The 576,716-nt window shown below is 42.3% G+C and overlaps 4 protein-coding genes, 1 non-coding gene and 1 pseudogene across 14 annotated transcripts; 1 reads left to right on the forward strand and 5 right to left on the reverse strand.

The window, feature by feature from the left end:
* Positions 1-786: 786 nt before the first annotated feature.
* On the reverse strand, positions 787-62,786 carry LOC124619480 (guanine nucleotide exchange factor MSS4). Its single transcript, XM_047145893.1, has 3 exons — positions 62,563-62,786; positions 62,193-62,349; positions 787-1,596 (listed from the first exon to the last, which is right to left on the reverse strand). Exons 2-3 carry the CDS (start codon positions 62,346-62,348, stop codon positions 1,342-1,344), a joined length of 411 nt encoding a protein of 136 aa, XP_047001849.1. The 5' UTR covers position 62,349; positions 62,563-62,786; the 3' UTR covers positions 787-1,341.
* Positions 62,787-62,877: 91 nt separating this feature from the next.
* LOC124619479 (PSME3-interacting protein) lies at positions 62,878-173,858 on the forward strand. Of its 6 annotated transcripts, none has more exons than XR_006980084.1 (8): positions 62,878-62,990; positions 63,389-63,510; positions 83,561-83,659; positions 103,892-104,114; positions 120,537-120,664; positions 133,598-133,928; positions 134,552-134,681; positions 173,637-173,858. XR_006980084.1 is itself a non-coding variant. In XM_047145891.1 (7 exons), exons 2-7 carry the CDS (start codon positions 63,414-63,416, stop codon positions 134,613-134,615), a joined length of 942 nt encoding a protein of 313 aa, XP_047001847.1. In that variant the 5' UTR covers positions 62,878-62,990; positions 63,389-63,413; the 3' UTR covers positions 134,616-135,260. The 6 variants fall into 6 exon arrangements, 2 of the variants coding, with proteins under 2 accessions (XP_047001847.1, XP_047001848.1); XR_006980085.1 differs by lacking the exon at positions 173,637-173,858 and adding an exon at positions 166,236-166,374; XR_006980083.1 differs by lacking the exon at positions 173,637-173,858 and adding an exon at positions 156,466-156,642.
* Positions 150,862-250,235, reverse strand: LOC124619477 (embryonic polarity protein dorsal-like). Of its 5 annotated transcripts, none has more exons than XM_047145887.1 (13): positions 249,951-250,235; positions 249,693-249,740; positions 248,418-248,501; positions 237,498-237,748; positions 230,704-230,947; positions 228,225-228,368; positions 216,134-216,232; positions 212,530-212,760; positions 208,892-208,945; positions 194,655-194,807; positions 189,266-189,588; positions 160,194-160,567; positions 150,862-151,673 (listed from the first exon to the last, which is right to left on the reverse strand). In XM_047145887.1, the coding sequence occupies exons 2-12, from the start codon at positions 249,703-249,705 to the stop codon at positions 160,250-160,252; spliced, it is 1,914 nt and encodes a 637-aa protein (XP_047001843.1). In that variant the 5' UTR covers positions 249,706-249,740; positions 249,951-250,235; the 3' UTR covers positions 150,862-151,673; positions 160,194-160,249. The 5 variants fall into 5 exon arrangements, with proteins under 5 accessions (XP_047001843.1, XP_047001841.1, XP_047001840.1 ...); XM_047145885.1 differs by having other exon boundaries at positions 189,275-189,588; positions 248,316-248,501; XM_047145884.1 differs by having other exon boundaries at positions 248,316-248,501.
* On the reverse strand, positions 208,952-212,520 carry LOC124619478 (embryonic polarity protein dorsal-like). The gene has a single exon (XM_047145890.1). It carries the CDS (start codon positions 212,432-212,434, stop codon positions 211,301-211,303), a length of 1,134 nt encoding a protein of 377 aa, XP_047001846.1. The 5' UTR covers positions 212,435-212,520; the 3' UTR covers positions 208,952-211,300.
* A 202,727-nt stretch (positions 250,236-452,962) lies between the features above and the next one.
* On the reverse strand, positions 452,963-453,080 carry LOC124620543 (annotated as a pseudogene).
* A 67,423-nt stretch (positions 453,081-520,503) lies between these two features.
* Trnat-ugu lies at positions 520,504-520,577 on the reverse strand. Its single transcript has one exon. It is a non-coding gene; the product is annotated as a tRNA-Thr (tRNA).
* Positions 520,578-576,716: the final 56,139 nt, after the last annotated feature.

The raw sequence follows: 576,716 nt of genomic DNA on the forward strand, positions 1-576,716 counted from the left end.
CAGAACAGCTTGGCAATGTGCATTAATTATCAAAAATTCATGCATAATCTTCGGCAATAATATCACAACAGTAATAAACTCAGTAATAACCTCAGGATTCTAATTTTCCAACATAAAACTCTTAAAATCTCTGAAAATGAATGATGACTGACAGCAGTGCGGACAAACAAAAATTAATTTCACATTGGCAGTGTTTCTACCATGCACAATGAGCATACTGCTTATAAGTGTGAGAAACATAAAACACACTGGATAATATTTATAACAACGAAAAACTTCAAGTAAACCATGTTTCACTGATAACATACATGAAAGCAACATCTATGTTATCAGACCAACCTGAGACAGCATTATAATGAACATTAATTTACAGAAAAAACACACATGTAATTGATGAACAGTAAGATATTAGCCCTGAAGTTATGGAAATGCAGCATCTAAGATTTTATTCAATTATTTCATATTTTACTCTAGTATACGTTCTGTGTGCAAAATTGTGCAGGATTTGAGAATAATGTAAATCAATATGGTTTTTATAACATTTTACATTAGCTTTACATTACCATTTACTTCTGTGACAGACAAATATAGGTGCAGTCCAACGGCACTGATGCAGAACCGTTTGCCGGTGGATCACAAAATATGAACTTTCGCCATCACAATCAAGCAAATAATGGATAATAAAATTTTTAAAGCAAATTAGACTTTGAGCTTTACTGATATGAATATTTTAATAAAATATTACTAAGTATTTCAGCAGTTGTAAAAATGAAAACAAATAATAACTCAAGCAGTAAACAGGTTAATGTATTAGATCAGTCTGTTTACATTTCACATGCCCACAATGTCTTACACAAGTTAATCTTATCTTACAATAGAAATTGCAGCTCAAACTTTGGAAAATTTCATGTCTCAAACTCAGTCTCTGTTGCCACCACTTCCTCTAGAGTGAAATGATACTTCTATGTCTGGAAGCACCAAATGATACTGACAGAACTTATGCACAATACATGACACACAATTAACGGTTTCTATAGAAACTATCACAAAAAACCTCACACATTTGTGCAGTCTGTGGTAGCTGATATGTGAACCAAAAATGTATTCTAATGAAAGTCTAAACCTGTATTTTGCACAATACATTTAATAAGTATCAGGCTCTGAAGTTCACTGAAGAGAGAGAATTATTAACATTTTCTCAGAGTATGCACCTGCTATTACAATGAAAGAAATAACAAGAAGGAAGACACAGAATGGTGCCTGGCATATTGTTGCAAAAAACTAAATGGACTGCATAGACCAGAGTGCACCAGCAGACATAAAAAATATAACTGATATGCACTAGATGTTGCCAGAGATATTGCCATGTAACACACGTGAAAGTGCTACGTAGCTGGTGCGTGCTGCAATGTCGTACCAACCAATAGGGCCCACTTCGCAGTCAGCACACGCCAAGTACTTGACGCCAGAAACTGTATTTGAGAATCCCACATTTTCAAATGAATACATATCTTCAACAACCCAGTAGTCCTTTATCACTTCTTCTTCAGGGTTACTCGGCACTTCCGATTTCTGCTTCATGTGGGGCAACGGGAACTGTGGACAAGTGTTCAAATGAAAACAGCAACTGAGCACAATTAGGTATTTTTCTACGACTGTCATATGTTACAATGAATTCAAATGATCTCTCTCACTAAATTCTGTGTGTGTGTGTGTGTGTGTGTGTGTGTGTGTGTGTGTGTGTGTGTGTGTGTGGGTGGCGGGGGGGGTGGGGGGGTGCACTCTACTGCATAAAATTTTTTTGAGTATGATCATGCACTCTAATATTGTGTCATGCTGAGACTGCTCTATCATGCGACAACACAAAGAAAAACAAGAATAATTACTGCTGTACACGTGGAAACAAATATTAGTGAAACAATGTGGTGCACATCTCTATGAACATTGTGCAGCAGGACAAAACTATGCAAGCTTAGTAATTTATTATGCCTGCTGAAACAGAGAAATACTTCTTCCACCAGGCAATGTAATGTTTAATAAGTTTTTCCTATTTTTTACTTTCTAAAACAACTGCTCTAAAAGCTCTGAAATCTACTGTTACTCTATGGCTTTACATTTTCAAATTTATCTGCCATACTCCACCATTCTCAGTTTTGGCATTTGATAAACAGATGATGACGATGATGATTTGTTCCATACAGAATTACCCAAGTAAAGGTGATTTAATTCAGACAGATAATTACAAACCAGATGAAATCTGACCAGATGAACAAATTATCCTCTCAATCTGAACAAACTGCTCAACTACTTCTAAGTTCAAAGTTTTGAATCAGAAGCAAATCCTTAAGACTGCAAGTAAATAGCTATGCTGTGTGTTAAGGAAAGTCAGAATAGCATTGGTAGGTACTAGCATGCCCTTGTTACAAAATTTTTCAATTCATTTCCCACCTATGGTAGCTGAAAGTGAACAACCAAAATGGAAGAATTTTGTAATGACATGAAAACAGAAGGGATTTGATGATAGCTTTATTGGCTACATAGGAAGCATTCAGCTTTAAATATAGTAATGAAACCTGGGAAACTGTGGCAGCAAAAGGAGTAAGAATGTAACTGGCCAAGTAAACCAACTATGATGGGCAACAAGAGGCATATCAATGAGAAGTGCATTTCGAAAGAGGTCCATCAGACTTTTGTACTGATCACCAATAGCTAGAAAGCTAAGATAAATCAGTCTGGTTCTAACATTTCAAGATTTACATTACTGTTTTCAGTTCTCAAATCTTCCTTTGCTCAACAATTATTGTTTTCTTCATCAAGTGATAGGGATGCTTGAACAGTCACTTAGGCCCACAATGAGCAACACCAGATTTCTTAGTCATAGTTCTAGCAGGCCAAGGCAGTACAGTCGAAATTGGTCCATGGAAACAGAATGATAGGTTAGATATCCGAGCAGGAGACCTAAGGCAGATGCCTCTGTACTCTTATACAATAAGTAGGTATTAATTACATTGGAAGCTATGTTAACTTTCTTTTTTATAGGTCTGCATTACCACCCCTTTATTAGAACTGACATTCGTGTATGTCGGTACAGGTGAGACGTACCTCCATCTACCTGCCTTCATAGGAATACTTCACTCATTTTACTGGACAAACCAGTCTCTCTACATATTGCTTTCTTCCCCTTCACTTCGCTGTGCATGCACACTCTGGATATCATCAGATATTCTGTTAATAATCATGAGCCTAACTCAGACCAGGCCTCTTCCCTGATATAACTCTTGGGATGGTTACTGAACATTGACTCTAGTACAATGAGCAGGAATGAACTATATTATGAACCACACAAATCCAAGATCTATTTTCTTTGACACTGAGCATGATCTATTTTCTGTGACACTGAGCATGAATGTAGCAGATTAGCTGAACCTACCAACATTAGGTCCCATCCTGTACCCCAATTATGTGAAATGTGATTTCACATGTGTACAAACAGTAAGCGAAAAGAACACTGACAATATTTCTTGTGTGTCTATATTAGTTTCTAGAATGTAGACTGTGTGGTAACACACTGAAGTGTAATGTTATCCAAGGTCTAGGTGAGGCAGGAAGGTGACAGTCTGGTGGCAAGTTGGCGAAGCCAACAAATATGGATACGAGATCTTAGGTGCGGTGACATACTGACCTGTAGCAAAGCCTAAGATCTACGTTAGGTTGGAAGGTGACATTTTTGTTGAGTGTTGGCAAAGTTAATCCAGCAGAGCTTACAATAATATATAACAAATTGTACTGATCTCTTGCCACTCCTTTTTCCACTAGTCCCATTAAGAATTCTCAGTTTACCAAAGTCACAGTAAGACAAAAAAGTAAGGAATAAAGATTAGGATTTAATGTCCCATTAACAATAAAGACCTTACTTACAGACAAGAGCACCATCTCATACTAGTGTCAGTGTATGCAGCACATGTTGGGTATGACACTGTTTTATGTTTTTTGTAGAGTGAAGTTTGAAACTTAGCAGATTTTGCTGTGACATTTTCCTTTTTCTTATTTAGTCTCCAGATGACAGCCATACGGTAGGAACAAGTTATGTTGCGGAATGTTTATGATGTAACAGAATTAGTTCTCCTGGTTTCTGCAGAAGGAATACATTTTTTCTTTTTTTCTTTCAAACTGGCATCACTGTGTCATGATCTGGATAAGCATTAACAAAGCTTCAGGTTACTTCTGGTAGTAATTTGGGACATAATCTCATAGCAATTCAACAAGGGAATTTGAATGTCTTGTTTTTTCCCCTCATGAGAAAACATTCTAGTAACGTCTTTCAAAAGCCAAATCCTCTCCAACTTGCATATATGGACTGTTTCCACCTTATTGCCACACATTCAGGTCTAGTTTAGTCTCCTGACAGAGAGTATAAGTGTGATCAGTTCAGACTTCAACTCAATATGATTTTATGAGCAGATGTAGGTGGAGGAAAACTTAACATGGGAGACACTGCAATGGTTAGATGATGTCTTCCAGAAACACAATGTGTAAGTATGTAAAGTTAGTAAATATGTCAAAGTCACTATACAGTCAGTCAGTGATCACCCTGTTACTGAAACAGAACATGAAGTCTTCTGAAATTAGATGTATTGTATTATGGTTTGTCTTTGCAATAACATCATAAATATCAAAATGTCATAATAACAAGGGGTTACAGAACAGAAAATCAACTAAAATTGCTAAATGGAGAAAAGACAATGGGAGTTCATGGGACACCTGTAAGTTTTATATAAATTACGCAAAACAACTTCCTCACCTAACAGCAGTTTACTGTAGGTCACTTGAGAAGTGAAGCACTTCAAACAACTGAAAAAAAGGCTTCCGTCAGTTTAGTTTCCAGGATGATCATCTGACAAGAGAATAACTACAGACCAATAAGGCCAATATTACTGTTCTGGAACTATAGAACATGTTTAAATCTCCTCTGTAGGACTCAATAATGACTTCACAAATACTAATCTTGCGAAACACTCATTTGTTTTCTTTTATGAGACTTGATGCCAATGGTAAATCATGATCATAGAAGAATTTATTGCACTGCAATAGTTAGTCTTGATCTCAAAATAATTTTTATTGAGTACTAGTCTTTACTTCAAGAAATGAAACCCACAAGCAACAAAATTGTTTAGAGATCACAGCAGATTATTATTCTGTAATAAATGTCAGTTTGCTACTTTCATTCATGAGGTCCACAAGCCATCCAGGCTGATTCTATGTTCCTTGACTCCAGAAGGTCGAGTGAACAAAACAGAGCTTGCAGAATATCAGACTAACTTCGGGAAATGATTGAAGGCTTCCAAGCATACAGAACTCAGCAAGTAATTCTTAATGAGGAGAACTCTTTGGCTGTGAGAGTAATTTTGGGCAAGCCCCAAGAGAGTTATACAGTCATTGCCATCTGTGATTTACATGTATGATCTGTTGGATAACACTGGAAGCTCAAGAACATTGTTTGCTGATTGCTCTTGTACGTAGAGAGACCAACACCACAAAATTTTAGCAAAATGAAAGAAAACTTGCTCCAGGTTGACAATTAGTGAAGGAACTGTCATTTGACCAACCTAAATTAAACACACTGCACATATAGGCAGAAAGAGCCCCTATTGACTGATTTCAGAAACACCACAATAATTACAGAAAAGGCAGGTTGATTTAATGAAGGAATACTACACTCATGTAATTCATTTATGAAAGATGTAGCCGACAACACTAATACTTGATTACAGTTTGTTCTATCAGGAACCAGAACCAGGCAGAATTAATAGCAATGACAGAAGATCCGTATTATAGTTGAAAATGTATCCATGGGTTGATTCAGCAAGCAAGCGAGTGTCAAGAAGATGCTCATCCAACTTCATCTAGATGCTGCAAGGGAGGCACGGCACATCATCACACAGGTTTACTCTTAATATTCCAAGAACCTATGTTCCAAAGAGAGTTACAAAACATATTATCCTCTTCCATTCTGCAAAATGGCTATCACGCTAGCATACAAGGAATCTGTCATCTGGAGGTTTACCAACAGTTCTTCCCAATCACCATTCACGAATGCAACAAGAAAGTGTGGAGGTATCATGATCACACTAAAGTGTGAACTGCACTTACAGTGTTGGCAGCTCTTGTGTTGTGTACTGATGTTCACAATTCGTTGATGTTGGTCACAGTCAGTCAAATGATAGTGTATGGTAGCCAATGAGAATCACTGAATATAAAGGTTTCTTTCAGCAGAAGATACAAATTGATTATATTTGTTTTCAATATGGAGAGCAACAGAATAACTTTCATTTTTCTGGTTATAATGAATTTTACAGTTGGTTACTGATTTTCATATTTTATTCGTGACTGAAAATAACTACACGTGATGACAGACTAATCTGTTGCAAAGCCTGCAGCCTTGGTAAGCCTGCGGCCTTGGTTAGGTTGAAATGTGACAGCGTGGTTGACAGTTGGCATAGCCAATAAATCTCCACACGAAAAAATAACTGCCATAATAGACTGATGTGTAGCACAGACCGTCGCACTTACCTACTTTTATGTCTTCTTTTCGATTTTCCCAAAAATTGTGACAATGTAGTTAAAAGTTAACCCAGTAAAACAACATACCAGCTAACTTTATTTGTGAACCATAGGAAATTGCGAACAAGCTCTCCCACTGCGTCTCGACACGAGACTGACAACTCGTCATATTCAGTTCCTATTGTTCAACATGCACGTCGTTACCAACATCGGCATGCGATACAAGAGCTGTTGACACTGTAAGAGCACTGTTACCGATGATGGTGCCCACTTTGCATCATAATATGGCTTGCGGAGTGTAAAAGTAAAGATCAGTCTGAATTATTCATTTGCTAAGAAGTTAGCAAATTAAGTCTGGCAGCACTCTTTAAAAATAACTTCTCACAATTTAGCTTTTCGATTTTCGGCCTGATGAGCTTGTCTATCTTGTGAATTGTTCGTCTTTGATAACTTGAAATTCTGAAGTGAGCCATCACATCTTTCAAAATTGTTTTTGTGTAAAGAAACAGGCCATTCCATTTTCAGTTGCATTTGATCCTTGCATAGTCCATTTTTTTAACTGTTTACCTTTGAAAGAATTGATACAGATTAACATGTTTTGCCCTTTGAAAAGTCTACTAAAGTATGACCTATCACATATGAAGTTTCTCACTGAAGAATCCTTGATTTTGTGCTGATTTTGCCCTGAAACTCCTCATGCACATGCGGGACTTGCTTTCATTTATCAATTTCTGAAACTCTTCATAGAGGTCTTCTACTTTCTCATCAGAATCTGAGGATGCTAATGGCACTAGCCTGACGTTTTCAAACAAGTTCTTTTATTATAACAAAATGCCGTGAAGTATCAAATCTGGTATACCATTGTCAATCTAAATAGGCCCACAATACAAGCAGCCAAAACTGTGACAGTTTTAGATAATGTAATTTATTCCTATATTGTGTTCCGTAGTGCCCATCAAGGAGGAAAAACTTTACAGATGTGGAACAAGTCAAAGTATACATTAAAATGAGACAACAGACATCACAAGAACTTAATTTGTACATAGCATTAACAATGGACTATAAATATACTGCTTAATGCTATTCACATTTACACCATCTTAATTTAATCACGTAAATGAGTAAGAATCCTGTTACCTTAAAAAAAGTTGCTTCTTCCCCAGTTTCATAACACAAGGTGTTCCAGCACAGCAGTTACAAGCTTTCGAGAGGGAGTACGCCTATAGGATGGAAAATCACATAGCAATGCATGGTTGGAAATGCTTTCCTGGCACAGTAGGGACTACACAAAACCCAAGAAAGGAAGGACACAAACAGGTTGATAAAACATGTTTATTATGCCTCGTACAGCAGAAATCAAGACATAAGAACAAAAATAGACAACAATCATCATCAAAGAAGGTTTTCGAAATTATGACCTCCGACCATGATGCAGGCCTCACATCTCTGGCACATGGAAGATGTGATGTCCTGGAAAATACAGGACATGTCTCTGACTTCCCCAGCGGCTGCCACAATGTGCGCAAGGTCCTCAGCACTGTTGACGGGGCTTTTGAACCCAAGTGTCCTGACGTATCCCCCAGAGGAAGCAGTCAAGGAAAGCGAGGTCTGGCGATCTCACTGGCCAATGCACCGGACCATCCCAGCCGATCCAATGTTGACAATACACCGTATTCAGATGGCAATGCACATTAAGACTGCAATGTGAGGGGGACCCATCATGCTGAAACTATATGGCAGAACACATCGCAGTGTGTAAGTGTGCCCCCTCGAATCGCTGGGGCAATACTTGCTGAAGAAAGAAGAGATACGTTGCACCTGACAAATGTTGGAGCAACAAGTACAGCCCGACAAGGTGTTTCCTGACATTGCCGATCCATGCATTAACTGAAAACTGTCTCTGGGCTGCACGGGCTCTTGTTGCATGTGGGTTCTCCTCCAACCACACACGGGTGTTATGTGGATTGAACTTTCCCTTCCACATGAAGGTCACCTCATTGGTGAACAAAATCAGGGTTGGGAAGTGGAAGTCTGTTGTGCACATCTGTACATACCACTGCGCAAAGGACACTCGTGGAGCAAAATCGTCTTTGTCCAGTAACTGCACGGTAGGTGCAGGAGGTTGTTCATGACTGATTGGTTGATTAATTGAGAGGCTTTATGGGACCATACAGCGAGGCCATCAGTCCCATGATTCCGAAGTTAGCCACAGAAGAAAGAGGGTCCACTAAAAGTGGATGGATCCAGTCAGGGGAGTCAAATTATAAAATAATGAAATTAAAACACATACAGAATAAAGCATGAAAGGTGAGACCAAATCTAAAAGCTGGAAAAAAATGGGCAGTCATTCCATGGGGGAGTGGTCATGGGGTCCCAGACCAAGAAAACACGAAGAGAGGTCGCAACTACAACCACCCTGCCCCTGCCCCAAGAGTAACGTAAAACCTTATATCCGGAAATGAAAACCACTTTCACGGAGGAAACTCAGGACCAGTTCAACCATCCGTGAGTCATCTGCTAATACTAAATTTAAGGAATCAAGAAGACTATACTTAGCATGGAGGGCCAAAAGAAGGGAACATTATGTGGGATACTTTTTTTTTGGTTATGGTTTTAGGGCGCAAAACTGCTACAGTCATTAGCGCCTGGTCTGGAAAAAAAAAAAAAAAAACTGGAAACCAGCAGTAATGGGAACAAAGCTCAAAAAATTGGAGAAACTAAAACCAGAAGGCAAGCTTGAAAAACCACTATAGAAGGGGGTTGGTTGCCCCCAAAAAGAGCTTCAAATGGCTGACATAATCTTACTTGCACTAATAAACTCGAGAACGTGATCGACTGAACGCATGTCATCTGCTAAAATGGAAGATATATCAGGCGACAACTGTAGACGGGCGCGTAATGGAGTAAAATAGGGGCACTCAAGTATAAGGTGTCTTACCATCCACAGCTGAGAGCCATGGGGACAGAGTGGGGGAGGATCATCACTTAAAAGATGTCGATGGCTAAAAAGACAGTGCTCTATCCGAAGTCTAGTTAAAATTACCTCCTCCCGACGACGCGTTCGGGAGGAAGAGATCCAAGCACAGGGAAGAGCTTTCACGTCCTGCAATTTATTATTGGGAAGTGTCGACCAATGTGCATGCCATAAAAGAACACGATGACATAAAACACTCTGTAGATCGGCAAAGGGAATCGTGCGAATAGCTGGCCGAAGAAGAGAGACCGTAGCCTTGGCCGCTATATTGGCCGCCTCATTTCCACAGATACTAACGTGTCCTGGGATCCAGAGGAACGCCACAGAGACGCTCTCCAAGTGGAGCAAGTGTAGGCAGTCTTGAATCCGGTGGACCAGAGGGTGAACAGGGTAGAGAGCTTGGAGACGGAGGAGAGAGCTGAGAGAATCTGAACAGATAACATACTGTATCCGCTGATGGCGACGGATGTATTGGACAGCCTGGAGAACAGCATAAGCTCCGCAGTATAAACCGAACACTGGTCGGGAAGCCGAAATCGAGTTGGGGTGTCGTCAACAATATAGGCACTCCCTACACCAAACAATGTTTTTGAGCCATCAGTCTAAATAAATGTGGCTTCCTTCATTTGTGCACATAGAGCACCAAATGCCCGACGATAAACAAATGAAGGGATGACATCCTTGGGAAACTGACAAAGGTCACGGAGCAGGCAGGTCCGGGGCGGGAGCCAAGGCAGTGCTGTACCCCAAGCTGTCAAGAAAGTTTTAGGAAAGTGGAAGGAAAGAGAATGGAGCAGTTGACGGAAGCAGATTCCCGGTGGTGGTAGGGAGGAAGGGCGGCCTGCATACCCTAAATCCAAGGAGGCGTCAAAAAAAAAAATGTCATGGGCCGGATTAGCAGGCATGGAAGACAGATGGCTAGCATAACGACTCAGAAGGACAGCTCGCCGATTGGATAGCGGAGGTTCAGCAGTCTCAGCATAAAGGTTTTCCACAGGGCTGGTGTAAAAAGCTCCAGACACTAAACGTAATCCACGGTGGTGGATAGAGTCGAGAAGCCGAAGAATAGACGGCCGAACTGAGGAGTAAACTATGCTTCCATAGTCCAATTTCGAGCGCACTAAGGCGCGATAGAGGCGGAGAAGGACCACTCGGTCCGCTCCCCAGGAGGTACCATTCAGGACATGGAGGGTGTTGAGGGATCGCAGACAGCGAGCCGAAAGATAGGAAACGTGGGAGGACCAGCACAGTTTTCTGTCAAACATAAGACCCAAGAATTTAGCGACGTCCAAAAACGGAAGGTTGACAGGTCCTAGATGTAAGGAAGGTGGAAGAAACTCCGTACGACGTCAAAAATTAACACAAACAGTCTTACTGGGAGAAAAGCGGAAGCCTGTTTCGATGCTCCAAGAGTGGAGGCGATCGAGACATCCTTGAAGACATCGTTCAAGAAGGCTGGTCTGTTGAGAGCTGTAGTAGATCGCAAAATCGTCCACTAAGAGGGAGCCCGAGACATCAGGAAGGAGACAATCCATAACTGGATTTATGGCAATGGCAAACAGTACAACACTTAGCACGGAGCCCTGGGGTACCCCATTTTCTTGGGAGAAAGTACGAGAGAGAGTAGTGTTCACCCGCACTCTAAATGTGCGCTCTGCCATAAATTCGCGAAGAAAACGGGGCAGCCGACCTCAAAAGCCCCAAGAGAACAGTGTGTGGAGGATGTTTGTCGTCCAACAGGTATCGTATGCTCTCTCCAGATCAAAAAATATTGCTACTGTTTGGCGTTTCCGGAGTAAATTGTTCATGATATAAGTGGAGAGAGCAACAAGATGGTCAACTGCAGAACGATGCTTTCGGAAACCGCATTGGGCAGGTGTTAAAAGACTGCGGAACTCCAGCCACCAGGCTAAACGGCAATTTACCATACGCTCCAAAACCTTACATACACTACTCTTGAGAGAAATGGGGCGATAGCTAGAGGGGAGATGTTTGTCCTTTCCAGGTTTCGGAACAGGAAAGATGATAGCTTCCCGCCATCGTCTGGGAAAGTACTGTCGGTCCAAATTCAATTATAAAGGCGAAGGAGGTAACGCAGACTATGGTATGATAAATGCAGCAACATTTGGATGTGGATACCATCCAGTCCTTGGGCGGAAGAGCGAGAAGAAGAGAGTGCATGTTGGAGTTCCCGCATGGAGAAAACACTATTATAGATTCCACGATTTTGAGAGGAGAAAGCAAGAGGTTGCACTTCCACAGCACATTTCTTCGGGAGACCCAATGAGTTAGAAATTGCGACTGGGTCCACTAATGTATCATGCGCGACAGTGAGACCAGAGACCGGGGAGAAACTAGGCGCGCCAGATAACCATCGAATCCGACTCCAAACTTCCGAGGAAGGAGTGAAGGTATTAAATGAGCTGGTAAAGAAGTCCCAGCTTGCCTTCTTGCTATTGCGGATGATGCAACGGCATCGCGCACGGAACTGTTTATAGCGGATACAGTTGGCCAAAGTAGGATGGTGTCTGAAAACGTGAAGAGCACGTCGCCGCCCACATATTGCGTCACAGCATGCCTCGTTCCACCAAGGAACTGGGGGGCGCCAGGGCAGTTCGGAGGTGCGAGGTAATGAACGTTCCGCAGCTGTAAGAATAACGTCTGTAATATGAGTGACCTCATCGTCGATGCTAGGAAAGTGACGGTCATTGAATGTCGCTAGAGATGAAAAAAATGTCCAATCGGCTTGGGCAAACTTCCAGCGTCTCGGGCGCACATATGGCAGTTGTGGCTGCAATCAAAGGACACATGGAAAGTGGTCACTCGAGTGTGTACCAGCAAGGGCGAACCATTCGAAGTGCTGAGCTAGCGGAACAGTACCGACCGAAAGGTCCAAATGAGAGAAATTTGTCGTGGAGGCAGACAAAAATGTAGGGTCCCCAGTGTTGAGGCAAACAAGATCCGCTTTGTGGAAGACGTCTATCAATAGTGAGCCACACGGACAAGGATGCGGAGATCCCCAAAGCAGATGGTGGGCATTGAAGTCCCCAACCAGCAAATAGGGGGGCGGAAGCTGACCAAGAAGTTGAAGGAGATCAGCTCGTGCCATTGGTGTGGACGACGGAATGTATACAGTACAAAGAGAGAAGGTGTATCCAGAAAGGGGAAGAATGACAGCAGCAGCTTGGAAGGAAGTGTTTAAGGGGATTGGGCGATAATGGAGAGTATCATGGAGAAGAATCATGAGTCCTCCATGTGCTGGAGTGCCTTCAACAAAGGGGAGATCAAATCGGACTGACTGAAAATGTGGGAAAACAAAGCGATTGTGGGGACGCAGCTTTGTTTCCTGAAGACAGAAGATGACCGGCGAGTAGGATCATAAGAGGATCAACAATTCATCCCGATTGGCTCGAATGCCGCAGATATTCCAATGGATAATGGACATAGGGTGGACAGAAAATGGAAGAATGTGACCAAGGTTGCCTTCAACTCAACGACTGCTCAGAGCTTGCGACCGACAGCGTGGAACGGCATTCAGCCGAAGGCAGAAGATCCTGATCCATAGTTTGTGCGGGAGCAGCTCCTGCCACCAGCAATCGGCCGGTTGATCGGTTGCCAGCAGTGCGCCTCGGCGACACAGAAGACAGCCGAGGGCAGCTATGCCAGGTGGTGCTGTAGATGAGACATGCTGTGGCGGAGAAGGAGAAGAACTGGGTTTCTTATTAGCCTTCTTGGAAACAGGATGGTTAGATGAAGGAGGAACCGATGGTTGTGAAGCTGGGGTACGTAAAAAATCTTCATGAGTAAGCTCTTTTTTGGAAGTCCAGGTGTCTGACTTTTTGGCCCGAGATTTAGCAGAGCCTGATGAAGGGTGAGCCATAGAGTGAGCAGGTGAGAGTGGGGAGGTTGAACGGGCGATCTTTGCGCTGGCCGATCTGACGACCGTGGCACTAAAGGTGAGATCACAAATCTGCGTGGCTGCCTCCTTTGTTGGCCGAGAAGAGGCAAGGACAGCGCTGTATTTACCTGTCTGAGGCACAGTGGGCTTTCGACTGGCAAATAATTTTCGAGCAGCAAAGGTCGACGCCTTTTCCATGACTCTGATTTCCTGAATGAGCTTTTTGTCTTTAAAAATGGGGCAATCTCTAGAGGAAGCAGCACGGTCACCCATACAGTTTATGCAACGAGGGGATGGAGGTGGACAAGCACCCTCATGGGCATCCTTGCCACATGTAACACATTTGGCCGGATTGGAACAGGACTGGCTGGTATGACTGAACCGCTGACACCGATAGCAACGTGTAGGGTTTGGGATGTAACGGTGAACGGAAATTATCTCACAGCCCGCTTTTATGTTCAATGGGAGTTGAACTCTGTCAAATGTCAAGATCCTGGCAATAAATGGTCTTCTAAGCCAGCACGAGACGTGAAAGTGTATCCCACCTTATCGATGGTCTTAAAACTATCAGTGTAGAAGATGGTGCACTCTGGAACTCTGCAACGATGGCACGTAAAAGACACCAGAAAACCATAGGGGTGACAGATCTTAGGACTCTCTAATAGATCAGTCCTAATGTGTGGTCTAGGCACCATCCAAGGGGGTGTATGGGAGGAAAGACACAGGATGCATTCCAGTGAGTGGAGACTCTGACAGGGGGAAGTGAGACGCATGCCAACTGGCAATCCCACATGTGGGCTGGTGTCGGGAGGAAGAAATCCCTCGTTTGCAAAGAGGACAGGGTACACAGGACGGTCAGGGAATTGGCGAATAGCGATTGCATAAGAAACATATTTGTAGAAAGGGTATCCCTGCTTCTGTGAGGAGACTGTCAACGGGATTAGTGCGAAAGGCACTAATAGCCAGACACACCCCACAATCATGAACAGGGTCATGCAGCTTCAAAGTGGAAGGAGATGCTAAGCCATAAACCTGACTACCATAATCTAGTCTGGGCAAAACTAGAACACCGTAAAGATGGACAAGAGTGGCACGGTCTGCACCCCAAGACATGTGGGCCAGGAGGCGGAGAGCATTAATCTTCCGCATCCACAGTCTTTAGGTTGCGAATATTGAGAAGCCAAGTCAGCTTTTTATTAAAAATACGGCCCAAGAAACGGGACTGTGCTACAACATCCAGGAGCTGGTCGCCTAAATAAAGTTCTCGATCTGGGTGTACTGTGGGTCAATGACAAAAATGCATAACCTCCATTTTGGAGGGAGAAAACTGGAAGCCACGGGAGGTGGCCTACGCAAAAGGCCCGTCATATGGCGCAGGTGCTACCAAGTGGGAGCTGCACCAGATGTAAAAATCGTTGACATACAACACCAGGGTAACCAGAGGCCCAACATAGGTTAAAAGCCCTATGATGGCTATGAGAAAGAGTGTGACACTTAGCACACAACACTGTGGGATACCGTTTTCCTGAATCTGAGCGGCACTGAGTGAATTGCCACCTTGAACCCAGAATAGCTGTCATGGAGGGTAACTAAAATTTGATGGCGCCAAGCCATGTCGTATGCCTTATGTAGGTCAAAGAAGACTGCAACAAGGTGCAGGCGGTTAATAAAAGCATGTTGAGTGGCTGTTTCCAATCTGAGTAGATGGTCAGTTGGAGATTGTCCTGCCCAGAAGCCACACTGATATGGGGACAAAAGGCCTTGATATTCAAGTACCCAACATAACCTGAAGCTAATCATCCTCTCGAGCAATTTACAAAGTACATTCATCAGGCTAACTGGGTAGTAACTGGCTAGAGATGCAGGGTTCCTCCCCGGCTTAAGGACGGGGATAACTATACTGACTAACCATTGTGATGGAAAAGCACCTGTGAGCCAAATGCGGTTGAAGACCCAGAGGAGGTGTTACCTCTGGGGAACGTCCAAGTGTTGGATCATCTGGTTGTGGTTGGAATCCGGGCCTCAAGAGGTCAGAGCCTGCAAGAATTCCCGTTCAGTGAAAGGTTCATTATAGGGCTCAGCGTGGTGTGGGGTGAAACAGAGGTGGTCTGTACTACTGGTTTCTGCCAGAGAAAGGTCACAGGATAGGAAGATGACATCGATGCTGTTGCAAAGCGTGTCATGAGGTGTTCTGCAAGGACCAATGGATCAGAGCACAGAGCACCTTGGAGGTTAAGACCCTGTACAGTTGACTGTCGCTGGTGGCCCAGAAGGCTATGGAGCTTGGGCCAAACCTGTGATGAAGATGCATACGTCCCCAGGGAGGAATCATAGTGCTCCCAGCATTCCTTTTTATTCTGCTTAATAAGGTAACGAGCCTTAGCACGGAGACACTTAAAAGTGAGAAGACTGTTTTGTGAAGTGTGTTGTTCAAATCACTGCAGTGCCTGTTGGCGGTCCTGGACAATGACTGCAACATCCTTGGTCCACTACAGTACCGGTTGACGATGAGGGGACTTGTACATAGGGAACAGCAGTGCCAGCAGCATGAAGAATAGTGGCAGAGACGCCTTGCATGACTGCACCAATGGAATTCGAGAGGGAGGTGTCAAAGGGCACAGCAGATGTATATAAAGGCCAATTGGTCCTGCAGAATGCCCAGCGTGAGGGCCTGCTGCCAGCCTGGTGGCAGCAGGGGAATGATAGAATCACCAGAAAGTGGTCACTGTCACAAACATCATCAACGGATGACCAATGTAGGGATGCCAAGAGAGCAGAGGAGGAGATCATGAGATCGATAGCAGTAAAGGTGCCATGAGCGGCACTGAAGTGGGTAGAGGAACCATCATTGAAGAGTGAGAAATTTACACCCATAATAAGTTGGTAAATTAGGAGACCCCCTACCTGTTGAGGTGGCACTCCCCCCACAGTGGGTGGTGGGCACTGAAGTCCCTAAGGAGGAGAATTGAGGGCCAGAGCAGCTGGATTAAGACAGACAGTTCAACATAAGAAAGTGACCTACCTGGAGGGAGATGGACATTGCAAATGGTGATTGCTGGAGTCATTTGCACTCTTAACCACTATTACTTCCAGGTTGGTATGCAGGGAGATCCAGTCATTAATGACATCAGAGCAAACCAAAGTGCAGACCCTGCCAGTTGCTACCCCAGGGCCAGCAAGGTTCCCACAGAATGCCCGAAAACCACGAAATGTTGGAGAGTGGTCATCACGGAAATGCATTTCTTGAAGAACAAGACAGGCTGCAGAATAGGAGGAGACAAAACTTTGTATTTCCAGTAGGTGACAATAGTATGCATTGCAGTTTCACTGGATGATTGTGTGGCAAGAGTCAAGGTTAGACATAAAGAAGCCATGTCACACAGTCAGTGGTCATCACCGACAAGGATGGGGAGACATCCATAAATAAGATGTCAGACTCAGATTGGGAGGGGGGAGATGGCACCTCCGCAGGAACCAGGTGGACCTTGTCTTGGGACTACTACTACTTTTCCTTCTCCTCTTTCAGTGGAGGAGGGGGGCAGGGCACAGAGGCAGTACAGGCATCTGCAAGATCTGGAACCGAAAGAGAGCAGGTGATCTTGAGGTGCACAGATGGTGTGTCTCGTGGCCGAGTTACGGTAGAAGTCTTCCAACCTTAGAGATACGGGGGAGAGGGGTCCCAGATGGAAGGTCATGGGAACTGCATGGGAGGTGGAGGGGAGAGGGGCATGGGGCTGCGGTAATGAAAAGGTAGGGGGGGGGGGGGGGGGGGGAAGGATGTAACAGAGGCAAGAGTGGAAAATAGTGACACTAGATGGAGTCTCTCATACTTTTGGTGAGCCTCAGTATAAGACAGGCAATCAAGGTACTTTTACTCTTGGATATCCTTTTCTCTCTTGTAAGCTGGGCCATCCAGCCAGTGATAGGGGTGGCAGTCACGACAATTGCCACACACAGGTGGTGAAACACAGGGGCTTTCCTCATGGAGTGGGTGACCACAGTCAGCACACACAGGGTCCGCTGTACATTGGGAAGATGTATGCCCAAAATGCAGGCACTTAAAGCACCTCATCGGTGGTGGGACTTACAGCTTCACGTCACATCTGTAGCACACAACTTCGACCTTCTCTGGGAGAGTATCCCTCTCGAAAGCCAGAATGAATGTGTCGGTATTGGTGCAGTTGTCTCTGTGACTCTTCTGCACACATCTAACAAGATGAACGCGTGTCACTCCGGATTAGCCCAGAGTTCATCAGTTTGCTGGATGAGGTCACTATGAAAAATCACTCCCTGGTCCATATTCAGAGGTTGGTGAGGAGTAATAGACACTGGGGTATTGCTAAGACAATCACAAGCACAAAGAGCTGCAGATTGGGCAACAGAAGAGGCTTTGAAGAACAGAGAGACCAACTGCATCTCACTAAGCGATTCCACTACACCGAACTTGTCCTTGATATTCTCCACAAAAAAATGGCTTTTTGGCGATGAATGTGTCCCCATCCACACTAGTACAGACGAGGTAGCGCAGAAAGTGTTTCATCCTAAGACTGTGAGCCTGGCCCTCCTCCCATGGTGCAGCAGGGAAGGGAAGGCTGCCAGGTCATGGGAAGCAGCATTCAATGATCCCTCACTATTCGAAGAGATGGCCATATTTTTGCAGCATTCAATGATCCCTCACTATTCGAAGAGATGGCCATATTTTTGCAGCTTGATATGCTTCATGCACCAAGCATCTGCCCTGATACCATCCATGATCAGGGGCTCTCCCCATGGGCACCACCCAGCCACAGCAAAGGCCACCTGGCATGGCGGCCGTTTGTTTTGTTTTGCTTTAGGGCACAAAAACAACTGCGGTCATATGCACCCAAGTCAAAACTATAGAACACAACATAGGAGTTAAACAACTATAGATCAGTACCTGTGGATGGAATAGGAGACAGCTAAAAACAGGCTCGTGGAAAACAGTCTAAAAAAACACCATACAGAAATGGAGATCCAAAACTAAAAATAAAATGGCCTTCGACATATTGCTTCAGTGGATAAAAAGTAAAACGCGGTTGACACCCTGTGCGTCATTCGCTAAACTGATAAATCAGACAGCAAACCCAAACTGGAACATAAATTGTTAGAAAAAGGGCATTCCAGCAGGAAGTGGTGGACAGTTAAAATTTGGGCACAGTGTGTACAAAGTGGTGGTGTAGCGCCACTTAGCAAATGGCGATGGCTAAAAAGGCAGTGCCCAATACGTAGCCGAGTTAAAATAATCTCCTCCTGGTGGGAGGGCCACGAGGTGGTCGTCCAAGGCGCTGGGAGACACTTAATACGCTGAAGCTTATTCCTGTGAAGGGAAGACCATTGGCGATGCCAAAGAGACACTACCTCCTGACAGACGGCAACACAGAGATCATCAGAGGGAATATTGGTACTCGCGGGCTGAGGTACAAGGACTGCAGTCTCGTCAGCAACCTCATTTCCTGGCAGACCGACATGACCAGGGACCCACAGAAACATGACACTGGCTCCACGAAGAGTGAGCGAGTGACAGTTTTCCTGGACCCGCTGCACTAAGGGATGAACACACAGACTTTGGAGGGGACTGACTGAATGAATCTGAGCAGAGGACACAATTGTAAAGGCTGTGTCGCCAGATGTACTCCGTGGCCTGGTACAAGGCGAAGAGCTCGGCTGTAAATACTGAGGAGTGTGCTGGAAGCCAATATCGAAAGGCATGGGTGCCAATGACGAAGGCACACCCGACCCCATGATCAGTTTGAGAGCCATCAGTGTAGACAAAGGTACTATCATCAAATTCCACATGAAGGATGGGAAACTGGAGGCGATAGACCGAGGCTGGAGTAGCGTCCTTAGGAAGTGAATGAAGGCCAAGGTTAACATGGGCTGCTTCACGAAGCCAAGGTGGTAAAGGGTTCACACCCACTGGGAAAGTTGCAGGTAGTGTGAAATTAAGCCGCCATAGTAAGTGGCAAAAGCAGACTCCAGGAGGTGACAGAGAAGAGAGACGAGCCCCATACTGACGATCGAAGGAATCATCAAAGAAGGAGGCATAGGAGAGGTGGCCACGCATGGCAGACAAAAGGCATGCATAACTGCTGCAAAGGAAGCCGATGCTCCAGGAGTAAAGACTATCAAGCCAGCACTGAAGACGCCGCTCAGTGAGACAGGTCCATGGAGGGCTGCAATAGGTTGGTTAATGGTCGTCAAAAAGGGAGGTGGTGATGCCTGGTGGGAGACAAGCTGTAATAGGGTTAATGGCGATAGCAAAGAGGAAGACACTCACGACAGAACCTTGAGGCACACTGTTTTCCTGGATAAAGCTGTCCGACAAGGCTGGACCCACATGCACCTTGGAAACTCGATCTTGTAAAAACGCCGGAAGGAAACAGGGCAGGCAGCCACGGAAGCCCTATGTATAGAGTATGGAGGATACCAGTTCTTCAGCAGGTGTCGTCGGCCTTCTCGAAATCGAAAAACACGGCCACAGTCTGGGATTTCCGCAGAAAGCCATTCATGATATTGGTGGACAAAGTAACAAGATGGTCAACTGCAGAACACTGTGTTGAAATCCACATTGTGCATTCATCAATAAATTGCGAGACTCTACCACGATACCAGCCGGGCATGAATCGTACATTCCATCACCTTGCAAACGCAACTGGCAAGAGTGGCTAGAAGGAAGGTTTTTGTCCTTGCTGGGCTTAGGTATAGGTATGACAGTGGTGTCACGCCAGCATCCGGGAAATGTGCCCTCTGCCCAGATGCAGTTGTACGTGTTAAGCATAAAGTGCTTGCCCGCAAGAGAAAGATGCTGCAACATCTGAATGTGGATGGTGTCCAGCCCTTGGGCGGACGATTGGGATGAACTGAGAGCACGATCGAGCTCCCTCATAGTAAAGGTGGTGTTGTAGCACTCATGATTTGGAGAAGATAAGGGTATCACCCAAGCCTCTTCCACTCGTTTCCAATGGAGGAAGGCAGGGTGACAGTGCAAAGAGCTCCAAACTTCCGCAAAATGGTGGCCCAAGATGTTGGAGATAGCAATAGGATCCACGATAACATCGTCTACTACTGTCAGGCCAGAAATTGAGGGATGGATCTTGGTTCCAGAGAGCCATTGGAGGATGGCTCACATGACAAAGGAAGGGGTGGAACTGTTAAAAGAACCAGTGAATGAAAGCCAGCTAGCTTGTTTGCTATCCCGAAGGACGCAACGATACTTTGCATTCATCTGTTCATAAGGAATGCAGTTTGCCATCATAGGATGACAGTTAAAAACGCGGAGAGCACATCTCCGTGCGTGAATTGCATCACAGCATGACTCAGTCCACCAAGGGACTGGAACACAGTGTGGTAAAGAGGAAGTGTGAGAAATGGAACGTTCTGCAGCAGTAAGGATAATGTTTGTGAGATAGTCCACTTGGTCATCACAACTGGGTAAATCTTGTTCTGCGAAGGTCACCAGGGAGTAGTGAAGCTGCCAGTCACCCTTATCAATAGTAAGTAGGTCATGCTATGTAATTATGTGTATGTAACTTTGAAGTGATTGTTCTATACTAGTTAAGATCTTTGCATTGTCAGAGGGGAAGTGGAAGTTTGTGTGTGTGTGTGTGTGTGTGTGTGTGTGTGTGTGTGTGTGTGTGTGTGTCAATACCGTGGGTGCCAAGTGAGGCATTCAGAAGCTGATTTATGTTGAAATTGCCTTGGATGTGGTTTTAACTGTAATATGCTGCTCTTGCCTAAACGTGCAAAAGACTGAGTATCCTGTTTCTGAATGATCACTGAATTGTTTCTGATCTAAATGCACCAAAGTTTCAGTGTTAAAGTGTATAAATGTTGCTAGTTAAACCACCTGCTTCAAGGTAATGAAAAAGGCACATAATTTGACTTACAGGAAATTTGATTTTTGCCTTCACTATTACCATAAACTAATTTCTGAAGTTTTATCTGAGAATAACGTTTGAACAAATTGCTATATGGTGTTGAAATACAAACAAATTCAAGTGGGGTTAGAAATCCAAATTAGTGTAATGCAATTTGTCTCTGAAATAGTTACAGAATTTGCCTGCAGAGTACATAATAGTTTATGGGCCCCACTATATTCTTTTCTATTATGAATATAATAGAGGGAAACATTCCACGTGGGAAAAATATATCTAAAAACAAAGATGATGTAACTTACAAAACAGATAGACACACAAACAAACACAAACACAAAATTCAAGCTTTTGCAACCCACGGTTGCTTCACCAGGAAAGAGGGAAGGAGAGGGAAAGACGAAAAGATGTGGGTTTTAAGGGAGATGGTGGAGATGGTAAGGAGTCATTCCAATCCCAGGAGCGGAAAGACTTACCTTGGGGGGGGCGGGGGGGGGGGGGGGGGGGAGGGGGGGGAGGGGGGAAGCAGTTACACACACACACACACACACACACTTATTCATCTGCACATATGCAGACACAAGCAGACATATGTAAAGGCCTCTATTATGAGGAAGTTAAATTGAATATTGCTTTGGCAAAAGGAAGCTAAAGTAGTCCCATAAAAAAAGTATGAAAAAGTGTTTGTACTGTGTTAATTTATTGGATTTGTGATGTTTGTGTGTTAAACCAGGACTCTTGTCATGCTCACTTAATCTAATGATGTCTTTGATAACATTCTGGTGCTGAATTAATTAATGATTGAGATAGTAATTATTATTAATAGGAGTAAATTGCCATTTATCTTTCTGTGATAGCCAATTAATGCAAATGATAATTACTGCTATATACTGTTTAGTTCGTCTGGTAGTCGTGTGTGTTCATTGCACTTTACGAAGAGAAAAAGAATGAAAGTCCTTTTTGCAAAATTATATATAAATTCTTTGAACTTAATGTCCCACATTATTATGGCTAATTAGACTGGTGACCATTTATTATTTCATTCACGTAAACTTTCACTACTTACATTATTTCCTAAATTAAAGTCTTTCAGTTATCTATTAATTGACATAGTAATGAAACTTATGTTCGATACCCTCTGTCCATTAGGTTAATGCACGGTCAAACAATTCAAAATTCCTCTCAGAGGATAATGCTTATTGTATGTTAAAGTCATATTTGGCACAACGTATGTATAGGTGTTGTAAGCTGCCATATGGGCATGCATGCAGATGGGGCAGGAGTCAGCAAACAAAGAGCACATGGGAAATGGTCGCTCGAGTATGTGTCAGAAAGAACAGACCACTCAAGACAATGGGCAAGCTGGGCAGTGCAAAAGGATAGATCCAAATGGGAGTAGGTGTGTGAGAAGTCGGAAAGGAAAGTGGGTGCTCCAGTGTTGAGGCAGAAGAGGTTAAGTTGGTTAAGGTCAGCCAAAGCCAAGTGAGCACCTCTCTGACCGGTACTGGGAGAACCCCGAGGAGGGGGGGGTGTTGTTGGTTGGTTGGTTTGAAAGATGGGGGGGGGGGTACACCAAACTGAGGTCATCAGTCCCTTGTTCCCAGTAAAATAATTACACAACGGAAAAAAGAAAAGAAAGGAGACATACAGCACAATAACAAGAGAAAGGAAGAACCGGGAGAACGACAGGACAACCAACACTACTATGGACAAAAAAAAAAAAAGGAAAAAACCATAGAGAGAAGCAAGAAACAGGTAGAAGGGAGAAAAAAAAACAAGAGAGCAGATGACAGTGGCTGGATAACTATGAGAATAAAAAGGAAAAGCCATCCACTCTGCGACACATTAAAACATCCGCCCTAAAAGTATTAGAGTGGAGAACACAAACGGACAAAGAACACGCACTAAAATTTATATAGAATGATAAAACCCACCGTAGCATATAAAATGTAAAACTCAATTAGCCGATGAGGTGTTGTAAGTTAAAATTAATGGCAACGAGTCCAGTAACTGAAGAGCCCGTCGCAGGGCAGCTAAAGGAGGACAGCTCACCAAGATATGGACCACTGTCGGCCAGGCGCTGCACCAACACTGAGGTGGGTCATCACGGTGCAGGAGGTAGCTGTGTGTCACCCAAGCGTGGCCAATGCGGAGTCGTCAGAGAGCCATAGAGTCCCTATGAGAGGCCCACATGGAGGACTGCCACACATTTGTAGTCTCCTTAATGGCACCCAGTTTGTGGTGCGTGCTGAGGTTATGCCATTTCGTCTCCCAAAGCCGCAAAACCTTGGAGTGTAGTACTGAACGCAGGTCCTCTGCAGAGAAGCCAATCTCCATAAGCAGTTTCCGCATAGCCTGTTTGGCCAGTCTGTTGGCAAGTTCATTGTCTTGGATCCAATATGACCTGGGGTCCAGACAAACACCACTGAACGACCGGACAATTCCAGGGCATAGATGGACTCCTGGATGGTCGCTATCAAAGGATGGTGAGGGTAGCACTGGTCGAGAGCTTGTAGGCTGCTCCAGGAGTCAGTACACATAGGAAACACTTCCCCAGGGCATGAACGGATGTGCTCAAGAGCATGAGATATAGCCACCAGTTCGGCAGTGAAAACACTGCAGGCATCGGGCAAGTAACACTATTCAATATGTCCTCCATGGACTTACTGAAGCCAACGTGAGCATCAGTCATCGAGCCATCAGTGTAAACCACTTCATGGCCTCAGTACTTGTCAAGAATTGAGGGGAAATGGAAGTGGAGAGCAGCAGGGTTAACTGAGTCCTTAGGGCCATGCAAAAGGTCCAGGCAAAGCTGTGGCCTAGGTGTACACCATGGAGGTGTAAGTGAATGGACCTTAAGTATAGGTGGTACAGGCAAGAATTCCAGTTCAGAATGAAGGGATCGGACACGGACAATGAAGGGATCGGACACGGACTGCAATTGGAAGCCCTGAACTGAGCCATCAATGTGGGAGATGAACCGCCATGGATGGGAAAAGGAGACGGTAATTAGGATGCTCAGGAGAACTACGAATATGAGCAACATAACTGGCCAGCAATTGTACACGCCTAATCTGCAATGGAGGCACTCTGGTTTCCACAAGGACGCTGGTCACCACACTCGTCCTAAAAGCTCCTGTCACTAGGCGAACGCCACACTGGTGCAATGCTGAGGGTGCCGCCGAACCATAAACCAGACTCCCATAGTCAAGGCAGGATTGAACAAGGGTTCTGTAGAGCTGCGGTAGTGTAGAGCGATCTGCACCCCAATTTGTGTTGCTCAGGCAGTGGAGGATATTGAGGTGCTGCCAGCACTTCCTTAAATGGACGAAGGTGAGGAAGCAAAGTCAATCGGGCGTTGAAAACCAGTCCTAAGAATCGATGTCTCTCCACTACACTGAGTGGATCATCATTAAGGTAAAGTTATGGTTCTGGATGAATGGTACGACGCCAACAGAAGTGTGCGTAACACACGAATTTGTGGCCGAAAACTGGAAACCGTGGGCTAGAGCCCATGACTGTGCCTTGTGGGTGGCTCCCTGTAGGCGCCACTCGGCAACACCAGTACTGGTGGAGCAGTATGAAATGCGGAAGTCGTCTGCATAGAGAAAAGGTGAGACAAATGGCCCTACAGTTGCTGCTAGACCATTAATGGCCACTAAAAATAGAGACACACTCAATACAGAGCACTGCGGGACCCCATTCTCCTGGATATGGGGAACTATGGGAGGCACCAACTTGGACACGGAAAGAACAAAGAGACAGGAAATTCTGGATAAAAATCTGGAGTGGGCCTTTGAGACCCCACTCGTATAATGTGGCAAGGATATGATGTCGCCAGGTCATATCGTACACTTTTCGAAAAACGAAAAAGACGGCAACCAGGTGTTGGCATCTGGAGAAGGCTGTTCGGATGGCAGACTCTAGGGACACAAGATTATCAGTGGTAAAGTGACCCTGGCGGAAGCCGCCCTGACATGGAGCCAGTAGGCCACGTGACTCCAGGACCCAACCCAACCACTGACACACCATATGTTCCAGCAGCTTACAAAAGACGTTGGTGAGGCCGATGGGCTGATAGCTATCCACATCAAGTGGGTTTTTACCGGGTTTGAGCACCGGAATGATGGTGCTCTCCTGCCATTGCGATGGAAAGACACCATCGCACCAGATCCAGTTGAAGATGACGAGGAGATGTCACTTGTAGTCAGACGAGAGATGTTTACTCATCTGACTGTAGATCCAATCTGGCCCAGGAGCTGTCTCAGGGTGATGTGCAAAGGCACTGAGGAGCTCCCACTCTGTAAAGGGGGCGTTATAGGATTCACTGTGGCATGTACATCTACATCTACATCTACATCTACATTGATACTCCGCAAGCCACCCAACGGTGTGTGGCGGAGGGCACTTTACGTGCCACTGTCATTACCTCCCTTTCCTGTTCCAGTCGCGTATGGTTCGCGGGAAGAACGACTGTCTGAAAGCCTCCGTGCGCGCTCTAATCTCTCTAATTTTACATTCGTGATCTCCTCGGGAGGTATCAGTAGGGGGAAGCAATATATTCGATACCTCATCCAGAAACGCACCCTCTCGAAACCTGGCGAGCAAGTTACACCGCGATGCAGAGCGCCTCTCTTGCAGAGTCTGCCACTTGAGTTTATTAAACATCTCCGTAACGCTATCACGGTTACCAAATAACCCGGTAACGAAATGCGCTGCTCTTCTTTGGATCTTCTCAATCTCTTCCGTCAACCCGACCTGGTACGGATCCCACACTGATGAGCAATACTCAAGTATAGGTCGAACGAGTGTTTTGTAAGCCACCTCCTTTGTTGATGGACTACATTTTCTAAGCACTCTCCCAATGAATCTCAACCTGGTACCCGCCTTACCAACAATTAATTTTATATGATCATTCCACTTCAAATCGTTCCACACGCATACTCCCAGATATTTTACAGAAGTAACTGCTACCAGTGTTTGTTCCGCTATCATATAATCATACAATAAAGGATCCTTCTTTCTATGTATTCGCAATACATTACATTTGTCTATGTTACGGGTCAGTTGCCACTCCCTGCACCAAGTGCCTATCCGCTGCAGATCTTCCTGCATTTCGCTACAATTTTCTAATGCTGCAACTTCTCTGTATACTACAGCATCATCCGCGAAAAGCCGCACGGAACTTCCGACACTATCTACTAAGTCATTTATATATATTGTGAAAAGCAATGGTCCCATAACACTCCCCTGTGGTTACTTCAACGTCTGTAGACGTCTCTCCATTGATAACAACATGCTGTGTTCTGTTTGCTAAAAACTCTTCAATCCAGCCACACAGCTGGTCTGATATTCCGTAGGCTCTTACTTTGTTTATCAGGCGACAGTGCGGAACTGTATCGAACGCCTTCCGGAAGTCAAGAAAAATAGCATCTACCTGGGAGCCTGTATCTAATATTTTCTGGGTCTCATGAACAAATAAGGCGAGTTGGGTCTCACACGATCGCTGTTTCCGGAATCCATGTTGATTCCTACATAGTAGATTCTGGGTTTCCAGAAATGACATGATACGCGAGCAAAAAACATGTTCTAAAATTCTACAAGAGATCGACGTAAGAGATATAGGTCTATAGTTTTGCGCATCTGCTCGACGACCCTTCTTGAAGACTGGGACTATCTGTGCTCTTTTCCAATCATTTGGAACCCTCCGTTCCTCTAGAGACTTGCGGTACACGGCTGTTAGAAGGGGGGCAAGTTCTTTCGCGTACTCTGTGTAGAATCGAATTGGTATCCCGTCAGGTCCAGTGGACTTTCCTCTATTGAGTGATTCCAGTTGCTTTTCTATTCCTTGGACACTTATTTCGATGTCAGCCATTTTTTCGTTTGTGCGAGGATTTAGAGAAGGAACTGCAGTGCGGTCTTCTTCTGTGAAACAGCTTTGGAAAAAGGTATTTAGTATTTCAGCTTTACGCGTGTCATCCTCTGTTTCAATGCCATCATCATCCCGTAGTGTCTGCATATGCTGTTTCGAGCCACTTACTGATTTAACGTAAGACCAGAACTTCCTAGGATTTTCTGTCAAGTCGGTACATAGAATTTTACTTTCGAATTCAATGAACGCTTCACGCATAGCCCTCCCTACGCTAACTTTGACATCGTTTAGCTTCTGTTTGTCTGAGAGGTTTTGGCTGCGTTTAAACTTAGAGTGAAGTAAAGGAGAGGACTTTCCCTTCCAGCTGCCGTTTGAGAACGCGAAAGGCTGGGGGGTAATTCTCCAATGCAGAGGCTCGAGCACAGTGCTCAGCAAAGTGCTCAGCAATCATATTTGCGTTGGCAGATAACACACCATTTATGTTAACACCGGGAGCACCTGTTGGGGTCTGGTACCCGAAAACACCTTTGATCTTTGCGCAGACTTGTGCAGGTGATGGACATATGGTACTCAATGGTCGAGACATCTCTCTCCCAACACTCCTGCTTCCGTTGTTTGATAAGTTGGCGAACACGAGCACGGAGCTGTTTAAAGGCTCCAGGGAAGGGTGCCACTTATGCCACCGTAGAGCTTGCCGACGCTCCTTAATTGCTTCAGCGACTTCCGACAACCACAAAGGGACTGTCTTTTGCGAGGGGCACCCTAAAGAGTGAGGGATCATGTTTTCTGCCACATAAACGATTGTTGTAGTCACCTGCTCAACCATCATCACATCGATGTTCCCATGTGGGGGAGATTCAATGGTGATCGCAGAGGTGAATGAAAGTTTCCCAGTCTGCCTTTTTTAAAGCCCGTCTGGGCAGGCGTCTGTAGGCTTGACACCAGGGCAGTGACAGGAAGATGGGAAAGTGGTCGCTACCACACAGGTCGTCATGTGCTCTCCAGTGGATAGATGGGAGAAGTCCTGCGCTGCAAATTGATAAATCAACGGCCGAGTAACTACCATGAGCCACACTGAAATGTTTGGCGACCCCAGTATTTAAGAGGCAGAGGTCGAGTTGGGACAGTAAATTTTTGATATCTCTGCCAGAGCCAGTAAGCATGGTGCTACCCCACAAGGGGTTATGGGCATTACAATCTCCCAACAGTAGGGAAGGTTTAGGGAGTTGATCAATCAGTGCAGCTAATACATTCAGGGATACTGCACCATCTGGAGGAAGATATACATTGCAGACAGTTATTTCCTGTGTCATCCTATTCTGACAGCCACAGCTCCAAGAGGGATTTGAAGGGGCACAGGTTCACTACAGACTGAGTTTAGGACATAAACACAAACTCCATCCGACACTCGATTACACTCTCTACGGTTCCTGTAGTACCCTTTATAGCCACGGTGGGCAGGGATCTGCATTGCCGGGAACCAGGTTTCCTGGAGAGCAATGCTGATAGCAGGTGTAAAGCTTAATAGTTGCCATAGCTCAGCCAGGTGGTGGAAAAAACCGCCACAATTCCACAGGAGGATGACATCATCGTGAGACTGGGAAGGCATGGAACATTCAATGAGGCAGTTTTTGCCTCAGGGTCACCTGCTGCCACCGATTTTTTGCCTGAGCAGTCTATATCCATTTTGTCTGATGGTCCGCTGAGATCTAGGTCCTCAGTGGATGCCAGAATCTCCACTTCATCTGCAGATGCAGAGCTTGGAGGTAGTGGTGGTGTGGGTGCCACCACAATTCCCTTGGTCTTGGGAACGTTTTTGGATTTCTCTCGCTGTTCCTTGGGTTTCCCCGGTTAGGAGGACTACACCGATTCAGTCTCCAAGACTGAGGACGAGTGTGATGCCCTATGACCCGCAGATTTTTGGCTTTTCAGCCACTGGCAGGTGTAATCTTTCTCACTAGCAGAAACCTGGGAAGGGAGTGACCCAAGGGACTCCTTCCTAGCAAAGCAGCCGAAGAAGTTGTATGCTTCTCTGGCTTAGAAGTGGGGATGGATGTCACCGATGGCTGGGAGGGGAGGGAGAGGGGGGGGGGGGTGTTGCACCTGAAGTAGGTGGTGCAGGAGCAACAGGGAGAAAGTGTCTCCCACGGGGGCAGGTGCAGTCTTCTGGCTCAGAGGTGACTGGGGTTGGCAGAGCTGATGGGGCTAGAACTGTTGTAGCAGTAGCGAAAGACGACGTGATGCATACAGGATGTAGGTGTTCAAATTTCCTCTTAGCCTCAGAGTAGGTCAACGCTCCAGGGTCTTGTACTCCGCAATTTTCCTTTCTCTCTGGAGAATACTGCAGATTGGCGAGCAAGGCGAATGGTGCTTTCCACAGTTGACACAGATGGGAGGCGGGACACGTGGAGTATTGGGATGTGATGGGTGTCTGAAATCTCGACATGTGACACTGGAAGTACAGCGGGAAGACATATGACCGAACTTCCAACATTTAAAGCACCACATTGGGGGAAGGATATAGGGTTTCACATCACAGTGGTAGACCATCACCTTGACCTTCTCGGGTAATGTATCACCCTTGAGGGCCAAGATGAAGGCACCGTTGGGAACCTGATTATCCCTCGGAACCTGGTGGACACGCCGAATGAAATGTACACCTCACCATTCTAAATTGGTGTGCAACTCATCGTCGGACTGCAAAAGAAGGTCCCTCTGAAATATGATACCCTGGACCATATTTAACCTCTTATGGGGCGTAATGGTTACAGAAACATCCCCCAGCTTGTCACAAGTGAATAACGCCCGTGACTGGGCAGAGGATGCTGTTTTGATCAAGACTGACCCAAATATCATTTTGGACAAGCCCTCCACCTCCCCAAACTTGTCCTCTAAATGCTCAACAAAAAACTGAGGCTTGATCGTCATGAAAGACGCCCCATCAGTTCTCGAACATACATGGTACCCGAGCGAATAAGCCGCTGCCATCCTTAGCCTAACATTCCTCCCATGGTGTGACCAGGGAGGGAAACAATTTGGGGTTGTACTTCTGTGCATTGAATTGAGCCTGTAAACGCTTAGAGACTACTGGTGTTTGACCACTAGCAGCAAGAGATGATGTACTAAGCTTCATCGTGTGTCATCCTCCCTGATGCCACCCACTCCGACCAGAGGGCCTCCTCACAGGCGCCACCCACCCACAGCAAAGGCCACCTAGCAGGATGGCCATTGCTGGAGGTCCCAATACCCCAGGGGGATGGGCATCTACTCCTTGGCATATTTGGGGAGTTAACAGCGCACGCATCAGCAGGCATCCCTGTGTGGTCAGAGGGCTACAACCAACAGCAACAGGGTACATGGGAGCACCACCACAATGGACTGGCTACCGTGCCGGATATCGGATGCAACCAAGCAAACAAGTTCATTATCATCATTGGCGTAGAAAATGATATTGCACAGTTGATAGAAAAATACACACCCAGGAGGGTGACCTCACCCAACAGTTGGAGAATGAGCAGAAACGCAGATCCACGTCAACGAAGGATGCGATAGGTTTCAGCGCATGATGGACACAATGCACCATGTAAGGCGCCCTTCCCCAATTGGCTCTCTTCGGGAAATTTTTGAAAAATGGAGGTCAACCCTACAGGGGACCATCAAAAAAGGCTGAAACGTGAGAGACTCCTTTTAGTTGCCTCTTATGACAGGCAGGAATACCTCAGGCCTATTCTAACCTCGGACTCACAGGGGGCCAGAAGGGATGATGTACATTAAAGTCACCGAGTAGCAAAAACGGAGGAGGTAGCTGCCAAATAAGCTGAAGGAAGTCTGCCTTGGTGACATCGAAGGATGGAGGTACATAAATGGTACAGAGGGAGAAAATCAGGCGGAGAAGGAAAAGGCGAACTGCAACAGCTTGAAGACGGATAGTCAGAGAGATGGGTTGACTATGAAGGTCATCCCGTATCAGCAGGATGATGCCCATATTAGACGGAATGCCAACCTCACGGGGAGAGGTCAAGACGAATTGGTAAGTAATGTGAAAGCTCAAAGCGGTCGTAAGGGCGCAATTGCATTTCCTGAAGGCAGAGTACAAGGGGATGCTGCGAAGCTAAAAGCAGCCGAAAATCCTCTTTGTGGGACCGAAGGCCGCGAACGTTCCACTGGAGAACAGTCATGAGGAGGAAGAGATGGAGGAGTGTCAACTTGGCAGCCACCAAGTGACAGCTGGTGTAGAGTCGCTACTACAGGGCACAGAAGGATCCTGCTCCATGGTGTTCACAGAAGCATCGGCTTGCTTGTGCAGTCAGTCTGTGGAGTCCAATGCTGAAAAACGTTTGGTGGTGCGCACCGGTGAGATAGAGGCTGGCTGGGCTAAGGTACCACGTGGCGACACTGTCTAACAGGATCTTCGAGTTGGCAAAGGACAAGACAGTTTGCCTTTAGCGGACTTCTTTGAGCCTTTCCAGTTAAAGGAAGACTCCGGTGTTGTTTGGCTGGAGGGATAAACGACGTCTACACAGGAGTACTCCTTCTGTCCTTTCCTGCCTACTGGTTGTGTAATCTGTGGCTTCGCCCCTTGATGCGAGAGTTTGACTGTTTGTTGCACAGCGCGGAACGGGGGGATGGTGTTGCTACCTTGACACTGGGCGATTTCACAACCTCCGAGCCAAATCTGAGGTCGCATGTCAGCGTGGCCATGTCCTTCATGGAGTGAGGGGTAACAAGAACAGAACTGTAGATGTCAGATGGGAGAACACAGGGTTTGCGACTAGCCAGTAACTTGAGAGCTACTGGGTAAGGCACTTTTTCCTTTACCCGAATCTCTTGGACAGCCAGCTCATCTAGATACATGGGACAATACCGAGAGGAGGTGGCGTGGCCACCATTGTAGTTGATACAATGGGAAGAAGGAGGCAGACAATCGCCCTCATTTGTATCCCTGCCACAGGTTACACATTTGGCTGGGCGTCAACAAGATGGTCTAGTGTGGTTAAAACGATGACACTGGTAGCAGTGCATTGGGTTTGGAATGTACGGCTGGACTGTGATAATTTCATACCCTGCTTTGAGCTTGGACAACAGCACCACCCTATCAAAGGTGAGGAAAACAGTGTGGGCGGGCACTAAGGAGGAATCTACCTTTTTCATTAAACGATGGACGGCAATGACACCCTGATCAGAGAGGTAAGATCGTATTTCGGCCTCTGTTAGACAGTCAAGCAGCCTGGTGTAAATTACACCACAGGAAGAATACAAACTTCTGTGAGCCTCGACACAAAAAGGGTAGCTGTGGAGAAGTGAGGCAGCAAACAGTTGTTGTGTTTGAGAATCAGAAGCCGTCTCCAAAAGCAAAGTGCCATTCTGTAAACGAGAGCAGGATTTCACAGGGCCAGCAATTGAATCAACGCCTTTCTGAATAATAAATGGATTGACTGTGATGAAGGACTGACCATCTTCAGTGCGTGAGACCACAAGGAACTGTGGTGCAGCGGGAAAGGTCTTCGAATCAATAGCCTCATAATGTTTACATTTTATAGACATTAATTGGGAAGATGAGTGACTCGTTGCGAGAAAATCGCCCACGATTGCCAGCATATCCGATGGCGCGCTCCTTCCAACTGTGGGCTCCCTTCACAAGGGGGCACACCCACCTTAGGTGATTGTTCACACCTCAGATCACACCACCTGAACATCTCACAGAGGGACCAATCGGCAATTTGGGAAGGTTGCAGCTCAGGTAATCACCCCCCCTCCCTAGGGCTGGCCTCTACAGGGGGTACATGCGAACCCTACCCGTCAACCCGGAGCTGGGAAATACACGTTACCCAGTCACCTGTTACACATCAGACACGTGGGCCAGCCATCAGGAGTGCACAGGGAGGAAGAAGAAAGAAGAGGATCCTCAAACACTGAAGTGGAGGAACAAGAGCAGAAGGGAAACAAATAAAGGAAAATGGAGTCAAAAATAAAGGTGAGACTGTTCGTATGTCAGCGACAGAATGCAGAACATTCCAATAATTCCCCAGATATGTTCCCCAAGGGTGGGGGAAAAAGAGCGCGAGAGAACAGACACGCAGCATGGAAGGGAAAAATGCTGCAAAGGCTAGAGCCATGTGGTAGCCAAGCACGAAACCACCAAAGAATGGTGAACTCCCCCAGGGGATGGCGGCCATTGTTGGGAGTTCCGATCCTCCAAACAGGCAAGCAACCACTCTTTGGCATACATGGGGCGGGAACAGCTCAGGTATCAGTAGTGTGATCCCTGTGTTTTAGGGGTCTCAGCCAGATGGGTACATAACAGCCCTACCACACGGACTGGCTACACATGCTGGTGACCTACCATGGTGGAAGGAGACTACAGGGGGGAAGGGAGAGGGGAAGTAAGGGGGGAGACGAATCCACATCATAGACACTAGGGAGGGATTTGGGGAAGAAATGACTCCCACTAAAAACAGAAAATTTAGAAGTGAGAAGTGGAGGTCACAGGGAATCAAGTTGATAGCCAGACAGGGGAAGGAAGGGGCGCGTCGAGAAAGGAGCGAGGATAGGGAGGGAGGGCACAGTGAAGGAAATGCAGCCAGGGAAGAAAGAACTGACTGCAATAGCTCAGGGCCCCATGTGTGCCACACACAAACTCACAAAAGAACCATGAACTCCCTATGTGTGTGTGTGTGTGTGTGTGTGTGTGTGTGTGTGTGTATGTATGTGGGGGGGGGGGGGGGGGGGGGGGGGGTGAGTGTTGTCATGCAGAATCTGCAAGACACTGCTGTGGGAAATCCCAATATCGCAAATCCTGCATACTGGAACTAGGACTGTTCTGCACTAGTCCCAGCAGTCTTCTTGTTAGCTACTGTTGTTAATGTTTGCTGGTGGTGTTGCGTCTCCTCGGCTGAAGGCTCCCCTTTTGGACAGTCTCCTGTGCAAGTGTGCAAAGAAGATGTGGCAGGTAGTTTGCCTTGTGGGGTAACATTGAGTGTATAACCGCTGTGTGCCTCACCCACTGCAATCAGTGGCCCCATATGCCAGTTGCATATCAGCAAGTTCTGCGTACATTTAGCGTGCCATCCTACTTCCACTCTGTCGGCAGGTGAAATGGATCTTCACTGTGATTGCAGCCACAATGATCACACAGATGCTGCATCATCTGACATTGTGGAGTAGATATCGCCATCCACCGCATACACCAGTCAAAGCAGTCCTACTGTCCTAGCTTTTTAGCTGTACTAAGCACATTAAACACATTTTCTTCCCCTGTTCGTATCCTTCCTTCCTTTTTTGTGTTGTCACTAAAGTGCCAGGAAAGCATTTCTTATCAGGCATTGCTGTGCGATCTTCCATTGTCTAGATGTTCTCTCTCTCTCTCTCTCTCTCTCTCTCTCTCTCCTCCCCTCCCCTCCCCCTGAAAGTTTGCCACTACTGTGCCAAAACACCCGGCATACCTCTGTGTACCCGCTATTATACAGGGCGAGTCAAAAGTCCTTGGACATCTTCATAAGTTGGAAGATTAAAGGGAAAATTGAAATGTGATGATGGGAACATAGGTTTGACGTGGGGCCGCAACTTTTGGAGTGAATGTCATTCATGGCCGCCATCTTGAAATCTGCCATTTTGGACTCAAGTCATTTTTTTTAAATGGGAAGGGAGGTGTATGACACATCAAATAACACTCGCTTGAGCTCTGGGATTGAGTGGCGTAATTTGTGTAATGTTATGTAACATGCCCATGTGTTTTCTCTTTTTCAGTAGCATAGAGTTTTTATTTCAGTAATTTCATTTTTCCCATTATATCACTGATTTATGTATTGTGCATGTTGTAATCACAATGTGGTCTATATATTTGTGATTTGGCTATGCCAGTCTTCATGCACTGGACTCCCATTTGGGAAGACCGTGGTTTGTTACCCGTCTGTCCATCCCGACTTGGGTTTCATACTTTTCCCAAGTTGCTAAGGTGAATCCTGGGATGGTTCATGACTGACTTCCTTCCCTACCCTATAATACTTTGTTAATCTTTCATATAGGCATACACTATTTGTGTGTCCTCTGAGTCTTTTACGGTGGCATGTGTGTATAAAATATTCTCAGTTTTCAAGCCGCGTGAACTGGAATAAAATTCTGGAGCTTTCGATGGCTATCCCCGCCATTGTCGTCTGGAGTAGAACTACTGCCTGTCAGGGCTGGCACAATTTGCTGCTTATATACACACTATTACGGCAGCTGGCACCAGTCAGAGAAGGCCGAAATGAAGTGTGTGGAAGGTGAGTTGGGCAGCTCCGGCCCCGCTGCGGGACTGAATGATGACGCGGGGGGCTGGCGCCACATTTGAAACTGCTGCTCCCACCTCCCTAGAAGCTTCTTTGGACATCCAAAGCCTGCTCCCATGTCGCACTCAGTGTATACCCCTGGTCTCTGTTAAAACTGTTGCTGTTCACTCTAACCCCAGCCACCTCTTTTATAATGGAACCCCAGTACTTTCACACATGGGCCAAGACTCTCATGTTCTCGAACTGTACTTTGTGTACATTTTCCTGGCAATGCTCAGCTATGGCTGACTTATTGAGCTCCCTTTGTTTAATATGTCTCTTGTGCTCAGTACAACGTTGGAATTCCATTATAAAAGAGGCTACTGAGATTAAAATGAACAGCAACAATTTTAACATAGACCAGGGGCATAAAATGAGTAGAGTGTGGGTGTGGGATTTGGATGTTGAAAGAAAGCTACAATGGATGCTTAACGCTTGTCAGGGGGCGGGAGTGGCAGTTTCAAAAGCGGCGCTGGACCGTTGCTCCACCTGACGTCACAAAGTGCCGCAGTGGCCCAGAGCTCCTATGAGCCACCCAACTCACCTTTGCACGTGCATATTTTCGCCCCTCCCTGTTTGGTGTCAGTGGCTGTAATTGTGGGTATATAAGCAGTAATTCAAGCCAGCCCTCGCAGTCAGTATGTAGTTTTACTCCTAATGATGATGGTGGAGATAGCCATCAAAAGCTTAAGAATTTTATTTTAATTGATGTGGCTTGAAATCTGAGAAGATTTTATCATATATTATTTCTGTAATGTATCTGACATGACCAATACTACATTCACATCTATACTCTGCAAACCACTGTGAAAGTTGGTTGGTTTAAAAGGGGAGAAAGGGACCAAAGTGCGGGGTCATCAGTCCCTTGTTCCCAGTAAAACAATTACCCAAGGGAAAGAAGAAAACAGAGAAGATATATGGCACAATAACAGGAGAAAGGAAGAACAACAGAAGGACAACAAACACTACAATGGACAAAACAGGACGAGAAAACCAGAGAGAGACACAAGAAACAGGGAGAAGAGATTAAAAACAAGAAAGCAAATTACCATGGCTGGCTGACCATGAGAATACTCAGCCACTCTGTAACACATTAAAACCTCCACCCTAAAAGTCCTAGGGTGGAGGACGCAGAGGGACAAAGGACATGCGCTAAAACTCAGATCAAATGATAAAACCCACCCTCACGAATAAAACGTAAAACTAAAGCTGCTGTTGAAGCATTGTTGTCCGACATCGAAGGTAGGATTCTGGGAAAGTTAAAAGTCTGCTGCAAAGTGGCTAAAAGTGGGCAGTCCAGCAAGAGTTGGACGACTGTCATTTGGGAGCCACAGCAACACTGAGATGGGTCCTTGCAATGGAGGAGGTAACCAAATGTGAGCCACATATGGCCAATGTGGAGCCAACTAAGGACAACTGATTCCCTGCGAGAAGTCCACAGGGAAGACTTCCACACATTCGCAGTCTCCTTAATGACACACAGTTTGTTGTGCATACTGTTATGCTCCTCCGTCTCCCAAAGCTGAAAAACCTTGCAGCTTAAGACGGAATGCAGATCAGTTTCAGGGATGCCCATCTCCAGGAGCGGTTTCCGCGTAGCCTATTTGGCCAGCCTGTCAGCAAGTTCGCTGCCTGGGATTCTGAAGCGCCCTGGGGTCCACACAAACACCACTGAGCGACTGGACCATTCCAGGGCAGAAATGGACTCCTGGATGTTCACTACCAAAGGATGGCGAGGGTAGCACTGGTCGACAGCTTGTAAGCTGCTCAGGGAGTCAGAACAGAGAAGAAATGACTCATCAGAACAGGAACAGATGTACAGAAGTGCATGAGATATGGCCACAAGCTCTGCAGTGAATACACTGCAGCCAACGGGCAAGGAATGCCATTCAATATGGTCTCTGTGGACATAGGCAAAGCCAACATTACCATCAGCCATCGAGCAGTCGGCGTAAACAACTTCAGAGCCCCAGAACACATCAAGAATCGACAGGAAAAGACAGCGAAGAGCAGCGGGATTAACGGAGTCCTTAGGGCTGTGCAAAAGGTCCAGAAGTGCACACCATGGAGGTGTATGTGCATGGACCTCAAGTAGAGATGGTAAAGGGAAGGACTCCAGTTTGCAGAGAAGGGATCGATGCGAACCGCAATTGTGAGCCCTGACCTGGGCTGGTGATGCGGGAGATGAACTGCTGCGCGTGGGAAAAGGAGACGGCAATTCAGAAGCTCAGGAGAACTACAAATGTGTGCAACATAGCTGGCGAGCAGTTTTGCACATCGGATTCACAATGGAGGGACTCCAGCCTCCACCAGGACACTGGTCACCGGACTCATTCTAAAAGCTCCCATCGCTAGGTGAATGCCACAGTGGTGCAATGGGTCAAGTAAACGCAATGCTGAAGGCACCGCTGAACCATAAACCGGACTTCCATAATCACTGCAGGATTGAACAAGGGCTCTGTAGAGCTGCAGCAGCATAGAGCGATCTGCACCCCACTTGGTGTTGCTCAGGCAGCAGAGGCATTGAGGTGCTGCCAGCACTTCTGCTAAGGCTGATGAAGGTGAGGTAGCCAAGTCAATCAGGTTTCAAAAACAAGTCCTAAGAATTAATATGTCTCCACTACAGTGAGTGAATCTTCAATAAGATGAATTCTGATTTCAGATTAATTGTACGACGCTGACAGAAGTGTGTGACACACGACTTCGTGGCTGAAAACTGGAAGCCATGGGCTAGAGCTCATGACTGTGCCTTGTGAATGGTTCCCTGTAGGCGCCACTCAGCAACACCAGTACTGGAAGAGCAATATGAAATGTAGAAGCCATCCGTATACAGAGACGGGGAGACCTACGGCCCTACAGCTGTTGCTAGGCCATTAATGGCCACTAAAAATAGAGATACACTCAATACGGAGCCCTGCGGAGCGCCATTCTCCCGAATACAGGGAGAAGTATGGGAGGCACCAACTTGGACATGGAAAGTACGGAGGAACAAGAAGTTTTGGATAAAAATCGGGGGTGAGCCTCGGAGACCCCACCCATACAATGTGGCAAGGACATGAAGTCGCCAGGTCGTGTCGTATGCTTTACGTAAGTCAAAAAAGATGGAAACCAGGTGTTGGCGTCTGGAAAGGGCTGATCGGATGGCAGACTTTAGGGACACAAGATTATCAGTGGTAGAGCGACCCTGGTGGAAGCCGTCCCGACATGGAGTCAGTAGGCCACATGACTCCAGGATCCAACCCAACCGCCAACACACTATACATTCCAGCAGCTTACAGAGAACATTGGCGAGACTGATGGGCCGATAGCTATCCACATCAAGCAGATTTTTATTGGGTCTTAGCATCAGAATGATGGTGCTCTCCCGCCATTGCGGTGGAAAGATGCCAACGCACCAGACGAGAGATGTTTACTCATATGACTGTGGATCCAATCCGGCCCAGGAGCTGCGTCAGGGCGATGTGCAAGGGCACTGAGGAGCTCCCACTCTGTAGAGGGGGCGTTATAGGGTTCACTGTGGCATGTAGTGAAATGTGAGGACTCTCCTTTCCATCCACCGTTTGAGAGTGCGAAAGACTGGGAAGTAGTTCTCCGATGCAGAGGCTCGAGCATAGTGCTCAGCAAAGTGCACGGCAATCGTGTCTGCATTGGTAGAGAGCATGCCATTGATGTTAATGCCAGTGGCACCTGTTGGGGTCTGATCTTCGTGCAGACTTGGGAAGGTGACGTATGGCACCCAATGGTCGACATATACTTCTCCCAACACTCCCGTTTCGGTCGTTTTATAAGCAGGCAAATGCAGGCACGGAGCTGCTTAAAGGCTATTAGGTGCTCCATCACTGTAGAGCTTGCCGATGCCCTTTAATTGCCTCAGCAGCTTCCGGCGACTACCAAGGGACTGTCTTTCACCGGGGGCACCCTAAAGAGCGAGGGCTCGTATTTTCCACTGCAGAAGTGATTGTTGTAGTGACCTGCTCAATCACAACATCGATGGCATCATGTGGGGGAGATTCAACGGTGCCAGCAGGGGTGAAGGCTACACAGTCTTTTCCACTGCAGAAGTGATTGTTGTAGTGACCTGCTCAATCACAACATCGATGGCATCATGTGGGGGAGATTCAACGGTGCCAGCAGGGGTGAAGGCTACACAGTCTGCCTTTTTTAAAGCCCATCTGGGTAGGCGTCCATGGGCATGACGCTGGAGGAGTGACAGGAAGATGGGGAAGTGGTCACTACCACACAGGTCGTCATGTGCTCTCCAGTGGATAGATGGGAGAAGTCCTGCACTGCAAATTGATAAATCAATGGCCCAGTAACTACCATGAGCCACATTGAAATGTGTGGCGGCCCCAGTATTTAACAGGCAGAGATCAAGTTGGGACAGTAAATTTTCGACATCTCTGCCACGGCCAGTAAGCATGGTGCTACCCCACAAGGGGTTATGAGCATTACAATCTCCCAAAAGTAGGAAAGGTTTAGGGAGTTGATCAATCAGTGCAGTCAATACATCCTGGGGTACCACACCATCTGGAGGGAGATGTACGTGGCAGACAGTTATTTCCTGCATCATCTGTATCCTGATAGCCACAGCTTCAAGAGGAGTTTGAAGGGGCACAGGGTCACTACATGCCGAATTCAGGACATAACTCCACCTGATACACTTATATTCACTATGGTTCCTGTAATATCTCCTATAGCCACGAAGGGCGGCAGTCTGCATTGCCGGGAACCAGGTTTCCTGGATGACAATGTAGGAAGCAGGTGTAAAGCTTAACAGCTGCTGTAGCTCAGCCAGGTGGTGGAAAAAACTGCCGCAATTCCACTGGAGGATGACATGATCACGAGACTGGGAAGGCATTAAACACTCAATGAGACAGTCCAAACCTCAGGGTCACCAGCAGCCACTGACTTTTTTCCTGAACAAGCTATATCCATTGTGTCTGAGGGTCTGGTGAAATCTAGGTCCTCAAAGGATGCCAGAATCTTCACCTCATCATCAGACGCAGAGCTTGTAGGTAGCGGTGGTGTGGGTGCCATTGCAATTCCCTTGGTTTTTGGGGTCTTCCATCTGGATTTCCCTCACTGATCCTTGGGTTTCTCTGGCTGGGCCTCAGTCACTGATTCCATTCACGGGACGGAGGATGATCATGAAGCCCTACAACCAGCTGCTTTTGGGCAATTCATCCAATGGTGGGTGTCATCTTTCCCACTAGCAGAAATCTGGGAAGGGAGTGAGATGAGCCGAAGAAAACTTATGCTTCTCCGGCTGAAAAGTGGGACTGGTGTCTCCGATGGTTGGGGGGATAATGCTCCCAAGGTAGGTGGTGCGGGAGCAACAGGGAGGGCCCCCCCCCCCCCCCCAACACACACACACCTCATCGTGGGGGTAGGTGTAGTCTTGCGGTTCTGAGAGCCGACTGGAACTCCCGGAAATTTTCTCATAGCAGCAGCATAAGAGAAGGTCATAGCCAAAGGATGTAGACATTCAAATTTCCTCTTAGCCTCAGTGTAGGTAAGTCGGTCCAGGGTCTTGTATTCCATGATTTTCCTTTCTCACTGTAAAATGCTGCAGTCTGGTGAACAAGGGGAATGATGCTCTCTGCAGTAGACACAGGTGGGAGGTGGGGCACAGGGAGTATTGGGATGGGGTGGACGTCCACGATCTCAACATGTGATGTTGGAAGTACAGTGGAAAGACATATGGCTGAACTTCCAGCACTTAAAGCACCAAATTGGGGGAGGGATATATGGCTTGACATCACAGCGGTAGACCATCACCTTGACATTCTCGGGTAACGTGTCACCCTCGAAGGCCCTGTGGACTATAATACCCTGGACCATATTTAAGCTCTTATGAGGCGTGATGGTAATGGAAACATCCCCCAGCTTGTCACAAGCAAGTAATTCTCGTGACTGCGCAGAGGATGCCGTTTATATGAAGACTGACACTGACTGCATTTTGGACAAGCCCTCCACCTCCCCAAACTTGTCCTCTAAATGCTCTTAAAAAAACTGAGGCTTCATCGAGACAAAGGAGCCCCCATCATCTCTCATACATACGAGTTACCAGGGCGAATAAGGTTCACTGTCATCCTTATCGTGGCATCCCTCACACGGTGTGGCCAGGGAGGGGAATGATAGGATCATACTTCCTTGCATTGTACTGAGACTTGCAATGCTTAAGAGACTGCTGGTGTTTGATCACCAGCAAATGGTGACGTAAAGTTAATGGCACAGGCATCAGCAGAGCAATCCCTTTGTAGTCAGGGGGCTACAACATGGCATGGCGTGGTACATGGCAGCCCAACCACAACGGACTAGTTACCGTGCTAGATATGAGGTGTATAGATTTCCATGGTCATTGTTGGCGCAGAAAATGAAACTGCATAGTGGGTGGAGGAAAATGCAACCAGGAAGGTGTCCTCACCTAAGATATGGAGGATGAGCAGGACTGCAATTGTTGGACGAGAAAGTGGGCTAAAGTTCTCAATGCACAATGGACACTTTGCACCATGTAAGGTGCCCTTCCCCAATTGGCTCGGTCTTCGGGAAAATTTTGAAAATTGGGTCAAACCCTACAGGGGACCATCACATAAAGGCCGAAAGGTGTGACTTCTTTTACTCGCCTCTTACAACAGGTAGGAATACCTTGGGTCAATTCTAACCCCCGGGCCCGTAGGGTGGAAACCACTGTGAAGTACATGACAGAGGGTATGTCCCATGGTAAGGGTTAATAGGATTTTCCCCCCCCATTCCATTCATGTATGGAGCACAGGAAGAATAACTGAATGCCTCTGTGCATGCTGTAATTATTTTAATCCCTCACAATCCTATGTGAGTGATATGTAGGGGATTGTAGTATAATACTAGAGCCATGGTTTACAGCCAGTTCTTGAAACTTTATTAGCAGGCTATCTCGAGATAGTTTACATCTATCTTCAAGAGTCTGCCACTGCAGTTTCTTCAGTATCTACATGACACTTTCCGATGGATCAAACAAACCTATGATCACTCGTGCTGGTCCTTTTCTTATATTTTTTATTAAAAATGAAACTCCTCCAGCTGTACTTAAGATTTTATATTTAATTAGTTACTAGTTTCGACACTGCATCAACACCATCTTCAGGCCTGTACACTTTGATGAAATCAGTTGTGTGTGGCTCAGTCTAGAAGTCCGCAGTGAGACCAACACGTGTTCCTATTTGATATGGATCCCACACACTTAAACAATATTCTGGAACTGATTGCATGAGTGATTTGTAAGCAATCTCCTTTGTAGACTGATTGCACTTCCCCAGTATTCTAACAATACACCGAAGTCTAAAAAACCTGCTTTACCCATGACTGAACCTATGTGATCATTCCATTTCATATCCCTACGAAGTGTTGCACCCAGATATTTCTATGAGTTGGCGAATTCCAACAGTGACTCACTGACATTATAGTCACAGGATAATGTTTTCTCCCTTTGTGATCACTGCACCACTTTGAAATATCAAAACCTTACTGAATATTTATGCAGCTTCTTTCAGATAGTACTTCATTATACAAGGGCGAGTCAAATGAAAACCTTAAATATTTTTTAAAATACTATTTATTGTACAGAAGTGGTACAAAGCTGTATCACTTCCCAACATAATCTCCCCCACGCTCAATGTAAGTCCTCCAGCGCTTACAAAATGCATAAATTCCTTCATCAGAAAGGAACTTCTTTCCTCCCATTGCGTCTTTGAGTGCTCCAAACATACGGAAATCACTTGGGGTTTTTTTTTTTTTTTTTTTTTTTTTTTTTTTTTTTTTTGTAGGGTTTAAGGGCGCTCATCTGCTGAGGTCATTAGCGCCCAGTCACTGGTGTTAGAGCACATGGAATCTGCTAAAACTCAAGGGGATGGGGGGACACCAGAAGGACCTGACAAAGATGCAGATTAAATAAGTAAAAAGGTTAAATGTCTTTGGTCAAGCCAGTTAAAGTTATAAAACGCAGAATACGGGCAGCTGCTCGAGCGTCATCAGCTAAAACATCCGGTAAGGTAGATGGCAGGGACAGGACAACACGAAATTGACTAAAACGGGGACACGACAATAAAACATGGCGCACCGTTAATGCCTGACCACAAGGGCACTGCGGGGCTGGGTCACCGGAGAGCAGGTAGCGGTGGCTAAACCGGCAATGCCCAATCCGCAACCTGGTCAGAAGGACCCCCTTGCGCTGAGATGGTCGGGAGGAAGTTGTCCAAGCAGTTGGGAGCGGTTTTACTGCCCGGAGCTTGTTTCCTTGGAGGGATGACCAAGCATCCCACCACAAGGACACAAGCCTCTTACATACATCCCCACAAACGTCAGATGACGGGACACAATGGGAGGCTGGCCGAGGCTGGAGGACTGCAGCCTTGGCTGCAGCATCCGCAGCCTCATTCCCAGGCACTCCTACATGTCCGGGAACCCACAGAAAGCTGACAGAACCGCCATTATCAGCGAAAGAATGGAGGGACTGCTGTATCCGTTGAATCAAGGGATGGACCGGATAGGGAGCCCCAAGGCTCTGAAGAGCACTGAGTGAGTCAGTGCAGAGTACATACGATGAATGGCGGTGGCGGCGGGCATACTGAACGGCCTGATGGAGAGCAAAAAGCTCAGCCGTAAAGCTGGAACATTGGTCAAGGAGCCGGTATTTAAAGGTGGCGGCCCCGACGACAAAGGCACAGCCGACACCATCGTCAGTTTTGGAGCCATCGGTGTAAATAAAGGTGTGACCGGCAAGTCGAGCACGAAGTTCGACAAACCGTGAGCAATACACTGCAGCCGGAGTACCCTCCTTCGGGAGTGAGCTGAGGTCGAGATAAATACGAACCGGAGCCTGGAGCCAAGGTGGTGTCGGGCTCTCACCCTCTCTGAAGGTGGTAGGGAGGGCAAAATCCAATTGTCGAAGCAGGCGACGGAAACGGACTCCGGGGGGCAGCAGGGCAGACACATACAACCCGTACTGACGGTCGAGAGAATCGACGAAGAAGGACTTGTAAGAGGGGTGTTCGGGCATAGACAACAGCCGGCAGGCATACCGACACAGCAGTACGTCGCACCGGTAGGTCAATGGTAACTCGGCAGCTTCAGCATAAAGACTCTCGACAGGACTAGTGTAGAAGGCTCCGGTCGCAAGACGTATCCCCCGATGGTGGATGGAGTTGAGCCGGCGTAAGAGGGATGGCCGAGCGGACGAGTAGACGAAGCTCCCATAATCCAGCTTCGATCGGACTATGGACCGATACAAGCGAAGCAGGACAGTGCGATCCGCTCCCCAAGATGAACCGCTAAGAACTCTGAGGACATTAAGGGAACGTGTACAATGGGCCGCCAAATAAGAGACATGTGGAGACCAACACAGTTTCCTGTCCAACGTGAGTCCTAGAAACTTAGTTGTGTCCACGAATGGGAGAACAACGGGACCGAGATGTAAGGATGGCGGAAGGAACGCTTTATATCGCCAAAAGTTGATACAAACCGTCTTCTCTTCAGAGAACCGGAAGCCATTTGCCACGCTCCATCAGTAGAGGCTGTCTAGACAACGCTGAAGGCAGCGCTCCAGGAGGCATGTTCTCTGGGCACTGCAGTAGATCGCGAAGTCATCGACAAAGAGAGAGCCTGAGACATTAGGTGGGATGCAATCCATAATTGGATTGATCGCGATGGCAAAAAGGGCTACGCTCAAGACGGAGCCCTGAGGCACTCCGTTCTCCTGGAGGAAGACGTCAGACAATACGGAACCCACACGTACCCTAAACTTTCGATCCGTTAAAAAGGAATCAATAAAAAGGGGCAGACGACCGCGTAGGCCCCACTTGTGCATAGTGCGGAGGATACCTCCTCTCCAACAGGTATCATAAGCCTTCTCCAAGTCGAAGAACACGGCTACCGTTTGGCGCCTTCGCAAAAAGTTGTTCATGATGAATGTCGACAAGGTCACAAGGTGGTCAACAGCGGAGCGGCGGCGACGAAAGCCGCATTGGACATTAGTAAGTAGTCGTCGAGATTAAAGAATCCAAACTAACCGAGCATTAACCATGCGCTCCATCACCTTACAGACACAACTTGTAAGAGAAATGGGGCGGGAACTAGAAGGAAGGTGTCTATCCTTCCCGGGTTTGGGTATAGGAACAACAACGGCGTCGCGCCAACGCATGGGGACTTGACCTTCGGTCCAGACGCGATTGTAGGTACGAAGAAGGAAGCTTTTGCCCGCCGGAGAAAGGTGTGCCAGCATCTGAATGTGAATGGCATCTGGCCCCGGAGCAGAGGACCGGGACAGTGCAAGCGCACGTTCGAGTTCCCGCATAGTAAAGGGGGCATTGTAAGTTTCCAGATTCAGCGAGTGGAAGGAAGGTCGCCGAGCCTCGTCTGCCTCTTTCCTGGGAAGGAAGGCAGGATGGTAATGGGCGGAGCTTGAAACCTCCGCGAAAAAGCGGCCAAAGGCGTTGGAGACAGCCACAGGATCAACAAGGACCTCATTACCTGAGGTCAGGCCAGGTACCGAGGAGTGGGCCTTAATGCCCGACAGCTGGCGCAGGCTACCCCAAACGACGGAAGAGGGAGTAAAACTGGTAAAGGAGCTCGTGAAAGAGGCCCAACAAGCTTTTTTGCTGTCTTTGATGACTCTACGGCATTGCGCTCGGAGTCGTTTGTATTCAATACAATTCGCCAACGTAGGATGGCGGCGAAAGGTGCGTAAAGCACGTCGTCGAGCATGGATAGCGTCCCTACAAGCCTCGTTCCACCAGGGGACAGAAACGCAACGTGAAGAAGAAGTAGTACGAGGTATGGAACGTTCGGCAGCATTGATAATAACAGCCGTGAGGTATTCGACCTGACTGTCACAACTGGGAAAATCGTGGTCTGGAAAGGTCGCCAGGGAGGAGTAAAGTCCCCAGTCAGCTTTCAGTATGTTCCAGCTCGAAGGACGTGGGGATGGGGTGTGGTGCAGGAGACGAACGACACAGGGGAAGTGGTCGCTCGAATAGGTGTCAGAAAGGACATACCACTCGAACCGACGGGCAAGAGTGGTAGAACAGATCGAGAGGTCCAAGTGGGAGTAGGTATGAGTAGAGTCCGAGAGGAAAGTCGGGGCGCCGGTATTGAGGCAGACAAGATTGAGATGGTTGAAGACATCCGCCAAGAGTGAGCCTCTTGGCAGGATGCAGGAGAGCCCCAAAGGGGATGATGGGCATTGAAGTCGCCAAACAATAAGAACGGCGGGGGAAGCTGAACGATCAGGTGCATCATGTCAGCCCGACTAACAGCAGATGACGGTGGAGTGTAGATGGTACAAACTGAAAAAGTAAAAGCAGAAAGAGTAAAGTGGATAGCTATTGCTTGGAGTGGGGTGGTCAATGGGATGGGATGGTAATAGACATCGTCCCGAACGAGCAACATGACCCCACCATGAGCTGGGATACCGTCCACAGGGGTGAGGTCATACCGCTCCGAGGTATAGTGGGAAAAGGCAATACGGTCAGTCGGGCGCAACTTGGTTTCCTGGAGACCAAGGACGAGCGGACAGTGCAGGCGGAGGAGCAGTTGTAATTCCTCCCGATTAGATCGAATACCTCTTATGTTCCAATGAAACAACGCCATTGCTAGTCAAAAGGTTGGGGGAACGAGACGGGGAAGAGCTGGTCACCTCGATGGCCGCGGAGGGCCAGGTTGCGAGGGAACAATGCTACAACCGACGGGAGGCGGATCCAGTTCCATCGACTCATCGCCAGCTGCGGCCGCTGTCCCTGATTGTGTAGGAGGGGCAGCATCATTTGCCGACGAAAGGCCGGCGGAGCGCCTGGCAGCAGAGCGTCCCGGCGAAACTGAGGACGGCCGGGAGCAGCGACTCACGGATGAAGCGTCAGACGAAACGTGCCGGGGTGGAGAGGGGGATAGAGACTTCTTCTTGGAGGCCTTCTTGGAAGGCCGAGGAGGCACAGGGATGGTGGGCTGGACCCGAAGAAGGTCCTCACGCGCGGGGTCCGTTTTGGAACGCCGGACCTCGGAAGCTGGGGTCCGGAACGTTTCCCCGATGGACGCCTGAGAAGAGGATCGCTTCTCAGGTGGCGTGGGGGGAGGAGGAGGAGGAGGAGGAGGAGGAAGGGAAATCACTTGGGGCAAGGTCCAGTGAGTATGGTGGACGAGGAAGACACTCAAAATGCAGGTCTGTAATTGTTACAACCGGGTCATTCCATGTCAATTTAACCAATTTGAGAAAATGTTCCAGCTGATAGTCTCAGATTTGGCTGAAATTTAGCACACCAATGCTACCAAGTGTGGAACACTCATGTACAAGAGTACCAATTAGTTCCAGAATTATGGCTTGTGAAAGAAGGTGGTGTGACACGGAAATTGCAACCCGCATCTGGTAATCTATCTTCAGACCCAACTTCAGGTCTTAATAACTTTGGAACTATTCCGCACAGTCCAGTGAAAATTTTACAACCCAGTAACATCCACTTAGAGAACACACACTATGAATCAAAACACCAACAACATATTTCTGAGGGAAAATAAAAAATTTCAAAATGTGATTAAAAAATGTAATACATTAAAAGGTACATACTGTACGTGCCCTCTATGCCAAATATAATTCACTCAAAAAGGGTATAAATTTTTTGTGGTAAGCTTAATGTGGCCTAAATACACACACAGAACTCATTTTGCCCATATCAGTAACACAAACAGAGTTACATGCACACGAAAATACAAAAATTTGAAAAATTACCTTAGAAACATGGATTTTCGAAGTGGGGTAGCACAAAAGGGACAAGTGGTATCCAACCCAAATTTCACACACTGCATAAGTAGACCATAATATAATTTGTGGCAAAATTTCAACTTGTTATTGCAAGGCATTTGCGTACAATAAAAGTTGACAGAGATGTATATGGTTACGTTTCCTTTAACACGATTTAGCAAGTAATAGTGATGATGCAGACAGCTTGTTTCAGATAAAGCTGCAGCAATTGATGGGAACCATTAGGCAACAGAAAGTTAAACAATGGTAGTTTTCAGGGACAGAATGAGTCATTGTTAGGCAGGAACAACAAAGGAAACAAGCAACAATTACAGGTTACTAATGTTTTTAAGATTCTAGTTCAGACTGGTCAGTACTGTTGTGGAAGGTCAGGATGGAGGCACAAGAGTGTACTAGTGGTGCTTTTGTTCAAACAAGTTGCAGTATTGGTAGAGCACAAGCATCTGAAAGTCATAAAACAACATATGGAACAAAATGTGACATTCGCTTTGTACTGTATGATCTGGATGAATCGGACCACGATTTGTTGCTATGGAGATTTGGGATACATCCTGTGGGCACAAGAAGTACACTTCCAGGAAACTTTAGCATTTGTTATCATCATATGAAAGTGTTTCTGGATAAGTATTCTTTCCTACAAAGATGTTGTTTTGATCCATTTCAGTTTGGTTGGTTGGTTTGTGGGATTAAAGGGACCAGACTGCTACGGTCATCGGTCCCTTTTTCCAAATACTAAAAACACCCACAGAGAATAAAAAACGATCAACAGAATAGATGACAGACAACACAGGACAAGAGAAACTTAGACAAAGACCAGACAAAATGAATTAAAATCACACAAAGGGTGACAGTGGTTGGCCGAACATAGAAACAAAATAAGGAGAAGCCAACCACCGAGAGACACATTAAAAACTCAGTTTAAAATCGTAGGCCAAAGGCCAGAATCAACACAAAAAGAAAACAAACACTCAAATTAAATGATAAAAACCTCCTGCCCGAATAAAATGCAAAACTAGGCCAGCCATGGAAGAGTCATCAGTTGGAAGGGCAGGGAGCGTATCAGGCAGCGCAAACGTCTGCCTGAGCACAGTTAAAAGGGTACACTCCAACAGAATGTGGACCACCGTCAAGGCCGATCCACAACGACAAAGAGGCGGGTCCTCACGACACAGTAAATAACTGTGCGTCAGTCGGGTGTGGCCAATGCGGAGCCGACAAAGGACGACTAAGTCCCTGCAGTTGGCTCGCATGGATGACCACCACACAGTCGTCGTCTCCTTGATAGGGCGGAGTTAGTTTGGCACGGGCAGGTTGCGCCATTCTGTGTCCCATAAATCGAAAATTTTTCGGCGTAAGATTGCCCGCAAATCAGTCGCCGGGAGGCCAATCTCCAGAGACGGTTTACTGGTGGCTTCTTTTGCCAGGCGGTCAACATTTTCATTGGCAGGTATCCCAACATGGCCAGGGGTCCACATAAAGACCACAGATCGGCCGAAACGGGCAAGAGTATGCAGGGACTCCTGGACAGCCATCACCAGACGAGAGTGAGGGAACCACTGGTCTATAGCTCGTAAACTGCTCAGGGAGTCGCTACTGATAACGAAGGACTCACCTGAGGAGGAGCGGATATACTCTAGAGCAAGAAAGATGGCGACCAGCTCAGCAGTGAAAACGCTGCAGCCAGGCGGCAATGAACGTTGATCGGAATGGTCCCCTGGAGTTAGAGCATAAACAACACGACCAGCAACCATCGAACCGTCAGTGTAAACAATGCCAGAGCCCTGATACGTGGCGAGGATGGAATAAAAGCAGCGGCGGAAGGCCTCCGGAGGGACTGAGTCCTTCGGGCTCTGTGCCAAGTAGAGCCGGAGGCAAGGGCGGGGCACACACCACGGGGGTGTACACAGATGGGCCCGGAAAGGAGGTGGAACAGGGAAAACCCCAAGCCCGGAGAGAAGATATCGGACGCGGACCGCAATCGTACAACCCGATCGGGGCCAACATTCTGGGAGATGGACGACTGACTGCGGGAACAGGAGACGATAATTTGGATGCCCGGGGAAGCTACAAACATGGGCAGCATAAGTGGCCAGTAAATGTTGGCGCCTTAACCACAGTGGAGGGATACCTGCCTCCACAAGTATGTTGTCCACAGGGCTGGTCCGGAAGGCACCAGTGGCAAGTCGTATTCCGCTGTGTAGGATTGGGTCCAGCACCCGCAACGCAGATGGGGATGCTGAGCCATAAGCCAGGCTCCCATAATCCAGACGAGACTGGATTAATGCCTGGTAGAGCCGTAAGAGGGTAGATGGGTCGGCACCCTAGCTGGTGTGGCTCAAGCATCATAGAGCATTTAGATGCTGCCAACACATCTGTTATAGCTGCCGAATATAAGGCAGCCAAGTCAACCGGGCATCAAAAACTACACCCAAAAACCTATGTGACTCCACCACAGCAAGAAGTTCGCCATCAAGGTAAAGCCGTGGCTCCGGATGAACAGTGCGTCGCCAGCAGAAATGCATAACACAGGTCTTGGCAGCCAAAAACTGAAAGCCATGCACTACAGCCCAAGACTGCGCCTTGCGGACAGTGCCCTGCAGCTGACGTTCAGCAGCTGCAATGCCATTAGAGCTATAGTAAAGGCAGAAGTTGTCAGCATACAAGGACGCTGAGACAGACGTTCCCACCGCCGCAGCGAGCCCGTTAATTGCTATTAAAAACAGACACACACTTAAAACAGATCCCTGTGGCACCCCGTTCTCCTGAACTCGGGAAGAACTATGAGAGGCCGCGACTTGCACGCAGAAGGTACAATGCACCAGAAAATTGCGAATGAAAATCGGCAGCAGACCCCGAAGACCCCAATCATGAAGTGTAGAGAGGATGTAATGGCGCCACGTAGTATCGTACGCCTTCCACATGTCGAAAAAGACAGCGACCAGGTGCTGACGGTGGGCAAAGGCCCTACAGATGGCTGACTCCAGGTTCACCAGATTGTCGGCGGCAGAGCGGCCTTTACGGAACCCACCATGAGACGGAGCCAGGAGGCCCCGTGACTCGAATACCCAACTCAATCGCCGGCTCACCATCCGTTCGAGCAACTTGCAAAGAACGTTGGTAAGGCTAATGGGGCGGTAGCTGTCCACCACAAAAGGGTTCTTACCAGGTTTCAAAATGGGGATAACAATGCCTTCCCGCCATTGCGACGGAAACTCTCCATCGACCCAGAGACAGTTGTAAAGGTCGAGGAGCCATCGCTGGCAGTCCACTGAAAGGTGTTTCAGCATCTGACAGTGGATGCAATCTGGCCCAGGAGCGGTATCAGGGCAAGTGGCTAGGGCACTGTGAAATTCCCACTCACTGAATGGAACATTGTAGGATTCAGGATGGTGGGTGCGAAAAGAAAGGCTCCAATGTTCCATCCGCTCTTTAATGGAGCGGAAGGCCAGTGGGTAATTCGCAGAAGCGGAACTCAGAGCAAAATGCTCTGCCAAGCGGTTGGCAATTATGTCGGAGTCAGTACAAACTGCTCCATTCAGTGAGAGCGCAGTGATGCTGACAGGGGTCCGATAGCCATAGAGGCGTCGAATCTTGGCCCAGACCAGCGATGGAGTGACATGGAGGCCAATGGTGGACACATACCGCTCCCAGCACTCCTGCTTGCGTTGGCGGATAAAATGGAGGGCTTGCGCATGGAGCCGTTTGAAGGCGATGAGGTGTTCTATAGAGGGGTGTCACTTGTGACGCTGGAGCGCCCGCCGGCGATCTTTAATCGCTTTAGCGAACTCAGGCGACCACCAAGGCACAGTCCTCCGCCGAGGGGATCCAGAAGAACGGGGAATGGCAGATTCTGCGGCAGTAACGATGCCGGTGGTGACCGAGTGAACCACCGCATCAATGTCGTCATTAGAGAGAGGCTCAATAGCGGCAGTGGAGGAGACCAAGTCCCAGTCAGCCTTATTCATAGCCCATCGGCAAGGGTGCCCAGAAGACTGACACTGTGGCAGTGACAGAAAGATCGGAAAGTGGTCACTACCACACAGGTCGTCATGCACTCTCCAGGCTAGGGCTACAGATCGAAAGGTCGATGGCGGAGTACGTGCCATGCGCAACACTGAAGTGTGTGAAGGCACCATCATTTAAAGTCGAAAGATCGAGCTGTGACAATAAATGCTCAATGGTGCGCCTCGACCTGACGCCATTGACCCACTCCACAGAGGGTTATGGGCGTTGAAGTCGCCCAGTAACAAGAAAGGTGGCGGCAACTGGGCTATCAGCGCAGCCAGGACATGCTGCGCGACATCACCATCCGGTGGAAGGTAAAGACTGCAGACGGTAACAGCCTGTGGCGTCCACACCTGAACAGCGACAGCCTCTAAAGGTGTTTGTAGAGGGACAGACTCGCTGTGAAGTGAGTGAAGGACATAGATGCAGACGCCACCAGACACCCTTTCATAAGCTGCCCGGTTCTTATAATAACCCCGATAGCCACGGAGGGCGGGGGTTCGCATTGCTGGAAACCAAGTTTCCTGAAGAGCAATGCAGAAGAAAGGGTGAAGGCTGATAAGTTGTCGGAGCTCAGCTAGATGGTGGAAGAAACCGCTGCAGTTCCACTGGAGGATGATATTGTCCATGGCTGAGAAAGGCGTGAAGAGACTGGGAAGGCAATTTACGCGACTTGTTCACTCGCTGCCACCGATTCAGTACCCGTGCGAGTGACATCCATGGCGTCTGAGGGACCGGCGAGATCCAGGTCTTCAGCAGATGCCAGAATCTCTATCTCATTCTCAGACGCTGAGCTTCTAGGAAGCGGTGGGACGGGTGCCACTGCACTGTTGTGATTTTTACGAACCTTTTTCTTCTTCTGTGTGTCTCTCTGTGCCTTCGGTGGTTCAGGCTGGGAGGGCTTCCCTGGGTCAGTCTCAGGGACGGACGACGACCGTGAGGCTCTATGACCAGAGACCGGTGGTTGTTTGAGCCATTTGCGGGTGTCCGCTTTTAAACCAGTCGGAACTTGCGAAGGGAGGTCTCCAAGGGACCCCTTCCTGGCGAAAGGAGCCGAAGAAGTCTTACACTTCTCCAGCTGGGATAAGGGAACTGATGTCCCCGATGGTTGGGGTAGTGTTGCTCCTGAAGTAGATGGAGCAGGAGCAACAATGAGTGAAGTGCCCCCCACCATCAAGGGGCAGGTGAGGTCCTTCGATTTTCGGAACTGACTGGAAGTGGTAGAGCTGATGGAACTGTAACAGGAGTGACAGTGGCGGCATAAGAAGACGTCATGGGCACCAGATTAAGCCAATCATATTTCCGCTTAGCCTCAGTGTACGTCAGTCGGTCCAAGGTCTTGATTTCCATATTTTCCTTTCCTGCTGCAGAATCGGACAGTCCGGCGAGCAAGGGGGATGGTGCCCTCCGCAGTTGACACAGATGGGAGGCGGGGCACATGGAGTATCAAGATGGGATGGTCGACCACAATCGCAACACATGAGGCTGGAAGCACAGCGGGAAGACATATGGCCGGACTTCCAACACTTGAAGCACCGCATTGGGGGAGGGATATATGGCTTTACATCACACCGGTAGACCATCACCTTGACATTCTCAGGTAATGTGGCACCCTCAAAGGCCAAGATGACGGCACCGGTGGCAACTTGATGATCCCTTGGACACCGGTGGACGCACTTGACAAAATGGACACCTCGTCGCTCTAAGTTGGCGCGCAGCTCGTCATTGGACTGTAAAAGGAGATCCCTGTGGAAAATAATGCCCTGGACCATATTTAAAATTTTATGGGGCGTGATAGTAACAGAAACATCCCCCAGCTTATTACAAGCGAGCAAGGCCCGTGACTGGGCAGAGGATGCCGTTTTTATCAATACTGAACCAGACCGCATTTTGGACAAGCCCTCCACCTCCCCAAACTTGTCCTCTAAATGTTCTACAAGGAACCGAGGCTTCACGGATACAAAGGATTCCCCATCAGCTCTGGTACAGACAAGATACCTGGGCGAATATGTCTCACTTTCATTCATTGCCTTTCGTTCCTCCCATGGTGTGGCCAGGGAGGGGAATGATTTGGGGTAGTAAACATTAGCTTTAAAATGAGCCCTCGAACGCTTAGAGACTGCTAGTGGCTGGCCACTAGTACAAGAAGATGTGTCACGCTTCATTGCGTGTCATCCACCCTGATGCCACCTACTCCGACCAAGGGCACTCCCCATGGGTGCCACCTAGCCACAGCAAAGGCCACCTGGCAGGATGGCCATTGCCAAGAGTCCCGATGCCCCAGGGAGATGGGCATCTACTCCTTGGCATACGTGGGGTGTTAATGGCGCAGGTATCAGTAGAGCGATCCCTGTGTTGTCAGGGGGCTACAACCAACAGGGTACATGGCAGCCCCACCACAACGGACTGGCGCTACCGTGCTGGATTTTAGGTGACATGTCGTCCATAGTTTTCGTCTGTGCAGAAAGTGGCACTGCACATCGCATGGCGGAAAGTGCACGCAGGAACGGATCCATGCCCAAGAGATGGAGAGCGGGCAGGACTGCAATGCAACGACGAATAAGCTGGTGAAAGATCTCAATGCAACATGGACACAATGCACCAAGTAAGGCGCCCTTCCCCAATCAGCTCGCTCTTCGGAAAAATTTTGAGATATGGAGGTCAAACCCAACAGGGGACCATCACATAAGGCCGAAACGTTTGAGACTCCTTTTAGTCGCCTCTTATGACTGGCAGGAATACCGCGGGCCTATTCTTACTCCCGAACCCACAGGGAGGTCCACTTTGGTTTCATAAGAAGACAGTGAAGTGTAGCCTCAGAGAAATTGATATAAAATCAGTATTGAAAGTGAATCAGTGCATGGGACTTAACATGAAACCAGGACAAAAGTTATGTTCCAGGTGTGTTACACTGCTAAAAAAATGATGAATATTCCGATAATTTACATGACAGTGACGAAGAGTATCAGCCACCCACAATCACAGCGGGTGAGCAATTAAATACTTCAGTGACTGCTCTTGGTTTGTCTCCCATGAAGACACACAAAGTTGGGAAAAGAGACAGGCCCCAGCTATGGTAGAAGAAAATTACACGAAGCTCAAATGGAATTAAAACACAAAATGGCTGACACACTAATGGTGGAAGACGAAGAACTATCTGCTCCAAAGGAACAGAAATCATGCCAGAAATGCTCTGATTTGAACAAAATTGTGCACAATTTGAAAGAAAAATGTGTCATATCCACACGCCAGAAAAAAGTAGCTCTTCTTACCCTTGCACCTTCCAGCTGGTCTATTCACTACACTACAAAGGAATTCAATGTTTCTATATATATGGTAAAGCAAGCTAGGAAAAGAAAAGCAACCCAAGGAGTGATTCCACAACTTCAGCAGGCTCAGGGTAAGCAATTGAGCTCAGAAATAAAGGTGCTAGTGTCGGAGTTTTATGAAAATAATGACTACAGCTGAATAATGCCTGGAAAAAAAGACTATGTAATGGTGAAAATGGGAAATGTACGTTTACAGATGCAAAAAAGACTGTTGCTATGCAACATATCAGAACTATATGTCAAATTCAAGGAAAAGTATCCCAATACCAAAGTAGGTTTATCATCGTTTTTCAGTCTTCGGCCAAAATGGGTTGTGCCTGTAAGTGCAAGGGGCACACACAATATTTGTGTATGTGAGACCCATCAAAATGCTAAGCTAATGTTTGCTGCTATAAAGGATTCTGATCTGGATTACAAAGGTGCAATGAAGCTGCTAGTGTGTGACATCAGTTCCTACCAGTGCATGATACACAGGTGTGAAAAGTGTCCTGGTAAGGCAAATCTTTCAGAACACATGAATAACAAACTGTATGGTGAACGCCTTATGGATGACGATGAACTTGTTTCTTATAAACAATGGACACACATGGATCGCATAAGTCTTGAAACAAAGCAAAGTACAGTGGAAGATTTTGTTGAAATTTGTTATCAAGAAATGGACAAACTGACCACACACAGCTTCACAGGAACAGCACAATTGGCTTATCTCCAGTTTTGTAAGGATAATTTGAAACAAGATGAAATTATAGTAATACTAGACTTTTCTGAAAATTATGCATTTATAGTTCAAGATACCATCCAAGGATATCATTGGGACAACAGTCAAGCAACTCTCCAGCCATTTGCGATTTACTATAGAGGTGAATCAGGTGATGTGTCTGTCATGAACCTATGTGTTTTTAGTGACTGTTTAATTCATGATGCCATTGCAGTTCATGCCCACATTCGCACTGTCATGACATACGTGAAAAACAAGCTGCCTCTCATACATTTTGTGAAATACTTCAGTGATGGGCAGCTAGTCAGTGCAAAAACTGTAAAAATCTCAAAAATTTATGCATGCATCACCATGATTTTCAGATTCACGCAGAACGGAATTTTTTCGCAACAAGTCATTGGTAAAAATGTATGTGATGGTATTGGTGCTACCATTAAGTGCATGGCATCACGAGCTAGTCTGCAGCACCCTACAGAAGGTCGCATTCTAACACCTCTTCAGTTATTTACCTGGGTACAGAAAAATACCTCTGGCATACAATCATTCTGTGTTTCGAAAGATGAGGTGAAATCAGTCGAAGAGTTGCTAAAAAGCAGGCTAGAACACGTTAAAACTGTTGCAGGCACAAGGAGCCATCATCACTCCTCTTCAGCGGACTACGACAATGTGCAGATGAGCAGACTGTTCAGTTATAACTATAGGTTCATGCACAACATGTGTCTTCACAGTGTGTGACTCAGGATTCAGAAGCAAAAGCAGCAACATACAAACAGGTTGCTATGTTATTGCTGTTTATGATGACAAATGGTACTTAGGATGTGTTGCAGGGTGCTGTGAAGCAGACGGTGACGTATTTGTGAACTTCATAGGACCAGAAAGATCACTTCATTGGCCACGTTTGGCAGACAAGTGTTGGATTCCTTTTGAACATATTCTTATGACAGTTCCAGTTCCTATCACAGTGTCAGGAAGACAGTACAATTTGCCACTCAATGTACAGAGTACAGTAGCTAAAGTGTGGGAGAAATTCTGTTCGACTGGTTTTTAGCAGTTAAGGTGCCGTAAACATTAATGATAGGTTGTGTTAATCTGTCTATATGTTGTGCCTTAGTGATTAAACAATTGTGGGAGAGGATAAGAGGGGGCAGAACAGTTTACGATATGTTTTTACAAAATTGTGTTTTGGAACAATGGCCACATCACCAAATACATCTGTCAACTTCAATTGTACACAAATATCTTGCAATAACATGCTGAAATTTTGAGATATATATCATTATGGTCTAATTATGCAGTGTGTGTAACTTGGGTTGGATACCACTTGTCCTTTTTGTGCTACCACACTTCGAAAATCCATGTTTTTCAGGCCATTTTTTAAGTTTTTGTATTTTCATTTGTGACTGATATGGGCATGATGAGTTCTGTGTGTGTTTAGGCCACATTAAGCTTACAACAAAAAAATTTTACCCTTTTTGAGTGAATTATATTTGGCATAGAGGGCACCTACAATACGTATTACATTTTTTAATCACATTTTGGAATTTTTTATTTTCCCTCAGAAATATGTTGGTGTTTTGATTCATGGAGGGTGTTCTCCATATAGATGTTACTGGGTTGTAAAAATTTCACTGGACTGTGTGGAATATTTCCAAAGTTATTAAGACCTGAAGTTAGGTCTGAAGGTAGATTGCCAGATGCGGGTTGCAATTTCCGGGTCACGCCACCTTGTTTCACAAGTCATAATTCTGGAACTAATTGGCAGGTGAAACTAATACTTTGTACACGAGTGTTCCACACATGGTAGAATTAGTGTACTGAATTTCAGTCAAATCTGAGACTATGAGCTGGAGCCATTGGTTGAACTGACATGGAATGACCCAACTGTTGTACGGGCAGTGTGGGGCCTTGCATTGTCATATTGCAAAAGAACACCTGCTGACAGCAGTCCATGTTGCTTGATTTGACTGCAGGCTGCAGATGATTTTTTAGGAGATCTGTGTATGATGCACTGCTGACAGTGGTCACTAAGCATGTAATGCTCCAAAATGACGCCTTTTTCGTCCCAAAGGAGAGTCAGCATAACCTTCCCTGCTGATGGTTTTGTTCGAAACTTCTTTGGTTTTGGTGATGGGGATTGGCACCATTCCTTGCTCGCTCTCTTCGTTTCCAGTTGGTGGAAGTGAACCAAGGTTTCGATCCCAGTAATGATTCTTGCAAGGAAGCCATCACCTTCTCGTTCAAAGTGCCGAAGAAGTTCTTCACAAGCATCAACACGTTGTTCTCTCATTTCAGGAGTCAGCTGCCATGGCACCCATCTTGCAGACACTTTGTGAAACTGGAGCACATCATGCACAATGTGGTGTGCTGACCCATGGCTAATCTGTAAACATGCTGCAATGTAATTCAGTGTCACTCGGCAGTTTTCCTTCACTACGGCTTCAACTGCTGCAATGTTCTGTGGAGTCAACTCGTTATGCCTGACCTGGACAAGGAGCATCTTCCACTGAAGTCACACCATTTGCGAACTTCCTACTCCATTCGTAGACTTGCTGCTGTGACAAACAGGCATCAACGTACTGAACAGTCATTCATCAATGAATTTCAATAGGTTTCACACCTTCACTACGCAAAAACCGAATAACAGAATGCTGTTCTTCCCTGGTGCAAGTCGCAAGTGGGACGGCCATCTTTATACTGATACTACGACGGTATGTGTGCATTTGCACTATGCTGTCACCTACAGGCCATTCTGCACGCTGTTTGTAACACGCTTACCAAATTACACGATAATGGTGCGAAATTTCAATTTGTTATTACAAATTTAAGGTTTTCATTTGAGTCACCCTCTTAGACAACTACAAAAAATGGATTTTAGTATTAATATTGTTTGCAAGGTCATTAATATACAACATGAACAGCAATGGTCCCAACACACTTCCCTGGGGTACAACCAAAGTTACTCGTAAATCTGACAATGCCTCTCCATCCAGGATAACATGCTGCATTCTCCCTACCAAAGAGTCCTCAATCCAGTAACAAATTTCACTTGATATCCTATCTGATCGTACTTTTGACAATACATGTATCTGTGGTTCTGAGTTAAATGCTTTTCAGAAATCAAGAAATACTGCATCCACCTGCCTGCTTTGATCCAAAGCTTTCAATATGTCATGCGAGAAAAGTTCAAGCTGGGTTTCGCATGACTGATGCTTTCAGAATAAATGTCAGTTGGAGGGAGGTCATTCCGTTCGAGATACCTTATTATGTTTGTACTGTTGGACTTCATGATCTATGGATAAATAAATCAAGCCTACAAGAAAATTATTTTTATGTCTTCTATTGTGACAGTGTATGTCCCAATTCAGCTTAACAGCAACAAAAATCCTTACCCTTAATCGATAAACGTACTGGTGTGAGTGTGGGAATTCAAAGATCCTTAAATGGTTTCTGTACGATACATGATTATCTACTTTACACACTATTCTTATTGCTTGATTCTGCTGAATACTTAATCTATTTTAAGTGCACTTCTCCACAAGAAAAATCCATTACATAACAGGCAGTGAAAAATGTGCAAAATAAGCCAACATACTTGTCTTCAGGTGAACAAGTTGAGACATGCTTCTGAAGGCATTATACAGGGACTGATCTTGATAAGATCAGGTTTGATTCCATGTGGAAGCAGATGTTCCCAACGACTATATTTCTAGAAGTACAGGGTAGAGCAATAATTCACAGTCATGCAACTGCTTGCTATACCCTTTGCTATGTCTTTATTACATTATCCCTGTGTTGATGTCATTTTAACTTGTTATCCAGCAAGACCCCAACATATTTTTCACATTGTGCTTCATTTGGTGTATGATAAAGGTTTACTTCTGATGTGACTCTGCAAGCTTTCCTGGCGGGTATGTTGTATATAGTCTTCACGTTTGCCACCGGATCATGATGAGCAAATTCCACAATATTACACAGAATATCACAAATATATACCTAGCCACCAACAAGGTTGAACCACCTGAAGATGTCGGATAGTTGCTCTGACGAAATATTGTGGAATTTGCACAATGTAATCAGGTGGTAAACCTGTGAAGACTATTTACTTCTGACGTTAAAAGCTCATTATTGTTTGTTTGAAATTGCATACTGTATCTTAGTGACAAGCTGTTGGATGTGAACTATTTGGCGTTCTGTTATGCTATCATCTAAACTGTGTCTGCTAGGATTGAGTTTGTACCTTGATTAGTATGCTCGTGTCTTCAGTAAATTACAGCATTTCAACTGCTCTATAAAGTCATTGGACCTTCATTTATGTACCTTAGAAATGAGAGCGGATCCAGTACCAATCTCTGTGATACTCCACATGTTACATTCACCTGTTCTGAAGCCATTTTTATGTCCAGGGTTTAGTCTTAAAAAATTAAATAGATAAATTACAGTCCTTAAAAAGAAAATGCCTCATCGCCTGCTGCACATTAAGCTTTTTTTTTATTTATCTAGTGCACAAATGACACTATACGGACTGAAAATGATAGTTAAATTGTTATATGTTGAAAACGGTGACCACAAGGAACTTCCAACCAATGTGGTGCCTAAGAGAAAGCTTTTTGGCTTAAAAGTAATGAATTGGATGCTGATCTGTAAGTAATTTTCCATTTTATTATAAAAACCTTGAAAAACTGTTTTAAATCTATAACCTATAAGTGCAAATGATAACCTGCATGTGTAAATGAAAAAATGATGTAATATTTCAGGACACCGACTGAAGATGCTTTGCAACTAAGGTGAAAGTATATGGTTGTACACGATAAATAAAAGAAAACTTCATGTGCAGCCTGCAAAAAGCATTTTCTGAATTACTGCAAAATTCATATACAGCTGCTGCAGGAATAGCCTGCACAAGAAACTTGTTAAGTACATGTTTAATGGAAGCACCACAATTTTCCAGAAAGATTTCTTGTTGTCTGTACAACCTTTTTCTTTTTTAACCAATGTCTTATGAACATCAAAGCCATTAGAAAGATCAACGGTGTTAGTGATGGATGGCATAATATGCAGCTGTAACATGTCTGGCGAGTTAGTTTAGCATTTAACTGAGTCTATTTGAGAAAATACTGAACAATGGAAGATCCATGATGGAATAATGACAAAATTATGAAAGCAACAGATTGGTACTTACAATATAGTGGAGATACTGGATCACAGACAGGCACAACAAAAAGAATGCTAAGCAAGTAAGCTTCAGTCTGGTTTCAGAAGCCAGAGACAGTGGTCATGTGTGCAAGTTGCATTTCCATGACTATTTGTGTGTGTGTGTGTGTTTTTCTAATTTGGAAGTAAGCTTACTTGTTTAGCAGCCTTTTCATTGTGCCTGTCTCGGACTCATCATCTCCACTATACGGTGACTAGCAATCTAACCCCCCTCCCGTTTCTGCATGTGGTTTGAATCTTTCTGAATAGGAGTCCTGCGTTGTAACTGGTACATCACATCATTCTGTGTATCAAAGTGATCTAAAATTAAACAGGTAATATGTGAATATAATACTGTTAGAATGCAGAATATGGTTTAATTTTTGCTAAATAACCTACAATGTGCTGAATTTGTTGTGGTCTCAAGCGGGAAATAACTATTACAGCATAACTTCTTGTAATGACACTCCAACAAGAGAAGAATTTAATGCAATATGGAGAATTTATCTTTTGAAGCAGGGTAACAATTAATATAGGCCTACCAATCCTCTTTAAGAAAAGTGCTTGTGAATGAACAAAGAAAGGGTGAAGATGACATTATAGTAAATATTACGTTCTCTATATTAATGACAGAACATCTGTGAAGTTTCATTCATGTACCTCAACCTGCTTGTAGACACCCATTCCTGGATTCAGAATCTTCGACGGGCATCGTTGGCACCTGACAACGTGTCTGTTCCTTCCGTTCTCAATTTCCTCTTGCAAAGGAAACGTTGTGGCAATTTTTGGATGCGTCGTTATATTTCCTGAAGCCATGCTTCCAGAGAGAAAGGAAAATTACGACCAGGAAAAATTGTTAACTGTACATGCACATTTATGCTATTATATGGCGTTTTATGATGGAGAGTTGTGGCGTTCCCCTTTCGTAACTCTATATTGATTTCATTATGTTCAAAAATCAATCAAGTCATATTTTTTGTGCAATTTGTATATTTTGAAATCTAAAGCCCGTTTCTTCTTTGGTGCATACCTGCAACAAAAACTACTACCTCATTCTTTGCTTCTTAATAGTTATAATAAAGCCACCAACAGTACAACGTTACTGATTTCAGCGTCTCATGCCATTTCACACTTTTCAAATGCCTCCCAACACCTACTGCGGTACTGACGGATGTCTAGGGTACCGGTGTTCGTACAGAATGCATGCTTGTAAGATCTTAGGTTTCGGAAGTATCGAAATGCGACAGATTATTTTCTGATAATAACGCATAATTTGTAAAAAATCTCAGATGTTTAATGTCGGAAATTCCATAAACTTATAAAAAGCGTTAGCCTGTGAATTTATTCTGTAACATATTAATTAGGCAGATGTCGCTCCATGCTCTGAGTTATCTTTCCTTCAGAGAGTTTGGAAAGTTGTGAGGAGAAGTATTGGAATGTCGTGAGTTTTGAGAAAGGGTAATTTTATTTACAGCAAAAACGGCTAGACATTTTTAATAAGATTTGTAGGAAGGCAAAAAAATAAGAACGAATAACACTACTGGGCTTGAGAATTCTGAAACGGTTTAGCTATCTCCAGCTGTTCCGACAAAATTCAGCTTTTTAATAAAGCAAACATATTATGTATTATTTAGTGCCAAGTTTAAAAGTGTAAATAGAAGCACTGGTTCCTAATTTCCCCTACCCCTACCCCTATAACTATTGTTTTTACTAGAATGTTGAAATAAACCGTGCTCAAACGAGTTCTTCGACAAAGCTAGGAGTCTTTCTGAAACGGACCCTGTTTTAAACTTTTAAAATAACTGACGTATCACCATTGTATAAAATGCATACAAGCCGGAATTTTCACTTTGCAGCATAAGGAAGAAACATCAAATCGGAATGAGTTCAGGCTTTATCTCAGAAGCAGAACTCGCGGAGCGACGAAGGATTCGACAAGAACAGTGGGATAAAGTTCGGAAGCCAGGACAACCAGAAGGTAAGAAGTATTGTTGGGCACAGGTGGGAAGATACAAAAGCAATGACTGCGTTATGTGTAGTAGAAGCTTGTCGGGAACAGAAACATGTTTTAAATTAAATGGGTTTTAAAGGTTTTCAGATATTGATGATGATAATCATAGCCTACTTGTTTTGAATGTAATGTGTCTTCATTATCATTAATATGAGCCAGCACAGCTTATTCATGTAAAGTTCAGTAAAATTTTGGAAGTGTCTTTACTTAAGCTCGAAATTCGCTCCTAGAAGCTGATGATGCCTTATACAGCATGGTCTCTGCACAATCAGCAACAATGGTGTTCATTACTGTCATATGTAGTATGCACGAATTTAAATTGGAGGATTTTTATCTTATCCATTACATAACAATAGCGTATGTGACAAAGGTTTGACACAAGCCATAGAGCCTCACATTTTCGTCTTGAAGTCACTCCAAATGAATGGGAAGTCAGTTGGTATCATTGGCATATGGGCTATGAGAAAACGTGCCTCCTGCTGCATCTGTGAAGATAGTAGTTTCAGCAGCAGTATTTTGCAAAGTTTAATCTATATGTTAATAGAATTATGAAGTCTTGGGCTATTCAGATTCCGTAGTACAATTCTAATCATAACCATAAATACAACTTTCCTGCTTTCTGTTAAAATCAATTGCAAGTAAGAAAACAAAACAGCATGTAATTGTATGTGCAATTTTTGTGTGTAATTTTATATAAGATGAAAGAATGTGCATGGGAAAACCAGTTTGTCTGATGGTTTAAATGTCATGCTATCATACTTAAAATTGAGTGTGAGAAAGAAAATGAAATCACACATTTTTGTAGCACAGTAGAGTAGAGTGTTATCTTACTCACAGTTGGTTTTTAACAGAAAACCTATCTATTATTGTTTCAAAAATGTATGTTGCCTGTGTCCATCTGAATCTTTATTAGAGTAGGCCTAATTTGTAATAATTAAAAATTAAATCGGTCAGGTACTTTTCGAGATTTTTGCCAACAGTGTTTTCTCTTTATATAGTAATAGTGAATGCGGCAATGTTTTGCAGTTTCTCAATATGTACACAAATTGGATACGCATCCTAAACTATTTCCCTCCCTCCCGCTGCCCATCTCCTTTTCCCCCTCTCTTGTCCATTCTCTCCTCCCCCACCTCCCCCTCTCTGTTCATCACCTCCCCCCAAATCAGTCTCCTTCTGCCCCACTCTGTGTCCTCTGGTTGTTAAACTTACTTATATTCTTTTTTTAAAATTTATCTTTCTGTGATTTATTCAGTTTCAGCCTACTTTTCATAACTAGTAAATTATTGTAGGATTCTATACCTGCTTCTGGAGATGTTTGCAGTTGTTTTAAGTCCCTCTGTTACCATCATAGCCTTTAATCAGTCTTAAACTTTTCAGTGTCTTCATGTCCCTTCCTTATACTGCTGTGTTATTTTATGATTCTTGGACAAAATATTGGCAATGGATTAGCTTATGAACTGAACTGTGCCCACGTCCACTTACTGATTTTCCTTTTCTGCTTTTAATTTAATGTCTTCCTTCACTAATTGAATAATTACTTAATGTATCTGCCTCAGTTAGAATAATACAGTCACTATGCTGCTCATTTCAGTTTGGATTCTTATTTTCTTGTTCATTATTAGACCTACTCCTGCATTGCCCCTATTTGTTTTTGTGTAGATAACATCGTACTCACATAGCCGGAAATCCTCTTCTTCATGCCATTTCAGTTCTTTAATTCCCACTATATCTAACTTCAACTCAGCCATTTCTCTTTTTAAATTCTCAAGCTTCAGCATGCTCTGATCTGTAGACTGCCAGATTTGTTCTTTTCTAATGACAACATGTTCCTGAATAGACTGCTCAGAATTACAGACGAGGGACTATTTTATCTCTAAAATACTTTATCCAGGTGGATGTCATCATCATTAAACTATAAAATTGGGCTACAAGTCCTCAAAGTAGAACAACTGTAGTGCCCCATTCCCCTCTTTAACCTGTTCACAGTGCCAGTATAACAAGAAAATACCGGTTGAAGTTACAAGACCAGATCACGTATTGAAAGGGCAGCTGCCCCTCTTCAGAAACCAAATGTTTGTCTAGCTCTCTGATGTGGTTGCACTTCTGTATGGCTGGTTACATTGTTAAGGCATACGAGACTCTTCACCATAACAAGGTTCATAATTGCTGGGAAGGGGGCCAAAGGCTGTAGTAACTACTAAATATAAATTAAATTGAAGTTAGACATCATTTAAAGAGGACTTTCTGACATTTTATCTGAGTGAAAACAGAATTACAATAACTTAAACGGTTCTAGAAACATCTGATGTGAATTGCTTAGCTGAATTTCTATGTGTAATCTATCTGAAATTAATGGCATCCATATCCATGGAGGCCCCAGGGGTTGGAGTAGTGAACAGCCCCCATATATGCAGGAGACCTGAGGATAAGGGCAAAAGTGGCTGGTGCAAGAATCACAATGCCCTTCCGTTGGAGCGTAAGATGATGGAAGCAGTGACGGGCAGTCAAGTTGGGATCCATGGTGATGTCTGGCACTGGTGTGGGCGGTGGAGGTGACACTGCTGCAGGCGGAGGCTGCTCATGTTGTGTCGAACCGGCAAGGGGTGGTATGCACTCCAGCTGAAGCGCCACTGGAGCTGCTGGCAGAGGCTGCAAAGGCATAGGCTCTTTGGGTGGAGCGGTTGCTGCAGTGGAAGAGGAGGTTGGAACCCTTGCTGGTAGGCGGTAACCGGCAAAGGTGGTGTTGCATCTCTGATGGGGTGGGTGCTCACCCAGGTGCGGAGCTCATTTTGATGCCACTGGACTTCCTGGTTGCCTGTCCATGGGATGTAGATGTGGCAGCTCTTCTGATGGATGATGACTGCTGGTATCCAGTGGATGGATGATGACTGCTGGTATCCAGTGGGGGTGCTGACCAAAACCACACGCCCAGACTGTTGTCTCCTGTGTAAAACCTGGTACACCAGAATGTGATAGTGAGTGAGGTACAGGACAGAGGATACGGAGCTGTGTACTTGGCTGGTGCCCGTGGAGAAGATCGCTGAGCTATGACAACCAATAGGACATGTGCAGTAGGTTGTCAGAAAAAAAAGAAAAAAATACATCTGTGGTGGGGAAGTCTTGCAGGTATACTTTTTCATCATGCAGTTGGCCTCCATGCTAGATTGTGGGTGACAGGAAGTAGAGTGAACATGGAGAATGCCTGACTGCACACTGAAATCATGAAATACCTGAGACAGGAGCTGGCCTCCATTATCAGAAACGAAGGTCACTGGAAAACCTCCCATTGACAGTGTACGGATAATGTGAAATCGCATCATTGACAGTCAGCTTGAACACTTTCGGAAACGAACGTGCATGTCCAGGGCTGGGTTCCTAGAGACCATGGAGAGTGATGACCTGGGAGCTTCTTGTTGACTAGCACACTGGGGTCACACGGCAACCAGGTGTACTAGCTCATGGTCAGTGCTGAGCCATAAATGTGTCTGTGAGCCAAGACTTCGGTGTGGGAAACAAGCCAGTGCCCCTCACATAACAACTGTAAAATGTCCTGCTGCAAATGCCTGGGGATGACCACCCCAAGGAGCTTCGTTATCATGCAGAGAAGAGGAGGACTGCATCTAAGACCAAAAACTGCCCCCCCCCCCCCCAGCATCAGCTGTTGGTATTGATAAAGGATAAACGATGGGTTAATGATCATGACACACTTCGACTCATCATCTAACATGTGATATGCTTCTGAAAGATCAAGTTTGTAGAAGAACTGACCCCTGCTAAGTGCATGAAAAATGTGTCAGTATGCGGCAGTGAGTATATGTCAACCAAGGACTGTGAATTCACTGTTGCCTTAAAATCGACGCAAAGGTGGAATTTACCAGAGGGTTTTTAACCATGACAAGGGGTGTGGCTCATTCACCTGAGGAAATGGGAACCACAACCCTGAAAGAGGCCAACCAGTCCAGCTTTGCGTTGACTTCGGAGTGGAAGGCCTGGGGAATCTGTGTAGCACACAAAAATTTAGGACAAGCTAACTGCTTCAAGGCTATGTGGGCTGAAAAGTCTGTGACACATCCTAGGCTTTTCACAAAGATATTCTGAAATTCTGAGCAAAGAGATTAAAAAGACTGATAGGGGACCTTGGCACATACCAGTTGTATGGAATTTGTGACCAAAAAGCCAATGGACTGAAAGGCATCAAGTCCAACAAGATTTGCTGAACTAGTGTTGTAGACGACAATAAAGGTAACAGCTTGGGTCACTGATTTGTGGGTGACTTTCGCCATGATTTGGCCAAGCATGGGGATTCAGTGTTTACCGTATCCCTTTGAGGTGCCTATTTACTGGCTACAACTATGAAATACTGAAATCTGAATAGGTTTGAGCAATAAGCAGGGAAGCTGCCATGCCAAGGACTGACTGCAGGTGCAGCTGTAGCGGGAGAACCAAAACCTCGGTAAAAAGCTTGTAGGAATCACGATAGGGAATCAGCCCTGACAATGACACTTCCTGAATATTCATTTCCACAGTCTCTGATGTTGCCTTCTGTGCATTTGAGTAGAAGACTATCACAATGTGGCCTTTTTTCCAACACTTACAGGCAGATGGCCCAATTTTTGGGACACTCTTTATCTGTCGTGTTTGAAGGCAACAGGGAGCGGCAGCTGGAACACTAGATGGGCTGTGCAGGTATCACCAAATTGGCCGGCTTGCACCACCATGATGTCATCATCTCCAGTTGCAGTGGGTGAGGCTGGGCCATCCTGTACCGCTGCACTAAGCTTCCAGTTCCTGACCAGTGGCTTGTTAGACCTCATACTACTGAGCAGTTGACAAAACCTCTTTGAAGGAGGGGTTCTCTTAACTGGAAGGCCTGTTGCCGGACTTCCTTATTCAGGGCAGACCGGATGATAACATTGCGAACCATGATGCCTGCAGACGACTGTTTTGACTTGTCCGTGACAAAGTTGCACTGGCGATGAAGGCCGTGGAGGGTCGCAGACCAGGTACAATAAGACTGAGGGGGTCTGCTTCTTGCATTGGTTAAACTCAACCCTAGTGGCCATGATGTGTGTGCAGCTGCTGTAATAGGGAGATGGCTACAAACATAGTTGTCAGATGACAATGAGGAAGGTTCCGTAATGGGGCCATCTGCCCCAACACCTGGTACAAGGTGGGAGAAATCCATGACAGAAACAGTGTACAACATAGCTCTGCATCTGTAACCTGGAAGACATGGAAATGCTGCTGCAGGAGGTGTTCGTATACCTCTCCTTCTTTCACTGCCACATGGACTGGCAGGTACTGATGACGAAACTGAGACAGAGATGAATTTTTGGAGAGCAATGCATGCAAAACCACACTAGATGACTGGTACAACAAACTTTATTAAGTTTAGAAAGTAACTTATTACAGTGGTTATGCTAGCCACAGAATGACTCACAATAGCAGTCCGATAGCACACATGTAACTGAGTTGTAGCTGACTGGGCCTGTCTCTAAAAGCTGTCAGCCAGGCCACTAGAGTGTGCGGACGAGAGGCAGTGCACGCATCCCCGAGTGGCAGCCTCTTATGGTTGTCCAACTACTGGCTGTGTCTGCCGACTTCTGTGCTGCAACTTCTGACTGCTCCCCAGATCTCAGGTGTGGATCTATGCGGGTCACTACACGTGTTCTTTTGTACCTGCCAGACCGTATTTGTGGTTTCTGTTCAGTGTCTTCCAAATTTGAGAAGGGTATTTAGTGCATGAAAAGATATTTAATGGAAGCTTTTAATGGAAACATGTATTTCCATTTGAATACCTCATACATGTTTGAAAAAATTGCATATGCACTGTGCTGTACTTCTTGTGTGCCAGTAATATCGCCATTCTGAAACATTAAGATCTTTTTTAGTTCATTGAAATTATGTACTGCTTCAGTGTTATGTCTTCACAACTAACAAGGAAATCTGTCGTAACTAACTTACTCCCAAGACGACCACGGAGAAAGGAACGAAGAGTGTAAACATGCCATTGATGATGAGGTCGTCAGAGATTGGACACAAGCTCAAACTGGGGAAGGAAATTCTCCATGTCCTTTCAAAGGAACTATTCTGGCATTCAGCTTAATTATTTCAGTCAAATTATGGAAAATATAACTCTCAGTAGGCAGTCGGGTGTTGGAACTACTGTTCTCCTGATTATGAGTCCAGTGACTCTACCACTACACTTCCTTGCATGGTCCCAAGAGCACCAATTGTCCTTCTAATGTTCAAGACACCAAAGGCTGAACAATATATCTGGATGTAGTGGAACTTGGTAGCTGGATGTTTTTCCATGAATTACGACCCACAGTGCTCTGATACTTACCATAGGACCAATGGCCTTTGTAGTCTGGTCCTTTCAACCGCCACAAACCAACCAACTTACCATAGCCACTCATATCAAATTGTGATATAGTTTGAAGGCAGAAATTCACAGTTGATACTCTCTATTGCCTTCTATCATGACCCTTTGATAACTGTAGTGGCATGTTAAATAACACCTGTCACATGTGTGAGAAACTCTTCTTTTCATCAAGGAAGACATCTGGATACCAGCTGCTTCAGACTTGGCATATTGTTGCACTATCCATCTTCAGAAAAGGATTTCTTGAGGATGTGTTTCTTGAACTTTTTGCACCATATCAAATATTCCGTCATATTCTCTGCATGCATCTAGGATATTATGAATTCTTATTCTTATAGGCCTATTTCAGCTGATAACCTTTTGGCCATTTTCAAGGCAATCATGATTACTCCATAGTGTTGTATAAAGTTATTTAAAAATCTTGCAAGTGACTCACCTTGAAAATGGGTGAAAGATTGTTAGCCATAATATGAGACCAAGAATTAACAATATCCTAGTTGCACACTCAAAATCTGATGGAATGTCTCTTGAGGAGGGTATAAGTTATTTTCCAGTATGAAATTTTTAAACTGCAGTGGAGTGTGCACTGATATGAAACTTCCTGGCAGATTAAAACTGTGTGCCGGACTGAGACTCAACCTTGGGATCTTTGCCGTCTCAGCTGAGCTACCCAAGCCATACTCACTACCTGTCCTCACAGCTTTACTTCTTCCAGTACAATGTCTCCTACCTTCCTAACTACACAGTAGTTCTCCTTCAAAACTCACATGTTTGGCAGTCCAGGAAGAAAGGAAATTGTAGAGGTGTCGCTTAGCCACAGCCTAGGGGTGTTTTATGAATGAAATTTTCACTCTGCAGACGAGTGCGCACTGACTGATATGACTGATGCTTCAACTCCGGACCTATGACCTTCACGGGCAAGTGCTGTACCATTTGAGCCACCTAAACACTTCATATGACCTATCCGCACAGCTATACTACTAGCATGCAAAAGGCAAAAGGTCTCAGGTTTGAGTCTGTGTCTGGCACACAGTTTTAATCTTACAGGAAGATTCATATCTGTGCACAATCTGCTGTGATGAAAATTTCAGTTTGGAAACATCCTCCAGGCTGTGGCTAAGCAGTGTCTGTGGACTAGCCTTTCCCCCAGGAGCTAGTCCTGTAAGTTTCGCAGGAAAACAGGAAGATGACACTTCTAGGTAATGCGTAGAAAATACATTCTTAAAATTTGAGCAATTTGCTGCTATTAGTAATGTAGATATCCAATGCTGATGGTGAAAAAAGAATGTAAAACACTTTTTTTTCAGGTTTTCTCAGGAACCGCTTAGGAACTAAATGTGTCTCCAAGAGCCCCTTAAGGCACACCATAGACTACGTCTAATTCAAACTTTGACACTACTGTATGATAGTTACAGTAAATTGATCTTTCTGTTGGGTATATAAATAGTCCCTAGCCCTATGGCTATCGACAACACTTGACCCTACCTTTCTATCACCAATAGAACCTGAGGTTTGAGACCCAGTAAAATCTTGTTTTTATGCATGGAGGTTTGGAACATATCAGTAGCGCATGCAGTCGCATGTGTACCAATAAAAATCCAGTTAAATTTCATGCAGTTTCTATTCCAGAAATACATGGTATCAATATTTCATTCATCATGGGCATTCATCTCTGCCCACCCCAATCCCCAGGTACAGGGTTCAGCAACATGTGTTGGTTGGCACGGCTCACTGTTCGACTGTTGGTGCATCTAGTCTTCCCAAGACTCACTGAGTGTCAACTGCTGGGTGCCTTCTTGCATTGTGGCTACAAGTGCAGAGTTCCGTGCCGAACGTAGCTGATAGCCCTCATCCCTGTTAACAGGATTGTCACGGTGCCTTATCTCCACTGATACTTCGATGGTGCTCTTCCAAAATTCATTAGCTCAGCACAACATTTTTGTTTCCTCAGATACAAACATAAGTCCTTCACAGAGGCTATCTTATGCCACTGCCAATTTATCTTTATGGCCCAGGTGTACACATCGAATGCGTTCCGTGGAGCATTACCAGATGCAGCACTGTGTTTGCCTGGTGTACTGATGGCCAGACTCATAAAGGATGCAATATATAACAGTTACTTGCAGTTGTTGTTTGTGCTTCACAGAGCCACACACATTTCTTGTTTTCTGTGATGCTCAAAAATTGGCTTGATGTAGATTTTTCAGAGGATTCTTGCGAATGGTGAAGCCATTTCAACATGTACCCACCACAATGTACTTCAAACGTGGTGAGTAATTCTGTGAGCAAGTTGATGGGTTCACCACTTTCCCCTGGGATTGCCGATCTCTGTATGGAGCTCTTTGAGGAGATTGCACTAAAAACTGTATGGCTCAAACCAAACACTTCTTCTGTTATGTGGATGACACCTTCGTTGTGTGGTAGAGTTCCTGGACCACCTGAACAACGTCCATCAAAACATAAGAGTTCACAGTGGAGCTAGAACAGAATGGATGTCTTCTACTTTTGGACATTCTAAAAAGAATAAAAACAGACAGTTCCCCGGGACATACAGTCTACAGAAAGAAGACACACACAGATCTGTACCTTCGTGCTATGAGCTGTCATCATTCAACACTGTGGTGCACTCTGCTGATGACTGTAGTTCAGAGGGTATGTGCCATTTGTGACAAAAACAATCTTCCAGCTGAGCTTCAACAGCTTAGGAATGTTTTGTCAAACGGGTACAGCAAAGTGCAAATTAGACGTTAATTGAAGAAAGCATGTGAAAAAGAAAATACATGTTACTAAAGAAGTATCGATACTTTGAAGGGTGGTAGTACTCACCAAAACAAGAAAAATAAGTCCACTAAATGTTGGTCTTGAATTGCATACTTTCTGAGGTAAGTCCAATAGACACGGGTCCAGAAGTGCGTGCTTTCTCCCATAAACATGTATTCACAGGAGGTGTTCAACATGGCGTCCATTCAAGAAATGCACCCCTCTGCCCTCCATTGTAAGGAATGACACACACTTTGAAATATACCTAGTGGTTGTTGTACCTGCTGGCATGCATTGAAGATGCGACCCTGGAGTGCAGCACAGCATTGATTGGCGTGGCATAGACCATTTTCTTCAAGTTTCCCTGTTACCAAAAGTCTAGGGGATTGAGATCTGGGGAACGAGCAGACCAACAAGGTGCCCCCCCCCCTCCACCCTTACCCCCCTCCCCCGACTAATCCAGCGGTCCTGAAATGTCTGTGTCAGATGTTCACGCACATTGTGAGGAAAGTGTGTTGGTGTGCCATCATGCTTGCACCACATTTGTATACGTCGATGCAATGGCACAGCCTCCAGCAGGGTAGGCAATATATCAATGAGAAATTCCAGATAATGTGCCCCAGTTAACCTTTGTGGTAGCATGTGTGGCCCTATTAATCTGTTGCCAATTATGCCTGCCCAAACCTTGATTGAGAATCGGTGTTGATGCCCTGTTTTGTGAATTGCTTGGGGATTTACATCTGCCCATATGTGCTGGTTATATGGAAATTCACACCACCATCTCTTGAACCCTGCCTCATCAGTAAATAAAATCTTAGATGTGCGCAGTGGATCTGTGGCACACTTCTACAACAGACATTAACAGAACCACTGTCTGCCATGATGATCCTGTGGTCGTGGGGCCTGAACACACTGTAGATGTATAGGTACAGCAATTGTTTACAAAGTACCCTGCAGATAAGAGAGTGAGACACACCTTCCGCTGCTGCTAATCATCACACACTGGTCTCAGGGTTTTCTTCCATCGAATGTAGCACACACTTCTCCACGACAGGCATGTGGACTGTGCGGGGCAGTCCCCTGTCGGGTACCTGTATCCCTCAGATGCTGGAAAGTTTGCCAAATAGCTTATCAGAGGGCATGGATATTTTTATGCGTAAAGGGTGCGGGCTCACATGCTACATCCATAGCAGAATATTGTGTCCACCATTTCACTTCATGAGAGTAGGCTTCCATTGCTAACAAGTGGTGGAAGAGAGAAAATGTAAATGTACTACACCATTTGTATGTGCAAACAGCACAATAATAGTAAACACATAAGTGAATCCACGTTTGGAAGAAAGTAAAACACCATGATATGTACCCAGGGGTGATGGTACTGTGCAATAAGGCACACAAACATGATGAAAACTAATGTAGCTTACAACACAACTTGAACCACATAACTTTCTGCAGACCACCTAATGGTAGGTGGAGTACTGTAAGACATTGTAATATCCTACCGACACATTTGATGGCCCTCTTGTGCAACAACTATGCTAATATCCGCAACCAAGCATCACGCAGCCTTTCCTATAAACATGGGTCCATCCCAAAAAGTATGTGTTCCTGGATCCATTTTTGTTGGACTTATTTTTCATGTTTCGATGAGTACTACCACCTCTCAAAGTATTAGACACCTGTTTTTGAACACACTGTATGTGCGTGGCTCAACTGCAAATACCGAGTATAAATAGCATCCCTTGCAAGTATGGCTGACAGTACATTGGACAAATACAGTGCTGCATCTTATAACACTGCATGGAACACATTAGGTATGTACACATTGGGCATAAAGATAAATTAGCAGTGGCAGAACACAGCCTCAATAAGGGTAATTTTTTCGACTTTGAGAACACAAAATTGTTGTGCCGATTGGTAATGGCTTTTGGGAGTGCATCACCAAAGAATCAGCTGAGTTAAGGCTCCATGACAATCTTGTCAACAGGAATGAGCACCCAGCAGTTGACGCTCTGCGAGTGTAGGCAAGACTGAATGCACTAAGAGTCAAACTGTGGTCCACAACCACACCGCCGCCACTTGCAGTTCCAAACTAAAACCTTCTTCATGGAAGGGAGATGGATGGCTACCATACCATGTGACTCCCATGTAGCTGCGAGGGTAAGTTGTGGGGCTATAGCGGCAGACATGAACAAACTGCACTTACATTTATTATGTTGTCGTGGGCTGGAGTGGTTGGCCACTACCTCGGTACCATTGGGTTGCAGCAGTAGGTTGTTGTCAGGATGTTGGCTGTCAGTAGCATATGTGAACAGCATCAGTAATCAAACATTTTATTCGGTTTCAAGTTACAACCCTTGTAACATCGACCCATAGCAGCTATGCCACCTGTCTGGGCACGTGTTGACAGCAGCAAGGCTGGCGGTTGTGGAAGCAGTGGCCAGCTTGAATTAAGCACAGAATAAGACTGTTGTTACTGAGTGCCTGTGGTGGTATGTGTGCCAGCCTGGTGTGGCTCTACAATTTAAGGCAGCGTACTTCTGCAGGCACGGAAGCCTTCTGTGATTCTCGTAGTGGAAGACGTGCTCTAACAGTGGAACCTGCCTGTATGAGTGGTGGTGAGCAGTGACAGTTTGCCTTCACAAGTACACCACTCAGGACACGAATTGCTGCTCTCCAGGGGAGGATCCCAGCTGTGGCTGAGGTGAGCCTGAGGTGGCCCACTAGGTGAAAGGCACCAAATCTCTGGGAGTAGACTTAGTCCCAGTACGGAGCTCGTTGGTGGTGGAACCAATATCTTGTGGTGGCAGAACCAATGTCTTGTGGTGGCATCTTGCAGAACCATGTTACCCCATCACACGGTGTGTACCTCCCGTCATAGCAGGTGCTACCTGACAGTAAAAACTTCGGATAGAAATGTCAAGTATTTATACTGGTTAGGTGCTCATTTGCTGTGCCGGGTACCACTGCTAACGTCGCACAGCGAATGAAGGCGGCAGTGAGTAGGTGTGGAACTATTGTGCTGTTGCTGTGGTCGGTCCACCTTTTTGCCGTGTCAGCAGTACTCCAAGTGATGGCGTCTGACACAATGATGTTTTGGCTCCACACACACACACACACACACACACACACACACACACACACACACACCAACACCAACACACCAAAGGCCTTTCTTGGGCCTTATCCATATTGTCTAGTTAATCTTTAATTCATTATGCCTGGCAAGAAGTGTGACATGTGCCTGGTTATGAGCTGTGTTATTTTTGGTGCTCAGTATTCCCCTCTAACTATAAACTGTTGTGGAGAGGTTACTGTCTTCCGAGAGTAGTAAGTAATATCATTTTGCTTTTTCACCAGTGTACTTTTTGAATACAGACTATACTCGCTGGGGTATCAGACGTTTGATAAATAACAGAAAAGCTTCTTATAATATTCCTTTAGTGTTGTCAACTTACTTGGTAGCTGTGCAATTGAAAATCACTCGTACTTGTTCCTTCATGTCTTTTTAATTTACCCGAGGGTGAGTCTTCTGCATGAGACCATTCTTCAAGTTTCCTTCTGCAAATGCTTGTCATTAACATCTGATTGTTACAATGCAGCATTATTTATCTCCCTATTTCGGTTTTCATTTTTAATTCATACCACTATTAACTGCAAACAAAAGTGATGGCATGGTGAAGTATTAAGTGCAAAAGGTCTTTGCACTTCTGTGCTGTCATCATATTGTTCTGAAACAGTGTACTTTAATTTTAGTCGCCATACCCTTCTTGGGAATCCTGGAGATAATACTAAAATTATCGTCACTTCCTATAAGCAGCATTTCTCTCCCTGAACTGCGACTCATTTTAGTCATTGCTTGTTACTCGTTTAAGTCATTGCAAGATCTTGTGCTAACAAACATTGTGAACAGTGCATTTTCGGCTGCATTTGATGCATGATATCATCTACGTTGGGAAAGAAACATAGCTACTACTCGCAGGTGCAGTGTATTAAATGATGAGAGCTGCCATTTAGGTGATGTATCCTTTAGCTAACAGAATGGCAAGATCATCAGGACTGTAACTCAATATGACCATTAGCTGCAGATGACTGAATGCTATGGAGTAATACAGGTCTTTGCACTTCTGTGCTGTCATCATATTGTTCTGAAACAGTGTACTTTAGCCCAGTGTTTACAAATTTTCAGCAAAGATAGAGTGCACCTGGACAATCGGAAATTCACATGGCATTCCTGGCACAGTATTAACAACATGAAACAAAGAAAGGAAGGACATAAAAAAGGTCAGAAAACAAGTTTATTATAGTATAGCTGAAACTGAGAAATAAGAACAAAAACAGGCTATGATTGGCACCGAAGAAGGTGTTCAAAATTATGAACTCGAACTGTGATGCAAGTCTCACACCTCTGGCATATGGACTCTCATGCGCCAGAGATGTGTGGCCTACATTATGGTTCGGGTTTGTAATTTCGAGTGCCTTTTTTGATGATGATCATTGTCTCTTTTCATTCTTATTTCTTGATTTCTGCTGTACTAAGCTCAATAAAACTGTTTTGTGACCTGTTTGTGCTCTTCCTTTTTGTGTTTTGCATCATCATTACCACACAAGGAAAGCATTTCTACCAATGCATCGCTTTGTGAATTTCCATTGTCTGGACGTACTCTCTCCCTCTCCCCCTCTCTCTCTCCTTCTCCCGTGAAAATTCTGAAAATACAATGTGATAGGATAGATAAAAAATCTAGTAACCAAGTGAGAGCAGGAGAACACACTTATAAAGGTATTTAAATTTGAAAGCTTTCGGAGCCAGTGGTTCCTCCTCCTGGCTGATGGGTTGAAGGGGAAGGAAGATGAGTGAAGGAAAAGGACTGGGGAGGTTAAGGAAATGGGGAGAGTTGGTAACTCGTTGTTAATGAACTTTTTATGGATAATTATGTAATGCAACCATGTGACCTTTTTTAGAGTATTTTTCTTAGAACAAATATGTGAATGTCGGAAGTCTTAACAATTTTTTGTAGAAGTGTTTAATTGTGTTATGTGATAGATTATCTGACCTTGTGACAGTCCCTAAAGAGGTGATTTTCCTCAGGTCACTTTTTTTTTTTTCTTAAGAGTTTGTTGATTTCTGTGAAATACACTTGATTGCAAACAATTCTATTTTGTGTGGAGGGGGGGGGGGGGGGGGGAGGCACTGTCCATCACCTTATTTCCTTTCAATGTACTATGTTTTCCTTATCTATTGTAGTTGTTCCATTTCTTTCAGCACTTGTGTGACCAGAGAGCCCAAGCAGTAATGACTGATTCACTTTAACATGTCCAGTGCCATGTGGCGTCACCTCAGACGTATCTGGGCAGATGAAAGTCATGTTGATGTAGATATTTGCTTGCTTGCTTGCTTTCTCTCTCTCTCTCTCTCTCTCTCTCTCTCTCTCTCTCTCTCTCTCTCTTTTTTTTTTTTTTGCATGTTCTTATCGTCGTAGCACTGCTGGGTTTGAACAGATGCATTAACAAGTATGTGTTGTATCCTTGCCCTCACCTTAATAACAGATATTTATAAAATAAATGCACCAGTTACAAATGAAACAGGATTTTTGTGGAAGGGTCAAGACTAGGTTGAGCACGATAAATTATTTTACAGCCTGAAGACCAAATTGTGGTGTGTTCATATATTAGTGGCATTGTGGGCATGAGCCAGATTACCTGTCCAAAGCAACAGGGAGAGAGGGGGTTTTGCTGTCTTAAATGTCCTATTGTTTGTACTCCAGCCAGGATTCACTGATAAGATTATTTTGATATAATTATGTAGGATTCTAATACCATTTACATATATACTTTTAAGTTTCTATCTATACTAACAATAAAACTATAAAACCACCATGTCTGTACCTATACATTGAAAATATTTGCCAAAAACTAATTTCAGGTGATGTAAAATGTTTTTAAAAACTTTATCTGTCTGTCTGAACATGCTAATATCCAAAACTACTGGACAATTTTTCGTGAGGTTTTCACTGGTACCTTGAGCTTAGCTTGGGGCAACATACAGGCTTTATTTAATCAAAACTGGATCACAGAAAGAAAAGGATATCTCAGTTTAATGTTTTAGGAGTCTGTTCAACTTAGTAGTTCCGATGCTTACCTCAGTGACATTATCATCATCGCACAGTACTCCAAAGAACCAGTAGATAGTGTTGTTAGTTTCATAGTACACCAAAGAACCAATAGATGGGGCTGTTAGCTTTGTTTTTTTTTTTACCACAGGGATCAAAGTAGTTTCGAAAGTTTACATCAGTGACAGAATGAAGTGCTGCAATCTTATCTTCATGAAATAAAACTAACAATGAATTTATTTAGCTAGGATATATGGATTTACTGATTTACTTTGTGTTCTAAAAACTTAATGAATTTGCTTTGCTTCTTTCAATAGGCTTTATTTACGAGGTGCGTGCGAGAAGTAATGAGACTGATATTTTTATCTATCAAGATTTTAATTTTTTTCAACTAATAACATTGTCTGCACTAACGGAGTTGTTGTCCCCAGTTTTGGTAGCAACACTGAAAAGCTTCAGAGGTGACATCCTTTTAAGATATTTTTCAATTTTGGGAAAAGAGAAAAGTCACAAGGACTCAGATGAGGTGAATAGGGAAGGGCTGTGGAATACAGGAATGCCTGTTGAGGTCAAAAATTCTGAGAGGCAAGTGGCCATGTGACTTGAAGTGTTGTCATTGTGCAGCATCGAATTGTAAGCAATGTCCAGTCTCACTTGATTCACCCTTTTCTTGAGCCTTTTAAGGATATCTTTATAAAATACATGGCTGACAGTTTGTCCTGTAGGAACAAATTCCTTATGAACAATACACTTTCTGTCAAAAAAGCAAATCGGCATTGTTCTGATCTTTGATTTGCTCATTCCAGCTTTTTTTGGATGAGGAGGTGTGTCGGTGTGCCATTCCTCACTTTGTTGCTTTACCTCAGGAGTGTATTCGAAAATCCAGGTTTCATCATCTGTGATCACATAACTAAACCACTCATGCTCATTGGCAGTCCTCTCAAGAAGATCAGCGCACATGGTTCTTTGATATTCCTTCTGCCAAGCTGTGAGGTTCTTTTTGGCACAAACCAGTCCCATGTGCAATACTTTGGTCTAAATTTGATTTACAGTCCAAGTGTTTAAGTTTAACAGGTCACCCATCATCCTTACTGTTAAATGTCGTTCGGATCTCACAAGAGCACACACATGTTCAATGTTCTCGTTGGTTTTTTAATTTGGAGGTCTTCCTGAGTTAGGTTCATACCCAACATATTGTTGACCTTCCTAAAATGAACTGTGCCAGCGATAACCTTGTACTCTTGATAAGGGGTTTTCCACCTAGGTATGCTTCAACTTTTCAAAGGTCACACTCGCAGATTCTCCGAGTTTTGTGTTAGACTTGATAGCAAAACATTGCACTAAATTAAGCTGTTCCATTTTTGTAAAACACTACAAAAACACAAGTTCACTGACGGCGCTCTCAAAAATCATGTGATGGCTGTACATAGCTGAAGCTCGGACTGAGAATCTGGAAGGGATGAACACACCAGAGTACGCAAGTGGAAAAGCAGTGTTGGTAGATCGCTCGCAGCATTGTCTGTCTAATTACTTTTCTCAAACCATTTGTATATTTGACTTCTGATTAGGAAATTTATTGAGTTTTCTTTGAGATTTGGATACTTACTTTTGTTTTGTGTATGATAAAAATGCCTCAAAAACTGTAGAGTCTTTCTCAATACACTGGGGAACCATTAAAAGACAGAAAACTTGCAGATCTTAAGAATCTAATTAAGATAGTGAGATGAAACTCACTGCAACTCGAGAACATCAGGCTTTAATGCACTCTTTGGAAACTCCTTCTGCAAGCGAGGCACGTCATATCTCTGAGAGAGAATGTCACACATTATCTCACTGCTTACAAACCCTTACTCAGAGAGAGAACAGCCAAAGTTCTCGTTGTATCCACACAAATCTTTCTCAATCTTTTGAAAGCAAAACAAAATTAGAAGTGTAACTAAGCACTGTTCCTCACTATCACGCATTGTCTCGTGTCTCTGAAAGAGAGTCCTGACTGAGCACTGACCATGAGCACCATACATTGTTTTTTACTTCAGAAAGTTTCACCAAAAGAGGATCCTTCTTAAGTTCTCAGCATTTTGGCATAGCTGCTTCATGGTCCCTTGAAAGCAGTGACGAACGAGTAGTGTAACTGAGACAGATTGTGAGCACCATTCATTATCTTATGTCTCAGAAATGTTTATGCAGCATGAGAGCACTTAAGTAATCATTGAGATCATCACAATATTGCTGGACTTTTACAGAGCAATGACGAGCACCAACGGTGTTCAGAATTAGCTAGGGAGAATTGTGAATGCACACATTAAGATCATGAGAATTTTACAGTGAGTAAGAGGGAGAGACCAGACTTAATATAGCAGATACAAATAACAACTCATAAAAACTCTTGGCTTTGTGAAAGGCCTATATTCACACCTCGAAATGATCAAGCTGCAAGAATTAACTCGGACATACTTACTAATGTTGAAGGAGAAAATGTAGAGTGTGTCTCTGTTAACAGAGTTACCAAGCAAGACCACATATCAATTATCCAGCGAAATTTTTAAATTCTTTTACTGCACATGGCATTCCATTACACAGAATTAATTTGAAAAATGGGATCCTGATTATTCTGTTGTGAAGTTTAAGCCCACTGAAACTGCATAATGGCATGAGGCTGATAGTTACTTCTCTCAAGTGTAACATTGTAGAACCAGAAATTTTGATGAGAAGCAGTACAAGTGACCAAGTTTTTGCACCCCAAATCCCGATTATTTCTAACAGTTTCCCATTTCACTTTGGTTATATAAAACTCCTGGCAAGTTTGTTATGATAAACAAAGCACAAGCCCAGACATTGCATGTTGCATGCATGGAGCTTAGTGTCAGTTGCTTTTCATATGGCTGGCTATATGCGGCTCTTTCCAGTGTTAGTAAAGCAAATAAGCCCAATCATACTATTTCAAATTTTGTCTACAAAGATGCCTTACCAGTCAAAAATAAAATTCCAGTCTTACAAAGTCTCGGGCATACCTATAAATAAATATCTGGGTAATGTCAGGTTTTTCACCTAGTATTTTTATTGAATTAAATAGCAAACTGTTTGCGTGCAAGAGAAAGTTTTCACAATATAATAGCATACTTAATGAGTCTCCGTGCCAAAATTTTTAGAATGTATTCATGAGATTGTTCTACTTTCCCAAAATTCCAAATTAATATGGAGTTATATGACAAAGTTTAATTCTTGCATTGCTGCACAACACTTTTGCTAATATAACTCAATGATGCAAAGCATGTGACTGGAATGACAAAAGAGCATTGGAGTGACGCGTAGTGTGTTTATGTTATTTTATTCATTTGTAATTGATTATTGGGAAGAAGAGAATATTTACAGTAAGTAATTAAATTTATTGCTCGAACAGTCCACGGGTTTACTGCCAGTCCATACTGTCCTACGAGCACAGTATTTCGATGATCAGACATGTCGCCATCGTCAGGTGTGCTGATGAACTGACCTCCTGAGAGCGGGCGGCTGTCTTAAATCACCTCCCTCTGCAAGGCATTCTCTCTGCAGTCCGTGCCTGTGGCCTCGCATTGACAGTCTCTGAGACTCTTGCGTCAGCATCTGTGGTGGCATCGGTGTAATTGCCTCGTCCGTCCTGGTCGCCTGTTCGTTTTCTTTGATAAGCGTCTTTTTAATTAGACTCAGTGCTGGTTCCCATGTCTTGCTGAGGTTATAGGTGCAGTCTCGGTTGATGAGTCCGTCCCTGGTACAAATTTCGATAGCCTCTCCAACGACGCTGTCCCAGTATTTAGATGTCTGTGCCAAGACCCTGGTATGTTGGTAGTCCATTTTGTGATTTTTGGAGAAGCAGTGCTCTGCGACCGCCAACTTGTTGGGGTACCTAAGTCGAGTGTGCCTCTGATGTTCTCCGCAATGATCTTCGATGGTGCGCACTGTCTGTCCAATATAAGTCTTCCGACACTGACACGGAATCTGGTATTGCTGGCCTTCTGCAAACCGAGATCGTCTTTGACACTTCGGAATAATGCTGTTGTTTTATTGGGTGGTCAAAAGACAGTTCCTACTCAGTGTTTCCTCAATATTCGTCCTATTGTCCTTGATAGTGCGCCAGTATACTGTATATAGGCAGTGGCTATCTCTTCCTCTGTGACTTCTTCCGTCTCCACGTGCTGTACTTTAGAGGTGGGGCGGAGAGTACGTCTGATCTGCCATTCCAAGTACCCATTTTTCCAGAATACAGTTTTGAGGTGTTGCAGCTCATGGGGCAGACGTCTCGACAACTTCAAGCTGAAAGACTCGGATATCCTGGTCTCAGCAACCGCTGACACGAGGCCGTGGGTGCAGACAGTGGAGAGAACGCTTCACAGGGGGAGGGAATTTAAGATGGCCGCCCGCCCTCAGGAGCTCAGTTCGCCAGCACACCTGATGATGGCAACATGTCTGATTGCCGAAATATTGTGCCCATTGGACACTATGGATTGGCAGTACACCCATGGACTGTTTTAGCAAAAAGTATACCGAGAGAATCTGAAGAATCAAATTAAATTTTTTTTCTGATTCTTAACTTGTTCAAGAGTTAGAACTAGTTGGGGAGAATTACATATGTAAGTGTCAAAATCTTGAGAATTTTACTTTGAGTACAACCATCTGTTTCACTCCAACACATGGTTTAACATGGTACTGTCCCCATCACTAGGAATGTGTGGTGTGATACATCATTAATTAATATTCATCTCTTTTTGCTTATGGGTGTTCACAGAGTGTCCTGAGGAGGAATATGATCCTCGATCACTGTTTGAACGTCTTCAGGAACAGAAGCAGAAACGAGAACTGGAATATGAGGAAGCACATAGATTGAGTGAGTAAAACTTGTTGTATTTATATAATTTTGATTGTAATTTTTGTTAACTGTTTATAAAATTATCAGGCCGCCTCTGGTGTAATTTCTACACATTTATGAGATATCATAAACTGAAGCACTCTAAAATCTTGTCAGTAGACAAACCCAGTAAAGTCCCATTTTTATGCCATATTTTAACTATGGTGTCTCACAGATAGCATTATGTGCTAACAATTAGATGTTTAGTTATTGTATTTACAGTGACGGGTAGTTTACATGCTGTTAACTGTGATAGAAAACAAGGGCTTCCTTATTCATTAGTAAAATTTTGTTTCTGTGTGGGTCCATAGATACTAAATACTGCGTAAAAGAAGACATGGTCCATTGTAGGTTGTAATTTAAACATTCTTTAATTAAATAAAGAATGTTTACATTATGGTTTACAACAAACCATGTTTTCTTTACTCAGTTGTTAATAATTGGGAAGTACTTGCAGTGTGCTAAAGTGAGTCATGTATTTCATATAGCAGTTGCTATTTGTTGTTCTACTGTTTTTGGCCAAGCTAATAAATAATGGAACTTAGGCGCAGTAAGATTCAAACTTTAGTCAAGATTAAATTTGACACTGTTGTCTTTATTTACAAATGTCATAATAATCCATCAAAAGAACTGTTGTGTGAGGCAATAACTTTACTTATTGTTTAATACGTACCATATGCTACAACAAATAATGTGACCAATATATAATTAGTTTATTGCTCAACATTGGTGTCTTTATCTACAAAATGGAATAATCCATCAAAAAAGTTGTTGTATGAGGCAGCAGCTTTTAACTTCTTGCTCAATACATACCATGTTCTAAAACAAATACTGTGATCAATATATAACTAGTATATTGCAGAAGTAAATACAGAAATAAATCCCTTCAGTAACTTGGTAAGGCCTTACTTCTCAGAAAAACAAAGTACTTGCCCTCTTCAAATTATGGTATAGAATAGCTTGAATGCAGCATGGTTACTTGCTGAGCAGTTGATCTGGGTTCGATTCCTGGCCACCACAGGAAAGTTCTCTCTTTTACATAGGAGTGTGTGTTCAACACCATGCTATCCACGAAATTCCAAACTGTCTTGGCATGAGTAATTTTTCTTTGCCTCTCATGTCGCTCCAAGTGAGTATTGTAACCAATATACATTACTGGCCATTAAAATTGCTACACCACAAAGATGACGTGCTACATACGCGAAATTTAACCGACAGGAAGAAGATGCTGTGATCTGCAAATGATCAGCTTTTCAGAGCATTCACACAAGGTTGGCACCGGTGGCGACGCCTACAACATGCTGACATGCGGAAAGTTTCCAACCGATTTCTCATACACAAACAGCAGTTGACTGGCGTTGCCTGGTAAAACGTTGTTTCCTCATGTCAGGAGGAGAAATGCGTACCATCACGTTTCTGACTTTGGTAAAGGTTGGATTGTAGCCTATCGCGATTGCGGTTTATCATATCGTGACATTGCTGCTCGCGTTGGTTGAGATCCAATGACTGTTAGCAAAATATGGAATTGGTGGGTTCAGGAGGGTAATACGGAACGCTGTGCTGGATCCCAACGGCCTTGTATCACCAGCAGTCGAGATGATAGGCATCTTATCCGCATGGCTGTAATGGATCGTGCAGCCACATCTCGATCCCTGAGTCAACAGATCGGGATGCTTGCAAGACAACAACCATCTGCACGAACAGTTCAATGACGTTTGCAGCAGCATGGACTATCAGCTCGGAGACCATGGCTGCAGTTACCCTTGACTCTGCATCACAAACAGAAGCGCCTGCGATGGTGTACTCAACGACGAACTTGGGTGCACGAATGGCAAAACGTCATTTTTTTGGATGAATCCAGGTTATGGTTACAGCATCATGATGGTCGCATTCGTGTGTGGCGACATCGCGGTGAACGCACATTGGAAGCGTGTATTTGTCATTGCCATACTGGTGTATCACCCAGCGTGATGGTATGGGGTGCCATTGGTTACACGTCTCGGTCACCTCTTGTTCGCATTGATGGCACTTTGAACAGTGGACGTTACATTTCAGATGTGTTACATGTGGCTCTAGCCTTCATTCGATCCCTGCAAAACCCTACATTTGTACAGGACAACGCACGACCGCATGTTGTAGGTTCTGTACGGGCCTTTTTGGATACAGAAAATGTTCGACTGCTGCCCTGGCCAGCACATTCTCCATATCTCTCACCAATTGAAAAGTCTGGTCAATGGTGGCCGAGCAACTGGCTCGTCACAGTACTCCAGTTACTACTCTTGATGAACTGTGGTATCGTTTTGAAGCTGTGTGGGCAGCTGTACCTGTACGCGCCATCCAAGCTCTGTTTGACTCAATGTCCAGGCGTATCAAGGCCGTTATTATGGCCAGAGGTGGTTGTTCTGGGTACTGATTTCTCAGGATCTATGCACCCAAACGGCGTGAAAATGTAATCACATGTCATTTCTAGTATAATATATTTGTCCAATGAATACCCGTTTATCATCTGCATTTCTTCTTGGTGTAGTAATTTTAATGGCCAGTAGTGTATAATTAGTACATTGCAGGAGGAAATATGGGAATTCCTTCAGTAACTTGGTAAGGCCTTACTTCTCAGAAAAACAAAATACTTGCCCGCTCAAATCATGATAGAGAATGTAATGTTCCTGTTCTCATTGTTCACTACTGAGGGTGGACATAGATTAACTGTAATAGCAGTTTACTCCAAAATAATAAGTTTATTGCACTGCATTTCCAGTTATTCAAGAGCAGGAACTGAGAGAAATATTGTGCTCAACTTTTTGGATTGATGATCATGACAGTTGATTATAGTCATTCCATTGGCTGCCTGAATTCTTTCAATTTAGTATGCAACTTGTGAAACTGATTTTTTAAAAAAAAATTATTTTAACATTTAATTTTGGATAATACTTCAATTTATTTTTGACTTTTTGATTAAATAAAATAAAAAATAGTATAACTGCAATATAGAACACACTTGTGGTGTTTGCTCAGCCACAGCTTTCCACACTGTTTGCCACACTCCAACTGTGTTGCAACCACTCCTACTCGGAACACAAAGCAAGTCAAAGATCTAATTTACTTTCAAGGATAGTGGAACATAATTTTTGTGAGTTGGTTAACAATAATATTTTCATTATTAGTTTTCTGTAGAGTTGTTACAATAATTTGGTCTTACAGAAATTAATTTGGTAAAGTGCAATAACTATTTTGAAACATTTTAATTAGATGAATTAAATAAAATAATGTTTCTAATAACTGATTTTGGATGTGACAGGATCACATGAATAAATGCTGTCTATACAAACTTTACTTAAAAAAATCGATATAAGGAAAAGATAGATTTTTACTTACTGTAAAGATGTGTTAAATTGCAGACAGTTACAATGAAAAGACACAAACACATTAGCTTTTGGCTATAGCCTTTGTCAGAAAATGAAAGACGTGTGTGTGTGTGTGTGTGTGTGTGTGTGTGTGTGTGTGTGTGCGTGTGTGTGTTTTTTTTTTTTTTTTTTTTTTTTTTTTTTTGCTGTGTTAGGAAACAATGGCTTCTGCATTTCTGTGGTTTCACATAAACGGGCCGCATCTTATAGGTCAGAGCAAATGAAAATTAACATTGTTTTCACAATGTGGTGTATTTAAACCAGTAATGTTACTGTTACACAATTAACTCATTTGTAGCCCATGAAACTGGAGAGTTGGCTGACAACCCCTATGGGGATGAGATGCCAAGTTGTGAGGTCTGTGGGTTATCATTTTGTAATTCGGGACAAATGGTCCTTCATGATTAACAAGGTAATTTTTCCAGTACAGAAAGCCTACAAAGCATACAAAAGTCCATCTGCATGTGTGAGTGTAGAATTCTGTTTATATGCTTTTTTGTTATTCTTGGTGTCTTCAGTGGTTTAGGAAGTGCGGACTGTTTGGTAGGAAGAGCCCTCACAAGTAGAACATGGAGTCGTTAGTTAGCTGGAGGGGGTGTTCACTGGAAGAAGCAGATTTGGCAGAGTTTAGTTGAAGCAAGTAAATGTATTTCTTTCCATGGAAATTTACATGTTGTGTTTATTTGTGTCTTTTGACTATTAATGTTGAACAGGATTCCTGTTTTGTTGTGTAGAGATACACCAGATATCGTTAGGGGCCAGTTTTTGAGGTGTTGTATGAACTGTTAGTGCTGTACGTATTCTTGTCTGTTGGTTTGATATTGGAACCTTTCTGGAAAGTAGATAGATTGTTACAGGGCATTAATTATTGATTTTGGAGTAATGAGAAGTTTAAACCCACATCATGGGTTAAAGTATGCCAGGAGACTGGGATACTGTGGAAGTACAGAGGATTAATCTGGGTCAGCCAATAATTGTTCCCGATTGACCCTAGATTACTAAATCCTTGTAAAATTTTTGATTGCATAAGTTATAAAACAGTACTTTCGGATTTAATTTGGTATGTAATGTATCGTAGGAGATCTAATAACTGTAATTAACTAGTTTATAGCCTATAACTTATGACTTCCTCTGAATAAAATTCGGAATAGTAAACTACGATTGTTTAGTAGCAATGTAACAACCCTCCCCCACAGTGTTCTAGGTTTAAATGTTAAGAGCAATATGGTATTTTTCCATAGTTGTCCATTTTTGTACTTTTACTGTATTTTCCACATTTTTTCCATTTTTACTATATTTTCCACAATATTATGAAAAGGGTGGTTGCTATTCACCATATAACAGAGTTGCTCAGACCACAGTCTCTGGCCATGTGTGTGTGTGTGTGTGTGCGTGTGTGTGTGTGTGTGTGTGTGTGGGCGCGCGCGTGCGTGCGTGTGCATGCATGTGTGTATATGCTGTTTATTTTCGACAAAGGCCTTGTTGGTTGAAAGCTCATGTTCCAGCAGTCTCTTTGTTGTGTCTATCTGTGACTCACCAGTTTTTTTGCTTTGACTGTGATTGGGACTTTGTACAACAGCTCTATAGCTTTTAAGAGAGATGAAAGTAATATTTCAGTGGTTGGTAGAACCTAAACTTGTGCACTGTAGCAATAAGAAACTATTTAAGGAGGCAAAATTAATACACCAAGATTTGCAGAAAAGCATCCAATTACAAAACCCCTCATGCTCCTTCAGTATTACCTAATAGCTAACTTCATCTACTACTGTGAGCTTAACATTTACTATATGACATTGATAAATATCTACACAAGAGATACTTATTAATATAAAACATACAGAATGGAGCTCCTTCATTTGTTTGTCTATGTATTAGTTCTCTTCAGTTTGCAACTCAATGCCAAGGGCTTTTACACAAAGCCTTTCATTTTGTGTATATTTTATCTTCATTCATTTTCAATACCTTCTTGCTCTTTTGGTCTTCAGTCCGAAAACTGGTATGATGCAGTTCTCCACACTAGAGTCTCCTGGCCAAGCATCTTCATCTCTGAATAATGACATGCAACATACATCCAGTTGAACCTACTTACTGTATTCATGCCTTGGTCTCTGTGTACAATTTTTACCCAACACAGTTTCCTTCAGTACCACATTGACAATTCCTTGATGCCCCAGAAAGTGTTATAACGGCTGATCCCATCTACAATGTGGGGAGAGATAGATTGCTACTTACCATCAAAATGACTTGTTAAGTTGCAGACAGGCATAATCAAAAGAAACTTACACACAAGATTTTGGCTGCAGCCTTCATCACAAAAAGAGAGAGAAACACACACCATTCATTCACTCAAGCAAGCACCCTAGACGCACCATTACCACCAACTCTGGCAGCTCAGACCACATTCTGGTCTGAGCTGCTGGTGTTCGCGGTTGTGTGTGCGTAAGGGGTGCTTGCTTGTGTGAATGAATGGTGTGTGTTTCAATATTATGAAACAGATAGCTGCTACTCACCATATGGTGGAGATGCTAAGATGCAGATAGGCACAACAAAAAAAGACTGTCAGAAAGTGAGCTTTTGGCCAACAAGGTTTTCGTTGAAAATAGACAGCATACAGGCAGACACTCGCGCAAACACAACTCACACACATATGACTACAGCCTCTGTGTGTGTGTGTGTGTGTGTGTGTGTGTGAGAGAGAGGGAGAGAGAGAGAGAGAGAGAGAGAGAGAGAGAGAGAGAGAGCTGCATTTGCATGTGTGTATGTTGTCTGAAAGCTCACTTTGACAGTCTATTTGTTGTGCCTATCTGCGATTCAGCGTCTCTGCTATATGCTGTGTAGCAGTTATCCTTTTCATAATATTATTACTCCTCCTGCGGGTCCGGGGTAAGAATAGGCCCGAGGCATTCCTGCCTGTCATAAGAGGCGACTAAAATTAGTCCCTCCCCCTCAAGGGGGTAGTGTGCGCCTGCATCCGGAGACGAACGGTTCACCAACTTACATTTGTGGTCATTTTGGTTTTTCGCTTATTCTGGTTTCTTCCTTCCTTTGTTTGTTCCCTTTCTTTGTCCTTCTCCCTCTCTCACTGTCCTCCTTGCTTTTTACCTTGCCTTCTTCTCCTTGCTTCTTGTCCACCCTATGGTCTCCGCCTCGGCGTTTGAGACAGTCTGTCCTTTCTCTCCCTCTCTCCCTTTTTTTTCCTATTCTTTTTTCTTCCCTGTGCGTGCCTGAAGGCTGACCCACGCATTCACACACGTAGCCGGTGACAGGGTAAAGTGTAATTCCCTGCCCTGGGTAGACAAGTAGGGCCCATGCGTACCCCCTGGTAAAGGCCAGGCCCGGGGAGGGGTGATTGCCCGAGCTGACACCTTCCGACCATGCCGATTGGTCCCTCCATCCGTTTCTTTGGAGGTGTGACCTGAGGTGTAAACATTCACCTAAGGCGGGAACGCCCTCTTAGAGGGTCCCCACAAGGAAGGAGCGCACCATCGGAGACGCTGGCAATCATGGGGAATTCATCCGCAATGGATTTCTCTTCTTCTTCTCTCTCGACTTCTGTCCAAAAACGGAAACTTGACCAGCCACCAGTGACAAAAGTAGTGCCACCTTCCCCAAAGTTCCTCGTAGTTTCTAGAACTGAGGACGGAAAGGATTTTTCATCTGTCAACCCTTTCGTTATTCAGCAGGGCGTAGATGCCATAGCCAGACCTATCAAGTCTTGTACCAGGATGCGTAACGGTACCTTGTTGTTGGAAACTGAGAGCGCCTTTCAGGCACAAAATCTCCCTCGGGCCACACTCCTGTACACGTTCCCTGTCCAGGTGGAGGCTCACCGCACTTTGAATTCGTCGCGTGGTGTGGTATCTACTAGATCACTCGACGGATTGACTGACGAGGAAATTCAGTCTTTCCTCACTGAGCAGGGTGTGATGGCTGTCCATAGGGTCATGAAAAAGGTTGACAATGACCTTGTACTGACCCGGACACTTTTCTTGACCTTTGATAGTGTTCAGCTGCCATCGGGTATCAAAGTGGGCTATGAGGTTATTTCTGTTCGCCCCTATGTCCCGACACCTACGCGCTGCTACTAGTGTAAGCATTTTAACCACACCCGCCAGTCTTGTTCTAATGTGGCTAAATGTGTCACTTGTGGCAGGGACGCCCATGAGGGTGACTGTCCACCTCCGTCTCCTCGTTGCGTGAACTGTCAGGGTGACCATGCAGCATCCTCTCGCGACTGTCCCGTCTACAAGGATGAACGCTGTATACAGGAAATTTGGGTCGAAGAAAAAGTGTCCACCTCGGCTGCTCGCAAACTTTTTGCTAGTAGGAAGCCCACGCTGCTCCCAGTGGGGAAATACAGTACGTCCTCGCCTCTCCTCGGCCTACCAGGGAGGTATCAACACAGACATGCGATCTGACCTTTAGCGCTACGGTCGTCAGTTCGCCCAGTGCTAAGATCACCTGGTCAACGTCTCCTCTTCCTCCTGTCGCCCCTAAGACGCAAGCACCTTCATCAGCTTGTGCCAAGACTATGACCCAGAAGTCAGATGCACAGGCCTTCAAGAAGGAACCGTCCCGTGAAGACTTCTTACGTACTCCGAACTCATAGCCATCGACCAGTACTTCGACTAAACGACCTTCCAAGAAGGCTCATAGGAAGAAAAGTTCTCCTTCTCTGCCACGACGCGTTTCTTCTCCTGCGCCACCCAGCGTTTGCCGCCCCAGGCCGTCGTCCGTTTCGCCTGGCCGCACTGCTGGTAGCCGAACATCTGACCGTTCACCGGCGGAGGAAGCTCCCCCTCCCGATCATCTTAACATGGTGGCTGACAAACCTATTGAACAAATGGACGATGACTCTCCACCTATTGATAGCGGCAGCAGTGCTCGCTCAAAGCCAGGCCCTCAGCGGCCTTCGGGGTGACCCCTTCTTGCTTCTCCTTTTTCTTCTCATGATGGCACTTCTTCGTTGGAATATTCGCGGCATTCACTCCAACCGAGAGGACTTAAAGTTGCTGCTACGCTTGCACTGTCCGCTCGTAGTAGCTCTTCAGGAAACGAAGCTATGCCCATGCGATCGTATTGACTTGGCACACTATACCTCTGTGCGTTTTGACCTACCCCCTTTGGCAGGTACTCTGGCTTATGGCGGGGTTATGTTGCTGGTCCGGGATGATATCTACTACGATCCCACCACATTGCACACCAATCTGCAGGCAGTTGCCGTCCGAATTACTCTCCCCACTTTCACATTTTCCATTTGTACTGTTTACACTCCATCGTCGTCTGCCGTTACTAGGGCAGACATGATGCAAATTATTGCTCAGCTACCTGCACCATTTTTGTTGACTGGAGACTTCAGTGCCCACCATCCCCTTTGAGGCTCTCCAGCATCCTGCCCGAGAGGCTCCCTGTTAGCAGACCTTTTCAACCACCTCAATCTTGTCTGCCTCAATACTGGCACCCCTACTTTTCTTTCGGACACAACTCACACCTATTCCCATTTAGACCTCTCTATATGTACTACCCAACTTGCACGTCGGTTTGGGTGGTACGCTCTTTCTGATACGTATTCGAGTGACCACTTCCCTTGTGTTATCCATCTCCTGCATCATACCCCATCTCCATGTTCAACTAGTTGGAACATCTCCAAAGCAGACTGGGGGTCTTCTCTTCCAGGGCGACATTTCAGGATCAAAACTTCGCAAGCGGTGATAGTCAGGTCACACACTTCACGGAAGTCATTCTCACTGCTGCTCAATATTCCATCCCTCATACTACTTCTTCTCCACATCGCGTACCGGTCCCCTGGTGGACCGCAGCATGTAGAGTCGCTATACATGCTCTTCGACGTGCTTTACGCACCTTTAAACGCCACCCTACGATGGCGAATTGTATTAATTATAAACAATTACATGCACAGTGTCGTCGTCTTATTAAAGAAAGCAAGAAAGCCAGCTGGGCTGCTTTCACAAGCTCCTTCAACAGTTTTACTCCTTTTTCTGTTGTCTGGGGTAGCCTGCGCCGGCTATCTGGCACGCAGGTCCACTCGCCAGTTTCTGGCTTGATGGTCGCGAATGACGTCCTTGTGGCCTCTGAGGATGTCTCCAATGCCTTCGTCCGATTTTTCGCAGAAGTTTCGAGCTCTGCTCATTACTGCCCTGCCTTCCTGCCCCGAAATCAGGCAGAGGAGGCAAGGCCACCTAACTTCCGCTCCTTGAATCATGAAAGTTATAATGCCTCATTCACCATGCGGGAACTCGAAAGTGCACTTGCCCGGTCACGGTCCTCTGCTCTGGGGCCTGATTCTATTCATATTCAGATGCTGAAGAACCTTTCTCCTGCTGGTAAAGGTTTTCTTCTTCGTACTTATAATCACATCTGGACTGAGGGTCATGTTCCCACATGCTGGTGCGAATCTATGGTTGTCCCGATTCCTAAGCTGGGGAAGGACAAGCACTTGCCTTCCAGTTATCGACCCATTTCCCTTACCAGCTGTGTCTGTAAGGGGATGAAACGATTGGTTAACTCTCATTTGGTTTGGCTGCTCGAATCTCGACGCCTATTTACCAATGTACAATGTGGATTTCGTAGGTGCCGTTCTGCTGTTGACCATCTGGTTATCTTGTTGACCTTCATTATGAATAACTTCTTGCGGAAGCGCCAGACAATGGTTGTGTTCTTTGATTTGGAGAAGGCTTACGACACCTGTTGGAGGGTGGGCATTCTCCGCACCATGCATACATGGGGCCCTTGCGGTCGCCTCCCTCTTTCTATTCGTGCATTTTTAATGGATCGAAAGTTCATGGTATGTGTGGGTTCTGTCCTGTCCGATGCCTTTCGCCAGGAGGGGTGCCACAGGGCTCAGTTTTGAACATCGCTCTCTTTGCCCTAGCGATCAATCCAATAATGGATTGCCTCCCAGCTGATGTATCAGGCTCCCTATTTGTGGACGATTTTACCATCTACTGCAGCGCGCAGCATACATGTTTGCTGGAGCGCTGTCTTAAGCGTTGTCTTGACCGTCTTTACTCCTGGAGTGTTGCCAATGGCTTCCGTTTTTCAGCCAAGAAGACGGTCTTTATTAACTTCTGGTGCTACAAAGAGTTTCTCCCACCGTCCTTACATCTCGGTCCCGTTGCTCTCCCATTTGTGGAGACAACAAAATTTTTAGGTCTTACATTTGACAGGAAACTTAGCTGGTCTCCACATGTGACATATTTGGTTGCCCGTTGTACCTGTTCCCTAAATGTCCTCCGTGTTCTCAGCGGTACGTCGTGGGGAGCGGATCGCACTGTCCTACTTCGCCTTTATCGGTCGATCGTCCGCTCAAAGCTGGATTATGGGAGCTTTGTATACTCCTCTGCACGGCCGTCCATCTTACGCCGCCTCAACTCTATACAACATTGGGGTCTATGTCTTGCGATCGGAGCGTTCTATACTAGTCCTGTCGAGAGTCTTCATGCTGAAGCCGGTGAATTGCCACTAACCTACCGGTGCGATATACTACTTTGTCGGTATGCCTGTTGGCTATTATCAATGCCCGACCACCTGTCTTATCGTTCCTTTTTTGACAACTCTCTCAACCGTCAATACGGGTTGTATGTATCTGCCCTGCTACCCCCTGGAGTTCGCTTTCATCGCCTCCACAGCAACTTGATTTTCCTCTCCCTGCAACCTTTAGAGTGGGCGAAAGCCAACCGCCACCTTGGCTCCAGGCTCAGGTTCGCGTTCACCTTGACCTCAGTTCTCTCCCAAAGGAGGTTACCCCAGCTTCAGTATACCGCTCGCGGTTTGTTGAACTTCGTTCGAAGTTCATTAATACAATCTTCATTTATACAGATGGCTCTAAGACCAGTGACGGCATCAGGTGTTCTTTTATTGTCGGGGCACACAGTTTCAAATACCGGCTCCATGGCCATTGTTTGGTCTTCACACCTGAGGTATTTGCCCTCTCTCAGGCTGTTCTTTACATCCGCCTCCACCGACAAGCTGCTCTGATTCCCTGAGTGCCATCCAGAGCCTCAGTGAACCGTATCCGGTTCACCCTTTCGTGCACTGAATCCAACGCTCTCTTCAGCTGGCGGACAACGGTTCTCCGGTTACTTTTATGTAGGTTTCTGGCCATGTTGGTATCCCTGGGAACGAAGCTGCAGATGCCGCGGCCAAGGCTGCGGTCCTCCAGCCTCGGACAGCTTCTTGTTGTGTGCCTTCATCTGATTTTAGCAGGGTCATTTGTCAGCGCATTTTATCGCTGTGGCATGCCAATTGGTCTACACTTACTGAAAACAAGCTTCGGGCCTTGAAACCTCTCCCCACAGCTTGGACGACCTCTTCACACCCTTCTCGGTGGAAGGAGGTTGTTTTGGCCCTGTTACGGATTGGACACTGCCGGTTCAGCCAGCGCCATCTGCTGATGGCTGCGCTGGCGCCGTTCTGCCCATGTGGGCAGTTGCTGACGGTACGCCACATTTTAACATCCTGTCCGAATTTTAACACACTGTGCATTGATCTTGGCATGCCATGTACTTTGGATGAAATTTTAGCGGATGACCCAGGAGCAGCTGCTCGCGTTCTTCATTTTATCCACTTTCTCTTTTATTCCTTTCCCCCATTGCATATTCACCTACCATTCCCATCCGTTTCCTTTGATTTATTTCTAGCCCCCTTCCACAATTAAATTTTCCTTCTGAACAGCTATTTGGCGTATAAACTTGTACTATTGTTTTCGGTGTCGGGTTCATGTCCATCTCAGCTGTGACGATGCATTCATCGTGCTGTTCATAGTATCTTACCCACATTCCTTTTTTCTTATTCATTAGTAATCCTATTCATATGTTACGTTGCAGAGCATGCTCTACAACATGGCATTCGTGACTTTGGTGCCTGTTTCACCACACTTGCCTTCTGGATTCGTCCCCCAGACACCAGTTTCTCAGAGCTCTGAAGGTGGCAACTAGCACTACATGTCCTCTGTTCTTGCGACCCACCTGGCCTTAATTTACATTAATTTCTTCCAATTCAGCTTTTCTTCATTGTAACTACTCTTTGCTTCACTCTGTTTTAGTTTTCTACATCTTTCATTGTCTTTCCCGTCTATTTTTCACCACCCCCTCCAACCTATATTATGTACAAAGCACTTAGCTTTCCACTCTTATTAACTCGTGCACGATGTTTTAGTAGTAATCTCTGTATTGCATATTACATTGTCTTCTACCTATAAGCTCTCAGGTTTTCAAATCTCGTCTGATGGAGTCCCCATCAGTCTTTCCTTCTCATCCTGTACGGTAAGTCTCCCCTGACCTGTGGTTCTGGGTGACTTTCCAGAAATCTACCCCTTTTCCTAGATCTCTCCAGTCCTTTTCCATCGCCTTTCTTCCTTCCCCTTCAACCCTTCTGCCTGAAGAAGGAGCCACTGGCTCTGAAAGCTCGCCAATCACAACAGTCTTTTGTGTGTGTGTTCTGCCATCACTTTGTGAGTAGATTTTTTTATCTATCCAATTAAATAATTTTGTAAATGATTGATTGTTTTTGTTGTTATATTACCCCTATTTGATTGTATATCGATAACTCCATATGAACCTGACCAGAAGCCCTGTTCTTCTTGTGACTCCCTTCACTAATTTCCATTATATCTAACTTCAACCTGTCCATTTCCCCTTTCAAATTCTCTCCCATTCTCTGACCCATAGAATGGTAAAGGTAAACAGTAAAGATTCACATTCTATCCCTAGGCAAGTCAATCAAGCCCAATCTACCACTCTCATCCTCTGTCAGTGGTGTAATTGGAAGTGGTGTGGAGGGGCATATGGTCACTACATTGATCTTTCATTCTTTGTCTGGTTTCTTGATGTTCAAACCATTGCAGATCAGTCAAGAAGCTCCCCAGCTGGTCCCATGAGGCTGACTGCACCCTGTACCATTTCTTCCACAAAGGAAAAATCTCTGGAAATACCGGGAATTGAACCGGGATCCCCCATGGGGCAGTCAGCCAAGCTAACTACTCTGTTACATAGGCAGACTGACCATTAGAATGTAGATCAAATGGAAGTAATTTTGCTACCAGAATATTTCACCCTAGAGGATGCCATCATCTTCTTCCTATACAGCAGAACTTCATGCCCTGGGGAAAAATACCGGCAAATACTTGCTTTTAGCCATTCACAGTACCTGCACAGAAAGACCAAGTTTGCTAATACTACAAAGCCAGATCTGTCACTCATCCAGAATGTTGCCCAAGCATTTATTGTAAAGGCTGCTGCCCTTCTTCAGGGAGCACATGTTTGCCTTGCCTCTCCATAGGCACCTCTCAATTGAGGCTGCAACTACGGTACAGCTATATGTGTTGTTGAGCCACACCACCTATTTTTTGTTGTTGTTTAAAAGTATGTAATAATGTTAACCTTTGTGTTGTAAAGAATTAAACTTTCGTAGTGAACGAGTTGTTGGTGTTTTTAGCCATCACCTGGTTGGTGTGTGGTATGTTTGGGGTTATGGAATTCTGGATATTGATCGTAATATACGTAATAAACAGTTCCCAAGTTTCCTATATATATACATATATTTTAGCATAAAGACTGATACACATGAACACTGCATGAACTACAAAGGCAGACTGACTTAAACATTGCAGCTCGTCAGAGCAGTTAATGTTCCAAAGATTGTAATTTGTGTGGTCAATGTGACCTACCAACGCCATACCAAGTGGTCCAGCACTGGTTGCTTGACCATCTCAGAAAAATTTTATATTTGCCGGGTGAATTCCCCAATGTTTAGTACTCTCAACAATATTTTTTTTAAAAAAATTATTGTTTATTGTTTTGAAATGGTGGCCATATTTGTTCCAGGCCGCATGCGTTTTTTCGTATGTGCAAGCACTTGCATTTTTTACAATTATTTAGAAGTGGATTGTCCTCTGCCTTTGAGATAAAATGCATTTAGTTCAACACACTCTGGCCTACAAATTAACATCATTATCACTTAGCTGAATGTGTTCTTTGATATATTTTAATAGTTCAAAGTTATCAGCCACAAATTAAAAAAACTCTATTTTTGAACAGTAGTTTTCCAAAGAAAGATTAATTTCTCAGCTTTAATATTTTTTCTGCTAATACACTGTATAGTATAGTTACTTTTTATAGAGTATCAATGGTGAGCAGCTTACACTTTTAAAAAATGCACTATTTTTAAAAATGGATTTTTTTTTTTTTTAATTTTCCACTTTCTTGCCTGCAATATCTTTGTTGGGGGACCAGATAAAAATTTGAAAATTTCACAGTCAATAGACCTTTATGATATCAAACTTCAGTATAATTTCAACTTTGAGATTCAATTGAAAGTTATGGAAAAAAGATTAAAAACAGCAGTAAAAAATACATTTTTGTAATATCTGTGATATCTGGTTGGCTAATCAAATAAAGTATACCAATTGCATAATGTAACACACCACATTACACTAGCTCATGATTATTTGTCAAAACAATGCTGTGGTAATTGTTTCAGCGGGTTACCAACTGCATCTGCAAGCCTATACAAGTCTGATTGTTGTCTTCCCCCTTACACCAAAAGTTGTCTACTCACACTTATTTAGCTAGAAGTTCTTGAAGTGTGCTGTTGAAAAATGGTGTCTCAGTGTGCTTTTGGTGTTATTATTAATGAAGCATGTCATAAAAGTGTGTATGGAGTGTATCCTAAAGACATTGCTTTAATCGAAGATTACAGTGAAGAAGAAAAAGTGTTGTTTTACTTACAAGTCAGCCCAGAGGTCAAATCAACATGCAAGTACCATGAAATGAAATACTTAAAAAAATTTCATCACGTTTTTGATCATTCTTGAATGGACCCTTTTGAGAAACATAAGAAACCTGTAACAACAATAACATTTGATCATTATTCTAAAAATAGAAGCCATTTTGTCAATCTCATAGCAGGAAAATCATTGTGTCCAACATGTTATTCTAAGATATTTGTAATTCACAAGAGATAGTGAAACCTCAGATACAGAGTTTTGTGACTTACCAGCAACCATTAAAAAAGTAGATACAGCTTGTGTAATCCTGGGTATATCGCCTGCTAGTGAGATTAGAAAACGAACTCAGTATAAAAGACCAAGTGCCTTGAATCCAAAAATTGAGAAAATTGCAGCTACAATCAAAAAGAATTTGGAATTTTCATTTTAATATACAATTTGTACTAAAACAGATTGAATTTTTATAACTTCACCAATCAAATATGATGATTTGTTCTAAAAACTAAATGCAGTACGTGAACCAAAGAGGATAAATTTAAGATTATCAGTTTACTGCCGATTTCTTGGATTCGAACAAAAGTTAGTGATAAATTTAATGTGTCAGAATGTCTTGTTAACAAGCAAATTAGTAAAAGAACAGGGAATTTTACCAGCATTACAAAATAAAAGTGCATATAATTTGGTATATAAAAACACAATCAATAAAGTTATTAAGTATTATGGCAATGACAATAACAGCTGTTTGATGTCTGGCAAAAAAGACTGTGTTTCTGTGATAGAAAATGGTTCTAAAATTCAATTTAAAAAAGAAAATCCTGACATTAAAATTGGAAGATCAAAGTTTTGTGAGTTGAGACCAAGATGGTGTGTTGTTGCAGGGGCATCTGGCACCCATAATGTTTTTGTGTGTTTGTATCATCATAACGTAAAGTTGATGATAGATGGGGCCAATCTTTGAGTTGACTATAAAGACATTTTGGAAGTTATGGTATGCAATATTGACAGTTACAATTGTATGATCAAGGGAAAATGTGAAGATTGTCCAGGCAAACAAGCCTTACTTGACATGTTTGAAGAATCTGAAGAAGACGATTTGATGCCTGACAATATAAAATACAAACAATGGGTGACACAAGACAGAACTGAAATGGTGACAAGTCATAAAATAATGAAGAGTTTTTTGAAGTGTTGGTGGGTAACCTTGAAAACCTTAAAATGCATCATTTTATTGCAAAAGCTCAAAGTAAATTTTTGAAAGACAAAAAGCAAACCTTTGCAGCTGATGAACACTTAGTTCTTGCTGACTTTTCGGAAAATTATTCCTTTGTTGTTCAAGATGAAGTACAATGGCACCACTGGGTAAACAAACAGGCCACAGTTCATCCATTTGTATTCTATTATAAAGATGAAGATAAACTAATGAACCACAGCTTCTGTGTCGTAAGTGACTACCTTGAACACAACACTACAGCAATGCACATTTTTCAACTAAAATTAACAAACTACTTTAAACAGCACCACTCTTCCATAAAATAACTGATTTAATTTTCGAATGGGGCAGCAAGTCAATATAAAAACAAAAAAAAAATTATTGACATCTCCTTTCATAAACAAGATTTTGGGTTTGATGTAGAATGGCACTTTTTTGCTTCATGCCATGGGAAGAATGCTTGTGATGGTGTCGGGGGTACAACAAAGCGAGCTGTCACAAAAGCAAGTCTGCAGCAGGCTGATGACTTTTTTGGTGAAGTTGATAATATTGACTGTCAAAACCAAGATGTACATGTTGTATTTTATCACCCTCCAGGACCAAGGATATCTTTTTAAAAAACTGAGAAGGATCAAATTTGGATGCCACTTAAAAATGTACTAAGGAAGCTGTCTCCCATGGAATTTACAACTGTGACTGGGCGACCTTATAATCTAACACCCGAACTGAGTGAACAAATTTCGCAAATGTTCAATGAGCGATATATTAAAAACCAATAACAAGAGAACAATATAATGTAATTAGTAGGCTTATTTTCAATAAAAAGTAGGTAATCATAGATATGATATACTGTAACTGAGATATTTTATTCCATTAGCCTAGATATCGCAGATGTTTGACTTGTGTTTGTAATTTTTTTCCATAACTTCCAATTGAATCTTAAAGTTGAAATTTATACTGAAGTTTGATATCATAAAGGTCTATTAACGGTGAAATTTTCAGATATTTATCTGGTCCTCCAACAAAGATATTGCAGGCCACAAAATAGAAAAATTAAAAAAAATCCATTTTTTAAAATAGTGTATTTTTTTAAGTGTAAGCTGCTCACCATTGATACTCTATAAGAAGTAACTACACTATACAGTGTAATAGCAGAAAAAATATTAAAGCTGAGAAATTAATCTTTCTTTGGAAAACTACTGTTCAAAAATAGTTTTTTTCGTTTGTGGCTGATAACTTTGAACTGTTAAAAATATATTAAAGAATACATTCAGCAAGTGATAATGATGTTAATTTGTAGCCCAGAGTGTGTTGAACTAAATGCATTTTATCTGAAAGGCTTAGGACAATCCACTACTGAATAATTGTAAAAAATGTAGATGCTTGCACATACGAAAAAACGCATGCGGCCTGGAACAAATATGGCCACCATTTCAAAATAATAAACAATAATTTAAAAAAAAAATATTTTTGTGAATACTAAACATTGGGGAATTCACTCAGCAAATATAAAATTTTTCTGAGATGGTCAAGCAACCAATTATTTTTTTCTTGGGCCACGTAGTATGGAGTGACCCTTTGAGTTTGGGCTCTGGATAAGTTTGCAAGAATCATTAGAAGACGTTACAGTTTTTTACAGTTATTTAACATCGTTGGAAGCTCATGTATTTAGAGAGAGAGAGAGAGATGTGGAATGAGCATTAAACATAATGGGACTATATTTTATCCAGAACTATATATTTTATGTTCATATGTTTTGTAAATGTTGCCCTCTGTTTTATGTTAGGAAAGTAAAACTCCATTCTAACAAGAAAGATGTCATTAATGACACTACATTGTAGTGTATCAATTGTCATTTTATGGTGCATACAATACAGACAGTGGCAAAGTCATGATAAGGTTGCTTTTAGTTACCCATTTTGTCATTGTCAACCCTTTGGCAACTTTTCCTTTTTTCCTGTCCTACATCATACTTTCAGCTGTGTGGTGGCCTGATCAGCAGTCCCATATTTATACAACAAGAAACTTCTGTTGTTGTGATTCCCTTTTAAGTAACCCTTAACCTTGTATAAAAAGTTATGAAAGTGATCTCTGAAAAATGATTATATTTCAGTACACACAACAACTCAGAAGCAAGGGATAGCCCCCAAACAGCGTGAAGTGTATCACCCAAACACCCAGGTATTGTCATATATTTGTTGTCAGCAAAAGTGATTCCTCTCCCACAATCCCTATTAGCTGTACGCATTGAGTTGCAAGCCACACTGAATTATAATCGAATAATATTTACTACTCCTCCCCCTCCCCCCTCCCCCTTCCCTAGTCTCCACACACACACACACACACACACACACACACACACACACACACACACACACACACACACACACACTCCTGCCTTCTTATCTTCGCACTAGCCTCTTCTTCTTATGCCTTTAACCTACTCTAGATCCTCCACAGTCCCCTGGGCTCTCCTTTCTTCTCTCAGTGTTCCTTCTAACAGTCCACTAACATGCTTGTGCCCTAAGTGTTTCCCATCCCATCCCATCCCATCCCATCCCATCTCTCTCTCTCTCTCTCTCTCTCTCTCTCTTTGTTTTCACACACACACACACACACACACACACTCTATGCACTTACTGTTCCACCACCATCCACTCTGGCCATGAATGCTAATCTACTCAGTAAGGTGGCTGCTTGGCGAGACTGTTGTCACTGTACTACTGTCTGCTGCTTTGTAAGCACTCAGGTGAGAAAAAAACACCTGTTTCTGTGGTGTGTTTCTTAGGCAGAGATGGTGAACCAGCACAGGATTTGTGAAGACAGGTGTGGAATATCATCTGAAAATCACACATAGGCAGCCGGAGTACCAAACCTGTGGCTGCTTATCAGCTACATAAATTTTATCTACATCTGTCTTACCTCCACACTCCACAATCCATTGCATTGTACATTAAACTGCACAAGCAGGCCAATTGTGCCAATGCTGATAAGTGCCACTAAGTTCTTTTCAATTGCACCAACTGATATTGCACTTTTTCTCTCTGTTTTCATTCAAGGTTCAGACTGAATTTCCTGTCCTTCCCAGAATTTCTCTTGGCTCATGCAAGACATTCATCTTCGACAGTGTTTTGTGTATGTAACACCATGTTTTGGGTTCCAGATCAAATAAGTGCCTTTGCAACTGGTGGGACGAGTTGTCACTTCACAGGTTGAAGGAAAGGAACAAGCGGAATTTCACACAGTCAGGTGCTGTGGTATTTGGAGTAATGTATGGGTTTATGACTGCTGTTGAGTGAACTACAGAAAGATTAACTTCAAAAAATACAGCAAAGTGCAATACTAAATTTGATAAATAGCCATGAAACAGAATAGATGTGTTTCTCTGTAGGAAGCAGAATCATAATTCGGTGTATTGAAAGTGTACAAATTATCATATTTTCAGCGCTTCCTTTGGATCTGTGTTAAAAGGATAATTCTTTGCAATTCAATGTTCCTTAACAACAATATGCCATATGCATCCATGGTCTTTTTTTATTTTTTATTTTTTTTACAAATGTTTCTTGCTACAGATCTTTTTTTTATGAAATTTGTTGTAAGTAAACTAGCATTGATGAAAAGGAGCAACACAGAAAGCAATAATAATTATAGTGCAATAATCAATGCACAAAAGATGACAAAGTAACAGCTTACATTTGACAAAGCATAACTGCTAGTTCTTGCTTTCATATTTCAGTATACTTGAGCTTGAAGGAGTTCATGAGAGCTGTGTAACTAATTTTTTACATAAACAAACTTGGAATTGTTCTCACAATTGACTGAAAGTCATGTAGAACTTCTTTTCTCTGCAGAGAATATGATAAAAGGCCTTGATGATGATGAGATAGAATTCTTGGACCTTGTCGATCGAACAAAGCTTGAGGCAGAAAGACTGAAGTCACAGGAGGAAGCAAGAGAGATACGTGACTTCCGTGATGCAGTTGCCCGTCAGCAGGAACGCAGCATTGAGGACAGAATCAACTCCGAGATCCGTTCGCGACCACCTTCCACTGCATCTAGTCAGAGTTCTGCCAGGTGAAACACAATATATTGGTCATCTTTTTACGGTGTTATAAAATATTTGGTTGTAAATATTAGATTTATTGAAGCTATAATTCTTTTCTAAACTATGTAAATTGAGCCATAGTGAGTTTATTGTTGTGCTGTAGACAACCACTCACTGTGTCTTGTATAAGAAATTGCATGTTCTTGCATGTCCGCTGCCCCCCCCCCTCTAAAAACGACACACACACACACACACACACACACACACACACACACACACACACACACTCTCTTCAGTTTTTCTTCAGTGCTGCAGAGAGGTTAAACCCTTTCACATCGGCAGTTTGACCACATGGTTCACCTGTACCGTGCTACTATGTTCTTCATTTAACAAGTAGTCCCCATAAGAACTTAAATACAAGCAATTCAGCTACACTCTTAGCTATGCATCTGCCTATTCCTACAATTGATCACAGCAGTTCAATTGCTTTTGACCCTATGTATTGTGTGAGCCTGCTGTATGGCCATGTTGTTTTATGTGGTTTCTTCTTTTGCGTGACAGAATGGATTTCGATTTAGGAACTTCTGTTATCAAAGCAGAACGTCTTCCTACAATGAGTGTGGCTCCAATTTCTACAGACTGCAGTCGTGTGTGTGTGTGTGTGTGTGTGTGAGAGAGAGAGAGAGGGAGAGAGAGAGAGAGAGTTGTGTTTATGCGTGCGTGTGTGTCTTGTCTATTTTTGACGAAGGCCATACTGGCTGAAAGCTTGTTTGTGACAGTCTTTTTGTTGTGTCTATCTGCGACTCAGCATCTCTGCTATATGGTCAGTGGCAACTTCTCTTTTTGTCATATTGTTACATTAAATCATTGATTTTCCATTGTTTGATCCTACAATTTGGAATTGAGGTAATGATGGTTACATCAAGAAATTTGAAAATGTAGTTCTTTGGAGGCCTATGTAAAAATAACACCTCATCAAAAACCGACACTGACATTCCAAAATAGTTACCAAATTCTGTTGAGTTTTCCTTTTAATTTTTTATAAATTCTAAAAAAAAGAGTATGTATTTTTCATGAGTTTAGCATTGGATGAATCCAATACTTCCACTGACTTTTTTTGCATCTGTTTTCTTTTCAGTGACACAGCAAAAAGGAGCAGTTCCTCATCAGAACTCATCTCACAGCTATCTTGGGCATATATATAGATATTGCCACAGAGACTCTTGTGCACATTTCAAACGTCCACCAGTGAGTCAGCCACAGTGTGTAAAATGCCAGTGTGGAAGTAGCCTTATTGTTCAGTGATAACATGCTAGCATCTGGAATATGGAAGGCTGTGTAGTATCACTAAAACAAGTATCAAACTTTCCATCAGTTACATCCATGAGTAGGAGGAAGTGAAGAGTAGTTCAGGCAACTGCTTTAGAGATTTCAAATGGGAATACACAGAAGACTGTTCTGGAAATCTTAAGTAGCAGCAGAAGGGAAACTATATATTGTAACAGTGGTTTTATTAAGTCTGCTGCACAAGCTCTGACCTCAGGTAGCAGCGTACACTCACTTGTCTAGGGAATATATAATTGTGTTGTATCTCCAAATCTACAAGTATACTTGTTTAATTTACCATCAGTGTATTAGTGTATCTCCTTTTGAGTTCCGTTTCTGTTTGGTAAGATACTTTAATATCTATCTCACAGGTTGTCTTAGCACAGTCAAACAGAAAAAAAATCATGCTGATAAAAATCTGTTATTTCTATATCCCTGCTTTAGTGGGTGTACACAACACAAATCATACATAAACATAAGCACATTCACAATTTTTTCATACTCCATAACATAGCTGGTAAGGTGTGTATGCTGTGAATGATGGGAACACAGTGATGTTTGGAGATTGGGGAAGATGAAAATGAAAATGAGGGTAATGTGAACCATTCCAGAATATTATTTGTGCTAACAGCCGCTGGAAATTATAATGCATTGCAACTGTATTTGAGAAGCTTTTGTGATAGCTATCCTTCAGCAGTCTCTCTGTGCTATACTCCAATAATTTAGTGCACTACGAACTATCCTTCAGCAGTCTCTCTGTGCTATACTCCAACAATTTAGTGCGCCATGAAAGATACCTAGATTGTTCAAGCTCTCTGCACAGCACAGCAAATATTATTACTTGGTTGGTTGGTAGGTTCTCAAGATTTGTTGCAATATAATAGGAAAAGGATGTCATTATTCAACAGTTGATCCTCAAATATCTTTAGGCAATTAATAACATCAGTAAACTGTTAACTTTAATCTTAGTTTCACATTCTTTTGCTGCTGCCACCATTATTTTCATAGTATGTTTTTCTCTCCTACAGTTTCATATGGTCATTGCTGATATCTGTCCTGTTAGTGACTTAGAAATATAATCTAGTCAGGAAACAGGCTTATTCATTTTCTGCACTTGTAGGTGGGGGGCATGGTTAGATCTGCCATAGTTTCCACATTTTTGAAGCTTTCATTTCCTGTCCTCAGCAGTCGTGTTCAAATACAATGCAGCACCAAAGAAACTGGTATAGGCCTGCATATTCAAATGCAGAGATATGTAAACTGACAGAATACGGTGCTGTGGTCGGCAACGCCTATATAAGACAACAAGTGTCTGGCGCAGTTGGAGTTTGAACATGGTGTTGTAGTCGGTGCATGCACGATAGGACACAGCATCTCTGAGGTAACGATAAAGTGGGGATTTTCCCATATGACCATTTCACGAGTGTATTGTGAATATCAACAATCCAGTGAAGCATCAAATCTCCAACATCGCTGTGGCCAGATAAAGATCCTACAAGAACAGGACCAAAGATGACTGAAGAGAATCGTTAAGTGTGGCAGAAGTGCAACCCTTCTACAAATTACTGCAGATTTCAGTGCTGGGCCATCAACAAGTGTCAGTGTGCAAACTATTCAATGAAACATCATCGATACGGGCTTTTGGGGCCGAAGGTCCATTCGTATATGCTTGATGACTGTATGACACAAAGCTTTACGCCTCATCTGAGCCCATCAGCACCGACATTGGACTGTTGATGACTGGAAACATGTTGCCTGTTTGAATGAGTCTTGTTTCAAATTGTATCGAGCGGGTGAACATGTATGGGTATGGAGACAACCTCTTGAATCCATGGACCCTGCTTGTCAGCAGGAGACTGTTCAAGCTCTGCATTGGTGTGGGGCATGTACAGTTGGAGTGATATGGGACACGTAATAGTCTAAATATGACTCTGACAGGTGACATGTATGTAAGTATCCTGTCTGATCACCTGCATCCATTCATGTCCATTGTGCATTCCAGTGGGCAGGAACAATTCCAGCAGAATGATGTGACACCCCATATGTCCAGAATTGCTACAGAGTGGCTCCAGGAACACTCTTCTGAGTACCCCCTGCGGGTTTGGGGGTAAGAATAGGCCCGCGGTATTCCTGCCTGTCGTAAGAGGCGACTAAAAGGAGTCTCCAATGTTCTGGCCCTTATGTGATGGTCCCCTCTAGGGTTTGACCTCCATATTTACAAATTATTACGAGAAGTGAGCCAATTGGGGAAGGGTGCCTTACTTGGTGCATTGTGTCCATCATGCGTTGAGACCTTTCGCCAGCTTACTTGTCGTTGCATTGCAGTCCCGCCTGCTCTCCATCCCTTGGGCACGGATACGTTCCTGGGTGCACTTTCTGCCATGCAAAGTGCAGTGTCGCTTTCTGCACTGATGACGACTATGGACTACTTGTCACCTAATATCCAGCACGATAGCCAGTTCATTGTGGTGGGGCTGCCATGTACCCTGTTGGTTGTAGCCCCCTGACAACACAAGGATCGCTCTACCGATGCCTGCGATTTTAACTCCCCACGTATGCCAAGGAGTAGATGTCCATCTCCCTGGGGCATTGGGGCTCCTGGCAATGGCCATCCTGCCAGGTGGCCCTTGCTGTGGCTGTGTGGCACCCGTGGGGAGGGCTCTTGGTCGGAGTAAGTGGCATCAGGGTGGATGCTTTTCACGGATGATGCTGTAGTATACATTGAAGTTGCAGCATTAGAAAATTGCAGCGAAATGCAGGAAGATCTGCAGCAGATAGGCTCTTGGTGCCGGGAGTGGCAACTGACCCTTAACACAGACAAATGTAATGTATTGCGAATACATAGAAAGAAGGATCCTTTATTGTATGATTATATGATAACAGAACAAACACTGGTAGTAGTTACTTCTGTGAAATATCTGGGAGTATGCGTACAGAATGATTTGAAGTCGAATGATCATATAAAATTAATTGTTGGTAAGGCGGGTGCCGGGTTGAGATTCATTCGGAGAGTCCTTAGAAAATGTAGTCCATCAACAAAGGAGGTGGCTTACAAAACACTCGTTCAACGTGTACTTGAGTATTGCTCATCAGTGTGGGATCCGTACCAGGTCAGGTTGACAGAGGAGATAGAAGAGCGGCGTGTTTCGTCACAGGGGTATTTGGTAAGTGTGATAGCGTTACGGAGATGTTTAGCAATCTCAAGTGGCAGACTCTGCAAGAGAGGCGGTCTGCATTGCGGTGTAGCTTGTTGTACAGGTTTCGAGAGGATGCGTTTCTGGATGAGGTATTGAGTATATTGCTTCCCCCTACTTACACCTCCCGAGGAGATCACGAATGTAAAATTAGAGAGATTCGAGCGTGCACAGAGGCTTTCCGGCAGTCGTTCTTTCCGCGAACCATACGCGACTGGAACAGGAAAGGGAGGTAATGACAGTGGCACGTAAAGTGCCCTCCGCCACACACCGTTGGGTTGCTTGAGGAGTATAAATGTGGATGTAGATGTAGACACGCAGTGAAGCGCGGCACATCTTCTCTTGCTGGTGGCCAACCACCAGCAGTCTCTAAGCGTTCGAGGGCTCACTTTAATGCTAACATGTATCACCCCAAATCGTTCCCCTCCCTGGCCACACCATGGGAGGAACGAAAGGCTATGAATGACAGTGAAATGTATTCGCCCCAGTATCTAGTCTGTACAAGAGCTGATGGGGAATCCTTTGTGTCCATGAAGCATCAGTTCTTTGTAGACCATTTAGAGGACAAGTTCAGGGAGGTGGAGGGCTTGTCAAAAATGCGGTCTGGGTCAGTCATGATAAAAACAGCATCCTCTGCCCAGTCACAGGCCTTAATCGCTTGTAAGAAGCTGGGGGATGTTTCTGTTACTATCACGCCCCATAAAAGCTTAAATATGGCCCAGGGCATTGTCTTCCACAGGGATCTTCTTTTACAGTCCGATGACGAGCTGCACGCCAACTTAGAGCAACGAGGTGTCCATTACGTCCAGCGCATCCACCGGGGTCCGAGGGATAATCAGGTTGCCACCGAAGCCATCATCTTGGCCTTCGAGGGTGACACATTATCTGAGAAGGTCAAGGTGATGGTCTACCGCTGTTATGTCAAGCCATATATCCCTCCCCCATTGCGGTGCTTCAAGTGATGGAAGTTCGGCCATATGTCTTCCCACTGTGCTTCCAGCCTCATCATTATCTGAGAAGGTCAAGGTGATGGTCTACCGCTGTTATGTCAAGCCATATATCCCTCCCCCATTGCGGTGCTTCAAGTGATGGAAGTTCGGCCATATGTCTTCCCACTGTGCTTCCAGCCTCATATGTTGTGATTGTGGTCGTCCATCCCATCTCAATACTCCATGTGCCCCACCTCCCATCTGTGTCAACTACGGAGAGCACCATCCGCCTTGCTCGCCGGACTGTAAGATTCTACAGAAAGAAGGGAAAATAATGGAGTACAAGACCCTGGACCGACTGACCTACACTGAGGCTACACGGAAATTTGAACGGCTTCATCCCGTGAATTTAAGCCACACCTGAAATTTGAGACTCAAAATTCAAGGGGAGAGAAAAGTTTTAGACCGCACCTCCAATTAGAAACAAAGTTGGTCCATTGTAACATGAGACACAGTTTAGGTCGAATGGATGAAGATACAGCTACAGTAGTTTGGTTCGAGTCGTAAGCTTAACAGTTAAGGTGTACCAAGTAGCAATTGCTATGTGTCAGGCGGTCTGTCCATATTTATACGTACTTTGTCTGGTTTGAATCGATTGCTTATTTTGCTTTGATCTGATAAGTGCCGTTCTCTTTGTTATAGGTGTTTACGTCACTTTAAGCTGAAAATGCATTATCGTATTGTGTCATGCATTGTTTGTCGCATTCTTGTAATGAGTGTTTACGAGCTGTCGCCGCTCGCATCATGGCTTGCTTTTGTGCGCACTACCGCAGCTTACAATAAAAAAAAAAGGGAGGAATTGTCCCGTAAGCGAAACAATGGCAAGAGACTGCTATTTTTTGTTACTTACACTGCTACTTTCTTTGATAATGATCAAAAAGAACCAATCCCCAATCGCCAGCTGGACAAGCAACATCCTCCACTAGAACGGGTTCCTTCCCCTCCCAGTATTCTGGTGATCTGCAACCAGATACCGGCCAGTGGCTGACGGAAACAGTTGTAACGTGGTCGCCATGCCACTGGACCCCACGTGCACTGACTCAGTAACTGAGGCGAAGTTCCTGGTGGCCCCTGCTGTGCCACCAGATCCCCTCCCCCACAGCCTGTTTCAGAACCAATGTGTATTGATGCCGTATCCTCACAGCAGTAGATCCTGAGGCATGATTTGCCTCCTTGGTCCCTTCATTTCTCCACAGGATACTGATACCATGATCCTCCAGTGAAACTGTAGTAGTTTATTCCACTATCTGGCTGAGCTTTGATGTATCTTACGCATTTCCTGTGCTTTTTGCATTGCGTGCCAGGAAATTTGGTTCCCAGAATTGTGAACCCCTACCCTCTTTGGTCATTTTAAGAATCAAGCTGACTATGACAGAGCGTCCGGTGGAGTTTGTATTTATGTTCTGGACCGTGTCTACAAGCGAATAGGAGCAACTTGTTACAACACAGAGAATGTGGCTGATTGTGTGAGGATATCTCCCTCTGATGGTGAAGTGTCTTAGAATGTATTGTCTGCACTGATTTCTCAGTTCCCCCCAACCCTTCCTCATTTTGGATGTCGTCAATCCCACAACCCTTTGTGGGGTGGAATTATGACCAGTCTGCAGTAAAACTATAGAAACTGTGGTTGTATAGCTTGATCATCTTCTCCTGAATCCCTGTGCTCCCACACACTTCATTTTGGTATATTGATGTTATTCGGCCATTGATCTTTCCATTTGCAACACTGGTCTTTTGCCCTCCATCCACTGGAGAGTCCATGATGGCCTGTGCATTGTGTCCAGTGAACCTTGAAATCTTGAAAACTTGGAAAAAGCTGGGAATTTTCAAAATCAGGAAAAACAGGGATAAACCTTAAATTTAAAAACCTTCACCTTTTAAAAAATTTTTCGGTGCCGATAATATTGATATAATGGATAGATAAAAAAATCTACGCACCAAGCGGCAGTAGGGAAACATGCACGCGCGTACACACACACACACACACACACACACACACACACACACACACACACACGAAAGGATTTAACCTTAAAAGGTTTCGGAGCCAGTGGCTCTGTCTCCTGGCAGATGAGTTGAAGGGGAAGGAAGAGGGGTGAAGGAAAAGAACTGGAGAGGTTTAGGGAAAGGGGTAAAGTCCAGAAAAGTCACCCAGAACCCTGGGTCAGGGGAGGCTTACCAGACGGGATGAGAAGGAAAGAGATTTTTCCTTTTCATCTCGTGCGATTGCATCAGTACTGAAACCAGGTAAACACCCCCTTTAGATGGACAGCTATCACCCAATTAGTCTCACTAATGTTCGCTACAAATTGCTTGAACTGAATGTATGGTGAGCCAGCAGCTGTGTTTGTAACTTTAGTCTTGGGGACCCAAGGTGGTATTTGCTGAGGCCTTTCTACTGCTGACAATTTGGTCTGCCTAGATCATGCAATATGGTCAGTTTCTGCCTGGCATCAACACCTTATTGCTGTCTTCTTCAACTTGCAAAAGGCTTATGACACCTCATGGCATCATTATGTCCTCGTTACCATCCATGAAGTGGGGTCTTCAGGGCCCCATTCCAAAATTTTGTCTGAAACTTCTCGTCACACTGTACTTTCCAGGTTCAAGTTGGTGCTTGCCACAGTATCGCCCATATGCCAAAGAATGGGGTCCTGCAGGGCTCTGTATTGAATGAGCCCCTTTTTCTAGTAGCTATCAATGGTTTAGCTGCAGCTTTGGGGTCTGCAGCATCACCCTCACTGTACACTGCAGATGTGTGGGTTTTGCTGAACGCCAACAGCAGGATGCCATATGAAAGGCGCAATACTTGGCTATCGCCCGTGGCTTCCATTTCTCAGAGTTGGACTCTACCTCAGTGACCAGTTGCTCAATGTGGTAGAGTCTTATCGCTTTCTGGGACTGGTTTTCGATATTTGCTTGACTTAGCTTTCCCATCTTCTCCACCTTATGTGAACGTGCTGGTCACACCTTAATACTCTCTGCTGCCTCAGTAACACCAGCAGAGGTGCAGACCATTCTACACTTCTGCAACTTTCTGATCTCGTTCCATCTTCATTGTGGGAGCCTGGTATATGGCTTGGCCGTACAGATGCTGAGCCTGATACACCATTATGGGGTCCAGCTTGTGACAGGTACCTTTCGAACCAGCCCTGTAAACAGTCTACTCGTGGAGGCTGGGGTCTCTCCACTACAGATCAGGCTCCAACAACTGCTACTCAACATGTGATATACATTCGCTGCTGCCCTGTGCATCTAAACTACCATTTCATTCTTCCTGTTAGGAAGATTTGCCTCCCACAACAGTAGCCCAAGACGGGAATCACTATTGCAATTTGCATGCAATGTCTCTATTCTGAACTCCAACTTCCCCCACTGTCGCATCTTGTCAGGGAGCAATTGCTTAGCCCCCCATAATCTGTACTCCACCCTCAAATCTGTGTTGACCTGTCCTTTGGACCAAAAGACTCTGTTGACCCAAGGGCTATTTGCACCTGTTTCTGGGCATTTTTGATGCATTGCCGGGTTCGAAGGTGGTATACACTGAGAGCAGTGCTGTTGACGGACAAATTGGTTTGGTCCAATGCAAGGTGCAGTGAACTATGATGTGTGTTGCATGGATGCAGTGTATTCACTGCACAATTGGTGGCCATTGCTCGAGCCCTCGGGCATGTTAATTTTTGCACTAGTGAGACATTCTTAATCGGCCGTGGCTGTCTTAGTAGTCTTCAGGCTATTGACCAGTGCTACCCTGGCACCACTTGGTTGCATTTATCTAAGATCACCTGTCTGACCTTCATCAAAGTGGACGATTGGTCGTCTTTGGACCCCAGGTGATGTTGGGACACCAGGGAAAGAACATGCTGGTTGGTTGGCAAAGTTGAGTATCCTTCAGTCAATTCTACGCCATCAGTTGTTGTAGGCGTGGAACACAGACTGGTGTGGCGTGATTTCTCTGAACAAACTGTGTACAGCAAAGGGGACCAGGGTCATGTGGTAGTCATCCCTTTGTGCTTCTCACAGGGAATCTACCTTCCTCTGTCGGCTTCATATTTCCCACATGTATCTGACCCATGGCTTATCCTGCTGATGGTGGCCCACATCCTACTACACTGCCCCAATTTGGCCTTCTTACAGTGACAGGTTGCCTCTAGTGCTGGCAGACAATGCCAGAGTGGCTGATCTGGTTTTATGTTTTCCCCACGAAGATGATTTCTCCTCCTTTCTTGGAGATAGGGAATGTTGACCTTGGTGGCCGCTTGAGGGATAGGAGGTGTACCTCGTCACCTGCTCTGAAACAGAGGAGCCATGGCTGCCATTTCTTGGTGTTCCGACCTAGCTCCTGTGCTCCCACCTTTTTGATTCTTCTTACTCTTTTACATCTGTTGTTGATTCTCATCATCATTTTCTTTCCTGAAATTTTATCAATTTGTCCACATCGCTTTTTTCCTTGTGGTAATGGAGCGTGAGGAATCCGGTGCATCTCCCATCGCCGTAACGTGTCATATGGGCCCCCAACTGCTTTGTGTGTGGAGTGACTCACCCACCTTTACCCTCTTAACCCTCTCACTTCTAGTTTCTTGTGTCTCTTGGTTTTATTGATTCTCAGTCACAATTGGGTCCATCAGGGTTTCCCTTCTGTGTCCTTCCTCTCAGAGGACCCTTCCTGACTTGATGCATAAAGGATGGAGGTACTGAATACGTCATAGTGTGTGATCTTTTTAATCCCATCAGTCCAATCGTTCTTGACACTCCTCCATTGTATGTGATTTTATGATACAAATTTTTTGAATTCTTTCATAAGACAACCACTTAAGATTCTGTACCAGAAAATAAGGATCCACTAGTCCAATGTGGATATAGTGAGGGTTTATTTAACCTCCCCCCCTAGAGTGAGGCTTTGATCTCCTTGTATAGCTATTCATTGTAAATCTGTCACTGTTGAGCCCTAAAAGGTCTATTCACAACAAATTACAAAAAATCATGTTGCCAGGAATTATCTGATTTGTGTTGTTCTGTACTAAACAACTTCCAACAGATCTAACATCAGATCATTTGTCATCCATCCCTTTTCTTGACAGCTAAAGACATGTCTTGCAGGCAGTTTTTCTTTCAGTATCACTTTCGTATCAAGGCTACACAGCACCACTGTATTTGTGGCCTTCTCATTGCCAGAATTTCTTATAGGCCAATTTTAATGCTCTTCACATCGACAGTAACATTTGATGGCATATCAAAATAAACAGGCACATGATTTGTTGTTATTCATATGGTGTAGCAAATAGTCAGTCTGTTTCATGAGATTGATTATATGATGCTGGTACGGAAGTAGTTTTTCATCAAATGCTGTGAGATGTGGAGCCAATTTTGTTCTATATCGTAATGTAGGTGTCTCCCCCCTTTGTCACCTGCACACACACACACGCACACACACACACACACACACACACACACACACACAAGCCAATACTTACTTCTATTTGAATTATATGACACATGGAATTGGAAAATTTCTGTTTATCTCTAGCACCCTCATTTGGGTAATTTTTAAGTAACCAAGAAGTCTTCATTGTATTTCTCTTGCACATACTGAACAAGCTGCTGCTCCAGTTCGTCAAACCTTTCCTGCTTTGGTCCCTGGAAAGTTTGGCTTGTAAAAATGACTTTCTTTAATTTCTAACAATATTATGGAAAGGATAGAATGCTACGCTCCATATAGAGGAGACACTGAAAACATACATACATTCACATAAGCTCAACTCAGACACACAGGACCACTGTTTCTAGCCGCTGTCTGTGGACTGCAACTGCATCTGACAGGAGCAAAAATCTAATATGGAGGTGTAAGCATGGAGGAGGACAGATAGCAGGGTTGGGATGGGGATAGGCATAGCGCTGCTTGTGGGGAGCATGTAGAAATGTGATGTGGACAGTGTAGGGCTGTTAGGTGCAGTCGTGAGGTTGGGAAATGGGGTGTTAAAGGAGAAAAGTATAGGAGAAGAAGACTAGTGGATGTGTTGGCAGAATAGAAGCAACTGGGTGGTCCAGCTGTCTCTTGGCCACTGTTTGGTGCTGGCAATTCATGCGAACAGCTTATTATTTGTCGTGCTGACATAGAAAGCAGTACATTGGTTGCAGCTTAATTTGTAGATCACATGGCTGCTTTCACGGGCAGCCCAGCCTTTCAATAGGATGGGAGATGTCTGTGACCAGAATAGAATAGGTGGTAGTGGGAGGGTGCATGGGACAGCTCTTGCATCCAGTACTAATGCAGTGATATTAGCCATGAGGTAAGGTGTTGGGTGCAGGGGTGGACAAGGGATGAACAAGGATATTGCATAGGTTATGTGGGCAACAGAATACCTCTGTGGGAATGTTGGGAAGGATACGGGGTATGGTATTCCTTATTTCAGGGCACAATGAGACATAGACGAAACACTGGCAGAGAATGTGATTCAGTTGCTCCGGTCCTGGGTGGAACTGAATCATGGGAGGAGTGCTCCTTTGTGGTCGGATGGTGCATATGTGGTAGGTGACTGGAGAGGCAAGACATGTGAGATCTGTTTCTGTGTGAGGTTGAGAGAGTAATTTTGGTCTGTGAAGGCGTAAGTGAGACCTTTGGTATATTTGGAGAGAGACTGCTCGTCACTACAGATGTAACAGTCACAGTGGCCAGAGACAGTGGTTTGTGTGTGTGTGTGTGTGTGTGTGTGTGTGTGTGTGTGTGTGTGTGTGTGTGTGTGTGTGAAGTCTTTGTCCAATTTTAAAATGATTTCAATTCCGTCTGCAGATATATCCAGGCAAACTGCAGTTTAAACATAGTAGATGTTGATAAAAGCCAAGATTGGCCCTCACATTTGCCCTAATGCTCTGCCAGGCTGTCACTGTTCCCCCTCCAACCCTTCCAAATTCTTCAAATCAAATCTGCACATGCACTCAGTTGAAAAGCATCTTCTGTAAATGTAAGGGCGACCCCTATACTTATCTGTCACACTATATAAAAACATTGGTCTCAGCAGAAATAGTTTAATCTTAAAATGTAAGACCAACCTGTGTTTTTTAAATTGTGATACTGGGCAAAATCTTCGTCTTCTACTCAGGTAAATCTGTAATGCAGGAAGTTTAGACGGGGAAAAAGTTGTTAATTTTGGTGAAAAAATGGGTAAGGGAAGGACAGATAGAAACAAACTGCACAGCTGTCATTTAGTCGTATGATTACTGTGCATATGTTTCTTCTGATTCTTATTGATCAAGTAAAAGAAAGCATCAGTACACTTTTCATTGTTATAGAGAAACAAAACTTGTGTTTCATAACAGGTTTGTATTGACTCCACACTGCCTTTCAATCCTCATCTGTTCCGTTACTGTGTTCATAACTAGAATGCCCCCCTGCAGGTCCGGGGGTAAGAATAGGCCCGCGGTATTCCTGCCTGTCGTAAGATGCGACTAAAAGGAGTCTCCAAAGTTTCAGCCTTATGTGATGGTCCCCTCTAGGGTTTGACCTCCATCTTTCTAAATTCTTCCGAAGAGCGAGCCAATTGGGGAAGGGTGCCTTCATGGTGCACTGTATCCATCGTGCGTTGAGATCTTTAGCCAGCTTTCTCGTAGTTGGAATGCTGTCCTGCTCGTTTTCCATCTCTTGGGCGAGGATACGTCCCTGGGTGTGATTACCGCGCTGCACTGTGCAGTGTTACTTTTTGCTGCAACGACGACCTTGGGCATTCTTGCACCTAAGATCCAGCACGGTAGCCAGTCCATTGTGGTGGGACCGCCATGTACCCTGTTGGTTGTAGCCCCCTGACAACACAGGGATCGCTCTACTGATGCCTGCACCATTAACTCCCCACGTATGCCAAGGAGTAGATGCTCATCGCAATGGGACATCAGGCCTCGCGGCAATGGCCATCCTGCCAGGTGACCTTTGCTGTGGCTGGGTGGCACCCGTGGCGAGGGCCGTTGGTCGGAGTAGGTGGCATCAGTGTGGATGACACGCAATGAAGTGTGGCACATCTTCTCTTGCTGGTGGCCAGCCACCAGCAGTCTCTAAGCGCTCAAAAGCTCACTTTAAGGCTAATGTGTATGACCCAAATCATTCCCCTCCCTGGCCACACCATGGGAGGAACGAAAGGCTATGAATGACAGTGAAATGTATTCGCCCCAGTATCTAGTCTGTACAAGAGCTGATGGGGAATCCTTTGTGTCCATGAAGCATCAGTTCTTTGTAGACCATTTAGAGGACAAGTTCAGGGAGGTGGAGGGCTTGTCAAAAATGCGGTCTGGGTCAGTCATGATAAAAACAGCATCCTCTGCCCAGTCACAGGCCTTAATCGCTTGTAAGAAGCTGGGGGATGTTTCTGTTACTATCACGCCCCATAAAAGCTTAAATATGGCCCAGGGCATTGTCTTCCACAGGGATCTTCTTTTACAGTCCGATGACGAGCTGCACGCCAACTTAGAGCAACGAGGTGTCCATTTCGTCCAGCGCGTCCACCGGGGTCCGAGGGATAATCAGGTTGCCACCGAAGCCATCATCTTGGCCTTCGAGGGTGACACATTATCTGAGAAGGTCAAGGTGATGGTCTACCGCTGTTATGTCAAGCCATATATCCCTCCCCCATTGCGGTGCTTCAAGTGATGGAAGTTCGGCCATATGTCTTCCCACTGTGCTTCCAGCCTCATATGTTGTGATTGTGGTCGACCATCCCATCCTGATACTCCATGTGCCCCACCTCCCATCTGTGTCAACTGTGGAGAGCACCATCCCCCTTGCTCGCCGGACTGTAAGATTCTACAAAAAGAATTGAAAATAATGGAATACAAGACCCTGGATCGACTGACCTATACTGAGGCTAAGCGGATATTTGAACGACTTCATCCCGTGCGCATGACATCATGTTATGCCGCCACTGTCACTCCTGTTACGGCTCCATCAGCTGGATCACATACAGTCAGCTCTCAGAGCCGAAGGACCACACCTGCCCCCTTGATGGTGGGGGGCACTTCTTTGTTGCTCTCACACCACCTACCTCAGGAGCAGCACCCCCCCCCCCCCCAACCACCTCTAAGCCGGAGAAGGCCCCCCCCCCCCCCCAATCCGTTCCGCATCTGTCGATGACAGCTAGAATCCAAGGCGATGTCGGAAACCAAGCACGCATTTCGACAGAGGATGCTCCTGTGACAGTCGCCAATGCCAAAGCGTTTCTCCGCCAGTATTTTGCTATAAAGCTGGTGCCGGAACTTGCAGTGTCTAGTGATGGACACTCACTGGAAGATGGCTGGACAATTGCTAGCTGAAATTTTGTGGCAAGAAGTCAACATGATCCGGCTGCAAAGCCGAAACCTCATCGAACAGGCGTTAATCGTGCTCCTAAATTACAGTATACAGTTCTGTATTGTGAATATACTTGAGTTACTCCTTCGTTGCCACTCCAAGTAACATAACCACTTGAGCTGATGCAACAGTTGGAAGCTGAAGCAGAGCTAATGGTTTCATTTTCCTTCTGCTTACCCAAATTCTGTTTTCTTATAAACCTCTTACTATAGCTTTTACTAGCTTCATAGAATAGTGGCTATGTGGATGTGTGAATGAAGTGAAGAAAAATGCAACTTGAGTATATGTTGTGTAGGTATATTTCAAAAGTTCAACTCTTGTAGCAGGTGCACATATCGTGTTATACTAAATGACATCTCTCAGAAGTTTCCTGCAACAACAGTGGAAATGTAGTGTTGCAAAAAAATTTGTCCCAGTACAATGAATTCACCCTCTTTCAGACTTCTCTATTAAATAAGCAAATAGTAATTCAATTTTATGGAAATCAGTTCTGTTAAAAAATCAATGAAACTCATTCAAACAGATTCACTACAGGCTTGGCGAACAAGACTGGTTATGTGAATCCAATTGACGTGCTTAAAGAAACAAAAATGAAACACTTCACATACAGAACCAATATAAATATGAGAGTGTAACACTTTGTAGGAATATGAAATGTAATGATCACTTAGCCTTAGTTGTGGGTAAAGCTGGTGGTAGATCTAAGTTTATTGGTAGACTACTGGGGAAGTACAGTCAGTCTGTAAAGGAGACTGCTTGCAAATCACTCATGTGACCTGTTCTAGAATGTTGCTCAAGTGTGTACCAAATAGGACTAACAGGGGATATTGAACATATACACAAAAGGGCAGAATGAATGGTAACAGGTTTGTTTGATCCATGGGAGAGTGTCACAAAAATACTGAAGGAACTGAACTGGAAGACTCTTAAAGGTAGACCTAAACCATACCTAGGAAGAGCCAGCTTTAAATGATGATTATAGGAATATACTACAATCCCCTATGTATCACTCATATAGGGATTGTGAGGATAAGATTAGAATAATTATTGATTGCACAGAGACATTCAATCAATCATTCTTCCAATTCTCCATACATGAATGGAAGGGGAAGAAACCCAAATAGCTGGTACAATGGGGCGTACCCTTTGCCAAGCACCTGGTTTGCAGAGTATGCATGTATATATAGCACTTATACATGTGAAAAATCATACTATCAAAATATTCAGCTTTCACTCAGTTCAGTACTGTGTCCCAAAAATTTTACTGCATTACTTCCAAATAAAGTGACTGGGCTAGTGTGTCATTGCTTGCAGTTTGGTGTATGTGTGTGTTGTTTTGAGCTTAATAATTCGGTATCCTTGCTGTTAACTTATTATCTTGCACAGCAAAATTGAAATATAGGTAACCAGGTCATCACCACTGTATTATACTCAATTATTTTACAATCACAAAAAAATTATTAGTTTCTGTTAATAAACTTGATGCTTCCATTTGTAGGTTGTGCTTTACTGTTTGTGAAGTTTTACCATGGTGAATATCAGCCATTTTCATAAATCAGTCAAACACAGCTATTATTCTGTTTCATATTAGGCCCATTTTTCATGTTGCAGCAGTCGGAGTTCTCAGGCACGTTTGCTAACTGGAGCAGTCAGGAAGCGCCGAGCACCATCCCCTTCATCATCCTCCACTACAGCTGTTGTGGATGGAAGCAACTCTCAGCCAAAAAAGAGACCTTTAGGTGAGCACCGCTTTTTGATGCAAGCCAGAAACTTTTTGAGATTACTTAGCCTTTTTTGTGGCTTAGGATATTGTAATTATAATGTTGTATCAGGATTAATTTGAGTGTGTGGTATATGTGTAAATTCCTAAGTGGAAATATTGGTTGCAGTCATAGGAACTCCCTAGCACATTAAAACTGTGTGTCAGACTGGGGCTCTAACCCAGAACCTTGCCTTGTGCAGGCAGTTCTATTATTGACTAAGCTATCCAGGCACAATTTAATACTGGCCCTCATAGCTTTATTTTTGCCAATACCTCTCTCCTACTTTCCTAATGTCACAGGAGCTATTCCATGAAGTTTGGAAAGTAGGAGAAAGGTACTGGCAAAATTACAGCTGTGAGGGGCCAACAGTAACTCATGTGGATAGCTCAGTTGATAATAGAATTGCTCATGGAAGGTGATCCCTGGTTCAAAGCAGTTTTAATTTTCCATGAATTTTCAAAACAGCACATACTCTGGTGCAGAATGATCCCGAACTTTGTCCACACCATTTTTCTACGCTGATCTTTTACTTATTGTTCATGGTCTCCTTCAACAATCTGTCCTCCACAACTGATACGCTGCTCCCAATGCCATGTCTACTTACGGAAGCAATCTTGATACATCTCTTGCTGGATCGCGTGAAGCACTGTCTGCAAATTTTGTTTTATCTGTCTATTGTTGCAAATCTTCATCCTTTCAATGGGATTTTCAACTTTGGAAGTAAAAAATAGTCCACAGGGGCCAGGTCTGGAGAGCACGGAGGATGTGGCAGTGCAGTGATTTGGTTTTTTGTGCAATAGTCAAACATCAACAGGGATGAATGTTCAGGTGGGTTGTCATGACGCAAGAGCCATGAATTTGCTTGCCACATTTCAGACCATATCCCTCTCACATTTTCTCAAAGGCGTTACAGCACGTCCCAATAGTTCCATCGATTAACAGTGTATCCCTGTGGCATGAATTTATGATGAACCAATCCTTCAGAGTCAAAGAAAACTATCAGCATGGCTTTGACAATTGACCTGACTTGACAAACTTCATTTGATATTGGAGAGCCTTTGTGAAGATGGAACCTTGGTATCAACATCATAACTGTAGACTCACCAGTTATGATTCTCATAAGCAACATCTCGTTCTCATTTGCGTGATCGAAAGTCTCTTCACAGATTGCGAGGCGAAGATCTTTCTGGTCTTGACTTATGAGCCGTGAGATGAACTTGGCGGCAACATGATGCATTCCAAGATGCTGTGCCAGGATTTCATGACATGATCCATCTGAAATGTTATATTTGTCTGCAGGCTCTCGGACAGTCATTCTTCGATTGACATGCACAATTTTGTTGACATTCCTAAATGAGCGTCATCGGTAGATGTCAAAGGGTGTCCTGAACAAGGTTCATCTTTAACTTCTGTCTGGCCATTTTTAAACCATGTGAACTATTTCGTAACACCAAGTACAGCTTAAGCACTCATCACCATGCTCCCTGCATCACTTGGTGTGTGACTGTAATGGTTTCTTGAGTTTAATGCAAAATTTATTTATTTAGGTTACTTTATTCAAAAAGTATTGTTACTGGTTTCAAATTGGTACAATTAAAAAAAGAGGGCTCTCGTACAACCAATGTAACTTTACAAAAGCATGAACCAGTAATACGGTATTTTTTGAATAAAGTAACTTAAAAGCAATTTGTGGCTAGTTATTACTGCACACCATCAAGAATTTGTTTCACATAACAGCCACAGTCTCCAATCACATCTTGATTTTACAAAACTGTATCTAAGTCATTTAACATAAAAGAAGGTTAAGTGTCATGATTCCTATTTTACTCTTAAGAAGTGCTTTCCTCCCCCACTTCTATGTATCTCTTGCATTAATTGTAGAGTTCTCTTCACTTTAACCCCTCAGGGGACTCAGCATTTATTTGCTGGGTACGGGCTTGGCGAACCCGGGGTCCCCGAGCTGTGGACTGGTGTGCGCCGCCAGTCCTCTGACACCGTAAGCTCTGGGCATGCTTCAGTGACCACCGTGTGGCGCAACGATGGAACGTTGTGTGTCGCAGGGACCGGGGATCTTGGCTTGATTGCCTGGATCGCGAGGATGGTACATACCTCTATAAAAAACCCTTCAATCTTAAGGTGTGCTGCGCGCCGATAAGATGCATGGCTGTTGAGGTGGAACAGTCGCTAGCGGGCGACCTCTGAGGAACCTGCCGCACCTCAGTTGTATAAGGCTTACCCAGGCATGCGGGGCTCTGTCTGGGCTGACGTTTCGTTCCCTAGCTGCTCGTGGGGCGTACATGGCAACCACGTATTTCCCTTCACCAACTTCGCAATCAGTCAAGCGCATGAGGGAGGCTAGTCCTCCAGATATGCAGATGGAAAAGAGTAACAGGGCTCCTGGAGTCGTCAATGACAATGTTTTCATCGCGATTAAGAGGAAGGAGGGCTCATTTGAAAAAGTGTCTCCTTTCTACATACATAAAGGTTTAGAAGGACTCGCAGGTACACTGAAATCTATCAAACGCCTGAGGAATGGTACCCTGTTAGTTGAGACTACTAGGGCAAAGCAAGTGGAGCTGCTTCAAAAGTCAACCAAGTTAGGCGAGTATGATATTACTGTCGAGTTGCACAATTCCCTCAACTCCAGTAAAGGCGTTGTCACCTGCCGTGATTTAATGGATATCGATGTCGGCGAGCTGAAGCAAGAATGGGCAACACAGGGGATTGTAGACGTGGAACAAAGGACACGTAGGAATAATGGAGTTATTGAGAAATCTGCCACCTTCATTGTGACTTTCAATTCGCCTGTCTTTCTGAATACGTTCTGGCTGGTTTCCTACGACACTGAGTTGTGGGGGTGAATCAACCTGCGGTATATGGGCAAGGCAGCTCATGAAGCTGGGACCAACTGCACATCTCCAGCGCTGTGTATCAACTGCTCTGGGAGCCATCCCGTCTGGAGCAGAGACTGCCCCGTCTTTGCAGAAGAACGAAAAATTCAGGAGATCAAGGTGACAAAGAGGCTACCTTATGTGGAAGCCAAAAAAGGGTATAGGGCTACAAAACCCCCTGTCTTTGCCACATCCTATGCCTCCTTGGTGCACAACCGTGCGTCGCAAGTAGACACTTCGACGCAGACCATGTCCAGCGTAGCAGTATCCTCCACCAATACCTGTACCTGCGTTTGTACCTGCCAGAGCACTCCCAGTAACGATCTAGCTATTCAGGCTGCTCCGCCTGCACCGACCGCTATTGCAGAGAAAGCTACAGTGAAGCCTTCGAAGGCCCTCCAGAAACAGAGTGCCTCTCCACTTCCCCCATCCCCGACTTCCACAAAGAAAACGGGACCAGGGAAAGGGGCACGGCGTTTGACGTCAAACCTGCCAAAAGCACCATCGGGTGTCGTCATGGCATCCCTGACTGATGAGGAGGAAATCGTCATGGATTTTGATACCTCTTCCCCAGAACCTGGCAGCCCCTCTGCTGCCACTCGCTCTATAAGTGCCTCACCAGCGCGCCGCAAAGACGGGGAAATCTAAACCGAAACGCTGATATGGCTCCCATACTTCAGTGGAATCTGAATGGAGTCAGACCTCGCTTTGCAGAATTGCGGCTGTTAGTACAGGAAAACCCCTTTTGCATCTCTTTGCAAGAGACACATTTTAAAGAGACTGACACGCCTGTACTTACAGGATATCACATGTACAGGAAAGACGACCTGACTGGTAATAGGGCTCAGGGTGGGGTGGCAGTGTTCATTAAGGACACATTCCACTCCTCACCTGTGACCTTAACCACAACACTACAAGCGGTTGCAGCTCGGATCCTGGCCCAGGTTAATGTCACAGTGTGCTCCTTGTATTTACCACCCGCTGAGCTCATTGACAGTGAAGCCCTCGCATGGCTCATTGATCAGCTACCCCGTCCCTTTCTCATTTTAGGAGACTTTAATGCTCATAATGCATTATGGGGTTCCAACAAAACCTGCCCCAGAGGCCAGATGATTGAGCAGTTGATCAGGACTTCCGACATCATACTGCTGAACACAGGTCAGGCCATGCATTTTAGCACCGCTTCAGGTTCGTCTTCTGCCATAGACCTCTCTATTTGTTCGCCTGTGCTTGCGGACATTGCTCAGTGGGTCGTAGACGACGACCTTCATGGCAGCGACCATTATCCTATCTGGCTCCATCTGCCAGTTGAAATGGGTCGTGTCGCACAGCCGCCAAAATGGTTGTTCCAGAAGGGAAACTGGACGCTCTACCGGCAGTTGGCTGTTTTTGAACGGTGTGAAGGCGTGCAGGATTGGGTGGATCACATTACGGCGGTGATGCACCATGCCGCTGATGTATCCATACCAAAGTCAAAGGGAACACCTGTGAGGCAGCCTGTCCCTTGGTGGAATGACGACTGTCGTACCGCCATCAGAGACAGACGGGCGGCTTTGAGAAGATTCCGTCGGAGCCCCACTGCTGCGCATCTGACAACTTTCCGAATAGCACGGGCGTGGGCGAGACAAATCGTTAGGGAGAGTAAACGGAGGTCTTGGCGTGAGTTCCTGAACTCCATCAATAGGTCCACATCTTCCAGCAAAGTATGGGAAGCCATTAAGAGGATCTCAAGGCGATACTCTCGACCACCAATAGCAGCTATATGTGAGCGGGGGTGTCTCCTAACATCTCCAAGAGACATCGCCCGGGCGTTGGCAGAATCTTTTCAAACTATTACGGCCGATTCTAGCCAGGACACAGAATTTCTGCGCTATCGGGGTACACAGGAGAGGGCTGGTTTTGATTTCCGTTCAAAGAACGCTGAGGAATACAACCAGCCTTTCTCTTTGTGGGAGTTGGACTCTGCACTGTCCGTATCTCAGGATACCGCACCTGATCCAGACCTGATATCGTATAGCATGCTGCAGCAGTTGGATCTGCGGTCAAAGGAAGTCCTCCTTCAACTTTTTAATGAAATTTGGAAGACAGGCGACTTTCCTAGTTCGTGGAAAGAATCGATTTCAATTCCCCTTTTAAAACCAGGGAAGGATCGGACCGAACCCAGTAGCTACCGTAGCATTAGTCTCACGAGCTACATCGGAAAGACATTTGAGCGTATGGTCAATAAGCGCCTGGTGTGGGTTCTCGAATCCAGATCCTTACTTACCCGCTGCCAGTGTGGATTCAGGAGGTATCATTCCACCCTAGATAACCTGATCCTACTCGAAACAGCGATACAAGATGCTTTCCTACGTAAGCAACACCTTATCGGGGTTTTCTTCAACCTGGAGAAGGCGTACGATACTACCTGGAGGCATACCATTTTGCGGCAGCTTTATGAGTGGGGTTTCCGTGGGCGTTTACCCACACTCATCAGATCCTTTCTGTCGGACAGGTATTTTAAGTATAAGGTTGGGAATGTCCTGTCTGACCGTTTCAAGCAGGAGAACGGTGTCCCTCAAGGAAGTGTCCTCAGTGTGACAGCTTTCGCAATTGCCATCAATAGTATTGCGTCCACAGTACGACGGCCCGTGCAGTGCTCCTTGTTTGTGGACGATTTCTCCATTTTCTGTGCGTCTTCCTCCCTCACAGCTGCTACACGCCAATTACAGCTGACACTCGTGCGATTGGAGGAATGGTCTAAGACCACGGGCTTTAAATTCTCTTTGGAGAAGACCGTTTGTGTAGATTTTAACCGTTCCCGTTCTCTTTTTAATCTCCCTGTTTTAAAACTAGGAGACACTGTTCTCCCCTTTATAGAAAAAGTGAAATATCTTGGGCTTATTTTTGATGAGAAGCTCACATGGTTGCCACACTTAAAGGATCTAAAAGTCCGCTGTTTCAAGGCTTTAAACGTCCTTAAATGCGTCAGTCATAGATCCTGGGGCGCTGACAGGGCACGTCTGCTCCAACTTTATAAGGCCTTTGTGCGACCTCGACTGGAATACGGATGTCAAGCTTATGGCTCTGCAAGACCTTCCTACCTCAAAATGTTGGATGTGATTCACCATGACGGTATTTGGCTTTCAACAGGGGCTTATCGCACGAGTCCAGTTGCTAGTCTGTGTCTCGAGGCGGGAGAGCCTCCGCTGTCCATTTGGCGTCTTCTCCTCGTGGTACGGCACGCGTACAGGGCCTTGCAAAGGAGAGTCTCGAGTCAGTACACCTGGAGGGCATTAAGGTCCTCCACCAGGGATGGAGTAGGGGATCTCCCTGGCGACTACAAAGGCCAAGATTACTTCTTGATCTGGCTGCTTACAGGAAGTCTTGTACCCCGGACCACCTTTTTAAAATTAAACTTACTGAGATTTTCGAACGCAATTCCGATTTTATTACTGTTTACACGGATGGGTCTAAACGGGGGGATTTTATGGGCTGCTCTGCTGTGTTTCCTGATACTGTCCATCGGATAGAACTCCCAGAGCAGTTCTCAGTTTACTATGCAGAACTGTTTGCCGTTCTGCAAGCATTAGTGCATATGCGCCGACACCGTGGCACGAAATTCATCATCTGCTCCGATTCCCAAAGTGCTCTACACGCTCTTGAACAGATGTACCCAGCAGATCGGATGGTGCAAGAGGTGCAGGACGCACTCCTGCTCTTGCAACAGCAGGGTAAGGATGTAATTTTCTGCTGGGTTCCAGGGCACATAGGGGCTCCTGGAAATGAACTTGCAGATGTGGCTGCCAAGGAGGCTTGCTCCATCCCACCTCCTGCTAGCTGTTCCGTTCCCCTGCAGGCCATTACGTCTTTCGTGACTCGGAAGGTCATGCGTTGGTGGGAGGCTCAGTGGCTGGAAGTGAGGGATAATAAGTTGCGAGCGGTGAAGGATTCTGTCCGACCGTGGCTCACCTCCTTCCGACAACGACGCGCTGAGGAAGTAGCCCTTACACGGCTTAGAATAGGACATTGTCCTTTGACACATGGTTTTCTGTTACATTGTGAGGAGCCACCAACGTGTCAGACATGTGGGACACAGCTGTCGATACGACATATTTTAACTGAATGTGTTTTATATTCGGGTTTGAGGGAAGATTTCAGTTTCCCACCAGACCTACCCTCTCTTTTAACTAATAATGAGGCGAGTGTTGCTAGAGTTTTACGTTTTTGTGTGATGTCTGGCCTTCTTCCCAAAATATTGGGATTGAAGTCTTAATGTGCTGTCCAGTGGTTTGGTCACCCATTATTTGTAAGTGGTCACTCAGCCACCGTTAATTATTTTTACCTGTTTGTACTGCTATTTTATTTTTAGTTTTATCTCCCTGTTTTGATGTGCTGTGTCCAATCTTGCAATTTGAACAATACCAATTCTCTCACAATTCGGCTCTGAATTGAACTTTTGGGAACGGGCGCTGATAACCTTGTTGTTGTGCGCCCTACAACACTAATAATAATAATAATAATAATAATCATCATCATCATCATCATCTTCACTTTAATACTGTCATATTATCTGTGAAGCTGGAGCCACTGTTAGCGAAATTTATTGTCATTACTCCCTTGAGCTCCTCTTCATGTTCCAATGAGATTTTGTGATTAATTGTTTACTAGACCATTAGTTACTATTGTTTATTATAAGGTGTACAACTTTGCTTCCGCCTTTTTTTCCCAACATTTGAGGCTTTAGTGAAACAGATTGGTTACATATGTATCATTCAAAGTATTTTCTATCGCTGGCCACTACTTTCTCCCATTCTTCGGGCAGTGAACGAATCCTGTGTCGAAAAAATTGTTCATCTTTTGAAGCGATCCACTTCTTCATGAGATCAGAAGTGTTGGCCAGCCAGGCCATGCACCATTGATCTAAACAGGTGATAGTCAGAGGGAGCAATGTCTGGATAATACGGCAGGTGGGGTAGGACTTCCCATTTTAATGGTTCCAAGTTCATTTTGACCTCTTTTGCAATGTGGAGTCCTCTTATGCCACCACTGTCACTCCTGCTACAGTTTCCATCGCTGCACCACACACCGTCAGCTCTCAGAGCCAGAGGACTACACCTGCCCTCTTGATGGTGGGGGGGCGGGCACTTCACTCCCTGTTGCTCCTGCTCCATCTACTTCAGGACTGGGCGACTTCAACGCCCATAACCCTCTGTGGGGTGGGTCAGTGGCAGCAGGTCAAGGCGCCACTGTTGAGCATGTATTGACACAGCCCGACCTTTCCATTTTAAATGATGGTGCATTCACACATTTCAGTGTGCCGCATGGCACATACTCCACCATCGACCTTTCGATCTGCAGCCCTAGCCTCTTACCGTCTGTCCAATGGAGTGTGCATGACGACCTGTGTGGTAGTGACCACTTTCCAATCTGTCACTGCCACAGCGTCACTCTTCTGAGCACACCTGCAGATGGGCTATGAATAAGGCTGACTGGGACATGTTCTCATCCATGGCCGCTGTTGCGCCTGTTTCTAATGAAGCCATTGATGCGGTGGTTCACTCGGTCACCAACCGGCATCGTTACTGCCGCAGAATTTGCCATTCCCCGTTCTTCTGGGTCCCCTCGGCGGAGGACTGTGCCTTGGTGGTCGCCTGAGATCGCTGAGACGATTAAAGATCGCCGGCAGGCGCTCCAGCGTCACAAGCGGCATCCATCTTTAGTAAACCTCGTCGCCTTTAAACGGATCGGTGCACGGGCCCGCCGCATCATTCGCCAACACAAGCAGGTCTGGGCCAAGATTAGACGCCTCTATGGCTATCGGACCCTTGTCAGCGTCCCTGCACTGTCACTGAATGGGGCAATTTGTACTGACTCCGATATAATTGTCAACCGCTTAGCAGACCATTTTGCTCTCAGTTCCGCATCTGTGAATTACCCACTGGCTTTCCGCTCCATTAAAGAGCGGTTGGAACATCAGAGCCTTTCATTTCACACACGCCATCCTGAATCCTACAATGTCCCATTCACTGAGTGGGAATTCCACAGTGCCCATGCCGCATGCCCTGATACAGCTCCCGGGCCAGATTGCATCCACTGTCAGATGCTGAAACACCTCTCCGTGGACTGCCAGCGATGCCTCCTCGACCTTTACAACCGTATTTGGGTCGAGAGTGAGTTTCTGTCACAATGGCAGGAATGCATTATTATCCCCGTTTTGAAACCAGGCAAGAACCCATTGGAGGTGGACAACTAATGCCTCATTAGCCTCACCAACATTCTTTGCAAGTTGCTCGAACGCATGGTGAGCCGGCGGTTGAGTTGGGTACTCGAGTCTCTGGGCCTTCTGGCTCCGTCTCAGGGTGTTTTCCGTAAAGGCCGCTCTGCCGCCAACAATCTGGTGAGCCTGGAGTCAGCAATCCGTATGGCCTTTGCCCGCCATCAGCACCTCGTCGCTCTCTTTTTCGGCATGCGGAAAGCGTACGATACGACATGGCGCCACCACATCCTCTCTACGCTTCATATTTGGGGTGTTCGGGGTCCACTGCCGATTTTCCTACGAAATTTTCTGTCGCATCGTACCTTCCACGTGCAAGTCGCGGCCTCCCATAGTTCCTCCCGAGTTCAGGAGAGCAGGGTACCACAGGGATCTGTCCTAAGTGTCTGCCTGTTTTTAATTGCAATTAACAGGCTCGCTGTGGCGGTGGGAACGTCTGTCTCAGCTTCCCTGTATGCTGACGACTTCTGCCTCTACTATAGCTCCATTGGCATTGCAGCAGCTGAACTTCAGCTGCAGGGAGCTATCCGCAAGGCACAGTCTTTGGCTGTAGCGCATGGCTTCCAGTTCTTGGCTGCTAAGACGTGCGTTATTCATTTCTGCCGGTGACGAACAGTTCACTGTGAGCCGCGGCTTTATCTTGCCGGCGAACTTCTTGCTGTGGTGGAGACATACCGTTTTTTGGGTGTGGTTTTTGATGCCCGGTTGACTCGGCTCCCACATATTCGGCAGCTTAAACAGATGTGTTGGCGGCATTTTAATGCTCTGCAGTGCTTGAGCCACACCAGCTGGGGCGCCGACCGGACTACCCTCTTACGGCTCTACTGGCATTAATCCAGTCCCATCTGGATTATGGGAGCCTGACTTATGGTTCAGCATCCCCATCTGCGTTGCGAATGCTGGACCCAATCCTTCACAGTGGTATCTGACTTGCCACTGGTGCTTTCCAGACCAGCCCTGTGGACAGCATACTTGTGGAGGCAGTTGTCCCTCCACTGCGGTTACGGCGCCAACATTTACTGGCCGCTTATGCTACGCGTGTTTGTAGCTTGCCTGGGCATCCTAATTATCATCCTCTGTTCCCACAGTCAGTCGTCCTTCTCCCAGAACTTCGGCCCTGGTCGGGTTGTACGATCGCGGTCCGCGTCAGAGAGCTTCTCTCCGGGCTTGGGGTTTTCCCTCTTCCACCTCCTTTCTGGGCCCCTCTGCGTACACCCCCGTGGTGTGTGCTCCGCCCTTTCCTTCAGCTCGAATTGGCAACGGGCCCGAAGGACTCAGTCCCTCCGGAGGCCTTCTGCCGCCGCATTTATTCCATCCTTGGCACATATCAGGGCTCTGGCGTTGTTTACATGGACGGTTCGATGGCTGCTGGTCGTGTTGGTTATGCTCTGACTCTAGGGGACCACTATGAACAACATTCATCGCCAGCTGGCTGCAGTGTTTCACTGCTGAGCTGGTCGCCATCTTTCGTGCCCTAGAGTATATCCGCTCCTGCTCAGGTGAGTCCTTCGTTGTCTGTAGCGACTCCCTGAGCAGTTTACGAGCTATCGACCCGTGTTTCACTCGCTCTCATCTGGTCATGGCTGTCCAGGAGTCCCTCCGTGCTCTTGCCTGATGCGGCCGCTCTGTGGTCTTTGTGTGGACCCCGGGCCATGTTGGGATACCCGGCAATGAACATGTAGACCGCCTGGCCAAACAGGCCACCAGTGAACCAACTCTGGAGGTAGGCCTCCCGAAGACTGATTTGCGGGCAGTCTTACGCCGCACAGTTCTCTCGCTTTGGGACACTGAATGGCGCGATCTGACCACACCTAATAAACTCCATGCTGTCAAGGAGACGACAGCTGTGTGGCGGTCATCCATGCGAGCCATTCGCAGAGACTCAGTCGTCCTTTGTCAGCTCCTTATTGGCCACACCCGACTGATGCACAGTTATTTACTGTGTCGTGAGGTCCCGCCTCTTTGTCGTTGTGGGGCGGCCTTGACGGTGATCCACATTTTGTTGTCCTGTCCACTTTTAACTGTGCTCAGGCAGACGTTTGCGCTGCCTGATATGCTCCCTGCCCTTTTAACTGATGACTCTGCTATGGCAGGCTTAGTTTTGTGTTTTATTCTGGCAGGGGGCTTTCATCAGTTGCTCTAAGTGTTTATCTTTATTTTGTGTTGAGTCTGGCTTTTGGCCTACGGTTTTAGACGTGAGTTTTTAATATGTTTCTCGGTGGTTGGCTTTTCCTTTCTTTCTCTACGGTCGACCAACCACTGTCACACTGTGTGTGATTTTAATTCGTTTTGTCTGGTCTTTGTCCAAGTTTCTCTTGTCCTGTGTCGTCAGTCTTCTTTTCCTTGTTCACTTTTATTCTGTGTGGTTGTTTTTAAGTTTTGGAAAAAGGGACCGATGACCGTAGCAGTCTGGTCCCTTTAATCCCACAAACCAACCAATAGCTAGAATGTCTCTCTTAGCTCTGTCACTGCTACAGATGTGCTCTTTGCATTCCATGCTGAGGCAGCTTATGTTATGGTTGTAGTGCTCGCCAAATGCTGGTGCCTGTGCTGAGAGACAGTATTCCAGCTGAAATGAAATACTTATCACCCAATTCTTCAAAAAATGTTAGGTGAAAAAAAATTGGTTTTTGCATATCTTACAAAATAATATCTTCACTCAATAAAGAACTGAATTTCTTTTCTTTATCTGTCATACTCTGCTGCAGAAAATTAAGTAAAACTGCATGTGAACTTTGCATACGGTTCATTTTAGCTCATACATGGCAGTGAATGGAATGTCTTTAATGTATCGTGATTTTATTTAAAATTGAGAGCAGAATGATTCTTCATTTTGTTGTTGAGTTAATGGGTTTTATATCTGATGGACAGTTGGCTGGAAAGCACCCTGTTCCATCCATGTGAACGTGCCGGCTTCTGTGAAATACTTATCATGAGGTTTTAGGTGGACAAAAAATATTTGCACTTCTTACAGTATGATATCTTTGCTTGATAAAGGACTGAATTCCTTTTCAGTGTGTGCCATAATTACTGTGGTGCATCAAATTAAGTAAAACATTGCACAAAATTTGAACAATTTTGCAGAGGTGTGGTTGAATTTGGCTTGTGCATTGCAGTGAATGAAATACAGATAAGATATTTAAATGTTATTTAAAACTGAAAGCAAAAGGATATCTCAATATCTGAAGGACGGTCATGTGTGGTGTTCCATTCATATCCTTGCCATTGTGAATCATGTCATCATAGCAATCGTTTATGTTTCATAAAAGAATCAAGATACCAAAACAAGGTGTTTTTGCAAATAATGGGGCAGATATGTTGTGTATTAAATACTCGAAACTTTTTTATTCACTGAGATATGGGAGTAGCTCATCTGCAGCAGTGAGAGATCAGCAGCCCATGACACATTCAGGTGGACATAGCACTGTAGGAAAACCTAAACGGTACGTGTATTCATGCCTACAGCAGCGAAAGATAAGTCATGCGTTTTGAATTCCTTTTTCCTCTCTTACATTACATCTCTCTCTGTTGTTTTGATTTTACTGTTGCTATGAGTTGTTCTTGCTGTATTGAACATTTACAAACTACCAATGAAATGTCAGAGATTATAACATTAATGTTCTTACCTTCAAGCTTCATTGTAAATATCATACCTTTGGGAGGGCAGCATAAAGACATCTACTGTAGGGTTATTTAAAAATGTATGTGCTGTCCTGTTGAAATAATAATCACTCTTAACATGTCTTTATCTCTTTTTTACAGAAAACAGCAATGAACAGAGTAAAACAGAAGATGACAGTGGCAGCTCTTCAGATCATGCTGAACTCAACAGCCGTGAGACTGAACAAAATACCTCTCCTGCTTCACAGAATTCTGTCAAGAACATCAGTAGTCTCCACTGTATTGGTATCTTACCAGGTTTAGGTGTTTACCCTGACTCAAGTGACAGCGAGCAGAGTTCAGACACAGATGCGGAGCTGACTCTATCATCAGGCTATGACCTACTAGGTCGGAAGCTGGCTACAGGTGCCGGAGGTGCAGCTGCACGCAAGGCTGCACAGCAACAGGCCAAAGCTGCTGATGCATCGGGAAGGTGAGCGCTCAGCGCTCGTCATCACAACATTCTGCGAAAGGATTGCCTACACATTCCACCTATGCGTTTCTGCTATGTTAGAGTTTTTGGCTGGTGCATTCGGGAACTGACCCTTTATCTGGAATTCTGTGTGAGGCTTGTTTTCCAGCGACTCTTTCATAGTCACAGGAGACATTTCTTAATTGAATGACATATCTTGCAATAGTGCAAAAAAGAGTTTTAGTAAAAATATCCATAACTGTGCTTTCAGGTCATTCAACTGTGATTTTTAAAGGGACAGATATTTCCCCCCCTCAAAATTTCACATATGTTGAACAATGTATAATTTGTTGAAGTATTCTAGATCTGGGGGCTTTGGGAATTTATATCCACATATTTTTACAATTTGCATTGAAAATTCATTTTGGCTGTAGAACAGATGGGTGGAATGGCACAAAGTTCTGATTTTGGCAGTTGCTTACATTTCATTCTCCTGCCCTTCCTTGCATTATCTTACTTTTTACCCATATGTTTTGCATATCTAATCATTGCAAGAAAAATAAAGTGCTGTATTCTTTCAATTGCTGGACAGAACTTTCAACTTGTGGGAAGGTGCTGAAAGTTGATGGTTGTTCTGATTGCAGTGAGGATGTCGATCCAGGTAGTTATAGCAGCTGCATTGAAGATGATGAATATTTCAGTGAATGAAGACATCATGATCCAATCTGGAGCATTCCACAGCTTCCATCAACAGTAGTAATGGAACATATGAAAGTCAGTTGCTTAATAATGTGTGTATTTTGTTTTATGTGCTTTCAGTATGAGTAGAAATAAAAACTGAGATGCTAATATGTGTGATACGTCTTAGGCAATTGATTCCCACCACTCATTGTTACTGAAATACTAAAAACAAATGCATAAAATGTAAAACTGTCATGTTTTAAAATATTGCAATGCTCATTTAATTGCTTTGTTATGTCTCCAAGCCACGTGTGAACATTAATGTCCAGTGATTGGTTAACACATCCTTGCCCAGGCACATTTGGCTTACGTTGATTTTGTTACAACCAAGGATTAATGTTAAAGTTGTTTCTTTGTGTTTGTCTTTATTTCCTATATTTTGTAACTGTAACCTGAGTGTTTGTCTTAACAGTATGAAAATGAAATAACTGCATCCAAAAATGTATGTTTGGGGTTGAGTTCAGTTTGTAGATAGATTTGTTTTGCCTAAGGTCATCTGTTGTATGTGTATAGAAGATATAAATAGTGTAATGCATAATCCTTACGACAGGAAACAGCATTTGTACATTCATACACCAGAAAGAGTTGAATAAAAATATAAACGTACAATAAGTTTATTTTTGAGTATACACACTAAATTTGTCACACATTCATGTAAATTAAATGTAAAGTAAAAAACAACTTGTTTTGCAGATTATTTTAAATAAGTTAATTGGATGCTATATTTCTGTCAAATTTTTATGCTAAAATGGAGCATTACGTGTTGAGTCCTATCATATCCCTAAATAAAATCCCATGAAACAAAAAGAGGGAGTTAGGAGGAGTGGCAAGATAGGAACTGGAATCCAGAATGTTCTGTAGTGTATAGACCATGTAAGTTTGTAGAGGTAGATGATGTTGTATTAACAAAGGAAAAATGTGAAGTTGGATTGGGGCATACATTTAGGAAAATCCAAATAGTTAATAATGGAGACATCAGTTATTTTTTCAGATGAGTGACAAGGGAAAATTGTCCAATCTGACATGTCAAAACTCGCCGTGAAATTTTTTCCACAGGAAGAATGCAACCAAATAAACAGTGTCAGAATTTCAGCTGCTAAGACACTGTGCATATATTTTTTTTTTTTTTCAAACTGTTGAAAATTGCCAACACCAGAGCTGGGGCAGACTGCTCATCCAAAACACATCTGGCACATGGCTTTGCATGATGATGCAGCAGTCAACAGATAACAGAACACAGTTTGATTGTAATCTGTAAAGTGTACTTCAGTTTCCATTTGTCTTTTCTCTGCTGCAATTGTTGACAATTATTTTTCTCTTGAATTTGCAACTCGTTCAGTATCTGTCTTAGAAACTGTGAAGACAAGATTAGACTATTACAGCACATACTGAGGCAGTCAAGAATAAAAGTAAATTCTTCCTGCAGTCATTATGTTAATGGAACAAGAAGAAACCATATTTATATGTGGTACAGTGGAAGTATCCTCTGCAATGCATTTCACAATGGTTTTCAGACTCTGGATGTTTAAGTAGATGTAAGCAGTAATAGTTAGCAGTTCTTTTTACATTACTGGTACATTTTAATGGTGGAGATAGAACTGAATTAATATTCATTGTTTTCTTGATTTATGCCCCCTAGTATATCTGTAATCTTCCAAAGGTGAAGTATGAATAATGTTCGATGCCGTAAACATCATGTAATTCTCCACAAGTCCAACATATGTACAATTTGTTGGGTAATTTCATGAAAATTCAGTCAAATGATGTTGGCATTTTGATATTAACTGCAAAAACATCAGAAAAATGGGAAATAATTCTGTTGATTCTGGAAATTGTGGTTTGTGTGATTATAGTTGTGCCAATATGAATTCAAAGCAAGAAAACCATCCTAGCCCAAGGAAACCATGCACTGCAATAGTTTTGAGTGACAAGGAAAAGCTTGTGAATTCTTGGTTAAACAAAGAGGAGGAAAATGCTTAAGTAGTGTGCAAAGCTGGTTCTGTTTTGTAAAATTTGAACATAAATTGTACAAATGGAAGATAGAATGATATGAAGAAAGAAATATGTGCTGAAATGAAATCGTGAAGAATGACAGAAAAAATTGCAGAAGATTTAGAACTGCACATGAGACAATGTACTGTTTCTGATGGTGATTGATGAGACTGGGCCTACTGAGTGGTGAATAATATGTGAAATGGACACTGGTGATTGCCAGGCTTCTTTGAGCTGGTCAGGCTGGTTTGCTGTATCATACAAACAGGAAGTTGTAAAATTACAAAGTTTATTATAAGTAAATGTGCAGAAGAGATGCCATTTCAATAGGTAATACTGTAGAGAAAGCTGATGTGAAGACAAAGCTTGTTGCTACCCTTACAGTCAATCAATCAGTCAGGTTTTGTGGGGAAAAAGTGCATTTTCTTTTCTTTTTTACTCATTATCTTTATTGTAAAATGATAGTTTACAACTGATAAATGTTAAGACACATTTGTACTCAATAATGCCAATGATGATTATGAGTGGATTACAATTTCCACTTTTTTATGTCTATCTTCAGGAACTTCATGGCAAATCATGACCAAAAGTTAAGAAAAGGACTTAATTTCCAAATATCTTTTAATGGCTGTATCAGAATCTGGAAAATGGAAAAGAATAATTTTTAACGTTTCATTCAATACTTGTGTGTGGAAAATGATTCACTGCTTTGGACTCTTGACAGAGAGAGATTTTTTCAGGAATATGGCAAAAAGACTGTTGATGTATGGATTCACACCAAAACAATCATGTGATTAGGAAATTGTCAGGCAATACAATTTCCAGTAGGTCAGGGTCATTTCAGGTTTATTGGTGGAACAATATTCATAAACTTCAGTCATTTATACATTATCAACTGGAATACTGCATTAGCAAATGTTTCCTGGTACACAGCACAACAAGCATGATGACAGGCCATTTCTTACACCACCCTAATTTTGGCTAAGTAAAACTAATAATGACTGAAGTGTCTAAATGTATTAACTTTGCTTTTGTTGTGTGTGCCTAGTGTAGGGAAAATGTTGAGTTTCCATCACTCAGTAGCACAGTGGTTTCAACTATAGAGAATAAATTTAAGAATCCATTCCATTGCAAGTAATATGTACAAAATCCGAAAATTGTCATAATAACCTTGCTACGTAACTTATTAAATCACCACCATCTTAGTACAACAGCTAGGTAACTTGATTTTTGCCCTTCTGCGTTATGTAAATGACTCTTGCCTGCTTGATGCTCTCTAATCAGTGCTACAACTGGATATCTCTTAGGGTTTACTGTTGGGACACAATACACATTTCAACAAATAGGTAAGTATCAAACCAGGAAGTATTTATGTGCCACAAATAGAACCTTGAATATCCAGTTGTGCTGTAATACGAACTGCCAGTGAGGACATAACTATAATGCAAGCAGTAGATATCTTAAGTTACCTAGTTATAATATGTAATCAGCATTCAATGTTAAGATGTTTATGCAGCCTGTGCACCTGTAATATGGTCTAAATTGCCAGTAATGTTTGTTGAGCATTGTTTTTCATCTTCTTTGTGTGGCATTCCAGTTTATGCTGAACAGAGTGATGTTTGTTCTTTAACAATTGCTGAATGCATTGAATCACATTCCATTTCACCATGACCAACACTGAATTTTAAACCAATAACTTTCTATGTTAGTCATTTCCTGAATAGTGATCAAGTACACTCCTGGAAATTGAAATAAGAACACCATGAATTCATTGTCCCAGGAAGGGGAAACTTTATTGACACATTCCTGGGGTCAGATACATCACATGATCACACTGACAGAACCACACGCACATAGACACAGCCAACAGAGCATGCACAATGTCGGCACTAGTACAGTGTATATCCACCTTTCGCAGCAATGCAGGCTGCTATTCTCCCATGGAGACGGTCGTAGAGATGCTGGATGTAGTCCTGTGGAACGGCTTGCCATGCCATTTCCACCTGGCGCCTCAGTTGGACCAGCGTTCGTGCTGGACGTGCAGACCGCGTGAGACGACGCTTCATCCAGTCCCAAACATGCTCAATGGGGGACAGATCCGGAGATCTTGCTGGCCAGGGTAGTTGACTTACACCTTCTAGAGCACGTTGGGTGGCACGGGATACAAGCGGACGTGCATTGTCCTGTTGGAACAGCAAGTTCCCTTGCCGGTCTAGGAATGGTAGAACGATGGGTTCGATGACGGTTTGGATGTACCGTGCACTATTCAGTGTCCCCTCGACAAACACCAGTGGTGTACGGCCAGTGTAGGAGATCGCTCCCCACACCGTGATGCCGGGTGTTGGCCCTGTGTGCCTCGGTCGTATGCAGTCCTGATTGTGGCGCTCACCTGCACGGCGCCAAGCACGCATACGACCATCATTGGCACCAAGGCGGAAGCGACTCTCATCGCTGAAGACGACACGTCTCCATTCGTCCCTCCATTCACGCCTGTTGCGACACCACTGGAGGCGGGCTGCACGATGTTGGGGCGTGAGCGGAAGACGGCCTAATGGTGTGCGGGACCGTAGCCCAGCTTCATGGAGACGGTTGCGAATGGTCCTCGCCGATACCCCAGGAGCAACAGTGTCCCTAATTTGCTGGGAAGTGGCGGTGCAGTCCCCTACGGCACTGCGTAGGATCCTACGGTCTTGGCGTGCATCCGTGCGTCGCTGCGGTCCGGTCCCAGGTCGACGGGCACGTGCACCTTCCGCCGACCACTGGCGACAACATCGATGTACTGTGGAGACCTCACGCCCCACGTGTTGAGCAATTCGGCGGTACGTCCACCCGGCCTCCCGCATGCCCACTATACGCCCTCGCTCAAAGTCCGTCAACTGCACATAAGGTTCACGTCCACGCTGTCGCGGCATGCTACCAGTGTTAAAGACTGCGATGGAGCTCCGTATGCCACGGCAAACTGGCTGACACTGACGGCGGCGGTGCACAAATGCTGCGCAGCTAGCGCAATTCGACGGCCAACACCGCGGTTCCTGGTGTGTCCGCTGTGCCGTGCGTGTGATCATTGCTTGTACAGCCCTCTCGCAGTGTCCGGAGCAAGTATGGTGGGTCTGACACACCGGTGTCAATGTGTTCTTTTTTCCATTTCCAGGAGTGTACATTGCAACAACAGGTTTGGTTAGAGTGTGTCCTCCACAGTAATTGCTGAAACAGGAAGTGTGGTTTACCATTACAAGGAGAGATTGATATACTCGTACATACGGTTTGCTATCTCAAAGTTTTCTCCTTTTTCCTTTACTTCTGACCACATGAAACAATCTCCTTGTTTTGATTTTATGTTATGCACTGTAAAATTGAAAGGTTTCATCCTTTGAAGTAGTTAGTGCCAACAAATTTTGCTGGAGACTTACAAAAGTCCCATCTGAGTTTGGTGCTTGTTCCTTCCTTTGTTTTTTTGTTTCTTTTCCTCTTGAGCCCTGTCTTTAGCCCTGTCTTGAGCATTATAATTAGGTGTAAGATCGTCTTCATAGGCCCTAGCAATACTGTACGCCATGCATAGGCAACACTTTTAGCAAGTCGTTTGTACGAATATTTCCAGTTTCTCCCTGCGGTGGTATACCAAGTTTACTGTGTGGAGAAAACAATCGAAACAATTTTGTTGCTGCCATATGTGAGCTTGCTGTTCAGGAAATAACTAACCCTATAAACCATGAATTTAAAATTCAATGTGGAATGGGACTTAATGCCTTTGGCAATCACTACAGGACAAAACAGAGTCAGAAAAGTGAAACAGCCTGCTGTCTAAAAGACTATTGCCAGAAGCGCATGAAGTAACATCTGTATTGCCACAGGGCTTTTAGGAAAGAGGATGTGCTGGCTAAACATTTTTTGTGGTGCGATATAAAGAAGACTATGATGAAGAGTTTAGAGCTCTTCACTATAACAAGAAAAATCAACAAGATCTCCTTGTCAGACACCAGATTGTTGTACATGTCCATCCTCTTTATAGCACAGGAAAAGTACGAGGGTCACTCCAAAAAAATGCACACTATTTTTGTAAAAATACATTTTTCATTCTGCATGTGTGAAAGTTTTACAGTGTGTAGATACATCTTTCCTGCTTGTTTTCAAACTTAGTTCAACTTTTTCCCGTGAGTGGCACCGTCACAGAATGTCTTCAAATTCATATTCTTGAGGAAAAAACCTTGTTTCACAAAGCGCCTAGCATCCAGCATACTTTGGTCTATCGATTATTCGTATGACTTTGAAACGTGTCCCTGGCAGTGTTTGAACATTGTTGAACAAATTCTAAGTTGATTTCTGAATGAATCATAAGTTGATTTGTGAATGCGTGCATAGTGTGCGTGATGTCTCTGCCAGTGGAATCCTCGTCATATCTAGAAATAAACTTTCCTGCAGGCAAAAGGGGTTATACGAGCTGAGCGGAGTATAGCCGAATGAAAGAAAGCCAACCACTATCTGATTATGTGGTTGATTGGGTTTGCGAATGATGAGCGTTGTTATGATTACCAGCGAAATCCATAGAATCAGACTACCAGAGTGCGAATAAACGAATAACAGGTAAGAAAAAGTACATATTATCTTCTCGGTGTATCCAAGAAAATGAAATTTTGACAGAAAATTTTTGGCCAGATCGCTATACTAGCAAGGGCCAGTTGTACAGTCTCCGACTAGCAGCCACTTTAAGGTCTATTCTGGAAATAGCGTGGAAAACGCGTCGTACGAACAAGTAACAATACCTAACCGGAGAATAATTGCAGGATAACTAAACTGGTGATTCTGGCAGAATTAGTGAAGTTAACCGGCGAATAAGCTTTGACATTGGCAGGAATCGATACAGAATTAGTAATGACAACATTGTTTGTTAGAACGAGGAAGGAGAAGAAACGGTGACATCACTTAAATTATGGAAGAATATGACAATTCCAAATTTATATAATAATTTCGCAGTACTACTTTTCGATCTCGTGCTTGAGAAATTGGAGCGTACGAATGAAGTGTGAAACTATTTCCTAACGTAAAGCTTTTTGCTTGTAGTAGGCCTAATAGGCATTTGATATTGTTACTTTGTGAATTATATTCTGCCGTGTTACAAAAATGACCATTTCTGCCAAAACAGTCTGGTTTATTTGGCGTGTGTTACAATTGCTGCAGTATTATAAAGACCTATTTTGTTTTATCTCGCAGACAGTGACAAAATACAAGTAATCAGGTTGAGAAACCACACCAGTCTTGGGCCTATTTGTAATTACAGCTTTTTCAGTATTAGACAACAGCATTTCGATTTTTCATGTAGCTAAACGTTTGACAGACTTTGATGAGGTAACAGATCCTTTCGCAGAAAGGAAAGCAGCCGTGTAAAGCTGTAGCAAGATTAGAGAGAAAAAAATTCTAGGTGCTAAGGATGGAAGAAATGTGTACTATCATGCCTGTCTCTTCTCTTTACTGGTTTTATGCATCCTATACTTAATTTTATGTGGACCAATAGACAGGGACGTGCGATACAAGAATGCTGTGTGAAGAGCTATGGCGCTGCACTTTGGCACACTTAAAATCAAATAACATGTCTTACAATTCCTCGGACACGTATGTTTTATGTATCAGACTCTTCAGAAAGATGTGTGCTACAAAATGAACATATTTTTGAAAATTTGATTTTTAAAAAATTTTTGACATCCTATCTCAAACACTCGAGGGACGCCCCTACCTATTATTGTCCCTGTTCGTAAATATTGTAGATACGGGTCTGATGCGCAGAGCAGTCTGAGTTACAATAGGGAAGCAGGTAGTCTCCATGTGACCCGTGTGTACATTTAGTGTTTTTGCTGTTTCTCATTGTCTACTGCACTCACGTCAAATGAAAACAAAATTGATTTCTTTGGCCGGGAGCTATCATGTGAATTAAAATGCATTCACATAATTATGGAAGGCTAAAATACATTATTAGTTCAGATTTTATTTTATTTTATTTCCACCTTTCTGACAGTCAAGCATTAACTGCCATGCAGAACAATGAAGTTATTTTTATTGGTTTGCTGAAGAAATTTTCTTTTATTAATCTTTTCCCCTGAGGCAGTCAGTATATTTTTGAAACAAGGGTTTAATTTCAAACTATTGGCTAGTTTCAACTGTTCGGTGCATTTCAAGTGTACATTTTCATCTTCTAGCACGTATGGCATTATGTCATAACAAAGAACCAGACATGAGATAACAAAGTACTGGTACCCAAGGAAATTTACATCCCGAAACCACACTGAAAAGGTTAATATCAGGTCGATGCCTACTTCACTGGCAATCTGGGACTCATTTATAAATCAGCTCTTTGATGACGAGCCATTTAGAAGAATTTATAGCCCAGAAGATCACACTTACATGTCATTATTAAAAAATTTACTGGCACATTTGTGTGATATATCTTAAAATGTAATACGTGCATAAAAGACCAATATTATATGTGAAAGCTTTGTTTTTCTTGTAGCACCATTATATATATATTAATTTAAACCATTAACTTTTCCTGTTTGTGTGTTCGCGCTACTTAGCAGTGACGTTGCTATTGGCTGATTACACCACGTGTCCGAAGCTCTGAATATCCGCTGTCATCGGCTGGCGAGATCACGTGACATGAGCTATGACTGGCTTACAAATACGCATTGCAATCTCGATTTAAATGCTTTGGAAAATAACATTCGGTGTTTGGTGGAATTCGAATTTATACTTTCGTAAAACAAAAATATGCACCGTACCTGTTACTGCACATCAAACACCTTTCCAAAAGGTGTTTTTTCCCCTGAGTTCTGTTTTCTGAAGCGCCAGGAAATTCTATGCTCATGTATAAAACCATAACCATTCAAAGGACTGATAAGTTATACAGTTCCGAGAGAAAATATGCTGTCAATTAGGAGGGAAAAACTATCTTTCCACCCGGGAAAAAGTGTATTTTTAACCGGGAAATCCGGGAATTTTTCTTCCTTGTCTGCGTATACGCCCTGAATTGGACAACAACAAATAAAAGTATTACATAATATTACAACTTTAGAGAAAACGTGTTAGTTTGCACCAAATTTAATGGTTGTGGACTGAGCTATGAAGAAAATAATTGAAACAGAACACTGTCGGTGTCAGTGACAGAACACACAATATCAAAAGGACATAAGAGTGGAAACTCCAGCAGCTAAGAATGTGTGCTCTGACAGACCTACATTTGGAAGTGATAGGTCTGGCAAGCCAGCTTCTGAACAAATGAAATTGCTTTCAAACAGAATGGAAACAATGCAGTGATAAAATAACTATATTTCTCCCTCTAGCAATATTATTAAACACTGTACAATATCCAGTGCTATATCACAACTAATGAGGAGAACACACACAACTCATCATTGATCCTGCCAGAATTGTCAGCCTTAATATTCCAATACAAAGAGGCAAAATAGAAGAATGCATGGACTTGATGAAAATCAACATACTTGGACTCAGTGAGACCAAATGGAAGGGACAAAGATCAAAAGAACTGAGTGGGATATCCTCTATCCTGGTCAGGAAAATCCAAGCAAAAAACTGTGGTACTATTATGGGTCATCAAATGAAAGATCGTATGGTCGATGTAAAATCTGTTTCTATTCAGATTCTTCACATTGTACTAAAATTTAGTTCTTCCAAGAATATCAGTTTCACATGGTGATATCACCACAGGCTGGTTGTGAAGATGACCTTAAGGGAAGAGTAATAGAGGAAAGAACAGTTATCACAAGTGATATGAAGGCCGAATGGGGACTGCAAGAGATGGGTACGAGAGTATTCTGCGGTCACACGGGCAGCTCCACAAAAAACACAAGGTAATAGACTCCTTGACTACAGTATGAGGAACTAACTTGTAGGGGTGAACTCTTGGTATCACAAACAAAAAAGGTATAAGATCGAAAGATATGGATGGGAATCTCTTATATAGTATATTTTGACTGACAAACAACAGCAAAATAGATTGCTAGATGTTAAAGTGATCACAGGTTCCTCATTGGCTGATACAGATTCAAAATGTTAAAACTGAGAAGGGCACAGGAAGAGAAACTCAGGACATGGAAACTGAAGGCCAGTGATAGAGAAGCAGAGTTGGAAGACAACATCAGGAGAGAAGTGGAAAGATCTGAAGAAAATCTTGTTATGGTACTGAGAAGTTCTGTGGGGGAATCAGTGGCACAAAAATAAATGGAAGGAAATGCCATTGTGTAATGACAGAATAAGAACTGCTATTCTGAACAAGAACATGTTTACAAAATACTTCATTGCCCATAATAAGGAACTATCCAGTCACTAAGAAATATGGAGGATGTTAATGGCAATATGAAAATGATGTATGAGATGTTGAAGAGAGATAAGGAACATTACAAGTACCTAAAAAATGTGTGGAAAGAAGAGACGGTACCTGCTGACTGGAAAATGGGCATCATAATCCCAATTTTCAAGAAAGGTGATAGAAAGGGGAAACTTTATGAAATAATTGTACAGAGTAAGAGGGGAACACACTATGAAGAAAATCCCTTGGAAGAACAGTACGGATTCAGGAAGGGAAAATAGACAACTGCTTTAATTTTCTGTCCCCGCCAATTAATGGAAAAATACTAAGAATGCAACTGTGACTTCTTGTTAGCCTTTCTGGATGCAAAGAACAGGTTCAATACAGTGAACAGTGAAAAGGCGTCGAAACACTGAAGAAAAATAGAATACAAGATGACATGGTACACATAATCAAAAATTTGTATGAAGGTACCAACTGTAAACTTAAAACACCCATAGGAATGACACCCACACTTGGCACGAAATGTGGGTTAAGACAAGGTGAAATTCTGTCTTCTCTCCATTTCATTACTGTAATGCACAAGATCCACAGAAAAGTACATCAAATCCTTAAAGCTGATAAAATGAAAACTCTGTAACATGTTGTTGCTGATGCCTACATCTGTGGAAAAACACTAAAGAACATCTTCAAGATTAAATAAAAACCTGGGCAAAAGTTACTAAAGTATATGATCTCATCTTAAGCAGAAGAAAAGTTTGGTGATGGTCAAGAACAGAAATGGGCAATCGATGGGACATTTTGAAATGGATAGGAAATGGCTACAGATGACCCATCATTTCAAATATTGTGGCAGTGTTGTCTCTGATACTGGTTCCATAGACGAAGTAGTCACTCAGAGAATTCACACAAGTAGAAGTTTCTATCAAATAAAGACATAATATGGAACAAGAAAGAGCACTAAAATGTATCATCTGTGAATACCAGTACAAGGTTTGTTCATAGTGTGGTCAGAAATATACAAAGCAATAGCAATCTTACATGAGGAAATCTGAAAACAGGTCCAAGTTGTAAGACAAAATAATCTCGCAGCAGCTGAAATGGTATGATGTGTGCCACATGGACAATAACAAGCTACCAAGACTACAGTGTGATTTGAAACTGAGACATAAGACCAACTCTCTGGTAAAAGGAAATGGTAAAATCTGCTTCGAGCAAAGAGGGCATACCTGGGGCTCCTTATATGACTCATGGTGTGGGCGATAAGAGAGAGACGATAGTAATAAACTAATACAGAACCAAGACCTGTTTGTGGTAACAGATGTGTAGGCACAGCCTTCACAGAGTTGATTTTAAACCCAGAGCAATATTTTCAGTGGAGAGAAGTCATGTCACTACGGAAGGAATAGCTAATTGTAACAAATCTTGCAGGATGCCTGTGAATTGCTTTAATGTCTCCCTTAATTCCGACCTGGTGGGAAGACACTCACGAAAGGGTTGCACAAGTACTCTGTAAACAGTCTCCTTTATATATAAGCTCTCTTTTTCAGAATTCTCCCAATAAACAAAACTCAACCATTCGCCTTCTGTACAACCAACCTTATATGAATATTCCATTTTGTCACTTTTCAACATTACTCCTAGATATTTAATTAGCTTTACCGTCTTGAGCAGCACACAAGTAATACTGTATTTGAACATTACAGGATTGTTTTTCCTACTCATCGGCATTAACTTTCAGTATTTAGAGCAAGTTGCCATTCATTGCACCAAATAGAAATTCTGTCCAATTCATCCTGTATCTTCCTTCAGTCAGTCAACAATGACACTTCCTGTAAACGGCAGAATCATTAGCAAACAGTCGCAAACTGCTGCTCACCCTATCTGTCAGATCATTCATATGTATAGAGAACAAGAGTAGCTATCACACTTCCCTAGGGCAATCCTCATAACACCCACATGTTAATCCTTTTCAGGTCAGAAGACTTGTTTTGGCAAAGCGGTAACTGAAAGTAATGCCAGCTTGTAACTCTTGTAGAAGAGTGCATTACTCCTTCAGCAACTGTTTTGAAGGCATTAAGATTTAATTGTACTTTTAAAAAAATTATTGTTTCCATACAGTCTCGTTAATTTTTAAACAGGCTGCGAATGTTAGGAACTTAATTCAGTCACCTACCAAAGCATGCTTGTCTCTATGTCTGAATGCACACTATAAAGCAGTCAGATGAAAAAAAAATATTACAATTTTACATAAACACCTTTTAGTAACTGTCAAGTAAGACTGTGCTGAGGTGCCACAGCCCATCATTCTTGCAAGTCTACAGGGTGTTACAAAAAGGTACGGCCAAACTTTCAGGAAACATTCCTCACACACAAATAAAGAAAAGATGTTATGTGGACATGTGTCCGGAAATGCTTAATTTCCATGTTAGAGCTCATTTTAGTTTCGTCAGTATGTACTGTACTTCCTCAATTCAGTGCCAGTTGGCCCAATTGAAGGAAGGTAATGTTGACTTCGGTGCTTGTGTTGACATGCAACTCATTGCTCTACAGTACTAGCATCAAGCACATCAGTATGTAGCATCAACAGGTTGTATCGAGACAGATTTCCAGAACGGAGGTGTCCCGACAGGAAGACGTTCGAAGCAATTGATCGGCGTCTTAGGGAGCACGGAACATTCCAGCCTATGACTCGCGACTGGGGAAGACCTAGAATGACGAGGACACCTGCAATGGATGAGGCAATTCTTCATGCGATAACCCAAATGTCAGCGTCAGAGAAGTTGCTGCTGTACAAGGTAACGTTGACCACATCACTGTATGGAGAGTGCTACGGGAGAACCAGTTGTTTCCGTACCATGTACAGCGTGTGCAGGCACTATCAGCAGCTGATTGGCCTCCACGGGTACACTTCTGCGAATGGTTCATCCAACAATGTGTCAATCCTCATTTCAGTGCAAATGTTCTCTCTACGTATGAGGCTTCATTCCAACGTGATCAAACTGTAAATTTTCACAATCAACATGTGGGCTGACGAGAATCCGGACGCAACTGTGCAATCACGTCATCGACACAGATTTTCTGTGAATGTTTGGGCAGGCATTGTTGGCGATGTGCTGATTGAGCCCCATGTTCTTCCACCTACGCTCAATGGAGCGCGTTATCATGATTTCATATGGGATACTCTACCTGTGCTGCTAGAACAAGTGCCTTTACAAGTACGACACAACATGTAGTTCATGCATGATGAAGCTCCTGCACATTTCAGTCGAAGTGTTCGTAAGCTTCTCAACAACAGATTCGGTGACCGATGGATTGGTAGAGGCGGACCAATTCCATGGCCTCCACGCTCTCCTGACCTCAACCCTCTTGACTTTCATTTATGGGGGCTTTCAGCTCTTGTCTACGCAACCCTGGTACCAAATGTAGAGACTCTTTGTGCTCGTATTATGGACGGCTGTGATACAATACGCCATTCTCCAGGGCTGCATCAGGGATTCCATGTGACGGAGGGTGGATGCTTGTATCCTCGCTAACGGAGGACATCTTGAACATTTCCTGTAACAAAGTGTTTGAAGTCACGCTGGTACATTCTGTTGCTGCGTGTTTCCATTCCATGATTAATGTGATTTCGAGAAGTAATAAAATGAGCTCTAACATGGAAAGTAAGCATTTCAGGACACATGTCCACATAACATATTTTCTTTCTTTGTGTGTGAGGAATGTTTCCTGAAAGTTTGGCCGTACCTTTTTGTAACAACCTGTATATGACATAAATGATGAATCACTGTGTAGGGTCAAGCTCTCCTCCTGCATCTGCTTCAACTCCGCTATATCTACATCCCAACCATATACTCCCATGTATTTTGTCTTCTCAGGCATTTTATTTTCACATGTCACAATGTCTAATGAGAATTCAGGAGAAAAATAATTCCTGTTAATTCCTACACATAAGTAGATTTTACGAAATTCATTTCCACTGCCAGTCTTGAAATACGGAGGGTGGATGCTTGTATCCTCGCTAACGGAGGACATCTTGAACATTTCCTGTAACAAAGTGTTTGAAGTCACGCTGGTACATTCTGTTGCTGTGTGTTTCCATTCCATGATTAATGTGATTTCAAGAAGTAATAAAATGAGCTCTAACATGGAAAGTAAGCATTTCAGGACACATGTCCACATAACATATTTTCTTTCTTTGTGTGTGAGGAATGTTTCCTGAAAGTTTGGCCGTACCTTTTTGTAACAACCTGTATATGACATAAATGATGAATCACTGTGTAGGGTCAAGCTCTCCTCCTGCATCTGCTTCAACTCCGCTATATCTACATCCCAACCATATACTCCCATGTGTTTTGTCTTCTCAGGCATTTTATTTTCACATGTCACAATGTCTAATGAGAATTCAGGAGAAAAATAATTCCTGTTAATTCCTACACATAAGTAGATTTTACGAAATTCATTTCCACTGCCAGTCTTGAAATACGAATGAAGGGAAAAAAATGGGTGTCTGTGGCATAATATGTGACAATACACATACTGATGAGACAAAACATTATGACAACCTGCTTACTATTCCATCTGTGGACTGCAATACAACAGCGATTCTGCATGGCATGGGTTCAACAAGTCCTTGCTACATGTACGGAGCTGCATGGCACAAAATGTCTAAGGACACGTCATGCAATTACCGCAGTTATAGGCCCACGGTTTATGGGTGCGGAGCTGGTGTCCGATACTGACCAAGATATGTTTCATCAGATAAGGTGAATTTGATGGCCAAGATCAAGGTCCTCAAACTACTGTAACATGGTTATAGCCTCATGACATGGGCAATTATCCTGCTGAAAGATACAACTGCCATCAGGGAAGAAATCAAGCATGAAGGCATACAGGTAGTCCACAATAATTTTAACAGTACACAGCTGCACTGGTGCCTTTGATCATACTGGATATGCTAGCATAATGTTGCACTCACAGGCTTGCTTGCGTCCATGGCGCAGTGTGCATTTCGAGCAGACCCTCGCCAGGACAACAGTATATCTGAACATGTGACATGTGAAACAAGAACCCACCAGGCGTGACATTTATACTGATCTATGGTCCAGTCTCAATGATCTTGTGCCCATTGCAACTGTAACTGATGATGTCGTTGAGTCAACATGGGAACATGTAGGGGTTCTCTGTTGCAGAGACCATGCTCAAAAGTTGTGCATTGAATGGTCTGCTCTGAAAGAATTTTGCCTGCACCAGCATTGCACTCTGTCATCAAATCAGCAGCTGATCACCTCCTATCCTGCTTTACTGGGAGGGCAAGTCAGGATCACCACATTCTGTGTTGAGGCACACCATCCAATACACTTGTCTCCTGCGTGTGTTTTCATTTTCCTTCAACCACTTTCCATAGAAGCTCAAAACAGAAAACGCAAACAGCCGACCGGCTTCGGCATTTCTGAGAGCCTCATTACTACGAAGATGCTGGGCCATAACAACATACTGTTTGTGAAAGTCTCTTATGTCAGTGGATTTTCTCATGTGCAGCCAGTAGTAATGCTAGAATGATTCTCCACTTATGTACTTTCCCTGACGCGTCACACTCGCAATGCCGCCTGGTGACTTTCTACCTCACAGTGGGCAGTGGTCACAATATTCTCGTTCGTCAGTGTACTTTTCCTCAGTTACGACTTTACCACTGAACGTTCTTATTCGTGGGCATATCCATTATTCAACACTTCTACAGTTAGGTGAGTTATTACTCTAAATGTACAATTTTGTATCAGTTTCATGTTTCAGTATAAGGAAAAGGAAATCTGCAATGGGAGAAGGGAAATTTTCTGTTTTAGGTTTGCAGGTCATCCACATTGTAGCAATGAAATAACATACGTGACTGAAGAAAAGAATGGCAAATATCTCATGCAAGTAATGGATCTGCAGTCACATTTATTTTAACTGTGTTTATATAACTGGCTTGTACTTCAAAGTGCATAAGAAAATACATGAAATCAATACAAAGTCACTCTGCAGATACAAAAATCAATTAAATACCAGGCTGAGAGATCAGAGAAAATATGAAAATTGAATGTGTATATTATACTCAAATACAACAACTGAAATAAAATCAGTGTACACTGTTTACTGTAAGCCATTGGCTTACAGAATAAAAGTGAGCAACAGTAGTATTTTGTTTTTCCTGCTATAAAAGTTTTTGTATAAAATATACAAATAAAAGTCCACATGAATAAAATGTACAATGGATAAAAGCCTCATAAAAACAACATTCATCAATAACATTTACACAAATTTGCTTAATACAGTCATTTCCTGCCAGCTTTGTACATTGTTTTACAAGTTTCAAGAGCACTTAGCACTGGAGACCCAAGTGCACTCCACAGCCAACTTTCATTGCACATAATGCATGACATCAATCCGAGATCACTTCTCGAATTTCTCATAGTGTGACGCAGATGATTCGTAACTGGACAAATGATGCACCTGAATTCACTAGAAAATGCTACATCTGAACTGTACCGTTCTCTATTTGCATAATCTGTCATTACTTTTCCTAGGTGTACTGAAGTCCAGTTTCTTTTATTGCACAGCAAACTGACTGGATGCCGTTGTTGCGTCCCACCACATTTGTTAGTGCTACACTCTTTATCCTCACAGGAGTTACTACTTACACATTCACTGTTCTGCTGGAGGCCACACTCCACTCAGATCTGTAACAATACAGTAGAAAACCAAATAACATGTACATCATAAACACAACAAAGAATAGTATTTATTACTTACTTACAAAAAATAAAAAGTTTTATAAATGTTATTGTACAAACAGGAAGTAAGCATATGAATGTATTCATTGAAGCATTATACCAAACCACTCCAAACTGATACAAGGTCCTTTCATTTCTGTCTATTCTGCAGGTCTAGAGCTCTAGCATTACCTGTGGAAAAATACAGCACTGTCACCTGGCATACAACAAGGGATGTATGAATCCTGTGGTACAGACACGTCTAAAGTACTAAGCTCCCGAGCCTTCAGCACTTTAATGTTTTTGGATCACCAGAAAAATGATGGAAAGTCAATAATGGAGCTCAATATTGTATACAAGTTTTCATACTGCACCAGCAGAACTATGGAAAGGAGTCAGAGAAAGATCTGAGCTGATTCCATAGTCAATGTGGACACATAGTAATAAAAATTAAGAACTATCTGTAATAACACACACTCCGGGTTGGAATGTGTGTGTGTGTGTGTGTGTGTGTGTGTGTATGGGCGCGCGCGTGTGTGGGTTATTTTTCTTCTAAAAATGCTAAATCTGTAAGAGACTTCCTGTTGTGCCAGCCTGCAACTCAACATGTCATCTTTAAGCTAAGTAGCAATCTAATAGATATTCATGTGAACCAAAAAGAAGAATAATGGATTAAGGACACGGAAGAAATTCTGAACTTAAAAATTTTTTTCCCCAATGGGGAGCCATTCGGAATCCAGAAATAACCCCCCCCCCCCCCTTCTCCGTTGAATGGATAACCCTAACAGCTTGCAATTTATATCTGTTTTCACTGTTATTATTAGCTATGCTTAACAGATCTTCCAAGGTAGAGATTTTTCATATATCTTTACTGGCTTGAACATATCAATATACAAAATCTGTACCGGTACTGAAAACTTTAGAAGCTGTAATGTAGCTTGTGAATGAGTGGTGTCTGAAAATGCGTCACCACCTCAGTCTCCTTGCCTGAATTATCTACCGAGAAAATAATGTTGTACAGAAACTCAGGTCGGTGCAAAATAAATTTTTAGTTCAAAATTGTATCTGGCTGTATTCAAAGTTAATTGCTGGCCATTAAAATGGAAATAAATAACAAAATTTTAAGTAGTGTGTGTGTGTGTGTGTGTGTGTGTGTGTGTGTGTGTGTAGGAAGAATATATTATTATTATTTTTAGATGATTTGAAGGTATACATAGTGCGAAATTTAGTACACAGAGCTGCCATCTGTAGCATCAACAACAGCACTGATTGAGATGAGCACTGAGTCAAACTGAGATCAGATGGGACATTTACTTGTGGTCTTGCATTATTCTGTTGAAAGCTAATGTCACAGAGACCTTGAAGACAGGGCACAGCCATCAGCCTTTACATGTCTGAAACGTAATGCCTGCTGTCCCAATTACCATAAGAGTGAATCAGAGGTGATAATTGTTGAGTACTCTATGGTACCCCATAACATTACTCAAGGTGCTGAATCAGTATGACTACCGAATTCCGACACATGCTGGTAGATGTTTCTCCTTCTTACACAAGGCAAAGCACAATCACACAAACAAAAAACATTCAAATACAATTTACAAATGGGAATCTTTTACAAAATCTTTCATTAAACACAGACTGTAGGTGGCGTTACTCCTGCTCACTTTATGCGGTTGCACTGAAATGTTAATCATGCTATCATTCGAGCTTTTTGTAGTACATTTTTGACACTTTGATGTTTGTTGTATGCTTTCTTCACTGTGTTCCAGTTTTAATGGCTAGTAGTGTATTTAATAAATTAGAAATTCTTGCATTGAGATTACAATACATATACTCACTCACAATTTTTGCTTAAGGGAACCCAGCACTGAGCAAATTACCTATGTGTGATCATAATAAAGCTGGTACCCATTTCTCAAAAACTATTTGCTCAAATCACACTAAATTTGAAACTTACATAAGTTGTCATATTTTCTTCAAAGCATTTTACTTGTATGACAGTATCACTGTTATCAGTAGAAATTTATCGAAAGTATGAGACTTAAAAAATTGGCATTTAAAAAAGTATTACCAAAATATGTATCACACCTTTTATTTGACTGTCATAATTCTAGGACACTTTAATGAAAATGATGTATTTAATTTCTGTGCCTAGTTTCACTGACACACACGTATTAGTTTCGGGGAAAATTGTACCTAAAACTAAAAATTTTATACTTCCAGGAAAATGCAATTAAAGTTTTTTGGTATGACATGTTCAACTTAGAGCCCACAGCTCCCAGTCTAGTGATCAGCATTGCTACCTCTAGATCAAGGGGTCCTGTGTTTGATTCTCAGCCAAGTCAGAGATTTTCTTTGCTCAGGTACTGGGTTTGTGTGTTGTTATCATTTCATTCATCTCACTTTCACTGACGTGCAAAGTTGTTGAAGTGGCGTCAAACAGAAAGACATGCACCAAGTGGCCAAACAACTCCATAAGGTGTCTCCCAGCCAAAATACTATACGATTTCATTTCATTTCATTTCTTCAAAGTTAAAATTTGCCAGGTACAACACTACCAACAGGTTTCTATATCCTACAGCTTATGTTTAGAGCCTCGTTTTAAAAATCTGGCCTCTTTTGTCATCTGTACAGCACTTTTCTTGGCCTCCCACACCCTCAACTGTTAAACTGACAAGTGCACTCTTCATGTTCACTCCAGGCTCTATGTCTGTATCACTGAAAACTTCTATCCTACTGACTGACCCTTCATTGAAACACAATATTACATCCATGAAACCAGGTTTTAGGGATTTGAGGCACACAAATACTGTTTTAGGCAAGCATTTCAACATACAGGATGCTTTGGACAGAGAGAATGATATGGCTCCTCGTCTGTAGCAACCCTGTGAAAGAGGAGGGGCCACACAGCTTCCCTCATTTCTTCTAAATTATTAGTCTTTCACCAACCTCCTACCTAAATGTGTTTGGGCACGATCAAAACATTCAAGTTTCACAATGTTCAGTTCTTTGTTTGGATTATATTGCACCACACACTGAAAAATCTCACTGTCAAAATCACCCATATACCTGGCACAGTGTACACAGTGTTTCACCTCTGAATGATTGAACTCTTTGCCTACACCAATAACTTTCATTTCTCCACTGTATCTGCCAGAAATTTTCACTCATCATTACATAATCGTATCAGGACTTGCACAAGCATTCAAATAATCAAGAACTTTCCCAAACGTAAGAGACAACGCCTTGAGAGAAGTGTGACCTTTCTTTTGCCGTACGCCATCAAAATCTGCAGGATGTCTTTTGCTTAACTTACAGTAGCACACTAGGCATCAGCTCTCATTGATTCCAAACTTACTTTCTCCACTTTTGTTCAACAACTCCAAATAAAAATTGAATTTTCTCAGTGGAGGTGGCAAATCTATTCCACACTGTGTCTGTACAACCTTGTTGCCTTCGCCAATACATCTAATTCCATACACCAACCTCACACTTATGCTGTGCATCCATGCATTTGTTGTCTTACAAGTAGAGGTCCCAAGTAGTGGGATCACATTTTTGAAACCGCCTATAGACTGATGTAGGTTAAGATCCCAGGTATCACACCCTGCAGCCATTCACCCTGATGGAAGGAGGCATAAAAATAAATAAATATTCAGAATCTGACATTACACTCGTTAGTTTTAAATACGTTCTGATGAATGGACTGGCTGTGTAGCATAATGGACATGGTAAGGGCCTCACATGCAGAAGATTAAATGCTTAACATTTTTTAAAATCTTTGTCAAAGTAAGTTTGATCATTATTTTTATTCATTTATCAATAATTGATTTAAATGTAATTTTTTATTTCTATTCCTTTGTCATGTCATTTTAATCACAGTATGAACTTTTTTATTTGTTCTCATTTTTTATTTGTATCATTCTTCTTCCACTCGGAATGTTTGTGAATGTGAATTTAATTACATTTCAACATTTGAAAATGCTGTTCTATCAGCTACAAACAAAAGACAAAATAATCTATTTCTGTTGACTATGCAATATCTAATTCCCCAGCTCATGAGCATATTAACAGATTATCGACAAATGCTAATTTAAAAAGAGGTGATTTATCATATGTACGGCACTACAGCACCAGAAAATGGGCTTTACTTGCAACAGAACCCACAAACTATATCTGATTTCTAGGTGGGGTGTGTATGATACTGCAAGCAGACTGTAAAGCAATTCACTTATCATTCTCTTTATAATTCTAATTGTTATTCTCATTTTCTGAAAAGGTGTTAAGAAAATAAGATCAGTAATAAATGTGATAAGACAACATTATCTGTTAAACAAGTTCTTACACAAAAAGGACTGGAACAGAGTTGAAATGAAACAGTTGAGTGTATGCTGAATCTCTAGTTTAGTGCTTTTAGCATTTTTAATACTTATTCATTAAAAGACCTCTTTCAGCCAATGGAGAAGGTTTTAAAAACACTTCTGCAGTGTGGAAGTCAATATCTTGTGTGCATGTGTGTGAGTAATATCATCAGTTTTACCTCAGGTGTTCTTGTTTCAGAAATCTACAAGTAGGCACTCATTTTCTGTTCCATGTACTGTTAATACTATCATATTTCAATTTCTTTACTGTCAGCTGTAGAGCAGTAAGGCATAAATTATATACTTTTATTGTCAATATCCAGTTAACATACTGAGAATTGCCATCATGCCTTTTTATTCTACTATTTGATATTGTAACTATAGTTTTTTCTCTGCAGCTCTGGTCCAACAATCATAACTCTGGTTTCTACAGCACAGTAGTAGTAAGAAGAAATGGAAGTGAATATGTGAGAATAAAATATATTCTAACAGAAAATTAGGGGAAATGTGTATTTCAGGCAAGTTGTGATAATGTAAGGGAGCATTTCTGCTTATCTATGTAACTGGTGGAATTTATAGACAAATTGTTGCAAAGAAATAAATTATTATTATAGTAAATGTGTGAGAATGTGGTACAAAGGACTGAGTGATATTGAAGTTCTTAAGAATAACAACAGAGTGATAGTTACAGAAAAAATCTGACGGAATGCTAAGTTCATATCTTGACAAACAGCACGCTATGAAACAACAAGTCTTTACCTTGGTGCTTGTTTCAGTATGTGGGTTGTTTGAAAGTTACCTCCCAGCAACATCATCTCAAAAGTATGCAGTTTGAAATACGCTTTGCCACTTACACAGGGTGTACATAAAGTCTGGGAACACTTTCAATTATTTATTGCACATAACTTAACATTGTACCTATGTCATACATACTGCATTTTGAAGAGCAACTCTGAAAGTTTTTTTTACAAATATTCGATATGTGAACCACAAGTGACCCGGCAGACGTCAATACGGTAATCGAATTCTGCCATACCCATCCCAGCATGGCATCATCGACTGTGGCAGTCACTTCCCGTATTCTCTCCTGGAGCTCTGCTACATCATGTGCTAGAGGCGGTACATACACGAGATCTTTAATGTGTCTCCACAGAAAAAAGTCACACGGAGTGAGATCTGGTGATTGGAGAGGCCATTTCATGAAGCAGCTCACTCCGCACCTAAACTCGCCATGTTTGCGACTAGCGCTGACTATCGGCAAATTACCAAACTATGCTGTGGCAGTATACATGGGGGAGGGGGGCACTTCCAGGGTTTCTCTTCAAAATGACATATGTATGGGGGCTATTCAGAAAGTAGGGAACGTTTTGGCATTTAAAAAAAAAAAAAAACTAAGTACAAGAAATACATTTTATTATATACATCTGAAAGAGTGACTGACATACTACTTTACCACATAGTCACCAAACACACTGAGGCACTTATCATAGTGGTGGACAAGCTTTGAAAGACCTTTGTCGTAAAATTCTGCCGCCTGAGACTTCCGTCAGTGAGTCATGACCGCCTGGAGTTCGACATTGTCATCAAAGTGCTGTGTTGCAAGCCAGCTCTTAACCTTGGGAAACAAGTGGAAGTCGCTTGGTGCAAGATCGGGACTGTAGGACAGATGAGGGAAAATTTCCCATTTGAATGAATTAAGGAGTTCTTTAGTGGGGTTTGCCATGTGAGGGCGGGCATCGTCGTGCAAAAACAAAATTTTGGATGTCAGCTTTCCTCGGCATTTGTTTTGAACTGCTCTTCTAAGGCTGTGCAAAGTTTGACAGTACTGGGCAGAATTTATGGTTGCTCCACGTTCAACAAAATCAATAAGAAGCACACCTTGCCTATCCCAAAACACTGTCACCATCAACTTCCTTGCTGACAAGGTTTGCAAACGTTTTCTTGATTTTTGGGGGGACCTCATGTGCTCCCACTCCGTGGACTGTAATTTTGTCTCACAATTGATGTGTTTCACCCAAGTCTCGTCACCAGTTATGATTCGATCCACTAATGAATCACCATGTTTGTGGTAGGCCTCCAGATATGTCAACATTGCCCCCATTCACTGTTCTCCATGGTGCTCTGCAGGCATTTTGGGCACCCATCTTGCACAAAATTTGTGATAGCCTTGCTTTTGAGTGACAATTTCAAACAACAAAGTCCGTAAAACTTGTGGAAAAGAAAGCGAAAGCTCCACTATTGTGAAGCAACAGTTTTCACGAATCGTTTCATCAACTTTAGCGACAAGATTGTCAGTCACAATGCACGGGCGTCCAATCTTCTCTTCATCATGAACGTTGGTTCGGCCATTCACTCATTACGTTGTTTCTGTACACTTCACACAGTTCACGATAAATTTCTATAGGTTTTAGGTTTTTTGCCAACAAAAACTCTATCACAGACTGCACCTCACAACTGGCAGTATTTTCGATTGCAGCGCACATTTAAAATTCAAATATCGAAAAAACCAGACGTGCAGACATGTTCCTGTTGTCATGGATGGATGCCGACTGAGCTGCCGAGCGTGCACATACCAAAATATATGCAATTGGCACACGCCTAGCGGCGTCACATGGCAATGTTCCCTACTTTCTCAATAGCTCTCGTATGATATCTGTACAGTGTTTAGTTCTTGTGCAATAAATAATTGAAAGTGTTCCCAGACTTTATGTACACCCTGTACTTAGCGCCCAGCATACACTTACTATCAGTTTCGTTTTAACTATTACCGTATCTCCTTTCCACCCATTAACTCCCCCCACACATAGTTACAACTTCTGTACCAACTTTCTGCCAGCGACTGTTTAATTTCCTTTCTGCTCAAGTTTCATATTTTGATTTCCCCCCTCCACAATTGCATCTTTCTTGTTGCTGTTCAATTTTGTTCTCCCTACATCAATCATCTCATCCCTTACCTCTGATTTTAGAACAACCCTTTTTGTACTTCCCTTTACTGATCCCCGTTCATCAGCTCTTTTATTAAAAAAGAAATGACCCACAATAGACTAGTGATCTAAAAGATGTACAATCTGGACTGAGGTCTCCCAACTGTTAACAATAATGTGACACATCTTCATGATAGCCTTAATTACATCCCCAAATTGTTTCCTCCGATTTCCCACAAAGTGTCTGCCCATTTTTAACTGAGAGTAAAACACTTCTTTGCGAATCTGATTATAAGATAGGCAAACTACCTGATCAGCCCATCATAAGTGGCATCTTAAAACTATAAATTCTTTACTGGTTGTATATCTCTCTCTCTCTCTCTCTCTCCCTCTCTCTCTCTTTTTGGATTAGGGGCACTGAACACCGAGGTTATCAGCACCCAACTGGTGATATTGTTCCCACTTTGTAAGATGCAGTCTGTACAGCTCCAGGATTCCGATCATTAAAATAGGGTGGGAATTACAACTGAATTTCATTTGATGATCTTTGTTGCAACACTGACCTCGTGATTGTAAAGTGCTCGAGATCTTATTCTGCCAAAGAATGCTCCAGCATAGTTAACTCTGTATTCAATTTCTGAATCTATATCAGCAATTGATGGGAGGATGCTGCCCAGATATGGAAGAGTGTTGGCTAGTGGAAGACTTACTCTACCGATGACGATACTGGAATTTCTTTGTCCTTCCACAAGTGCAGGTTTGTGAAGAGATTGTGTTTTACTAGTATTGTCTTCATCATATAGCTGTTAAAGAAGATGAGCACAACATGAAGAAATTGGGTGATTATGTTCTTAAACTTTCACTGTCACATTTTGAACTTCTTTGACAGGTAATCACATCGTATGAAACACGACAGTTTGATTTTGATCCATAAAGCAAAATTAAGATGAAGGGATCCAGGCATCCCAATGTCCACATGCAATGAAGCTATGACTCCCATAGTTATCTAGCAAAGTCATGGACACGATGACTTTGGAACTGATTTACCTCAGTCACAGTACACAAAATTTAGAACTAAATCTGTAACATTTATATAAAAAATCCAATGTTATGGAAATTGTCACCATATTAATTCAGATGGAAAGATGAGATGTTTAAAAATATATGGGAATAATAAATTTCAAAATTGTGACAGACGTTACCTCCTACTTCCATGATTTTCAGGGATCTTGCTTGCACCTTGTGCATTAGCAGACTGTCAGTGTCCAGTTCCTTTATACATGCTGTTCAGACTGCAAATATCCTGCATGGTAGTGTTTGCGAGTCTTGTCAGGCTGTCAGTCATGTTAGTGCTTCCAGCTGCCTCTGTATTTGCAGCTGCACCTCCTCCATCTGTGAGGTTCAAGTTGCTGGACAGATTCTCCGATAGTGAATTGTAGAAAAGACCAAAGTTAGCCAAATCGCCTGAGTCGATGTTTCCCAAACTCAGTTGCTGACTGTCCAGGTCTAGGAGTTCAGTGCCACCTCCAGCACCACTGGTTACATCTGCTATCCTCTGCTGAGGCACTTGTACTGGCTGCAACAAACATGCAAACAATGTGGAGACATGTGAAGCTGTATACCTGTTTTAAAAACTATAAGTAATTTTAAAAAATGGAAAATCCAGGATGGAATGTAACAATATAATGAAAAGGATAGTTGCTATCCACAATATAGTGGAGATGCTGAGTCGCAGAAAGACACAACAAAAAGTTTCTGACAGTCTTTTTTGTTGTGCCTTTCTGTGACTCAGCATCTCCACTAACTGGTGAGTAGTAACTACCCTTTTCATTACATTGTTATAAGTAATTTTATTTACACGGCTTGACAAAAAAGTGAAGCACCCACAAGACATAGTTGGATGTCAATGTTAACACCAGTGGATACGTAAATAATTACAACTGAAATTCTCAGTGACCGGCAGAATGACAACCAGAGTGCATTAGTATTGTTCACTTTTAGTGTTGTTACCAGGCCAGGTAGGGTACACAAGGGGTACAAACAGTGGTATATGTTGAGTGTTTACTATTAAGAACACAGAGATGTTGGATACCACATGTAAGACAGTGTCATCAATACCTGATAGTTTGAAATGGGGCTCAATGTGCTTTTGCATTTTGCCAGTTGGTCTACTAATGTAATATTCAGATTTGTGAGGCATTTGAATGTGTCAATGGCCGGACATTTGATGGCTTGGGAACGTGAGGGCAGGCATATTTGTTTGTGTTCCAATCGATCACATCTGACCACCATGACGGAAGATCACTGCATCATGCATTAAGCACATTGTAGTGTCTTTCACCTCTGCACCAACCATTCAAGAACAAATAGTGGATTCCTCACAACATTCTGTGCTATGCTGCGCCATTAGTTAGAGACTAGCAGTAGCCGTACAAGGGAAATACCATCCCTCGCACTGGTTGCTGTGTTTGAAGTGGTATCGTAATCAGGTGGCATGGACCACTGATGAATGGTATCACATTGTTTTCAGCAATGAACTTCAGTTCTGCATTACCATGGATGCCCATTATCATCAAGTATTGCAGCAACCGGGGTAGCAATGTTGTTCTTCCAGTGTTTTAGAAAGGACAGTGGTGTTACTTCTGGCATGGAGAACCAGCGGGTGTGACTTCAGGTTATGGTCACAGACATCCTGCGTCCTCATGTGTTACCTCTCATGCAACAGTATCTGTTGTGTACATAGTTCCGTGTAGTCAGCGCGTACACAACTTGACCAATAGAGCGCGCCCCGCTAAGCACAACAGCGCAGGCGCAGCGCTCGTCCGTCTCCGCACTACGAGATGGCGCTGTCTTAGAGACGGACCAAATTCTGCTTCCGCCGATCCACGTATTAATATGTAACGCAGCCAATGAGATTGCTGCTAACGTAGAACCTTTTCTCCTCGCGGATCACACTTGCGCAGTGATACCTGAACGCTCAAGATATTATAATGAGTGTACGGATCTCCGACTAGTCAGTCTGCATTAGTCTGTGCCAGTCTGCATTAGTCTATAGTCAAGTTTCAGTCTGCGCCTAATAATATTATCATATTCCTGTACATAGCCATGAAGATAAATGAATAGATACTTTGTCAAGTATCAGAAATATGTGAGAATAAGATTAACGTACCAAGACCAAAGGAACCTCAGATTGTCAATTGTAAACAGCATCCAGAATCAAGTTATGTAATGTCTATGACTTTTTATTATTTTAATAAATGTGTGTGAAAATTAATCAAGTTCTGTTTAAAGTTGGTCACCGTCAATCTGCTACTCTAAGCGTGCAAGTGGCATTTCCATCGTCTGACCTAACGGCAGAAGATAAACACACCACGATCAGACCATGAGACATATTGCTGACGCTCGCCTACTTCGCTAGAGCGACAAGTCAAATAATCTGATGGTGTGTGTAGCGAAGGTCTTACAGTACACACACCACGGTATCATGGGGCCATTTTTTAACATGACACTGTTCATCCACAAATGGTACATTTCTGTGAACTGTCTGTGTTATGGTGAGATACTCTGCAGCTGAGGTACTCCTGAGTGCCTAAATAATGTGTGTGGGTGCAATAATTACGTTAACTCTGTCCCAGTGTCGGTATCCTAGATATCAAGGACCAGTTACAACAGTTACGGCCCAGCTTGCCTGAGAGTATACAATGCTTTTACGACACTTGTCCAAACCCAATCAGTGCAAGCATCCAGGTCAGATGATGTGCAACATCACGCTGATAAGTGGGCTGATACTGATAAGTTCGCCTGTAATTTTGACTTGTTATTGTAATCACTGGAATAACACAACATGTCCTCTGAACCCATGATGTTTCATTTTGTTTCCTCTTGCCCTTCAGTCTGCTTCACTTTTCTTGTCAGGCTGTGTATATATAGAAAAAGTTTATCACTGCTGATCTGTAAATGCTTTAAGTCAATTCTGATCATCTGAATATGATAGTAAATGCACAAATCACGGCAATCATTCTAATGGCACATAATAGATGAGGAAACTATATGGCAATATAAAGTATGCTTTTGCTACACTGAGAGTACAGGTAGGTAAGTGATGGATCAATCATTTTGCTAGATAAACCTTCCGTGTTGTAAAAAAACTAGGAGCTACGAGTCTTGTCAAACTCAAATCCCTCCCCCCCCCCCCCCTTGCATGCGCGCGCGTACACACACACACACACACACACACACACACACACACACACACACACACACACAAAAAGAGAGAGAGAGAAATACTGGCTTGTGGTATCCATATAAAGTGGGGCATAATGCGATATGCCACAATCGCAAAAGGGAATGGCAATAAATTCCATCCTTTGAAAAAGAGTAAGCAAATTCTCTGGGATGTCTCCGTATACAATCATCAATCACTGTAGCAGTGGTACAATGCCCATGTGCCACAGACGCTCAGAAGTAATATTGCTGGAAGTAGTTCATTATGGAGTGAGAACACATTTTTGCCTACATGGGAATGTTGCATGACAACATTGCAAAACTACTGACTGCTTGAAAGAAGACACAGGCCACATTTGGCTCTACTGTAAATTCCAAAACTCATAAAATTTTGTTGAAGATAAAGGTGGCATATATCTCTAGAAGCAGTTCTCTATTGGATGGGTGGATAATGACTTTAATGTTTGAACAATGACTGACAAGGAAGCACACTGCACACTAAAATACATTGTTGTACTCCTGGAATTCTGTTGGTAGCTGTTTCAATGCGCATGGTGCTGTTGTCATAGCTAACTGCCATTATCTGCACATTGGCTAAAATCTTTGATTTTTTTTTTTGTTTTTTTGTTTTTTTTTTATATTTGTAGAAATCTGTGGTTGGAATTTTAAAATGTTTTTTACATTATGTTTTAAAGGCACTAACAAAACTCCAATTAAGTAGTATTTGTACTATAAATGGAACTGGAAAAGAAATGGTTATATTCAAATAAGAAAGTAAACACATGATATTTTTGTTTAAATTTCTTTCACAACCAATTTACACAACAAACAAACACAAGTTCAAAGTTAAATTGAACGTTCATGGGGCAGAACAGTGTGCATGCACACCTGCTGACGTCTACTAAGCAACATAACAAATGTTTCAATAACAACATATTTTTACATTGATGCCAGCCACTACTGATACCTAACAACCACACTAGAAACTATGGATTCTGCAGATGTTTATGGGTGTCTCAAATATATGTTCAACATCATGAAAAAATATGTACACTCCTGGAAATGGAAAAAAGAACACATTGACACCGGTGTGTCAGACCCATCATACTTGCTCCGGACACTGCGAGAGGGCTGTACAAGCAATGATCACACGCACGGCACAGCGGACACACCAGGAACCGCGGTGTTGGCCGTCGAATGGCGCTAGCTGCGCAGCATTTGTACACCGCCGCCGTCAGTGTCAGCCAGTTTGCCGTGGCATACGGAGCTCCATCGCAGTCTTTAACACTGGTAGCGTGCCGCGACAGCGTAGACGTGAACCGTATGTGCAGTTGACGGACTTTGAGAGAGGGCGTATAGTGGGCATGCGGGAGGCCGGGTGGACGTACCGCCGAATTGCTCAACACGTGGGGCATGAGGTCTCCACAGTACATCGATGTTGTTGCCAGTGGTCGGCGGAAGGTGCACGTGCCCGTCGACCTGGGACCGGACCGCAGCGACGCACGGATGCACGCCAAGACCGTAGGATCCTACGCAGTGCCGTAGGGGACCGCACCGCCACTTCCCAGCAAATTAGGGACACTGTTGCTCCTGGGGTATCGGCGAGGACCATTCGCAACCGTCTCCATGAAGCTGGGCTACGGTCTCGCACACCGTTAGGCCGTCTTCCGCTCACGCCCCAACATCGTGCAGCCCGCCTCCAGTGGTGTCGCGACAGGCGTGAATGGAGGGACGAATGGAGACGTGTCGTCTTCAGCGATGAGAGTCGCTTCTGCCTTGGTGCCAATGATGGTCGTATGCGTGTTTGGCGCCGTGCAGGTGAGCGCCACAATCAGGACTGCATACGACCGAGGCACACAGGGCCAACACCCGGCATCATGGTGTGGGGAGCGATCTCCTACACTGGCCGTACACCACTGGTGATCGTCGAGGGGACACTGAATAGTGCAAGGTACATCCAAACCGTCATCGAACCCATCGTTCTACCATTCCTAGACCGGCAAGGGAACTTGCTGTTCCAACAGGACAATGCACGTCCGCATGTATCCCGTGCCACCCAACGTGCTCTAGAAGGTGTAAGTCAACTACCCTGGCCAGCAAGATCTACGGATCTGCCCCCCATTGAGCATGTTTGGGACTGGATGAAGCGTCGTCTCGCGCGGTCTGCACGTCCAGCACGAACGCTGGTCCAACTGAGGCGCCAGGTGGAAATGGCACGGCAAGTCGTTCCACAGGACTACATCCAGCATCTCTACGATCGTCTCCATGGGAGAATAGCAGCCTGCATTGCTGCGAAAGGTGGATATACACTGTACTAGTGCCGACATTGTGCATGCTCTGTTGCCTGTGTCTATGTGCCTGTGGTTCTGTCAGTGTGATCATGTGATGTATCTGACCCCAGGAATGTGTCAATAAAGTTTCCCCTTCCTGGGACAATGAATTCACGGTCTTCTTATTTCAATTTCCAGGAGTGTAGAATACTACGTCTGCCACACTTTCACATTTTCTGTAGTCACCATAATATTACACAAACTGCACATTGACTGTTAAAGTCTTACATGAGGATTTTTTATTTGGAAAGTTTGCAGTCAGTGGATACTATACACTACTGTAGGAACAGGTGGCTCAGGGTTTGGAAGTCTACCGATAGGCACCTGACAGACTTAATTCCAGCTAGACAAAGCCGATATTTCTTGATTGTTAGATCATAACTAATTACAAAATTTGCATGTGCCAATTTCATAGCAAGGTGGAACGGCACTAACAAAGTAAGTGTGCGCTCCCATTGCCCTGGTGTTGTAATCAGATCCACACTTGATGCATGCTCCCACACACAGTTTTTGTCAACACAGTATTTCTCAAGTGAGTGTTGAGCCCTGCAAACACTCTTGCATGGTAGTTTTATGTTGTCTGGCCATAACCCTTTTTAATGCTCTTTTATCATGTTTTGTCTATACCGTCATTGCCATGGATACTGTCAGTTGAGAAATGTTAAAAAAGTTCAGCCATTTTCTTCGCAGGTGCTCCTGCTAACTGTGCACCAACAAGATGCCCTTTTACGAAACCCGAGGAATCGTACATTTCACTATCGCAGTACAAAGCATATAATACACTAAAAGAAAACCTCCAAGACTTGGAACGTCAACTGTGCACCGCAGTCAAATCACAGTATTTATGTGTACCCAGTGGTGTCAGCTTGCAACAAGATGTAATAAAGTGTATGATGTTCATATTATTTGGTCCGTCCCCAGCATGTGTTGTAAACAAGCACTGAATATTTCAGCTGCTACACTTTATTATATAAGATAAAGTGACCCCTGGTGAAAAAACCAGTCAACTAAATAAAAAATTGATTTTAATCCTTAACAGAAGAATATTAAGTAACTTGGTACAGTTAATGTTGCGTGTGATGAGGGAACAGTATTGGAAAAAATGAATGAACAGTTGAAGTAGATCTGAACTTCAATTAAAGATACTGCCATCAATCAGATGCTGGGATGAAAGGATCACAAGATCAAAACATTTTACAAAATTCTACAGATATGTTGGTCAGAATAAACTTAGTACAGCAAGTTCCCAGTATGTCTGCATTAATACAGACCTGAAACTTCACGGGTTGCCAATAAACTTGAATAATCCAAAATACATGTTTTTACCACAAACTGCAATTTACTGTATTTTGAAACATGTAATATTTGAAAGCCCATTGCATTAGTTACAACTTATTTACAAAACTACACTTAAAACACATTTTATATTTCATCACCAGCTTTCTGTTCACTTTCCAGAAATTGTCCCTTTTCTCTGTTTCTGCATGTCACTTGCTCTTTTCTTGACTAAGGTTCTTGTTTACCAGAGTGCCAAAATCAGAAGTACATTTAAAAGAAGTTTGTCCTATATACTAAGGATGCAACACATTTCTGTGCAGAGATGTGTGTGATAACTGATCCCATAATGATTGTATGCCTATTGCACAAACCGGAGAAAGTTTTACTGCAGTTTTTCTCTCTTCTAATTCATCTATAACTTCTTATCTCTCTTCAATCATTAGAACAGTACATTTGCTTTTGTTTTTGGTCACCTTCCTAGTACCCATAAGTTGTCCGCAACAAGAAATGTCACATGGATCATCACTTATTTCCAATGGTTTATTTAAAAAGCTATTGCTGAGATCTGTTGGCAGCTAGAAAAGTACAGTCAACAAGATATTATTCCTCATGGCAATGTTAACAATAGGTTTCATTTTGTATGAACTCAGAGCAAGAATTCTGAAGACAAGTGTCCCAGAAAAAATCTAAATCATTTTCTTTTGCTAATGGCTTTATGTGAGTTTGAAATTATGGACTTTTAGCTCCTTGAGGAAGGACTAGACAAAAATATAGACAGGAAATTGGCCATAGACATGCTACATGAATAGAGAACGAGCATTTACCAGAAGATGAAATGGGAAACAAAGGAAAAATATATCAGGGATGTTCAACAGTGAGCTTGGGATCTGCATTGTCTTCTGGTGGTAAAACATGAAAAATTCATTCCAATAAAAACAAAATACTTATGGCTCATATTGTTTCAAAAACTTCACACTGTGCATAAATAATCTGCAAACCATATAATCCAAGCCTGGGCAACAGAGAACTTTTAGTACTACCAAAATGACAAAAAATAAGAGACAATATGCATGAAATGATAAAAAAAGAAAGAAATACAGATCAGGTATCTCAAGAATGAAAACGTAAATCAAGGCAGTGAAGTAAAAATTCTGCTGACAATTGTACTAACTATACAAATTCTCGAAATTGACATTTCCTTATGAGTGGGGAAAGGTCAATTTCAACAACTTCTTGCACAACCTCACGTCCTACAAAGACATATTACAAATTTTACATGCAAAAAGCTTGTACCATTAAACTTACAATTTGTGCAACTTTTTCACATCAGAGATAGTACTGCACACAAATCTTGTCAGTGATTAAATACCAACTATGATATAGTTCCGTCAACAATTTTTATTGACAATGCCACATTCACATGGGCAACAACATATATAATAATATCCACTGGTGGTTGCAAATTCCAATTTCATCTCTATATCAAGGTATGGTGTAATATGAATGGTAATAAATCTGAAGGTTATTTTTACTCTTGTTACATAATAAGTAGTAATTGTTTCGAAGTGTACAGAATTTTGGTGACACTGAATTTCAGGCGAAGATATGGATACCTAAAGTTGGGATGCGGGGAATGAATGACATGGTGCAGCACAAGCATTTTTCAAGTGAGACAATATTTCCATCACACTTACTTTTCTGCCAAGCCGGTTGTTATAGTTCATTATCTGGCCACTTGAGCTTTAGACTTAACATAATTAGATTTTTGTTAATGTGGTTGGATGTAGACAGATGAGTACAGTAGCTGAGCTACTGCTACCATTAAGGAACATAGTGAGGCAATAAGGTAAGTTCTTATTGAGCGTATTTACATGTGCTGAAGCTAATAGTGGAATTCTTGAAACATTTTTGCAAACTTTTGAAAATTAATTGCAAAGTATTGTAAATTTATTGCAAACTGATGAAGATGTATTATGAAAGGTTGTAAAGCTGTAAAAGTACAACGCAATTACAACCAAAAATGGAACTACTAAATAAAATCATTTTGTAATGATAATATACAGTTACAAGTGATTATCTTCAAAAACCAATTGAAATAGAGCAGATGTCTACATGAACAATTTGCACCCAGTGACCATTCTACCATCTCACGGAATATTGACCTTTCCGCCCTCTACAGTCACCACCAACTTTATTATACAGATTAGGACGAATGTCAACTCAGGTGAGCAGACTACTGTCATCAATTTACACATTAAAGCAAACCCATAGACCAAGTAGCTTCCTTTACAGATTGCAGACCTTATAATAATTTGGAAAGCTTTTAGCCATCTAAGATGAAGCAGTTGGTTGAACCTTTTACGCATTCCTCATAACTGGAGCTGGAGTTTAATACAAATGCATGGTATGTACACATTTTGGCCATTTGGGGAGAAATGCTTATTTTGAATATTTTTTTCTATATAACAGCATGGATTTAGACTGTTATGACAGCCTCCATAGTCAAATGGTTAGAGTCGCTGCCTATGGTGTGAAAGAAACTGGGTTTGATTCCCAGTACCACCCCAAATTTTTCTGAGACAAGGAGCTCTGGTACGAGGTCCACTCAGCCCCGTTCAGGCCAAATGAGAAGCTGCTTGAATAAAGAAGCAGCAGAATCATCAGAACTCATCAACTGGCAATAATGGCTGGAGGAATTGGCGACATGCCGATCACGTCACACAATTATAGTTCACTCCTCATACTGCCTTCTAGGCAGCAACTGGCTAGTCAGAATAGGACTATGGCCTAATCTGTGAGTGGTGTTTATTTTATTTACATATATTATATAATTTTTCTGGCTTCAGTGCACATAATACAATAACTTGCATGATAGCATCTTTTACTGATGTTTTTTCATATGAACTATGCCAAAATTACAGAACATGAATAATTTCAGTAATTTTGTTACAGTCCATCAACTTCATAGTGAGCTCAAGCACCCTAGTCTGGCTCGGTAGATGTCAACAGACTTTGCGCCTTGTTTCACTGCTGTCAATCCTTGCTATCTGTCGGTGGCTGGTACAAATTACTGTACTATATTGCACGAAAAATACGTTAACAGCACTGCAAGAGATACTTGCCTCACAGCACTGCAAGAGATACTTGCCTCTGCCAGCTATTCTTCCCTGCTCCTTACCCTGCAATCATCTCTGATGTGAGATCAATATGGAATTTAGAAACTGTATACCAATCATTATTTTAGAAGTGAAAAATTTTAGAAATTGTGAGCAGGATTTTGCTTCATAGAACGGTATGCAAAATACAGCAACAACACATCACTAAATCATTTCCTTTCTGTGTTTGGTATTATGAAGTCAGCCAACAATGAAATAATTTTCATTATCACTGACAAAGAAAAGGGGTTGGATTTTATATGGCCCAGTATTTTCTACTAGAGCTGCAGGAAGAGACCTTACATTAAAATGGATCGAGGGAAAGGAAATTCTAAGAACGGACAGGGTTGACATCTACTGTGAATGTTGCAATAAGGATGATGTGTAATTACTTTATTAGTACTAGACAGTTGTGTATTTTAAATAATATTTTTCTGACCAGTTGTATACAACATAGCAAACCTAACAAATATATGTGTAAGAAAAGAAATGTCGATATAGGCTACATTTTGTTTGTACATCAAATGCTCAAAAAAGTTTCAAGTAGATCAGCACCTAAATTCCGCATGTCATAGGGCAAAGACGAAACTACGGAAAGACAAAAAAAGTACGAAGTGTGCATCACTTATTAATACAAAACAACTAAATGAACACAAAATCCATTTTTTGTGGTTTCAACATGCTGCTTTGCTAGGAGCAAACATACTGTTTGAAAAACTGTCATATACCACATTCGAACCAATTTTAGAACAGTACACAAAAAATTACGTCCTGGATCCAACCACCTTATGCAGAAGTTACCTTCAAGTATCATATGCACAGGTAAGTGAAAAAGTATTTAAGTCAGTCAGTTTCCATGTACATTTACAAACATGTAAAAATTATTTATTTTTGACAGTGTGTCACGGAAATGCAGTAATTTTATCTTACAAAATTCTTGGCCGAACACCTGCGATTTCAATTATCTTCTTCCAAGAATGTAAAAATAAACTGTTATGAACTTAAACTCAACTCAACCTCAATATTAACTTTTCATCAATTAGGTGTTAGATGAATTCTGAAAGGACTTGGAAATCCCAAACATATGGGCCTCTGTTGACAAAACTAGTGACTGTATGGGAAAATATATTGCAAATCTGACAGTTGGAAAGTAACTGAGGACAGACTAGGACAATGTCACCAAGTGTTTGCAAAATGTAAACCACTTAACAGTCACGATTTTCTTTATGAAGGAGTGAATGTGTAATTGTAAACAGAAAAAAACATTTGAATAGTCTGTAAACATTTTAGTAAGCCCGTGTGCTATTGTTTCAGTCAGAAGAAGTCAGTGAACTTTGTGGCTACCACCTGTTGTTGTTGTTGTGGTCTTCAGTCCAGAGACTGGTTTGATGCAGCTCTCCATGCTACTCTATCCCGTGCAAGGTTCTTCATCTCCCTGTACATACCGTAACCTACATCGTGCATTCATCTCTTGGTCTCCCTCTACAATTTCTACCCTCCACGCTGCCCTCTAATATTAAATTGGTGATCCCTTGATGCCTCAGAACATGTCCTACCAACCGATCCCTTCTTCTAGTCAAGTTCTGCCACAAATTTCTCTTCTCCCCAATTCTATTCAATACCTCCTCATCAGTTATGTGATCTACCCATCTAATCTTCAGCATTCTTCTGTAGCACCACATTTCGAAAGCTTCTATTCTCTTCTTGTCCAAACTATTTATTGCCCATGTTTCACTTCCATAAATGGCTACACTCCATACAAATACTTTCAGAAATGACTTCCTGACACTTAAATCTATACTCGATGTTAACCAATTTCTCATCTTCAGAAACGCTTTCCTTGCCATTGCCAGTCTACATTTTATATCCTCTCTACTTTGAGCATCATTAGTTATTTTGCTCCCCAAATAGCAAAACTCCTTTACTACTTTAAGTGTCTCATTTCCCAATCTAATTCCCTCAGCATCACCCGACTTAATTCGACTACATTCCATTATCCTCGTTTTGCTTTTGTTGATGTTCATCTTATATCCTCCTTTCAAGACACTGTCCATTCCATTCAACTGCTCTTCGAAGTCCATTGCTGTCTCTGACAGAATTACAATGTTATCAGTGAACCTCACAGTTTTTATTTCTTCCCCATGGATTTTAATACCTACTCCAAACTTTTCTTTCGTTCCCTTTACTGCTTGCTCAATATTCAGATTGAATAACATTGGGGAGAGGCTACAACCCTGTCTCACTCCCTTCCCAACCACTGCTTCCCTTTCATGTCCCTTCACTCTTATAACTGCCATCTGGTTTCTGTACAAATTGTAAATAGCCTTTCGCTCCCTGTATTTTACCCCTGCCACCTTCAGAATTTGAAATAAGAGTATTCCAGTCAACGTTGTCAAAAGCTTTCCCTGAGTCTACAAATGCTAGAAATGTAGGTTTGCCTTTCCTTAATCTATCTTCTAAGATGAGTCGTAGGGTCATTATTGCCTCACGTGTTCCAATATTTCTATGGAATCCAAACTGATCTTCCCCGAGGTCGGCTTCTACCAGCTTTTCCATTTGTCTGTAAAGAGTTCATGTTAGTATTTTGTAGCCGTGACTTATTAAACTGATAGTTTGGTAATTTTCACATCTGTCAACACCTGCTTTCTTTGGGACTGGAATTATTACATTCCTTCTTGAAGTCTGAAGGTATTTCACCTGTCTCATACATCTCGCTCACCAGATGGTAGAGTGTTGTCAGGGCTGGCTCTCCCAAGGCTACTATCTCTGTTATATAACAGTGTTCTCACAGGCTTAATGTAATTTCATTCTCTTAGCTTCAGATAGTACAATATTTGGGCATGAGCTGCTTTGTTATGTGTTGTCACATTACTTTGTTACTTCTGAGTTCCATGTGACATTTCTACTACAGTGGATGATTGGTATGAAGCATATGCTGCCCCCACATCATGAAGTGATGGAACCTGATTATCCACACATCACTTCTCTCCTTCAAAAATTGCATGTGCTCCTTCCCCTTGACCCACAAACCAAGGAAGCTGTGTTTGCTAAAATGTCTACAGACTGTATGCCGTGTTTTGAAATGTAACTGTAATTTGATATTTTCATTATTTTTTTAGGAATACTGAACCAAAAAAGGTCCTACCATCGTTAAAAGATGCTGCTCCATATGTGATGAAGTCTGGGAAAGCAATTAAAATATTTTATCCTAACCTAAAGAACATTACATGTTTGGCCCATATGCTGTATTGTATAACTGAAACCGTAGGTCTAAAATATGCTCAATATGAATATGCTGATATCCTCAACAAACAAGGTAAATAGTCACACAAAAAACAAAGGTTTAATGATTCTGATGGTGCTTAATTGAACTATATGCTGACTTTCTTTCTAACGAAGATATTCTTAAAAGCATCTGCCCCTGCTGCCGCATTAGAGATTTACTGGCAGATTCACCTCTACCACAACAGCCTGTTTTAACTAGAGGTGGTGCCTGGATAAATGCTGCTATCTTTTTAATATTATAATTTTAATGAAGTAGGGTCAGGTAAGAGACAGTAAATTACCATAGATTTGTTGAACTTAATTGTCAGCTTCATTCTACTGAAAAACTCCAAATTACTGCGCCATTAACTGATTTTTTTCTTTCTTTTTTTAGTTTTAGGTCACAGACACTTTTGAAGCCACTGCTGCAGTCTGCATTAAAGATGTACAAGTGGCATTCAAGAAACAGATTTTAAGCAAGGTCTTATTTACATCAAATCAAGTTTTGTGCATTTGACTGCAGCAACAATGAAGCTCGAAGCCACAGGTATATCACTGATGAAATCTTTAATAATTATTGAAGAGGTTGAAAAATCTTTGCATGCATCCTATGGAGCTCAAAAGATATGCTGAACAAATACTGATTTTAAGTGTATGAAATAAAAAAATATTTTTCGGCAAAAATACAAAAGACTTTCAAACTGGTCTGACTCTCCCTGAAATTTCTTCATGTTGTATGCACCTATCACTTCCTGTGAAGCAGTAAGTTCATTTTCCATGAACAAAAATGTTCTGTTAGATAAAAGCATGGGCGTAAGTGAAGAAACTTCAGAGAAATTGGTTACTGTGCATTGTTTTAGAAGCAAAGAGAAATATATATAGAACTGAATTTTGATAACACTTTTTTTATTGTTTTACAACCAAATGTACAAGTAGTGATTAATAAGTCATGGGATTTTTTTCCCTTAAAGGATCTTTATTTATTCATCATCAACTTGTCCCCTTCAGATATAATTGTGCCAACACTTTCTCCTATCTTGGAAACACTGCTGGAACTCAAATTTTTTGTTTGGTGTTCAGCTCCTTCAGGGATTCTCTTTTTACCTCGTCAATGGTGGCAAACAACATACTTTCATGGTTCTCTTCAGCCTCAGGAATAGAAAGAAATGACAGAGGGGCATGTCCAGTGAATACGGTGACTGAAGCAAAGTAACGGTTTTGTTTTTTACCACATATCATGGACAAGCATTGAGGTGTGAGCAGCTGGATTATTGTGAAGCAATTTACAACGAGTGGTTTTGCCAGAATTCTGACAGTTTTCTTTGGATTGCTTCAAGCAAACAGGAAACAGGGTACAACTACCAGGCAGTATTCCTTACCAACTGTACAACCATAAGGCAGGAACTCATGATGCACTACCCATTGTAATCAAAGCAAACAATGAGAAGAACCTTCACATGTGATTGAAACTGTCAATTTTTTTGGTCTTGTCTCTTTTTTTCCATTGTGATGACTGGGTATTGGTTTCGACATCATACCCATCTGACCATGTTTCTTCGCCTGAAATAACCTTCTTTAGAAGTTGTGCATCGTTGTTGACTTCATTAACAATTCTTGAGCGATATCTATGTTAAGTTGTTTTTGCCTGAAATTCAAGATTTTGGAATAAAGTATACTGCTACAAGTTTCATTCCCAAAACATTCTAAAAACTTGTTTGTTATTAGTCACGGATATTCCAACATCATCAGCAACCTCTCTGATAGTGATCTGATGATTCTCCAGAGCCATATTCTTTACTTTTTCCACATTGTTATCAATTACTAATGTGTTAGGGCATGCAGGACGGCCCTTGTCTTCAATGTCTTCTCAACCCTCTTTGAAATGTTTATACCACTTGTAAACTCTTCCCATACTCATAATAAATTCACCAAAAGCCACAGTCAATGTTTCGAAGGCGGTGCTGCACTTTATTCCATTTTCAAACAAAATTTAATGCAAAATCTTTGATCCATCTCATTCACAAGTAAAAATTCACTGATCACTCAAAAACATGTATAACTTTTTGACTGTCAACAATAAACTAAATATTCGAAACAGCTGGTAGTCCAAACACACATCACAAACATACTCACTAACAGGATAAAAAAAACTGAATATCAGCTGTATAAAGGCCACAAAATTTAAAAAAAAAAAAAAAAAAAAAAAAAAAAAAAAAAAAAAAAAAAAAAAAATCTTTTTGATCACACCTCATACATGTATAGTGAAATGATACAGCATGACTGCATATGTTTTATGATTTGATAATGCACGAAAATCGGTTGTCTACCCGCAACAACAGGAATTACTGTTTTGGATTTTGGAAATACTAAATAGTTATTTTAAATATCTTCCTAAAATGTGGATAACGGAAGAAGTAACAGTTAACAACTCACCGTATGTTTCAGGTGTTGAGTCATTGATACACACATAACAAAATTACAATGTTGCTAAGTTTTTGCACTATCTCCTCCTTCAAAGCTATATATTATGATACAGTACTTCTGAACAAACGTATAGCTGTATGGCCGCACTGTCGCAGCTGAGTACACTGTGTGAGGCTGTATTGGGTTTAGTGGGTGAGGGGAGATAAGAGACAGGGAATGGGAGGGAGGATGAAGATGAGCATGATTGATAGTACAGAGGTAGAGGCAACAGGTGCACAAGATACGAATGTGGCAGGAAGTTAGGTGCAAGTGCGACACGGGTCACATAAAACTCCCCCTTCCTGCATCACATTCCCATCCAGCAAGCTCGTGGCCTCTCTCTCCCAGCCGTCATCATTACTTTCCTCTGATTCTCGTTCCCCCATCCCATCTCATTTCTTCCCTTATCAGCTCCATCTGATACATCTGACTCCAGTTGAGCTGCAGTGCAAGTACAAAGCAACTGAGTAGACAATGTATCAGTGCAGATGCATGTGTGACTGTATATGTATGCCCACGTTTTCTGTACTAGTTAACTTCGAAAGACATCATCCAAAAGTTTAGCAATATTTTCAGTCATTTTTGTGTGTTTATTGGCCATTCAACCTTCCAACTATACTCTAAGTCATTAATACTTTGGAAACCAGCCTAGAAAATCTGTCATTCATGCCATTATTTAAAGCGTTAGTGGCACATATATAATTGACGTAGCTTCAAGAGTAATATGTACTAAAAAGGAGCCAGCTTCAAGATTTGTTTTTCGTATTTACTTCAGTCCTTTGATAGGTTACAGTTTTTGAAATATTGGCAACAGAAAATATAATTATCCTCCATAAAAAAAGTGTGAGGTGAGTTACTGAGCAATTTCTTCCTCTTGAGCTTGCAAAATTTCTTGCCAACACAACAAATGTGATGTATCTGTAGCAGAATTACAGCAAAATACGAAACCTAACAAGTACATACACTAAATAATGTCAATGTGAAACATTGGCTTGCCAACACAACAAATGTGATGTATCTGTAGCAGAATTACAGCAAAATACGAAACCTAACAAGTACATACACTAAATAATGTCAATGTGAAACATTGGCTCAGCCATTCGTAACAGCAGCTGTTAAATTCTCGAATGTTTCTTTCAAAATAAATCTAAAAATTGACAACAAAAGGCTGTACCAGACAAGGGACACGTTGTGAAACATCCTTACATTGATCTCATATGAAACAAGCCCAGTTTTTGAGTGACAGTTGGCTTGCTTGTCGAGAAAATCACAGCCTGACCTATACTTGAGTGCGTTCTTTTTAACACAAAGTTGTGGCCCGACCTATGCTTATCGTATTTCTAAAATGTGAGGCATGTGTAAAACAGGGTCAGTCTAAAGATTATTGTTTTTGATTTTGTAGCAAAACTTTTCCTTGGAAGATAATGTTTATTATTTATTTAAAAAAATAAGAGAATAAAAACCAGAAATAAAGTTTTAATGAACACGGGGAGGGTAGTTCCGATTTAGGGAACTAACCTGGTATTTGCTTGAAATGATTTAGGAGTACATTATCACTCTGTACTTGTCAATTACCACTCCTTGATGACCTAATTCTAGAGTCAGCTCTATCTCCTTGAATGTAGTAAGTGAAAAATTGCCACTGTTTACTTTCAACAATCAACAGGTATAAAATAACTCAATAACAAAATATACTCATTCTGCTGTAAAATAAAATATGAGATCAGTAAAAGATGTTTCATACATTACAAACTTCTAGAAAGAATGAAGGCAGACAAAGTAACAAAGAAGTTCCACAGTTCCACACATTCTTCGAAACCAGGGGGAAAAAAGAAAGAGAAACAGTGGTAAGGTCAAACCAAAAAGGACTTAGGAGAAACGCAGACTGCACAGGAGACCCTACTCAAGAGACAAATTCAGAATAGAAGTAAAAAAATTCAAAGAAGTAAAAAAAAGGTAAAATGAGCAGAAAAAACTGGGTCAAATAGTCAGATGAGCGGAAAACAGATTATACTAAGAAAACGAAGAGTTTAGGAGATGAATTAAGGAAAATAGAAACAGAGTTATTTTAATGGGGTTCATAGTTAGCCTAAAAAAACTATAGTGATGTCAGATTCACAAATCTGTACACAGTATTTATTTCACTCAGCTTGTCACACTTCCCAATTCTCACACCCACTCTAGCACGTTTCCAATAAAAAAAATTTCTTCTTCTTTTTCGCCAGCAAAAATGCATTAAGACCTGGTCATTTTACCTTAGCTTATGTCAATTTAGGAAAGAACCATGAGAACAGTGATAACTCAAGAAAATGTACAGCAACTGACACCAAAGTCTATCATGTCATTATCAAACAATGCTCCACAAGATCACCTCATACAAACCAACAGTATTGTGATCTGCTTGCACTATCTATGCATACAAGAGAGTAGAGGGAAGTAATTTTTGTCAGCATGTGACAACACAGTTGGGACAGCTAACTTCGTCAAATACCACCAAAGCATGATTTACTGAACACAATGCGATGGGAAGTCACTGGCAGGTCTAATTTAAGCCAGAGGAGAACAGGTTTCCGGTCCATTGTTAATAGACTGCAACAAAAAGACCCAATCTTTTCAATACTTAGCCTACAGTGATAAAGAGTCAGATGGCGCCGATGAATTTTATTTACTGCTCAGTACTTGAAGTACTCTCTAATAACTATGAAATGAGCTAAGTAACCATTGCAGGGATAGTACCATCAAATACTGTACATGGAAGGCTTATGAAAGTCGTATGTATGCTACGTGACCAATCAGGTGTGTACCACTTAGTACTATCCTAATATGGCATGCCCCCAGTGAGCACGCCAAATGTGGACATGACTGCATATTAATTAAGGATTGTTCCCTTTATGGATGAGTAGTAATCATCAGCTTGGCATGCTGCTGTACAGCTGCTTAAGGTAACTGTATTCAGTAAGACATTGCCTATTCTCAACAACGACGACATACCCTTTTAAACATTTGAAACGTATTCAAAGTGGTCACATATTCTTTTCCTGAAATTACGTTTGTAAGTTTCAATAAGCAGTATTCTACACCGTGGGTGAGTTTCACAAAATATGAGGTCTCTAATTCAGTAACTTTTATTTTTGTGATATTTTCATGACATGTGGAAAGCGGTAGAACTTACCTGTTAGTCTTAATATCATCTCACTTCGGTCTATGAAAACTATCGCTGCAGACAAATGTCTAAATATTTTCAACTTATTTGTATACATAACAGCTGCATCTGAACCTAAAATTAGGCCACAACCCCTGACAGAATATGGAAAATTGGCTTACAAAGTGCAGTCTCAATTGTTGTGACAAGTGTCATATAAAAAAAGAGCTGTAACAGCTGCAGCATATACTCATTAAACTAAATTTCACTTCTTTGTTTATAGTTGGATATTTGGTTTTTATGACACATGAGAGAACTCCCAGCTGTTCACATGGGGTTCAAAAATCATGAAGTCCAGCTGATACCTGTAGGCTAATTTGTACTACACAACAGACAACAAATGTGTACAGGTAATGGAACTGAATAGTACTGACAAAAATCAGGAGCTGTAAAGACGATAAATGTTTCTGTGGCAGTCTTTCATCAAAACAGTATCCAGAAATAGCCCAATATCTTGAATATGTTATGTGCCAGAACAGTGTGCATTATTAGTCCTGGAGCATCTTTTGTCTTGCCTCTGCATCAGTCATCAGTAATGTTAGCCTTGTACAACATTTATTCACAAGGACATCAACTTGTAATCATCGTAAGAGAAGGCCAAGTGTGGCACAATTCTGGGCTAATTTCAGCATTAGGTCCAGTGACACATTACATAATTATCTTTTATTGCTCCCAAATTATTGGGAGATTTATATTTACTTTTCACTGCACACAATGAATGACACTGAAATTGTGAATTCTTGTTGCATTAGTGATGCTGGATGCTGAAAAAACTAGATACTTTTTTAAAAAAATGCAATTCTAACTGCCACAGTTTCCATTTGAACTTTTTCAACTATAATGTTACTTCTTATTTTCTATTCTGAGCCTGTCTTGTTTGTGCAGTTATAAATATTGCAACAAAAGCAAAATTTACCTGAAAAAAACTTTTTAAACTAAGCAACAGCATGCTTACATTCAGTAGGGGAAATTTTAAGTACTGCCAATGGACGCATGTAAAAAGAAAGCTAGCCTAGCATTCAGAATTTTAGCTCCTTGCTCGGAAAGGAAAGAGATATAGATTGGCACAGGGTATGAGGGAGGAGCAGGTTGCACACACTGACAGGGATCTGCCTACCTTGAGGGTGAGGTTCCTCTCTCTCAACCACTAGTCTGAATGGCCTGCCCATCATTTCTAAACTTATCCAACTTAATTTTCTTTTCTTCCTGAAGAAGAAACAAACAGAATCAAAACCTACAATACATTTTTTTTTTAACTTTTATATGTGTCTATCAGTAATAATTAAGAGTTTTGTGAGCTGAAGGTAGATACTGGCCAGGTATTCTTTTTCCTTATAATGTTATATGATAATAATGAATGCTTCCATTCAACAGATTGAAGAGTATAATAGCTTCAATATTTTAAAGACATTGCTATCATAGAACTTTTAATTTCTGGTTCCCTTAAACAATTCATGCAACCACTGTAAACATGCCAAAAATAGCAGATCACAAATAAACAAGAATGCCAGATGTTTAAGCTAAGATTGAGAGGGGTGAATGTTCGGTAACACTACAAACAGCAATGCTGATGTTACTTTCATACAAAATAAATCACCTACAGCAAGCAGGTGAGTGAATCTTTTCTCTCCTCAATCACTCACTCACACACACATACTACCACTGTACAGTATACCCTTTATGCAACATAAGCTAAAGAATCAGTCCACAAAATCTATACAGCTACAAACATGCTGCTGAATGCAGTTATTTCACCCATCTAAGTTTCACTTGCACATATCTGTTCTGTTTAAAATCCCATCTCTCTCTCTCTCTCTCTCTCTCTCTCTCTCTCTCTCATTCTCTCACTTTCACACCTACTTCCTCCTCTTTTATGCTTATTCCCATTGCTTCTCCATATGGCCTATCATTTACAATTCCATGAACTTTCACATTGCTATTTTAAATTTGATTGTGCTTGCCAGGACTCTAACGCCCCCTCTCCCTACTCCCACTCGCACTGTGCGGATGGTAGAGAGGAGTACACCATGCTGCAGTCCCTGTACAAAAACAATCATGATACCAATTCAGCATTTTGCCAGAAGATAATCAGAGTGACACTTGTCAACACATCATTCCACTTCAAACAACTCATTTGGTTGGAAACCCAAGATCTTTATATTAGTTTAACTCACCACGAAAAACAATGAGATCATACTGTTTTCACTAATTTCTAGACAAAGTAAGAATGGTACACACTTTGTTTTCCTTTCAAACTCTATCTCTGTACATAAATTAATGAAAATAATCTGTTTTTTAAAATATAATGTAATTGTGTAGTTTAAAAAAACATACTCCCCAAATGGAAGCAACAGCAAACTCATATAAAGGTTAAGGAAATAATGTTCAAGCTTTTGAAGCCAGTGGCAGGTTTAGAAAATGGGAAGAATTATGGAAAATTCACCCAGAATGCCGGGTCAGGAGAGACTTACCAGCCAGGACGAGCAAGAAAGACTGACTGTTGGGGACTGCACAGGACAATATTTGAAAACCTGAGAACTTAAAGGTGGAGATTACTGACCAAACAGTGTGCAAGAGTTAATAACAGCAGAAAGCTAAGTATATTATAGATGTTAGAAGTATGCGGCAGAGAAAAATAGACAGGTGAGAAAATAAAAGATATGCAAAATTAAAAGGAATTGAACAGTTACTGAGCTGAGTTTGAAGAAATTAGTGTAAATTAAGGGCAGGTGGATGGCGAAAACCAACGACTTGTAATGCAAACTCCCACCTGTGGAGTTCTGAGAAACTGGTGTCGGGGGAAGAATCAAGGTAGCACCTGTGGTGAATCAGGCACTCAAGCCATGACTGTCATGTTGTAGAGCAAGCTCTGCAACAGGATATTGTGTGTTGGTGTCTATGTCCATTCATCCTGACAACTTGGTGGTAGTCATACCAATGTAGAAGGACAAACGGTGTTTGCATAACAGCTGGTGTACCACATGTGTTGTTTCACAGATGGCTCTTCCTTTGATAGTGTATGTTTTGCCATACGGACTCATGGTGAGGCTAACCTGTTAAAATTTTTGGGCGCTCTAAATACATTCTCCCAGTTAAATTTCACATGGTGCTATTCTGAGTCCGATGCCACTTTCCTTGATGCTGACCTCTTTCTCAACGAGGGTCAGCTACTCACTTCTGTTCACATTAAACCTACTAATAAACAACAGTGCTTTCATTTTGACAGTTGTCATCTTTCCATGTCAAATGCTCCCTCCCATACAGCATTGAAACTCAAGGCAAACATATTTGCTCACTCTTTACAATAATACACCACCATGCTCACCTTAGCCTTCACTGGACATAATTATCCTACCAGCTTAGTCCAAAAACAGATTTCCAGGGCCATCACGCCCAATCCTGGTATTACTGATTCCTCAAAAAATATATAGGACTATACCTCTTCCTGCTCTATCCTGCTCTTGAATGTATTAATCAGATACTTTACCAAGTCTAAGATTCCTAAACTCTTGCTCTGAAATGAGCTCCATTCTGACATTTTTCCCGCTGCAGCTAGAATGGCTTTTCATTCCCCCTCCCCCTTCCTCTCCATCTCCTGCTCAGACCCTATGCTCCTTCTGTGCCCATTTTCCTGCCCTGTGGCTCCTACCACTGTGACTGTCCTCACTGTAACACTTGCCCTGTGCACCCTACTACCAACATCTATACCAGCACCCGTAATTTTCAAAACACACACTATCAAACGGTGAGCCATCTGTGAAACGACATGTCGTATATCAGCTGTATGTAAACACTGTTTGGTCTTCTACATTTCTCTACAACATGACAGTCCTGATTTTGGTTCCTGTTTCACCACACATGCCATCTGAATTCTTCCCCCTGATCCCTGTTACTCTGAACCCTGCAGGTGGGAACTGGCGTTACAACACAGCCTCGATTCTCACCACTGCCTTGCCTTAATTTATGTTAATTTCTTTAGACTCAGCATTTCTTCTTCGTAACTATTACTTTCTTCACTCTCTTTTAGTTTTCTACATCTATTATTTTCTCACCTGTCTATACTTCCCCATGTCCTACCTCGAACATATTTAATGTACTAAGCTTTCCACACTTATTAACTCTAGCACTATGTTTCATCAATAATCTCTGTCTTGCTTATTACCCTATCTTCCACAGTCAAGCTCTCAGGTTTTCCAAGCTCACCCAGTGTGCAGTCCCCAATAATCAGTTTTTTCTTCTCATCCTATCTGTAAGTCTCCCCTGACCCAGCATTCTGGGAGAATTTTCCACAATTCCTCCCATTTCCTAAATCTTCCTGTCCTTTTCCTTCACCCCTCTTCCTTCCCCTTCACCACTTTTGCCAGAGGAAAAAGCCACTGGCTCTGAAAGCTTTCACATTTCCCTGACTTTTGTGTGTGTTTGCTCTTGCCATTGCTTGGTGTGTAAATTTTTTATCTATTCAGTTATGCTATACTCTGAGAGTGCAGTGTTAGGCTGTCTATTACCCACTGCATTTAACGGCTTTTAACTGGTTCCCTCCTCCATTTAAATTTCCGAATTACATATTTTTATGTTTTGCCATTTTTCAACACAGTTTCTGAAGAGTGTGCCCAGTGTTTCAAAACACTGGAATTGAAACACCTAACTGTTCCTCTGCCAAGCAAAGTGTTACTGCACATTTTCAAGGCTTGCTTGATAATCATCCATTTGTTCAGTAGTCAAATTTACGTAATTTACCATTACTGTAACATGTTGGAATACTACAGTAAAATTTCTGAGCTTGCCTATTTCATTATACAGGAGTTCAGCATGATGAGAGTAAAAGCAATTCCTTTACACACACACACACACACACACACACACACACACACACACACACACATTCCTGGAGAACTTCTGAACTTAATTTTATTATGAAGTGTACAATTGTACGATTTTGCTATAGCAATCACAATAAAACTTACAACGACAAAATTGACACACAAAACACAACAGAAATTCCAAGTTTGAGATTCATGTCCTTCACAACCTTACATAACCTTACATACCAGCACTGTCTCTATTGCTTGATCTCCTGCAATTTGTCAAATACGTGTCTCAATGAGTCTACATGTGTTACACTAGTAGTGTGTGACTTCTTGTGTTTTATGTAAACTTTGCTAACCAACTAACCATCCCTAAAATATGAGACACATTTCAAAAGCAACAACCAACAGGCTAGAAAATATCATGAAAGATGCTGATCAGAAATTTATTTCATCATTATTAAACTTTCTGTTTACTCTATTACACATTCAACAAATTCTCCTAGCACTTTTGGCTTGAGGAACAACCTTGTTTAATTTCTCTACTTAGAATTCAGACATGGGATTTCAGCCAGCCCAGATGAGAAGTATTCAATACTTCACCATCTACAAAATCCTGAAAAGTATATCATTTCTTGATGTATAGAATGTGGTGAAAACTTTCCATCATGAAGTTTAAAATCATCAGGGCAATGTATACAGCAGAGTGTGAACATGCAAATCAAAACTATTCCTGATATTAACTTTCCACATTCTTGAACTTGAATGTCATGTTTCAATTCCAAAAATGTACCTAACTCCATGAAATGCAATAAAGAGCACACTTTTTGATTGTAAAACAAAGTTGCTATGATGTTTTTTGTGAATCGTATGTCTGAACTTTTTCAACTTTGATGAAAGTGAATAACATTGCTGTTTTAACTGCTGTTTAGGCTACATACTAATATCAAAAGCCAAAGTGATTAAGAATGTAAAGCATTCAACTTCATAAGTTTCTCGAGTAAACAACAATCTATACCTTCCCAGTACAATACTGGGAAAGTGCAGTCAATGTAAACATTACAAAATTTTCATAACAATCTTATTTATTCTTTAGTAGTGTTAATCCAATAGAGGGGAAAAAAGGGAAGCAATTTGAAGAGGATCAAAAATTCTGTTTGTGAGGTCAGGTGATTTAAATGAAATATAGTTTTCAATGGAAGTCTCTGATAAATGTTATTTCCACCATTCTGCTTTCTTTAATCTCTCTCTCCATAATGAATCAGTGGGATGACACTGGACTCATATTCTGGAGGAAACCTGTGTTCCACTAGTCATCGAGATTTAGGTTTTCTCTCTTTCCTTAAATCTCTTAAAGCAAGTGCCAGGATGGTTCCTCTGATAAAAATGGCAAGTTTTTTTCCCTAATGTGAACTTGTGCTCAGTCTCTAATGATATTGTCCTCACTGGAGCATTTTTTCCTACAGTAATATCAGGCTCATTCAATAATAATGTCCCTCATTTATTTCTTTCAGGACGTATTTATTCAAAAGAAATAGAATTTGGCGACAATATTAGTCAACATTTCTTTTATATGCACTATTTTTCTATGTAATCTCCATCAAATTCTGTGGCCTTATATCAGTATTGTATAAAAATTTGTATTCGCTGTTGGCAAAAAGCTATTGTCCTACACTTGTAACAACATTTTCACTGCATGAAATACACTTTCATCATCTTAAAAGTGTGTGCCCTATAGAAAATCCTTAAGTGGCTCCAACAGATGAAAGTGTGAGGGTGTCAGACTTGTGCTCTAGGGTAGATGAGGCAATTCTGTCGAACCCAATTTGGCAATGTGTTCCTATGTGCACTGTCATGTTGGAGGAAAATATCTTTTCGATACTTGTTAGCATGAACACTTCGGAAATGGTTCTTTAGCTTGGTCAGTCTTCACATATCCCTCTGAATTAATAGTTGGTTCATTTGGAAACACATTCACAAGAATGACACCATCACAATCCCAAAAGACAGTCCTCTTGACTTCGCCAGCAGAGAGAGCTGTCTTGAATTTCTTATTTTTTAGTGATTGCAGGTGTTGCCACTCCAGTGACTGCCTTTTTGTTACCAGGTCAAAGTTACGCACCCAGGTTTTGCCACATGTAACAATCTGAGACAGAAAGGACTCTTCAATGGTCTGAACTGCTCCAACAGTTCAGATGAAATAGTTATTCTTTAAATCTTGTGGTCTGTTACAAATATTTGGGGGAACCACCTGCAGCACAACTTTGTCCAAGAGTCCCAATTACTTTTAATACAAGACAGCTGCAGAGCCAACTGTTGAACTGTGATGTGCTGGTCTGCTTGAATAATTGAATATGTGCAATTTTACCACATAACGAGACTGTGACAGGATGAACCAAATGTGGGCCATCATGGAGCTCAATTTTTACACTTCCCAACACTTTCAACCTTTTTTACCAATCACCCAACAGTGCTCTTATCAGTTGCAAACACTGCACACAAACATTTATGGATGTCACCAAAGTTTCTTCTTCCACAACCAAGAATTCAATCACAACATATTGCTTGTAATGAACGTCTTGCACTGACCCTATTTTGATGGTTTGTTACGGCTCTACGATCTGCTGGAATACTGGAATTGTTCGAACCTTTGCACACATGCAGGAGAAACATCAAATTTGATGTATCAAAAAGGACTTTTCCTATATAAATAGTATTGCCTGTAAAAAATATTTGGGGCAGTATTTTTTTTAATGACCCTTGTGCTTACTGTGTACCTTCATTCCACACTTTTTTTCCTCTGCTTTACTGTTACTTTAGTCTAAGTCTTCTCCTGTCTATTGCACTACTGCTAGTTGAATGGTTTACTGTCTATAGTGAAAAGTGTACTGGATATATACTCAACACAGCATTTCAGATGACGTACCCTTCTTTCAATAGGATTGGTCACTTTCCTCTTTCATCTCCTTTTTCTGAAAAGCCTCCTCTGCTTCACAAAGTTGAAGATACACTCATTTTCCTGCTTCTTAGTTCACTATCATTACAAATTTAGCAACTTTTGCGAGATGCTCTAAGGTGTATGTATTAACGAGAGAGATGGATTTATCATTATGTTTAGTATGTGAGTGACAACAGCCTCCACCATTTTCCTAACAATTACTTTTATTAGTACAAAAGATATAAATGCTAGTATTAGTAAATATTCTCTAGCTACTATGCATGCAATTTTATGAGAGGCAGCCAAATACGTGAGACTTTTGGAACTATTGCAATATTGTCAACCCCAATACATTGCAGCTGAGGACAGATGACAAAACATTAGGATTTACAAATTTTGTGTGCTTATAGATGCACTATTTCATTTTAAGGTAATTGTAATAATTGCATATTCAATGACAGTTACATACAAATGTGCTACAGACACTGAAAATGAGTTATACAATGAAAAACATATCATCATTTAACTTGTGAGCAAGCAACAAATGAAACTTTGTGAAGTTAGTACAGGATCCTGAATATTTTGTTAAATAACTCAAGGGATTCTCACTATGAGTGAAATTTGATTACAATTCTATTGTAACTGTTACTTTAACTTCCAACGATGTAGGAAAAGACAGAAGACTGCTACTTACGGTAAAGAAGTCATGTCAAGTTGGAGACAGGCAAAATTAAGACACACTCACATAATGCTTTTGGCCACAGCCTTTGTCAGTAAAACACACACACACACACACACACACACACACACACACACACACATACACACACACAAGAAAGCAAGCACACCTCACAAACACACAACCATCAACTCCAGCATCTTGGACTGGAATGCAACATCACGTGTGATGCAAGCAGCAATCTGGTGAGTGCAGGGAAGGGGAAGATATAGTAGTGTATGGATGGTGGATGGGGGGAGATACGAACACTGTCTGGTGGAGTGTGCAGGGACTAGACTGCCAATAGGTGCAGAGTCAGAAGTTGTGGGCCATGCACAAGATCCATAACAGCTACAAATATCTTGGTCTTGTCTAATTCAACATATTAAGTGACATTATTATGAAAAGTCAAACATAGTTGCTATTCATGATACAGCAGAGCTGCTGAGTCGCAGATAGGTGCAGCAAAAATAATGTCAAACAAACCTTATGGCCAAACAGGCCTTCAATAGAATTAGACGACACACACACACACACACACACACACACACACACACGACCACAGTCACTGTATGTCAAGGCCAGACTGGTCTGGCCTTGGCAGCCGAAGACTGTGATTGTGTGTGTGTGTTTTTTTTGTCTAATTCTGGCGAAGACCTGTCTGGGCGTGGGCTTTGTTTGGCAGACTTTTTGTTGTCCCTAAATGCAACTCAGCATCTCCACTATATGATGAGTAGCAACTATCCTTTTCATAATATTGTCTTTACTGCATTGTTCAACGCATTATCTGAAAGACCTGCTCCATGGCCATATATAAAGTGAAAACTATGTTTAAACTGGATGAAGAGTAAAAGATTTTACTGTACTGAGAAACTGCAGGGGTGTGTGACAAATACAAAGATTTTTTATGCTAGTAAACTAAAGACCAGCAACAGGCTATATTTATACAACCATAATTCAAGCATAGTATCTCTTTCATATTATTTTCTTGTATTTACTGTCATTCACCCAGTTATTTCGTTATTGGGTAACATCTATTGGGTGTAAAAATGCTGAAGTATGAGTGAAAACTGATATTTGATATGCATAATAGAGGAAAAAACCCAAAAACCAAAATGAAGAAAGACAGCTCTGTTAAGTGGACAAACATGTCAAATATCGGACAATAACAGACAACATTTGAAGTGCACAGAAGGTAACAAAATACCATAGATGGAAAGGAAATCATTACTCCAGAATATGAAAAAAAATTCATATGATACACAAAGTCAGAGGGAAGTAAATAGGAGCCAGTGATAAGAAGAAAAAGTAATGAAAGAGCAGTGAGGGGGCAAAAGGGATGGGAAAGAGGGTGTTAGGAAGCAAGATAGGATGCAGATAGGATGTAAATGGGCAACTGGGGTAAAAGGAAATGAACACAATTGTATGAGGAAGGTTCGTACAAGATGAAAAAATAGACAGGAAAAAAGGAAAGAAAAGAGAGATAAAAGAAGGCAGAGGGAAGTTTGAGATGGAGGTGTGTGCTTTGACTTTAATTCTCACTGGCACAATTATGAAACACTGGCACAGACAAAATAGGAAAAAGGATAGAAGTAATTGTTACTCCTGTTTCATTTCAAAGGATATCCTGTAAGAAAATACTTTCTGCTACTGTTTTGCACATATTTATAGGATATCATGTCAAAATAACTTACTCAGTTCAGTGTCTCTATCAGCAGTACGTCCCATGTTATAGCTTTTGATTCACGTCTACTTTCGATTTTTTGCCCATTTTTCCAAATTTGCAAACAAACTTTTCAAAACTATTTGGCTGACTCTCATATTGTTTTTGGAAATAAATACACAGTATAACAAAAAAAAAAAAAAAAAAATCTAGCTGCTAGGTAAAAATAGTTACAGCTTGTACTGGATGCTGCACAGTGTGTGCCTGAGATGGAAACTGTGCTGGCTGCAGCCTACCAGCTGCCAGTATTTCTTGTAATTTAGCTTCCATCTGATAGTTCTGCTGCTGCTGCTGCTGTTGCTGATGATGAGGGTGCTGGTGAGGTGGTGGTTGTTGAGGTTGCTGTTGCTGTGGCTGTGGGATAACATAGTCCATGGGTGATGGTGTCCGTCCTACACTATGTGCTGGACTTGCAGATGCAGACACAGCACCAACAAACATTGGTGATTGAGCACCAGCAAACATGTAAGGGGACGGTCCTGGTGTGGTCACCGTTTCTGAAATTGATGTACCTTGCATTAGATTTAGTAAATGTTATATGAATATTATGCAGATTTTGTAGCATTATTTGACATACATGTATATTTGATGAATTCTAGTCAGAGCAACTTGTGCATCAAAGATAGTTCATTTTTAAATTTGTTTTCCATAGCAGAACCTGTCTTTTTACTGTCATATAAAGAGGCCTGTAAAATATGAACTAGACCCTTTCTTCACCAAATTTACTTCCACATACAATACACAACAAACTCATGGTACTTTTCTACAAAGTTTATGGGAAAAAAGTTTACTGCTAGGCAGCTTCCTGATACCTTTCTAAAAATAGCCAACTGTGCATGAAATATTCAATAGCGCCTTCATTATACCTACGTAATCCATTTTTACCCTCCTAATGCCTCCTTCAATGCCAGAAATTTGTGGAAGTGATACGACATGAGACTATACGGAGCACGCAAGAACTGTAAAGCAAATTTCAGACTATTTACTGCTAGAGTGAATTGTTGTCCAATGTTCACAAAGCAGAAGCAGAACATCAACAATGAGATGCTGACATATGTCCTGCAACATATACAGTGTGTCCTACAAAGGGGTTTACACTGTTTGAACTTTAATAACAAAAACTGAATTTTTAAATGACTTAGATGGTCATGACATTACTGATGACATTTTACTACTGAAGATGTTCAAAATGTTTATCAGCAGCAATACAGTGTCTGCAAAACAGATTGAAGTACATGTCTTGTGATTACCAGTGGAATGGATTCACAAGCAGTAACAATAGTCTTTTTCACGTTGTCCAACATTGTTCATGGCTGTCTGGTGTAGATGTTGTTCTTCAGATTTCCCCACAGAAAGAAGTCAAACAGCATTAGATCGGGAGATCAAGATGGAAACTCAAGACTTCCTCATCTGCCTATTCACCTTTCAACAAATGTTTCATCCATGAATTGTCGCAAGTCACAATGATAATCTGATGGTGCACAATCATGCTGAAAAAAAACCAGTCTTCATCTCAGCACAGTTGGTGAACAGCTGGTGCAATTCATTCAGCAACATGGTAAAGAACTTTACACCTGTCACTGTTGAATAAAGGCCCCACAAGTTCTCTTGTGGACATACCACACCATACTGATAACCCAGGAAGATTAACAGCTCGTTCTTCCACATGGGGCTTATCTCTTGCCCAGTACACACAGTTATGGCACCTGATGGTTTCATTCAGTTTAAAGGTTACCTCATTGGACCAAAGAATGACTTCAGTCAACTGTTGATTATCACAAATCCATTTACAAATGCTGAGGTGTCTATCTGGATTGTCCTCATTCATCATGTGAAGCAACCTGGGAATGTAGGTACGGTGTCCAGACTAAGCACCTGCAACTCTCGCTTCCCGCGAAGCAGACAGGTACCCCGGAAACATAGACGCTTCCCAGATACCACCAGGAGGTGTCCACGGCGCCGCAAGAGGTCGCTACAGCCGCGGACCTCTTTCCTTCCGCTCGACACATGACTGCAAATAGAGCCAGCCATATCCATGCGCCAAACAGTATTTAGGCTGGTGCAGGAGCCTGGAGAGGCAGTTCACGCCGAGCAAGCCCACTGGTGTCATTGTAGGCGCTGCATCACCATCCACCGCTGCCAGCATACCGGAGCCATCCTCGCAGGGCCTCTACTCGTCCTCGGACTCAGGTGACGGCAACGTGGACTCCGCGCCGCTCTTCACGAGACACCCGGGGCTTGGTTTGGTCAAGTTGTATGGTTACTACAGACAGTTTATGTTTGGAAGAATTTCTGATTTAGTTATTGGTAGACTTGGAGGATCAGTCCTACGTCACGAATATTGTTTTGTAAATTTTGAAGAAAGACTTTAGTTTAAATAAAAACGCTATTACTCACACTGTGAGATTTTCCTATCCGTGGACGGCGGATATATTAGTAGGGTTTCCACTTTCTTTGCTTTAAAATGCAGAAATGCATTTTAATGCAAATGGTGAATATTTGATTTGCTTAGACGTGATTCACACACAGCTCGCAGTATGGTCTTCTTGGGATCTTGTGAAAGGCCACACTGTCCATTCTTTAGAACACACACACTCCCTTCCTTTCTTCCTTCCTTCCAAATCAAATTCGTTGCATAATTTCGTTACTGTTATACATGATGATGGCGCAGTATCGGACTCTGTCCACCATCGTCTCTGCACTTCTTTCATGTTTTCTTATTTTCAATAATCCTTTGCAATCCACTTTCTTTGCTTCAAGGACAAGTTTCCAGCTGTCTTATTATTTACATGTAGTTACTGGCACCATACAGTCGCAACTGGATCAGGTTGCCATTAATACCTCCTCAGTTATTAAAGTTCAAACAGTGTAAACCCGTTTGTGGTACATCCTGTGGTTTTCTGGTCATACACGCTGCAGCAGTATGTTACTGTTCTTAAGTAGTGATAACAATCAACAAATATTTTTGGGATGAATTTATCACTTTGCAGTGGAGTGTACATGTTTCAAAACTTCCTGGAAAATTACACTGCCTGACAAGAAAAGTGAAGCACCCACAAGGTGAGGAGGAAACAAAATGAAAGTTCATGGGTTGAGAGGGTATTCCATGTTACTTTGCTACTTACAAAATCGAGTCAAATTTGCAAAAAACTTATGGTGCCATTTACCAGTATGATGTTGCATCGTCTCTGATCTGGATTCATGCACTAATTCGGTTATAGAAGAGTGTATTAAAGCTACTATATCTTCTCCTGAGGAAAACTGGCCCACATCTGTCCTTAATATCCTGGATACTGGCGCTGAGATGGAGTTGATTTCTGAGCTGGCCCAACACCCCTATCGAAGACAGATTTGTAGTCTTGTGCTGGCCACACAAGTGTCTCAGCATCACGCAGACAGTATACAGAGATATGATGAAAAATGGCACAACAATACTGTCACACAAGAGAGAACACGAGGACACAGGCTGTCCGTGATGTACTGTTGCCATCCGAGTTCCCTCCATCACTACCAGCTGCAACCTGACATTATACCCAATCGCCCCCCAAGCCATGACAACACAAGTGACACTGCTTACCCTATCCCAAACATTGGAAGAATGGGACATTTTCCCACGTTGGCACAATACTCGCTGACGATGGTTGTCTGGTGCAGTGCAGAACCATGATAGTTCACTGAACACAACGTGACACCATTCATCAGCAGTCCATGCTTCCTGGTCACAGCACCACTCTAAACCCAGGCACTTCTGTTTTGACGTTGACACTAGCTAACACATGGAATGGCAGTTCCTTAGTCCAGCTGCTGCTAGTCTCCAACCAATGGTGTGGAATAACACAGAATGTTGCAGGAAATCTGTTACATGTACGTGGATGGCAGGTGCTTACGTGAAAAGCTTATAATGTTCTCAGTGCACAATACTGCAATGCTCCTATTTGGTGGTCAGACTGTGTCAACCAGAACCTTGGAGACAAGTATGCCTGTCCTTACATTCCCATTAAGGCCACTGCCACATCAGAATGCCTCATAAATCTGGATACTGCACACTTCGACCAACCGGCCAAATGGCGATCCACAAACAGGCCGCTTCCAAACACTGTCAGATGCTGATAACACTGTTTCACACAAGTATGCAGCATCTTCATGTCCTTCACAGTGATCATTCAACATCTCACTATTCACAGGCTTGGTAACAACACTGAACTCAAACAATGCTAATGCACTCTAATGGCCATTCTATCTGTTGCACAGAATTGTACCTCTAATCATTTACATACCCAATGATGTGTAAGTGTAAGTGTAAGAAGTTACACTGACACTGGACCAGGTTTTGTGGGTGTTTCACTTTTTTTGTCAGGCAGTGTAAACCTATGAACTGGCCTGAGACTTGAAGCTGTAACATTTCTTTGTCTGGCGAAAGCACTTGGCAACTGAGCCATTCCAGCACAAGACCAGATCTCACACCTTTACTTCTGCCAGCACTTAATCTCCCCTACCTTACAAACTTCTTAGAAGCACTTCACATATCAATTTAAGATCTACTACATTTTCGTGTAAGGACTGACATTATTTATGATCTTAGCCACAATGAAACATGCAGAGACCAGATAATTATACTGTGTAAAACAGTATTTCCCAATCTTCAGCAAACTGGAAGCTAACACAAAGCAAAATGACATGCTGTGATTGTTGTATTCAAACTTTGTCAATTACTTGAAGTAAATTGTTGCTAGAGGCCTAGTGCATCCATGACAACAGTCTTATTCTTTCATTAAGTGTTACGGTAACGCTGAAAGAAAATGTAAATATGGTAGAGTTATTGAATCATCTTAGGAGACCACATTTATTCCATTTACAAAGTGTCTCTAAGACAGTTTGAGGATCATAAGGATGAAATAACTTATCATCCCCTGTCCTCATATTTTTCTCAATCGTATTATCATATAACTTTGTTATGTACTCGAAGAACTGTTGCCAGTCATCCTCTTGCATTATCTGCTAAGAAAAGGAAAAACTCCTTTGCAATGAATTATAAAATAGCACTTATCAGAATTTATGTACGTGGATCCCAGGATGATTTAAACTGTTCTGGATGCCGAAGATGGGCATACATCATATCAGTTGTGTGTTGGTGATTATTTTTCCAACCCATGTTTCATAAACATACAGTAATGTAGCACCATTTTGTCACAACACGTGTGTTTTGGGATGGTATTAGGTACTTACCAGAGGATTTCAGTTCTGGTAAACTAAGACCAGCCTCACTATGAAGAGTTACATTTTTTAACAAATAAAATAAAAAAGTGGTACAAATGGCCAGTTTCAAAATGGATCACCTCTGTAGCCAGATCATTCTGCAGTGTAACAATAGAAATAAAATATGAAAAACAGGGGCAGTGCAGAAACTTGATGCAATCACAGAAGGGGTTCTTAAAATAAACAAGGCATTAATAAGTGAAATGAAGCACAATGCACTTAACAAACATTTAAGGTTCTTATTTTTTGCTGTGGTGAGAATAAAAAAATTGATAAAAGATCATCCAGCTGTTGAGTGCAAACACACCTACTGGTTCCCTCTTGATGGTTGGATGATGCAATACTGGCATTTGCATCTGGAGCTGGGGTGAAGGTTTCTGCTCAAGTCCTTGGGCAGTCGTTTGGATTGGTAATTGATGCACTGAGGACCCATACATTGCACTGCCAAATTGCTGGAGCACTGTAATAGTGTACCGCAAATTGCTCAAATCACAGTGGATCATAACAAGTTCATGGAAAACACAAAGATATTAAAACCAGATTTTAAAAATTAGGTATGTTAGTAAAATATATATTACACTTATAAATATACAAATACTAGTGCTGTAGAGTTTTGCTTCTGCATATTCTTTAAAAATTTTGTCTTCACCCAATGAGTAAACAACTGTGTACATCATTTACTTTCATGAAGTCATATTACAAACTATGAACAGTCCTGAGATAGACTGGATCGAGCTGAACTTGGAGATCTGCATTGTATTAATATTTATCCCTAAATATTTTGCTGGGAACTACTAGGAGCGACTTTGACTAGCCACTTTTGTGTATTAAGACAATTCAATTGCAGTCCTAAGTTCAAAACCTAGTGGCACTACACAATATTGGTTGGTGGATTTGAAGGCGGGGACAAAACGCCGAGGTCATCGGTCCCATCGAATTAGGGAAGGATTGAGAAGGAAATTGGCTGTGCCCTTTCAAATGAACCATCCCAGCATTTGCCTGAAGCTATTTAGGGAAATCACAGAAAACTTAAATCATGATGGTCAGACACGGGTTTGAACCATTGTCCTCCAGAATGTGAGTCCAGTATGCCTCCCTCGGTGGCACTACACAAGAACATATTTCATTTTGTGCAAATACTAGCATAAAAGAAGTGACTGAAAAAGAAGTTGTTAATTCTCACAGTGCAGAAGTTCAAAGTAATTTTTTCAAACTGTAGGTTAAGAAAAATGTCGCTGAAGTAAGTAATGAATGTCCGCCTCCATACCTGAGTGGTCAGTTTGGTGGAGTGCCATGCAGAGGACCCGTGTTCGATTCCCAGTACTGCTAGGGATTTTTTCTTGGTGGAAGGACTGGTACGATGTACACTCAGCCTTGTGAAGCCAACAAAGGAGCTACTCGACCAATCAGTATTGGTTACAGGGTCAAGAAACCCAACAATGACCAGGAGACCAGTATGATGACCACATGTTCCTAAATTTGAACTATCTGCAGTGAACAGTTTTAAGACTGTGGAGTTCAACAACAGTCAATAATGATTGAACATCTGTTACAACATTGTTCTCTTGGCCTGAATAGAAGTAACTACAGAATATTTATTAAATTTGTAGCTATTGAACATGTGCTTATACTGATACAACAATTGCAAGCACTTTGATAAACAGAAATAGTAAGTGCACGTTAAGACAATTATCAATGCCATGTTAATTACGCAGACAAGTAACATTATGTCTGTTATGTGCTGGACTGGGGTACAATGCCGGCTCAGGCATGTTTGTTAATAACCAAAATGCCTAGTTGCACACGCATTCGAATTACACTATGAACTATTAACATTCTCATACAGCTCAAAGGGTAAGCCTATTAAAGGTCTGAGGAAAACATGTTGTTGTTGTTGTTGTTGTTGTTGCTGTTGTTGTTGTTTTCATTCCAAAGACTGGTTTGATGCAGATCTTTGCACCAGTCTATCCTGTAAAACCCTCTTCATCTCCAAATAATTACTGTAACTTATTCTTTTGAAGCTGCTTACTGTATTCACCCCTCAGTCTCCCACTACAATTTTTAACCCCCACCCCCGACACTTCCCTCCAATACAAAATTGGCAATTCCTTGACATCTCAGAATGTGTCCTGTCAAAGATACCTTCTTTTAGTCAAGTTGTGTCACACAAGGGTATTCTAATTAAAAAAGGAATATGCTCACTAAATCACTGTGTTGGTCAAACCAACATTCAGATTTGAGAACAGTTTTTTTGTAGTGACATTCTTGAATAAATTCCCCGTCAGATTTGTCAGTCCCGAGCTTTCAATAACCTCCTCCGTCATCATCATCTGGAGTTATTTTAGTAGGGTGCCAGGTGCTTTAGTTGGCTGAATTATGTCATGGAAACATCATAGAGTCACGGGGCTTCCAAGGGTGACAATGGGTACACCTTTAGTGGTGCATGGGTATGGACTCTTCAGACTGTCAGCCAAACCAGCTACCATCTAATGAGATCAGCATCACTCCCAACATTCTTCAGTAACTTTCACAGACACTATCCCTGGTAGCATATGGAAGTTTCCTGACTATGGATGTATCCAGGACATAATTTGGCCAACTGAAGCACCTAACAGCCTATAGAAATATCTCCTAACGACAACTGACAAAGTTGTTGAAAGCTCAAGACTGATAAATCTGGCATGGCAACAACTGCATGAAGCATTTAAACCTTCAGGTTGAAAAAATAGATGGAAACATTCCACGCGGGACAAATATGTTTCCCTCTCCTTCCCTCTTTCCTGATGAGGCAACAGTTTGTTGCGAAAACTTGAATTTTGTGTGTATGTATGTGTCTGTTTGTGTTTCTATCGACCCGCCAGCACTTTCGTATGGTAAGTCACATCATCTTTGTGTGTGTGTGTATATATATATATATATATATATATATATATATATATATATATATAAAATAGGGGGAAACATTCCACGCGGGAAAAATATATTTAAAAACAAAGATGATGTGACTTACCATACGAAAGCGCTGGCAGGTCGATAGAAACACAAACTGACACATACATACACACAAAATTCAAGCTTTTGCAACAAACTGTTGCCTCATCAGGAAAGAGGGAAGGAGAGGGAAAGACGAAAGGAAGTGGGTTTTAAGGGAGAGGGTAAGGAGTCATTCCAATCCCGGGAGCGGAAAGACTTACCTTAGGGGGAAAAAAGAACGGGTACACACTCGCACACACACACATATCCATCCACACATATACAGACACAAGTGTGTGTGTGTGTGTGTGTGTGTGTGTGTGTGTGTGTGTGTGTGTGTGGGCGCGCGCACGAGAGAGAGAGAGAGAGAGAGAGAGAGTGTGTATATCTGTCTCTTTTTCCCCCCAAGGTAAGTCTTTCCGCTCCCGGGATTGGAATGACTCCTTATCCTCTCCCTTAAAACCCACGTCCTTTCGTCTTTCCCTCTCCTTCCCTCTTTCCTGATGAAGCAACTGTTGGTTGCGAAAGCTTGAATTTTGTGTGTATGTTTGTGTGTCTAACAACATGCCATCATCTTTGTTTTTAGATATATTTTTCCCACATGGAATGTTTCCCTCCATTATATATAGAGGGAAACATTCCACGTGGGAAAAATATATCTAAAAACAAAGATGATGTGACTTACCAAACAAAAGCGCTGGCACGTCAATACACACACAAACATACACACAAAATTCTAGCTTTCACAACCAACGGTTGCTTCGCCAGGAAAGAGGGAAGGAGAGGGAAAGACGAAAGGATGTGGGTTTTAAGGGAGAGGGTAAGGAGCCATTCCAATCCCGGGAGCGGAAAGACTTACCTTAGGGGGAAAAAAGGACAGGTATAGGTATACACTCGCGTGCACACACACACACACACACACACACACACACACACACACACATATCCATCCGCACATACACAGACACAAGCAAACATTTCTTTTCCCACGTGGAATGTTTCCCTCACACACACACAAAAGCGTTGGTATGTTGATAGACACACTAACACTAACAAACACATACATACACACAAAATTCAAGCTATCGCAACTACAAACACAAACGCACACACAAAATTCAAGCTTTCGCAACTAACAAACACAAACGCAAACACACACACAAAATTCAAGCTTTCACAAAAGCGAAAGCTAGAATTTTGTGTGTGTTTTTTTTTTTTTTGTTTGTTAGTGTCTCTATCAACATACCAATGCTTTCGTTTGGTAAGTTACATCATCTTTGTTTTTAGATATATTTTTCCCACGTGGAATGTTTCCATCTATTATATACATATATATACAGGGAGTGATAGTGATACAAATTTGTATTGTCTACTTAGGCAGAGCTGCAATCAACCTGAAGGTTTAAATGCTTCATGCAGTTGTTGCCACGCCAGATTTGTCAGTCTTGAGCTTTCAACAACTTTGTCAGTTGTCATTAGGAGATATTTCTATAGGCTGTTAGGTGCTTCAGTTGGCTAAATTATGTCCTGGATACATTACGTAGTCAGGAAACTTCCATATGCTACCAGGGATAGTGTCCATATATTTGGAACTGAATAACATTGGCTTTAAAATCTACTGAAGTTTTCATTCACACAGAAAGCTGCCTGAATCCATGGCTAATGATCTGTAGTACATAGCTCCTCTAGTGTTTGAGGGTTGACAAGGTTGTCAAGGTAGTGTGTGCTATTGCTCCATATTGCTGAAAATGTCCTCAGAGTCAATCATTTTCTGTGAGTTGATCCACATATGAATTAAACAGCTTATGGGCATACAGATTAGCATCAACAATTTTTCTAAAGAATCATGTCACAGTGTGGACATCAGACATTGTGCACCAGACACCAATCTCGAGATTATGCAACAGCTATTCAAAGTACGGTGGAGATTTTTTATGCATTTCTGAGAGTTCACACATACTGGCAGGCTTCATCTTAAGAAGTGAAAAACTGAGGATCCGAAAGAGCTGATTCCATTCCACTCGAAAACAGTCAGCAGAACTCAACATGTGAAAGTTCATCTGGATGATTTGACTCAAGCACAACAGCAGGTTTATACAGATACAGGTGCAGGTCCTTGTAGATATTGTTTCAACGTGACGAACTCTTGAGTCCCACTTGCACAGACAAGTGATATTGAGATTTCATTTGAGATTTTGTCAGACTTTGTAACAGGCTTTCCTTCACTAGAGCAATGTTTAATGGTGTTCGAACTCTCTTCAGACAGTTTAGTTTTCCTTGCTTCGGAGCCATTTTCTTGCCATTTTGCTATCGAGTTTAGCATTGAAAACAGTTCTGGAGGTTTCTCGAAAATACTTCCAGTCTTAAGTTCTTGTGCAAGCAACAAGTCGTCCACGAATTTTGCTTCACATAACACTCAAAAATGAATGCACACTGTTTTAATGTGTGCATGATTTTGAGTTTCATTCGACAGATCACTAAACATGTTTGCTACTGTCACTTACCTAACATCACACTGAAGTATTCGAGACACGAAGTTGTGCATTGTAGACATGTGACAGCAACCGATTCGTGCATCAAAATTACGATTTATAGTGTCTTCTGTGAAGGGCAATTCCGCTGATCATTACCGGGAATCAATTCTGCCTCTGTCCTATAACTATTTTCTGGGTTAGTTTTATTTTGGAATGGTTTTCTTTCTACCCCCATTCAAAATAACTTTTCTACACTTCATTTGTCTCATTAAAGCATCAATGTTCTGCAACAGATCACAACTTGGCATAGTGAAAATTTTCCTGAAGCATTAGGTTGCTATTTAACTAAGAAGAGGAAAATTTATTTTTCTGAAGCTCCTGTCTAAACAACTCATGTTTCACACATTCCAGACTCTCAAACATCACACAGCCAGTGGCAATGACAGTTGTAAAAGACAGAGATGAAAAACAAATCCCACTGACTGTCATCTACTGGTTTTCTTCGATGCCAATAACACTTTGTCCTTCCTCACTCTTGGGAAATCTCCAACCGGTATCTAAAACTGTATTAAATCAAACTTCATTTCCTCAACACAAAACCTCAGCCACTATTTTCTCTAGCATTCCTAAGGCAATGTCAATCTTGGACATTAACAATGCTCACTTTATTCATTGACTCTACTGTCCTCTATCTTGTTCATATCAGCTCCTTTTGGTCCGTTTTGTAATTTTTAATTTTGCTGTCTTTTCACTTATTACAGAATACTGTATAATCCTACTGGAAATCCAGGCTACCAGCTTAGTGCTCTCTGTGTGCTAGTTAATGGAACTATAATTTTAAGACAGTTAAATGTTTTGTTTTGCATATTAACTTTGGATAATGTAACATAAATCTTCATAGAATCTAACTAAAATTGTCACTTCATGAGATAAAGTATGACTACTGATCCAGTGAGTATCTTTTGTTCGTTGTCTTTTCATTACAGTTTAAGGGAACAGCATCAATTTCCAAATAGATTGTATGAAAATGTTACACACAGAAAACTACAATCTGACACATGATACAAACCATTTAACAACACAATATATAAACCAGAAATACGATCTGTATTATTAAATATGTTGAAAGACATGCAAACTCAAAATTAAAGATAAAGAAAGAGGAAAATGCTATCAGCACAATGAGTACTATAAAGCCTCATAAATGAAAATAGTGGCTAATTAAACATATAATTTTTAAAAAAACTACATAAAAATTCCACGACACTAATCACACGACATAAATATTGTGCAAAATGAAACCTCTAATCGTATACCAAAAAATAAGATTCTGCTCAAAAGTGTTATTCAACAATCAACTATATTTTAGTATCTACATGAATAATTAAACAAAGATGATTTAATTATGCTATCATGCATGAATATTTACAACAAATAAGTTATTTATAATAGCAATTTGTACATGAGCTGGCATTTAAAGCAGTAGCCAAAAGCACAAGCACTCAAAATATGTTAACATTTCATGCCTTCATGCCCCAACAAAGATTCATACACAATATGTACCTCAGCATCCTTGAAGCTGGAGCTGTTTTCCATATTAACAAAGTAGTAGTTTTGCCATTTCTCTAAGCTGTCCAGACTTTATCAGTTGTACACACTGAAACAAGTTTTCGTAAGGTCTGTCTTTCTCCATTCCTTTGTGATGGAGCCTATCTATCTTCTGAAAAAACTCTAAACTTTCATTCTTACTGGCAGATGAATACTTAAGATATAGAAGCCAAATGAAAATACAATACACTGAAACCAATAAAGCAACTTGAAAATGCCCCCTTCACCAAATGTATAAGAAGGAAAGTTTGAAAAATTAACTACAGTTCACTAACAGACATATACACAAGCACACTGGACAAAAAATTAGTCATGTCAAGGATTGGTCACACGAATACTGTGTAGCCTACCAATCTAGGCTTGATAATGGCCTCACTTCAGTGAGGAAGATAGTCTACAATTTTATTCAGGTATGCCATATACAGCTGAAACCACTCACTGATGATTGGACGCTATAGGCAATAAAATGTGGTTAAGTTGACGGCTATGTTTCACTCACTGTTCCATACTGTTCTATGGGGGACTGGGTGATGTAGCAGCCAGCATAGGTGCAATAAGATACCCGACTGTTTCGTCAAACTGGGAACACACGTGTGCAGCCCAGTGACCATGCCTGTTGTCATCTTGGAAAATGGAACTGTCCACAGAAATCTTCTATGAACATATAGAAGAAAGGGCAACACTCGGTCGGCAAAAATGTAAACGTATACATGTCAGTCCATGTGCACAGTAACCTGAATGAGAGGGTCTAATTTGTGGTATTAAAAACGCCCACAGAACAATCGTCAGCCTGAACTACAACTTCAAAAACTGCGGGTTAAACACTTCATTGGACTTGCAGTACACTTGAAGACTAGCCTCATTTGAAAAAAACTGTGACTTGTCGGACTATTTTAGATGTCTCCAGTCAGCTACTATCCAGTTTCTGTCTTGTTCTACTGGAGACATGCAGCTGTGTGTGTCACTGTAAGCAATGGCCTTTTGGGAGATATCTTACACCAAACATTTGGTGCATGCAATCTCCTTTACAATGTTTGCTTGTAAACTGGTTGAGACAGACCAGCATTCATGAGCAGCAGCAATTTCTGTCACGTTTGAAACCAACTGTCATTGACAAAGTGTGACACTCATTTCCAGTCAGTGTCAGTTATAATCTTTTTATGGTCTCTGTGCTTACACTGTGTTACGTTGTTGCAAGTGGTATGCCATTCCTTGCACACACATTAGTTAGTCCACTTCGATACACCAGCAGTTCAGGCAACCTCATTCAAACTGTGGTCACTGAAACATCCAAACATGATAGCTCATTTCTGCAATTCTACTGAATTTCCACATCAACATATCTAACTGCACTGATTTCATATTATTGACTGGCACATACAAATCAGTTCACTACCACAACTTTTGTCAGCGGTGGGAGGTCACATGACAACCTGACACCAGTTCTACACATCTCCATTGCTCCAAAGTGACAGTGAACTCTTAAAACAGCCTGACTAAAATTTTGTCCAGTGTCCTTACTCTATAACAGGAAAACTGCTGGAGCTTAATTAATAAATAGACCTACTGTTTTATCCCCCCCTCCCCTCCATTAATTTCAATATTTTGTTCACTTCACACCCACCTATACTGCAGGCACTTTGTTATTCCTATGAGTTCTTTCGCATGTACACAGCACTACAGTTCAATTTTCTACCAATCTGATCGTTCTGTACTTTTGAAGTCCTTGTCATGGTTGTCCACATAGCTAATTTTAATGGGGGCAATGAAGCCCTTCCACCATAAACTGAAAAGTATTCATTTAATGCACACGATACATTAGCCACTGTTTCCTGTACAACAGTCCAGCAAATAATATCATACATCAAATTTAGAAAACAAAAAGAATTTCCATTCTTTTTTATCCTTAGAGACAAGACATGCTTGTTGTCTCTCATTATTTTAGAATTCCTTGAGTTTAATATGTCTTGTAGCCATAAAATTTCTATTTCATGAACTCGGTGAAGTCCTTAACTCAGAAACTAATAATTTCCCGTACAATATACCCATGTGACACATTATAAGTTGCAAAGGAGTTTCAATAATCAATAAGAACGCTTTTATGATTTTGCAGGCACCTCCTATTTACTGTGGCCTTAAAAAAAAAAAAAAAATAAATAAATAAATAAATAAAAAAAACCACACAATGCACAATTTTAAACAAAACAGCCATTATTCAATTTATTTTATCTGTATTCTCTGTGGTCATCAGGGAAATAACATTTAGGCAGTTCAAGTACAGTTTGTATGGTCTTGGCGCTGATAGAGCATTAACTAATTCTTTGCACTTTTCAATTTATCAGAAAGAAGAGAAAAGATAAACCAACCTAACACACGCAGTATTTCAATAGTTATATTGCTGAATAACAAATCAATATTGTTGTATAAACAACACACAAAGTTAACAACTCTTTATGAAGTCTTGACACTACGATACTACTAATTCATGAATATGTCCTAACAAGATACTGCTCTCCACCATAAAATAGCTGTTGTAGTTTATATTTATCTCACCCAATAATATTTGCAACAAAGTGAAATTTACAGTGTAATTCACTTATTTCTAAAGAAGCTATCTTTGGTAAGTAACTGAAAGGGATCTTCATTGAAATTTTTCTCCCACTGCAATCGGGACATGACAGCAGTGGATGTAAATGTAAGCCTAAATAAGCTTCTCTCCCTCCTTTCACTGAACTTCTCAGCATGCAGTGTTTAGCTGAGTCCAGAATTTTAGCTTTCTCTGTTGCCCCTCTTCAATGAGAAATGCTGATGATTTGTGTCCCACATTTCTAACACTCAGGATCATAAATTGCCTTCACACTTTCCTATCTTTTTAATTCTTTAGTTGAAAATAATTTCAAATTAAAGCTTTATAAGGAAAATAGAGGAATGAAATAAATAAAAAGTCAGATAAGAGATTTTCCATAGAAAAGTAGGATTTTTAATAATGTGCAAAAAAATCACATTACTCATCCACAGACACCAAGAAAGCATTTATGCACTGAAGCCACTGAACCAAACAATAACATTTAACTTTCCCAGCTTTTTTCCAACACCATATCATCATAACACACATTTAAAATCACCATATCATAATAATGTGATAGTGGCAACATGTATTTTCAGAAAAGACAATTACAATTAACACATTCATTTTGCCATAAAGTTCTGTTTTACAATTTTTTACTTTTTGTACTTAAATTTTCTGTAACTGACAATTTTGGAAAAATAGAAAAGAAGATTAAGAAAGGTGAGTCAAGCAAAAGATAATGCACTGTGTAGATATATGTAAATCTGAAGTTACTAATGTAGCTGGAAGTTTTTAAAGCAATAATTTTATCCTAGTAAACCTGCAGCACTTAAAATGTTAATTTTACCACAGAGTCTGAATATGTAGTAAACCAGTCACCTGCTACACTAACAAAATCTGTTGGCATAAAGAATAACAAGCCTTTATCTGTTACGATCCAAATATTACTATAAGTTAAGTACTGTGCAGTTTCATATGTTTTGCATATTAAATCCTTCACAGGCCTTGTACAAATATTATATATTGTTACAGTCAGTGTACAGAACAGCCACATAAAAACAACTGTACTACCTGTGGTAGACTGAAACATCTGAAAGTAAACACAGTGACACAACAAATATTTTTTCACATGTCCTATTTGCCAACAAATCTGACTTGATTTGAAAGCTAAGCTGCTTCATGTTAGTGCCCACCACCATTGGTCTATGCAAAATGCAGATAAACAACTGTGGCTCAGTGCAACTCAATGGTTTATTGCAATACTATAAATAGTGTGTAGTGTACTTGGTTCAATGTAGCTTAGCAACTGCTTGTAAGCAATCAAGACAATTTCGGTGATTTCTGTTTTATGGACATTGGATAATGGTCCAAGGCCTAGTTTTCTGCCTGATGCTACATCCTGCAATGCTGGAAATATCAGCAGAAGCTATAATGACTCAGAAAACAGCTCAGTAAGTTGAACTGTTTATACATATCAAAATAATTTGTTTGTGATGTAATCAGACCGCTGTCTAAGATTGCAGAGTTATGGAGCATGTTTTAGGTAGAGTTGTGTTGTTTGCTTTATTTAGTGCTAAGGTCCAAGCTTGTCTAAATTCAAATCTTTTTCTTTACTGTTGAAGTTTGTGATTTTGAATTTCTATGGCCTTTCTATCTCTGTACATTATAGCTTAGATTGAACAGAAATATGCCTTGGACCATGGCTTAACGCCCATAAAATAAAAATCACTAAGGACACAAATGCCAGATGTGTGAGTCTGTACTGTATGAAAAGACAATTTTACCACTAATAAAACAAATAGTGCAACAAATAACATGAAAAAACTGCAGTTTATTTGACTTCCTCGTGTAAATAACATCAGTTACTATAGAACATTAATGGTTTCTGGCTTTTCTTTCGTAAATAGGAAATTGTTCTACTAACAAGGAAACATCAGCAACTCAGCCTCATATTTTAAGGAGAAAGATGCACAAGTGCAAGACATCAAGCCCCAACAATTGATCCTGCATGAAAATCAGGGCCATTATTCTGATAGCATGCAGTTACGATATTCTGACACTACAGCTTTTAAACACATGTGCATACCACTTGTATTCACTCACTCTGCCCCACTGCACCCACTTCATGCCCAAGCATGAGGTGCTGTAGAGTGGAGTGGGTAAGATTTTGTATTTATAATGACACTGAACTGCAACTGATATTGGAGCACCTCCAGGAGTAGTGCGGAATGACAGCCAAACTGCAATAGTTACACTTCAAAGAATGAACATGATTGATAAGCATCATTATGTGTGGCTGTTCGATTATCTTTTATACAAGGCAAATGAAAGCTTCTGAGGCTTATTTGTGTTATTATTTATGCCTTTCAATTTCATTGCAGAAATCATAGGCAACTTAACAGAGGAAGATGTGGTGGATACAGAACGAAATAGTGCACTGGTGTTTGCTGTTTATTTACTAAGAGGATGGAGATGATGGCAATGAGGCTGCACTTTCACCACAGTCACATTCATTGAACAGCATCACTGGTACAATGGGACAGGGAAGTGAAAATGATGAAGTAAGCAACGAAGCCTGCTTTGATGTAATATTGTTGGACACCACTTTGCCCCTGTCCATAAAGAAGAGTATATGATATAAGCTAATGCCTTTTGGAACAGTGGAAAGAAGAGGAATCTGTCTTTCAGGATTACCGAGAGGAACTTTAAATTGTTAAATCAAAAAAGTGATCTGTTAATCTGGAGCAGGTACCTTCAAAACCACGGGACACATCAACCAAAACTTTCCATGGTCAACACAATCTGTTTAGACAAATCTAACCACACATTCAGAAACAAAGATGACAATCAACAACATTAATATACAGCAGTGGTATGTTAAGCTATAAGAGAAGTGGTGCTAAAAAAGTTGAAAGCATCTGTTCGGTGGGTGGGTGGGTGTACACCTTCAAGAAAAAACATGGTATTGTGTTGAAAAAAATAGGACGTGTGCTATTTCCTCCATAAAATATGAGGTCAAATTGGTGATGTTTTTTCATAAGCAATAACAAAAAAATGTATTAATAAATATGATTTCAGTATGAACAAGAAGAATGGCAGTATTCACAATTCAAAATAAATGTTAAATTAATTGCAAAGATAGCAAAAATTACATGTGACTTGCAAGCTGTCATTATAATGAATCGGCACACACATAGGCATATGGGAGAACAATAGGATGACTTTGCACAAATGTGTGCCATACCACTCCCTTCTCAAAATGAAATAAGGCTCAGTTCACAGTATGATACAACAAATGAGAATATTTTTTACCTTTGAAATATCTGTAAATGTGTAGTGCTAATGACTGTGGTGAATGCTTGTACAGTGCAGAGTTGTGCTTTATTATTATGGATTTGCATGGGGCAACTGGTAGTGAGAGAGTGCGACTCTATATTAACATACAGTCCACATCTCTAGAGAAGCGCATAAAAGGATACCGAGCTTAATGTCCTCATATAACAGCCAGATCTCCATCAAAGTGTTTTACGGTCTCTGGAATTCTGTTAATCTGGTCAAATTCTGTTACTGATCACGTTTTCAGTCATGGGGGTGTGGGGATCAAACCAGGTACTGGCTAGTTTCACATAAATGGAAGCTTACATAGAAATTAATAGACAGACACAATGATGAGGCTGTACGATTCCCTCTCAAATAAATGTACAAAATTTTCATATTTTTAAAGTGATACTTTCTACTCATCTAATATGGTTCAGAATATTTCTGTGCAATATGGACAGCCTTTCTCATTCACTTGAAAAAGCTCAGAGCGAGCTAACACAGACACTCACATGTGACAATGCTTCATGTGTGCTTCAGAATGCCCATCTGAATACTAATGATAAACCAACATGAAGGAAAGTTACATGAACTAACAAATGCTCAAGTATTGACAGAAAATGTTGAAAAATACAAGAATTTAAGGGGCCAGCACTAGCAATTTATAACAAAATTTCATCAATGAGCCTAAAAAATGGGGTACATCAACATGATGATTCATGAGTACTGCAATTATATTATAAATGTTAGTTAAGCGTAACAGAATTTAGTATGTATACAGGTGCACCAAAGTACTATGTACAAATAATGGTTCACAACAAAAGGAAATTTACAACTGCTGATCAAAGAAAAGGTATGAAGCAAATTCTAAGCTGGAATACCTAAGAAGGCATTTTGAGAGTACTGATACTAAACATTTTTGTGAATAACTCTTTACAATGTTTGTGTACGAGTTTCTGTGAACAGTCAGTGTCTATAAAATTTTCCTGGGTGAGTGGCTTCATCACAGTGTACAACAATTCACTGTTTTAACAACTAATTTCACACCATTTCATGATTATAATCTGATTAAAATTCCTTTGTAAATGGTGATGTGGTGGGGGGAGGACAATGTTGCCAGCGTGCTGCCAGCCGAGCTACACAAAGTGCTACGTGCACCTACAAAACAGGCAACACAGAGAGGACATGGTGCTCAATTGAAAACTACAACCAATGGCAGCTGGTCCCTATCACTCGACTAGCTGAAATGTCAATCATAAAGTAATTTTAATAGGAGTGTATACAGCTAACAGAATTTTACTGTAATGTTTTGCAAATACTTTTCGATAAATTGAACATCATATGTACTTGTGTGTGTGTGTGTGTGTGTGTGTGGGGGGGGGGGGGGGGGACACATACATTAAATAATGAAGCTGGGGGGGGGGGGGACACATACATTAAATAATGAAGCTGTAGTCTCAAAACTTAGCATAAAACAAATATTTCAGGATGGGTTGGAAACCACACAGAGTTTAGACTGCAGATTGCACAGACCAGAGAGGAACAGAGAAGGCGAGGAATACCATAACCCAGATAAAGAGAGACTCAATTTTGAATACTCACTCGCCTTTTCCACCTCGGGTATACGCATCTCTTTTGGCCTCTTTCTCTTTGGATCTAAAAAAAAATTGTCAAATAATGAATAAATAATTCTAAACAGCATAAGGCTATAAACCATACAACTGAATATAAACTTCAATTTTTCATACTGAAATGAAAACAATATTGAGCGAACAGAGATAATTTGGTACCACTTCTCATTTATCTATATTTTCACAGTAGAAGTCGGTTGGGAATTAATACTGATAACAAGGATAGGAAGTTACAGTGCTTATCACTGATATCATCATCATCATCATCATCATCATGACAATACAGTGCATGAATAATAACATTCAACAGCAATTTAAAAAATCTCAGTGCTCATACCACATCAACAATTACCTTCTTTTATATAAAAATTATTTACAAAAGCCATAAAAGAGTATAAAACAGTAGAGACTCATAAAGCATCATTTATAAATATATTAAATTGTAAGCCCACACAACACTCAACGTACAAGACCACACAGGAGTACTGCTGAGGTAATGCACACAGAGCAAATGTCGGGAAATCTAGTTGTGGAACATGAAAAATCTGCACTAATAACTACCCTCAAGGGACTAGATCACACTCTGTCTCAACAACAAATAAAAAACAATTACTTGTGGCAAATATAACCATAACAGGAAAATAATGATGTTATTAATCTCTAACGAGTCAAATAAATGCTCAACAGAGGGAAAAGTGACTGTTAACATTACTACAGAGCAATTATTATAATCTGTGTGCATTGCATCGGCACAGTTGAACAGTACAAAAGTACTTAACACTGTTAAAAATCTGCACTACAATGGCTTTAAAAATTTCTCTTAAAATGCATAATAAGTGAACAACAATGTATAAAATGTTATTTTCATTACAAAATCACATCACTTAAAAAATAAAGAATTTTCTTCTCAGTAAACAATCTACATTAATGTATCAAACATGTTAGAGATTTGAGCACAATGTCACATTTCTCTATTATGACAAAAGCAGAAGTCAGCGAACTAATGTGGGCAAATTTTTGAAGAAACATGTTCGCTTGGAGCTCGATATTCTTTTCTTTATCACAAATGCAGAGATTAGGACCTTACTTTCTTGTTTTTGGATAAAATCTAAAATAACCAACAAGCTTATATCACTGCCAGAAATGAAAAGAGTACTTTCTCTTAAACAATATTTTCAGTTTCTTCTCTTAAATATCACGTAAGGAGTCCTTTGAGAAACGCCTTACAAGATGACAAACATATTATGAAGCCCTTCACTTTTCATTTGCACTATTTCATGGAAGACAAATTCCCAAATAGCAAAATAGCACTGATAAACATGTGCGTGTGAACAAATTTTTATATCTAAAACCTAACAGACCCTCTGTGGAAAAGTAAACAAAAATTCATGTGACTAAATAGGCTTCAATATACATATACCATCTTTCAAACCTCTGAATGCAAAGCTTTATGTCTCACTGTAACACAGTTCTTCTGGAAACAAGAGAAATTCCCTCACCACTGTGTTTTCCATCAATTTCTGCTTAATGGCACTGATAAACGAGTTACGCAGCAGCTAACTTTAAATAATACTCTGTTGATACAAATTAATTTAGCAAGGTAATAAAATCCTGAAGACTGGATGTGGGAGTGTGTCCATCAATATCGATTCATGTACAAATTTAGGTATTTATGCAACATATTTCCAGCTGCAGGAAACAAAAGAACTCCAATTTCTGGAATTCGGTAGTATGCTTAGAATCAAAGTAAAAGCATATGTCAACAATAACAAATGTCTTAAAATGCTTCAATAACATGGCGCCTCTAACAGGAAAGCATCATGATGTTTAATATAATGTAAATTGGAAAGGTCCATGACACATACCCACAAGAAATTTAAAGTTATTGCCTGGAGAGTAAAGTTAAAGCAAACAACTGAAAAAGAAATCAGGGCTCCTTGCTGTTTCTATTTCACTGATTAACATCTAGTTCCAGAAATTCACCTGGATACTAAACAGAAAAATTGTCAAAAAGTTTCATTTAATATACCACAGTATATTGTTCTGTGCCAGTTTCTGTACAGCATAATACACCAAATGTATATTCAAGGTAAGTTGTGACTTCTGTTGTTTTACATCTGGGAAATCATTATTCAAGATATTTGGAACACTACTCATAAAAATAAAGCAAATGTTTAACACTATGACCATCTGCTGGGATGAAAGACTAGCAGAAAAATAAAACTTGACAATCTGGGAAGTTAGGAACTAAAAAAAATACAGAAACGGTGCAACAAAATAGTTATATTGGGAACACAATATGCCACATTTTCAACTAATGTAATGGCAAGGAGCTTATTAACAAAGAAATGAGCTGTCCACATCCACAACAGAAACACAATTAAGCAAAAATATCACGTGGTCGAGCTTCTGGAGGCTGGCTCTGCTGTTGTGTAAGAATACGGCCACCTTCCACAGGGCTGTAATAGAAAGACATTTCATCGAATTCTGATGCAGTGGCATGGGGTGCTACGTCAGTGTACAGAGCATAATGCTCAGCTTCTGTAAGTTCAGGCTGCCCAGTTAGGGGAATGAATATGACATCCTCTTCAGGTCGCGAAGGGGAAGGAGATGATTGCCGTTGAGCAGACCCTTCACGTGACCTACCACCAGTACTATCTTTACGGTTTTTCTTTTTTGAGAAAAGCTTCTGGAAAAGTGTTGGCTTGGCTGAGCGAGGTTCAGCTGGTAGGGGTTGGTCTGTTGGAGGAGGTGACGCAGGGGGAGAGGCAGAACTAGGTATTTGTGGGACAGATGCATGCACCTGCTGCTGCAGCTGTGGTGGTGGTGGGTGATCAGGACGCCCCGGTGGAGATTTCCTACTACGTTTCGGTGGCAGGGGTGGCAGACGTTCAGAACCTGCGTCTGGTGTTACTGGTGGTGGTACATCACGTTTTCCATGAGGAGGGGGGACAGGGGCAATAGAAATGAGTGGAGGAACAACAGGCGCAGCTACGTCTTCGTATCGATCACGATCTGCTTCTAGCAAGTCTACAACGGGATTCTTCATAGCCATTTGCAGGGACGAATAGGTCTGTGTATCATCTTCAGGAAGGTTTTCTGTCGCAGCAACTACTGCTGCAAGTTCTGCTTCTGTCACTTCCATGGGTTCATCTGTAACTGTCTCTGGAGGGTGTCCAGAGTCACCACCAGATGGCATAAGCAACCGAGCACGCGTGTCAGAATAAATTTCATCAAGTTCTGCTACCTGTGATAAAAGTTCCTTAAGTGAGCGACTCGTCTCTGTTTCTTGCTCAGCTTCAGGCTTAGCCTCCATGACTTCCCCGTCATTGTTGTCCTCCTTTAATGTATTTTCACCTTCAGGTTGTGTTTTCAACTCTTCTGAAACAACAGCAGAGCCTACGGTAACTGGTGATGTGGACGCCTGCACAGAAACGGCAGTATTTGCTGGTTTTGGCACAGTTCTAATATTATTTGTAGGAACTGTGGATACCGCAATGCTCCCACCAGTCATCAAACTAGCACTGGCAGAGAGAATGTCTGAAAATACTCTATAGTCAGCTTTTCCCTGGCGTAAGGACCGGCGCAGAGCCCAGAACGACGGCCTACCTGATTCCAAAGGTATCAATTCAAAGGGCAGGGGCTCGGATGTAGCACCATCACTGGGTCGACGTAACTGGATGTGAGCCCGTACAGGTCGGTCAACATCGAGTGTGCGGTAACGTGGCGTTCGGAGGCAGATTGCAACTTGCTTGTGGACTTGCGTCGGCTGGAACTCACCAAATCCTTCCCACATAACCTGTCCACCCTGCTCCTCAAAAAAACGTACTTGGATATCCTCTGAAAACAAACAAAGAAAAATAGAGGTAAATGTTCTAATTACATTCCCACAGTAAACAATATTTAATATCCATTACACCTGTGCCGCCTGTACACATTTGCTGTATGTTTAGATGACACTAACACGATAATGAAAAACTTCAAATGTATACTGTATATACTACAGTTCCAGTTGTTAAAACACACAGGCTTCCATTTTAAAAAAAGCCCCACTCAGACAGGAAAAACACTGAAGACATTACTAATTTCCTTTACACAACAACAATATATTAGATTCACTGAGTTATCCAGACTCAACTGAGTAGGAAGCAAAGTTTCATATGCAAAGCTTACTGACAAATAATTTGATATATCAAACGTATTAACAAATGTTTGTTCCTGTTAATTCTATGTGGCTTAGTTTTCATTTGTTTCATACTTTTATTGTATACCTCATTCTGCTAATCATCTATTATTGTTATTTATCATTATTTTGTTATGATTCTAGTATCTGACACTTTCTGGCACATTAAAGCCGTGTGCCAGACCGAGATTCGAACTAGACACTTATATCTTTTGTGGACAAGCTACCCAACAATGACTTACGACCTGTCCTAACAGTTTTACTTCTGCCAGTACCTCATCTCCTACCTTCCATACCTCACAGAAGCTCTCCTACGAAACTTGGAAATACTAGCACGCCTGGAAGAAAGGATATTGCAGATACATGGCTTAGCCACAGCCTGGGAGATATTTCCAGAATGATATTTTTACTCTGCACTCTGATAGAGCACTTGCCGACGAAAGGCAAAGGTCCTAAGTTTGAGTCTTCATCCAGCACACAGTTTCCTTTGGTCAGGAAGTTTCATATCAGCACACGCTCCACTGCTTAGTGAAAATATCATTCCAAAAAACATCCCCTAGGTTGCGGCTAAGCCACTTATCCACAATATCCTTTCTTCCAGGAGGGTTAGCTTTGCAATTTTCGCAGGAGACTATCTGTGAAGTGTGGAAGGTAGGAGATGAGGTACTGGTGAAAGTAATGTTGTGAGAACAGGTCATGAGTTGTGCTTGGATAGGTCGTCAGTAGAGTGCTTGCCTGCAAAAGGCAAAGGTCCAGAATTCAAGTCTCAGTCTGACACACAGTTTTAATCTGCCCGGAAGTTTCATATCAGCGCACACTCCACTAGTATGTATTTTCTTCTCGTGTAGTAATTCAAGTTTCTCCATATACAGTACTGTTGTAATTCCATTTTATTATGTTTGAACATATTTCTACAAAAGAAAGCTACACACAAAGACATTATGTTCACACATTAATATACGAAGGGAATGAGAAGAAATGGAAGACAATACAATTTCAAACCGACAGATATTTCCAAAATCCATAACACAATGACAAAAGTAAAGAAGCCAATTTATGATATGTGATGAAAATTAGGATGTCAAATATCAAAAAAGTATCTATACAATGGACAGAAATAGTATGTATTAATAAAATCAAATATTACATTTCATGTTAATCACAACTGTCATTTTGTTTTCTCTGCTCATATTATTTGTCTGGTTTTCTTGAAAGCCAATCACTAAAATTTTAGTGTGTTTCAGATTTAGTAACCTAATAAAACAGATGTTGAGTGATGGTTACTCAAAAGAAGAACATGGTTACTAAACCAAAACACTTTTCATGGACTTGTTTTACGCAACTTCAACAGTACAACAACCGCTGATGATGTTTTGTTGCCAATTACAAAATTATTAAAAAAAACTTTTTTATGTTTTGTTTGTAGCTCACCTCTGTTACATCATTTTATAACAGACAAGAGTTAAGTGCATACACTATCTGATAAAAAGAATCTCGACAGCCCTACATCAGAACCAGACCACTAGATGTCATGAGAAGCAGACCTGTCAATACAAAATAAGGCAGGAGGTATTGTATTGCAGGTAGAGAACTGTAACAGAAGGATGGGCTGATCAGGAGAGCTCAGCGACTTGAATGTGGACTGGTCATTGAACATCACCTGAGTAACAAATTCTCCAGGGACATCTGGTATAATTAATTTGCCTTGAGACATATGAGTCTCAAATTTATCTACAATAATGATAATAGGCTTAAGGTGTGAACTGAAGTTTTTGTTAGAGAGGGCATTGGACTATGCTGGTCTGTGTAGCTGTGTTATCTATATTGCTATGGTGGTGTAATGGCTAACGCATCTGCCTAGTAAGCAGGAGATACGGGTTCAAGTCCCAGCTGTGACACAAATTTTAATTCATTTCTTCAGCTTTCATCTTCAGGGACACTTCAACCTGTCTAAAATTGCCCCAGCTGACTGTTGGAGATGTGATTGTGAAACAGAAATCAAGACCAGGCAGACATCACATATTGATGGACAGGGACTGTCAAAGTATTGTGGATGGTGGTTGTAAAAAAATCACATGAAATCACTTGTGCTCCCAGCAGTCTAGCTACCACAACGACTGTGCGTAGGGATCTAAAAGGAGTAGGTTCCTGCTGTCAAGCTGCTCCTCATAAGACACAAGACTTCTGTAGTCAATGCTAAGCGACACTTGAGGTGATAAAAAAGTGATGCCTCTTGTCAGCAGCTGACTGGAAATGAGAAAATTGGAGTGACGAATCATGCTATACCCAGTGGCAATCTGATGCAAGGGTTTGGGTTTGGCGAATGCTTGGAGAACTTTACCTGCCATCATGAGTAGCCCCAACAATAAAGTACTGTGGTGTTGTTGTGGTTAGTGTGTGGTCCCCTGGTTGTACTTAAGGAAACACATAATGCAAAAGGATATCAACACATCTTACAACATTTTGTACTGCATATGGTAGAGAAACATTATAGAGATAGTGACCAACTGTGTCAACATGACAATGCACGCTGCCATACATCAGTATTTGTGAAGCAATGGCTTGTTGACAGCAGCATTACTGAAGTGGATTGGCCTGTCCAGAGTCATGATACGAACCAAATGAAACACCTTTGGGATGTGTTAGAATGTTGACTTCAATTAAGACCCCAGTGTCCAGCTTCATTACCTTCTCTGGTTTTGGTTTTTTAGGCAGCCACTCTTTCATAGACATTCAGAAACCTCTTCAAAATGTCCCCCCCCCCCCCCCACCTCCCCCTCCAGGTGAAGGATGGCATCAGAGAGAAGAATGGGCACACCCCATATTAGTGGCTACTAATAAGTGTTCTGATACTTTTGATCAGAAAGTGTACTTTAGCCTTTTCTTCTTAATTTCCCTTTGAAAAACACTTCTGCTTTCAGCAAATTTCAGAGAATACTAAGAATGTAGAATAAATAATGCAATTAAAATAATTTCAAATTTGAACTACAAAAAAGTTAAGCCAGGTTAACTACAGGTTTGCACATATACCTTTGGCAACCTTCTCACAGAGAAGAATAATCTCTTTTCCACCAGCCACCGTTGCAGTACAGTCACTCAGTTTGCAGATAACTAGGTCAGACATCGCCTCTGTAAAAAGAGAGAGATTCTCTGGAGTACAAAAGTGGTAATATAATGCATACACTGCAAAATTATGTCATTAAAAGAAAACTACTCAAGTGCCAGAAATCTGCCCACAACAGCCACTTTGAGATAAATCCTTTTTTGAGCTAGAGTACACACACACACACACACACACACACACACACACATTGTGTGTCCATTGCACAACAAGGGAGGCCAATTGTCAGAAGAGATCACATGTTCCGAACATTTCCTGTAAACACAATTCTATTGTGGTATAGATAAGATGTGCATCACAGTGTGAAGTGGTGTAGCAGCTGGAAAATATACTCCTGGAAATGGAAAAAAGAACACATTGACACCGGTGTGTCAGACCCACCATACTTGCTCCGGACACTGCGAGAGGGCTGTACAAGCAATGATCACACGCACGGCACAGCAGACACACCAGGAACCGCGGTGTTGGCCGTCGAATGGCGCTAGCTGCGCAGCATTTGTGCACCGCCGCCGTCAGTGTCAGCCAGTTTGCCGTGGCATACGGAGCTCCATCGCAGTCTTTAACACTGGTAGCATGCCGCGACAGCGTGGACGTGAACCGTATGTGCAGTTGACGGACTTTGAGCGAGGGCGTATAGTGGGCATGCGGGAGGCCGGGTGGACGTACCGCCGAATTGCTCAACACGTGGGGCGTGAGGTCTCCACAGTACATCGATGTTGTCGCCAGTGGTCGGCGGAAGGTGCACGTGCCCGTCGACCTGGGACCGGACCGCAGCGACGCACGGATGCACGCCAAGACCGTAGGATCCTACGCAGTGCCGTAGGGGACCGCACCGCCACTTCCCAGCAAATTAGGGACACTGTTGCTCCTGGGGTATCGGCGAGGACCATTCGCAACCGTCTCCATGAAGCTGGGCTACGGTCCCGCACACCGTTAGGCCGTCTTCCGCTCACGCCCCAACATCGTGCAGCCCGCCTCCAGTGGTGTTGCGACAGGCGTGAATGGAGGGACGAATGGAGACGTGTCGTCTTCAGCGATGAGAGTCGCTTCTGCCTTGGTGCCAATGATGGTCGTATTCGTGTTTGGCGCCGTGCAGGAGAGCGCCACAATCAGGACTGCATACGACCGAGGCACACAGGGCCAACACCCGGCATCATGGTGTGGGGAGCGATCTCCTACACTGGCCGTACACCACTGGTCGAGGGGACACTGAATAGTGCACGGTACATCCAAACCGTCATCGAACCCATCGTTCTACCATTCCTAGACCGGCAAGGGAACTTGCTGTTCCAACAGGACAATGCACGTCCGCATGTATCCCGTGCCACCCAACGTGCTCTAGAAGGTGTAAGTCAACTACCCTGGCCAGCAAGATCTCCGGATCTGTCCCCCATTGAGCATGTTTGGGACTGGATGAAGCGTCGTCTCACGCGGTCTGCACGTCCAGCACGAACGCTGTTCCAACTGAGGCGCCAGGTGGAAATGGCATGGCAAGCCGTTCCACAGGACTACATCCAGCATCTCTACGATCGTCTCCATGGGAGAATAGCAGCCTGCATTGCTGCGAAAGGTGGATATACACTGTACTAGTGCTGACATTGTGCATGCTCTGTTGCCTGTGTCTATGTGCCTGTGGTTCTGTCAGTGTGATCATGTGATGTATCTGAGCCCAGGAATGTGTCAATAAAGTTTCCCCTTCCTGGGACAATGAATTCACGGTGTTCTTATTTCAATTTCCAGGAGTGTATGTATTCCAAAGATGAAGTATGTGGGACAGTGGGATTCTTGTGGGTGAAATGTCTAAATTGCACACTGCCTCTTTGTGAAATTGTGGTGGTACATTGATCAAATGAAATTTTATGTCCAGCTGTAGCGAAATTGTGTCAACAATTTGACCAAGGCCGCATAGATGTGGGAAGCCCAGATTTTGCGCCATGTTATTTCCATCTTTTTAGTAAGATGGAAGAACATCTTTCCAATGAAGAGGACATATGCGCACAACAGTTCCTGAATAGCTCCATAACCAAGTAGCAGGTATCTATCACTGAGGAACTGAACATTTTAACTGTTGTTTACAATCACTTGGTGACTACATTGAAAAACAGTGTCACATATCTGTGTCACTTTGAAGTGTAGTGAAACATTCAACAGAAGTTATTTGGGCTGCCCTAATAATATGTAAGTCCCCTCGTATATGTGCTCAGCTCAAAAAAAGGATTTGTCCAAGAGCTAGCAAAGTTTTCATTCTTTTTTTCTGTGTCTGCTGATGACTCAACACTTCTACTATTTGGTGAGTTGTTGCCTTTACTTCTATGGTATTTACATTCTGCCAGAACTTTCTGCACCAGAATTCAAATAAAATAAATAAAGAAAGGCAGTAATGAAATAGAAAGCTAAGCAATAGACAAGAAATGATAAGCACACAAGGAGGCACCAAAGTTAGAATAGTCAAACCTATCTCTACAAAAACCTGTAAAAGCATAAACAGTTAGTCTATACCACATAGAACAAATTTCCAGGATGGCCCATTTTTTACTATGAAATATCATAATGAACAACAGTCTCATGTAATCAAAATTCAAGGAAAACAAACTTTGTTTATAAGTTAAATCATTTAACTTGTACATCCTGCTAGCCTGCAGATATTTTCTTCAGGTTGTTCAAACTGTGATATTAGGAAAACCATATCAAACACAAACTTCATTAAAAAAGCTGTAAATCTATGACACACCACTGGTAACCATTACTTATTTCAGGAGGCAAAATATTTAGTATTACTGATAAGATGATGATAATGATGATGATTATGAGTTTAAAGGGACTTATTTCTTCCGTTTCATGAGCGAAACACGTAAAATGGTAAAAAGCGAAAAAAATTGTGATTGGCTGCTTCAACTACATAAGTAAGTCAAAGAGTTGAAAAAGGGTATGACAGTAGTTGTAACATGAAAGGTAAAATAAAACAGAGCTAACCCAGACAGCATCTTGCACAAGATGGTCTAAATGCATAATGATGTGAATGGGGGAAGAAAGTAACCTGCGACAGCATGAGGGGTTCCCAGTCGCAGGTGGAGGCTCCCCCCCCCCCCCTTTCAACCACCCTTGACACTAAAAGTGGAGCAATATCATAGTTTAGTGTAAAATCCACTCTCCCTCAGGAAATGCAGCAATGAGATAGTGTCTGTCTCATCATCTGCAAGCATCTGAGGTAGTGAGGTACGCAAGCTGAAAGTGTGCTGCAAATCAGCCAGCAGGGCGCACTCAACAAGAATACTGGCTATCGTCAGTAGACTACCGCAGCTGAAGTGAGGAGGAGTCTGCCGACACAGAAGGAACTCATGGGTGAGTCTCGTGTGGTCGTGTGTAGTCGGCACAACACAATGGCATCATTCCAAGAGGCCTGGAAAGATGTATGCCACTGCTTCTCGTGTCCCCTTGCAAGTGCAAAAGCATAACCAAACCTGTCGTTAACTTTCAATCCATCCATGTAAATGCATACCGAATTAGAATAATCGTGGAGGATTGAATGAAACAGGTGTCAGAGAAGGATAGGATCTGCATCCTTCTTGGGGCCACAAAAGAGGTCCATCTGTATCACAGGACAGGGTACAGACCACAGGGGGTGTTGAGAGGAAGCTCTAGAAACACAGACTAAATGAGGCTGTTGGAGTATTGAGTTGGATGCCAGCTGGTCTACCCAGTTTTGGCCAATGTGCAAACAGTCTGAAATGTTGGTAATGGAACAGAGTTGAGGGATGTGGGTGAGTAGGGATGTGACAAATTGTGACTGTGTAATTTGTCAGAAGCTGTTGTCGTCCAACCCACAGTGGTAGGACACCGGCTTCTACCAGGAGGCTGTCAACAGGACATACAGAAGGCCCCCATTGCCAACAGCACGTCAATGTGGTGAACAGGATCCAGCAAGCTCGGTACAGATGGTGCTGCCAACCCATAGGCAACACATCCCTAGTCGAAGCCTGATAAAATCAGTACTTTGTAAAATCTCAGGAGAACTCTGCAGTTCACGCTCCACGAGGAGTTACTAAGAAAATAGAGAGCATTTATCTTCTTCATGCAAGCTGTCAGTGACACATAGCAGCCAGTTAGCTTGTTGCCAAATAAAATGCCAAGGAATTGAAAAATTTCAATAACTTCAAGTAACTTGTCACCAAGGTAAATTTCTGGGTGTGGATATGTGACAAAGCAAGCTGGGATAATTTTAATTCCCCTCTTGTTTTGCCATCTGCCTTCTTAATTTGTAATGCTTATATCAATAACAATGCATCAACTTAACAATTAAAAAAGTGTAACACAATTAAGCCATGTGTTAAAACAATGACAGTGTCTGTCCCATACATACCTTTTTCTTCTTCAAGAACTGTGAAATGTGTGGTTAGGCTTTTACTGCTCGTAGATGTTCAACAGTAAATCATTGTAGCAGTATGTGAATGTTTGTCTGCAAACTATTAATGAGGCTTTTCGAAAGTTAAACAATAGTGCACTGCCCATATAATTGTGTATTATTGGGGGGTTTGTGAACAGCGAAAATAAAGAACTGTGAAATGCAAATGTGCACCTGTTGGCTACATCATCTAAAGTAGTCAGTGTCTGACATCCACCCCCAATTTTTCAGCAACGCAGTACATCGACACCGAGGACCAATAATGAGAAAATAAAGCAGGCGAGCATCACAGGTGCACAGCCCAGAGTCGGTAAAAGTGAACAGCTTATGATTTTGCAGGCATAGTATGGGCAAAGATCGTCCACAGACACTGACAGAGAGACAGTGGGGGCCCACTGCATTTACGATACCATTGATGGCTATAGCGAACAGCATTGTGCTCACAACCGATCCCCGAGTGACTCCTGTTTCCTGCACATATTGGTTGCTGACAGTCGATCGTATATGGATCCAGGAAAGTCAGATTCTGGGTGCAAATGGGTAAATTACTCTGGAAGCGTAAACTACTCTGGAAGTGTAAACTACTCTGGAAGCGCTGGCAGAAGTAGAGCCGTGGGAACAGGTTGAGTAACTCGGCTGGTAGAGCACTTGCCCGTGAAAGGCACAGGTACTGAGTTAGGTATGGCACAAAGTTTTAATCTGCCAGGAAGTTTCACATCAGCGCACACTCTGCTGCGGAGTGAAAATTTCCTTCTGGAAACAACCCCAAGCTGTGGCAAAGCCATGTCTCTACAACATCCTTTCTTCCAGGAGTGCTAGTTCAGCAAGTTTTGCAGGAGAGCTACTGTGAAATTTGGAAGGTAGAAGACAAGGTACTGGTGGAAGCAGAGGTTCAGGGATGGGTCAGGAGTCTTGCTTGGGTAGCTCAGTTGGCAGAGCACCTGCTTGTGAACGGCAAAGATCCCGAGTTCAAATCTCGGTCCGGCACACAATTTTAGTCTGCCAGGAAATTTCAATAATAATATCGCCGCGCAATTGAGAGGGAAATTCTCCTTCCCACCAAATACAATTAAAAAGCCTACGAATACGGTTCATGCTGTTGACACAAAGATGTTTGAATATTTGGCTGTGGATTTTGTCGGGTCCAGGGGCCGTATCTCGACACCCTGCCAATGTGCTGCAAAGTTCCCATCCACTAATAGGGACGTTGTATGACAGAGAGCTGGGTGCATGGAAGGACAGCAGGCGTCACTCAATAAGGTGCTTCCAAAACAGGAAAGGAGGATGGTAATTACTGCAAGTGGACACTTCAGCGAAGTGTGCCACAAAACATTCAGCAATTACCATGGGATCAGTGAAGAAGTTACCACTGACAAGGATGCCAGAAACTGCTGTGGGTGGTGGATGGCCACAAATGTAGCGGAGTTTAGTCCATACTTGGGATGATGGGGTGTGGGATTACACAGATGATACATATTGCTCCCAATATTCTTGCTTCCTTTTCTTTATTAAAAAATCACATTTTTGTCTTGTGTTTCTTGAATGCTGTTAAATTATCCACAGAGGGATAGCAGTTGTGCCGTTGGAGCACCATTCAATACTCTCTTATCACTGTGGCTATATCTTCAGACCACTATGGCATGGGGCCTGCCAGTCAGCAACCAATGTGGAGCACGTTACAGATGCATGTGAGTGGAAAGAGAGAGAACTATAGGAAAATGGTCACTGTCACAAAGATCGTCATGGATGTGCCACTGAATCAGGGGCAAGATACTCGGGCTGCAGGTTGTGAGATCAACAGTTAAGTATGTTCCGTGAGCTGCACGGAAGTCTGCTGCAGTTCCAGTTTTAATTAGGCAGATGTACAATTCCGAAAGGAGGCATTCTATTACTCGGCCTCTGTGAGACATAGTGTTGCCACCCAACAGAAGATTATGGGCATTAAAGAACCCCAATAAGAGGAAGGAGGGAGGTAGCTGTTCCACTAACTGTTAACAGCTTGTGATATTGGAAAGGTCTGTCTGCAGGTAGATAACATTACATATTTTCATCCGAACTGACAAGTAGACACCAACGGCCATGGCCACTAGTGCAGTGGTAAGGGGCACCTGTTCACTGAAAGTATCGCAGTGTATGAGGGTACAGACACCACTGGATGCTCTCGACATTAACACAGTTGGTACACTAGGGTTATTTTCAGAGGAGGGACATGTGTTGCTGTAAACCATGTTTCCTGAAGTGCTATGCCAATTAATTGATGGAGTTTGGTCAGATGGCAATAGTAGCCATTACAGTTACACTGAAGGAGAGCTGGAGTCAGGTCTGAGAAAGTAGTCAACGGAAAAGATGGGTGTGATTACTTTGCTACCAGGTCATAGTTCAACTGATTGTGTGATCCATAATCAGTATGCATAGACTTGACCTCTGCAGGTATGGGGATCGGAACACCTGCAGCCTCAGGAAGTAGTTTATCTCTTTGCTTATCCTTATTATCCTGGTGAGACTTCAATTTCTGTGTACTTTTTCCCATTTTATCTTCCGTGAGCGAATAGGACTGTACTTTTTAGTCAGCATGCAGCCTGTGGCTGCTGGTTCCTGAGAGGGTCACCTTGGCAGGTGTCCTCATCCCTGACAATGTGAGAGGATGGAGTGGGAACCACAATGTTATAGGTGTTGGGGGCGAGGGAGCTGACATTTCCTCCTCCAACTGTAGGGCAGGCTCTGGAATAGGACAACGGCCAGGTGGTGTCAAGAGGGACCGTATCATGTGAGGTATAGGCTGTGACACAATAGTTGCATAATTTGAGACCGTATCAACTGGATGAAGTCTTTCAGTCGGAGGAAGCCTTTCAAATTTTTTCTTTGCATCTTGATAAGACAGGCAGTCAAGCTTTTTATACTCTTGGATTTTCTTCTCCCCCTTGGACACTGAGCATTGCGGTGAACAGGGAGGTGTAGTTCCAAGCAGTTGAAACTTTGAGGGGGTTTGTCACAAGGGTTGCTCTCATGGGACATCCATCCACATGGCCTACAGATATCCTCATCAGAACAGTGAGAGGAAAATAAGGCCTGACATCATGCCTATAAATCATGACCCTAACCTCTTCAGGCAAAATGTTGCCTTCAAAGGCAAGGATAAAAGCTCCAGTGTCCACTTTATTATCCTTGGGTCCCCTCTGGACTGGGCAAACCAAATGGACTCCACGCCACACCAGATTAGTATGCAGCTCTCCACCAATTTGTAATGTTAGGTCATGATGGAAGATAAAACCATAAATTTTACTGAGCTTGTTATGAGGAGAAATTGAGACTGGTGTGTCTCATATCTTGACAGAGGCTTGAAGTGCCTGTGATTGGTTGGCGCGCAATGTTTTGATCAGCGAACATCCCATTCTCATCTTCCTTATTTCAGCAACCTATCCAAACCGATCTTCAATATTTTTAACCAAAAAGGTGACTTCATCGTAATGAAAGATCCACCACCAGCTCAGGAACAAAACAAGAACTCAGCAAACTGTTCACTTCCATTTCTCTTTACCTGGTTCTCATCTTGAGGCATAATCAAAGACGGAAATGCCAGAGGGTTGTAAACTCTGCATCAATATCGCTGCTCCTGGCCATCGTTAAGTTTGATCTTTTTCACTGCGGATATCCACCCTGATGCCACTCACTGGAATTGGACAGTCTCCCCATGGGCCACCCAGCCAAGGCAAAGGCATCTGGCACAGTAGCTGCTGCCCATAGTCCTTGTACCCCTAAGTGGATAGGTACCCACTCTTTGGCTGTCACAGCGAGGTTACACCTCAGGCACCGGCAGGGCAATCGCTGCATTGTCAGGGGCTACCACCAAGAGGTACAGGAGAGCAGCACCCCATCATGATGGACTGGCTACTGCGTTGGATTTCAGGTGCAAAGATAGATCCACTTGATTGGTAGGTGTAAAAGATAACAGTGCACAGTGGAGAGTTGATGCATCACAGAAAGGCTTCTTTCCCCAAATGGCCTGCACTTCTGTAAAATTTGGAAAGTGGTGGTCAAACCCACAATGTGGATCAGAATGGTAAAAGCCAAAAAAGGTGAGGAAAAAGTGTTTAAAAAAAAGCGAAAAGAGTGAAAACCTTTAGAAGTCCAAAGAATAGTCAAAATAGCAAAGTAACAACGTGACCAAATAAAAATATTCCTACTAGTCACCTCTAACGACAGCAAGGATGGCTGCGGGTCTATCCTAGTCCCTGACACCACAGGGAGGAGTATTACCAATAAGACATACATCAAAGTATGAGACACTATCCTAATTGTCGGAACTACTAGTTGCTTCCTTGGGGAGGAGAGGACAGTTATCGGAAGGTAAAAAAGAAAGGGCAGATGTCTCATACCTCAGACGTCTTATGCTGTTTGGCAAGATCAGAATGATTGCTATATTGTTGGCAATATGAAATTATTGATTCACAAGTTTAATTTCCACTGCCGGCCAGTTTGCTGGACACTGAGTGCTATTTTGTGCAACTATGTCACTGGTACTCGAAAACAGAGGGGATGGGCGGACCATCTACCAAAGGAAGGAGACAGACATAGCCAGCATCCAGAATCAAATTCACTTGTAAGTAGCAGCATGTCACCAACAAGACCTTAAAGTCTACTGAATTATTGACAATATGATTAATGAAGTATGCTGAATAACACAAGCTGGTTGGATACTTGGAAAGATATTTTTTATCATGTAATGGAATCCCAGGTCTTAGTTATGCCACAGTACGAAGTCACATCAAGTGTTTGGTAATTAATAAAAAGGTTTTGATGTAAGGTGGTAAAAAGAGATCCTCCTCCTCCTCCTCCTCCTCATGTAAATGTTTTTGTTCAAAGACTGGATAACACCTTAATATCCGAAAAAGAAAACAAACAACTGTTATGTAAACCACCTACATGTGAGAAAAATATAACAAGCATTTGGAAATACTTGGGTAAACCAGAGTCAAATGGGAGCCAATTTCAGGACTACTAATTCAGTCTATCTAATTAGAAATGCCACACAACTGTTTTGCATATAACAGACTATCAGGCTCTGAAAAACCATATTACAGAAGACAATTGCCAAAATATACGTTAGAAGGAAAACAACGCCGAACCTGTCTTACATTTATTAATATAAACTTTACTGAAATGTCTATGTGAAAACTGAATGTACTATACAGGATTTTTTACAACTTCCAGAATACGAGAGTACACTCAAATACAAAAACTCTCAAATTTTTAAAGCGTCTTACAGCTGTTCAACATGCCTTAAAGGGATAGATAGATAGATAGGTAGATAAGAGATCATGAGAGAGAGCTTAGGTGCATTTAGATACCACTGAATAATACGAGAGTCATGCAATGGAAGTTCAACATTAAGACGATTATGGATGTCTCAACGAAAGTGAAGTACAGAGCTGTTATATTACAAAATGAAATCATCAATGTATTCTAGTAATTCTGACATAAACCACTGTGGCAGCATATCCATGAACAAATCAGTAACAGTATTTCCAGCAAACAAAGTACTTCATAGACTTCAAAACAGGGCATAATGCACAAAAGTATACATCAAGGAAATCAAGGATGTGATGCGCATACGCATGAGGGTTTTAAATGCTTCAAATGAATACAATGTAGTGATGGTAATGTTGTATTTGAAATGAAGCTTCATCCATATCCGTCTCCATCAACATGCAACTGAAAGTCTGTGAAAGGCAAAAACTGAATCTAAAGATCCTTCGTTAATACTTCTTACACATACTCTGAGTTTAAACACTTCTGCTGGCTGCCAAACTCCCCAGGCATGAACATTATTGAGCGTATCTGGGATCCCTTGCAACGCAGTGTTCAGAAGAAATCTCCAGCCCCTTGTACTTTTACGGATTTATGGATGGCCCAGCAGGATTCTTGATGTCAATTCTCTCCAGATTTACTTAAGACATTAGCCTTATCTATGCCACATTGTGTTGCAGCACTTCTGCGTGACCCTACATGATATTAGGGAGGTGTACCAGTTGTTTTTTTTATTTATTTTTTTTTTTTATTTTTTGTTTTTTTTTTTTTTTTTGTTTTGGTCATTCAGTGTATATGGAGCAACAAAACTGTGAGCATTCTCTGATCAGAGCAAACCTGTGTTAGTAAGCTCTAAACATTGTGGAAGTTAGTCTACATCTAAATCCATGTACACATGTACTTCATATCAATATTAGCAATTTTCTATCATATTTCATTCGTCTAGAAAGGAAAACTGGCTCCCTGTATGGCTCCATAAGCATCCTAATCTCTCGTCTTACTGTCGTTATTTCTACATGAGATATACAAGGGTACACAATCTTTCTCAAACACTGTTTCTTTGAATTCGTGCAAAAGGGTTTCACAAGAACTACATAAAAACTGTCATTTATTATGGACTGCTTGTTAAGGGCTTTGAATATTTAAATATGAATAATCTTTACTATACTGCTTCAGTAACTTTTATTTTTATTTTAAAAACCTCTATGTGTAGTGAATTCTACATGTCTGCCATTACTCACTTTCCAATGACACAACATTATATTAATGTTGGAAAGTGCATAGTGACAAATGAGTAGATTTCATTATGGCAATATAAAGCAATTGCATTCACCCAGATGACCAGGCAAGGCAACGCATGATCTCCCTGACACAGCACTGTCTGTCACACGGACAAACCATATATATCACAAACATATTCAACCAAGTAAAAATACCGTGCAAGTTATGTCATAAAACTGCAGTGATTACCTGAAAAAGTGGAGGCTTTCAACTGGTTTTCCATGTGAGGGAAAGCTACATTTCTTTCAAACAAAGAATTACGTATTTTACTGTACAAAACTTTCCATTTTATTATGAAAAACTTCCATGAAATCTTTTTAAATCTATAACCAATATGTGAAAATAAAATCCAGGTCACCCACTGAAACTGCCTTATTAATAAGGCAAAACACTTCTGGATGCATAAATAAAATTTTAAAAAAATTAATGTGTAGTATGCAAAAGGCAATTTTTTTGTAAACTACAACAATTTATATACAGCTGCTGCAAAAAATGGCCATCACAAGAAACTTAAAACACTGCAATCCACCTGAAGATGATGGCATGACCACTGAATTGCATAGCGATGTTTAAAATAAAAATAAATGCAACTGAAGCAGTATAACAATAACTGTTTGAGAACTTCAGCATCTCTTTCAAGAATTCCCATTTAAAGTTCCCTGGACATTTCTGTTACACTTTAATATAGGTTGTATTGACCTGGTACAATTCTAGCAGTGTGCGTCTGCATTTGATTGATTACTGTGGCACCCATTTCATCATTTAGGTAGTTCTGCTTCATTACAATTAATAACGACCCCTGCAGCTTAAATATCATTACAGTTACATCAGTCTCAAGTGAACAGGGGCTAAGTTCTGTCAAATATATACTGATGCAGAGATGTAAACAATAATAAGTAAATAAAAATAGCAAATTATTCAGAAAAAAGAATTTAAGAATTCCTGATATCTTACAAACTGTCTCACACTGAAAACAAAATAAGAAACCATATCTTAATCCAGAAACTTACTTTTATCATAAATTGGGTCTGAGACAACTGGTGGCAGCTGAAAGGTGAACTTCCCACGTTCACTGCCTTCTAGGAACACTTGGAAGCATAATCGGACAGCATTAAGATCTATGCTTGTTGGTTGACTTCTATGTGCAAATCCCGCTGTAAGTAAATATATGTATTAATTAACAAATAAATGTGTTAATTAACAGAACAAAATCTCTGTAAAATGTTAGTTGAAAGAGCACAACAGTTACCTAATATGTTTTAATGAATGTCATTTTTCATGTAATAATATTGACTGAAGCTGCACAATACGAATATTTATTCACAGTCTTGTCTTACTAGTGGTCACCTTCAACAACAAAACAACTGACAGTATGGTCCACTTTATGGGAAATTGATGATGCATAGCAATATTGCAAGGTTGAAAAATAACTTAAAAACCGGAGTTTTTTTTCTGTTTTACAAGAATCCATATCTGCCATATCATGGCAGACTGCAAAATTTGGCCTTCCTGTCACATGCAACAGATCTTGATACTTCTACCAAACCACTGAAAGAACTCACTAAATAGTATAAGCACTGAGCCACCGTCAGGCAGTCAGAGAAGAAGGGAAACTTTGCTACCTTCTGGACAAATCCTTTAACAAGCTATTGTACGTGAGTTTTCATTCTTTTTGGTGTGCCATAATAACTCCACCTTCCTACTATTCAATGACTGTGTCCTTTACTTCTATATTATTTATGTCCTGCCATGACTTTCCTTACATCACTGAAATAAAAAACGTACAAATGTACGACAAAACTGATGCATTTGGGAATAAACTGATAATGTGCGATGGCCAGGAAAAGAAGAAAAGCAAGTAAAAGATTATGACAATGAAACTTCCTGGCTGATTAAAACTGTGTGCCAGACCAAGACTCAGGACCATTGTTTTTCACAGGCAACTGCTCTACCAACTGAGGTAGCCAAGCACAACCCACGACCCGCCCTCACAGCTTTATTTCTGCCAGAGTCTCAGGTAATGGCAGAAGACAAGCTGTGATGATGGGTCGTGAGTCGTGCTTAGGTAGCTCAGTTGGTAGAACACTTGCCTGTGAAAGGCAAAGATCTTGAGTTAAAGAGTCTCAATCTGACATGCAGTTTTAATCTTCTGGATGTTTCAGTTGCTGACATTTCACACAGATGGGAAATGGAAGAAAAAAATTGCTATTTAACATGAGGCAGTGAAGTAGACTTATCAATACTTCTAGTGTGTAAGATTTTTACAGTAACAGATGCAAGAAATGCATCTTTGTAACATTAAAAAAGCAATACAGGACTCCAAAGAGTACAATGTATTTGTAATTAAAGGTTTTCATTTTTTATATGTGTATAACGATCCCCTGTTTAGCTCTGTGGGGTAGTAAGCCTAGAGTCACTGACTGATTACAAATACAAGTCAATAAGAGTGTCTAGTGAGAGTACACAATTGTAAAACTGTACTATAGTAAAAGAGACTTATGACCAGAAGACTTTCTGTGGCTTGTTGGGAGAGGGAGGGGGGGTTGTATGTTTGAAATGAACATACATATACATGAATGAAATACAATTTCTGCTGGGCTAAATTTTATGCATTTGCATTTGACAGATGATTGTTACACCCTATGCTTCCTGTTGCGGCATGGAAGTAATTGGATATCATTGCCAGCAATATTCTGGGAACTGAACTGCATTTCCATCCAGTTTTCTTAATGGCATTATTTTTTAAAATAATGTTCCAGAAATTATTTCACTGATGGCCAAGAAGAAATACCAATGGGGAAATCCGATGAGGCATTTAGGAATGTAAACGGTCTATAAGAAACAAAGCAACTTTTATGTGAGGCAAATACACAATGTAAATTTCTGTATGACATATAGATGTAGATATGAACAGGAAACCTACTAATTCTAAACAGGAAACAAACTGTGAATTTAAACCTATGTGGAGGACAAAACTGGGTGAACATGTGAATGCACTTTGTAAAGAAAATTCAACATGTGCTAAGCCCATTGAACATAGCATAATTGTGTAATATTTTAAGGCAAGGTAAAACAGTCTCAATTAGCACTATACCACTTCACTCAGTCTTAAGCTGATACTATGGTGTGTCATCAGAAACAGGTGGCGCATCCATAGCTTTTGAAAGGAAGAAAGATGAAAGATGAAAAAAAAAATAAAAAAGAAAGAAAGATGGATGAAATCTTACTGGAAATGATAGTTCACTGTTTTAATTATGCCCCTCACCCCCAAGAAGCAGCTGAAACTCACAACTACCCAGGTTGCAAGAATATTATCATCACTAAGCCATAATTATCTCTAAAGATAAGACAGAAATGGGCGCCAATTTTTTATTTTCTGCCATTCTGGAGAAATGATGAGTTTCTCGCTAGTTATTTAACACTTCAAGCCTATTTACAAAAGTTATTATTAAAACTGAAGATAGATCTGAGAATGTCTGCGAAACTTACTGCGAAAAGGATCCACACGAATCTCTTCCCTAGTTTTGAGAGCTTCATCAATATCCTTCTTCTTGACACACTGGATGCCTAGGTTGGAGAAAGAGGCAGTCATGTTGTCAGGTGATATCTCCACTGTGCACACACCTCGCTTGCAGCCTTCCTTGCCAACCAAATTGTGAGGATGTGGGCGGTATGGAGGATCCTTTGTCACACAGGACACTACCACAACAGCACGACCCTTGTATCCCTCCACCTTGAAAACAAAGAACATCAGTCAGCTGGAATACCAGGTTTGACAGCTTTGACAAGACATACAGTAACATTAATCTCTTCACACCAAGAACAGATGGCTCACAAAGATCAGAAGATGCTATGACAAAATAGCAGAAACTTGATAGGAATCTCTCATGTGGAAACAATGTCCTATCACAACTCTCTTGTGTATTTTGGGGAGTCAACACACAATTCATTCTTGTAATATATCAAGCATATTTCCCACATCTCACCAAGAATACTTATTAAAGTTATGGTGTTCATCAAAAAAATTTTGAGACTGGTCTTATTACAGGTGAATAAGTGACATCAATGCAGTAAATATGGTGGCAGCTGGAACTAACAACTGTAAACATCAGATGTGCATACGACCAGTTGTGAGCAACATGCGATTACACTGTGTCAACATTGCCGGGTCACAAATTGCAAAGGAAACAACATTTTAAAATGAAGTGTTCAAGACATTTTCCACAATGTTTTGAAGAAGAGAAAATTGTGTGCAGTGTTTGTACTGCACACCTTGACAACTGAACAAAAACAATGACTGTGGACATGGATAATTCTTTTATAATGACAAAGTGAAGAAATTCACATGAAGGATCAACACTTTGAAGACAAAACTGACATTTAAGTCAATGTGAAGTGCTAGTTGAACAACATCCCGACGAAGGACTTTTCTGTCAGTTTCACATGGTTGCGTACCATTCTGTGTGTGTACTCAAGTGGAGCAAGACTGTGTAGAACATCTGAAGCATTAAAACTACCATCTTAACTTTTCTATATTTTTTTTTATTAATTCAAGTCTCAAATTTTTTTGGACTATGGGGTTTGTGACTAAGTTTTCAGAAACTCATTTATTATATTATTTTCTTTTGTTCAGTATGCCATAAGATGTGAAATTATAATGGAAATGACGATGACAACAACAATAAAAGAAAAGGGAAAAGTTGGAAGAAGACAACGAAACAGTAGTGCAGGAAGTAGAAGAAAAAATATGTCAAAAAAGGGGAGAAAGAATCTGGATGTGACTGAATACTGCTCCACTGTTTGGTATAAAGAAAAAACTACCCAAGTATACTGTGGAGAAGCTATACCAATGTTAACTGTAAATGTTTCAAACTGCTCTTTGTGGGACTGTGGTGTGTGTGTGTGTGTGTGTGTGTGTGTGTGTGCGCGCAGATTGTACCTGACAAGTAGGACTGAAATAAGATTCCATGGATGGAAGATTGCGCAGAGATATAGCTGGGGACACTGAAAGTATGAGCTCTGGAATTAATTATGGAAGAATGCTAAGTATTCGAAAAGTAAGTTGAAATTTTAAGGAGTTTACCAAATAAAACTGTTAGAAAATGTAAAAATGCTAGTCTAGTTGCATCCATATTAAAAGAGCATAAATGGTTATGTTCATAATGTTGTTGTTGTTGTGGTCTTCAGTCCTGAGACTGGTTTGATGCAGCTCTCCATGCTACTCTATCCTGTGCAAGCTTTTTCATCTCCCAGTACCTACTGCAACCTACATCCTTCTGAATCTGCTTAGTGTATTCATCTCTTGGTCTCCCTCTACGATTTTTACCCTCCACGCTGCACTCCAATACTAAGTTGGTGATCCCTTGATGCCTCAGAACATGTCCTACCAACCGATCCCTTCTTCTGGTCAAGTTGTGCCACAAACTCCTCTTCTCCCCAATTCTATTCAACACTTCCTCATTAGTTATGTGATCTACCCATCTAATCTTCAACATTCTTCTGTAGCACCACATTTCGAAAGCTTCTATTCTCTTCTTGTCCAAACTATTTATCGTCCATGTTTCACTTCCATACATGGCTACACTCCATACAAATACTTTCAGAAACGACTTCCTGACACTTAAATCAATACTGGATGTTAACAAATTTCTCTTCTTCAGAAACGCTTTCCTTGCCATTGCCAGCCTACATTTTATATCCTCTCTACTTCGACCATCATCAGTTATTTTGCTCCCCAAATAGCAAAACTCCTTTACTACTTTAAGTGCCTCATTTCGTAATCTAATTCCCTCAGCATCACCCGACTTAATTAGACTACATTCCATTATCCTCGTTTTGCTTTTGTTGATGTTCATCTTATAGATAAGAAAAATTCCTTGTAACTGAATCATTATTTTGTTTCTAACAAAACATGTTTCACATATTCATACTAGACATCATCAGTGGTACCCAGTTTTCTATTCTTTTCCTGTATCCACAGGTTCCTCTGCATACACTACATGCACACACTCCACATGTTTCCAATTGACTGTAGTTCACATTTACACAATTCACTATACCTAACTCTTCCAGTTGCATTCTGAGCAAGATCACATTCAGTGTGCACATGGACAGATTTTTATGATATTCCCACTTTCTCCTGTATTAATTATATTACACAAGTATTTTCCTGCCTAAGTGAACAGTAAGATATACTAGTTTCAGATTGATTGGTTATTTGTGCAGGGATAAACTCTGCTGTAAAGCAAATACATGTGGAGCTTAGAGGGCTCCTTCAGAAGGATGCAAAAATCTTATGTGACTGCCCCAAGGCACTGTACCCGGACCCAGTTGCAGGATGCCTGTATAATAGCTTCGAATACCCAAACTATATTCAGTCAGCATTTGAGAATGAGAACACTTAGTGACTTTCAACAACCTTTAAACATAATTCTACACTTATTCTTTAGCTTCTTCTCCCATGTGTGCTTATAATCAAATATTTACTCATTTGTAAAATAATCAGAAGTCTGACACCGTTTTATAGATGTGACTTCCATTTTTTTAAAAGAATCAGGGGTTGCTGCTGTATCAGAAGTTGCTATAGAAAGATGGGGAATTCTTGTCATGGCCTACACTTGAATAAGAGAGATCATTGCAAATTAGCAGATCTTTTAACAGAAAATATAAGGGGACCAGCAGCACATAAAGGCAAATCCCAATGGTTATTTGGGTCAAGTAACACACTGACATTAGGTCAAATTCAGAAATCAGAAAGACAGCATTAAGATATTAAATTTAGAGATATTCCTTGTTCATCTTATAATAAAAGAGGCAAAAGTGAAATCAACTTCCTTCATCAGGAAAGAAACTGATGTTACTTGTCTGTCTGAATGCCACACAACCACAGAGATACAAAATTTTAAAGTAAGTTGTTATAAATGTGAATGTTTGCTTTCCCGGAATATACAGCTGGCGAAGAGTTCTCGGGCTTCCAGCCGGGTGGCGGTGCCTTCAAACTGCGACGTTTCGACGAGTGACATGCTCGTCATCTTCTGGCGAAGGGCCACGGCTTTGCGGATGCCAGTCCCTTTATACCTGCGGCATGCCCCCCACCACCTGGCTGCGGGAGGCTGGATCCAGAGGAGCCGGCGGGCGGGGTGGAGGGGGAAGTGGGTGCGCCGTTCGTGTCTCCGTCAGAGCATTCCGGTCGCGTCCCGTGAGCTGGACGGTTCTTGGTGCGTTCCAGGCGTATTGCGGCTAATGCTGGATTCCAGGCCGCGCTCAGTTGAGCCAGAAGATGACGAGTATGTCACTCATCAAAACGTCGCAGTTTGAAGACACAGCCACCCGGCTGGAAGCCCAAGAACTCTTCGCCAGCAAGTTGTTATAAGTTAGCTGCATATTCATGAAGAGCCAAGATGAATTAAGGAGGACTCATCACATCCATTAAAAAACTGATATAAATACAAAAAATGCAAGAAATAAATAAATTCTGTTTTGATCAGGATATGGAAGCAAGTGCTTGTGAGTTACTACTAGGAAATGTAATATTTGTGGTTGTTATAGTATACAGGTCTCTGCCGGCTGAAAATTGTCTTGAAAAAATTTGGTGAATTATTGTGATCTTTGTAAGACAGAATGAAGGAATTACTAATTTGTGGTGTTAATGTAAATTTCTCGAAGCAATCTGACAGGAAAAATGTCTAGAGATCTTTCTAGCCACTTATAATTTGGTATCAGTCATGTCTATCAATCAATATATGGATTCTCATATCACAATATTGAATGTAACAATGCCCGTCATTAAGAAAACCTTGGGTCACTATAGGTATCAGAGTAATTTCACAACAAAAAAATGACTTGTACAAAATGGCCACAACAAGTAGTGACCCAGAAACACTTTCTTATTATAAACAGCACTGTAACGTATTTTAAAAAAAGTTGTAAAAAAATCAAGGAGCATGCACATCTTGTCTGACATTGACAGATCAGATAATAAAATAAAATCAACATGTAATACTGTGAAAACAGAGACAGACAAAAAAGTCATAAAATATTATTTCTGTTAAAGAGAATGAGAGCATTGTGAAAGACAGTTCACGTGTAGAAGATATTTTTCATAACTACTTTCTAAAAATGTGTGAGAAATTTGGGACAAATAGTCGAAAAGAGAAACCAAAGCACTAAATTGAAGAAGCAATACAGAGGATATTTAGTGAATAGACAATTCATCTGACATACCCATCTGAAATAGGGAAGATCATCATAACTCTAAAATGGGACGGATAATATCTCCAAAAGACACTAAAAAGTTGTGGCCCTTATATGTAATGTTATAGTCATGTAACACATCATTAACACAATTTGTTTTCCCAGCAAGACTGAAATTTGCCATTGTTAGGTCTCTCTTTTAAAAAGGGTGACTCCATAGATATCAATAACTACTGCTCAGTGTCATCCTTATATCATGGACTGTGGTCATGCATGTGTGAGTTGTGTTTGTGTGAACCTGTGTGTGTTAAGGCCGTCTTGGCCGAAAACTCGGTTTCCACCATTCTTTTCGCTGTGCCTATCTGCGACTCAGCATCTCCACTGTATGGTGAGTAGCAACTATCCTTTTCATTATATTGTTACATTCCATCCTGGATTTTCCATTGTTTGATTTTACATCATTTTCTAAAATTTCTGAGAAGGTAATGTACTCCACGGATGTCACCCACCTGGGTAGTAATGGGATACTTAGTCAATCATAGTTTGGATTTCAAAAGGGTCATTCTACGAAGTCAGCTCTTTAGACATTCACTGAGCATATAATACAATTTTTTAATGATAAAATATTGCAGATTGGGATCTTTTGTGACTTACAGAAGGCATTTCACTGTGTCCATGATAATATCCTATTAGAGAAGTTAAGTTTTTAAGAAATAAATTGTTTAGCAAATGCCTGGTTTAGTTCTTATTTAAGAACCAGAATGCAGAAAAATACCATAGGCTGTTTGAGTGATACAAAGAGGGATGTCACATTATCTGCATGGGGAGAAATTGCAATGGGAGTCCTACTGGTTGTGATCACTGACCCGCTACTGATTTTGCTGTACATTAACGGTCTGACGTTTAATTTGAATCAGAAGGCAGAACTAGTCATGTTTGCAGATGATACAAGCACTGTTGTGACACTGAGCAAAGAAGCATTGACAGAGAAAACAGTGAATGATGTTTTTGTGAAGATTAATGAATGGTTTTGCACAAATGGGCTAGATCTAAACTTTGAGAAAACACCCCGTTTTGTACTGTCAAAAACATCCCCCATTCAACGTATTTATATAATATACCAAGAACAAATAATAAACAGGGTACAAAATTGTAAGTTATTAGGTGTACATATTAAAGAAAACTTAAGCCAAGCAATACCAAGGGAGAGGGGGGAGGGGTTATACTACATGCCCACCTTTTCAAAATATTTTTATCTAGACAGATACTTTGCATTTTAAAATTTTGAAAAAAAAAGAGATCATCTACCAGATTCCATAAATGTTTTAAATTTTTCAGGTAAACTTAACCAAAAAAAAATTCCTCGTAACAGATGCGTCATTTCGTAATGAATATCATATTCAATATTTTCATGTTTAGGAGCCAAGTTACACATTTCTTTACAAAGTACGGTGTAAGTATAAGTCAATAACAATTAACAAAATATGTATTTTTTATTTTTTTTGTGGTGGGCATAAAGTATCTTCCTCCCCCCCCTCCCAACCCTTCCCCACAATCAGTAGTATACGCCATTGACAATGCATTGGTATTGTTAATAGTGTGCTAAAAGATGTTTTCAGGTTATGGGACCTACTTACGTATCAGTAAAAAAATGCACGCACAGAAAATAGTCTCCTGGAACGATCTCAACATTAAACTTATCCTTGCAAAGAATTCCAACGGTTAAATGATTGCCTTGGTCAGATACACTGAATAGAATGATGAGAAGGATGAATAAGTAACAACTTTCAATGTAGTGAGGAACCTAAAAATTTTAGAAAGAGATGAGGACAATCTGAGTTTAACTTATTAGATACTAGTGAAATGAAATGCAGAAAGGGGGAAAAGATCTTTAGTCAGGAGACTATAACATAATATGATAACAGCAGCACCATCAGTTAAACTTGTAGTGAAGTAGGGTGATTATACAAGGACACTGAAGAACTGATAAAATATGTGGAGGGGGAACTAAATCTGGTTCAACATTTTCGTGCTACACTTCACTTATTTTAAAGTTCATTTCATTGTACTTTTATGATGACTATTATTACCTTGATCGTTGGGAAGGTCTTATTTTCTGATGTACTATTTACACCAGGTATGCTCCCAGCTGACCGTCCCTCACACTCATACCGGAAGCGAAGTGCCTTTGGTGCTGGCTGCTCGACAATTCTGACATATGCTGCCGCCTTTTGCGCATCCTCCATAGTGGCTGCCGCCACAGGACCGCCACCACCACCACCACCATACATCCTACCACTACTGTCCACAAATTCAGGATCTGTTGTCTTGATGACTTCAACTGTACACAAGAAAACAATTAATAATACAAATTCCAGATTCCTACACTTTCTCATCATAAAAAATAAAAAGTGTGCAATAATCTAACATGCACAGAGGTATTTTCATGTCACACAATACAGCAGACGTTTAAGAATATATGTAACCCGTGGGGAAGGAGGGGGGGGGGGGGGGGGGGGGTGCGCGCTTGCCAAGTTAGAGGAATAAAATCCGTTGCTTGGGGAAGATTAGTCAGACCTTATGTCTACTTTACTGAGTTTTCTGCTTAGAGTACAAGAATTTTCATCTCATGAATGTAAGCACTGACTAGTCATTCATACTTTCATTATTGCAACAACGAAGATTTTTTTTTTTATATATGATATTCATGCAAGACGTATTTCAATTTAAGGGCCAACCCTGAGTCAAATAATTTTTGAGGCATTTTGCAAAACATGTGCATTTTACTTCAACAGCTGTTTTTGTTCCATACATGTCACATAATGCACATCCTCAATAAGTGTTATTAACCTAAGTTGGAAAGAACACATACAAAATGTTGTAGGGAAGCCAAACCAAAGAATGCAATTTATTGGCAGAACACCTAGAAGATGCAACAGGTCTACAAAAGAGATTGCCTACACTACAGTTGTCCGTCCTCTTTCTGAGTAACGCTGCGCGACATGGGATCCATACCAGATAGGATTAACGGAGTACATCAAGAAAGTTCAAAGAAGAGCAGCACATTTTGTATTATCAAGAAATAGGGGAGAGAGTGACACAGACACGATACAGGATTTGGAGTGGACACCATTAAAACAAAGGTGTTTCACATTGTGGTGGGATCTTCTCACGAAGATCACCAACTTTCTCCTCTTAATGCGAAATGATTTTGCTGACACCAACCTACATGGGCAGAAATTATCCTCATTATAAAACAAGGGATATCACAGCTCGCAGGGAAAGGTACAAGTGTTCGTTTTTTCCATGCACTGTTCAAGAGTGGAAAAACAGAGAATTACTGTGAAAGCGATTTGATGAACCATCTCCACTCAAGTGTAATTTGTAGAGTATCCATGTAGCTGAAGTAATTACTGGATGGGGCACTGACAAATTCTGGATGAGATACAAACACTGGAATAAAAATTCACTGTATTGCTTTATAACTGTCCTACCGTGTTCCCATGTCCCCAACTACTTCACAATGAGTGGTTGTATTTACTTCACTCCATTGCCCAAGAACATCAATCTGTATGTTAGGTCATTTAATGCACTACTGTTGCTCTTGGATGATTATGTCAATCTGTAAACTAGATTGTTTTATGCACTACTGTGTAACACACAAGGAACAATGAAGACCAATCAGGTATCTCTATGTTTGTTCCACCCACCTTTGTTTAATACTCATACCACTACACAAATAAGAATCAATCAGAGCTGTTGTAGTATGCAAAATGCCTTCATAGCTTAGAAGTTAGCTTTCTCCTTTCTCTTCCTCCGCTACAGGTGATTTCTTTTTTTATTTGGTCATAACTACTTCCAAGGCTAAAGCTAATCATCATACAGTCTTAAATAATGAAAGAGTCCACAGACATTAAGGTTATGATAATGACAATTTGATAGTGAGGCATTACAGCCTTGAAAGTAGTTATAACAAAACAAAGAAAGAGGTCAACTGGATCTCTGGAAGTTTCATTCACTATAATTATTTTTTCTGATAAATGATAATGCAACCAGGAACACTTCACTATAGAATTTTTCTTTCAATTTCTCCCGAGAAGTTGGATTACTGACATAAACTTTAGATTTGGCATATCCCGCAAAAGAAAAAATTCAAGGGGCTCATATCAGGACTGTGTAGTGGAAAATTTTTATCACCCCTCCTGGAGATCAATTTTGCCACGAAAATTTCATGAACTCACAATATTGATACTGTGACTCTGTCTTGCTGAAACCATGTTCTTTGGCTATAAGCAGGAAAGTCAATTATCATCATCATATAATATTCTGAATTCACTGTAACTGCAAGATAACACTTGTCGTCGAAAAACTACCAGCCAATTATTCCTCAAACCAACATCACAGCTCGTACAATACCTTTTCGCGAATGAAGGGGTTTCTCATGTTTCTGTTTATGATTCACTGCACTCCAGTAGCGACAATTTTGCTTGCTGACATGATCGTTCAGATGAAGATGAGCCTTGTCAGAAAAAAAGATGATGCTAAATGAGGGCACTCAGTCGCACCATTAATGAACTGGAGCCTATGTCTGGATCCTGAGGCTTTAACACTTGCACAAATTGGTTGTTATAAGGGTGAAGTTTAAGGTCTTTTTGCAGAATTTGGTGCAGTGATGATCTGTTGTTGTTGTGGTCTTCAGTCCTGAGACTGGTTTGATGCAGCTCTCCATGCTACTCTATCCTGTGCAAGCTTCTTCATCTCCCAGTACCTACTGCAACCTACATCCTTCTGAATCTGCTTAGTGTATTCATCTCTTGGTCTCCCTCTACGATTTTTACCCTCCACGCTGCCCTCCAATACTAAATTGGTGATCCCTCGATGTCTCACAACATGTCCTACCAACCGATCCCTTCTTCTAGTCAAGTTGTGCCACAAGCTACTCTTCTCCCCAGTTCTATTCAATACCTCCTCATTAGTTATGTGATCTACCCATCTAATCTTCAGCATTCTTCTGTAGCACCACATTTCGAAAGCTTCTATTCTCTTCTTGTCTAAGCTATTTATTGTCCACGTTTCACTTCCATACATGGCTACACTCCATACAAATACTTTGAGAATCGACTTCCTGACACTTAAATCAATACTCGATGTTAACAATTTTCTCTTCGTAAGAAACGCTTTCCTTGCCATTGCCAGTCTACATTTTATATCCTCTCTACTTCGACCATCATTAGTTATTTTGCTCCTCAAATAGCAAAACTCCTTTACTACTTTAAGTGTCTCATTTCCTAATCTAATTCCCTCAGCATCACCCGACGTAATTCGACTACATTCCATTATCCTCGTTTTGCTTTTGTTGATGTTCATCTTATACCCTCCTTTCAAGACACTGTCCATTCCATTCAACTGCTCTTCCAAGTCCTTTGCTGTGTCTGACAGACTTACAATGTCATCGGTGAACCTCAAAGTTTTTATTTCTTCTCCCTGGATTTCAATACCTACTCCGAACTTTTCTTTTGTTTCCTTTATCGCTTGCTCAATATACAGATTGAATAACATCGGGGATAGGCAACAACCCTGTCTCACTCCCTTCCCAACCACTGCTTCCCTTTCATACCCCTCGACTCTTATAACTGCCACCTGGTTTCTGTACAAATTGTAAGTAGCCTTTCGATCTCTGTATTTTACCCCTGCCACCTTCAGAATTTGAAAGAGAGTATTCCAATCAACATTGTCAAAAGCTTTCTCTAAGTCTACAAACGCTAGAAACGTAGGTTTGCCTTTCCTTAATCTTTCTTCTAAGATAAGTTGTAGGGTCAGTATTGCCTCACGTGTTCCAACATTTCTACAGAATCCAAACTGATCTTCCCCGAGGTCGGCTTCTATCAGTTTTTCCATTCGTCTGTAAAGAATTCGCGTTAGTATTTTGCAGCTGTGACTTCTTAAACTGATAGTTCGGTAATTTTCACATCTGTCAACACCTGCTTTCTTTGGGATTGGGATTATTATATTCTTATTGAAGTCTGAGTGCATTTCACCTGTCTCATACATCTTGCTCACCTAACGGAATGTTGTCTACTCCGGGGGCCTTGTTTCGACTCAGGTCTTTCAGTGCTCTGTCAAACTCTTCATGCAATATCATATCTCCCATTTCATCTTCATCTACATCCTCTTCTATTTCCATAATATTGTCCTCAAGTACATCGCCCTTGTATAGGCCCTCTATATACTCCTTCCACCTTTCTGCTTTCCCCTTCTTCGCTTAGAACTGGGTTTCCATCTGAGCTCTTGATATTCATGCAAGTGGTTCTCCTTTCTCCAAAGGTCTCTTTAATTTTCCTGTAGGCAGTATCTATCTTACCCCTAGTGAGATAAGCCTCTACATCCTTACATTTGTCCTCTAGCCATCCCTGCTTAGCCATTTTGCACTTCCTGTCGATATCATTTTTGAGACGTTTGTATTCCTTTTTGCCTGCTTCATTTACTGCATTTTTATATTTTCTCCTTTCATCAATTAAATTCAATATTTCTTCTGTTACCCAAGGGTTTCTACTAGCCCTCGTCTTTTTACCTATTCGATCCTCTGCTGCCTTCATTATTTCATCCCTCAAAACTACCCATTCTTCTTGTACTGTATTTCTTTCCCCCATTCCTGTCAATTGTTCCCTTATGCTCTCCCTGAAACTCTGTACAATCTCTGGTTATTTCAGTTTATCCAGGTCCCATCTCCTTAAATTCCCACCTTTTTGCAGTTTCTTCAGTTTTATTCTACAGTTCATAACTAATAGATTGTGGTCAGAGTCCACATCTGCCCCTGGAAATGTCTTACAATTTAAAACCTGGTTCCTAAATCTCTGTCTTACCATTATATAATCTATCTGATACCTTTTAGTATCTCCAGGCTTCTTCCATGTATACAACCTTCTTTCATGATTCTTAAACCAAGTATTAGCTATGATTAAGTTATGCTCTGCGCAAAATTCTACGAGGCGGCTTCCTCTTTCATTTCTTAGCCCCAATCCATGTTCACCTACTATGTTTCCTTCTCCCCCTTTTCCTACTCTTGAATTCCAGTCACCCATGACTATTAAATTTTCGTCTCCCTTCACTATCTGAATGATTTCTTTTATATCTTCATACATTTCATCAATTTCTTCGTCATCTGCAGAGCTAGTTGGCATATAAACTTTTACTACTGTAGGAGGCGTGGGCTTCGTGTCTATCTTGGCCACAATAATGCGTTCACTATGCTGTTTGTAGTAATTTACCCATACACCTATTTTGTTATTCATTATTAAACCTACTGCTGCATTACCACTATTTGATTTTGTATTTATAACATTGTATTCACCTGACCAGAAGTCTTGTTCGTCCTGCCACCGAACTTCACTAATTCCCACTATATCTAACTTTAACCTATCCATTTCCCTTTTTAAATTTTCTAACCTACCTGCCTTATTAAGTGATCTGACATTCCACGCTCCGATCCGCAGAATGCCAGTTATCTTTCTCCTGATAATGACGTCCTCTTGAATAGCCCCCACCCGGAGATCCGAATGGGGGACTATTTTACCTCCGGAATATTTTACCCAAGAGGACGCCATCATCATTTAATCATACAGTAAAGCTGCATGCCCTCGGGAAAAATTACGGCTGTAGTTCCCCCTTGTTTTCAGCTGCTCGCAGTACCAGAACAGCAAGGCCATTTTGGTTAGTGTTACAAGGCCAGATCAGTCAATCATCCAGACTGTTGCCCCTGCGACTACTGAAATGGCTGCTGCCCCTCTTCAGGAACCACACGTTTGTCTGGCCTCTCAACAGATACCCCTCCGTTGAGGTTGCACCTACGGTACGGCTATCTGTATCATTGAGGCACGCAAGCCTCCCCACCAACGGCAAGGTCCATGGTTCATGGGGGGAGGAGTGATGATCTATGTACTTTTAAAGAACTTGCATGCTTGCAAATGGAGAGGTCAGGATCGTCACGAACAGACCAATTTACACTCTCCATAGATTCACCCATTCTTGATGACCTTGACTGCACAGATTTCGATTTGGCCAGTGTTGAACTGGTTATGCTACGGTTGTCGAATCACCATTTTTGCAAAATTCTCACACACAGAACACATGATCTGCTCCCAAGAAGCCCTCCATATCGACTGAGTTCTTAGAGGCTAAGCAATTGATGAACGCACCACATCCCCCACAATTTGTTGCGCATGCGCAGAGAGCTCTTCAAATATGAACTTTCTTTTGAGATACCCTGTATACACAACCTGTCACATAGGCTACTTGGTGAAATCTGCTGTTAGAGGGCACATATCATGACGCAAAGTAAACCATATTTATTATTCATCAAAAAATCTCTAACATAGCTTTGAGACATCAGTCCTGTAATTACAGATACCATGAACATTAGCAACGAGAGTGATCAAGCCTTTCACATGTTTTTAATTTTAAACAGAATAATACATAAACATTCACACTTGTTTATTTTCAAGGAAATTTACTGTGTTTTCCTTTTTAATAAAGAACATTACAAAGCTTGAGTTTGTTCACTCTATTTCTGTCTGAGACAAGCAGCTATAGAATTTACTGTCTTTCTTACGACCTCAATAGATGGAAACTTCAAAATTCTTAGGTATCCACAATAATGAGAATTTAAGCTGGAAAAAGCATATTTTGGAACACCTAAAACAACTCAGTTCAGCCACATTTGCACTTAGAATCATTGCAAATCTTGGGGAGAGACAATTCAGTAAGTTGATGTATTCCGCATATTTCCATTCAAGAATGTAACATGGAATAATATCTTTAAGAAAGAAAGTATTCATTGCTCGAAAACATGCTGTAAGAATAATATATGGCAGGGGCAGGCAAATTTTGCACGCGGCTCATGAGCGCACACCGCTGCACGTGTGCTGCTCGCGTGCAATTGTCAAACGGGGCAGTGGCGAGAGCAGGCAGGTTGCGGCAGTGTAGTACCAGGCTAAGCTGCGGACACTGATGCGAAGCGACCACTACGTAGTGAACATTGTATTTCAAAAACCGGAAAATGCAGAGTGAATCAAGGAAACGGAGAAGTGGAGATTTGCTATGTTTTAAAAAGGAATGGGAGAATCATTTTTTCTTTGTGCAAAAACGTGAAAATTCGAAATGTTTAATATGTGGCAGTATTTTTGCTGGTCAACAGAAGTTTAGTGTTGAATGCCATTATAATAAATTTCACGAGTACAATTTATTGTCAGATTCTGAGCAGATGGGGAAATTGACTGACCTTAAGAAGAGTGATCTGACAATACTAGATGAATCTGACATAAGTTGCTGTTGTCACAAGAGATCTGTGACTTTCTTTCGTCATGACTCTCATCTAACTGATTTAACATTTTATGGAGTACTGTTTTCAAATTTTCAGGATGACAACAATGATAGCCCAGCGGTACGTGCAAGTTATAAGATTGCGCTTAATAAAGCGAGAGCTGGAAAACCATTTGCTGAAGGTGAGTTCATAAAAGAGTGTATCAATGATGCTGGTGATTTACTTTGCCCACTGAATGCAAATCAGTTTCGAGCTATCACTCTTTCTCGGCGGACTGTAAGTCATTGTATAAGTGCCATGGCAAGTGACGTTTACCGTCAATTAAGGCAAGAGTATATTATATTTTCCATCGCACTTGATGAGTCAACATATACTTCAGACACCGCGAAATTTGTGATTTATGTCCACGGCGTGGACACTGCTCTGCACATAACAGAGGATTTTTTAGACATGATATCTTTAAAAAGCACAACCACTGGTGCGGACATCCTAAAAGCCATTGAAGAAGCTGTCGATTCAGCTGGCTTAAAATGGGAACATTTGGTGTCAGTGACAACAGATGGGGCACCTGCAATGAAAGGGGAAAAAATGGGATTTGTTGTATTACTAAGAAAAAAGCCTCAGCGTACTGAAGAATCATTATACAGCGTCCTCTGCATTTTGCACCAAGAAGTACTCTGTGCAAAAGCAGCAAAACTGGGGGACATCATGCAGGTGGTTATTCGGGCAGTTAATCATTTGAGATCCCACGGGCTTACACACAGTTTCACACATATTAGCTGAAATTGGGGAAGAGTATGGTGACATACAATACCACAGTGAAGGCCACTGGCTTAGCCTCGGTAATGTACTCAAAAGATTTTTTGAGCTCAGAATACCAATAAATCAGTTTTTAAAGGATAAAGGAAGGTACAGTGCCAAGTTAGAACATCCAGAGCGGGTTGCCGACCTTGCATTTTTAGTGGACGTTACCGGACACATGAATGCAGTGAACACAAGTTCCAAGGAGAAAATCAGCTAATTTGTGAAATGGCTGAAAAGGTGCAAGTTTTCACTAGCAAGCTTGAGCTGTGGGAACGACAGCTCTCGTCAGGGAATGCACTGCATTTCCCTTCTGTGTCTACTGTGCGAGAACAGAGTCACAAAGAATATGTTTCCGTACTTAGTGCAATAAAAGAGGAATTTCTCAAGCGATTTGGGGATATATCATATTTATCCCAAGCTTTTGAATGGTTCTCGAGACCATTTGCTGTTTCTGTAGATGATATTCATCCCAAATTGCAAATGGAATTAATAAATCTACAGTGTAATTCTCATCTGAGAGACAAGTTCCTTTTGACAAGACACGTAATAGACTCTTATCAAGACTTTCCACAGCAAGAGTTTCCTCGTCTCCATCATGAAGCTGCGAAGATAATGTCAATGTTTGGCTCAACATACGTTTCTGAGAGATTTTTCTCTGTCATGAAAATTAATAAGTCTCGGTTAAGAGCAAACATCAATGATGAAAATTTACGTAACTGTTTGCGTTTGTCTGTATGTAGAAATTTTGTTCCAGACATTAAACGTATTGTAAACTCCACCTGTGATAATTAAATAAAACGTATTGCAGGTAACAGATACTCTTTCAAAGCACGATTTCTTTCAAGCACTCCTACTAACCTTATGCCTTCATTCAATAAAGCAACCTAGGAAACTAAACACATTACAGAGGAAGGAGCCGAGAGACGGTATGGTGGGGAGGGAAGAGAAGTAGGTGGCCAGCTTGCCCCTGTGTGCAACCAGAACACCTATTAACTGCACATGAACAAGTGCACCGCACACATGCAGGATTCCTGTCCGCCTCTGATATATGGTGTCCATCCAAGATCATCATGTAGTAGACACCCGTTTAAGGATTAGGTATGTTAACTGTTGCTTAAAGGTATATTTAGTCCCTCACAAAGTTTTTTGTAAATAATACACTGCAGTTCAAAAGGAACAGTGGGATACATAATCACAATTCCAAAAGGAAAAATGACATTCATTATTCCAAATTAAGGTTGTGTTTAACAAAAAAAAGGGGTGCACAATGTTGCAACTAATGTTTTTGATCACATATAACCTGTGATGTAATCTGACAGGCAGCAAAGTAAAATTTGAAAATGAACTGATAAAGTTTCTTCTTGACAACTCATCCTATTTTGTAGAAGAATTTCTATTATTGCAATGTGTAAAAGGCAATGGATGGGAATTACTAACTCATGTTTATGTAATTAATAATAACAGTAATAATAATAACAACAACAACTTGTAAATCATCGGCATGTTGGCATATTTATAAAATAATTTGTGATGTAAAATGACTTGTTCGCAAACAGTCCATGGAACATGAAACTAACTAAGCTTTGAGCGCTTTGGCAATTTCTCACCAGTCATCCTCATATTTCGTTTCTCAGGCATTTGTGCTGTGGATCTCTTGGGTCCCAGGACCACCAATAATATCTATATTCTTCTATCAACAATAAATATTACATTCTCTTCAGACCATTCCATCACTCATGCAGCTTATGTCAACAACAAAGGCAGACAAGACAGCAGACATAAAGTTTCTGTACTGCAAGTCCCCAAAGCATCAAGGATGCAGAATTTCTTTGATCGATTGCTAAAAATCTGATGACCAGCAGAGCATGAGCAAATGGAAGTGAATGTGAGCTGAAGATGATAAAATTCTATTTGCTCAAGCATGTCTAGCATTTACACCAGAAAGAATTCTCATTTGCTGTTGCATACTTGCTTGTGTTCACTTCAACGAAACCGAAACGGAATCAGTCGAACTCAATAATGATAAGTAGGCCTCCAAATCAAAATGATCATAGTACCTGTAACACCTTGATATATTTGAAAGATATGGTGCAGTTATTAGTACCAGTGGTATCATAATAATGTTAAACATTGTGCTAATCAAGAGACTAAACGAGCATCAAGGAAGGTCATGAGGACAACAAATCCTATCAACCCTTTTTGTTTTGCTCTGCAAATTTTATAGACTGCCCACATAACTAACATCTTCATGAAAATATACTGTTCAGAAGAAATGGAAACAGAGCACAAAATGATGAAAATTTTATATAAACCTCCTGCAAATTATGTAACACTCTGGGAAAATTATTGCCTCACTTCAAGAAAGTGTCTAACTTAATATGAATAACAAAAAGATGTAAAGTTTTCTGTGACCAGAACTTAGTGAATCCGTGTAGGTACTTGACCCTCCCCCCCCTTTTTTTTCACAATAAAGGGTATGGTGACCTAAAAGCACAGTGCCATTCAACAGACACCAATATGTTTAAATATATAGAAGTAATTTGGTACTTCTATTTACATGGATTGTTTTAAAAGACAAAAACAAACAACACAACACAAAAGAGTACTAGTAATCTGAAGACAATAACTGCAACCAAATAGAAAAATGACTCAAACTGAAATACACACGGTGTCACAACAGTGAGAACTCAAGACACACCAATGATGTTTCCACGAACAGACTTCGAAACTCAACTTACAGAAGACAGAAGCACAATGATAGCCATCTTTCCAAAGTTGTCCTTACCAGTCCTCTGAATCACACTTCTATAAGATGGTGCATGGAGCTCACTTTGTGCAAACCTGGTTAAGTAAATCATGCACGTTAGCAGCTTGTCATTGCACTTACTGACATCACTTATGTTAAGGCTGCCTTGATTGAGGTGCTCATGGTCCATTCCTCCTCCTACTCCTCCCAATGAAACGGCCGCATCTGCAACAACCGTGCTGCATAGAATCTTGAAGTTGTTGCAATTCATCCACAGAGGCTGACAAGCTGATTTAGTACAATTAGTAGGGGGTACATCTTCAACAACACATCATTACATCAACAGAATTAATGAACACTTATAGCACGCACGCAATGCTTCAACAAGATCACCCATATACGACAGCATATAATGTAATGAAAACAACTGTAATTAATCTATTTTCACTTACAGTCCAGGCATTATTCTACAGAACTGAACGAATTTTAGTATTTTTATGTGTTAATGCAAAACAAAATACATAGAGGGAGGAACAAACGACACTCAAAATGAACTACAAGCATCCCATGAAAGGATTAATGTGCTATATCTCCATCTCTGAAAGCTAAACTCCAGTGAATCATACATTTTCTTAAGAGATGTCAAAACATTTGAATTCTACACCTATAAGCATTTTCTGTGTAGTATATTCTGAGTCATAACAACCATAGATAAAACAGAAAACTATTTCCTCGAATATAGAATCTTAATAGATCTATTCCTTGAAACAGATACTGAAAGTTAACCTTATCAATACAACACATCTGAAATTGTGTTCTCAGTAAAATCTGTTTATCCTCAACTATATTTGTGTGGAACAAGTGAGAATTATTCAGTATAACTGAGAACAAAATTACAAGAATCTTCTAATGCATTCCAGAGACTTCAATGTTTACAGAAACCCAATTATTCTGAAATTTCCATAACTGAAAAAACTAACCATAACATCTTAAAGAAATATGCTCATAGTAATTAATATTGGACATAAGTCAATGGATTACTGTGACATGGCCCACCTTCGTAATTGTTATGAAATAACATTCTGCACACACTCATGTCTGGAAAAACTCAAATAAATAACTGAAAACAGTATATCAATCGGTCATTTACTGTAATCAATACAAGGGGCTTTCAGGATTTCATGAAAACTTTCACTAAGCACAGAGCTAAGTGTGCTTTGTCATGCAGGCAATGAAAAACAAAAAAGCTTTTCTGGTCATTTATAAGCAGTTGATATGTGATACTTTCAGTCGGTGGTAATTGATTTAATGGCTTATTGTGTTAATCACAAGTTGCGCCGTTACAGTTCATGCATGGTGCACATAAACACAAACCAATGAAACACAAACATTTCTAAAAACTTCATAATTACACACCTAAACGTTCCATTTTCAGTTGCTGAAAGTATGTCCAAATAGCGACGCCTGTGTCCACAAACAAACAATCAGGTTCCTGAAGGAAACTGACATCAAAACATTTGTATTCCTAACTAATCCAAAATTACACATAACCTAATCTAAATTGTCTTTATTATTTGGCTTGAGTCGCATACCTTAACAGAATGTATACATAACACAAGCAGCAGCTTCCCTTCTCCTCTTATTGTATATAAACAAATAATGTCAACGACATACCTCACTGAAATATGACGAAACAAAATCACGATACACTTATGCTCAGCACCGCTGCAAAAAGTTGTCAAGGTCTTCGACGAAAAATTTCCTGCTGTTTTTATAACAACTGTAAATCGAGCCTTATTGGAGACACGCAGTGCAGTTACCACTACCAAACAACCATCACACACCAAAAAACACTGTTATGCATTATCACTTTCACTTCTTCGGCACCAATTCCTGGTCCAGAAGCTACGGCTGGCAGGATGTATTTTAGGAAAAGATGACCACAATTCCTTCGAAGAATTATAATAGATCTGAAATTCTATTGGCGGAAGCCATCACATGACTAGCCAGTGACATAGCCGACAACAAATGCCAAGCGTTACTGCTGCTCGGCGCGTACTGCGAAGAATTATTGTCTGTTACTGCCTTTATAAGCATAGTAATAACACGTTCCTGAGCAGTACGCGTGGCGTTCCTTCGTTTTTAAACTGTGTTTAGATATTGAGCCTGACGCGGAACGAAGAAGTGGTAGCTTCAAGGTCTCGATATGATTCCGTGTACCTTCAATCTGCCAACATCTCGTGTTGCGATAGATAAAGAAATCTGTGCGGCTGAACGGTCACAGTGAATTATTTCCCCTGTCTTTCGATATTGTTTAACGTCAGTCCGAGATAAAGAGCCGAAACTGTACCTTAAAGCGGGGAAAACGCTAACTGTAGATTAGTACAGTCTTTCATAAAGTGGAAAAAATAGTATTTCGCTGCGAAAAACATTCCACATCACGTTGCAGACGGGCATTGTCAATTGTACAAAACATTCAAATGAAACAAAAGATGTGTTACAGAAATGACGGGCTACTGTCACTAAACTGCTACTAAGTCTAGCGGAGATGTGCCTGCAGGGTTCCGGCAAGACGAAGACCATGCGTGAGACTGACGACGCGGGGTGAGCTGCGCTCGAATACGCCCTCGCAGTGACTCACCCCAGGCAGCAGTCGATACCAGCGGTCGTGACTCACGCAGAACCCTTCCGACTGAGAATCGCGCCACCGCCGTTACCCTCTTCTGCCGCTGGATCGACCCAGACCTCTGGAATGCTATAACGCTACCGGGCTGCAATAGAAGCGATGATTCATTTCTATTGAGGGGAAAGACTTCCCATAATAGACAAAATAGCTATAAAACAGTTCATACACTAAAATGGGAACGGATCGTACGCTGCTGTTTGTGTGATGTTGAACATAATGTTACTCTCGCCATTGGTAAAAAGCGACAACCCGTAATCGACAGTCTTTGTCTTAAGTCAGTTCATGAGTAAACAAAAACAAAAAAGTTTCTATGATCCATAGTTTTGCTGACGTCCCAGCGATACCTTGCAAGAGACATTTCAAAGGGGGAACGAAACATTTGCTCTCTGTAGCGTGAAATAAGGGCTCTTTGCTCTGGTCTGGTTTGTTGTGACTACCGGTATCAGCGTAGCATGAAAAATACTTGGTGAATATTGTCTTTGTTTTAAACACGTTGTACGTTGAAAATGCAAATGGTAACTTTAACGACTTCATTTTTAAATAACTTTTGAGCAGAATTCATTTCAATGTTGGTTCAAATGGCTCTGAGCACTATGGGACTTAACATCTTAGGTCATCAGTCCCCTAGAACTTAGAACTACTTAAACCTAACTAACCTAAGGACATCACACACATCCATGCCCGAGGCAGGATTCGAACCTGCGACCGTAGCAGTCGCGCGGTTCCGGACTGAGCGCCTAGAACCGCGATTTCAATGTTGCCATTATATGTACTTGCAGAGCTGTCGAATTATTACGTAACACTTAATCCTTTTTTCTCACACCAGGAGCTACAAACTCTTTGAAACATGAGCTCTAATATTTATCTCACGTGTATGTAGACAACACACATTTAATTGGTTAAGCTCATTGCGTATTATTTACTTAACGTATTGCAAAATTTCCCATTCTAGCTGCTTTTAGGTGACATACTCGGCATATGCAGTCTGGTACGAGAGAAAGTTGAAGCGAAGCCTGAAAATTCTTACGACTATTATTCAATATTCCACTGTATATTCTAAATTTATCAATTCTATTTAGGAAAACTTGGCTCTCTGGGCCGTATTTAACAACATTAATATTATCTGCTGCAAAAGGCTGCCAACAATGGGAATGGTGCACTAACCTCAATATCGCACTACCCAGGAAGGGACGGTACTTTTACATCACCATCATCATATAATATCATCAGTGTTCCGCCCAAAGGCAGGTTTTTGCGTGGTAACTCCCCATGCTGTCCTGTCTTCTGCCATCCTCTTCAAGTCTGCGAAATTTCCACTTCCCTTTATGTCATTATCATATCTCCTCCTTCTTCTCAATCTGCCCCCACGAAATAGACCTTCCTAGGCGTCTTTAACAGGTACTCCCGTCTCTTCGAATGCACCATCGAGTTCACCTTCCTTCCTCTTACAATCTGCAGCAGTCTTCTCCTCTCTCCAACGCCTTCCAGCAACACCCTTTCGGTACTTACTATTTCTCCATCCAGCTTTATAAAAACAAAAATAATAATATTTCAAACTTCATAATAATAAATGTATTTTCAAACGCAAAGCAAGAAATTATTAGTTGTTCCAGACTTTGAGAGATATACACCCAGCAAAATGTTATTGCGTCCTTACATTTCAGCGGTACTAGCCAGAGAGATGAAACATTTTATCGAACAAAAACTTTGCCATCCAGTTTTCGTAATGTTTTTTTTTTTTTTCTGCGAGATCACACGCACACGCTACTCAGTATTACGTCTTTGGTTCAATTCACCTTGCGAATTAGACATTTCAGCGGTACTAGCCAGAGAGATGAAACATTTTATCGAACAAAAACTTTGCCATCCAGTTTTCGTAATGTTTTTTTTTTTTTTTTTCTGCGAGATCACACGCACGCGCTACTCAGTATTACGTCTTTGGTTCAATTCACCTTGCGAATTAGACATGAGCAAAAAAAGTACATTTAACGTCTTTACTAAAGACAGCTCCAGGGGACAGTAAATTTCACTGCCTACCTGCTAATAACTCTGAACCACATTCTTCCAAAACTCAGGAGCGGATTGACATTACGGCTCACAACAAAAAAAAAAAAAAACAAATACTGGCTCACGTGGTTTATTTATAGCAGATTTAATGTCATACGAATTTACTACATTGAAGTAGCGTAAAGTAGAAAATGAAATAGAGTTTCATTTTATAAAGATTCGTCATTTACGAGGGTAGTGAGGAAGTTTTCATTATCACCACGAAAACATAAAGTCACGTTATTGATTTTTTTTAAATTTGTTTCCAGGTACATACGTGAAGTCTTGGTACACAATAAAATCCCCGCGCCACCAAAGAATGGCGCAGTCCTCTAGCTGTTATTCGTTTTCAACAGCTGTGGAAATGTTCAGCTGTAGAATGCCGGTCCAGATGACTTCTTTAGCCGTCTGAGTTGGCCTGACACAGCTTTTCATTTACTTTATTCTTTACTGTAGTAAACATGAAGTTCATGCATTACGATTAGTCATGGTAACAATAAGATAAGTGGAATATTAATGTAACATAAGTAAGATACAAATAGAAACTTGTACAGTACCTATAATCAAACATGCAAAATATCAAATAAAAAGTAACAATAATACTTATATTTAGAGGTCATCGTGGCAATATGTACATTTTAATATAACCCAGTTCTTGGGCTTGGTTTTAAAATTTGAATCTTAAAGGCCTTTCAGGTTTCTTGGTAATTCATTATAGAAGATTGCTCCTTTCACGTATGGGCTGTTTACAGTACAGGCAAAATTTCTGCTTATTCTAAAACAATCATTCTTATGTCCAGCGTTGTATTCATGTACTTGACTATCGACGAGGATGTATTTTTAGTTCTCTTTCACCAGCGTAATGGTCTGATAAACAAAGAGTTCCCATAATGTGAGCAATTTATGGTAAATAAATAATTCTTTACTTGATCTTCTCGTATCCACCTTGATAACTAGCCTTATTGTTCTTTTTTGCAACAAAAAGTCTATTTGTGTAACTGTGAAAAGTGCCTCCCCACAGTACCAAACATCATGCAATTTGGGAATAAATTACTCCAAAATATACCATCCTTAAAGTGGGTGTGTGTTCAAACAATGGGAAAGCCTTCCTGGGAGATAGATATCAGTCAACATCCTTGAGTATACATGATCAATATGCTTGCTCCAAGTAAAATTTTTGTAAAAAAGTCCCTAAAACTTATAAAAATCCGTGGTATCAAAACTTATGCTATTATTCATAAATGATAAGGAATGGACATTATTTCCTACACCAAAATTAACTAGGTCAGTTTTGCTTGTGTTTACTTTAAAAACTATTTCTGTGAAGAAATCACATGTGACAAGCAGAATCGATGAGAACAGCCTATAATTCTAAGTAGATACTGGCGTATCACATCCCAGATGTATCATCGGCACTTATACAGGTGGATACATTCCCAATAAAAGGAAGTCGTCAATATACTAAATGTACAGATGAGGACGAAGGTGGGAGGCTTGAGGAACTTCTGAAATGGTTATAGGATCGTACACCTCTTATTATCTTTGAAGAAAGGAATGAATAAGTCTTAATATACTCCCAGGAACATCATAAGCAATTAGTTTACACAAAAGAACGTTATGGTTAACCCAGGCAAAGGCCTTCGATAGGTCAAGGTACAAACCCGTTACCTTGGAACTGAAGTCAACCTTGTCAAGTGCTACAAGTACAAACTGTATGGCAGCGGATATTGTGTTCCCATCCACACAAAAGCCATGTTGCAAATCAGCCATAAGTCCTCTGTGGGTAAAGTGAGCATCCAATTCAAGAACTAAAAATTTATCAATTAATTTACTGAAAACAGTTGTAAGTGAATTCGGCCCACAGTTCTGAAAGTCAGTTTTGGGTCCCATTTTGTAAGTAGGGTCCACTTTGGTAAACTTAAGAAGGTTTGGAGATACAACACTCACAAAGGCTAACTGAATAAGGTGAGTCAAAAAAGAGCCATTTCAAGTTTTCATTTCTTCAAGAGATTCGGAGAAAAATTGTCCCAGCCCAGTAAGGATTTATTCTTGAGAGTGTCAATGACTATGACGTGGAGATTTCAACACTTACCGAAACTGCGGTATATTCCTTTAAACAAACAATAATTTAATTGTGTAACTTCATTTTTATGAAGTGGAAATTAAAACTTTATGGCTACCCCCTGTATTTCCTTTAGCCTGACTGTAGCTTGCTTGCCATCTCCATCCTTATAAGTGTCTTAACCTGCTTTCAGTTATTACTGAAAATATGTGATGTCAGTGATAAACGAATCTGCTGAGAACTAATTCAGAAAATGCCCCTGGTGCTAAGAAAAATCATGTGGCTATAGTTGGTGTCATGAACGACGACCATCGAGTCTAGGCTCGTTCTGCGCAGCTGACCTCAGCCATTCTCCAACAGCCAATGACAGTTCAGCCGTGTTGAGCGCTCTGCCGTGGACTTCGTAGCCTGAGTGAGCATTAGATAAAGCATCGTCATAGCGAGTTACTGAACGAATTTTTATTCCATTTGTTGAGAGTTGTCGTGGCTGATGATGGTGATAACCGACAAATTTTACACAAGCAAGCTGCTTCTTTCACTAGTATTTTACCTCATAGTTGAGAGCCGGTTTCATGTGGAGGGTGTTGTCTGTAGACATTTCCTCCTGCCTAGAGTGTTTTTTTTATTATTGTTGGCCTATTTGGGGTATGTCGTGTATGTGCAGTGTACACGATTCTTGTATTACCTGTGGGGCAGATTGCCGGTTTTCTAGTTTTTTTTATATTTTTTATGGTTCTTATTTTTATTTTTAAGTGTTTTGTGTGTTTTTAGGCATTTATTTTTATTTTTATGTGTTTTTTTGCAGGGTTTTCGTGTGTTTTTAATTTTCATCTAGTGGAAGAATTTTAGCCTCTTGCACCTAAACTGCAGGGGGTCGTATTGCCCTAGACCGCTGATGAGCTCATTTTGTGAGCGGTGAGCTTGCCTGTAAAATGCTAGGGAGAGTTCTTTGAACCGTTCTCGTAGGGGTTTTATACTTGTTATATCGTGGAGATCCTTTGTAGGGAACCGAGGGTCAACGTGTATGGGCCGGCCGCTGTGGTCGAGCGGTTCTAGGCGCTTCAGTCCTGAACCGCGCGACCGCTACGGTCGCAGGTTCGAATCCTGCCTCGGGCATGGTTGTGTGTGATGTCCTTAGGTTAGTTAGGTTTAAGTAGTTCTAAGTTCTAGGGGACTGATGACCTCAGATGTTGAGTCCCATAGTGCTCAGAGCCATTTGAACCATTTGAGCCATCAACGTGTATGGCTCTTTTAAGTGCTCTATTCTGTATAGTTTGGAGTTTCCTCAGGTGGTATTTTGGTGCATAACCCCACACTGGGCACGTATACTCTAATATGGGCCTGACCAGGCTACAGTATAGCCTCATTCCTAGGTCGCCGGAAAGGCCGCTACTAGTGTTTAGGACTGGAAATAGTACCTGCAGCCTGGCGCTTGCCTTTTTTCTCAAGTTGGCTATATGCGTTTGCCGAGTGAGGCGTTTGTCTAACGTGACCCCGAGGTACTGCGCTGAGTTCCTCCACGGTAGATTCCCGCCTTGGAATGTCAGCACAGGGGGAGGGCGGTATCTGGGAGGTGTTTTCCCTAATTTTTTCCGAGCGGTTCTAGGCGCTACAGTCTGGAACCGCGCGACCGCTACGGTCGCAGTTTCGAATCCCGCCTCGGGTATGGATGTTTGTGATGTCCTTAGGTTAGTTAGGTTTAAGTAGTTATAAGTTCTAGGGGACTGATGACCACAGCAGTTAAGTCCCATAGTGCTCAGAGCCATTTGAACCATTTTGAACTTAACTTTTTCGTGAACATTATTGCTTGGGTCTTGTCAGCATTGAGCGTGATCCGCCACTTTTTGGCCCATGCCTCCCTTTTGTTTAGGATGCACTGAAGGCGCGTGGTGGCGACATTGCGATTCCCACTGAGAGAGAGGAAGGCGGTGTCGTCCGGGAACTGTGCATTTTTGACATGCTGGGCTGTGGGGGTATCTGCTGTGTAGCAGTTGTACAGGGTGGGCCCTAATACCGATCCCTGGGGTACTACCGCTCGTATGTCCCTTTTGGTGGAACGTTTATTGTCTATTTTGACTACAAAAGTTCGTCCTGTAAGGTAACTTCTTAGTAATTTGACCAATGCCCCAGGGAAACCTTGGGTATACAGCTTGTACAGCAGTCCTGTGTGCCAGACCGTATCAAAGGCTTTTGCTACATCTAGCATAACCATTCCACAGTAGCCTTTGTAGCTGTATGCTAGGGTAGCGGCCTCTACTACCCTCATCAGCTGTTGTGTTGCAGACTGGTTTCTTTGAAAGCCAAACTGGTCTTTCGGTATTATCTGTTCCCTACTGAGGTGCTGCTGAATGGGGAACAACAGAAGGCGTTCATATAGCTTGCTCATCTACATCTACATCTACATCCATACTCCGCAAGCCGCCTGACGGTGTGTGGCGGAGGGTACCTTGAGTACCTCTATCGGTTCTCCCTTCTATTCCAGTCTCGTACTGTTGGTGGAAAGAAGGATTGTCGGTATGCCTCTGTGCGGGCTCTAATCTCTCTGATTTTATCCTCATGATCTCTTCGCGAGATATACATAGGAGGGAGCAATATACCGCTTGACTCCTCGGTGAAGGTATGTTCTCGAAACTTCAACGAAAGCCCGTACCGAGCTACTGAGCGTCTCTCCTGAAGAGTCTTCCACTGGAGTTTATCTATCATCTCTGTAACGCTTTCGCGATTACTAAATGATCCTGTAACGAAGCGCGCTGCTCTCCGTTGGATCTTCTCTATCTCTTCTATCAACCCTATCTGGTACAGTCCCACACTGCTGAGCAGTATTCGAGCAGTGGGCGAACAAGTGTACTGTAACCTCAGGCTGGCATCTGCTTTACCGACGATCAACTTTATATGATCATTCCATTTTAAATCACTCCTAATGCGTACTCCCAGATAATTTATGGAATTAACTGCTTCCAGTTGCTGACCTGCTATATTATAGCTAAATGATAAGGGATCTTTCTTTCTATGTATTCGCGGCGCATTACACTTGTCTACATTGAGATTCAATTGCCATTCCCTGCACCATGCGTCAATTCGCTGCAGATCCTCCTGTATTTCAGTACAATTTTCCATTGTTACAACCTCTCGATACACCACAGCATCATCCGCAAAAAGCGTCAGTGAACTTCCGATGTTATCCACAAGGTCATTTAGGTATATTGTAAGTAGCAACGGTCCTACGACACTGCCCTGCGGCACACCTGAAATCACTCTTACTTCGGAAGACTTCTCTCCATTGAGAATGACATGCTGCATTCTGTTATCTAGGAACTCCTCAATCCAATCACACAATTGGTCTGATAGTCCATATGCTCTTACTTTGTTCATTAAACGACTGTGGGGAACTGTATCGAACGCCTTGCGGAAGTCAAGAAACACGGCATCTACCTGGGAACCCGTGTCTATGGGCCTCTGAGTCTCGTGGACGAATAGGGCGAGCTGGGTTTCACACGATCGTCTTTTTCGAAACCCATGCTGATTCCTACAGAGTAAATTTCTAGTCTCCAGAAAAGTCATTACACTCGAACATAATACGTGTTCCAAAATTCTACAACTGATCGACATTAGAGATATAGGTCTATAGTTCTGCGCATCTATTCGACGTCCCTTCTTGAAAACGGGGATGACCTGTGCGCTTTTCCAATCCTTTGGAACGCTACGCTCTTCTAGAGACCTACGGTACACCGCTGCAAGAAGGGGGGCAAGTTCCTTCACGTACTCTGTGTAAAATCGAACTGGTATCCCATCAGGTCCAGCGGCCTTTCCTCTTTTGAGAGATTTTAATTGTTTCTCTATCCCTCTGTCGTCTATTCCGATATCTACCATTTTGTCATCTGTGCGACAATCTAGAGAAGGAACTACAGTGCAGTCTTCCTCTGTGAAACAGTTTTGGAAAAAGACATTTAGTATTCAGGGTGGGGAGAAGACTAATTGGCCTATAGTTTTGCGGGAAAAGGGGGTCCTTCCCAGGTTTCGCGAGCGCGATTACTTCCGCATGTTTCCAGGCTTTTGGAAATCTGCGCGACCGCGTGATCTCGTTGAAGATGTCCGTTAGGAGCTCGATTGCAACGGGCGGTGGGTTCTTTAATATTTCATTTGTGAGCACGTCGTGGCCAGGCGCTTTTTTTGTGGGTAATGCTTTTATGGCGCCTACTACGTCTTCTACTGACAAGGGAACCTCCCCATCGCACCCCCCTCAGATTTAGTTATAAGTTGGCACAGTGGATAGGCCTTGAAAAACTAAACACAGATCACTCGAGAAAACAGGAAGAAGTTGTATGGAACTATGAAAAAATAAGCAAAATATACAAACTGAGCAGTCCATGTGCAAGATAGGCAACATCAAGGATAGTGTGAGCTCAGGAGCACCGTGGTCCCGTGGTTAGCGTGAGGAGCTACAGAATGAGAGGTTCATGGTTCAAGTCTTCCGTCGACTGAAAAGTTTACTTTCTCTATTTTTTCAAAGTTATGATCTGTACGTTCGTTCGTTGACGTCTCTGTTCACTGTAATAAGTTTAGTGTCTGTGTTTTGCGACCGCACCGCAAAACTGTGCGATTAGTAGAGGAAAGGACGTGCCTCTCCAATGGGAACCGAAAACATTTGATCGCAAGGTCATAGGTCAACCGATTCCTCCACAGGAAAACACGTCTGATATATTCTATACAACACTGGTGACGGCATGTGCGTCACATGACAGGAATATGTTGTCAACCCACCTAACTTGTACACTTGGCGAATGGGTAAAAAGATTCGTCTACCTTGTCCGATTTAGGTTTTCTTGTGGATGTGACAATCACTCCCAAAAAAGTGATGAAAACATAAGCGTTTGTCACATAAACTGAAAAAAAAGTTAAAACTTTTCACCTGCGGGTAGGCTTGAACCAAGGACCTCGCGTTCCGCAGCTGCTCTCGCTAACCACAGGACCACGGCACTCCTGAGCTTGCTCTTTCCTCGTTGTTGCCTATCTTGCGCATGGACTACTCAGTTTGTATATTTTGCTTATTTTTTCATAGTTCCACACAACTTCTTCCTGTTTTCTCGATTGATCTGTGTTCAGTTTTACAAGGCCTATCCACTGTGCCAACTTATAACTAAATCTGAGGGGGGTCCGATGGGGAGGTTCCCTTGTGAGAAGGGTGGCAGTGCGTCATCTTCATCGTCTTCTGCTGCGAGGAAGACCTTGAGTAGTCTTCTGACGATGGCTTCGTGGGCCCTATCCTGTGCCTCTGCCGGTTGGAATTGTCTTTGAAAGACGTCTACGAGTGCGATGTTTAAAGCTTTCCCGCCGTACTGATTGTTCCATAAAAACACGGGAGAACTGCCGGATATCAGTAACGTCCTGCCACGATATTTCGGCGCAGAATCTTCTGGCCATCTTCAGGCGAGTGCCACTGTGGTAGTACTGGCGAGTACGCGCTGAGCTCCGCTATTTCAAGCCGCACTGAGGTGACATTGCGCATGCGCTGCTCAGCGTGCGCGTTCATAACGGCTCCGTGCGCTGCGCCTCGCGCCCTCCACTGTGAAAGCCTGGCGTATCCGTGTCAGGTCGATTTCCATCTTTATGCAGATAACTACGTTGACTACGAAGTTTCTCTATAACAGGATCTACGAGCGCGTTTGCCTTGTCAGCAGGGCTAAACACGAGTCCGCGCTCGCCGTGCAAAGGCGGCATTTTTGCGCGTCTTTTAGTAAATTGTTTAGTTGCCTGCCACAAGCTGTTGTCTTCCACCTTAAGGGCGGACAGACGAGCAGACCATTCGTTGTTTCTGTGCTCATCGAGCGCTGCTCTCAGCTCTCGTTGCAATCTATTTAGCAGTCTCCTAGTACCTGGATTTCAAGTCATTTTCCATTCTCTCTCGCGATCCTATTTTTGTGTCGTATTTGCGCAAGCAGGTGCGGGTGGAGTTGCCTACTTTTGGGTGCACTTTCGGAGGGGGGGGGGGGGGGGGGGGCTCGGAGTGGCCGCTTCCGCTGCTTGCAAGATCGTTCGAGTCAGGTTCAAAATGGTTCAAATGGCTCTGAGCACTATGGGACTTAACATCTGAAGTCATCAGTCCCCTAGAACTTAGAACTACTTAAACCTAACTAACCTAAGGACATCACATACAACCATGGACCTTGCCGTTGGTGGGGAGGCTTGCGTGCCTCAACGATACAGATAGCCTACGTAGGTGCAACCACAATGGAGGGGTATCTGTTGAGAGGCCAGACAAACGTGTGGTTCCTGAAGAGGGGCAGCAGCCTTTTCAGTAGTTGCAGGGGCAACAGTCTGGATAGTTGACTGATCTGGCCTTGTAACACTAACCAAAATGGCCTTGCTGTTGTGGTACTGCGAACGGCTGAAAGGAAGGGGAAACTACAGCCGTAATTTTTCCCGAGGGCATGCAGCTTTACTGTATGGTCAAATATGATGGTGTCCTCTTGGGTAAAATATTCCGGAGGTAAAATAGTCCCCCATTCGGATCTCCGGGCGGGGACTACTCAAGAGGACGTTGTTATCAGGAGAAAGAAAACTGGAGTTCTACGAATCGGAGCGTGGAATGTCAGATCCCTTAATCGGGCAGGTAGGTTAGAAAATTTAAAAAGGGTAATGGATAGGTTAAAGTTAGATATAGTGGGAATTAGTGAAGTTCGGTGGCAGGAGGAACAAGACTTTTGGTCAGGTGAATACAGGGTTATAAATACAAAATCAAATAGGGGTAATGCAGGAGTAGGTTTAATAATGAATAAAAAAATAGGAGTACGGGTAAGCTACTACAAACAGCATAGTGAACGTATTATTGTGGCCAAGATAGACACGGAGCCCACGCCTACTACAGCAGTAGAAGTTTATATGCCAACTAGCTCTGTAGATGACGAAGAAATTGATGAAATGTATGAAGAGATAAAAGAAATTATTCAGGTAGTGAAGGGAGACGAAAATTTAATAGTCATGGGTGACTGGAATTCAAGAGTAGGAAAAGGGGGAGAAGGAAACATAGTAGGTGAATATGGATTGGGGCTAAGAAATGAGAGAGGACGCCATCTGGTAGAATTTTGCACAGAGCACTTGGTTTAAGAATCATGTAAGAAGGTTGTATACATGGCAGAACCCTGGAGATACTAAAAGGTATCAGATAGATTATATAATGATAAGACAGAGATTTAGGAACCAGGTTTTAGATTGTAAGACATTTCCAGGGGCAGATGTGGACTCTGACCACAATCTATTGGTTATGAACTGTAGATTAAAACTGAAGAAACTGCAAAAAGGTGGGAATTTATGGAGATGGGACCGGGATAAACATAAAGAACAAGAGGTTGTACAGAGTTTCAGGGAGAGCATAAAGGAACAATTGACAGGAATGGGGGAAAGAAATACAGTAGAAGAAGAATGGGTAGCTTTGAGAGATGAAATGGTGAAGACAGCAGAGGATCAAATAGGTAAAAAGACGAGGGCTAGTAGAAACCCTTGGGTAAGAGAAGAAATATTGAAGTTAATTGATGAAAGGAGAATAAATAAAAATGCAGTAAATGAAGCAGGCAAAAAGGAATACAAACGTCTCAAAAATGATATCGACAGGAAGTGCAAAATGTCTAAGCAGGCATCAGGCATGGCTAGAGGACAAATGTAAGGATGTAGAGGCTTATCTCACTAGAGGTAAGATAGATACTGCCTACAGGAAAATTAAAGAGACCTTTGGAGAAAAGAGAACCACTTGTATGAATATCAAAGGCTCAGATGGAAACCCAGTTCTAAGCAAAGAAGGGAAAGCAGAGAGGTGGAAGGAGTATATAGAGGGCCTATACAAGGGCGATGTTCTTGAGGATAACATTATGGAGATTGGAAGGGCACGTAGGTGAAGATGAAATGGGAGATATGATACTGCGTGAAAAATTTGATAGAGCACTGAAAGACCTAAGTCGAAACAAGGCCCCGGGAGTAGACAACATTCCATTAGAACTACTGACAGCCTTGGGAGAGCCAGTCCTGACAAAACTCTACCATCTGGTGAGCAAAATGTATGAGACAGGCCAAATTCCCTCAGACTTCAAGAAGAATTTATTAATTCCAATCCCAAAAAAAAGCAGGCGTTGACAGATCTGAAAATTACCGAGCTATCAGTTTAATAAGTCACGGCTGCAAAATACTAACGCGAATTCTTTACAGACGAATGGAAAAACTGGTAGAAGCCGACCTCGGGGAAGATCAGTTTGGATTCCGTAGAAATATGGGAACACGTGAGGCAATACTGACCCTACGACTTATCTTAGAAGAAAGATTAAGGAAAGGCAAACCTACGTTTCTAGCATTTGTAGACTTAGAGAAAGCTTTTGACAATGTTGATTGGAATACTCTCTTTCAAATTCTGAAGGTGGCAGGGGTAAAATACAGAGAGCGAAAGGCTATTTACAATTTGTACAGAAACCAGATGGCAGTTATAAGAGTCGAGGGGTATGAAAGAGAAGCAGTGGTTGGGAAGGGAGTGAGACAGGGTTGTAGCCTATCCCCGATGTCATTCAATCTGTATATTGAGCAAGCAATAAAGGAAACAAAAGAAAAGTTCGGAGTAGGTATTAAAATCCATGGAGAAGAAATAAAAACTTTGAGGTTCGCCGATGACATTGTAATTCTGTCAGAGACAGCAAAGGACTTGAAAGAGCAGTTGAACGGGATGGACAGTATCTTGAAAGGATGGTATAAGATGAACATCAACAAAAGCAAAACGAGGATAATGGAATGTAGTCGAATTAAGTCGGGTGATGCTGAGAGAATTAGATTAGGAAATGAGACACTTAAAGTAGTAAAGGAGTTTTGCTATTTGGGGAGCAAAAAAACTGATGATGGTCGAAGTAGAGAGGATATAAAATGTAGACTAGCAATGGCAAGGAAAGAGTTTCTGAAGATGAAAAATTTGTTAACACCTAGTATAGATTGAAATGACAGGAAGTCGTTTCTGAAAGTATTTGTATGGAGTGTAGCCATGTATGGAAGTGAAACGTGGACGATAAATAGTTTAGACAAGAAGGGAATAGAAGCTTTCGAAATGTGGTGCTACAGAAGAATGCTGAAGATTAGATGGGTATATCACATAACTAATGAGGACGTATTCAATAGAACTGGGGAGAAGAGGAGCTTGTGGCACAACTTGACTAGAAGAAGGGATCGGTTGGTAGGACATGTTTTGAGACATCGAGGGATCACCAATTTAGTATTGGAGGGCAGCGTGGAGGGTAAAAATTATAGAGGGAGACCAAGAGATGAATGCACTGATCAGATTCAGAAGGATGTGGGCTGCAGTAGGTACTGGGAGATGAGGAAGCTTGCACAGGATGGAGTAGCATGGAGAGCTGCATCAAACCAGTCTCAGAACTGAAGACCACAACAACAAGAACATGGGATTGTGGTCGGACGACATTTTGTTCAGCGAACTCGCGGCCACAAAGCCCGTAATCCTTTTAATTACAGCTATGTCTATAACGTCAAGGCGTGCTCCGTTTCGAGGGAAATGTGTGGGTTCTCCGGGTGCCCACACTTTGAGTTGGTGGGTGCGCGCAAGTCTCTGTAACTGGCGGCCAGCTCTGTTGGTTCGCCTAGAACTCCAGTCAGAGTGTTTTGCATTGAGGTCTCCTCTAATTAGGAGTTTGCCTCGTAGCTGGGTTAGTGCCGCTATGTCGGGTTCGTGGAGGATGATACCTGGTTGCTTGTAGACTGCCACTAGCGTGAGGGGGCCGGTGGCAGTTTGGATTTCTATAGCTACCGCCTCTATTGACTGTGTGTCAGGGGAAATTAACCAGTGGTGGGGGATGCCTCGTTTTACGTAGATTGCAACCCCACCTCCGTGTGTTTGCCTATCCTTGTGGTAGCTTACGTAGTTTGGTGCCGAAGCTTTCATCCCCGGTTTGAGGTGGGTCTCCGACATCAAACACACGTCTATGGCTCGTCTTTCAGGAATTGCTTAAATTCCTGTACCTGTTTGTGGACACCTTCAGCGTTGAAGACGCAGATGGTTAGCCCTTGGATATGAAGGCGCCTATCCATGGTGGGGGGTGTTGGGGGTTTCGGTGTTTTTCGCGGCTAGTTGCGAGGACATTTTTGCCATTGTGGCTGATATTTCGGCGAATTGCGCTGTTAGCTGCTGCATCTACATCTGCTTTAATTACTTCCATCCCAACTCGCGTATCATATATGCCACACTCTCTCCCCTATTACGTGATAATACAAAACGAGCTGCCCTTTTTTGCACCCTTTCGATGTCCTCCGTCAATCCCACCTGGTAAGGATCCCACACCGCGTAGCAATATTCTAACAGAGGACGAACGAGTGTAGTGTAAGCTGTCTCTTTAGTAGACTTGCATCTTCTAAGTGTCCTGCCAATGAAACGCAACCTTTGGCTCGCCTTCCCCACAGTATTATCTATGTGGTCTTTCCAACTGAAGTTGTTCGTAATTTTAACACCCACGTACTTAGTTGAATTGACAGCCTTGAGAATTGTACTATTTATCGAGTAATCGAGTTCCAACGGATTTCTTTTGCAACTCATGTGGATCACCTCACACTTTTCGTTATTTAGCGTCAACTGCCACCTGCCACACCATACAGCAATCTTTTCTAAATCGCTTTGCAACTGATACTGGTCTTCGGATGACCTTACTAGACGGTAAATTACAGCATCATCTGCGAACAATGTAAGAGAACATGGAGAGTGTCGTCGTGACTGCCCCCATGAGCTGGTTCATGGAACTGGCTAGCAGCGCAATATCGCCTTGGCTTGCTGGAGTTTGGCTACTGCATGTTTGCTGGCCACTGGCGACGGTGAAGCAAGTTAGCCCTTTGTTCAGTGGTCGGCTTGTCATGCCTTCTGCAAGCCGTGGCTGCCTGGCGGGCGCAGGTCCTTCCGGATTTGTGGAGTGGTGCCTGTCGACGGTGAGAGAGCCGGTCGGATCGGTACTGGCTTGTTCTGGGGTATCATGGGTTGGCCTCAGTACGCGAGAACATTGGCGCCCATCGACTACTCCTGTGTTGCGGCAGGTTGGAGCTACAGTCTCGCGCAGCATCCGCTCTTTCCTGCTCTGTTCGGTTGACTTGGTTGGCTGGGGTTGGCCCCTCCGACCGTTTCTCGTACCCTTCCTGCCTTTTTGTGGCTGCTGCTACTCTGTGTGAGCCTGCTGTTTCTCTATCGCTCTTAGGATGGTGGGGCAGCCGCCATAGCTGGCTGGGTGAGGCCCCTTGCAGTTATAGCAGACTGGTTTCCCTCCATCCTCCTTTTTAGTACAATCTCTGGACTGGTGGTTGCCTGCACAGCGCACGCAATGTGGGGGCATTGTACAGTCCCCAGCTACATGGTTCACTCCCTGGCAGTTATAGCATTGTCGGCACTTGTTTTTCTGCCGTAGCTATTCGACAGTTACATCAAGCGACATGATGTTTTTGTTGTGTGCATAGTTCCGCGTAGTCAGCACGTACACAACTTTCCCACTAGCGCGTGCCCCGCTAAGCACAACAGCGCAGGCGCAGCGCTCGTCCGTCTCCGCACTACGAGATGGCGCTGTCTTAGAGACGGACCAAATTCTGCTTTCGCCGATCCGCATATTAATATGTAATGCAGCCAATGAGATTGCTGCTAACGTAGATCCTTTTCTCCTCGCGGATCACACTCGCGCAGTGATACCTGAATGCTTGAGGTATTATAACGAGTGTACAGACCTCCGATTAGTCAGTCTGCATTTGTCTGCATTAGTCTGTACCAGTCTGCATTAGTCTGCATTTATCTGTACCAGTCTATAGTAAAGTTTCAGTCTGCGCCTGTACATAGGCATGAAGAGAAACGTATAGACACTTTGTCAAGTATCAGAGATATGTGAGAATACGATTAACGTACCAAGACCAAAGTAATTTCAGATTGTCAATTGTAAATAGCATCCAGAAGCAAGTTAAGTAATTTTTATGCTGGTTATTATTTTAATAAATGTGTGTGAAAATTGTTGTTGTTGTTGTGGTCTTCAGTCCTGAGACTGGTTTGATGCAGCTCTCCATGCTACTCTATCCTGTGCAAGCTTCTTCATCTCCCAGTACCTACTGCAACCTACATCCTTCTGAATCTGCTTAGTGTATTCATCTCTTGGTCTCTCTCTACGATTTTTACCCTCCACGCTGCCCTCCAAAGCTAAATTTGTGATCTCTTGATGCCTCAAAACATGTCCTACCAACCGATCCCTTCTTCTAGTCAAGTTGTGCCACAAACTTCTCTTCTCCCCAATACTATTCAATACCTCCTCATTAGTCCATGTTTCACTTCCATAGATGGCTACACTCCATACAAATACTTTCAGAAACGACTTCCTGACACTTAAATCTATACTCGATGTTAACAAATTTCTCTTCTTCAGAAACGATTTCCTTGCCATTGCCAGTCTACATTTTATATCCTCTCTACTTCGACCATCATCAGTTATTTTACTCCCTAAATAGCAAAACTCCTTTACTACTTTAAGTGTCTCATTTCCTAATCTAATCCCCTCAGCATCACCCGATTTAATTTGACTACATTCCATTATCCTCGTTTTGCTTTTGCTGATGTTCATCTTATATCCTCCTTTCAAGACACTGTCCATTCCGTTCAACTGCTCTTCCAAGTCCTTTGCTGTCTCTGACAGAATTACAATGTCATCGGCGAACCTCAAAGTTTTTATTTCTTCTCCATGGATTTTAATACCTACTCCGAATTTTTCTTTTGTTACCTTTACTGCTTGCTCAATATACAGATTGAATAACATCGGAGAGAGGCTACAACCCTGTCTCACTCCTTTCCCAACCACTGCTTCCCTTTCATGCCCGTGTGAAAATTAATCAAGTTATATTTAAAGTGGGTCACCGTCAATCTGCTACTCTAAGCGTGCAAGTGGCATTTCTATCATCTGACCTAACCGCAGAAGATAAACACGCCACGATAAGACCATGTGACATATTGCTGACACTCGCCTAGAGCGACAAGTCAAATAATCTGATGGTGTGTGTACCGAAGGTCTTACAGTACGCACACCACGCTTTTGCACTTGGAATATCTTCCTATTTTGGGGAGTGTCTTTTAGCATTGCTAGTTTCAGTGGCCATTTCTTCCTAACGAGCGTGACCGTGGTTACGTCAAAACCCTGTCCTATTAGCTCTACCTTGACGTCCTCCTGAGACATTTTTCTCAGGGTACCTCTAATCACTGTCTAGATAGGCTTTTTGCCCGCTAACCTGAAGCTATAGTAATGGATGTTTTACTCTTGCAAGACATCCCTTACCTTCTTGTACTCCTCTGATGTTTTCACGAAAATTTTTATTTTGTCACCGCCTCCCGATTTTGTGCTAAATTCGGCGTTCCCGAGAGAGTTCTTTAGCAGATCTTCGAGGGCCTTGTATGACTCTGGGCACTCCGCTATTATCGGCGGTATTTTTAGCCTTTTTGCTCCTGCTTTGACCGGAGGTCTTACTGGGGGGGGGGGGGGGGTGTCTGCCTGCGGGTCTATCGGGTCAAACCGATTTTATCTTACTATCAGGGGGGCTGGATGCGCCTGGAGTGAAGAGCGGCGAACCGCCCACCTGGCTTGTTCGAAGGTCGGCTCGTCGCTCTGGATGTCACCTGGGACGACTGTGTCGTTCTCCTTAACTGTTTCATCGACCATCGGTATGTTTAAGGGGGCACTTTCCTGCGCTCCCCTTTTGGCTGCCGGAGAGACTGACAATGATTCTCCTGATTTACTTTTTCGCATCTCCTGCGGGCTGTCAGCGTCCCTAGCGCTGCGGTTTCTCTTTAGAGAGGTCCTTTCCCTATCCAGGGACTGCTGTCTGGGTGTGGATGTCTCTTTAGGTATGATTTTTCTCTCCCTGTGTTGTGGGGGATTTTTTCTGGCTGTTCTCTCTGGGGGTAATTGAGCAGGGGGGGGGCGGGGGAGGGCAAGGCTTTGGTCAGGAGGGAAAGTCCTTTGACTGACGGTGGTGAGCTCACCAAACGTGTGGGTGTATGTGGTGGTGGTGGTGGTGGTGGTGGAGCAGAGTGCTGATTGGGGTCACTCTCTATTGTATGAATAATTGTGATTAAAGAGTGTTGTGTACATAGTTCAGCGTAGTCAGCGCATACACAATTTCCCCACTAGAGCATACGCCGCTAAGCACAACAGCGCAGGCGCAGCGCTCGTCCGTCTCCACACTACGAGATGGCGCTGCCTTAGAGACGGACCAAATTCTGCTTCCGCCGATCCGCGTATTAGTATGTAACGCAACCAATGAGATTGCTGCTAACGTAGAACCTTTTCTTCTTGTGGATCACACTCGTGCAGTGATGCCTGAACACCGAGGTATTATAACGAGTGTACAGACCTCCGATCAGTCAGTCTGCATTGGTCTGTGTGGTGTGCGTACTGTAAGACCTTCGGTACACACACCATCAGATTATTTGACTTGTCGCTCTAACGAAGTAGGCGAGTGTCAGCAATAAGTCTCGTGGTCTTGTCGTGGTGTGTTTATCTCCTGCCATTAGGTCAGACGATAGAAATGCCACTTGCACGCTTAGAGTAGCAGATTGACGGTGACCAACTTTAAACAGAACTTGATTAATTTTCACACACATTTATTAAAATAATAACAAGCATAAAAGTAACTTAACTTGGTTCTGGATGCTATTTACAATTGACAATCTGAAGTTCCTTTGGTCTTGGTATGTTAGTCTTATTCTCATATATCTCCGATACTTGACAAAGTGTCTATTCATTTATCTTCATGGTTATGTACAGGAATATGGTAATCTTATTAGGCGCAGACTGAAACTTGACTATAGACTGGTACAGACAAATGTAGACTGGTACAGACTAATGCAGACTAATGCTGACTGGTGCAGACTGACTAATCGGAGGTCTGTACACTCGTTATAATACCTCACGCGTTCAGGTATCACTGCGCGAGTGTGATCCGTGAGGAGAAAAGGTTCTACGTTAACAGCAATCTCATTGGCTGCGTTACATATTAATATGCGGATCGGCGAAAGCAGAATTTGGTCCGTCTCTAAGACAGCGCCATCTCGTAGTGCGGAGACGGACGAGTGCTGCGCCTGTGCTGTTGTGCTTAGCTGGGCGCGCTCTAGTGGGAAAGTTGTGTACGCGCTGACTACGCAGAACTATGTACACAACAGTCTGCACCAGTCTGTACCAGTCTGCATTAGTCTGTACCAGTCTATAGTCAAGTTTCAGTCTGCACCTAAGAAGATTATCATATTCCTGTACATAGCCATGAAGATAAATGTATAGACACTTTGTCAAGTATCAGAGATATGTGAGAATAAGATTAACGTACCAAGACCAAAGGAACTTCAGATTGTCAATTGTAAATAGCATCGAGAATCAAGTTACGTAATGTTTGTGCTTGTTATTATTTTAATAAATGTGTGTGAAAATTAAACAAGTTCTGTTTAAAGTTGGTCATCGTCAATCTGCTACTCTAGGCGTGCGAGTGGCATTTCTATCGTCTGACCTAACAGCAGAAGATAAACACGCCACGATAAGACCACGAGACATATAGATCACACCCGCCTACTTTGTTAGAGCGACAAGTCAAATAATCTGATGGTGTGTGTACCGAAGGTCTTACAGTACGCACACCACAAAGAGCCTCCCACTTGGGTAACGACTCTCGCTCCTACTATCTTGGAGGGATCCACGTCAGGAAGCCGAAAGGGAGACTAGCTGCCAAGGGAGTGTCGGGTGTTGCCTTCGTTGTCACCGTTATACGTATCCAGCAACAACACCGACCCTATCAGCCTGCCAAGCGCGGGTGACTGGCCAGTGACCAGGCCCTGACTTGTGGAATGCCCTACGCCTCGGAGGGGCAGGTGGAGTACCTGCGGCAGCAACAGACGCTCGGAATAGCCGGAAAACCAGCCCACGACAACAAGAAAGCACGCACCAGGCCGCACCAACAGCTAGCAAGACACAACGACAATTTGCCGACAAGCTGTTGCTCCAGCCGCTGGTGCCAATGCAACTCGACGTGAGTGATCGTCTGGGCTTTAATAAAAGCGCAGCAGAAAGCACTCCTGTTTTGTCTCCCGTAAAGCGGGGACCTATGGCTGACAGTGCTCAGCGAGTGACACAAGCAAGCGAAAGACCTCATTTCCTTTCTTCAAGTGCAAAGCCCCTCTACGCGTGTACTGGCATCTATTGCTTGGAACAGGCAACACTGCAATCCCCATCTCTGTCTTGACCTTCGCGGACAGCCATCGTTCATGAATCTGGTTATACTGCATGATGATATTCAACTCAGTGTAATAGCATTTTCTGAGAAACACTAGACATGATTTTCATCAATAAGAGGGAAAAACTAATCAGAAAACATGCTTCAGTAATGGTCACAGTTCATGTGATGGCAGCTCCCTCATTAATATCAAACAAGTACGGGGCGATCACGCCTCCTGCCCAGAACCCACATTATACAGTTGTGCGTTTGTGGATGTATCTCATCTTCCACAGTCACTCATGCATTTTTGTTACCACAAATTCTGCAATTCTGTTTATTAATGTACCCACTGATGTGGAAGTGCACCTCATCTGAGAAAATTATTCTTTTTGTGAACTTCTCATTCTCTGCTTGGAACAGTTGAGAAGTATCTGAAAGTATTCTATGAACTCTCTCCCCCAAGCTCTTACGAGTGAACTTCAGAGTGGTCATGTAGATGTGAAAGCGCTGACGGATATATAAATATTCTGTTTTGTTTCACTAATGTTTGTGACATACATATCTCTGACTACTAATGTAATCAGGTGTAAAACCATGTATGGTGTCCTATCACTTATTATATGGTATGTAAAATGGTGCCAAAACTTTGGATCCTGTTACTGGTGGTAGTGAACGAAGCAGCTGTAAGTCAGATAAAGGACTGAAACCATGTCCACTTGTTTGATGTCCTCATAACAAGGTAAGAGTGGAGACAACCATAGGTATGCAGTGTGTATTTACATAGCCTCATCACCTGCAATTGAGTAGTACACTTTTATCCAGGCAAGTGAATATTAATTGACTTAAATAATGTGAATTAAATGTGCAGACTGAGTAGTCACAGTTTTTAATGTTAGAGATTGAAATGCAATCAGTAGCTTCTACTGTTTGCAGCACTACAATCTCTGATGGATACTGCATAACCGTACTCTCAGAGTGCGCAATATTACATTCTTTGATTATTTTTGTAAGATATCAAATTAAGATACGACGATGGACATGAATATACATACACATTTATGCAACTTGAAAAGGAAACAAAAGATTGAAAGAACATTATTAACACAGTTCAGTACAGCAATAGTTGAAGGAGATTCAGGTGAAAATACAGATTACGAGAACTTTCAGATGCTCCCTATGACAGGTGGGGAGCTACGGTACCACAGGATACAAGCTCTCCTAACAATTATCCTTTTGGTACACAATATAGGGGGACACGTAAACGGACAACATTATACGAAAATTTCTAATGAAGAGCCACTTCATCAGCGTGTCTCGGAATATGTGAAATTATAAGGAAGTGTTTAAAAACTTTGAAAAGGATGACAAACAATACAAGAGTCTATAAAAACATTTGTGTGTGAGAGACAGTCATATACTATGTGATCAAAAGTATCCGCACACCCTCAGAAAACATACCTTTTTCATATTAAGTGCATTGTGGTGCCATCTACTGCCAGGTACTCCATATCAGCGACTTCAGTAGTCATTAGACATCGTGAGAGAGCAGAATGGGGCGCTCCACGGGACTCACGGACTTCCAATGCGGTCAGGTGAATGGATGCCACTTGTGTCATACGTCTGTAGGCGGGATTTGCACATTCCTAAACATCCCTAGGTCTACTGTGTCCGATGTGATAGTAAAGTGGAAACGTGAAGGGACACGTACAGCACAAAAGCTTACAGGCCGAAATCGTCTGATGGCTGACAGTGACCGCCGGTAGTTGAAGAGGGTCGTAATGTGTAATAGGCAAACATCTATCCAGACCATCAACAGGATCCACTGCAAGTACTATGACAGTTAGGCGGGAGGTGAGAAAATTTGGATTTCATCGTCGAGCGGCTGCTCATAAGCCACACATTAGGCGGGTAAATGTCAAACGCCGCCTGTCTTGGTGTACGGAGCGTAAACATTGGACTACTGAACACAGGAAAAACGTTGCGTGGACTGACGAATCACGGTACACAATGTGGTGATCCTATGGCAGGGTGTGGGTATGGCGAATTCCCGGTGAACCTTATCTGCCAGCATGTGTAGTGCCAACAGTAAAGTTCGGAGGCGGTATTGTTATGGTGTGGTCGTGGTTTTCATGGAGAGGCGTTGCACCCCTTGTGTTTCGCGTGGCACAGGCCTACATTGATGTTTTAAGCACCTTCGTGCTTCCCACTGTTGAAGAGAAATTCGGGGATGGCGCTTACATCTTTCAACACGATCAAGCACCCGTTCATAATGCGCACCTGCGGCAGAGTGGTTACTCGACAATAACATCCCTGTAATGGACTGGCCTGCACAGGGTCTTGACCTGAATCCTATAGAACACCTTTGGGATGTTTTGGAACGCCGACTTCGTACCAGGCCTCAGTGACCGACATCGATACCTCTCCTCAGTGCAGCTCTCCGTGAAGAATTGGCTGCCATTCCCCAAGAAACCTTGCAGCACCTGATTGAACCAATGCCTGCGAGAGTGGAAGCTGTCATCAAGGCTAAGGGTGGCCAACACCATATTGAATTCCAGCATTATCCATGGAGGCCTCCACGAACTTGTAGGTCATTTTCAGCCAGGTATCCGGATACTTTTGATCACATCGTGTATATAAGGACTGCACGCATATAAGCAAATAAATAAAATTTAATTACTTAAATTTTTTCTTGACATGATAGTTAAAACTTAATGACTATGACATGTAAAAACAAGAAAACTATATTTTGTGGATTATCTGTGACTTGAAGGTACTGTTAACCTTCGAGTGGGCGAGCCTGTGTACAAATGGCGTCAACCACAAATAACATTGTCTTGTACCATTCCATTTTTGCTTTACAATTTTGAGCCTGTACATATACCTTCGGTATTACTTGACCTACCACAGTGCTAAATTGTGTTATCATACATCCAAGTGAGCAGCAGTAGCATGAAAATTTATGATGCGTGCAAAGAAATTACCCATATTATGGACTAGCAGGACAGTCTCACAATGAGGTAGTCATCTAAGAGATAATTAGTAAGTGAATTAGAGTTAAGCTGTTTAATGCTCCGAGTGGGTCATTACTGTGAGGTAACACCTGTATGTGGCAACAGTTTATTTTATTTGTTTATTTTATCGTTATTTAAGTAAACTAAGATTAAACTGTAATCCTGCTAATACATGACCACCTTGGTAAAAAAAAAAAGGACAGCTATTATTTACATGTGTATAAAGTACACTGTGCACCCACTCATATTATGAAAATCGGCGTGCCCGCTCAAGGGTTAACAACTCCTGATGATCTGATAATTTAACACATAATTATAACGCGCATTTCTACTATGTTTACACAACAATATCTTGAAAATGAAGCATAATCAGATTACGTTTACATGAATTTTTACCCTGTTTTCGACTAAAGAACCTGCCCACAGTATCTATTGAAGCGGTTAACGGAGCAAGGTGATACAGTAGTGGATTGACTAACCTTCAATCCAGGTGGATCACCGTTCAAATCCTCTTCAGCCACATACGATTTCTCTAACTCAGTTAAGTCGAATGCCAAGTGAGTTCCCCTGGCATGGACGACTTTTTCCCTGTCCTTGTTCAGTTTGAATATGTACTTCATCTCAAACGACCCTCTCGTCAATGGGACATTAAACTGTATCATTCCGTTTTCCTCGTTACAAAAAAAAAAAAAACTATTTGCAAGGAACTCTTGGATAAAAAAAAAAGTAATATCCTACAAGGTTTCCTTAGTGAGGAGATAAAGTCCGTTGCGAGACAATGTGTGAGTGAAGGTTGCATACATTCAGGGACAGTCTTGATTGATTTATGACCTCCACCCCCTCCCTCAACCTATTGTTTTGTTAAGTGGCTTAAGACCCCTTGAGGGTTGACTTCTGAACCCTGGCGATAATCTGTTCTTCCAAGAAACCCCCTCTCCCTCCACCACCCCACGCCCCTGGAAACCACCAACCCCCCACCGTCCCCATCCCTGATACACACACACTTTCAGGCCTGAGTTGTTTGGATAGGCCCCTTTCACTCTATCAGTTTGATTGACTAATTAACTAAATTGATCAATTAATTGCTGCCACCCCTCCCACCCCCTCACTAATCCCTTCTCAAAACCCTGTAGGAAATTGGAGGGAAAAGGCTCAGCTGATTTAGCTACTTGGTGGGAAATTGATTGCAACATATGGAATACTGTTTAAACAATTTCATGTAGACAAGGCAATGTGTGGAATATTGTTTATTTAAACAATTTAGAGATACCAGTCAGTGTTTGGAATATAGTCTATTTAATTATTTATCGAATTTGTTGGGAAATTGGCTGCAGTGTATGGGATACTGTTCATTTAAACATTTTGAGGGTGACAAGGTAGTGTGGAATATTTAAACAATTGCAGTGTTTTTTATATTGAGTGCAAAAGTAATACCATCATAAAATTGATGCCAATATAACTCACTGCACATAATTACACTGTAAAAATCTTTTGCACCAACTGCAGACATACTGGCCACTTCGTGTATTCAAGTGACCACTGCGGGTGCCTCATCGCCAACCGTCTCTCGCATATTACCACGCACGGAACGCCAACTCGTGTGGAGTGCAGACAGGAAGTTGTGCTAATTCCCAACAATACATCAGGTGGTGGCATCTCTTTGATATTCATGTTGTAACACATGTTCTCCCTCCCTCTTTCTCTCTCCATCTCTCTCTTTCTCAAGTGGGTGCTTCCTGTCTGTGTGAACCAACATATGGAAACACTCACAGACCAAGATGTTCCCCCCCCCCCCCCACCCCTCTGCCCTTCCACCCGCCTCCCCAGCCCTCCTCGTCTCTCATGCAGACCTGGCATTGGTAGTAGTTACGTGCCTTTGTTCTCATACTTCCATTGCTATGGAACCAATAGCGGATGGAACAAAGACATACGAGCAGAAGCTGGCAGTGTCTGTCACGTGCCACACAAACCCTGCCTTTGTTCTGAACAAAATAGTGGATACCTGGTAAACCCCCAGCTGTGGATGTTTTGGAAATATCCCCTCATTTTATCAGACTGATTAATTAATTAAATCGATACCCTTTGTGTGCAGCCAGTTTTTCCTTGCATCCTATTGGTGGACACTAGGACTCGTATATTTGGTGGGATTCGATTCTGCAAATGCCCTGTTTCCAAACCTTATTCTTACCCCTTTCGAAATTTTTGTCCCCATCCCTCATCCTGGTGGATACTGGCACAGTCATGTCATTTGGTAAAAAGTTGGAGGAAGCTGAAAAATTCGAATTTCAGCTTATTTGCTTGCTATGTCCTTAAGAGCGGTAGCACGTCAAACGGGCTGACTTGGAGCAGGAGAGGCACCAGAGGACATTTCAATTTCCACTGTCTATACTTTTACAAGTAAATTCATAAAACTTTGTCAACATGACTAGGAAGGATTCAGGATTCACACTCGTAGCAGCGGAAGTTCAAAAACATAGCAAAATAATTTTTTTTACATGTGAAATTTCCTCATTTTTTCACTTACTATTGGCTGCATTTGTTGCTATAGGTACACTTTTCTTCCTAAGTGAGAGAGACTGTTCGATGAATTTTGCACAGCATACAAACCATACTTATAGGTGTCTGAAATTCTAGAATCTATTTAATTTATGAAAAAATGAATGAGCTGTTGCGTTTTAAACTTTATGTTTAGAAAAAAAATCAAATTTTGTAGTTAATTATCTCAATATTTACCACAGTTTTTAATAGATTTAGAAAATTCTAGAGTTTCATACACCTGTAAGTATGGTTTGTATGCTGTGCAAAATTCATCAAAGAATCTCTCTTACTTGTGAAGAAAAATGTACCTATAGCAACAAATGCAGCCAACAGTAAGTAAAAAAATGATGAAATTTCATATCTAAAAAAAATTATTTTGTTATGTTTTGGCACTTCCACTGCTATGAGTGTGAATGCTGAATCCTTCCTGGTCATGCTGATAAAGTTTTATGAATTTATTTGTAAAAGTATAGACAGTAGAAAATAAAATGTCCTGTAGTACCTCTCCTGCTCCAAGTCGGCCCGTTTGACGTCCTACCCCCCTTAAACAGTTTGCGGGAGTAGCTAGACAGATGCGTGCTCACAATACCACAATCGGAAACAATAAATTGATCACTCGGCAATCTGGCGTTGTGGTTGGGTTTTTAAAGCACTATAGTATTCCTAAATTGAGTGTCTCTGCTACAGAAGGAGGGGGAAGGGCCTACGGCGTGATAGGATAGAGGCAACAATCTACATCTACATCTACGTACATACTCCGCAATCCACCACACGGTGCGTGGCGGAGGGTACCTCGTACCACAACTAGCATCTTCTCTCCCTGTTCCACTCCCAAACGAGGGAAAAATGACTGGCTATATGCCTCTGTACGAGACCTAATCTCTCTTATCTTATCTTTGTGGTCTTTCCGCGAAATGTAAGTTGGCGGCAGTAAAATTGTACTGCAGTCAGCCTCAAATGCTGGATCTCTAAATTTCCTCAGTAGCGATTCACGAAAAGAACGCCTCCTTTCCTCTAGAGACTCCCACCCGAGTTCCTGAAGCATTTCCGTAACACTCACGTGATGATCAAACCTACCAGTAACAAATGTAGCAGCCTGTCTCTGAATTGCTTCTACGTCCTCCCTCAATCCGACCTGATAGGGATCCCAAACGCTCGAGCAGTACTCAAGAATAGGTCGTATTAGAGTTTTATAAGCGGTCTCCTTTACTGACGAACCACGTCTTCCCAAAATTCCACCAATGAACCGAAGACGACTATCCGCCTTCCCCACAACTGCCATTACATGCTTGTCCCACTTCATATCGCTCTGCAATGTTACGCCCAAATATTTAATTGACGTGACTGTGTCAAGCGCTACACTACTAATGGAGTATTCAAACATTAAAGGGTTCTTTTTCCTATTCATCTGCATTAATTTACATTTGTCTATTATTAGAGTTAGCTGCCATTCTTTACACCAATCACAAATCCTTTCCAAGTCATCTTGTATTCTCCTACAGTCATTCAACGACGACACCTTCCCGTACACCACAGCATCATCAGCAAACAGCCGCACATTGCTATTCACCCTATCCAAAAGACCATTTATGTAGATAGAAAACAACAGAGGACCTACCACGCTTCCCTGGGGCGCTCCAGATGATACCATCACCTCCAATCAACACTCACCATCGAGGACAACGTACTGGGTTCTATTACTTAAGAAGTCTTCGAGCCACTCACATATTTGGGAACCAATCCCATATGCTCGTACATTCGTTAGGAGTCTGCAGTGGGGCACTGATTTAAACGCTTTCCGGAAGTCAAGGAATATGGCATCCGTCTGATACCCTTCATCCATCTTTCGCAAGATATCATGTGAAAAAAGGGCGAGTTGCGTTTCGCAGGAGCGATGCTTTCTAAAGCCGTGCTGATGCATGGACAGCAACTTCTCTGTCTCAAGGAAATTAATTATATTCGAACTGAGAATATGTTCGAGAATCCTGCAACAAAGCGATGTTAAGGATATTGGTCTGTAATTTTGAGGATCCGTCCTTCTACCCTTCTGCGCTTTTTTCCAGTCGCTCGGGACTTTACGTTGGGCAAGAGATTCGCGATAAATGCAAGCTAAGTAAGGAGCCAACGCAGTAGAGTACTCTCTGTAAAACCGAATTGGAATCCCATCAGGACCTGGCGATTTATTTATTTACCGCTGCGAGACAGGCTCCTCTGCGATGTACTGAGAAGCACCAAACACACCAAATTTAAACTACGATGCAATCCGTTGCAGCAGTTAGCATGGCTGGATGTCGGAGATCGCTGAAGCACTCGCACATGCGGCGCACTCAGTCGCGATGCCCACGTGGAACGCCCCAGGTCTGATGTCGCGCACCGCTAGGTTCTGCAGTGGGGCGCGCGTGTCAGCGATGGCGAACAGTCTGCACCTGGACTCGGCCCCCCGGAGGGGACCTGGGTGGTTGGAATTCGGATGTTTCCAGGAGAGCTTCTGTAAAGTTTGGAAGGTAGGAGACGAGGTACTGGCAGAAGTAAAGCTGTGACTACCGGGCGTGAGTCGTGCTTCGGTAGCTCAGTTGGTAGAGCACTTGCCCGCGAAAGGCAAAGGTCCCGAGTTCGAGTCTCGGTCGGGCACACAGTTTTAATCTGCCAGGAAGTTTCGGATGTTATCAATACGTCCAGCGCCAACACTCGCCATACTGAATCTTGTCAAACAACCACATAAAAATCGCAGAATACTCGCAACACACGCTATCACAAACGCTACCCAACACATACTGAGTATTAGTTCGCCATTCACCCGACCAGAGGGGGACATGGCTAGGTCAGCAGCGTCCTAGTTCCCCGCCTTACCGGTTCGGAGGCTCAGAGATGGCTCCCGTCTTAAGGCGGAAATTTCAGTTCCTGCGTCACGGGGTATCTCTCCCGTGCAGCCGCGTGCCAGGCAGAATCGTCCTTGGAAACCAACCACATATTTGTCAGAGTAATTAAAATTAAATATTACAATTGTAGCGCCAATCTGGTTACATTCAACAATGAGCATAATATCGGAAATGCCTCCTCCTGACGACTGTGGCTCTAGAAATACACTACTGGCCATTAAAAATGCTACACCACCAGGATGACGTGCTACAGACGTGAAATTTAACCGACAGGAAGAAGATGCTGTGATATGCAAATGATTAGCTTGGCGCCGGTGCCGACACCTACAACGTGCTGACATGACGAAAGTTTCCAACCGATTTCTCATACACAAACAGCAGTTGACCGGCGTTGCCTGGTGAAACGTTGTTGTGATGTCTCGTGTAAGGAGGAGAAATGCGTAACATCACGTTTCCCACTTTGATAAAGGTCGGATTGTAGCCTATCGCGATTGCGGTTTATCGTATCGCGACATTGCTGCTCGCGTTGGTCGAGATCCAATGACTGTTAGCACAATATGGAATCGGTGGGTTCAGGAGGGTAATACGGATCGCCGTGCAGGATCCCAACGGCCTCGTATCACTTGTAGTCGAGATGACAGGCATCTTATCCGCATGGCTGTAACGGATCGCGCAGCCACGTCTCGATCCCTGAGTCAACAGATGGGGACGTTTGCAAGACAACAATCCTCTGCACGAACAGTTCGACGACGTTTGCAGCAGCATGGACTATCAGCTCGGAGACCACGGCTGCGGTTACCATTGAAACTGCATCACAGACAGGAGCGCCTGCGGTGGTGTACTCAACGACGAACCTGTGTGCACGAATGGCAAAGCGTTATATTTTCGGATGAATCCAGGTTCTGTTTACAGCATCGTGATGGTCACATCCGTGTTTGGCGACATCGCACTGAACGCACATTGGAAGCGTGTATTCGTCATTGCCATACTGGCGTATCACCCGGCGTGATGGTATGGAGTGCCATTGGTTACATGTCTCGTTCACCTCTTGTTCGCATTGAACAGTGGACGTTACATTTCAGATGTGTTACGACCGTGGCTCTACTCTTCATTCGATCCCTGCGAAACCGTACATTTCAGCAGGATAATACACGACCGCATGTTGCAGGTCCCGTACGGCCCTTTCTGGATACAGAAAATGTTCGACTGCTGCCCTGGCCAGCACATTCTCCAGATCTCTCACCAATTGAAAATGTCTGGTCAATGGTGGCCGAGAAACTGGCTCGTCACAATACGCCAGTCACTACTCTTGATGAACTGTGATATCATGTTGAAGCTGCATGGGCAGCTGTACCTGTACACGCCATCCGAGCTCTGTTTGACTCAATGCCCAGGCGTATCAAGGCCGTTATTACGGCCAGAGGTGGTTGTTATGGGTACTGATTTCACAGGATCTATGCACCCAAATTGCGTGAAAATGTAATCACATGTCAGTTCTAGTATAATATATTTGTCCAATGAATACCCGTTTATCATCTGCATTTCTTCTTGGTGTAGCAATTTTAATGGCCAGTAGTGTATAAATACGAGTATGTATACTGTTTATATGACTGGACATAATTTTCCACGTAATATCTTGCATCCCCCTTACTGCTATCGATGAGCTGAAATCGCAATTTTACTCATCAAACCTATACATCCCTAACGATCGGACGAAATGATTTTCTTTGCACATATCGGAACACTGACCAAAGTAACTTTACACTGCAACATATACACATTTCAGAAAAGCAGAGCAGTTATCGTTCAAATGTGTATAGCACCCAAAAATATTATGGTATGTCGACACTCACACTGGCTAGGTGTCTCGATTATCCTCAGTTCTAGGAAACTATTCTACGTTTAAGTCTTCCAGTCAGAACATCCGGAAGGTGCTGCATCCCGCCAAGACTCTCTCAAGCAAGTGTTGTGAAGCACGGGCGTCCGGTACTATGTGATAACCAACGGCACTCCTGCGGATGAAAAGGTTGGAAAGACATCACCGATATTGGTTGGTGTACTGTAATAAAAATCACAGACAATAGTGCAACAAAGAACACGTGGGGATATGCTTAGGGGAACCGACGAGAAGACGTTCTGTTTACCCTTTTTGTTACAACAGTATTGCCCGTTGTGTTTGTTCACTACAGCGGATCCAGTTGAACCCCTCCATTGCCATATTGTGCAGCTAATTACGAAATGAATCTGTCATCCCTTACGGTCGGGTATACTTCTCAATGCCTTGAAATCACAATTCACCATGTCAAATCTATTCTCCCCTTACGACTAGACATATGTAATTCTTTTACATGAATAGTAATCTGATCACTTCCCACAAACGTCTGGTGATATGACGGAACGTAAGCCACACTACTTTTACGTTCAAGGAGCATTGCATTTCTTACTATCAATTATAGCTGTACAGTGCCCGAAAACATTTTTATATGTCCACATGAGCACCACCTGGGTTTCGTAGTAGCCCAGTAGCAAACACGCGCCCCCCTTCCTCTGCACGTCGTCGTTATATTTGTCGATTAATAATGGGTGTAATTACAATTAAAAAGGACGTTGCGTCTTTTTTATTTTCTCTATTTCGCCACGTCAACGAACTCTTTTTGTTGGTTTGATACTTGTAAATCCAGCTAATACAGTGGCGTCTTACGTGTTCGGACCGCCATGTTGGAGTTTGTGTTAGTGCATTTGAGTCTTAAGTCAGGTTTAAACGCACACCTATCGGAAACCTAACACCCAGGTCACACAAATTTCTCGACTCAGGCATCATTGCCCGCCCGGTTAGCCGTTCGGTCTAACGCACTGCTTTCCGGGCGGGAAGACTTGCCGGTCCTCGGCACGAATCCACCCGGCGGATTAGTGTCGAGGTCCGGTGTGCCGGCCATCTACGGATGGTTCTTAACGCGGTTTTCCATTTGCTTCGGCGAATGCGGGCTGGTTCTCCTTATTTCGCCGCAGTTAGACTATGTCGGCGATTGCTGCGCAAACACTCACTCCACGTACGCGTACACCACAATTACTCTACCACGCAAACACTGGGTTTACGCTCGTCTGGTATGAGACGTTTCCGGGGGGCCCACTGAACGCCGGCCGGCCGAAGTGGCCGTGCGGTTAAAGGCGCTGCAGTCTGGAGCCGCAAGACCGCTACGGTCGCAGGTTCGAATCCTGCCTCGGGCATGGATGTTTGTGATGTCCTTAGGTTAGTTAGGTTTAACTAGTTCTAAGTTCTAGGGGACTAATGACCTCAGCAGTTGAGTCCCATAGTGCTCAGAGCCATTTGAACCATTTTTTTTGAACCACTGAACGCCGAACCGCACAGTAACCCTGAGTTCGGTGTGGGGCGGCGGTGGGGTGAGTGGACTGCTGTAGCCCGTTGTGGGGTTGTGAGCTACTGGGGGTTGCGCTGGGACGAAGCCTCTCCGTCGTTTCTAGGTCCCCCGTTCCATACAATACAAAGGCATAATTGCGAATGCAATATATTAGAGTACGTGCATTCGGGGTTACTTTTCAAGGGCATAGCGAACGGGAAGAGAAAAGTTTGCATACCATAATGTTATCGCATACCTGTTCTGTACCGTGGCTAAGTACATTTTAAGTTCCTCTTGCTAAGCACCGTACCTGTTTAACGCTTTGTAGGAGGAACAGCCTGAGACGGATCTGATGCAGCCCGCAAAACTGGGTTTGTTACAAAAAAAGAAATAACCTGTTAGAGCATCATACAGAGGTTTTGTTTGTTACACGTGCGAGGATATGATGACTTAATGATACATATTTAACTTATGTAAAGCAACAGGTTATTAAAGAAAGCAGTAGCATCTCACTTGGCTGTTGCGACTACAAAACAGATATTATGATTTATTATTGACCATTTAAGCTATACAACCAACACAATGTATCTTAATCGATGGTAGTCCATCAATCCGGGATCGCGCGTTCAAGTCATAGTGCTTAAAGCAGGGCTCATGCTTTGAATTGAGTTCATCCCTGTTAAACACACAAGGTAGCAAATTGAATGAGGGCCATATAGCACATAGTAATGGTATAAGTTGAGTAGGTGAACATGTAGTAATCAAGAGCATTCAAGTGATGACGATCCTTAATCACTTTCATATAAATATCCGAGAGCATATAACGCACAATTCATGATTCCACCCATTCAAATATGTTGTAACCAGTAACATTCGCATTTCTCGGCGAATCCGTAGTCCTCAAGGCTAACTACCGTAACATATGTGTTCCTGAATAAAGCAGAGTCGTGCAGTCACTATTCCCCTTTAATAGATTTGAAATAGCGATAACTGAAGCATGAACCTCAGCATCCGCGACCATACTGTGCACAGTACACTCACTACCACTGATCAAACCCACCACTAGAATTACGGCACTTCTACTGTTCCTCCTAGCCCCCAATAGAATCATCTTATTCACAGACACCTTGCACGTACGAGAAGTTGAATAACTGAATGACGGTGGACTCATAGCGGTTATTCAGTCAGGCGCAGATGAAGTGACAGACAGGAGTCTATCGCAAGCTTGGAATAAAGCATGCTTAGCATTAAAGCCTATAGGAGGTTTCTACATAACATGGTATTCGTTTTGAAAATTCAGCTTCGACACACGTTTTACAGCATGAAAACATACACATGTTTAGTACGTATCATTAAGTCATCGTATTCTCGCATATGTAATATGTAAAATCTTTGTATGACACTCTAACAGGTTATTTCTTTTTTTCGTAACAAACCCATTTCTGCCGGCTGCATCAGATCCGTCTCAGGCTGTTCCTCCTCCAAAGCGTTAAACAGGTACGGTGTTTAGCAAGAGGAACTTAAAATGTGCTTAGACTCGATACAGAACGGTTTTGCAATAACGTTATGGTATGCAAACTTTTCTCTATCCGTTTTTTTCGGACCCTATACACCTATAAATGATAGAAATGCAATGCTGCTTCTGGGTAAAGGTAGTGTAGCTTATGTCACCAGTGGGAAGTGATCAGACTACTGTTCATGTAAAAGAATTACGTATGTCTAGACATCAGGGGAGGATAGATTTGACGTGATGAATTGCGATTTCAGCGCATTGAGGAGTACATCCGAGCGTAAGGGGTGACAGATTCATTTCATAATTGGCTGCACAATATGGCAATGCAAGGGTCCAATTGGATCTGCTGTAGTGTGCAAACACGACGGGCAATACTGCTGTAACAAAAATGGTTCAAATGGCTCAGAGCACTATGGGACTTAACATCTGTGGTCATCAGTCCCCTAGAACTTAGAACTACTTAAACCTAACTAACCTAAGGATATCACACACATCCATGCCCGAGGCAGGATTCGAACCTGCGACCGTAGCGGTCACGCAGTTCCAGACTGAAGCACCTAGAACCGCACGGCCACAACGGCCGGCTGTAACAAAATAGTTGAACAGAACATCCTCTCATCGGCTCCCTTAAGCAGTCCTCAGGTGTTCTTTGCTACACTGTCGACTGCGATGTTTATCACAGTACACCAACCCATATTGGTGATGTCTTTCAAACCCTTTGTCCACAAGAGTGCTATTGGTTATCACATAGTTCCGGAAGCCTGTGCTTTACAACACTTGTTTGAGAGAGTCTTGGGGGCATCCAGAACCTTCCGGAAGCGCTGACTGGAAGACTTAACGTAAAATAATTTCCTAGAACTGAGGATAATCGAGGCACCTAGCCAGTGTGCGTACATCAGATTTGAGGAGCACGTTCTGTCTCTCGACCATTTCCACCTGCCTGGATGTACACACCATATTGTTCCCGACGTGAATACCAGACCATTCTGCTGCTTGGAGTACACTGCGTCAATCACACAGCCTGCAACACACAACGAATACATGGAACTTGGTCAGAGGAACTTCATTTTGTCAGCGCCGTCTACAGTGGAAGTGATTCATTTCTAGACACTTGTTCACAGGACCCTTTTTCATCCATTTCCAGTCAGGAACCCATCCTTGCAATTTGTCGGTTTTATTAACGTCCACTCTGTATAATCAGGACTGGCTTCAAGTTGCAGTTAATACTTTCTGCAAGTGACAAATGAGGGAAGTACGGAATAATGGTGATGTGCTTAATGTCATAGATTTCGAATGAACCAAACAAAACGATTAAAGGCGTTAACAGCCACAAAAATATACCGGTACCCTTCCTTTATATGTGGCAACGGCCCGACATATTCCGTAATAGCCTTATCCATTGGACTATTTTCACGATATGAACACGAAATGCCACGGCAGGTGTTCGGATCGGGCTTCGCTGTTTGCATAATTCGCACAGTGCGATCATCCTTTTAATATCATTGACCGATCCGTTCCAGGTCATATGTTCTTTAACCTTTAGAAGGGTTTTCGCTAACGCCAAGTGACCACTACATAAGAAGGCATGACAGTAATTAAATTCTGCAGGTGTCATAGCCTGTGCAAGACAGATTTTTAACTCCGAATATAACGGGTCTCATAACAGAGAAGACCTCAAGACGCTGAACAGTGGTCGACCAATTCTTCCCAGTCAATTCTCTCCCGAACCCAGGCTAACTCAGCGTCTTGCTCCTATTGCTCCTTTAAATTAGCAAACAACGATGGGGCTTCCGTCTAAACCGCCGCAACCCTCTCCTCAATCGGCTCAGGTCCATCACGATCAAAACTAAATGCCTTCTGCTCCGCCAGTAACACTCTGCTGAAAGCATCTGCCACCTGGTTTTGGTACCCCACAAATGTTTTAACACGAAACTTAAACCCGGAAATTTACACGGGCCACGACACAAGACAGCCAGTTTTGTGAGAGCTTGCAGTTACCCAGCTTAGAGCTTGGTTGTCACTCCCTAAGTCAAAAGGTGTATGTTCGAAGCAAGAGTGCCTCTGATTCATACACAGAGCGCTTACACTCAACCTCAGATAAATAGAACGATTCGTAAGCGAGAGGTCTACGTTAGCCTTCACTTGCTTGGAGCGAGATAGCAGTAATGTTGGTATTAGATGCATCAATCTGACCACGAAATCTTCATTAAAATCCGGAATGCCCAGGACTGGCAAGTTAACGGCCACCTGGTTCAAGGCATCCAATAATGCTTGATGAGTAAATGGCCAACAAAGCTTCTCATTCTTCTTAGGGAGTTGGCAGAGGGGGGCGGCCATCAGGGTGAAACTGGGAACGTTTCCCTGAAAAAGTTGACCATTCCGATAAAACGACTCACCCCCACCTTAACCCTACGCGGCTCAAAGTCATAATGACTTGAGTTCGTCCCTGATGGATGGCATCACCAGCACTCGAGACAATGTATCCCAAGAAGGAGATCTGGTTATGTACCAGATTAACTTTCGAGGACTTGGTCAACTTAGCCTTCTTAAAGTCTCCTTAAGCCTCACGAAATCCTGAGAAAGATGGTCCGGAAGCTCTTCAAGCCTTGTTTGTCTATAACTACATCATCCTGGTAGTTACATGTACAGCGAAACTTGACGTCACCAAGCGCCAAATCTAACATTCTGGACAGGACTGCAGGCCCCATAGTCAGGCCGAAGGACACACAACTAAAGTCAAAGAGATTGTAATCTATGCAAAAGTTGATAACACTCTTCGACTTTTCCGCTAACGGTATCTGGTAGTACGCTTGTTTGAAATCAATAACACTGAAATATTTAGCTCCAGAAAACCATGGAAAAAGTTGTACAGGTCGGGCGTGGGTACCAACTCAAGGATGACCTTCCAGTTCAGAGCTCTGTAATCGACCATCTGTAGGTAACCTGCCCGTCCAGTCTTGGAACCAGAAAGATAGGAGAGACCTATAGTGAGACCAAAGGTGTGATAAACCACTCTTCTAAATGCTGGTTGTCAGTTTGCCGAAGTTCCCTCATTTTCGTATGCGACAGTCTGTAAGGAGTCTGACAAACTCGAACAAAACCCGTCGATCAGATGTGATACTGGATACGGTTAGTGACGTCAAATCTGTCTGTAAACACTTCGGGGAACTGTTCCCTGAGTCTCGTTCAGATGAATTAAATCAAACGAACTAGTTTCACTGCTAACATCGCAAGGATCACTCAGGGACAAATGCCGGAAAAATGGAATATTAAGTCTCTCTAAATAAAAAAAACAGTGTTTGTTGGCATAATTAATCATGGAACCAGTTTTGACTAAGAAAACGCACCCTAATGTTACAGGCACAGTAAGTTCTTCGACGACAAAAATCTGAAGTGGCCAGGAAAATTTGCCATCTTGTTTTAACCTTCGCTGACCACGGGTAGAAAGGATACTATTGTTAGCGCCCACACAACTGTTCTGCGTATAAGTAATCAATCCAAATCCTCCCAAGCCATGACAGCGGTAATGCTCGTAATACCTGCTATCGAGCAACCTCACAGAACTCCCAGAATCAGTGAGGGCACAGAAAGGCTCAGAGTTCGAATATGGACAAAAAAAGGGTAAAATATTAACATGAACTTGGTGCATCTCGTGCAGAAAATGCGGTGGTCCACAGTTATATCGGTTTCGCGCCAGTGACCGATGGTGTCATAGCTTCTCTCGCGGTCTCACAATCCCTAACCACATGACCTGGCTGGCGTAAAGCGTACCACTTCCTGAAGCGTTTTTGAAATCTCTGGGACGGTACCCGACTACCAGTGGATTAACGCCGGCCACCCACTGCTAGTAACTCGGGCTTACGGCTCACAAATTTATTATTCTCCGCGGCAGATATCATTTTATACAGTTCTGTAAATGAACTTGCTTTGTCACAAAGCGCGAAACAACCCCTATCTTGTAGACGCATCCCCTCTGGGATAATGTGTAGCGTTTCCCCTTCCGACAATTTCAGCGACAAGAAAATACACGCAATGCGAACGCTATCTAAATAATAACTTAATTTTTTGTGCGTTTCCTGAACACTAAAACCAATTCACCAATTCTTACTTTGTAGGGATACCAGTACACTGTTTAACAATTGATTTTGGGAATTTGCGAGATGAAATTCCGTCTTGAATGGCTTCAGCAACTAATTTATCCAAAAGCCTACTTTTAAAAGGGTATATAACTTGCAACAAAAATGCGTGTGACAGGTGCAATACTGTGGTTTGTCCTTCCACTGCTGCAGGAGTTTCATTATCTACTGAATGCTGTCTACCGATAGATATTTATAATTATCCATGATAGATGCTAAAGGATTAGGAAGATTCGCACATCCCTATCAGAACTTGTTTTGGCTACAACCAGGCTGATGACCACTATCCTGATCACGTTGGGGGGGGGATTTCAAATCCTACACACCCTAGCCAGTTTAACAGGCCCACCGTTTGTTACAAAGCACGCCGATCCACTTGCAATAGCAAAATTTTCGGACGAGAGGCGACCTTCGTATGAATAAACATCAAGTCTATAATCCTATTACACAGGGTGATTAAAAAAGAATATCACAACACTGAAAATCTGTATTTAATCAAAGAAACATTATGGAACTTTGTGTAATTATGGGTAATTAATCAATGTGAAGAGTACTCAACAACGTTTTTTTCAGTAGAAAACAAGTCCATAAATTTCCAATGTAACCCCCTCCAGATATCAACCCAATGCTCTTTGCAGCATCTCTGGCGTAACAATTTGGATAGCTGCAGTTATTTCTTCTTTTAGTTCCTCAATGTTAGATGGTAGAGGTGGTCGAAACACAATATCTTTAACATACCCCCATACAAAATAATCATCGGGGTTGTGGTTAGGGCATCTTGGACGCCAGTGATGAAGTACGTAGTCACGAGCTGCCTGGCGGCCGATCCATTGCTGTGGGTACCTTTCGTTCAAACAGGCACGGACAGATAAGTGCCAAGGAGGTGGTGCCCCATACTACAGGAATGTGAATTGACGTTCTTCTTTTTCGAGTTGAGGGAGGTGCCGGTTCTGCAACGTTTCCAGATAGGTTTGCCCAGTTGCAGTTGCATCTTCGAATAGAAAAGGACCAAAACTTAATTGGCTGAAATGGCACACAAAACGTTCACCTTAGGTAAATCAGGTTTGTGCTGAACTGTTTCCCACGGATTCTCAGCGCCTTATATACACACACTGTGCCGATTAACTTGCCTGTTGTGTGAAATGTTGTTTCATCGCTAAACAATAGCTTCGAAATGAACCGGTCATCTGTTTCCATTTCGTTCAAGGACAAACTTGCACAAATCGATTCTTTTCACCTTATCAGTTTCGGAAAGAGCTTGAACCAATTGTAGACTATAAGGATTCACTACTAACCTTTTCATTAGAACTCTCCAAATGGTCAGTTGCGGTATTTGCAGCTCTCTGCAAGCTAGGTGGGTCAGTTTTCCACGACTGCGAACAAATGCTTCCTGAATGCGGCCAACATTTTCTTCACTCGTGCGCGGCCATCCGGAACTTTTCCCTTTGCACAAAACGCTTCATTTCGTGAATTGTTTATACCGACGTACGATACACCACCTACCAGGAGGTTCGAAATCACGCTGAACAACTGTCGTAGAATCAATCCTGGCATACTCGATAACATAAAAAACTTTTTGTTAGGCAGCTGAGAACAGAATGGATGTTACGCGGACAACAGCGGTCCTAGCGACCAAATGAAAAACCAAATGATACTTCAAGGCTTCTTCAATCGACGACAGTAACAGCGTAGCTCTCCTTTTCTTCTTTGCACAGTTCTCGATTTTCAAATTGGTGGTATTCTTTTTGAATCACCCTGTACAACTGCTGGCAATACGCTCTCAACCCCGGCGCAAACTCTGTCACAGTTCGCTCTGCTTAGGCCAGCTCTCTCACCATTCCCCCTACTGAGGCCAGGTCTGTCACTGTTCCCTTTTCTAAGGCCAGCTCTCTCACCATTCTCTCTACTGAGGACAGTTCTGTCACCATTCCCTATATGGAGGCCAGCTCCATCAGCTTTTCCTGAGGCCAGCTCTGTCACCATTTCCCCTACAGAGGCCAGCTCTGTCACTTTTCCCTCTACTGAGTCCAGCTCTGTCACCATTTCCTCTATAGAGGCCAGCTGTGTCACTGCTTCCTCTACTGAGCCCAGCGCTGTCACCATTCCCCTACAGAGGCCAGCTCTGTCACTTTTCCCTCTACTGAGTCCAGCTCTGTCACCATTTCCTCTACAGAGGCCAGCTGTGTCACTGCTTCCTCTACTGAGCCCAGCTCTGTAACCATTCCCCCTACAGAGGCCAGCTCCGGCACTTTTCCCTCTACTGAGTCCAGCTCTGCCTCCATTTCCTCTACAGAGGCCAGCTGTGGCACTGCCTCCTCTACTGAGCCCAGCTCTGTCACCATTCCCTCTACACAGGCCAGCTCTGTCACCATTCCCTCTACTGAGGACAGCTCTGTCACCATTCCCTATATGGAGGCCAGCTCTGTCACCTTTTCCTGAGGCCAGCTCGGTCACCATTCCCCTTACAGAGGCCAGCTCTGTCACTTTTCCCTCTACTGAGTCCAGCTCTGTCACCATTTCCTCTACAGAGGCCAGCTGTGTCACTGCTTCCTCTACTGAGCCCAGCTCTGTCACCATTCCCTCTACACATGCCAGCCCTGTCACCATTCCCTCTACTGAGGACAGTTCTATCACCATTCCCTATATGGAGGCCAGCTCAGTCACCTTTTCCTGAGGCCATCTCTGTCACCACCCCACCTACAGAGTCCAGCTCTGTCACTTTTCCCTCTACTGAGGCCAGCTCTGTCACCATTCCCTCTACACAGGCCAGCTCTGTCACCATTCCCTCTACTGAGGACAGCTCTGTCACCATTCCCTATATGGAGGCCAGCTCTGTCACCTTTTCCTGAGGCCAGCTCTGTCATCATTCCCTCTGCACAGACCAGCTCTGTCACCATTCCCTCTACTTAGGACAGCTCTGTCACCATTCCCTATATGGAGGCCAGCTCTGTCATCTTTTCCTGAGGCCAGCTGTGTCACCATTCCCTCGACAGAGGTCAGCTCTCTCACTGTTCCCCCTACTGTGGCCAGCTCTGTCACTGTTCCCTCTACAGAGGCCAGCTCTGTCACCATTCCCTCTTCTGAGGCTTCCTAGATCTGGAGCTCTTAGACCACGCATGCCGTATTGAAATAAGAAATTCCGAGAACAGCTCTAAGTCCCTCCTCCATCTCTGCCACAGTTAAGATAATCTCACCACACACACTCTTGTACAACCTGGAGTGTATGCCCAAATTGCCACGACCAAGTTCTGCTACTACTGTCAGTGACCTGTGGTCGATTTACTTTAAGCTTTAGAATAATCTGACGTTGTGCGCGATTACTGTACTAAAATTGCTTACTTATTTCAATTCATCACAAGCACAACAAAATTACTTAATGCAAAGAACAATCACATGAATAGAAAAACCGAATTAAGTAGAAAAGGATTGCAGAAGTAAATGGCCAGGCTGTACTGTAAAGCGCTTAAATAAACTTGAGGAAGCGAACATTGAGCTCAAAAAATTATCAATAAAACATTTACAAAATTAATTAAAATCTCATTAAATTAAACCATTACAGCACTGCTTTCAAGAAATGATTCAGTTGCAGAAGGAACCAACTACAGGCCATCACATGCCTTCTGAGATCGGCTTGACTCAACAGTTTACAACAGAATGGACAGGAATTTCTAAAACACACATAAAATAAAACAATTACCGCACATGAAATATTTCAATAAACCAAAGAGTTAATATAAAACACCCTTTAAAAGAAAACCCCGCTCGAGCTTCGGACTATGTGTGTCTTTCAACCAACAAAAGAATAAATAATTAACATCAGTTAAACTTGATAAAACACAGAGATTAGCACGAGATAAAAAAAGTATTATAAAAAATAAAACTTTAAACCAAGCCGGCGAGTATAGCAATTAACTTAACGGCTCAGATCTAAATTTTTAAATAACTACGCTAACAGTTAATCCCTCTGTTTCACAAAAATTATGAGAAGGCACAATTGTGAGGTAAATGACACAAAACTTGGCATAGCTACTTTATGATTTCAGAAGGAACAAAGTTTTTAAAAACTGTAATGCTTTAAGAAGCGCAACAAGGTGCCATAACATTAGACAGTAGCACGTTCCTAACAGCTCATTGCAATTAAAGCGTGACGCTAATGACGTTAAGGCAGAGCACTACTACACCCAGACACCTCGCGGCGAAGACAAGCAATCATTTACACGAAAACTGATCGATGTTCACCGTTTACAAAATGTAGCGCTGTGGACTCCACAAATGGATTCCATAAGGCAGTTATCCATCCACTGTGAATGCTCGACAACTGTAAAGACAGGTCTTAACAGATGCCTCCATTTATCCAACCTGAAACCCCTAAACGCCTTTTGCACTGGCATCATCTAATGTTCTGTGTGGCAATGGAGATACAGCACACCGTGCCCCAGTACAGACCCTACACAGTGGGCGCGGTTCTACTTCAGAAACTGGAAACGAAAGTATCCAAGACTGGCTAAAACTTCAACCAAGGCACAATGGCTTTAACTATCGACGACATAGTAGTAGTAGTAGGGGTAGCGCCTTTGATTCATAATCAAAAACGTCTTCGGTCCCGGGTTCGATCCCCGCCACTGCCTAAATTTTGATAAATAATCAGCATTGGCGGCCGAAGACTTCCGGCATAAGAAGTCAGCCTCATTCTGCCAACGGCCTTGTCAAAGAGGGCGGAGGAGCGGATAGAGGTTCAGGGCACTCTCTTGTCCTAGGGGTGGGAAATTGTCCCTAAAGGCGGAAGAATGATCAACGACATGAGGATGCAGAAGGCAATGGAAACCACTGCATTAAAGACACGTAACGTGTATCCACAGGACATGTGGCCTGTAATTGAAAAAGTGTTATGATGATCTCTCCATTGGCAAAAGATTCCGGAATAGTCCCCCATTCGGATCTCCGGGAGGGGACTGCCAAGGGGGAAGTTACCATGAGAAAAAGATTGAATAATCAACGAAAGGATAATGTTCTACGAGTCGGGGCGTGGAATGTCAGAAGCTTGAACGTGGTACAGAAACTAGAAAATCTGAAAAGGGAAATGCAAAGGCTCAATCTAGATAGAGTAGGGGTCAGTGAAGTGAAGTGGAAGGAAGACAAGGATTTCTGGTCAGATGAGTATCGGGTAATATCAACATCTGCAGAAAATGGTATAACAGGTGTAGGATTCGTTACGAATAGGAAGGTATGGCAGAGGGTGTGTTACTGTGGACAGTTCAGTGACCGGGTTGTTCTAATCAGAATCGACAGCAGACCAACACCGACAACGATAGTCCAGGTATACATGCAGACGCCGCAAGCTGAAGATGAACAGATAGAGAAAGTGTATGAGGATCCTGAAAGGGTAATGCAGTGTGTAAAGGGGGACGAAAATCTAATAGTCATGGGCGACTGGAATGCAGTTGTAGGGGAAGGAGTAGAAGAAAAGGTTACAGGAGAATATGGGCTTGGGACAAGGAATGAAAGAGGAGAAAGACTAACTGAGTTCTGTAACAAGTTTCAGCTAGTAATAGCGAATACCCTGTTCAAGAATCACAAGAGGAGGAGGTATACTTGGAAAAGCCCGGGAGATACGGGAAGATTTCAATTAGATTACGTCATGGTCAGACAGAGATTCCGAAATCAGATACTGGATTGTAAGGCGTACCCAGGAGCAGATATAGACTCAGATCACAATATAGTAGTGATGAAGAGTAGGCTGAAGTTCAAGACATTAGTCAGGAAGAATCAATACGCAAAGAAGTGGGATACGGAAGAAGGAATGACGAGATACGTATGAAGTTCTCTAACGCTATAGATACAGCAATAAGGAATAGCGCAGTAGGCAGTACAGTTGAAGAGGAATGGATATCTCTAAAAAGGACCATCACAGAAGTCGTGAAGGAAAACATAGGTACAAAGAAGGTAGCTGCGAAGAAACCATGGGTATCAGAAGAAATACTTCAGTTGATTGATGAAAGGAGGAAGTGCAAACATGTTCCGGGAAAATCAGGAATACAGAATTACAAGTCGCTGAGGAATGAAATAAATAGGAAGTGCAGGGAAGCTAAGACGAAATGGCTGCAGGAAAAATGTGAAGACATCGCAAAAGATATGATTGTCGGAAGGACAGACTCAGCATACAGGAAAGTCAAAACAACCTTTGGTGACATTAAAAGCAACGGTGGTAACATTAAGAGTGCAACGGGGATTCCACTGTTAAATGCAGAGGAGAGAGCAGATAGGTGGAAAGAATACATTGAAAGCCTCTATGAGGGTGAAGATTGGTCTGATGTGATAGAAGAAGAAACAGGAGTCGATTTAGAAGAGATAGGGGATCCAGTATTAGAATCGGAATTTAAAAGAGCTTTGCAGGACTTACGGTCAAATAAGGCAGAAGGGATAGATAACATTCCATCAAAATTTCTAAAATCATTGGGGGAAGTGGCAACAAAACGACTATCCACGATGGTGTGTAGAATATATGAGTCTGGCGACATAGCATCTGCCTTTCGGAAAAGCATCATCCACACAATTCCGAAGACGGCAAGAGCTGACAAGTGCGAGAATTATCGCACAATCAGCTTAACAGCTCATGCATCGAAGCTGCTTACAAGAATAATATACAGAAGAATGGAAAAGAAAATTGAGAATGCGCTAGGTGACGATCAGTTTGGCTTTAGGAAAAGTAAAGGGACGAGAGAGGCAATTCTGACGTTACGGCTAATAATGGAAGCAAGGCTAAAGAAAAATCAAAACACTTTCATAGGATTTGTCGACCTGGAAAAAGCGTTCGACAATATAAAATGGTGCAAGCTGTTCGAGATTCTGAAAAAAGTAGGGGTAAGCTATAGGGAGAGACGGGTCATATACAATATGTACAACAACCAAGAGGGAATAAAAAGAGTGGGCGATCAAGAACGAAGTGCTCGTATTAAGAAGGGTGTAAGTCAAGGCTGTAGCCTTTCGCCCCTACTCTTCAATCTGTACATCGAGGAAGCAATGATGGAAATAAAAGAAAGGTTCAGGAGTGAAATTAAGATACAAAGTGAAAGGATATCAATGATACGATTCGCTGATGGCATTGCTATCCTGAGTGAAAGTGAAGAAGAATTAAATGATCTGCTGAACGGAATGAACAGTCTAATGAGTACACAGTATGGTTTGAGAGTAAATCGGAGAAAGACGAAGGTAATGAGAAGTAGTAGAAATGAGAACAGCGAGAAACTTAACATCAGGATTGATGGTCACGAAGTCAATGAAGTTAAGGAATTCTGCTACCTAGGCAGTAAAATAACCAATGACGGACGGAGCAAGGAGGACATCAAAAGCAGACTCGCTATGGCAAAAAAGGCATTTCTGGCCAAGAGAAGTCTACTAATATCAAATACCGGCCTTAATTTGAGGAAGAAATTTCTGAGGATGTACGTCTGGAGTACTGCATTGTATGGTAGTGAAACATGGACTGTGGGAAAACCGGAACAGAAGAGAATCGAAGCATTTGAGATGTGGTGCTATAGACGAATGTTGAAAATTAGGTGGACTGATAAGGTAAGGAATGAGGAGGTTCTACGCAGAATCGGAGAGGAAAGGAATATGTGGAAAACATTGATAAGGAGAAGGGACAGGATGATAGGACATCTGCTAAGATATGAGGGAATGACTTGCATGGTACTAGAGGGAGCTGTAGAGGGCAAAAACTGTAGAGGAAGACAGAGATTGGAATACGTCAAGCAAATATTTGAGGACGTAGGTTGCAAGTTTCTACTCTGAGATGAAGAGGTTGGCACAGGAAAAGAATTCGTGGCGGGCCGCATCAAACCAGTCAGTAGACTAATGACCAAAAAAAAAAAAAAAAAAAGTGGGCAGCATTAAGATGTATCCATTAGGTGGAACCAAATCTTTAGGATCGACAGAGAACCGCCTGAGTCTCAAGGCCAATTGGCCAATTGAAGGTGGCTTAAAATGGCGGGAAATTCAAGGTCATCTCAAACTGGCACGTGTGAAGGTCACCCATCATGAGATTTGTCTGCCTACACTTTTAGGCCACTTGTACGACCTGAAAATGGTGGGAAAAACGAAATACAGGCGGGTGGATCATTCTCCTCTTGTTTGAGGGATGGGACTAAGCACTCCGTCTTCAGGTCACAAGTGGCACATCGGGACCATCCGACTGCCGTATCATCCTCAGCTGACGATGCGGATAGGAGGGGCGTGTGGTCAGCACACCACTCTTCAGGTCGTTATGATGGTTTTCTTTGACCGGGGCCGCTGCTAGTCGGTCGAGTAGCTATTGAGAGATGGGATAGTCTGATTTATCCTCCTCTACATCTCTAGACCAATTGTGTGGCATTAAAAGGGCGGAAAATGCTTTTTATTGGCTGGGGAATAAGGACAGCCAAATTTATCGTTCCCTTCCCCTTCCCACTCTCTCTCTCTCTCTCTCTCTCTGTCTCTCTCTCTTTCTAGGCCAGTTGTGTGAGTCTCGTCACTAATATTCTGTTCGCTGCAGTGGAAAGTTCAGCATCATGAAGCATCACCATTGATCAGCCACCGCCCACAGGAAAAGTAATAAGGAGACTGTCACATTCGAATGTGAGTCTTAAACCACTCTTCTCTCCGTATTTGAATATATGTGTGCAATTTCGTCAATACTCACGATTTTTTCTTTTTTCAGCTACACAAAACTTCTGTGATGTAGATATGTTGGAGCAGGACGTACACCTATTTACAAAACTGTTAAGGCTTTCGTGGCCACTTGTTGAGAAACTGGATGTTGGCTTCTGTCTCAGGTACATCAGCCAACGTTTGTTTGACGATTTTTCTGACGTTTCGCAAGATCGAGTGGCTGGCACTGTCAAAGCTTCACCCGCCATTACTGTTGCTCCGCCACCAGCAATGGAGGGTGAAACTTTGACAATGCCGGCCACTTGTGCTAGCGAAACGTCAGAAAAATCATCAAACAAACGTCGGCCGAAGAACCCAACAGGCAGTTTTCATACACCCGTTTGCTGTGTCTTCGAGCAGTAGCAGCAGCACGCATACGGGTTACCTGATTTATCCGATCAGCGGTTCGAGTTTCCAGCGTCTCCACTGCTCCCTACAGTAGGCCTACCTGAGTTATGGGATCAGTCATTGGACTTTTCTCAGTCCTTCAAGCTGCTAAGTGGGCCCAGTGTACTATTCTTTGCCACTATGCAGGATATTTGGGGAGGAAAGGTCAATATTTTAAACAGTGGTAGTACAAGTAATTCTGAACAAAAAATGTTATATGAACATAGGTCCTCAAATGCTTCGTTAGGGAGGCCTGGTTATTGAGAGGAACTGTAATTGATGTGCACAAGGTGAACGTATACGCAGTACTACTGGACAGTAACGTGATTTTCTTGCAAACAATGCAAGGGTACATGCCATGTTTACGCTACGCAACCTACCACATATTATGGTCATGTGACGTACGTAGCACGTAGTACAGTCACCTGTTGTTTGCGCAGTTGTGCCATGTAAGCCGCATTGTGTACCAATAACATGTGGTGTCCCCCAAGATTCTATCTTAGGGGTCTTACTTTTTCTTGTATATATCAGTGGTCTGCCATTGGTATGGGGTGTCAATAGAAAAGAGATGTTTATTCAGCTAACAGACATCATCCAACTGGTAACTAATAACATATGGTGTCCCCCAAGATTCCACCTTAGGGCTTTTCATTTTTCTTGTATATATCAACGATCTTTCATTAGTAGCATTACCTGGTGCTAAGTTTGTTTTGTTTGCAGGTGATACAAAAATTGCAGATAAATTGTAAATCAAGTATAGCCCTAGAAGGGTCGGCTAATGAGATTTTCATGGACATTAATAAATGGTTCCTAGCCAATTGTCTGTCACTAAACCTTGAGAAAACATACTATATGCAGTTCAGATCTGTAAAAGGTTTCCCACCAGTATATACCTAAAATATGACGACAAGCAGTTAGAAGATGACAGTGCCAAATACTTGGGATATAATAATTTTAACTTGCAGAAGCATACTACAGAACTGCTAAAGCGCCTAGACATAGGTGATATAAAAATAAATAAGCTAGAGTGTTATCCTTTCTTTCATTCCATAATGTCATATGGGACTATTGTTTGGGGTTACTCATCAAGCCAAGCTTAAGTGTTCTGAGCCCAAAAACGTGCAAAAGAATTATTTATGGCGTGAACTCAGTGACGTCTTGTAGAAGACTGTTAAGGGACTGGAGGTACTAACTACTGCTTCCTAATATATTTATTCCTTAATGAAATATGTCATTAAGAAATACCTTATTTTTAAGCAACAAGTGAGTTCATGGAATCAGAACTAGGAATAAGAATAACTTTCACAACGACTTAAAGTCTTTTGCTTTGGTTCAGAAACGTGACCTTTATTCAGTAATACACATTTTCAATAACATGCCAACAGCTCTTAAAAGTTTAATAATTAAGTTCAGTTTGAGAAGAGTCTAAAGTATTTATTGGTGGGCAGCTCTTTCTACTCCATTGATGAATTTCGTAGTAGAACCATTTGATGTGTGTATGTAACAATATCAAATAATATGAATATTGTGTACAATCTGACTTCTATATAAATTTTGTGCAGTAATGCGATCATTGCAAATACGTGCTGTAAGATGTTTTTATTTCATTTTTGTTTGTGATGATGGGTGGCTGTTATAGCCTAGGAACTATTACAAGAACCTAAGTGTACTGAACATTTCATACCTGGTAAAAAGTTTTATACCCTTTCAAATCTAGGTATGCTTAAGTTATTTTTACTTTTGATCGAGTCCACATCCACATTTCACATGGGATCAGAGGAAGGTATATTAGCATATCCGTTCCCCTTTTCTAAGTATTTATTGTGTATTCTTGTTTTATGACATATTCCACATGCAAGGGGATGTCAATTAGAACGAAAAGTACAACTAATCTCATCGTTACTGACTGTACTTCCTTTCCTTTCCATAATCAACTAACAAATAAGATCAAGATCTAATTACATTGCTCCAGGTACAAGATGTAAACATTCAACAAGATCGAAGAAAATGATAATATTGCATGCAGGGGACAAAGTTTATTCCATGTCAAAACCGCCACAGATATGTATCAAAATAAGAACTGGTACGGATCTGTTAGCTGTGTAGTGTATGGTGTTAATTATGTTCGTATAAGCGCTACTAACAATGCCACACGTGTACAGCAATGAGGAATACGCAGATATGGTGTATGTTTACGGCTTCTGCGACGGTAGTGCTACCGCTGCAAGAGAAGAATACCACAGGCGCTTTCCGACTCGACGATTACCTGATCGCAGGTAGTTTACCAAAGTGTTTATCACTTTGCGTGCGACGGGCTCTCTTCCAAGTAGACATTTTTCGTCCGAGCGCGCACGTCAACAAACTTTGCAAGAACAGGAAGCAATTATCGCAAGTGTTGAAGCGTCATCTACGACCTGCAACAAATGATGATGCCCAAGTAGGTGTTTTAGCTGCTGTCGCGGCTAATCCGCACATCAATAGCAGACAAATTCCGCGAGAATCGGGAATCTCGAAAACGTCGGTGTAGAGAATGCTACATCAACATCGATTGCAGCCGTACCATATTTCTATGCACCAGGAATTGCACGGCGACGGCTTTGAACGTCGTGAACAGTTCTGCCACTGGGCACAAGAGAAATTACGGGACGATGAGAGATTTTTTGCACGCGTTCTCTTTAGCGACGAAGCGTTATTCACCAACAGCGGTAACGTAAACCGGCATAATATGCACTATTGGGCAACAGAAAATCCACGATGGCTGAGACATTGGAACATCAGCGAGCTTGGAGGGTTAATGTATGGTGCGGCATTATGGGAGGAAGGATAATTGGCTCCCCGTTTTATCGATGGCAATGTAAATGGTGCAATGTATGCTGATTTCCTACGTAATGTTCTACCGATGTTACTTCAAGATGTTTCACAGCATGACAGAATGGCGATGTGCTACCAACATGATGGATGTCCGGCACATAGCTCGCGTGTGGTTGAAGCGGTATTGAATAGCATATTTCATGACAGGTGGATTGGTCGTCGAAGCACCATACCATGGCCCGCACGTTCACCGGATCTGACGTCCCCGGATTTCTTTCTGTGGTGAAAGTTGAAGGATATTTGCCATCGTGATCCACCGACAACGCCTGACAACATGTGTCAGCGCATCGTCAATGGATGTGCGAACATTACGGAAGGCGAACTACTCGCTGTTGAGAGGAATGTCGTTACACGTATTGCCAAATGCATTGAGGTTGACGGACATCATTTTGAGCATTTATTGCATTAATGTGGTATTTACAGGTAATCAAGCCGTAACAGCACGCATTCTCAGAAATGATAAGTTCACAAAGGTACATGTATCACTTTGGAACAACCGAAATAAAATGTTCAAACGTACGTACGTTCTGTATTTTAATTTAAGAAACCTACCTGTTACCAACTGTTCGTCTAAAATTGTGAGCCATATGTTTGTGACTATTACAGCGCCATCTATGACAAAGTGAAAAAAGTGATCCAACTAAAACATTCATATTTCTTTACGTACTACACGAATATGTAATAAAAATGGGGGTTTCTATTCAAAAAAACGCAGTTGATATCCGTTTGACCTATGGCAGCGCCATCTAGGGGCCAACCATAGCGCCATCTGGTTTTCCCCTTCAAGCTAGACGAGTTTCATTCTTTGTAGTTTTTTCGTTTGACGCTTATTTCGTGAGATATTTGGCCCGGTCACGAACAGTGGACCACCCTGTATATAACCGAGAGAGGTGGCGCAGTGGCTAGCATAGTCTACTCGCATTCGGGAGGACGACAGTTCAAACCCATGTCCAGAAACCCCGATTTAGGTTTCCGTGATTTCCCTAAATCGCTTCAGGCAAGTGCCAGAATGGTTCCTTTGAAAGGGAACGGCCGACTTCCTTCCCCATCCTTCCCTAATGTGATAGGACTAATGACCTCACTGTTTGGTGTTACTCCTGAATCAACCAACCACCCAACAACATACGCATTCATGCACCCACACAATCCCCAAGTGCCCTGGAATCCACCACATAACTATTAAATCCATAAAAGCTGAATTTATGAATGGAATACCCGTACATAGTACTGCCCCATAGCTTTGGATATAATACAGGCCGAATTTAAGGCATACAAATAACAAGTGTTTGTGAAATACTGAAAAAAGAATAATTGTATTCTTTAACTATTGTGATTGACAATGTGTCTACTCATAACCATATAATAAAATAATACACTGACAGATAGAAAAATCAGCAACACCAGAAAATAATTAATGTGGTGTAACTAAGTTTCAGGAATACATTTGTCTAGGTAAAATATTTAAGCGATTAATAATGCAAGATCACAGGTTAATGTAAGCATGAGGTAAGCCATAGCAGATTTATTTATTCCATTTCATTAACAGTACAGAGTAACCCACAGCCTTGAAATGTAAGGTGGGTCGGATGCTTCTGAATCTAATAGCAAAGACTTCTCCTTGTTACAATCTTACTGGTATACAGTTGTTAATGTTTTTTTAAATAATATAAAGAATGTAATATATAAAGATTTCTCTGAGGTTACAGCCAACTGAATGCTACATGTATGATTTATACTCAGAAACTTTAATAGAGATTGGTTTAAGTCTTTTCAAGACAAAGACTCTTTTTCTTAAGATCTGTGGAATAATAGGCCTATCGTTTGTATTGTAGGAACTAACCCTAATTCGGTAATATCAATACAGGGCTATTACAAACAATTGTTTAAAAGGTTCCATATAATTTGTTACTACCTAGTTGATGAGAATATAATTTATATAACGCAAAAAAGAAAATGTAACACAATGAGCGTGGTGAAAATAATTTGTAGTATGTAGAGGGAAGTGAGATGCTATATTTGGATGTGTAATACAGTCTACGTAGCAAGTTGGTTAATAATGGCCTATTTCTACCTGTTTCGGATGAGAAGGTCTCGGTACAACCTCGAGGTAGTCTCATCTGAAATGGTTTGTGCTAATGTATGTGTATGCCAATTATACAGATAAAATGCTGATTGAGCCCCTAATACAAGGAATACATGAATTTTAGCTTTACATGAGAAAGACACTTACGTTTGTAGCTTGATAGTAGAAATAGAATATAGTTCATTGCTACTTGAATGCATTATTCCTAAAATATCTTAATACATTTCTGATATATAAAGTTCATTGATTGTAGCTTTGAATAGAGAAGAGAATATACTTCTTTCTGCACACAATAACACGAGCAATACATTACTGTTTGGTGCAGTATACTTTAAACACCATGTAGGATGTCATTGGGGAGGAGGAGCCTCGGAATGTCTTAGTATGTGGTGCTGGTGTTTATTGGTTTATGATAGATGTTTTTTTTGTGACTGTGTTGTGCCATGCAGTGTCATGCATAGTTGGTTTTGGTCACTTACATGTTGATCCCTTCTGAGTCATGTTCACTTCTTCACTTAGTGTTCCTTCCTCCCTTTTGGAATCTGTGGTTGTGTTTGTGTCCTCCCATGTGGTTGTTTGCGTTGTTTGTGCTTGTCTACGCCTTCTTCCATATGGGTTTTGGCGCTTGTATTCTTCGTGCAGAGAGTTCGATATAATATCAGCTACGCTATTTATTGTGTTCCAGTCATCGGGATTACGTATTATTCTGGCGATGTCACGGACGTTCTGTATAGGTCTCACTTGTGCTAGTGCGCTGCACAGCAGTGTGACATGTTCTGGTGTCCCAATTTCTCCGCACACGCATACTTCATCGTTAGTTAGTCCCATACGGTTTAAATGTACCGGATACGGCCCGTGGGTCGGCCGTTGTGGCCAAGCGGTTCTAGGCGCTTCAGTTTGGAACCGCGAGACCGCTACGGTCGCAGGTTCGAATCCTCCCTCGGGCATGGATGTGGGTGATGTCCTTAGGTTAGTTAGGTTTGAGTAGTTCTAAATTCTAGGGGACTGATGACCTCAGATGTTAAGTCCCATAGTGCTCAGAGCCATTTGAACGGCCCGTGGCTTGTCAGGAAATGGACCATCCCCCAGCTTGGTCGACATGTTTCAGTTTTAGTCTTCCGTGTACATCAGGAAAGAAAGAGTGTACTCGGCGACCCTTGTCGGATGCATCCCACTCTCTCTGCCATGTTTGAATCCGCCATTGTTTCATTTGTGTTTTGTTCATAGCAGATGTGAAATGCAGGTACATTAACAGCCGGTAAGCGCCAGCATGTTGAATACAAGCTTGCAAACGTGCATACATTGTGTCGGACAGGTGCCAGATGTCAGTTTGTGGGATGGAGTTCCATGCGAGTTGCACTTGGTCAGTCAATGCAGGGGATGTTATGCTGGTTATGGGTGATACTGGAGTTTTCGTCCGATGATGTCCCATATGTACTCGACTGGAGACAGGTCTGGTGATTAAACAAGCTAAGCCAACATGTCGACACTCTGTAGTGCATGTTCGGTTACAACAGCGGTATGTGGGCGAGCGTTATCCTGTTGGAAGACACTTCCTAGAATGCTGTTAGTGCATGGCAACGCAACAGGTCGCATCACCAGATTGACGTACGTAGTAAGGGTGAATGGGATAACCACGAAAGGGCTCCTGCTGTCATACAAAACCGCACCCGAGACCATAATGCCAGATGTAGGTCCAGTGTGTCTAGCAAGCAGACAGGTTGTTTGCTGGTCCTCAACTTGCCTGCTTCTAACCAATACACAGTCATCACTGGCGCCGAGGCAGAGCCAACTTTCATCAGGAAAAGCAACAGATCTCCAGTGAGGCTCCCAGCGTCCAGTCCCGCACCCGTGGGATATCAAAGCCGGACAAATCAGCGGGCGCGGACAGAAGGATGCCGTGCTCAGCTCAGTATTGTAACTCCTACTTCACCAGTTACACCGAGTCTTGACATAAACAGAGCTAACGGCCGACTGACCCACTATGTCCGGAACTCGGGCTGCTGTCCCCTAGCCCACTGTCAGTGGCTACCTCGCTCTTACTGCCCCCACTAACACTGCCCGAGGCCTGATTTAAAACTCGTTCTGTCAGAGATAATCAGCTACAAGCTAAAATCGATTCACGCTTCCAATAGTAGCGTCAGTGAATAATGCCCAAAATCAAGGCACGCGAAATCCATTGCGAGCCCCCCCCCCCCCCCCCCTCAGCCCATTATATTTTCTTGTACTGCCACATGCCACAGCAATAGCGTGTTTTATTGCAGGAACCCTTAGAATAAAATGTGGAAAATCTGTTAAAGGAGGCTGCACGCTTACCACTGTATGCATAGTGACGTACGCTATCCCTGTGGTGTCATTAAGTGAACCATGTGTATTTCCAAATGTTGTAGAACAATTAAGTAGTGACGGTACTGCTACATGTATGATTTATACTCAGAAACTTTAATAGAGATTGGTTTAAGTCTTTTAAAGGCAAAGACTCTTTTTCTTAAGATCTGTGGAATAATAGGCCTATCGTTTGTATTGTAGGAACTAACCCTAATTCGGTAATATCAATACAGGGCTATTACAAATGATTGAAGCGATTTCATAAATTCACTGTAGCTCCATTCATTGACATACGGTCACGAGACTCTACAGATACCTAGAAAAACTCATAAAGTTTTGTTCGGCTGAAGCCGCACTTCAGGTTTCTGCCGCCAGAGCGCTCGAGAGCGCAGTGAGACAAAATGGCGACAGGAGCCGAGAAAGCGTATGTCGTACTTGAAATGCACTCACATCAGTCAGTCATAACAGTGCAACGACACTTCAGGACGAAGTTCAACAAAGATCCACCAACTGCTAACTCCATTCGGCGATGGTATGCGCACTTTAAAGCTTCTGGATGCCTCTGTAAGGGGAAATCAACGGGTCGGCCTGCAGTGATCGAAGAAACGGTTGAACGCGTGCGGGCAAGTTTCACGCGTAGCCCGCGGAAGTCGACGAATAAAGCAAGCAGGGAGCTAAACGTACCACAGCCGACGGTTTGGAAAATCTTACGGAAAAGGCTAAAGCAGAAGCCTTAGCGTTTACAATTGCTACAAGCCCTGACATCCGATGACAAAGTCAAACGCTTTGAATCTTCGGCGCGGTTGCAACAGCTCATGGAAGAGGATGCGTTCAGTGCGAAACTTGTTTTCAGTGATGAAGCAACATTTTTTCTTAATGGTGAAGTGAACAGACACAATGTACGAATCTGGGCGGTAGAGAATCCTCACGCATTCGTGCAGCAAATTCGCAATTCACCAAAAGTTAACGTGTTTTGTGCAATCTCACGGTTTAAAGTTTACGGCCCCTTTTTCTTCTGCGAGAAAAACGTTACAGGACATGTGTATCAGGACATGCTGGAAAATTGGCTCATGCCACAACTGGAGACCGACAGCGCCGATTTCATCTTTCAACAGGATGGTGCTCCACCTCACTTCCATCATGATGTTCGGCATTTCTTAAACAGGAGATTGGAAAACCGATGGATTGGTCGTGGTGGAGATCATGATCAGCAATTCATGTCATGGCCTCCACGCTCTCCCGACTTAACCCCATGCGATTTCTTTCTGTGGGATTATGTGAAAGATTCAGTGTTTAAACCTCCTCTACCAAGAAACGTGCCAGAACTGCGAGCTCGCATCAACGATGCTTTCGAACTCATTGATGGGGACATGCTGCGCCGAGTGTGGGAGGAACTTGATTATCGGCTTGATGTCTGCCGAATCACTAAAGGGGCACATATCGAACATTTGTGAATGCCTAAAAAAACTTTTTGAGTTTTTGTATGTGTGTGCAAAGCATTGTGAAAATATCTCAAATAATGAAGTTATTGTAGAGCTGTGAAATCGCTTCAATCATTTGTAATAACCCTGTATTTGGAGGTATTGAGACGGAAAAATATGTTTGTCCTGGTTTAATATCACTTCCTTATCGCTAGTCTTTACTACATTTTAGACAGCCATCCACAGGGTCAAACTCGAACAGTCCATTCCATGGCTATAAATCATAGCTTAAAACCATGTTCTGTAAAAGATGTAAAATCTACTAGACACATATCAGGGCACATTATAAAACAGTTACCAGTAAATTCATTCGGCCATGGGCTTGTGATTTGACATACAAATTTATTATATATCTTTAGTCTACTATTGGAGTTTGCCCGTATTAAACAACCTTAACATCCTTTAAATAATATTACTATTCCCTAGGTTATCTTCTTTCTGTACAGATGTTGAAGTTCGATGTTAGGTAATCATATGTTCATTTTGCTAAAAATACTTACAAAAATCTTGCATTATCTCCAAGTCCACAAGCTAATAGTCGTCTCATGAAGCTGTTGCAATAGTCCATTTTAACGTTGGCCAGTTCCACTTTTATATGTATGTCTCTTGTTGACGCAGTATTGCTCCTGTGTAGGAGAAATGCTAGATTTGTCATATCACCACGTCTTTGCAATGTTTCCTCAATTAATGTACACATATGTGACGTCATCCCTCTCCTATATCTAGGGCCTACGTTAAAGTTCTTCGGCTTCTACAGCAAATTTTTGATTATTCCTTCTGTATAATGTTTTTTCTAAGGGTATCAATACATCAGTGTACCCTATGAATTATAACTGTTAAGTAAAGAGTGAAATATTTTTTCATGCATTGCATCCTGACACAACATCAAGTCGATACTAGCTCAGTGGAATGTTTTTGAAGGACATCATCTTTACGCCAGTGACTTTTATAGGTTTTTTATTAGACTATTGCAATTTCGGCCTTAGGCCATTATCAAATGCCGACGTAATGTAAGCTGACACATTTGTATGTCGTTGTCATGGCTTAAAGCCATACTATATGCACTTGATAATGGCCTAAGGCCGAAATTGCAATAGTCTAATAAAAAAACCTATAGCAGTCACTGGCGTAAAGATGATGTCCTTCAAAAAGTTTTATATGACTGTGAATCCCAGCTACAAGTATATTCAGTGGAGTGTGCTGTACAACCTGCCTCTAACGCGCTATTCCCACATCGCAAAAAGCCGACCAGAGTGGCCGTGCGGTTCTAGGCGCTACAGTCTGGAACCGCGAGACCGCTACGGTCACAGGTTCGAATCCTGCCTCGGGCATGGATGTGTGTGATGTCCTTAGGTTAGTTAGGTTTAAGTAGTTCTAAGTTCTAGGGGACTGATGACCACAGATGTTAAGTCCCATAGTGCTCAGAGCCATTTGAACCACATCGTAAAACACTTGTTAACAGATGATACAGACCCGAATATTTCACCGATAGCGCTATAGGAGAAATTAAATGGCTTCCTTTTAACTCTGTGAGGGACTACCGACGTGTGGTGTTATTGTCTGACAACGCGAAGCTATGGCACTAAAAATAGTGATTCCCTAATGCTCACTAGTTATTTTGCCGGAAGTGTTAAGATCACAATGTAATCATATTAAGAACTGACTTTTATTTATATATCGTCCGTATCTTTACTGGATGTAGGATATATGAACAAGTATATAAATATGCAAGTATTTCTTCAACATCAGGCAGCGCTAATGCTGCATCGTACATACTAAGTGCAGAAGCACAATACACATTGAAATTAGTTGTAAATATGTCTCGGAAGTGTTCTCATAGATGCCTTTTCTAGCTTTGTACAATATATAAAAAAAAAGAAGTCCGAAGACATAACTCGCACCATCAGAGGAGGTCAATCACAGCACACTCCATGGCTGAGCTGGCACACATCAAGTTTTTGAAAATTGATTTCTGGGAGTGAGGGCACTATCCAGTATTCTGGTCACTGTATATTTTTAGTGTTCTTCGGTAGTGTGCAATACGTAATGTATGATAGACTCGGTATATCTGTGTAGTTTGTTTTTATAGTGCATTGATACATATCGAGAGTGTGTTAAATGAACCCACACCACCTCCACGCTGTAACCGGTATGTAGCAAGAGTGTACTTGTTTAATCGTTGTCCTGTGGTATTTCTGAAACATGAGACTGCCACGTTAGGATAGTGGATCATATATCAGACATATGTAAAAGTAACTTAAGAGCAGAAGTGGGCTTCCACGGGGAGGGGGGAATGGAGAAGGCAGCAAGAGTGTATTTGTTTAACTATTTGTCCTGTGGAAACTATTAAACATGGGATATCTGTGTGTAATTTACAAGATATTATTCATGAAAAATGACTGCTTTCCGCAAAAAAATTATCCCAAAACTGCAGTAAAATCCCAAAAATAGTACAGATAGCTGAAAATTACAACAGTGAAGGGAAGAGAGTTAATAATTCACTTGGTTGTGAAGTTTCTTTCATTATTTTGTCTGGGAGAAAGGGTGATGGCTGTTTTCTGCTGATGCTTCATGATGTTGATTAATTAATTCACATTTGAATGACAAGAGGAGGTGGAGGAAGTAAAATACACTACTGGCCATTAAAATTGCCTCACCAAGAAGAAATGCAGATGATAAACGGGTATTCATAGGACAAATATATTATACTAGAACTGACATGTGATTACATTTTCACGCAATTTGGGTGCATATATCCTGACAAATCAGTACCCGGAACAACCACCTCTGGCCGTAATAACGGCGTTGATACGCCTGGGCATTGAGTCAAACAGAGCTTGGATGGCGTGTACAGGTACAGCTGCCCATGCAGATTCAACACGCTACCACAGTTCATCAAGAGTAGTGACTGGCGTATTGTGACGAGCCAGTTGCTCGGCCACCATTGACCAGACGTTTTCAATTGGTGAGAGATCTGGAGAATGTGCTGGCCAGGGCAGTAGTCGAACATTTTCTGTATCCAGAAAGGGCCGTACAGGATCTGCAACATGCGGTCGTGCATTATCCTGCTGAAATGTAGGGTTTGGCAAGGATCGAATGAAGGGTAGATCCACGGGTCGTAGCTCATCTGAAATGTAACGTCCACTGTTCAAAGTGCCGTCAATACGAACAAGAGGTGACCGAGACGTGCAACCAATGGCACCCCATACCGTGACGCCGGGTGGTACGCCAGTATGGCGATGACGAATACACGCTTCCAATCTGCGTTCACCGCGATGTCGCCAAACACGGATGCGACCATCATGATGCTGTAAACAGAACCTGGATTCATCCGAAAAAATGACGTTTTGCCATTCGTGCACCCAGGTTCGTCCTTGTGTACACTATCGCAGGCGCTCCTGTCTGTGATGCAGCGTCAAGGGTAACCGCAGCCATGGTCTCCGAGCTGATAGTCCATGCTGCTGCAAACGTCGTCGAACTGTTCGTGCAGATGGTTGTTGTCTTGCAAACGTCCCTCTCTGTTGACTCAGGGATCGAGACGTGGCAGCACGATCCGTTACAGCAATGCGAATAAGATGCCTGTCATCTCGACTGCTAGTGAGGCCGTTGGGATCCAGCACGGCTTTCCGTATTACCCTCCTGAAGCCACCGATTCCATATTCTGCTAACAGTCATTGGATCTTGACCAACGCGAGCAGCAATGCTGCGATACGATAAACCGCAATCGCGATAGGCTACAATCCGACCTTTGTCAAAGTCGGAAACGTGATGGTACGCATTTCTCCTCCTTACACAAGGCATCACAATAACGTTTCGCCACGCAACGCCGGTCAACTGCTGTTTGCGTATGAGAAATCGGTTGGAAACTTACCTCATGTCAGCACCTTCTAGGTGTCGCCACCGGCGCCAACCTTGTGTGAATGTTCTGAAAAGATAATCATTCGCATATCACAGCATCTTCTTCCTGTCGGTTAAAATTTCGCGTCTGTAACACGTGATCTTCGTGGTGCAGCAATTGTAATGGCCAGTAGTGTATCTTTTTAGGAAATATTATTTTATTATATGATTGTGTACATTGTCAATCACAATAGATAAAAAATTACTCTCATTCTTTTTTTCGGTATTTCGCATACAACTGTTTTTTTGTGTGCCCTAAATTCAGTCTGTATTACATCCGAGGCCAGCGATAAATACAGGCCGCGGCGCGTACGTCACGAAAGTAGGCCTTCGCTCGCTCAACTCAGCAGTCAAACTACGTTGTTACACCTTTTAACTCGTAACTAGGTGCGTACGTACAAACGAGAACTGTATCTTCAACTAGAATCCGCTGTTATGGAGTCTTACTGTTATTAGTCCTACAATGACCGGAAGTCCATAGCCCTACTTGTAATTTGTTATGGCTGTACATGTGTACAATAAAATTAAAATCATGCCAAAAAGGTTATCAGTTGCATAACGCACCACTTCTTGTGCGAAATGAGGACTGTTAAGCAGAAGAGACTAAATGTTATAAACAAGCCGTTATACCATTTATATCGAGTACTGATCTTAAATTAAATTTTGTTGTAATACTGTTAACTAGTAAGACTTCACAATAGTAAATTCCGGCATAAGATGCAATTCTCGTTAGTTCGTACATATCCAGCTGCGAGTTAACAGGTTTAGAAACGCATTTCGTCAGCTGAGCTGAGCGAGCGAGCGAGTTCAGACCTACGTTCGTGACGTAAGCGCCGCGGCCTGTCTTTCTCGTCTCGTGGGCCTCGATTACATCCAAACTATTGGGGAAGTAATTAGCAGTGGTGTACCTTAGGTATGTAGCGCCCCTGGCAAGAATTTAATATGGCGCCCTCTAAAGAACCCCCCAGAAAGCAAAGAATGCACCCCCTTATCAATACAGAGAGATTGATATTTTCCTTTGTCCCAAGAAAATGTGAATGCGTTTCTTGGCAAATATATATATATATATATATATATATATATATATATATATATATATATATATATACAGTATTGTTAATTTACAGAAATTTAAGACAGAACTAAACTAATTTACAACCCAGAATCACAGGTGTTATGAAGGATTAAGAAACAGAAACACACATTTAAATACAAAAACTCGTTATATTTTACAAAGTCTGTTTCAAAATACATTGAGTTGCTTGGAATACCTATATCAAATTTAACTTAACGTTGTTATTAAGCTCAGTTAATCTATTAAATGCTACTTTCCTCGCTTTGATTTTCGCGAAATTATCAATTAATTCCTCTAAGTTAAGTTTCGCTACCTCTTCATATCCAATCGATAAAATGGCTAAATTTGACAAACGTTCCTGTCCCATGGATGATCTTAAATAATTCTCAATGAGCTTTGTTTTACTGGAGCTTCTCTCACAAGAGGCCACCGTAACAGGAAGTGTTAAGTAAATTCTAAGAGCTATTTGGATATCCGGATATATATCTTCCAATCTTTTTAAGAATGTCAAGTGGTGTTGCATTTTCAACATCGTTAATGAGTTCCTTAGCTTGCATTCGAAAAATTTCCAATTCTTGTGACAGCTCAACTACATCTACATCATGTGAATATTTAATCCCGAAATATGCAGCATGTTTAAGATGAACATAAATTGGTTCTTTTTTTAGAGCTTCTCCCGTTAGAAAATAAAATCCTGAAGATATTGAAGCCATTGCCTCATACCTCTTAGTGAGTTCTGTTAGGATTTGCTCATATACCAAATTTATTTCCCTCTGAAACTCCTGTTTTGTGTCGAGATAGCCATCATGTATTTGTTTGTTTGAATCTGAAAGACGGTGGCTTATGATCTTCCGTGTTTTTTCAGCAAAATTATCATCGATACCGATTTTTTGCGCTTGCTTTGTTGCATAGTCGATTGCTAGATCAATACCGTCATTTCGGATTTCCTGAATCGTATTTGACAATCCCTTTATCATTTTGCTAGCCTTGTCGACCGCAACAGTCTCTTTCTGAAGTGACTTGCTGATTTTATCAACCGAGACTACAGTCCTTTCCCACAGATGCAAAAGACATAGGAATTTTAAGTCGATTTGCTTGATGAGTTCTTGAGCCCGCACTGACGTTTCCAGGTTCCATTTGCCTTGGTTAATATTAGCCATTTCCTCCAGACTTGCATACAGTTCGTTCAGTGCTCTTTTTAAAGCGGTGACTGCTCTTCGTTTGGTTGACCACCTAGTGTTACAATGACTCTTCAACATAATGTCGAAGTTACTTAACACAGCTTGCCACTTTCCTGTAAAGCCACTGAAGAAAGTAAATATCTTTTGAATTGTTCCATAAAAGTAATCATTAGAGGCGAAACAGCGGCAGCATGCGATCCGATAAGGTTTAAACTATGTGCAGCACATGGTACAAACAGAGCACTACCATTTTGTTTGAGAATCTGAGGTTGCACACCGATATATTTTCCAGCCATATTGCTGCCATTATCATAACCCTGACCTCTGCAGTTATCAATACTTAGCCGATCTTCTTTAAGTTTTTTAAGAATGTCCACTGAAATGCCTTCACCTGTTTTTTCATTAATGTTGATAAAGTCAATGAAACTGTATCAAGTGGATGGATGTGTACAGGTATGGAGACAACCTCAGGAATTCATGGACTCTGTATGTCAGCAGGGGACTGTTAAAGCTGGTGGAGGCTCTGTAATGGTGAGGGGTGTGTGCAGTTGGAGTGATATGGGACCCCTGACGCGTCTAGATACGACTCTGACAGGTGACACGTACGTAAGCATCCTGTCTGATCACCTGCATCCGTTCATGTCCATTTTGCATTCTGACGGACTTGGGCAATTCCAGCAGAACAATGCGACACTCCACACGTCTAGATTTTCTACAGAGTGGCTCCAGGAACACCCTCCTTAGTTTAAACTCTTTTTCTAGACACTAAACTCCGCAGACGTTAACATTATTGAGCATATATGGGATGCCTGGCCACGTGTTATTCAGATCTCCACCCCCTTGTACTCCTACGGATTTATCGACAGCCTTGCAGGATTGATAGTGTCATTTCCCTCCAGCACTACTTCAAACATTGGTCGACTCCATGTCACGTCGTGTTGCGACACTTCTGCGTGTTCCCAGGGACCGTACACGATATTAGGCAGATGTATCAGTTTCTATGGCTCTTTAGTGTATTTTAAATTCCATATTTCTCAGTCAAATATACTAGAAAATTGCAAACTATGCTGAACACAGGGTAATTTCTAGTTCCTTGCGTGAGAGCTAGAGATAAAGACGGAGCGCGTATATCTCCAGTGTTGCGGGTTGCATACTTCACAAATCAAGGTGCTGCTGTTACCTCTTTGCTATACCGCCTTCCTTCCTTCCCACTGTAGTTTCCCAGGTATGATGAGTCTTGGAGAACTGTGGCGGTGCGCGTGCGGTGACTTGATGTTCGTCGACTCGTTCTCTCTTACTGAACTGTGCAGGACTGTAACTCTGGTCGTGACGTAGTGCAAAACTTGAGTAAACGATCTTGCTGTTGAAAAATGGCACTGTTTGCGAAATGACTGACTGCCTGGATCAGATGGTCTTTAACAAAGGTGCTCTGCAAATGGTTCAAATGGCTCTGAGCACTATGGGACTTAACATCTACGGTCATCAGTCCCCTAGAACTTAGAACTACTTAAACCTAACTAACCTAAGGACATCACACACATCCATGACCGAGGCAGGATTCGAACCTGCGACCGTAGCAGTCGCGCGGCTCCGGACTAAGGTGTTCTGCGAGACTGTGGAAGGTGTAAGACGAAACTGAAGTGATACAGTGTATAAAATTGCAAATGTGTTCCATTAGAGGTGGAATGATGTCTGCAATAACTTTCATGTTATAGTCCACGCGTCATAGAAATTTCGTCCAATACAATGCAAACAAAGTGGTTGTATTCTTGTTTATTCCACCCCCAACATGAGAAAACACGTGCTACGTGAAACAAACACTGGGCATAGAGCAACGTCACTGTAATGTCCGTGCTGCCAAAAAGCGCGCTATTTCTGTCATGGCAACTTGTGTTAATGGGCATCAGCGAGCTGTGTAGCTTTTTCAAGAATTTTGTAAATTTATTTTAATAACCAGTCGTCATTTAGAGACTGCACTTCATCTTCGTGTCACGATTTCTTTTTACTGTTGTCACACATTCGGTAACACATCGAAAATATGAATGTATCAATACGTATTTGGTAGCACCGACATTACAGTGACGTTGCACTTGTGCAGTGTTCGTTTGACGCCGCACGTGTTTTCGCATGCTGGGGATGGAAAGGGACGTGGAACCATCCTGACTCCAGTGCTGTGGCCAGCTGTGCTACGTTTCTTGGAGGAGGATCCGTGGCGCGAACGGTACGATCGACGTGATGTCACAGATTCCTCATCGGGTGTTTATTTTATCAGTTACATGAAGAACAGGGAGAGGCTTCAGGAAAAGCTTTAAGTAATGTTGAATACACAATTACATCATCTGAGTATACGCCTAAACTGGCGTGAAACCGGTCATGATTTTAATAAACATTCTACAGCCAGATCGGTGATTCTTGCCTTCATATGAAAATGTGGGCATTTGGCTGCAGCTGTTCACAGTTCAAGATAATATGTAAATCCGGGAAATTTGGAGGCAAGGTGAGTGCGGTAATCTCACCTTGGTGCGCTTCGAACCATGCACGTACACGGCGAGATGTGTGACACATTGCATTGCCCTGCTGGTTGATTCTGTCATGCCCTTAGGGGCGGACGTGGGACGTGGAGATAGATTCATGCTTGTGTTGATCCAGTGTGCCTTCTAGAAAGACGAGATCACTCTTGGTAGCCCCTTGTTTCATCTGGGCGTTCACTTGCTCAACAGTTGCACGTATATTCGCCCGTACACAGCCGTTGTTCACCGCCATCATCTGTGACCCGTGGTACACCACAGTTTTGGATAGCGCCATTTTGGCATACACGGTATATTTTAACCACGGCGGCACGCGAATTGCTTACAAACTTAGCCGTTTCAGAAATGCTTCCACCCTTGCCACAAAACCCGATGCCCTCTCACTCTGTTTCCGCTTTACGACGACGACTGCACTGTTTCGGCCGACCCCCGACACACTTCATATCCCCTCCACCGCTAGTTCTGCCACCTGCCGCTGTGAGTGGTTATTCCACGTCGACATCGAACATAGGCCGTTGTCACATTACTGTGACTGGAGTGTCCCTGGTTGTACGAATATATGCAAACTCATATAAAAACATGCACTGAAGAGCCTTAGAAACTCATACACCTGCCTAATATCGTGTAGGGCCCCCGCGAGTACGCAGAAGTGCCGCAACACGATGTGACGTGGCCTCGACTAATGTCTGAAGTAGTGTGGGATGGAACTGACACGATGAATCCTGCAGGGCTGTCCATAAATCCGTTAGAGTACGAGGGGGTGGAGACTTCCTCTGAACAGCACATTGCAAGGCATCCCATTTGTGCTTACAGGGTAATGACTTAAGAAAACAGAGGAAACTGAACAATGGACTGCCTCAAGGATCAGTTTTAGCACCTATGCTCTATAATCTTTACATCTCTGACCTACCTGAAACCATCTCAAGGAAGTTCAGCTATGCTGATGATATGGCCCTAGCTATCCAAAGCAAGCAGTTTGAAGACACTGAAAACATCCTCACAACTGACCTAAACAAAATGCATGAGTATTTCAACAAATGGAGGCTAATACCAAATACCACCCAGATTGAAGTCAGCTATTTTCATTTGAACAGCAGAATGGCGGGACATGAGCTGAAGGTTCATGTGAATAATAGTCAACTGCAATATCGACCATATCCAAAGTACCTGGGGGTCACTCTAGATAGGACATTATCCTTCAAAAGACGCCTGGAAAATGTATCCAATAAAATAAGCTCAAGGAACAGCCTCATTCAGAGGCTCTGCAGTACTAACTGTGGAGCAGCAGCAGACACACTACGAACCTCTGCACTCGCCTTAGTGTACTCTGCAGCCGAGTACTGTGCACCAGCGTGGTTAACCAGCAAGCATGTAAACAAGGTGTACACCCAGCTCAACGCTGCTATGAGAACCATAACTGGATGCATAAAGACTACCCCACTATATTGGCTTCCAACACAGTCATATAGCTCCACCCTCCATGCGAAGACAGGAAGCTCTGATGAAGGAATACACAAAAATAATGAATAACCCCCTACTTCCTATCCATGAAGATGTCCCAACATTGGAAAGAACACGACTCCGCTCCAGAAATCCCCCTTTAAGACTGGCCCAACAATTGTCAGCTGCCAACTTCAGCATGGATACTAAATGACACGAGAGCTGGAGTGATAGTGCCTCCCCTGACAACCGTGAACTTATCTGTCCATCAGAGAAACCTAAGGGCTTTGAACTTCCACGACAGCTATGGAAAAGCCTAAACAGAATCCAAACAGAACATGGACTATGTGCACACAATCTACACAAGTGGGGGAAACTTCCCAGCCCTAGCTGTGACTGTGGGGCACCTAATCCAATAATACAGCACATCGCCAGGGACTGTGAATTAAGAGCCTACCAGGGTAGTCGGGCTGACTTCTTCAACGCCACACCGCCCTGCCTCGAAGGGTTTCGCCAATCTGGACGTCAGAATTTGATGACTTGTTTAATGCAAAATATCTGCTGTGATGTTACTTTTAATTGTGTTTATGTATTATATTTTATCTGAATATGTATCCATCACTTATGTATTTTATAGTGTATTTTATCATATAATTTCATAATGTAATAAGTGTAAACCATGTGTGTAGCGCCATACGCTACATAAATATGCTTAATAATGCTCATGTCTGCAGAGTTTGGTGGCCAGTGGACGTGTTTAAACTCAGAAGAATGTTCCTGGAGAGACTGTGTAGCAATTCTGGACGTGTAGTGTGTCGCATTGTTCTGCTGGAATTGCGCAAGTGGACACGAACGGATGCAGGTGATCAGACAGGACGCTCACCTACGTGTCACCTGCCAGAGTCGTATCTAGGCGTATCAGGGGTTCCATATCACTCCAGCTGCACACGCTCCACACCATTATAGAGCCTACACCACCTTGAACAGTCTCCTGCTGACATGCAGGGTCCATGGATTCATGAGGTTGTCTCCATACCCGTATACGTCCATCAGCTCGATACATTTTGAAACGAGACTCGTCCGACCAGGAAACATGTTTCCAGTCATCAACAGTCCATTGTCGGTGTTGACGGGCCCAGACGAGGCGTAAAGCTTTGTGCCGTGCAGTCATCAAGGGTACACATGTCCAACAGTTGCGTATGCAGAGGCAAAGACGTGAGACCATAATTACACTTGCGAACTCGTGCACTCGCTGTCCTTCCTAGCCGGCCGGGGTAGCCGAGCGGTTCTAAGCACTACAGTCTGGAACCGCGCGACCGCTACGTTTGCAGGTTCGAATCGTGCCTCGGGCATGGATGTGTGTGATGTCTTTAGGTTCGTTAGGTTTAAGTAATTCTAAGTTCTAGGGGACTGATGACCTCAGACGTTAAGCCCCATAGTGCTGAGAGCCATTTGAACCATTTCTCCTTCCTACATGGGTGGAGCCCACTTCTAGCTGACAACAGACTCAAGCGTTGAGTTTTCAGTTGAATGGTAGCTTCCAGCCGAGTCTTCGAGCACACAGAGATGGCGAGGGGGGAGATGACGTCATAAGACTCGCTGGCGAGTTTAAAGCGAGTATACGGAGCTCATTTCTGATGTCTGCTGAGATTCTTCTCACTTCGATAGGCTTGCAGCTTGGCCGGTTGCAGCAAACTTGCCAGTCAGCTAAAGTCGAGCGTTCTCGGGCTGATCTACTGCACAGCGGTTGAAACGTCCCCTTTGAACAATTATACACGACTGTGCTTAAACTGATACACAATATTTTTTTAGCGCAACGCAATCTGACTTTCAAAAATCCCTACAAAAGAATGGCCCTGACTAACATTAAACTATACCTTTCACAAATCACTTACCTCACAAAAATCTTCGCTGCTCAAGCTACTGCAATACAGCGAGCACCACTACTGCCAGCTAAATAAAAGATTCAAACTATGGAAGGCACTAACTACTGATAGGGATAGTTAGCAAATGAAAGATATTAGTAGAGAACAAACAATGTATTTACCTTGATATCATCATATATAAATATAGCAGTTCATGACAAATTACAAAACTCCGCCATCTCTCTCCCCACATCCACCACTGCTGGCGGCTCACCTCCAACTGCGCAATGCTATGTGGTGTTCACAGCCAGCTGCCTAACACTACAATGGCGAGTATTACAACAATGCAAAGCAGCCACAGACTGCACACAGCACAGCCAGTGATTTTCATACAGAGGTGGCGTTACCAATAAAAAAACCTAAACAGCCTACTTACATAGCCCCCATGCTACCCAAAAAAAATTTTACAAATTTTTTTGGGCACTGGCCAATACATATTTGTTAAAATTTTTTTTCACAATTACAATAACAAAGAAATCAAAGGCACACACTTATTGATACAATGTTGGTCAAAAGCTAAAATTTTCTCACAGTCCATAAAGACAGTCCTCATCATTCGTCACAGTAAAATTGCAGTGTTTTTCTCAAAGTCTGAGCAGTAAAAGACAATGCACACAGACGTAGTGGATTTCCATGCAGTCTTGAAGAAGTAGTGTTGTCCTTCCAACGGAAAGACAGTGCTGACTCGACATGCAGACAGGTAATGGGCCACAACAGAGTAAACCCACAGCAGAGTCAATCGACGTTTTGAAGAATATTGGTAGTTAGGTCATCACAGAGCAGACCCACTGTAGTCCTGGTAGAAATTACGGTACTGGTGGGCCACCAGAGGTGCAGACCCACTGCAGTCCTTGTAACAATTGGTGGGCCATCAAAGATGCAGACCCACTGTAGTCCTGGTAGAGACGGCCAGCAGCCATCCGTTGCAAATGTGCAGGTGCACAATCACCATCGAAGAGTCTTGCGGACAATATAGCAAGTCCATAAACCACCACTTGTGCACTCACAAAGTTTCTGGAATTGTCCTTAGATCCAGCAATGCTGTTATCCAGTCCCTTGCTGAATTATTAACACACGTGCAAACACTATCAGTCCCTACTTCTCACATAATGTCCATGTACTATGACCAACAGAAACGTGTGCAGTGAAATGTTACTTAATTTGAAGAACTGGTAACAATTACAATTTGGTAACATAAAAATACAATAACAAAGGTACAAAATACATCATTAAAGAACATAATAATACAGATAACATTTGTAGTACAGGCTTTACAAAAGAATCGAACTAACATATACATCAGTGGAATTATGACATGAGTACATACATAAAAGATCAGAATAACTTTCGAAACACCAACTTCACACATGAGCATTAACACAAAACAGAATAAATAATGTCTAAACATCTTTACAAAGTAAATAACACATTATTAATGCCAATTATATTCGAGGATAACAGTATTCCTCATCATAGTGAATGTAGCTTAATATTAAAAGAAGAAAAAATTCTATGAAACTACACAGACAGAGGAAGAAAACAAATACACAAGGGTACACAAACATATAGTGGGATAACACAAAAGGGAAAGGACAGGGTTTGTTTTACTGCAGTATTTTGCATGGAGATCTCCCTTTGTTCATCATTATTCCCAAAAAGTCCTATCTAAGCCTGCCTTCTGTATCTTGTTCACATCCTCTGTCAATAATAGTTTTTCTCCACTGTACAGTATCCTATTTCTTATAAATTTATAATAGTTAGTTTCTTATATAGTCTACCCCCTCTTAAGCTAACTTAAATCTACTGAGCTCAGATGCTAAACTAAGGGACGAGGCAATGCAGCAGCACATAAAACAATTAATATAAACAGCAATAAAAAAAATGGAAAATCGCAAAGCAAGCTACAGTAAATCTAAATTACCAAGCAATTCAACATTACAACTAATATGAGGCAATGCGCAGCAAACAAAAAAATAAATCTGGCTTAGCAGAGTAACACAAATTGAAGTTCAGTAGCACTATGCCTGGCAAACAGCAGCTTATATCTAAACATGACATAGCTCAAGCAGAAAAAATATTACAGTAAAGATAACAATGCAGATAAGGGAAATGTATAATCACATCTTAATGTCTAAGTAATTAAAGTGGTGCACCACAACAACTTATTGTAAAAAAAATATTACCATGTACTTGAAAAGAAAATTATGTGTCGAGTTACTGTTACTAGTCCCTTCTTATTGTTCTTTCCTTTCCAAGTGCTCCTTTTTTTAAAAAATGTGGATTACAAAATTATCATTTAATAGATCTGTTGACAGAAAGTGTTCACATTAGCAAATGCATCAAAGTTTATTTTATAAAACTAATGCTGTAACACAGCTGGAAAACAGGTATCAAATGAAATAAGCAATTACGCAAACCAAAGCATAAAAATATCATTCAATAGTCATGTGACATTTCATAAGTTAGTAGATATTCTCTCAACTCTCATAGAAAGACGCTTGTCATAATCAGGTGTGCAGATGTAAGAATATTTCCCATCAGTTTATAAGCATTTCAGTAAGTAGCAGAAAGTAGGCGCTCCACAATATAATCGTATGTTTCCAAGTAATGAGCGTGTCTTATTTGCGATGCTTTCCACAAAGGAATGTCAATAGCCAGGTTAATGGTCTCTCCTTTTTTTTTCTCCACCTGCGCCTCTGAAAGGCTAATGGCTTTTTTTCGGGCGGCTGTCGCCCAGGTGGGTGCCCGTGACGCATTACGTGCAGGTGGTCACTTAACTTCCTTACGGATATACTTACGACAGCAGTTTCCGCTACAGTGACAGTCCCACATAAAAATATTTCACAGGTCAAGAATTAGCTTTGCAAATCTGTAGAAAGAAAATCCTATAAATATAAGTGTCCAAATAAAATATTCATCAGCATTGTGATACAGTCATGCATTTACGCACATTTCATAACTCTTAAAGTACGATTCTTGGTTTCCAACATACTTCTTATTCCTCATATACGGTAGCATCATCTTATTGATCATAAACATATCTCAACAGCATAGTACACATCGTCGTCGTAATAATAACATCATAACACCTCAGTCAAATCTCAAAAACGTCGTAGCTTTCTGCAATAATTTCAAAACCTAAAAAAAATTCTCTGCTCATTTCAATAGTGTCATCTACCTCAAACGTACTTTAAAATCATGCTCCCTTACCAAATACATCATTCAAAGCTCTCATAGTATCACAAAAGTTCCGAAAAAATATGAACAGTTTACAAAGTACAGACAAAATACAGTTTCATAAGTGTGAAGTTACCCAACTGTGTATTGAGTAAACATGTGTCACTGATGTAGTAAAAAAATGTTTATCTCTCAGTTAAATGATCAGATAGCTGTTTAATTTGTGTGTTAGAGAAATATGGTACCGATGTGTAAAGTTGTATAAGCAAATACCATATTAGCTAGGGTTCCTTGTGGTTGCCACACACATGGCACACAAAGTAAGCGTGTACCCCCCTGAGAATAAATGTAATTATACCCTCAGGTGTTACAAATTACAGCAATGGAATGAAATGTATCACGGAAAACTTTCTTTGTAATTAAAAAATCTTTAAAAATAAGTGTTTTAAGTATAAGATTAATCACTCAAATGCGTGTACTGTAGCGCTAAACTGTGCGTCTTGTCGCAACATAATCTCTGTGGAAGTGTCGTAGTTATCGTCCTCCGAAAGCTAAGTTCTGCAGAAGTCAATGTACTTACCTCATGATAAACAAAAGTGAAATGCTTTGCGTATAGATATCGTAGTTATTATGCTTATTGGCGTGATGAAGAAAGTACTGTACAGTAACGTATTGTTATGCCACGAAAAAGGCTGTCTCATTGTTGCTATACCACAAAAGTTAGTACTAAATCATGTTTTTCTTCCCAGAAGAATTCAGTAAACTGTGCAGATATGAAACAGAAACACTGCAAAAGCAACATTGTAAATTGTCACTCATTAGTAGCGTCGTGATAAAATCGTGTAGCTGTCACATAAACTAACCACTGTGTCATCTGGTATCTCACTGAAAGTACTTTAAATCCAGAATATAATTTCAAGTAAACCAAAATGTTGCATTAAAATCTCATTAGCAGTACTGGTAAATGTTCTAAGTATGTAAGCCTTATAGTCGTTCCATAATCGTGCAACTAACAAGCAAGAATGTACACACACAATAACACTGTGACATCTGTTCACTCTAACAATGCATTCATCATTTCTGTTTCAATAAGTTCTCTTGGTTCTTGACTGGATATTTAACTTCAAACATTGTTGCATGTTAACAGATTCTTAAGTCTAACACAGCATACTAGTAATGTAAAGGGAAAAGTTATATGGCAAAGACAAAGTTAAAAAGCAGATTATCTTTCAATAAACGGTTTTACATGTGAAATGTGGTGTAAACCTTTACTCTTCCTAGTACGCAGAGTTTCAACCGGAACGCAATTATCATGCGGTATACGTCGATAAAGAATACTGGAATTTTTCTCAAGGTTAGCGTCTATGTTATTTTTCTCTGAGCCAGCCGGCGCACGCGGCTGCCTACTGTGCGAGTCATTGTCTATCTCTTTGTTGGCGCGCGTCGTTATTGGGATTAGGAGACCTAACTTCTACAAATTCACCGTGATGAGAGGGCCCTGCTCTGTTTGAATCCCGCCAGTTCTGATGCAATTCAGGTCTGTCGTTATGTCGGTAGTTTCAGTAGTTTCTTCCTTGTCGGTCACGTGGTGGAGAATTTCTCCCTGAATCGTAACTCCGCGCTGAACTGTTGCGTCTGAAGTTATTCTGTCTCCCTTGATAATAATTATTTTGGTTCCCATATTGTCTGTTTCTCTGATTGTCTCTGTGATAGTCACTACCGCGGAGAGGTGATCTTTCCCTGTAATTATTACTACTCTGCCAACGGTTGTCGTACGGGTGGTGTCTATTTTGGTCACGATTTGCGTTGTGAGAATAGCCTTGTCGTGTCAAGTTATTACTTCTTTCATCGCGGAATTGCGTCGGATGTGACCTGTAATTGTTGTGTTCCTGGTTTCGCGTTCCGCGATTGTCAGTGTCAATTTCTAATTCTTGTAAGAGTCCCTGAAAAGCTTCAATGTCGTCTTTGCAACGTCCTGCCAAAATAATATGTCGTAAATGTTCAGGCAATTTGATTAAACAAATGCGGATGAGTTCTGAGGGGCTGTATGGGTTTGTCAGGTACTGATTCTTGTGCAACATGTCTTCAAAATATTTCATAAGACTGGAAAATTCAGATTGTTCGAAACATTTCATCATTATGATGCTATGTTTTACTCGGTCTTGTGTGGCTTGAGACCAATATGCTGAGAGGAAGGCATGGTAAAATTCTCCTTCACTGTGGCAATCGTGAATGACCGATCGCATTCTTACGGCTGGTTCATTCTCTAAGTAGCCACACATAAATTCTAATCTGTGTTCCAACGACCAGTTGGGAGGAAAACAATGCGATAATTGATGGAGCCATGCTTGTGGATGAATGTCGTCGCCAGAATTCTTAAATGTTTTGAATTTACGTGTAGTAATGAACAGCTTATAGTCAAAATCATCATGTCGGCGAGTCGCATATCGGTCATTGTTAGGTCGTGTCGGCCGTTCCATCTCAAAATTCGGTGCACATTGCCAATTTCTTTCATAACTTCCGAAATGCCCTGTGTTATTATTTTGCGGCTTTTCCGTGTTTCTAAGTCCCTCTTCCCGTGTTGGAGCGCCAGTGTCCTCTGAAATACGTAATTCTTGTATTACCTGTGTCAGCTGATCTTGTACTTCCCGGATTTCTCTTTGGTGTTGTGTATTAATTTGATTCTGAGTTTGTTTGAATTTTCTTATTTGTTCATACTCTTCTGTGTCAGTGAAGGCTACGGGTCTTGTGTCATTCAGATCATCATCTACCTTTGTAGATAAGTTAGTGACCTGATCCGAAAGTTCGGCTACTTTCTCCGATAGTGTACTTATTTCTTCAGTGTGTTTTTCTGAACCAAGTTTCAGAGTATCTACTGTGTCCTTAAAGTTTTCCTGAGTTTTTGCAAGTTGCGTAACCGAATCGGTAGATGCAACTGAGTCAAATTTAGCTTGCAAGGTCTCATGATTTTCATGAACAATAATTTGCAGTTCTTTTATGGCTGCTTCGTGATTCTGTAATGCATTTTCAGGCCGCGAAAAAATAGGTTGAAAATGCTCACAAATTTGTGTTTTTACGTCATTACAGACTTTTTGACATTTCGATTCAATGTTATGTAACTCAGTAGTTAAATCTTCACGTGTTTGTTCAAGTGTTTGTTCCAATGAGTCTAACTTTTTAAGATTTTGTTCCACTGTGTCTAACTTTTGAAGCTTTTGCTGTGTTTGTCTCTGATTTTGTTCCATTGTGTCTAACAGTTGCTGTGTTTGTCTCTGATGTTGTTCCATTGTGTCTAACTTTTCAAGCTTTTGTCCCATTTGTTGCATTAATTGTAATAACAATGCACTGGTGTCTGAAACATGTTCCTCAGTGCTTTTCGGCAGTGAAGTTGCACCGGCAACATTCACATTTTGACAAGTGGAAAATGTGTCTTGACTCATTTGAGAAAATGGTGGGAACCCAAAACCTGAGTCTGCAGTATTTGCAATATTGTGTTCTGTCATTCCCGATTCCTGAGGCGAGCTGTTGCCGACCAATCGATCGATAACGCTTCCCTGTTCACTACCTGTTTCACTGTCTACACCATTGTTTGCCGCCCGCTCCATTTCCCTATGCGCAATTACCAAATTACTACTTTGAACATCAGTTAATTCATTACTCTGCGGCGCTAACACGCTGCTTTCGTCTTCACTGTCATTTCTCAATTTACTTTGGAGCCTAGTATTACGTTTTTCACACGCCATTATTGTCACAGTATTTCACACGATAACACAGAAAAGCGCAAATTGAAGAGCAAAATAAAATAACATAGCAATGGAAATAATGTCTACTTAATTGCCAGCGCAGCTGCGAAATACTTGGTGCAAATCTACATGCATGCCACAACTGTTTTACTGTACAACAATGAAAAACTACAACTACAAAGGAAATTCTCTCTATAATTACGCGCTAGCAATAAACAATAGCTACACTAATTACACAAACTACAAGAAAAAAATCAGAAGATTCCAGTGAGGTATCCTAGGCTAAGGGTCGACATATGAAACGTCCCCTTTTTGAACAGTTATACAGGACTGTGCTTAAACTGATACACAATATTTTTTTAGCGCAACGCAATCTGACTTTCAAAAATCCCTACAAAAGAATGGCCCTGACTAACATTAAACTATACCTTTCACAAATCACTTACCTCACAAAAATCTTCGCTGCTCAAGCTACTGCAATACAGCGAGCGCCACTACTGCCAGCTAAATAAAAGATTCAAACTATGGAAGGCACTAACTACTGATAGGGATAGTTAGCAAATGAAAGATATTAGTAGAGAACAAACAATGTATTTACCTTGATATCATCATATATAAATATAGCAGTTCATGACAAATTACAATACTCCGCCATCTCTCTCCCCACATCCACCACTGCTGGCGGCTCACCTCCAACTGCGCAATGCTACGTGCTGTTCACAGCCAGCTGCCTAACACTACAATGGCGAGTATTACAACAATGCAAAGCAGCCACAGACTGCACACAGCACAGCCAGTGATTTTCATACAGAGGTGGCGTTACCAATAAAAAAACCTAAACAGCCTACTTACACGGTCAACGCGGCGGATTGCTAAGCAAAGGGCCCCGGGTTCGATTCTCGGACGGATGAAGATTTTCTCCGCTTGGGGACTGAGTATTGTGTTGTCCGTATCGTCATAGCTGACATTCCACTGTTGCAATGACTGAATGGGCACGGCCCGAAAGACAATTAAAAAGAAGTCGTACCGTAGCTGGTGCCGACAACAAACCCTCTATGCTTCGTGGTTCAACAGGTAGAAGCGACAAAGCGCAGACAACTAAAGCAAGACAGAAATGGAAGACCGTACTGTATGGGTAAAATAAAACGAGGACTGGTTTTCTGAAATGTTCGCGCAAACGACTAAAAGTAACAGCACTTCTCTTATTTATATGCTCGCTTAGCTATAGACTGCACGTCTGTGTTCACTATCGAAGAGGTCAGTGAAATATTTATAATGGTCAATGCGGACTTCAATTTTATATATTGTAAGTTATGAAATTATCTAAGATATTAGAGACTGTTGCTATTATAGTTCTTAAATCAATTGTATGACACTTGCAAGTTTCAATTTTTCGGATGATTGTTTTTCAAATTCTGTACGCTTGCAAATGTTAAAGCAACGTATCGAGGAGGTTACTGGAAGAAGGACCCATAATGCAATATGCCGAATTGAGATATTTGCAATCAAACACGTTTAGAATGTGTATCTTAATAAAAACTATGTGTAATTCATATGCTCGTCAACTTTTTAACATATTCGAGTTTTGTAGCAAGAAACATTTTATTTTGGTACTTGGAAATGACAAAGTCTTGAAAATATAAGAATAAGACAAAATTTGCATATGGGTCCTTTTTTCATAAATCAGTAGTAAATGAGCCATATAAGAGAAGGTAGTGCCGTAATATGATTAATTTTAGATGTATTAGTAACAGTATTGGACTTTACAAATAATTATGTATAAGATATAATAATATAATTGTTTATTTATAACAGTCTCTTGCATTTCATATTTTCTTTCATTACACATCCTGTGCAATCAAACACAACTATCTTCATCCATGTATTTAAACAAGTCAAGAACATTATCTTCTTCTACAGGTGTTACTGTTTTCAAGTTCAATATGTTTTAGCTGTTGGTTACTACACTAAAGAGCTAAAGAAACCGGTACACCTGCCTACTATCGTGTAGGGCTCCGGTGAGCACACAGAAGTGTTGCAAACACGATGTGGCATACTTTCGACTAATGTCTGAAGAAGTGCTGGAGCGAACTGACACCATGAATCGTGCAGGGCTGTCCATAAATCCCCAAGAGTACGAGGGGTTTTGATCTCTTCTGAACAGGATGTTGTAAGGCATCCCAGATATGTTCAATAATGCCCATATCTGCGGAGTTCGGTGGCCAGCGGAAGTGTTTAAACTCAGAAGAGTGTTCCTGCAGTCACTCTGGAGCAGCTCAGGACTTGTGGGGTGTCGCATTGTCCTGCTGGAATTGTCCATTCCGTAGGAATGCACAATGGACATCAATGGATGCAGGTGATCAGATAGGATGCTTACGCACGTACCACGTGTCAGAGTCTTATCTAGACGTGTCAGGGGTCCCATATCACACCAACTGCACACACCCCACACCTTTACAGAGCCTCCACCAGCTTGAGTAGTCCCCTGCTGACATGCAGGTTTCATGGATTCATGAGGTTGTCTCCATACCCGTGCACGTCCATCCGCTCGATACAATTTGAAGCGAGACTCGTCCGACCAGGCAACATGTTTCCAGTCATGAAGAGTCCATTGTCGGCGCTGACGGGCCCAGGTGAGACGTAAAGGTTTGTTTCGTGTAGTCATCAAGGGTACACGAGTGTGCCCTCGACCTCAAAAGCCTATATCGATGATGTTTCGTTGAATGGTTCGGACGCTGACATTTGTTGATTGCCCAGCATTGAAATCTGCAGCAATTTGCAGAATGGTTGCACTACTGTCACGTTGAACAATTCTCTTCAGTCGTCGTTGGTCCCGTTCTTGCAGAATCCTTTTCCGGGCGCGACGATGTTGGAGATTTGATGTTTTTCCGGATTCCTGATATCCACGGTATACTCATGAAATGGTCGTACGGGAAAATCCCCACTTCATCGCTACGTCGGAGATGTTGTGCCCCGCCGCTCGTGCGCCGAATATAACACCCAGTACAAACTTACTTAATTCTTGACAACCTGCCATTGTAGCAGCAGTAAGCGATCTATCAACTATCTTATATAGGGGTTAGCAACTGCAGCACCGTATTCTGCCTTTTTACATACGTCTGTATTTGAATACGCATGTCTGTACCAGTTTCTTTGGCTCTTCAGCGTATATTTCTATTTCCAGAGACGAAACGGGCTAAATCTACAGAAGTAAGTTGGTGAGCGCAGCATAGTAGCACTAGTTGTATATTTCAGCTGTGTGTGAGACTGTGTATTGAATACATTCCCTTTTGCTATGGGTTTAGGGAGACAATATTTGTTGACACCCCTTCTCCAGTCCTTTATTAGGGTCCTGTCTATGCAAACTTCAAATGTTGAAGGATTGGTTCAAATGGTTGAAATGGCTCTGAGCACTATGGGACTTAACATTTGAGGTCATCAGTCCCCTAGAACTTAGAATTACTTAAACCTAACTAACCTAAGGACACCACACACATCCATGCCCGAGGCAGGATTCGAACCTGCGAACATAGCAGCAGCGCGTTTCCGGACTGAAGTGCCTAGAACCGCTCGGTCACAACTGCCGGCGTGAAGGATTAGTTCATATACTCTGCCATACCTGAAAGATGTGGTAACGCAGCTGTGATTTTCTCCACTTTCTTCAGCTTTGATGTTATTAGTGCGAAGTTGCTGTCTCACTGCCGCGGTGGCCGAGCGGTTCTAGGCGCTACAGTCTGGAACCGCGCGACCGCTACGGTCGCAGGTTCGAATCCTGCATCGGGCATTGATGTGTGTGATGTCGTTAGGTTAAGTTAGGTTTCAGTAGTTCTAAGTTCTAGGGGACTGATGACGTCAGACGTTAAGTCCCATAGTGCTCAGAGCCATTTGAACCATTTTTTGACTCTGGCTAGCCATGAACAAACTGAAGTTATAACTGCATTTTTATTTTGTCTTCCGCAGGCATCATAAATTCAGAAAGTTTTTTTTAAAAGCATGGTTTAGAAATGAGGCAACTGAATTTGAATCTTTTTTCGCCTCCATTTCCGTAAATCAGTACATAAACGACTAAGTGTCATTCTGTGTGTGAACATAAAAGCCATAAACCGCCTTCGCTACAGCCCAATTCGTCACAACAAGATCTTAGCAGTTCGCCGTACTCGCCGGCAGACCGACAAGGAACCATTTTTGTTTGATTTCGCAAAAGATCAGTGATGTTTACGGCATTCGAGGCCCCACGTATTGTCTATCATGCAACCACTGTGATGGCTGTTAATGGCAACAAGGGGCGATATCCAGTGGTGAGCACAGCATGAGGCTATGGAGCGTAGACGAACTGCTTAGTCGACGAGTAACTAACAACAGTACTACAGTGCTAGTACTGTTAGTACAAAGAGGAGCAATGGCAACGATAAACAACGCAAACATTACATTATACCTACAACAACAGTTGCCGAAGTTGACATTTCATCAGAAAGGAACCTAAGAAATTTCGCAGAGCGAGAAAGAAGTGTGAGATGGAGTATTAGCGTTAATGCAAGATGAGTGCGTGGAATGTCTGGTGCCGTATACCCTCGACTGAGCGGAAAATGTACATGAGGACTACAGTGATGACGATTCGTACTTAACAAGTGAAAGTGATGTTAAAACAGATGTCGAGACACTTCGTTCATCATCTTGTTTCACAGCCACAAATCTCGCCTCCAGAGAAACGTAGTAAAGGACAGTCGTTTGTCCAAGGAGCGGGTATTAAAGATAATTACGTACATGGAAGATCATCTGCAGTGTAGTAAAAAAAAAAAGTTATGAAAAGATTTAGAATAAGTCCGCAGCAATAAGACCTTGTAGTGCATGGGAAAAACTACGGATATTCGAGGGAGAAAAAAAAATGGCTCTGAGCACTATGGAACTTAACATCTATGGTCATCAGTCCCCTAGAACTTAGAACTACTTAAACCTAACTAACCTAAGGACATCACACAACACCCAGTCATCACGAGGCAGAGAAAATCCCTGACCCCGCCGGGAATCGAACCCGGGAACCCGGGCGTGGGAAGCGAGAACGCTACCGCACGACTTCGAGGGAGAACAGGCGCAAACTGGCGTTTGCGCGTTTCAAGGATGCTCGATACAATTTACAGGATGTGCATAGTGACTTACTACGTTATGCACATCAAATTGCGCGTCACATAGATTACAGTGATGTAACGGGAAACAGTGGGTGGGTGCATAACTTCAAACAGTGCTACAGAATTGGGAGATGTAAGGTCAAGAAATGACACACAAAACGTCAACTTGATGATGCATAGCAAACTGCGGAATCGGCCCGAATATTTGTAGATGAGATAAACAAACTTATTCCATCGTTCAGCAAGGAATTTGTTTTCAACTCTGGCCAATCGGGATTTGAAGAGGAAATGCAAGTGAAAGGAACCCTGGAAGTTAGAGGTACCAACAGAATTGTATCAAGATCAACTAACATCAATGCGTTAACGCATACGTATACAATTGTGCCGATTGTGAATCTGGACCGTAAATTTGCTGGAAACTCGTTTATTGTGCTGCGAGAAGTTGGAGGTGCTCTGCCCCCTACGATACTTTCTCATGTGCGCGATCTTGCACGGGCTGTAGGGAATATTTACGTCACAGCAAGCAAGAGTGGGAAGAAGGGCGTAAGAGAATTACAACTATGGTATGAGCACTGCTCTTGGCAGTGGTATGAGCACTGCTTTTGCCCAGTAGCTGATCAAAATAACTTACTTTCGCTTGATTCCTGGTACGTGTATAAAAATCATACTCCGTTAGAGCAAACTATCCTTCCTGGAAAGTGTGACACATTGCAATTCATACCACCTGGAACCACTGAACAAAATCAGCTTCTGGGTGTTTGTTTTTTCCTTGCCCCTAAAACATATCCTCGCACTATCCGTAGCTACGCCTTAATGCATAGTCAGTTTCACGATAAGCTCCAAGACAGACGGTTTAGCTTTCAGTTGCATGCCAGCACATTTCGTCAGTTCTCATCGCCCCGTTACGTCACTAGGATTCTATATGCATTCGTTAAGAGTGGATACCTAGCTGAACGTCCTTCACGGTTTGTAACTCCCAAGGAGTTCGCCTTCGATCTCGATGGTGCGAACCTTTGTGATCCTGCGAGGCGCCATTTTTCGTTGGATGTTCATGGTGCAAGTTAATGGTTTGTTTCGATCATTTCTTGAATGTCGACGTCCATTTTGTGAAGTGTAATACACGGACGAACAACTTAAATTGGAAGGAACACATAGAAAATGTTGTGGGGCGGGCTAACCAAAGGCTGCGTTTTATTGGCAGGACACTTAGAAAATGTAACGAATCTACTGAGGAGACTGTCTACACTACACTTGTCCATCCTCTTTTAGAATACTGCTGCGCGGTGTGGGATCCATACCAGATAGGACTGACGGAGTACATCGAAAAAATTCAAACAGGGGCAGCACGTTTTGTGTTATCGCGAAATGTGGGAGAGAGTGTCACAGAAATGATACAGGATTTGGGCTGGACATCATAGAAAGGCGTTTCTCGTTGAAGCGGAATCTTCTCACGAAATGCCAATCACCAACTTTCTCCCCCGAATGCGAAAGTATTTTGTTGACAACCGACCTACATAGGGAGAAACGATCACCACAATAAAATAAGGGAAATCAGATCTCGTATGGAAAGATATAGGTGTTCGTTCTTTCCGCGTTCTATACGAGACTGGAATAATAGAGAATTGTGAAGGTGGTTCGATGAACCCTCTTCCAGGCACTTAAATGTGATTTGCAGAGTATCCATGTAGATGTAGATATACACTCCTGGAAATGTAAAAAAGAACACATTGACACCGGTGTGTCAGACCCACCATACTTGCTCCGGACACTGCGAGAAGGCTGTACAAGCAATGATCACACGCACGGCACAGCGGACACACCAGGAACCGCGGTGTTGGCCGTCGAATGGCGCTAGCTGCGCAGCATTTGTGCACCGCCGCCGTCAGTGTCAGCCAGTTTGCCGTGGCATACGGAGCTCCATCGCAGTCTTTAACACTGGTAGCATGCCGCGACAGCGTGGACGTGAACCGTATATGCAGTTGACGGACTTTGAGCGAGGGCGTATAGTGGGCATGCGGGAGGCCGGGTGGACGTACCGCCGAATTGCTCAACACGTGGGGCGTGAGGTCTCCACAGTACATCGATGTTGTCGCCAGTGGTCGGCGGAAGGTGCACGTGCCCGTCGACCTGGGACCGGACAGCAGCGACGCACGGATGCACGCCAAGACCGTAGGATCCTACGCAGTGCCGTAGGGGACCGCACCGCCACTTCCCAGCAAATTAGGGACACTGTTGCTCCTGGGGTATCGGCGAGGACCATTCGCAACCGTCTCCATGAAGCTGGGCTACGGTCCCGCACACCGTTAGGCCGTCTTTCGCTCACGCCCCAACATCGTGCAGCCCGCCTCCAGTGGTGTCGCGACAGGCGTGAATGGAGGGACGAATGGAGACGTGTCGTCTTCAGCGATGAGAGTCGCTTCTGCCTTGGTGCCAATGATGGTCGTATGCGTGTTTGGCGCCATGCAGGTGAGCGCCACAATCAGGACTGCATACGACCGAGGCACACAGGGCCAACACCCGGCATCATGGTGTGGGGAGCGATCTCCTACACTGGCCGTACACCACTGGTGATCGTCGAGGGGACACTGAATAGTGCACGGTACATCCAAACCGTCATCGAACCCATCGTTCTATCATTCCTAGACCGGCAAGGGAACTTGCTGTTCCAACAGGACAATGCACGTCCGCATGTATCCCGTGCCACCCAACGTGCTCTAGAAGGTGTAAGTCAACTACCCTGGCCAGCAAGATCTCCGGATCTGTCCCCCATTGAGCATGTTTGGGACTGGATGAAGCGTCATCTCACGCGGTCTGCACGTCCAGCACGAACGCTGGTCCAACTGAGGCGCCACGTGGAAATGGCATGGCAAGACGTTCCACAGGACTACATCCAGCATCTCTACGATCGTCTCCATGGGAGAATAGCAGTCTGCATTGCTGCGAAAGGTGGATATACACTGTACTAGTGCCGACATTGTGCATGCTCTGTTGCCTGTGTCTATGTGCCTGTGGTTCTGTCAGTGTGATCATGTGATGTATCTGACCCCAGGAATGTGTCAATAAAGTTTCCCCTTCCTGGGACAATGAATTCACGGTGTTCTTATTTCAATTTCCAGGAGTGTACATCCCATGGAAGGTAAACCTTTGCACATACCGGAAATTCATTTTCTGCTGCCCTCCTGATGCACATGATGAGACATTAGCAGTTAACATTTTTACTGTCATAATTGTTAACACTACACTTTCAAATGGGCCTTATTAAAGATTGAACTTGCGAAGTCGAACTCAAGGAGTTCCTTGTGAGTCCTATATACGCGAGCACCTCAGAAGTCCTCTAGTGAAAACTGCACGTGCTCTATATTTTAATTCAGTGTTTTACTTTATTCAGAAATTTCAACAATATGTGCCATGTATCAGTTTTAGGTCTTAATATCAAATTGTTCGTATTACCTCTTTCGTACAGTTCTGTGTTACATTTTAAGAATGCGTATATAAGTATTTTATCTCTCCTTCCCCCTTCCTCTCTCCCGTTCGCATCACTCATGATGTACGGACTTGCGCCCGGCATAGTGGGTTCACTATAATGCTTGATACCATGCAATGTGCTCACAGGCGTACTTTTGTGCTGTTGCCACTACTGTACAACTTTGACTATGATGCTCTTTTATAAGAGTGATGACCTTTCAGTGCGCGATTAATCAGGTACTATTTTATGTACCGGGTGATCAAAAAGTCAGCATAAATTTGAAAACTGAATAAAACACGGAATAATGTAGATAGAGAGGTACAAATTGACACACATGCTTGGAATGACATGGGGTTTTATTAGAACCATAAAAATACAAAAGTTCAAAAAATTCCGACAGATGGCGCTTCATCTGATCAGAATAGCAATAATTAGCATAACAAAGTAAGACAAAGCAAAGATGATGTTCTTTACAGAAAATGCTCAATATGTCCACCATCATTCCTCAACTATAGCTGTAGTCGAGAAATAATGTTGTGAACAGCACTGTAAAGCATGTCCGGAGTCATGGTGAGGCATTGGCGTCGGATGTTGTCTTTCAGCATGCCTAGAGATGTGGGTCGATCACGATACACTTGCGACTCCAGGTAACACCAAAGCCAATAATCGCACGGACTGAGGTCTGGGGACCTGGGAGGCCAAGCATGGCGAAAGTGGCGGCTGAGTACACGATCATCACCAAGCGACGCGCGCAAGACATCTTTCACGCTTCTAGCAATATGGGGTGGTTCTAATAAAACCCCATGTCATTCCAAGCATGTGTGTCAATTTGTACCTCTCTATCTACATTATTCCGTGGTTTATTAAGTTTTCAAATTTATACTGACTTTTTGATCACCCAGTATATTATATTTCAAATAATGTCAATCTATGTAATGTCAGTATTTGGGTACAGTTTTCGCGTGTTTAACTTCAAATATTTTTCTGTCGATGTCATACAAAGGAACAGTTATTAATTAATTTGTCCTTTATTTTTATTTTTGGATCCGAAGATGATCACTGCTTATGATCGAAACTAGTAATTCAGGGTGGATATATGCAAGTGACTAGAAAAATAAATATTTTAAAAATATTCCTTTGAAATCCTTCACAGTCGGAGCCTGTGGCACATCTCCAATGACCTCGTCGTGGATGGGACGTTAAGCCCTAACCTTTGTTCCACATTTGACGCATCACAGACGACACCATTGTTTTCCAAGGGAGTGCCACCAAAACAAAAACAATAAATAGTTGTTTGTTATGAAACATAAGCTATTCACAGACACATAACTCACACTTATTGCTCCTTTGAGACACGGCCGTAATTAAGGTGGGGCAGTCGGGGAAATGCGCCGGGGTCCCCGAAAACAGGGAGTCTCAGGGCGCCCAGGAGAGAGAAAGAAAGGAAGGAAAAAACTTGGAAAAATTGTAGGATGTGTGAAGAACAGAATGACAACTCAAACATTTATTAATGAAACACATACAATTTTTTTAATAAATTTTTCTAACAAATCAAGCTTAGGCCTATGTGAATCATACAATAAGTAGCACTAGTAGCTACTTAGGCAGAGGATCCATGTCGTTGAGTTCCGTACTGCCACTCAGTTACAGGGTATATAAGAAAATGACTGTGGTCATCTGAAAAATAAATAAAATTAGCATTCGCCAAGACAGATGGTTGCAATTCCTAACGAATAAAGTTGCACTTACGGCTATTAAGTTCCTCCAAGATACACATATTATCGCCCAGTCCCAACTAGGAATTAAACTCTTCAGACTACATTAACAAATCCATAAACTATACTCTGGAAAATAATTGTTATATACATGGGAATATGCTTTTAAACAAACTCGCTCAAGTCAAAGCGCAACATTTAACAAGCATATCAATAAAATAACTTAAAAAAACACATAATTAGATTAGTATGGTTGGGAACCCCACTTACATTCTAAAAGCCCAAGGTAATCCGGTATCTACACCTGTCTCCACCTACATCTACATGATTACTCTGCAAATCACAATTAAGGGCCTGGCAGAGGGTTCATCCAGCCACCTTCAAACTATTTCTGTACAGTTACACTATCGAATAACTTGTGAGAAAAACGAAGACTTAAATATTTCTGTGCGAGATCTGGATTTTTCTTATTTTATTAAGAAGATCGTTTCACCCTAAGTAGGTGCGAGTCAACAAAATACAGGGTGTATCAAAAAGAATCATCCTATTTTAAAAAATCATAACTATTATGTTATTTAAGATACGTGCGTGAACAACGTACTGTTGGAAATAACAAACTCTCGAGTTTTAAGTACTTTCCACTAGGTAGCAGCAGTGTGCTCCAATTCAATTCTGGTAAAAATAGTGTCCGGACAACAGAAAGCGTCTTGTGTTCTACGTTTAGCGCAGTACGGGTCAGTAATGACTGTTCAGCGTGACTTTCGTACTAGGTATGGTGTGGATTTTCCTGCAGCACAGAGCATTAGACGAAGGCATGAACAATTCCGAGAAATAGGTTGTTTGTGTGACGGCAAATCGCCGGGCCGTCCCCGAATGTCTAACACACACGTCGAACGCATCCGCCGTAGTTTCACAAGGAGTTAGCAGACATCCGTTCGTCATGCTGCTCGACAGCTTAACATGCACCCGATGTCCGTCTGACGTATGTCGCGTTGACGTTTACACATGAAATCATACAAAACTCAGCTACTGCAAGCTCTCCGTGGAAGTGACAAACAAGAACGTGTGGAGTTCTGTAATTTCGTTCTTGGCAAGATGGAGAATGACATAATTCTTCAGGCTTTCCGGGCGATCTAATGACAACTTGGGTTGTCGGGTGTTCTGCCGGATATCAGCGTCGTACTTGGAGGATGACAGTTTTCTTCCACGCTTAGTGTTTTCTGAAGAGGCAACATTCCATTTAAATGGAAAGGTGAACCGTCATAATGTGAGAATATGGGTTACGGAACAACCACATGAAGTTGTACAGCATGAGAGGTAGTCTCCACAATTTAATATGTTTTTTGCAGTTTCACGGAAAAAGGTGTATGGTCCATTTTGCTTTGTCGAGGACACTGTTACAGGAAGCACATATTTCGGTATGCTCTTCTTTTCCCACTGTTGGAGCCTGATTCGAAGGACTTTATTTATCAACAGGCTGGGGCACTACCACATTGACATCTGGAAGTGTGGGAATTTTGAAATCAAAGGGTTATTGAACGATGGATCGGTCGCACTGGACCAAATGATTCAGCCTTACATTACTGGCCTCCGAGGTCACGAGACCTCACTGTATGCGATTATTTCTTGTGGGGATTTATAAACGACTCTGTTTATGTGCCTCCGTTACCAACAATAATTAATGAACTGAGACATTGTATAACAGCCAGCTGTGGAAGCTGTAACTCAAGACATGCTCTCTGCAGTGCGGGAGAAATTTGAATATCGCATTGACATATGCCGTGCATTTCAAGGGACCATATCGAACGCCTATGAAAAGGTATGAAAAAAACGTTTTGAGTTTCTCGTTCATCAACAAACAAATTTCATGTACATGTTTATTAGTTTCAGAAATACAGACGTACCAAATCGGATGATTCTTTTTGATACACCATGTAGAGAAGAAAATTGGTGATCAGATTTCGTGAGAAAATCCCGACGCAACGAAAAACCCTTAATTTTAATGACTGCCACCCCAGTTCACGTGGCTCTCTCTCGCTTCTTTCGCGATAATACAAAACGAGCTGCCCTTCATTGAATTATTTGGATGTCCTCCATCAATCCTATTTGACGCGGATCTCACATCGCACAGCAGTACTTGAAAAGCGGACAGACAAGCATAGTGTAAGCAGTATCTCTAGAAGACCTTTAGCCGATTTGTTGCGTCTTCTAAGTGTTCCGCCAATAAATCGCAGTCTGTGGTTCTCTTTCCGCTCAACATTATCTATGTCATCGTTCCATTGTAAGTTAAGCCTAGTTTACATTACGACAGTAGGTTGCAGGCAACTATGCTACCGGCCACTGCGCATGCGCGCCGCGTGTTTGCGCAACTCGTTGGTGAAACTAAATACTTTCTGCGTGTTCCAGCTTTGGCGACACTAGTTGCATGAGTTTCGAGGTTATGTGTGTGTTCGTACAGTGTAGACAAACTGAAATATGAAGTGGGGAACGGAGAATAATGTTCGCTTTTTGGATATCTATGCTTTGCATAGGTGCTTGTGGGATTTCAGCGATGCTGATTACAAAAATAAGCAACATATTGCTGCTCCTGAGACCGTCATGTGCGATCAGAACATAGATGGTTTGACAGTATCTGAGCTTCAGGGCAAAATTTATTGTGTTAGGAGCACGTATACAACTGAATTAAGAAAAATAGAAGCGAGTAATTCTAGATGTGGTGATGCTCTCGTCTACAAGACTAAAATCCCATCGTTCGAGTTGGACGTCTCTTTGTTAAGGAGTATTGTTGACAGGAAGGAAGGATACACAAATCAAGAAGCTGCAGTCTTTATTCAATATTCATCTATTTAAAACGTCGCAGCATAATCTCTATTCACATATTAGAATTTTGAAATATTGCCACTGTACATATCTATCATCAAAGAGAGTAGTTTTCAAACCATTCTCTTCTTAATGCGGCCTGCTTCGAATGATTATTGCTGCTAATGTAAATAATTATTACTGTTCATGTTAATAATTATTGGTGTTAATGAAAAAGCGTCATCACCAGCTAAAAGCGCATCTTATACCATGCTGAGTGTTCTCAATTGTAATGCACGCAATATGGTATGTAATTTCAGTTCTAGCAACAGTGCTTCGTGCATTACAGCACCTTTACTCCTTATCGCATAATTAACCCTACTTAGAAGAAAGGTGAACAGTTCTGGTGACATTCTGCTGAAAGAGCTTATAAATTATTTCAGCAAGGATGCTGAGCAACCGAGCTGACGTCTGTGCTTCATCCAGTCACGAATCGAAACACATTTCTTATTTTTTCTTATGCAGCGATTCCACGCAACTAGATTTAACTCCATCACAAATCGTGTGACGTGCAGCTGCCAAAACTTTCATTTCAGACACGACTCAGAAACCGTCAAAACGACGAAACTGAAGTGTATACTGGTGGCGCCGTGACTTACAGTCAAACATGAAGCCATTTGCGTGCAACTAATTCCATCCAACGAGTGGCGCAACCCAATGTCGTCGTGTAAACTTGGCTTTATTCGTAGTTGTAATCCTTAAGTATTTAGCTGAATTCACAGTCTGTAGATTTGCGTGATTTGTCGTGTAACCGAAATTTAACGTATTCCTTTCAGTACTCTTATGACTTCACCCTTTTCATTACTTAGTGTCCTTTTCCACTTTTCGCATCATACAAATGTCTTGTCTAAATCAGTTTTCAATAGGTTTTGTGCATCTGATGACTTTACCAAACGGTAAATGACAGCATCATCTGCGAACAGACTAAGATAGCTGTTCGGGTTCTCTCCTAAATAATTTATGTAATTTAGGAACATCAGAGAGCCTACAAGACTTCCTTGGGGAACGCCAGATATTACTTCTGTTTTACTCGATGACTTTCCATCAGTTACTGCGAACTGCGGCGTTTCTCACAGGAAATCACAAATCCAATCGCACAATTGACGTGATATTCCATAGGCACGCAATTTGATTAGGAGGCACTTGTGAGGAACTGTGTCAAAAGCCTTCCGGAAATCTAAAAACATGGAACCGGTTTGACATCCTCTGTCAATAGCACTGGCTGAATCAGGACCTCATTGTATTTGGCAAGAACGACATTTTCTGAATCAGTGTGTGCTATTTGTCAATAAATTGTTTTCTTCGAGGTAATTCATAATATTCGAACATATGTTCCATAAACCAACTACAAATCGACGTTAGTGATATGGATCACTAAAACAGCGGATTACTCCTACTTCCTTCCTTGATTATTGGCGTGATCTGTGCAACTTTCGAGTCTTTAGGTACGGATCTTTCGACAAGCTAGTGGTTGTACATGACTGATAAGTATGGACCTATTGTATCATCATAACTGAAAGTAAAGTAACTGGTATACAATCAGGACCGGAGACCTTGCCTTTATTAAGTGGTTTAAGCTACTTCGCCACACCGAGGATATCTAGCCGGCCGGTGTGGCCGAGCGGTTCTAGGCGCTTCAGTCTGGAACCGCGACACCACTACGGTCGCAGGTTCGAATCCTGCCTCGGGCATGGCTGTGTGTGATGTCCTTAGGTTAGTTAGGTTTAAGTAGTTCTAAGTTCTAGGGGACTGATGACCTCAGATGTTAAATCGCATAGTGCTCAGAGCCATTTGAACCATTTTTTGAGGATATCTACGTATAGGTACTCATGTTCGCAGCCGTTCTTGATTCTGATTCTAGAATATTTATTTCGTCTTCTGTGGTGAAGTAATTCCGAAAGACTATTTAGTAGCTCCGCTTTAATGGCACTGTCATCAGGAAGACGCCGTGAAGGTACTGAATGTGTCTAGACCCTCGTGTACTTTACATGCGACCGGAATCTATTTGTGTTTTATACCAGGTCTCGAGACAGAGCTTTGCTGTCGAAACTATTAAAGCATCTCACACTGAAGTTCGCGCTAGATTTGGTGCTTCTGTTAAACGTCGTCAATCGTGGGGAGTTTGCGTTCTTTTAAATTTGGCATGGTTTTTTCCTTACTTCTGCAAACTACCATGGTCGATCAGTACAATCTCTTATTAATTTAGATATAAAATAACTTACAAGCCTGGGTTATTGACCACTACAAAATACACAGAAGAGTCAAAGAAACTGGTACACCTATCTAATATCGTGTAGGGCCCCCGAGAGGGCACAGAAGCGCCGCAACACGACGTGGCATGGACTCCACTAATGCCTGAAGTAATGTTGGAGGGAACTGACACCATGAATCCTGCAGAGATGCCCATAAATCCGCAAGGGTAAAAGGGGGTGGAGATCTCTTCTGAACAGCACGTTGCAAGGCATTTCAGATGTGTTCAATGATGTTCATGTCTGGGCAATTTGGTGGCCAGCAGAAGTGTTAAAACTCAGAAGAGTGTTCCTGGAGCCACTCTGTAGCAATTCTGGACGTGTGGGGTGACGCATTATCCTTCTGGAATTGCTCAAGTCCGTCGGAATGCACAATGGACACGAATGGATGCAGGTGATCAGACAGGATGCTAAAGTACGCGTCACATGTCAGAGTCGTATCTAGACATATCAGGGGTCTCGTATCACTCCAACTGCACACGCCCCACACCATTACAGAGCCTCCACCAACTTGAACAGTCCCCTGCTGACATGGGGGGTCCATGGATACATGAGGTTGTCTCCATACCCGTACACGTCCTTCCACTCGATACAGCTTGAAACGAGACTCATCCCACCAGGCAACATTATTTCAGACATCAACAGTCCAATGTCGGTGTTGAAGGGCTAAGGCGAGGCGTAAGGTACACATCAAGGTACACGAGTGGGCCTTTGACTCCGAAAGCCCATATCGTTAATGTTTCGTTGAATGGTTCGCACACTGACACTTGTTGATGGTCCAGCATTGAAATCAGTAGCAATTTGCGGAGGGGTTGCACTTCTGACACGTTGAACGATTCTCTTCAGTCGTCGTTGGTCCCGTTCTTGCAGAATGTTTTTCCGGACGCAGCGATGTCGGAGATTTGATGTTTTACAGGATTCCTGATATTCATGGCACACTTGTGAAATGGTCGTATGGGAAAATCCCCACTTCATCGCAACCTCGGAGACGCTGTGTCCCATTCGTTGGGCGTCGACTATAACACCACGTTCAGACTCACTTAAATCTTGATAACCTGCCATTGTAGCACCAGTAACCGATCTAACAACTGCGCCAGACAGGCAGTGCCGGCCGCAGTGCCGTATTCTGCCGGTTTAAAAATGGTTCAAATGGCTCTGAGCACTATGGGACTTAACTACTGAGGTCATCAGTCCCCTAGAACTTAGAACTACTTAAACCTAACCTAAGGACATCACACACATCCATGCCCGAGGCAGGATTCGAACCTGCGACCGTAGCGGTCACGCGGTTCCAAACTGACTCGCTTAGAACCGCACGGCTGCCTGTTCACATATCTATGTACTTAGATACGCATGCCTATACCAGTTTCTTTGGCGCTTTAGTGTATAATGCATACAATTTTTGCATCAACCCCACTGGCCATTACTGCAGTCGAGAACATTAAATTCATTTGATGCAGCAAGTACTAGCAAAAATCTATTTCAACATACCACTTCTCACAAGTGGGCCACTCAACATTAACGTCAATCCTCCACAGTGGTAAAAGCTTCATAAACAGAAGCGCCAGTCACCAGCTAGTTATGCCAGTAACGGGCACTACTGGAGGAACCGCCTGCGAGCTCTCAGCACATAAGAAACGAAGCCTCAAAACAGCTAGTATGCAATCTACAATTCTGGAGAGGGAGTACACTTGAACACAGTCTAGATTAAGTAAGCCACTTTAGATAACAGACGAAACGTGCCGCTTGTATTTAATATTCCTCGGAATGCCGTGCATGCGTTCGTAAAAGACTTTCCCATCCTGGAGGTTCAGCTGCACATACTCCAAGGTATCGTGAATAATTATAACTATAATCCGGATTACAGTACAAATGCCGCCCAACTACGTGCTCAGAAAATATGGCCAAGGATCAGACTACAACCATGGTACATTTCCTGTAGCGCCTCTAGCTAACAGCAGTCGGCGGTTTACAAATACTGCCGACATCTTCCTACTCGTAGGCTCACAACAGGCTGCCTGTACAGGCCGCTCCGGATACTCTTCACAGCAACCGCTTACAGACAGCGCCACGGCACAGGGCCAAAGGTGCTCATGACAACTGTTGCGTCCTCGTTACCACTGTAGAATCTTGTACCGTAGGAATCAAGGGAGAGGATGTTGTTTGGTGACCAGTATCATCTTTCTACAACACAACTGCACACGTGGATTAACAGGGTTCTTTATTTCCATGAACAGATAGTTGCTACTTTGACAGAATTCGGGTTCTGTGATACAACCTCTTCAATAATGGTCACGTTAGCCTCATACTGGTGAATTACAAGTCCTCCTTTGTATTGTCGTAGCGTAAGCCCACTCTGCTATGAATGACATATGCCAAACTGGAGTGCGAGGTTGTGCCTGAGCTAGTGATTGAGTGACTGTGACTGACCCTCCGGTCAGCGGCGGGGGCCTAAATACGTCCGATCGGGAAGGTGTTGGCAGCTTGTTGGTTGCGAGTGTGTCCTTGGCCTCTCTCCTGATAGGCGCGCTTGGTCCTGCGCCTACTATCGATTTTCATGCTACGTCTTTGCCGACCGGTGTGCTGGCGACAGCTTACGCCAGCACAACAACTACCATGTATCGTCAAGAGCCACAAAGGAAAAGTGAAAAATTACATTCATGCTCATAAATTAAGGATAATACTGATACATGGTGAAACAACGCTCTGGTGGGCGGGATATGACCATGCGGTGCATCTGACCTACGGTCGTCGCACGGTGGCGCTGGCAGCAGTCCACATATGCAGAGGTGTGTTGGTGCATGTCAGAGTACAGTGCAGCGAGTAAGTGCACAGACGTTTTCAGACATGCTAATGGTGACTGGGTGTTGAAAAAGGCTCAAAGATCACATACTGATGGCGTTATGAGGGGTAGAATACTAGGGAGACTGGAGGCTGGTCAAACACAGCAGGTCGTAGCATGGGCCCTCCGTCTGCCACAAAGTGTGATCTCAAGATTATAGCAACGATTCCAGTAGACAGAAAGCGTGTCCAGCCGCTACAGTATGGGACGTCCATAGTGTACAACACCACAAGAAGATCGATATCTCACCATCAGTGCCAGCTGACGGCCATGGAGTACTGCACGTAGCCTTGCTCAAAACCTAACTGCAGCCACTGGAACAGTTTTCCCCAGACACACAACCGACAGACGCCTGAACAGACATGGTTTATTCGCCCGGAGATCTGCAAGGTGCATTCCACTGACCTCTGGTCACAGGAAAGCCCGTAAATGGTTGGTTCAAATGGCTCTGAGTACTATGCGACTTAACTTCTGAGGTCATCAGTCGCCTAGAACTTAGAACTAATTAAACCTAACTAACCTAAGGGTATCACACACATCCGTGCCCGAGGCAGGATTCGAACCTGCCACCCTAGCGGTCGCTCGGCTCCAGACTGTAGCGCCTAGAACCGCACAGCCACTCCGGCCGGTAAAGCCAGTAAAGCCTGGTGTTAAGAACACAGTACATGGTCATTGGAACAGTGGTCCCAGGATATGTTCACAGATGAGTCCAGTTTGAACAGTGATTCTCACCGGGTTTTCATCTGGCGTGAACCAGGAAACAGATACCAATCCCTTAATGTTCTTGAAAGGGACCTGTATGGAGGTCATGGTTTGATGGTGTGGGGTGGGATTATGATTGGTGCACGTACACCCCTGCATGCCTTTGACAGAGCAACTGTAAAAGATCAGGTGTATCGGGACGTCATTTTGCACCAGTATGTCCGCCTTTTCAGGGGTGCAGTGGGTCCCACATTCCTCCTGACGGATGATAACGCACAGTCGCACCGAGCTGCCATCGTGGAGGAGTACCTTGAAACAGAAGATATCAGGCGAATGGCGTGGCCTGCCTGTTCTCCAGACCTAAACCCCATCGAGCACGTCTGGGATGCTCTCGGCTGACGTATCGCTGCACGTCTTCAAACCCCTAGGACACTTCAGGAGCTCCGACAGGCACTGGTGCAAGAATTGGAGGCTATACCCCAGCAGCTGCTAGACCACCTGTTCCAGAGTACGACAACCCACTGTGCGGCCTGTGTACGTGTGCATGGTGATCATATCCCATATTGATGTCGGGGTACATGCGCAGGAAACAGTGGCGTTTTGTAGCACATGTGTTTCGGGACGGTTTTCTCGACTTATCACCAATACCGTGGACTTACAGATCTATGTCGCGTGTGTTTCCTATGTGTCTATGCTATTAGCGCCAGTTCTGTGTAGTGCCACGTTGTGTGGCACCGCATTCTGCAATTATCCTTAATTTATGAGCATGAGTGTAGAAAATACAACATGTTCACAAATGTCCTTGGTATGTTGATGACAAACGGGTGTTTTCTGGAAATTGTCCTTTGAATCTTAGCTACATGGATTTCAGTCCTTACAGCCTGTGTCAACAGCTCGTATACAGCAGTCTGATATAAGTCAGGCGATTAGCTTCTGCCATGTTTCGTATTTAATCTTCTCTGAAGACTGATTGCACTTCCCCAGTATCATGTCAACGAACACACGTTTGCCATCTGCTACATTACAGAAACCGCATCACCACAAAAAAATCTCAGTCACTGTTAACGGAGTCTGTCAAGTCATAAACGCACGACTTGATTAAACATTGCAGCACACTTCAAGAGGGTAGTGTTGAAGTTACTTACACGTCTGTTGATGACTTTCCATCCAAGATAACACGCTAGGTCCTGCCTACCAATAACTCCTCAGTTCAGTCACGAATTTTGTTTGATACACCATATTATAGTACTTCAGTTAATGAGGTTCAATGGACGGTTGTTGCAGTCGTTATGCAGCAACGGATAGATTTGCGTAGAATGCATAAGTGTGGACAGCTGCAGCAAATAAGTCTCTTGCCAGAGACCACAATAGCTGTGTGCAGTATTTGGTATGTTAATGACGTACAGCTGAAAAGCTGTTTCAAGTGTTGACATCACAGAGAAAAATTGTTAACATTATATTTAGTTTTACTAAAATATTACAGACTAGCTTAGCGCCTACTGCTTCGATTGCGTTGACTGTATGGCCTGCAGAGTTTTTTTTTGTTTTATTAGTATTTAATCGAATGTTTATGTTGTTCACAAACTGTAACACCTTCTAAGCTTTTCAAGCTAATTAAGGTCATATAAGCATGGTCTTTTACGATTGGACTTCTGACAAAAATGCGGTTTTCCTATTTGGAGTCCAAAGTTTTTGTTAATCATGTATATTGCGTTCTTGTGGAGATATTTCCATAGCAACTTTCACCCCCTAAAAATATTTGTTTCTATCTAACCGAGAAGTGAAACACAAATTTTTATAAGTTTAGCTTTAAATTTTTTAATGTAACGAAATATTTTCTTAAAAATTTTCATCCACTGTTTCACTCCCTTAGGGGATGTATTTCCAGAAACACTGAAACACCTATTTTTTTTATTTCAGACCGAGAAGTCGAATAGCGATTGTCATAGATGCAGCCTTAAAAATTAGTAGTTCTTTAGTAATTATTTAGTTTCAAAAAAACTGTCACCCACTATTTTACCCCCTTAATAGTTGAATTTTCAAAGATGCTGAAACACGTATCTTTTATTTTGTGACTGGGAGAAACCAAGTACCAGTTTTCGTAGTTCCAGCTACAAAATTCCCTTTCGAAAAGCCTCTCATCCCCTATTTCATCCCCTTAGGAGTGGAATTTCGGACAATCCCTTCTTAAATGACGCCTACTGTGTAAGATCCACAACGTCTCGAAACTTCAAGTTTCTATCCTTAGCGGTTTGTGCTGGGCGATGAGGAGTCAGCGATTCACTCTGACGCTGTTTCACCTACTTAGGGATTCAGTTTCCAAAAACAGTGAAACAAGTAGTTTTTCATCTGTAACCGAGAAGCCAAACACCAGTTTCCAAAGATGTAGCTTTAAAAATACGTTCGCAGTGAAATATTTTCATAAAACGTTTCACCCCCTATTTCACACCCTTACGGCTCAAATTTCCACAAACAGTGACATGCCTATGTTTTATTTCTAACAGAGAAGCCAAATACAAATTTTCACAGATTTAGCGTAAAAATGTTTGTACAGTGAAATATTTCCACAAAAACTTTCATCCCTCATTTCACCACCCAAAGTGATTGAATTTCCAAAAAACAGTGAAATATGTATTCTTTATTTCTAACTGAGAAGCCAAATTTAAATTTTCATAGATTTAGCTTTAAAAATGCTTCCATAATAAAATGTTTTCATAAAAAATCTCATCTCCTATATCATGCCCTTGGATTCAATTTCCAAAAACACTGAAAGATTTCTTTTTTTTTTTTTTTTTTTGTAACCGAGATGTCAAATACCAGTGTTCATAGATGTAGCTTTAAAATACTTTAGCAGTTCTTTACTAATGATATATTTTCAAAAAAAGCTTTCACCCAATATTTCGCCCCCATAGGGTTAAATTTCCGAAAATTCTGAAACATATATTTCTTTATTCCTGACAGAGAAACTAAATACAAATTTTCGTAGGTCTGGCTTCAAAATTACCGTAATAACGACATAAAAAAAACCTTCATCTCCTGTTTCACCCTTTTAGAATTGGAATTTCTAAAAATCCCTTCTTAAACTACGCCTACAGTATAAGATCCATATCTTCTCCAAATTTCAAGTTTCTATCCTTAGCGGTTTGGGCTAAGCTATGATACCTCAGTCAGTCAATAAGTTTTATTTATTTATTTATTTATTGTTCCGTGGGACCAAATTAAGGATAAGTCTCCATGGTCATGGAACGAGTCAATACATGAAATTATAACACGATAGTAGAAACAGATAAAATGAAATACAAGAAACGTATTCAGGCGACAATTCGTAAATTTAAATAAAGAAAATCAACAATGTAACACTGGAATTTGCTTAAATTTTCGGCTCTTCCAGGAGCTCTTCGACAGAATAGAAGGAGTGAGCCATGAGGAAACTCTTCAGTTTAGACTTAAAAGCGTTTGGGCTACTGCTAAGATTTTTGAGTTCTTGTGGTAGCTTATTGAAAACGGATGCAGCAGAATAGTGCACTCCTTTCTGCACAAGAGTCAAGGAAGTGCATTCCACATGCAGATTTGATTTCTGCCTAGTATTAACTGAGTGAAAGCTGCTAACTCTTGAGAATAAGCTAATATTGCTAACAACAAACGACATTAGAGAAAATACATCCTGTGAGGGCAATGTCAGAATTCCCAGACTATTGAATAGGGGTCGACAAGAGGTTCTCGACCCTACACCACCTATAGCTCGAACAGCCCGTTTTGACCCAAAAATACCCTTTTCGAATCAGAAGAATTACCCCAAAAAATAATACCATATGACATAAGCGTGTGAAAATACGCGTTGAACCATCACTTAATTCAGATACTGTTCTAATGGTAAATAAAGCAGCATTTAGTTTCTGAACAAGATCCTGAACATGGGCTTTCCACAACAGCTTCTATCTATCTGAACGCCTAGGAACTTGAACTGTTCCGTCTCGCTTATAATATCCCCATTCTGTCTGATCAAAATATCAGTTCTTGTTGAATTGTGAGTTAGAAACTGTAAAAACTGAGTCTTACTGTGATTTAGCATCAAATTATTTTCCACAAGCCATGAACGTATTTCATGAACTACATTATTTCATAATGTTTCAATATTACACACAAGATCCTTCACTACCAAGCTGGTGTCATCAGCAAACAGAAATATTTTTGAATCACCTGTAATACTAGAAGGCATATCATTTATACAAAAAAGAAACAGCAGTGGCCCCAGCACCGGCCCTTGGGGAACACCCTACTTAACAGTGCCCCATTGGGACTGAACATCACTACCACTCTCAATATTGCGGAGAATTACCTTCTGCTTTCTGTTCTTAAAGTAAGAGGCGAACCAACTGTAAGCTACTCCCCTTACTCCATAATGGTCCAACTTCTGCGGTAATATTTTGTGGTCAACATAGTCAAAAGCCTTCGTTAAATCAAAGACAACACCTAGCGTTCGCAACCTTTTATTTAATCCGTCCAAAACGTCACAGAGAAAAGAGAACATAGCATTTTCAGTTTTTTTCCCTTTTCTAAAAACAAAGTGTGCATTTGACAGCAAATTATGTGAATTTAAATGCTCCAGTAACCTTGTATATACAACCTTCTCGATTACTTTAACAAACACCGATGGCAAAGAAATAGGTCTATAATTGTCAACATTATCCCTGTCTCCCTTTTTATAAAGTGGCTTCACTACCGAGTACTATAATCGGTCAGGAAACCGACCACACCTAAAGGAAAAGTTACAGATATGTCTAAGTACTGGGCTAACATACATAGAACAATACTTCAGTATTCTGCTAGATACCCCGTCATATCCATGAGAGTTCTTGGTCTTTATTGATTTAATTATTAACTCAATCTCCCTCTTGTCAGTATCATGGAGGAGCATTTCAGGTAACAGTCTCAGAACACTATTTTCTACGAGCGCTATATGGTTCCCTGTTGGGTCTAGGTTTCTATTTAGTTCACCTGCTATATTCAGAAAGTGATTATTAAATACTGTACACATATGTGACTTATTAGTAACACGGACATTCCCACTACGCATTGATTCTATATCCTCGACCTGTCTCTGCAGACCAGCCCCTTCCTTTACAACTGACCATATGGTTATAATTTTATCCTGAGACTTGGCTATTCTGTCTGCATACCACATACTTTTTGCTTTCCTAATAACTTTTTTAAGCACCTTACAGTAAGTCAGGACATTGCCTTTTATATATAGAGATTAAAGAAGGTTAATGAACTAGACTGAGACTATAAAATTATTTTTATTATTTATTTTTCCTTTTTGGTTCGTGTGGTTGGACAGTGGCTGGGGTGATGAGATAGTTCTCCGGGTGCTGACTTTGGCAGACGAGTTAGACAAGATGGGCACATGTTTTTGGTGTCAGTGGATCAGCCTCAGGACTCATACAATTCAATTTACGTCCATGTTTTGTGACACCATATCGCCTGAAATAATCTTCGACGATTGGTTCCTCATGTCTAAGTACTCAGATTAAAAGGTACTATCATCTGCACAATTTTTACCTTCGCTAGATATAATAATTGAAATAAAAATAATTTTTTAATATAACATGTTTTTTAAATTGTATAAAAAAAATATTAAGTTATTTCTCCCTGCCCAATGCATATTCTTAACCCCATACAGACAGTCCTGAAAATTTGTGCTTCCGAATTTTTAATAGGTATGACAATACTGCAAGATTTATAACGAAAAACGTGGGCCGCATGCAGTACGTATTTGATGCATGGATGGTAATTGATGCATGAATATTTCACCTACTAACTTTTATCTCTTGCATGTGCCTTACTTTTTTTTTTTTGTTATGGCGACCAACCGCTCTTTTCCCAAAATGTTGGCGTACGATCCACTGATGCCTACAACCACGATACACAATTAGCAGCCGGCCGAAGTGGCCGTGCGGTTAAAGGCGCTGCAGTCTGTAACCACAAGACCGCTACGGTCACAGGTTCGAATCCTGCCTCGGGCATGGATGTTTGTGATGTCCTTAGGTTAGTTAGGTTTACCTAGTTCTAAGTTCTAGGGGACTAATGACCTCAGCAGTTGAGTCCCATAGTGCTCAGAGCCATTTGAACCATTTTGAACAATTAGCAAGACTTTCAAACATCAGTCTGGTAGGTGGGCTCATTCTGAACTGTGTCAGAAGCAGTCCGTTACTTTATTCCCTTATTGTAGCAGATATTTTCGTCTTTAAATTTGATATTCCATTTTCTTCCGGATTCATAAGAGCTCTATAGCTTCGCAAAAAAAAAAAAAAAAATCCAGGGAACCGCTTATCTACCTTGCTTTATTACAGAGATCAAGTTGACAGTGCTACTGTGGATGTAGCGAATATTCATTCTTGATACTATCTGATTTCGCCTTTTACTGGAGCACATTGTTGTGTCAGATGCGCACTTGTCAAAAATTTGTGGGAAGGGAAATGTTTATCAGCAAATCTCTCTCTTTATAGTGTTGATATGTCCCAACAAGGGATCCATCCAGTCACTTTACTGTGGAAGCTTTCCAATGGTTTAAGAAAAACTACAGAGATTTTTTCGCGAAAGACTAATGATATGTTGTTCTTTTCCTGATGCAGAATAGAGTTGCTACCAACAGGAAATACCTTTACGTTATATTCAAATACGACAGGAATTTCAGTAAACAGTCTGTGTACATAGATCTAAAATATAAGTAAAGATGTTGTACACTATGTCACCAGATGATTTTCTTTTATTAACTGTGGAAGTGACCCGATACAAACAACAGTGTGTGTCATAGAGTTGAAAGCTGTTGTTGACCAGCTGAAGGAGAACTGAGCCCATTACTGTTCACGTGTACACGTATCTGCCTCACTCGTTATCGGTAAGCTGCTACAGAATGGAAGGAGAGGGTTTAAGTGGAAAGCACTTAACTAAATGTCTCAATATTCCTGACAAATGAATCTCATTTCTGGTCGCAATATCTGGAATATTAATTGGCCAAGATGGATACAGGCTCTGAAGAGAGTAAGTGCCTCTCGGCCCAACTAAAAATCAATTCCAGCAGGTGTGTGCCGCGGTGAACACGGCATCGTTCCGTTGGTGCCTGCATGGAATCTGAATTTTCTGGCAGCTGCTTCGAACGACACCGCCGAGACATAGAGGGTGTGACTGTACCTGCTCGACCGAATGCAGGGGGAAGCTATCACACACTCGGTCTGCTCGGAAGTGACGTCAAAACGACATGTACGTGACCAGCAGCACATTCCGATTAAGCCGAGTGTGACACGGACACCAGCCTCTCCCGTGGGTGACTGGACCCTCGGAAATCGCTGAAACAATAGCTACATATTTAATTCGCAGCATTTTAAGCTCCAAGTCTTAGTTTCCTGCCTAGCCACACCCTCGGGATTCGCTACATATTCGGGAAAAGCAGCAAAATATTTGTAACAAGCAAGGGGTATAAATGCCATTGCCGCTCTTTTCACTCACAGCAATTTCATCCTTCGTTTTATAAACAGATGGAAGTATCAAAATCGAAGAAACTCATTTCTGAGAGAGCGCGCTCTAATAGGTAAATGTCATTGAATGCTGCGAAAAATACTTCTATGACATTCATAAGAAAGTCCCAGAATGTGTTAAAAACACCAAGAGAAAAAAAAAACTCTTATTAGCATATAGCAGAACACTAATATACTTCCTTCGTCTTCACGATGCACGTCCTTAATCATTACGCTATGCCGCAGAAATGCAACTTTAGGCTTCAGTGTTGTTCAGCTTAGTATCTACTGAAGGCTTTTAGCGCCAATGCTTCATTAATCGAGGTTTAGGTATAAGAAATCGTACCAAGGGTGAAGAGTTCGACTCTGTCGTTTTCAGACAGGGTCTCTCTTACCTCATAATGATGCACTTAGCGTTCTCCAGCATTCCTGAAAGTATGTAATATCATCACGGAATCATCGTGTATACATAGTAGCCTTTTACCCGTAGGTTCGTCCATGTAAGCATATGTCACATATACTGCACACAGCTCCTCATCCTCCTCTCTTTGTCCATCTCCCCTTCTCACCCCCCCTCCCCCTGCTCAGTCATGCCCCTCTGCAGACATACTTCCTGGAATGCATTCGAATACTTCCTGCATTACATGCCAACTCTGCAGGGCAGCCAAGATGTCAGGCATTACCAACATTTTTACCCCCACTCTCCAACCCCTACCAAACAGATAGACTGTAAATATCCTTGAGTAAACAACTGTCAAACTTGAATTCTTATGACCTTCAAAATAATAAAAAAATGTATTACAATATGTACAGAACAGCAAATTATGAGACAACTTTAAAACGAGACTGAAAAAAATATTACCTTCAACTACAGACAGCAGTAATAGTTTGATGTTGATATGTGTCCATATACAAGTCAGGACATGTTCTGATGAAGTCAATAAAGCCAAAATAATCTTATGATATCAAGCAGCATAATGTCTACCAACTCTCTGTGTAATATCCCACTGTGACATAATATGTGCTTCAGGGCCCACAATAAAGATACTAAGTACATTTAACCTAAGGATGGTACTATCTCATTTTATCAATAACTTTTACTGCAGTCAAATACTCAAAAAATATTTCAGTAGACAAACCAGTTTAGACTAGTCAGCCTCTTTCAATAGCCCATATAACTACTCTTAGTCTGAGTCACATTGTGCTGAGGGCCACCATTAGTGAGAGGCTCATACCAATACACTCATTCCATATGTACACCACGAAGCAACGTTAAGGCAGGAATGCAGGACTAATGAAAGCGCGAATGAAGTACACTACTGCCATTAAAATTGCTACACCACGAAGATGACGTGCTACAGACGCGAAATTTAACCGACAGGAAGAAGATGCTGTGATATGCAAATGATTAGCTTTTCAGAGCATTCACACAAGGTTGGCGCCAGTGGCGACACCTACAATGTGCTGACATCGGGAAAGTTTCCAACCGATTTCTCATAGACAAACAGCAGTTGACCGGCGTTACCTGGTGAATCGTTGTTGTGATGCCTCGTGTAAGGAGCAGAAATGCGTACCAACACGTTTCCGACTTTGATAAAGGTCGGATTGTAGCCTAACGCGATTGCGATTTATCGTATCGCGACATTGCTGCTCGCGTTGGTCGAGATCCAATGACTGTTAGCAGAATATGGAATCGGTGGGTTCAGGAGGGTAATACGGAACGCCATGCTGTATCCCAACGGCCTCGTATCACTAGCAGTCGAGATGACAGGCATCTTATCCGCATGGCTGTAACGGATCGTGCAGCCGCGTCTCGATTCCTGAGTCAACAGATGGGGACGTTTGAAGACAACAACCATCTGCACGAACAGTTCGATTACGTTTTCAGCAACATGGACTATCAGCTCGGAGACCATGGCTGCGGTTACCTTTGACGCTGCATTACAGACAGGAGCGCCTGCGATGGTGTACTCAAAGACGAACCTGGGTGCAAGAAAGGCAAAACGTCATTTTTTCGGATGAATCCAGGTTCTGTTTGCAGAATCATGACGGTCGCATCCGTGTTTGGCGTCATCGCGGTGAACGCACATTGGAAGCGTGTATTCGTCATCGCCATACTGGCGTGATGGTATGGGTTGCCGTTGGTTACACGTTTCGATCACCTCTTGTTCGCATTGACGGCACTTTGAACAATGGACGTTACATTTCAGACGTGTTACGACCCGTGGCTCTACCCCTCATTCGATCCCTGCGAAACCCTACATTTCAGCAGGATAATGCACGACCGCATGTTGCAGGTCCTGTACGGGCGTATCTGGATACAGAAAATGTTCGACTGCTGCCCTAGCCAGCACATTCTCGAGATCTCTCACCAATTGAAAACGTCTGGTCAATGGTGGCCGAGCAACTGGCTCGTCACAATACGCCAGTCACTACTCTTGATGAACTGTGGTATCGTGTTGAAGCTGCATGGGCAGCTGTACCTGTACACGCCATCCAAGCTCTGTTTGACTCAATGCCCAGGCGTATCAAGGCCATTATTACGGCCAGAGGTGGTTGTTATGGGTACTGATTTGTCAGAATCTATGCACCCAAATTGCGTGAAAATGTAATCATATGTCAGTTCTAGTATAATATATTTGTCCAATGAATACCCGTTTATCATCTGCATTTCTTCTTGGTGTAGCAATTTTACTGGCCAGTAGTGTATAAGATTTTGTCACGTTGTAGCAGAGTGACGTGTTAGTGGAAAGACTGGGTTGATTACGTAGGCGGAAATCGTTGGGGAATTCATTACTCCGAGACCCACAGCGTCAAGGGCGTGCCGAAAATACTAAATTTCACGCATTACCTCTCAAAGCAGACAACGCAGTGGCCGACGGCCTTCACTTAACGACCGAGAGCAGAGACGTTTACATAGAGGTGTCAGTGCTAACAGATAAGCAACACTCCGTGAAATAACATCAGAAATCAATGTGGGGTGTACGGCAAAAGTATTCGGTAGGCGAAATTTGGTGTAATGGGCTGTGGCAGCAGACGACCGACGCGAGTGATTTTCCTAACAGTACGACATGGCCTGCAGCACGTCTCCTGGGCTAGCGACCATATCGTTTGGACCCTAGACGACTGGAAAATCGTGGTCTGGCCAGATAAATTCCGGTTTAAGTTGGTAACAGCTGATGGTAGGGTTCGAGTGCGACGCAGGCCGCACAAATACATGGACTCAAGTTGTCAACAAGGCAGTGTGCAAGCTGGTGGTGGCTGCATAATGCTGTGGATTGTGATTACATGGAATGGGTCCAACTGAACCAAATGAGACCATCTGTAGCCGGTCATGGACTTCATCTTCCCAAACAAGGAGGGAATTTTTATGGATGACAATGCTTTATGTTGAAGAACATTCTGGATAATTCGAGTGAATGATTTAGCCACCTAGATCGCCCGATATAAATATATTTATGGGGCAAAATCGAGGGGTCAGTTCGACTTGTTGATTCCTTGCAACGTCGAGTTGCTGCACTCCGCAGGCAAACGGAGGTACGTCATGATATTAGGAGGTATCCCATGACTCTTGTCACGTCAGTGAATGTCTCGGCGGAGGCGTCCGACGGAGCCGCCAGGAAACTCAAGTGCCTTGCGGGCACCGAAAGGGACGGGGCCGTGTCCAGAACGGTACTCACGTGCTATAATTGATTTGTAACTGGGAAAAACGTGTGCTTCCTGAAGAGGGTCAGCAGCCTTGTCAGTAGTTGCAGGGCCAACAAACAGTTTGGATGATTGACTGATCTGGCCTTGTAACACTAACCAAAACAGCCTTGCTGTCAAGGTACTGCGAACGGCTGATAACAAGGGGAAACTACAGCTTTACTGTATGGTTAAATGATGATAGAGTCCTCTTGGGTAAAATATTCTGGAGGTAAAATAGTCCCCCATTCGGATATCCGGGTGGCGACTACTAAGGAGGAGAAACAAAACTAGCGCTCTACGGATCGGAGCGTGGTATGTCAGGTCCCTTAATGGGGCAGGATGATGATGAAGTCCCATACTCCTTGACAGAGCGTAGGGGAACGATGCGGGAGACCCCCCACCGCCGTACTAGGCAAGATCCTAGTGGAGGTGGTTTGCCATTGCCTTCCTCCGACCGTAATGGGGATGAATGATGATGATGATGATGATGAAGACGACACAACAACACCCAGTCGTCTCGAGGCAGGTGAAAATCCCAGACCCCGCCGGGAATCGAAACCATTACCCCGTGCTCGGGAAGCGAAAACGCTACCGCGAGACCACGAGCTGCGGACTAACCGGGCAGGAAGGTTAGAAAATTTGCAAAGGGAAATGGATAGCTTAAAGTTAGACACAGTGGTAATTAGTGAAGTTCGGTGGCAGGAGGAACAAGACTTCTGGTCAGGTGGGTACAGGGTTGTAATTACAAGATCAAATAGGGGTGATGCAGCAGTAAGTTTAATAATGAATAAAAAATAGGAGTGCGGGTAAGCTACTACGAACAGCATAGTGAACGCATTATTGTAGCCGCAATAGACACGAAGCCCACACCTCCCACAGTAGTACAAATTTATAATCCAACTAGCTCCGCAGTCAACGAAGAGATTGAAGAAATGTATGAAGAGATGAAAGAATTTATTCAGATAGTGAAGGGAGACGAAAATGTAATATTCATGGGGGACTAGAATTCGATAGTAGGAAAAGGAAGAGAAGGAAAAGTAGTAGGTGAATATGGAGTAGGGGTAAGGAATGAAAGAGGAAACTGCCTGGTAGCATAACTTAATCATAGCTAACACCTGGTTTAAGAATCATGAAAGAAGGTTGTATACGTGGACGAGTCCTGGAGACACTAGAAGGTTTCAGACAGATTATGTAATGGTAAGACAGAGATTTAGGAACCAGGTTTTAAATTGTAAGACATTTCCAGGGGCAGATATGGACTCTGACCACAATTCACTGGTTATGAACTGTAGACTAAAACTCAAGAAACTGCAGAAAGGTAGGAATTTAAGGAGATGGAACCTGGATAAACTGAAAGAACCAGAGGTTGTAGAGACTTGTAGACAGTGCATTAGCGAACGATAGACAAGAACAGTAGAAGAAGAATGGATAGATTTGACAGATGAAATAGTGAAGGCAGCGGAGGATCAAGTAGGTAAAAAGATGAGGGCTAGTAGAAATCCTTGGGTAACAGAAAAGATATTGAATTTAATTGATGAAAGGAGAAAATATAAAAATGCAGTAAATGAGGCAGGCAAAAAGGAATACAAACGTCTCAAAAATGAGAATGACAGGAATTGCAAAATACCTAAGCTCGCATGGCTAAGGAAAAATGTCAGGAAGTAGAGGCATATATCACTAGGGGTAAGATAGATACTGCCTATAGGAAAATTAAAGAGACCTTTGGAGAGAAGAGAACCACTTGCATGAATATCAAGAGCTCAGATGGAAAACCAGTTCTAAGCAAAGAAGGGAAAGCAGAAAGGTGGAAGGAGTATATAGAGGGTCTATACAAGGGCGATTTACTTGAGGGCAATATTATGGAAATGGAAGAGCACGTAGGTGAAGATGAAATGGGAGATATGACACTGCGTGAAGAGTTTGACAGAGCACTGAAAGACCTAAGTCGAAACAAGGCCCCGGGAGTAGACAACATTCCATTAGAACTACTGATAGCCTTGGAAGAGCCAGCCCTGACAAACGTCTACCGTCTGGTGAGCAAGACGCATGAGACAGGCGAAATACCCTCAGACTTCAAGAAGAATATAATAATTCCAATCCCAAAGAAACCAAGTGTTGACAGGTGTGGAAATTACCGAATTATCGGTTTAATAAGTCACGGCTGCAAAATACTGACACGAATTCTTTACAGATGAATGTAAAAACTGGTAGAAGCCGACCTCGGGGAAGATCAGTTTGGATTCTGTAGAAATGTTGGAACACGTGAGGCAATACTGACCCTACGACTTATATTAGAAGATAGATTAAGAAAAGGGAAGCCTATGCTTCTAGCATTTGTATAGAGAAAGCTTTTGACAATGATGACTGGAATACTCTCTTTCAAATTCTGAAGGTGGCAGGGGTCAAAGACAGGGAGCAAAAAGGCTATTTGCAATTTGTACAGAAACCAGCTGGCAGTTATAAGAATGTAGGGGCATGAAAGGGAAGCAGTGGTTGGGAAGGCAGTGAGACAGGGTTGTAGCCTATCCCCGATGTTATTCAAAGAGGCATTTGTGGCACAACTTGATTAGAAGAAGGGATCAGTTGGTAGGACATGTTCTGAGGCATCAAGGGATCACCAGTTTAGTATTAGAGGGCAGCGTGAAAGGTAAAAATCGTAGGGGGAGACCAAGAGATGAATACACTAAGCAGATTCAGAAGGATGTAGGTTGCAGTAGGTACTGAGTGTTGAAGAAGGTTGCACAGGATAGAGTAGCATGTAGAGCAGGATCAGACCAGTCTCTGGACTGAAGACCACAGCAACAAATGGGACGATAGACACTTACTCTCTTCAGAGCCTGCATCCATCTTGGCCAAATAATATTCCAGATGTTCTGAAAATAAACGAGCTTCACTTGTCACCTATATTGAGACATTTAGTTAAACGCTGCCTACTTAAAACCACTCCATCCATTCATGGCAGCTTACTGATCACGAGTGAAGCATGAACGTATACACCTGGATAGTAATGGGCTGAGTGCTTCTTTAATTGTTCAGCAACAGTTTTGAACTCAGATGAAATACACTTTTGTTTGTGTCGGCTCACTTTCTCAGCTAATACAAGAAAATTATTTGGTATCATAGTGGACAACGAATTCAATTACATCTTAGGTCTATATAAACTGATCTCTTATACGCGTTCTATTTGCTGAGATTCCTGTCATGTATAACACAAAGGTAGTTGTTTTCAGTAACAACACTATAATGTTCAGCGTGTCAATCGTCTTTCGCGAAAAAAAATCTCTAGTTTCTCTGAAACCATTTTAAAGTTTACGCAGTAACGTTACTAGATTGATTTCTTGTTGAGGTATATTAACAAGATACAGAGAGAGATTTTCTGATATACAGTTCCCTTCTCACTTATTTTGAAAAGTACGCGCCTGACGAAACAATGCGCTCCAGCAGAGGGCGAAATCAGACCATATCAAGAAAGCAGCGTTACGCCCACGGCAGCACTGTCAGCTTGATCTCGGTAATAGAGGGAAGTAGATAAGCGGTTCTCACGCTTTTTTTTTCAGAACTGCTGAGGTCGTATGAAACTGAAGGAAAACAGAATATTAATTTTAAAAACGAGTATATCTACCACAACAGGCTAAGAAACTAACGGATTGCTCGTGAGACATTCTAGAAAGAACTCACGAACGAATGTAACTCTTTCTAACTGGCTAGCGTGGGTGCGTGCTTTAGTGAATGATACGCCAACATTTTTAGGGAAAACGCTGTTGGTCATCATTTGCAACACTCATAGCATACGCCGGAAACGGTTTTTCTGTGCATCTTTTGTAGTCAGATGGTGTGTGTTGCCAGAGAAGAAAATGTTTGAAACTAGCATGAGCCGAGGTCCCATGACGTATGTCGACTCTCAGTAGCTCGGAAGAAGAAGCTGAAACAGTGTCCAAATGGTTCTTCTAATGGCTCTGAGCACTATGGGACTTAACATCTGCGGTCATCAGTCCTCTAGAACTTAGAATTACTGAAACCTAACTAACCTAACGACACACACCCATGCCCGAAGCAGGATTCGAACCTGCGACCGTAGCGGTCGCGCGGTTCCAGACTGAAGCACCTAGAACCGCTCGGCCACAACGGAGGCTGAAACAGTGTCCATTTCGACTTGTGGGCGCACATGTACCATGCTTCGATCATGAAGGTCAGACAGTTAGTTCTTTCAACATGTGAAGCTCTTGCAAAATGTCAGTAATGAAATTATCGTATTGCATTATAAACTGTGTCAAAACTCGGGGGACACCTTCTAATATCGTGTCGGAACTCCTTTTCCCCGGCGTAGCGCACCAACTTGACGTGGCATAGGATCAACAAGTTCCCTGCAGAAATATTGACCCATACTACGTATACAGCCAACCGTAATTGCAGAAGTGTTGCCGGTGTGGATTTTGTGCATGAACTGAACTCTCGATTATGTATCATAAATGTTCTATAGGATTCATATCTGGTGCTCGAACTGTCCAGAATGTTCATCGAACCAGTTGTGAATAATTGTGGCTTGAGGAAATGGCGCATTGTCATCCATAAAATTCCATCGTTGTTTGGGAAAATGATGTCCATGAATGGGTGCAAATGGTCTCCCAGCAGCCGAACATAAACAATTGCAGACAATGACAGGTTCAGCTGGCCCAGAGGACCCAGTCCATTCCATGTAAACACAGCCCACACCATAGTGTAACCACAACCAGCTCGCACAGTGCCTTGTTGACAACTTGGATCCATGGCTTCGTGAGATCTGCGCCACACTCAGGCGCTACTATCAGCTCTTACCAACTGAAATCATGGCTCATCTCGTCAGGCGATGGGTTTCCAGTCGTGTAGGGTCCAACCGATATGGTCACGAATCCAGGAGAAGAGCTGCAGCCGATGTCTTGGTGTTACGAAGGCACTTGCGTCGGTCGGCTGCTGCTGTAGCCCACTAGCGCCAAATTTCACCGCACTGTCCTACTGGATACGTTCGCACGTACGTCCGAAATTGATTTCTGCGGTTATTTCACGGAGTGTTGCTTGTCTGTTAGCATTGACAACTCTACGTAAACGCCGCTGCTCTCGGTCGCTAAATGAAGGCCGTCAGCCACTGCGTTACCCGGAGTGAGAGGCAATGCCTGAAATGTGATATTCTCGGTACACTCCAGACAGTGTGGATCAGGGAATATTGAATTCCCTAACGGTTTCCGAAACGGGATGTCCCATGCTTGTAGTTCCAACTACTATTCAGCATTCAAAAGTCTGGCTCAGTTTTTCTGTGACTTGTTAAGTCCACGCCACTTCGAGGTGCTGCACCAAGCCGGGAAAAAGGAGGTCCGACACGATGTTAGGAGGTATTCCACGACTTTTGTGACCGCACCATATTTCCCCATACGAAACTCGACAAGCGGAGACCCGATCAATAGTTTCGGCTACCAGGATTCTCTTCGAAAAAGTAGTATATTTAAGAAGTTCAAAGAAGAGGTGGAGCAAAGCAAGAAAATGATTTTCAAAACGTAAAATACATAGGATTCTGTTGCAAATATTCTTTGTATGAAACGACGACAATAGGTTAGTTGTTTGAAGGGAAAGGTTCGAGAAGTTTCGGGTCTCTCGAGGCACTTGGCTACAGAGCACTTTAACTGCCCTCTCCATTTGTTGCTGAGGCGTGGGATTTATCTTTCATCGGGTTGTCAGAGTGTCTTGATGAGTACCGGCTGGAGCAGTGCGTTTGATGTTCAGGTCGTGCACATCACGTGAAACGCTCAAGAGAATACCGAACAATGTAATCTCAGAGCGCTGTAGGGAATACCGTGGTCACACCGCGTAAGTGGTAAGGGAAACCCCGAGACCTAACACTCGATGAGACTGCACATCAGTCATGTCTATTCACATCGAGGAGATTTCGAGACGACATGACAAGACAAGATTATCTTACCTTGATAACAGCTGCTGACGGGTAGTGCATTCATTCCTCTGTGGCTACTGATAGTTGAATGAGAGGTAAAAGTAATACTGCCACAAGAAATAGCAACAGCTGTGAGCGTCACACTGAGTTTTGAGTGCCTACATGTTCACTGATGGTGAGTTGTAGGGGTTACCTGCCACCGTATGCAAGACTGCTAACGAACTTGGTGGCGCAGACTCGCAGGTAGCTGTTAGTGGAAGAAATCTGCACTGTCGGCAGGTCAGAAGAGGAGAAGCGGTAATCTAACCTTTCTCATCACCAGGCTTTCCCCCAATGTCTTGGATTAAAAAAAAAAAAAAAAAAAAGATGTCGTGTGACTAGGGCCTTCCGTTGAGTAGACCGTTCGCTGGGTGCAAAGTCTTTCGATTTGACGCCACTTCGGCGACTTGCGCGTCGATGGGGATGAAATGATGATGATTAGGACAACACAATACCCAGTCCCTGAGCGGAGAAAATCTCCGATCCAGCCGGGAATCGAACCCGGGCCCTTAGGGTTGACATCCTGTCACGCTGACCACTTTTTTTTCTTTTTTTTTTTAATGTCAAGTGCTCTACTAACTTTTATTTATTTATTTATTTATTTTCAATGTCAGATTTACAACCTTTGCTGACATACATTTTGTTGTACTACCGCATAAATAGTGTCTACAATGTCCACATGTTGACAAATAGTGGCTAATTAGAAAATTATTTAAGTAAGAAAATGAATAAAACTGAAAATGTCCAAATGAAAGACATGAAGACATCGCGGATAGTACAAATACAAATGAAACATGCTTCTGTAGCAATGAAACGAAATTCGTGTCGAGGGCGACACATACTCACGGCCCGACGTTCGATAGAGCAAGAGACCCATCTATCGACTCGTTCTCCAGACGTTGATGTAAGACTGGGTCGTCTTCTCGAAATTAACTAAGGGTCCGTAAGTGTGATCGATGTCTATCTCGGCTTCTTCGTCTATCTCGTCTCTCACCCGTCACACCCCATCTGGCCGGCGGGTCGGTAAATGTAAGTCGCTAGTAATTAGCGAAGTCTTGCCTATATTTCTTATGCTGTTGCAGCTTTGTGTGTCCATCCAGGAGAAACTACTCAGCTACCAGGGGCGGACTTGGATTCTCTTAACAAGCGACTGCGCACTGTCTGGTGTAGCGAGATATATGACAGATTCAGCAGTCGGATGGGGAGTGGTGTCTGCACCGGATTTCACCCTCCTTCCTCTCTCATTGCGGATTTGAAAATTATGTTTGGTGTGCCCTCTCTGCCCCCCCCCCCCCCCAATCCGCTCCCAAGTCGTGTTCGATAGTAGGACTTTTTATGAAGGCGTAGTTTTCAACAATCGGAAATTAATCACGTTAAAAGTAGGCATTGTTTTAGCGCCTTTGCATTAATGGAACTGGCAAGCGCAATTCGTGTCTACGAGAGCGCGATGGCTTGAAAGGCGATCGTTCGAATGTTCGCACGCGTGTTGCGTTTATTATGCGAGCGTTTGGCCATTTCGAGCAGACAAAGTGAAATGACGGATTCTCTGATATCAATTAATAACTGTTTCATTCAAATTTAGTGGCATATAGGAATTGTATCTTTCTTGTGTTTATTGTATACCAGAAATAAACGTAAATAAATGACAGTTATTCATTTATAATAAGACTTTTTCATTTATGAATGTAGTAACCAGTATCTCACATGAAGAATTACTTAGTCTCTTCCCCGTGAAATGTGCAGTAGCCAAAAATAACAGTGCACCGCCACAACGTGTCTGATCACTAATTTCACTTCACATATAGCGTTATTATCTTTAAATAAAGCAATAAAGGAGCTCTTGTGGTGTAGTGCTCAAGTATTACTGTTTAAGTGCGTTGTGGAGTATTTTAGTTTACTTTATTAGTAGCGTCATGTGTGACAAATGTGGATGTTGCTGCAGGTTAATTGGTATAGGTGACACATGTCAGCACTGTGGGTTGGTGTTTCATTGAGGAGAATGCAGTGGGGAAGCTAAAATACTGCCATGGAACAGTAGATTACGTAGTCGAGACAAGAAAATCGTGGAACACGGGAAAAAGACTTGGGCGCTCCAGCCAGAGTTAGGAATGGCATATTTTGAATTAGATTGAAAGGGGAAAGAGACAGTGGGAAGTGGAAGAAGGTGACAGGTGATAGACAAAAGGAGAAAACATCAGAAATCACATTTCACTTTCCGATTAGCAATCAGTTTGAGTTGTTACCTGAAACAGGGGAAGAGCCTCAACTAATGTTTGAGCTTAGTACTGTGCAGGAGACTCGTAGGAACGGCTTTCAGGAGGTTGGTAGAAAAGTCAACAGGAAAGGGAAGAGTCTTGCTATTAGGGAGCATTCACGGAAGAGATGTAGGCTCACTGCTAAAGGAGAAGCTTGGAGTAGCATACCAGGTCACAAGCATCATGAAACCTGGCGCCAAGTTTACCAGGTGTCAAAGAACACAGAGGCCTTGTGTAGAGAGCTTAATGGTTAGGACAAGGTACTTGTTGTGAGAGGAGCAGAAAACAGCCAGGCTAACAACTTAGAATATAGCATTAAAGGTGATCTGGCGGAAATAGGAGCAGCAACAGCACACACTCGTGTGGGGTTTGTCGAACTTTTACAGCGACGTGACCGGTCGGGGATAACACGGCTGTTAGCCACGTGAACAAAGAGGTGTGCAAGTTGTTTTTTACTGAAACAAAGTCTCATATCTGTGTCATGGCTGATTATGCGTTTGGGAGATGGCATTTACCTAGATACGAGGGGAAGGAAAGATTAGCTGAGCACCTTGCGGAAGGTGTAAGGGAGGGGAGGGGGGGGGGGGGGTGGCGGCGAAGGGCCACAAGCACACAAGAAAAAATCTTTGAGAACTGGAATCAAAGGGGCACATTTTTTATGTTAGAGTAAGGGAAAAAGCAAGAGAATATATTAAACATGTCATTCCACAAAACTTTAAGCAACTAGAAATAGCACCAACATCGTCCACTGAAATTAATTGTTATAAAAATTCTAAAAAACATAACATCTTGTGAGTTTGATGGTATTTCAGACAGAGATCTGAAAAAATGTTCGAACTTCATAAGTAATGTCCTTAGTGGTATATGCAATGCGTCACTGTGATAGGGAATTTTTCCAGACAGGTTAAAATATGCAATTATTAAACCACTTAATAAGAAAGGTGACAAGACAGATTGAAACAATTATCATCCAGTTTACTTCCTGACATCTTTTTCCAAAATATTCGAAAAAGTGATGCACTCAGGAGTAGTTGTACACTGAAGTGGAGACAATTTGCTTAGCGTATCATAGTTTGGATTCCATAAAGGATGCTCGACTGAGAATACTATTTACACATTCACTCATCAAACAATACAAGCCTTAAATAATATTATATCGCCCGTTGGTATTTTTTTGTATTCTTACAAGGACTTCGATGGTGTAGATCGTGAAACTCTCTAAGGAAAACTCAAGTTTTATGGAATTGATGGTTTTATATACAGCTGGTTTGAATCATATTAGATAAACAAAATGTAAAATTTGGACAATGTCAGGAAGGCAGAAAATTTTAGTGACTGGGGTAAAAATCACAAAGGGAGTCCCACAAGGTTCAATATTGGGTCTACTACTACTCCTTTTAAATGAGAATGACTAACATTCAACAATCAAAATGGTACTTTTTATGGATGGTGTTAGTGTTATAATAAATGCTATTAGAGAGAAAGCAACAAAAGAGTTAGTAAATGGTTATTCTAACGAATTATGAAGTGGTTCTCTGAAAATGGATACACCTTAAATTTTGAAAAAGCACACTACATTCAGTTTTGTACGACAAACAGAGACATACCAAAAACTGTTGTAGCTCATGATCAGGAGTCAGTAAGCAGGGTATAATGCTCAAAATTTTTGGGTGGATGTATTGACGAAAACTTGAACTTGAAGAAGCATATGAGTGAGTTTCTCAAACAATTAAGTCAGCTACATTTGCTCTTCGTATAATTGCTAGTCTTGGAAACAAACGTATCAACCTCCTAACATATTTTGCGTATTTTCATTCGATGATGTTGTGCGGAATAATTTTCTCTGGTAACTCATCACTTAGAAAGTATTGATTGCACAAAAGCGAGCAATGAGAACAATAATTGGTGCTCACCCACGCTTCAAGGAGTTAGGCATTTTAACTGCACTCTCCCAATACATCTTTTCTCTAATGAAATTCGTCATAAATAATCCATCCCAACTTAAGAAGAATAGTGATGCACATACCTACAACACTAAAGAGAAAAATGATCTTTATTACCCACTGTTTAAGCTGTCAGTGGCTCAGAGAGGAATTCAATGTGCAGCAGTAAAATTCTTTGATGTTTTGCACAATCACATAAAATGTCTGCCAAGTAGCGGAGCAAGTTTTAAATGTAATTTAAAATCATTTCTCCTGGACCACTCCTTCTATTCCATTGACGAATTGCTACTTAAAAACCAGTATCCCAAATGAAAGACCTTGTTTTTAAGTGTAGTTCCATGGTTAAGAATAAAGTGATAGTGTGTTCATTAATGTTAACACTAATCACATATACACACCGTGTAAACTGACTCGTTTCAACCATTTCGATAAAAGAATCGTTCAAATGATTTTTGAAACACGTAACTAATCATGAGTCATGGAACTTCTTGCAGTGTTTCGTATTATGTGTGAACGAAAGCCAGAAGAAAGTGCAACAAGCAAAATGCACATAGTAATTATTAGCATAGGGCACCTTTCGCATTAAGGTATATCCTTTTTTTTCAGAGTGTAGAAAAATTTCCGCTACCAGTCACAATAAAAGATTATTTATTCGTCACACGACCCGTTTCGGGCTTGTGCCCATCCTCAGGTGTTTATACATTCATGTACATGTTTACATTGGTGGAGATCACTGTTTGAATACAAAAAAAAATTATTAATTTATTATTCGGACATGTCCGAAAGAATACATACCATCTTCAAATATATTTATAGTTAAGGCTCACCGGTCATTTGACCATCTTCTTCTGTGTGGATGCATAAACAGTGCCCGAACTCTTACGGGAATCGGCAGTAAAGCCGCGAGTAATGAGTATAATGGGCGGGGACACTATGAGTATAGTGCGGGACAATAAGTTGCGAATGTGGGTATCATGGGAGGCGTACCAGAGATAAGTCCCTGCAGTCGCACCATTCGCTGTGTCCTTGGTGGCTCAGATGGATAGCTCAGCGTGTTCGGTCAGAGAGCTCGTTGGCCTCTGTAATAAAAGCTGAGTGAAAGGATCAACAACGAACTTGAACGCATATCATGTGACGTCCGTAACAAAAGAAAAAAAATGGTTAGAGGGTCTGTCATATAAGCAGGAGATCCCGGGTAGAGCCTCAGTCGGGGCACACATTTTCAACTGTCCCCGTTGATTTATGTCAATGCCTGTATGCAGCTAGGGGTATTCATTTCATTGTAATTTCACACCTGTAAGTGGCAAGGCAACATTTGTCGAAAATATATCTATACTTACATAAGGATGAAGTATCATTATTATGATTATGCTGTTGTGACAGTTTTTCCACTCAGTTGCACATTTGTTACCGTTTTCAAGTCCATGTTGCAATTTTTTAAAATTTAGCTGCATGTTTCATTACTGTGTCGTGAGCTCGTGATATACACTGTGTTAACATTCAAACTTGTAGATTATGTTCAAAGAACTTAGGCATAGGAGGTGCAAAGATGTTACTCATACAGTTAAATTTAAAAAAACTGAAACATGGACGTGAAAATGGTAACAAATGTGCAACTGACTGGTAAAACTACCACCACATCACAATCATAATAAGGATACTTCATCTTTATGTAAGATCATACACATTTTCGACAAATGCTGCCTTGCCACTTACAACTGTTCCACTTGTATCTGTTTAGTCACCAGCAATCAATTTTCTTTGTATTCAAACAGTGATCTCCACCCATGTAAACCGGCCGGAGTGGTCGAGCAGGTCGAGGTGCTACAGTTTGGAGCCGCGCGACCGCTACGGTCGCAGGTTCGAACCCTGCCTCGGGCATGGATGTATGTGATGTCCTTAGGTTAGTTAGGTTTAAATAGTTTTAAGTTCTAGGGGACTGATGACCTCAGAAGTTAAGTAACATAGTGCTCAGAGCCATTTGAACCATTTTTTCCACCAATGTAAACACGTACATGGATTTTTTTCTGTTTTTCGTTTTTCCCTTAGCTTTCCCTTTGCTTCCCAAACAAATGAACCGAAACGCGTATGGCAACAAACAAACTGCCTTCAACTGGCTGCATAGATGGTACATACATCCAAGAACGTACAAGAATGTATAAACACCTGAGGATAGGCACAAGCCCGAAAGCGGTCGTGTGACGAATAAATAATCTCTTATTGTGACTGGTAGTTGAGATTTTTCTACGCCCTATTAAGTAACAGTCACGGAGTTCAACAGCATCCGCTATGCATAAGATTCACATTATTTTTTCTGTTTAACTTACGATCTCTGCAACCAGTCGATATCGTAGGGAGCACGCCGGTTCTATGGCATTCGGCAAGGAGGAAGATAATTCGAATTTTGATGGCGCAAGAAATTTTCATCGCTAGGCAAAGGGAAAGGAGGTGGTGGCGTACAGTTACCATTACTAAACTTTGCAGCATTTTTCTGGATTAAATACGAAAGGTTTCCGCTTTGTCTCATACAAACGTTAAGCTCGGCGATCAGATATACACTGTATGTTAAAAAGTATCTGAAAACCATACGTAATGCAGAATTGACAGCTAGATGTCGGTAGAGGCAACGCGCCAGTATAAAAGAAGGCTGGGAGTATTGAGTTGCCAGTAGAGAAACAGCGACAGCAGAATGTGTTTGTTGGAAGAGCTCAGTGACTTCGAAAGTGGACAAGGTATCGGATGTCACCTGGGTAACAAGTCCACCAAAGACATTTCAGCCCTTCTAAGGCTGCTCAGTGGTGATGTGATTATGAAGTGGAAACGGGAACGAACAATCATAGCTGATCCAAGAACAGGCAGACCTCATAGAGTGGCGGCTAGGGGGCTGCCGTGTATTACAGACTGTGGTTGTAAAAAAATTTTCATGAAAACAGCGAAAGGAATCTCATGAGTTCCAGAGTTCTACCAGTAACCCAGCTAGTACAGTGACTGCGTGTATGGAGTTAAAAAGAATGGGATACGATGATCGAACAGGACCCGCCAGGGTAGCCGAGAGCGCTAACGCGCTGCTTCCTGGACTCGGGTAGGCGCGCCGGCCCCGGATCGAATCCGCCTGGCGGATTAACGACGAATGGCCGGTGTGCCGGCCAGCCTGGACGTGGTTTATAGGCAGTTTTCCACATCCCCCTAGGTGAATATCGGGCTGGTCCCCACGTTCCGCCTCAGTTACACGACTCGCAGACATTTGCAACACATTTGCACTATTCCATGGCTTACATTAGACACAGACAGTGGGCGTACACTAATTCCTTCCCGGGGGTATGGGGTGGTGGCAGGAAGGGCATCCGGCCACCCTTTAAACTTACTGCTGGACAATGGATGACTGGAAATGAATCACTTGCAGCGATGAATCAAATTGTAAGCCTTGTGGCAACCCCACAGAAGAGTTTGAGTTTGGCGAATGCTTGGAGAAAATTGCCTGCTGTTATATATCGAGGGCAGCAGCGCAGTACGGAGGATGTGGTGTTCTTCGTGGTTAAAGCGTGGTACTCTTATCGCTCTTATGAAGACGCTAAATGTGGAATAATATGAACACATTATACAGCATTATGTACAGTGTACATTGGAGGAATCGTGCACAGACCATGACTTTTTCTATCAGCATGACATTGCACTTGTCACAAAGCAGCGTCTGCGAGGCAACGGCTTGTGGACAATGTTGCTGTTGTGATCTTCAGTCCAGAGACTGGTTTGATGCAGCTCCCCCTGCTACTCCATCCTATACAAGCCTCTTCGAGTATCTACTGCAACCTACATCTTTCTGAATCTGCTTCGCATATTCACTTCTTGCTCTTCTCCCTCTACGATTTTTACCCTCCATGCTGCCCTCCAATACTAAATTGGTGACCCCTTGGTGCCTCGGAAGTGTCCTACCAACCAATCGCTACCTCTAGTCAAATTGTGCCACAAATTGCTCTTCTCGCCGGTTATATTCAGTACCTCCTCATTAGTTGTGTGATCTACCCATCTAATCTTCAGCATTTTCCTGTAACACCACCTTTCGGAAGCTTCTATTCTCTTCTTGTCTAAACTATTTATCGTCCATGTTTCACTTCCATACACGGCTACACTCCATACAAATACTTTCAGAAAAAATTTCCTGACACTTAATTACATATTTGATGTTAGCAAATTTCTCTTCTTGAGGAATGCTTTCCTTGCCACAGCCAGTCTACATTTTATATCTTACCAAATAGCAAAACTTCTCTTCTACTTTAAGTGTCTCATTTCCCAATCTAATTCCCTGAGCATCTCCTTATTTAATTCGACTTCACTCCATTATTTTCGTTTTGTGTTTGTTTCATCTTATATCCTCCTTTCAAGACACTACCCATTCCGTTCAGTTACTCTTTCACGTCCTTTGCTGTCTCTGACCTCCTCGCAAGACACTATCCATTCCGTTCAGTTACTCTTCCACGTCCTTTGCTGTCTCTGACAGAATTACAATGTCGTCGGCAAACCCCAAAGTTTTTATTTCTTCCCCATGGATTTTAATTCCTAATCAAAATTTTTCTTTTCTTTTCTTTACTGCTTGCTCAATATACAGATTGAATAACATCGGGGAGAGGCTACAACCCTGCCTCACTCCCTTCTCAACTACTGCTTCCCTTTCGTGCCCCTCGACTCTTATAACTGCCAGCTGGTTTCTGTACAGATTGCAAATAGCATTTCTCTCCCTGTCTTTTATCCCTGCTACCTTCAGCATTCGAAAGAGAGTATTCCAGTCAACACTGTCAAAAGCTTTCTCTATGTCTACAAACGCTAGAGACGTAGGTTTGCCTTTCCTTAAACTGTCTTCTAAGGTAAGTCGTAGGGTTACTATTGCCTCTCGTGTTCCAGCATTTCTACGGAATCCAGACTGATCTTCCCCAAGGTCGTCTTTTACCAGCTTTTCCATTCGTCTGTAAAGAATTCGTGTTAGTCTTTTGCAACCGTGATATATTAAAGTGATAGTTTGGTTATTTTCACGTCTATCAACAGCTGCTTTCTTTGGAATTGGAATTATTGTATTTTTCTTGAAATCTGAGGTTATTTCGCCTGTCACATACGACATCTTGTTCAAAGTCCCGGGCTGAACGACTTTGGGATGAGTTAAAACGGAGTTATCGCTCCACAGTCTGACGTCTAACATCAGCACCTTCTAAGGTGAGCTGAGAGTTACAAGCAACTTGCTACAACACTTTTCTTTTGGGCCTCTCTGAAGTTACTCTCGAAGGGGAGCCAGTTACTTATTGCTCAGGATGTGCACGCAGTTTGTTTAAGTGCAGAAACTGAACTCAACTTCGTAGTGAGAGAGGTACCGACGACTGTGCTCTGATTGCATTTAATTGGCATTGTTTTAGATTTTCGTCGGGTCACCTTCGTCTACGTCTACGTAATTACTCTGCAAGTGTTTGGCCGAGATTATTTTTCTGCCATTCGACTCTCTCGAAAAGCACATGGGGAAAATGGACACCTAAATCTCTCCGCGCCAACTGTGATTTCTGTTATTGTATCACGATGGTCATTTCTCATTAAGTGTGTTGCAGTCAATATATTTTGACATTCCGAGGAGAAAGTCGTGATTTTAATTCGGTGAAAAGATCTCGCAGCAACGAAAAACGTCTTTGTTTTAATCATTGCCACTATGATTCACGTATTATATCGCTGACACACTTTCCCCTATTTCACCATAATACAAAATGGCCTGATCTTTTTGACCTCTTTCCTCCATCAGTCCTACTATGGTAACGACCTCATACCGTACAACAATACTCCAGAGGGGGACGGACAAGTTATAGGCGTGAATTTCGATAAAGTACACAGATTTTCCGGCTTGGATTCTCTTTTACAGTTAGTAAATAAACCTCGGCAACTAACTGAGACTTCAAAATTCGTCTAACATAGTCAAATTTTTCCACTGCGAGAAAAGCACCTACGTCTACACTCTATGAGTCGTTGTCAAGTGTGAGTTATAAGATACTTTTTAACTGTCCTATGCATTAACATTGGTATCCACATTGCACACATTCAATGTTCATCATAAAGTGATAAATTTAATCAAATAATTTCTCAAAACATTCGAAATAAGGAGACAGGCAGGGAGATGGATCCACCCATGCTCCGTAGCAATGTCTTGGAAAAATTCATCCGGTAATTGGACGAGGCGCTACAAGAAGCTGCAGTAACCACCAACTGGCTAGGATTAAAAGATGAAGGAGCAAAATCAACATTTTTTATTTCGTAAATGGCCGAGTGACCTATGCCACACATTCAGCCATAGGCCTAAGAATATCCACATCCAAAACGATGTGCATCTGTAACATCATCAAAGCTCCGAACTTACTAGAAGCAGACTTCAGAGGGAATAACAAAGTTCACAACTCGAAATCCTGGACAAACTGTTCCTATCAATGGATTAAAAAAAAAGAAGTAAATGATATGAAACCCAAAATAATGAGACAACGTTTCAGCTCTCCAAGGAAATCTACTAAAATATCTCCATAAACTAAAAAAAATCGGATATACTGTGCTAGATGTATCACTTTATCAGTAGTGCGAGGATTGGAGAGAATACACAAAAAAGAAAATTCTTTCAAAACATCTGGTGCTGAAAACAGATGAAAATGGTAAATACAGGAATTTCTAGATCTTTCAGACACAATTCAGAGAAATACTTTCATTTTCTTTGGACATACAAAAAGAATAAAGGAAAGCAGACTAACTGCATAAATATTCCAATATTTCAGTAACAAAAAATTAAACACATAAAGCTCTAAACGAAATGAATAATTCTGAGCAAGTTACTTATAATATAAAAAATACGGAATCACGATAAGAACTTTTAAGAAATTGATGAGAATCAAAAAAACAACGACAGAATAATCTTTATCGAAGGACATAGATAACAGTGAAAGAATAAAAAAAAAAAAAAACAGGGCTGAGAGGCAAAAGAAACGTCACCAGAAATAAGAAATCGTAAGTAATTATTGTACACGGCCAATAGTTGGCCAGATTCCACAAAAAAGTGTTGTAGCTTCCAATCATGTATGTCGCGTGGGAAAAAAGGCTGCTTGAGCTCTATGATTTTCTACATCTACACAGATGCTCCACAAGCCACCATACGGTGCGTGAGGAGGGTGTCCTGTATAGTTTCCTTTCCTGGTCCACTCGCAAACAGAGAGAGGGAAAACGATTGTCTATATGCCTCCGTATGAGCTCTAATTTCTCTCATCTTCGTGGTGCTTAAGCGAAGTGTATGTTGGTGGCAGTAGAATCGTTCGGCAGTCAGCTTCGAATGTCGATTCTCTGAATTTCCTCAATAGTACTCCTCGAAAGGAACGTCACCTTCCCTCCAGGGACTCTCATTTGAGTTCCCAAAGCATCTCCTCAATACTTGCGAGTCGTTCGAACCTGTCGGTAACAGATCTAGCAGCTCGCCTCTAAATTGCTTCGATGTTTTCCTTTAACCTGATCTGGTACGGGCCCCAAACACTCGAGCAGTATTCAAGAACAGGTCGCACCAGCGTCATATGCCTTCTCCTTTGCAGATGAATCACACTTCCCTAAAATAAACTGAAGTCGACCATCAGCCTTCCACGTCACATTCTTCACATGCTGGTTCCATTTCGTATCGCTTTGCAACGTTACGACCAGATATTTAAACGACGTGACTATTCACGCAGTACACTACCAATGCTGTATCTTGGCATTTTAGGTTTGTTTTTCCTGAGCATTAATTTACATTTTCATACATTCAGAGATAGCTGGTCGCGGGGGATTAGCCAAGTGGTCTAAGGCGCTGCAGTCATGGGCTGTGCGGCTGGTCCCGGCGGAGGTTCGAGTCCTCCCTTGCGCATGGGTGTGTGTTTGTCCTTAGGATAATGTAGATAAGGTAGTGTGTAAGCTTAGTGACTGATGACCTTAGCAGTTAAGTTCCATAAAAAAATTTAAAAAAAAGAGCTAGCTGCCATTCATCACACCAACTAGAAATTTTGTCTAAATCATCTTGTATCTTCCTACAGTCACTTAACTTCGACACCTTACCGTACACCACAGCATCCTCTGATTGCTGCCCACCCTGTCTGCGAAATCGTTTATGTATACAGAGAACAACAGCGGCCCTATCACACATCCCTGGGGCACTCCTGATGATACCCTTGTCTCTAATGAGCACTCGCCGTCGAGGACGACATACTGGGTTCTATTCCTTAAGAAGTCTTCAAACCCCTCACATACCTGTGAACATATTCCATACGCTCGTACCTTCGTTAAGACACTGCAGTGGGCACCAGGGAAAAAAAATGCTTTCCGGAAATCTAGACATGGAATCTGCCTGTTGCCCTTCACCCCATAGTTCACAGTGTATCATATGAAAAAAGTGCAAGATGAGTTTCACACGAGCTATACTTTCTAAAACCATGCTGATTCGTGGTGGTAACCTTCTCAGTCTCAAGATTTTTTTTAAAATTCAAACTGAGAATATGTTTAAGGATTCTGCAGCAAATCGCCTATGTAGTAATTTGTTACCATGTTACACACCTTTTCAGTAGAATTGCAGTTGAATGCTGCTAACATTTCGAGATTTTCTTCTGAAATGAGTTCAACATTTCAGCTTTTAAATTTGCTATCATTTGTTATTCTTAATCAAAACAGCCTTGCTGTGCTGGTACTGCGAACGGCTGAAAGCAAGGGGAAATTACAGCCATAAGATACACTCCTGGAAATTGAAATAAGAACACCGTGAATTCATTGTCCCAGGAAGGGGAAACTTTATTGACACATTCCTGGGGTCAGATACATCACATGATCACACTGACAGAACCACAGGCACATAGACACAGGCAACAGAGCATGCACAATGTCGGCACTAGTACAGTGTATATCCACCTTTCGCAGCAATGCAGGCTGCTATTCTCCCATGGAGACGATCGTAGAGATGCTGGATGTAGTCCTGTGGAACGGCTTGCCATGCCATTTCCACCTGGCGCCTCAGTTGGACCAGAGTTCGTGCTGGACGTGCAGACCGCGTGCGACGACGCTTCATCCAGTCCCAAACATGCTCAATGGGGGACAGATCCGGAGAACTTGCTGGCCAGGGTAGTTGACTTACACCTTCTAGAGCACGTTGGGTGGCACGGGATACATGCGGACGTGCATTGTCCTGTTGGAACAGCAAGTTCCCTTGCCGGTCTAGGAATGGTAGAACGATGGGTTCGATGATGGTTTGGATATACCGTGCACTATTCAGTGTCCCCTCGACGATCACCAGTGGTGTACGGCCAGTGTAGGAGATCGCTCCCCACACCATGATGCTGGGTGTTGGCCCTGTGTGCCTCGGTCGTATGCAGTCCTGATTGTGGCGCTCACCTGCACGGCGCCAAACACGCATACGACCATCATTGGCACCAAGGCAGAAGCGACTCTCATCGCTGAAGACGACACGTCTCCATTCGTCCCTCCATTCACGCCTGTCGCGACACCACTGGAGGCGGGCTGCACGATGTTGGGGCGTGAGCGGAAGACGGCCTAACGGTGTGCGGGACCGTAGCCCAGCTTCATGGAGACGGTTGCGAATGGTCCTCGCCGATACCCCAGGAGCAACAGTGTCTCTAATTTGCTGGGAAGTGGCGGTGCGGTCCCCTACGGCACTGCGTAGGATCCTACGGTCTTGGCGTGCATCCGTGCGTCGCTGCGGTCCGGTCCCAGGTCGACGGGCACGTGCACCTTCCGCCGACCACTGGCGACAACATCGATGTACTGTGGAGACCTCACGCCCCATGTGTTGAGCAATTTGGCGGTACGTCCACCCGGCCTCCCGCATGCCCACTACACGCCCTCGCTCAAAGTCCGTCAACTGCACATACGGTTCACGTCCACGCTGTCGCGGCATGCTACCAGTGTTAAAGACTGCGATGGAGCTCCGTATGCCACGGCAAACTGGCTGACACTGACGGCGGCGGTGCACAAATGCTGCGCAGCTAGCGCCATTCGACGGCCAACACCGCGGTTCCTGGTGTGTCCGCTGTGCCGTGTGTGTGATCATTGCTTGTACAGCCCTCTCGCAGTGTCCGGAGCAAGTATGGTGGGTCTGACACACCGGTGTCAGTGTGTTCTTTTTTCCATTTCCAGGAATGTATATTATTCGTTTAGTGCATTGCACAAATTTGAAACCCTTACATCCAGGAAACAAACATCAGAAACGAATTTTCTGGATTTTATTCATGAGCGCAGGTAAATGCATGGCAAGGAATATCCTGGCTGTTCGAGGATGGCTGAGGGTTTGGTTTTCTGGAGCGTTTCCTCACTGGAAACGCATTATCTTTGTCATCACATTGCTTCACTCTCTTCATCCTGTATTCTCTCTTGTGGTTGTGAAAGTATAGGTCGTTCCCGAATGCAGACCCATTGCTGCATCCAAAAAAATATACCGCATTATTGTTGTGAGGAAATAAACAATAACTTATTTGGTAGCGTAGGGTGTGCAAGGGTATTTATAGCGTAGGGTATTTGTATTAGCATAATACAGCAAATTGTGAACAAATTATAGTTCAAAATCACCAAAAAAGAAATTAAAATTAGTTTATTTTCTCGAAGACATGCTAACACTGCGATAAATAGCTTTCTTCACTCAGATGCTGAAACCCACTCAGACATTGCAGAAACAGAAACAAGTGATGCAAAAGGAGCACATGGTATAAAGTGCACACAGAGTCACGCACAGCAAGTTCTGTTAATTAACAAAACCAGAAAAAAGTTGCACGCAACATACACTAAAGAGTCAAAGAAACTGGTCGCCTGCCTAATATCGTGTAGGGCCCCCGTGAGCACTCACAAGCGCCGCAACACGATGTGGCATGGACTCTACTGTCTAAAGTAGTGCTGGAAGGAATTGACACCACGAATTCAGCAAGGCTGTCCATAAATCCGTAAGAGTACGAGGGGATGGAGATCTCTTCTGGATAGCACGTTGCAAGGCATCCCAGATATGCTCAATAATATTCATGTCCGGGGAGTTTGGTGGACAGTGGAACTGTTTAAACTCAGGAGAGTGTTCCTGGAGCCACACTCTAACAATTCAGGGCGTATGGGGTGTCGCATTGTCCTGCTGGGATTGCCATCGTCCGTCGGAATGCACAATGGACATTAATGGATGCATGTGATCAGACATGATGCCTTCGTATGTGTCACCTATCAGATGCTCCCTTTGCATCTAAGCATATCGTGGGTCCCATATCACTACAACTGCACACGCTCCACACCATTACAGAGCCTCCACCAGCTTGACAGTTCCCTGCTTACATGCAGGGTCCGTGGATTGATGAGGTTGTCTGCATACCTGTGCACGTCCATCCGCTCGATAAAATTTGAAACGAGATGACATCAACAGTCCAATGTCGCTGTTGACGAGCCCAGGCGAGGCGGAAAGATTTGTGTCGTGCAGTCATCAAGGATACACGAGTGGGCCTTCGGCTCCGAAAGCCCATATCGATGATGTTTCGTTAAATGGTTCGCACGCTGACACTTGTTGATGGCTGAGCATTGAAATCTGCAGTAATTTTCGGAAGGGTTGTACTTCTGTCATGTCGAACGATTGTCTTCAGTCGTCGTTGGTCCTGTTCGTGCAGGATCTTTTTCCGGCCGCAGCGATGTCAGAAATTTGATATTTTACCAGATTTCTGATATTCACGGTATACTCCTGAAATGGTCGCACGGGAAAATTTTCATCGCTGCCTGGGAGATACTGTGTCCCATCGCTCGTGCGCCGACTGTGAATTAATTCTTGATAACCTGCCATTGTAGCAGCAGTAACCGATCTAACAACTGTCTTATATAGGCGTTGCCGACTGCAGCGCCGTATTCTGCCTTTATACATATATCTGTATTTGAATAAGCATGCCTGCACGAGTTTCTTTGGCTCTTCAGTGTATATCTCTGTTTTCAAAGACAAAACTGGCTAAATATACCAAAGTAAGTTGGTGAGTGCAGCATTCAAACTCACTTAAATCTTGATAGCCTACTATTGTAGCAGCAGAAACCGATCTAACACCTGCAACAGAAACTTGTTGTCTTACATAGGCGTTGCCGGCAGCAGCGCCGTATTCTGCCTGCTCTGTATTTGAATACACATGCCTATACAAGCTTCTTTAGCGATTTATTGTGGTTCAAAATCATCAAAAACAAACTGAAATTACTTTTATTTCTCGAAGCCATGCTAACACTGCGATAAATAGCTTTCTTCAGTTAGATGCTGAAACCTACTGGAACTTTGCATAAAGAGTAACGATTGATGCAAAGAAAGCGCAGGGTGTAAAGTGCACGTACAGTCACGCACAGCCAGGCACGGCAAGTTCTGTTAATTACCAGAGCCAGAAGAAAAATGTTGCATGTAACACATATGCCATATGATAACTGAAGAGCTTAAAGTAAGGTGTTCATATTACTTTATCCAAATCTTCTAAATGTAAAATAACTTGCTGTAGGAGGTTAAGCTGATGAGCGATGGCATGTGTCAGATCGCGACATTGGTGGAAGCTACGAAGCATGTCCGGAAAGTAAGTACTGTTTCGTTCTACCGCCACCGCAGCACTAGAGTCGCGAATCCGCAAATTCGCCTTCGTCTCTCTGGCCCCTTTCTGCTTGTGTCACTCAAAAACTTGTGCAAACAGTCGGATCGATCACCCGCCATACAGCCCCGAACTCACACCTCTCACTACGACCTGTTCTTGAACCGCGATTTTGCAGGAAGCCTTTGACAGCGAGGACGACGCAAAAAACAGTGTTCAGCATCGGCTGTATTCACTGGCACCATCTCTCTATGATAAATGTCTGAACACTGGTGGCAACTCTGTAGAAGAATTGTTTAAAATACTGTCCCAATGAAAAAGAGTTGGTACTGTGATCTGACCATTGATCGCTAGTCTTTCAGTAGAACATTTCCGTGTACACTCATGAGCCAAGACATTATGACTACCTGCTTAATACACTACTGGTCATTAAAATTGCTACACCAAGAAGAAATGCAAATGATAAACGGGTATTCATTGGACAAACATATTATACTAGAACTGACAAGTGATTACATTTTCACGCAATTTGGCTGCATAGATCCTGAGAAATCAGTACCCAGAATAACCACCTCTGGCCGTAATAACGGCCTTGACACGCCTAGGCATTGAGTCAAACAGAGCTTGGATGACGTGTACAGGTGCAGCTGCCCATGCAGCTTCAACACGATACCACAGTTCATCAAGAGTAGTGACTGGCATATTGTGACGAGCCAGTTGCTAGGCCACCATTGACCAGACGTTTTCAATTGGTGAGAGATCTGGAGAATGTGCTGGCCAGGGCAGCAGTCGAACATTTTCTGTATCCAGAAAGAACCGTACAGGACCTGCAACATTCGGTCGTGCATTATCCTGCAGAAATGTAGGGTTTCGCCGGGATCGAATGAAGGGTAGAGCCACGGGTTGTAACACATCAGAAATGTAACGTCCACTGTTCAAAGTGCCTTCAGTGCGAACAAGAGGTGACCAAGACGTGTAACCAATGGCACCCCATACCATCACGCCTGGTGATACGCTAGTGTGACGATGACGAATACACGCTTCCAATGTGCGTTCACCACTATGTCGCCAAAAACGGATGCGGCCATCATGATGCTGTAAACTGAACCTGGATTCATCCAAAAAAATTATGTTTTGCCATTCGTGCACCCAAGTTCGTCGATGAGTACACCATCGCAGGCGCTCCTGTCTGTGATGCAGCGTCAAGGATAACCGCAGCCATGGTCTCCAAGCTGATAGTCCATGCTGCTGCCAACGTCGTCGAACTGTTGGTGCAGATGGTTGTTGACTTGCAAACGTCCCCATCTGTTAACTCAGGGATCGAGACGTGGCTGCATGATCCATTACAGCCATGCGGATAAGATGCCTGTCATCTCGATTTCTAGTGATACGAGGCCGTTGGGATCCAGCATGGCGTTCCGTATTACACTGTGAAACGTCCCCTTGGAACAAGTATATATGACTGTGCTTAAACTGACACACAATATTTTTAGCGCAACACAATCTGACTTTCAAAAATCCCTACAAAAGAATGGCCCTGACTAACATTAACCTATACCTCTCACAAATCACTTACCTTACGAAAAATCTTCGTTACTCGAACTACTGCAATATAGCGAGTGCCACTACTGCCAGCAAAATAATAGATTCAAACTACAGAAGGCACTAACTACTGATAGGCATAGTTAGCAAATGAAAGATTTTAATAGAGAACAAACAATGTATTTACCTTAATAGTGTTGAAAAATCATAATATACATAGCAGTTCGTGACATCCAGTCTTACAAATTTCAAAGCTCCGCCATTTCTCTCCCCACATCCACCACTGCTGACGGCTCACCTCCGACTGCGCCGCGCTACATGCTGTTAACATTCAGCTGCCCAACACTACAATGGCAGACAACAATGCAAACTAGCCACAGACTGCACACACAGCACAGCCAGTGATTTTCATACAGAGCGCTACGTGGTGTTACCAATATAAAAACCTAAACAGCCTACTTACATAGCCCCCATGCTCCCCACAAAAAATTTTACTAATTGTTTTGGGCACTGGCCAATACAGATTTGAAAATTTTTTTCATAATTACAGTAAGAAAGATATCAAATGCACAGACTTATTAATACAATGTTGGTCAAAAGCTAAAATTTTCTCACAGTCCATAAAGACAGTCCTGATAATTCACCACAGTAAAACTGCCGTTTCTTTTCTCAAAGTCTGAGCAGTGAAAGACAATGCACACAGAAGTAGTGGATTTCCATGCAGTCTTGAAGAAGTAGTGTTGTCCTTCCAACGGAAAGATAGTGCTGACTCTTGACATGCTGACAGGTAATGGGCCACAACAGAGCAAACCCACAGCAGAGTCATTCGACGTTTTGAAGAATATTGGTAGGTAGGTCATCACAGAGCAGACCCGCTGTAGTCCTGGTAGAGATTACGGTATTGGTGGGCCACCAGAGGTGCAGACCCACTGCAGTCCTTGTAGAAATAATGGTACTGGTGGGTCATCAAAGATGCAGACCCACTGTAGTCCTTGTAGAGATCGCCAACAGCCATCTGTTGTGACTGTGTCGGTGCACAATCACCATTGAAAAGTCTTGCGGATAATGTAGCAAGTCCATAACCACCACTTGTGCACTCACAAAGTTTTTGGAATTGTCCTTAGAACCAGCAATGCTGTTATCCAGTCCCTTGCTGAATTATTAACACACGTGCAAACACTAACAGTCCCGACTTCTCACATATTGTCCATATACTATGACCAACAGAAACGTGTGCAGTGAAATGGAACTTACAAGTTAATAATATGATGAACTGGTGTCAATTACAATTTTATAACATAAGAATACAATAACAAAGGTACAAAATACATCATTAAAGAACATAACAATACAGATAACATTTGTAGTATAGGCTTTACAAAAGACTCGAAATAACATATACATCAGTGTTACAGGAATTATGACATGAGTACATACATAAAAGATCAGAATAACCATCAAAACATCAACTTCACACATGAGCATTAAAACAAAACAGAACAAATAATGTTTAAACATCTTTACAAAGTTAATAACATATTATTAGAAAAATTCTACAACATAACAACATCAGCTAAACACATAAAGACAGGAAAAACACAAATACACAAGGGAACACAAACACATAGTGGGATAACACAAGGAAAGGGCAGGGCTTCTTTTACTGCAGTATTTTGCAAACAAAACTTTCTTTACTTCTCGGAGATCTCCCTTTGTTCTTCATTATTTCCAAAAAGTCCTATCTATACCTGCTTTCTGTACTTTTTTTGGATGACTTCTCAATGCATTTTTTCCAATTCATCGCAACTCATTCTCTTATATAGTCTACCCCCTCTTAAGATAACCTAAATCTACTGAGCTCAGATGCTAAACTAAAGGATGAGGCAATGCAGCAGCACAAAACAATTAATACAAACAGCAATGAAAAAAAATGCAAACTGGAAAAGCAAGCTACAGTAAATCTAAATTACCAAGCAAATGCAACATTACAACTAATATGAGCCAATGTGCAGCAAGAAGAAAAATAAATCAGCAGTAAAACTGGCTTAACAGAGTAATACAAAGTGAAATTTAGTAGCACTATGCCTGGCAAACAGCAGCAGCAAATGCAATAACTTATATCTAAACATGACAAAGCTCAAGCAGAAAAATATTACAGTAAAAATGGCCATGTTTAATACCTATGTCACATCTTCACACAAGAGTGCTGCATCATGATAACTTACTCTACCAAAAAAATTACCAAGTAGTTGGAAAAAAAATTATGTATGCAGTTACTGTTATTAATCCCTTCCAATTGTTCTTTCCATTCCAAGTGCTCCTTTTTCGAAGATTACGGATCATAAAATTATTATTTAATAGATCTGTTGGCAGAAAGTGTTCACATTAGCAAATGCACTAAATTTTATTTTATAAAGCCAATGCTGCAACACAGCTGGAAACCAGATATTAAACAAAATGCGCAATCTCTCAACTAGAAAGACAATAGATGTAAAATGTTTCTCATCATTACATTAGGCATTTTAGTAAATATCATAAATTAAGAGCTCCACAGTGCAATCATATGTTTTCAAGTTTGAGCGTGTCATATTTGCAATGCTTTCTACAAAGGAATGTCAATAGCGAGGATAATGGCCTCTTTTTTTTCCACCTGTGCCTCTGAAAGGCACACACTAATGGCTTTTTTTCCAGGCGACTGTCGCACAGCTGGGTACTTACAGTGACCTACCTTCCTTACCGAAATATTTACGACACCAGTTTGCTCTACGGTGACAGTCTCGTACAAAAAATTTCACAGGTCGAGATATTTGCGTTACAAATCTGTAGAAACAAAGTCCTATAAATATAAGTGTCCAAAAAATTTTCGACAGCATTGTAATACATTCACGCATGTACACACATTTCATAATTCCTAAAGTATGATTCTCGGTTTCCAACATCCTTTTTCACAAGTCAGAGTCCCTAACCACTACTCATTATCCCTTACCTTATTACACCTATACATATTCGTCGACACTTCTTCAATATTTCATCATAATAAATACGTAGCATAATCAAATTCCTCATATAGCATCAGCTTATTGATCATAAACATGCCTCAACAGCATAATACACATCGTCATCATAATAATAACATCATAACAGATCAATCACATCTCAGAATCGTCGCAGCTTCTTTCAATAATTTCGAGACCTTCAATAAAGTCATCTACCTCCAACGTACTTCAAAAATCATGATCCCTTACCAAATACATCATTCAAAGCTCTCATAGTATCACAATGGTTCCGAAAAAATATGAACAGTTCACAAAGTGTAGACAAAATACAGTTTCATAAGTGTGAAGTTATCCAACTGTGTAATTGCTTAAACATCTGTCACTGATGTACTAAAATAAATGTTTGTCTCTCTCAGTTAAATGATCAGATAGCTGTGTAATTTATGTGTCAGAGAAATATGGTACTGATGTGTAAAGTTGTATAAGCAAATACCATATTAGATAGGGCTCCTTGTGTTTGCCAGACACATGGCACACAAAGTAAGCGTGTACCCCCCTGAGGATTAATGTAATTATACCCTCAGGTGTTACAGATTACAGCAATGGAATGAAATGTATCACAGAAAACTTTCTTTGTAATTCAAAAATCTTTAAAAATACATGTTTTAAGTAGAAAATTAATCACTCAAATACGTGTACTGAAGCGCTAAACTGTGCGTCTTGTTGTAAGACAATCTCTGTCATTACTTAAGGGTAAAAAATGTGCCAAGTGTCGTAATTATCGTAGTCCGTAAGCAAAGTTCTGCTGAAGTCAATGTACTTACCTCATCATAAACGAAAGTGAAATGCTTTGCGTATAGATATCGTAGTTATTACGTACCTTACCGTGATCAAGAAAGTACTATAATGTAACGTATTGTTGTGCTACGAAAAAGGCTGTCTCTTTCTAGCTATACCACAAAAGTTACTACTAAAACATGTTTTACTTTCCAGAATAATTCAGAAAAACTGTGCAGATATAAAACGGAAACACCGCAAAAGCAACATTGTAAATTGTCACTCATTAGTAGTGTCGTGATAAAATCGTGTAGCTGTCACATAAACTAACCACTGTGTCATCTGGTATCTCACAGAAAGTACTTTAAATCCAGAATGTATTTTCAAGTAAACCAAAATGTTGCATTAAAATCTCATTAGCAGTACCACTATATGTTCTAAGTATGTAAGTCTTATAGTCATTACGTAATTGTGCAACTAACAAGCAAGAATGTACACACACACAATAACACTGTGTCGTCTGTTCACTATAACAATGCATTCGTAATTACTGTCTAAATATGTTCCCTAGGTTCTAGACTGGATAGTTTATTTTAAAACATAGTTGCATGTTAACAGTTTCTAAGTGTGACAAAGAGTACTAGAAACGTGAAGTGAAAAGTTTTATGGCAAAGACAAAGTTAAGAAGCAGATTATATTTCAATAAACGGTTTTACATGTGAAATGTGGTGCAATCATTTACACTTTCTAGTGCGCAGAGTTTCAACTTCCAAGTAATTATCATGTTGTATACGTCGTCGCAGAATGCTAAAATTTTTCTCAAGGTTAGCGTCTATGTTATTTCTCGCTCAGCCAGCCAGCGCACGTGGCTGCCTGCGGTGCGAGTCATTGTCTGTCTCTTTGTTGGGGTGCGTCGTTATTCGGATTAGGAGACCTAACTTCTACAAATTCACCTTGTCGAGAGGGCCCTGCCCTGTAGGAATCGCGCCAGTTCTGATGCAATTCAGGTCTGTCGTTACGATTATATCGTCTGTCGTCATGTCGGTAGTTCCTGTAGTTTCTTTCTTGTCGGTTAAGTGGTGGAGAATTTCTCCTTGAATCATAACTGCGCGCTGACCTGTTGCGTCTGAAATTATTCTGTCTCCCTTGATAATAATAGTTCTGGTTGCCATATTGTCTGTTTCTATGATTGTTTCTGTCATATTCATTACTCCGGAAATGCGATCTTCCTCTGTAACAATTACTCTGCCAGTGGTTGTCATATGGGTGGTGTCTGTTTAGGTCACGATAGACGTTGTAAGAATAGCCTTGTCGTGTCCATTTATTATTTCTTTCATCGCGGATTGCGACGAATGTGACCTGTAATTGTTGTGTTCCTGTTTTCGCGTTCCGCGATTGTCAGTGTCAATTTCCAGTTCTTGTAACAGTCCCTGAAAAGCTTCAATGTCGTCTTTGCAACGTCCTGCTAAAATAATATGTTGTAAATGTTCAGGCAGTTTGATTAAGCAAATGCGGATGAGTTCTGAGGGGCTGTATGGGTTTGAAAGATACTGATTCTTATGCAACATGTCTTCAAAATATTTGATAAGACTGGAAAATTCAGATTGTTCGAAACGTTTCATCATTATGATGCTATGTTTTACTCAGTCTTGTGTAGCTTGAGAGCAATGCGCTGAGAGGAAGGCATGATAAAATTCTCCTTCACTGTGACAATCGTGAATGACCGATCGCATTCTTACAGCTGGTTCATTCTCCAAGTAGCCACACATAAATTCTAACCTGTGCTCCAATGACCAGTTGGGAGGAAAACAATGAGAGAATTGATGAAGCCATGCTTGTGGATGAATGTCGTTGTCAGAATTCTTAAATGTTTTGAATTTACGTGTAGTAATGAACAGCTTATAGTCAAAATCATCGTGTCGGCGAGTCGCACATCGCTTATTGTTACTTCGTTTCGGCGGTTCCATCTCAAAATCCAATGCGCCTTGCCAATTTCTTTCATAATTTCCGAAGTGTCCTGTGTTATTATTTTGTGGTTGTTCCGTATTTCTATGTCCCTCTTCCCGTACTGGAGCGCAAGTGGCCTCTGAAATATGTAATTCTTGTATTACTTGTGCCAACTGATCTTGTACTTCCCGGATTTCTCTTTTGTACTGTGTATTGATTTGATTTTGATTTTGTTTGAATTTTCTAATTTGTTCATACTCTTCAGTGTCCGTGAAGGCTACAGGTCTTGTGTCATTCAGATCATCATCTACCTTTGTAGATAAGTTAGTGAACTGATCTGAAAGTTTGGCTACTTTATCTGATAGTGAAATTATTTCCTCTGTGTGTTTTTCTGAACCACGTTTCAGAGTGTCCATTTGTGTTGAAATCGTATCTACTGTGTCCTTTAAGTTTTCCTGAGTTTTTGTAAGTTGCGTAACCGAATCGGTAGATGCAACTAAGTCAATTTTAGCTTGCAAGGTGTCGTGATTTTCATGAACAATAGTTTGCAGTTCTTTTATGGCTGCTTCCTGATTCTGTAATGCATTTTCATGACGCAAAAAAATAGGTTGGAAATGCTCACAAATTTGTGTTTTTACGTCATTACAGACTTTTTGACATTTCGATTCAATGTTATGTAACTCAGTAGTTAAATCTTCACGTGTTTGTTCAAGTGTGGTGTCTAACTTTTGAAGCTTTTGCTGTGTTTGTCTCTGATTTTGTTCCATTGTGTCTAACTGTTGCTGTGTTTGTCTCTGGTGTTGTTACATTGTGTTTAACTTTTGAAGATTTTGTCCCATTTGTTTCTGAATTTCTTCAAGCGTTGTGTCTAACTTTTGTAGCCTTTGTCCCATTTGTTGCATTAACTGTAATAACAATGCACTGATGTCTGAAACATGTTCCTCAGTGCTTTTCGGCAGTGAAGTTGCACCGGCAACATTCACATTTTGACAAGCAGAAAATGTGTCTTGACTTATTTGAGAAAACGGTGAGGACCCAAAATCTGAATCTACAGTATTTGCAAGATTGTGTCCTGTCATTTCGGATTCCTGAGGCGAACTGTTGCTGACCGATCGATCGATAATGCTTCCCTGTTCACTAATTGTTTCACTGTCTACACCATTATTTGCCACCTGCTCCATTTCCCTATGCACAATTACCAAATTACTACTTTGAACATTAGTTAATTCATTACTCGGTGGCGCTAACACAATGCTTTCGTCTTCACTGTCATTTCTCTGTTTACTTTGGAGCCTAGTATTACGTTTTTCACACGCCATTATTGTCACAATAACACAGAAAAGCACAATTGGAAGAGTAAAACAAGAAAACACATAAACATAGCACTGAAAATAATATCTAGTTAATTGCAAGCGCAGCTGCGAAATACTTGGTGCAAATCTACATGCATGCCACAACTGTTTTACTGCACAAGAATGAAAGACTGCAACTACAAAGGTGATTCTCTCTACAATTATGCGCTAGCAATAAACAATAGCTACACTAATTACACATACTCGGTTAAGGGTCGACATATGAAACGTCCCCTTAGAACAATTATATATGACTGTGCTTAAACTGACACACAATATTTTTAGCGCAACACAATCTGACTTTCAAAAATCCCTACAAAAGAATGGCCCTGACTAACATTAACCTATACCTCTCACAAATCACTTACCTCACGAAAAATCTTCGTTACTCGAACTACTGCAATATAGCGAGTGCCACTACTGCCAGCTAAATAAAAGATTCAAACTACAGAAGGCACTAACTACTGATAGGCATAGTTAGCAAATGAAAGATTTTAATAAAGAACAAACAATGTATTTACCTTAATAGTGTTGAAAAATCATAATATACATAGCAGTTCGTGACATCCAGTCTTACAAATTTCAAAGCTCCGCCATTTCTCTCCCCACATCCACCACTGCTGACGGCTCACCTCCGACTGCGCCACGCTACATGCTGTTAACATCCAGCTGCCCAACACTACAATGGCAGACAACAATGCAAACTAGCCACAGACTGCACACACAGCACAGCCAGTGATTTTCATACAGTGCGCTATGTGGCGTTACCAATATAAAAACCTAAACAGCCTACTTACAACTCCTGAACCCACCGATTCCATATTCTGCTAACAGTCATTGGATCTCGACCAACGCGAGCAGCAGTGTTGCGATACGATAAACCGCAATCGCGATAGGCTACAATTCGACCTTTATCAAAGTCGGAAACGTGATGGTACACATTTCTCCTCCTTACACGAGGCATCACAACAACGTTTCACCAGGCAACGCCAATCAACTGCTGTTTGTGTGTGAGAAATCGGTTGGAACCTTTCCTCATGCCAGCACGTTGTAGATGTCGCCACCGGCGCCAACCTTGTGTGAATGCTCTGAAAAAGAATCATTTGCATATGACAGCATCTTCTTCCTGTCAGTTAAATTTCGCGTCTGTAGCACGTCATCTTCGTGGTGTAGCAATTTTAATGGCCAGTAGTGTACATCTACATCTACATACATACTCCGCTAGCCACCAAGCGGTGTGTGGCGGAGGGCACAATTAGAGCCAAAATCACATTTCCCTCCCCTCCCCCCCCCCCACCCCCCTCTGTTGCACTTGCGGATCGCGCGAGGGTAAAACGACTGTCTGAACGCCTCAGTACGAGCTTTTATTTCCCTTATCTTTGAATGGTGATAATTGAGCGATTTGAAAGTTGGTGGTAATAATATATGCTGTACATCCTCGGTGAAGATTGGATTTCGGAATTTAGTGAGCAGCCCTTTCTGTTTAGCGCGTCGTCTATCTGCAAGTGTGTCCCACTTCAAACTTTCTATGAGATTTGTAACGCTCTCGCGATGGCTAAATGTACCAGTCACGAATCTTGCCGCTCTTCTTTGGACCTTCTCAATCTGTTGAATCAGACCCAACTGGTAAAGGTCCCATACAGTCGAACAGTACTCCAAGACTGGACGAACTAACGTTTGTAAGCTATTTCCTTTGTTGTAGGACTGCATCGCTTCAGGATTCTACCAATAAACCGCAATCTAGAGTCCGCCTTACCCGTTACTTGTGTAATCTGATCATTCCATTTGAGATCATTTCGAATAGTCACACCCAGATACTTGACGGACGTTACCGCTTCCAAAGACTGGGCATTTATTTTGTACTCGTACATTAATGGGGATTTTTCTCTATGTTATACGTAGTAGGATAACTGCCAGTCATTGCACCACGCATTTATTTTCTGCAAATCCTCATTGATTTGTTCACAATTTTCCTGTGATACTACTTTCCTGTAGACTACAGCATCATTGGCAAACAGTCTCAGGCGGCTGTCAATACCATCAAAAAGATCATTTATGTAAGTAAAAGCAGAGGACCTATTACGCTGCCCTGGGGCACACCTGAAGTTACGCTTGTTTCTGTTGAAGTCACCCCGTTCAGGACGACATACTGCTCCCTGTCTCTTAGAAAACTTTCTATCCAACCGCATATGTCATCGGATAGACCGTAAGCGCGCACTTTTTGTTCCAAGCGACAGTGCGGAACTGAGTCGAACGCCTTTTGAAAGTCGAGAAATATGGGATCAATCTGGGAGCCGGTATCTAGAGCCTCTCGTATATCATGCACAAAGCGGGCCAGCTGTGTCTCGCATAACCAACGTTTCCTAAAACCGTGCTGGTTTCTGCAGATGAGCTTCTCAGAGTCTAGAAAGGTCATTATGTCTGAACACAAAATATGTTCAATGATTCTACAACAAATCGATGTCAGTGAAATTGGCCGGTAATTATGTGCATCTGATTTTCTATCCTTTTTATAGATTGCTAAGACCTGGGCCTTCTTCCAGTCCCGTGGAACTTTCCGCTGTTCCAATGATCTCTGATAGATGATGGATAAGAATTGTGCTATATTTGTAGCATAGTCAAGATAAAATCTTACGGGGATACCGTCTGGGCCAGATGCCTTCCTGGCATCTAAGGATCTTAACTGTTTTACAATCCCAGATAAACTAAACACTATGTCAGCTATCCCTGCGTTTGCTCGATAATTGAATGGGGGAATGGTGCTGCAGTCCTACACCGTAAACGAGTTTTTGAAAGCTAGGTTAAGTATTTCGGCCTTCTGTTTCCATTGATCGACGTCGCTTCGCGATGGTTCAGTGCCCAGTACATCGTAACTGACGTTGCCATTTGGTCAATGTGTGAGCTGGTAGGTGTGGTCTGCAGCGGAGCTCCAAGTTCAACAATATAGGCTGAACTGTGTGCTCCGTAACACTTGTGCGTGCACCAGCGCTGTGCTCTCTCGGCAGAGATGCCACAGATCACCATCTATCCTACTTTACAGAGCGAACGAGCCTCCTAACCCCACGTTCTGTGAAGAGTTGTGGAAGTTCAACCATTGAGTTCCTAGTGGCAGTTTCACTGTCCTACCTCTTTCGGTAGATGCTCAACGACAATAGCACGCTAACACTCGGCCATCTTCGCCGTTTAGAGATACTCTTTGACAGACTTTGCGAAATAACGATCTTTCCTTTCACAAAGTCGCTTATGTCAGTGCATTTCCCCATTTGCAGGCCATATCTTCGATAGGGTGATCGCCCGTCAGTCTCTGCTGCGCTTACATACTTTTCATAGAGCTTCATGTGGCCGCAACTTCACCAGGCGGCATCCAGCCTCGTGGTGGGCAGCGGTCAAAATTTTTTGGCTTATCAGTGTACTACGAGGCGTGTTTTTTTTAAGCAAGTACCGTTTTGAAATTAAAAAAAGATATGCTAAGATATCTCAATAATTTTATTTTTACATGAAAGCCTGTACCTTATCTACTTTCCTACATAATTTCCATCAACATTCGGCACTTTTCATAACGCTGTACCAGTTTCTGAATACGCTCATCATTGAAGTCTGCCGCCTGACTTATTAACCACTGTATCACCACTGTTTTGACATCGTCTTGAAGACGCTGACCCCCCCCCCCCCCCCCCCCCCAGGTGTTTCTTCAAGTGCAGGAACAGATGGTAGTCACTGGGCGCGAGATCGGGGCTGTAAAGATGATGATATAGAGTTTCCCACCGAAAACATATGATGAGATCTTTGGTCTGATTCGCCACATACGGACGGGCATTGCCTTCCAGCAAAACGATGGCCGTGCTCTACTTCCATGGACTGTTCCTTTGATTCTGGTGTGACGTAGGCCACCCATGTTTCATCGCCCGTAACAATTTGGCTTACGAAATCATCACCTTCGTTGTGGTACCGCTCAAGGAAAGTCAGTGCACTGTCTAAACGTTTGATTTTGTGCACACCCGTCAACATTTTCGGTACCCGACGTGCGCACAATTTTCGGTAATTCAAGTGCTCGGTCTCAATGCCATACAAAACACTACTAGAAACATTAGTTAAGTCATCCCGCAAGGAGGAAACCATAAAGCGTCTGTTTTCTCTCACCTTATTGTCTACTTCTTGCACCAAACTTTCATTAACGACCGAAGGACGCCCACTCCGTTGTTCATCACGCACATTTGTGCGGCCATCTTTAAATGCTCTCACCTACTTTCTAACCATTCCATCCCTCATAAAGTTTTCTCTGTAAACTGCACAGCTGTCACGATGAATATCGATCGCTTTTAGGCCTTTAGCACTACAAAATCTTATAACAGCCCGTACTTCACAGTCGGCGGGACCCACGATTATCGGAGGCATCTTAAACTCTCAGTATACAACGTAAACAAGGAAGAAGCCGACTGTAATGGCGGCAATGCGTAGATTAAGGTACAGGCTTTCGTGTAAAAACAAAATTATTGAGATATCTAAGCACGCCTTTTTTAAATTTCAAAACGGTACTTACTTAAAAACCACGCCTCGTATGTACTCTCCTTCGCAGGAAAATTCTCAGTTTCATGTGCAAAAGGCAGTAAATAGACACCACACAGCTCCAAGAGTACATTCTATTAACGTAGCGTTTACTGTAGCAATGCTTAAAAATTACGACGTCGCTCAGTGCTCCAGTGCTCTCAGAGCCTAACTTTATGACTGCCTAGTGAAAGCAAGGCTGGACAGTATAAGCTAAATTTATCCGTCGAACATAAAATTTAACTGCTCCGAAAGACCTTTGAACAAGTGCACAGCAAAGCATTACGGGGATGGATGAAAGTTTTGTAGCGTTCGAGTCCGACAAGAACTTGATATTTGCAAGCAAAGATTTTTACCTTGGGCATACGGTGCGAGTGTAAAACTAGAGTGTGAAAAACAATATTAAGACTTCATTAAGAGATGATTCTGATCTGTATATCAGAACGACGCTGGCGTGGAAAAGGGGGAAAGTAACTTTGGCATGACTTGTCACTGAGAAGGAATCGAACTCGATGAAACTAGGAACATAAATAGAAAGAACTGCTTCATATAGTGTAGGTGGTAACTGAAAGAAATACCTAATGAGACGAACTGGAATGACACTTTTATTCAAAGACAACTATTACACTGATGTCACTCCGATTTGTTATGGTCCCCTGGACATTACCAGAGGCGGGGCTCGGTTCTCTTTAGGGTGTATGTGATGACCACGGACGACAATGCACGCTTTGCAGCATGCTCCTATGCAGGTCGGGAGATTGGCGAGGAATGCTTGTGGTAAGTCCTTCCATTCCTCCACCAGCAAGGTTGACAACTGGTGGTTGGTGCATTTGGGATTGCCGCAGTACATCGCTCCCAGCGCATCCCATGCGTGCTCGGTGGGATTTGAATAGAGGGAACGAACAGGCCAGCGGATTACCGAATACCCTCTCGTTCGAAGAGCTCCTCCACTACACAGCTGGATGTGGTTCACGCGTTGTCATCCACAAAAAAGAAGTCAGGGTCGAATGCACCCCTGAGAAACGCACGTGGTACAGTGTCACGGTAACGTACAGGGTGCAGCCAACTGCAGGTGGTGTCTCATGTCGGTACCAAGGACGTGTGTCACTTTGGATCGGAGCAGATTCTGTCTGGTTTCGGGCGGCTAGCGGAAATGGTATAGACTGTTAAGTCTTGCTTCCGAGATTAAGGTGGAGCTCACCATCTGCAGCATCGTCGATAGAACCGACTGTGGTTCTTTGGTGTTGGGCCGAGTGGAGGGTCTGAATCAGAGGCTCAGGCGATTCTGTGACCGTGTAGGCTGCAGATTCCTTGACTTGCGCCATCGGGTGGTGGGTTTCCGGTTTCCGCTTAATAGATCAGGAGTCCACTACACACAGGAGGCGGCTACACGGGTAGCGGGGGCTGTGTGGAAGGGACTGGGCGGTTTTTTAGGTTAGAGGGTCCCAGGGAACCACAGAATGGGCGTCCGTCTAAAAGTGGGCAGTTAAAACACCGTAAGGTAGTTGTGGAAACGATTGGTATTGTAGTTGTAAATTGTGGTAGCTGTGTCGGGTAAGAACCAGAGCTCCAAGCCCTAGTAGAAACCACTGAAGCTCAAATAGTTGTAGGTACAGAGAGATGGCTAAAGCCGGAAATAAGTTCAGCCGAAATTTTTTCAAACGCTCTAACAGTGCTCAGATAGAATAGATTAAATACAGTTGGTGGTGGAGTATTTATTGCTGTCAGAGGTAGTTTGCCTTGTAGCGAAATTGAAATAGATGGTTCGTGTGAAATAGCATGGGTAGAGGTTATACTTGACAATCGGACTAAACTATTAATTTGATCGTTTTACCGACCCCCGACTCAGAAGATATAGTTGCTGAACAGTTCAAAGAAAACTTCAGTTTCATTTCAAATAAGTATCCCGCTCATACAATTATACTTGGTGCTGACTTTAATCTACCCTCGATATGCCGGAAAAATTACACGTTTAAAGCCGGCGGCAGGCATAAAACGTCATCCGAAATTGTACCGAATGCTTTCTCAGAAAATTGTTTTGAACAATTAGTTCATGAGCCCAGTCGAAGCGTAAATGGTTACGAAAGCATACTTGACCTTTTAGCAACAAATAATCCTGGACAAATAGTGAGTATTGTGACGAATACAGGGATTAGCGACCACAAGGCAGTTGCTGCTAAGCTGAATACCGTCAAAAAGAAACCCAAAGTATATCTATTTAAAAAAAAAGCTGATAAAAGTGCTCTTAACGCCTTTTTAAGAGACAGTCTTCATTCCTTCCGATCTGATCATGTAGGTGTAGAAAAGTTGTGGAATGTTTTCAGAGAGATAGTATTGACAACAATTGAGAGAAATATACCACATAAATTAATAAGTGATGGTACTGATCCCCCATGGTACACAAAACGGGTCAGATCGTTGTCGCAGAAGCAACGAAAAAAGCATGCCAAATTTAAAAGAACGCACAATCGCCAAGACTGGCAAAGTTTTACAGAAGTTCGAAATATGGCGCGTACTTAAATGCGAGATGCTTTTAGTAATTTCCACAACGAAATTCTGTCTCGAAATCTGGCAGAAAACCCAAAGAGATTCTGGTCATACATAAAGCACACCAGTGGCAAAACGTAATCAATACCTTCGCTGCTCGATAACAACGGTGAAGTCACTGATGACAGTGCCTCTAAAGCAGAGTTAATAAACACGGTTTTCGGAAACTCTGAAACGTCCCCTTAGAACAATTATACACGACTGTCCTTAAACTGATACACAATATTTTTTTAGCGCAACGCAGTCTGACTTTCAAAAATCCCTACAAAAGAATGGCCCTGACTAACATTAACCTATAAGTTTCACAAATCTTTTACCTCACAAAAAACTTCGCTACTCAAGCTACTGCAATACAGCGAGCGCCACTACTGCCAGCTAAATAAAAGATTCAAACTACGGAAGGCACTAACTACTGATAGGGATAGCTAGCAAATGAAAGATATTAATAGAGAACAAACAATGTATTTACCTTAATAGTCATAATATATATAGCGGTTCATGACAAATTTCAAAACTCCGCCATCTCTCTCCCCACATCCACCACTGCTGGCGGCTCACCTCCGACTGCGCAACGCTACGCGCTGTTCACATCCAGCTGCCGCTGCCCAACACTACAATGGCAGACAACAATGCATACTACGAGGGCAGTTCAATAAGTAATGCAACACTTTTTTTTTCTCGGCCAATTTTGGTTGAAAAAACCGGAAATTTCTTGTGGAATATTTTCAAACATTCCCGCTTCGTCTCGTATAGTTTCATTGACTTCCGACTGGTGGCAGCGCTGTACGGAGCTGTTAAAATGGCGTCTGTAACGGATGTGCGTTGCAAACAACGGGCAGTGATCGAGTTTCTTTTGGCGGAAAACCAGGGCATCTCAGATATTCATAGGCGCTTGCAGAATGTCTACGGTGATCTGGCAGTGGACAAAAGCACGGTGAGTCGTTGGGCAAAGCGAGTGTCATCATCGCCGCAAGGTCAAGCAAGACTGTCTGATCTCCCGCGTGCGGGCCGGCCGTGCACAGCTGTGACTCCTGCAATGGCGGAGCGTGCGAACACACTCGTTCGAGATGATCGACGGATCACCATCAAACAACTCAGTGCTCAACTTGACATCTCTGTTGGTAGTGCAGTCACAATTGTTCACCAGTTGGGATATTCAAAGGATTGTTCCCGCTGGGTCCCTCGTTGTCTAACCGAACACCATAAAGAGCAAAGGAGAACCATCTGTGCCGAATTGCTTGCTCGTCATGTGGCTGAGGGTGACAATTTCTTGTCAAAGATTGTTACAGGCGATGAAACATGGGTTCATCACTTCGAACCTGAAACAAAACGGCAATCAATGGAGTGCCGCCGCACCCACTCCCCAACCAAGAAAAAGTTTAAAGCCATACCCTCAGCTGGTAAAGTCATGGTTACAGTCTTCTGGGACGCTGAAGGGGTTATTCTATTCGATGTCCTTCCCCATGGTCAAACGATCAACTCTGAAGTGTATTGTGCTACTCTTCAGAAATTGAAGAAACGACTTCAGCGTGTTCGTGGGCACAAAAATCTGAACGAACTTCTCCTTCTTCATGACAACGCAAGACCTCACACAAGTCTTCGCACCCGAGAGGAGCTCACAAAACTTCAGTGGACTGTTCTTCCTCATGCACCCTACAGCACCGATCTCACACCGTCGGATTTCCATATGTTTGGCCCAATGAAGGACGCAATCCGTGGGAGGCACTACGCGAATGATGAAGAAGTTATTGACGCAGTACGACGTTGGCTCCGACATCGACCAGTGGAATGGTACCGTGCAGGCATACAGGCCCTCATTTCAAGGTGGCATAAGGCCGTAGCATTGAATGGAGATTACGTTGAAAAATAGTATTGTGTAGCTAAAAGATTGGGGAATAACCTGGTGTATTTCAATGCTGAATAAAACAATCCCTGTTTCAGAAAAAAAATGTGTTGCATTACTTATTGAACTGCCCTCGTAGACACAGACTGCACACAGTACAGCCAGTGATTTTTATACTGAGCGCTACGTAACGTTGCTAATAAGAAAACATAAACAGCCTACTTACATAGCCCCCATGCTCCCCACAAAAAATTTTACAAATTTTTTTGGGCACTGGCCAATACATATTTGTTAAAATTTTTTTCACAATTGCAATAACAAAGAAATCAAAGGCACACCCTTATTGATACAATGTTGGTCAAAAGTTAAAATTTTCTCACAGTCCATAAAGACAGTCCTAATCATTCATCACAGTAACATTGCAGTGTTTTTCTCAAAGTCTGAGCAGTAAAGGAAAATGCACGCGGAAGTAGTGGATTTCCATGCAGTCTTGAAGAAGTAGTGTTGTTCTTCCAACGGAAAGAGAGTGCTGACTCTCGACATGCAGACAGGTAATGGGCCACAACAGAGGAAACCCACAGCAGAGTCATTCGACGTTTTGAAGAATACTGGTAGGTAGGCCATCACAGAGTAGACCCACTGCAGTCCTTGTAGAAATAATGGTATTGGTGGGTCATCAAAGATGCAGACTCACTGTAGTCCTGGTAGAGATTACGGTATTGGTGGGTCATCAAAGATGCAGACCCACTGTAGTCCTTGTAGAGATGGCCAGCAGCCATCTGTTGTGACTGTGCAGGTGCACAATCACCATCAAAGAGTCTTGCGGAGAATATAGCAAGTCCATAAAACACCACTTGTCCATTCACAAAAAAATTGTTTGAAATGTCCTTAGAACCAGCAATGCTGTTACCCAGTCCCTTGCTGAATTATTAACACACGTGCAAACACTATCAGTCCCTACTTCTCACATATTGTCCATATACTATGACCAACAGAAACGTGTGCAGTGAAATGTAACTTACAAGTTACTTCATTTCATGAACTGGTGTCAATTACAATTTTATAACATAAGAATACAATAACAAAGGTACAAAATACATCATTAAAGAACATAACAATACAGATAACATTTGTAGTAATAGGGGCTTTACAAAAGAATAGAAATAAACGTATATATCAGTGTTACAGGAATTATGACATAAGTAAATATATAAAATAATGAGAATAGTTTTCGAAACATTAATTTCACACATGAACATTGAAACAGAACAGAATTGTAAACAACTTTACAAAGAAAATAACATATTATTAATGCAACTTATATTTGAGGATAACAGTATTCCTCCTCATAGTGAATATAGCTTAGTACTAGAACAGAAAAAAATTTCTATGACACAGTACACAGAGACAGGAAGAAAAGAAATACACAAGGGTACACAAACACATAGCATAATAATACAAAAGAAAAGGACAGGGTTTGTTTTACTGCAGTATTTTGCAAACAAAACTTTCTTTACTTCTTGGAGATCTCCCTTCATTCATCATTATTCCCATAAAGTCCTATCTATACCTGCTTTCTGTGTTCTATTCATATTTCTTTCAAAATAATTATTTCTCAGTGCACATTACTCATTATTGCCAAATCTGTTTCTTATATCTTCTCAATGCGTTTCTTCCAATTCATCGCAACTCATTCTCTTATAAGCTACCCCCTCTTAAGCTAACTTAAATCTACTGAGCTCAGATGCTAAACTAAGGGACGAGGCAATGCAGCAGCACAAAACAATTAACACAAACATAAATGACAAAAAATTTAGATAGGCAAAGCAATTGCAATATTACAACTAATGTAAGGCACTGTGCAGCAAACAAGAAAAATAAATGCGTAGTAAACTGGCTTAACAGCGTAATACAAAGTCAAATTCAGTAACATTATGCCTGGCAAACAGCAGCAGCAAATAAAAAAACATATATCTAAACATGACATAGCTCAAGCAGGAAAAATATTACACTGAAAATGACGATGTCTAATACGTATGTCACATCGTAACACTAGAGTGATGCATCACAATTTATTCTAGAAAAGAAATTACCAAGTCATTAAAAATAGTATTTATGCAATTGCTGTGAAGGGAAATGTCTATTTGTTCTCTCTTTTCCAAGAAAGTTTATCAGAAACGTATTCTTTACTGGGTCTGTAGACAGAAAATAGTGATATTAGTACATCTATTAAATTTTATAATAAGCAATGCTGCAGTGCAGCTAGAAACTAGATATTAAAGAAAATGAGCAAATATGTACAAAGGAAGGCATGAAACATCATTCATTAGCCATATGGCATTTCATAAGGTAGTAAAAAATTCTCTCAATTCTCGAGAAACACACTTGTCATAATCAGGTGTGCAGATGTAAGTATCTTTCCAAGTAATGAGCGTGTCGTATCTGCGGTGCTTTCTACAAAGGATTGTCAATAGCGAGGATAATGGCCTCCCTTTTTTTTTTCACCTGTGCCTCTGGAAGGCACACGCTAATGGCTTTTTTCAAGGCGACTGTCGCCCACCTGGGTGCCCACGACGCATTAGGTGCAGGTGGTCACCTAACTTTCTTACCGAAATATTTACGACACCAGTTTGGATTACAGTGACAGTCTCATATAAAAATTTCACCGGTCGAGAATTTGCGTTGTAAATGTGTAGAAACAAAATCCTATGAATATAACAGTGTTCAAAACGTTTTCGTCGGCATTGTGATACATTCATACATTTACACACATTTCATAACTCTTAAAGTACGATTCTTGGTTTCCAACAACCTTTTTCACAAATCAGAGTCCCTAATCACTACTCATTATTCCTTACCTTATTCGTCGACACTTCTTCAGTATTTCATCATAAGAAATACGTAGCATAATCAAACTCCTCATATACGGTATCATCATCTTATTAATCATAAACATACCTCAACAGTATAATACACATCGTCGTCGTAATAATATCATAACATCTTAGTCAACTCTCAAAATCGTCGTAGCTTCCTCCAATAATTTCAAAACCTAAAAAAATTCTCTGCTCATGTCAATAGTGTCATCTGCCTCAAACGTACTTTAAAAATCATGATCCCATACCAAATACATCATTCAAAGCTCTCATAGTATCACAATGGTTCCGAAAAAATATGAACAGTTTACAAAGTACAGACAAAATACAATTTCGTAAGTGTGAAGTTATACAACGATGTAATTACGTAAACATCTGTCACTGATGTAGAAAAAAAATGTTTGTTTCTCTGTCAAATAATCAGATAGCTGTGTAATTTATGTGTTAGAGAAATATGGTACCGATGTGTAAAGTTGTATAAGCAAATACCACATTAGCTAGGGCTCCTTGTGCTTGCCAAACACATGGTACACAAAGTAGGCGTGTACCCCCCTGAGGATTAATGTAATTATACCCTCAGGTGTTACAGATTACACCAATGGAATGAAATATATCACGGAAAACTTTCTTTGTAATTCAAAAATCTTTAAAAATAAATGTTTTAAGTATAAAATTAATCACTCAAATACGTGTACTGTAGCGCTAAACTGTGCGTCTTGTAACATAATCTCTGTGGAAGTGTCGTAGTTATCGTCCTCCGAAAGCTAAGTTCTGCAGAAGTCAATGTACTTACCTCATGATAAACAAAAGTGAAGTGCTTTGCGTGTAGATATCGTAGTTATTATGCTTATTGGCGTGATAAAGAAAGTACTGTACAGTAACGTATTGTTGTGCCACGAAAAAGGCTGTCTCATTGTTGCTATACCACAAAAGTTACTACTAAAACATGTTTTTCTTTCCAGAAGAATTCAGAAAACTGTCCAGATATAAAACAGATACACAGCAAAAGCAACATTGTAAATTGTCACTCATTAGTAGCGTCGTGATAAAAATCGTGTAGCTGTCACATAAATTAACCTCTGTGTCATCTGGTATCTCTCAGAAAGCACTTTAAATTCAGAATGTATTTTCAAATAAACCAAAATGTTGCATTAAAATCTCATTAGCAGTACTGGTAAATGTTCTAAGTATGTGAGCCTTATAGTCGTTACGTAATCGTGCTACAAACAAGCAAGAATGCACACACCCAATAACACTGTGTCGTCTGTCCACAATAACAATGCATTCGTAATTTCTGTTTAAATAAGTTCTCTTGGTTCTTGACTGGATATTTAACTTCAAACATTGTTGTATGTTAACAGATTCTAAAGTCTGACAAAGCATACTAGCAATGTAAAGTGAAAACTTATGTGGCAAAGACAAAGTTAAAAAGCAGATTATCTTTCGATAAACGGTTTTACATGTGAAATGTGGTGTAAACCTTTACTCTTCCTAGTACGCAAAGTTTCAACTTCAACGCAATTATCATGTGGTATACGTCGGATTCTGTAAGGTCCATTGTAAACTAGAAAGAATTTGTGACTCAAGTGTTTCTTCTTATGTGACAATGAATGAGCTTTAATGAGAACTTTCTGACCAATACATAATTTCTTTGCATTTGCTTTACCGTGTAGTTTTCTCCTTTTGTCTGCTGCAGATTTTATATTTTTAATAGCCAAATCAATTATGTCTTTGTGTCGAAGTTTACGTGTATTCGGGAAAGGTACAAGCTCTCTGATTCTGTTTGGTGGTTTTTCATTCTTCAGTACAAGAGTAGGTGGTAAAGCAGTGGAGTCATGAGGCATTTCATTCAGCACGTTTTGAAATAAGTGTAAATATCTGTCCCAATGCTGATGCTTTCTGTGACAATAAAGTCTGCAAAGCTTATTGATTTCTTTCATAATCCGTTCAGATTTGTTACAATGTGGTGAGTACAATGAAATAAAAACAGGTTTGATTTTATGATTGCGAAGCATGCGTGACCAAACAGCAGATCTGAATTGCGGTCCGTTATCTGAAATGACTTTACTAACGTGTCCAACTTCACGTAAGAAATTTTTAACAAAGGCGTTGGATACAGACCGTCCAGTGGCTTTACGTAACGGTGTGAAAGAAACAAATTTTGAAGTAAGTTCAACAGCGACTAGAACGTACGAAAATCCATTCGATGTTCTGACAAGGGGTCCCAATAGATCAACTGCAGCAAATTCTTTTAATTTAGAAGGAATGATAGGAAACAACGGAGCACGATGTGAGATAGTAGATGGTTTCGCCTTTTGACAAAGTTTACAAATAGACAGGACTCTTCGAATTCTCTTTTCCATATTGTTAAAATAACAAGTCGTTCGAAGAATATGATAACATTTTCGTGGACCAAAATGTGCGTAGCTGAAATGAATGTACCAAATGAGCTTATTAACAAAATCGTCAGGAATGCAAAGTACCCATAGCTTGTCATCAACAGTGCAGCGTTTGAACAGTATGTTGTTTCTAACCAAATAATAATGCCGAATCTGTGTGTGTGTCTTTTCATGCCATTTGCTTTTGATGTCTTTCCAAATCGGATCTTTATCTTGTTCATGAGCAATGTCCTTTAAAGATGTGGTGATGAAGTTTTCAAAGGCGACTTTCTGAATGTAAAGAATACTGAAGTTTTTTTCGAGGTTGCCTTCTGTGTTACTTTTCTCAAGCCCAGCTGGTGCGCGTGACAGTGCGTCTGCAACAATGTTCTCCTTGCCGGGAATGTAGACTATTGTGAAGCGGAATTCTTGCAGAAACAATGCCCAACGTTTTAACCTGTCATGATTTAATTTTGAAGACATAAGAAATTGTAATGCACGATGATCACTGTATACTATTACGTGCTTACCAGAAAGAAAGAAACGGAATTTGTTAAATGCCCAAACGATAGCTAAAGCTTCTAATTCAGTAACGGAATAATTTTTTTCAGATTTTGTTAGCACTCGGCTAGCAAAAGCAATGGTTTTCTGAACAGTAGTGTCATTTTCTATGGCTTCTTGAAATAAATGGGCACCAAGTCCGACTTTAGAAGAATCCGTGCTAAGGCAGAAATCTTGTGACAGATCTGGATGAGCTAGTATTGGCGCGTTAAGTAGCGATTCTTTCAAAGACTTGAATTCCAACTGTGCTTGTTCGTCCCAGTTCCAAATAGTATTTTTTCCAGTGAGAGAACATAGTTTTGGTGTAACAAGAATTTGCATATTCAGAAAACGACGGTAAAAATTTACGAGACCCAGAAAACTGCGGACTTGTCTTTTTGTGGATGGAACTGGAATGGCTCTGATTGCTTCTAACTTTTCAGGATCCGGCTGAATGCCTTCAGAAGAAATAATATGTCCCAAAAACCTCACCTTTGACCTGCCGAATTCAGACTTTTCCAAGTTAACTGTAATTCCAGATTCTGCAAAAATATGTAACACGCTGTTGAGGATGCGATTGTGTTGTTCCCATGAGGCTTCTGCTATCAGAATATCGTCTACATATAAGGTGATGTGACGTTTTAAGAACTCAGGTAATATGGAATTTAGCCCGCGAATGAATGCTGCAGAAGAAATGTTCAAACCAAAGGGAAGTTTCCGAAACTGATAACAAACGCCGAAACAAAGGAAAGCTGTGTATTTTCTACATTCTGGATGAAGTTCGATCTGATAAAAGCTGGATCTGAGATCAATGGAAGAAAACACTTCTACACCATTAAAATTTTGAAGAAGTTCTTCCAATGTTTGCGGCCTGTCTGTTTCAGGAATAATGATAGTATTGATTTGTCTCGAATCTAAGACAAGTCTGATCGATCCATTTTTCTTCTCAACAACATGTAATGGATTGTTGTATGAGCTTACTGCAGGCTCAATAATGCCCTCGTCAAGCATAGATTGTACTTCTGTTCTAACACGGTCCCTATAATGCGCCGGAATTACGTATGGTCTAACACAAAATTTAGTATGCTCACGAACACGAAATTGGTATTGAAATCCCTTGATTGTTCCTGTTTTGTGAGTAAAAACTGTGGAATGTGCTTGTAAAATCTCAAAAAGGTCTTGCCCATCATTGTCATTACAATTCTCAATTGTTTGAATTTTATTCTGAATTAACTCATTAGTAACAAATGCGCCGTCGTTATCACCCCTGTCAGTACTTGCAGAGTGATTGTTAGTGTCAAGTCCCATTGAAAATTCCGAACTGTTGTCTAACAGGAGGTAAAGCCGATTAATTTCTTCGTCATGGTTAGAGAGCCAATCTTCAAATTTCAAAGCTACTGACATACCTTCTTTTTCTAAACTTATTTCAGCATCGTGAAAGCTTAAGATTGCTTTGTATTCATTCAAAAAGTCTACTCCCAGTATAAGTTCCGTCGACAATAATGGAACAATAAGAAAGTTCATAGAGAAGCTGTGGCTTTGACAAAAGAATTTTAAATTGGTTTGTTGGCGTACATATACACTTTTCCAATGATTGCACCTTGTAATTTAATCGTTCGATTTGTTGCACTTGCTAAAAGCTGTTTCACTAATTACTGAAATGGGACTGCCAGAGTCAAGTACTGCCGTAAATTTTACGTCATTTACTGTAATGTGAATCACAGGATATGAAATGTTGTTATGTTTTACGTCGTGTTCTTGGAGTAAGATGTCCCTAATGTCTTCCATTTTCACGTAATTACTAGCTACGGCAGCTGCGTCGTCAGTTTCATAAGTATGTTTTGTGGCTGCCAGCGGTGTGAGTCATTGCCTATTGTCTCTTTGTTGGCGCGCGTCGTTATTGGGGTTTGGAGACCTAACTTCTACAAATTCACCGTGACGAGAGGGCCCTGCTCTGTTTGAATCCCGCCAGTTCTGATGCAATTCAGGTCTGTCGTTACGATCACATCGTCTGTCGTCATGTCGGTAGTTCCTGTAGTTTCTTTCTTGTCGGTTAAGTGGTGGAGAATTTCTCCCTGAATCGTAACTGCGCGCTGGACCGTTGCGTCTAAAGTTATTCTGTCTCCCGTAATAATAATTGTTTTGGTTCCCATATTGTCTGTTTCTCTGATTGTCACTGTGATAGTCATTACTGCGGAGAGGTGATCTTTCCCTGTAATTATTACTACTCTGCCAACGGTTGTCATACGGGTGGTGTCTGTTTTGGTCACGATTTGTGTTGTGAGAATAGCCTTGTTGCGTCCAGTTATTATCAAGGAATTGTGACGGATGTGACCTGTAATTGTTGTGTTCCTGTTTCTGCATTCCGCGATTGTCAGTGTCAATTTCCAATTCTTGTAACAGTCCCTGAAAAGCTTCAATGTCGTCTTTGCAACGTCCTGCCAAAATAATGTGTCGTAAATGTTCAGGCAATTTGATTAAGCAAAAGCGGATAAGTTCTGAGGGGCTGTATGGGTTTGACAGGTACTGATTCTTGTGCAACATGTCTTCAAAATATTTCATAAGACTGGAAAATTCAGATTGTTCGAAACGTTTCAACATTATGATGTTATGTTTTACTCGGTCTTGTGTGGCTTGAGACGAATATGCTGAGAGGAAGGCATGGTAAAACTCTCCTTCACTGTGGCAATCGTGAATGACCGACCGCATACTTACAGCTGGTTCATTCTTTAAGTAGCCACACATAAATTCTAATCTGTGCTCTAATGACCAGTTGGGAGGAAAACAATGAGAGAATTGATGGAGCCACGCTTGTGGATGAATGTCGTTGCCAGAATTCTTAAACGTTTTGAATTTACGTGTAGTAATGAACAGCTTATAGTCAAAATCATCGTGTCGGCGAGTCGCATGTCGGTCGTTGTTACGTCGTGTCGGCGGTTCAATCTCAAAATTCGGTGCACATTGCCAATTTCTTTCATAATATCCGAAGTGTCCTGTGTTATTATTTTGTGGTTGTTCCGTATTTCTAAGTCCCTCTTCCCGTATTGGAGTGCGAGTGGCCTCTGAAATACGTAATTCTTGTATTACCTGAGTCAGCTGATCTTGTACTTCCCGGATTTCTCTTTGGTGTTGCGTATTAATTTGATTCTGATTTTGTTTGAATTTCCTAATTTGTTCGCACTCTTCTGTGTCATTAAAGACTACCGGTTTTGTGTCGTTCAGATTATCATCTACCTTCGTAGATAAGTTAGTGAACTGATCCGAAAGTTCGGCTACTTTCTCTGATAGTGAACACATTTCCTCAATGTGTTGAAATCGAATCTACTGTGTCCTTTAAGTTTTCCTGAGTTTTTGCAAGTTGCGTAACCGAATCGGTAGATACAACTGAGTCAAATTTAGCTTGCAAGGTCTCATGATTTTCATGAACAATAGTTTGCAGTTCTTTTATGGCTGCTTCGTGATTCTGTAATGTATTTTCATGCCGCGAAAAAATAGGTTGAAAATGCTCACAAATTTGTGTTTTTACGTCATTACAGACTTTTTGACATTTCGATTCAATGTTATGTAACTCAGCAGTTAAATCTTCACGTGTTTGTTCAAGAGTTTGTTCCAATGAGTCTAACTTTTGAAGCTTTTGCTGTGTTTGTCTCTTATTTTGTTCCATTGTGTCTCACTTTTTAAGATTTTGTTCCACTCTGTCTAACTTTTAAGGATTTTGCCGGCCGAAGTGGCCGTGCGGTTAAAGGCGCTGCAGTCTGGAACCGCAGGACCGCTACGGTCGCAGGTTCAAATCCTGCCTCGGGCATGGATGTTTGTGATGTCCTTAGGTTAATTAGGTTTAACTAGTTCTAAGTTCTAGGGAACTAATGACCTCAGCAGTTGAGTCCCATAGTGCTCAGAGCCATTTGAACCATTTTTTTTTTTAAGATTTTGTTCCACTGTGTCTAACTTTTGAAGATTTTGTCCCATTTGTCTCTGATTTTGTTCCATTTGTTGCATTAATTGCAATAATAATGTATTAGTGTCTGGAATCTGTTTCTTTATGCTTTTTGGCAGTGCATTTTCACCGGCAACATTCACATTTTGACAAGCAGAAAATGTGTCTTGACTCATTTGAAAAAACGGTGAGGACGCAAAACCTGAATCTACAGTATTTGCAAAATTGTGTCCTGTCATTTCAGATTCCTGAGGCGAGCTGTTGCCGAGCGATCGATCGATAATGCTTCCCTGTTCACTACCTGTTTCACTGTCTATGGCATTGTTTGCAGCCCGCTCCATTTCCCTATGCACAGTTACCAAATTACTACTTTGAACGTCTGTTAATTCATTACACAGTGGTGATGGCAAACTACGCTCGTCGTCACTATTATTTCTCAGTTTACTTTGGAGCCTAGTGTTACGTTTTTCACACGCCATTATTGTCACAATATTTCACATGATAACACAGAAAAGCACAATTTGAAGAGCAAAAATAAGAGAACACATTAACATAGCACTGAAAATAATATCTAGTTAATTGCAAGCGCAGCTGCGAAATACTTGGTGCAAATCTAAATGCATGCCACAACTGTGTACAACAATGAAAAACTACAACTACAAAGGAAATTCTCTCAACAATTACGTTCTAGCAATAAACAATAGCTACACTAATTACACAAACTACAAGAAGAAAAAAATCAGAAGATTCCAGTGAGGTATCCTGGCAGGGTCGCCATATGAAACGTCCCCTTAGAACAATTATACACGACTGTCCTTAAACTGATACACAATATTTTTTTAGCGCAATGCAGTCTGACTTTCAAAAATCCCTACAAAAGAATGGCCCTGACTAACATTAACCTATAAGTTTCACAAATCACTTACCTCACAAAAAACTTCGCTACTCAAGCTACTGCAATACAGCGAGCGCCACTACTGCCAGCTAAATAAAAGATTCAAACTACGGAAGGCACTAACTACTGATAGGGATAGCTAGCAAATGAAAGATATTAATAGAGAACAAACAATGTATTTACCTTAATAGTCATAATATATATAGCGGTTCATGACAAATTTCAAAACTCCGCCATCTCTCTCCCCACATCCACCACTGCTGGCGGCTCACCTCCAACTGTGTAACGCTATGCGCTGTTCACATACAGCTGCCGCTGCCCAACACTACAATGGCAGACAACAATGCAAACTAGACACAGACTGCACACAGCACAGCCAGTGATTTTTATACCAAGCACTACGTAACGTTGCCAATAAGAAAACATAAACAGCCTACTTACAACTCCTTCACCAAAGAAGACAAAGTAAATATTCCTGAATTTCAATCAAGAACAACGGCCAAGATGAGAAACATAGAAGTAGATGTCCTCGGGGTAACGGAGCAGCTTAAATCACTTAACAATGGCAAGGCCTCCGGTCCAGATTGTATACCAGTCAGGTTCCACTCAGAGTATGCTGATAAAATACTCCATATTTAGCAATTACATACAACCTCTCGCTCACAGAAGGATCCATACCTAAAGAGTGGAAAATTGTTCAAGTCACACCAATACCCAACAAGGGAAGTAGGAGTAATCCGCTGAATTACAGACCTATATCACTAACGTCGATTTGCAGTAGGGTTTTAGAACATTTACTGTATTCGAACATTATGAAGTACCTCGAAGAAAACGATTTATTGACACATAGTCAGCACTGATTCAGAAAATATCGTTCTTGTGAAACACAACTGGCTCCTTACGCTCATGAAGTAATAAGTGCTATCGACAGGGGATGTCAAATTGATTCCATATATTTAGATTTCCAGAAGGCTTTCGACACCGTTCCTCTCAAGCATCTTCTAACCAAACTGTGTGCTTATGGAATATTGCCTCAGTTGTGCGACTGGATTCGTGATTTCCTGTCAGAAAGGTCACAGTTCGTAGTAATAGACGGAAAGTCATCAAGTAAAACAGAAGTAATATCCGGCGTCCCCCAAGGAAGTGTTATAGGGCCTCTATTGTTCCTGATCTATATTAACGATACAGGAGACAATCTGACTAGACGCCTTTGGTTGTTTGCAGATGGTGCTGTTATTTACCGTCTTGTGAAGTCATCAGATGATCAAAACGACGTGCAAAATGATTCAGATAAGATATCTGTATGATGTGATAAGTGGCAGTTGACCCTGAATAAAGAAAAGTGTGAAGTTATTCACATGAGTCCTAAAAGAAATCACCTAAATTTCGATTACGCGATAAGCCACACAAATATGAAGGCTGTAAATTCAACTAAATACTTAGGGATTACAATTACAAATAACTCAAATTGGAACGATCACATAGATAATATTGTGGGTAGAGCAAACCAAAGACTGCGATTCATTAACAGAACACTTAGAAGGTGCAGCAGGTCTACTAAAGAGAGTGCTTACACCACGCTTGTCCGCCCTATTCTGGAGTATTGCTGTGCGGTGTGGGATCCGCGTGAGGTGGGACAGACGGATGACATCGAAAAAGTTCAAAGAAGAGTAGCTCTTTTTGTATTATCGCGAAATAGTGGAGATAGTGCCACAGGGATGACACGTGAATTGGAGTGGCAATCATTAAAACAAAGGCGTTTTTCGTTGAGACAGGATCTTCTCGTGAAATTTCAATCACCAGTTTTCTCCTCCGTTTGCGAAAACATGCTGTTGCCACCCACCTACATAGGGAGAAGTGATCATCCCGATAAAATAAGAGAAATCAGGGCTCGCACAGAAAAATTTAAGTGTTCGTTTTTCCCGCATGCCGCTCGAGAGTGGAACGGCAGAGAGACACCATGAAGGTGGTTCATTGAACCCTCTGCCAGGCACTTAATTGTTAATAGCAGAGTAATCACGTAGATGTAGATGGTGGTTGGTGCATGTGGGATTGCTGCAATACGTCGCTCCCAGCGCATCCAATGCGTGCTCGGTGGGATTTGAGTAGGGGGAACGAACAGGCCAGCGAATTACCGAATACCCTCTCGTTCGAAGAGCTCCTCCACTACACAGCTGGATGCGGTTCACGCGTTGTCATCCACAAAAAAGAAGTCAGGATCGAATCCACCCCTGAGAAACGCACGTGGTACAGTGTCACGGAACGAGTGTACCGAGTTCAAAGATTAGGAGATCAGTGGGCGCTTGCAGTATTATGCCTCCCCACACTTTAACATAGTGTTCGGCAATGTTCCTGGGTGCATCACGCCTTACCACGTCTCACAATTTGAGGATACGCCCAGCACTGCCGAACATGATCGTTTTCGTAGCCCCGGTGATACAGTGTAGGGAGCCATAATATTGCAGTGGGGTACTGAACTTCAAGTCTTTCAATACGGTACAATCTACTTTATTGTGAAACTGTAGTCCTTCCCCATGTGGGTCGTTTCAGGGGTTCATTTGGTCCTGACTTCATTTTTACGGATGATAATGGGCGACCGCGTCCAACTGTGCAGGTGGAGGACCTCTTGGAATGAGAGGATATTCGGCGAATGGACGGGCCTGCTCATGGAGCATGTGTGGGATGTGTTTGGAAAACGTGTTGCAGGACGTCTACATGCGCCAAAGTCCATCGAGCAGTTACCTAATGCGCTAGTGGAGGAAAGGCACGCCCTACCACAAGAACTACTTACCAGTCCCGTGGCAAGCGTCGGAGCACGTCATAGAGCACGTATTGCCTCATTCTGCATCACGTCCCGCATTTTGTGGTCTCCAGGGGACCATCGTAAATCACGGTGACATGGTAAGGTGCCAGGACATAGTCACTTACACGTTAGCTTACCAACATTAGTATTAATAATAAAGGGACTGGCAAGGGCATCAGATCATGACACTATTGAATTATGATAAATATGAGGCACTCACGAGCAGTATTCCCTGCATGTCTGCATGATTAAGTCACTAACTTAAAGCGTTGGTGAAAAGTGTCGGAAGCTGAGAATTGTGGAATATAAAGTCTGCAGGTGGCCGTAGCCCGCCGGGCCGCCGTGGGCCGCAGGTAGCGGTCACCGGAAACGAGGGACAATACGGAGCTTTTGAGGATAGCCCGGCATCCGGAGCCACCTGTGCTGGGCAACACGTGGCGAAGACGGGAATTTCGTTTGCCTAGGGGAGTTATGACCTACTCGATCATTGGGTAGATCTCAGAAATGTCGTTGAAGGGATTTCGGCGATCATAGAGCGTTCGACATTGGCCGAAACTGAGTATTCTTCCGCCGCGTTTTCGAACGCGTGGGAGACGGGAAATTGCGTAGAGAGAGGACTTCGCCTTCAGCCATCGAGCGGTACGGACTTGGAGACGGCGTCTTGGCCATCGTCTTCGAAGGGAAATATACGGTCTGTATCGCAGCACTGCACCAACGCGTGTTCCGTGCAGAGTTCTGCGGTTAGAGCTCTTTGTGTGCTCAGAAGCGAGATTTTCACCAACGCTTAACCACTTCCAACAACTTACCTAATATTCTCGATCTGGTAGTTATCCTTGCGAGGTGCCGAGTATTTATCAACGTAGCTGCCGGTAATAGGGGCGCGTAATTGCAAATTGTTAATGTGCCATTCTCAGGAGTGTGTGGATGCACAAAGAAATTCCCTCCCTTTTTTTGTAAATTTTGTCAGTTGTGGCGGATATTAAATTAAAATACCAGTATTACAATCGGATCATCGACTTCATTGTAGCTAGCATTTACCCTTTCCCAGTAAGCTTTACATGTGCTCTAGTCACCGCACAGCTTTCCCAGACGGAAAGAAAAGAAGGTTTGCGGTCTTCTATGTTAGCGACGGACAAATAAGCATACAACATCAGTGTAATTATTGTCTTGGGATAAGGTCGTTTATGAAAATCTCAATGCGTATTTCCTTCAAGTTGGTTGATTTTGGGGAGGGGACCTGTTCCGGCATAACATCAAGCGCCATCACGTCGCCTCGAAACGTTGCAGTAGAGAGGCCTGTGAGACGAGACGACGTCAGCCAATAGAACGCTGACCAGGACGACACCACGAGCGACACCTAGACTAAGACAGTATAAGCGCCGCTACGGCTATCCTCGACCGCACTAGAAGACGAGCTGTCATCCTGACTCATTAGTCGTGACTTAAGTTTTACTTGCATGGAAATTGTATCTACGAGGGTCACTCCAGAAGAAATGCACACTACTTTAGTAAAAATACCGTTTTCATTCTGTATGTGTGAAAGCTTTACAGTGTGTACATACATCCTTCTCACTTGTTTTCAAACTTAGTTCAACCTGTTCCCGTGAGTGGCGCCGTCACAGCATGTCTTCAAGATGGCTGCTACACTTGATGTTCGTCAGAAGCAACGTGCTGTCATAGAATTCCTGTGCTGTGAAGACGAGGCATTGGGAAACATCCACAAGAGGTTGAAAAAGGTGTATGGAGATGCTGCTGTCGATCACAATACAGTCAGTCGGTGGGCAAGCAGGTTACGTGATGAAAGTGGGCACGGCAATATTGAGGACTGTCCTCGCAACGGCAGGCCTCGTACTGCACACACTCCAGACAATGTGCAGAGAGTTAACGAACTGGTGACTGCTGACAGACGCATCACAGTGAACGAATTGTCACGCTACATTGGGATAGGGGAAGGAAGTGTTTGCAGAACACTGATAGTGTTGCCGTTAAAAAAGGTTTGTGCCAGGTGGGTTCCCAGGATGTTGACACTGGCTCACAAAGAAACAAGAAAAACGGTATGCGGCGAACTTTTGGAACAGAACGAGAACGATGAAGATGAATTTCTTGGATGAATTGTGACAGGTGATGAAACATGGCTCCATCACTATTCACCAGAGACGAAGAGGCAATCGATGGAATCGCATCCTGCAAATTCACCCAAGAAAAAAGAAAAAGATCAAAACCACACCTTCTGTTGGAAAAGTTATGGCTACGGTGTTTTTCGATTCCGAAGGACTCTTGCTTGTGGACATCATGCCAAGTGGAACCACCAAAAATTCTGATGCATATGTGACGACACTGAAGAAACTTCAAACTCGACTGAGTCGTGTTCGACCACATCGGTAAAAGCTGGATTTTTTACTGTTGCACGACAATGCACGGCCACATGTCAGTCAAAAAACCATGGAAGCGTTCACAAAACTCGGATGGACAACACTGAGACACCCGCCTTACAGTCCTGACCTGGCTCCATGTGACTGTCATCTCTTTGGGAAACTGAAAGACTCTCTTCGTGGAACAAGGTTTGAAGATGATGACTCCGTTGTGCACGCGGCCAAACAGTGGCTCCAACAGGTTGGTCCAGAATTTTACCGTGCGGGTAGACAGTCGCTGGTTCCAATATGGCGTAAGGCAGTTGAGAGGGATGGAAATTATGTGGAGAAATGAAAATATTGTTCCTAAAGGATGTATCTACACATTGTAAAACTTTCAAACATGCAGAATAAAAGATTGATTTTTAAAAAAATAGTGAGCATCTCTTTTGGAGTGACCTTCGTATCAAAGGGTGTTGATTATTTGCATGTCGCCAATTGCTTGCGACGCTTCGCTGTAAAAAAGGCTGTAAAAAAGGCAAAGTTAAGTATGGCCAATTCAATTTACTGTAATAAAATCCATTAATATGATTTGCTTGAATGTTGTCTAGCTATCAGAGGAAACAGCTTCCTGGGCATCCTATGTTAGACGAGTGGGCAGGATCCCACAGGACGAAACAGCGAGATCCGGTCCCACAGGATTAAGGAAGGAAGTCGGCGGTGGCCTTTCAAAGGAAGCTTGAAGCGATTTAGGGAAAACCTGAATCAGGATGGCCGTCGTCCTCTCGAATGCTAATCCAGTGTGCTAACCACAGTGCCACCTCGCTCGGTCGTACTTCTTTCCGTTACATTCTGTACTGTAGTGTAGCAGTTTTTTCTGTATATGGGCCATGTTTCATAGAGCTATGATTCTTCGTAGTGACACATCATGCGGAAGTTATTTTCGTCCTTAATTTTTGGACAACAGTGTGCCCGATGCTGAGAATAAAACACGTTAATACAGCGTTAAGAAATCGCAGTGACTGCCTACTGATATCAACTGGTTTTATCTTAATGGAGAGCCTGATAAATACATTTGGGTCGAGGCTGGAGATTCGAAGGCTCTCCTGCAAAACGGGGTGGGGGGATTACCCAGATACCCAGAGACTGTACAGAGCTGATGAGTGGAAAAGTTATAACAGCATTTTTGATGTAGAGGGTTGGGTTGGGTTGTTTGGGGAAAGAGACCAGACAGCGAGGTCATCGGTCTCATCGGATTAGGGAAGGATGGGGAAGGAAGTCGGCCGTGCCCTTTCAAAGGAACCATCCCGGCATTTGCCTGGAGCGATTTAGGGAAATCACGGAAAACGTAAATCAGGATGGCCGGACGCGGGATTGAACCGTCGTCCTCCCGAATGCGAGTCCAGTGTGCTAACTACTGCGCCACCTCGCTCGGTTTGATGTACAGTGAAGAAAGATTAACGGCCTGACGACGCCGAGGTCAGCAGAGATGGAACACAAGACTTGGAGAGGCATGGAAATAAGGAAATAAGCAGTGTCCTTTTCAAAGGAGCCATGCCATACTCAGTGTAGAGAAATCACGGGAACCTAAACCTTACACTCGGTAGTTAATCCAGTGTGTTAATCACTACGCTATCTCACTTAATAACATATTTTTTGTATATTAATTACTTAATTCGTACCACAAAGCGTGAACGTTGCTCCGTAATTACTTGGATGACAATATCCCGTGTGCATTGTTAAACTGTTGTCAAAGATACAACAACTATTACACTGATGTCATCGCGATTTATTATGATCCCTGTACGTTACAAATGGCGGGGCGTGGCTCTTTATAATGTGTGTGATCACCAAGAACGGTAGTGCATGCCCTGCAACATGCTCCCATGCCGGTCACGAGGTTGCTGTAAAAGAGGAAGTGATCACGGGAAGCTAAGACTGTCAGCTGAACAAGGATTTGAGAAGCTGTACCAAAGTAACATCCGTGTTAAGCGAAAGATAACTAAGTTTTAACCTGTAAACAGAGCCCATGTCAAGGAGAAAGAAAAAGTAAGCATGTTTGTTTTGTTGAATCCGACGACGTAAAAGCATTTCAATATTAATAAAACTGGGACTAAAAGTAGTGAGCTTCAGTACCCAACAATATCATCAACTAAGAAATATATTTCAAAAAGAAGAAAGCGGAAAACTCATATGCTTATAGATAATACGATAGCATTAATTAAAATTAGCTACGAAGTATTGTGGAACATTATGTAGAAAGGGTAGTGATTTTTACATCTGACAATGGTAATAAAACACTTGTACAGAAATAACCATTGTTACGAACCTACATTTTTAGAAGGAAATATAATTAAGGTATGCGTCTAGTATGCATAACATCTTTGATACATACTGGGTACTAACATTGTACATCTACATCTACATTTATTCTCCGCAAGCCACCCAACAGTGTGTGGCGGAGGGCACTTTACGTGCCACTGTCATTACCTCCCTTTCCTGTTCCAGTCGCGTATGGTTCGCGGGAAGAACGACTGTCTGAAAGCCTCCGTGCGCGCTCGAATCTCTCTAATTTTACATTCGTGATCTCCTCGGGAGGTATAAGTAGGGGGAAGCAATATATTCGATACCTCATCCAGAAACGCACCCTCTCGAAACCTGGCGAGCAAGCTACACCGCGATGCAGAGCGCCTCTCTTGCAGAGTCTGCGAATTGAGTTTGTTAAACATCTACGTCACGCTATCACGGTTACCAAATAACCCTGTGACGAAACGAGCCGCTCTTCTTTGGATCTTCTCTATCTCCTCCGTCAACCCGATCTGGTACGGATCCCACACTGATGAGCAATACTCAAGTATAGGTCGAACGAGTGTTTTGTAAGCCACCTCCTTTGTTGATGGACTACATTTTCTAAGGACTCTCCCAATGAATCTCAATCTGGTACCCGCCTTACCAACAATTAATTTTATATGATCATTCCACTTCAAATCGTTCCGCACGCATACTCCCAGATATTTTACAGAAGTTACTGCTACCAGTGTTTGTTCCGCTATCATATACTCATACAATGAAGGATCCTTCTTTCTATGTATTCGCAATACATTACATTTGTCTATGTTAAGGGTCAGTTGCCACTCCCTGCACCAAGTGCCTATCCGCTGCAGATCTTCCTGCATTTCGCTACAATTTTCTAATGCTGCAACTTCTCTGTATACTACAGCATCATCCGCGGAAAGCCGCATGGGACTTCCAACACTATCTACTAGGTCATTTACATATATCGTGAAAAGCAATGGTCCCATAACACTCCCCTGTGGCACGCCAGAGGTTACTTTAACGTCTGTAGACGTCTCTCCATTGACAACAACATGCTGTGTTCTGTTTGCTAAAAACTCTTCAATCCAGCCACACAGCTGGTCTGATATTCCGTAGGCTCTTACTTTGTTTATCAGGCGACAGTGCGGAACTGTATCGAACGCCTTCCGGAAGTCAAGAAAAATAGCATCTACCTGGGAGCCTGTATCTAATATTTTCTGGGTCTCATGAACAAATAAAGCGAGTTGGGTCTCACACGATCGCTGTTTCCGGAATCCATGTTGATTCCTACATAGTAGATTCTGAGTTTCCAAAAACGACATGATACTCGAGCAAAAAACATGTTGTAAAATTCTACAACAGATCGACGTCAGAGATATAGGTCTATAGTTTTGCGCATCTGCTCGACGACCCTTCTTGAAGACTGGGACTACCTGTGCTCTTTTCCAATCATTTGGAACCTTCCGTTCCTCTAGAGACTTGCGGTACACGGCTGTTAGAAGGGGGCAAGTTCTTTCGCGTACTCTGTGTAGAATCGAATTGGTATCCCGTCGGGTCCAGCGGACTTCCCTCTGTTGAGTGATTCCAGTTGCTTAGATATCGTATGATGGAAATGGCCATAGGAACTTAAAAGCTATTCTACCTATGTAATGCCAAGTTTTTTTTTTCCTGGGGACTTTCTATTAATGGCACACAGTGGGAAATACATACAAACACCCACTATTCACCTCAGTTTGATTGTCACACAGCAAATCTTACCATTTCGAGAAACTTTTGAATGATCAAGACCCTATCAGGTCTAGAATAGTAGTTGATAATAAACAAATACTATGCACTGAATTTTCTAGGATACGCTTTATATTTCCAGGTGAAATTTATATTAAAATTAGAACAGCAACAGTGAATTACGCATATGGCACTCTACAGACACTAAAAAAAAAATTTAAAAATTAGTAACTGAGAGACTTCTGAAATCTTATAAAAGTATGAGTATGCCTGTTCTCTTATCTGAAAGTCACGTATGGCTTCTAAATAAAGACACAGAATGTTACAGAAATAAGGTTTTTGAGAAAACCTGCAGTACTGAATTAATACCATATGTTTTTACTTCTCATGAACACCTGATTTCGTTCTGACACGATCTAGGTCTACCTAGAGTATTAGATCTTTAATTTTTATTGGGCTGCAGAAATAAGTACGCAATTAAAATAAATATATAAAAGAACGCAAAAGAATGATGTGGACCAAATTAATATGTCACGTAGAAGCAACCATACCAGTGTTCCATTAAATTTTTCGGGGTATCTGACAGTGTCGTCGTGGTGTTAGCCTACATACACTGAAGAGCCAAAGAAACTGGTACACTTGCCTCATATCGTGCAGGGTCCCCTCAAGCACGCAGAAGTGTCGCATCACGACATGGCATGGACTCGACTAATGTCTCAAGTTGTGCTGGAGGGAACTGACACCATGAATCCTACAGCACTGTCAATAAACCCGTAAGAGTATGAGGGGCTGGAGATCTCTTCTGAACAGCACGTTGCAAGGCATCCCAGATATGCTCAAAAATGTTCATGCCCGGGGAGTTTGGTGGACAGCAGAAGTGTTTAACTCATAAGAGCGTTCCTGGAGCCACTTTGTAGCAATTCTGGGCGTGTGGGGCGTCGCATTGTCCTGTTGGAATTGCCTAAGTCCGTCGGAATGCACAATGGACATGAAAGGATGCCGGTGATCAGACAGGGTGCTTACGTACGTGTCACCTGTCAGAGTCATATCTAGACATATCAGGGATCCCATACCACTCCAACTGCACATGCCCCACATCATTGCAAAGCCTCCACCAGCTTGAACAGTCCACTGCTGACACGCAGGGTTCATGGAGTCACAAGGTTGTCTCCATACCTTTACACGTCCATTCGCTCGATACAAATTGAAACGAGACTCGTCCGACCAGGCAACATATTTCCAGTCATCAACAGTCGAATGTTGGTGATGACAGGCCCAGGCGAGGGGTAAAGCTTTGTGTCGTGTAGTGATCGAGTGCACACGAGTGGGCCTTCGGCTCCGAAAGCCGATCTGGAAGATGTTGCGTTGAATGGGACGCACGCTGAGAATTGTTGATGGGCCAGCACTGAAATCTGCAGCAATTTGCGGAAGGTTTGCACTTCTATCACGTTGAAAGATTCTTTTCAGCCGTCGTTGGTTCCATTCTCGCAGTATCTTTTTCCGGCCGCAGTGATGTCGGAGATTTGATGTTTTACCGGATTTCTGATATCATGGTACACTCGTGAAATGGTCGTACGGGAAAATCCGCACTTCATCGTTACCTCGGAGATGCCGTTGTAAGTAGGCTGTTTATGTTTTCTTGTTGGCAACGTTACGTAGCGCTCTGTATGAAAATCGCTGGCTGTGCTGTGTGCAGTCTGTGGCTAGTTTGCATTGTTGTCTGCCATTGTAGTGTTGGGCAGCGGCAGCTGGATGTGAACAGCGCGTAGCGTTGCGCAGTTGGAGGTGAGCCGCCAGCAGTGGTGGATGTGGGGAGAGAGATGGCGGAGTTTTGAAATTTGTCATGAACTGCTATATATATTATGACTATTAAGGTAAATACATTGTTTGTTCTCTATTAAAATCTTTCATTTGCTAACTATGCCTATCATTAGTTAGTGCCTTCCGTAGTTTGAATCTTTTATTTAGCTGGCAGTAGTGGCGCTCGCTGTATTGCAGTAGTTCCGGTAACGAAGATTTTTGTGAGGTAAGTGATTTCTGAAAGGTATAGGTTAATGTTAGTCAGGGCCATTCTTTTGTAGGGATTGCGTTGCGCTAAAAATATTGTGTGTCAGGTTAAGCACAGTCTTGTATAATTTTTCATAGGGACGTTTCACCGTGTCCCATCGCTCGGCGCCGACTATAACACCGCGTTCAAACTCACTTAAAATCTTGATAACCTGCCACTGTAGCAGCAGTAACTGACTTAGCAACTGCGCCAGACACTTATTGTCTAACATAGACGTTGCAGACCGCAGCGCCGTATTCTACCTGTTTACATATTTCTGTATTTGAATATGGATGTCTGTGCGTTTCTTTGGCGCTTCAGCGTAGAACAACGGTTCTTCCCCCTGTTGCAAGTGGGCATCAAACGCTCTTATCAGTATGATGTTACACCCCCCTGTGACCTGGTCACATGTCCGGTGTCAAAGGTGTCATACAGCTGTTGAAGCCTTCCGTGAGGCAAGCTGACCCACAACTGTTGTTAACACGTACTTGACAGCGTGGACACTGGCACCGGGGTGAAGTCGACGGCCAGTCTGCTGATAACGGAAGTACCTCTACAACACGCAGACCGTTCATGTACGAGGGTCACTCCAAAAGAGATGCACATCACTTTTTTTAAAAAATCCATCTTTTATTCTACATGTTTGAAAGTTTTACAGTGTGTAGACACATCCTTTAGGAACAATATTTTCATTTCTCCACATATTTGCCATCCCTTTCAACTGCCTTACGCCATATTGGAACCAGCGACTGTATACTCGCACGGTAAAATTCTGGACCAACCTGTTGGAGCCACTGTTTGGCCGCGTGCACAACGGAGTCATCATCTTCAAACCTTGTTCCACGAAGAGAGTCTTTCAGTTTCCCAAAGAGATGATAGTCACATGGAGTCAGGTCAGGACTGTAAGGCGGGTGTTTCAGTGTTGTCCATCCGAGTTTTGTGAACGCTTCCATGGTTTTTTGACTGACGTGTGGCCGTGCATTGTCGTGCAACAGCAAAACGTCCTGCTTTTGTCGATGTGGTCGAACACGACTCAATCGAGTTTGAAGTTTCTTCAGTGTCGTCACATAGGCATCAGAATATATGGTGGTTCTACTTGGCATGATGTCCACAAGTAAGAGTCCTTCGGAATCGAAAAACACAGTAGCCATAACTTTTCCAGCAGAAGGTATGGTTTTGAATTTTTTTTTCGTGGGTGAGTATGCATGATGCCACTCCACTGAATGCCTCTTCGTCTCTGGTGAAAAATGATGGAGCCATGTTTCATCACCTGTCACAATTCATCCAAGAAATTCATCTCCACCATTCTCGTACTGTTCCAAAAGTTCGCTGCATACCGTTTTTCTCGTTTCTTTGTGAGCCACTGTCAACATCCTGGAAACCCACCTGGCACAAACCTTTTTTAACTCCAACAGTTTCAGTATTCTGCAAGCACTTCCTTCCCCTATCCCAACGTAGCGTGACAATTCGTTCACTGTGATGCGTCTGTCAGCAGTCACCAATTCGTTAACTCTCTGCACATTGTCTGGAGTGTGTGCAGTATGAGGCCTGCCGCTGCGAGGACAATCCTCAACACTGCCGTGCCCACTTTTTTTCACGTAACGTGCTTTCCCACCGACTAAGTGTACTGCGATCGACAGCAACATCTCCATACACCTTTTGCAACCTCTTGTGGATGTTTCCCAATGCCTCGTTTTCACAGCACAGGAATTCTGTGACATCACGTTGCTTCTGACGAACGTGAAGTGTAGGAGCCATCTTGAAGACATGCTGTGACAGTGCCACTCACGGGAACAGGTTGAACTAAGTTTGAAAACAACAGGGAAGGATGTATCTACACACTGTAAAGCTTTCACACATACAGAATGAAAACGGTATTTTTACTAAAGTAGTGTGCATTTCTTTTGGAGTGACCCTCGTACAATGTGTGAACGAGCATAGTCCTGTTGAAAAATGGCACTACGATTCTGTCGCATAAGAGATAACACAGAGGACGCAGGATGAACTTGAAGTATCCTCGTGCAGCCAGAGTTCCCTCAATCACTACCAGCCGCGAGCTGCATTTATACTCGATGGCAACCCCCACCCTCACGGCGCCAGGAGTAACACGTGAAACGTCTCCATGTGAGCCATTTTGGAAGGCAACCTTCGGCTTTGCCACAATTCTTAATGACTGAAATATTCGGTATGACTATACCCCCGCCGGCGAAACATTGCACTTGACAGTTCGCTTTTTGTCTATTTAGGTTGGCTACACTGTAATAGCGATGTTGCAACACCAGCCTCTATACACACAGCAGACGATACAGTTTTCCGTCCCGTCTCGTAAATGCAAGCGATTGAGCAATTACAGTGTATATAAAAACTCGTTTTTAGTTGTACTACAATGACAGGAAGTAAACAACCGTATAAAAAATACACGTAAAAGCATAAAAATGTGCACCCTTTCGATAACGGAGCAAAGAAATACAAAAAAACAAGCATCTGATGACTGGTACTTTCAAATCAATAATGTACGTAGTTTACAAAATAAATAGTAACCGAGATTGCAATAAATAACCAATATTAGTAATTTTTCACTCACCAATTTACAGCGATAATGGCGCAATTCCATCCAGCTCGCCATCGTCACTGTTGTCCGATTCATCGCCAAAACCGTCTTCATCGTCGTCATCAGCAAGACAAATCATTAATTGTTCTGTTCATGGCCACTGATAATGCCTTCTATTGTCTGTGCTGCTCGTATAAACTTCTCGACGTGCTCTACTTTTTTCTCCATGAGGCTGCATCCACAGTCACAAGAGCTTCACGAAACAGCTTTTCCACCTCTGTTATTGTAAAGGACTTGTTGTTGTTCCTTACATACATTTTTACATCACTCCATATTAACTCAATAGGGTTGAAATGGCAGTGATATGGTGGCAGCCTTATTACAGTATGACCCTGCTCCTTGGCAATTTCGTCTACTACATATGTAGGTGTCGTGGGCTTATTTTCTTTAACAAGAGAATACAACAGAACCTTTGTCATACTCATATCCGCTGCAATATTTTGAGCCTGTAACCACTGCACCATAACTTTTTTCCGATCATTTGTGGTTGGGGCGTTGTTCTGTATCACCGAATGATATGGAGCATTGTCCATTACAATTGTTGTAGGGACAGGAAATTGTTTTAAAAGGTTCCTGAACCACTCAACAAATCGTGTGTGATCCATATCTTCATGGTAATCGCCAGTCTTTTTCGATCTAAAAACTAAAAGTGCGTCAGGGACAAAACCACTGGAGGAGCCTGCACGGACCGCAATTAATCGAGCTCCTCTTCCCGTCGGCTGTTGGCTGTTACTGCTGGGTGTGTTATCCGTCCAACATTTACTGACAGCTTCTCCGACACTAACCCACGTTTCGTCTAGCCAAATTATGGAATGAATGTCTCTGCCCACAAGTTTGTGCAAGAAAATACTACGAGCGGTAACAATATGTGCCCTCTCTAACAGTACTTTGCGTCCGTCTAGCGTTTTGTAATGGAAACCCGTATTTTTTAGCACAATTTTTGGTGATGTTTTACCACCCCTGAAGAGTTCACTTTCTTTTAAAGAGATTAATAACTTAGCTACAGTCGGATACTCTTTTCTGCTGTAGTAAGCATAAACATGCCTACGAATTGCATCAGTCTGGAAAGAATCTGAATCTGTGATAGGACTAGGCCGCTTTTTCTTCTTTCCCGGGGTTGATAAAAATGTATTATTTGATCCAGACAGCTAGGAATCATTACGGCTCACTTCAGTATCTTCCAAGTTTTGTAGTAACACTCCCTTACTTACTACGGTTCTTGCACTAATACCAAGAGTTTTCGACGTACGTTCCACCACTTTGTCGGCAGGAATTGATGGCTGTCCATTTATGCTTACGTAGTTTTTCTCCTGCTCGTAAAACTCACGAGTTCTGCGTAATAACTCCAGTGCCTGGCTGTTTAGCGGCACCCCTCGACGCAAAGGATTGTCACTAAGTGAACACGCAAAGGATTGTCACTAAGTGAACGAAGTCTTTTCGGTGGCATTTTCCAAGTATGTACACTCACAACGTAACAAAAGTCACAACGATATAGCACACAGTACAACGAAAACACGCGGTAAACAACATACAATTCACATTGTATACACATTCACTAAACAAAGCCGGCAACGCGGGAACTTTGACGTCACAGCACGTGAGTAACAGCAGTGCTCACTGCGCTTTGATTGGCTGACGCCCCACGCTGAACGCCTAGCGCCTATCGTTCTTCACTTGTTACTCTGTTACGCTGCCAACTTCATGCAATGTTTCAGCGGCCCGGGTATGTATCTAGACAGAAAGATGGATGAGAGTGTGTGACACTACAGGGACATTTCATCGTCAAAGGAGAATGCATTTTTCAATTGCAAATTCATATCTATGTTCTATATATATCTGTGTAATCCATTATCATCCATTCATGTTATACCTTTCCTGTCCCCACTGTCGTCTGCTAGTATGAATGTGTCGTTTGCCTGTAGCTGGCACTTCAGGTTTCCTTAACTGACAGGAGGTTTCCTAGAATGTTAGCGGCAGTTTAGCCAACCTTTGTGTAGAGCTTTGAATACGGCTACGTTGGGGCGGAGAGACATTAGTACGTATTGTGAGGCTGGTTCAGGTAGAAACCGCTTACACTCTCTGGGCCCTTCTGGGTTGCTGTGTAGAGCCCGGCGAGCGGACAGGTTAGTTTCACTCTTCCCTTGTAAACCGGTGAGTAAGGAGGCTGTGAGTAGTGTCTCTCGCTGTTAAGTAGTCACTCTGGTGTGTGGCATTGATAATCGTGCCGCACCATTTATTTCAGTCAGGGAACGGAGTAATTTCATTAGTATTCACTTTATTCGATGATGTCTTTTATGCAACTGCAGGTCGACGTGGACGAGCGGTGTCGGCACGTGATGCACAGTTTTAGTTAGTTTTGCGTATTATGTATGACTGTGTCGTTTGCTTTGTGGAATCCTTATGTTAAATTTTAATTTACCGTTCAATTTGTGTCTCATTCCTAGTGGCTTAGTAGTCTGCACTCTGCTGCACCACGTGCGTTTCTTTGTAAACCATGAGGCTCCAATTCGACGTAAACACCTCTCCTGTTCGAACTGAAGGCTCAGTTTCATCGCGGAGTAGTTGTGCTCATATTTGGTAAATTTATTTATAGAATTACTGAGCTGTACAGAGTTTCAGAAGTGGGTTTTGTTCTCTGTTACTGACCGAGTCGCCCTCTGACCCAGCGTGCTTGCATGTGGAGCAGCGGAACTTACTTACAAATTCTATCTTTCGGTGTGTGAGTGATCAGTGTGACCACGGTGTGTGTGATTTTGGTAAATCGTAACCAGTAATTTAGCAGATTTCCCCCACACATGTCATATCAGTTGTTGCGCTGTTTAATGTACTATGTGCCGAGATTCACGCGCCAGCATTCCAAGTAACTGTTTTTTAACTTAACATCTGTATGTATATTTTACTTTTAATGTGGACATAAATGTTAATTACTGCTAAATTCGTTCCTATTACATTTCACAGCGCCATTCCGCTCCTATTAAAATCAGTCAGTTTGCATCTTCCCCGTAATAATGCTTCAATGAAATTCATCATGATTGTTGTATATCCAATATATGGATTGGTATTTTATGCAATCCGCAGATGAACTGTGAGGTGGCGCCTTTTTGTCAATTTCATTAATTAATGTTAAATAAATTTGTCCATCTACATCTACGTGATTACTCTGCTATTCACAATAAAGTGCCTGGCAGAGGGTTCAATGAACCACCTTCATGCTGTCTCTCTGCCGTTCCACTCTCGAACGGCGCGCGGGAAAAACCAGCACTTAAATTTTTCTTTGCGAGCCCTGATTTCTCTTAATTTATCAGGATGATCATTTCTCCCTATGTAGGTGGGTGGCAACAGAATGTTTTCGCAAACGAAGGAGAAAACTGATGATTGAAATTTCATGAGAAGATCCCTTCGCAACGAAAAACGCCTTTGTTTTAATGATTGCCACTCCAATGTCTGTGGTACTATCTCCCCTATTTCGCTATAATACAATACGAGCTTGCCTTCTTTGTACTTTTTCGATGTCATCCGTCAGTCTCACCTGATGCGGATCCCACACCGCGCAGCAACACTCCAGAATAGGGCCGACAAGCGTGGTGTAAACAATTTCTTTGGTAGACCTGTTGCACCTTTTAAGTGTTCTGTCAATGAATCGCAGTCTTTGGTTTGCTCTACCCACAACACTATCTACGTGCTCGTTCCAGTTTAGATTATTTGTAATTGTAAGCCCTAAGTATTCAGTTGAATTTACAACCTTCAGACTTGTGCGACTTAGTGCGTAATCGAAATTTAACGAATTTCTTTTTGTACTCATGTGAATAACTTCACACTTTTCTTTATTCAGGGTCAATTGCCACTTCTCGCACCGCACGCATATCTAAATTATTTTCAATTAGTTTTGGTCATCCAATGAATTTACAATACGGTAAATGACAGCATCATTTGCAAATCTAAGAGGGCTACTCAGATTGTCTCCTGTGTCGTTGATATAGATCAGGAACAATAGAGGGCCTATAACACTTCCTTGGGAAACGCCGGATATTACTTCTGTTTCACTCGATGACTTTCCGCCTATTACTACGAATTGTGACCTTTCTGACAGGAAATCACGAATCTAGTTGCACAACTGAGGCGATACTCCGTAGGCACGCAGTTTGATTAGAAGACGCTAGTGAGGAACGGTGTCGACAGCCTTCGGGAAATCTAAAAATATAGAATCAATTTGACATCCCCTGTCGATAGCACTCATTACTTTATGAGTATAAAGATCAGAAATTTTGTGTTTGGTTCTTGTTAGAGGCCAGCGAACGTCCAGGGTGGCGCACGAACTGTGTTACCATTTTGTTTTTGAATATAAACTTTATTGTCAATACAGTCTGAAGGGAACATATACTACAATGAAGAGCCGTCCATGGAGATTTGTTCTAACTCAGCACATGCTCAGTATGTCCACCATTTCGTTTGCTAACTTCCTTCAAACGAACACTGAAGTTAGTGATTACACTACGCCACATGTCTTCCGTAATTTCACTGCAAGCTTGAAGAATAAGTCTTCTGAGCTCCGTTAAGTTACGTGGACGTTTCGGGAAAATTTTTTCCTTTAGCTACCCCCAAAGAAAAAAATCACATGGATTGAGGTCTGGACTATTGGGGGGCCCATTTTGACCGTCATTGAATCGACCTGGAAACCTGAGTCAAATGGTCCGCATTTAGGAATGCTCGTGTAAAACCTCCAACACAATGTTTGCAGTATTTGGCCTTGCTCCATCTTGCATGAACCACTGCGTGTTGAAGGGCAAGGCAGTAGCAAGGAGCTGTGGAATGTAATGGAGCTCAGAAGACTTATTCTTCAAGCTTGGCAGTGAAATTACGGAAGACATGTGCCGTAGGGTAATCACTAACTTCAGTGTTCGTTTGAAGGAAGTTAGCAAACGAAATGGTGGACATACTGAGCATGTGCTGAGTTAGAACAAATCTCCATGGACGGCTCTTCATTGTAGTATATGTTCCTTTCTGACTGTATTGACAATAAAGCTTATATTCGAAAACAAAATGGTAACACATTTCGTGCGCCACCCTGTAGAAATCAGAGAAGAGAAATGCCGCGAAGCTGATCCTACCAGTATCTTGCACTAGTAAACGACGGCAGGTATCATTCAACCACTGTGCCTCCCCGAAACATTGGAAGAAAGGGACTCCTCCCCAGGTCGCCGCCATACTCGCTAATGATGATCATCATGGTTAGTACAGAATCGCGACTCACTGCTGAACACTATGTGACAGCATTCATCAGCGCCCTATGCTTCCCATTTACAGCAACACCCCAAGCGCAGCCTTTTGTGTCGCGGTGTTAGTGGCAACCTTCGCATGCGACGGTTATTTCCAATACTCTAATAATGATGACGAAACCAGCGGCTGTATTTGAATTTAACGTCGTTTATTCTTTTTAAAATATACAACCAGTTTCAACACCACATCTTCAGGCCCCGATCATAGTCTGCCATCCACGACCGTTTTCATGTGCAGGTAATAGAATCGAATGCGGCGGGCCAAAATTAAGTGGATTCCGTACTTCCCGCGGTACGAACAAGCCCAGCATGGTCAGACGACAACTGGTACTCCGAGACACACAGAGGTAAAAAAAAAAAAAAAAAAAAAAAAAAGTTGTGGATCCCAGGTTATGTTAGGAGCCTGAAGATGACACTATGTGGTGTCGAAGCTGGTAGCGTGTTTTAAAATTAGTAAACGAGTTAGATTCATTCAAGTACTACGTGTTCGGCTGCAGTCCCACTTGATGGATTTCCCAAGTCCGGTTGCTGCTAAACTCCAACGAATGGTGCAAAGAGTCCATTATTTGTTCTCCAATTGCAGACGCACATATGAAGAGGTTACGCTGTGCTTTTTGCACAATACGGTGACCTCCCCCCCCCCCTCCCCCTTGTGACCCAGCGAGGTGGCGGAGTGGTTAGCACGCTGGACTCGCATTCGGGAGTACGACGGTTCAAACCCGTGTCTGGCCATCCTGGTTTGGGTTTTCTGTGATTTCCCTAAACCGTTTCAAACAAATGCTGGGATGGTTCCTTTGGAAGGGCACGGCTGACTTCCGTCACCATCCTTCCCTAATCCGATGGGACCAATGACCTTACTGTCTGGTCCCCTCCCCCCAAATAAACTACCAACCGACCCCATTCGTGGTGATCAGGGGTGGTCGACGGTAACCTTGATGACGAATATCTCTAGCCTCGCGTTCCCACGTAGTGAAACATGAGGCCACTGTCACATCCATACATCGGACAACTCTGGAATACTGCAAAATTCGACCAGTCAGTCAAAAGGAGACCGACAATCAGCTGCCTTTCACAGCCTGTCACACGCTCATAACGCAGTAAGCTTCATCCCCCTGTCCCTCACACTGTTTACTCGGCGTCTGACGCTGTTCACTTCCTTTGTATGCCCCACCAGGCCTGGTAACAACACTAAACATGTCAATACTGACGCACTTTGTTGGCTGTTCTACCTCTCACAGAGAATTCCAACTCTATGATGATTTACAGGCCCGCCAATAGTGAAGTTACACTGACGTCTTGGTGTTTCACTTTCTTGTTAAAATTTATAGTATACCAGCGAATTTTGCACAATTATACATTTATAAACATTTAATGTAATTTGGAAATCTTTGTACCACTCTGAAGTCTTATCAAGATATGACCAGATATTTGTACATCTCTTTTCAAGTAATGCATCATTTTAGATAAACGCATCACCTGCCAAAATTTTGAGGTTACTATTAATATTGTCTGTCAGTCCTTTCTTTCTACTGTAGTTCTCTGCTTTTTTATTACTGCACTTACTACTGTTTCCCACTATTTATTTTTATGTATGGTATCCCAAATTAAATGTGAGTCTGTTTTTACAACATATATGTGTCGTTATGAACATGACGTAAAATCTGTAGAAAGCGTGGTTAGTTCTAAGAGATGGTCTGATGGTCCTCATCTTTACAGGATAAATAAATCAATGGACTAGATTAAAAATTAAATAAATAAGCTAACATACCGCAGAAACAGTGAAGACCAAAACGCAGTCTCCTGCGGCACACGTGATGTTGCTTCTACGTTTACATATGCCTGTGAATCTCTGCCCATGATAACATGATGTGTTCTGTAAAAAAAAACCACAAATAAATAGTGACTGCTGATTAAATATCGTGTTGGATATTTTCGCCCAGTCGAGACAAAGAGATGAACGGAAAATTTTATAATCTGCTCCTACTACTGTCTTTTTAACAGTGTATTGCAATGCCAGCGCACGTTCGGAGTCACAGCTTCATTAGCAGCGCCAGCTTCATTAGCAGCGCCTCAACTTAAAAGTATAGATCGTCAGTGCGATATCAACGTCTGCGATATTTTATAATGCACGATTGTTTCTTATAATTTTTTTTCGCTTACCACAATATGTAACACAATATGTATTTCAGTAAATTTTTGTGACAAACTGTTTTCTTTATATGTTCCTTTTAATTGTAACAAATGCTCATTCAGTGTAAATTACATGTAATGAAACATTTATACATTGCAGGTTTTCTACTGTCACATCAATGTTCACATCGGAACATCTCCGAGAGAGAAAATCTTCGGCACCATTTCATCTCTGATTTATCCATCTTTATATACAGTCTCCCATGAGGTAAAAAACAGTTCGGTGTGTGTGTGTGTGTGTGTGTGTGTGTGTGTGTGTGTGTGTGTGTGTGTGTGTGTGTGTGTGTGTGTGTGTGTGTGTGTGTGTGTATCGTATTCTAAACTGTGTGCGTATTTATATATCAGAAGAGTTTTACATATATTTTTTAGTATTTCGTGAATACAATCAGTCGAAAATACAACGTAATGACGGAGGAATTTCGGCGTAACTAGCACAGTTCTGTCATAGTGATTTGTTTACATTCTTATTATTTGTTATTAGGTACAGTTATAGTTATCTAGGCTGTTTCTCAATGTTTTGCAGCAGGGCACCACAATCCAAAGAGCTTTCGCCGCAAGGTGGGAAAAAATCAGCCTTCAGCTAATGTAAACAATAGGAAACAGAATCTAAACGTGAACAACTAATGTAAAAAAATAACAAAAGTAATCTAAACGTGAACAGGCTACTGAAGATGAACATGTCTGACCGAAATCGGTAACGGTGCTATTTGTATAAATAAATAGCTTTATTAGCAGCGGTTGCACTTTTCTTCTGTGCAATAATCTGCTTATAAAGGCATTCCTATTGGCGCTAGGAACCAGTTAGTTTCCTGGTATGGCACTTAGAACGTTCTTAATAAAGTATTTATTTCCTGATTTGTCTCGTTATTTTTTGTGGTGGTGCGTTGAGCAGCATAATTCTGTTGCATCAAAATACCTTCTCGGTTGATTGTATACAAATAAGTTATGTTAAAACGGAGGTACATTGTCTTTCCATTCTCCCGACATATGTCAGATTTGGTGCTTAGAACATTCTACATTTCCACTCTTCAAGTAAGTAATGGTGAATACACGCTACATAGTATAATACAGTATTTGTCCATCGACACTCCTAATGGCATGAAGAAGTATTATTGAATGTGTCTGATTGTTACACTTAAATATCAGTCAGTATATTTTCTACAATAACGGAGTTTCTCGTACTATGCATTACGGATAAACTTAAATTGGTGGTAATATTTTGTCACCTGCACTTGGTGATCACAGCCTATGCCTGCCAGTATTGTTAGACGTGAATCTCACTGGTGTGTGAAAGTCGATTGTAAATGAACATACATTCATTCATCCATACATTCGCATATTCCCTCCCGTAAACGCCAACACGAAGCAGAACTCGATGGATGTGGGACGAGGCTAGAAAGCTTTAAAAGCCCCAGTACGCAGTCAACCTTGTTGGTCAGATTCACTCTTCTCTATCCAAGCGTTTATCAAACAAGCCCTTACAAAGTACCAGCAAAGTTTGTCAGTTTAACCTCACCATTGAAGGACGCTGCTCATGTCGCGAAATATTTTGACACTATTGACGAGGGCTACAAATGCAGACAAATCATTTCTTACCTTGGCCTTAGAATCAGGTATAAAGAATAAAAACGGAAAAATAATGCTGGTCCAGGAAATGGTTGAAATTGAAAGAGAAATACACACAAGAAAACAAATAATGTAAACAACAACGAATGTAATACAGCCGTCTGAAGATGAACCTGCTAGTTCCGAAACCGGTAACGTCGCTATTTGTGTGAATGAATAGCATTGTTAACAATAGATGGTTGCTGTGTCCCTCTTTGCAAGAATCATCAGTAACTTAGACGTTGATATCCTCGGTGTAGCGAAGCAGCTTAAATCGCTTAATAAAGGCAAGTCCTCCATGTAGGTTCCCTTCAGAGTCTGCTAACACAGTGCCTCCATAATTAGCAATCAAATGCATTCAGTCGCTCATCGAAAAATCCGTAACTAAAGACGGGAAAGTTGCAGAAGTCACACCAATACTCAAGAAAAAAATAGGAGTAACCCCCTGAATTAGAGAACCATATCACTAATGTCGATTTGTAGTAGGGTTTTGGAAGATACACTGTGTTTGGACATTATAAATTACCTCAAAGAAAACTATCTATTGACAGTAGCCAGCATGGATTCAGAAAATATCCTTCTTGTGAAATACAAGTAGCTCTTTGTTATCACGAGGTAATGAGTGCTATCGACAGAGGATGTCAAATTTATTCCATATTTCTAGATTTCCAGAAGACACCGTTCCTCACAAGCGATTTCTAATCGAACTGCGTGCCTATGGAGTATCGTCTCAGTTGTGTGACTTAGTTCGCGTTTTCCTGTCAGCGAGATTACAGTTCGGAATAACTAACGGAAAATCATCGAGTGAAAGAGAAGCCACATCTGGTGTTCCTTAAGGAAGTGTTGTAGGCCTTCCGTTTTTGCTGATCTGTATAAACGATTTGGAAAACAAACTGAGCAACCGCCTTAGAGCGTTTGCAGGCGATGCTGTCATATACCGTCTTGCATCATACTACAACAGCCAACTGAAAAATGATTTAGACAAAATGCCTTCATGGTGTGAAAAGTGGCAATTGACTCTAAATAGTGGGAAGAGTTGAAGTCATCCACATGAGTACCGAAATGAATCCGCTAAATTTCGGTTAAGAATAAATCACACAAACCCAAAGGGTGTGAATTCAACTAAATATTTAGGGATTTCAATTACGAATACTTGGAACAATGACATAGATAATGACGTGGGGAAAGTGAACCAAAGACTACGCTTTGTTGGCAGAACAACTCGAAAATGCAACAGGTCTACTATACAGGCTGCTTGTCCGTCCTGTTCCGGAGTAGTGATGTGCTGTGTCGGATCCGTATCAGGGAGTGTTGACAAAGGACTTCGAAAAAGTTCAAATAAGGGCAGCTCGTTTTGTATACCGCGAAATAGAGGGGAGCGAGGGAGGGAGAGAGAGAGAGAGAGAGAGAGAGAGAGAGAGAGAGAGAGAGTTCCACGGATATGAGACGCGAATTGGAGTGGCAATCATTAAAACAATGGCGTTTTTCCCTATGCTGCTGGAGCTTCTCATGAACTTTCAAACAACAACTTTCTTCTCCGAATCCGGAATTACTTTGTTGTAGCTCACCTATACAGGGAGAAATGATCATCACAGTAAAGTGAGATGTAGATTTTATTATTAAGTTTATCTTCAAGCAGTGATTAGTATCAGTATTTTCTGTTGGACTTTTATTTCAGATCTTCTTTTTTTCTTAAGAAAATGGACGACTTCATCCGGCAATGTAAAGTGGCCCTCACATGTTCAATAATATAGTGAAACCGTCAATATATTGACCATCTGAGAGGGCGTATGTGTTGCTAACACTAGAAATATTGACGAGCAGTATAGATGGTCTTCAAAATATCCTCAGTATTCTCAGTACATACCGAAAGTGTGAAATCGAGTATTGACAATTTGACAATATTCTTCATTCATATGCTGACACAGTTTCATGAACCAACCAACTGCCTTAGTGTACATTGTGTATGTTTTCTAATCGTCTGCGTGCATTATCATACCTCAGATTCTATTTTTCTAGTACCGTAGTCTTTTAACACAAAATAATTTGAATATAGCTGTAAGTTGGCGATCATTGTATGTGGCATTTTAGGATGGTCTACGGAGGATTTTCTCTGACAATGCTTAGTTTATTGTGTTGAAAATATAGTATACGTTGGTGAATTACATAGCAATTTGGAAAAAAACCATACCGCTTCAAAAAAAAAGGTACGTCAGATATCTTCAATGACCATTAAGAAGTCTGAGGAATGCAAATTGTCACAAAGCATTAAAAATGTTTTACCTTAATTTCCTGAACATATTCGTGCAGGTAGATATAATTTTTTCACAGGTTTATGTAGAATTTTACTGTGTTTGCTGATCTTTTAGTACAAAACTTCGAGAATTCGAGTGACCTGGCTGTCGCTATAAACTTCAAAGTTAATAATACTAATTCCTCGTCGACTGCGAGTGCCTCTCTCATTATCGTATTTTGTTTCACAACTGCGATTGCCTCTCTCACTATCGTATTTTGTTTCTCTATTTTATTGGGTATCAGCATTACTTGTACAATGCAGCACTCGTCGGAAAATAATTTTTGGAATCTTTCGGCCCCTTGGGACTGATGTGTCAGTAAATTAACATGTTACCAGTCGCTTCTTTTCTTCAGCCCATGTCCTCTTTTTCGCCGTACTCTTCTGTCTGCATGCTACAGCTCTTATATCTTGCTTAGGCGACAGTCACCAGCGTGTACAGATTTTACAAAATGCATAACACTGTGCTGTCTGTAATAATGTTATTTTATTTTGCTACGGGTTTAGGCTCTGAACCATCATCAACGGCAGTTGTGCAACGTACAAAAATGGACACTGGTCACATGCCAAACGAAATGAGACAAAACAGGAAAAACCGTTAAATCGATCGAAATACTCACGAAAATGATCAGAGATGTATCACATGTCATACATGTTTTCCACATCTACATCTACATCCATACTCCGCAAGCCATCTGACGGTGTGTGGCGGAGGGTACCTTGAGTACCTCTATCGGTTCTCCCTTCTGTTCCAGTCTCCTATTGTTCGTGGAAAGAAAGATTGTCGATATGCCTCTGTGTGGGCTCTAATCTCTCTGATTTTATCCTCATGGTCTCTTCGCGAGATATACGTAGGAGGGAGTAATATACTGCTTGACTCCTCGGTGAAGGTATGTTCTTGAAACTTCAACAAAAGCCCGTACCGAGCTACTGAGCGTCTCTCTTGCAGAATCTTCCACTGGAGTTTATCTACCATCTCCGTAACGATTTCGCGATTACTAAATGATCCTGTAACGAAGTGCGCTGCTCTCCGTTGGATCTTCCATCAACTGTATCTGGTACGGGTCCCACACTGGTGAGCAGTATTCAAGCAGTGGGCGAACAAGTGTACTGTAACCTACTTCCTTTGTTTTCGGACTGCATTTCCTTAGGATTCTTCCAATGAATCTCAGTCTGGCATCTGCTTTACCCACGATTAATTTTATATGGTCACTCCATTTTAAATCAGTCCTAATGCCTACTCCCAGATAATTTATGGAATTAACTGCTTCCAGTTGCTGACCTGCTTTATTGTAGTTAAATGATAAAGGATCTTTCTTTCTATGTATTCGCAGCACATTACACTTGTCTACATTGAGATTCAATTGCCATTCTCTGCACCATGCGCCAATTCGTTGCAGATCCTCCTGCATTTCAGTACAATTTTCCATTGTTACAACCTCTCGATATACTACAGCATCATCTGCAAAAAGCCTCAGTGAGCTTCCGATGTTATCCACAAGGTCATTTATATATATTGTGAATAGCGGCACACCCCCTGCGGCATACCTGAAATCACTCTTACTTCGGAAGACTTCTCTCCATTGAGAATGCTGTGTTCTGTTATCTAGGAACTCTTCAATCCAATCACACAATTCGTCTGATAGTCCATATGCTCTTACTTCGCTCATTAAACGACTGTGGGGAACGGTATAAAACGCCTTGCGGAAGTCAAGAAACACGGCATCTAGCTCGGAACCCGTGACTTTGACATAAGTTATCACAGAAAACGATAAAACAATAATTCAATATTTCAGTTTTGTAATTTGATTATTGCTGAAGTATTTAATGGTAACTTCTTTGGATTCAGTCAAGACTGTCATCTTTGACGTTGAAGCTCTTTGCCTTGCATTGCTGTACGTAACACGTTGTCCTTTTGTCAATGTGCCATCATATTTTAAACTTCTCACAGTTTTTGATTTTTCTTGGCATTTATGGTTTTCTGTGGTGATGTATGTCAACTTACGTAAGACATGTGATACATCTGTGATAATTTTCGTATTTCGATCGATTTAACGGTTTTTATTTTTTTATCATTTCGTTTGGCATTGTCACAGTGTCCTCTTTCGTATGTTGTACAGCTGCCGTTGATGATTTTCAGAACCGAAACCGGTGTTACGCATTTTGTAAAATATAGCCAATACAATTGCGGCACTCACTTTCTTGTGTGATCCACATCTTAACCTTGTAGACCCACGTTGTCAGCTGCCAATTTTTGTCAATATTGTAGATGGTGTGAGGTCGCTTAAGTATTTTGAAGGTTAGAAAAACTAGTTTCGTCAATAAATATTGAACGTGTGCAAGATCCTGAAGCATAAGTCGGGGAGGAAATGGTAAACGTGTGAAGTAGTCGTCTGAAGACGGCAAGGCGCAGACTTCAGAAGCCTGCCCGTCGAATGGCTGCCGGAACGACAACCAGTGAGTGGTGCGCACTGGTGTGCGGGCTCATTAGGCGCCAGTTTACCTGGAGTAGCGAGTATGTGGGTTTCCCCGTAAGCGCCATTTAAAGCAGGAGCGTAAACTGACCCGCCGGATGAATGGGCTCGGCTGAAACCGCGACGGCTCTATGCGGGACGCGGCACTTAATGGCTTTAGCGTGGCCGCCATATCCGCTACGTGTTGTTCTCCGCGGCTGGCTTCGGCACCGCGTGGCCAAAGATGAACGAGGCTCGGAGATGCGCGAGAGGGCCCCCAGTCCCTAGTCGTTCGATTCTGCCTCCTCTGCACTTCGGAAATCCCTCTACATCTACATCTACATCTATACTCCGCGAGCCACCTTACGGTGTGTGGCGGAGGGTACTTATTGTACCACTATCTGATCCCCCCTTCCCTGTTCCATTCACGAATTGTACGTGGGAAGAACGACTGCTTGTAAGTCTCCGTATTTGCTCTAATTTCTCGGATCTTTTCGTTGTGATCATTACGCGAGATATATGTGGGCGGTAGTAATATGTTGCCCATCTCTTCCCGGAATTTGCTCTCTCGTAATTTCGATAATAAACCTCTCCGTATTGCGTAACGCCTTTCTTGAAGTGTCCGCCACTGGAGCTTGTTCAGCAGCTCCGTAACGCTCTCGCGCTGACTAAATGTCCCCATGACGAATCGCGCTGCTTTTCGCTGGATCATGTCTATCTCTTCTATTAATCCAACCTGGTAAGGGTCCCATACTGATGAGCAATACTCAAGAATCGGACGAACAAGCGTTTTGTAAGCTACTTCTTTCGTCGATGAGTCACATTTTCTTAGAATTCTTCCTATGAATCTCAACCTGGCGCCTGCTTTTCCCACTATTTGTTTTATGTGATCATTCCACTTCAGATCGCTCCGGATAGTAACTCCTAAGTATTTTACGGCCGTTACCGCTTCCAATGATTTACCACCTATGGCATAATCGTACTGGAATGGATTTCTGCCCCTATGTATGCGCATTATATTACATTTATCTACGTTTAGGGAAAGCTGCCAGCTGTCGCACCATGCATTAATCCTCTGCAGGTCCTCCTGGAGTACGTACGAGTCTTCTGATGTTGCTACTTTCTTGTAGACAACCGTGTCATCTGCAAATAGCCTCACGGAGCTACCGATGTTGTCAACTAAGTCATTTATGTGTATTGTAAACAATAAAGGTCCTATCACGCTTCCATGCGGTACTCCCGAAATTACCTCTACATCCGCAGATTTTGAACCGTTAAGAATGACATGTTGTGTTCTTTCTTCTAGGAAATCCTGAATCCAATCACAAACCTGGTCCGATATTCCGTAAGCTCGTATTTTTTTCACTAAACGTAAGTGCGGAACCGTATCAAATGCCTTCCTGAAGTCCAGGAATACGGCATCAATCTGCTCGCCAGTGTCTACGGCACTGTGAATTTCTTGGGCAAATAGGGCGAGCTGAGTTTCACATGATCTCTGTTTGCGGAATCCATGTTGGTTATGATGAAGGAGATTTCTATTATCTAAGAACGTCATAATACGAGAACACAAAACATGTTCCATTATTCTACAACAGATTGACGTAAGCGAAATAGGCCTATAATTATTCGCATCTGATTTATGACCCTTCTTGAAAATGGGAACGACCTGCGCTTTCTTCCAGTCGCTAGGTACTTTACGTTCTTCCAGCGATCTACGATAAATTGCTGATAGAAAGGGGGCAAGTTCTTTAGCATAATCACTGTAGAATCTTAAGGGTATCTCGTCTGGTCCGGATGCTTTTCCGCTACTAAGTGATAGCAGTTGTTTTTCAATTCCGATATCGTTTATTTCAATATTTTCCATTTTGGCGTCCGTGCGACGGCTGAAGTCAGGGACCGTGTTACGATTTTCCGCAGTGAAACAGTTTCGGAACACTGAATTCAGTATTTCTGCCTTTCTTCGGTCGTCCTCTGTTTCGGTGCCATCGTGGTCAACGAGTGACTGAATAGGGGATTTAGATCCGCTTACCGATTTTACATATGACCAAAACTTTTTAGGGTTCTTGTTTAGATTGTTTGCCAATGTTTTATGTTCGAATTCGTTGAATGCTTCTCTCATTGCTCTCTTTACGCTCTTTTTCGCTTCGTTCAGCTTTTCCTTATCAGCTATGATTCGACTACTCTTAAACCTATGATGAAGCTTTCTTTGTTTCCGTAGTACCTTTCGTACATGATTGTTATACCACGGTGGATCTTTCCCCACGCTTTGGACCTTAGTCGGTACGAACTTATCTAAGGCGTACTGGACGATGTTCCTGAATTTTTTCCATTTTTGTTCCACATCCTCTTCCTCAGAAATGAACGTTTGATGGTGGTCACTCAGATATTCTGCGATTTGTGCCCTATCACTCTTGTTAAGCAAATATATTTTCCTTCCTTTCTTGGCATTTCTTATTACACTTGTAGTCATTGATGCAACCACTGACTTATGATCACTGATACCCTCTTCTACATTCACGGAGTCGAAAAGTTCCGGTCTATTTGTTGCTATGAGGTCTAAAACGTTAGCTTCACGAGTTGGTTCTCTAACTATCTGCTCGAAGTAATTCTCGGACAAGGCAGTCAGGATAATGTCACAAGAGTCTCTGTCCCTGGCTCCAGTTCTGATTGTGTGACTATCCCATTCTATACCTGGTAGATTGAAGTCTCCCCCTATTACAATAGTATGATCACGAAACTTCTTCACGACGTTCTGCAGGTTCTCTCTGAGGCGCTCAACTACTACGGTTGCTGATGCAGGTGGTCTATAGAAGCATCCGACTATCATATCTGACCCACCTTTGATACTTAACTTAACCCAGATTATTTCACATTCGCATTCGCTAATAACTTCACTGGATATTATTGCATTCTTTACTGCTATAAATACTCCTCCACCATTGGCGTTTATCCTATCCTTGCGGTATATATTCCATTCTGTGTCTAGGATTTCGTTACTGTTCACTTCCGGTTTTAACCAACTTTCCGTTCCTAATACTATATGCGCACTATTTCCTTCAATAAGAGATACTAATTCAGGAACCTTGCCCTGGATACTCCTGCAGTTTACCAATATTATGTTGACTTTTCCTGTTTTTGGTCTCTGAGGACGGACGTTCTTTATCAACGATGATAATGTCCTCTCTGGTAAGCCGTCAGGTATTTTATCGTTTCGCCCAAGGGGGGGGGGTCCCTCTAACCTAAAAAACCCCCGTGTGCACGCCACACGTACTCTGCTACCCTAGTAGCTGCTTCCGGTGTGTAGTGCACGCCTGACCTGTCTAGGGGGGCCCTACAGTTCTCCACCCAATAACGGAGGTCGATGAATTTGCAACCATTATAGTCGCAGAGTCGTCTGAGCCTCTGGTTTAGACCCTCCACACGGCTCCAAACCAGAGGACCGCGATCGACTCTGGGCACTATGCTGCAGATATTAAGCTCAGCTTGCACTCCGCGTGCGATGCTGGTTGTCTTCACCAAATCAGCCAGCCGCCGGAAGGAACCAAGGATGGCCTCAGAACCCAAGCGGCAGGCGTCATTCGTTCCGACATGTGCTACTATCTGCAGCCGGTCACACCCAGTGCGTTCAATAGCTGCCGGAAGGGCCTCCTCCACATTACGGACGAGACCCCCCGGCAAGCACACCGAGTGCACACTGGCATTCTTCCCCGACCTACCCGCTATTTTCCTAAGGGGCTCCATAACCCGCCTAACGTTGGAGCTCCCTATAACTAATAGGCCCGCCCTCTGTGACTGTCGGGACCTTGCCGGAGAATCGGCCACTGGCCCAACAGGCGAGGCATCCTGTGGTGGCTCGGAAACGATGTCATCACCACTAGGAAGCACCCCGTACCTGTTGGAAAGGGGTAAGGCAGCTGCCACGCGGCCAGATCCCACCTTCGCCTTTCGGCCAGGCACGCGCGAGCCCACCACTGTCCGCCATTCACCCTGGAGTGATGGCTGACCGGTAAGATGCTCACTGCCGGAAGACGCAGCGACATCAGGGGTTCCATGTGATTCCAAGGCCACCGAAGTAGGCATAGGTCTCACCACAGTTGCCCCAACGCCACTACGAGCCGACGCCTGCGCCTCGAGCTCGATGAGCCTAACAGATAAAGCCTCCACCTGCCCCCGAAGAGTGGCCAATTCTCCTTGCGTCCGCTCACAACAACCACAGTCCCTACACATGACTATGTTTACCCTACTCTATACGGTGACAAATTCCCAAGATAATCTTCTGATGGGCTACTCTGATAATCAAGAAACACTCACTGAAATACGAGACGCGAAAACTACGCTAGGTTTTCCCAGAAAAACTATTTAAAAGCTAAGCGCAGCAAATAAGTACAAAAACGCTTTATACAAACAGTACTCGCTGCTGCTGGTGCTCTCGCTCTGGCTGTCACAAGACAACTGCTGATTCAAGTGACTAGTGGCTAACGGCCGCGAAACAAACAAAAGACGGTTTTAGGGCGCTTTCTGTTCTAAACGATCAAGGAAACACTAAGAAATCTAACACGAAAACTACGTAAAGTTTTATCAAGAACTGTTAGTTACTATGCAGAGCAGATAAACACAAATAGAATCCCTTCCTTAGTGGAAGGTCGTAAACAAAATGCAAAATAAACGCTTTATACAAACAGTACTCGCTGCTGCTGGTGCTCTCGCTCTGGCTGTCACAAGACAACTGCTGATTCAAGTGACTAGTGGCTAACGGCCGCGAAACAAACAAAAGACGGTTTTAGGGCGCTTTCTGTTCTAAACGATCAAGAAAACACTAAGAAATCTAACACGAAAACTACGTAAAGTTTTATCAAGAACTGTTAGTTACTATGCAGAGCAGATAAACACAAATAGAATCCCTTCCTTAGTGGAAGGTCGTAAACAAAATGCAAAATAAACGCTTTATACAAACAGTACTCGCTGCTGCTGGTGCTCTCGCTCTGGCTGTCACAAGACCTCTTGCTGCTTTCGGCCCGGAGGCGGAACTGCTAACGTGTTTTATACACGCTTTCATTCATTACTGTCCCGCTGCTGTTGTGGTCTTCAGCCCGAAGACTACTCATTATTCTATCTTGTGCAAGTCGATCCATCTCTGCATAACTGCTGCAACCTATACGAATTTGAACCTGCTTAATTTGCTACGATACCTTCATGGCTCAGTGTAACGTTTATCAATAAAAAAATAATAAAAAGTAAGATAAGATATTTGTATTGTAACCTTATTTGTCCGTCGCTGACATAGAAGACCGCAAACCTTCTTTCCTTCCCGTCTGGGAAAGCTGTGCAGTGACTAGAGTACATGTAAAGCTTACTGGGACAGGAGCAAATGCTAGCTACAATGAAGTCGATAATTCGATTGTAATACTGGCATTTTAATTTAATATCCCCCACAACTGACAAAATTTACAAAAAAAAGGGGAATTTCTTTGTGCATCCACACACTCCTGAGAATGGCACATTAACAATTTGCAATTACGCGCCCCTATTACCGGCAGCTACGTTGATAAATACTCGACACCTCGCAAGGATAACTACCAGATCGAGAATATTAGGTCAGTTGTTGGAAGTGATTGAGCGTTGGTGAATATCTCGCTTCTGAGCACACAAAGAGCTCTAACCGTAGAACTCTGCACGGAACACGCGTTGGTGCAGTGCTGCGATACAGACCGTATATTTCCCTTCGAAGACGATGGCCAAGACGCCGTCTCCAAGTCCGTACCGCTCCATGGCTGAAGGCGAACTCCTCTCTCTCCACAATTTCCCGTCTCCCAAGCGTTCGGAAGCGCGGCGGAAGAATACTCAGTTTCGGCCAATGTCGAACGCTCTATGACCGCCGAAATCCCTTCAACGGCATTTCTGAGATCTATCCAATGATCGAGTATGTTATATCGCCCCTAGGCAAACGAAATTCCGGTATTCGCCACGTGTCGCCCAGCACAGGTGGCTCCGGATGCCGGGCTATCCCCAAAAGCGCCGTATTGTCCCGCGTTTCCGGTGACCGCTACCTGCGGCCCACGGCGGCCCGGCGACCTAAGGGCCATCTGCAGACTTTATATTCCACAATTCTCAACTTCCGACACTTTTCACCAACGCTTTAAGTTAGCGGCTCAATCATGCAGACATGCAGGGAATACTGCTCGAGAGTCCCTCACGGCCGGCCGTAGTGACCGAGCGGTTCTAGGCACCACAGTCTGGAACCGCGCGACCGCTACGGTCGCAGGTTCGAGTCCTGCCTCGGGCATGAATGTGTGTGATGTCCTTAGGTTAGTTAGGTTTAAGTAGTTCTAAGTTCTAGGGGACTGATAGCCTTAGAAGTTAAGTCCCATAGTGCTCAGAGCCATTTGAACCATTCGAACCAGTGCCACATATTTATCATAATTCAATAGAGTCATGGTCTGATGCCCTTGCCAGTCCCTTTGTTATTAATACTAATGTAGTAAGCTAACGTGTAACTGCCCATGTCCTGGCACCTTACAGTATATTATTACTATTTGTTAGATAAATACGAATTAATCAATTAAGTGGGATGTTAACGGATTTTATCCCTGCCAGTAAACATGACTTTCAAGAAAGCATTGAATAATTGTTAAGTACTGGTTGAGAACACTGCATCAACGCTTCTTGCTTTGTTGGAGGCAGTACGATTGAAATGACGAAACGTGTCATAGAAAAATTTTACTCCTAATTATAATTAAGCTGAACTCAGCCTTTCAGAATCGTCATTACTTCAGACCGGCGAGTGCATTGGCAGATGACATTGTCTGGAGGCCAATGATCGATATGAATGTTACGCGGTTCGCGTAATAACATTGCCCGGATTCTGAGAGAAAAAGTTCGGTAAAAATGATCACAGGGACGCATAAATTATAATCTGATGGATTTAACGGTGAATGAACACTAACAGTGTTCGGCCGTGGCCAGTAAACAATGCGCCAGCAACTTCTGTTCGATGCATCCTGAAACTGGACTTCAAAAATACGTAATAAAATCACATATAACAAGAATACCAAGGAAAGGGATCTTTAAATGAAACACGGCTACTTAACATCAAATCAATATAATTATTCCACAAAAGTGTACAAGTGACACACAGCTTATCTCGACAGTGAAGGCCAAAAGAGAGGGAGAGGGAGAGAGAGGACCGTGTTCGGCTTTCTTATATGTCTAGATAAACGAAGGTACTTACTACGCTCTGCTTGACAGAGGTTTCTTTACGCATTTTAATTCATAGATAATTTTATTACAAAATATTTCATGAATAATTAAAAATACACCGTCTCATTAGTACATCGTTTCTTTCAATTAATATAAAAATTTATTTACGCACGTAAAATTTATTTACAATATTTTCAGGCGTTAATTAAAATTGGGGGCTACTTTTTATTGATTCATAACATAACATTTCATCAGGACATGTGCTATACCTTCTTTTAGTCTAATTGTGACTTAAATTTCTTTTTTCCCTAGTTATCTCCAGTATCTCCTCATCAGCTTAAAATAGCATATGAATAGCGTTGCCAGATTAAATTTACGTAAAAAAAAGTCTGCTCCCAGTACGACTCGCGCACTGAGGTTTCCGTACAAACTTACCTATGTACACAGACAGTTCATTCATGACGGAAATCGAGGATCTCGAGCATTTTTACCTGTGATCGACATTGATACTGCCAAGATGTCGCTCCTAAGGATTCCAAAATTTTCGAGAATGTTTTAGTTTCAATAATATAAATGTGACATAAAGTCAGGCAGAAGACAGGCGATCATTGTTATAATAATCGACACTTCTCAATTCAGGCTGACTGGGTCGCAGTGGTAAAAGTAAAAAATCAGACAAGGAATGACTTTATTGCTCATTTGGCGCGTTTAGGAATTTATCCTTCATCACATACAATTTTAAACGCCATATCTACGTGCAGTAATCGAACCTGGATATATGATGATGGATAAATTCCGAAACGCGTCATATGAGCAATAAAGTCATTCCATGCCTGATGTTTGACTTTTACTGTTGCGACTCGGTCAGACTGAATGGAGAACTCCTGACTGTATTGATATCAATGTGGACGTCGCATAAGAAATGAAGAGAGTAAAATTTTTTTCGTGTGTTATAGAAAGAAATTAACTGTTTTCGTATTTTTTTCTTTGTTTGTACGGTGAAAAATTGTTTTTAGCCAAAACGCGTGATCCCAGGCCAACGGGAAGTATCCTATAGGTTCATGGAAGTATGTTTCGCCTATGCAACTAAATGAAAGGCACTTTGTTTACTGTCATACGCGTTTCGCTTCTTTTACTTGTGAAGCATCTTCAATGGCCTATAAGACGTGTTTCTTTTTATACATATAATAAATGTATTATGTAGTAATTACAGTATGTCACTATGTTACATTTTGTCATGTTTTGTCTTGTTTTTCAAATTAGAATCAACTTTTGCAGCACAAATCTCGTGAGATCAAACTATCGTTCGGTGTTACATACGATTTCCATTGCTGTTAGCCTCTATGTGTGGTCCTGGATATGTGTTCATTAGTCTGCATGCTCCGGCTGATCGATTTCGGCGTTTTTTCACTCACATTTGTTATAACACATCACTGATGTAAGTGATGTCTTACAGGCCACTGAAGATGCTTCACAAATAAAAGAAGTGAAACGCATGTGGCAATAGCTAAACTTACTTTCACATAGTTGCATAGCCAGAACATACCTCTATGAATTTTGAAGCAACTAAGGAACGACGGAAAACAGAAAAAACGACGTTATCCTACAATTTTTGACGAATAAAATGTAAGTGTCATGTGACTAGGGCCTCCCGTCGGGTAGACCGTTCGCCGGGTGCAAGTCTTTCGATTTGACGCCACTTCGGCGACTGGCGCGTCGATGGGGATTAGGACAACACAACACCCAACCCCTGAGCGGAGAAAATCTCCGATCCAGTCGTGAATCGAACCCGGGCCCTTAGGAATGACATTCTGTCACGCTGACCCGTTTTTTTGCGCTGACCACTTTTTTTAATATATATATATATATTATCGCACCAAAAAAGGAGGTATATATATATATATATATATATATATATATATATATATATATATATATACCTCCTTTTTTAGTGCGATAATCTTTATTGCACAAACTAACAATATATATATATATACACACAATGCAACACAGTTCTTACCACTCAGCTACCGGGGGCGCACATTTTTGATGAATGAGTGTGTGAGCATCAAAATATGAGACATAATGGCCGTGTCTTTTGACTGTATTTACTTAGATATTTCAATTTTGTATAACACCAAAGGACCAAAGGCCTTAGTACGTGAGATGAATTTCAACATGAAAAGTGTAGCCGTTCCTGAGAGAAAGGATTCTTAACTAACGGACGGTCTTACAGACAGACAGATCACAGATGACACGAAATTTCTTTAGTGTGATATAATTACAAGTTTACGATTTTTAATTTTTTTTTCTTTGGTTGTACAGTGGATTCTTCGTTTCTGACAAATTTCATGATTCTAGACCAATTAGAAGTGAGTTTGCGAGTATTAAAATATGTTGCATAAATCGCCGTATCTTTCGATTACGTTGGCTTAGAAGCTTCAGTGTTTTACACGGCCAAGGGACTGTTGGCTTTAGTACGTGACATAAATTTCAACTTGATACGTCTACTCCTTTCTGAAACAAAGGGTTTTTAACAGTCGGACAGACAGACGAACAGACGTACGGATGGACAACAAAGCGATTTTAAACGGGTTTTGTTTTAACCGAGTCACGGAACCCTAAAATAAGAAGAAACGTACATGTTCAATTATTGGTTAATTATTTCCTTCAAATATGAATAAAGTTGATACACTGTACAACTGCATTTAATTGCAAAATATCGACTCTCCTTGTCGTTTTTAGTTTGAGAATTTATCGTCAATCAAACAAACGTCGTAAAACTACCTCGAGCCTCCAATGCACCACATTGTAAAGCTTTGGTTAGCGGAATTCGCATCTATTTAAAGATTTTTGGAAACATGATAGACTGGAAAAACAATAAGAGTTCTAAGGTCCATGTCGTTTAGCGTTGTAATTTGCAACAGAGTACTGGAATTAAATGTTATATGCATCTTTGCACATATGCAGCGTAAACAAAGATTTCAGTATGTTTCAGGCAAAAATATTAACATTCTTCTCGAAGTCTATGACTCATAAGATCGCTTACAAAAAATCGTTACCCGGAAAACGCACATTAAATGGTTAAATACGAAGAAACACACCGCACAATAAAGAATTCTGTGTTTCGCTTGTTTTAATAATAGACTACCGACGAAACTTTGAAACCTAAGATAGGCCGGCCGATGTAAGGTTCTTTAGTGTAATTACTTAATATACCTAACTAGCATGTAGCTTCATTCGAATTTTTTTGTACTTACTGTGTTTCGAAATAAGTACATGTTCTACAAATTACTTATCAGATGCATATCTTCTGAGTAAATGAATTAAGTGACGACGAATGTTTACAGTTTGGCGTCCTGTATACGACAGGACCAAAGACATGAATCATTATTCAGTTGCACAAAGAAAGGACAAATAATCTATCTTCGGGTACTTGCTATTGAATCCTTAGCGACATTCGCCTGAAGTGCTTTGAGAAACGACGGAAAGCTAAACGACTTTGGTGGGGCAGGAAGTTCATCATCTCTCTCCATAGGGACCTGAAATTTAAAATGATAGATTTTGGTCTTTTGTCAGTACGTTTTGTCAGTAATCAACTTTAAATATAATTCCCCATCATTTGTGTGCGCGATCCAATATTAAAATACTTTATTATTATTATTATTATTTTACTGTCTGATAACGCTTTACCTGACTTTCGTTGCATGACTCGTAGCCATCATCACTGGATGCCTTGTACTTACATGCACGGGTAAGCCTCACATTTATTCGTAGTCATGGTTCTTTTGTCGTCGGTTGCTGACTGTAGCATAAAAAAGCTAATTTTTCTGATAGCTACCGAAGAGTCGTTTTGAGTTTAGGCATATTTTCCCCCTAACATATGGGGCACTGTAAGAGCTCTTGATTATCCTACACAATGATGGATTAGATGAATGAGACAACTCTGTCCTATGCTCAGTGTTTCTGTACTTGCAAACAGCTTCTAACTGACATGTCTATTATCGTCAATCACAAGTATTTATTTTTGGCCAACAGATTCGGCGTCTATTGCGACACTCGATTCCTCCTCACACGTTGGTACCTGTTTTACATTTTGCTTCTAACAATCGTCTAGTGATCGTCTATTTCATCGTGGCAGATTCGTGCTGTAGTGGTGAAAATTTTGTTGTCTCCGTCTACAGAAAGGAAATACGACAGTGCATTATATCAGGTCTGATAACAAAAAAGGACAGCAAATAACACTTTAAGATGAAAAAACCGTTCCAGAGGGTGCCAACACGGTGGAGAATTATGTGACGTTATGTACGGTGACTATTCATGCAATTAATGATACTTTTGTTTGTTGACAATTCCTCCAGAAAGTTTTTGCATCACACTCATGTAATGCATTATTATAAATTGTTTAGTTGTGAAGCCATTGTGTGCGTAGTTGTTTTACAATTATTAAAGATATTTGAAGTCCGTCTTTTCGAATACTAAAAGTATTTATGTGTATTACTCTAAGCATTTAGTTTTATTCATTTAAAACATTGTCTCACTTAAAACATTGATTTCCGCTTACATCGGGAATTATCGTCGAATTGAACATTTTCTGAACTGGCACTATTTTTATAGCCTGATATCACACTGTCTTGCAGCGCTACACATGTTTTGACGCAAAATATGGCAAAATATTCTACGACTAGTGTTTATTTACTCTCTTCTAACAAAACGTATGTTCCTCACTTTCGATAACTTGAGGGCGTTTATTTGTCACAGTACCGATTGCTGTGGTATACGAACAGAATATACATGGGAAATAGTATTGGTTAAAAACAGCCTTGGTTGCGATTTAGTTTTTTATTTTTCAACGACGCGTTTCGCCTTATTTAGGCATCTTTAGGTTATCTACATAGAAAACAGAACAAATAAATCTATTTAAGAATAACGATCGCATTGATCGCGCCCTTAAAAGGATGTATTTGTTCTGTTTCCTATGTAGATAACCTAAAGATGCCTAAATAAGGCGAAACGCGTCGTTGAAATATAAAAAACTAAATCGCAACCAAGGCTGCTTTTAACCAATACTATGTCCCATGTATATTCTGTTCGTATACCACAGCAATCGGTACTGTATGGGATTGTGCCCCCCCATGAACCATGGACTTTGCCGTTGGTGGGGAGGCTTGCGTGCCTCAGCGATACAGATAGCCATACTGTAGGTGCAACCACAACGGAGGGGTATCTGTTGAGAGGCCAGACAAACGTGTGGTTCCTGAAGAGGGGCAGCAGCCTTTTCAGTAGTTGCAGGGGCAACAGTCTGGATGATTGACTGATCTGGCCTTGTACCACTAACCAAAATGGCCTTGCTGTGCTGGTACTGCGAACGGCTGAAAGCAAGGGGAAACTACGGCCGTAATTTTTCCCGAGGGCATGCAGCTTTACTGTATGGTTAAATGATGATGGCGTCCTCTTGGGTAAAACATTCCGGAGGTAAAATAGTCCCCCATTCGGATCTCTGGGCGGGGACTACTCTAGAGGATGTCGTTACCAGGAGAAAGAAAACTGGCGTTCTACGGATCAGAGCGTGGAATGTCAGATCCCTTAATCGGGCAGGTAGGTTAGAAAATTTAAAAAGGGAAATGAATAGGTTAAAGTTAGATATAGTGGGAATTAGTGAAGATCGGTGGCAGGAGGAACAAGACTTCTGGTCAGGTGACTACAGGGTTATAAACACAAAATCAAATAGGGGTAATGCAGGAGTAGGTTTAATAATGAATAGGAAAATAGGAATGCGGGTAAGCTACTACAAACAGCATAGTGAACGCATTATCGTGGCCAAGATAGATACGAAGCCCACACCTACTACAGTAGTACGAGTTTATATGCCAACTAGCTCTGCAGATGACGAAGAAATTGAAGAAGTGTATGATGAAATAAAAGAAATTATTCAGATAGTGAAAGGAGATGAAAATTTAATAGTCATGGGTGACTGGAATTCGTCAGTAGGAAAAGGGAGAGAAGGAAACGTAGTAGGTGAATATGGATTGGGGGTAAGAAACGAAAGAGGAAGCCGCCTGGTAGAATTTTGCACAGAGCACAACCTAATCATAGCTAACACTTAGTTCAAGAATCATAAAAGAAGATTGTATACATGGAAGAAGCCTGGAGATACTGACAGGTTTCAGATAGATTATATAATGGTAAGACAGAGATATAGGAACCAGGTTTTAAACTGTAAGACATTTCCAGGGGCAGATATGGATTCTGACCACAACCTATTGGTTATGAACTGTAGATTAAAACTGAAGAAACTGCAAAAAGGTGGGAATTTGAGGAGATGGGACCTGGATAAACTAGAGATTGTACAGAGTTTCAGGGAGAGCATAAGGGAACAATTGACAGGAATGGGGGAAAGAAATACAGTAGAAGAAGAATGGGTAGATTTGAGGGATGAAGTGGTGAAGGCAGCAGAGGATCAAGTAGGTAAAAAGACGAGGGCTAGTAGAAATCCTTGGGTAACAGAAGAAATATTGAATTTAATTGATGAAAGGAGAAAATATAAAACTGCAGTAAATGTAGCAGGCAAAAAGGAATACAAACGTCTCAAAAATGAGATCGACAGGAAGTGCAAAATGGCTAAGCAGGGATGGCTAGAGGACAAATGTAAGGATGTAGAGGCTTATCTCACTAGGGGTAAGATAGATGCTGCCTACAGGAAAATTAAAGAGACCTTTGGAGAAAAGAGAGTCACTTGTATGAATATCAAGAGCTCAGATGGAAAGCCAGTTCTAAGCAAAGAAGGGAAAGCAGAAAGGTGGAAGGAGTATATAGAGGGTCTATACAAGGGCGATGTTTTTGAGGACAATATTATGGAAATGGAAGAGGATGTAGAGGAAGATGAAATGGGAGATACGATACTGAGTGAAGAGTTTGACAGAGCACTGAAAGACCTGAGTCGCAACAAAGCTTCGGGAGTAGACAACATTCCGTTAGAACTACTGACAGCCTTGGGAGAGCCAGTCCTGAGAAAACTATACCATCTGGTGAGCAAGATGTATGAGACAGGCGAAAAACCCTCAGACTTCAAAAAGAATATAATAATTCCAATCCCAAAGAAAGCAGGTGTGGCAGTAATGCCACGTTGCAGAGTAACCGTAGGGCCCAGGGAATATCACGACATCATCACCGATCTCCCGCCATGTTTCACGTTTTGGACGTAAACTCGATCAGAAATTGGAAACTGTCTGATACAAAACTCATCGGAACAAATGACATTCTTCGACTGCTCCATAGGCCGGATTTTATGGATTAGGTACCATGTTTTCCTTTTACGAGCACTTACATCACGGGTGTGTTGTTTTGGAAATACGATAGTTGCGTAGAAAGTAATGCACCGCATTTTTTTTTTCTCAGCACAAGACAATGCTACGAATGCGAATCGTTACGTATGTATGATTTGAGCCTCCTGAGTGAGGGCGCCAAGTTTCCGTCACTTCCGACAGATAGCGTAGCTGCAGGACAGTTTCAAAATGGCGTCTGGAGGTGATGTGCGTTACAATCAACGTGCCTTCATTGAATTTCTCACTGCAGAGAAAGAAACTGTGGGGAATATTCACAAACACTTTTGCAAAGCCTATGGAGCATCCACTGTCGACAGAAGTACAGTTAGTCGCTGGGCACGGACGGTGACGTCATCAGAAGACCATTCGGCAGAGCGCCACGATTTGTAGCGGTCGGTGAGAGCATCCACGGCTGTCACACCTTACATGTTGCAGCGGGCTGATTTTGTCATTCGCCAAGAGAGACGCATTACGACTCGGCAGTTGGCGCTGCACCTGGCAGCCAGCAAAGGAAGTGCGGATGCAATTACGAGGCGTGTTTTTAGGTAGTACCGTTTTAAAAAATTAAAAAAAAGATGTGCTAAGATATCTCAATAATTTTATTTTTACATGAAAGCCTGTACCTTAATCTACGCACTAACGCCATTACAATCTGATTCTTCTTGTTTACGTTGTGTACTGAGTGTTTAAGATGCCTCCAATAATCGTGAGTCTAGTCGACTGTGAAGTACGGGCTGTTATAAGATTTCTTAGTGCTAAAGGCCTAAAAGCGATCGATATTCATCGTGAGATCTGTGCAGTTTGCGGAGAAAACATTATGAGTGAAACTTCCTGGCAGATTAAAACTGTGTGCCCGACCGAGACTCGAACTCGGGACCTTTGCCTTTCGCGGGGAAGTGCTCTACCATCTGAGCTACCGAAGCACGACTCACGCCCGGTACTCACAGCTTTACTTCTGCCAGTACCTCGTCTCCTACCTTCCAAACTTTACAGAAGCTCTCCTGCGAACCTTGCAGAACTAGCACTCCTGAAAGAAAGGATATGGCGGAGACATGGCTTAGCCACAGCCTGGGGGATGTTTCCAGAATGAGATTTTCACTCTGCAGCGGAATGTGCGCTGATATGAAACTTCCTGGCAGATTAAAACTGTGTGCCCGACCGAGACTCGAACTCGGGACCTTTGCCTTTCGCGGGCAAGTGCTCTACCATCTGAGCTACCGAAGCGCGACTCACGCCCGGTACTCACAGCTTTACTTCTGCCAGTACCTCGTCTCCTACCTTCCAAACTTTACAGAAGCTCTCCTGCAAACCTTGCAGAACTAGCACTCCTGAATGAAAGGATATGGCGGAGACATGGCTTAGCCACAGCCTGGGGGATGTTTCCAGAATGAGATTTTCACTCTGCAGCGGAGTGTGCGCTGATATGAAACTTCCTGGCAGATTAAAACTGTGTGCCCGACCGAGACTCGAACTCGGGACCTTTGCCTTTCGCGGGCAAGTGCTCTCCTTTCTTTCAGGAGTGCTAGTTCTGCAAGGTTCGCGGGAGAGCTTCTGTAAAGTTTGGAAGGTAGGAGACGAGGTACTGGCAGAAGTAAAGCTGTGAATACCGGGCGTGAGTCGTGCTTCGGTAGCTCAGATGGTAGAGCACTTGCCCGCGAAAGGCAAAGGTCCCGAGTTCGAGTCTCGGTCGGGCACACAGTTTTAATCTGCCAGGAAGTTTCATATCAGCGCACACTCCGCTGCAGAGTGAAAATCTCATTCTGGAAACATTATGAGGGATGGAATGGTAAGAAAGTGGGTAAGAGCATTTAAAGGTGGCCGCACAAATGTGCCTGATGAACAACGGAGTGGGCGTCCTTAGGTCGTTAATGAAAGTTTAGGTGAGAGAATACAGACGCTTTACGATGTCCTCCTTGCGGGATGACTTTCCTAATGTTTCTCGTAGTGTTTTGTATGGCATTGTGACGAGAGCACTTGAATTACCGAAAATTGTGCGCACGTTGGGTACCGAAAATGTTGACGGATGTGCACAAAACCAAACGTTTAGACAGTGTATTGACTTTCCTTGAGCGGTACCACAACGACGGTGATGATTTTTTAAGCCAAATTGTTACAGGATGAAATATGGGTGGCCTACGTCACACCAGAATCAAAGCAACAGTCCATGGAAGTTGAGCAAGGGCATCGTTTTTCTGCAAGACAATGCCCGTCTGCATGTGGCGAGTCAGACCAAAGATCTCATCACATCTTTTCGATGGGAAACTCTAGATCATCCTCCGTACAGCCCCGATCTTGCGCCCAGTGACTACCATCTGTTCCTGCACTTGAAGAAACACCTGGGCGGTCAGCGTCTTCAAGACGATGACGAAGTCAAAACAGGGGTGATGCAGTGGTTAACAAGTCAGGCGGCAGACTTCTATCAAGAGGGTGTTCAAAAACTGGTACAACATTATGACAAGTGCCTCAGTATTGACGGAAATTATGTAGAAAAGTAGATTAAGGTACAGACTTTCGTGTAAAAATAAAATTATTGAGATATCTTAGCACGTCTTTTTTTAATTTCAAAACGGTACTTATTTAAAAAACACACCTCGTATCTGCACTCTTAGATATTCAAAAGTGTGTGCAAGATGGGTCCCGCAGTGTCTAACGGTGGATCACAAATCGCACAAAAAAACTTTTGTCTTGATTTTTGCAATGTTTTGTAGCCGAGGGGGGAGGCCTTCTTGTCCCGGATTGTGACAGGTGATGAGACGTGGACTCACCATTTTGAGCCCTAAACGACAGTCCCCTCAGAAGGAAAAATTCAAAACGACTGCTTCCGCAGGTAAGGTCATGATCACAGTGTTCTGGGACTGGGAAGATGTGATTCCCATTCATGTGAAGCCATGAGGCGGTACCATTAATTCAGAAGCATATGTCAACACATTAACAAAACTCAGGATGCGCTTCCGGCGACTTCGGCTCCACAGCAACCCAGGAGATGTTTTGCTGCAATATGATAACGCTCGTCCCCACACAGGTCTGAGGAGTCGGCCGCTGTGGCCGTGCGGTTCTAGGCTCTTCAGTCCGGAACCGCGCTGCTGCTACGCTCGCAGGTTAGAATCCTGCCTCGGGGATGGAAGTGTGTGATGTCCTTAGGTTACTTAGGTTTAAGTAGTTCTAATTCCAGGGGACTGATGACCTCAGATGTTAAGTCCCATAGTGCTCAGAGACATTTGAACAAGTCTGAGGACTGCTGAACGCAACGCAAAACAGGGTTGGACAGTGTTACGCCATCCACCCTACAGCCCTGACGTGGCCCCTTCGGACTTCCACTTGTTTGGACCATTAAAGGATGTCATTTGTGGAAGACATTTTGAGGACAATGACAAGGTGGTTCATACAGTGAAGCACTGGTTCCGCCACGAGGACAAGGTTTGGTACCGACAGGGCATACACGCCCTTGTTTCGCGCTCGAGGAAGGCCATAGCACGGGATGGAGATTTAGTGCTAAAATGGGTGTGTAGATAAAACATCATTCTTTTATGTGTGGAATTCTTATTATTATCAATAAAGAATTAAAGAAGAAAAAAATGCGGTGCTATACTTTCTGGGCAACAGTCGTATAAACCGTCATGCAATTCCATGCTTCTGGAGCTCCCTTCGTGTTTGTTTTGGAGCTGACAGGGTTTGTGGTTGTTGCTAATTTAGAGCGATATTCAGTTCTGCTGTGACTTTTTCACCTGACGTCCTCTTATATTTTGTCACAATGCTCTTTAATGGACGTACGTCACGATCACTCAACGCACACTTTCGTCCGCATTGTGACTTAGCAGATGATGTATTTGCGCTTTTCCTGAATGCCTCTTGAAACACCAAATACTTCGGCTACCTCGCTGTACGAGCACCAACAATTTACTGAACTGAACTGAACTCCTCCCGAACAAGCCGTGAAGGCTCAACAGTACCGACCGGCCGCCATGTCATGCTCAGCCCATAGGCGTCACTGGATGCGGGTACGGAGGGACATGTGGTCAGCACACCGCTCTCCCGGCCGTATGTAAAGTTTCCGAGACCGGAGCTGCCACTTCTCAATCAAGTAGCTTCTCAGTTTGCCTCACAAGGGCTGAGTGCACCCCGCATGCCAACAGCGCTCGGCAGACCGCATGGTCACCCATCCAAGTTCTAGCCCAGCCCGACAGCGCTTAGCTTTGGTGATCTGACGGGTACCGGTGTTACCACTGCGGCAAGGCCGTGGGCACGAACAATTTACCCACTTTCGAGTTCACTCAGCTCCGACATAATGCACTCAGAACTGTACAGAACACAGACATAACGCAGTCGCAAGCAAGCAAAATTTTGCTCTGACCACGACTGACAATAGCGACGTATTAAGGACGTTGGACAGGTGATCTTCGTGGTCAGACACGACAATGCAACCTGCAGGCTCGGCTAGCTTCTACCTTTACGTTCAAGCACGCATTCCTCGTGGTGAGCCCATATTTTTGCCCAACCCTGTACTTGCGGCTCTACTATTTTGGTAACTGTGCCTAACTGCCTGAAGATGAAGCCGCAAATTAAATCAAAAACGAACTGAGAGTTGTACACTTAGTGCCGAAATAAACACATATCAAAAAAAGTTTTGCGTCACCCCGATTCCCAGAACTCCTGAAAATAGACGTTGACTGTGGATATTGTATCACCGGTGCAGTCCCTTTGGCCGGCCGTTGTGGCCGAGCGGTTCTAGGGGTTTCAGTCTAGAAACACGCGACCGCTACGGTAGCAGGTTCGAATCCTGCCTCGGGCATGGATGTCTGTGATGTCCTTACGTTAGTTAGGTTTCAGTAATTCTAAGTTCTAGGGGACTGCTGACCTCAGATGTTAAGTCCCATAGTGCTCAGAGCCATTTGAAAGATTTTGAGCAGTCCCTTTGACTGTTCAGAGATGTCACTAAACCAGCCCAAAGATGTAAACAAACACGCTTGAGCAGCGCCTATTAGACCGAGGGGGTCCGACAGCCGATCAGTTCCAGTCATTCCACCACGAAGGAGGTACACGGCTCGTGTTGTTTGTAGATCAGCCATGCCTACACGATCAGTACCGCAGTTCGATCGCTTACGCATTGTTACTTTGTGCCAGGAAGGTAAGTGTCCAGGCGTCTCGAAATGAACCAAAGCGATATTGTTCGGGCATGGAGGAGATACAGAGAGACAGTAACATGTCTCGCTCAGGCCGCCCAAGGGCTACTACTGCTGTGGATGACCGCTACCTACGGATTATGGCTTGGAGGAACCCTGACAGCAACGCCACCATGTTGAATAATGCCTTTTGTGCAGCCACAGGACGTCGTGTTACGACTCAAACTGTGCGCAATAGGCTGCATTATGTGCAACTTTACTCCCGGCGTCCATGGCGAGGCCCATCTTTACAACCACACCATGCAGCGCGGCACAGATGGGCCCAACAAAATGCCGAATGGATTCCTCAGTATTGGCATCACATTCCCTTCACCAATGAGTGTCGCATGCACCTTAAACCAGACAATCCTCGCAGACGTGTTTGGAGGCAACCCGGTCACGCTTATCGCCTTAGACACACTGTCCAGCGAGTGCAGCAAGGTGAAGATTCCCTGCTGTTTTGGGGTGGCATTATGTGGGGTCGACGTACGCCGCTGGTGGTCATGGAAGGCGCCGTGACGGCTGAATGATATGTGAATGCCATCCTCCGATCGAAAATGCAAACATATCGGCAGCATATTGGCGAGGCATTCGTCTTCACGGACGACAATTCGTGCCCCCATCGTGCACATCTTGTGAATGACTTCCTTCAGGATAACGACAGAGAGGAGAGCATGTTCTCCAGACATGAAACCTATCGAACATGCCTGGGATAAACTGAAAAGGGCTGTTTATGGACAACGTGACCCAGCAACCACTCAGAGGGATCTACGCCGAATCACCGTTGAGGAGTGGGCAATCTCGACCAACAGTGCCTTGATGAACTCGACGATACTATGCCACGACGAATACAGGCATCCATCAACGGAAGAGGACGTGCTGCTGGGTATTAGAGGTACCGGTGTGTATAGCAATCTGGACCATCACCAGTGAAGGTCTCACTGTTTGGTGGTACAACATGCAATGTGTGGTTTTCATGAGCAATAAAAAGGGCGGAAATGATGTTTATGTTGATCTCTGTTCCAATTTACTGTACAGGTTTCGGAACTCTCGGAACCGAGGTGATGCAAAACTTTTTTTGATGTGTGTATATATGTATGTGAAGCGAAAAGAAAATAACGGGGTCCTGCGTAAGGGCATTTTTTTTTTTTTTTTGGCTGTTGTTGATTTTAAGCGACGTTTATAATGCTCCCTACTTTCTGTTTTTAGAGAAATATTCTAACGTACCTCACTTCTTCTCCTGGCTATTGATGGCAGAGATTTGCCATGAGTATGTACAAGTGATAATTTGCGCAATGGGTATTTTAACGCTAATGAAGTCGCCCTGACACTTTTTAGCCCCCCAGTAGGAGTACGTTATTCTCATTAATTATGAAAATTGTCATGTGATAACCTACCCGTTTCCTAATCTTATCTTGTAGACACGAAAGAATTTCAGGATAAGCCGACAAAATACAGACCCCGTTTTTACGAGTAAGTTATAAAACGTACATAAGAGACAAGGTTAATTGGTACAGGAAAATACTATCTACTAAAGGATAAATACCGTGATTTTAGCCGACCGTTGTGTCCGAGCGGTTCTAGGCGCTTCAGTCCGGAACCGTGCTGCTGCTACGGTCGCACGTTCGAATCCTGCCTCGGGCATGGATGAGTGTGATGTCCTTAGGTTAGTTAGGTTTAACTAGTTCTGAGTCTATGAGACTGATGACCTCAGATTTTAAGCCCCATAGTGCTCAGAGCCATTTTGAACCGTGATTTTAACAATTTGTTCATCATAAAAACAATTTAAAGAAACTAAATAATGATTACAAATCTCAGGTTCTCCCTGTATTAATACCGGCCCTTAAACTGTCTGGTTCTGCCCTATAATGTACTTGCTATCTGTGATTAGGCGCTGAGCAACTGACATCCCCCGTTGTAGTAAACAGAAGAAGGAACTACTACCTCAATGAGCAGTGGGAAACCTCAGTGCAGAACTGAGTGGAACACGTGAATCACCAATGTAAATTCACTTTCCTACATGTGCATAAGCAAGATCACGATAATTATCAAAAGCTATAACCGCAGAACTTCTCGCCTCAGCAAGAGAATAGCAAAATTACAACCGAAGACGTCCGTCGACTGCCGTTGACCTCCAAGACGACTCTCCTACTCCACGACCCCGCAACGACTCTCTCTCTTTTCTTCTCTCCTCTTTTCGTTGCTCGAAGTCTTTACTCCCCTTAAATTTGGGTGGTGAATCATCTTTCCGGAAGGCGCTCGTTTCTGAACACCGACCAATCGCAGTTTAGAATCCAGATCGAAGTTTCTGGAAGTTCTTTCTATGTGTTTTTGACCGACCAGGCCGCTCTCTCAGGCCAGCCCGCCGGACACGCGCTCCCGTTTTGCAGGTGGTCCAGCTCACGGGTGCGTCCCGGGATTAGCGCCGGGAGTGGCTGTGCTGTCCTATTGTCCGAAGGAATGTGTGAGCTCCCTGTGTCCTTCCGTTCTACCACGGGTTTCACATCCCTGCTTGTTTCCCAGTCACCCAACATGCAGACATTATACAGGGTGATTCAAAAAGAATACCACAACTTTAAAAATGTGTATTTAATGAAAGAAACATAATATAACCTTCTGTTATACATCATTACAAAGAGTATTTAAAAAGGTTTTTTTCACTCAAAAACAAGTTCAGAGATGTTTTCAATACGGCCCCCTCCAGACACACGAGCAATATCAACCCGATACTCCATCTCGCTCCACACTCTCTGTAGCATATCAGGCGTAACAGTTTGGATAGCTGCTGTTATTTCTCGTTTCAAATCATCAATGGTGGATGGGAGAGGTGGCCGAAACACCATATCCTTAACATACCCCCATAAGAAAAAATCGCAGGGGGTAAGATCAGAGCTTCTTGGAGGCCAGTGATGAAGTGCTCTGTCACGGGCTGCCTGGCGGCCGATCCATCGCCTCGGGTAGTTGACGTTCAGGTAGTTACGGACAGATAAGTGCCAATGTGGTGGCGCTCCATCCTGCTGAAATATGAATTGTTGTGCTTCTTGTTCGAGCTGAGGGAACAGCCAATTCTCTAACATCTCCAGATACTGTAGTCCACTTACAGTAGCACCTTCGAAGAAAAAGGGACCAAAAACTTTATTGACTGAAATGGCGAACAAATGTACAACTAAATGAAACTTTATAGCTCCCTTAATTCGCCGACAGATAGTGCTTAGCTCTGCCTTTTGTCGTTGCAGAGTTTTAAATTCCAAAAGTTGTGGTATTCTTTTTGAATCACCCTGTACAATATATTAAGTGTACTAGGCGAGGAGTAGGTTTAAGAATGAATAAAGAAATAGGAGTGCGGGTAAGCTACTACAAACAGCATAGTGAAAGCCTTATTGTGGCCAAAATAGACACGAAGCCCGCGCCTACTACAGTAGTACAAGTTTATATGCCAACTATCTCTGCAGATGACGAAGATATTGATGAAATGTATGATGAGATAAAAGAAATTATTCAGGTAGTGAAGGGAGACGAAAATTAAATAGTCATGGGAGACTGGAATTCGAGAGTAGGAAAAGGGAGAGAAGGAAATATAGTAGGTGAATATGGATTGGGGCTAAGAAATGAAAGAGGAAGCCGCCTGGTAGAATTTTGCGCAGAGCATAACTTAATCATAGCTAACACTTGGTTCAAGAAACATGAAAGAAGGTTGTATACATGGAAGAACCCTCTAGATACTAAAAGGTATCAGATAGATTATATAATGGTAAGACAGAGATTTAGCAACCAGGTGGATTCTGACCACACTCTATTGGTTATGAACTGTAGATTAAAACTGAAGAAACTGCAAAAAGGTGGGAATTTGAGGAGATGGGACCTGGATAAACTGAAAGAACCAGAGGTTGTACAGAGTTTCAGGGAGAGCATAAGGGAACAATTGACAGGAATGGGAGAAAGAAATACAGTAGAAGACAAATGGGTAGCTTTGAGGGATGAAATAGTGAAGACAGCAGAGGATCAAATAAGTAAAAAGACGAAGGCTAGTAGAAACCCCTGGGTAACGGAAGAAATACTGAATTTAATTGATGAAAGGAGAAAATATAAAAATGCAGTAAATGTAGCAGGCAAAAAGGAATACAAACGTCTCAAAAATGAGATCGACAGGAAGTGCAAAATGGCTAAGCAGGGATGGCTAGAGGACAAATGTAAAGATGTAGAGGCTTATCTCACTAGGGGTAAGATAGATACTGCCTACAGGAAAATTAAAGAGACCTTTGGAGAAAGGAGAACCACTTGCATGAATATCAAGAGCTTTGATGGAAACCCATTTCTATGCAAAGATGGGAAAGCAGAAAGGTGGAAGGGTCTATACAAGGGCGATGTACTTGAGGACAATATTATGGAAATGGAAGAGGATGTAGATGAAGATGAAATGGGAGATATCATACTGCGTGAAGAGTTTGACAGAGCACTGAAAGACCTGAGTCGAAACAAGGCTCCGGGAGTAGACAACATTCCATTAGAACTTCTGACAACCTTGGGTGAGCCAGTCCTGACAAAACTCTACCATCTGTTGAGCAAGATGTATGAGACAGGCGAAATACGCTCAGACTTCAAGAAGAATATAATAATTCCAATCTCAAAGAAAGCGGGTGTTTACAGATGTGAAAATGACCGAACTATTAGTTTAATAATCCACTGCTGCAAAAACTAACACGAATTCTCTACAGACGAATGGAAAAACTGGTAGAAGCTGACCTCGGGGAAGATAAGTTTGGATTCCATAGAAATGTTGGAACACGTGAGGCAATACTGACCCTACCACTTATCTTAGAAGAAAGACTAAGGAAAGGCAAACCTACGTTTCTAGCATTTGTAGACTTAGAGAAAGCTTTTGATAATGTTGATTGGCAGTTATAAGAGTTGAGGGGTATGAAAGGGAAGCAGTGGTTGGGATGTGAGTGAGAAAGGGTTGTAGCCTCTCCCCGATGTTATTCAATCTGTATATTGAGCAAGCAGTAAAGAAAACAAAAGAAAAATTCGGAGTAGGAATTAAAAGCCATGGAGAAGAAATAAAAACTTTGAGGTTCGCCGATGACATTGTAATTCTGTCAGAGACAGCAAAGGACCTGGTAGAGCAGTTGAACGGAATGGACAGTGTCTTGAATGGAGGGTATAAGATGAACATCAACAAAAGCAAAACGAGGATAATCGAATGTAGTCGAATTAAGTCGGGTGATGCTGAGGGAATTGGATTAGGAAATGAGACGCTTAAAGTAGTAAAGGAGTTTTACTATTTGGGGAGCAAAATAACTGATGATGGTCGAAGTAGAGGATATAAAATGTAGACTGGCAATGGCAAGGAAAGCGTTTATGAAGAAGAAAAATTTGTTAACATCGAGTATAGATTTAAGTATCAGGAAGTCATTTCTGAAAGTATTTGTATGGAGTGTAGCCATGTATGGAAGTGAAACATGGACGATAAATAGTTTAGACAAGAAGAGAATAGAAACTTTCGAAATGTGGTGCTACAGAAGAATGCTGAAGATTAGATGGGTAGATCACATAGCTAATGAGGAGGTATTGAATAGAATTGGGGAGAAGAGGAGCTTGTGGCACAACTTGACTAGAAGAAGGGATCGGTTGGTAGGACATGTTCTGAGACATCGAGGGACCACCAATCTAGTATTGGAGGGCAGCGTGGAGGGTAAAAATTGTAGAGGGAGACCAAGAGACGAATACACTAAGCAGATTCAGATGGATGTAGGCTGCAGTAGGTACTGGGAGATGAAGAAGCTTGCACAGGATAGAGTAGCATGGAGAGCTGCATCAAACCAGTCTCAGGACTGAAGACCACAACAACAACAACAACAACTACACGATGTCAGTCACATACACGTTTTTAATGAACGAGCACAAACCTGTCTTTTCTGCCACTGAAGGGCCTTACTTATGTCGTATTGGATGTAAGCGCGGTTTCTAAGTTGTAAAATAACGCCACCTTACAATATTACTGCATAATTCATCTGTTACGTAACTGTGATATATATCACCCTATATTTAAGGGTATCGGGAAAGCCCTACCTTTTCAATGTCGAAAGAGCGCTTATAAATTACATGTTTTCTCAGAAAGCATTTGAGCTAGGAAGCTGAAAATTTTCCAGGTTATTTATTGGAGTATTGGCTACAATTTAACACAGGGACTTTTTAAATATGAATTCAGTTGTTAGAGACGAATTGTTTCTGTGGCATTGAAAATGCACTAATTTTTGTGCCATTTTTTTTTTTGTTTATAACTTCAGCAATATACAGGTTTTTCCAAAAGGGACGTGTTAAGTTCGCAGAAGGGACTATGTAACATTTCCTGAAAATTTAAAAATAATCGTCTTTGTAGATTCTCAGGAAACATGTAATTTTTATGAAAAAATAAAACTTTTGGGAATCGAACGACAAAGTTTGGATCACCTTTTTAGTGCATTCCAGGTCCATAGGATGGATTATCTTCATCTTCTGCAAACTCCTCCTCCAGTCTCCTCTTTGTCCTCCTTCTGTTTACTCTGGCTTGCATTTATATGCTATTTACAGGAGCCCGAAGACGTTGCTTGTGTAAAGCAAGCTTCGTTCGTTCCATATTGAAACATATCTTCATTCCCATTTTTCGAAATACTTTACACCTTACAACGTTGCATCTTTTAAAGTAGCAGCAACATCATTCACACCAAAGTGAAGTGTTTCTATTCCAACAAACACAGTCTTGGTGATTCTTGACCATGTAACACTATTTACACTTTCATTGGGGTTTTGAGTTTTTCCATGAACAGCTCATGTGCCGCTAAGTCTTCGAAAATAGGTTTTATCACCTCCATAACCGCATGAGGCAGACGTTATGGGTGTCCACTTCACCAGTTATCAAATCCCTTGTTGTACTTACAGCAACTGTTTTCTCCTTTGGGACACAAATAATGATGGGAAATTGCGTCAGTTGAAATAATAGTTCTGTATTTTGTGAATTGCACTGTCAGTTAACCTTATCTTCAGATCCAACCCTTTACCATCACTGAGTTTTTGTCTCTTGTACGAAGTTTTCAGTCGCCGAAGTCTTCATCCCATTCGTTTCTGTATATGTCCAATACTCGTACACTCAAATATCTTTACTGCAACATCATCACCATAGGGCTTCAGTACCTGAATATGTTTGAAACTTTCAGAATCACAGTCACCAAGGTAATTTGTAAGGTGGCTATGATTTCGCACCTTACAAGCACTCATCCACATACTTTGCCGTGATCTACAAACACAATTAGGTATCATGTGATAGGCTGTACATCGTATATATGAATATATAAAGGAGACTGACATTGTAACGTACGTCTTGCAAATAATTGTTAACGCTTATTGCATGAAAGGTGACGGAGTGTCTTTATTGTAAAAAACGGCGTAATGATTGATTGCCTATACTAGTAGAGGTTGGAACGCCAGTGGAAATGAAACGGCTGGCGGAACTGAAGCCCTGGGTGGAAGGCCCCTGCTTAAACACAGGAAATAGCAAGACGGACGCCGTAGTACCTAAGCGCTGGAGCACAATAGAATCGCGACCAGCCGGTGTTGTAGCCGAACGGGAAGGACTATACTTCGGAAACGTTGAAAATCTCGGACGCAGGTGAGAGGAACGAAGAAGCGGCACCTCGGAAACCACCCAGGCTGGTTTATTTCCAAGGATTTTTACTCAGAAGCGTACCATTGTACGAGTATAGGTTTTTCCTTGCAAACTTTCCGCGCTGGACAACAAAAGACTAAAATATGGTTGGTCGGCGTTCGGAAGAATCTGTGGAGACGGAGAATATTCAGTGGTTCCGGTAATATACTTCGTTTTCGGTATTACGATGGTGGGGAGCCAAGCCTTGGTGGGAAGCCAGCGCTGGAGAGACGCGGTCTTCCGTTTTGAGCGCTCGTGTGTGACGGTCGCTCAGCATCAGCTTCTTGTTGGCACGGACGGACTTGCTCTCACGATATTTTATCGTTAGAACGGTTAGGCACTGTACTGTTGTGGACTTATACGATTCTGGACTTCGCCTCCGGATTGGAAGCCGTCGTTGAGTACGCAGCATTCAGTGATTGAGAGCACTTCTTCTGCCTATACTTACGTTGAGACGTTGTCTGTAACTCCGTCCTTGTGGCTGGGAGTTCGCGTTTCTCGTCTGCAGAACACACAGAGGAGAAGACAGTATTAGAGTATAGTAGTCAGAGGACCGCCTTCTGCCGTCCTACTCTTTGAAAGAGTTTATTTTGTGGCTGGAGTTCTTCCATCGTCGCAGACGTGTACGAGAACCATCACTCCGACGCACCGGACGCAGTACATACGGTGATATTGCTAATTGCTTTGGCTTATTAGGGGCTATAAGGTTAAACAGCTGTGATCACGTAGGATTTATTTCCACTGACGTTGCACTCCATTGTAGATCATCTTCTTGTGTTCGGGTACACAGAAGATGTTAGTCATTTCGCGTTATTTATATTAGATCGCGCAGTCATAATAAAAGGGCAGAGTTGTTCAATGGATCAGTAATTTTAGTTAGAAAATATAAACATTTGTAATAAAGATTGTTTTTAATATACAATAAATATATAAGCAGCAACAACGTTTATCATTTAGTATAATTAGTTCCCTTATTCATATCTGTTTATGTTGGAATTTTATTTATGCCAGGTACCATCGAATGCTGCAATCAATTCTCTATTACCACTGTTTTCTATTATTGCCCCTTCCATAACTTCCTTCATTGATTCTATACATGCATCTTCTACTGTAGACCCTATAAATCCATTATAGTTCGTAAACTTGGTTGGGGGATTTGGAAGATTCATCGTGCCACAGAAAACTGCACCTGCAGTAGCACCCTTACTAACTGTACGCAAGGCATAAACAAATCTAATATAATGTTAATAGATTTTGCTACCATTTTCTTCATTTGGAGTTACTGCAACACTGTCCCAAAAGATGGTCATGTACGATCACTTACCACACTTCAGTTCCATTTCATTGCAAGTCCTAAGTGATTTTTTACAGAGAGTTCCAGACCGACTTCACTATCTGAATAAATCTTACACAGTTTGCAAAAATTCCGCTGAGAACTGGCATATCAAATATTTCATTCACATCCGATTCGCCCATTCATACTTTTCACTAACTGAACCAAGCATCCTCTGCGAAGTACTTTCTTTATCACTTTCATTGCAATGAGCAGGTGTACCAGCAAGGTTACGTTAGCACATTTTGTTATCGTCTTTATTATTTACGGTAGTAACAACTACCTTTGGTTTTCCAACGTTTCTCTTCTTGTTAGCAGCCTTCAGAGGATTTCTAGTCGCTTTACGTTTACCCTTGATAATCCTTCAATAAAACAGAGACTTCAATTAACAGAATTCACTACAAATATTTTCAAGATCACAAAAGAGTAAATAAACATGAAACACACGACAATCGAGCGAGTGATGTGCACTGAAACGCCAAAGAAACTGGTATAGACATGTGTGTTCAAATACAGAGGTATGCAAACAGATAGAACACGACGTCGCGGTCGGCAAAGCCTATATAAGACAAGTGTCTGGTGCCGTTGTTAGATCGGTTACTGCTGCTACAATGGGACGTTATCAAGATTTAAGTGAGTTTGAACGTGACGTTGTAGTCGGTGCACGAGCAATGGGATACAGCATCTCCAAGGTAGCGATGAAGTGTGGATTTCCCCGAACGCCATGTGACGAGTGTACCGTGAATACCAGGAATCCGTCAAAACATCAAATCTCCGACATCGCTGCGGCCGGAAAAAGATCCTGCAAGAACAGAACCAACGAAGACTGAAGAGAATCATTTAACGTAACAGAAATGCAAACCTTCCGCTAACTGCTGCAGATTTAAATGTTGGGCCATAAACAAGTGTCAGCGTACGAACCATTCGACGAAACATCATCGATATGGGCTTTCGGAGCCGGATGCCCACTCGTGTACCCTTGATGACTGCACGACACAAAGCTTCACGTCTCGCCTGGGCCCATCAACACTGACATTGGACTGTTGATGACTGGCAACATGTTTCCTGGTCGAACGAGCCGATGGACGTGTATGGGTATGGAGACAACCTCATGAATGCATGGACCCTGCATGTCAACAGGGGACTGTTCAAGCTGGTGGAGGTTGTGTAATCGTGTGGGGCGTGCGCAATTGGAGTGATATGAGACCCATGATACCTCTAGGTACGACTCTGACAGGTGAACGTCCTTAAGCATCCTGTCTGATCACCTGCATCCATTCATGTCCATTGTGCATTCCGATGGACTTGAGCAATTCGAGCAGGACAATGCGACACCCCTCACGTCCAGAGGGCTACAGAAACACTCTTCGGAGTTTAAACACTGCCACTGGCCATCAAACTTCCCAGACATGAACATTATTGAGCATATCTGGGATGCCTTGCAACGTGCTATTCAGAAGAGGTCTCCACCCCCTCGTACTCCTTACGGATTTATGGACAGCTCTGCAGGATTCTCGGTGTCAGTTCCTCTAACTCTACTTCAGAGATGAGTCGAGTCCATGTCATGTCGTGCTGCGGCACTTTTACTTGCTCGTGGGGCGGTACACGATATTAGGCCAGTGTACCAGTTTCTTTTGCTCTTCATTGTATATCGAACTATTACAGGTTAGCCACCACACTTATTTTGTAACACTTATTTTGCAACACTTATTTTCTCTCACATCACTAAAGTGTACATGATGAGCATGTAGATTCATGAGTACAACATTTGACAGCAGTTTAACGGAGCTGCAGTGGGTCACACCAATGCAGAACATATTTCAAAAATATTTTAAATATAGTTGTAGTCTTCTGAACTGAATAAATTATACATCAATTGAAAGGGAAAAGCCTGTAGATTTTTAAAATGCAAAAAAGTAACAATTGAACATTTCTTGATTTTGAACCTTTCTGGATCCCCTTAATGAAACAACCTCGAATGGAACATCTAACTGTTGTTGTTATAGTCTTCAATCACTCCACGATAGTCCATCTTCTGCAAGCCTCTTCATTTCTGTGTTACTACCACAACCTACAACCATTTTACCTGCTTACTGTAGCCAAGCCTTATAGCCTCTCTGCACAGTTTTTACCCCACACACTTCCCTCTATTACGAAACTGACTCCTGCTTGATGACTTGTCAATCGATCCCGTCTTTTAGTTAAATAGTGACATAATTTTTTTTCTCTCCAGTTAGATTCAGTACCGCGTCAGTAGTTAAGTGATCTTTACATTTAATATTTAAGGGTTCTCCTGTCACACTAAATTTCAAAAGCTTCTTATCTTGACTGTTTATCGTCCACACCTCACTTTCGTACAAGGCCACACTCCATACAAATCTGAATTATCGAATGGCTAACCCAGGAGCGAATCCACTTTCAGGTTGCCTTTCTCACGGCTGCCGTGGGAAACAAAAAAGTCAGTTTGTGTTTCGTACATCTATTCGCCGAATTTAAAATGATGTCGTAATCTAATCATTAAGAGCTATAATCTTATATTAAAGTCTTAACGCGATATGTCAAGTAGTATAATCAGAAGCTGTATGTATGTCCTGAGGCGTGTAACTCACGGAACGCAAATTATCCATGTCTACGAGCTGTGATCAAAAAGCAACGGAAACTTTTTAATTTCAGGGGCTTCATGCGTCCGATTTTCATATTTTTTAATATTGTTGGTACGCATGTTCCTGATGTACGTTTGCATTTTTCGCGTTTTGAATATTTAGTTTATTGTTGACAATCGAAAAGGTAATGTTGTTGTTGTTGTGGTCTTCAGTCCTGAGACTGGTTTGATGCAGCTCTCCATGCTACTCTATCCTGTGCAAGCTTCTTCATCTCCCAATACGTACTGCAGCCTACATCCTTCTGAATCTGTTTAGTGTATTCATCTCTTGGTCTCCCTCTACGATTTTTACCCTCCACGCTGCCCTCCAATACTAAATTGGTGATCCCTTGATGCCTCAGAACATGTCCTATCAACCGGTCCCTTCTTCTTGTCAAGTTGTGCCACAAACTCCTCTTCTCCCCAATCCTATTCAATACTTCCTTATTAGTTACGTGATCTACCCATCTAATCTTCAGCATTCTTCTGTAGCACCACATTTCGAAAGCTTCTATTCTCTTCTTGTCGAAACAATTTATCGTCCATGTTTCACTTCCATACATGGCTACACTCCGTACAAATATTTTCAGAAACGACTTCCTGACATTTAAAACTATACTCGATGTTAACAAATTTCTCTTCTTCAGAAACGCTTTCCTTGCCATTGCCAGTCTACATTTTATATCCTCTCTACTTCGACCATCATCAGTTACTTTGCTCCCCAAATAGCAAAACTCATTTACTACTTTAAGTGTCTCATTTCCTAATCTAATTCCCTCAGCATCGCCCGACTTAATTCGACTACATTCCATTATCCTCGTTTTGCTTTTGCTGATGATCGTCTTATGTCCTCCCTTCAAGACACTGTCCATTCCGTTCAACTGCTCTTCCAAGTCCTTTGCTATCTCTGACAGAATTACAATGTCATGAAAAGGTAATACGTTTTATAAATTATAGAGTGCAGCAACCAGATTTTATTATGCAAACCCAGATTTCGGCTAGTGGCTAGCCATTCTAGCTACTAGCCGGAATCTGGATTTGCATAATAAAATCTAAGAAGGACGACTGAATGCTGCACTCTATAATTTGTAAGTCACATACAGTCGCTGAGTGCATCCACTTTCCGAATGGAAGGTAACCTGATGAAGGTAATACGTGTTTTCGAGTGCTCGGCGAGTTTTTGGTTTCCAAAAAGGTAGATCACACAATTTGCGTTAAATTTTGCTTTAAAAATAGGGTACAGGAGCACCATATCCGAAATGTTGACTGTGGCTTTTGGCGAATCTTCTATGAACAAGACAAGAGTTTACTAGTGGTATAAAAGTTCCAAATAGGGTCTAGAAGAGGTTGAAAATGACGACCGTCCTGGACGTCCTGGCTCACTAATTATTGATGACAATGTGGAAGAAGTAAGGAAAATGGTTCTGGAAAATCACCGAATCACCATCAGAAAGGTTGCTAATAGTGTAGACATATCCTTTGGCGTATGCCAAGCGATTCTTTCGGATCTTTTGGGCATTAAACGTGTATCAGAAAAGTTTATTTGGAAATTGTTGAATTTCGACAAAAGAAAAAAGACGTCGCATAGGCATCTCTCAGGCACTGCTCAATGAAGTCAACGATCCATAACTTCTGGAAAAGGTTATAACAGGTGCCGAAAAATGTGTATGACGATATGACGTCGAAACCAAGGCCCATCTTTCGAATGGAAACTGTCTGAAGTGCCGAGACCGAAAAAAATTCAACAAGTTCGATCACATGTGAAGGTTGTTCTCGCTGTTTTCTTCGACTACATTGGGATAATGCATAATGAGTTCCTGCCTTGTAATGGCACGGACAATAAGGAATACTAACTGGAAGATTTGCGCCGTTTGCGTGAAACAGTCCGAAGAAAACGACCAGAATTGTGGGAAAACTACTCGTGGAAATTGGATCACAATAATGCTTCCGCTAACACCTCAATGCCTGTTCGTGAATTTTTGGCGAAAACAAAACCGTTAATGTTGCCTCAGCCCCCGTATTCGCCGTACATGGCCCTCTGCGACTTATTTCTATTCCCGAGGCTGAAGACAACCATGAAAGGGCGTCGTTTTGCCACCATTGATAATATAAGAACAGTGTCGCTGAAGGAGCTCAACACCATACCGAAAAGTGAGTCCCAGAAGAGCTTCCAAAATCGGAAAAAGCGCTGGCACAAGTGTATTATATCTGAAGGGAATTACTTTGAAGAGGACAAAGTTGATATTGATAAATAAATAATGATTCTTTAAGAAAAACAAAAATTCCCGTTACTTTTTTATCAGATCTCTTATATTTATTCAGTATTTGAGAATGAGAGCAATTGGCGCCTTGCAACGAACTTTATGTATGTATGTATGTATGTACATATTAAACCGGGAACCTAGTACGACGGAGATGCTTCGTCCTGCCGTAGCCCTCAGTGGTTCACAAACCACAACAAGCCAAAACAGTTCACCCACCACACCGCCGCCCCGCACCGAACCCGGGTTAATGGTGCGGTTCAGCACCCAATGGACCCTCCCAGGAACGTCTCATATTAGACGAGTGTAGCCCCAAATGTTTACTTGGTAGAGTAATCATGATGTACGCTTACGTGGAAATGGTGTTTGCTCAGCAATCGCCGACACAGTGTAACTGTGGCAGAATAAGGGGAACCAGCCCGCATTCGCCGAGGTAGATGGAAAACCGCCTTAAAAACCATCCGCAGGCTGGGCGGCACACAGGACCTCGACACTAATCACCCGGGCGGATTCATGCCGGGGACTGTCACGCCTTCCCGCTCGGGAAGCAATGCGTTAGACCGCGAGGCTAGTCGGGCGGGCAACTTTATACATAATTTCAAATCTTTATGAACTCTTCTATTTGACACTTCTCACAACACTTACCACACTGCCCACGACGAAAGGAAAGAATCTTATCGCTTACTACAATTTCGCTGTTCATGCAGTAAAACGGCAACATCAAACAAACGCTTTAATTTATTATTTCTTTACAACTAACTTTGTTCACAACACATTTTGCAGACTTTTATCCACATATACCACTGAATGTAACTGTAGAAATATATCGTTGCACAACGCATAGTTAGGGACATATGGCGTTTGGTTTTATACATTGGAGGTCGACTTAAAAAAAAAAAAAAAATCAGCTGTGGTGGTTCACTGGTACCTGGAGAATAGACTTCCTAACATGTAATTTGTATCTAATTTTAACGAATTTTGCTTTTTCAGATACGCTTTTCTTAAAGTTTGCATTTTGTATCGTCTCTGCTTATGGACGTCATACTTATTTTCTTGATCAAATAACAAAACTCGTCTGCCACTTCTAATGTCTCATTTTCTAAACTGATTCCCTCAGCATAAACCGATTTAATTCGACAGCATTCCATTACCCTTGTTATACTTTTATTGATGTTCATCCTACAGTCTGTTTTCAGGACGCCACCCACTCAATTTAACTGCTCTTCCAAGTCCTTGGGGTTTCTGAGAGAATTACAATGTCATCGACAAATATCCAAAATTTTTTTCTTGTTTGTGAACTATGATCTCACATTAAGCTGTGACAGAAAATATCTGAAGAGATATATGTACTTTTTATTTCTTGAAGGTCGTACTTCTTTTGACCCCTCTTTCAAATGTTTATGTGTATACGACAGCACTTGCAATACATCATAACTGTTACAGCTGCTGGTGCCATTCTAAAAGGTGCCAGCATAAATTCGCCGACGCCGTATGAGAATAGTGCTCTCCTCTGGCACTCATAGTGGTCGTATACATAGCTCTGGTGGAGAGCACATCTGAAACCCTACTATAGGTCTTCTGAGTTTCGTTCCCAAATCTTCGCCATTAAACTAGAAAGAAGTTCGCGTCACTGCGCCTCTATGAACTGTCCGTCCCAACTAGCTAGAAAAAGTATCATTTTACATACCCAGTGATCTAGGAAGTAGCTGTGGGCGAGTTGTAGGCTGGGGGAGTTGAAGGCCTTCAGCTGCAGCAAATGCTAGGGTCAGAGTACCAGGTCACTAACATTTTTAAACATAGTGCGTGGCTTAGTCAAGTGATGATGCACCTAGGGCCTTTATGTAGGGATTTTAATAGTGAGTAAGGTAAAGTTCTGCCAATTGGGCTCGAGTGATCGCCATGTCAACCTCTGCCACTGACGACAGACAGCCGTGTCAGCCTCTGCCAATGGCGTCGTTGGACGTATGAAGTGGTAATAGTGGACGGGGCAGCAAACAGGGCTGAGGATGACGCTTATAATGGCTGCCTCTGGACGTGTTGCTCTGGTATCGTTCTATACTCTCAGCAGATGGGGTTTCTGACTGCAGGGTCCATATCTTAAGGGAACTGTAAAGGGGAAGTTCGTTTAACTAATTAGGAAGAACTTGATGAGTCTTGGGCCACAAGTGATCAAAAACCTGTTGTCACTGGTAGGAGGACTAGGCCTCTTCTAGAATAATTAAGGCAACATGTGCCTCTGCTTAAAAAGTGTCCGAGTTAATGAAGAAAGCTCTCCACTCAGCTCACAGACAGATCCCATCACAAAAAAGAGAGATATTGCTTGTTAAGCATCAGAATCAGAAAGAAGCCACATGCGGAAGTAATAGCGGAATTAATGCAGATGCATCTTTCATAAAAAATAAAATGTAGCAACTGGAAGTTGAACTCCAGTTTTAAAAGTGTACAGTAATTTACTTCACAGAACATTGCTGTAGAAATGCAGAAATCCAACACGTAATATCATCATCATAAGGGAAGGGAACATATTTTTGAGTGACCTCCCTAGAGGTAGGAGGATCATGTATGTATATCAAAAATGAAACGGAGTTTAAACTCCGACATGACCTTAACACAGCGATGAGAGACATTTTGAAATATCAGATATTGGACGAACAGATATTGGCAATTACAAAAAAAAAAAAAAACAATAATAGTCATTCAATGTGTGTACCGATCACCTAGTGGAAATATAGACGCAATTTGTGATATATTAAAAGGTCCTGGACAAAGTTTCTATGACCGAGAACAAGATGATATTATTTGTAGATATCAACAACATCAATATCACGGATGAAGCCGGTAGCTGCCTCATAAACATTCTTCACAGTTTTGGCATGTCGCACTTAGTCAGTAGTGCTACAAGGAGACAAAAGCCTTACCATCAGTAATCAATAAAGCTATTCCACTTGTAGATAGAGAGCGCTGTGTTGTACATGTGGAAGACATTGGATTCCTTTATCATTTTCTCCAATTAATAAAATCAAAAGCTGCGATGAATAAGCCCAGTTGACTGCAGACCTACGAAACACGTCTTTCTGAATCCAATATCCAAGATTTTTCAAAGATATTATTGGACCAATGATGAGAGGAAATGTTTACACAAAACAATGCAGATGCAAAATTCTATGTGTTCTGTACAATATTTAAACTAAACTTTGATTAATCACTTTCGGTAACATCGACATCAACAGCAATACCCAACAAGAACAAGTGGATAACATCACACCAATAAATATTTCAGTGTCACTGGGGTGGACTTCCTAATTTACTATCAAAAATACAAAAAAATACATACAGATATGTGTTGCTTGCTGCAAAACTTCTGCAAATTGCAAAACAATACCAAATACTGAAAATCAAAGCAAAGCATTCTGGAGGGTTGTGTAACACGAAACAGGAAACCAGAAACATAATAACTTACAGCTAAAAGACAGGGGTAGACAAATAAATGATCCACAGAAACTAGTAGATTTTGTGAAACAATTTTTTCTGGTACATCAAGGCAATAATAACAAAAATTTCCAAAATCAAATGTTATTTCATTACAATATTATTTGGCAAGTACAAGGATTTTCATACCCACCATCGAATATAAATTAGGGGGAAAAAAGAATTCATCAGCAGATATATATTTCAAGGACGCATTGGCGGTATACAAGCCTCATTAACTGACATAATAACTGAGTCTTTCAGTTCAGGTAGCTACCCGGCGAATCTGAAACAGGCAAGAGCTGTGCTGTCACTGAAGAAAGACGATGCACAATATATAGAAAACTGCAGGATTTCTCTGCTGCTATCATTCTCAAAATATAATCCATTATGAAAGACAGAATAATGAATTTTTTGAATAAGTATAATCTCGGCGAAACGTAGTTTGTTTTCCAGGGAAGTAGAGGTTGAAAATCAACCATCGTAGAGTTTACAAATGTGGTACTTGATGCATTAGACAAGAAGTATATTTGTAGTTCAGTCAAAGGTTTTTGATCTACATCTACATCTACATCTACATCCATACTCCGCAAGCCACCCGACTGTGTATGGCGGAGGGTACTTTGAGTACCTCTATCAGTTCTCCCTTCTATTCCAGTCTCGTATTGTTCGTGGAAAGAAAGATTATCGGTATGCCTCTGTGTGGGCTCTAATCCCTCTGATTTTATCTTCATGGTCTCTTCGCGAGATATACGTAGGAGGAAGCAATATACTGCTTGACTCCTTGGTGAAGGTATGTTCTCGAAACTTCCACAAAAGCCCGTACCGAGCTACTGACGGTCTCTCCTACAGAATCTTCCACTGGAGTTTATTTATCATCTCTGTAACGCTTTCGCGATTATTAAATGTTCCTGCAACGACGCGCGCTGCTCTCCGTTGGATCTTCTCCATCTCTACTATCAACCCTATCTGGTACGGATCCCACACTGGTGAGCAATATACAAGCAGTGGGCGAAGAAGCGTACTGTAACCTACTTCCTTTGTTTTCGGATTGCATTTCCTTAGGATTCTTCCAATGAATCTCAGTCTGGCATCTGCTTTACCGACGATCAACTTTATATGATCATTCCATTTTAAATCACTCCTAATGCCTACTCCTCGCTAATTTATGGAATTAACTGCCTCGAGTTGCTGCCTGCTATATTGTAGCTAAATGATAAAGGATCTTTCTTTCTATGTTTTCGCAGCACATTACACTTGTCTACATTGAGATTCAGTTGCCATTCCCTGCACCATGCGTCAATTCGTTAGATTCTCCTGCATTTCAGTACAATTTTCCGTTGTTACAACCTCTCGAAATACTACAGCATCATCCACAAGAAGCGTCAGTGAACTTCCGATATTATCCACAAGGTCATTTCTGTATATTGTTATCAACGGTCCAAAGACACTCCCCTGCGGCACACCTGAAATCACTCTTACTTCGGAATCATAATATTCTACAAATAAGTAAATAAAAAGTACTATCATTAGCAACAAGATGAATTTCTAATGCTCAGTTCTGACCCTATTTGAAGAATGAAGGGTAGAAGTGGCATAGGCTTCAAATAAAGCAAAATTTTTTGGTGAAACATCTATCATATCCCAAGTATATGAACACAGGAGTCCCACAAGGCAGCATATTAGGACGAATGTTGTTTTTGAAATGCACCGATGGCTTTCCAGGCAATGTTAGACACAGGTAAAAATTCTTTGCTTTTGATGACAGTAAGATTGTGATCACAGATAAAATCCCAAAACCCCTAGTGTAGGAAGAAAATAAATCTCTAAAGGATGTTTATAATTGATCACCATGCAGTGAGCTTACACTGAACATAAGGAAAACAGTCAGCATCAATTTCTGCTTAAAGGGAGCAAACAGTTCTGTAAAATTAAATGTGGATGAAAATTTCACAAACTATACCAAACAAAAACTTTGTGCCATTTAATGCTGATGTCGCTTGCGGTGGAAAGAAGATAAAAGTACACTAGGAATGAAAATGATATTCCATTAGAGCCCTGTCAGCAGTGTGTAGCAGATAATGTCTTATACGAGTAGTTTCCTACATGCAGTTCATCTTTAGTTATGAAATGATTTTTTGAGGGATCCACACGTAAAACATAGACAAAGTCTTCAAACTACAGAAAAAAGCCATTGTAACATTAACTGAAAACATTAACCGTGATCCCTGTAAAGACCTGTTTAAGCAGCTGGGGATATTAATTTGATCATGTAATTACATCTACCAATATGTTAAGCACATCAAGAAGAACATCAGCAAATATTTCGCAAAAAGCGGCATTCGTGATCACGTAACAAGAGTTAGGCTAAACTTAATATTGAGTAAGCATTCGAAAAACCGAAAACAGTGTTTTCTACAAGGGAATAAAATTGAACAATAAATTTCCCAAGAAAAATTAGAAGAGAATTAATTCCAAATACTTAAAAATTTACTTAAAGCTTAAATCTCATACAGGGTGCTCCATTGATAGTGACCGGGCCAAATATCTCACGAAATAAGCATCAAACGAAAAAACTACAAAGAACGGCAGGGTGCTCCATTGATAGTGACCGGGCCAAATATCTCACGAAATAAGCATCAAACGAAAAAACTACAAAGAACGAAACTCGTCTAGCTTGAAGGGGGAAACCAGATGGCGCTATGGTTGGCCCGCTAGACGGCGCTGCCATAGGTCAAACGGATATCAACTGCGTTTTTAAAAATAGGAACCCCTATATTTTATTACATATTCGTGTAGTACGTAAAGAAATATGAATGTTTGAGTTGGACTACTTTTTTCGCTTTGTGACTGATGGTGCTGTAATAGTCACAAACGTATAAGTACGTGTTATCTCGTAATACTCCGCCAGTGCGGACGGTATTTGCTTCGTGATACATTACCCGTGTTATAATGGATCGTTTACCAATTGCGGAAAAGGTCGATATCATGTTGATGTATGGCTATTGTGATTAAAATGCCCAACGGGCGTGTGCTACGTTTGCTGCTCGGTATCCTGGACACCATCCAAGTGTCCGGACCGTTCGCCGGATAGTTACGTTATTTACGGAAACAGGAAGTGTTCAGTCAAATGTGAAACGTCAACCACGACCTGCAACAAATGATGACGCCCAAGTAGATGTTACAGCTGCTGTTGCGGCTAATCCGCACATCAGTAGCAGACAAATTGATCGAGAATCGGGAATCTCAAAAAAGTCGGTGTTGAGAATGCTACATCAACATCGATTGCACCCGTACCATATTTCTGTGCACCAGGAATTGCATGGCGACGACTTTGAACGTCGTGTACAGTTCTGCCACTGGGCACAAGAGAAATTACGGGACGATGACAGATTTTTTGCACGCGTTCTATATAGCGACGTAGCGTCATTCACCAACAACGGTAACGTAAACCGGCATAATATGCACTATTGGGCAACGGAAAATCCACGATGGCTGCGACGTGTGGAACATCAGCGACTTTGGCGGGTTAACGTATGGTGCGGCATTATGGGAGGAAGGATAATTGGCCCCCATTTTATCGATGGCAATCTAAATGGTGCAATGTATGCTGATTTCCTACGCAATGTTCTACCGATGTTACTACAAGATGTTTCACTGCATGACACAATGGCGATGTACTTCCAACATGATGGATGTCCGGCACATAGCTCGCGTGCGGTTGAAGCGGTATTGAATAGCATATTTCATGACAGGTGGACTGGTAGTCAAAGCATCATACCCGGATTTCTTTCTGTGGGGAAAGTTGAAGGATATTTGCTATCGTGATCCACCGACAACGCCTGACGACATGCGTGAGCGCATTGTCAATGCATGTGCGAACATTACGGAGGGCGAACTACTCGCTGTTGAGAGAAATGTCGTTACACGTATTTCCAAATGCATTGAGGTTGACGGACATCATTTTGAGCATTTATTGCACTACTGTGGTATTTACAGGTAATCACGCTGTAACAGCATGCGTTCTCAGAAATGATATGTTCATAAACGTACATGTATCACACTGGAACAACCGAAATAAAATGTTCAAACGTACCTACGTTCTGTATTTTAATTTAAAAAATCTACCTGTTACCAACTGTTCGTCTAAAATTTGGAGCCATATATTTGTGACTATTACAGCGCCATCTATCCCAAAGCGAAAATGTGGTCCAACTAAAACATTCATATTTCTTTACGTACTACACGAATATGTAATAAAAAATGGGGGTTCCTATTTAAAAAAACGCAGTTGATATCCGTTTGACCTATGACAGCGCCATCTAGCGGGCCAACCATAGCGCCATCTGGTTGCCCCCTTCAAGCTAGACAAGTATCGTTCTTTTTAGTTTATTCGTTTGACGCTTCTTTCGTGAGATATTTGGCCCGGTCACGATCAATGGACCACCCTGTATAATTCGTACTCCAGAGTCAAAGATTATTTAGATAACACAGAGAATGATAAAAAATTATCTTTATTTAATAACAAAAAACTGCTGTTCTGCAGTCATCTTCTTTACTACAAAAATCTCCGACCGGTATCTGTGATGGACGGTTCTAATCTATTTCCATTTTCTCGAGCTCACCGACTCTTTCACTGTGGTGAGGTGCTGACTGAGCTTTACCAGATAGGCCGAGAGGTCAACACGAAAAATTCAGTAGATTAAATAGAGTGGTGCAAGTAACAATAAAGTCTTAATATCAGTTGTGTGTATGTGTGTGTGTGTGTGTGTGTGTGTGTGTGTGTGTGTGAGCGCGTGTTATGTTGTGTGTAGCGTGGGCAATGATCAGTGATGTGATACAAAATGAATAGTGTTACAACATTATTTGATAAGATAGTATCCTGAGGTGACAAAACACATGGGATATTTCTTAATATCGTGTTGGACCTAGTTTTGCCCGGCGTAGCGCAACAACTTGATGTGCCATGCACCCAACAGGTTGAGCCACACTGCCTCTTTAGCTTTAGATAACTGCGAAAGTATTACCGGTGCAGGAATTTGTGCACGAACTGACCTCCCAATTGTGTCTCATAAATGTTCGATGGGATTCTTATCGGACCATCTGAGTGGTGAAATTATTCGCCTGGATTGTCCAGAATGTTCTTCAAACCAATCGCGAACAACTGTGGCCTGCAGAAATGGCGCATTGGCATCCATGAGAATTCCATCGATTTTTGGGAACATGAAATCCATGAATGGCTGCAGATGGTCTCCAAATTGCCGAACACAACCATTTCCAGTGAATGATTGGTCTAATTGGACAAGAGAGGACAATCTATTCCATGTAAACACAGCCCACACCATTATGGAGCCACCCTCAACTTGTAAAATGGTTCAAATGGCTCTGAGCACTATGGGACTTAACATCTGAGGTCATCAGTCCCCTAGAACTTAGAACTACTCAAAAACCTAAATAAGCTAAGGACATCACACACATCCAGGCCCGAGGCAGGATTGGAACCTGTGACCGTAGCGATCGTGCGGTTCCAGACTGAAGCGCCTAGAACCGCTCGTCCACACCGGCCGGCCCCCAGCTTGTACAATGACTTGTTGACAACATAGGTCCAAGCCTTCGTGCCGTCTGCGTCACACTTGATCCCTACCGTCTGTTCTTACCAATTCAAATCGGCACTCATCTGACCAGACAACGGTTTTCCTGTAATCTAGGGCCCAGCTGATACGGTCACTAGTCCAGGAGAGGTGCTGCAGGCGATGTCGTGCTGTTAGCAAATGCATTCGCGTCGGTCATCTGCTGCCATAGCTCTGTAACGCCCAATTTCGCCGCACTGTCCATAAGGATACGGCCGTCGTACGTCCCACATTGATTTCTACGGTTATTTCATGCAGTGTTGTTTGTCTGTTAGCACTGACAACTCTACACAAACGCTACTGCTCTCGGTCGTTAAATGAAGACCGTCGGCCACTGCATTGTCCGTGGTGAGAGAAAATGCCTAAAATTTGGTATTCTAGGCACACTCTTGACGCTCTTGATCTTGGTATACTGAATTCCCTAACGATTTCCGAAATGGAATATCCCATACGTCTAGCTCCAAGTATCATTGCGCGTTCAAAGTCTGTTAATTCCCGTCTTGCGGCCATAACCACGTCGTAAACCTTTCCACATGAATCACCTGATTGCAAATGACAGTTCCGCCTATGCACTATTCTTTGACACCATGCGTACAAAACACTACCGCCATCTGTATATGTGTATATCAAAAAATGGCTCTGAGCACTATGGGACTTAACTTCTGAGGTCATCAGTCCCCTAGAACTTAGAACTACTTAAACCTAACTAACCTAAGGACATCACACACATTCATGCCCGAGGCAGGATTCGAACCTGCGACCGTAGCGGTCGCGCGGTATGTGTATATCGCTGTCCCATTAATTTTGTTACCTCAGTGTATAAATTAGATTTCTTAATTTTTTCCTTTTTAAAATAAGAGGACATTTTTGGTATACTTCGGTATATGATCTAAGAATGAATTAACATCTAACTAATTAACAAAATTACTGCAACAGCCTGTCTATTTCTGTGCTACTTTGAGTAGCTTCAAAGACAGTGCTCTTGAATATTTCGTTCCGGGCCCACTGTGCCTGGAATCTAACGAACAACACACTGCAAACAGCATTCTGCAATACTAACCATTAGTCTAGACTCTCCTCTAGATACGGAAATTCTGTGGGCTAGACGAATCGACTCCAACGAGGTCTAGTAGAGGACGCTATCGGCTGCCCACTTTTCCATGCCATCTCTTATGTAGAAGAACTGCTGCCCTTTAAAAAGCGGAAGAATTCCCGAATTGATCTATATAAAGATGGCAGACTGATCAGAGTTCAACAATTCATCGTGGTCATTAAGGACGAATCCTAGCACAGCTGAACAAAGACGGATCAGTAAATCACCCGTAGTCTGTTTGACGAAAGCATCCAGATATTCCAGTAAAGTGATCTGGGTAAAGCGAGAAAACTTATAACGGGACGTCTAGATGGGTATTTGAACTCCACAACTCCCGAAATCAACTCCAGTGTCTTAAACACCATCCTACACATTTGGCTAATATGTAATGTGTTTCAAGTAATTGTTATATCTCTTACATAATTTCTACATCGAGTTTAATAGACTACATTAAAACAGCAGCACTCAATGTGTTATGCGATTATGTTGCGGTCTTCAGTCCAAAGACTGATTTGATGCAGCTCTCCATTCTACTCTATCCCGTGCAAGCCTCTTCATCTCCGTATAAGTATTGCAACCTACATCCTTATGAATCTGCTTAGTGTATCCATCTCTTGGTCTCCCTCTACGATTTCTACCCCTCCCCCAAAGCTTCCCTCCTATGCTAAATTGGTGATCCCTTGGTGTCTCAGAATCTGACCCTTCCTTTAGTCAACTTGTGCCACAAATTTCTTGTATTCTTCTGTACCACCACATTTCACATTTCAAAAGCTTCTATTCTCTTCTTGTCTAAACTGTTTATCGTCATGTTTCACTTACATACTTGGCTACACTCCAGTATAAAAAAAAAAGAACAAAAAAAAAAAAAAACCAGTCTCCTGCCGGCCCTGTGCGTGGTAGGCGCTAGCGCTACCGCTACGCTACGGAAGGCGGACGCTACATTACCATGTAAGTCTATATTCGATGTTAACAAATTTCTCTTCTTCAGATACCCTTTGCTTGTCATTGCTAGTCTACATTTTATATCCCTTCTACTTCGGCCATCATCAGTAATTTTGCTGCCCAAGTAGCAAAACTCATCTACGTGTCTCATTCCCTCATCGAACCCTCGGCATCACCTGATTTATTTCGACCATTTCATTGTTTTGATTTTGTTGATGTTCACCTTATGCCCTCCTTTCAAGTCACTGTCCATTCCGTTCAACAGCTCCTTCAAGTCCTTTGCTGTCTCTGACAGAATTATAATGTCATCAACAAACCTCAAAGATTTTATTTCTTCTCCCTGAACTTTAATTCCTTTTCCAAATTTTTCTTTTGTTTCCTTTATTGCTTGTTCAGTGTACAAATTAAATAACAGCGGGGATAGGCTACAACCCTGTCTCACTCCTTTCTCAACCACTGCCACCCTTGCACGTCCCTTGACTCTTATAACTGCCGCCTGGTTTCTGTACAAGTTGTTAATAGCCTTCCGCTCCTTGCATTTTACCAGTTTTGCCTCTGGTACCTCCAGACGTTCAAAGAGAACGTTTCAGTCAACACTGTCAAAAGCTTTCTCTAAGTCTACAAATGCTATAAATATGGGTTCGCCTTTCCTTAACCTATCTACTAAGATAAGTCGTAGGGTCAGTATTGCCCCACATACTCCTACATTTCTTTGGTCCAAACTGATCATCCCCTATGTCAGCTTCTACCGGCTTGTCCAATCTTCAGCAAGGAATTCGTGTTAGTATTTAGCAACCATGACTCATTGTTCTGACAGTTCGGTAATATTCGCACCTGTGAGCACCTGCTTACTTCTGAATTGGAATTAATACAGTCTTCTGAAAAGTCTGAGGATATTTCACCAGTCTCATTCATCTTGCTCACCACATGGAAGAGTTTTGTCATGACTGGCTCTCCCAAGGCTATCAGTAGTTCTGACGCAATGTCGTCTACTCCTGGGGCCTTGATTTGACTTAGGTCTTTCAGTGCTCTGTCAGATTCTTCCTGCAGTGTCATATCTCCCATCTGATCTTCATTTACATTCCCATAAAGTTCTATAATATTACCTTCAATTTCATCTCTCTTGTATAGACTCTCAATATACTGTTTCACCTTGTTTTCTTAGACTAGTTTTCCATCTGATCTCTCAATATTCATACAGGTGGTTCTCTTTTCTCGAAAGGCCTCTTTAATTTTCCTGTAGGCGGTATCTATCTTTCCCCTAGTGAAACACGCTTCTAAATCCTTGCATTTATACTCTAGCTATTCTTACTTAGCCATTTTGCACTTCCTGTCAATCTCATTTTTAGACGTTTGTACTATGTTATTTCCTTCCGCCTTCTTCATTTGCTGCATTCTTATATTTTCTTCTTTCATCAATTAAATTCAGTATTTCTTGTGTTATTCAAGAGCTTCTACTATTCCTTTCTTTAACCTATTTGATCCTCCGTTGCCCTATCTATTTCATCCCTTAAAGCTACCCATTCGTCGTCTACTGTATTTCTTTTCTCTGTTGTAGTTAACTGTTGCCTAATGCTCCCTCTGAAACACTCCCCAACCTCTGGTTCTTTCAACTTATTCAGGTCCCATTTCCTTAATTTCCTACCTTTCTGCAATTTCTTCAGTTTTAATCTCCAGTTCATAACCAATAAATTGTGGTCAGAGTTCACGTCTGCCCCTGAGAAAGTCTTGCAGTTTAAAAAATGTTCCGAAATCTACGTCTTTCAATTATGTAATCAGTCCGAAACCTTTCAGTGTCTCCAGATGTCTTCCATGTATACAGCCTTCTGTCATGGCTCTTCCATCAAATGTTAGCAATGATTAAATTATTCTCTGTGCAAAACTCTACCACACGGCTTCCTCTTTCATTCCTTTTCCCGTACCTATATTCAATTTCTATTTCTCCTTCTCTTCCTTTTCCTCATCACAACTATTATATATGAGTTACTTAACTGACACATGAATGATCCGATTCGACATATGGAAATCTGGACCGATTTTTTTAATTGCTCAATGCTCGTACTAAATTACACTGTTTTAAATTTAGCTGTTTAAAATATCTAAATGCATTTTTCGATTGAATGTTGGTGAATACAGTAGTGTGAAAAGTAACGGACGCATACCCTCGGCTACTTGTGCGTCTGTAAAGAGACAAGTAACCACAAATCCATCGTCACTTACCTCGCCGTCGTCGTCCGACTGAAGACGCAAGTGATATATTACCTGAAATGAAAATATCATTACCGTAATATTTTGAGATGTACAGAAAAATGAGTATATAAATATGTTAACATTCGTTTTAATTTTTTGTACGGGTTGCTAACTGAATTTCTGTCTTGGCGTAGGTTCTCTAGTATTGCTTTTTATAGTAAAATGGGATCTTGTTACCGTTCTCAGTCGTGTGAAGCTACAGTATGAAGAATGCAGTATGAATGCCATAATCGTCTAATTCTTGAGTATGATTCTTTGGTTAAATTCTTTTTCGTGGGAACTCATTGGAACGATGTCGACTTTTAGACAAAGGCTGTAGAAAATTAGATGAAATAGGAAATGTAAGCAACAATCTGGGAAAATGATTCCAGAAAAGAAGGTAATGTTGCTACGGGTGATGACGAAGACTGCCTTTCCAGCCCAAAAGTAACACTATACGGCCTGGAATAGGTTGTTAGAGACAATAAAAGACTGCAGTTTTTTATTGAATGAATGAAAAAGGTTAAGTAAAGCATTTTTTTAGTAATACGCGACTTTGAATTGTAAAAGTTGAAGGAAGAATTATACTAAAAAGGAATCCGCATCTAAATAAACTCCGGAGTGTCTGAAAGAAGGAGTTTTCAGAAATCAGACGGGAGGGGATGTCAGGAGACTACAAAATTTATTTCTGGATAACTTGTAGATGAAATACTATTAATCACTAATGTTTTTTTCATATTCCATTTCTGTGCATACCGACACGGTAACTATTACAAACACTGGATACTGTGCAAGCCTCGCAATGACGTGAATAATAACTGAGGACATACGTCTACTACTGTTCTTACCAGAAGTTTCTATAAAGAGGTCGGAAGTGAAGCTAGAGTCCTCCGAAGCAAATTACTTAAACACAATAAAGTGCGACGTCATAATTGTCGGTGCACAGTGATTCATCTAGCTACCATGACTGCAGTTGGAAGAGGCAAAGTTGACCACACGCCTGACCTTTGAACTCTCGGTCATCTACTGGTGACTGTCCTAGGAATGACAACGACGAAGAAATACGCAGCACGTGCCTCACGCTTATTCTACCACCGAGAACAATTGTAACGATTCTGGCGAAGCCTCTATCTCTTAGGTGTCTTCTGCGGCCTCAGATTTTTTTCTATAAGTTAGACGCGCCTGGAAGTCACCTTAAACCTATCGCAGTACAAGCTTTTTAGTACCTTTTGTGAGTACGTATTTCAAAGGATTGCCTTGGAATAAAATGAACGACGGACTTGAAGCACCGAGGCGACACACAGCATACTTCTCTCCAAAACAGTCAGTGCGAAGACGAAGGAGCACTTTTCACATTTTACGAATGAAGAGCAACGAATGAGAATGGTATCATTTTTCTTCACTGTAAGGGTATTGCAACACTAAAACAACTATGTGTCCCAAATCTGAGACAAACCTGACAACTGGCTTCATTGTGACAAAGAACTGGTTGGTCAGTGTGATATTTCGTGCAGTACAGTTAGCTGGAAATGTTTTCACACTTCTTGAACATCGAGTCTATAATCCTGAGTTTCCTCCGTGTGACTTCTAGAGCTGGTACAACCGTAGGTTTTCTCTGTTAGAAACTTTATAACGAACTGCGCAATACGAATGAAATAGGAGACATGACCATCAACTTCATACGAAGCTACGACCATCCATCTGACGTTCGTACGCTTTACAGAAGAATTATCATTGGCTTTACTAGCGTTGTTTGTATGGATTTATAGCAAAGCTCAGCTGAGATTTTGTGGCGCTATCTAAAGACAGGATCATGAAACACGGCTTACATATAAAATCAGAATGACTTACTCATAAAATTCACTGTAAAAACAAAATCATCGATCGTGCCTCTTCAATACCTGGAGCACAGTACACTATATTTACAAATGGACTGAGTAGGAAAGCTGATTACTAAGTTGGGTACTCGGTGCGATCAATGCTAAAACTTCTCTAATTCGATAAGAGATTCAGATCTAACCAAGCTGTTGATCCTAAAGTGTTTTGTTTCAACTTTTTAAGTACCTGAAAGCGCTTTTGACGGAGAACTCCTCATTCGAAGAGGAGATTAACGTCAGGATCGAGGCAGAAAACCCATCCTTCTATAGCCTAACAAAACCGCTTCGGTCCAAATTCGAACGCTTCAAGATTTGGCTATATAAAACCCTGAAGAAAAATCAAGACACGTTCATGGGATTTGTCGTCCTGAAAAAAAAAAAGCGTTCGACAATGTAACATTGTTCAAGGTGTTCGAAATTCTGAGAAAAATAGGGGTTGGTTATAGGGAAAATGGGTAATATACAATGGATGACCTCGGGGAAGATCAGTTTGGATTCCGTAGAAATACTGGAACACGTGAGGCAACACTGACCTTACGACTTATCTTAGAAGAAAGATTAAGGAAAGGCAAACCTACGTTTCTAGCATTTGTAGACTTAGAGAAAGCTTTTGACAATGTTGACTGCAATACTCTCTTTCAAATTCTAAAGGTGGCAGGGGTAAAATACAGGGAGCGAAAGGCTACTTACAACTGGTACAGAAACCAGATGGCAGTTATAAGAGTTGAGGGACATGAAAGGGAAGCAGTGGTTTGGAAGGGAGTAAGACAGGGTTGTAGCCTCTCTCCGATGTTATTCAATCTCTATGTTGAGCAAGCAGGAAAGGAAACAAAAGAAAAATTTGGAGTAAGTATTAAAATCCATGGAGAAGAAATAAAAACTTTGAGGTTCGCCGATGACATTGTAATTCTGTCAGAGACAGCAAAGAACATGGAAGAGCAGTTGAACGGAATGAATGGTGTCTTGAAGGGAGGATATAAGATGAACATCAACAAAAGCAAAACGAGGATAATGGAATGTAGTCGAGTTAAGTCGGGTGATGCTGAGGATATAAAATGTAGACTGGCAATGGCAAGGAAAGCGTTTCTGAAGAAGAGAAATTTGTTAACATCGAGTATAGATTTAAGTGTCAGGAAGTTATTTCTCAAAGTATTTGTATGGAGTGTAGCCATGTATGGAAGTGAAACATGGACGGTAAATAGTTTGGACGAGAAGAGAATAGAAGCTTTTGAAATGTGGTGCTACAGAAGAATGCTGAAGATTAGATGGGTAGATCACATAACTAATGAGGAAGTATTGAATAGGATTGGGGAGAAGAGAAGTTTGTGGCACAACTTCACCAGAAGAAGGGATCGGTTGGTAGGACATGTTCTGAGGCATCAAGGGATCACCAATTTAGTATTGGAGGGCAGCGTGGAGGGTAAAAATTATAGGGGGAGACCAAGAGATGAATACACTAAGCAGATTCAGAAGGATGTAGGTTGCAGTAGGTACTGGGAGATGAAGAAGCTTGCACAGGATAGAGTAGCATGGAGAGCTGCATCAAACCAGTCTCAGGACTGAAGACCACAACAACAACAACAACAATGGATGACCAAGAACGAAGTGCTCCGATTAAAAAGGTTGCAGGATAGAGATGTAGTCTTTCGCCCTTACCATTCAATCTATGAATCGAAGAAGCAAGGACGGAAATAAAATAAAGGCTCAAGGGTGGGATTAAAATTCGGGATGAGAGACTATCAGTGGTTAGAGTCACTGATGAGACTGCTATCCTCAGTGAAGCTGAAGAAGAACTACGTGATCTCGTGAATCGAATGAACAGTCTAATGAGTACAGAACATGGATTGAAAGTGTTGTGACTTGGCAATACAGCCAAGTCACAATGAGAGGAAGCCGAAAGGCACGCGTTAAGCTCACGCAGATTGGCGTGAGGTCTGGAACAGTTAAAGGAATTAATAGTAGCAAATAAAGTACGTAGTTGATGTAATTCTTAACTTTAATCCACAATTGTAGAACATCTCTCTTGACGGTACATGTTATAACCACAATATAAAATAATATCAAATGCTATGGCGCCTTGCTAGGTCGTAGCAAATGACGTAGCTGAAGGCTATGCTAACTATCGTCTCGGCAAATGAGAGCGTAGTTGTCAGTGATCCATCTCTGGCTAAGTCGGCTGTACAACTGGGGCGAGTGCCAGTACGTCTCTCTAGACCTGCCGTGTGGTGGCGCTCGCTCTGCTATCACTGACAGTGGCGACACGCGGGTCCGACGTGTATTAATGGACCGCGGCCGATTTAAAGGCTACCACCTAGCAAGTGTGGTGTCTGGCGGTGACACCACAGAAAGTAAATCGAAGAAAGACGAAAGTACTGAGAAGTAGCAGAAATGAGAACAGTGAGAAACTTAATATCAAACTTGTGGATCACGAAGCAGACGAAATTAAGGAACTCTGCCTAGGCAGCAAAGGAAGCCATGATGGACGGAGTAAGGAGGACATTAAAAGCAGACTAGCACTGGCAAAAAAGCGCTTTTCTGACCAAGGGAAGTCTGCTAGTGTCAAACATAGGACTCAGTTTGAGAAAGAAATTTCTGGGAATGTACGTTTGCAGCACACCATTGTATAGTAGTGGAACATGGTAACATGGGATGTAGGGAAACCGGAACAGAAGAGAATCGAAGCATTTGAGATGTGTGCTTTAGAAGAATGTTGAATATTGGGTGGACTGATAAGGTAAGTAATGAGGAGTTTCTCTGCAGAATCGGTGAGGAAAGGAAAGTATGGAAAATACTGATTGAAAGGAGGGACAGGATGATAGAACACTTGTTAAGACATCAGGGAATAACTTCCATGGTACTAGAGGGAGATACCAGAGGGAGCTGTAGAGGACAAAAGCTGTAGAGGAAGACAGCGATTGGAATACATCCAGCAAAATATTGAAGACGTAAATTGCAAGTGCTGCTCCGAGGTGAAAAGGTTGCCGCGGGAGGGAAATTCGTGGCAGGTCGCATCAAACCAGTCTGAAGACTTGTTACTCAAACGAATCCTTATCCAACTCGTGGTACCAAATGTTTGCTAGACGTGGAGTATCCAAAAGCAAAACTATTCGCATTTGAGAGAAAAGCACTGTGGAAGGCACTTGGTCGAGGTTTGACTCAAACACAGTTGAATGGAGGATCAGAAATAACCATGAGCTAGATGAACTGTAGGTTGATGCCAGTATAGCAGGAATTATCAGAAGCAAGCGACTACAGTGGGCGAGGCATTTTTCTCGGTTGGAAGACGACAGGTGGCCATGGGAGTTTCCGGATTTCGTCCCCAAAGGTGAGAGACCTCTGGGAAGGCCAAGGAAGAAGACCTGAAACAATCAGCGATGGATGTTGATGGATGACAGATGACAGCAATGGATAGAAGGAGAAGGAAACTTCTGGCCACACGCGGTCGGCTAAGCCTGATGGCGTAAAAAGTTAGTAAAAAAGAAATACAGCAGCAATAATAGAAAGAAATTTAGAATCAATTCTATATGCATATACACCAAACATGAAATGAGCTACATTTTGTGTCGCATCTACTGGTGTACCTTCATTTAAATGCCTCATGTAACAGAATTTCTCTTTTACCTTTTAAAAATCTACATTTTCTAAATCTATGGACAATGTATGTTTTCTTTTTCGGTATTCATTTCTAAAATTGTTTTGAGCCACGTCCCCACGCTAGTCTATCCTGTGCAAACCTCTTAATCTTCGGATGACTAATGCAGCCTACATCCACTTGAATCTGCTTACTGTAATCACCCCTTAGTCTTCCTCTACAATTTTTACCGCACAGAATTTCCTCCATTACCAAATTGGCTGTTCTTTGACGCCGCAAGTTGTGTCCTATCATTCACTCCCTTTCCTCTTTGCCGGCCGGTGTGGCCGAGTGGTTCTAGGCGCTGCAGTCTGGAACCGCGCGACCGCTACGGTCGCAGGTTCGAATCCAGATGTTAAGTCCGATAGTGCTCAGAGTCATTTTGAACCTAACTAACCTAAGGACATCACACACATCCACGCCCGAGGCAGGACTCGAACCTGCGACCGTAGCAGCCGCACGGTTCCGGACTGAAGCGCCTAGAACAGCTCAGCCACAGCGGCGGGCCGATACTGTTACAAGTTTTTATCTTGGAAGCAGTATTTTCAAGATGTTTTCTATATGAACGGATGCTATCAAGGGTGACACCAAGGTACCTAGAGTACTTATTATGGCATGGAGTGTTCCCGTTAAGTTTCACGCTGAGCTCCGCTTTTGCTTGTTTGTTTGTCAAATGGAATGTACACTACATACTTCAGTTTTACTTGTTCTGGGCTTAAGCCACCACTTTTTAAAACAGGCACTCGTAACGGCTAGATCTGAGAGAAGGTCAGTGAGCCCATGCAACATTATGCCTACCCACACCGTAAGACCTGGACCATCAAAACGATCGCGTTCGACAATGTTTCTGGGCGTATTACGTGTTGCCACGTCTCGTCGCATGAGAGTACGTCCAGCGTTGTCGAACATGATCGTTCTGGTGATGGCAGGTGTTACGGTGCGGGGTGACAAACTACTGCAAGAGCATATTTTCCTCCAAATCTTTGAACGCGGTTCAGTCACCAGTGAACGTTATAGTGACACTGTACTCCTTCCCCAAGTGCGTATTTTAAGGGGTGCATTACGCCTTGACTTCATTATTATGGATGACAATGAGCGACAACGTCGAACAGCGCAAGTGGAGAAACCGTTGGAACGAGAGGAATGGATAGGGTGACCAGACGTCCGGATTAATCCGGACATGTCCTCCTTTTTAGCTCTTTGTCCGGGGTCCGTGTGGATTTTTGCAGTGTCCGGCTTTTTCGCAAAGTTGAACGTAATACAGTTAAATTTACAATTCGTCCCGTTCTATTGCTCTTTTCTTAAATACTTTAACTATTGGCACAGCCTTCGTGATAAACACGTACGAAGGCGGTGTTAGTAGGTGGCACCAGGATCGTCGATGTTATCGTTAATCGACCTTTAAGCGAATGCATATATCGATTATTTAAAATTTTCGTTTCATATCTCCGCTTTGTATTGGCTAGGCTTCCTGTAGTGCACGTGTGATTTGTGAGTGTAATTTTTAACCGAGTGAGTTACGTAAAATATTTGGCTACGCCTAAACGAAAGTCTACATTTTCTGATGTCCTTTCCTGCAAATATCCGGCTTTCAAGAAAAGGAGAAATGAATTTGAAGCGGAATGTAAGATATGTGGAGTTGGAACGTACGTCTCAGTGGCCAATAAAGGTAAGAACAAACTCGACAGATTAACTGTCATGGTTTTATTTCATTGTTTCATAGTCATTCAGTTTATTTGTATTCGGAAGGTTAAAGTGCACTTTAAATGTCGTCAGCGGCTGTTTGAATTGTAGATGTTGGTAGCGGTGCGTCGAATGAAGGGAGGTGAATGGTCTTAACGTTTTTCGCTTTGTAAGCAATTCCGTGTGGTTGACATAACAAAACAGTTGACGCCACACTGTCACCACAATCAATGTTTTTAATTTTTTTATATTGCTCATTTAACCACCACCTGACCATCAGTAACAATTAAGTACTAGTTTTACCGGTAATTCCCGGCAGACACGTGACTTGTCCAAAGCTGACGGGTGGTATGCTCACCTGCAGTTCACCCGTTTGATGTGCCCTCTTTTTTCTTCCTTTGTCCTCCTTTTTGAATCTGTTTGTCCTCCTTTTTAAACAATTGCATCTGGTCACCCTAGGAATGGATCACTTTTTGTTGTTGTTCTTGCTGCTGGTAAAAGTGATTCGGCCCTAATTATATGGGTCACGTTTAGGTCCTGTCTTGTTCAGAGGATGCACACTGTCCGTCCAAAAAGTTTCGAGGCATTTTATTCCTGGCGTACACGCACAATAAGCACTGTGAGAGCTTGGACCAACAACTGTAAACAATGGACGTGCATTCGACCAGTCAGTTGTGAGCAGTGTTAAGCAGAGGATGTGCGACCGTTTGCCTAAAACCACAGTGGGGCAACGTCTTTGCATCAAATGTTCAGGACATACTCCAGAGTGTTTTGAGAGAGAGAAAAGTGTGTGCAAAGTTTGTCTCACACACCATGGCTGCCGAACAAAAACAACGGCGCGTGGGCGCCAACCGCTACATGATTGAAATGTAAAAGCGGGCAGTTATTTTCTGGGAAAAAAATCAGTTCAGGTGATGAAGAGTCTTAGTGTTATCAATACGGGCCTACCAAAATACGGCAAAGTGCAAAAATTCACATGAAAGGTCAACGGCTTGACGTCATAATCGACATTCAAGCCAATGTGACGCAAGAGTTGAACAAAATCCCCAAAAGGAATATGACAGTTTCACATGGTTGTATGAACATTCTGTGCGTGGCGCTCAAGTGGGGGAAGACTATTTAGAAGACCTGAAACATATTTTTATCTTGGAAATCTTCAAAAAAATGGTTCAAATGGCTCTGAGCACTATGGGACTCAACTGCTGAGGTCATTAGTCCCCTAGAACTTAGAACTAGTTAAACCTAACTAACCTAAGGACATCACAAACATCCATGCCCGAGGCAGGATTCGAACCTGCGACCGTAGCGGTCGCGCGGTTCCAGACTGCAGCGCCTTTAACCGCACGGCCACTTCGGCCGGCTGGAAATCTTCCATTTTGTCCGCGTTTGTATGGAAAAACAACAATATCAGAAACTGAGTCCGCCTTGATGCAAAACACCTTGTAATTCGTTTACAGAGTGGCACATTATTACATTTTTACTACCCGGTTTTTGAAATATAGTTTTCTATGGATACTTTTATACTACCTTATTTATTGTATACAGCATGTATTTGAGAATTTTTTTCTGTGTGCTTTTTTTTGTTGCCGATTTTAATCAGCGAACATCATCTCATCTACAACTGTGTGAGCGGCTGTTAATAAACAAAATACTAAAAGGTGAACTTCGTATGTCAGCAATATACACTTGGTGTTGCGGTAGTGTTGTGGAATCCAGTTATTTGGTGTGTACTGAGCTAAGTACACGAATAGCTAAGTTATTTGGTGTGTACTGAGCTAAGTACACGAATAGCTAAGTAACAGCTCAGTACACACCAAATAACTGGATTCAACAACGCCGGCCGGTTTGGCCGAGCGGTTCTAGGCGCTTCAGTCTGGAACTGCGCGACCACTACGATCGCAGGTTCGAATCCTGCCTCGGGCATGGATGTGTGTGATGTCCTTAGGTTAGTTAGGTTTAAGGGGACTAAGTCCCATAATGCTCAGAACCATTTGATTCCACAACACTACCGCAGCACCAAGTGTATATTGTTGACATACTAAGTTCACCTTTTAGTATTTTGTTTACTAACAGGCACTCACACAGTTGCAGATGACATGATGTTCGCTGAGTAAAAATGGCAACAAAAAAAAGCGCACAGAAAAAAATTCTCAGCAACGTTCTGTAACATGCAATAAATAAGGTAATATGAAAGTATCCATAGAAAGCCATATTTCAAAAAACCAATAGTAAAAATGTAGTAATGTGCCACTCTGTTTGTATAACCATGCTATTTTCTGCATGTTTTAGATTTAAAAAATCACTGATGATGGTGATATTTATTGCCGAAACTAGTTTGGGAAAATAAAGAAATAACGAATAACAAGATGTTTTGCATCAAGACGGACTCAATTTCTGATACCTGAAACACAGAAACCACCATCTTAACGTTTCTCTATTTTATTGTTAATACAAGCTCGAACCTGTTGGAGCGACGGGCTATGATGGCTGTTTTCCAGTCCCGTGGAATTTCTTATTCCTCCCAGATTTTGTCTGTTTCATTTTTGAGTTTCGGTCACTCCCGCCGGAGGTTCAAGCCCTTCCTCGGGCATGGGTGTGTGTGTGTGTTGTTCTTAGCATAAGTTAGTTTAAGTTAATTTAAGAAGTGTGTAAGGCTAGAGACCGATGACCTAAGCAGTTTGGTCCCTTAAGAATTCAAACACATTTGAACATTTGATTTATGAGTTGAAAAATTACGTCATCATAGGAAGGGAATGGCAAACCACCTCCGCTAGGACCTTGCCTAATCGGCGGTGCGGGTCTCCCGCATCGTCCCCTATGCTCCTCGGAGCATGGGGCCTCATCATCATCATCATAGGGCTTTCCACAACTCTACCTTAACTCATGCTCACCGACTGCGTTAATGTTTATCATTGAGCACATAATTTCTTCTAAAACTGGGACAGTGTGTCGTTTTGAGTACAGTTTTTACTAACGGTAATTTTTGATTCACGTTCATGACGGTTATTTAAATCTTCAAAAATCTTTTTCTCATCGTGTCCCAGTTTTTTAATGGTAGTTTTTTTGTCCTTTGTAAAAAACACAATGTAATTGTAATCACTAACCGTTACACTCGCAACAATTTACGTTGTGTTTGTAAGGTCCTGCCTAACCTCTGCTTCGTAAATGGCACCAAATTCGGAAATAAACAGTATAGTTTTCACGAGTTACTAAGACAAGGACCGATAACATTTAATAACAGGACGATCTCATCCTTCGCGTCTTGAATTCATGACGTCATACAGAACGTCATGGGTCAATGCGGACGAGTGGAATCCAAACCGTGCGCTTGACCCGAAATATTTAATGCACCACTAACTCTTGGGTGTTTTTCCAGGCAGATTAAAATATCCTATTGTCAAAGCCCTCTGCCGGCCGGGGTGGCCAAGCGGTTCTAGGCGCTACAGTCTGGAACCGTGCGACCGCTACGGTCGCAGGTTCGAATCCTGCCTCGGGCATGGATGTGTGTGATGTCCTTAGGTTTTTTCCTTTTTTTGCCCGCATCTCGTGGTCGTGCGGTAGCGTTCTCGCTTCCCACGCCCGGGTTCCCGGGTTCGATTCCCGGCGGGGTCAGGGATTTTCTCTGCCTCGTGATGGCTGGGTGTTGTGTGCTGTCCTTAGGTTAGTTAGGTTTAAGTAGTTCTAAGTTCTAGGGGACTTATGACCACAGCAGTTGAGTCCCATAGTGCTCAGAGCCATTTGAGCCATTTTTCTTTTTTTGTTTCTTTTTTTTTTGTTTTTTTTGTTTTTTTTTTTTTTTTTGGTCATCAGACTACTGACTGGTTTGATGCGGCCTGCCACGAATTCCTTTCCTGTGCCAACCTCTTCATCTCAGAGTAGCACTTGCAACCTACGTCCTCAATTATTTGCTTGACGTATTCCAATCTCTGTCTTCCTCTACAGTTTTTGCCCTCTACAGCTCCCTCTAGTACCATGCAAGTCAGTCCCTCATGTCTTAGCAGATGTCCTATCATCCTGTCCCTTCTCCTTATCAGTGTTTTCCACATATTCCTTTCCTCTCCGATTCTGCGTAGAACCTCCTCATTCCTTACCTTATCAGTCCACCTAATTTTCAACATTCGTCTATAGCACCACATCTCAAATGCTTCGATTCTCTTCTGTTCCGGTTTTCCCACAGTCCATGTTTCACTACCATACAATGCAGTACTCCAGACGTACATCCTCAGAAATTTCTTCCTCAAATTAAGGCCGGTATTTGATATTAGTAGACTTCTCTTGGCCAGAAATGCCTTTTTTGCCATAGCGAGTCTGCTTTTGATGTCCTCCGTGCTCCGTCCGTCATTGGTTATTTTACTGCCTAGGTAGCAGAATTCCTTAACTTCATTGACTTCGTGACCATCAATCCTGATGTTAAGTTTCTCGCTGTTCTCATTTCTACTACTTCTCATTACCTTCGTCTTTCTCCTTAGGTTAGTTAGGTTTAAGTAGTCCTAAGTTCTAGGAGACTGACGACCTCAGAAGTTAAGTCCTATAGTGCTCAGAGCCATTTGAACCAAAGCCCTCTATAAGAGAGGTGCTAAATAAAGTACTTGTTTTGACGAAACAGTTTGGTGGAAACGATGCCTCTCTTTGTTACTCTGAGTCTATGGTGAGCTAAACTCTCCGCTGCATGTACTCCCATAGCAACGAAGGAGAGAGGACACTCTTTTGAAGGGTGGTGGGGATGGAGAGGAGACAACGATTAAGTGCACAAGGTGAAGCTTTGGGACTCCCCGCGAGAAGTGCTTTACAGCACGATTGTTAACCTGTGGAAACTCCCAGAAGTATGAACTTATCTGTGACAACTTGAGCGATGCGACAGAATTATGCCCTCCACTTGAAAAGTATATCTCCGTAGAGATAAAAGGATACCTCCTTAAGCCGACCTTCGAACTATCTCACGAAGTAACAATACCGATCGGCGATCATTCTGATTCTGTCACCCATTCAGCGGAGTACAAGGACCAATTTGCGTTGCTAAGATAACAGCGGTTTTTCCAAACGTCACAGATAATTTCTCCAAAGGTGAAGAGGGACAGTTGCTTTATTAGCAATGAAAATTTGTAGTAACAGCCTTTACGAGATATGAAGTTTCGCAATGCTAAAATATGAGATGAATGAAAACAGACTCAGGTTCTTCTGCATTCCTCTTACAATAGTAACACTGCGATTTCAAAGCCATTTGGATTGTCTAAAGATAAATAGATACGCTGAATTAGTTTGTGATACACTGTCTGTCTATGGAGTGTGTGAATGTTGGTTTTGTTCAAATGGCGCACAAATTTCTCGTTTTTACAAAGGTATCTGGCTCTGGAATTTTGTAGCTCGACAGCTCATGCTTCATACGTCGACTGTAAGTGGTTAAATATACTTCGGAGACTGATTTTAATTCTCCCATCAACCGAGTACCCAAAATGTATACTGTCTCCCCCGATCTTAAGATCACAACTCATAACGTAGTGTCCGGTAACTAGAGCGTAATCGCCAACTCAGATTCCAGCCTCCACAGCCGAGGTCGCACGCGTGTGCGGTTGCGCTCGACTCGGAGGTCAACCGATTCGAATCCTACATTGACCTTGCCGTTGGTGGGGAGGCTTGCGTGCCTCAACGATACAGATAGCCGTACCGTAGGTACAACCACAACGGAGGGGTATCTGTTGAGAGGCCAGACAAACGTGTGGTTCCTGAAAAGGGGCAGCAGCCTTTTTAGTTGTAAGGGCAACAGTCTGGATGATTGACTGATCTGGCCTTGTAACAATAACCAAAACGGCCTAGCTGTGCTGGTACTGCGAACGGCTGAAAGCAAGGGGAAACTACGGCCGTAATTTTTCCCGAGGGCATGCAGCTTTACTGTATGATTAAATGATGATGGCGTCCTCTTGGGTAAAATATTCCGGAGGTAAAACGGTCCCCCATTCGGATCTCCGGGCGGGGACTACTCAAGAGGATGTCGTTATCAGGAGAAAGAAAACTGGCGTTCTACGGATCGGAGCGTGGAATGTCAGATCCCTTAATCGGGCAGGTAGGTTAGAACATTTAAAAAGGGGAATGGATAGGTTAAAGTTAGATATAGTGGGAATTAGAGAAGTTCGGTGGCAGGAGGAACAAGACTTCTGGTCAGCTGAATACAGGGTTATAAACACAAAATCAAATAGGGGTAATGCAGGAGTAGGTTTAATAATGAATAGGAAAATAGGAATGCGGGTAAGCTACTACAAACAGCATAGTGAACGCATTATTGTGGCCAAGATAGATACGAAGCCCACACCTACTGCAGTAGTACAAGTTTATGTGCCAACTAGCTCTGCAGATGACGTAGAAATTGAAGAAATGTATGATGAAATAAAAGAAATTATTCAGATAGTGAAGGGAGATGAAAATTTAATAGTCATGGGTGACTGGAATTCGAGTGTAGGAAAAGGGAGAGAAGGAAACGTAGTAGGTGGATATGGATTGGGGCTAAGAAATGAAAGAGGAAGCCGCCTGGTAGAATTTTGCACAGAGCACAACTTAATCACAGCTAACACTTGGTTTAAGAATCATGAAAGAAGGTTGTATACATGGAAGAACCCTGGAGATACTAAAAGGTATCAGATAGATTATATAATGGTAAGGCAGAGATTTAGGAACCAGGTTTTAAATTGTAAGACATTTCCAGGGGCAGATGTTGACTCTGACCACAATCTATTGGTTATGACCTGTAGATTAAAACTGAAGAAACTGCATAAAGGTGGGAATTTAAGGAGATGGGACCTGGATAAACTGAAAGAACCAGAGGTTGTACAGAGTTTCAGGGAGAGCATAAGGGAACAACTGACAGGAATGGCGGAAAGAAATACAGTAGAAGAAGAATGGGTAGCTTTGAGGGATGGAGTAGTGAAGGCAGCAGAGGATAAAGTAGGTAAAAATACGAGGGCTAGTAGAAATCCTTGGGTAACAGAAGAAATATTGAATTTAATTGATGAAAGGAGAAAATATAAAAATGCAATAAATGAAGCAGGCAAAAAGGAATACAAACGTCTCAAAAATGAGATCGACAGGGAGTGCAAAATGGCTAAGCAGGGATGGCTAGAGGACAAATGTAAGGATGTAGAGGCATATATCACTTGGGGTAAGATATATACTGCCTACAGGAAAATTAAAGAGACCTTGGGGGAAAGAAGAACCACTTGCATGAATATCAAGATCAAGAGCTCAGATGGAAAGCCAGTTCTAAGCAAAGAAGGTAAAGCTGAAAGGTGGAGGAGTATATGGAGGGTCTATACAAGGGCGATGTACTTGAGGACAATATTATGGAAATGGAAGAGGATGTAGATGAAGATGAAATGGGAGATACGATACTGCGTGAAGAGTTTGACAGAGCACTGAAAGACCTGAGTGGAAACAAGGCCCCCGGAGTAGACAACATTCCATTGGAACTACTGACAGCCTTGGGAGAGCCAGTCCTGGCAAAACTCTACCATCTGGTGGGCAAGATGTATGAAACAGGCGAAATACCCTCAGACTTCAAGAAGAATATAATAATTCCAATCCCAAAGAAAGCAGGTGTTGACAGATGTGAAAATTACCGAACAATCAGTTTAATAAGCCAAAGCTGCAAAATAATAACACGAATTCTTTGTAGACGAATGGAAAAACTAGTAGATGGCGACCTCGGGGAAGATCAGTTTGGATTCCGTAGAAATACTGGAACACGTGAGGCAATACTGACCGTACGACTTATCTTAGAAGAAAGATTAAGGAAAGGCAAACCTACGTTTCTAGAATTTGTAGACTTAGAGAAAGCTTTTGACAATGTTGACTGGAATAATCTCTTTCAAATTCTAAAGTTGGCAGGGGTAAAATACAGGGAGCTACAGGCTATTTACAATTTGTACAGAAACCAGATGGCAGTTATAAGAGTCGAGGGACATGAAAGAGAAGCAGTGGTTGGGAAGGGAGTAAGACAGGGTTGTAGCCTCTCCCCGATGTTATTCAATCTGTATATTGAGCAAGCAGTAAAGGAAACAAAAGAAAAATTCGGAGTAGGTATTAAAATCCATGGAGAAGAAATAAAAACTTTGAGGTTCGCCGATGACATTGTAATTCTGTCAGAAACAGCAAAGGACTTGGAAGTGCAGTTGAATGGAATGGACAGTGTCTTGAGAGGAGTATATAAGATGAACATCAACAAAAGCAAAACGAGGATAATGGAATGTAGTCGAGTTAAGTCGGGTGATGCTGAGGGAATTGGATTAGGAAATGAGACACTTAAAGTAGTAAAGGAGTTTTGCTATTTGGGGAGCAAAATAACTGATGATGGTCGAAGTAGAGAGGATATAAAATGTAGACTGGCAATGGCAAGGAAAACGTTTCTGAAGAAGAGAAATTTGTTAACATCGAGTAGAGATTTAAGTGTCAGGAAGTTTTTTCTGAAAGTATTTGTATGGAGTGTAGCCATGTATGGAAGTGAAACATGAGCGATAAATAGTTTAGACAAGAAGAGAATAGAAGCTTTCGAAATGTGGTGCTACAGAAGAATGCTGAAGATTAGATGGGTAGATCACATAACTAATGAGGAAGTATTGAATAGGATTGAGGAGAAGAGAAGTTTGTGGCACAACTTGACCAGAAGAAGGGATCGGTTGGTAGGACATGTTCTGAGGCATCAAGGGATCACCAATTTAGTATTGGAGGGCAGCGTGGAGGGTAAAAATCGTAGAGGGAGACCAAGAGATGAATACACTATGCCGTTTCAGAAGGATGTAGGTTGCAGTAGGTACTGGGAGATGAAGAAGCTTGCACAGGATAGAGTAGCATGGAGAGCTGCATCAAACCAGTCTCAGGACTGAAGACCACAACAAAAACATTTGGTCAGCAACGTCCTGCGTTTAATTCCAAACCTCTGCGCAGTGTCTCATGACGTGGCGGCACGTAAGGAATTGATTGTGACCGTCGGTCGCATGGAGTCGTTTAAGCTCTGTGGTCCCCTTGGTGCCATTCGAGAGACAATGCAGTATCCTTCTTGGATGTCTTCATCATGAGACAGACTGATGGCAGCTTGAAACATAAAGTCTTTTGGAAGGTTACACATATCGACAGATACTTGCATAAGGATTCCAATCATTATCCACAACAGAAAAGAGGTGTAATTAAAAGTCTAGTGGACAGAGCTAAGAGGATTTGTACGCCGAAACACCTGTACGCCGAGTTAAAACATCTAAAGCAGGTTTTTGAGAAGAATGGGTACTCTAGTAAGGAAATAAATAGAGTTTTGCGACCGAATAACAGGAGGCCTAAGGACAACGATAGGACACAGCGATGGAAGGACACCGTTTCTCTACCCTTCATCAAAAAAGTAACGGATCAAATCGGCAAGATTCTAGGGAAACATGACCTTTGACCGATTTTCAGACCAACTAAGAAAATAGGGCAAGCACTTCGTTCCGTTAAGGATAAACGTCCCCCTCTGTCTGCAAGTGATGTGTATAAGATTCCGTGTACGTGTGGCAAGGTCTACATTGGAACTACAAAGAGAAGTGTGAATACACGGTTGAAGGAACATAAAAGTCTTTGCCGACTAGGGAAAACAGACAAATGAGCCGTGACGGAACATGCTCTTCAATCAGGTGATCACGTAGTGAAATTTTCAGAAACTGAAGTTTTATGTACTATGACAAACTATTACCCACAGCTATATAGAGAAGCCATCGAAATATGTAAACATGGGGATAATTTTAACAGAAAAGAAGAAGCCATGCAACTCATTGATATATGGACTGAGGCGCTACAGAATCGATGAGAAGTTTTTACCTTTGACTTACTGTAATCAAGGTTTATCTCTGCTATCACGTGAAATCCAGACCACGCCCACTTTCCACGGTATTTAGGCCGCTCTTCGACGTCCGACTCGTCAGTCGGCAAGACTCAGCAGAACCAGGAGCACCTCCGAAGATGTCCAACGTAGCCTTGGACGAAACGTCAGGGATTGAAGAATTCCATGGACCACGGCCGTACAACCCGGAAAAATTCTCAACAGCTGAAATATCCGGTCGTGAAAGCCTTCATTGTATGATCATTCGAGAAGAGTAAACTATGTGCCACGTAGGGTTTCAGCCTCTCCCTTCTTTCATCTTGACAACAATACAAACATTTAACTACTGAAATCTGCAGCTCGTGTTCGTGCGGTAACGTTCTCGCTTCCCACGCCCGGGTTCCCGGGTTCGATTCCCATCGGGGTCAGGGATTTTCTCTGCCTCGTGATGACTGGGTGTTGTGTGATGTCCTTAGGTTAGTTAGGTTTAAGTAGTTCTAAGTTCTAGGGGACTGATGACCGTAGATGTTAAGTCCCATAGTGCTCAGAGCCAAATTTTAACTACTGAATACACGCATCCATTACACTCAACTACACTCTATAAATATGCATACGACACAACTCTTACATTATCACAAAGAAAGGGGCCAAAGTGTGCGGATGATGAACATTTCTTCTGTCAGGTGGCTGTACCCATCACGTACGATATCCCTATCGAGAGTCCCATACAATGTTTACATTTTTAGATTTATCAGTTCAAATATATACAGGAGATAGGCCAAATAAGGCGAACAGTGGTAGTAATGGGATAGTTATGTTTGACGGCCAATAACGTAGGTAAGGCACGTGTCGCGCTGGACTGCACGTGTTCAATACGGATTAGGGATCAGTGCAGATTGTTTGCGAGTAGTGCACACTTCGTATTTGCATTCATAGGCCGAGGTCGACGTGCAATGAAAGACCTAACAGAGTTCCGTGGGGCCCCGATTAGCTGGAGCATCAGTCGCCAAGACGGCCAACTTATTGAATGTTTCAAGAGCAACTGTTTCAACAGTCACGACAGCCAACACAAAAAATGAAAAGAAGTCATCGTGTAAACGTAATAGTGGGCAAAATCAAAACTACTTGACAGAGATCGTCGTACGCTAACACGAATTGTGTCAAATCAAACAAAACTACGGCGGCTAAAGTGACTGCAGAGCTCAATAGCTTAGTTATCTTCGAGACCCCGTATCTATAGACACTGTTCGCCGAGAACTCTATAAAGCAAATATTCGTGGACGAGCTGCTATACCGAAACCATTGGTGGCGACAACCAACGCAAAAAAGCGTAAAACATGGTGCCAGAAGCACCAATCCTGGTCGGTTGATCCGTGGAAACACGTCATATGGTCCGACAAGTCAACGTTTTTGTTATTTCCAACATCAGGTTGTGTTTACGTGCGGAGAACGCCAAAAGAAACCTACAATCGTGATTCCTTGATTCCAACGCTTAAACATGGAGGAGGATGTGTGATGGTGTGGGCAGCCATATCAGGTATTCTGCTGGTCCCATCGTTATTCTCAAATGCCGTGTTACAGCCAACGATTATATGAACATTTTAGGCGATCAGATACACCCCATGATTCAAATGATGTTCTCCAACAATGATGCCATATTTCAGAACGATAATGCACACAGACAGGATAATCCAATCATGGCATGAGGAACATACAACTGAACTGCAGCGCCCGGACTTGAACATCATCGAACCCTTGTGGGCGGTATTGGAAAGCAGATTCCGGAGGAGATTTCCGCCTCCTTCGTCACTACATGAGGTAGACGAGGTTATGATCGAAGAGTGGCGTAACATTATACTGGAGGCTATACAGTGATTATATGCCAGTATTCCAAGAAAGTACGCGAAGGAATTTGCCCCCCTTTTTGCAGCAGTGTACCGTAGGTCTCCAGAAGACCGTAACGTCCCAAGAGATTGGAAAAGGGCACAGGTCATCCCTGTTTTCAAGAAGGGACGTCGAACAGATGTGCAGAACTATAGACCTATATCTCTAACGTCGATAAGTTGTAGAATTTTGGAACATGTATTATGTTCGAGTATAATGACTTTCTGGAGACCAGAAATTTACTCTGTAGGAATCGTTTAAGTAGTTCTAAGTCCTAGGGGACTGATGACCACAGCTGTTAAGTCCCATAGTGCTCAGAGCCATTTTTGAAACCCAGCTCGCGCTATTCGTCCACGAGACTCACACGGGTTCCCAGGTGGATGCCGTGTTTCTTGACTTCCGCAAGGCGTTTGATACAGCTCCCCAGAGTCGTTTAATGAACAAAGTAAGAGCATATGGACTATCAGACGAATTGTGTGATTGGAGTGAAGAGTTCCTAGATATCATAACGCAGCATGTTATTCTCAATGGAGAGAAGTCTTCCGAAGTAAGAGTGATTTCAGGTGTGCCGCAGGGGAGTGTCGTAGGATCGTTGCTATTCACAATATATATAACTGACCTTGTGGATAACATCGGAAGTTCACTGAGGCTTTTTGCGGATGATGCTGTAGTATATCGAGAGGTTGTTACAATGGAAAATTGTACTGAAATGCAGGAGGATCTGCAACGAATTCACGCATGGTGCAGGGAATGGCAATTGAATCTCAATGTAGACAAGTTTAATATGCTGCGAATACATAGAAAGAAAGATCCTTTGTCATTTAACTACAATATAGCAGGTCAGCACCTGGAAGCAGTCAATTCCATAAATTATCTGGGAGTAGCCATTAGGAGTGATTTAAAATGGAATGACCATATAAAATTAATCGTCGGTAAATCAGATGCCAGACTCATGTTCATTGGAAGAATCCTAAGGAAATGCAATCCGAAAATAAAGGAAGTAGGTTACAGTACACTTGTTTGCCCATTGCTTGAATACTGCTCACCGGTGTGGGATCCGTACCAGATAGGGTTGATAGAAGAGATAGAGAAGATCCAACGGAGAGCAGCGCGCTTCGTTACAGGATCATTTAGTAATCGCGAAAGCGTTACGGAGATGATAGATAAACTCCAGTGGAAGACTCTGCAAGAGAGACGCTCAGTAGCTCGGTACGGGCTTTTGTTGAAGTTTCGAGAACATACCTTCACCGAGGAGTCAAGCAATATATTGCTCCCTCCTACGTATATCTCGCGAAGAGACCATGAGGGTAAAATCAGAGAGATTAGAGCCCACACAGAGGCATGCCGACAATCTTTCTTTCAACGAACAATACGAGACTGGAATAGAAGGGAGAACCAATAGAGGTACTCAAAGTACCCTTCGCCACACACCGTCAGGTGGCTTACGGAGTATGGATGTAGAGGCAGAAGAACCACAGCTGTATTAAAGGCAAATGGGGGTCCCGTCCGTTTTTAATAATCCATTCCCAAGTAAGTAGAGGTGTTCACATTATTTTGCCTATCCCCTGTATTAGGCAAGGGAATGAGCTATTCCTTAATTGAAGAAGCCGTTCCAGATCTCATAAAATTTATGGTAAGTCACGGAAAACTGGAATTAATCGTCCCGATCGTTCAACCATTTTTCTCGCAAAACAGTATCTCGTTTTCACCGTTCATTTCTAGGCTGTATCAAATACTATTAGAATTAAAATAACAATCATTTCTCAGAAAACTATAAAATTCCACTCAAATAACTCTTTGTACACTGTTCGGTCACATTAACGTGACCACCTGTCTAAGACTGAATAACCACCTTTTGCATGGCGGACCGCTGCGTGAAGCGCAGGAAGAGAGAGTGTGAAATGTCCCCTTAGAAAAATTTTGAATGACTGTGCTGGTAAACTACGTTATTTGATACAGACAGCTGAGTAAAACTGAACGTACTCAGACAGTTCTCTCTTTACTTATTCTGATCATCACTAAACTGACACACAATATTTTTTTAGCGCAACGTAATCTGACTTTCAATAATCCCTACAAAAGAATGGCCCTGAATAACAATAACCTATACCTTTCATGAATCACTTACCTCACAAAAATCTTCGTTACTCTATCTACTGCAATACAGCGAGCGCCAATACCGCCGGCTAAATAAAAGATTCTAACTACTGAAGGCACTAATTACTGATAGGCATAGTTAGCAAATGAAAGATTTTGATAGAGAACAAACAATGTTTTACCTTAATAATGTTCAAAAGTCATCATATATATCTATCAATTAATGACAACCATCTTTACAAATATCTCTTTTCTGGTGGACACACGTCCAGATCTTCCGCTTATATAACCTCTCAAAACTCTGGCATCTCTCTCTCCACATCCACAGCTGATGGCAGCTTACCTCCAACTGACCAACGCTATGCGCTGTTCACATCCAACTGCCCAACACTACACAAGCGAATATTCCAACAATGAGTCCAACCAGCCACAGACTGCACGCAACACAGCCAGTGATTTTCATACAGAGCGCTACGTGGCGTTACCAACATAAAAACCTATACAGCTCACTTACAAGTGTGGTTCCGGAAGGTACCGACACAGATGTGGAGCCGTGGAGACTCCAGCGCCGTGGCCAGCTGCCCAAGGTTTCTAGGCTGAGGATCAATCGCGCGAACAACCCGACTGAGGTGGTCCCACAGATTCTCGACTGAGTTAAATAAAGTGAGTTTGGTGGCCAGGGAAGTGCGGTTAACTCGTTCTGGTGCTCTTCTAAATGCGCACGTACACTGCGAGCTGTGGGACCCGTTGCATTGTCCTGCTGGTAGATGCCGTCGTGCCGCGGAGAAACAAACTGCCAACTTTTGTCGATCCATTGCGCCTTTCAGAATGACGAGATCACCTAGGAAACGACATGAAAATAGTCTCCAGACCACAATGTTGCCTCCTCTGGCCTGGACCCTTGTTGCAGGTTGTCTGATTTCACGCCGTACACGCGAACGGCCATCTGTCGATGGACCATAAAAAATGATTCATTTAAAAACGCTACCTGGGCGGTCAATTGATCAACGATTGCACGTCTACTCGCCCGACAAATCCTGGTAGCTGTCATTCAGCCCTGTCATCTGTGGGCCGTGATCCACCATAGTTGCCTCGTCGCTGGTTTTGGATAGCGCAGTTTTGCCATGTGTGGTATACTTTGACCGCGGCGGCAGGCGAACAGTTTACAAACTTAGTCGTTCCGGAAATACTTCCTCCCTTGGCCCCAAAGCCAATGATCACATCCTTTTGGGTGTCACATAAATCGCTTCGTTTCCGTGTTACAACACGTGCACTGTTTTCCGTGTCCCACCGACGCACTTTATATATCCTCTAGTGTTAGTGCTGCCGACTGCCGTCTGTGGGCGGTTAAAGAAAGTTGACGTCGAACGTACGCTGTGGTCACATTAATGTGATCGGACAGTGAACGGCGCGCATGTTGCACAAAAGAGCGCACGCACTCTCACAAACAAATATCCATGCCAGTAAGTCTATTGCAGTACACAGAAACATTGATGGAAATGGGAGGTATTGCATCTTGAAGAACAAGTCCGATGTTTGTCAAACTTTTGTGCAGATTCTCATCTCATTAAGGATATACAATGATTTAACTTTCATTCTATTCAAACATCAATATGAAGTGTGAGATCAACATTGCACGAATACACCTTTGTCTTCGTCGTGACGTGGAAGCATATAGGCTCAAAACGTAACATTGCGGAAATTCTCGTTACACCTGAAACAGATGCTACATCTACATGTATACAACGCAAGCCACCTAACGGTGTGTGGCGGAGGGCACTTATGTGCCACGGTCATTATCTCCCTTTCCTGTTCCAGTCGCGTATGGTCCGCGGGAAGAACGACTGCCGGAAAGCCTCCGTGCGCGCTCGAATCTCTCTAATTTTGCATCCGCGATCTCGGGAGGTATAAGTAGGGGGAAGCAATATATTCGATACCTCATCCAGAAACGCACCCTCTCGAAACATGGACAGCAAGCTACACCGCGATGCAGAGCGCCTCTTCTGCAGAATCCGCCACTTGAGCCTGCTAAACATCTCCGTAACGCTATCACGCCTGCCAAATAATCATGTGACGAAACGCGCCGCTCTTCTTTGGATCTTCTTTATCTCCTCTGTCAACCCGACCTGGGCCGGATCCCACACTGATGAGCAATACTCAAGTATAGGTCTAACAAGTGTTCTGTAAGCCACCTCCTTTGTTGACGGACTACATTTTCTAAGGACTCTCCCAATGAATCTCAACCTGGCACCCGCCTTACCAACAATTAATTTTATATGATCATTCCACTTCAAATCGTTCCGTACGCATACTCCCAGATATTTTACAGAAGTAACTGCTACCAGTGTTTGTTCCGCTATCATATAATCATACAATAAAGGATCCTTCTTTCTATGTATTCGCAATACATTACATTTGTCTATGTTAAGGGTCAGTTGCCACTCCCTGCGCCAAGTGCCTATCCGCTGCAGATCCTCCTGCATTTCGCTACAATTTTCTAAGGCTGCAACTTCTCTGTATACTACAGCATCATCCGCGAAAAGCCACATGGAACTTCCGACACTATCTACTAGGTCATTTATATATATTGTGAAAAGCAATGGTCCTATAACACTCCCCTGTGGTTACTTTAATGTCTGTAGACGTCTCTCCATTGATAACAACATGCTGTGTTCTGTTTGCTAAAAATTCTTCAATCCAGCCACACAGCTGGTCTGATATTCCGTAGGCTCTTACTTTGTTTATCAGGCGACAGTGTGGAACTGTATCGAACGCCTTCCGGAAGTCAAGGAAAATAGCATCTACCTGGGAGCCTGTATCTAATATTTTCTGGGTCTCACGAACAAATAAAGCGAGTTGGGTCTCACACGATCGCTGTTTCCGGAATCCATGTTGATTCCTACAGAGTTCGCGAAGATTTCTGATTGGAGACATATGAAAGTAAACGTCTTCACGTACCAGACAGTCAATACAGGTGACAAATCAGGGGACTGATGTGCACTACAGTGTGGGGTCATGCTTTATCACACTGGAGTATTGCATTTTGTATGCTGGTCACGCTGGGTATAACAGTAGGGCAGTCTTGCTGTAGACTGGCGAGCATTCTGCCTCCCTCCAACACCAATTAAATAAGGTCTGTTGTAATATCCATTATCATCCCTCACCACGAGTCCATAGGTTGGAGAGGTATGGATCACCTGGTCGTCCACGTAAACATTAGTGTTGGTGTGACCGCCACAACACAGAATACCACTCAATGTTCCAGTTGATTCTGGGTCTACACCACGCAACACTGTTGTTTGTTCCTGACGGTTCACTGTGACACACTGCCTGAATATCAGCTGTCATCTGTCTGTTTGTCAGAGCCAACCGAAAAACCTGTGAACTTCTCATAGCCATTGCACTACAGCCAATTATCTGTGCGATCAGTCGGAATGATGTCCTCACGCCAACGATACATTTCTCAAAATCCGAAATCTTGTGATAGGCTCCATGGTCATGACATGTGGGCATGCTGCGATACTCTCTCCAACTGATAAGTTCCAGTAATGTTATTCACACCAACAGCTGTCATATACTCACACCAATCATTTTCTGTAGAAATGTTTATTCATGTACTGAAATAATCTCAAGTAAGGATGAGATTGTGTGCTGGACGTATTCCAATCTCTGTCTTCCTCTACAGTTTTTACCCACTGCAGTTCACTCTAGTACTACGGACATTATCCCCTGATGCCTAATAGATGTGTCATCATCCTGTTCCTACTTCTTGTCAGTGTTTTCCATATGTTCCTTGCCTCACTGATTCTGCGGAGAACCTCCTCACTCCTTACCTTATCAGTCCACTTAATTTTCAACACATTCTCCTGTAGCACCATAGCTCAAAAGCTTCGATTCTCTTGCGTTCCGATTTTCTCACAGTTCATGTTTCGCTGCCAATCAATGGTGAGCTCCAAACGTACATTCTGACATTTCTCCCTCGAATTTAGACCTATGCTTAATACCAGCAGACTTCGCTTGGCCAGGAACGCCCTTTTTGCCAGTGCTAGTCTGCTTTTTATGTCTTCCTTGTTCCGTCCGCCTCGGGTTAGTTTGCTACCCAGGTAGCAAAATTCCCTAACTTCGTGATCCGCTATGATATTAAGTTTCTCGCTGTCTCCATTTCTGCTACATCTCATCACTTTCGTTTTTATTTGACTTACTCTTAATCCACATTCTCTACTCATTACACTGTCCATTCCATTCAACAGATCCCGTTATTCTACTTCACTTTCACTAAGGATAGAAACATCATCATCGAATCTTATTGCTGATATCCTTTCACTTTGAATTTTAATTCCACTCTTGAACCTTTCTTTTATTTTCAGTATTGCTTCTTCGATATACAGATTCAACACTAGGGGCGAAGACTACATCCCTGTTTTACACCCTTTTTAATTCAAGTACTTCGTCTTGCACCATTGCAATAAAAGTCTTCCACTTTTATTGCTCCCGCTTGGCTCTTGCACATGTTGTATATTATCCTTTCCGTAGAGCTTACCCTTCTTTTTCTCAGAATTTCTAACATCTTGCACCATTTGACACTGTAGAACACTTTTTAGAGGTCGACAGATCCTACGAATGTGTCTTAATTTTTCTTTAGTCGTGCTTCCATTATCAAGCGCAACGTCAGAACTGCCTCTCTGGTGCCTTTACCTTTCCTAAAGTCAGTCTGATCGTCACGTGACACATCCACAATTTTCTTACCATTGTTCTGTATGTTATTCTTGTCAGCTACTTGGATACATAAGCTGATTGTGCGATAATTCTCGCACTTGTCAGGTCTTACAGTCTTCGGAATTGTGTGGATGATATTTTTCCGAAAATCAGATGGTGTGTCGTCAGACTCATACATTCTACACACCAACTTGAATAGTCGTTTTGTTGCCACTTGCTCCAATGATTTTAGAAATTCTGATGCGAGCTGACCATTTGCAGCATAGTCGACAGGACCGATTGCGGACCTCGGTACAGAGACGAGTGGAGGGTCTGAATCAGAGGCTCAGACGGTTCTGCGACCGTGTAGGCTGCAGATTCCTCGACCTTCGCCAAAGGGTGGTTGGGTTTCGGGTTCCGCTGAATAGGTTAGGTGTCCACTATACGCAGGAGGCGGCTACACGGATAGCAGGGGCTGTGTGGCGTGGACTGGGCAGTTTTTTAGGTTAGAGGGTCTCGATAAAATACAAGAAGGGCTTCAGTCACAAAGGGTTCAGGTTGAACACAGGAAGAACGTAGATACAGGAACCATTGGTATAACAGTTGTAAACTGTCATAACTGTGTTGGAAAAGTACCAGAGCTCCAAGCGCTAATAGAAAGCACTGATGCTCAAATCATTATAGGCACTGAAAGCTGGCTAAAGCCGGATACAAGCTCAGCCGAAATTTTTGCGAAGAACCTAACGGTGTTCCGAAACGATAGGCCAAACACGGTTGGCTGTGGCGTGTTTGTTGCTGTTAGAAGTAGGTTTAACTTGTCGCGAAATTGAAGTACACACTTCCTGTGAGTTAGTATGGGCAGAGGTCATTGTTGGCAACCGGAATAAAATAATAATTGGATCATTTTACCGATCTCCCAATTCAGATGATACAGTTGCTGAAAGGTTTAAAGAAAACTTGAGTTTGATTTCAAACACGTACCCGACTCATACGATAATAGTTGGTGGTGACTTTGATTTACCCTCGATATATTGGCGAAAATACATGTTTCATTCCGGAGGTACACATAAAATATCATCCGAAATTGTGCTAAACGCATTCTCTGAAAATTATTTCGAGCAGTTAGTTCATGAGCCCACGCGAATAGTAAACGGTTGTGAAAACACACTTGACTTCTTAGCAACAAATAAACCTGAGTTAATAACGAGCATCAAAACCGAGTCAGGGATTAGTGAACACAGGGTTGTCGTAGCGAGACTGAATATTGCAATCCCCAAATCCTCGAAACATAAGCGAAAAATATACCTATTCAAAAAAGCACATAAAATTCACTTTACGCCTTCCTGAGAGACAATCTCCACTCATTCCAAATTAATAATATAAGTGTAGACCAGATATGGCTTAAATTCAAAGAAATAGTATCGGCAGCGTTTGAGAGAATTATGCCAAATAAATTAACAAACGACGAAGCTGACCCTCCTTGGTACACAAAACGGATTAGAACACTGTTGAAGAAAGAACGGAACAAACATGCCAAAATTAAACAGACGCAAAATCCCCTAGATTGTCAATCTCTTACAGAAGCTCGAAATTTAGCGTGGGCTTCCCTGCGAGATGCCTATAACAGTTTCCACAACGAAACTTTGTCTCGAAACCTGGCAGAAAATCCAAAGAGATTCTGGTCGTGTGTGAAGTATGTTAGCGGCAAGAAACAATCAATGCCATCTCTGCGCGATAGCAATGGAGATACTCAAAATGGTTCAAATGGCTCTGAGCACTATGGGACTTAACATCTGTGGTCATCAGTCCCCTAGAACTTAGAACTACTTAAACCTAACTAACCTAAGGACATCACACACAACCATGCCCGAGGCAGAATTCGAACCTGCGACCGTAGCGGTCGCGCGGTTCCAGACTGCAGCGCCTAGAACCGCACGGCCACTCCGGCCGGCAATGGAGGTACTATCGAAGACAGTGCTGCCAAAGCAGAGTTACTAAACACAGCTTTCTGAAATGCCTTCACCAAAGAAGACGAAGTAAACATTCCAGAATTCGAATCGAGAACAGCTGCCAACATGAGTAACGTAGAAGTAAATATCCTCGGGGTAGTGAAGCAACTTAAATCACTTAATAAAAGCAAGTCTTCTGGTGCAGACTGATACCAATTAGGTTCCTTTCGGAGTATGCTGATGCATTAGCTCCATACTTAACAATCATATACAACCGTTCGCTAGACGAAAGATCCGTAACCAAAGACTGGAAAGTTGCACAAGTCACACTAATATTCAAGAAAGATACTAGGAGTAATCCACTAAATTACAGGCCTATATCGTTAACGTCGATATGCAGCAGGATTTTAGAACATATACTGTGTTCGAACAATATGAATTACTTAGAAGAAAACGATCTATTGACACACAGTCAACGTGGGCTTAGAAAACATCGTTCCTGTAAAACACAACTAGCTCTTTACTCACGTGAAGTGTTGAGTGGTATTGACAAGGAATTTCAGATCGATTCCGTATTTCTGGATTTCCGGAAGGATCTTGACACTGTGCCACACAAGTGGCTCGTAGTGAAATTGCGTGCTTATGGAATATCGTCTCAGCTATGTGACTGGATTTGTGATTTCCTGTCAGAGGAAAATCAGAAGTTTGGGCATGGCAGGGAAGCTAGAAAATCTGAAAAGGAAAATGCTAAGGTTCACTCTAGGTATAGTGGAGGTTAGTGAAGTGAAATGGAAAGAGGTCAAGGAATTCTGATTAGATCAGTATAGGCTTATACCAACAGCAACAGGAAATGGTAGTAAGGGAGTAGGATTCGTTATGAATAGGAAGGTAGGGCAGAGAGTATGCCACTGTGAAGAGTTCAGTAATAAGGTTGTTCTCATCAGAATCGGCAGCAAACCGACACCGACAATGATAGTTCAGGTATAAATGCCCAGGCCGCAAGCTGAAGATGAAGAGATGGAGAAAGTATATGAGGATATTGAACGGGTAATTTACTACGTAAAGGCGGATGAAAATCTAATATTCATGGCGGACTGGAATGCGGTTCTAGGGTAACGAGTAGAAGAAAGGGTTACGGGACAATATGGATTTGGCACTAGGAGATAGGCTAACTGAGTACAAATTTCGGCCAGTAATAGCAAATACAGTGTTCAGTAATCACAAGAGGAGGAGGCGTACTTGGAAAAAGGCCGGGAGATACGGGAAGATTTAATTTAGATTACATCATCGTCAAGCAGAAGTCAGATACTGGATTGTAAGGCATACACAGGAGCATATATAAGATCACAATTTAAGTGGTGAAGAATAGGCTGAAGTTTAAGAGGCTAACCAGGAACAATCAATGTGTAAAGATGTGAGATACAGAAGTACCAAGTTCCCTGGCACTATAAAAACTGCGACAAGGAGTAGCACACTAGGCAATTCAGTTGAAGAGCGATGAACATCTTTAAAAGGACAGTCACAGAAGTTGGAAAGGAAAACACAAGTACAAAGAGTGTAACTGCGAAGAAACCTTGGGAAACAGAAGAAATATTTCAGCTGATCGATGAAAGAAGGAAGTACAAAAATGTTCAGGGAAATTCAGGAACACAGAAATACTAGTCACTTAGGAATGAAATAATAGGAAGTGCAGGGAAGCAAGACGAAATGTGAAGAACACGAAAAAGAAATGATTGCCCGAAGGACTCACTCAGCATATCTAAAAGCCAAAACAACATTCAAAAATGGTTCAAATGGCTCTGAGTACTATGGGACTTAACATCAGTGGTCATCAGTCCCCTAGAACTTAGAACTACTTAAACCTAACTAACCTAAGTACATCACACACATCCATGCCCGAGGCAGGATTCGAACCTGCTACCGTAGTGGTCGCGCGGTTCCAGACTGTAGCGCCTAGAACCGCTCCGCTACCCCGGCCGGCCCCAAAACAACATTCCGTGAAATTAAAGGCAATAGTCGTAACATCGAGAATACAATGGGAATTCCACTGTTAAAAGCAGAGGAGATAGTGGATAAAGGGAAAGAGTACATTGCAAGTGTCTATGATGGAGAAGACTTGTCCGACGACGTGACAGAAAAAAAAGCAGAAGTCGATGTAGAAGAGGTAGGGGATCCAGTACTAGAATCAGAGTTTAAAAGAGTTTTGGAAGACTTAAGATCAAATAAGGCAGAAGAGATCTACATCTACATGGATACTCTGCAAATCACATTTAAGTGCCTGGCAGAGGGTTCATCCAACCACCATCACAATTCTCTGTTATTGCAATCTCGTATAGCGCGCGGAAAGATTGAACACCTACATCTTTCCGTACGAGCTCTGATTTCCATTATTTTATCGTGGTGATCGTTTCTCCCTATGTAGGTCGATGTCAACAAAATATTTTCGCATTCGGAGGAGAAAGTTGGTGATTGGAATTTCGTGAAAAGATTCCGTCGCAATGAAAAACGCCTTTCTTCTAAGGATTTCCAGGCCAAATCCTGTATCCTTTCTGAGACACTCTCTTCCATATTTCGCGATAATACAAAACGTGCTGCCTTTCTTTGAACTTTTTCGATGTACTCCGTCAGTCCTATCTGGCAAGGATCCCACACCGCGCAGCAGTATTCTGAAAGGGGACGGACAAGCGTAGTGTAGGAAGTCTCCTTAGTAGGTCTGTTACATTTTCTAAGTGTCTTGCCAATAAAACGCAGTCTTTGGTTAGCCTTCCCCACAACATTTCCCGTGTGTTCCTTAGAATTTAAGTTGTTCGTAATTGTAATACCGAGGTATTAGTTTGCTCAAATGGCTCTGAGCACTATGGGACTTAACTGCTGAGGTCATCAGTCCCCTAAAACTTAGAACTACTTAAACCTAACTAACCTAAGGAGAACACACACATCTATGCCCGAGGCAGGATTCGAACTTGCGACCGTAGCGGTCTCGCGGTTCCAGACTGTAGCGCCTAGAACCGCTCGGCCACTCTGGCCGGCGGTATTTAGTTGAATTTACGACTTTTAGATTAGATTGATTTAACGTGTTACCGAAGTTTAACGAGTTCCTTTTAGCACTCATGTGGATGACCTCACACTTTTCGTTATTTAGGGTCAATTGCCACTTTTTGCACCATTGCGATATTTCTTCTAAATCGTTTTGCAGTTTGTTTTGATCTTCTGATGACTTTATTAGTCGATAAACGACAGCGTCATCTGCAAACCATCGAAGACGGCTGCTCAGATTGTCTCCCAAATCGCTTATATAGATAAGGAACAGCAAAGAGCCTGTAACACTACCTTGGGGAACGCCAGAAATCACTTCTGTTTTACTCCATGACTTTCCGTCAATTGCAACGAACTGTGACCTCTCTGACAGGAAATCACAGATCCAGTCACATAGCTGAGACGATATTCCATAAGCACGCAATTTCACTACGAGCCGCTTGTGTGGCACAGTGTCAAGATCCTTCCGGAAATCCAGAAATACGGAATCGATCTGAAATTCCTTGTCAATACCGCTCAACACTTCACGTGAGTAAAGAGCTAGTTGTGTTTCACAGGAACGATGTTTTCTAAGCCCACGTTGACTGTGTGTCAATAGATCGTTTTCTTCTAAGTAATTCATATTGTTCGAACACAGTATATGTTCTAAAATCCTGCTGCATATCGACGTTAACGATATAGGCCTGTAATTTAGAGGATTACTCCTAGTCTCTTTCTTGAATATTGGTGTGACTTGTGCAACTTTCCAGTCTTTGGTTACGGATCTTTCGTCTAGCGAACGGTTGTATATGATTGTTAAGTATGGAGCTAATGCATCAGCATACTCCGAAAGGAACCTAATTGGTATCAGTCTGCACCAGAAGACTTGCTTTTATTAAGTGATTTAAGTTGCTTCACTACCCCGAGGATATTTACTTCTACGTTACTCATGTTGGCAGCTGTTCTCGATTCGAATTCTGGAATGTTTACTTCGTCTTCTTTGGTGAAGGCATTTCAGAAGGCTGTGTTTAGTAACTCTGCTTTGGCAGCACTGTCTTCGATAGTACCTCCATTGCCGGCCGGAGTGGCCATGCGGTTCTAGGCGCTGCAGTCTGGAACCGTGCGACCGCTACGGTCGCAGGTTCGAATCCTGCCTCGGGCATGGTTGTGTGTGATGTCCTTAGGTTAGTTAGGTTTAAGTAGTTCTAAGTTCTAGGGGACTGATGACCACAGATGTTAAGTCCCATAGTGCTCAGAGCCATTTGAACCATTTTGAGTATCTCCGTTGCTGTCGCGCAGAGAAGGCATTGATTGTTTCTTGCCGCTAACATACTTCACACACGACCAGAATCTCTTTGGATTTTCTGCCAGGTTTCGACAGAAAGTTTCGTTGTGTTCCAGACTGTAGCGCCTAGAAGCACTCGAACACCCCAGCCGACCGATTTTCCACGTCCCTAAACTTAGATCGTTATCCTTTCGTTGGTTATTCAATCTTGTTCTCGTCGTCACCTCCTCCTTGACAGTCCTCCCCGGATATCCGAATGGGGGACTAGTCCGGAATCCTTTGCCAATGGAGAGATCATTGTGACACTTCTTCAATTACAGGCTACATGTCCTATGCATACACATCATGTGTGGTTAATGCAATGGTTTCCATTGCCTTCTGCATCTTCATGCCTTTGATTGTTGCCAATCCTTTCGCCTTTAGGAGCAGTTTCCCACCTCAAGGTCAAGGGAGTGCCCTGAACCTCTGTCCGTTCCTCCGCACTCTTTGAGAAGGCCATTAGCAGAATGAGGGTGACCTCTTAGGGCAAAAGTCTCCGGTCGCCGATCCTGATGATTTTTATTCAGAATTTAAAAGGGGTAAGTTTCGAACCCGGGGCCGAGAACATTTTGATTCCCAATCAGTGACGCTACCTCATTTTTTTCTGTTCATTTTGTTCGTTATTAGTCGTCGAATTTGATCTGGGCAGACGTTATCTTACCCCCGTTCAAGTTCATCGTTGATTGCTTCACTAAGTTTCTTTATTTTTATTTACTTTATTTTATTTATTTATTTTTACAGGGGGCGGCCAGCCCGCTGACCGTACACGCTGAGCTACTGTGCAGGCATATGATTACAACGCGTTGAAGCATTACTGCTATTTACGCCTTCCGAAAATAGTTGTTTAAACAATAAAAATCGCCAATCGACGCCCCTAGACCACATATCACACACGGATAGAAAAATCAAAGTATCAATATGGTACTGTTTGGTCAAGCTGTTCATGGTTTAACATTTTCCATTTCTCTCAGTGAAGTTAGTGACAGCCGGCCGAAGTGGCCGAGCGGTTCTATGCGCTTCAGTCCGGAACCGCGCTGCTGTTACGGTCGCAGGCTCGAATCCTGCCTCGGGCATGGATGTGTGTAATGTCCTTGGGTTAGTTAAGTTTAAGTAGTTCTGAGTTTTAGGGGACTGATGACCTCAGATGTTAAGTCCCATGGTGCTCAGAGTCATTTGAACCACTTTGAAGTTAGTGACAGATCTTGTCCACATCTTGCAAGCTCACCTGTAGTGTTGACACGTCTACGACGTCGTTAATTTTGATATGGAGTATCCTTAGCAACGCATTGTACAGGAACTTGAGAAGTATACACATAGTTCTAGATGCATAGATCCATTTGGAATTAAGTTCCGATGCGATGGACGAAAATGCCGCAAATAACAACCATAATGATGTTAGTTGTACATGTAGCTACACACCATCCGCAGCATTTATACCTAGAGCTCGCGCAAAATAACTTGACTCCTGTACAGAGAGGCGACATTCTCGTTCACAGCCTTCTTTAAGTCCACCCCTCTGTTCTGACAGTTTGGAGTCTTCTACTGAACTGTGCGGTTCGTCCATTGTGTACAAAAAATTCTCTGCTCACTTTGGCACTGCCAGTGGGCGTTGTAGCACAGTGGGACTGAAGGTGTGCACACGCTGGCTGTTCTGCAACTTTTTCTCAAACGATTTTGAAGAAGTTACTCTGTAAAAATATTTGCGTCTCTGCCATCTTACAGCCTCATTCGTCAGCTGAATGACGAACTGCGTATCACTTCGTTAATGGCCATAGTTATTGTGATATTCCGACACTGAGTAAGCTACAGCAGGAAATTCGAATATTTTGCAATGAAAAACAGGAGCAGCTATTAGTTTGAGTTTGGTGCATGCAGACCACACATTGCTGCGTATGAAGTGTAGCTAGCAGACTGAATTTTTCTTTAAATTTGAGGCGAGACCTATTTATGATCCCAGTCTCGAGAAAATAGATTGTATGTGGTGCACTCACTTCCGATCGTGCACATACAGCATGGAGTAAAAATGAAATATTCATAACATCCCTCATAGTTTGAGATTTCGAAATGAGTTTTTCGCAGTTGATAGCACGAAAAGCGTAGCGTATTTTTCCATGTAGTTAACCTGCAAAGATTTCTTACCTACTGTGAATCTTAGTAACTACAGATTTTTTCAATGATATTATGTAATTGTTTTAAGGGTCATCGAGAGCTGGTGAAATGAGATTTAGTACATAACATAAAGGAAGAAGTTACACGCCCATTTTTACACCTAGCATGAGCCAGTCATAAGCTGCCGACTTCACTTGTCCGTATCTTTCGTTTAATAATAGGGAGTTTCAGGATTCTGTCGCATTACCAACTGTATTACCATGTTAGTGAGGAGTGTTTTGGCAAAGAAACCAGTTTTAACATAACAGGAAGAGAAAGAAAGGAAAATTGTACAAGTCAGACGAAATAAACAGCTCCTTCTGTTGCAGCGTGGGACTGTATCCCATTGTGTTTTTAATAAAGAACGTTTGACTTGTCGACTTATTGGTCGTACTTACATAACTTATTAAATACAATCGTTTGCGAACTAGCTATGCGTAGCTTTCGATCTCTGCTTGTGAGTAACCTTCAGCTGCTGAAATGTACCACCTCTATCATGCTGTGTCTGCCAGCAGTGGGAACTACCCCACTACCGTTGCTCCTCCCCTACCACGTCGTCTGTGCAGAATCGGATATACACTGGAGAGCCAAAGAAACTACTACACCTGCCTAATATCGTGTAGGGCCCCCGCGAGCACGCAGAAGTGTCACAACGCAGCGTGGCACAGACTCGACTTACGTCTGAAGTACTGCTGGAGGGAATTGACACCATGAATCCTGCCTGGCTGTCCATAAATCCGTAAGAGTACGAGGAGGTGGAGATCTCTTCTGAACAGGAACAGCACGTTGCAAGGCATAACAGGTATGTTCAATAATGTTCATATCTGGGGAGTTTTGTGTCCAGCGGAAGTGTTTAAACTCAGGAGAGTGTTCCTGTAGCCACTCTGTAGCAATTCTGGGCGTGTGGGGTGTCGCATTGTCTTGCTGGAATACCCAACCCTGTCGGAATGCGCAATGGACATGAACTGATGGAGGTGATTAGAGCCGACCGCAGTGGCCGAGCGGTTCTAGGCGCTTCAGCCTGGAACCGCGCGACCGCTACGGTCGCCGGTTCGAATCCTGCATGGGCATGTATGTGTGTGATGTCCTTAGGTTGGTTAGGTTTAAGTAGTTCTAATTTCTAGGGGACTGATGACCTCAGATGTTAAGTCCCATAGTGCTCAGAGCCATTTGAACCATTTTTCTAGGTGATCAGACAGAATGCTCACGTACGTGTCACCTGTCAGAGTCATGTGTAGACGTATCAGGAGTTCAATATCACTCTAATTGCACACACACCACACCATTATAGAGCCTCCACCAGCTTGAACAGCCCCTGCTGACATGCAGGGTCCTTGGATTCATGAGGTTGTTTCCATACCCGTATACGTCCATCCGTTCGATATAATTCGAAACGAGACTCGTCCGACCAGGCAACATGTTTCCAGCCATCAACAGTCTAACGTCGGTGTTGACGTGCCCGGACGAGGCGGAAGGCTTTGTGTCGTGCAGTCACCAATGGTACACGAGTGGGCCTTCGGCTCTGAAAGCTCTGATGGCCCCGCATTGAAATCTGCAGCAATTTGCGGAAGCGTTGCGCTTCTGTCACGTTGAACGATTCTCTTCGGTCGTTGTTCGTCCCGTTCTTGCAGGCTCTTTTCCCGGTCGCAACCATGTCTGAGATTTGATGTTTTACCGGATTACTGATGTTCACGGTATACTCTTGAAATGATCGTACGGGAAAATCCGCACTTCATCGCTACCTCGGAGATACTGTGTTCCATCGCTCGTGCGCCGACTATAACAACACACTCAAACGCACTTAAATCTTGATAACCTGCCACTGTAGCAGCAGTAACCAACCGTTCTAACAACTGTGTGAGACACTTGTCTTATATAGGCGTTGCCGACCGCAGCGCGTTATTCTGCTTGTTTTCATATCTCTGTCTTTGAATACGCATGCCTATACCAGTTTGTTTGGGGCTTCAGTGTAATTACACTTTGTGCACTATAATTGCCTTTCTTATTATCGTTGAGTGTTTTACTGTGGTATAGAATAAGTTTTTGTACACCCTCATCGTAGATATTTGCTGATTGTGAGTAAAATAATACTATAGAAAATATGTTTGCGAAACTCAAGTGGTGGCGACGTGACATATTTGTTATTTCTGTTCGACACGTCACACATTCCACCAGAAATTCCATCTCATGTGACTGTCACGCAAGCTCCAAGGTTCGGAACACTTCCACCCACGAAGTAACCACTGATTCATGCATTGCCTCACTAGATATCTAATGTCCACTAATGTCACGTTTCGTGCACAGTAATCGTAAAGTGAATCACAGCCAGAATCTAGAATACGACTGTCGTTCAGAAACTTCTGTCGCTGCTCGTACAAAGCTCAAACCTAACTGCAAATACTATACGGCCTAATAAAAATAGTAAAGCACTCAAAAGAAATTATCAGATTTAAATGTAACTTCGTACATGCACACACCATTGGCGGGTATGTTAATGAGCAAAGTTTCAATTCACTGTGACAGGTAGAGAGGGCAGCAGAGCGCTTTAGCGTTTATCGTGTTCAGTGTTGTCACCAGTCCCGGTAAGGTATATAAGGAGTGTGAACAGGGTCAAATGTTGACTGATTATTGTGAAGGACACAGAGATAGCGCATAGTTGTGTGAGACAACTTTATTAGCATCTGGCAGGGTTTCAGAGGGAACTCATTGCGCGCCTCATTTTTGCCGGCTGGTCGAATGGTGCAATATCCAGATATGTGAGGCATTGGACTGCGTGGAAAGGTGTGCGCAGGTATACTCGTCGTCAAGGTTCCGTCCGCTCACGTCTGACCACCTCAGTGACGGATTGCCGAACTGTGCACTTCTGCGTCTGCCATCCTAGAACAAGTAATGGACTCCCTGAAACATTCTGTGTTATCCTGCACCACTGGTCGGAGGCTAGCTAATACCGCACGACACAAATTGATGCATTTGGAGTGGTGTCATGACCAGGAAGCATGGACTGTTATGAACGGCGGCGCATTGTTTTCAGAGATCTATGTCTACTACATCTACGTGATTACTCTGCTATTCACAATAAAGTGCCTGGCAGAGGGTTCAATGAACCACCTTCATGCTGCCTCTCTACCGTTCCACTCTCGAACGGCACGTGGGAAAAACGAGCACTTAAATTTTTCTGTGCGAGCCCTGATTTCTCTTATTTTATCGCGATGATCATTTCTCCCTACATAGGTGAATGCCAACAGAATGTTTTCGCAATCGTAGGAGAAAAATGGTGATTGAAATTTCATGAGAAGATCGCGTCGTAACGAAAAACGCCTTTGTTTTAATAATTGCCACTCCAATTCACGTAACATGTCTGTGACACTATCTCCCCTATTTCGCGATAATACTAAACGAGCTGCCCTTCTTTGTACTTTTTCGATGTCATCCGTCAGTCCCACCTGATGCGGATCCCAAACCGCACAGTAATACTCCAGAAAAGGGCAAGCGTGGTGCAAGCAGTCTCTTTGGTAGACCTGTTGCACCTTCTAAATGTTCTGCCAATGAATGGCAGTCTTTGGTTTGCTCTATCCACAATAATATCTATGTGATCGTTCCAATTTAGGTTATTTGTAATTGTAATCCACAAGTATTTAGTTGAATTTACAGCCGTCAGATTTGTGTGACTTATCGCGTAATTGAAATTTAGCTGATTTATTTTAGTACTCATGTGAATAACTTCACACTTTTCTTTATACAGGGTCAACTGCCACTTTTCTCACCATACAGATATCTTATCTAAATCATTTTGCATGTCGTTTTGATCATCTGATGACTTTACAAGACGGTAAATGACAGCATCATCTGCAAACACTCTAAGACGGCTACTTAGAATGTCTCCTATGTCGTTAATATAGATCAGGAACAATAGAGGGAACTCACGGTTCTGCACTATCCTGGATGACCATCACTGTGATCTGGGAAGAAGTTCAATTCTCCCAGTGTTTAGGGGAGGCTCAGCGGCGTTACTGCTGGCGGCTTTGTGTGGGCAGCCATCGGGTATGACTTCAGGTCAAGGCTGGTAGCGATTGACGAAAGTCATGCCTTACCTCTCATGCGACAGTATCTTGGTGGCATTTTTCAACTGGACAATGCTCGTCTACACTTGGTACTCGTCTCAAAGAACTGTCTTTGAGATGTTCAGGTACTCCCGTGGGCTGCAGGATCCCAAAGCTGCCCATGATAGAATATTCCGACCTTCTCTATAGGATCTAGTGACGAAAATAAGTCATTGTAAATATACAAGACATTCAAGTCATACTGCGTTTGAATATGGTTCAAGTGGCTGTGAGCTCTATGGGACTTAACATCTGAGGTCATCAGTCTCCTAGAACTTAGAACTACTTAAACCTAACACCACACACATCCATGCCCGAGGCAGGATTCGAACCTGAAGCGCCTAGAACCGCTCGGCCACACCGTCCGGCCGTTTGAATATCCATATGATGAATATCCAAGCAACGATACACAGAGTAAAGTTACGCAGTTCGGCTGGTATGACTGTGCTAGACCCAGAGCTTTGGCAGATGGTAAACATTCTAGTTGTTACGACTTTAAAAGACCCATGTACTGAGTTATTTTGTAGGTGTTGAGACGACCCGCCAATTGCAGCAGCGTGCGAATAATGCTAATGGTAGTGAAGGTGACAGTGCGCGTGACAGTGATATTAATGGCGCGTCGTCGATAGAGACAGCGTCTGTTGACACACCCTGGGGCGCAGGTTACTGACGTGAAAAAGATTCCATTGTGTCGACACAGGCTACCGTCATGAACCACATGTAGACCTTACCCTGATATCTGGTGTAAAGCACAGGATAATACTCACAAACAATTTTCTTAAATAATAACTGACCTGTTTGCTAACCAGCATGCAAGCTATAGCACTTACTTGAATAAAATGAAATAATATATATGAAGATAGTAACTGTTCTCGAAAGAACAGATACCATTGATGAGCGTACAGCTTCTCTACAATAAATGATAATTAATTGAAACCCGCAGGTGCCGACAGGTGTTGTTGATATACCTCGATGGGGACAGCTGAAAATGTGTGCCCCGACCGGGACTCGAACCCAGGATCTCCTGCTTACATGGCAGACGCTCTATCCATCTGAGCCACCGAGGACACAGATGAATGGCGCGACTGCAGGGACTTATCCCTTGCACGCTTCCCGTGAGACCCACATTCTCAACTGCCCACAATCTACATACGTAATGTACCTAATAGATATTTGCCCATCCACTCATTACTCGCGCACACTAAGATGACGATTCCCGTGAGAGATCTTTCGAGAACAGTTGCTATCTTCATATATATCGTTAAAGGCTACCCAGCCATTGACCTTTGTCTGTGCGAATGCGCACAGGTTGCCCGAACTCTTACGGGAATCACCACCTTAGTGTGCGCGAGTAATGAGTGGATGGGCAAATGTCTATTAGGTATTTTACGCATGTAGATTGTGCACAGTTGGGAATGCGGGTCTCACGGGAAGTGTGCAAGGGATAAGTCCCTGCAGTCGCGCCATTCATCTGTGTCCTCGGTGGCTCAGATGGATGAGCCGACACGGTAGTTCAGCGTGTTCGGTCACAGGGTTAGCTGCCCTCTGTAATAAAAAAACTGAGTTGATGGATCAACGACGAACTGAAACGGGTGTCTTGCGACGTCCGCCCCGAGCAGTTGTAACGAACTCAAACGAACAAAATGAGACTTAAAAAAAAAAAAAAAAAAGAAAGAAAGAAAAAGAAAGATGGATGTGGATAGAGCGTCTTCCATGCAAGCAGGAGATCCCAGGTTCGAGTCCCAGTCGTGGCACACTTTTCCAGCTGTCCTCATCGAGGTGTATCAGCAACACCTGTCGGCAGCTGAGGGTTTCAATTAATTATCATTTGAAATGAAATAACTTGTTGCGTAGGCACGTAATCTACAAATAATAATTCGTAGCACTAGACACCAGGTGGGAATTGATTGATTGCAGTGAATAATGGCAGCTTATGCGTACAAATTGCAGTCGTGGAACAACCTCTAACGACACAGTAAGACATCTACGGCATGTGAGCAGATCTGATGTCTTCAAGGGCGCTCGCACAACTGTCAGAACACCTGAGTGAAACAATGAAAAGGCATACGCAAGTGAATGACCACATAGGCTCGGTCGTAGTGTAACGGTACCACCGACCACCTTAAACGGCAGTCGATGCTAACATGCAACCGAGAGGAATTTTTGACAAGCTGACCGTGAGGTAACCTAATGGAAAAAGAAAAATCAAGCTGGACTTAGTTTCCGAAACACTCCAACAGAATATAACTAATAGTAAAATTTACTATTAGTTATACTCTCCTGGAGTGTTTCGGGGCCATCTATTTAATAGATGGTTCAGGAACAGACTCCTCCCAGCACAATAGCAAGTTGTAACATTACGTACTGAAATCGGTCGCCAGCCTAATTAGGCATTCTTGTGTCAAGCTCATTGATAAAGCATAAGGCAGTGCTAAGACTGACCTAACCTTCATTGACACACACACTAAACTCTTCCCTTACGTCTGTTTCTGCTACAACACAGTAACCTAACCTTGCAGATAAATGTGCTACTAACAAACAAATGGCCAATGAGATAGTCAACAGTAACATATGCCTCTCAACAACACGTACCTTACTTAGATGAGCTAGGTGTAACAGTTTATAAAACCAGTTACCGACACCCATGACAGTAGTAGCAATGCTGTCCAGGGAAAAATTTGAAATAATTCTGAATTTAAATGCAAATGATCACAATCTATAACTTGATTGCCTAATACAGGGTATCTATGCCTGAGCATTAACCAATTTACATTGGAATAGATAACACAGTAAATAGTGCTTTCTTAAACTCGGTTGGAAGCAACTAAACAGAATGCAAATCTAACTACATTGGCTCTGAAGGAGTCTTTGCATTGCTTCATTAATTAGCTAGCATTGTTCATGAGGACCCTTAACTTTCATGGTTTGAAGAACCATGCTCATTAACTAAAACTGCAGCAGTATGTATGAGAAATGGTAAGATGGTTGGTTCAAATGGCTCTGAGCACTATGGGACTCAACTGCTGAGGTCATAAGTCCCCTAGAACTTAGAACTACTTAAACCTAACTAACCTAAGGACAACACACACATCCATGCCCGAGGCAGGATTCGAACCTGCGACCGTAGCGGTCGCGTGGTTCCAGACTGTAGCGCCAGAACCGCTCGGCCACCAGCGGCCGGCGAGGAATCGTAAGTATTCTTATCATGAATTATAAGTTAAGTAAAGCACAACAAACTATAACACTTCCAATAACAAATGTGCTTTCATGAGCAGTCGTTTGACCTACTCAATATTATAATTGGCTGTACAAATAGCAACACAACATTATATTCAAGTTCAACCACTTTCTTATAATAAGTTAGGACACTCGGAATTAAATTCACTAGGATAGGATTCCTGTCCAGCTTTGTGATTTGGGATAATCAAGGATGTAAGATACAGTTTTTAGCAACAACACGATTATTATTAAAATCAAGCAAAGTTCACAAATATCTGGTCCATTTACAGAGTGCCAAACGTAAACAATTTAGTGGAAGGCCGGTGGCACTGGTGGCGCAATTTGCAGGGGCTGTTAACTTGGCGGCGATGCGGTCATAGTAATACTGTTGGCCTCAGCCTGTTACATATCTTCTTGGTGTCGGAATTATACTTTCATAGGGCCAAAACCATACCATGATAATAGTATCACCAAATGCAGCATCCAATGCCCATAAATACTGCCCTTAAGCTCTTCTCGCCTCAAAACTCCAGGAATATGAGTCACAGAGATCCGCTGCTGCTAGCGAGATGTTAACCACAGCACTGCTCAGCCCACACTCCTTCCCCGTCACAAAGGACGAGCCGCCACTTGCGCACCAACCACACCTTTTCCACTCTGGCAGGCTACTTCCGTAGCTGGGGGGCTTCCCCTAATCTTTTACATTTAACCCTATATTCCCTAACTATGGACCAAGTCATTTATAATACGGTACGTTACATAACAATCATTTCAGTAATTATTTAAAATGGCTGGCCGGTGTGGCCGAGCAGTTCTAGGCGTTACAGTCTGGAACCGCGCGACCGCTACGGTCGCAGGTTCGAATCCTGCCTCGAGCATGGATGTGTGTGATGTCCTTAGGTTAGTTAGGTTTAAATAGTTCTAAGTTCTATGGGACTGATAACCTCAGATGTTAAGTCCCATAGTGCTCAGAGCCATTTGAAGCATTATTTAAATTCACAAGGATAATTTAAACAACATCGTTCAAGACTTCGCATAACTGTAACATGTATACGTAGTTAAAGAATTTCCATGACAGATACAGCGTTTTATATAAGCAACACTGTAAATAGACATAGATACGTCGATACAGATACAAAATAGGTCTTATACAAGTGTTACAGTAGGTAGCGCAGGAGGCACACTTTGGTGTATAGGTAGAAAATAGTGTCACTAAAAAGTAGACTAATTACGAACACATTGGGGCGTCCCACACTAGAATGATGTCAAAAAGGTGGGGCCCATAACAGGAAATACTGAAAATGTACGAAATTGTTGTTGTTGTTGTTTTTGGGGGAGGAGACCACACAGCGAGGTCATCGGTCTCATCGGATTAGGGAAGGACGGGGAAGGAAGTCGGCCGTGCCCTTTCAAAGGAACCACCCCGGCATTTGCCTGGAGCGATTTAGGGAAATCACGGAAAACCCAAATCAGGATGGCCGGACGCGGGATTGAATCGTCGTCCTCCCGAATGCGAGTCCAGTGTGCTAGCCACTGCGCCACCTCGCTCGGTCTAATGTACGAGGAAGGGCAGCAGAAATACTCATATGTTTGTTGGTCTCACAGAGGACTGTCACGTAAATGCTGCAACCCAAACTGGCAGATGCTTGGAGAAAGACGTCAAGTTTGACGACTAGTGTTAAGTAAGGAATGTTATGTTACGTTATGCTATGTTAACCGGGGACCTAGAAACGACAGAGAGGCTCCGTCCCCGCCGCAGCCGCAGTGATCCGCAACCCCACGACGACTACCGCAGTCCACTTCACCCCTCCGCCGCCCCACACCGAACCAAGGGTTATTGTGCGGTTCGACCCCTGGTGGATCCCCGAGGGAACGTCTCAAAAGAAATGGCTCTGAGCACTATGGGACTTAAAATCTAAGGTCATCAGTCCCCTAGAACTTAGAACTACTTAAACCTAACTAACATAAGGACATCACACACATCCATGCCCGAGGCAGGATTCGAACCTGCGACCGCAGTGGTAGCGCGGTTCCAGACTGTAGCGCCTAGAACCGCTCGGCCACTCCGGCCGGCGGGAACGTCTCACATCAGACGAGTGTAACCCCTATGTTTGCGTGGTAGAACAATGGTGGTGTACGCGTACGTGGTGAACTTGTTTGCGCAGCAATCGCCGACATAGTGTAGCTGTGGCGGAATAAGGGGAACCAGCCCGCATTCGCCGAGGCAGATGGAAAACCGCCTAAGAACCATCCACAGACTGGCCGGCTCACCGGACCTCGACACTAATCCGACGGGCGGATTCGTGCCGGGCACCGGCGCTCCTTCCTGCACAGAAAGCCGTGCGTTAAACCGCACGGCCAATCGGGCGGGCTTAAGTAAGGAATACTGGCGTGTTCCACTACGGCATTCACTCTCCCTATTCTCCGCGTGCTACATTCGCAAATGAAACAGGATAAAATCTTAATGCAGTTGTAAGCACTTTGTGCCATGCACTTCACAGTGGTTTGCATAGTGTGGAACCAGATGTAGGGATCTACTTAGATTTTATTTCCTTACACAGCTGATGGTTCGTATTCGCAAATGCGAATACATTTTATCTATGAATCGAAGTATAAGGGGCGATCAAATAGTTTCAGTTTGACGGCGTTGCTGCAGCGTGTATGCAACGTAGCGCGACACCGATGCGGCGTATAGGCAAGGGATGGGCGGCATTCGTGCGTGCGGTAGATGCGTAAACGTGGACTATGGCGACGTTATTACCAAACAGGACCACCGTGCTGTTATTCTTTCCTAGTCTGCCGAACGATGAACACCGGCAGACATCCGTCGGAGAATGAAAAAAGCGTATGGTGTAACATGTCTGTCGAAAACCACCTGAGCCGTGGTGCGCCTTTTTTGGCACACCAGCTCTTATTGCAGTACTATCTATTACCCGGGTGTACTACTATCTTGGCCCCTGTTGTGATCTGGCGGCGGGTTTTTTCGGTAGGGGAGTTGGTCGCCGGATTGTCTACGAGGCGCCAGGACGTGCTTGAGGGGACGACGGAGCAAACACACGGGTGGGGCAGCGGTGGCGCGGCCGGTCTACCTTGCAAGACGGCCGCGAGTTTGTGGTGGACCTGTCTGATGTCAACTTCGGGCGCTGCTCGTCGCATTGCTTTGGGGCCTGTGTTCTAGGAGAGACCCATCCCTCGAGACAATCTCGAACAACGCTCTCCGTCGTACGTGTAAGTGGTTTTGATGCCTTCGTTTCGTCAAACGATTTGCGTTGCGGCGGGTGAACTTGTTGGTCGGTTGGCAGCCGGCAGAGTCTGTGTGACTTTATGCAGACCAGCAGTTACTATTTGCTTTAAAATCTGCTGGTTGGATGACTATTAAAAGGCAGATTAGCAAGAAGGCGTGCGTGTGATTTTGCGTTTATTGCCATCTAGCGACGTCCCTGGTATATTACTGTAAAAGAAACAAATGGTAACCAGTTGTTCTGTTATTAGTAAAACTCGTATTTGGTAAAGCTTCTCATTTATATGCACTTCCTTATATACGTGCACTTATTGAATGCACCCACTCAACAGTAATTGGTTTGTGTATTTTATCGGTTTATTGACGTATATTGATTGATGTTTGGTTGGTGTTTGCCGTGTCTTCTGCGGTCTGTTTGTGTTCCAGTTTCCGCGAGTTGGGGTGTGTGGGTGCGGCGCCACGTCGCGCTTCGGTGTACAGAAGCTGTGGCGTGCCGTCTAATGGGAAGTGACTCCTGGTTGAGCTCCGACGTTTAGGTGTTGTTTGGACGGCCGGTCTGCTGTTTCCGCCATTTAAGTCACCCTTGCCCAGCGCAGCCTGGGGTCACTTCCCATTTGATAAATATAACCTATTTCATGTGTCTTTTTAGAAAAGAAAGGGGTTTTAAAATTGTTGAATACGAATTATTATAGTCACGTGTTGTGCTGGTTAGGTTTTTGGGGGTTCTAAACAAACTGATGCTTTTGGTAAATTACCTTCGTGAGCGTGTGGGTGCTATTCTGTCAGTCTGCGCAACGGATTAATCTGAGATGTACCCTTTACCCTGTGGCTCCTGCAAGATGCAATTTCCAACCCCACACTACTACAGAAATCAGACAGACGCTCCTAACGTTCTAAAGAGAAATGCCTGAAAAACTTTCAGCAATAAATATCTTATGGAATCGCCCGCTGTAAGGAAATGACACAAAAATTCACAAAATTTCTTATGTAGCTAGTGGGATACTCGGGTACTGGAGTAGTGCTAGTTAGTGTAAGAAAAACATGAAACTAACGAAAATTGTTATTTATTTAGCAAAAATTCTGAGAAATCACAATGGCACTTTTAGTTATGAACTGAACAAGTTATTTCCGGGTTCTTTTCAGAATGTGAAGTTACCTCTTAAGGATAGGATTCGCTAATGAAATTTCTATGCAAGGTTTAAGATTGTTATTGACTTGGCAGAACGGCTGAGAGATGCGCCTACTCAACTTGAATAATTATCCGTTAGAATGTTGCTAGGTACGGTTGGGGCTGTCGCATGTGAAATGCAGTGAAGTGGATTGTTGTGGAGTAATTATGGGGCTTGCAAGAGCAGTAGCGCACAATACCGTAAGCTGTGATGACTGCTGTCTGCGCCGCTTGCTGCTGACAAATAAGATAACTCTCGTTCTGTCTGGATTGACCTTTGCCAATCAAACTCTTCCTACGCCTTGATGAAGTCAAGGACTCTTATTCGCCCCTAGTCTAACTATTGGCGTGGTACACCGGTCAGATAACCAGTCGACCGCAATGCCACTCAAAAATTAGCTCACAGGCGTTTAACTATAACTCTGTCCGTTCACACTGCACAATAAGTGTGGCGGCCAACAGAGTGAACAACACTTAATCGCAAGGATTCAATATAGAGTCGCACTCCGATTCGCTCTTGACAGAGGTGCTCTCCCAGTGAAGTACTGAGGAGAGAATTGTTCCTCACTCTTTGAGTACACGTACTAGCGCACACGATCTCGTTATGTGTTCTCGCTCCAAGAGCGACAACGGAACGGCCCCTCTCCATGCCAGACGTGAAGCGGTATATCTTTCAGTCTCTTCCATTACTCCTTCAGCTCAAGGCGTCAGGAATATCATCTGACAAACAGCATTGCTCTTCTAAAATCGGAGAGTGACGTTTCGTTTAAGGCGACCAATCCGGAAATCTGTAGCATCAGCGTTTGGCGTTTGCTGTTTCCCTGTGAAAACCTCTGAAACTGTGTGCTGTGTTTTTAAAGAATGCGTAGGCTGGGCGCTCCCACATAATGTAGCGGAATTTGATTTTAAGCCGATCACGGGGTCATTCTCCCCTTCCACTCGGTCACACGCTGTCCGCTCCACGGGCGGTCGCCGTCCGACATAGATAGGTTGAATCGTCCTCTGAAGGGACCGGCCTCTCAGTGTGCGGTCCACCTCTCCTGAACTAAAAGCTCTTGCGACCGTCGTGTCTTGAATGTGTGTGTGTGTACGCCAGCCTCGAGTATCTCAACACCAGTGCACACTTGTTGTTTGCGTATCGTTTACATGAATTCATACAACATTGACTTTATCTTATCGAGTTTGGGTTCGAATGAAGCGTCTTGATGTGCGGAATATGATTGTGAGGGTGAAATATGTAAGCAATGAAGGTCAGGAGGCCACGGCGTCTTACACCTTCATATTGTAAATTATTTTTTAAAAAAAATGCCATTTTTTAAGTCAGTTTCATAACGTAATTTATTTGAAATCTCTGTGGGTCATCTCTTTAAGTCTGTTGGTAATTGTTATCTCCTGTCTTGCTTGAGAAGCAAGATATCTGTAATATTTTATAAAAAGATGCCTATGTTGATTGTCTCTTACCTGGTTTGAATAAACAATGAATTTGGTAGTTGTTGTTTAAGGAGTGACATTACAGGGGCCTTGACCTTCCATCCTTGGTGTACCCCTCATCCCCACTTCCCACTAACACCACCGTTGTGAAGCGATGCGCCGAGGGGTGCTGCTCCTTTGTGATAACGCACGTCTCCATATCGCAGACGTCGTAACAGAGAATTTACGCCAACTCGCGTGGGACAGAGCTCTCGCCCTATAGTCCTGATCTCTCCCAATGTGATTATAACGCCTTCGGTCCTTTAAAAAAGCGCTTGTGGGGTCGACGATTACTGGCGAACGAGGATGTGCAGAATTTAGTTACGGACCTCTTCTCGCAGCAGGACACGGTGTTTTATCAAACGGGTGTTTTCAGCCTGGTGCGTCGTTGGTATAATTGCCTCAGTGCTCACGTAGATTTTGTCTGACTGGCATACCGATTGTGGCCTGTACGGCCTTCGTACGGCAAGTCCTTGGCCGTCCTCTTTATACATGAAAGGGCTGTAGTAGTTGACGAGGGAGTGAGACAGGGTTGTAGCCTATCCCCAATGTTATTCAGTCTGTACGCCGAGCAAGTAGTAAAGGGAACCAACGAGAAATCTGGAAAGGGGATAAAAGTTCAAGTAGAAGATATGTTAAACGTAAGAGGCGGTGCAAAGTAGCGCAGGAGGACTGTGAACGTGATATGAAATTCAGAGCAATTTTGGCATTGACATAAGACGCGCTCTCAAAGAAATAACAATTTCAAAGTTTGCCGATGAGATCGAAATTCTGTCATAGATGGCAAAGAAAAAATGGCTCTGAGCACTATGGGACTCAACTGCTGTGGTCATAAGTCCCCTAGAACTTAGAACTACTTAAACCTAACTAACCTAAGGACATCACACACATCCATGCCTGAGGCAGGATTCGAACCTGCGATCGTAGCGGTCGTGCGGTTCCAGACTGTAGCGCCTTTAACCGCTCGGCCGATGGCAAAGAACTTGGAAGAGCAATGGTACGTAATGGATTATGTATGTGTGTGTGTGTGTGTGTGTGTGTGTGTGTGTGTGTGTTTCGATGCTCTGAGAAGAACGAACGCTGCTAGACTGCATTCATCGTTGTCATACGAACCCAGGGTGCCATGTTGCTCGCAACACGATCACCACCTGTGATTTGGATAGCAGGTGTTACGCTTCTGACTTGTTAAGGTGGGAAGACACATTAGCAGGTTCAAAAAACCAGATTTTTTTGTTGCATGAACCGTTAGCTTAACACTATCTAAGAATATAGCAGGTTCAAAAATCCGATTTTTTTATTGCTAAATCGATAGCTTAACTGTGCAAAGAAACGCTGTCAAAATTTCAAAACGAAATTCGCATTCGTTTAGATTTTATGAGCTTAGAACCGAGTGCACATTCTTCCAGTACATGAAGATTTATCAAGGGATGAATTACTGCCGGCCGGTGTGACCGAGCGCTTCTAGGCGCTTCAGTCCGGAACCGCGCGACTGCTACGGTCGCAGGTTCGAATCCTGCCTCGGGCATGGATGTGTGTGATGATATTAGGTTAGTTAGGTTTAAGTAGTTCTAAGTTCTAGAGGACTGATGACCTCAGTTGTTAAGTCCCATAGTGCTTAGAGCCATGTGAACCTATTTTGATGAATTACTGGATAGGTGTTTAGGTGGCCACACACAAAATGTGAATGAAAATTTTAATTCCACTGTTTGGTGATCGGCTCCTAAATACTTGGACTCCGGACTAAAAGTCGTTGAATTGGCGTCGTATCTAGCAACGTGCTTATTCAATGAAGGAAATTCATTCCTTCTGATGGTCATGAACGAGGCAGGAATTGTAGCAGGCACGCAAAGCTTCAATTATGCCGAACAAATGGATAACCAGCGCGTGAGCCTGCAGTATCGACGTAGTTCATTGGAATCGAAGGAAGGCCGGAAAGCTCAGAAAGCACTGCTGCAAGCGCAAAACGAAGCTTATGTGGAAGAAGAAGGATTACCATATGGTGCTGGAACCGCAGATTAATCGGTAAGCATTTCACATTATTGTTAACTTCCGAGAATTTGTAGTTTCCGAGATTTTTTTTCAAACGCTTTCATCTGGAAATAACTTTTTTCACATTTGCGTGCAGTCTAACTCAAAAAGTATGGAACCGATAATTATGAAAATTGCTAGTATGATTCGTTATAAAATTACGAATTATATGAACCAACTTGTGATATCTGATTTTAAGGGTATTTTTCTTTGCATAATTAGAGAAAAAATCTTGAAAATCGAACTAAATTGTTCCAACACCTGCAAAATTTCTAATTTTCATTATTTTCACCTGCATTGAGGTTAATATTCTTAGAAAATAAGTTATTAATATAAAATAAAAACCTTTTTGATTTCAGATGAAAATCGGAATGACAACACAGCACGCAATTGGAGAACTGTATCCACATGCTTCGGTAGACATCACAGTGTAACTTTGTTATTTTTGGCTGAAATTATCCAAATAAATTCACAAAACTGTTCGAAATATGAATGAAATGATGTCTAAATTTTATTAAATTCTAATTAATTCTTCCCACCCAACAAAAATCCAAAAAGATCAGTGTAAAAGAGCCTCCTAATGTGGTTTCCCCCCTTAAGGCCTGTGGCTGTGCCTTCCATTTAACGACTCTGTGATGATATCTCCAACAAGATAATGCAAGACCGCAAGTTATGCGTGCTGTCCTGACCTACCACGATAAAGAGGGTGTTCGACTGTTATCCTGACAATCACGTTCTCCAGATCTGTCACCCACTAAAACTGACTGTTAGATGGCGATCAGTTTGGCATTAAGAACGGTAAAGACACCAGACAGGCAATTATGACGTGGCGGCTGATAATAGAAACAAGATTGAAGATAAATTAAGTTACGTTTGTGGCGTACGTCGACCTGGAAAAATGGTGCAAGATGTTAGAAATTCTTAGAAAAATAGGAATAAACTACAGGGAAAGAAGGATAACCTTCCTACTGTTCTGTATGAACAAATTTCTTTGTTTGCTGTCATTCTGGTGTTACTGTTTCAATAACCAGCTGCTTATTACTGAGGTTAATCTCGGCTAGATGTGGAGTCGACCACAAGTCTGACGTGAAGGGGCTCTAAGCGATTCTTAATGTACTGAAGAATAGACTTGGACAATCTTATAGACATCCCCTTCTCATTATATTCAGGAATGTCCTTAAGAAACGGTTTAGGTATAGTTTTCACATAAGATGACTAGGGCCATTACATTCACACATCAAAAAAAGTTTTCCATCACCTCTGTTCCGACCGTTCCGGAACATGTACAGAAAATTGAAACAGAGATCAACATAAACATCATTTCCGCTGTTTTTATTGTTCATTACATGTTGTACCACCGTACAGCGAGACCTCCAGAGGTGGTGGTCCAGACTGCTGTACACACCGGTACCTCTAATACCCAGTAGCACGTCCTCTTGCATTGATGCATGGCTCTATTCGTCGTGGCATACTATCCACAAGTTCATCAAGGCACTGTTGGTCTAGATTGTTCCACTCCTCAACGGCGATTCGGTGTAGATCCCTCAGAGTGGTTGGTGGGTCACGTCGTCCATAAACAGCCTTTTCTATCGATCCCAGGCATGTTCGATAGGGTTCATGTCTGGAGAACAAGCTCGCCTCTCTAGTCGAGCGATGTCGTTATCCTGAAGGAAGCCATTCACAAGATGTGCCAGATGGGGGCACGAATTGTCGTCCATGAAGACAAATGCCTCGTCAATATGCTGCCGATAGGGTTGCACTGTCGGTCGGAGGATGGCATTTACGTATCGTACAGCCGTTACAGCGCCTTCCATGACTACTAGCGGCGTACGTCGGCCTCACATAACGCCACCCCAAAACATAAGAGAACCTCCAACTTGCTGCACTCGCTGGACAGTGTGTCTAAGGCGTTCAGCCTGACCGGGTTGGCTTCAAACACGTCTCCGACAATTGTCTGGTTGAAGGCATATGCGACACTCATCGGTGAAGAGAACGTGATGCCAATCCTGAGCGCTCCATTTGGCATGTTGTTGGGCCCTTCTGTACCGCGCTGCGTGGTGTCGTGATTGCAAAAATGGACCTCGTCATGGACGTTAAGAGTGAAGTTGCATATCATGCAGCCTATTGTGCACAGTTTGAGTCGTAACACGACGTCCTGTGGCTGCACGAAAAGCATTATTCGACATGGTTGCGTTGCTGTCAGGGTTCCTCCAAGCCATAATCCGTAGGTAACGGTCATCCACTGCAGTAGTAGCCCTTGGGCGGCCTGAGCAAGGCATGTCATCGACAGTTACTGTCTCTCTGTATCTCTTCCATGTCCAAACAACATCGTTTTAGTTCACTCCGAGACGCCTGGATACTACCCTTTTTGAGAACCCTTCCTGGCACAAAGTAACAATGCGGACGCGATCGAACCCCGGTACTAACCGTCTAGGCATGGTTGAACGACAGACAACACGAGCCTGTACCTCCTTCCAGGTGGAATGACTGGAATTGACCGGCTGTCGGACCCCCTCCGTTTAATAGGCGCTGCTCGTGCACGTTTGTTTACATCTTTGGGTGGGCTTACTGACATCTCTGAACAGCCAAATGGACTGTGTCTGTGATACTATTTCCACTGTCAAGGTGTATCTTTAGGAGTTCTGGGAAACCGGGTGACGCAAAAATTTTTTGATGTGTGTATTACGCATCTTTTCGCCGATGAACAGGATGAGGCTTCTGTGGTGACGCAGGCGCCGATAACTAACATGTCTTTTGGAGAACTTTGTTGGACGAACGCTTGATCTGGTAACGTAGGGTGCCTATGTAGATTACAAGTAATGTAGGACGATACCGACTGCAGAATTTGACTTGGTGGTTGTGCAGGTTAGTGTTGCGTTCCATGTCCTAGGACACAGTTCGGTATCCCCGTTGACATTAGAATGTTTTTCTGGCAGTTAGGGTAACATTTAACTCTGGCAATGCCTTGAGTAAGCGGACAAGATCAGGTGGCAGTGTAGTCAGGAATTCGCGGTAAACTGCAGGTTTTCCTATAATTAGCTGGGTGGGATTATTCTCCGATCTACGTTAGGTAGTGCTTTACTGCCTGTAATAGGCTAATTTCTAGTAAAACAGTGTAAAGCTCTGAGCAACCTTCTGATTGAAGGCAGATTAACGTTAGATGCAGGTCATCGATAACATATCCGTTGTAAATATGGTCTATACTCTGTACGTAATGCCCTGAGAAGCAATGCTTGATGACCCATAAGAATTCCTGCTGAGGTTGCCTTCATGGTATTTGGCACCGGGAACGTGCTTAACTCCGTCCACAGGCTCTGGCGGTTCCAACGGTACCGACTGACCAACGTCTTATCCTCAGCAAATGGCGTCATTGCATACGGAATGGAGGGTCGTGGAGTCAGCACAGCACTGTCCCGGCCGCTATTACTTGGTCAAATAGTTCCTCAACTGGCATTACGAGACTGAGTGCACTCCATTTCATTCCTCACACCAAGGAAAACTACCTGGCAGTACCGGGAATCGAACTCAGGTCTTTGGCTCGGCAGTCAGCTGCGCTGACCACTCAGCCACACAAGCCGACTGGAGCTTTGCTGTACCATTCGCATACAGCATCAGTGAGTTTCCTACGTCATCTAGTAGGTTACTTATAAATATAGTGAACTGGACATCTTAGCCGCGCGGGATAGCCACGCGGTCTGAGGCGCGCGGCTTCCCCCGTCGGAGGTTTGAGTTCTCTCTCGGGCGTGGGTGTGTATGTCGTCCTTATCGTAAGTTAGTTTAAGTTAGATTAAGAAGTGTGTAAGCTTAGGGACCGATGACCTCATTAGTTTGGTCCCATAAGACCTCACCACAAATTTCCAAAAAAACTGGACATCTTAATATCAACGGGGCTTCCGAACCTACATCTTAGGACATGGAACACTTGCTCAGGATACAAACTCAGGTACTTTTGCATCCGGCGATTTCGAACTTTCAGAAGTGACTTAGTGTGTTGCTTCTGGCAGAATATTCTGAATAAAATCACTATGTTGGGACTATATTTAGTAAGCTCGTACTTTGTCCACTATGTGACAGTCCGGAACCGTATCGAATGCCTTCAGGGGTCAAGGAACACGAGATCAACTTGGAGCCGATATCCGCGGCTCTCTAGATCTCATGGACAGTCACAAATAAGTGACGCATTTATGTCTATCTGCGGTCAATAGCTATGGTACATAGTTGTAATAATAGTAGTATTAGTAGTAGTGGTTATTGTTATTGTTTTATTCGTCCGTGGGTCACTTTTACAAGAAGATTGGGCATGATGTCGTATTACACTTTAAAACAAATAACATATTTCAAATATACAGACATGTACATACTTACTGGTCTGTGCCGTGGAACCAGCTACACATTTGCGTGAAGTAATTTATGGTTTGGAAAGCCTTCATCAGGATGGCCTGATGGCGTCGGGAACTTCCATTCGCCCAAATACATTGTTTCGCTGGTTCTCTGCTTTGTTATTGCTCGCGTAACAATTAATATATGGGATAAAATATGTTGCTACGAAAAGAGCCCTGAGATACTTTTTAGGGATGCTGTGCTATGACTTCCTTTGGATCATTAATTTTCAACAAAACAAAATATATTATGTTATTATTCTGGATCTGGCTTTCTACTAAAGGAACATTGTTTCGTTACTGTAACTCGCTATAAAGTTCAACATATCTTCCTTACTTTACAGTTATTGAAAAGGTTACTGAAAACTAATTCGTTATCAATACTGATGTTACAGTACGCAATGTTTGTTCAACATCAAAATTTTGCAGTGGATTTTTGTTAACAGTAAAACACCAATAAGTACCGCGACTAACACGGGAACATGAGACTATTATCAGAAAAAAGATGTTTTTGCTATAATGTTTGCCAGACCAGAACTACGCACAGCAAGATTTCTTTTATGTTATGAAGGTAAATTATCTTTTTGCACTGTTAATAATATATCATCCACAGCCCGCGTCCACCTGTAAAACACATTGTAAGAGGTATGCGCTATATGCGCTGCCTGCAACAGGCAAGACTTAGGAGAGTCTCTGACCAGAGAGCAGTATGTAGTTAGTTGTTGCTTGTCGCTAGTCGGCAGTAGTCTGTAGTAGTCTGCGTGAGTCGGCTGTAGTCGGCAGGTTGTATGCGCGTGTCTGCGCTTCTGTGCAGTCTGCTCTGGTCGGGACTCTGGAGGATGAATATTATTGTAGAAGGTAAAGAAGCAGCCTTGCGCATATCTAGTAATGTATGTTAACTGTCATCCAATTTCTTTTTAAAAAATGCCCCAATAATAATTTTTATAATATAAAGTAATTTTTTTAAAAAGCATTCATTTCAATTTATAGATTTTTTTTTTCAATGCATGATAATTCCTTTCACGAGTCACAAAGCATAGGCCAGCATTGCACGGAGCTGTGCCGAATTTTTTTTTAGGTAAGAGCAGATATATTCGCCGTTTTTATTGAGGTAAGAATTTTTGCTTTTTTTATTCAGAATACAGGGCCGTGGCGCAGCGCTGCTGTCGTCATAAAATTTACCAGGTTACTGAATTTTTTTTATTATTTTGGTGTTTAGGAATTTTTCTATTTCGAGCTTACATTCAATGAGAAAAGAATTTTGTGGGTACAGTAAATGGGAATGCATTTCTGCACGGAGATAATAAATGGGAGCCAAATTTTGTTCAGAGGTTACAATATTTAAAATTCATTTAATTAATATTTTTGCGGGGAGGTTATACTTGGTTCATTTAATTATTATTTCCGTGGGGAGGTTACACTTGGTTCATTTTTAATTATTATTATTATTGTGGGGAGGTTACCCTTCGCGACATCCGGCCAGGATCGTATTTCTTTGTGAATCTTCTGATAAGTAGTCATATATCTGCTCTTATTTACTTAAACGTAGTTTGCATCTGGCGCAACGCATTTACTAATTTGTCACTCTTTCTTTCACAGATCATCGGCAATTTGTTGCTCTTTGTTGTAATTGTGTTTGTTGCATTTTGCATTGGAATAATTTGACCGATAGTACTAGCGACACTCAGTGTAATGATGATAATCCCCTAATTGTAGACAATCAGTGCGTACCGACCACTAGTAATGATTTTGATCCTAATGATGAACAAATAAATTGAATTGTGTCCTCTGTTAATTTAACGACAATTGATGACGCGGGACGTTCTGTTACAATGAACGCTGCCCAATTTAACACACCCGGTTTGCAAAATTTGAATTGTGAACAGATAAATTTTTCTAACGAAAATGAACAGTGTACTCAGAGTACGACAGATTTATTTGATTCCGATTTAGTGACTAACAGTGCACATCCGATTGGGAAACATTTTCAAGAATTACAGAATGACCAAATGGTTACAGAAAACGTGACAAATGCAGATACACCAACACACAGCATAGAAAATAGAGTCGCTAATTTTGGCTTGAATCAAATTATGGCAGTATTGCTACAGTTTAAGATAGAACAAGACAACAATTCCAAACAGTCGAAGAAAGAACAAGACAACAATTTTAAACAACTTAGTGAAAGTCTTAAACGGTCGAATGATAAGCAAGACAGCAATCACAAACAACTTAGTGAAAATCTCAAACAACAAATTAATGAAATTAATGAAAAACTAGACAACAATTCCAGACAGCTTAGTGAACAGATTACAGCCGTTGCCGCGCAATGTCATGATACTAAAGAACAATTACATGAGGAAATTAAGGCTTGTGCTTCGAAAAGTAGTGAAGAAATTAGATCTGTGGCACAAGAATTAAATAATAGACATGCAGCTACAACTAAATCACTTAGAGACGAAATTAGTGCAGTCGCTAAACAATGCTCTAAAAACGCAACACAGTTACGCGACGAGTTTAAATTAATGTCAGCAGAACTTTCACGCACACTGGATGCAAAAGTAGACGCGAAATTTGACCAACACAACAGTCAAATTGACGAACGTTTTAATCACCACCTACACAACAGTGAAACGCGTTACCGTAAATTCATACAGGAACAAAATAAAGTAAAACGACAAGTCATGGAAACAATTACCGCACAGAGACAGGAAGATAAACGTAAATTGTTTACGAAAGCAAAAACATACGTAGACAACAATATTGCTACAGTATCAGACGAAATTAATACTATCAAATAGTTGAACACCGAATTGCGTGATGAAATTTCCGATCTTAAATCAAAAACAGATACACACATAGTAGACTTTCAGACAGTGACCGACAGACTTGAACAATAAGAACTAATACAGGATTCCGATGTCATCAAAGCAGATGTTAAAAAATTGAACGAAACCACACGTAAAATACAAAAACAAATTAATGCTTGTGATACTAAAAACGATGATCAGGTAAAAATGCTGACTGAAAAATATGATGAATTGGCCAGTCGTATTGACGTTATTGAAAGTAATAATGACAGCAAATCAGACGATACTTCACCGATTTTGTTTAATCAAACACCTGAATTCCAAAATTTACAGCAGACGATCAGTGAAATAGATTCGTCCAATAATACATTACGTAGAAAATTGTCAACTTTACAGCAAGAAGTGACAGAGATGAAAAATGTTTCGGTCAATAACATGTCACAGCATACGGCACATTCCGAACATTTGCCACACTCACACAGCCAGTATAATTTAGGTAATTTACAGAGACTACGTGACTTAGAATACGAAGTGACACAGACAAACAGATTCTCACACAAACCTGAACCTGTTCACAAATTCAGAGACGATAACGTTGATTATGAGCAATTTTTATCTGTAAGAAAATCTAAGGTATTTAAAAATGACAGAGCACAAGTACACGCTTTGAACTGGATACGACAATTTGCATTTGTATTTTCAACAGCATTGCCTGTAATGCAGAAACTAAAATTTATTTGTAGCGCATAATAGACCTCAGGGGATTTATTACGCTTTAATGAGTATGTGATGTAGTGTGCACAGGGCCCCGAGCCGTAGCAGTGCTATTTCATCTTTAGTTTTCTGCACCGCTGCCTTCTCTTCTACTACCTTTATATCTAACAGAACAGCTCTTCAACTATCGATCTATCTAGGATTAAGAATGAGTAAAGAAAACCTGATAAGACAAGTTTTACCGAAAGTGACAATTTTTTTTTAGACACTCCCGAAATGGCAAGAACTACGAGCATAATTTTAATAACAGACAAAAATTTAATCATCAGTATGTGTAAAATTTTCAGCAGTCGCAAACATATTTTGGTAACAATAGAGGTTTTTCACCGCAATAGCAACAAAACCAGCCGGTTAGCATACCTAACCAACAATGTAAAGTAAGAGGTCAACCAAGCTCTAATGTTTCGCCGCCCGCATGTATAGCTTCAGCTCCAACAAATAGTAATGCACAGCAACAAGGAAATAACTACGTACAGAAAACACACCATTTCAATTCCTATCGCAATGCACCATATAGAAATGACTATCATGACAGACGTAAAAGTAATGAGCAAAATTTTCAGCGTACGTTTAATAACAGTCGGTCTTACCAGCAGCAGAATCATCCGCAACAACAAATTATCATGAATGAACCAGACAGTAGATATCATCCCGAACGTAATACGTCAGGAAGAAATAACAGAACAGTTCAAATAGTTGAAATGCCACAGCATCCTCCCACAAATGTTAGCACGTCAGATAGAATTTGACTAGATACAGTACAGGTTACATCTTCCAGCAACGCAAGCAATACTTCAGATACACAGAATCTTGTTCACGAAAATGTTATTTGAAACATGCTTTGTTGAATGCACCACTTTTATCACATCCAGATCTTACTAGAAATTTTTCCATTGCCACCGACAGTTCTAACACTGCTTTAGGCGTACACATTTTTCAGGAAATTGAAGAAGATGGCACTACAGTAATTAAAAACATAGCCTTTGCGAGTCGCATTGTCACCTGCTGAACGCAATTATTCTGTTACAGAGCTTGAAACACTATGTGTTGTATGGGCATTTACGAGATTTCGGCATTTTCTTTATGGAAGACATACGACCGTTTACACAGATCATAGAGCTATACAGTTTTTACTTTCCGCTAAATTTACACACGACAGATTAAGTAGATGGAAACTTTATTTGCAGGAATTTAATTTTACAATTGTTCACATTCCCGGTACACAAAATATTGTAGCAGACGCACTATCCCGTTCTCTCAGTAACAATCAGCAAGACATCGCAACTAACTTCTGCAAAGCAAATTTCAGCGTCATGTACATTCAACAAGTTGCATTTGAAAATTTCATTTCGTCGTCATTACAAGACATAGCACAAGAGCAGAGTAAAGAGAACGTATGGAAAGAAATTAAACACCTTTGGAAAGATAGGAATAATGTTACCATTAGAGACCATTACACTGTACGCAATAATATTCTGTTTCGCCACTCTTACCCTGACAGCAACAATTGGTTATTATGCGTTCCTGACGAACTTGTTAACAAATTAATTTGGTATACTCATTTAAGTTACGCACATTACGGAGCCAGAAAATGTTTTCTTATACTGAGACAGAACTGTTATTTCACCAACATGGAGAAACGTATTCGACGTGTTTTAGCGTCATGTAAAATCTGCCAGAAAGCTAAGTCAGATACGACTTCACATATTCCTCCATTACATCCCATTGTACCTGTTAAACTGAGACACATGTCCGCTGTAGACATTTCTGGTCCGATTCCCAGAACTAATAGAGGTTTTTGCTACATCTTTGTCGCTGTTGAACTCACTTCAAAATTTATTACCTTCACTCCGTTACGCAAAGCTACTGCTAAAACTGTTTAGAAAACATTTGTAAAACATTTTCTATTTCATGTAGGGCATGTATTGAAAGTAATTTCCGACAATGGACCACAGTTTCGATCTGCTATACGGACACGTATGTTACGAGCTAGAAACATTTCTCCGTTCTATATATCCAGGTACCATGCTTCTTCGAACCCTTGTGAACGATTAATGAAAGAAATTGGTAAACTGTGCAGAATATACTGCCATACAAAACACATTGATTGGGACACTCACATGCACTAATTCCAGGATGTAATTAATTCCATACCAAATGAATCTACTATGCTATCTCCGTCTGTTATACTGAAAAATGTTGAACCACCTAACAAAATTAAAGAATTAGTAACCTTTCCTACATCTCGTTGACTACGACACCATGAAATAATTGACATTGCGCTGAACAACATCAAACGTGCCGCAGAGCGCCGGAGAAGACAGCAAAAACAGGTTTGTACACCCCGTGACTTTTACATTGGAGAGGAGATATTAGTACGCACACATTATTTATCTAATAGAGGAAAAAGTAGATGTAGTAAATTTGAGCTTCTATATGCAGGTCCATATCGAATTCGCAGCATTCCTCACCCCAATGTAGTACACGTCGAAACTCTGAGAACCAGAAAAACCAAAGGGAATCACCATATCTCCAACATCAAACCCTTTATTGAATGAACATACTTTATGATTTATCACACTGTAATGCCATTTCCTGATTTTTTTTACCACTTATGCAATTATATTCACATGAACACTTACTGATGATTATCGTATTGTTTCTTGGCAAGTGCCCGGCAAGGTAAGGTTAGCAGGTCGCTTTTCTTGTCGTTACACATCAGACCGTGCACATTTTTCCAGATAAACTTTCATATTTTATGACCAATTATGCGATTCTATCTAGTGATATATTAATTTTATCTAATTCTTTCTCCATTAAAGTCTTCAACTCTCGCCTCTATCAACTACACAACATACAAGCTGAACAAAGCGAGGCATTTCTTGTCGTTACACATCAGACCGTGCACATTTTCCATTCTTCATGTATGTATGATTGTTTTCCTGTTTTGTTTGTATGCACTATGAAATATTTAAGATATAACAAACACCAGTTGATTTTGACATTTTGCCTTGTGATATCTCAACATCGTGACTATTTTACATTTTTTTGCTGCTACATTGTGATACTCTGTGTACATTTTTGCGTATGAACCCTGTCTATGTTTTTGACATATACGTTTTCTGTCATACTATGCTGTATGCTCAATTATATCACTATAAACCAGCTTTTATTTAATGGGTATATGATTTAAATGCAAGACATTAATCATTGTTTATCATTTTCAGAAAGAAATAACGTGTAAAAGAAATAAATTATGGGAATTTCACCTTCGGAATAACCGAAAGAAGAATTAACAAGCATTAACAAGAATATACTATACACATCATATGATAGCAGTCTTAACTAATTTTTTCTTTCAGAATACGAGGCGATTGATGCAGGCTGTCAGACAGAACTACACATCTTAGTTTTAGTGATGAAATATGCTAGAAATAAGGAACTCTATACTATGAATAGTTGTATAATGAATAATGAAGTGACTTTTTTGCAGATGATAATGAATGCTGATGAATAGTGATGCAGAATATGCTAATATGGATAATGAAGTTTTTCTTTACAGGTGATGATAATAATGGAGTTATGGTGATATGAATAATGAAGTTTTTGTTTACAGGTGTTGATAGTGATAAACTTTATATGGCCACTAAACACACCACTTTTAAGTTTTTCTTTGCAGATGAGGATAATGTTGAAGTTTATGTATTTATGCTATGTAGTTATTTAAGTATTTGTTGCAGTTCGTCTTGACAGTATGTCTTGTTGCATGGTATGATGACTGAAGGTTTTGGAAAGGACAGCTAGAGAACATATATATTTAATACATATTTCATTACCTGTTAATTCGAAGTTCACTACTTTTCAGCATAATATGCGGTTCTTCTTTCAGCTTAATAATCCATTTTGTATTTTTTGCAGGAGAAATTATTCATGAAATTAATGTGCTATAGGCAGTTGGTCATTAAACCTGTGTCATTCATGAATGTGGTCACATATACTCTATTTGTTTCATAACCTTGCTACAGCTGACTCATGACAAATGACGTTACACATCTTCATTTGCAGCAATAAGTCAAAAGCAAATATTGTTATGCCCCAGCAATTAATTATCAATCCCAACGCAATGCATTGCTAGCAAAAAAAAAAAAAATGTATTACCAGTCCCAAATAATACAACCAATTTAAAAGAGTTATGAGTAATACTGAATGATGTTTTCCAACCACAGACTTGAGTAACAGTTACAGTATGTTACATTTTAAATATGTCATATGTCACTTGAATGATGAGTTCTGAGTAATAGTGAATGATACTTTGTAATAATGCATGCATGCTCTACACTCTTTAACTCCTGTTTTGAAGGATGACTTCTGATGATTTGTAACTGATCAATGAGTGCTAATGATTATTTTAAATATGTCATATGTCACTTGAATCACGAAAAATGTTTTGTAATATTAAATACTTGTTGGCCAACGAATGCCACTGTTTCTTATATTTTAAATTTGTATTATGTCACTTTCATGCTATATATATGAATACCAGTAGATTGATGCTACACTAATTAACTCCTGTTTTGATTGATGACTTCTGATGATTTGTAACTGATCAATGAGTGCTAATAATTATTTTAAATATGTCATATGTCACTTGAATGATGAAAAATGTTTTGTAATATTCAATACTTGCTGGCCAACGAATGCCACTGTTTCTTATATTTTAAATTTGTATTATGTCACTTTTATGCTATATATATGAATCCCAGTAGCTTGATGCTACACTCATTAGCTCCTGTTTTGATTGATGACTTCTGATGGTTTGTAACTGGTCAATGAGTGCCAATGTTCTCTGTAAACAGATAACTTATGAACATTATTCTGTAATAATTCATACATGGTACAGAAATGTTCAGTAACTGGGCGATGAGTGCCACGAATTAGTCAAATCAGTTGATAGACTAGTAATTATCAATGATGACTGGCATAAGACTTAATGTCCTTCACCTTCTGACCTAATTACCAGAAATTACTACAATATCCGTTTGCCCTGTCTATCCTCATGCTCATGGGGCACTATATTTGGTTTTTGCACTAATTCTACGTTGGTGTACCTTACAAGAACGTGGTGTTGACACGACATGCTGTCCACCACTTTGAGCGATGGAGATGTTATTAGGGTCCCACTGTTTGGTGTACCTAATGTACTACCGAAATGATAACATGGAATATTAATACGACATTTCAGTGTCTTGGCTACACTGATTAATACTTCAGGGAAAAGAACTTCAGATTGTCTCACTTGGTGTTGTGCATCTGTAGAAATATATGGACTTTCAGTGCAGCTGCGTGCAACCTAATGTGCTACAACGATGATGCAATCCTTCCCTTTCCTATCCTAGTTCTTGTAAAATAGTAAAAAAAAACTACAGTGCATGTGCACTTATGTCATTTGTTAATATGATTTGTACTCATTGCGTGTACATTTTGTGATTTCCTGATATGTTCTGTACTACAGTGCGTGTGCACTTTATGTCATTTGTTAATATGATTTGTACTCATTGCGTATACATTTTGTGATTTCCTGATATGTTCTGTACTACAGTGCGTGTGCAGTTTATGTCATTTGTTAATATGATTTGTACTCATTGCGTATACATTTTGTGATTTCCTGATATATTCTGAACTACAGTGTGTGTGCACTTTTGCCATTTGTTTATATGTTTTGTACTCATTGCGTATACATTTTGTCATTGCTTGATATGTTCTGTACTCAGGATACTTTATTTCATCTTCTGCATTTATATATATGTATATATTCTATGATTGTAAACTTAGTTAAGTAAGAAAAATTTGTTGCTCATGGCAAGTCCAATTGACTCACCATCGCTGCCAAATTTTTGCCCCCCCAGTGGAGGGTTACGTAAGAGGTATGCGCTATATGTGCTGCCTGCAACAGGCAAGACTTCGGAGAGTCTCTGAGCAGAGAGCAGTATGTAGTTAGTTGTTGCTTGTCGCTAGTCGGCGTTAGTCTTCAGTAGTCTGTGCTAGACAGCAGTCTTCAGTAGTCTGCGTGAGTCGGCACTAGTTGGCAGTAGTCTGCGCGTGTCGACAGTCTGCCCTGGTCGGGACTCTGGAGGATGAGTATTATTGTAGAAGGTAAAGAAGCAGCCTTGCGCATATCTAGTAATGTATGTTAACTGTCATCCAATTTCTTTTTAAAAAATGCCCCAATAATAATTTTTATAACATAAAGTAATTTTTTTTAAAAAGCATTCATTTCAATTTAAAGATTTTTTTTTTCAATGCGTGATAATTCCTTTCACGAGTCACAGAGCATAGGCCAGCATTGCACGGAGCTGTGCCGAAAATTTTTTTAGGTAAGAGCAGATATATTCGCAGTTTTTATTGAGGTAGGAATTTTTGCTTTTTTAATTCAGAATACAGGGCCGTGGCGCAGCGCTGCTGTCGTCATAAAATTTACCAGGTTACTGAATTTTTTTTATTATTTTGGTGTTTAGGAATTTTTCTGTTTCGAGCTTACATTCAATGAGAAAAGAATTTTGTGGGTACAGTAAATGGGAATGCATTTCTGCACGGAGATAATAAATGGGAGCCAAATTTTGTTCAGAGGTTACAATATTTAAAATTCATTTAATTAATATTTTTGCGGCAAGGTTATACTTGTTTCATTTAATTATTATTTCCGTGGGGAGGTTACCCTTGGTTCATTTTTAATTATTATTATTATTGTGGGGAGGCTACAACATCATAAAATCTGCTGCTGCGCCCTGCAATCCCGAAACCTGAAAGAAATAATATTAATTCACTATTACCTGTCCGTTTCTTTGCGGTATGATTGGTTTCATTTAATGCAGTTTGAATGCGCCGAGGCAGTGGCTCGTTCGTTCGTAGCGCAGCTCTGCACCACGAATAATATTTAAATAGCTGAAAATGTCTTAAGGGGATGGGTAAATTACCAGGCAAGCTTATAACAAATCATAATGCAAGTTTTCACTAAGTAACTCTATTCAAAACATTTAGACAGAGTAAGTTATTACACACCTTTACAAATCCGTACCTAATGGCGTCCTTCTCTCAATCTTGACAAAAGAATGCTACACGAGCATACGATATAGCGTCACAGGCTCTTCCTACTCACGTAACTCCAAGAAGACGACAGAGAAATTAATGCTCGGTCACTACTATTTATACTCGTTGTGACATATTCTCATCTTTGTTTGATATTTAATAAGTATCGTCTGTGGCGGTTTCAGTACTCGCTGACACAGATATTATCTTTAAAAAAAATCGGTACATAATTCTATACAAATATAAAACATGACACATAATGGTTTCTCTTTATTACTTTAAGTTCACACAATCATTGTCCACGCATTTACAATAATCCAGTTCAATTATTCTTTTCTCCTTTTTTACCACATATAATATGTGTTTTGCCAGGAGACGTTACAATTGCCAGCCAGTTTAAAACAGTGCTACCTCGTCCGATTTATTCCTTGTGCGCAGTACTGTTCTGTTTATACAGGATGAGTCAGCTGCCCCTACCGCTGTCGTCTTATGCTACCCACAATATTATAGCTGTCCTTTGTAAACCACGTGCGAGATTTTCATTTTCTCTCGCTCGATCCGCACAAACCATCAGTCCCACAGACGAAATTAGCAGGACCGCTTAATAGGAAATTTAATGCAGCTGAACTTTGTACTGGAGTACGTTTTCGCTGAAGCCCACGGTTTTTGAGTTATTCAAGAAAAACCTGACCTTTAAACGCAACTCCACTGCCACAGTGAGCCCCCACCGTTCAGGATTTCTAGTAAGTTGTTCATGGAACACTCTCCTACCACTGTACAAAAATTTGCGACTGCACGAGTTATTTCCCACACTCGACCTATCTTTGTCTTGATTGACTGGCCTTATTACCCCAACGGCTTAGTCGAGCACTTAAAAATTGTAAAATTGAAGTTTGTGTAAATTTTAGCTAACGATTTTGTGACTTTTAACAGCATGAAATAAACAATTACGTATTTATATTCGTCAGGGCTTCTGACTACGAAACTACAGTGGTTACAAGGGTTATATCTGGATCGAATTGTCAACGTAGTTAGTTTTAGCGCAACGTTTACAAACGTAATTTTTGTTCATTACACTCACGGGCACGTTTAAATCAATAATGTTAACCAAGTAGCCGACTATACTGGTGGCGTAACGGCGCAGTCAATAAAGATCAAAGAAGGTCGAATATCGGAGATGTTTGGTGTAGTCAAAAGTGGTTCAAATGGTACTGAGCACTATGGGACTTAACATCGGAGGTCATCAGTCCCCTAGAACTTAGAGCTACTTAAACCTAACTAACCTAAGGCCACCACACACATCCATGCCCGAGGCAGGATTCGAACCTGCGACCGTAGCAGTCGCGCGGTTCCGGACTGAAGCGCGTAGACCCGCTCGGCCGGCTTTGGTGTAGACGATATTTTTTTTTTTTTACCGTGGCATGAGGGAGTGCCATGAACAACTTAATAAAAATCCTGACTGGCGGAGGATGAGTGTGAGGTGGACGTACATATGAAAGTTACTTTTTTACGTTTTCGTTCAATAACTTGAACAACTTGGTCTTTAAGGAAAAAGTATTCCAGTAAAAAAAATTCAGCTACATTAAATCCTCTATCAAAAGGTCCTGCTCATATTGTATCTGGGACTAATGGTTTGCGTAGATCGAACTAGACAATATTAAGGCCAGCTATAACATTGTGGGTTGCATATATACACAGCGATAGGAGCAACAGAAACATCTTGTACAGTCCTGTAAATAAGTTACTTCATAACGTAAAAAGCTAGTGTTACCTTCTTCATCTGAGCACTGAGGTGCAGATAAGTCACAGGCACATCGACTGACACTTTGCTTCGGTGCTATGACGTATAAAATATTTCATTAGAACTTGTGGCGGACTCATAAAATATTTTGAGCTACTTGTGTGGAGCCAGTAGCCTGAAAATGTTATTTTGCAGTACTGCCATTGACATACGCTATACATTTTATGATGTCAAATTTGTACAAAGGTATCTAAAGATGTTCCGATAAACGTTATCAACCAGTTCTCAACTTTGGTAGCTTTGAGGGGTGAAATAGTGAAGGCAGCAGAGGATCAAACAGGTAAAAAGACGAGGGCTTGTAGAAACCCTTGGATAACAGAATAAATATTGAATTTAATTGATGAAAGGACAAAATATAATAATGCAGTAAATGAATCAGGCAAAAAGGAATACAAACGTCACAAAAATGCTATCGACAGGCAGTGCAAAATGGATAAGCAGGGATGGCTAGAGGAAAAATCTAAGGATGTAGAGGCTTATCTCACTAGGTTCAAAAAATGGTTCAAATGGCTCTGAGCACTATGGGACTTAACTTCTGTGGTCATCAGTCCCCTAGAACTTAGAACTACTTAAACCTAACTAACCTAAGGACATCACACACATCCATGCCCGAGGCAGGATTCGAACCTGCGACCGTAGCAGCCCCGCGGTTCCGGACTGTGCGCCTAGAACCACTAGACCACCGCGGCCGGCTATCTCACTAGGGGTACGATAGATACTGCCTACAGGAAAATTAAAGACACCTTTGGAGAAAGGAGAACCACTAGCATTTGCAGACTTAGGGAAAACTTTTGACAATGTTGATTGGACTCTCTTTCAAATTCTGAAGGTGGCAGGGGTAAAAAACAGGGAGCGAAGGGCTATTTACAATTTGTACAGAAACCAGATGGCAGTTATAAGAGTCGAGGGGTATGAAAGGGAAGCACAAGTTGGGGAGGGAGTGAGACAGGGTTGTAGCCTATCCCCGATATTATTTAATCTGTATATTGAGCAAAAAACAAAGGAAACAAAAGAAAAATTCGGAGTAGGAATTAAAATCCATGGAGAAGAAATAAAAACTTTAAGGTTCGCCGATGACATCGTAATTCTGTCAGAGACAGCAAAGGACTTGGAAGAGCAGTTGAACGGAATGGACAGTGTCTTGAAATGAGGGTATAAGATGAACATCAACAAAAGCAAAACGAAGATAATGGAATGTAGTCGAATTGTCGGGTGAAGCTGAGGGTATTAGATTAGAAAATGAGACACTTTAAGTAGTAAAGGAGTTTTGCTATTTGGGGAGCAAAATAACTGATGATGGTCGAAGTAGAGAGGATATGAAATGTAGACTGGCAATGGCAAGGAAAGTGTTTCTGAAGAAGAGAAATTTGTTAACATCGAGTATAGATTTAAATGTCAGGAAGTCGTTTCTGACAGTATTTGTATGGTGTGTAGCCATGTATGGAAGTGAAACATGGACGATAAATAGTTTAGACAAGAAGAGAATAGAAGCTTTCGAAATGTGGTGCTACAGAAGAATGCTGAAGATTAGATGGGTAGATCACATAACTAATGAGGAGGTATTGAACAGAATTGGGGAGAAGAGGAGCTTGTGGCACAAGTTGACTAGAAGAAGGGATCGGTTGGTAGGACATGTTCTGAGACATCGAGGGATCACCAATTTAGTTTTGGAGGGCAGCGTGGAGGGTAAAAATCGTAGAGGGAGACCAAGAGATGAATACACTAAGCAGATTGAGAAGGATGTAGGCTGCAGTAGGTACTGGGTGATGAAGAAGCTTGCACAGGATAGAGTAGCATGGAGAGCTGCATCAAACCAGTCTCAAGACTGAAGACCACAACAACAACAACAACAACAACATGTTTAAATAATGAAACTTTATAAAATATGTCTTTATGAAAAAGAAAATGTAGAAAACTGGTTCATGCTTAGGGAAGTTGTGTTGTAAGGAAGAAAAAGGTATAGGGAGCCCCCTTAGCTACGGAAATGGGTTGGCGCGCGGGAAAAGGTGGAATTGGCGGTCAGTCTGGGCGTCAAGGGAGAGAGAACGTTAGGCACTCAGTAGCCAGCAGTTATACAGTCAAGACCGCGCCTGCCAAGTTAGGCATTCAGAATTCGATTTATGATGAAATGCCCTCGGATGTGGTTCCGGCTGTAAAATGGTGCTCTCGAATTTTGGAATGGCGCTGAAAATGATTAATACGTCTCCAAGAAGAACTGAATAGAGCATTAAACCGCCAGAGGTGAGACCAGGTAGCCGCCACGTGCTTACCACCACTATTGCGCCACTGTTTCACCAACTTTGGAAATCAGATATGTATATCAATATGAACCAGTATGCTTGTGTGTGAGTGTTTTTCAATAATAATTTCAGTGATGAAAATTCGTGTTTGACCTTTGAAACTGTCCTGCTCATGAAACTAAGGAAGGTCCTATCCTAAAGTGCTAAAAACATAGCATCCTGTTTACGAAGAACCACTGACTTGCTTCTATTTGAATGTGCCTAAGTTTCAGTGTTAAAGCATATAAATGTTACTAGTTAAATTACTTGTTTCTCAGCTAAAGAGAGACGCACATAATTTTGAACTTATGAAAATACTTTATTTTGCTTTAAATTGTTTTCATTTTGTATGTGTCAAAGTTTTGGTGTTAAAGCACATAAATGTGAACTTATTTCTTGAGTTAATTAAGAATATTGTTAGTGTAAATTGCTATAAAGCATTGAAAGATAAATAATCTTAAGCGGGGTTGGAAATCAGTATTAGTGTGATGCAAATTGTTTTTGAAATGTGTGCATAGTCTGCTTATAGGGACAGTGACAGTTTATGGGTCCCCACGTTAATCATTTCTAGTATGAGAAAGTTAATTTAAATATGGTTCTTCCTAATGAAATCTGAAACATTTTCATAGTAGAGTGAAAATGAAATGTGTTAGCACAGTGTTATTTAACTGCATGTGGGTTATTTGGGTATTGGTTGAATTAGGACTATGTTCATGCTCAGTTTTGGTCTTGTGATGTCTTTTATAACATCTTGGTACTGAATTGGTTAATAAGCTGAGATAGTAATTATTGTTAACAGGAGTAAAGTTTCATTTATATTTCTGTGATTGCCAATCTAAGCAAATGATAACTACTGCTATCCACTGTGCAGATCGTCTGGTAATTGTGTGTATTCAATGCACCTTACTAAGAGAGAAATAACGGAAGTTCCTTTCGTAAAATTATATTTAAATTCTTTGAACTTAATGTTTCCACGTTATTATGCCTAATTAGGCCGGGGACCGTTTGTTATTTCATTCTCGAGAACTTAGTTACTTTCTTAGCATCTTTCAGTTTTCTGCTAATCGCCCTAGTCACGAAATCTATGTTCGATCCCTCTGTCTATTAGGTTAACACATGGTCAAACTATTTAAAATTCTTCCCAGGGGGTAACAATTTTTGCACGTTAATGGCATATTTGGCACAAATGCAGCAATAGTGTTATACTGTGTTCCATCGCTCGAGCGCCGACTATAATATCACATTCAAACTCACTTAAATCTTGATAAACTGCCGTTGTAGGAGCGGTAACCAATCTAACAACTGCGCCGGACACTTATTGTCTTATATTGGCGTTGCCGGCAGCAGTGACGTTTTCTGCCTGTTTACATAACTCTGTATTTGAATACACATGCCTATATCAGTTTCTTTGGCTCTCCAGTGTAGATTGGGAAATGAGACATTAAAAGTAACAGGGCAGTTGTAGTTTGGGAAGTAAAGCAACTGATGATGGCCGAAGTAAAGATGATATAAAATGCAGATTTGGAATGGCAAGAAATTCATATCCGAAAAAAAGGAATTAAATAATATGTAATATAAATGTATGTGTTAAGAAATTATTTACGACGATATTTGTCTGGTGTAGACTTGTACGGATGTGAAACGTGGACGATAAGCAATCCACGCAATAAGAGAATAGAAACTTTTGAAGTGTGGTGCTACAGAAAAATGCTGAAGATTAGACGTATAAATCGAGTAAGTAATAATAATTTCTTGAGTTTCAGTAACCAGGTGTAAGTCTTTCAATTGGAGCCACCTCGCCGGTTTGCGTGTCCAGTCTACTCCAGTTATCCAACGGGAGAAAGGGGTCTACAGTTTAACGTAGAAGCTGGCCGTCGTTCCTGAGGACTTCTGACATCGTTGAGAGCTGAAGGCTACTAGATTAATGGCAGACTAAAATTTCGCTGGTCCGACGAAGCTTCGACCCAGCGACCTCTCAGTTTACAGGCACGAGCTTTACTACTAGACCATCTGGCCAGACGAGTAACTAATGAGGAGGTACTTAACCGAGTAGGGTCCCACTTCACTAAAATAAGTGGTCAGTTGACAGGTCAGATCATGAGGCAGTTTGGTAAGGAATGGAAGTGTGGGAGCTAAAATTTTTACAGGCAGACCACGGCTTGAATACAGGAAGCAGGTTCAAATAGATGTAGGTTGCAGTAGTTGTACAAAGATTCAGACTTCCAGAGTGTATACCAGCGTAGAAAGTTGCAGCAAGACTATCCTCGGACTAAAGAGCACAACAACAACAACTATAACTACAACAACACAGTAAGTTGGGTATTCCTCTTTAATCCTTTACCATTCTCTGAGACTCGTTTTGGTAGGACAAAAATCAAACTAATAGTCGTCACTAAGTTGGGGCCATGATTCGCATGTACTTGCTTTGTTACTCAAAAATAGTTGCAGTTACTAATGAACTTAAGATAGCTACAAATATACAGTCTCGCTTTGGGAGAATATCAGCTTCCACAGCTGAGTGGTCAGTATGGCTGACTTCCACGAGGAGAACACACATTTGACTCTTGGTACTGCCAAGGATTTTCCTTTGATGGTAGGAATGCAACAGGATGCTTACAGACTCGTGATGCCAGTTGTGAGCTGCTAACCTAATAACGATTAGGAGTTCTATTATTTTATGGAGAAAAACGCCCATGGTAGAGGAAGGCGACCATTCAGACTTCACACAATGTTGAAATATAGAATGGTCTTGATCGTATAATTTTTTATTAAGCGCTACGCGTTTCAAAATTTCGTCATCAGACTGAATCCGTGGAATAAAGTGTACAAGACCACCATTTCAGCATTACGATTGCCTAGGCATCAGTTTTTGTCAAATACTGATCCTAATTTCACATTACCCTCCATGAACCATGGACCATGCCGTTGGTGGGGAGGCTTGCGTGCCTCAGCGATACAGATAGCCGTACCATAGGTGCAACCACAACGGAGGGGTATCTGTTGAGAGGCCAGACAAACGTGTGGTTCATGAAGAGGGGCAGCAGCCTTTTCAGTAGTTGCAGGGGCAACAGTCTGGATGATTGACTGATCTGGCCTTGCAACACTAACCAAAACGGCCTTGCTGTGCTGGTACTGCGAACGGTTGAAAGCAAGGGGAAACTACAGCCGTAATTTTTCCGGAGGGCATGCAGCTTTACTGTATGGTTAATGATGATGGCGTCCTCTTGGGTAAACTATTCTGGGGGTAAAATAGTCCCCCATTCGGATCTCCGGGCGGGGACTACTCAAGAGGACGTCATTATCAGGAGAAAGAAAACTGGCGTTCTACGGATCGGAGCGTGAAATGTCAGATCCCTTAATCGGGCAGGTAAGTTACAAAATTTAAAAAGGGAAATGGATAGGTTAAAGTTAGATATAGTGGGAATTAGTGAAGTTCGGTGGTAGGAGGAACAAGGCTTTTGGTCAGTCGAATACAGGGTTATAAATACAAAGTCAAATAGGGGTAATGCAGGAGTATGTTTAATAATGAATAAAAAAATAGGAATGCAGGTAAGCTATTACAAACAGCGTAGTGAACGCATTATTGTGGTCAAGATAGACACGAAGCCCACGCCTCCTACAGTAGTACAAGTTTATATGCCAACTAGTTCTGCAGATGATGAAGAAATTGAAGAAATGTATGATGAAATAAAAGAAATTATTCAGATAGTGAAGGGAGACGAAAATTTAATAGTCATGGGTGACTGGAATTCGAGTGTAGGAAAAGGGAGAGAAGGAAACGTAGTAGGTGAATATGGATTGGGGGTAAGAAATGAGGGAGGAAGCCGCCTGGTAGAATTTTGCGCAGAGCACAACGTAATCATTGCCAACACTTGGTACAAGAATCATAAAAGAAGGTTGTATACATGGAAGAACCCTGGAGATACTAAAAGGTATCAGATAGATTATATAATGGTAAGACAGAGATTCAGAAACCAGATTTTAAATCGTAAGACATTTCCAGGGGCAGATGTGAACTCTGACCACGATCTGTTGGCTATAAACTGTAGATTAAAACTGAAGAAACTGCAAGAAGGTGGGACCTTAAGGAGATGGGACCTGGATAAACTGAAAGAACCAGAGGTTGTACAGAGTTTCAGGGAGAGCATAAGGGAACAATTGACAGGAATGGGGGAAAGAAATACAGTAGAAGAAGAATGGGTAGCTTTGAGGGATGGAGTAGTGAAGGCAGCAGAGGATCAAGTAGGTAAAAAGACGAGGGCTAGTAGAAATCTTTGGGTAACAGAAGAGATACTGAATTTAATTGATGAAAGGAGAAAATGCAAAAATGCAGTAAATGAAGCAGGCAGAAAGGAATACAAACGTCTAAAAATGAGATCGACAGGAAGTACAAAATGGCTAAACAGGGATGGCTAGAGGACGAAAGTAAGGATGTAGAGGCTTATCTCACAAGGGGAAAGATCGATACTGCCTACAGGAAAATTAAAGAGACCTTTGGAGAAAAGAGAACCACTTGCATGAATATCAAGAGCTCAGATGGAAACCCAGTTCTAAGCAAAGAAGGGAAAGCAGAAAGGTGGAAGAGTATATAGAGGGTCTATACAGGGGCGATATTCTTGAGGACAATATTATGGAAATGGAAGAGGATGTAGATGAAGATGAAATGGGAGATATGATACTGCGTGAAGAGTTTGACAGAGCACTGAAAGACCTAAGTCGAAACAAGGCCCCGGGAGTAGACAACATTCAATTAGAACTAGTGACGGCCTTGGTAGAGCCAGTCCTGACAAAACTCTACCATCTGGTGAGCAGGTGTTGACAGATGTGAAAATTACCGAACTATCAGTTTAATAAGTCACAGCTGCAAAACTCTAACGCGAATTCTTTACAGACGAATGGAAAAACTGGTAGAAGCCGACCTTGGGGAAGATCAGTTTGGATTCCGTAGAAATGTTGGAACACGTGAGGCAATACTAATCCTACGACTTACCTTAGAAGAAAGATTAAGGAAAGGCAAACCGACATTCCTAGCATTTGTAGACTTAGAGAAAACTTTTGACAATGTTGACTGGAATACTCTCCTTCAAATTCTGAAGGCGGTAGGGGTAAAATACGGGGAGCGAAAGGCTATTTACAATTTGTACAGAAACCAGATGGTAGTTATAAGTGTCGAGGGACATAAAAGGGAAGCAGTGGTTGGGAAGGGAGTGAGACAGGGTTTTAGCCTATCCCCGATGTTATTCAATCTGTATATTGAGGAAGCAACAAAGGAAACAAAAGAAAAATTCGGAGTAGGAATTAAAATGCATGGAGAAGAAATAAAAACTTTGAGGTTCGCCGATGACATTGTAATTCTGTCAGAGACAGCAAAGGACCTGGAAGAGCAGCTGAACGGAAAGGACAGTGTCTTGAAAGGAGGATATAAGATGAACACCAACAAAAGCAAAACGAGGATAATGGAATGCAGTCGAATTAAATCGGGTGATGCTGCGGGAATTAGATTAGGAAATGAGACGCTTAAAGTAGTAAAGGAGTTTTGCTATTTGGGGAGCAAAATAACTGATGATGGTCGAAGTAGAGAGGATATAAAATGTAGACTGGCAATGGCAAGGAAAGCGTTTCTGAAGAAGAGAAATTTGTTAACATCGAGTATAGATTTACGTGTCAGGAAGTCTTTTCTGAAAGTATTTGTATGGAGTGTAGTCATGGTCTTAATTTTACATTCTCAGCCACAATATGCTAAGATGTTTTTTGGACGTCCTCAGGCATCTGCTTCAAGCTGAGCTGTTGTACATTCTGGTATTATATCTTCGTTGTTGCTGTGGTCTTCAGTCCAGAGACTGGTTTGATGCAGTCTCCATGTTATTCTATCTGTGCAAGCTTCTGCATCTCAGAGTAACTAAGGCAACCTACATCCCTCTGAATGTGCTTAGTACATTCATCTCTTGGTCTCCCTCTACGATTTTTACCCTCCACGCTGCCCTCCAATACTAAATTGGTGATCCCTTGATACCTCAGAGCATGCACTACCAGCCGATCCCTTCTTCTAGTCACGTTGTGCCACAAATGTCTCTTCTCTCCAATTCTATTCAATACCTTCACATTAGTTATGTGATCTACCCATCTAACCTTCAGCATTCTTCTGTAGCACTACATTTCGAAAGCTTCTATTCTCTTCTTGTCTAAACTATTTATCGTCCATGTTTCACTTCCATACATGGCTACACTCCATTTAAATACTTTCAGAAACGACTTCCTGATACTTAAATCTATACTCGATGTTAACAAATTTCTCTTCTTCATAAACGCATTCCTTACCGTTGCCAGTCTGCATTTTATATCCTCTCTACTTTGACCATCATCAGTTATTTTGCTCCCCAAACAGCAAAACTCCTTTACTACTTAAAGTGTCTCATTTTCTAATCTAATTCCCTCAGCATCACCCAACTTAATTCGACTACATTCCATTATCCTCGTTTTGCTTATGTTAATGTTCATCTTATATCCTCCTTTCAAGACGCTATCCATTCCATTCAACTGCACTTCCAAGTCCTTTGCTGTCTCTGACAGTATTACAATATCATCGGCGAACCTTAAAGTTTTTATTTCTTCTCCATGGGTTTTAATACTTACTCCGAATTTTTCTTTTGTTTCCTTTACTGCTTGCACAATATACAGATTGAATAACATCGGGGAGAGGCTATAACCCTGTCTTACTCCCTTCCCAACAACTGCTTCCCTGCAGTTTTTCCATTCGTCTGTAAAGAAGTCGTGTTAGTATTTTGCAGCTGTGGCTTATTGAACTGATAGTTCGGTAATTTTCACATCTGGCAACACCTGCTTTCTTTAGGATTGGGATTATTATATTCTTCTTGAAGTCTGAGGGTATTTAGCCTGTCTCATACATCTTGCTCACCAGATGGTAGAGTTTGGTCAGGAGTGGCTCTCCCAAGGCCAACAGTAGTTCCAATGGAATGTTGTCTACTCTGGGGCCTTGTTTCGACTTAGGTCTTTCAGTGCTCTGTCAAACTCTTCACGCAGTATCGTATCTCCCATTTCATCTTCATCTACATCCTCTTCCATTTCCATAATAGTGTCCTCAAATACATCGCCCTTGTATAGACCCTCTATATACTCCTTCCACGTTTCTGCTTTCCCTTCTTTGCTTAGAACTGGGTTTCCATCTGAGCTCTTGATGTTCATACAAGCGGTTCTCTTATCTCCAAAGGTCTCTTTAATTTTCCTGTAGGCAGTATCTATCTTAACCCTAGTGAGATAAGCCTCTACATCTTTACATTTGTCCTCTAGCCATCCCTGCTTAGCCATTTTGCACTTCCTGTCGATCTCATTATTGAGGCGTTTGTATTCCTTTTTGCCTGCTTCATTTACTGCATTTTTATATTTTCTCCTTTCATCAATTAAATTCAATATTTCTTCTGTTACCCAAGGATTTCTACTAGCCCTCGTCTTTTTACCTACTTGATCCTCTGCTGCCTTCACTACTCCATCCCTCAAAGCTACCCATTCTTCTTCTACTGTATTTCTTTCCCCCATTCCTGTCAATTGTTCCCTTATGCTCTCCCTGAAACTCTGTACAACCTCTGGTTCTTTCAGTTTATCCAGGTCCCATCTCCTTAAGGTCCCACCTTTTTGCAGTTTCTTCAGTTTTAATCTACAGGTCATAACCAATAGATTGTGGTCAGAGTCCACGTCTGCCCCTGGAAATGTCTTACAATTTAAAACCTGGTTCCTAAATCTCTGTCTTACCATTATATAATCTATCTGATACCTTTTAGTATCTCCAGGGTTCTTCCATGTATACAACCTTCTTTCATGATTCTTAAACCAAGTGTTAGCTATGATTAAGTTGTGCTCTGTGTTAAATTCTACCAGGCGGCTTCCTCTTTCATTTCTTACCCCCAATCCATATCCACCAACTACGTTTCCTTCTCTCCCTCTTCCTACACTCGAATTCCAGTCACCCATGACTATTAAATTTTCATCTCCCTTTACTATCTGAATAATTTCTTTTATTTCATCATACGTTTCTTCAATTTCTTCTTCATCTGCAGAGCTAGTTGGCATATAAACTTGCACTAATGTAGTAGGTGTGGGCTTCGTATCTATCTTGGCCACAATAATGCGTTCACTATGCTGTTTGTAGTAGCTTACCCGCATTCCTATTTTCCTATTCATTATTAAACCTACTCCTGCATTACCCCTATTTGATTTTGTGTTTATAACCCTGTAGTCACCTGACCAGAAGTCTTGTTCCTCCTGCCACCGAACTTCACTAATTCCCACTATATCTAACTTTAACCTATCCATTACCCTTTTTATATTTTCTAACCTACCTGCCCGATTAAGGGATCTGACATTCCACGCTCCGATCCGTAGAACGTCAGTTTTCTTTCTCCTGATAGCCGGCCGCGGTGGTCTCGCGGTTCTAGGCGCGCAGTCCGGAACCGTGCGACTGCTACTGTCGCAGGTTCGAATCCTGCCTCGGGCATGGCTGTGTGTGGTATCCTTAGGTTAGTTAGGTTTAAGTAGTTCTAAGTTCTAGGGGACTAATGACCACAGCAGTTGAGTCCCATAGTGCTCAGAGCCATTTGAACCAACCTTTCTCCTGATAACGACTTCCTCTTGAGTAGTCCCCGCCCGGAGATCCGAATGGGGGACTATTTTACCTCCGGAATATTTAAGAGGACGCCATCATCATTTATCCATACAGTAAAGCTGCATGCCCTCGGGAAAAATTACGGCTGTAGTTTCCCCTTGCTTTCAGCCGTTCGCAGTACCAGTACAGCAAGGCCGTTTTGGTTAGTGTTGCAAGACCAGATCAGTCAATCATCCAGATTGTTGCCCTTGCAACTAAAATGGCTGCTGCCCCTGTTCAGGAACCACACGTTTGTCTGGCCTCTCAACAGATACCCCTCCGTTGTGGTTGCACCTACGGTACGGCTATCTGTATCGCTGAGGCACGCAAGCCTCCCCACCAACGGCAAGGTCCGTGGTTCATGGCGGGAGCACTCAGATATCGATAGTAATCTGAGGGCGAAACATGGGAGCGCGATTCTTAGCATTGTTGTGAACGAGGTCTGTCTGCGATAGTGAATGTGGTAGTGCCGGTCGAGAGCTCGGAGACAGAAGACGTGTCACGCTGCCCTCACGTCGGTGACGGCAGATCTTACCACACTCAAGGCCTGAATTCATTTATACAGCTGGGAACCAATTAGATGACTTAACTACGCTTGAAGATGGAATTCAAGGTAAATTTTGCAAGCATAGCGCAAAACCAGTTGCAGGGTTAGGATCGTGATTGGTAGTCCGAGTTCGCAATAATCCCATGTTTTGCTGTCGGTTAAAGAAGCCTCCTGATCCTCCAAATAATAACAGTTATTCCCACATCTAAATAATATGCTGTGGTTACTGCAATTTTGAAAATGAAATAATTTGTAAATATGGCACTCAGCCATTGTTGATACTTATGTAATTGTCATTGTCTGTTATTGGTCACTAGGATTTCTGAAGTTTTAAATAGACTTAATTTATGAAATCCCTTCTTACAAGTTATTTAGTAGTTAACAGGACCCAAACAAACTACCCTTAGCAGCTGCTGCTGCATGCTGTTGCTAATTGCTGTAAACCACATGGAAAAAGGCAGTTATCTGAAGAGGTGAATGCAAAACTTAGGGTCAAAACAGAGGCACTGACACACCACAACATGTCATGTACTCTAATTCAGTAAATTCCGTTGCACAATCCACTTGTAAAAAATTGCAGTCAGGTAGCTTAGGTACTCATTGTTGCAGGCTCATTTGTTCCTGTAGTTTCTCATATTCAAATACGCAGTCAGATAGCTTTTCCAAACGTTAGTTTTAAGTTTTTCATGTAACGATCTGTTGAGGGTTTAAATGACAGTGAAACTGACACTCACACAACGCGCACACGTTGTTATGCAGATTAGATTCCGATTACTTATAAATCACGTTGCTTATCGAGTCCATTTTCACTAACGAACATACGCATATTTGTTATAGTTATGTTACATATTGATTGCATATACGTTTCAGTGTTATAGGCCCTCTTCTGTTACTGATCTAGGTAAACGACTTAGGAGACAATCTGAGCAGCCCTCTTAGACTGTTTGCAGATGATGCTCTCATTTACCCGCCTGGTAAAGTCATCCGATTGTTTGCAGTTGGTACTACCATTTACCTGATGACAAAGTCATCAGAAAATCAAAATGATTTAGACAAGAGATCTGAACTGTACGAAACATTACAACTGACTCCAAACAATGAAAAGCATGAGGTCATCCACATAAGTAATAAAGGAGTCTTAAATTTCGGCTACACGATAAATCACACAAATCAAAAGATTGTCAGTTCACTTAAATACCTAGCAGTTACAGTTACGAACATCTTAAATTAGAACGGTCACACAGATAATGCGTGAAGGAGGCGGGTTAAAGGCTGTGCTTTATTTTAAGAACACTTTTGAGATTCAGTAGATCAGTTAAAGAGACTGCGCGCACTACTCTTTTCTAACCCCTTATGAAGTTTAACTGTGCTACATAGGTTCCGTGGCAAGTAGGATTGACAGAGAACATCGGTGAAGTTCAAAGAAGGGCAACTCGTTTTGTATTATTGCGAAATAGGGAAGAGAGCGTCACGGATATGATACGCGAGTTGGGATGACAATTATTCAAACAAAGGTGTTTTTCGTCGCGGCGAGAACTTTTTACGAAATTTCAATCACCTTCTTTCTCATCCGAATTCAACAATGTTTTGTTGGCGCCCGCCTACATACGGAGAGCATCGTAATAAAATACGTCAGAGCTTGCACGAAAAGATTAAAGTGTTCATGTTTTTCGTGCGCTGTTCGAGAGTGGAACGGTAGGAAACGGCCTGCCAGGCACTTAAGTCTGAATTGCAGGGTAGTCATGCAGATGTAGTTGTAGATGTAGAGTAGTTGCAGTATTCAGTGTTTAGAGTTGTGTGTCATGTGTTTTGGTGATTGCATGTCGCATGCTTAGTCACTGTTGCGATAGTGTTTTCATAGAGAGATGAATAATTGTGGCAACAAACTGTTTAAATCATACACTACTGGCCATTAAAGTTGCTACACCAAGAAGAAATGCAGATGATAAACGGGTATTCATTGGACAAATATATCATACTACAACTGACATGTGATTACATTTTCACGCAATTTGGGTGCATAGATCCTGAGAAATCAGTACCCAGAACAATCACCTCTGGCCGTAATAACGGCCTTGATACGCCTGGGCATTGAGTCAAACAGAGCTTGGATAGCGTGTACAGCTCCAGCTGCCCATGCAGCTTCAACACCATACCACAGTTCATCAAGAGTAGTGACTGGCGTATTGTGACGAAACAGTTGCTCTGCCACCATTGATCAGACGTTTTCAACTGGCGAGAGATCTGGAGGATGTGCTGGCCAGGGCAGCAGTCGAACGTTTTCTGTATCCAGAAAGGCCCGTACAGGACCTGCAACATGCGGTCGTGCATTATCCTGCTGAAATGTAGGGTTTCGCAGGCATCGAATGTAGGGTAGAGCCACGGGTCGTAACACAACTGAAATGTAACGTCCACTGTTCAAAGTGCCGTCAATGCGAACAAGAGGTGACCGAGACGTGAAACCAATGGCACCCCATACCATCACGCCGGGTGAAACACCAGTATGGCAATGATGAATACACGCTTCCAATGTGCGTTCACCACGATGTCGCCAAACATGGGTGCGACCATCATGATGCTGTAAACTGAACCTGGATTCATACGAAAAAAATTTTGCCATTCGTGCACCCATGTTCGTCGTTGAGTACACCATCGCAGGCGCTCCTGTCTGTGATGCAGCGTCAAGGGTAACCGCAGCCACGGTCTCCGAACTGATAGTCCATGCTGCTGCAAACGTCGTCGAACTGTTCGTGCAGGTGGTTGTTGTTTTGCAAACGTCCCCATCTGTTGACTCAGGGACTGAGACGTAACTGCACGACCCGTCACTGCCATGTGCATAAGATGCCTGTCATCTCTACTGCCAGTGACACGAGGCCATTGGGATCCAGCACGGCGTTCCGTATTACCCTTCTGAACCTACCGATTCCATATTCTGCTAACAGTCACTGGATCTCGACCAACGCGAGCAGCAATGTCGCGATACGATAAACCACAATCGCGATAGGCCCCATCCGACCTTTATCAAAGTCGGAAATGTGATGGTACGCATCTCTCTTCCTTACACGAGGCATCACAACGTTTCACCAGGCAACGCCGGTCAACTGCTGTTTGTGTATGAGAAATCGGTTGGAAACTTTCCTCATGTCAGCACGTTGTAAGTGTCACCACCGGCGCCAACCTTGTGTGAATGCTCTGAAAAGCTAATTATTTGCATATCACAGCGTCTTCTTCCTGTCGGTTAAATTTCACATCTGTAGCACGTCATCTTCGTGGTGTAGCAATTTTAATGGCCAGTAGTGTATTTACAGGATCACCGCGGATCAGAGGTGCAAGTTTTGATACATGTAATCAGAGCTGAGAAGAAGAAAGGCCATCTGCCAACGTTTGTTAATCAATGGCCAATGTAGAGCCGTGATAGATACCAAGGCTCTAACGTTTCACGGGATTTTCCTCTACATGCTACTGGAGCGCAGAAGCATTCTCCGTAGCCAGACGCAGACAGAAAAAAATTCTGCAGTGTGATGATAAACATCACAAGATGACACTTGCTTTATATTTAGCGATGATCAAGAATGCAAAACAGTCTTCGTCTAGCTCATTAGCACAAATTGGAATAAATCTCCGGGTAAACGCCAAAGATAAATCTCTAATATCTCTGATGCGTCGATGCAATTAAATGATAACTAAAGTCCATACGCTACGGCCGAGATAAGTTATCGGTCGTTTCTGATTTCTCTTCTTTCCTTGGCGACCATCTCGTTGCTGCGTCACGTTCTGCTAAAGAGGATTCACATCAACAGACGTTATTAACTCTTCGACGCATCACAGATTACGCAGCCTTCAATATCACTGTCCATTAGGAGACTGCAGATAAAAGTGAAAGAAATCACGAACCGATCATGAGGTTCCTATCTGCTCCTGTTAAATTTAGATGATAACTGATGACATCAACGAAATGCGGCCTCTGTCGCTGGAACTGGCGTGGCTTGTAATTAAATTGTAATTGCTCTTGGGAATTTCGTGCTGCTGATGAATGAGACTCTGGATTTTCCCCGTAGGACATGACAAGGAGAATAATATTCTGTTGTGAAGTACCAGTTGATCGCACATAAAATCCGTTTGATGTTAAATTCTAAGATATATGGTTGACAGTACAGATTTTCTTGTTTCATCCTAAGCTTATATTAGATCACTTATTTATCTTTGAACAAGATTGAGGACAGAAGTGATTGTTCTAGAAGGATGAGTTCTGATCTTCGTGTTAATAATCTTGTCCCTTATTAACGATGGTACCCTACGCCTGGATAACGACCAATTATGGTAAACTTCATCATAATATCTAGTTTTTCTTACAGCATCCTTGCCTGTTCCGATTTTAAGTAGATTGCAACAGACCTTTCCATCTCTTCTTAGGACACCCAACATTCCTTTTCCCTTGAGATTTATATTTGTTTATTATTTTAGCTACTCGTTCTTCTGGCATCCTTTGAATGTGCTCATGCCATTTCTTTCTATAGTCCTCTATTTTCTGAAGTATGCTTTTGACACACAGTTCATTCTTTATTGCACTATTTTTTATACGATCTATGAGTTTGTAACGAGCTAGAGGTCTTAGGAGTCTCATCCCCGCTGCCTCAATCCTCCTCCTCCTCTGATTGGCGGTTTGAGTCCAAGTGTCTGACCTATATATTAGAAATGGCACTGCCATCACATTATAACATTTTAGTACTGTCTCTTCTCTAACATTTTTGAGGAGAATGAGATTTATAGTTCCTACCAACTCCTGGAATTTTCGCACTTTGTAGTCTTGGTCATTGTGTGTGTCATATGAGACCTCACCTACGAGGTATTTAGAAGTATTTATCTGTTCTAGCAGCTTATCATCAATTATTATTTTTGCTCTTAAATGGTCCTTACCATGGAATGACGTTATCTTAGCTTTGCTTTCAGATATGGTCATATTATAATCATGTGCCACATTGTGCAAGAACCAAATTGCTCTCTGTAATTTCTCTTTTGAGTACGATAAGATAATTCGTTCATCTACAAACAGGAGTGCATTTATAATTTTATTATTAAGCTTATAATGGTGGACCACTTTACTCTGTCACTTCATTATGTCGCCGTCTATGTATATATTAAATAATGTGGGTGATAAAGGACACCTTTGTCTCGCTCCTTGACAAAGGTTTCTCGCGAACGGACTTCCCTTTTGTGCCTCTATTTTTTCGTCTATATACATACCTTGAATAACACTTATTAGATGTTGGGGTATACCATTCTTTTCTAAAATGTCCCATAATTTAACTCTGTTTACTTTATCAGAAGCTTCTTCATACTCAATTAGGGCTATGTATGTGGGATGATTGTATTCTCTACGCTTTTCAATAATTTGGCAAACTGGAAAAACACTGTCAAAATGGCTCTGAGCACTATGGGACTTAACATCTGAGGTCATCAGTCCCCTAGAACTTAGAACTACTTAAACCTAACTAACCTAAGGACATCAGACACATCCATGCCCGAGGCAGGATTCGAACCTGCGACGGTAGCAGTCGCGCGGTTCCGGACTGCGCGCCTAGAACCGCTTGACCACCACAGCCAGCAAAAACACTGTCTAAAAAGATTGTAACTGAAGACAATATTCTGAGAATTGTCTTTCCTTTTCAAATGTTTCCGCAAAATATTTTATTCCCATCATAGGATGAGTAATTTCTTAGGTTTTGGATTCTTTTTCAGTTGTATATCTTACAGTATCCCTTGAAGCCTGATGCTAAATTAAATACTGTTTTTACACTTAAATATCTGGAAAATGATTTAGTAATTCGAATTCTATTTACGAGTATTTGTGATCGATAGAACACTCACTAACCTAACTGGATGAATTCAAGTCTGATAAATAATTATGTTTTATGGTTAAAGATCAAACACGCCACACATTATGTTCTAGATAAGTATGTGTTAAGTAATATGATAAATACGGGAAACATTCACTAAGGCTCGATTGTAGCGTTCGAGAGCCATTGAGTACACAGATACTGTGAAACTCTTGTTTGCAGAGAGAATGTGGAGATTCTGATAAAGACAACCGAATAGCTGCTCATACGACTGCAAGAAGGACAACGCATGAAGGCCATAATAATCTGCTCCCTCAGATCTTGGTGAAAAGTGTACCAGAAAACCTTACGTACCTGATCCTACATGAGATAAATTAACGGGTCGAAACCATCCTCCCAGCTTCTTGTGTAATAATTTGGTGCTAAATTATTATTGTTATTATTATTACTATTATTATTGCAATAACAAGTGTTGGATTGTTATGCAATTTTTCTAAAAATATTGTTGTTTCTAGATAATTAATTGAATGATTAATATTTATAGTTTCAGTATCTTTAAGGAAATCTATAGATATTATTAAATCTAAAACAATTACAAACATTAGTCTTGCTGTACTGCAATACCCCAAAATGCATGGGAATGACACTAGAGAGAAATCAACCTTACAAGCAGCATCTTTCAAATGTAGATGCTAGAGTCAAAACAGGAAACAACATTATTCAAAAGCTTGCTGGTCCCTCACGGAGAGATAATGCTCATATTCTAAGATTCACTGCGTTAGCCCTATCGCACTGTCTTGCTGAATAGTGCTGATCGACCTGCATCATTAGCGGTCACACTAAGAAGATAGGCATGTAACTTGATCAGGCAATGTGAATAATTACTGGATGTATTTGGAGTACAAACACGCTGTATGTCCTCAGCCACATCTCTCATCCAGCTCTAAGGAGATCAGAAGTTCTCTTGAAGGTCTGGAACAGCATTCGGGAGAATTCTCAACTACTCATTAATCGAGATATTGCTTAAGCAGAATACCCACGCTTGAAATCAAGGAATCCGTCTTGGCGAACAGCAGAAAACCGCTTTACGTTCTCTTTCAGCGACACGCATTCATGGAAAATCCAGTGGCAGCAGTCATAGTAGCCAACAAATAGCTAGTCGAGAACACTTCCATGGCATACAAGTACTCGATTGTCTATAGCTCGAAACAGTTTTCAGGAAAGACGTTCAGAACAGTCTACTACAAAACCCTGTCACGGTTACATATTTTAATCACCTTCTAGAATCAGCAGCTTGAAATGCCCCTCTACTACGATAGAATAACTAGGATATTTACCCGAGGGATCTTCGTTATTGTCTCTGAAGACTGCTACGACTACAGTTGCTGAGGTAGGCGTTTAATTTAAGTTTAATTTAACACTTTTCCCAGAAAATGCATAAAATGCCTCGGTATTCTGTAAAATGCGAAATGAACACAGGCAAAGTATAAAGTTACAATGAAATAAAACGTGTTCAAAACAGAAATTTATTTATTTAATGAAAGTTAAAAAATAAAAATTTTTGCAATTAGCGTGTGAGCGTGTGTATGCTAATCAGTTTATCCTGAAGTAGATATGTTTTAATAGTTTTTTAACAATTAGCAGTATGTAAGAAACAATTAAAAAAGCAATTCTTGACAATTATTGCAAATCTATAATAAACAATAACTAAATTTTTAAATCTCGATTTTTATACAGGGTGTTACAAAAAAGAACGGTCAAACTTTCAGGAAATATTCCTCACACACAAATAAAGAAAGGATGTTATGTGGACATGTGTCCAGAAACGCTTAATTTCCATGTTGGAGCTCATTTTAGTTTCGTCAGCACATCAGTACGTAGCATCAACAGGTTAGTGTTCATCACGAACGTGGTTTTGCAGTCAGTGCAATGTTTACAAATGCGGAGTTGGCAGATGCCCATTTGATGTATGGATTAGCACGGGGCAATAGCCGTGGCGCAGTACGTTTGTATCGAGACAGATTTTCAGAATGAAGGTGTCCCGACAGGAAGACGTTCGAAGCAATTGATCGGCGTCTTAGGGAGCACGGAACATTACAGCCTATGACTCGCGACTGGGGAAGACCTAGAAAGACGAGGACACCTGCAATAGACGAGGCAATCCTTCGTGCAGTTGACGATAACCCTAATGTCAGCGTCAGAGAAGTTGCTGCTGTAGAAGGTAACGTTGACCACGTCACTGTATGGAGAGTGCTACGGAAGAACCAGTTGTTTAAGTACCATGTACAGCGTGTGTAGGCACTATCAGCAGCTGATTGGCCTCCACGGGTACACTTCTGCGAATGGTTCATCCAACAATGTGTCAATCCTCATTTCAGTGCAAATGTTCTCTTTACGGATGAGGCTTCATTCCAACGTGATCAAATTGTAAATTTTCACGATCAACATGTGTGGGCTGACGAGAATCCGCACGCAATTGTGCAATCACCTCATCAACACAGATTTTCTGTGAACGTTTGGGCAGGCATTGTTGGTGATGTCTTGATTGGGCCCCATGTTCTTCCACATACGCTCAATGGAGCACGTTATCATGATTTCATACGGGATACTCTATCTGTGCTGCTAGAACATGTGCCTTTACAAGTACGACACAACATGTGGTTCATGCACGATGGAGCTCCTGCACATTTCAGTCGGTGTTCGTACGCTTCTCAACAATAGATTCGGTGACCGATGGATTGGTAGAGGCGGACCAATTCCATGGCCTCCACGCTCTCCTGACCTCAACCCTCTTGCCTTTCATTTATGGGGGCATTTGAAAGCTCTTGTCTACGCAACCCCGGTACCAAATATAGAGACCCTTCGTGCTCGTATTGTGGACGGCTGTGATACAATACGCCATTCTCCAGGGCTGCATCAGCGCATCAGGGATTCCATGCGACGGAGGGTGGATGCATGTATCCTCGCTAAAGGAGGACATTTTGAACATTTCCTGTAACAAAGTGTTTGATGTCACGCTGGTACGTTCTGTTGCTGTGTGTTTCCATTCCATGATTAATGTGATTTGAAGAGAAGTAATAAAATGAGCTGTAACATGGAAAGTAAGCGTTTCCGGACACATGTCCACATAACATATTTTCTTTCTTTGTGTGTGAGGAATGTTTCCTGAAAGTTTGGCCGTACCTTTTTGCAACACCCTGTATACTTCAATGCTGTACTTCTTTTATGTTTTATCTGCTGCAGCAAGCAGAACTGAAACGACATTTTGAAATGTAGGTAACTTTTATTTTACACAAAAACAGCAGGAGATACGGCATTCATTTTTGCACAGGTATTTCACAAATCGTCTATTGAAAAAACTCTTTTACTCCTCATTATCCGTAACTCCCTCTGTTAAATCTTTCTTTCATTGCATTTGCACGATCATTAAGTGCAGTCTCCATTTTAGCGAAAGCGGCACTCAGACAATTGAACTCCAACCGAACTGGAGAGTGACTGTTACAACAATGACATCTCTCGATCTTGAAACTGTCAAAATATTAAACTTACCTTTCTTTCATACTTTGTCTTAACGTAACCGGAATTCTACTAAATTACTAGACAGGATTATTTTCACACCGTGGTTAATAATTTTTGGTGTTCCATATATTGTGGAGGCTGCATTCCAAATCACAGCTTCGCTAGAGTTAAAACCTAAAAGACAGGCCAACCTTTCCGCGTGGAAAGATGAGTTAGACGAGGGAAATTATTTACCTGCATAGTGGAGGACACATTCAGGAAACTGAAATGGAATAAGAAAGACGGAGTATGCCTCAAAGGCAAGAGACTAATAAATCTGAGGTGCACTGACGACATAGTCCTCTTCGCCAAAACTGCCAGGGAGCTGCAGTCAACGCTCCAGGAGATTAACACACAAAGCAAGATGGCAGGACTCACAATGAACAAATCTAAAACGCAAGCATTGACAAATGGATTAGATACCCAAATATATCTTGAAGGAACGGAACTAATGTACGCATCACAATACATATACCTAGGCCAAATAATTTCCTTGTTGTTGTTGTGGTCTTCAGTCCAGAGACTGGTTTGATGCAGCTCTCCATGCTACTCTATCCTTTGCAAGGTTCTTCATCTCCCAGTACCTACTGCAACAAACATCCTTCTGAGTCCGTTTAGTGTATTCATCTCTTGGTCTCCCTCTACCATTTTTATCCTCCACGCTGCCCTCCAATACTAAATTGGTGATCCCTTGATACCTCAGAGTATGCACTACCAGCCGATCCCTTCTTCTAGTCAAGTTGTGCCACAAACTCCTCTTCTCCCCATTTCTACTCAATACCTATCCATTAGTTATGTGATCTACCCATCTGATCCTCAGCATTCTTCTGTAGCACCACATTTCGAAAGCTTCTATTCTCTTCTTGGCTAAACTGTTTATCGTCCATGTTTCACTTCCATACATGGCTACTGTGGGGCGGCGTGTGAGTCTGTAGAAAAATTACTGTTGTTTCCTTGTTTGAATGTTGTAACATTTCCCGGCCGATGCACCATATGTGGGGCGGCGTGTGTAAGTTTGTAGAAATAAATTTGGTGTAACAAACGCTTGCAAGTTGAATCAGTTTCTGGCTTTTAGAATGTTGTTAATGCTGTCTTTCGCCGTTCTCAACACTGGCTCTCTATTTACTTCTTGGCACCCAGAAAGTGATTTAATAAAACATGGAGCCAGTAATTAGAGATCCTAGTGCCCACTTCAATTGAGATACCATTATAGCTGCAGCTTATAGCTCTGAGGAATTAGGAGATTGTCCGGGATTTCTAATCAAAAACGGTTTTCCAAAATAGTTGAGTATATTCTGAAATTCACTGATAAAAAACACAAGTATCCCTACAACCTAACTAACAGAGCAGTTCAGAGTCTAATGCGCTGATGCAACTATAAATGTCCGAATTAAATGTTAAAAAGAATGCTCGCCATAATTTGATGAAAATATTTCATCAAACGCCACGCTAAATACACTCCTGGAAATTGAAATAAGAACACCGTGAATTCATTGTCCCAGGAAGGGGAAACTTTATTCACACATTCCTGGGGTCAGATACATCACATGATCACACTGACAGAACCACAGGCACATAGACACAGGCAACAGAGCATGCACAATGTCGGCACTAGTACAGTGTATATCCACCTTTCGCAGCAATGCAGGCTGCTATTCTCCCATGGAGACGATCGTAGAGATGCTGGATGTAGTCCTGTGGAACGGCTTGCCATGCCATTTCCACCTGGCGCCTCAGTTGGACCAGCGTTCGTGCTGGACGTGCAGATCGCGTGAGACGACGCTTCATCCAGTCCCAAACATGCTCAATGGGGGACAGATCCGGAGATTTTGCTGGCCAGGGTAGTTGACTTACACCTTATAGAGCATGTTGGGTGGCACGGGATACATGCGGACGTGCATTTTCCTGTTGGAACAGCAAGTTCCCTTGCCGGTCTAGGAATGGTAGAACGATGGGTTCGATGACGGTTTGGATGTACCGTGCACTATTCAGTATCCCCTCGACGATCACCAGTGGTGTACGGCCAGTGTAGGAGATCGCTCCCCACACCATGATGCCGGGTGTTGGCCCTGTGTGCCTCGGTCGTATGCAGTCCTGATTGTGGCGCTCACCTGCACGGCGCCAAACACGCATACGACCATCATTGGCACCAAGGCAGAAACGACTCTCATCGCTGAAGACGACACGTCTCCATTCGTCCCTCCATTCACGCCTGTAGCGACACCACTGGAGGCGGGCTGCACGATGTTGGGGCGTGAGCGGAAGACGGCCTAACGGTGTGCGGGACCGTAGCCCAGCTTCATGGAGACGGTTGCGAATGGTCCTCGCCGATACCCCAGGAGCAACAGTGTCCCTAATTTGCTGGGAAGTGGCGGTGCGGTCCCCTACGGCACTGCGTAGGATCCTACGGTCTTGGCGTGCATCCGTGCGTCGCTGCGGTCCGGTCCCAGGTCGACGGGCACGTGCACCTTCCGCCGACCACTGGCGACAACATCGATGTACTGTGGAGACCTCACGCCCCACGTGTTGAGCAATTCGGCGGTACGTCCACCCGGCCTCCCGCATGCCCACTATACGCCCTCGCTCAAAGTCCGTCAACTGCACATACGGTTCACGTCCACGCTGTCGCGGCATGCTACCAGTGTTAAAGGCTGCGATGGAGCTCCGTATGCCACGGCAAACTGGCTGACACTGACGGCGGCGGTGCACAAATGCTGCGCAGCTAGCGCCATTCGACGGTCAACACCGCGGTTCCTGGTGTGTCCGCTGTGCCGTGTGTGTGATCATTGCTTGTACACCCCTCTCGCAGTGTCCGGAGCAAGTATGGTGGGTCTGACACACCGGTGTCAATGTGTTCTTTTTTCCATTTCCAGGAGTGTATTTGGTAGAATGTCTGTCCCGCGACGGCACGTGAAAATACGACAATACGCAAACTGAAGCTAGATAATGAAAATCATTCCAGAATTAACACTTCACATAAAATGTTTTCATGGTTCCGCGTATCTCTAGTAACTTAATACGGCACCCGAGGCTGTTTGTAGCAGATACACTGATGCGACGCGACTACCGACACAGATGGCGTGTCATTCAGCGTCTGGAGAGAACTGGGGCCTTCCTTCCTCGCGTAGCGTCCTTATATATAAAGCCGCGGTGCGGACGGCGAAGGGAACGCCTGATCTTTTCGGCTCTCTCGACTAGCCGCTGGGCTAGTAACGCACCACTTCAAGTTACATAATAATTTATAGCTTCTTTTGCTTATGGCCGATGAAGCTTTTAATTTAAACGTGCATTCAGCACGCAGGTAAGTATTGATAATAAAATTTTGACGTGGCTAAGTTAAATACCTTAGGCGAGAGAATTAATTTAATTGCCCTGCACGCAGTAGATGAGCTCTGAACTGGCCCTGTTGAGATCCGCTATCGCTATAATTTTATAGGTATTAAAAAGAAACTTTACACATCTTCATAATCATAGCGGACCTCCAACCTATTTAAATCTAAACATCCTAGCCTTATTTACTAGCCTACTTAATCTATCTTGCTTCCTTCAGTTTTGAGACGAAAACCACAAAATCATGAATTTCCACTAAAATCTTAATTTGTGAAATCCAAAGTACTGTTTTTATTAAATCATTATGAAAGATGAATCTAAATATAAATTTTGAAGTCTCTAGCTCTTTTCTGTTGCGCCAATATTTTTTTTAGAAAAACATCCGAATTTCGAAAATGGCTGAAGTTATCGAACTGATATTTAACACACATTAATTTAGCATTACTTCTGACATGCCAGAAAAGTTTTAGGTTATTTGCTTGATTTTTAAGGTATTGCGCAACATTTATGACGTCAGAGCTAGTTACAGAGTTACAGCAGACTGGCTGGCACACAATGGAAACTGATGTGAATTTACTACAGCGTGAGTAGGCTGCTTCCCTACATCACCCTCTACTTAAATTTTTTGTTTATGAATGTTAATGAATGAAAAAAAAATTTAATTACAAAAGGGAAGCAAGAGTACAGTTTAACTCCCTATAAAAAAAATCAAAATTGAAATATAAACCTGTAGAAACATTAAAGAAAACTGATTACCTACAGTAATTATTTAAATTGTAGGCATGTCCACTGCCTTTTAAACAATGTCATTACTCAAAATTTTGAGCAAAGTCAATGAAATATTTTGGCATACATATTGCCTTAGACAAACAAACACATACAAATTGAAAAATTATGAAAATCTTAGATCCATTAAATATATTAAATACATTTTTACATACACAAATTCAAAGAAAATAACATGATACATAAACAGATGAATATCTCTTAGCAGTCTTTGCTAAACCTGAAAGAAAATTTCACAAATAATTTTTACACACGTGGTTGTAGCCGCTTTGGCTGACGTCCTAGACTTCCATTCACAAGGGTAGAGGAGGGGGAGTTGCTATGGTGTGCGTCCTTCACGTTCTCTCTAAATTACATGGGGGAAAGGGGAGGGGTCACTGTGAGTTGTGTCCAAGTCACTCCACGCTTTCACGCAGCTACCAGGCTGCCATTATCTGGTTTGTCCTGCAGAACAAACAAAAAGAGTGCCTCAGACTCTGTTCACTTATTATCTAAGGGTGGGTCACAATGAAATGGGGATATATACATTTTATCCTTCAGTATGTTGCTGGAACAAAGTTAACAGAACCTTTTTAATTTTACTCTCACGGTTACTTAATTGTCATAAAATCGTTAAACAAATGGCTCAAAACGCCTTTAGTCACGTACTAGAGAAAATCTATGCTCAAGGCATACAATCATGAATCCTATTTAACATCAATTTATTATTTCTGGGCCGGAACACTGAACCAATGCTCGGTACATTCCTGACAAATCTGCATTTTATTTACTTAACTGACTCATCTTTGATTACCTTATTCTTAGAGATAGTATGAGTATGATTAGTGGTTGTTTTCTCAGCTTCTTTGTACATGTGAGTAACTTTTGGTAATAGTACAGTTGTGAGTGTTCAAAACACACTACGTTTAGTTGACTACTAAATCCACTTATTGGTCCTCTGCTGTTGTCAGTTCCACATCTGCAATTAGGTACTTACTTACTTTGAAGTGTATTTATGCTGAGCTAAAATAATGTTTCACGTCTGTCAGTATGTTATTTATTTATTTTGCTAGTGTATGTACTTATTTAACACTCACTCTATTAATATTTAAAGCATAGGATAGCACATTTATTTCATATTCATAGTGTACTGCAGCTGATTAGTTTGCTCACGTGGCAATCCATTTCCACTCGATCGGACGCTGAAACCTCAGGTAGTCTCTCTCAGACCTACCACTAAAGTGCATCAAGTAATTATGGACGAGCGTAATGCTAAATTCCTTAAACCTATAGGACACCATGAGCTGCTCTGTCTCATTTAACATAAGGGTACCTATGGTCGCATTCACGCCTCCAACTCACAACCTCAATACGTGTAGGTGTATCCTGTCACACACTACACTAAAATTATGGCCAGCTCCAACCTTATAAATACTTCAGGGACGTGTCCTTCACGTCTCAACCACAAACACTGCTCAATTCTATTACACTGCCTTTCCTTGCTACACCAGGTGAGTTTAATCTTACAACTTGTCTACATATTTTTCCTAACACTAAGCACTCTCTTTTACTATTTCTTAGTTAGCTCTAATGCATACACTAGGTTTCACTACCACTTCAGATCCTGCTTGTACATGAATTCATATATCTTTTTAAATTACTGTTGGTGGACCATTTCCAATAAAACAACACTTTGTAGTTACTATATTACCTGGGTTCTATACATACTTGTTACTCAAATACATTTTATATCTTAATTACGTCATACTCCTCTATTGTTTGTCACTATTAGGTTTGCCACATTAGGTATTTTTCTTCACTAATCGGTAGATAGAATGGTTACATAACTCATGGCTTGATAGCCATGACAGAAAATTTTCATGTTTGGAAAGAAAAGGTCGAAATTTTTGAAGACAGGAAAGAGGAAGAATGAGTGAGACCTGAAAGGGAAAGAAGATCTCACACAGCTGGGACTGCACAGCTGCCACACTGTGTAGAGGTTACAGAACAATTTCCTCCCTACAGCATTCATTCACTACCTATGAATTTCTTTAGGTCGATCGCGTTCCTGAGACCTAATAGCTTCTTACTTTTAGGATACTCCAGCCTATATGCATTGGCATGTGGTTTTCCTATTATCCTGAAAGGTCCTTGGTATACGAACATGAATTTCTTTGTTTCTGCATTTACTTTCTTTGATTTTTCTTTGGTTTTGACAAGGACTAATTGACCTATTTCAAAGCTAGTAGGTACAGCTTTTGCGTCATGACGCTTCTTCCTTGCCAACGCTCTTTTTCTCATATTAGCCCTAGCCTTTAGTTTCTTCTCGTCTGTGGATATTTGCGTTAGAACAGGGAATTCTACCATATCTGCAATCACATTGTGCGGTTCTTGGCCAAACATCAATTCGCAAGGTGCAAAACCAGTTGCATCATGTCTTAAGTTGTTAGTTACATTCTCAAAATACTTAATGTGCTCTGCCCAACTTGAGTGTTTCCGAGCACAATAAGTTCTGCAAAGCCTATTCAATTCCCTCATAATACGTTCACTCATATTTCCTTGGGGGAAATACGCAGATATTTTCAGATGTTTTACGCCGGCCTTATCTAGACATTCCTTAAATCTATCAGAAGTAAATTGAGGCCCATTATCTGACAGCAAATTCTTCGGAACGCCAACGTTCACGAAGAAATCTTTTTCCAACTTTTCAACCAACGTTTTTGCATTTGCTCTTTTAATTGGGTATAGCTTAACATATTTACTGAATCCATCCACAATAACAAAAACATGGGTGCAACCACCTCTCGAAACAGGAAGAGGGCCAAACAAATCACAAGCCAGTAATTCTAGGGTTTCAGTTGGCTCTACTGAATGCATATCCCCTTGTATTCTGGTGTTGGCAGCACGGACTTTCTGGCACACTACACACGATGCTAGACGCTTGGCCACACGGCGGTACATGTTGTCAAACACAACCTTCTCTTGTAATTTTGCAATGCACTTCTTTGCACCGTAGTGCCCATACCTCAGGTGTACATAGTCGATTAGTAAGTCTACATGTTGTGAGGGAAAGCACAGCTTCCACTCAGAAACACCTACCTTCTTCCTTCTAAACAGAATACCTTTATGCAGACAATAGTATTGTGAAACCTTAGGATAGTTCGCATTTCCTAAATAGCTCTTCACTAATTTCAGTTGGTCATCTGCATTCTGCTCACGTCTCAAGTTCTTAATCACTCTCTTTAATGCACTTTCTTCCTTTACTTCGTGCAATGCAAACATTCGAATTTCATTTGGGTCTGTTGCTGTAATTCCCGCGTCATCACAGAGCTCCGCACTTCTAGATAACCCATCAGCTACCAGATTGTCTTTCCCTTGAATATATCTAACCTCAAGGTCAAACTGCTGGAGATACAATGACCATCTTACCAAACGAGCATTCCTCAATTTACAGGTCTTTAAAAAGGTCAATGCCTTATGGTCACTGTAAACTATTATCTTGTGGCCTAATAGATACTGCTCAAACTTCTGTACCCCAAATACAATTGCCAACGCTTCTAGTTCTGAGATGCCATAATTTCTCTCTGCTGCCTGTAAAGATCGACTTGCGAAAGCTATAGTCTTGTGCACTTCTTGTTCGTTCTCTATTTCTACTTGGAATATCTCCACAGCTATACCATACCCACTAGCATCAACAGACATACAGAATGGTTTCTCAAAGTCAGGATGATGCAAAATTGGACTATTAATTAAAGACTGTTTAAGCACCTCAAACGCCTGTTGACATTCTGCTGTCCAAACCCAAGGGGTATTCTTTTTCAGCAGGAGGTGAAGACAGGGAGCATTAAAAGCCTGATCACTAACAAAACGCCTATAGAAGCCGAAAAGACCGAACATTGATCTCAACTGCTTCTTGTTTCTGGGAGCCTCAAATTTTTCAATGACTGCTAGCTTGCCTGGGTCAGGCAGAATACCTTTTCCACTTATCCTATATCCCAAGAAACCTATTTCCTCTTTAACGCACTCTGTCTTTTCAATCTTTAGTTTCATGCCACCTCTCTCAATTGCCTCTAACACTTCCTCTAATAAAGCTATGTGTTCTTCCCAGGTAGGAGTTGCTATTAACAGATCATCTACGTAGACAGTTATTTTATTACTTAAAGCTGGTCCTAAAACATGGCACATCACACGTACGAAGGCACAAACAGAGATATTAAGTCCGAAAGGTACCACACGGCATTGGTAACAAACTCCTTCG

Source organism: Schistocerca americana, chromosome 6, assembly GCF_021461395.2.
Source record: "Schistocerca americana isolate TAMUIC-IGC-003095 chromosome 6, iqSchAmer2.1, whole genome shotgun sequence".
Lineage (NCBI taxonomy): Eukaryota > Metazoa > Arthropoda > Insecta > Orthoptera > Acrididae > Schistocerca > Schistocerca americana.

Coding starts and splice junctions, on each gene's coding strand:
- LOC124619477 (XM_047145884.1), bottom strand. Junction 228,369..230,703: donor TCGTGTGGATCCTTTTCGCA/GTAAGTTTCGCA, acceptor ATTTACTTACAG/CGGGATTTGCACATAGAAGT. Junction 160,568..189,265: donor TGCAGCATCCAGTACAAGCT/GTAACTATTTTT, acceptor TGTTTGTTGCAG/CCAGTACAAGTGCCTCAGCA.
- LOC124619478 (XM_047145890.1), bottom strand. CDS start 212,434: ATGACTGGTGGGAGCATTGCGGTATCCACAGTTCCTACAAATAATATT.
- LOC124619480 (XM_047145893.1), bottom strand. CDS start 62,348: ATGGCTTCAGGAAATATAACGACGCATCCAAAAATTGCCACAACGTTT. Junction 1,597..62,192: donor GTGTCTACAAGCAGGTTGAG/GTACATGAATGA, acceptor ACTTGTCCACAG/TTCCCGTTGCCCCACATGAA.
- LOC124619479 (XM_047145891.1), top strand. CDS start 63,414: ATGAGTTCAGGCTTTATCTCAGAAGCAGAACTCGCGGAGCGACGAAGG. Junction 83,660..103,891: donor TGAGGAAGCACATAGATTGA/GTGAGTAAAACT, acceptor TTTTCTCTGCAG/AGAATATGATAAAAGGCCTT. Junction 133,929..134,551: donor GCTGCTGATGCATCGGGAAG/GTGAGCGCTCAG, acceptor TTCTGATTGCAG/TGAGGATGTCGATCCAGGTA.